This window comes from Martes martes, assembly GCF_963455335.1.
Source record: "Martes martes genome assembly, chromosome: 3".
In the NCBI taxonomy this organism is placed as follows: Eukaryota; Metazoa; Chordata; class Mammalia; order Carnivora; family Mustelidae; genus Martes; species Martes martes.
In genome coordinates this window covers 137,060,394-137,549,090 of record NC_137890.1, presented here as the reverse complement: position 1 = coordinate 137,549,090, position 488,697 = coordinate 137,060,394, and the positions used below count along the sequence as shown (strand labels likewise).

At 35.7% G+C, this 488,697-nt stretch overlaps 1 protein-coding gene across 2 annotated transcripts; it reads right to left on the bottom strand.

The window, feature by feature from the left end:
• Positions 1 to 8,896: 8,896 nt before the first annotated feature.
• On the bottom strand, positions 8,897 to 481,277 carry KCNH7 (potassium voltage-gated channel subfamily H member 7; the record flags this gene model as incomplete). 2 transcript variants are annotated; one of them, XM_080799570.1, is made up of 16 exons in its annotated part: positions 8,897 to 9,163; positions 10,929 to 11,121; positions 15,499 to 15,661; positions 21,185 to 21,448; positions 30,214 to 30,289; positions 32,079 to 32,290; positions 35,236 to 35,488; positions 52,779 to 52,978; positions 63,656 to 64,055; positions 78,370 to 78,795; positions 128,642 to 128,856; positions 136,844 to 136,864; positions 141,466 to 141,894; positions 162,831 to 162,986; positions 479,302 to 479,532; positions 481,202 to 481,277. In XM_080799570.1, 16 exons carry the CDS (start codon positions 481,275 to 481,277, stop codon positions 8,897 to 8,899), a joined length of 3,582 nt encoding a protein of 1,193 aa, XP_080655696.1. The 2 variants fall into 2 exon arrangements, with proteins under 2 accessions (XP_080655696.1, XP_080655695.1); XM_080799569.1 differs by having other exon boundaries at positions 21,185 to 21,436; positions 30,214 to 30,313; positions 32,085 to 32,290.
• Positions 481,278 to 488,697: the final 7,420 nt, after the last annotated feature.

Here is a 488,697-nt window from a genome sequence, read left to right as displayed (position 1 = left end):
CTTGTACTCTTAGGGCATTACTAAACTGGACAAACTAAATACATAGTATTTGTCAGAAATGTGCTTTTCTTTTGTCCTTTTATGTTTGATAGACTCCTAAATGATATGTTTTCTCTATTTGTAGCAGTTTTCTGGGAACTTAGTAGGAATACATTTGTGAAATCTAGTAATTATATTTAGTGAGTAAAAACCCAAGACTTCTTTCAGGTTAGCATTTTTTTTTTTTTTTGGTCTTGTAAGCACTTTGAAATAAATGTACAATGCTAAGCTCTCATCTAAGAGTATGTCTAGACTTTATAACAAAATTAGGTGATGCAAAGAAAAAACAAAAAACTGAGAACTTCTGTTATAGTGATGAATGCAGAGAGGATTTTAAACGAATACCGTTTAGGTAATTTGTAGTCTAGAATAAGATTATAACATCATATATGTCCATATATTAAGTTAAATTTTTTCCTGTAATTTAGAATACTGAGCACAAAACTACTTTCCAGCAAACCACTAGGATACTTATGAAAAATTTCTGTCTGACTCACTATCAACTGATTACTTGGATGCTGGGAAGTCTGTGCTTTTAATTGTTTCTTGCCGTGTCTTTTTCTGCTTGTTTTTAAGAACATGTTTTACTGGCATATGAAGAAAAGAGCCCTATAGTACTTGACATTCTTTTTAGCCAGGTAGCTTGGTACTATTCAGCATTGTTTATTACTTTGCGAGCATTCAGAACTCAAGTGTGCTTCTGTGTATGTGAATATATAGCAAGTAGACATTGGCAGCACTCCTACATTGCTATGATGTGCCATACAGTTAGGGGGTGAGGAGGGTCCTTGCCTGTGAGCTACTTGTATTTCCAAGTGTACTCTTTCCATAGCATCAGAGATGCTGACCATCTGGCAAGCTTATAGGAAATGAGAATAGGGCTCTCTCATTCTTCAATAGCTATACTCAGAGAAAAATATATTCTTCTGCTACATTGTATGTATGTGTGTTGGGGGGTGTCCCAATCTTTTCCATTAAGCATGAAAATAAAAATACATACAAGCAGTCATTGGTATTTTAGCTGGCTGTATTTAATCACATTTTATCTTTCTGTGATCACTGAAATTTCAAAGGGTAACCTGAACAGGTATGCGTGTTCCAGAAACATACTAATTAAAGATCCATATTCTTTTGAAAATGATAGGCCATTTAAAAAAATTAAGGATTGGCCGAACTTTTGGATGCATATGTAATTTCCCAAAGCTTCCTAAATACATCACCCCCAAATTTATTTTATGACAAGAGATTTTACATTTTTAAATAATTAGCTTATTCATACTTTGATTCTCATTTTCTAATCAGCCTCACTTAAAGATACCAGTACATTGCTTTCTGCTAATCTATATTTGGTTTGGTTTTTTCATTTATTAAATAGGGAAATGTTCTCTTGGCTTTTTTAAACCTTAAGAAATGGATGGTGGAGAATCTACGCCACTAAACGGACCAAATAGTCTTTAGCTTAGAAAATGCCACATTATGACCAAGAAATTTTTATTGAAAAGATTTCTCTGAAGATAGTTGGATTTTTTTCTCAAATGATAGATAAATGATTCTAGGGGGCAAATTAAACGTATGTGAAACTTAGGCAAATGAAAGTGTTATCCGGATATTTCCATCCTTGATGAAAAAAAACCATGCACACATTATACAAAATTCATGTCCCATGTAATCTGAAGCCTGCTTAGTTACCAGAAATCTTAAGTAATGAAACAATAAATGTTTCAGTAAATTATGTTCTTGCTAACCAATAATAAGAAGTGAAGTGTTTTTATGTTTCTTTAATTTTCGATTTAATGCTTTTCACTACTCAATCCACTTTACTGGCATCCCAGTGGAACTCAGTAAAACTGTAGTAGCACTGTTACAATGATGTGATTTCATTAAATACATCAGCACCACCATGCCTATATCTAGCACTATACCTAGTAAAATGGTGGAAATAGTTGACTTCTCTAATAAAAGTATTCTAACTAGCTAATGAGATTTACTTTCTTTTTCCCCAAAATAATTTCTTTTACAAATTCTTGAATTTTCATGTATAAATAGATCAGAAATTATATGCTTCGTTCTTAAATTATGTATATATACTATATTTTCAATACAACTTGTACACTTTTAGCTACCAAAAATTTGCAACCATTTTTACATGAAATTTACATTTTTCTTATTTACAGTTATTTGTAGAAGGTTATTGCAAAACTAATTGTGCAAGTAGATTACACTGTCAATACCACATACCAATCTTTGAAGAAAATATTTGCTAAAAAATAAATATTTCTGCACAGAGTATTTCAAAAGCATCATGATTTCATGCTACATTATGTGCATAAAGACTAGGAAAAAGTATGTGTTTTGGTAGATTGTTTCTTTATGTTTAAAGCATTCCAAGGTACTTACTACTTAACCACTGTGAGTGAGCTTCTTTGTATCAGATGACTGACATTTTCAAGTGATTACACACATTATTTTTTGAAATGTATTATTTAACCAGCTAACATTCTGATGAACATTTTCCTATCAAAATCATAGAATGCAGATTTCAGCTAAAAAGAGGTAATGTGTCTTTCATTAAAATCAGTAGGTGCCTAGAAGATGAGAACTAGGGATTCCTCAGTATTTTTATTTTTTTTATATTTGGGAAAAAGTGTAGCATATAATTTCAATGCTATAATTATAGAGGCATTTTGAAGATACTATGGCGGAGGTAATTATAAGATTACTGATCCTTGAACTTTACTCCTAAATAAGGATAGCGGAATGGTGTGGAATTTTCTTACATGTACTCAAAATAATATATACTTAATATTTGTATATAATGTATATAATGATAGTACAAAAAAGATATGGTTTAAATGCTAACAGGTGTGATGATTTTCAATTTAAAAACAATACACACAAGGGAAGTACCAAAAACATAGGTAAACATACAGTGCTTTAAAACCATAAATGTACCAAATTATTTTGTATCTTTTAAATTAACTAAATGGAGGTCACAAACGCATGACTACAGTTTAGGAATTCAACTTAGTTTTGACATTAGCTCTTCAAGACTAACCATGTTAAATTTGCCATTTCTTATAATAAAAATATTTTATTGAGAGCATTTCAATAATGCTTGCTACTCTCAATTCAAAGTTTGATTGTAACTGGTAGAACAATGACATTTGTTAAATGATCGTATAGTTCTGTGTTCTTAACATTGCATTCCTATAGATGTATTGTCCGTCTATTCATAGTAATAATCTATTAGGTTTAAATAACTTCTTGTTAATCCTCTCAACCTCCACTTAATAGTTTATATAAATAAGCTTTGTGATATTTCTTTTCATGCCATCAGTTATTAATAATTCATGTCTTCCTGTGAATTTTCTTTTCTGTATTGCATATTCTCAGAGCAAAAATGTATAATTATCCTAAACTCAGGCACTGGTCAAACACAACAACTAATATTTTATAAAGCATTTTAAAGCATCCTTTTAGTTTTTGAAATGTTCATTTCACTTCCTTGTAAGTGAAGTGGAAGCCAGAGAAGGTAGCTTTGAATGAGAACATTTAGGAAGTGAGGAGGGAGGGGGAAGCTATTGCATACCTAGAAGACAACTGCAATGCAAATGCATGACAGAACCTGGGGTGCTGCAGCACACTACGCTTCCTTAGCCTGCTGTTCGACTCTGACTAAATGGACCTGTGAGATCCGAGTGAGAATCACCGTAGACATTTTTGTTACAGAGGGGAAATGCTGTCAGTGTTGGGTAGGGAAAGAGCCATGGAAGGTTTTCAGAAGACCTAGGTCGTGCGATGGCATTTCCGCCGGAAGGACATCGTATTGCGATGCTGTTCAAGTCCCCAAGTTCAAGGCTTACAGTTACGTGGGGTTGTAGGGTTTACAAAGCACTTACGAGTATACTTCGAGGCTTCTCAAGACCCCTCAAGATATTTAAGACGGCCCCTCTACATTTTGGGCTCCTGGGGCTCACTGAGGGTTTGTCTTGAAAGTAAGTGGAGCAGGTAGGATTTTAATTCAGGCTTACCACCCCGAGTCTCTGCCATTTCTACCACTGAACACTGGACTTAGGCAGTCTGGTCTGTTTAACGTATCTGTGCATGACAGAGTGGGCCTAGATGTGCTGCAAAGAACCACAACAACTATAAATTATATTTTCTGAAAAAATAGAAAGTGTATTTTCTTCCAAAAACGTATTTTGAAAATGCATTTTCAAATATCCACATGGGAACTATATCGTGGCTCTAAAGAGGGGCTTCCCTGGTGAGCCAGGCTTTACAGACCACCTTCTACTTGTCCCGAATTCAACAGATCACCTAGCATAGCTGGTATTTAACACTGATTTAGGATAGATAGGTTTGTAACAACGACATTCATACTCTCGCTTTTATTATTATTATTTTTTAAGATTTTATTTATTTTCTTACTTGACAGAGAGAGAGACACAGCGAGAGAGGGGAAAACAAATAGGGGGGTGGGAGAGGGAGAAGCAGGCTTTCCACTGAGCTGCGAGCCTGATGCGGGGCTCAATCCCAGGACTCTGGGATCATGACCTGAGCCAAAGGCAGGAGCTTAACAACTGAGCCACCCAGGTGCCCCTCGCTTTTATTATTACAAATAGTATTACTTTAAAGCTATAAACCTAATAGTGCAAAATACTGTTAGAAAAGACAATAGCTACACTTGAGTTTTCTGAATCAAAAAATTAAGTCTTAGTAACGGCTATTTAGCTGGAGACATAGCACATTATGTAAAAGCTAAATTGAGGAAAATTGTTTTCCTGATTGTTTTTAATATGTTCCTAGATGAAAATCAAAGAGTCTAGAGTTTTAGGGCACCTACTATGTGCCAGGCACTTTACTATATGTTATCTCATTTCTTAAGCTTCTTTGAGGGAGGTACCATTACCTCATTTTCACAAATTCAGGAAAAGGATTCAGGGACATTAATTAAATTGGTCAGGGTCACACAGTTGTTAATGAAAGAACTCATCCCGAGACCCAGCTACATTGATGATTCTCAAAGTTCTTGTGCTTATTGGGATCATATATGGGAGGGCTTATTAAAAGATGACTGCCGGGTCCCGTCCCCAGAGTTTCTGAGTCAGTAGGTCTGGGTGGGACCCAACAATACACATTTCTAGCATGTTCCTCAGAGGTGTTAATGCTGCTAATTCTAGGACTACAGGTGAGGACGTAATTTTGTCTTCCAAGTGCCTCTAAACTCACATGACAGACACATTCGTTGTATTGACAAAAAAAAAAATTAGAAACCTAATAACATTTGAAGTTTTTTGTAATTTATAAAAATTTTGACTTGTGGGAAGAAATCTACTCAGATACATTGATCTGCTTTTGGTTTTAACCATGGATAAGCAATTTAAAGACTATTATAAATTAGTCAGTGTTGTGATTCATTTTTAATAACTAGATCTACCACATTCTTTTTTTTTAAGCCATGAAAAGCCTTCGAAGAAAAGATACTGTAAGAATGATTATTTTAAGCATCCTGGTGAGGTGATAAATTTTATCCTTTCATAATATATGCTGGGATTTTAAATAACATTTGGTTAAGGACATTGTTCTTTTAGGCATTTTGGAAACATTGCTAATGATAAACCTCCAGAAAGACCTGTAAGCAAGTCTCATACATACATACTCAACTTCATACCACATGCTGCTATGCCCTGAACTGGTTTTTGTATCTTCTGACTGGAAGAGTGGGAGAATTCATCTTGGATGACCAATCTATTATCGTGGGTCTAAGAAACTAGGCTATCCCAAATTTGCCCCTACCTTCTCATGTTTGTTGAATGAGTGATTATTCATGTAAAAATCCTGCAAGGCTGGGACGCCTGGATGGCTCAGTCAGTTAAGTGTCTGCCTTCAGCTCAGGTCATGATCTCAGAGTCCTGGGATTGAGTCCTGGATCGGGCTCCTTGCTCAGTGAGGAGCCTGCTTCTCCCTCTGCCTGCAGTTCTCCTTGTTTGTGCTCTCTTGCTTGCTCTGACAAATAAATAAAAATCTTTAAAAAAATTTTTTTTTAAATCCTGCAAGGACATTGCTTCAGTACTTTTCATTCATCCTTCCCTTAACTCATTAGAATATGAGACTCCCCTATAGGGTAAAATGATACTTCCAGCTCTCTGCCCAGCAGTTAATAACAGGAGGAAAACATCTCACTCAGATAAACTTCAGATTTTAGATGGCATTATACTTAGGCCTGGGAACTAGGAACCTTTATTTTTTGGTGGAAAGCAAAAGGAGTTACGTTAGTGCTTCTAATTCCCTACAAGGAGAGGCGGTGCCATACTACTATGACTGGCTATGGCAGTTAGCCCTGCCTCTCAGACAGTCCCCACATTGGAGGGCTCAGGCTATTTGCTACAGCCTGTGGGGAAAGTGACCGTGATTTAGCCATTAGACCTCTGGCTGGGACAAGGAGATAGATTTTGTAAATTAAGAGAATTGCTTTGGTTATCCATAAGTCATTTTAACAATGGAGCCTCTGACATCTCTGCCTAACTAACCACATCTTTACATTGTTCAGGCTCTTGTTAAAGTGATATTCTGTAAGAGGGGACCTTCTTAATCCTGTCCAATTCTCTGAGACTTAGATTGTAATATCGAGCGATTCTTTCATGTTAAGGATTTAAGAGGAAGATGGTTTGTGTTATGCTCGAATTTAAAAAGTGGGACGCTTGTACACTCTTCCCTATCTTCCCATTCCTTCACGCTCAGTTTTTATAAAGTATAGAGACTTTATGTGGAAGGCTGAATTTTACGCATGTCATATCAGTGTTGCAGCTGAAGCATTCATTAATTCAACAATCAGATCTCAATTCCTCACCTGCCACATCTTCTCTCCCTACAAATGAACAGTCTCTGGTGAATTCATTCTGAATTTCCCTGGAGCTTAGGCTGGCAATCCTTATGAAATTTGTTGCAGCTGCAAAAATGTGCCTAAATATGGACATAAAATCCCTAAATAGTCCTCTGAATCAAAGTTAGCCATTTTTTCCCCTGCTAGGCACCCATAAATGTTTGTTGAATGAGGGAAGGACAGCATTGGTTAGTCCCTAAATTTGTATCTGCCTTAACACCAAAGGGTTTGAGAAGCTAGTTGAACTTGTTCTGTATTTTATTGAATGGCATGGTCATTTTGCCATACATACTTGTTTTGTTGTTTTTCTAACATTTAGCAGGGATATGAATTTGTTCTTGCCTACAGATCGCCTCCCACACATGTGACCATTTAAAAATATATATTAGGGAGCAACTTAAGGTCACTTTAATCATATTTGGAATAGTGCAACAGCTTTGTAAATTTAAATGAATTGCTTGTATTTGAAACTAATAGTGTCAAAGGTAAAGGTAAGTCAATAGATTACGTTTCTATCCTGGAGAGATAGAAATTAATTCATTTAATAATGTGCACAGGTATATTATTTCTTTAAAAATACATGTGAGTGTAAAAATTATTAAAGAATGAAGAAACTTGCAAAAAATTTCAAAATTTTGTCCAGAAGGAAAGGGTATAATGGATCTGTCCATAGTAAGTTTAAAATTGTACTCAAATGAACTGAGAAATAAAACGACTAAAAATTGACTAATCAGAGTCTTGCAGTTTTTTTTCTGTATCCTGATTTTATGAGAGGCATGTATATCCTCCTCCCTCCAAAAAAATCTGACAGTTGAAGATATTAAAATATATTTCATTGCATGTTCAGATATTCTGGGGTCCAAATATATTCGGCCCCGTCCATAAATAACACATATTCATTTAATCTTTGATTAGCAAATGTGTTCGAGTAACCAAATGAAACTGAAATTTTACTGCTGGTGTGTTCATTGCCTTTACGGGCAAGTAAAAACACATTGTTTTTCCACAGGTGGGATAAGAAAACCATGGAACAACATATACTTAATGGAAGCTAGTTTTGCCATGCACACCCACTATGTTTCACATTTTTTTAAAAAGAACTCTGTGCGTCCACTCTTTTGATCCAGTTCAGCACAGCCCTAAAATATGAATCAGAGGAAAGCCGTGGATATCAGCTTGTATCAGTCATGCTTTAGCTGTTCTTGAAAAGACTCCCTCCCCCACCCTCAAAAAAAAAAAAAGAAAAGAAAAGAAAACGAAAAATGAGGAAAAAACTTGTTTCTAAATGTTCAAGGAAATGTGCCAGTGAGAAGTATTTTAGGTAGTTTGTAAATGAAGTCAGAGACAGAATTAAAAATAGAAAGGTCTTTTTGTCCTCACTGAAGCCGGCCTATATTCATGTATTTGGAGATGATTCCCTAGGCGCTCAGAGATTTAGAATTTTTTGGAATTTTTTTAAGTGCGGTGAAATGAATGTAATTAACTATAAACATCTCCATGCAGAAGGGTATCTGTTCTCAAAGTGACTAAGTTCCCTTCCTCCCCCTGGAACGTCCATGAGTTGAGGATCACCTGATTCGCATCCATGAACAATGTTATTCCTTGGTTTCTTACTTGCTTGGAAGGCATTTTCATAACAAAATACTGGGGTAGTAAAAGTAGTAAGTAGGAGTCTCCATGCAAGAGAAACTGGAGTTTCCTAACATGCACATGATTTAAAAAAATAATACGAAGAAGATGCCTTGAGATGCTGGCAGTTTCAACATTTGGAACAAAAGAGTTCATATGTATATTTACATCCTAATTGCTCAGTTTTACCTTACAAGCTTCAATTTAGGAAAATATACAGTACTTTTGCATATAATGTACCTTGTGAGCCCCTGAGTCAAGTAGAGAGGATTTAAATACAAAAAAAGGAAAACAGCCATTAAAAGCACTTACATTGTATGTGGAGTAAATAGTACAAAATGATTACTTCCCCGGAAGACCAGGATCAGAAACATGCCTATGAAGACCCAAGATTCCTACAGTGCTTAGGGATGAATCTGTCAAAGAAGGATGCCTAATTGGATGAAGGTAGGTTTTTCTTTGCCGCGGGTGAAGCTCTAAAGAGAGATCACTGTCTTGTTTTAAAAGGGAAGTCAAGTTGTCTTCTGAAGCTGTGTTCAGGTGCACCCCACTTGAGAGGGATTCTTTGGATTTAAGTTTAGATTTTTCAAGGTCTAGAAATTCAGGACACTAGAAGAAAGAGAAGAAAAACATGTTTTTTATAATTCATTTGGACAGATTTCTAAAATTATATTCACAAAATCTAAATACATTTAACTTCCTCATTAATCTATATTTGGCTAGTGATAGTGACCAAGCTTTCCCTCCCAAAGATGGGTCAAGGCATTGGAGGTTGGGCACCAGTTTGTCCTAAACAACCATTCTAAGAACTTTTACACTGAAGCCAGATCAGATTCTTCTTTCAAAAAAAAAAAAAAAAGTGTACACAACACACACACACACACACATTATTTAACATTGAGTTTTCCAGATGAGTTTTAATTCAATAAATCAATTTTAATTCAAATTTCGAGACAACTGAATCAGAAACATGAGTCATTTGGTGAGTAAACAGTGTAAGGAGGACAGAAAAAAAATGAAGAAATATCACTCATCCTTGTGATGAGGGAACAGAAGTCTGGCTGAGGACAAAGCAAAAGCTGATACCCTGAAACCTTCCCCCACCCCCACTCCTGGGGGTACGGCATTCTTTAGGAATCTCCCAATTATCTTAATACCTTGCTAGAGGGAAAAACCTTGACAATGATAAGGCCTCAGGGCATCCAGTATCTTATAAGTCCTCTTAAGCATATGAAAGTTCTATTGAAACCTCCCTTTTCCTTACCTCCCCCAATCCCATCCTACATAACCTGCCACCCCTCACATCCTGGGGCAGCACCTGTCTCTGCCAATGGGTCCTATCCCCGTGCTCTAATAAACCACTATTTTGCACCAAAGATGTCTCAAGAATTCTTTCTTGATCATGGGCTCTGGACTCCACCCCACTGAACCTCACCTATATTCTAAAACTTCATCATTTGGTCAGAAACTATTACCTAAATCGACTGAAAACAAAGTACATGGTGTTACAAGATCTAGGACATTCAAAACTACTTAGAGAAATTAAATTTCTACTTCATATTTCAGAAAGATTGCAGTGTTTTCCTTCTGACATTTCCCCGTTATTAATGTAGTTTCATTTCCCAGAACATATTGCACTAAATTTCTAAACTTCTAAAAAAGTTTTACAAGATTGTTTAGGAAATCCTTGCTCTTGGGTCCACCTTTCTTAGGTGCAATTTGGCTATTGGGCTTAAGTAATAAAGAATAATTTCCTAAGTGGAATTCCAAGGGAGTTAGACTTTTCATATTAACATAATTCAAAAGGCCTTAGAGGTCTTCAGAGACAAGATAAAGGACATCTTAATATTCCTCCTACCATGATGGAGATGAGAAAAGTTTAGAGATCTCTGGGCATGTGTGGGGCACAAATGAGATTACCAGTCTGTTGGCCCTGGAACCTGGGGTCTTTGGACAGCTGCTGTTTCTCCTCCCCCTCCTCCCAGACACCCTGCGCAAGAGTGCCTCTTGTCACCAGAGCAAATGACAGACCTTTCTCTGAAGCGCTTTTTGGACCCAGGGCTATTGGCTTTGAAAGCTCTACCACATATAAACTTAAGCAGATTGATTCTTGAAAAGAATTTTTTTCTTAGAAAAAAATTGCTAATGTTTTAAAAAAATTCCTCTAGGCCCACTGTTCTCAAACTTGAAATGAACATGATGATTAGTGGGGAGCTGGTTTAAATGCATATTACAGGGGCTATTCCCAGCAATTTTAATAGAGCAGAAACAGACAGGGATGAGAAACCTCATTTCCCATAGCACCCCGGATGATTCTGATTCAGACGGTCCCCAGAGAGAGAGAGATTCCCGGTTGTACACTATCTACACTCACTTGTGAGGAAGGACTGAAACTTCTGTCCGTCTTGATGGATGCTACAGGATGGCTGGTTCTCATCAGGCGGATGAGGGGCCTCTGATACTCTGCTCCAGCGGTTACCATGCTGTAGGCTGGGGGGACAACGGTGGTTTGTTTTTGCAGCAACTGTAAGATGGTCTGGATGTCGGCAGTCATTTGGGATTCAAGTCTGCGGGACAGACACAAATGGGGGAAGACAATCCTAAAACAGTCCAGGATCGCAAAGCATTTGAGAAAATTTCAGCACCACCAAGTAGAACTACGGCCCTGCTGCAAACAAGGACGACAGGAGAGGGAGCACGGAGATTCTCTCCTGGCTGATTGATGCTCACTTTCTGAGTCCCACTAATGGTTCTGATAAACACCGTTGCTTTCCTGCACCTATAATAAGATCTTCACAGAAAAGCAGCTCAGTCGAAATAGACGACATTTTTACTAATCTTTACTGATTCCAAATGTAAAACACATTGAGACTATTTTAAATCAGTAATCTGTTTTTTAATCAGGCTTTGCTGTTTCTTTTGAGCATTTTATTTATTCTTTAAAAATGGATTTGGTAGCACAGTTCTTTCAGGGCTGTAGAAGTCAAGGAATTTCTTAGGTGTTTCAAATTTACATTACCTTTATTTTACCTTGCATCTCTCCTATTCATAGGATTGCATGTTATTCCTTTGGTGCTGTTAGATTCTTTATCATTAAGTGCTGTTAGATGCTAAATGCCTTTTCCATTCCTTTCTCATTTATAATTCCAGGACTTTTGTATTTAAGAAACGGATGAAATGTACAAGTTCACTTGCTTCTCTGACCCATCTGGCTTGCAAAATGCCAGTCTGATGATTTCTCCCCGCCAGATCTCACAAAGAGCCAACTGGTCTGTTAATTTTATTCTCATTTTAAAGTAAAATTCAAAGGAAAATAGCAAAATACAATAGGACTAACTTCCCCCTCTTTTTTTTGCATGTGTTAACAGCGTTTTAAAAAAGGGAGTTTTGTGGGCATAAGAACAGAAAATTAGGACCATATGCCTCTTTAGAAAACTTTAACTCTTCACTTATTTGCACTATTTTGTTTCCAAATGAAAGCTGTAAGGAGAAGGTAAATCTTACCAAAAACGTTAAAATCACAGACCTTAGAATCTGCATTTTAACAAGATCCCCAGGTGATTCCAAAGAACATTAAAGTTTGAGAAGCTCTGTTTTAGAACAAAGTGTTAATGATTTCCCTAAAAATGTATATCTGTAGGCATAACATATAAATATATAAGAACCCTTCTTATGTAGACCTTTAACCCAACATATAGTTTAATTGGTCATTAAAGCAGAAAAGCAGGAGTGAAAATGACTCAAGATAGACCATTTATTATTTGTTTTTTTGCACTGTGTACTTAATATGAGTATTTGAATGAACAAAACGGGGTTGTGATTCACAGGTCTATATTTGAACAGAATGTGGACACTAAATAGGACAGACCCAACTCTAGGAAATGTCCCAGGATTCTCACTCTGCAAAGTCCAAGTTTGAATTGAATTGTCCTCTTCAAACTTGTTCTCTATACTTTTGCCTTCTGGAGTAAAGTGGAAGAAAGATGATGTTGGAGATCTCAGTGCTGTAAACATGTAATGTGTTGGATTTTAAATCCAAGAGAGGCTAAGTGGAGTTCAGACAGAAAATATTTGTGAAAAAATTGGAGATAAATAGAAGTAAGTCAAAGTGAGAAATATGTCAAGGGACATACAGATGCTGGGACGATGTCAAAAGAGATGTCAAGAGAGATTTAATTGTACTTTTGAAAGGAAACGTTTCATACAATAATAATAACTAATGTAATCAAATAACAATAATTATTATTATTACTAATGGGCAATTGCAAATTGTACAGTCTTAGATGTGTGGGTCCTTAGGAGTTTACACTTAACAGTCCCAGCACATATTGAAAACATATGTTTTCAGTAATCTTTCACTTATCCTGGCAGCAATGATTCGTACTGCTGGCAAGGCAACAAAGGGGTCCTAAAATCTGAATTTTAGTCCCGAAGAAAGGACTAAAGGAAGTACATGTAAAGTAGGAGGAACACCAATAACAGAAGTAAAGTTCATTGCCTGTCAGATTTTACCTAACTGCTACTATAACTGTTTACATCTTGAGCATATATAGTTTCAATATATCATATCTTAATCTTTAAACACCTTTGCAGGTGTGTGTATGAGTCAATGATAGAAACTGAGGCTGGAGAAGCTTCAATGACTTGACCCAGTTATCCTGTACATAGCGAAGTAGCAGAGTTATGACTCTAATTTAGGCTAACTGCAAGTGTTTTGCTAAAGAAATCACTGCTGTCCCTGTCATTCACCCATTTACTCACTCGCTTTAATAGCTCCCCAACAAGTTGAACACATACACCATGTCCTGGCAGTAAAGAAATGGGCAGTTATTTTCTCTAAGTCACAGAAACCAAAGAATTCAAGTTCAGAGATCATACATATCAATTTTTATGTGTATACAGTATACAGTTTTATGTATCTTGTGACTAAAGGACCAACGTGACTTGGCATAAATAATAGGGAGAATAAAAAAGCAAATGTATCAATTAAGCAACTAAATAGGTCTCCCTGACTATTAGTAAGTATTATAATGGGAAGTTCTTAAACTTGAACCAGGGATTACTGACTCTAAGAAAATGATAGGCTGTTTTAATGTTCTCAGATATGTTTTAATTTGACAAGACCTGCAGTTAAAATTTGGGAATGGGATATGAACCTTATCACCAGGAGATTTTAAAGTCTATTAAAATCCATGAAGAGATAAAAATACAAAATAAATCTTTAGTTCATGCAGTATTTTCCTACCTTTGTTTGACATTAACAAATTTATTTCGATTCACGAATTTGTCAATTTTCTAATTCTGTCTGTTTCAATTCCTGATTAACTTGTGATGGCAATGTATATGTGTGCATACACACATTTCATGTGCTTACTATATTGTTTGACACTGTTCATTTTTGGCAGAAACATTAAAAAAACAATTAAAACAATAAACAGCATGGATAAAGCACACAAGAAACATTAGGGAAATAGTAAGTAAACCAGTAGCTTATGGGGTATACACAAAATTCCTGGGATGTGTTCAGTATAGATCATGAGTAAGCAAGTAGCTTGCTAGATGTGGACAGAATTCCTCAGCTATATTTCATAGAGACAGCATGTGCATAACCTGTAAGACATGCCAAAGATAGAATAGAAATATGATGCAACAAACCAGAGTGTGGCTTATGCAGATAGAGACAGAAAGGATGAATTATTCTCATGTCATCTCTGGACAGAGAACTGACCCCCCCACACTAAATTTGGCCATCCAGAGGTGACACACAGCAGAGGCTCATTCTGGCTCTATCTGTGCTTTAACTACAAAAAACAAATACAACCTATGGCTGTTGAGTAGAGTAAATGGAAAGCCACAGCTGTGGCCAGGTGTACCTAGCCTTATATCTCTGTGAACGAGCAAGTGTGGGCCATTGGGATAGACAGATTTTTTTGTTTGTGGACCTTCTGTGTCAACCTCAACTCTGTCTGGTCCTAGTAACCACACCTCAGGGCAGGGTGATTCAGCACGTATGAACATTGCATCAACTGGAATTCAGCTGTAGTGGGCTCCTTTTATGCTATGCTTGCATTTATTAGAAATGTGTTGATTACCTCTTCTCGCTCTCCTCATCTCTTATTGTATGTTTTACATCGGTTTAGTAAATTGTGTGATTTGAACATTTTAGTTTCATCAGTGAAGTTTTCGGTCTGTGACCACTGCCTTGCTTGGTGGTGTACCCGGAGGCTACCTTTGAATCAAGGTCAGCTCCCATATGAAGTACTACTCACACAGCTATATCATACTCATTCATTTTTTTTTTTCCTGAATCTTAGCAAACAGTTTAATCTTAAGAAGTCCACACAGAGTTGGGTTAAGGAATTCCATCCCCCCTAAAACCAAAATTTATTCCATCCCCCCTAAAACCAAAATTTATTTCTCATCTCAATATAGATCAACAGTGGCGGAAAAGTGGAGAAGCCCCAGGCTTCGACTCTGTGGTATTTCTAATTCAATCACATTATTGAGAAGCTTTCTGAATAACTATATGTTTAAATAATTTTGTCTATACTTAAAAAAAAAATGCCATAACACATAACTAAGTTACCAGAAACAACCAAAAAGTGTAAAAGCAGAATGCAAAGAGGGTGTTAGTAAACAAGCTAAATATGAATTATTCTGAGGAAAAAGGAGTTTTCTTCAGCAGCTGGTGTGGGTGATATACTAATTTTATGACAAGTAAAGAAAAAATAGGATTTATGTTGCCAGAAGCATGAAGTTTCTAAATAAATGCTCCTTGCAACGCAGATTAATAATTCTGTCAACTTCTAGTCTTATTTTAAATAAGTAAGCATATGTGAAATATATGAGATTATGGTAGTAGGAAATTGCTAGATGCAAAGGGAAAACCATATCCAACCAAGGGCCTGGGCGATGTGCTACCTTTGCCTCACCATTGCTTATACCTGTTAAGTTGTTCTTGAAGCAGATCTAATCTTTGCTCCACTTCCCCATAAGTGAGGTCACTTTCGGTTTCCGAGATCCCCCAGGCAGCTCGCTGGAGGGCTGAGGGGCTTGACTCGTCAGCCTGAGTCTGCGCATGTTCCCAGCTTCTTGTGTCGGCGATATCTATGGGAAACACCAAGATGGACATCAACTTCTTCAGGTGCCCCTTTGCATCAGTACACACAGACATCCTCAAGATGAGCAGGAAAGGATCTCAGAGTATAACCGCAGAGCCAGAGAGCCAGAGTGATTCGAGGACCTGTCCAGGGGCCACCACCGATGGGCCGCTGAGCCCTACCCTCCTCACCCTGCCTGCCACCTCCTCTGCCCTTTTTCACATGAATAAAAACATAGAGACGGCCGTGAGCTTTGAATACGATTTTGTCGCAGATGAGAGAGCAGTGATTTTCGCTTCTGGATTTGGGAAGAAAGAGCATAGCTTGCTCTTGTAGACATACCTCGTTTTATTGCCTCGCTTTATTGAACCTCACAGACACCGGTTTCTATACGGCCAGTGCTCTCACCCCTGAGCTCGGGAGCCTTCTCCTGATACCGGTTTTTACAGAGCAAAGGTTTGTGGCAATCGCCTGAAGATCAAGTCTATGGGCACCATGTTTCCAATAGCCTTTGCTCACTGTCTCTGTGTCATACTTTGGTAATTCTTGCAATGTTGCGAACTTCTTCATTACAGATTTGTTGCAGTCATCTATGATGAGTGATTACAACTCCCTGAAAGCTCAGATAATGGTCAGCACGTTCTAGCAATACAGTATTTTTTTTTTTAAGATTTTATTTATTTATTTGAGAGAGAGACAGTGAGAGAGGGTATGAGACGTGAGAAGGTCAGAGGGAAAAAGCAGACTCTCCGTGGAGCTGGGAGCCCAATGTGGGAATAGATCCTGGGACTCTGGGAACATGACCTGAGCTGAAGGCAGTTGCTTAACCAACTGAACTACCCAGGCACCCAGCAATACAGCATTTTTAAATGAAGGTATTGCACATTGTTTTTAAAGACAGAATGCTATGGCACATTTAATAGACTACAGTGTGAACAAAGAACAAATTTTACTCTTTTTATTGTGATAGTAACTTTTTTTTTTTTTTTTTTTTTTTTTTTTTTTTTTTTGCAGTTGTCTGGAACAGACCTTGCAATACCTCTCAGGCATCCTTGTATGGCTTCCCCTTGGATTGAAGGTTTTGGGGGCTGTTCTCCCAGGATATACTTTGTGATATACTTTGTGATTCAGAGTGAGCCCAGGGAGAGAGCCATGGAAAAGTTCTGACTTTCAGGGGCTTTTCTTAAGCCAACCCAACTCAAAGTAGAGCCATCAAGGATGGCCAGGGGTATTAAAGGTCTTATAGTCCCAAGATGCTATTGCATGTTTTTATCTTTCCTTGTAGCTCCTCCTGCACTGTTCTTTCATATATTCATATTAATTTCCAATACAGTTTCTTGTGGTTCTTTTATTTCGAATATTTTTATGTCGCTATACTTGAAACATTCCGCTTATCTGTTCGAGTCCACTTTTCAAAGGCTCTGAGGGTCTGTTATGTGCCAGAGACACTGCTAAATGTGGAGGAATTACAGGCAAAGAAGACCCAGGCCCCACACTTGAAGAATCTGATCATTTCTCATACTGCTGATGAATCTCCTTTTAATTTATGGCTTCTTGTACAATCTGCATTTGCAAGTTATCAATATCGGAGGGCAAATATAGTCTTACTTTTCCTCTCATTTTTTCCATACACTTTGATGGCTTTTCTTCTGCTTTCTTACCCTCTACATTTTACATATCCACATAAGAGCTTAAAATGATTTAGGTTTGGAAAATAAAACCCTAGAAAAAATACTAGTGGAGTTGGGAGTTTATTTCAGACATAAAGAAGTGACATCTTCTCCTCACTGGGAGGGCTGGTAGGAGGGAAAGAGTATCTAAAACTGGTCTTCATTTTCCATGGAAATAGATTTGAATTACAGAAAGTGATTTTGGTTTGATAGAAAAACTTTTTTTACTTTTTTCTTTTTCTTTTTTTTGGACACTAGCTATGATTAAACACTGACAAAAGTTATGTAAAGTTAAGGAATTTATATCCTCAGCTATTTAAAAAAATGGGTAGAAAGTAACCGATTTGGGAAGATTAGGTATGATTCTAGAAATAGGGAGCAGGATTTGCAGGCTTCTTGCAGTCCCTTCCTTTCCTGCAGTTTCTCCCAAAGTACAGTCAACTCAAAAGCATCCCCTTTCTTCAAGAAACAGAGGAAGTCTCTGTATTCTTTCTTCTATCCTTATGTCTTTACCATTGAATCCACAGAAATTTCTCTAATGAGGTGCCTACAATTGCTGCCTCAACTGGGTGAAGCCCTACCAAAGGAATTAGCACCTCCAAAGACAGCATTAGAAAAACAGAAGGTCAAGCTTCCCTGTTCTGTAGAAATGGCCATTAGATCTCATAGGGGTTGTTAAGAATTCCAGAATGGTTCTTTGTGATTAAGGAAGGCTTCCTTAGCCTATGGGATCCTGGAGTTTTCTTCTGTCTTTTAAAGTGACAGAATATAATTCCTTTTGATTTTTACCAAATAAAACAAAATGAAAATGAACATAGAAAAATGATATTGCTGAAGTTTTGAGCAATGTATCAGCAGATTTTCACTGGAAAGTATGACTTACTATTCATAGACTTGTAACTCTATTCAAAATGAAGAACAACAATATAATGTCTTAGTACAGGAGGTTTGCAATGTTGGAGCAGCAATCCCAAACATTTAGAACACACATATAATGGTTTGGTGATGCCAGTGCTTGTCCCTGTCTAGCCACCTGCTAGCCGGTTACTATAGGAATCTTTAGAGAAGACAGTAAGAATTGGTGAGATGGAAGTTACGTATAATGCTCAGAAGTTTTGTGTCAAGAAAGCTTACAGAATTTCTGCCTATGCTTAACAGTTCTCTCGTTCACAAATCATATATAATAAATTGATTTTTAAATAACAATGGTGAATCACATGCATGAATTATGTAGGATTATATTCTTTGCCACTCTAGAAAAAAACTGATTATCTTCTCAGCAGAAATGAATAAAATGTAAACTATTAGACAGAAGCTTCCTTGATTATAATTTACTTTTTTATTAAGGTCTGGGTATACATGATTGGCTTGTTTTAACAGCAATATAGAAGAAAAAAGTTCAAAGGGGAAATCCAGGTTAGTGGTCTTAATCAAAATGAACATCCTTGTAGACAGTTTCTAAATATAGCTCAGAAAGAATCTGCACTTGGTTGCCTTGGAAAATGTTGCTATAGTTGCAAGACACATTTCTGGAAATGGATGAAGAGAAAGTAAACTTTTACTGTGCTCTGGGTACATATTTTTTCTAGAGTTAACTTTTGAACTCAATCTAAGTAGGATCAGAATCTACTTAATTTGCTTTTTTTCTTTTCAGTTTTGCCAAAAAGGTGCTCTTCTGTTAGGTTCAGCATGGCAAATGCAGGAATGTGAGTAAATGAAATTTCCTACTGATTAAACTAAAATTTGTGGGGATTTAGTAGTTTGCCCTGTAGCTGTTGGAGCTGTACCCCACACAGTATTCAATTTCTTGAACATCCCATAATACGTCACCTTAACAAATCATTAAGGGATAAAATTTACCGTGAATGAAGTTTTAGAATTCTCCATTAGTTGGTCAGATTAATTAACCAGGTTAACTATGTGTCACACTGGTCAACTCTGTATGACATCAATTATTTTATTCAATTGACATGAGTATTTAGCTATGCATTTTCATTCAAGGTAAGGATTTATTATTTGAATAGGGACTGAGTTGTACATTTTTGGAAATTAAAAATTTGTAGATATTAAAATTATTTGTTAGGATACTTTTTTTTTTTTTACCCTGCATGAAGAATAGCTAATTAAAAATAATTGGAAGAAGTGGCCAAGAAAAATACAAGATGAAGGGCATGCGAACTCACTGTCAGCAAGAGTCATTACAAAGTCAAATAAAGTCCCAAAAATACATCTTTAATGACTTGTCACTTGAGACTCCAAAACTCAAGAAGAAAACAACAAAAAGTACTTTTAAAAAAATCAGGTCCACATTCTGCTGACTTTGGGAGAAGCAGAGATGGTTTAGTGAGCTCTTCAGAACTTTTGACTTCCATAATACAACCTTTTCCTATTTTTAGTACTTCCCAGAATCCGATTTCATAAATAACTAAAATGGGACATTTGGTAATCACATCTAATATTCCATTCTTCCATTGTGATAAATGAGGCACTATTTTCATTCACTTCATCAAGATTTTAAATTGTCCAGAGAACATTTGCATATATTCTTAGCTTACTTCAACATGGGGTCATTGCAAAAGCTGATTTGATAGCATAGGGAAAGTAACTCTGGAAAAATGTGAAACCTAAACATCTTAGATTCAATAAACTACTGTTGTCAGATATAGTCACTTCAAATAATGGTGATAAGGTTAGGTAATATTTATTTACTCTGTGCCATAATTTTGGTATCTTGCCAGGCCAAGACTATTTTCCTTTTATTTCTGTTATATTCTTTTGATTTTTTTTTTGACTATACATTCTTTATCTCTACATTTTTATATATCCGTTTGTACATATGCATTTTATATATACATTCAGTGATTAAAAACTTACCAAATAAAATCTATGAGAAACTACTAAACTGAGGGATTTTATTTCAGAGAAAGTGATTTATGCATATTACCTTGTTCAATAATGACAATCAATTAGTTGGTTAGAAAATGTTATTCTGTTTGAAAGGTGAGCAAGCTGAGCTTAGTGGGGTCTGTCAAGTCACTTATTCAAAGATATAAAGGGAGCAAGTGAGCAAAGCAAATAAAGGGAGCTGGGGTTGGGACCCAAGCAATCTGACCCACACCTGTTCTTGAACCCACCTAAAAAGGTTAGAGTTAATGAGATCTGCAGCTCTAGCTCCCATTTTGCTGAGTTAATTGTTCCTCCATGTGATAGTTCTTACCTTTTCCTGTTTCGCATCGTTTAGACCAAATTTGCGTACATTAATCAAACATCATTCTCCATCTCATGCATCTTTTCTACAATAAAACCCATATATTTGTGTATTCCTTCTCGCGGAGATGTTAAACAAATGTGTTTAAATGAGTTGGGTAAAGAGCATGATTTATTTAGGGGCATTTCTCCCTATTTGCTCATAATTCCTAGAAAACTGAAATTCTTTTGGTGTTTATTGTACTGTTACCATATCGGCCAAGAAAATGACTGGGTTGGGGTTGAGGAGTAGGTACAGAGATTCTTATACGTATATAAGAATTAACTGGTTAGCTCTCTTGAAATACTCAGTAATCCCAACTCCCTGTCAGAATCGTTACAATAGACCTTCCCACGATGTTCTATGTGGCATTATGTTAAATCTCACTACCACAAAAACCTCTTACGCTATCAATGTTTGGGAATAATTAACACTCTTCCAGATTTACACAAATGCTTTATACATGACCTGAGATCTGAACTCTGCAAATATTTCATGAAGTTGTAAACAGATTAAATTAACATGTGTGAGTACAGTTCTTTGTTTATGAGAAGGCGCCATTTCACAATTAGCACCCAAGGGGGACAATCTGATTCCTGAGAACCTTGATTACCTTTGCAAGAGTGACTTCTTTTATCTATGTGAATTCTTCCTGAGGTGGGCACTGTTTCTTCAAAATTGAGTCCAGCTCCTTTCCCCACTCCTGCAGGAGAATCTGCTATTCCTGAGAAGAGAGGCTTTTGTTCGTCATCAATGGAGGAGATGAAAGATGAAGATCTGCTTTTTTTCTCTTCAAAGTGTTTCTTGGAAATCTGATAATGTCTTATGGTATCTACAGAGTCTTCAGGACCATTTGCACTCTTCCCTTTGCCAAAATCTATCAAAAAAATATTTTATAGGAGATAATCAAACGTGAGTTTCTATGCACGTTATATTTCCTAACTATATATAAACTACATTTTTAATAGTTATGTTCTTTAAATAACTATAACAAAGAATTTTCTTTAGGGGCATCTGGGTGGCTCAGTTGGTTAGGTGTCTGCCTTCAGCTTGGGTCATGATCCCAGAGTCTTGGGATCAAGTCTTGCATCCCTGCATTGGACTCCCTATTCAGTAGGGAAGCCTGTTTCTCCCTCTCCTTCTGCATGCTCCTCCCCCTGCTTGTGTTCTTTCCCTCTCTTTCTGTCAAATAAACAAGTAAAATCTTTCAAAAAAATAAAAATAAAAAATAATTTTATTTAAAACCACCAGGAGAGTTGTTTATTCTCTTTTCCCCATTGAGAATGTAGCTACTTAAGGAAAATCTTTTCTTGATTTAAAGACATTAGATTATCTTAATGAAATACACTGTGGTAGAATTAAGAGAATATCTGCAATATTAATAATGTTTACATCTCAGAATAAAAACCCTGTAATATATAACCTTATTTATACATGCTCAGTAGTCATTTGTATTCTTAAAATCTGGTCCACTGTCTCTGTAAGGAAATGAAAAAAGGAGGGAAAATGTGTCCTAATTCTAAAACATCACGATTATGCAGGCTCTTTGTTTTAGCCGCATGCCCTCTCATGTGGCAGCCAGTCATGTGTTGTGAAGGTCAAAACCAGAAGCTTCCTTGTAGTAAAGGCTGACGGAATGAATTTCAGTATATGTAATGTTCAGTATATGTAATGGCCTTGACATTCCTGGAAGTTTGGTAGTGTAGCATACTGCAAAGAATATAAAGCTTAAATACAGTAATTAAGGTGGGTTTACCTAACCACATTACAGCCAGTAGTGCATATTGGCTGTTTTATACTGAAATGTCAGGATAATTTTAGTCCTGAAGGTTGTTTTAGAACATATTTCAGCAGGAAAAACTCAAAAAGACAAATCCCAGAACTTATTTCCATTAGTGTCCTGGGGAGACAATATAATTCTCCATCTGGTAACTGCTAATAACTAACTAACACAACTCCAGAAGGTGTAGTATTTTTTAGAGAAATGGTTAAGATAGTGTCCCCATCTACTCTATGCCTGGTTGTGCTTAGTCTATTATTTATAGAAGGCCAAATGAGCTGATTTAAGCCACTCCAGAGAAACTTCCAATTATTTAAAAAATATGTATCATGATTTAAAATATGAGAAGCCAGAAAACAGCCCAAGGTAAAAATGAAGAGATTAAAAATCAACTTTATGGGCGCCTGGGTGGCTCAGTGGGTTAGGTGTCCAACTCTTGATTTTAGCTCAAGTCATGGTCTCAGGGCCATGATATTAAGCCCACATGGGGCTCTGAGTTCAGTGGAGTCTGCTTCAGATTCTCTCCCTCTCCCCTGCCCCTCCCCTGCTTGTGCCGATGCACCCGTGCATGCGCACACTCTCTCTCTCATATAAATAAATAAATCTTTTTAAAAAATCAAGCTTGTGTGAAATTATTATTAAGGTGTTATTTTATATCCTGTCAATTAAATGTAGCAAAAACTGATTGTTTAATTTATTTTCTTTCAAATTTCATACTTGCTCAGTGATTTTATCATTGCTGAGAAGATCACAGACCTTTCCAGTTTCCCTTCCTTCCTTCCTTCCTTTTTTGAGAGAGAGAGAGAGAGAGAGCGAGGGCACCTGATGCAGGGCTAGATCTCAAGATCCTGACAGATAATGACCTGAGGCAAAACCAAGAGTCAGCTGGCTGCTTAATTGACTGAGCCACCCAAGTACCCCTACCAGTTTCAAGAACTGTGGACACATTGGTTGCTCAGCGTCACTTACATTTCCCCACTCAACCACTAGTGTAATTGGCTGTAAATTTTCAGATCAGCATTTCCTTTTCTCTCCAATGTCCCTGACACAGTCCTCCTTAAACTTCTCAAGTTCATTATTATCATTTCATTCTCTGTTTTCTTTGGTTTTAACTTCTTCCCTCTTGAAAATTTGGTCCACATTCCCGATTTTATAAACATATCTCATTCCTCAAAGAAGAATCATTTCCAATTTTATGGTAGTAAATGTAAGGGGGAAGAAAAAAAAAGCTTCACTGTTCTAACTTGTCCTCATACCTGCTTAGTGACTTGCTGCTCCTGAGTACACCTTTGTGCAGATTGGGCACCAGTGGGATTTGAGTCAGTGCAGGCTTCTCATCTTCCCGAGAATGCCTTTCTTTTAACCACTGTATGGAGTCTTTTCTGGTATATTCAAATGTAAATTGAATTAACCATTACTTCTTATGCCTCCAATCTAAGTATGGAGAGTGCTAACATGGATCTTTGCAATGAATGTACATCACAAATTACACAACCATTTTGTCTTTTTGGCTTGAGAGGTCTTAGGAGTTCTCTGTAGATTTTTCAGTCCTCACACATAGTAAAATGTTCTGTCCTACCTGCCACCTGGGCCTTGCTCGGTCTTTGTTTACTAAGTATGACTTGATTTTGGATGCCAAGGGACAAACTCATCAGTTGAGAGATATTTTTCGGTTGAATTATAACTTGCTGATTTCAACTCAGGACAAATATTCACCAAATGTGGTGGATGAGGGATCATGATTTCATTCTATAGTAAAATGGAACAGATTACTTTATATACATAGTTTCTAAATTCTATAATAAAAATTCCAGGTAAAAGCAGAATCACAAGAGAAGAAGAAAGAGTCTCATATCCTTGAACTGTTCTAATTCATAAGGAGAGTTACTCTCCATTTATTTCTGTGTTCATTGCCCCTGGATGATGAGCCAGCTGCTTCCCGGAACCCAGGCCACACAGACAGTTTCTTTAATGCAGCCTCGCTGCAGCCCTGGTTTTCTATTCCTTACTAGAGAAATCAAAACTTCATATTCTATCACTGAAAATCAAAGTTGAAATGACAATCTATTTGTGGATTAAAAATCAAAACTGCTCAGGGTTAGGCTGGAGGTTGGCTGAGGGAATACATGAAATTAGGCTAAAATGCATTATAATTAGCCTCCAGGTACCTCTATATTTTGATGGCCTGTTCCATTTCTGCCTTCTTCTAGTTAAAGTGAATTATTTGATAGATATTAAATAGTATTAGGTACTGTTTATTCTTGATACTAATTTTTTTCTTAAGGCTATTCTTATCCTAAGTAGGAATAGTATTCTACAGGCAGTAAGGGAAGGGAGATTTTACTTTTTCCCTTTTGTTGGAAGTGAGATTGTATAATCACTCCTGTTAACCATCATTTTACAAAGAAAAATTTTCGTCTGTTTAATTAAACCTCAAATTTGCTTTCTGATTTAGATGATTAAGAATTTATTTATTTTTTTTTAATTCCTTGTTTCTGGAGGTTGACAGTTCACCTCCTCACAATTCTAAAGCATTTGTGATTTACCTTGTGGATGTCTCTCTGGGTTCAGACTGAATTCAAGAGCACAGGACAAGAGTGTCCTGATGGGTAGTTGACCCATACATCTTAAGAATGATAATATAACATTCTTCTATTTCAAACAATCTAGGAGCAAATGCTTCCTCACTCCATCCTTTATGGAGCCCTTATTTCAGATTCATTACCATTTTTATTTTTCAGACTCAGTAGATAGACCCAAATTTTGGTCAAAGAGAGGCACTTAATGTGTCCTGTCATGTCAGCATTTGATATTGGATTTCCTGCTGGTAACAGTTTTGAAAAAAACTGAGCATTTAGGACCAGAAGCATTTAAAAAAAAAAAGTTATTTCATTAAAAATTGAGTTCTAAAATAAATTTCTTCAATTGATTTCAAATACCTTAGTTCCTCTCTAGCTTCAAGGAATGTTAAAAGGGGACCAATGTCATTTTTCTGTACAAATTCAAGATAAAAACATTTAAACTATCTTAAAAAATTAAAGCAAATTACATTTATGTATCACTAAAGTGGATATTAAAAGTTAAGTATTATTTGTTATTGGAGAAGATGTTCCTAAGAGATGCCAAAGTATAATACCAAAATTTTTAAGGCTTAAATTAATAGAATTAAACCACTTTTATTACATAAAAGTAGGTTCAACAATGTATATATTTACTCCATACTTCAATAATTTTCATACTACTATATTACTTTGATACTGCATTTTCTGTCCATAGAAAGAGTTGTGCAGAATATTCCAAATATTTGGTCACAAAACCCCTATTGGTTAAAAGATACATATGTGTGTATGTGTGTTTATCTTATGTGTTATTATACATGCTATTATACTAATATATTATGTATAATATATAGTAGTATAAACTGTATGCAACATAAAATCTTAAGTATTATTCCTATCACCCAATGAGTGAATCATATTGGCATACTCTGAAGTAAGTACAATCCAACTTTGAAGACTACTTACAGACAACTTGTTTGGCATTTACTTCTGTTCTGCCCAACCATTTTATTTTATTTTATTTTTAAAGATTTATTTATTTGACAGACAGAGATCACAAGTAGACAGAGCAGCAGGCAGAGAGAGAGGGAGGAGCAGGCTCCCCGCTGAGCAGAGAGCCCGATGTGGGGCTTGATCCCAGGACCCTGGGATCATGACCTGAGCTGAAGGCAGAGGTTTTAACCCACTAAGCCACCCAGGTGCCCCTGCCCAACCATATTAATAAGTCCTTAACAAAGGCCACTAAATAGGTCACTGAAGCATCATTTTTGTTCTTCATTTTCTGAAACAATGACTTTACTTCCATCTCAGGAACTGTAGGACCTCTTTCTACAATGGCCTTAGTTAAAGTTGGGCAGTTCCAGGGCACCTCCAGTCCAGAATTTGAAGAAAGAAAGATTAAGATTGAAGATTAAACAAACAAACAACAAGAGGTACTCAAATTCACAGCTAAACTAACAACTTTCCATTGTTGAGAAGTAGGTTATTTCATCAGAAAAAATGAGAAGCTCATGAGGACAAAGCACCTTCATCAACAAATTAATTTTAAGAGATAAGTGATCCACAATGCTAACTTCTATTTTGTTCAAGTCAGCTTTCCAGAGATTCTATGTACCTTTTCTTTTTAAATGTATCTTTTTGAATGTAAGCTCCTTAACAATGTGTAGCTGGCATGATTGGAAGGGGTGGGAGGTGGTAAGGATTGAAGCCTGAGGAGTTCTGGTGCCTTGAGTAGGTAGTGAGTGGCAGTGTAGGACTCAGCCTTTGTCTGTTTCCAAAACCAGTCCATATGTTCTTCTCTCTGGTTCTTGATGCCTCTGCTAAGTGATTCACAGTCATCAGCACTCTTGGTTGTCTGCTTTCAAGGCAGTGTTTCACATGAACAGTAAACTAACTAAAATAATCAATGCACTGCATGAGCAGCTTTTAGTTTATGTACCCCATAGCATTTAGCATCAATAATTTTCTGAAAGTTCTCTGTTCTTTATACTTATGTATGTGTTTTTCTCCTATACATTGATTCTACATCAAGATATGTATAGAATGAGTGTTCTGCTTTTAGAACATTAAATTGGGGCAATGGGGACTAGATTGTTTCCAGCAAATTTATATACTTGCTGTAGCACCATGGAGTCCTGATGACTAGAACGGGTTCTCAAATTCTGGATGACTGGAGTTAATTGTGTCTTCACATTGCCAAAATCAGGCTTACTTATTGACACACCAGGAAACTTCAAAGAGCTACAGGCAGGCAAATCCCTTACGATGTATACTTTATATAAAATAAGTTTCATAGACTAAGTCTGTGATTAAAGAAAACTTTTCAGAATCAATAGAAATGTCTAGTTGCATGAGCACAACACATTGTGATATGGTCTCAGGGCCTTATCAGGAGATAAAAACATTAGATTATTTAGCTTGAGAATGAGAAAAATAAACAAGATTGAAAGGAGATTTAATAAATCTTCAAGTGTACCTGGAACATTATTGTATAGACAACATTTTCAAGTTGTTCTTCATATTCAGAGAGAAAAAAATAAGAGATTAACTTTAGGATAAGAGATTTTGATTGAGCCTACAGAAGAACAGCTTGAGAGTAATGGTTCTGATTTTAGAAAAAGTTACCAAGAGAATAATGAAAGACACTGCAGAAATAAATTATCACCTATTTGAGTGGTTTATTGTTCTGCAATCAGCCAGACGACTCAACAATTAGCCCAATTCAACAAATATGTACCAACCATTCTTTGTTAAAGGAATCTGCAGTTTGATAGAGAAAAAGGACAATAAATATTAACCACTGCGCAGGGCAAATCTGCATATTTGGGGAAATCTAGAGAAGAATTCATATTGAGGAGCATCTCTCTACTTGCTAGATAAGATGCTGCCCAATTCATGAATTTCTTATAAAGCCAATTGCATTTTAGAAAAAGAGTTTATGTTGAATATATCATTGGAGATTAGCCAAGAAAAGGTAATTCTGGTTGACAAAAAAGTGGTGTGGTGTGGTGCATGGGCCTGTGTTTGACAATAGGAGGTAAATTCTGATTAAAGGAATGATATAAGCAAAAAGGCAGAAATGATTTACTTGGAAGAGAAGGCAGTTTAGTTTACTGGAAGTGTAGAGGAAGCTGATGTGAAGTGTAGATGAGCTGCCCTAGGGAGAGAATTCAGAGAGAAAGGGGCCAAAGAGAGAACTTGGATGAAGTCAAAAGGAGAAAGAGAATCAAAAGGAAGATGCTTGAATCCTATTCATTGATTGATTCACTTTTTCAACAAATATTTGCTGAATACTTGTTATGAGACAAGCACTAAAGTTACAGGTGACTAAATATTTCCCATCTCCATGGAGTTTAGAGTCTAGGGACAAACAACATTGATTACAGAATGATGCAAATGGACACAGACGTACAACTGGAATTAATGCTGCAAAATAGGGGAGCTGTTGGGAGAAAAACAGGTTAAGGTAGTTGAGGGAAGGGGAAGTCCTTGGAGGGTAAGTCCTTTAAATATGTGCATGACATAAACATAAATGCATTTAGAAAAAAAAAATCACCAGTGGTCCAGTGTAAGGAATAGATGAGAGAGGGGCAGGCCAGATGTGAGAGGTCAGTTAAGATGTTCTTTCACTATTCCAGGTGATAGATTAGGGTAGCTTGGCCAAGAGTTGTGGCTAAGAAGATAGAGAGAAGTGAACCAAAAAGGACCTAGTTTGAAGATTAAATGAAGATATATTGGAGAAGCAATAACAGATTTGTTGCCAGAACTGATGGAGAGGTTGAAAAAAGGTCATCTCCTAGATAGACAGCTGTCTAGATATCTGGTTTGTGCAATTGATTGGGTGGTGGTTCCATTTAGAGACATGGCAACTCATGAAGAGACTGGTTTCCAGAGGGACTTCATGAGTTCAATTTAGGAAATTTTGAGTTTGAGCTGCCTTTAAGATTTCAAGTTAATGGTTTAACAGGCAGTTAGATATATGAAATTGAAGCTCAAATGGTCTGGGATTAATATGTAAATATTCACATCTCTTATGTGAGAATATAATTAAAGAATGTAAATGAGATCACCCAGGAAAACGTTTGAACGTTTGTACAGAATGAGGAAAGAGGAGGCCTACGGTCACACCTTGAGAAATTCTAATAACTAATAACTGGTTTAGAAGATAATGATCCTGTAATTCTCTTCAGGGAATTACTGAGCATTAGAAGGAAAATTGGAAGAATTCAGTATCACAGATGCCAAGAGAAGAGTATTCAAGAAAACAAGGGGGCTTGTTCTACTGAGAGCCAGATAAGGTTTAGACTAGAATGCTTGTTGGATCAGCCTGGGGTAAGAGTGGAGACTTCTTCAGGAAAACCTTCTCTTATCTCCCCAAGCACAATTAAATATACTTCATCTGGATTTCCATTGAGGTATGAGGTTATTCTGTTACACACCCGATATTTTTATTCAAAATTACAAAGGGTGTTCCATTTCCCTTCCTATGGAAGATAGGGGTTTTTTTTTTTTAGTTTTTTTTAAATTTTATTTTATTTTTTCTATTTATTTGACAGAGAGAGAGAGAGATCGATCACAAGTAGGCAGAGAGGCAGGCAGAGAGAGAGGGGGAAGCAGGCTCCCCGCTGAGCAGAGAGCCCAATGTGGGGCTCAATCTCAGGACCCTGAGATCATGACCTGAGCTGAAGGCAGCGGCTTAACCCACTGAGCCACCCAGGCGTCCCGATAGGGGCTGTTTTTACACAATTAGTTCCTCAGAAATTGAGTAGTTCTTTAAAAATGTGAAATGTTAAATATTCGTTGAATACATGAGTAAAACATAAAGAATCGTTAGAGGGGGAGAAAAACCCAGAAAGGACAAGAAGTGGCAACTCTGTCAGAGTGTAAGGATGAAGAGATTTATCAAATACCATCTTCATCCGCGTCATACATGTGAAAGGACGGAGCACTCAGGCTGCTACAAGGGTCCTGCCGCCAGAACATTCTGTTTAGGAGCCCAAGTGCAGTTATTCAACTGCGATTAATTGGTCTCCTTTTTAAATTTTTCTCTTTTTCTTTTTTTAACCAACTTACACTATATCTCTATCTGTGATGTCTCTGTAGATATCAGATGGCTTTGCTGAATGACAAAGTTAAGAGCTATCGATAAATAACCCTATCTTTAGGTCCTGGAAAAAGCAAAGGATTTGCTTTTCTAAAACCTGAATGAAACTCACCCTTGAAATCAGTAGTAAACAAGCATCTAGTAAGAAGAGCTAATAACCACATGTTGTACATTTAAACTTCAGAAATAAAATGAATTACCTTTGTCTCCCTCACTATCAAATGAGAATTTCCTTCTTCGTAGTTTACAGTTGTCTCCTTCAGAATCATTCACGGACTGTGATCGTAGTAAGAGATCAGCCTTTGTTAATGGACATGAAGATAAAATGGAAGATTATTCAATATGAACATAATGTATTGTCAGTAAGTTCTTTACTATTTCACATCATTTCCACCACTTGAGACTTAATTATTAGATTGCAGGCAAACAGCTACAATACTTTGCTTCCTGGTTGTCTCTAAATTATAAAATGGACTGAGAATAATTCTAGTAGTTTCACCATCTGGTGAGGAAAATCATAGTTGTAGAAGTTATTTATCAGAAGTGTTTGGGGATAATGTTGTCAACATTTAGAGACAATGTAATCTTTCATGTGGAATGTATTTTATGTAACTTGGTAAAGTTAAAATAAAAATAATAATTAAAAAATTGCAGAATCTGTATTACTGCAGAGAAAAAAGTAAAAGTTAATTACAACTAGCTTGATGTTTAAATACATGGTAATGATTGCAAGGTTAAATTTCACAACAATAAGTATAAGGTTAAATTCAATGAACACTGTGTTTTAGGCATTTTATTATTTTGTTATTGTATTCCCCATTTTTGTATTCCCTATTATTGCTTTCCCAGTTCTTCCTTCTTTCCTCTTTGGAAAATATTATCATTCTTGTAATAAAAATGGAAACTCCCAAATAAGTAAAACCAACGGAAGCTCCTGTTTGATTTGGTTGCTGCTTAAACTTTTTATGCGAAGAAGTTATCTGGTTGTTTTTTAAGGCAAAATCAGAATGAAGTTCGTCACATGGAACTGAGATCTTAATAAGGTACTGAATTCATTAAAAAAAAATATGCATTTGATAAGTTGAACCTCTTATCATCTAGGTATTTTTCAACTTCTCAGTATTTTGAAAAGAAGCAATTATCTGAGTTGATGCTTCAGGTTATTAAATAGTACCCTGGTGACTTTACAAGATTATCCTCTTTCAGTCTTTCACAGTAGCTGGGAATGATTGTAACTCTGGGAGAATAAAATCTACTACCTTTTACCTAACCATTGGCTTGAGGATTTTTTCTCCCAGAGAGCATATTAGTTAGCATTAAAAAAAACAAAAAACAAAAAACAAAAAAACTTGTAAGTGTCAAAAGCCCCAACATTTGGTTTCTGGCAAAAAGCTATTTAGAATCAGAGCTGGGGTAATGGGGTTTTGGGGAGAAATGGGGAGGAATAAAACTAGTGGTAAATTGTAGGCTGCAATTCTGTATTCTTAAAATAGTGATAAGTCATAAAGACACATTTTCATAGTAGAAGAGAGTGAGGGTTACAAGAGTTACACTAATTTTGATTTGGGTTGAAGCCTGATTAATTTATACTTCTGTGATTTGGATATTGTGTAACATGTGGACCTAAACTTGAATGAGTTTAATTTTTTCCATTATTATTGAAAAAACCTTGCTAACCAGTATGTGAGGTAAATAATAGCTGGGAGAATATTTTAACCCCCGTGTAAAACAAGCTCTTCTAATCGACTTTCAACAGCCTAGGATGACCCATTTCCTACAAAGAACTGGTATACACAGTATAAACCAAGTCTATTTCAAACCCAGTGTGTCAACCAAGATTTCCTGAAAGGTCAAATTTAATTGACCTCCTTAAAGTTATTCAGCATATTTGGAAGTAATTAGAGAGAATTCCTTCCCTCTAATCTATAAATTTCAACCTGAAGTTGGCTTTTCCAATTCAGAATTGGTAAAGTTTTGTTACACTTTGCTTGATCTTTCACAAGTATTTTGGTGATCCAAGAATAAAATAAAATGTCGTAAGTATAAAAATAAGTAAACTGTTAACATATACCTTTGCACTTTCATGTCTTAGGTTAAAAGTCAACTCTAGGTTTGTGAGAAAATGATCAGAAAACTCAGGGTACATATCCAAAACTTCTAACAAATCTTCTCTCTGGATCTTATGCAAGTCACAGTATGTGAGAGCTCTCACATCTGCGTTAGACTTTCCAGGTTTAGCATAAAGATGAACCATTTCTCCAAATATATCATTTTTTCCTAAAAAAAAAAAAAAAAGAGGTAAAAGGAGTCTGAACTTAATGTTTTCTTCCTAAAAGTACAAGGGGACCACTGACCAATCCTTGGACCAAGGACTTCAAATGGAAAATCCCATGGCCAACAGACACTTGGGTAGCAAAATTCCAGTATACTCTACTGACTGCCTCAGTCACATCTGTTTGCTGAGTGGAATTTTACCTCTTAACATACTGGTCCTGGTATAATTCCTATTATTTCTGGTTTTTATTCTTTGGTCAAGCTTCTAGAAATGCAGCAAACATGATTTTAGTCTGCTCTGCCCTGTATGGCTAGCAAAGGGTCTTGCCATATAGTAGGTGCGGTTTAATTTTGTCAATCGAGGAATTTGAAAAAGGTGGCAGTGGGTCAGATTCACAAACTTTCTATCTCAGGATGGTCTGGTGGTGGGGGATGCCAAGCACGGGGTAGAGTGGAATGTTTTCAACACTAAGAGAACTAGGAGTATAATTTGAACATACCTTGTTCCCTTTAGTAATCACTTTTAGATTTGCCCTTGATGAATTTGTGCAATTGTTTAATAAATCTAGTTTTATTTATAGTCTTGCCTTTTTACCAAATGGCCTTTATTCTCCAAGTGTGTCCTTCTTGTTTTCTTGCCAAACCGAGATTATTTCAGTATCCGGCTTCTGATGGGTCCGCCTCATCTCCTCAGCCTAGTCACATGCCACCTGCTTTTCCAGGATTTGTTCAATAATGAGGATGATGACAGCAACAACAAATGCTTATTGAGATTTAAGTAGGTGCCAGGCACTGCGTAAAATGCTTAGGTGAATTATCTCATTTAATCCCTAAAATAACCTCATAAAGAAATTACTACTTATTATCTAAATATTATGACTATGGAAAGAAGATTAAAGAGGTAAACTGATTAGGTCAAGGTCACCTACTTAGGTGGGTGAAGGGAAGGAGAGAGTGTCCATGATTAAATCCCTTACATTATGACTCTAGTCAAAATTTTTTCACATTTGGTATGTTTAATCTCCTCCCAATATTTTACCTGAATGTCATAGCCATTCAGATTTTTCTGTCTCTGAATGTCAAGACACTTAAAAATTATGGAATACATGCTTAATAATTACTGATAAATTATTGATCACATGACTTCAAAAGATCGTCAGTGGTAGTGTAAAATGGTCCTTTCTTATGTATATCATGAAGCTTCTTTTCAGATTTAGAAAAAAACTTTCTGGAAACGCTACGTGAGTTTTTGATGGACAAGGTTATATATACCTGACTATGGAAACTATCAAAGAGTTTTAAACAATAAAATTCCAATTGGTCAAAAATATCTGTAATGTTCTTATTTTAAATGTGAATTTAATGGGGAGAAATCAGAGCATATCTCTATGACAGAAATTGATATGGGAGAGAATACATTACCTTTTTTTATATAAATACCTCACTTCAAACATGGAATGAATAATCATAATTTGTGAGGATTTTAGGTGCATATTTACATGGAAATGGGGACAGAAAAAAAGATTCTTGAAATTCTTTAGTTTTAATCCTTCAGTGTAGATATTATCAAAGAAAAGCTCTCAATTAAATTCAGCATGAGCTTTGCATTTTAATTAGTTTACATGGCTGTAAATGAGCAAAAACTAAGCCAGTCAGTGTGTACTGCTTAACTACACTTTAAAATTACTTTTTTTTTTTTATAAGGCAGGAGGGCTTGTTACCTCCCTGTAGAAGCTGGGGCAGGCTGATTCTAAGATCAGGAATGCAATGAAGCATGCTTCTTTCCTGGCAACGTATAGAGCGAAATATTAAGGCCAAACCTGGTGAAAGTCCAAGTTTATTATGTAGTTGCCTCCTGATTTATGTTTTTATTCTTTGTCTGCTTATTGAATTGTAAACCAAACTGTGTGTTTTGTCAATTTGGGATTTAAAGAAAACTGTCACTATAACAAAATTATCAAGATATATAGGAATTACTCAAACTTTTTCATCCCGTGCTAGGTCATACTCTGGTTCTACACAGCAGCAAAGAAAACAGACAACATCCTTGTCCTTTTTTGGATGTTAACATCAAGAATGTAGTGAAAGGAAATTGCTGATCATTTTTTTCAAATTGTTGATCATGGTCATTATTTAAATGGACCTGGATTTAATCCACAGGAAAACAAAGAAGTGCCTATGTTCACAACTATTGGGGGTGGGTGTTCCCATGGGAGGAGTGAGGCTTAAACCTCCTGATGAGGGTGTGGGGGAGAAAAACTGATCTTTCTTTCTGCTCCTTTCCTCTTTCACACTGTTCTAATATTCCAAAGAAATCCTACAAGTTCACACTGACTAAATTTGGTTTTGAAGAGACAGATTGGACAGATGGACTTTCTTTTGCACCCAAACCGGTTTAATTTACTAGTGAATTTAATCTCCTCATCACCTTTATCTCTGACTGCTACGTTCATAGCTCTCTATATGACTTAGGTAAGGATTCATATAATTCCATTTGATGGGCTACAGCAGGTATAAAAGTGAAGAGCGAATAGATGAAATTTATTTATGAAATTTAGTTCATGACAAGGCATTGGCATATACTAGCAAGAACTTTACAATGTATAAATTTATTTAAGGTGTTAAGGGATCCACATGAATCCAAGGTTCTCCAACATGAGAAGAAAAATGTTGACTGTTTTCATATATTTGGCCTCAAACAGTTAAGTAGCTGCCAAGAACTAAAGAGAGTCATGGAAGTATTTACACATCAGAGAAAAAGTGAGATAGTCATGAAAACATGTTTTCTGCAAGGTCAGTTTGACTTGGATTGAATTTTAAATAAAATGACCTATCATTCTTAAATAGTACTGACAAATAAATGGATCCATCCTGTTTTCTATCATTTTAAGCTACGTATTGCCCCAACTAATACCTCAATTTGTCACTATCAGTTCTGAAACACTCACCCAGAATAGCTACCACAATGTCATCTTTGAGGATTTCAATGGAGCCTCTGGATAGGAAATAAAGTGCAGTGAGGACATCCCCACAGTGAACCAGGGTGTCTCCTGGAGGTGCATGGGTCGTCTTGAACTTCATTGCCAAAGCTCTAAGGCAACCTTTACTTGCCCCCCGAAAGGCTTTGCAGTTTTGCAGCAAAGTCTGGTTGAGATGTAGGCAAATGTCAGCTTGTAAACATTCTGGGAAACCCTTTAGGACCTGAAGAAAAAAAATAAAGAGTTTCATACTACCAGTGCACAGGGTACCTCCACCTGAGAAATAAAGTATATTTCTTGCTCACAGAACTGTGGGTGTAGTCATTGTCACACGAGTTCTTACAATGCTTCTACCTCGCCTACCTCAGTGAATACTTGGTTTGCTAAACATGTCAGAATTTTAACTCAAAGACTTGTTCTCTGAATTAACTGCAGGCATTCAGACTCAACACAAATGCTGTCTCATTACAATGTAATGCCTATGTTTCACACTGCTGCTTATTCCCTGCGTTACGTGAGGTAGCACCATACTGTGCACATATGGAATGCAAATGTGACAATTAGTAAGACATAACTAATGAAAGGTGGTACAGCTAGAAAGACAACCTTTTGAAGGAATCTCAAGTCAATTTGGATCGCTGTCTCTGGTATACTTCTTAATTAGAATTAGTAAAAATAGTGATCCTGAAATAGCTATGGTATTTGTAAATGTCATAGACCAGAGAGTGCTCTTAGCTAACAGGACTTGGAATATTTATGTTTCCTATGCACACTATTAATACTAAATATTTTGATAAGCACTGAAAATAGAGAAAGTGAAGGAGAAGAGCAAACATACTTTAAAAGTATAGGTATGTTTTCAGAAATGTAAATTGTGCCAAAAGTTTACAATGCAAACTTAAAGCTTCTAATAGCACTACTGTTTTGACAACTTATTCAGTGACTAATTTAAACCTTACAGAAAAGATTAAATAAAGTTTGTGACAAGTGTCACTCAATTTAAACTGAATAAAACTGGGCATTATTTTATAAAATTCTTGGTATACAATGGGCCAAAGACACTCAACTCTCGCTTCTCTGTGTGTGTCTTAGCTATTTGGGGTGTCATATCTAGATTTTAATTTTCATGTTGACTTTCCTCTGTCAGTAAAAATAAATCCATTTAAATGTGCTTTCGAGTAGAAGGGAGAGGCATTACATAGTGCTTAATAATGTAATTTCAGGATTTCCTTAATTTTGGGTCAACCTTGCTATTGCTACTCAATATAGCTAAAAGTCATCATGAATTAGTTGTCCAGATAATTGGAATGCATATGGTCCATAGAGGAACTTCAAATGAGCCCATATTTGCGTTAACTTACACTTATGTCTATTGGAAATGTTAAAGCAGCCCACAGGTATACTGCTTCTGTAGGACCCCTGTGTGAGGCAATCAGTCAGACAGGCAAGGTATCGTACAAACGGATCAAGGAGAGACCGAAACATGATAGCTACTACCTCCAATCTTGTTTCCTTCATTGTGGAGTCACCCACAGAGATGGGTCAAAGGTGTTTTAGAAGAAAACCCACAGAATGTGGGTTCTGGTTGTGAATTTGCCACAGGCTGACACTTGTGCAAGTCACTTCATCTATCTGTGTTTCTTTGCCAGAGAATAAGCGCTTTTTCGATTTTGAAATTTGTTGTAAGTTACCAGTAATTAGCGTGCCAATTTCTAGACACTGTATACCCAGCCCCACACAGCTGCAGGAACTCAGACATCTATCCTGAAGTGTCTATATTATCTGGCTCAGACCCAAAATAAATGAGCCGTCCTCTTCTCTGAATTCCCGGCACTCTTCTGAAACTTCTGTCCTTAACTCTATCTTTCAGACTTTGTCTATGAGACTGGACTCCTACCAGATTTCCTGCTTGGACTGAAGACCTCTCCAAAAGGATAAACTGCCTAGTCTTCGCCCTTTTCTGTGTTTGAGAGCTGGGGGGTTCTTTTCCCACTCTGTCAGATCCTAAACAACTCAGATCCTCTCACAGAGCCGACCCTCTGGTAGGTCGCTGACCCCTTCTATTGGTTTAGACCATCGACATGGGATTCTTTTACAAGTGATGCTAGACTGGAATTAAGCAAGGTTTGCACACTTTTTTTCTGAAATGGAGCCTCTTTGTCTGGGGGTGCTATAGTAGGAAAACCCCCAGTTTACTGGTCTTCCTGCATATGATCTACTTTTCCTCCCTGAAGCCCACTGTTGTGGTCTCAGCATAATTCTGAGATGTCCCCATACAGATAAAAATGTAAAGAGCATCACACCAAGTAACAAGTTAGATATATCTATTTTTTCCTTAAGATTTGGCTATAAAAATGTACAAAATGCATTTTATATTTCACATAAATGGGGAAATAGCACTTTCTTTATAGTAGTTGGAATGAGATTAGTGAGTTTGTAGTTGCTATTTCTAGCATTTTCCTGAAGTTCCCCTGTTATACTTTCTGAGTATAGCCTGCTTATAAAAGGAAAAATTGTGTATGTGTGTTTGTGGACACATGTGCACAAGGGTGTGTATGCATGCTTTGAATTGGAAGGTAAGATGAGATAGAGGTAAGGGTTACTCATTTCTCTGAGTATATTAAGATGGCCTATGGAATCAGATAGGCATGGCTGAAGTTCCAGTTCTGACACTTACTAGTTGTGACTTTGGTTAATTCAATTAAATTTTCTTGAGATTCAGTTTCTTCAATTGTAAAAATAAGTAATAATATCTACTTCACAGGGTTGCGCTCACAATTAAATGTGATAATGTATGTAAATTTTTCCATACATTGTAGCTGTCCCTAGCTTACTTCTGACTTTTTCTTTTCTTCTTCTTGTCATACATATTTACAGTTCCTGAAGAACTAATAAGTTCTCTTTAGCTAAAAATTGAGAGACACAACACCCATTATATTCTCCTTGATCTCTTTGGTGAATAGAAAATTCACCACTAAGTTTTGTGTTCCATTGCCTCAACAGAGTTTAAGGTAACTTTGGTTTCCTGTTCTTTGTGTTAAATATTTTGGCTTACTTGCACTTAGGTTTTCACTGTGAGTTGTCTTAAATTCTTTTTGAAAGTAGGCAGTTATGAAATCAATATAAACATGTTTTTGGAATGCCAATTCCAAGTTATTCTTAGGATAACTCACCAAACCGTAAAGGGTACTTGGGAAAGGTTTTCAACATTATTCTTTTCTCAAATGTTCTTAAGTGTCATCTCCTAGTATTTTTCCAATCAGATATGATACCCATTGAAAAGAATGGCTTCAACTTTGAAATATCACAGAGTTTCATGGAGAAGTCTTTGCTGGCCCAGAGAGAAGATGCACACACAATGGCATGAAGGACTTATCTGGATTAAAGAATTCTCCTGTGGTGTTAGCCCTTCACTAACTTTCTTAATTTTCTTAAGTTAGTTACATAGATCACTCAAGTAAAAGTCAGTAGAAGTTAATATTTAGTAAGTGAATCTCTTATTAGCCCAGAAGATTAAATGTCCTATTTAAGTTAGCTTTGGAATCTGGGGTATCCCTAAGTAAAGGGATTTTAAAAGCAGAGTTAAAAGAGAGGGATGATGGAGAAATAGAACAGAAAAACATTGGAAATAGTGAGGAGAATGGGATAGGTTTAAGTAGTATTCATCCAAAACACCCGTTTCTGTTGGTCTCAGCTGTGTTGCCTTCCTTCCTTCCTACTCATTATACATTTTTTTCATCAGGTTTTGTTCCTCTGCTCAACTACCTGACATGGAACTTCTCATTCAACAGTCAAATATTAGCATTCCACCAGGCCTACCAGATCTGGTTGTAAAGAGTAGGAATGTCAAGTACACAGGTACAAACGAAGACATAGCTGGTTTAGTGATTGTTATAATTATTTCCACTACACTCTATACAACCCTTTTGTCTGTCAAGTTCTAAAGCTCTGAGGGTACACAGCACCTTTCATAGTGTCTGGAACCATTATTTATTGGGTTGATTTGATTTCAAAGACCCAGGAGCATCACCCAGAATCAGGGTCATAGCCTGCAGCTTGGAAAAGTAGCTCTCATTCTTTTAGCAAATATGTAATAAGTATCTACCTTATACCAAGCACTATACTAGGCATGGAAGCATAACAATGAAAAAAACATGTTCTGAAAAAAATAAATAAATAAATAAAAATTAAAATTAAAATTAAAAAAACATGTTCTGAACATATACCTGACCCTTAAGCCTTTCTCTAAATGCCCAGATTAAAAATATGTATGTATGCATATTTAATCATATATATTTAATTGGATATAATAAGTACAAAAATATATATTTAATCAGAATTTTCCACAGTTTGCTTTGCATGGACATTTATAGTATACATTTGGACACTTATAATCCTAATGGTTGTGCAAATGAATCCTCAATATACAGTTAATTAAAGGTGAATGAGAAGCTCAATTTAACTTTTCTAATATTTGCAGTTACGGGGGATTTTTAAAACTTCCCGACATTCCAGAAAATTTTTTCAAGGCTGATAAAAATCCCATGTCTTTAATATGGTATAAGGTCACGTGACTATTTTATAAATATAAAGCTAACTTTCCTTTTCTTGACTTTATGTGAATAAAACTCTTTGGGAGCCTCAACTTTATAAGACAAATGAGACAGTCTTTTAAGTGAGTTTGAAATGTTTTCTGTGATTGCTAAAAGCAATCAGTCCCATAGCTTAGTACCAAAAGACCTGAAGTTTAAGGACATTCAGACAAGAATAACTTAACAACTACACAAGATAGCGTTGTTAAATCAAACTAAATAAAACTCCTTGAAGAAGTTATACAAAGAGAGAGAAAAATTGAAATAACTATCCCATAGCAAACACCTATCAAACATGATCAGATATTAATTCAGAAGTATTTAATTTTATACTAAACTTCCCTCAAATATGTATCTGCTGGCACACACGTAGTGGAATAAATACTACAATATTTTTAATATTCGCAATTTTGCAGTGTGTGAATTCAGATTTTCTCCATACTGAGCAATGAACACAAAATTTAGAAAAGAATGGAGGCTGAGGTTAATGCCTGCAATTTCTGATTTGATATGAGTGTGCTCATCAAATTGGTATTTGTCTCATTTACTTTTTAATATGTAGATCCTTAAATTAAACATATATACTTATGCCAATAAAACAATTATGGTAACCTATTTTATGTATTAGGGTTTCAATGAAAAAAATAAATTTGTCCCAGGTCTATGACAATTAGAGAAATGTGTCCTGAGATTCAGTCAGTGGAATCTGAGAAGAATATTAATGAATATTAATTAAGATTATTATTATTGTTTTTTATATGAAACTATTGTATCATCCTTCAAGGTAGAGGCCCACTTTCTTTTGGATATTGCTCTGGAAATAGTTCTTTTATAATCAAATTACAATACAACTTTATCTTTCAACAGTAACTATATATCCTGTGGGTAGGGCAGGTGATTTATAGCCTTAAAACCATGAATTTCTTCCCTGCCCCACAGTTTAAGATTTCCTTTTATTCTATGAGTCTTCGTGCTCCTGGCTCCACCCCATGTGATTAAAGAAAGGCAAAAGTTGCAAGAGAGAAATTTATTTCCTCATTCAACTTTTACCTGTATGCTGAGAGATAAGGATTTTCAAATAAAGTTAAATATTCACAATATACTGACAGTAAACTCCATTATTCTTTCCTCACATTTAAGCCACACGCCTTCAATGCTTGCTGTCTCTTAGCTTGGCTTGCAAAATGCTCTTTTATGGTGGGTACACTTTCTAGCTTCCGTTAGAAGAACATCAACAATGGAGTTTTTCGCCACGACTCTCTCCAGAGACCATCCATGGTTTTTGAAACACTCTATTTACTTTAGAAAGAATCAAAATATATTTTCTTATAGACACCCCCATCCAGATAATATTGAAAGCTGATTTATGTTGTAATGAGTGGTTTCTGATTTGTTTCACTTAGTGTAGCTGCAGAGGGAGATATTCCTAAAGGCAGGCTGAGAAGGGCACCATGAGGAAGGCAGTCTGAGTGTGTTAAATGATTCCCCTAAACAGCAAATTAATCATACGAACAAGTTTGGTAACTATGATAACTGACATTAGGAAATTTTCCAAGGAACATCTCTGGTTCATTAAATACACTTAGATCTTGACAAATTAGGATTAATCAAAACACAAATTAATACTCCCTATGAAACACTAAACCTCAAGTGTGATTATCACATAGATGATGCAAGTAATATATTAAATCTTAAGTCTCTGCCCTAGAGCACAGCCTTTATATTTTATAGCATTTTCTGATTCCGAGAGAATCATTGTTTGCCATGTGGGCATTCAGCATTTGGTAAATCTTTACCACTTACAAAATACCAAACCTTGCTCTTGGTTGTTTTTAAGAGCTAAGGTATTCCCTAATTTTGAGGTCATCCCAGATCATATTATTGCTATGGTTATGATTTATTGTTAAGGAATAGGAAGCACATGTTTTTCATGTTTCCTTGGGGATTACATGTTTAATACATCATGTTCAATCAGTGGTCATGATAGGTGGGTTCTTTTAGCAGTTTTAAGCATTTAAGTATACATAGCCCTAGTCTGAAGCTCAAACTGGTTTTCTATCTGCTTCCTTATTTTACCTTCACATGGCTAATGAGAAAGAAGAATTATTTTATTGTATAGGAAGGGTATCGTATCTGGCCAGAGTGAAATATTATGCAATCCCTCATGGGGCCTTTATACACCTTGAGAAAATTAACTTATTTTCTATGTGTAACTTTTGAACATTTATCACATGGTTACATCATTTAGAAGCAAATCATGAACAGAATAAAAACTTGCCACATACAGACATGGAAAACAACATCGTAAATCCTGAACTGATTTTGGTGTAAGTAAAGATTCCCTAAAAAATGAAAGAGTCTTTCCTCTTGCTTCTTCTTGTCTCTCTGGCAGCTCTCACGACCGGTTCACAGCATGATATGTGAGATGTTTCTTTGCTTTCAGAAGGACACTCAAACTTTAAAGTGACCCCAATTAAGTCAGGGCCAAGGATGAGTTGGAGTGTGGGTAATGATGAGTAGGCAGAGAGGATTTATTGCTTTATATACATGTCCTTGTTACCCAGACTCTGGAGTTCTGCTAATTCAGCAACAGCCTGACTTAAAAAGGATTTATAATATAAGGTCCCAAGATGAAGCCATGGAACCCACCAGGGTTTCTAAAGGTAATAGGAGGAATCTGAACACTGAGAAACAATTTCAGGACCTTCCCCTCAACCCAACTCCTTGAAAGAGGGACTGAGGGAAGGCATTAACAGAATATAACTATAGTGGGGTCTATTGGATGCTTTGCAAATACCTCTTTCCAAATGGACTGATTGTAAATGACCTGAGCTTGCTCACAAAGAAAGGAAAAGGGGGTGCAATCTTCCAGGTAATGAAAAGAATGATTTAAGTACCACTTTGTACTTGATATGCCATCTTGAATTTAAATCTAGTTTTATGTTTCAGAAACATCTCTCATATGATCATATTTTAGAATCAAATATTTTGATTGACTTGTCAACTTTATATAAGGAATAGAGAGTGGTGATAATCCCATTTTTATATGTGAAAGGTGACTCATAAAGGCAGTAGGGAATTTATTTGTAGAAGAACTAAGACTTCAAATTTATTTTTTAATTTTTTTTAAAGATTTTCTTTATCTATTTGACAGAGAGAGATCACAAGTAGGCAGAGAGGCAGGCAGAGCGAGAGAGGGGGAAGCAGGCTCCCCGCTAAGCAGAAAGCCCAATGAGGGGCTCAATCCCAAGACCCTGAGATCATGACCTGAGCCAAAGGCAGAGGCTTAACCCACTGATCCACAAAGGCGCCCCTAATACTTCAAACTGAGTCTAGGATTCTATCAACTATTGTGACTTGCCACAGCTTCCCATTAGATTGGATTTCTAAAGTAGTTCCCAATATGTTCCCCATTCCTTTGATTTATTGGTTTTTATCAATAACTAACAAAGAATAGAAATGTGGCATAAATGTCATTTTCACTTTGTACCAGTTAGGGTGTTTGTTCCTCAGAAAGGTTAGGGCCGGACAGCAATTCCAGTTGTTTTCTAGGGAAAGTGATGACTGTATCAACAATTGTATAATTTGTTACAAAATAGGAGAAGCTCCCAAAATAGTTGAAGTTCTTTTACTCCTAACAGATTCCTCTTCCATAAAATGTATTGATTCTTGCTGCCCCAGCACTCTGAATGTCCCTGCACATTTCTACTCCACCAACTGAATTTTAAACCAGCTGTGTACATTCTGAAACTTATTTATGCCGGCTGTATTGTTAGTGGAATTATATAATTTAATCATATTTTACATAAGAGGGTAAACTATGTGTAAAGAAAAGAAAACTGGTTTCCCTCCTCCCCAATAAAGCTAAATACTTTGGAAAATCTGAATAAAAGATGAGTCATTTTAAATACTACAAATACAAAAAATAAATAAATAAATAAATAAATACTACAAATACAGATTTCTTCTACATTAAGTGTAGGTGCTTAAACATTTATAAAAGTAGAAATGTTATGTAGTTCATTAACTCTGACTATAATCCAAAAAATTAGAAAAATATTAAAAAGTGACCAGAAAGTCAGAAATACATGGAAATTAAGAACAACACTTTATGATAACCTTCAGATCAAAGAGGAAATAATGTAGCAAGCAGTAAAAGGAGAACACGTCATATCAAAGCCCATGTTACCACAGACAAGCTTGAACTGAAAGGAGAATGTAGTCTTAATACCTTCATTTTTACAGAAGAAAGACTCAAACAAAAAAAGACCTTAATACAGAGACACCTGGGTGACTCAATTGGTTAAGAATCTGCCTTCAGTTCAGGTCATGATCCCAGGTTTCTGGGATCAAGTCTCACATTGGGCTCCCTGCTCAGTGGGAAGTCTGCTTTTACTCTCCCTCTGTCTGCCACTCTCCCTGCTTGTTCTTTCTCTCTCTGACAAATAAATAAATAAAATCTTAAAAAAAAAAAGACCCTAATACAATGTTAAAAATAATAAGACAAAAAATAATAAGACAATCCATAGAAATAAAAAGAAAGGGGAATTAATGAAGGCAGACTCTGGAAATAAAAAGAATAGTAGCAAGTATAAATTCATGTAAAGGCTAGTTCCTTAAACAAAATCCAATGGAATTTATAAATCTTTCAAAAGCCTGCTACAGGAAAGAAGAGAGAACAAAAATATACCAGTTTAGGAATGAGAAAGCAGATATACCTGTTGATACAGAAAATACTAAGTGAGTTAGAAGAGAATCCTACATTCAATTTTACAACTTTGAAAGCCTAGATGAAATGGATGAATTCTTCACTAAACAGACATACTAATATTGACCAAGGAAGAAACAGAATACATAATTACCTCAATAGAGTTAGAATGGTGATTAAAGACCTGCTATGAAAACCTCCAGGACCACATGGTTTTACAGATGATTTCTTCCTATAAGTGTATACTAATATCATTATAAAATACATGCAAAATTCTAAAAAATTTACTAACCAACAAAATGAACAAAGAATCAAAAACTTTATGACCAAGTAGGATTGATTTCAGAAATGCAAAGATATTTTAAAAGTATTAGTCTTAATGGTGAAGTTATTTTTATTGAACTCAGCTATTACTACTCAAAATTGTTCTGTAGAATCTAGTGAACTAAAAATCATGATACATAGTATTTGAAAAGAGAGAATGAAACTATTTCTTTTTGACACTGATATGACTGCATATCTAGACCATCTAAGAGTAAATCCTCAAAGAAATCCCCCCAAACTAAACCAAATTATATTAGACTAAGAAAGAGCTCTATCAAAACAAGACAGGGAATTTATTAAGGTGGTTGTAAGGAAGACAGTTTCACTCTTCATTATTTACAAGCAAGTAAAGATAGAAATGTGTAATGTATTTCATTTTTTCAATTGATTATGCTGTGTAAAACTTAAAAATAAATGTAACAACAAATATAAGAATTTCTAAGAAAAAAATATAACATTTTATTGAAGGAGATTTTACTTCTAAAGATCTATTCCAGTGGTTCTCAATCCTGGCTTTGAAAATCAGGACAAGATCTCTGAACTATGTAAAGAAAAGTTGACTAATTGGACCATATCTAAAAATAAAAAATAAAAAATAAACCTTTTAAATCCAAAAGATATTTTTAACAAAACCTACACATTGAAAAGAGATTGGAAACAAGTTACAATATAGATGACAAATAAAGCATTAGTATCTATAATTCATGAAGATTTCTTATAAAATAATAAGAAAAAGGTAACAAAAACTATGCAAAATGCTACTATATATAGGTAATTTATAGAGGAAACATCCTGATTAACCATATCTGCTTTCTTATAATGCTTTGACCTCACTGCTTGGTGTCTGCTATTCAGTATTAAGCACTGGTCATAGATAAAGCAGACAAAATTAGAGTTAGATTCTGGGCCAAACCTCCCATCTTAGAAAATACGACTAATGCCCCAGTTTCCGGGCATCCACACATAGTGATTCATAGTTAGAACAAGTGAAGGCTAGAAATGGAACTCCGTGATTCAAATACAACAATTATACCTATGTGGAGTGAAACTTTGGCTTATCTTCCCACTCTGGTAGGTGTTTCTAGTTACTGGTAACTTTCAGTTCTGTGTGTGTTATAGAGCATTCTGATCGGAGAAGATTATCACTGGAGTGGGAAAAAAAATGAACTAACATAGCTCTAGAGCATTAAAAGGTACCAGCTAGGGTACTGGAACCCACATAAGAAAGATTCTTATCATTCCTAAGTTGAGTGTAGATTTCTACTGGGGGTGACCCACCTGACCAACAGGAGCCCAAGATGCAAACAAAAAAGAGGGTGTTGTTGTTGTTGTTGTTTTTAAAGACTATCTGCTATGGAAGAGGCAATGATTATTATTTTTCTCTGTTCACACTCATCTCCATGGATAGCAATATGTCTAAACCAAGAAAAACAATGAAAATATATGTAAATTCCCTAAATAATGGGGCCCTATGGCTGTAAGAGCAATTGGCATGGATGAACTTACTTTTGCTTATTTTCAACCTTAAAAAAAAGATTTTAAAAACTCTGACATATTGGGTGGAATACTGACATATCCATTTTAATATAAATATCTAGGCCCCTGTAATGTCACAGGTAATTCTTGCATTAAAGAAAACACTGGAATTTTATTTTGGGAGAAATTGTGAATGACTTGACTTCATTAGGTTAGATAAATGCTGAATTACTCTAATATCTGAATTAAAAGGGACTTAAAATCATATTTACAAAGAGTATTTTAAAACTGAGATTTGAGGACTCTCTGTATTTTTATTATTGGTTAAACCTGTGTGGAATATTAAGCGATCTTAACAGATTTGAGTTTAAATTACTCCTCTGTTTCTACAACTCCAAAGAAAGTATGCCACATCCTCCAGCCTCAGGAATTGCTCTCTAGGGTCCTGTTTGAATAGTACCATTATTTTAAAGAGTTAAAATATCCACTATCCTACTACTGGAAGAGGAACATCATTAATGAATGGAGAAAGTGGAATATGTTCATTGCCTCAGTGTGGTGTTTCTGCAATGATGGTTTTTCACGTGTAAGGCCCAAGGCCATGCTGTCATTTCTCTAGGCTCAGGACCCACTAGAGATAAGATCCTACAGTTAAGAACTCCCTTTGCACAGAAACAGCATGGTGCCAGGTGTAAATAAGTCCTTCTTGGTAATGGTTGGAGACCAGGATGAAGTGACCAGAATCATCTGTGAAATATGATTTAGCGCATACCATTCATGACCCGAAAATACCAGACGCCTGTTTTAAGCTTGATATTCATGTCTAGGGGCTCCGGATGGTATTTATTGTTCTCTGGGTATTTGTGAGACTTCAGAATGAATAGCTTGGTGAAAAATTGAAAGGACATGTGCCTTGTCCTTTCTTAAGCACCTGTTGTTCAGGTTCTGGCTTTAGTAGGCAAGTATGTGTGCTAGTAGGAGATTTCTTGCTAGGCAAAATTTTACTACCTACATAATTTCTGTAGAGCCAGGCAGTTTCTGTTAACTAATCAACATATCTATAAAAACATCTTTTAAAGTACATTGTAGACAACTCTTTTAATTCAAGTTCTAAAGGTAAGAAGGTATTTCTTTACAGAAAACTAAAAGATGTCACCAGTCCTAAGGATCATTATCATTTAAATGCAGGTTTTTGACAGTCTCCATCACCTATTTTTAAATGTGTGAATTTATTTGCTAGGCTGTATGGAGAAGCAGCATGTCTTTCAAAGTTCAGTAATATTTTCAAAGCTTTTTGCACATTGATTCCTGATTTTGAACCTATGCTTTTTTGTTAAAATATTACTGGTCAAACCAAAAATAATCAATGCAAATATACGGGCTCACCCATGTAAAAATTGTGTTGTGCTGTTGATATCTTTCAATGCAAGTGATTTTATTTTCTGAAGAATTCTTAGAAGCAGAATCCTTGGCTACTAGAGGAACAGATATGAGGGCTCCATAGTTTTAATCATTTTGTTAAGCTTTATGACTAATGAATCAAATGTTTTTCATTGACAGTATTTATCAACTTGACTACATAAAGGATGATTAGAAAAAGTTAAGGGAGGATAAGAACAATATGGTGAAGACAAGCCATGTTATTTTGTATATTTTGCTTTACATTTTCATAAGGTTTAATGTCACCATGATTGTTTTTATATGAAGTTGCTGACTGAAAGAGCTCATTATTGCCTTTCACTGTGGTGTATCAAAACAGTCTGTGGGTGGAGGAGATTTGAATGTAAAGGTCTGGCATAGATGAAGTCATTTTGGGAAGTGAAGAGAGTGGGTACAACAAAGTTTTTGTTGGCATAGAATTAGATTATGAATGCAGATATAATCAATGTTAGTAGTTAGCAGTTAAGTAGATAGTAGCTAGTAGTAAGTAGGAGGAGGAGGAGGTGGCTAGTAGGAAGTAGTTAAGGTCAGTAGTTAGAGTTAGCAAAGGGTATTCTGACAGGTAGCAGTGGAGCTGGAAAAGAGCCTTGGAAGGAAAGGAATCAGATTCTCACTAAGATGCTTCTTAGAAATCATATCGGCTCCAAAGAGTAAGGATTTCTATTAAACAATATGCCATTATTTATTAATTTCATTTCCATTGTGATTGACTTTGCTGGGGGCATTATAAATGAATGCTTTGTCACTGAGAGTCCACTGTGGTTCTAAGCATTTTTAGCCTACTTGGTTGACTCTTGATTGAAATCTCTTAAGAATTCTCCCCCTCTTCAACTCTTCTCTTATACCTCCTCCCTTCTGAGGACTTAATGTACTCTCTGCTTAACCAAGGAGACTGGACCATGTAGTGCTAGTACCATTGAGTTTTCTTCTTTATTCCTCAAAGCCAGTGCTTTTGCCCTTTCTCTTTAACGAAAACTTATCTATCTACCTTGCTGAAACATTCATCTCTCTTCCTAGGTTCTTATTCCAACTCCTTTCTATGTTTGGTTTTCAAAATTTTCTCCACTGATGCCTCAGGATTAAAAAAAAAAAAGTCAGTTGTTCCTTTTCTTCTGGAAATAAATTAAACAAAGTTGTTTCTGGATTACTTGCCTCAGTTCTTCTTTGTGCTTCCCCACATATGATCCTTTATTCTTGTTCTGGTTTTTACATGAAATGATCCCCTTCTGTTCTCTGCCATCAACAATTCATCATCAAAGAAAACTAGAAGCCCACTCAGAAACCAAAAGAGTAGGCAGCAAATAGTTTAGAATCTTCATTCTCAAGTGGAAAAACTCCCATAATAATTGTTCTACATATTTAGCATATTCGAATTCTGGTGCTTTACACACATTTGACAATGACAAGTGTAATGAAATTGCAGAGAGGTTAAGTGACTTGTCCAAGATTAGTGGCAAATTGAAGTGCTGATGTTTAGGTCTTCTGAATTCCTATTCCTAATTTGTTTTATATTATTAGGCATTACTGGTGAGACATTTTTAAGGTAAGAAAAAAATTCTTCATTAAATGTTCATAAAGTTTTTTTCTTCCATGTCAATATATTTTTAAATTATGAAGTAGTCTCTGTTATAAATGATTTATTTCTCTCCACCCAAAATGATGTATAAAGCATGGTTACTGGGGCTTTTCTTCATTCAAGCCAGGCTCTTGTATGTCATATGAAGAAACTTGCCTCTATACTGACATGGAAGATGATTTTCAGTTCTTGCCCATGTTGTAACCAAAATCAATGCTGGATAATGTCAGAAAGTTTCAGACTGTGCCAGAGGACAGCTTTGATTGGGGGAAATTTCTTGAGATGCCCTCAGTCTTAATATGAGAAAGTATCTCCTCTTCCCCTAACTAGTCAAATTTGGTGGAGAAGAAGGGAACAGTTTTCCAGAATTGACCAATAGACATTTTTTAGATTATTTTCACTATTGCTAAGCCTGACATTAGACACAAAAGAACACTTTCCTTTCTCTAACTTCATTCTCCTGACCCTTTTCCTTTTGTACTCTGAACCAGTTCTTTCCATTGAAAGGAGCCCATAAATGTCCCCTGAATGCTTTTGGTTCTGGAACATTCTAGCAATAGCTATTTCAAAAAAAGCAAAAGATCCAGGGAATAAGAACAATGGCTGCACATTTTAGGTAGATTCACTTCTATGCTGTGAGATCTATCAAGGAATCAAATGTTTGGGATTATGAAGAATAATTTTGAGTCAATTAATACAGTGTGATCGGAAAACTTGTACCTCATCTCGACATGGTTGAACAGTAAAAAAAAATGACCTGAAATGTTTCATGAGAACTTATATTTAAGGTTATAATTAAATAAAATAATATGAAATGATGATGTAAAATACAACAGTTTGATGTACTTTTATGTATCACAATACATAAATTTAAATCACTTTAAATTATTACTAAATTACTATTTAGTTAAAAATAAATTAATAAGACACAGGGATTATAACAATGTGGTTTTGGAGGTAAGAAAATCCACTTTGATTTCTTCTTTTTTTTTAATCTCTCAACAGTCTAAGAGTACAGTTGCTTTTCTCTAGCTTTTCTTCTATACATTGTACTGAATAAACAAGCATCTTCCATTTGCTGAGTTTTCAGTTATCTTGCACTTTGATTTTTTACTCACTTTGTAGTCACAAGATGAGAAATGTAGACACTGTACAAACAAGAAGTTCGTGCAAAGTCAAGCTCTCAAAACCACATGCAAGACTCAGTGGCACATGGTTTAGAGCTCACACACTCCAGGATCATGTAATACAGGCATGCAGATGGGAGGAAAGAAAAGCACCTACATCATGAAAATAGAGGATGATGAAAGAGAATGACATTTTCTTTATGACAATTATCTAATGCAAACCGTATACCCATAAGCTTTACCAGATTGGAGGAAGGAGCAGTTAAGTGCCTTTTTGTGGGGAGGGGGAAACTGTATATAAATATTACTAGAGGTCAAGTTGTTGTTAAAGTTAAGGATTTCTATTCTGTACTTGGCCTCTTCCAGGTTATCTTCCCCAGTTCCTTGCTTTGTATTTCCTCTGCTACATCATGCAATAAAGATCAGAACTAACATTGGAAATCACTTAACAAGCTCTAAACCTGACAGATAACAAGGGTGTTCTCCACAATTTACACGAGAATTAAATTGGATATAAATACCTCCTGTTCTTACCGGTGGGTGTTGTGATTCCATGTATTAAGGTGTGAAGCAGACAAGAAAGAGATAAATCTTTCATAAGTACATTGTAAATAGGCAAGTGGTATATAAACCATATTCATAGGTAATAGAGTCAAACAATGAAAGGTAAATAGTTGTCAAAAAATAGACTTTATCACAAAAATGTTCACAAAACTAGTTATATGGAGAGGGGATGTACAATAAATAATTGTTGATTACTGTTATTGAAATAATCTGGCAGTATGGAACAACAAAATTGGGTGACACGTGTTTTGATTAAAAATTCTTGACACTGCTTCAGCCAACCCGCGTAAGAGAATCCCCAATAGTTTCTGAATGCTGGTATCTTTGTTCGACAATAATACAGATGGAAATAAATAAAGTGATCCGTTTGTCAGTGCTTTCTAATGAGATTAAAATGTTATCTTAGTGATATCAATTTATCAAATGAATTTTCACAAGTAACTTCGGGATAATTAGAAATAGCACATGGGATTCAGTTATGCTTTTATATGAAATATGCTAACTGATAAGCTTTTCAAATTAAAATTTTTATAATGGCGTGTCCTTATTTGTCAGTCAAATAAATCACACATAGCTTTGATAAACTTATCCTTATATGGCTTTCAAATTGGGCAATATTTGGAATGCCTTCTGTCCTTTTACTTCTAATTTTTAACCTTTACTTTTTATTAAAATATTGCTGGTCAAATAAAAAAATGTCAATCTAAACTGGATAGGCTTACTTATGTAAAAATTGTATTATGCTCTTCATGTCATTAGATGTGAGTGGTTTTATTTTCTGAAGAATTCTTAGAAACAGGGTCCTTGCCAGGTGGAGGAATTGATAGATGGTAGGGCATCATATTTTTAATCTTTCTTAATATACCTGTGATATGCCATAGAATTTGCATATGTCACATAATTTATCTTTAGGAATCAGTCTCTATGGCGAAACAGGTCAAAAGAATGTGGCAATTCACCTAATAATAAAAAGTGCTCTTTAGATCATGTTCATATTATTAGTTATGGTCATTTTTAAGAATTGATAGAGGTGGGAAGAATTATGAAAAGTGATTGTTGATGTTGAATTTGCTTAAAAGTTATGAAGAATTCCATATTTCCCCTTTGAAAGGAAAGATGCATTATACCAGGTACTGTAAAAGGGCACATGGTTAATTGTTGTAAAGATAGAAAATTTGTCCTTAACAGAAACATGAAATTTCCTATGATAAAATGTTTATGGCATGCTTAAGCTCCCCTAACCTCTCCCACAAATCCTCAGTGTCCTGTTTTGTTTTTGTTTTTGTTTTTTAAGGAATGTTAACTTTGGATTTCTGTTTGGGGGCATCATAGTGGTTGTTACTGTTTATTTGTCAAATCTTAATGCACATGGGTCCAACTATTTTTTAGGGTTCTGGCAGCTAGGACATGTGGTAAAAGCCCAAATCCTATCTTAGCAATATTCTCTCTAACTGGAAGTGGGAACTCTACTACACACAGTTATATCAGTTTGCATCATGTTATAATGCCTTTGCCACACAATATAACTAGATATAGCACCATGCAATGCCATGAATTGAGAATGAGAGACTATCTCCAGGGGAGAAAATAAACATCCGAGAGGAAAACAAAAGCAAGGGGTTCAAAGCTGGTGAGACTGGGTTTCCCACTTGGACTGTAGTTATAATGCCTGAGGTACTTCCATTTTGGAAAACAGAAATACATACCATGTTCATGTCAATGCCATTGGTGTATGTCCACGCGTGCTGGAAATATTCTTCAAGCCGTTGCCTCAGAGGGTTGGGGATTTGGTGAAAGCGAATGAACTCTTTCACTCGAAGCATCTGCATGTGGTACCTGGCAGTTCCCGAGTATAGTCTTTGGATAATTGCAGATACATTCCCAAAAATGCTTGCATACATTAGTGCTGGATTGGATAAAAAACAAAGTTATGGGGGAAGACTGCACTTTGGCTTCATTTTATCTTCTGAGAATCTCAAGTATGTAGATTTTTTTATTATCTCAATCCAGTTGTAAGGATTTACCACTGGCCCACAGGGGAAAAAAAAGTTAAGCCAATAGTGTCGTAAATTTTATAATTTTGATGACAAATCTGGAGAGGAAAAATGTCCAAACTCACCATGGATTCTAAATTAAAATATAAACTCAGATTGTTTACACTATCAGTCTATGATCTGGAGTATTGACTAGAGATAAAAATGCATTTAGAATAAACATTTTCTTTGTTATATCATAAGGATGTATGTCAAAGGATTACTACAGATATATTTTCTGGAACTGGAGTTAAAGGATTAATTTTTAAATTGTGACATCTCTGACTTTTGGCCTCAAACTTAACCTATCAATATTAAAAAGGCTATTATAAATCTTAAGATTATTTTGAATACTTTGGTTTTGCTAAAGAATGATGAATTGTTCTAAGGAACTCGTAATTTCCTTAGAGTATTTATTTGTATGCAATTTTTAATCTAAAATAATTCATTTTTACAGTATTTCTACATGTGAAATAGGTATCCCTGGCTTAGAATATGAGGATGGAATTTTATTTTTCTAGAAAAAAATGGGAAACACCTTTTTCTTTCGTCTGTGAGAAGAGAGAAACTGCTCTATCTTTGCCATACATTTCAGTACTTAGGTTGAGTACCCTTTTAAGTGGTTTCTGGGTTAAATCTTTGTGATTTAACAAGTTATTTGAGTATCTTCTCTTTCCTTTTATGTTTGTATTCAGTTTCTAGTAATTCTTAAAAAAAGTGGTGTATTCTATACAGTAAGTCAAATCATGATACATGGTCTGTATTTTGAACTTTGGGTGTGTGTTAAAACCTTAGAGAGAAGTAGTGTTATGTTTAAGACACTGGAACTGCTCTATTCCGAACAGGTGGTAAAAATGAACAGCTTAAAGTGTTTGATTCAACTGTATTCAACCAACAAATCCAACTCCCCCTCCCCCACACTTTACAAACCATTACTTCTTTAAACGACTTAATCATTTTTGAAGTAGATTTGGCCAGATTCAGGTTAAGCACTTTAAAACAACTTATCTTCTTGGTCATTGTTTTCTTTTCCATCTTATCTTTGTCTTTTGGTTAGTATGGTCCTTGTTTGCCATAGATATCCCAAATAAGAGAATGTCACAGAGAAAGGAATGGTCCTTTGTTTTTATCTATTTAAAGGGATGAGAGTTGGGGAGACCTCTAGCGAGCCTAAATTGGGATGTGTGAAAGACAGTAATTCTCAGTAAGATAGACAAGCTGTTTAGGTTGGATCTTCCACAGAAAAAAGACTCGAGCCTAATCTAAGTAAATGAATAGTTGAATAAGAACAGAGTTAGCAATACTTGCCTGAAACCGATTCTTGTGATTAAAGGAGATTCATGTGAAAAATGTATTTTACTCTTCCCAATTGTAGTGTTGGAAATATTTATGCATGCTATTATATCTCCAAAGTATCTATCATTTTTTTCAGGAAATAGTTTAGTTTGTACAGATTAAGTTCACTTGATTTAATCAGAGGGCACATAATCAATGCCAGTTATTTTACCTAACCCACATACTTTGTGGAGAATCAGGGAAAACCTTATTTTGTTTGCAATAAATACTATGGTTTCATTTCCATATTGTGGTTTTATCTCCATACTGCCATAAAAATGAACCAAGACATTAGTTTGGGTCACAGACAGGCATTTCCACTTGTTGACAACATGGCAAAATCTAGATTATAAGCATATAGTTGAATACATGAATAACATGTATTTCTCTTAGGTAGTTCTATGTCATGGTTTTTAAAATTGTAATGAAGGCATGGATTATTTTTTCTGGTTTTTTTTTTTTTTTTTTTTTTTTTTTTTTTTTTTTTTTAGGAACAACCAGAGCTAAAAGCTGTAAGCAAGAGAGAAGCACAGTAAAATAATATTCTTTATATATCATTTAGTTAATGCCCACCAATTGGCATAAAATATGAGTCAGAAGTAAGATGGCAGATGATATAAGGACATTTCTCTCCTCAACTCAATATTTTATTTAGCTTTCCTCAATAGGGAGTTCTAATTTCATCAAATGGTTTGTTCTAGGTTTAGCTATCATAGAAATAAAGAAGGTATATCCTAAAACTTCCTTCAACACACCACCCAAAATCTGATATGCTAAGCAAACTAGTAAATTCAGTTGATCATTAGGCATTAGTTGAAATGTGCTTACAAAACAAATACATTTCTTTTCTACCCATTACACAAACTTTTAAAAGTTTTAACTTAAAAACATAGATTTTATAAGCATGTAATTTATATATAATAAAATAAATCTGTCTTAATTGTACAGATTGATTAATTTTGACAAATGTATATATGCTGCTGCAAACACAATCAAGACATGGAACATTCTTGATACGGTACATTACCCCAAAAGATTCCATTGTGTTTGTTGGCTGCCTACACACTCACTTTAGAACCTAGACAACCACTGAGCTCCAATGTATGTCATTACAGGTTAGTTTGCATTTCCTAGGATTTCATATAAATGGAATCATGTGTGTATTCATTTGTGTCTGACTTCTTTTGTTTAACACGTCTTTGAAATTAATTCTGTTGTTGTATGTATCAGTAATTTGTTCTTTTTTTCACTCTTGTTTGCATTGCTTGGCCCTACCGGTTTATTTCTTCTGTTGACAGAAATCTCACTGTTTCTAGGTTTGGGCTATTATGAATAAAATTGCAATGAACATTTGTGTCAAGTCTTTGTGTGGACACATTTCCATTTCCCCTTAAACACCTAGGAGTGGAATTGTGTGGTATGTATAATTTTATAAGAAACTGTTAGACTGTTTCTCAAACATGTGTGAAATTATAATCCTTCCAGCAATGATGACAGTATCAATTGTTCCCAACTTAACAGCTGGTATTGCCAATCTTTCATTCTAACCTTGTAGTGGGCATGTAATATCTCTTTTGAGTTTTAATTTACATTTCCTAATGACATCTTTTCCTGTACTTATTGGTCATTCATACATTTTGAAATGTCTCTTTAAATCTTTTGCTCATTTTTTAAATTGAGTTGTCTTTTATTATAGAATTGTATGAAATTCTTGGTATGTTCTGCATACAAGTCTTTTTTTTTTAGATCTAAGTATTGAGAATATTTTCTTCTAGTCTAACACTTGCATGCTCTTTTTCCTAGCAGTGTCCTTTGAAAAGCTGAAGTTACTAATTTTGATGAAATATAATTTATCAATTTTTATTGTATGGTTCAGGAATTTTTGTTTGTTTGTTTCATTTTTGGTAATCTGTATCATTCAAATAACTTCTCTATCACATCTAAATTGTCATACTTATTATAAAGTAATTTGTAATGTTATTTTATTATTATTTCAATATCTTTATAATGGGTAGTGATATCTCTCATACAAGACATTGGTAATTTATGTTCTGTTTCATTAGTCTAACTGGAAGTTTATCAATTTTACTGGTGTTTTAAAGAGTCAGAATATACTCCCATTAATTTTCTCTAATGTTTGCATGATTTCAATTTTATTAACTTTTGCTCTTATCTCTATTTATTCTATTTTTATGTTCAGTTTGGGTTGTCTTAGAAGCTTAGACTTTGATTTTAGATCTTTCTTTTTAAATAAAAACACTTAAAGCTACACATTTCTTTCAGAGCATGGTTTTAGTTGTCTCTTACACATTTTGATACATTTTATTTTCATTTTCATTCAGTTAAATTATTTTCTAATTTTCCATGTGATTTTTTCTTTGAACCATAGGTTATTTGGAAGTCTGTTACTTACTTTCTTTCCAAATATCTGTACCACTCTTTTCTCTTCTCTCTTCTCTTCTCTTCTCTCCCCTTCGTTTCCTCCTCTCCTCTCCCCTTCCCTCCCCTTCACTCTTCCTTTCTTCTTCCTTTTCTTTCTCTCTCTCATTGATTTCTGGTTTCTCTTGTGATCAGAGATATACTCTGTATGATTCAATACATATAAATTCGTTGAGTTTTTGTTTTGTTTCTGGTTCAGAATATGGGTCACTCAGTTGGTTAAGTGTCTGCTTTTGGCTCAGGTCATGATCCCAGGATCTTGGGATCTAGCCCTGCATTGGGCTCCCTGCTCAGCGGGGAGCCTGCTTCTCCCTCTCTCCCTGCTTGTGATCTCTCTCTGTCAAAAAAACAAAACAAAACAAAACAAAACAAAACAAAAAAAAAAAAAGAAAGAAAGAAAGAAAAAAGAAAAGAAAAGAAAAGAAAAAGAAAAAGAATATGACCTGTCTTGAAAATTTGATTTGTAGTCCAGCATATGGTCTATCTTTGGTGAATATCCCACATACACTAAAAAAGAATGTGTATTCTGCTGGATTCTATAATGCCAATATGTCAAGTTAATTGACAGTATCATTCAAGTCTTTTGTATCTACTGATTTTCTCTCTGCTGATTCTATGAACCATAGAGGGAGTAGTGTTAATTGCTAACTATAACTGTAGATTTGTCTTGTGAATTTGTCTATTTCTCTTTTAGGTTTGGTCAGTTTTTGCTTAATGTAATTGCTCTGTAACTGGGTGTTTACACACTTAGGACTGTGGTGGCTACTTTGTCTCTGGTAATAGTCCTTGTCCTCAAGTCTGATTTGAAATCAGTACTGCTCTTTACATTTTCTCATAAATAGTGAATGTGGATACATCTCTTTCCATCTTTTTCTTTTATCTGTCTCTTTATATTTTAAGTGTTTTCTTTAGATAGAATAGAGATGAAACTTTTTTTTCAGAAGAGTCTGACAATTTCTGCAGTTTAGTGAGAGTTTAGCTCACTTACATTTAATGGAATTATTAATGTGTCTGTGTTTAAATCTACCATTTTGTTATTTGTTTTCTTTAGGTTCCCATTTCTCTTATTTCCTGTCGTTTGGTTTTATTAATTTTATTATTTAATTTCATCTTCCCTATTGATTTGTTAGCTGTGCTGAAGGAGTTACAGTATGCATTTTTAACTTATCACTCTGGACCTTAAATAATATAATAGCTCTTCATGGATAATGTAGGAATCTTACAACAATATACTTCCATTCCTTCTTCCCATTTTTATACTATTATTATTATTATTTTTAATAATTAAGTTTTAACCAAGAGGTTGGAAAGAACACTTTAAAGATTTTATTTATTTATTTGACAGACAAATCACAAGTAGGCAGAGAGGCAGGCAGAGAGAGAGGAGGGAGGAAGCAGGCTCCCTGCTGAGCAGAGAGCCTGATGCGGGCTCAATCCCAGGATTCTGGAATCATGACCCAAGCCGAAGGCAGAGGCTTTAACCCACTGAGCCACCCAGGCACCCCTTTTTTATACTATTATTGTCACATTTTTAATTCTATATGTTATAAAACCCAAAATTCATTCTCCTAATTTTAAAAATTATTTTTTGAAGACATTTAAAAATGGGAAAAAAATCTTTTAAATCCATCTACATATTAACCTTTTCTGGTGTTCTTCATTTGTTTTTCTGGATCCAAATTTTCATCTTAATAACATTTTTTTTTTTTACCTGAAAAACTTTATAATTTCTTATACTCTGCTTGTGATGAATTATGTCAGGTTTTATTCGTCTGTCACTTTTGAAGGATAGATTAATTGAACCAATATTTCTGTGTTGACAGATTTTGTTTTTATTTGGGCACTTTAAAGATTTTATTACATTGTCTTCTGGCTTGCATTGTTTCTAATAAAAAAATATGTTCTCAACCTGAAGTTTTTCCTCTGTACATGATGTGTCTTATTTTCTCCCCTCTGGTTACTTTTATTAAGACTTTTTCTCCTTATCATCAGTTTTCAGTAATTTGAGTATGATATGCTTTTGTGTGTGTGTGTGTGTGTGTGTGTGTGTGTGTTTTGCCTGTTTAGGATTCACTAAACTTCTTGAGTCTGTGGTTTCTAGATTTTATCAATTTTGGAAAAATTTCAGCCAGTTAAAAAATATTCTTATGGTTCCCTTCCCCATTTTCTGGGAGTCCACGTACACATTTGTTAAAGTGCTTGGTATTGTCTGCTAGTTTCATCATTTCTGTCAATTCTGGTTCTGGGCTTTAGTTTGTTTGTTTTAGTAAGATTTAATTGATGTACAACATTATATTAGTTTCAGAAGTACAACATAGTGATTTGATATTTGTATAGAGTCAGAAATGATCATCACAGTAAGTCTAGTTAATATTCATCACCACACATAGTCACAAAGTTCTTTTCTTGTGATGAGAACTTTTAACATTTACTCTTTAAGCAACTTTCAAATATACAATACAGTATTATTAACTACAGTCACTATACTAACCTATTTATTTATTTATTAACTGGAAATTTGTACCTTTGATTCCCTTCACGCATTTTACCTGCCCCTCACCCCCAGCCTCTGGTAACCACCCATTTGTTCTCTGGATCTATGAGCTTGGCTATTTTTGTTTGTGTTTTGTTTTTGTTTGTTTGTTTGTTTGTTTGTTTTTTAGATTCTACACATAAGTGAGAGTATAGGGTATTTGTGTTTTTCTGACTTGTTTCACTGAGCACATAATGTCCTCAAGTTCTATCTGTGTTGTCACAATGGCAAGATCTCATTCTTTTTTCTTTCTTTTTATGGCTAAATAACATGCCAATGTAAGTATACATTACATGCTCTTTATTGATTCTGAGCTAAATTTTTTTTCTCTTCATTATTGGTTAGATTTTCTTATTCTTAACACTTCAATTTTTTGATGAATTCTGGACACTTTAAATAGAATATTGTTCAATGCTGGGTATAAATGTTGGAGATTGTTCTTACACACAGTTAAAATACTTGTAGATCAGTTTGTTCCTTTTGAGGCTTATTTTTTAAGCTTTGTTAGGGATAGACTAGCCCTACTACTATGGCACTATTTTTCTGAAATTTCTAATGAATACTTTTGATATTCAATGAGGGCTTTTCACTCTGACAGGGACCTGAATATTTTTAATACGTGTGAGCTCAGGAAATTGTTCAATTTATGGTAATTCTGGTATTTATTACACAGGCCTCAAGTTTCCCTCATGCATTCATGACTTAGTATTAATCAGTAGACCCAAGGAGGTACCTCTGCTTATTAGTGGAGGTTTCTCTGCCATAGCTGCCTCTTTTCTTGTTGTCTGTCTTGCAAATTTTAGCACTCTAGCTACCATGACCTCTGATCTTGTTTTCTTAACTGGATGGGATCACTGTTATCTGCTTATGTTGCTTTTCCTTTCAGTTTGGTCCAGAAAGTGACTCTAGGCAGAAAGCTGAAGATATCATGGGGTCCATTTTATTTGTTTTCCTTCTTCAGAAATCAAAATTCCCTACTGTTTTCCAATGACTGAAAACAATTGCCTTCTGTATTCTGTTCAGTTTTCTGTTATTTTCAAAAATTTTGTGGGAATGTGGTAAATTTTCAGTTATTCCATTATAGCTAAAAGCAGAAATCCAGTAATTTTTTTTCACATGCTATAAAACAAGACATTCTCCCAAGATGTTTGTAAGAAGGTTAGAGATGGAATACATTTACCTTCATTTACTGGTTTATGTATTTTTAAAATTAAATGTGTATATTATATTTATAATATTTGAACAAAAATATAAACTATAGGGTGCCTGGGTGGCTCAGTTGTTAAGCATCTGCCTTTGGCTCAGGTCATGATCCCAGGCTCCTGGGATCGAACTCCACATCGGGCTCCCTGCTTGGCAGGAAGCCTGCTTCTTTCTCTCCCACTCCTCCTGCTTGTGTTCCCTCTCTCTCTGTATCTCTCTCTGTCAAATAAATAAAATATTTTTTAAAAAGCATATATTATAATACATAGATATAAATATATGAGCATAACTTATATTTACACTTATTTAATGGCTGCTTAAGTTTCTCTTTATTTTTTGTCTTGAATTGCATACATTTTTAAAATGAATTCTCTGGTCACTCTTCTCTGTACACATTCAGCAATATAGTTGGTAACTGTCTTTGCAAACAACAACTTTTAAAATATATCTACAGACATTTGAGTTGTTTGCATTTAGTTAGATGATCTCTTTTTATGTTTAATTTTTAGTTTCCTTGAATTATATTGTTGTAAGAGAGATGGTAGATGCTTTGTTTTTTACAACTTGGCTTCAAATTTTTCTTTTTGAATGAGGATTGGTTTTAAAGAAGTTTAGGGATGATAAGAGAGTACATCTTGATAACTAGTGTTAGTATATACACAACAGTTTACATCATATTTTTAAGATAATGTACATTATTTTAGGCTTCAATTTTTATTTTTTTAAGGATTTTATTTATTTGAGAGAGAGTGAGAGAGAGAGGGAAAGAGAGCATTAGCAGGGGGAGGGCCAGAGGGAGAGGCAGACTCTCTGCTGAGCAGAGAGCCTGATGTGGGGCTGGATCCCAGGACCCCAATATCATGATCTAAGCCGAAGGCAGATGCTTAACTAACTGAGTGACCCAGGTGCTCCTATTTTAGGCTTAAATCAGGGCCCTCGCGATCTAAGGAGTATGTGTTTAGTATAGAAATATAACTAAACAAAGACAACCAAATCATTTTCTAACACAGTTGGATCTGAATGGAAATATCAAGTGTAGATGCACCCATATACATGAAATGGCTAAGCACATTTTGGGGCATTCTTCTTATTAAGTTTTAAGTCTTAATTTGACCTTTTTTTTATTTGTAGCATAACAGGTGATGACACAACTCTCCAGGAATACCTATAAATTTTTTCCTGTGTGACACTGAGCTCTACATAATTCCCTTTTGATTAAGGTTTGTAGAACCAATCCATTACTCAATAAAGCATATTATGTGGAATGAGGTTCTATTTTACTCTACTCAATTAGTTAGAATGTTTTCTCTTTTTCTAAAAGATGAAAAATACCTGCAGAAAACAAGTATCCTTCTTTAAGCATTTATAGAAATAGCCTTGTATTATATTTAAGAGGGAAGGAAAGAAGGAAGAAAGGAAGGAAGAAAGAAGGAAGGAAGGAAGGAAAAAAGACTGCCAATTATCCTGATTTAGGTATTAGAGATTGGATATAGACCAAATAAAGAACTGAATTTCCCTAATTTAAAATAATTCACGTGATAAACAGTACTATGTATTTAACATAATCCTCAGAAGTGATGAGAATTTCTAAGTGGTTAGCAGGTTAGAAAATTCTTTCTTGCAATTTCTAAGTTTCAAGATGTAGGTTCTGTTTTATTTATTTAAAAAATATATTTATCTCTACACAGATGTTTGAATAATTAGGAACAAACTTTTAAAAATTTTCTTGGTTTTCTACCTATTTCACTAAAATTGATAATCACTATACGGTATTTGCTAGCAGTTATAATCACAGAGTGGCTGGGACTGTGTTTGCCCTGAGAGATTCAATCTCTGGAATGAATTTTTCTGTTTCCTAGTAGGTCCCTTTTCCATTTCCTTCTGGGTGCAAGGCTACTTCTGTGTTTGTAGCCCAGACTTAGCCTGAATCTGTAGAATATCTCAAGAGTTTTTAGAATATAATGCTATTTACCCATACAAATCTTATTAAAATAACAATACTGAGACATATATATGAAAAGCAAATTTTAAATACAATGAACAATAAATTGGATGAATTGATGTAAGTTTCATAAATAAAGCTTACCTAAGTACATTTCATTTGCCTATGTGTTAACATTTAAAATCAACTCTGGATCTATTTTCAGATTCGTACACCATCTAGGAATGATGCCCTTTTTTAAGCTTTAAAAATCCATTCTGGTTTTGTCAACTGCAGCTTGGTATCACAGCAGTTATCTTTAGTGACTCCACACTATGATTTTTAAAAATACTAAAATATCTTTAGTTGAACATATAATTTTTTGTTTCTTATTCTAAAAATATATCTCTTAATGATGCTCATGTCATCACCCCATTACAAGGTAAAGAGCAATCACTTAAACTTTGAAATAATATCATAGGGAAAGGAATTTTTAGCAAATAAGTGGTGAAAAATACATATATATATATATTTGTCTATAAATACAGATATATTTAAGAAATATATTATTTATGTTATATAGAAATATATGTTACACAGAAATATATGTTATATAGAAATGTTATATATGTTATATAGAAATATATTTTTCTATTTAGAAATATATATGTATATCTGTATATATATTTTTCTATCTAGTAATGTGTTATATATGTATATTTATCTCTATCTATCTAGTAATGTGTGTGTGTGTATATTTCTATCTATCTAGTAATATAAGCTAATCTTTCCTATTCTAATCTGGTCTCAGCTTAAAATAGAAAATAACCACTACCAGTGGTTTTACAGCAGCAAAAGTGAACTATAAGTATGAATTTCTGGAATCCCAAGATCTACATTACTCCAGTTTATGTTTGTGGTTTTCTGAGGTGCTGAAAGTCCTTTTGGCATCTCCCCTCCACAGACAGAATCAGGTTTGATAGAATATAATACCCATATATGTAATTCCATTATCTCTACAGTTTTCGATAGTTTTTTCTTTGCCTTACTCTGAATTGTCTAAGATATCAATTTTGTGATATTTTATCCTAATAGATAACAAAAGAGATATCTACTTACAGCCAATCAACATGACACAGATTGAAAAGATTTTCTCCGAATTGGTATTAGGAGACACATTCCCGAATCCTACACTGGTTAAACTGCTGAAGGTAAAATAAAGTGCTGTGACGTATTTGTCTTTAATGGACGGTCCAGAACTTGAGTCACTGTCATTGTAACGTTTCCCAATTTGTTGTCCTAAGGAATCCAACCATCCGATTTTGTCTGTCAGGTAGGGCCTTTCTACATTCCCAATTGCATACCAAATGCAAGCCAGCCAGTGAGCTATCAGGGCAAATATGCACATTAAGAGCATTAGAACAGCAGCGCCATATTCTGAATATCGATCAAGTTTCCGGGCCACTCGCACAAGACGAAGGAGTCGAGCTGTCTTCAAAAGACCAATTAATGTTGTTGTCTGTGGAAATAAATGTGTACGGTCAGAAATGGTTGGCAAACAATTCATTGTATGTTCCTGTGAAGCAAAGTAAGTAGAAACAGGTTAAAACAATATGGCAGCACTGAGGATGAATGCATATTTGAATTAAGTATTAAGGTGGTTTTTTAAAAATTTTACATCTGCTTTGGGAAATACTTTTAAAGTCTGTGGTACATTAATTCATTATCTTGACATGCAAGACCCATGGGACAGAGACTCCACCTGTCCAGTTTTATGTTCTAACCAAGTGCCTTGAAGATAACAAATACTCAGTAAATTATTCCTTCACCAATAAACATCACTGTGTGTTGCTGGTGTGGCTAATAAGGGCCACACACTGGGATTACAGTGTTGAGCAGGCAGACATGATCACTTTCATAACAGAAAGAGACATTTACTTACTAGACAAAATGCCTTCTCTAATAAGGAGAAACAAGGTCCACTGTCTTGCGGGGAGAGATAGTTACTTTTTAAAGAAACAAACAATAAGCTCATTTCAGGGTGAAAAGTGTGATAATGATAATAAAGCAGAGTGGTATGAGGGAGGGTGTCTGAGGGCATGGTCAGCATGGCGGTGACTTTAGAAAGAAAGGCCAAAGAAGATCTTGCTGAGGAGCTGATGTCAGAGTTGAGAGAAGCCCGCATAATGAGCCAGGCAAGCACATCATTGGGAGACTTATTGGATGATTGTATGCATGCCTTATGCACTATATTTAAATTCATTTTTACTTCCTAAATATGTTACATTGATGAATTGTTTCTTGATGTCCCAATGATATGATGTATTTTTCTTTGGGATGTGATATGTGTAACTAATTGTATGATTATTACTGACCAGGTATCTAATGATAGGACACTTCTATATAATAACAGGATACTTAACTGGTTGTTTGGATTTGAAATCTGATAAGTACAAATTACAAGTTCATTTCTTAGGTTTCCTAAATAATGTCAGCTATAAGTACTATATAATTCACAGGGCATATAATTATTCCATAGTTACATGGTGTTTACCAATCAATTATTGAGTCATTTTATGTGTTCATTGTTGGTGTTTATTTTGCAGAGTACAACCAACTGTATTAAGAACACTTATATTTTAATTAAAGAAATAGCACATGTCAGAGCTACTGCCCTCTATGTATTCATACTGACTTGGAAAAAAAAAAAAGCACTAAATGTTAAGAAAAAGAGTTTCATTAACATTCCATAATAAGTGTTGTAGTTTCTTTCTCTTTCTTCTTTCCTTCCTTCCTTTCTCCTTCCTTCCTTCCCCTTCCTTCCCCTTCCATCCTTCCTTCCTTCCTCCTTCTTTCTTTATTTCCTTCTTTCTTCCTCTCTCTCTCTCTCTTCTTTCTTTCTTTCCTTTTTCTTGTGCCAGAGTGGTCACTAGGAGAAGGGGAGATCCTTCAGTTTCCTCTGAATTATTTTCAGTTTGTATTGGAACCTTGTAGAGATGAGAAGAGATTATGTTGGGATGTGCTTATCAGATTTGGGCTCTGGTCTTTACTCATTATGGAATGTGTGGAAAAGCGGGTCTTCCTAGTTTTCAATGTTGAGTTATTAATTTTCAAGGTGGGATAAAGAAAACGGTATTTTTTTTCTTCACAGTTGTAAAGAGTTTATTGCTTCTTGATCAATAAATGGAGAGTTTAAGTTAGTATTAGGTTGTTCTCTGGAAGAAAAATCAACTTCCATCATTTGAATTATCAACATTTTAACTGAGCGGCTATTTTTTTTTTCGAATTTAGTTGGTTCTTTTTTGTTTGTTTCAAGTTTTTATTTAAATTGTAGTTAGTTAACAAATAGTGTAATAATGCTTTCAGGAGTAGAATTTAGTGATTTTTCATGTATAACACCCAGGGCTCATCACAGCAACTGCCATCCTTAATCCCTATCACCCATTGAGCCCAACCCTCCAGCCCCACCCACCTCCCCTCTAGCAACCCTTAGTTTGTTCTCTATAGTTAATAGTCTTTTATGGTTTGCCTCCCTCTCTCTCTCTTATTTTTTGTTTTGTTTTGTTTTGTTTTTGCTCCTTAAATTTCATGTATGAGTGAATTCATATGGTATTTGTCTTTCTTTGACTTATTTTGCTTAGCATAATACACTCTAACTCCACCCACGCTGTTGCAAATGGCAAGATTTCACTCTTATTGATGGCTGAGTAACAGTCCATTGTATACATGTACAACTTTTTTTTTTCCATTTATCAACTGATGGACATTTGGTCTCTTTCCATAATTTGGCTATTGTTGATAGTGCTGCTATAAACATCAGGGTACATGTTCCTTTTCAAATCAGTATGTTTGTATCATTTTAAGTACTACAATTGCTGGGTTGTAGGATAGTTCTATTTTTAACTTTTGAGGCACTTCTGTACTTTTTTCCAGAGTGGCTGCCCCAGTTTGCATTCCCACCAACAGTGTAATGGGCTCCCCTTTCTCCTGCAACCTTGCCCACATCTGTTGTTTTCTGTGTTGTTGATTTTTGCCATTTTGGCATGTGTGAGGTGATACCACATGCAGTTTTGATTTGTATTTCCCTGATGCCAAGTGATGTTGAGAATGTTTTCATATGCCTGTTTTAGCTGATTTGTTATATGTTAGAACTTTGGAACAAACAAATGGATGCATGAATTCTGCATCCATACCAGTCTGTCATCTTGGACAAGTTGTTTATTTAATTTCTAAACCTCAAATTTTTCATCTCTAAATGGGTATAATAATGCCTCCTCACAGGGTTGTAGACAATGCCCCATTAATACTAGCTTTCTATGTTATTTAAATATCCCATGTGCTTTAGTTTCCATCAGTAAGCAGGAACAATATATTGTGAAATAGATTGATAGAACTAACACATTTTCCAATGCATTACTTTGATAGCTAGAATTCCAGCTAGAGGCTTCTTAACACCAGCCTTTTGGCCTCCTCAGGAAATGGCAGTAATATTAAAGACAAGAGCATCATTTAGATGCACTGACTGCTTGGACATCAGTAACAGGAATCACCCTGGTTCAATGTGTCTCTTTCTACACTTCACAGTTTCAGTTTGTGTGTTTTTCTTCCTTGCTCTGTTACCTATTTACTTGTGTTGCGAAATCAGAAGTATTTGAAGATTATTGTTTAAAACTTTTTATCTTTGAAAGAAAATTTCTCTCTGAACCTCAAAAATAAATGAAATACAATGAAAATTCCCTAGGGTATTTGGTTAATGAAGTGAAATGCTTCAAAACAAATGAGATGTTTTAATAACATATTGTGATGATAAGTACTAAGGACTCTTCTAGCTGCCAAGAGAGTAAAACAAAAATGATGTTATTGAAAAAAAAAAAAAAAGAAAAAGAAAAAGGAAGCAATCTTCTGTGTAGGCCACCTCCCTCCTTTCTCCTTCTTTCAAAAAAACATCTGATTCTTCTAGGATTGTATCAAAATCTAGGATAGTATCAAAATAGTAAGTTCTTTAAGCAGATAAATGAATGTAATTTATATAATAACACATAAGTAACATCTTTTCTGGAAAAAAAAAGCTTAAGAAATATAGCACATGATGAAGTCTCAACCCAACTGACATTATTCCAACAAAATAATTGCAGTTGTAGAGCAAGAGGGAGGGAGAGAAAGAGAGCAAGAGTGGAGGGAAGAGGGAGAGAAGGAGAGGAAAGTAGAGGAGAGAAAAGGGGGAGAAATAACTAAACAGTTGTTTTACCTCTCAGTTGCTTCATAAGGATGAGTAAAAATTGATTTCAACAGTCAAAGCCATTCTCTTGTGATTTCATAACATGTACTCAAGAATAATCACATATGTTGTTTGACAATGTAACAAATAACTTGATCTTATTTTTATTGTTGTCAAGATGCTGCTAACACACCTGGGTATTCTTCCTTAGCTACTGCTGCGTACAGCATATCTTGTAAATGACACCTAAGATTGCAATAACTCTTTTCTTCTTCTTTAAATATCTCTTTAAAGATTTAAAGTGTTTTGCCCATATTACACAAAGAGAAAAACGATTGCACCAAAATTTCAGAGACAGTAGCCTAAAGAATGATCAATCTCCTCTTGTTTATTTGTTGGAACTATTAGTCCCCACTGTTTAGCTCAATGTACTCTTTGTATTATGTGCAAATGAAAAATGCGAACAACAACTACCTTATAGTTGTATTAACGTCAAAACTTGGCTAACTAGAATGTTTTCAGCATATATATTTCTCTCACAGTATATCTAATTTCTAATTTCAGACATATTATGTAAATCTATTTTTGTGTTTTTTTTTCTAATTTTTAAAAATAGAAATAAAATTATCTTTTAACCTACGCAATAATTTCAAAAGAGTAGAGGTAAAAAATTTTCTCTTAGATGTTATTTCTTAACTTTTTACTGGTATTAGAAAAAATACTGTTTATTATTACTTTTGGTAGACTAAAAAAGCATAAGAGCTCACAAGACTCTTGTGATTATGTGATTATGACCTGCAAGATATCATAATAATAAGTAAGATGGAGGAAGAGGTGAGTTAGTTTGCAGTAGCTTGAAGCAAGGTGTTTTGTTTTTTGGTTCTGCTCATGAACTGTAGCAAAGGAGACATAATGAATTCTAGTAAGCCGTGGCTCCGCCTCATTAGTACCTATGCCATTTCAGACCTGAACTCCTTTAACTGTGATTGAATGATATTGTAAACTCTTTCTGCCTGAATGCCACAGTAAAGAAAGTATACTTATTTAGGACTTTTATTTTTAATGTACTTTGTCATAACTTTTAAAATGTAAAATAACTCTTCCCCTGGCAATTCAAATTATTCAAGTTTCTGGGTGGTTGAAGTGTATCCTCCAATTTAAATTTTTTTTTAAAATATGCCCATATCATAGTTTATTAAAGCCTCATATACTTTCAGGGATCCTGGGTGGCTCCATTGGTTAAGTGTCTGCCTTTGGGTCAGGTTTTGATCCCGGAGTCCTGAGATCAAGCCCAGGTTAGGCTCCTTGCTCAGTAGGGAGTCTGCTTCTCCCTATTCCTCTGCCCCTCCCCAGGCATGTGCTCTCTCTCTCTCTCAAATAAAAAAATAAAAATTTTAAAAATAAAATGAAACCCTAGATACTTTCTTATACTGAGGTATATAGTTTCCTTTATTAAGTATAACTTTCTTAACTAAACTTTATTTTAAACATATATACTCTAAACAATTGCAATTTTATAAACACATTAGATACCAGACCCAGACTCAAGATGACCATGTGATTTTTTTTTTACTAGATATTTTACAATAGATGAGGTAATATCCTTTATTAGTGTAAGTGAAATTCTTTCTGAAGGCCTGAAATTAGAACAGGGGACTTCTTACTATTATCAAAAAATTCTCTTCTTAAGAATAAATCTGGTCATACTTAAACTGAGAAATCCTCATCAATAAGAGAAAATATTATGCTCAATAATTTTCAAAATAAATTTTAAGTAAGCATTTTCAAGAATCTTACATTTAAAATACTTTATTTCAGAGGTTTACTCTCTAAAACTTTTGCCTGTAGTAAGTGGGTAGAATTATTTATTTATAAATGGGGAAATATAAGTATGTGATCTTTAGTTTTGCCTACAGGATTGAAAGAATGAATCATCACTGAAAATTTCTACTTAATCCATCATTCTGTTCTGTTTGTCAAGAAATATTTGTGTATAAGTGGGGAAATGGGAACACTTAGTAATACATTTCATAACTCTACACTCATGTTTTGCTTCAGGTTTTATTTCAATTCCCTCTAAGCTCTGGTGCTCATATATACCATTCCATGAGTTGCTTACCCAATAAAACTTAACAATATTGAAACTAGTTTTGAGTTTTTTGTTCAGCTTGAGTCCCACTTTTTCCAATATTTCTTTTTTTTTAAATTTTTAAAAAAAATTTTTTTTAGTTATTTATTGGACAGACAGAGATCACAAGTAGGCAGAGAGACAGGCAGAGAGAGAGAGAGGAGGAAACAGGCTCCCTGCTGAGCAGAGAGCCCTATGCGGGGGCTCCATCCCAGGACCCTGGGATCATGACCTGAGCCGAAGGCAAAGGCTTTAACCCACTGAGTCACCCAGGCGCCCCACTTTTTCCAATATTTCTAAGGACACATTCACTGATACAATTAAAAAAAAACATATTTTGAGTATGTAAAAAACCTTAAGGAAATCACCTAATTTATTCTTTCTTTATTCATACCAAACCTCACAAATTCCTCCACAAACTGAGGCTTTCAAACTCAAGATTTTACAACCTCCTTGTGAAACTCACTCCAATATTTAACAACCTTTACTGTCAAGATGTTTTTATTTTTATTTTGTTTATAATTAACATTCTATTTTTCTGCAATTTGAACTCACTTTCCCTTTCTTTAGTTATAATAACATGGAAAACTGGTCATCAAATGATTTTAAATAGTAATAAGCAAATGTTATGATGAATAAAAAATTTTGGATGTTATATTTTAAAAAGAGAATTTGACTTGTTTTGAGAAATATTTAACCAAAAATTGAACCTTTTGTCATCTCTAGCGAATTGTAGACAACAGATCACATATACATGATGAATAAATGGTCAGCTAAATGAAAAAGATATTTATTTCATGGAATGTTCTTATATTTCCTTGGTTCAAAAATTATTGCATTGGGGACCTTGTGTCTCTCACTTGTCATTCCACAGATTTTTAAAGGCATGACCAACAGCCTCAAATACAAGCCAATGGAGACATCTGCCTTAACTTCCAAGAACTATCTAAATGGAGACACAGTCACTTTATGGGTAGGAATATATTATGTATACAGTTCTTCAAAATGTATTTTGGTTTTTAAATTTGAACATTAGTATGTCTAATGTTTTAGCAATTCACTTCTAACAAACTAATGGCAACTGCTGTAGAGATCAGGTTCAGAAAGAATTCTGACAAGGTGATCAGAATTTCTATACAGATGCTTGCTAAGTTTTCCCTTGTATCCATTCTATGATGCATCTAACAGACTAATGAAACAAACATATCAATGTCAACAGAAATTCCTCTTTTCTATTAAAACTTCCCCTCAAAGAGCACTGTATATACTTAGGTTTCGAAGACCTTGTTTGTATTCAGGATTCATGAAAAATAACAGTAAAGTGGGAATGGAGAGAGGTCCACAAAGGAAGTAGTTAATTAAAAAAAAAAAACAAAACACACTAATTTTCAGGAGAGGAAGACGTTAATGAAGTCTGTAGCTAAAGAGAACGCTCTAGATTCTAACAGCTGATATATTTGAAAGTCAGATAAGCAAAATATGGGAAAACTTGAGGGAGGTAATGAAAAGTTGATTTTTTGGAGACAGAGTCAATAGTGTTGTTCTCTTGCATCAGTGATATTGAGACAATTTGCTATGGGTGGCATGATATTTGATGGTGCAAAAATTAAGAAATAGAGAATCTTTTCCTTCCTTGGTCTGTCTGGATAGCATTAACAATAGGAAGATACTAATGACATCGGAAAGCCCAGTTATTGCCCAGTATTTCTTTCTTTTCTTTTTTTTAAAGATGTTACTTATTTATTTGAAAGAGACCGAGAGAGCATGAGAGTGTAGGGGTAGAGGGAGGGGGAGAAGCAGACTCCCTGTTGAGCAGGGAGCCCAATGTGGGGTTTGGTCCCAGGACCCTGAGATCATGACCTAAGTGGAAATCAAGAGTCGGATGCTTAACTGACTGAGCCACCCAGGCACCCCTGTCAGTATTCCTTTCTTCAACATATTTTCTTAATATTTTGGAAGATCCTCTAGTTATTAGTAGGAGATTTGCTTTTACTTAGGCTAAAACGTTAAATGAGTGTTTTGAAAAAGTGAGTAATTCTGTTCATATAAAATGTATGTGTAATTCTGCTTTAGTAAAAATGTATATGCCAAGCTATCCTCAGCATTGCTAGGATATATGTTTTAGAGCTACAATAATATAGATCCAAAATTCAAATAGGTTTCCTTCTTCAGGGCTGAGTGTAAATAAAACTGAAATATTACAGTAGCTTACCATTTAGAGAAATTGGCAAGGAAGACACTAATAGTTAATTAACTATTTTGACATTGACAAAATTGTTTTCGCTAAGGTCATCTGAGATGCTGTGATGCATAGAAAAAAACATTTTAATAATTCAGCTAGAATTAAGCGATGATGAAATCATGACTGTCCTTATATTTAGTTTAAAACCACTGCTTTACTTGATTATTTATGCCTTTGTTTTGTAGAAATGTTCACCGGTGAGCTCCTGGACTTCCTCTTTGATCCAGATAAGGCCACCAAATCTTGCATATCTAAATAGCAGAAATTCCTGCCACTTTTAAAAATGAAGGTTTCAAGGTTTTACTTTAGACCTACCAAATACGAATCTCCAAACTCTTTCATAAGATCCACATCAAAATCTGTGCATGGTCCTGAGGGAGAAGCACTGGTCTAAACCAATCTTTGCCATGATTTTATCTAACTTATAATTTAATGGAGCTCGCTTCTTTTTCTTATACTCACATATATATCTTTCTAGTTGTTCATGGAGTCCCTGACTTGCCTACATGCCATCTGTACTCGGATGACTGATGGGCACCTCAAACTTCACATGGACCAAACAGGAATTTCTCTCCCAAAATGCACCTTCTTCTCACCAGGTTTTTCCTACCTGGAAAGTTGCTTCAGGACCTCCATCCTCCAAAATATCTCAAACGAAAAGAAAGAAACGACAAAATCTTTGAACCATCATTAATTGTGCTTTGTTTCTTACTCCTCCAACAATATTTAATCTATCAACAAGCCTAACAGCTCCCCTCTACTATAGTCCAAACATATCTTTATCTCCTCACCTCTATTGCCACCATGTGGTCCAAGCTGTTGCTTGTTTTGTTCCTGCTGCATTATAGCAAAAGCTCGAAGCTTTGAAGAAGCCTTCCCCTGCTTCCACCCTGACTAAATTGTCTGCAGACCATCATCCAGGAGGTCTTTAAAACCGTCCATTACATTATGTTTTTCCCACTCGGAAGGCTCCACTGCAGCCAGAATAAACCCCAAATGCCGCAGATGTCACGTTTGCGTGTGATTTGGTTCCCTGTCTCTGCATCCTCTCCTGTCTTAGCACTCAACTCCAAATTCACTATGGTTCACCCCAGCCGCCACCGGCCTTTCTGCTCTAACACACCAAGCTTGTTCCCCAGTTGGGCCATTTTCAGTAGTGTTTTCTTTTGCTTGAAATGCTCTCCATGTGTTTTCAAGAGGCCAGTTTTTTTCTGGTCAAGTCTCAACTCAAATGGCACTTCTCCCCAAATCGTTCCTAATCGCCTCATCCAAATTAGCCACCTGTGGAAGTCATTCTGCATCATAAGGCTGTTTCTTGTCAGCTCATAAACTTCTTAAGGGGAGAAACTGAAACAAAAACAGGAACTCTCTCCTTCACCGTGTGTAGCCTTCCAGTCCTGCCTTTCCCACCTCCTTTTATTACCAAGATTCTAGTAAGAAGGGGCCCTGCATGCTTCCTGTTAATTTCTGAAGCCAACTCCGTTTGGCTGTGGCAAATATCTGACCTGACACTACTTCAGCGTAGTGAACTGACACACCTAGTGATTTATTTCCGGCCTTCATCCCACTTTATGTCTTTATAGTATTTGACACCACTTCCTGAAATTTTCCTTACTTCCCAGTACAGTGAGGTAAGTAGTCCTATAATGCCTAGAGCAGTCTCCAACAGCAGAAAAATGATCTGTGTCCTATATAATTTTTCATCGTCTCACAGTCATTCGTATTGGCAAAACGCAAACTTATTTGTTGAGCTTCAATGCTGGGTTTTACATCTAAACAGATGTTAATTTTTGCACATTTTAATATTCGTTAAAATATCCAAGAATTTAGCTACCTTGTAAACTGAGAGATAATTAACTTGTTTAGTTTGGACCTTCAATAGGAATTGTTTACTGTTCCAGAAAATTATATCTTCAGTGACAGCAAGTCCTGTGGTATTTTATACTGTGTATATATAGCATGCCTATGTCAGTCCATGTTTGTTGTTATCACAGTCATGAGATTTCTAGGTGTGCGTAAATGTTAATATATGTATATATATATACATATTTACCTGTACATGTGTATGCATATACATATATACCTATATAAACACATACATATATATTCAACCCTTATGTTAAAATGAAAATAAAAGGCTATATTATTTGTGACCTTTTTTTAAAAATTTATTTGTTAGGCACAGAGAGAGAGAGATCACAAGTAGGCAGAGAGGCAGGCAGAGGGAGAGGGGGAAGCAGGCTCCCCGCAGAGCAGAAAGCCCGATGCGGGGCTCGATCCCAAGACCCTGAGAGCATGATTTGAGCCAAAGGCAGAGGCTTGACCCACTAAGCCACCCAGGTGCCCCTCTATTTGTGACTTTTATTTAACAATAATAAAAGGGGTTTTATAAAATATTTGTAATATTGGGTCTGATAAGACTGGGAACCAACACCTCATAGCTCCGTGCTTCTAATGGGCTTCCCATCCAATTGGCACGACTTCCCCACCCCTTTTACCTGAAAAATATCCACCGGTTTTCAGGAAACCCCCCCTTCCATGTTCACATGTCCCCCTGTACATGGCACTATTAAAGCATTTATCAGATAGTATTCTCTGCTCATCGGTTGTTCTCATTGTAGACTGTAATCTCCCAGACAGTGGGGTCCTTGTCTTATTCTTTTTGTAAATGCAGGGTCTAGCGTGTTGGCAGTAGTTGGTTCTCAATAAATGCTTACAGAATGAATGAACCTACTCGAGTAAAGATTACCCTAGCACTTTCTGGAAATGGCAAAATGAGTTAAGTCAATTCTCATTAAAATTTGTAAAAAAAAAATTACATGAAACTCCAGTTGGTGTAGTAGATACAATCGAGCTAATCCTTTACAGTGGAGGTGGATGGCTCTGAGTCTTATCAGTCTGTCCTGATGTCAACTCTTGAGGGCCTCTGAACTCAGGCCAACTCTTTCAGTCACCTCTATGATACCCCAGTCTGAAAAACACTGTACTGGGTAATGTCTCATTAGAGTGACCGCTAGCTTAATGATTTTAGGATTTGCCATTTAGTTTTGGGTCAAAAATCCCAAAAAGTTTTCTTTTTTTCATATTCATGTGATGAAACTTCCCAAATTAGTTCCTTTGAATATAAGATCTCTTTTTTTCTAGAAGCGTTTTTCTTCTTTTTTTCCCAGAAACAAAAACGGAAGCTAAATATTTTTAATACTATTACTACAAGACATTATACACTTTTGGAAAAGTATCATTCTGAAATATCACTATGTACTGAAAAACCTAACTAAAAGCTTGATTATAGGGGTGCCTGTGTTGCTCAGTCAGTTAAGCATCTGGCTCTTGGTTTCAGCTCAGATCATGATCTTGGGGTCCTGGGATTGAGCCCCCGATTGGCCTCTGTGCTCTGCAGAGAGTCTTCTTGAGGGCTCTCTTTCTTCCTCTCCCTCTGCTTCTCCCCTCACTTGCTCTCTCTCTCAAATAACTAATTTTTTTAAGAAACAGCCTGATTATAGTTACATAATATAATTTGCATATAAAAGAAGTATCTTCATTATTACTCTTGAAAAATGTATAAAGTAGTCCAATTCATCATTGGTCTTGTTGTTACCTCTCATAGCCAACTCACCCCAATAGTTGACACCCTTATCCGCCTTCCAGACCCATCCCTTCCCTTGCTATCCTTGATGCCTACATACCTCCCTCTAAAATATGCCCTATGCTCCTTTGCTTTGCAACCTAATAACTGTCCTCAAAATATTTCCTTTCTGTCTCCCCTTTCTTCAGGATTCCTAATTACAACTAGCTAATCAAATAACTACTGTAAGATCATAGACACTCAATAAGTATTTGTTCAATACCTGAATTACTAAGGTATTTATGGATTACTGTGGTAACATGTAAGGTTAAGGGAAGACTTCATTAAGAAACAGACTTTAATCCAAAGGGATGGGAAAGAGAAGAGGAGTAACCTTTGGCAAGCACTTACTACATACCTGGTACTGAGTTAGTCTCTTCATATATGCTGCTTTATTTTTTAAAATCATAACATACCTTTCACCATTTTACAGAAAAACAAATGAAATCTTAATGAGCTAAGTATCTTGCCAAAATATAACAAGTAAGTGGCAAAGAGGAGAGTCAGACCCAGGTCTGTTTAAGTCCAAAGTCAGAACTCTTCCCATATCATATCACATCTTAAAAGAACGAAGAGTAGGTTTGGGACCATCGGAGAACCCATGAAAGCACATGGGAGTGGAAAAGTGGCATTGCTTTCTTTGAGGCAAACTTCACTTTTTCCTTGACGCTACATGGAAAAAATAGTCCAGACTTCATTTTTCCCAGAAACTATTTCCTCTTATACTAATGTGAATCACAATTAATTTTTGTTTCAGCTCTTGAAGTCCAGTCTGAAATAGTGATTATCTAAGTCACATATTTTAATTTTATTATTTTCAAGTGATGTGGTAACTGGAAGTAAACTAATCAAATGTTGAATCAAAAAATTCTATCTTAATGGTTTTAATCAGCATATTCAAATACTGGTTTGATTGTTATTGATGAAATCTCATCAGTAAATTAACTTCCCCTAACAATCCTATGTACCTATTTATTTTTTCACTCATTCTTTTATTTCACCAAGTTGAAATTTAATTTGGTGTACATATTTTAAAATTTGAAAGAATGAGATCTTACTCTATTGTTTATCAGTAAGAACTTATTTGATGTAAGTACATGGATCACCCATTGTAAGAAACTCATAAAAGTAAGTATCAAGAAGTGTTTCGCTTTCTTGCTTTTTAATTAACAACCAAAGTTAGGAGTATCTAACATGAAATGTTCAACTGGTTTAACAGCAACTAACATTTCTCATTATTTTTCTAAGAGTTTCGCGTGTATTAGCTCATTAGAGTCTCAAATTAAAAATAAATAAATAAAATAAATAAAACAATGTAAGCGGGGAAGTAATATTATTATTATTAATATTATGATCTTTACAGATGAGGAGAGTCAGGCTTGAGGCTTTGTGTAAGGTTTGTAGAATCCAGGAAGAACATATTGCCTTGCTCTTTTTTTTTTTTTTTTTTTTAAGATTTTACTTATTTATTTGAAAGAAGGAAAAAGAAAAAGAAAATGAGCCAGGGAGTGACAGAGGGAGAGGGAGAGGGAGAGGGAGATTCTCTAAAGCTCACTCCATGGAGCCTGACACAGGGCTCCACCTTAGGACTCTGAGATCACAACCAAAGCTGAAACCAAGAGTCTGATGGTTAAGCGACTGAGCCACCTAGGTGCCCCTTCACTGCCCTGTTCTTAACTGCCCAGAGTTCAACAGTCATGATCTATAGGAGATAATTTACTTCCAAACCAATTGTTCCTCTTGGCAGTGGAGGATTCTCTTATGGTCAGGAAGCAAACATCTGCAGGAGGCATTTTGATATTTGACCTCCTCTTGAACAAAAAGCAAAGATGGGGTTCTCAGGTAGAAAAGCACCCTGAATTTTTAAATTTCAACACACTGAGGTTATCTTTCTCAAGCTACCCCCTTAGAACTACTTTCGCATCTTCTGTAAATCATTCAGTTATAGAATCCAGGAAGATTATTTACAATAAGATTTTGTGGCAATTCAATGGAGGGGACTGTAGGAGAACTTAACTGCTTTTGGATCAAAGAACCCCTTAAGAATCTAAAGTTATGGACTTTAACCAGAAAATGCTCTGTACATATACTTGTCAGATTTCCTTGAAGTTTCCAACTTCATAAGATACTGGGAACACGAGAATTATTTTCCAATCTAGATATTAAAGAGAAAGAGTTTTGAACAAGATATTTTAGAAGATGCTTCTTCCACACAATTTGAACATGAAATAAGTTCCTGATGTCTCAAACCACAATTATGAGTCAAGAAAAAAGAGACATATTCAACTTGGACCATTTTATATCCATGAAGTTAACACGGAGAGATTTTATAGCCTGGAAATGTGTTACGTGTTATGAAACATTTTCCCAAAAATTTGCTTTCTTGGTTGAAAGATAGTCTTTAGTATCTCTTAAAAAAATAGAGAGAATTGTGAAGTGTTTGCCCTGGCAAGATTATGTCATTTCATTTTATAGCATTTCCAATGAGATGAATTTCATCTCTGAGATACGGGAAGTTTGTAAAGCAACCACTTGTGGGATTTTTTTTCTTTTCAGTTGAAATAGACTCACTTTTGTAATAGCAATCTTTCAGAAAATAAGATTGTGAAGTAACTCTTACCTCATCAGAACCAGATCCAAAAATCAGCAAATCAAAAGGAATTGCTGCGACCATGTCGATCAGGAACCAGCCTTTGAAGTAGTGTATTGCTATTTTGGCCGGATCACTTACCACTTCTTCATTCTGATTTACATACGTTGTTCTGAAGTTTATGAGAATATCTATGATGAACATAATATCCACAATCAAGTCCACCACATTCAAAGGGCTGCAAGAGTAGCCACATTCTCGTCTTTTCTGTTCTTCTCTGTCATTGAGCAGAAAGGCTGCAGAGTAGGGTGTGAATATAGCAGTGTATATGACCAAGAGGAGAATAAGCCAATCCCAGACAGCCTTGAAGGGGCTATAGTGCAATATTGTAAACTTGTTGATGCGTGGGCTCTGCAGTTTATATTCTGGTAGGACATCTGCTCCTAAAGAGAGAACCTGAGCAAAAAAAGAAAATAGCATGCTACATAAAAATGTCATTATTTGATCTCCTGACCTATGAAAAGGTAAGGTAATTATGCAGCAAAATCTATTAGGCAGGATGCAGGCACCTGTGAAGTATGCATGAAAATGGTATACATTTAAAGGACCCAACATAAACCTCCATTTTGCAGTATATTTGACCCCAGAAAACTCCAGTCGTTTTTCTTGATAAATATTATTTTCACTGAAAAGTAATGAATATTGTCATCGAAATAGCAAGGAGTGGTTACTGGTTCTTTTGGAACATACTACTACTCAGAAATAAAAATACATGGCTGTTTTTAGAAAGTCATAAAATCAGTCTGATACATGAGTAATTCAGTTTTAAAACCTCAGAAAGGATTGTCTGTAATGAATAGAAGCAGCCTACTTGGATCCATGTTCATATTTAATTTACATATGTTTAATTTATAATTAAACCTTGATAAATTAAACGCAACTCATTCAAATCTCTAATTACAATTTTCTCACCTGCAATCTGTTTTTAAAATTAGAAAAAAAAGGCACATAAGTCTAAAATAAACACAAAAGAGTCTTTTTCCTAAAAGGTTGAGAGGATATTTTCTATTCTGGGACAAATGTACTTTCACTCAAACTCCTTCATCACATTTAGAGAATCACAAAGAGACAATGGTGCAAGGAGATGTTCAGAATATCGATCTGGAAACGTTGTAAGATTATTAGCACCAGTGGACACTTAAGCCCTGGGATTTATTCTACATGATAAGACATTGGGTAGACTAAAATAGTTCATCTTATAAAATCTTAGTTTATCTGAAAAAAATGAGAATTAAACCTGAATCACAGCCCAGTAGAAAAGTTCATGAGTTGGTAACTTTAGAGTAAGTTTCAATAACAAAGAAAAAGGTTATTTCATGACCCCAAAAATGTAATTAGTCTTAATATAGAAGTGTACAAAAATTAAAAATTTTTGATGGCTCCACAAGTAGCACATAGAGTCATGTTTTAAGGAAGCAGTGGGTGACACTCTTGTATTATGAATATCTCACATATATGCAATGTCTCTATTTTGGAGTTAATTTCACTAAATAAATTTTCTTAGGCTAGATTCTCCTAAATACAGCTAATATATTATCAGCTTTTCAGCAAGAACTTCAGACAAGCCCTGTTGGTTCGCCAAAAAGTGTTATTTCTCTGTTCTTGGTAATTTTATCTCTGTGGGTTTTAACTTGATTATAACAATAGCATAGGCAAATTTCAATTTTAAATCTTATTTTCATTGTCATATCTCATACATTTTTCACATATAATGAGTTACCATTGTTATCTTAAAAAGAACTTGAGAAGTTTAATAACAACCACAAATGAGATACAACAGATTTTTAAATATAACAGAAGAGTTCAGTTAAAATAGACAAAGGTGTTTTAAGATAACAGCTAAACTGATTTAACTTAAATTCAAAAAATCTTAATAAAACAGAACCTAACCATTTTTTCTCAGTCCAGAGTAAATTTGAACAGGAAACAGGGCTTTATTTTAAGCTACCATGAGAAAGGACAGGAATTATTAGTAAAAAAGAAATCTGGAAAATAAAGTGATTTCATCGTTTCTGAAATATTGAAAATCTTTAGAATCCAAGATCTCAACCTCTATCTCTAACTCTAAAGAAGAATAATGTTTGGAAAATCTGTGAGTTGATCACTGCAGACTGTTGATAACTGCAGACTGTTAAAACTCCAGTCTTAGGCTCAGTACAGAAAACTAGCCCATAATATTTTGTAGGATCATCTCTTCATCTCTTAAGGCGTTACTATGTAATATCCCTTTGTAAAGAAAAAAGCAAAAACAAAAACAAACAAAATGAAACAAAACAAAGCAAAAAAACAGAGGAGATTCAGAGTGTACAAAGTAAAATCCGAAACCTTATTTTGCCTCTCAAAGTCGTCTAAAACCTGGACTCATGCTATCTTTCCAGTATTTTTCTCTCAGTAGATTCTTTTATGCACTCTGACAAAACTTGGCTAAAATTTTTAACCTATTGAGATATTTCCAAATCCCTAAATTCACAAATTTCTCTCAGAAAAAAATGAGTATGTAATTATCCAATGAGAACAGCAACAAAAAAGTCATTCTTTTTTTTTAAATTTTTATTTTTTTATAAACATACAATGTATTTTTATCCCCAAGGGTACAGGTCTGTAAATTGCCAGGTTTACACACTTCACAGCACTCACCATAGCACATACCCTCCCCAATGTCCATAACCCCACCCCCCTCTCCCGACCTCCCTCCCCCCAGCAAACCTCAGTTTGTTTTGTGATATTAAGAGTCACTTATGGTTTGTCTCCCTCCCAATCCCATCTTGTTTCATTTATTCTTTTCCTACCCCCCAACCCCCCCCCCCACATTGCATCTCCACTTCCTCATATCAGGGAGATCATATGATAGTTGTCTTTCTCCGATTGACTTATTTCGCTAAGCATAATACCCTCTAGTTCCATCCACGTCGTTGCAAATGGCAAGATTTCATTTCTTTGGATGGCTGCATAGTATTCCATTGTGTATATATACCACCTCTTGTTTATCCATTCATCTGTTGATGGACATCTAGGTTCTTTCCATAGTTTGGCTATTGTGGACATTGCTGCTATAAACATTCAGGTGCACGTGCCCCTTCGGATCACTACGTTTGTATCTTTAGGGTAAATATCAAGTAGTGCAATCTCTGTGTCATAGGGTAGCTCTATTTTCAACTTTTTGAGGAACCTCCATGCTGTTTTCCAGAGTGGCTGCACCAGCTTGCATTCCCACCAACAGTGTAGGAGGGTTCCCCTTTCTCCGCATCCTTGCCAGCATCTGTCATTTCCTGACTTGTTAATTTTAGCCATTCTGACTGGTGTGAGGTGGTATCTCATTGCGGTTTTGATTTGTATTTCTCTGATGCCGAGTGATGTGGAGCACTTTTTCATGTGTCTGTTGGCCATCTGGATGTCTTCTTTGCAGAAATGTCTGTTCATGTCTTTTGCCCATTTCTTGATTGGATTATTTGTTCTTTGGGTGTTGAGTTTGGTAAGCTCTTTATGGATTTTGGATACTAGCCCTTTATCTGATATGTCCTTTGCAAATATCTTCTTTCATTCTGTCAGTTGTCTTTCGGTTTTGTTAACTGTTTCCTTTGCTGTGCAAAAGCTTTTGATCTTGATGAAATCCCAATAGTTCATTTTTGCCCTTGCTTCCCTTGCCTTTGGTGATGTTCCCAGGAAGAAGTTGCTGCAGCTGAGGTCAAAGAGGTTGCTGCCTGTGTTCTCCTCAAGGATTTTGATGGATTCCTTTCTCACATTGAGGTCCTTCATCCATTTTGAGTCTATTTTTGTGTGTGGTATAAGGAAATGGTCCAATTTCATTTTTCTGCATGTGTCCAATTCTGCTGTCCAATTTTCCCAACACCATTTGTTGAATAGACTGTCTTTTTTCCATTGGACATTTTTTCCTGCTTTGTCGAAGATTAGTTGACCATAGAGTTGAGGGTCTATTTCTGGGCTCTCCGTTCTGTTGCATTGGTCTATATGTCTGTTTTTGTGCCAGTACCATACTGTCTTGATGATGACAGCTTTGTAATAGAGCTTAAAGTCCGGAATTGTGATGCCACCAACTTTGGCCAAAAAAGTCATTCTTAATGAGAGGGATATTTATTTGAGTTTGCTCCCTGGTTAAGTGACATGCTTCTGATACCAACCTCCCACATAGGGCAGTTTGAATGCTTGTTTAAGCAGAAGTCTAAGTTAGAATGCATTCAGCACCACGGAGCACCCCCTGAGAAGTGAAAACTGTGGATGGAGCCCTTTCCATCACACATATGCAAGCATTCCTTTAACAGAGGACTGCTGTGCTAAGAGCTTGAGACTGAAAAATTGGGAAGATACTGTCCCTGACATTGCAGTTTATGGCCTACTGGGAGAAAAAGATATGCAGGTGAATGCAAGCCCTGCTGAGGTCCACCCATTTCCGGGTTGGTGGTGGTGCTGATGAAGGGGGTGGTCTTCACAGAGACTTTTCAGGGAAAGATGTCCCTTGAAGTGAGACATTGCGAGGAGGGAAGAAAAGACTACAGCTGGGGGATGAGGAAATTGGAAAAGGAAAACTATTAAGGCAGAGGAAACAGAACAAACAAAGGTAGGGCGGCATGAAATAATGTCTTGTGTGTTGAGGAATAATAAGCTGCCTTATGCTGCTGAGGGACAAAAATGCATTTGCAGTAATCGATATGGTACCAAATTAGATGGTACAAGTTTGACTTCTGCATGGGTGTGCCTGTGTTTTATCATTCAATTCTTTCATGAATTTTACTAGCCAATGATTTCAAAACTTTTATTTATACAGCATACTTTAGCACCACGAGGTCTCATTTGACAACCTGAATAGACCAATAACCAGTAACAAGATTGAAGCAGTGATCAAAAACCTCCCAGGAAACAAGAGTCCAAGGTCTGAGGGATTCGCCGGGGAATTCTACCAAACATTCAATGGAGAAATAATGCCTATTCTCCTGAAGCTGTTTCAAAAAAAAAAAAAAAAAAAATAGAAACAGAATAAAAATTCCACACTCTTTCTATGAGGCTAGCATTACCTTGATCCCAAAACCAGGCAAAGACCCCATTAAAAAGGAGAATTTCAGACCAATATCCCTGATGAATACAGATGCCAAAATTCTCAACAAGATGCTAGCTAATAGAATCCAACAGTACAGTAAAAGAATTATCCACCACGACCAGGTGGGCTTTATCCTTGTGATGCAAGGGTGGTTCAACATTCATAAATCAATCAGTGTGATAGAACACATCAATAAGAGAAGAGACAAGAACCACATGATCCTCTCAATTGATGTAGAAGAAACATTTGACAAAATACAGCATCCTTTCCTGATTAAAACTCTTCAGAGTATAGGGATAGAGGGAACATTCCTCAACTTCATAAAATCCATCTATGGAAAAACTCACAGCAAATGTCATTCTCAGTGAGGAAAAGCTGAAAGATTTTCCATTGAGATCAGGAATACAACAAGGATGCCAACTCTCACCATTATTGTTCAACATAGTACTAGAAGTTCTTGCAACAGCCATCAGACCACAAAAAGAAATAAAAGGTATTCAAATTGGCAAAGAAGTCAAACTCTCTCTCTTCCCAAAATACTCCATCCCCAAATTACTAGAACTCATACAGAAATTCAGAAATGTGCCAGGATACAAAATCAGTGCACAGATATAAATTGCTTTCTTATATATTAACAATGTAACTGTAGAAAGAAATTAGAGCATTTACAATAGCCCAAAAATCACAAGATAACTTGGAATAAACCTAGCCAATGAGATAAAGGGTCTATACTCTAGGAACTACAAAAAACTCATGAAAGAAGTTGAAGAAGACACAAAAAGATGGAAAAATATTCCATGCTCATGGATCAGAAGAATAAACATTGTTAAAATGTCTATGCTGCCCAGAGAAATCTATAATTTCAGTCCCATCCCAATCAAAATACCAACAGCATTTTTCAAAGTGCTGGAACAAACGATCCTAAAATTTGTGTGAAACCAGAAAAGACCCTGAATTGCCAAGGGAATGTTGAAAAAGAAAAACAAACCTGGGGCATCACACTATATTACAAGCTATATTACAACACTGTGATCATCAAGACAACATGGTATTGGCATAAAAACAGACATATAGACCAGTGGAACAGAGTAGAGAATCCAGATATGAACTCTCCACTTTACGGTCAACTAATTTTCAACAAAGCAGGAAAAAATGTCCAATGGAGAAAGGATAGTCTCTTCAATAAATGGTGCTGGGAAAATTGGACAGCTATATACAGAAGAATGCAACTCGACCATTCTTTTACACCACACACAAAGATAAACTCAAAATGAATGAAAGACCTCAATGTGAGACATCAAAATACTAGAGGAGAACATAGGCAACATCGGCCACAGGAACTTCTTTCAAGATATGTAGCCAAAAGCAAAGGAAACAAAAGCGAAAATGAATTTTTGGGACTTCATCAAGATAAAAATTTTCTTCACAGCAAAGGAAACAGTCAACAAAACAAAGAGGCAACCCACAGAATGGGAGAAGATATTTGCAAATTATACTACAGAGAAAGGGCTGATATCCAAGATCTATAAAGAACTTCTCAAACTCAACACCCAAAAAACAAATAATCAATTCAAAAAATTGGCAAAAAACATAAACAGACCCTTCTCCAAAGATGATTTAAAAATGGCTAACAGACATGAAAACATTTTCATCATCATTAGCCATCAGGGAAATTCAAACCAAAACTATGTTGAAATACCACCTTACACCAGTTAAAATAGCAAAACTTGACAAGGCAAGAAACTACAAATGTTGGAGAAGTTGTGGAGAAAGGGGAACCCTTTTACACTGTTGGTGGAAATGCAAGTTGGTGCAGCCACTTTGGAAGACAGTGTAGAGGTTCCTCAAAAAATTAAAACAGAACTACCCTATGACCCTGCAATTGCACTACTGGGTATTTACCCCAAAGATACAGATGTAGTGAAAAGAAGGGCCACATGCATCCCAGTGTTCATAGCAGCAATGTCCACAATAGCCAAACTGTGGAAAGAGCTGAGATGCCCTTCAACAGATGAATGGATAAAGAAGATGTGGTTCATATATACAATGGAATATTACTCAGCCATCAGAAAGGATGAACACCCAACTTTTGCATCAACATGGATGGGACTAGAGGAGATTATGTTAAGTGAAATAAGTCAAGCAGAGAAAGTCGATTATCATATGGTTTCACTTATTTGTGGAACTTAAGGAATAGCATGGAGGACATTAGGAGAAGGAAAGGACAAATGAAGAGGGGGAAATCGGAGTGGGAGACAAAGCGTGAGAGACTATGGACTCCAGAAAACAAAGTGAGGGTTTAGAGGGGGTTGGGGGGGATGGGTGAGCCTGGTGATGGGTATTAAGGAGGGCACGGATTACAGGGAGCACTGGGTGTTATACACAAACAATGAATCATGGAACACTACATCAAAAACTAATGATGTACTGTATGGTGACTAACATAACATAATAAAAAAATCCTCAAATGTGGTCATAGGCAGTGAAATCAGGTAGCACTCTCTTATTAAGTGATTATCTTACTGAGTCAGAAGATTGTTTTGAGTTTTCACCAACATACACAGTTTTTAAGATTTTCTGGGAGACTTTATGGCCCTTTGAGAATATTCTTTTCTGTGAATATTGGTTTAAGAATTATTAAAGGTTACCAGACAGAGAAGGCAAGGTAACCAAATTAAGTTTTAGATAAATACATCTGGCAATGGAAAGCAAGAGAACCCAGAGGAGGTAGGATCAGAGGCTTAGAGATAAATTAGGACTTTAGTACTAAGAAAGATAGATAAATGAAGAGATCAGAAATGCCTGTATTAAGGGGAGGTGGCAAAGACTGAAAAGAGGGATATATTTGGGAATTAAATGCATTTCAAGATAAGAATGAGGAATAAGGAAACATTTATTTCTTTGTGGTTTCAATAATGAGTTTTATTAGAGCCATTCATGGTAATACAAATCTATGAAGGTTCACCCATTTATAGAATAAGGGAAGGAACCCTAGATTTTAAATGTAAGGAACTGGGTTTAAATTTCAGATACAATTTTTCTGGTAATTTAATTTCTCTGGATCTGGGTTTTTTGTTTTGTTTTGTTTTTTTTCATCTGTGACTCTAGATAATATATATATAAAGTTATATATATGATATATATAATATATTGTATAAATATATACATTTATATATTACATATTTATTATATTATATATTTATATTTATATAATACATTAATATAATGAATATAAGATATATTTATATTTATAAATATATTTATATATTTATATTTAATATATATTTATATTAAATATATTTATATTTAATATATATTTATATATTTATATAAAAATTTGTATATAATTATATTATATATTCATATATTATATATTAAATATTTAATATGTATCTATATATTATATATTATATGTTATATAATTTTAATATGATATATATGATATAACTATATATTATATATAATTATATATATTTATATTTAATTTATATATATTCAATATATAAAATACACAAAATATATTAAATATATATTTAATATATATAAATTAATATGCCATACATTATAATATTAATATATTTATTTATATATTATATATTTACATTATTATATTATTTTATATTTATATTTATATAATATGTTAATATAATAAATATAAATATATATTTATATTTATATATTATCTAGAGTCACAGATAATATATATAATATAACATCTAGACTCTAGATAAATATAATCTAAAGACATGTATCTATATCTATGTATAGAGAGACTTGTCATATATATATATAATTTTTAAAGAAACTGCATATATAGGGTTATATAGAGAGATATATAATATAAAGAGTGTGTATACATATGTGTGGATATAGATGAATGTATATCCAGAGAGACAGATACATACAGAGATACAGTTTCTATAAAAACTATATATAGTTTCTCTATATAGTCCCTTTTTGTGGCACTTTTCCATATGGTCTCTTCAGCAGGGTAGTAAGACGTCCATGTGGAGACTCAGTATTCACAAGGGAGAAGCAGAAACATCTAGTCCTCTTAAAGTCAAGGCCTGAGAATAGTACGGGATCATTTTTTCCATATTCTATTGACCAAAGCAGTCACAGGCTAGCCTAGATTCAAGAAAATGGAGATGTAAGTCTTTATCTTTTCATAGAAAAATAGCATATGTGTGGAAGGAAAGGAATAAATTGGGGCCATCTTGGAGACAAGCTATCACAGGAATTATTGACAATTGTTTTTAGGCTTGATGCTATTGTGGTTTATTTAAATAGTATTTACTTTCTTAGGGGTGCACAGTGAAATATTTATGGACAAAGTGCTATAGTTTTGGGGGTAACTATAAGGACGTGAATTCCAAGACCTCTGCTGGATGCCTGAAACTACAAATGATACTGAATCCAATATATATTATATTTTTTCCTATATATACACACCTATGATATACACACCTATGATTTGAACTGACAAATTAGGCACAGTTAAGAGATGAACAACAGTAACAATAAAATAGAACCACTATAATGACATGCTGTAATAAAAGTTATGTGAGGGGCACCTGGGTGGCTCAGTGTGTTAAGCCTCTGCCTTCAGCTCAGGTCATGATCCCAGGGTCCTGGGATCGAGTCCCACATTGGGCTCTCTGCTCAGCGGGGAGCCTGCTTCCTCCTCTCTCTCTGCCTGCCTCTCCACCTACTTGTGATCTCTGTCTGTCAAATAAATAAATAAAATCTTAAAAAAAAAAAAGTTATGTGAATGTTGAGTCTCTCTCTCTTAAAATATCTTATTGTAATGAACTGACCCTTCTTCTTATAATACGTGAGATAATACAATGTCTATGTAATGAGATGAAGTGAGGTGAATGACACAGGTATTGTGATGTAATGTTAGGTTATCACTGATCTTTTGATGATAGACAGATGATCATCTGCTTTCAAACCATGGTTGACCACGGCTAACTGAAACTGTGGAAAGCAAAGCTGCAGGTTAATGCGGGACTGTTGTAATCCAGGGTGAGAGAATGGAAGGCGGAGAGGAAGTCTAGTTATTTGCAGCAACATTAGTTGTACGCTGACTTTTACTACAATTGGGAGATGGGCATATGGCATTTTTTATTTTTATAACTGTTTATGTTTTTTCACAATAAAAACCAGTAATTTTAGAATTTCAGCCAGAAAGGCCCAAGATCAACTGAGGATGTAATTTCCCGATGGAAAAAAAGAACTGGATCTACACACATCACAAGGGCTCACTCCTATCAGAGCTCCTTGTTGGGTAAGCTTGGATTATTGTTTCTACAATAGAACATTTAATTTGCTCCCTGTACATCTCATTCATATTATGTTGGTCTTCATTCAGCCACTAGACTAAACAACAATGCCGACTTTGCTGGCCTTGACATGTTTGCCTTTAAAGTCCTGTCAAATTGGTGGCTCAGACAAATCACTTTACAAGAAGATAGTTGAATAAGCTAAGTCTGCAAATGCTTATTCCTCTGAGTATACTTGGCTGCATTGCTCATTAAGTTAGATTAAAATACAGACACTTCTCAGAGACTTATTAGGTTAGACCTCTTGTTGCAATACTTTTATTAACATTTCATATTCAAAGTTCAAGTTTTCATTCTGGATTGATATATGTATGCTTTTTTATTTTTTCTCCATAAAACTATGACGAAATGCAATGTTTATGTTGGTTAACATCATTTTCGTAAATATTTGCCTTATGTGCTCCTTTTATAATACATTTCTAGGAAATAATTGATCTCTCTTAAGGAATCAAAAGGTTTCATTTCTTTTTTGTTTAAAAAAACATGACAATAAGAATTATTCCATTAATTGTATTCTCCTTTTGTCTTCTTGCATAAAACTATGAGTTTAAAATTTCAGTACAATTATTTCTATTTCCCTTCACATGGTTTTAATTGTTCTATTTCCATTTCAATGGTCTAAATGCATGTATCTTTCATAATGTCACTTTATACTTCTTTGGAAATAGGATAAATGTATAAATTATAAGACATAAGTAAGTTAATATTAATCATGAAAGTGCTTTAGAGCCATTATGCTGGAAATGAAATATTAGACAGGCAAATATTTATTTTAAAAATGTGAATAGGATTCTAAGGTGCCAGTGATTAAAAAGAGAAAGGCTGCTACACAATCCATTACGTTTCCTTAGGAGAGCCAACTTCTCCCACACATTTGAGAAATAACATACTTTAGAAAGATAAAACATGATTAATTGAACTATTATAAGGGTTTTCTTTTAAGAGTCAAAGAAAAAAGAAGGGGGAAAAAAAAAAAACCCTCACTATATTAAAAAGGGGAACTCCATAGTCTCCAGAAAGACACTTCTATTTTCTCTTTCCTCAAACCACCAATTAAATGTACAGTTTAACATAGACTAAAATATGGTTTTCTTCACCAAATCCAGTTTTTTTTCTTGCTAACACACTGCTATTTGTTTAACCTATAACAGTTAAGTGTTATATAAAACCCAAATCTTTATACGAAACAGCACTATTTATTCAATGAAGATCTACTGCGAAAATTTTGTGTGAACACCAGGATTAATAACTACTTTTCTCTTTTGAAAAGTGCAATAGGGAACGATTAAGCTTTCCAAAAGATTATACAGTACTTTTGGCAGCTGTTAAACGCCATGCTGAGGTGTTGGTAGAGACTGCTCATCTGTTATTTATCCTTTACTTGGGACTTGCAGTTAACTAATAGGCTAGCTATATTTTTATCTATCAGGAAAAGCAGTCAGTAACAAAATGAATCAGACAGATCATACAGCATCAGAAAATATTTAAATCCCCCCGGCTTTTCAGCAGAAGATTTAAGAAGTCCAGCAAAATCTGAGTAATTTTCATTACTACAGGCAGCCTGATGGATAATTACCCAAATATTTAAATTAAAAGATGAAAAAGATTCACACAATAAATGAAATCTGTCACAGAGGAAGTTTTTTAAATAAATAAAATATTAAAATGAGGTAGTAGGATCACTGCAGCTGTCCATATTTAAATAATTGTCCAAGGTTTAGGTTAAAGTAGACATTGTATCATTTGTGCACATGTGCGCATGTATGTTTGTGTGTGTGTGTGTGTGTGTGTGTGTGTGTTGGACTGAGTCAGAAGATAGTACAATTTTGTAAAAATCGGAGTCATGTGGGTACAGATAAATGCTAGGTTTAGTGTTTTGTTTTGTACGTAGTATGCTAGTAATACAAAAAAATTTTATGTTAATAACACAAAAAATATCTGCTTCTCAAAATATGTGACTCAGAATATGAGATAAATAGGTTACATAATATCTTAAACATTTATAATATTCATAAATGACTGCAAACACATGTATATACCATATACTCTGAACTTCCCCGCCAGTGGCCAGCTGGGCATGGCCCTCCGTTTTGGCCCCTCACCCCTGTGCCAGGCTGATTTGGGAGCTTGAATTAACAGCTGCTTGCTGATACCAGATGCTCTCTGGTCTACGGTTGCTTCCTTGCCTCCGTTCTCTTTCTTTTCTCATGGAGATGGCACACATGCACTCTTCTCTCCGTTTCCTTTATCCTTATTTTTCAATGGATCTCAATGTAAGGCAAAGGAACAGGTAGCACACTAGTTTGTGAGAAAGCCTTTCACAAATGTTTTTCAAAAGTGTAGATAACTAAGAAACAGGCTTGGAGGTGGGAGATGGGAGTAAAGGGCTTAGATAGGCTACTTGGAGGTAGATGTGCCAGGCGTTAGTAGGAGAAGATGCCTGGCAGACAGGAAGTCTGGGATAGAGCCCCTGAGGAGGTTGCAGCTCAAAATTTCATTCTGTACAGGCAGGATGAAATTCTGGAAAGTGGATTCATGTGTCGAGAAAGTATACAAAAAGAGAGAATGGGGATAACAAAAATGTGGAATAGAGAAAAAAGGCATAGCCAGTATTCCTGGGCTTAGCAGGGGATATATACATAGTTAGTAGGACAAAGAGTAGTTGAGGGGGTGTGTCTGTAGCTTAAAACAGAAGAAAAAATAGATGATGGAGATGGCAATATGGAAAATGCACGAGAGAAAGGATTATGACAGATACAGCTGCTGTGCACCAAAATTTGCTGTTTTTCCTTACATGGAATAGAGTTGTTGCTGCTAGAATGTGTCTACTTGGCCCAAAACTACATTGTCCAATCCTGTTTGAATCTAGGTATGGCCATGTGTCTGATGAGTAGCACTTTTTGGCCTAAGCTTTCAAGAAGCAGGTGTGTCTTTTCCTGCTCTCTCTTTTTCCTTCCACTTGATAAGCACAGATGCTTCCAAAGCCTCAAGTCCTTAAATCCAGTGGGGGTGGTAGAGCCTCAAATATAGGAAACTTTGTCACCAAATTACCAAGAGAGGTAAAATCCCTCATTGCACAGGAATACCAGCTTCTACTACTGCTTGAGCATGAAATATAGTATTAGATAACCACAGTAATATGGGGGTTTATTAGTGCCAGCAGCTAGCATTTCCCTAATACTTGGATCTTTTCTTTGGAATATGCTGCGTAAGATAACACTGACTCTGGAGAGAGAATGACTGCCTACTTTATCAATGCTTTGTCTTTGAGGAAGAGGACAGTTAATACCAAATATCTTTTGTGTTAGTTACCAGGCTCAGTACTGAATTACAGCATTCAATTCTCTCAACAGCTCCTTTAGATAAGCATAATTATCTCTGTTTTTATAGGCTAGGAGACTGACTCAGAGACTGAATAACCTACCTGAGTTCTCAGAGCCAACTAAAGTTATTATCAACCATAATATTCCTTAACCTTACTGAATGTCTATTACTCACTGAAAATTATATGGGCATTATCCCATTTAAATGTCACAATTATAGGTATTTATTGTGGACTGAATTGTGTCTCCCCCCGCCCCAAGAAAGACACTCTCCAGTCCTAACCCCTAATACCTGTGAACGTGATCTTTTTTGGAAACCGGGTCTTCATAGATATAATCAAGTTAAGGTGAGGGCACACTGGACTGAGGCAGGCCCTAATCCAATGTGACTTGTATCTTTATAAGTGGAGGAAAGAGACACAGAAACAGATCAACAGGAAGAACATCATGTGACAATGGAGGTAGCGACTGGAGTGATGGCCAACCGCACAGAAGCTAAGAGAAAGGCATGGAACAGACTCTTCCCTAAGTCTTCTGGGACAGAACATTCTCCTGCTGACATCTTGATTTCACGTTGAGCCTGAATAATAGGAAGTGAATAAATAACTGTTGTTTTGAGCTATCTAGTTAGTGGCAATTTGTATGACAGCCCAGAAAATGAGACAGTGCTATTGTTTATTTCACTCTACAGATGTAAACTCTGAGGTTAGCTAACTTCCCTACACTGTCTGGTTCAATAGTGCCTGTCTTCTTATCTACGCCGCATATCAATATCCAATTTATTCTTTCATGAGAATAAAGCCCATGTTTTCTCACCCTAAATACTGCTTCCAGAAAAAGAAATTATTTTATAGGGGTCTGTGTGAATGCTTTCATAGTTATCAAATGCTCTTAATAAAATCCTGATCACCTATGGCAAAATAATAAAGAGACTTATGTAGAACCACTTCTTGTCGAGAGCCTAAAGGCCACTTATTTGGATGGACACACGTGTGTAGGACATAGGAAAAACAAACAGAAATGTTAAATGGCTATGATGGGCACTAAAAATAAAAACAAAGACAATTTCCATTAATTAGAAATCCATAATCTGTCAAATACTGCTGAACACACTAGACTCCAGATTGAAATAGCCCTGTTAATTAAATGGCCAGCTCTGCCATGGCCATTTAAAAAATATCTCCCTAGGTATCAGATTCTTTAGCAGCAAAATAGGACAGAAATACCTTCCTCATAGGCAACTGTGCGATAAGTACGAACACAAATGTATAAAGTTCCACAAATAATCCCTGTCTCACCATAAACAACAAATAAGTATTTTCATTATAATTTTAAGTGCATTTATCTTGAACACCTCAAAATTTAATTATATATAACATTCAGCGCCAATTATAGTTATTGACTGAATTCAGTTCTCTGAGGTTACCCTTGGAGAAGTCAGTTATGCAAAGATAGAAACAGCAAGAGACAGACAGACAGGCTCTTGATTATGTGTGTTTGCTGGTAAGATAACATGTCTTCTTTGTTTATGAACATCTCAGTTATGCTATACTGACCTGTGGGCCATGGTGATAAAGTGGTGATTTAGGGAATCAACTATTTTTTAAAAGCCCTTAAACACTTTGAAAGGCCCCAGTTAAGCAAGTGATAAGATATTCTCTCATAAAAGCACATGCCCTAGACATAGGGAGCATTTAGTTGGTTTGGTTGGAATACTTATCATAAAGAATTGAAGATCTACTGGGTGGTTGGAGAAATTACTTTTGGGCATCTTTGAAGAGTGCATGGAGTTCTCTATTTTACTGCAAGTAATGAAATATTTCTTTAATATGAATTCAATAAGTTTTTATGACATCCCTATCAGTTTTCAAATTTTAGTACACTTCCCAAGGATCTTATAGAAATGATATACATAACAAAACTAGTAAGATCACCTCTGAAATTCTGCAATTCTGTTTTTTTTTTTTTTTTAACTGAACAAGTTGTTCAGTTACACTAAATTGGTGTGATTTTACAGTGTATCATCTGCAGGTCAATGAATAAGATATTTTAAGGAAAGAAACTGGAAACTCTCTGCACAAAAATTCCAGGATGATGGGGAAATAAAATGTGTGTGCACATGTGCGAGTAAGCGCATTAGTGCCTAGCACTGTGTATCACCCTGAGAAGTACAGGTGGGCTTTTGTGAACTTCTTGAAATTATCTAAATAACATAAGTCGTGTGGTGCTGTTTATTTCTCAGGGAATACATGTTCATGTTTTTTATCAGATTTTCAAGCATCTATGCCTACAAGTAGTTAAAAAGCCCAACTTAAGGCATGAACTTTTATGGGTTTCTGAGTCTCTTAGGACCACACACACATTTATAATCATCACAGAGAGAGAGGGGGGAAAAATAATAAGAACAGGAAATGTTTAGAGAGAAAATGAAGCATAAAGTAATGGTAGTGGAACTACTAGGAAATGTGCTCAAAGTTGCAGTGAAGATAAGGATGGCATCTTCACTGAAGCACAAGTGAGCTCTTTCCCCGAGACTGACAGAGATTTTCTGGGTGTTTACAGGGTGAATGATCTGTTAATTCTCAGGCCTGTGCTTCACTTTTATTTTATTATTATTATTATTAAGATTTTATTTATTTATTTATCTGACAGAGCAAGCAAGCGAGAGAGAGAGAGCAAGCACAAGCAAGGGAAACAGCAGGCGGGGAAGAGGCAGGCTCCCCGCTGAGCAAGGACCTGATGTGGGGCTCCATCCCAGGACCCTGGGATCATGATCTGAGCCAAAGGCAGCTGCTTAACTGACTGAGCCACCCAGGTGCCCTGTGCTTTGCTTTTAAATAACTTGGCTTCAAAGGCAGTTTCTCATTCCTGCTAAATTTTCAAATGAGCAATGTCTTCCTGTCGAGAACTGAGTACATTCAGTTACTATGCAGCCTTAGCAAGTGTGACATTCCTACCAAATTTGTAGTTGAGAGCCTTACTTTGATGGGCCATGTCTGAAGGTTAAGTGGCACTATCCTGCTGCCTTGCTGAAGCCTGAAAGGGAAGGCAGCTGCAGCACTCCCTTGCTCTCTGGCTGGAGCATTCTCCAGCTCCCAGCCTAAAACAGGTCAGACAAAGCACTCACCTGCGGCATTCCTGAAGCCAACAGACCTACACGGTTAAGTTATCCACTGCCTTTCTGAAGCCTGCAAGCATGCCTTGCCCCCTACACTCTACAGCTGCCTTGTTAAAGCCAGCAGGTACATGTGATCCACACAAGGGATGCCCCTTGATCTCACCTGGCCCTGATGGCCAAAGGAATGGTATTCTTGAGCACCACAGGAAAGTGGCAACTGGAAAGACAGTTCTTAGCAGGCTACAATCCCAGGGCACTGCATAGACAGCAGACTGAAAAACAACCCCAGTCTTCCTATGAAAAAGGCCTATGTACTTAGCCTGGAGCTTCAGCCTGAGGGATAGGTTTCAAGTTTCCCACACGGCTAAAAGCTCCGGAGCGTTCCCAAAAAACACAAATAGGGAGACACCATTCATATATACCCCCTTGGCCTCACTATCACTTAACATGACCTCCCAGAAAGGAGATAATATACTTGTCCAGAGTCCCAACTTTTGCAACTATCACTGAGGGGACAACTCCAGATCTCTTGGTCTAGAGGCCAGCGGGGATTATGATTATAGACCCATTGGACTATATATTCACATACTTCCAAAGCTGCTGTCCGAGGGTCAGGCTTCTAATCAGCCTGAAATATAGGTGCTAAATGAGATTCTTCCCATGGAATCACAGGTGTTGGAACACCCTCAACAATAGGGACATATCAAGAACAAATTGAGCAGTTTAGACAATTGCAAAGGTTTGAGACACAAGAGCTAGGGAAAGTTTGAATGAAAAGTGTCATTACCTACATAAGACCAGTTCTTCAATACTGAGAAAGGTAGCTGTTTTGCTTAATACATAGAAAAAAACACAAGAGAGTACAGCAAAATGAGGAAACATAGACATATGTTCCAAACAAAAGAACAAAATGAAACCTCAGGAAAAGATCTTAATGATATGAAAATTGGTAATCTACTGATAAAGAATTCAAAGTAATGGTCATAAAGATGCTCAGCAAACTGAGGAGAAGAATGGGTGAGCACAGTGAGAACTTCAACAAAGAGACAGAAAATGTAAGAAAGTACAAACAGGAGTCACTAGATGAAGAATGCAGTAGCTGAACTAAAAAATACAGTAAAGGTCAACAGTAGAATGGATAAAGCAGATACACAGATAAGTGAGTTGGGAAAAAAGAAGAAAAGAAACTTACTCAGACAGAGCGGGAAAAAGAAAAAGAATTTTTTAAAATGAAGATAATAAGGGACCTACAGGACAACATCAAGCAAAATAACATTCACATTATAAGGGTCCAAGAAGAAGAGAGAGGTAAGACATAAAACTTACTTGAAGAAATAATGGCTGAGAAGTCCCCTAACCTAGGGAAGGAAATAGACATCTAGGTCAAGGAAGCACAGAGTTCTAAATAAGATGAACTCAAAGAGATCCACACCAAGATACATTACAATTAAAATGTCAAAAGTTAAAGAATCTTAAAAGTAATAAGAGAAAAAAGATTATTACCTACAAAGGAAACCTACAAGGTTATCAGCAGATTTCTTAGCAGAAACTTTGCAGGCTAGAAGAGAATGAAATGAAATATTTAAGGAAAAGAAAAGAAAGGAAAAGAAAAGAAAAGAAAAGAAAAAAGGAAAAAAAAAAAAAGGAAGGGAAGGGAAGGGAAAGAGAAGGCAAGGAAAAAAAAAACAACCTTCCAATCAAGAATACTTGGCAAGGAGATAATTTTCCAGACAAATAAAAGCTAAGGAAGTTCATCACTACTAAAAAATCTGGAATACCATGCTCCCTGATTTCAAACTCTACTACAAAATTGTGGTAATCAAGACCATGTATTGGCATAAAAACAGGCATATAGACAAGTGGTACAGAATAGCAATGAACCCATGTATATGGTCAATTAATCTACAACAAAAGAGGCAAGAACACAATGGAGAAAAAGACAGTCTCCTCAATAAATGGTCCTGGAAAAACTAGACTGTTACACATAAAAGAATGAAATTGGACCACTACCTTTTTTTTTTTTTTTTGGACCACTATCTTTTACCACATACAAAAATTAACTCAAAGTGGTTTAAGACTTGAATGTAAGACCTGAAACCATAAAACTCTTAGAAGAAAACATAGGTGATAAGCTCCTTGATGCTGGTCTTACTGATGGTTTTTTTGGATTTGACTCCCAAATCTAGGGAAACAAAAGTAAAAATGAACAAATGGGACTGTATCAAACTAAAAAGCTTCTGTACAGCAAAGGAAACTATCAACAGAATGAAAAAGCAATCTACCAAAAGGAAGAAGATACCGCAAATCATCTACACAATCAGAGGTTAATATCCAAAATATACAAAGAACTCACACAACTGATTAACAAAAAATAATGTGATTGAAAAATGCGCAGAGAATCTGAATAGACATCTTTTCAAGCAAGACATACAGATAGGCAACAGGCACATGTAAAGATGCTTAGCATCACTAGTCATCAGGGAATGCAAATCAAAATCACAATGAGATATCACCTTACACTTGTTAGAATGGCTAGTATCAAAAGGCAAGAAGTAGCATGTGTTGGTGAGTATGTGAAGAAAAGGGAACCCTCATGCACTATGGGTGGGAATAAAAATTGGTGCAGCCACTGTGGAAAACAATATGGAGTTTCCTTTAAAAATTAAAAATAGAACTATGATCTAGCAATTCCATTTCTGGGTATTTATTCAAAGAAAATGAAAATACTGATTCCAAAAGGAATATGTACCCCTATTGTCACTGTAGCATTATTTACATTAGGCAAGATACAGAAGCAACCTAAATGTCCTTTTAATGGATGAATGGATAAAGAAGATGTGGTGTACCTATTCAGTGGAATATTTTTCAGCTATAGAAAAAAACATAATATTTCCATTTGTGACAACATGGATGAAACTGAGCATTTACACTAAGTGAAATAAGTGAAACAGAAAGACAAAAAGCACAAGGTTTCACTTATGTGGAGAACCTAAAAGGCAACCAAGTAACAAAACAAAACAAAACCCAGACCGCATATACAGAGAACAGATTGGGGTTGCCTGAGGGAAAAGGGAGGGGGTGACAAAATGGGGGTAGGGTATCAAGAAGTTGAACTCGCAGTTATAAAGTAAGTCATGGGGATGTAATACATAACATGGAGAATATAGTCAATGTGATAATTTTACAATGTATACAAATGTCCAGTCACTTTGTTGTATATCCGAAATTAACAGAATATTGTATGTCAAGTACAATTCAATTGAAAAAAGAAAAACACCTTGTCCTCATGGACCTTAGTTTCAATAGTAAAAATGGGTAACTTGTAGTTTTCATAGAAACATTTAAAAAATAAGACCCCCCTTGGGGTGCCTGGGTGGCTCAGTCAGTTATGCGTCAGACACTTGGTTTTGGCTCAGGCCATGATCTCAGGGTCATGGGTTTGAGCCCCATGTCGGGCTCTGTGCTGGGCACAGAGTCTGCTTGAGACTCTCTCCCTCTCCCCCTCTCTCCCTCTTCCCCTGCTCATGCATGTGTGCATTCTCTCTCTCTCTTAAATGAATGAATGAGTGAATGAATGAATGAATGAATGAATAAAATCTTTAAAAAATAAGACCCCCAAGTAGGTCATGTAGGTCTCTTGTGTACAAACATTAAGTAATATTGAAGGAAATCTTACTTCTACTGTTTAAAGTACTTTTTGGTATACTAATCAGGCATATTTTACATAATTACAACTAGTAAATGCACAAATTTATTATGAACTTACAAAACGTTGGGTCTAAAAGTATAGAACAACATGATTTGCTTTCATATCTTCAAGAATAAAAAATCTTAGACAAATAGCACTTTCCTTCTTTTACCAAGAATAAAATCAATTTTTAAAAATATAACTGCTATCAATGCTAAGTTATAAGGTTAGAAACCAATGTTTTAAAGGTATTTTTTTCAGTAAAATTCTGACAAAAAGGTCTCACGTTTGGTAGTCAATCTAAACTTAGAATGGTTTGGTGTTAAGAGAGGAAATTTTTTCTTGAATTGCTGTTTAATAGAACATCCTTAAATTCAGATTAAAATTTTTTTAAAAGACAGAAATATGGCATTCTTGCATATTTAAAAGACTTGATGTGGAAGCATAAGTTTGTAGCAGTGATTCATTATCTTCCTATTTTTGTGCATCTTCTTGCAGGGATAAATTATTTCTTAGGAAATAATTTATCTTGATTCTAAGTGGTCCTGAATTCCATTTTGCCTGGTATTACACTTTATATCTCATTAGAGACTCTTTTACTTTTACAAGTAAAAGTAAAGATTTTTGACTTTTATCCATGTCTCCTGGGGGAGGCATGAATATGATAATGCCTGTCTGAAACAAAAAGTGTTATGCATGTGACACAGAACAAATGAAAATCAAGCCAGTTTATGCCTCCTGATGTTAAGTATCACCTGCTCTATCACCTCTAGCCGAACAAATGTGTAATAATATGATTATCTTCATGGTTCATTCTCCTTGATTTCCTTATTCCTGAAATTTTTACATCTCATTGGTAGATAAAATAAATGCCATTTTTTTCAAATACAGCTAAAAACTGTTAAATTTATTCTCTTGTTTGAGTCATACATGAATAGCAAAAGATGCATATTACATCCTTTGTGATCTTTTGTCAGATTTTACATGATACACAGAATCAATGTTCTTCAACATAACTCATTTCATAAATAATCCTTCTTAGTAATTTTGCCATATTGATAAATTTAAACCTCTAATATATAGGATAAGCAATGGACTCCCTTCAACACTGGAATCTAAATCAGTGGTTCCCCAACTCTTGGATTTTATAGTCTGATAAAATTAAAAAGAATTGGGGTATATAACAGAGTTGCCAAGTTTTTATTTAAACAATTACAAATGTTAGGAAAAGCAACTTTCTTTATCACCAACATTTCATAAAAGTGTGTCAAAATAAGGGCAAACTTAGATAAAAGGCAATTACCTTAAGTGAGTAAATTCAGCTTTATGGAAACTTTGTTACACAGTTTCATCTTTCTCATTTTGTTGTGGACAGTATAAAATTTGTATCAGCAAGCACTGCTCGGCAGGCCAGAGTTTAGAGAAATTATCATGCAAATGATCTCAATTAGAAAATACGTGGGTTGAATTAAGTCCTCTCTAAAATCCTTTCCAGTCCTAACATATTCTGTTTCTGATAGTTACTGCACTTTTTGTATTGCAAATTACTCTGCTAGTCAAGAGTGGCTACTGTGTTGGTGATATTAAACTCAAACTCTATCATGAAAGGGAAGATTTCCAATATATGAATGTAATTTTTAAGAATAAGCTGTATCCTATACACTTAATAGACAGGCAACTGCTGTGGTAGGGCAGCACTTCACAGGGGCAGGCCCCCGAATGCTAAGCTTTCTGTCCAAGTGTATTTTGTGTTAATCCAAATGTCCTAAAGTGAAAGCTGCCTCACATTACTCATTTTGGTCACAAACATATTATTCCGCACGGGGACCATTCAGTTAGTCCTGCCGAGTAATGGTGTGTACTGTATTCTTGTTGAGGGTACAGGCAGGAGCTGACTACAGTGAACTATCTATATTAATATTATACTTCGACCCCCAAATCCACTTAGTACCACATAGATGTGCATTGTGCCCTGCAGTCATGCATCTCTTTCTTTCTCTTCTTTTTTTCTATGCATTTTTAAGTAGCTATGGATCCAGAAGAGTCATCTATTTTCCTAGATGATAGAGTGGCCACCATTCAATTATTTTTCAAATCCGTCTTCAGTATTTGTTTTTATAGAGCGTTCCTTTGAACTAAACTCAACCTCTGAAGGTAATCAGACTTTACCCAGCGCTGCAAGCAATCAAACTTACCATCTCATTAGGGTGCTGTCTTGTCTCTCTTTGTTTAATTGAATGCATCTATTTCCTTGCCACCATAAGTTCAGTGGTTAGGTGTTAAGCTTATAACTGTGCTGCAAATTAGTGTATAAATATAGTGTGTGTGTGTGTGTGTGTGTGTGTGTGTGTGTGTTGATGTTGGTATGTTGGCTAGAGCATGAAAATACCAAGAAAGGGACACTGCAGGTTACATGTGGCAGGGAGCTTTTGCTGGCACTATTGCATCATGACAGAAAACTTAGAATACATCAAAACCACATTTCTGTGACTTATTATATATGCCATATATAGCTATTTGGAATGGTATTACTTCATGGTACCTAGTTTGGGTTCCTCATTCAGTTTGAGGACTGGTAATGTAAAGTAATTGTTGCTCAGCTCAAATACTCAAAATTACCTAATTTCCAGAAAATTTGGAACAATTTAACTGGGCATTAACATTATAAATAAGTTGTGAAAAGAAAAGAGGTGAGGCTAATATATTAAATATCTAATAGAGTAATAGTGAATGATTTTAAAGGGAGAAAGAATCACTTAAAAATGAAGAGATGTGTTGTTCTATCAACTTTTGTTCATGTCTGTTCTTGAGGAAGATAAGTGGATTACCGTAACCAGCATATCATTTCCAGATAATTCTGTATGACTCCAGGATGGATTTTAATTCCTTCCTATAACAGTGAAGGCTTTGTTCTGGAAATTCACAAGATATTAAAAGAAAAATAAGATAGCCTAAAGGATCCTGTGCTGACTGAGGACTGGAAAGCTATGTAAATTTCCTGTCTTTAGGGAAAACTAGTCGGCAGAAGATGTCATCGTGTCACAGAAAAGCTGGAAGTGATTCTTTTACTGAAGGATGTAAAATCAATATGTCAACTGAACTCTAAATGTAATCTACCATGTTTGATCAACTGGTGAACTTGTACATTTATGTGCCAAGAACCAACTGTCAGCTGTTCAGTATGCTGCTGCCCACGCCTCTTGGTCCTCTCCATCTTGGAACAGCCTCCCTGGTAGTGGTAGGCTCACCAGTGGCTCCATTTAAATGCATTTGGTTATGAATCTTGGCAACTATTTACCTTAAGTTGAAGGAGTCTGTTTACTGGGCACCTGATAGAGTCCAAGTTCCAATTAGAGAAGAAAAATTCAGCAGCAACGTCAAAGCACTAAAATAACTGGGACATCGAAATATAAATAAAAATACCGATACGATCTGACCTTATGCCTTTGTACTAAGGAATATAAAGTTATTATGCCAATACAACTAAAAGCTGTACATTACCTAGTTTGTGGCTAGCTATTCTAAATTATGCAAGATTATCAACAAAATGTCTTGGCAGAAGAATTTAATGTCCTATTTATATATCTTGGGGAGGCTATATATTCTTTATTATAATGTCTTTGAAAAGGTGGCATGTTATGGCTAAATACTCATATTTTATTTCATGTTAAAGAAGTAAACTCTTATGGACTCATGCAAGAAAACACATTTGAAAGCAAAATAATATTTTAATGTAATAGCTAAAATTTAAGGAAACATTGAGCAATGACTACTTTTGATCTTGTACCAAAAGTGCTGCCAGAGGTGGTCCCTGCACTTAAGTTGCTCTTTAACTGACCTGGAGAATTAACAGGCAAACTAATAATACTCATAATATCTGCCAAGAGCCAGGTAAGCAGAATCCATCAACTGTTGTGGGGCCATCTAGCAATGCTTGGCATAGGTGCTATTTGAGTAAATCCTAAAGGGGAACTGTGATTTTTTTGTTTGTTTGTTTTCAGTTGGAAATGAGATGCTTTACAGGAAGAGGCCATAACACTAGTAAAGCTTGGAGGCATGTTCATCAAGACAATTCAGCGGGACAAGGCTATGGTCTTCAAGCCTTTCTCTGTGAAAGGACTGCCTAGGAAGCTCGTCAAAAGGCTGATTTCCTCTCTTCTGCTTTCTGAGACTAGGTGAGGCTCAGGAGTCTGAATTTTAATGAGCATCTAGAGTGAATCCAAAGCAGTTCTTGTGTATGTATTTGTGTGTTTGCAGATGTGTGTATTTGTGTTTGGGGGGTTATGTTTGTGTGTGTGGGTGTGTATGTGTGTGTATGTGTTTGAGAGTGGGCAAAGGAAGAAGGGGACGTAGAGACAGTGAGGATGGAGAAGGCTGTGGGGAGCAGATAATGTGGAGCCTCAAATGCCTAGTTGAAGAGTCTGGCTTGTAAAGCCAAGCAGTTATTACAAAGTTGTAGACTTCAAAATCCCAAATAACAGGAAGGCAGTGAACGAGATATGGGCTTTCATCCAGTTGTGTGTTAAGAGCTGCAAGTGAAGGGAAACATGTTCTTTGATCTAAACAGAGAACAGCAGTTCATGCTGCAGTCTCTTCAAAGCCATAGTTGAAATATTCTTATGGATCTAGCATCCGTGGGTGAAGGGATGAATATGTGAGGGTGAGATGTAGTATTAAGAAATGGACAAGAAAGGGGCACCTGGGTGGCTCAGTCCATTAAGCATCTGCCTTCAGCTCAGCTCACGATCCCAGGGTCCTAGAATCCAGCCTTACTTTGGGCTCCCAGCTCAGCAGGGAGCCTGCTGCTCCCTCTCCTCCCCACTTGTGATCTCTCTCACTATCTCTGTCTCTGTCTCTCTCTCAAACAAATAAACAAAATCTTAAAAAAAAAAAAAAAGAAATGGAGAAGAAGGAAAGAAAGTGCATCAGAAATCTCTCATATCCCTCATTCATTAAATCATTCCACCACATGTATTGGGGATCTATTCTGTGCCAGTCACTGAGCGAGGCTCTGTAGATGTAGAAATACAAGATTCATTCTTTCTCTCTCTCTTTTTTTTTTTTTTAAAGATTTTATTTGTTTATTTGACAGACAGAGATCAGAAGTAGGCAGAGAGGCAGGCAGAGAGAGAGGGGGAAGCAGGCTCCCTGCTGAGCATAGAGCCCGGTGGGGGGCTTGATCCCAGGACCCTGGGATCATGACCTGAGCCAAAGGCAGAGGCTTTAACTCACTGAGCCACCCAGGCACCCTGATTCATTCTTTCTCTTGAGGAGTTCACATTTCCATAGGTCCACAGAGAAATACACATGACAATACAAGTGTGATAAATACCATAATGAGTTAGGGATGTGAACTGAGGGAAAACAAGATGCCACTTAACCCAGAAGTTGTGTGTGTGTGTATGTGTATGTGTGTGTTTGTGTGCGTGAGTATGTGTGTGAAGGTTTCCTGGAGAAAAGCCGAACTCCTAAATTGAGTATTTAAGCATAAGTGAAAGTTCTTCAGGTAAAGGAGAGCGGGAAAGGCTTTCCAAGCAAAGAAAACAGTCTTGTAAGAGGTCAAAATGGCCTCTTCACTGTACGTTGGCTTAGTTGCTTGCATGATATGTTGTGAAATGGCCTCAGATAAATGGGGAAGTTATAATAACAACTTACCCTTATTGAGGTCTTCCTGTGTGCTGGCCTCTGCCAATAGCTGCACAAGAATTTTCTTATTTAATCCTCACAATACTCCTATAAAGGGGATGCCTGGGTGGCTCAGTGGGTTGGGGCTCTGTCTTCAGCTTGGGTTGTGATCTCAGGGTCCTGGGACTGGCCCCGGGTCTGGCTCTCTGCTCGGCGGGGAGTCTGCTTCCGCCCCTCTCTCTCTGCCTGCCTCTCTGCCTACTTGTGGTCTCTGTCTGTCAAATAAATAAATAAATAAATCTTTAAAAAAAATCCTGTAAAGTAAGTATCATTATTGTCTCAGGTTTCAGTGAAGAAATTGAAGCCCAATGAGGTCAATAAACTTGGGAAGGCTATAAAACTGATAAATTGTGGAGCTTGGTATTACAGCCCATGACCTTAGAGACTGTCTGATATTGCCTTCATGTACCATATATAAAGGATCTTGTATGTCACACTAAGGAGGTTTGACATTCTCCTAAGGACAATGAGCAATTGTTAGATGAAATATTCATATTTGTAGCTTTTATTAAAGACAACTCCTCAAAACAAGGGTAGTTTGATCAGAAGGGATCAAGAGTAGGCTGTGACTCTAGTAAGAGTGGTTGCTATAATTCCAGAGAGAAATGCGGAGGTCTTGGATTAAGACAGTCTGTCAGTGTGGTATACAGGCTCTGTGATAGTCCCTGATGATTTCTGACTTCTGGTGTTCAGTATCCTTGTAATCCCTTCAAGGGGAGCTGGACTGACTGACTTGCTTCTAATGAATAGAAAATGGCAGGTGTAGTGGGATGTTGCTCTCAGTATTAGGTTATAAAAAAACTGTGGCTTCGGTCCCACATGTGCGCTCTAGGTCTCTCTTAGCCTGATGCTCTGGAAAAGCCAGCTACTATGGTGTGAGGCCTGTTGGGAGGCCTGCATGAGGGAACTCGAGAGGGGATCTTCTGAGGTCAGTTGTTAGCCTCGGGAGTGAGCTTGGAAGCAGATCCCTCCTTAGACTAGCCTTGAGATGACTGTTCTGTGCTAGCACCTTCTTGCAGCCTTGTGAAGACCCTGAGCAGAGCCACGTAGTTAAGCCTCTCCTTGAGTCCTGACCTACAAGAACTGAGATGATAAATGCTGCTTATCTTCAGTCATGAAGATTTTGTAATTTGTTTCTCAGTAGCAGATAACTAAAATATCAGGAGTCATCACACAGACTGCAAGCCCCTGAAGACACTTGGTATAAATGTGGCAGGTTGACACTGTTTAATGATGCCATTTGTGTACAGAGTACGATGTAGGAGGGTTTTTCTGCGAGGATATTACTACCTCTAATTGACAGTAAAGCCCCGAGGAATTAAAGTTGCTTTTAATAATCTGTTTTTGTCTACTTTTCCAACAAAATATATTTTTGGTATTTCTAGCATAATTCTGGAAGATCTGAGAGTGCACCCTCATGCTGGCTCATATGGCATGAGGCCAGATAATGGGGCTTGAATTTCCAGCATCCACTCAGATTGCCCCTCACTCTGGATATTAAACCAGTTCATTATTCTCTTTCTGGGTGTGTAGAAGAAACCACAGTGTTACAATATAGTTGTTGTGACACATAGAGTACACAGCCAAGAAAGTGACTGTTGCGATATACAGCAAATGAATTTTGATAAAGATGAGATTATTATGCACTCTTATGCTGAATTTCACGACTGTATAGGATATTTATAACCCTTAAATAACTGCCTTTCATTATGTATTCTTCCCCAAAATAGTTGACGAAAAAGAGGACAAATTTAAAATGGAGTCCTTGAAGGCCCCCCCACCCACCCATGATGTGTACTTTCTCAGCCTTCTGAGTCATGTGCTGTGTGCATACAGTTGGCTCAGATGAGCTGGCACCCTTGAAACTGCAGCAGCTGCACAAAACAATTACCAAGCTCTGACTGAGAAAATTTCCCATGGGGGACAAAGAGCCAGCTGGGCATTGCTGGTGCTTGTCTGGTGGACGTTTGTTAGTTTGTATGAACACTGAAATTCCCAGGGCAGCAATCAATGGGTGAGATAATTCAGCCGAGAATACATTAACCTAGAAAACTGCAACTGGAGAAGACCCTTTTGAGGGGAAACTCTGTGCTTTCAGCAAAGCAAACTGGCAAGGCTGGTCCTGACCGTTTAGAACCTGGAGGAAGCCCCTGAAGCTTGGCATCTCATTAAAGGCGTCTGGCACCCATTAATGAAATTCAATCTATCAAGCCTCAGTTTTCTCAATGTAACCTGCTGAAATAATGTCCTTAAACTTTTTGGTCAAAATTACACAGGGCAAACTTCTAGTGCTAATCCTCTATGACATATTCATTATACCAAAGGCTGTGCCAAAATATTAATATTTGCCTGGATTACTGTCAGATAATAATACCTCAGAGCACCTTAATACATTCAGTGATTCAGAAAAACTCATTATCTTGAAACTATCATTTACCTTGTTATGAAGACAGTAGGTGAAACGAGGTGATTTTTATGGTAGATTTTATATCTTTAATGTAGTATATATTTAAAATAAAGGTTGTAAATCTTAAACTCAGGAAGGGTGTTCTTACCAGTTCATTTCAAGTTACTTTCATTTTGCTAACTTATGTATAATTTACTCTGTATCTTTACAATTACAGATTCATTAGTACATTTATTAATATATTTAAAAACACATTTAAATACAACTAAATCTTGATATAACTGATCAGAGGTTAACCCCTATACTATCTGTAGTAAATGATAATGGCAGAGAACATTTTATATCATTTAGGAGAAAGAATGCCTTCCCAGAGAATATTTGCAAACATGAAGCTTCAAAAAATAAGATCCTATTGTTACTTCTAGTAGAAACATAACTTCTCAGATGTTAAAAGTGGTTATGCATGTAATTGGAGTTCCCTTTGCAATACAAGCTTTGGTCAGGAGCAGAAGATGCATCCCTGAACATCTTTCATGTTTCATTTACCTCAGGAGTTAGGAAATAGGACATCTGAGGCTTAGGCTAGGCACAGGAAACTTGTCATTCACAAGAGTGAAGAAGAAGAAGGAGAAGGAGGAGGAGGAGGACAAGTAGAGGAAGAAGAAGAAAAGAATGAAAGAGAAATGTGTAATTTTTGTCTGGGACATGGTAACAATTAAAGGCAGTAGCTTGAAAGTCTGAGGGCTTATGATCATTCCTGACACTCTGCAGCATTTCCTGCCATGATAAGTCTTCCGGGGTGAGAGCCCTCCTCACCTAGCTTGGATTTACTCAGCAGGAGACTAAGGCCCTGACAGGCATAACAGATTTGATTATAATTGTGATATATGTAATACATGATAAAAGGGAGGTGCTGTGAGAATGCAAAACTGAGTGATTTTAACTTAGTCTGGTGAGGGTGGGGAAGGCATTCTTAAAGAAATGGTATCTGAACAGAAGTTGGCTAGGTAGGGTGGTGGCACGTAGAGGTGATACCAGAGACAGGTAGGGCTCACACACACGAAGTCTTGAGGCTTCCAGTCACTTCCTGGACCTAGGAATCTAGGTCTTTCCTGTAAGGAGAAGGCACCATCTCCCATCAATCCCCCATCTTTTCCCAAAAGTAGCTCTTTACAGCTTTGGGAACTTTGGTGGTCTTCCCATGTGGATTATAGCTTTATAGATGATTCGAGAAGGAAGTGGGCCAACAGATTGTCCAGCGAGCAGCTGTGACCGGCTTAAGGTCACAGAGTATCATGTGTTACCTCAGTGGTGAACATCTTGTAGATTTAATCTACTTGTTTGCTGTAAAAATCTTAAGTTTAGTAAGAATTATTTGTAATTGGCACATTCATTCTCTGACTCTTCTAAAGTAACCCTTGATCAGTTTTTGCTGGTCTCTAGTCTCATAGGCTAAATATTTCCTTAATTCATTTTGCAAATTCTCCCCTCCACTGCCCCTGCCTCAACTTTAGAGAATGCTCAAAACTATTTTGAGTTAGGCCATCATCTGAATTAATTCAAATTCAAAATTGTATAGGCCTGAATGAATTAGGTTTTTTAGGACTTTATTACACATCGTAATTCTCCATCCTCCCAGTCCAATGTAAAGCCATGGAATCATGAGTCATTGCCGTTCTGGTGTTAATTTAATTTCAAACTTGCTTGCCTTTAGTCTAAGGTAGGCCCTGGGGCCGTTTAAGCTCCTGACCTACTTCAGAGTTTCTTTTATGCTCTGGAATGCAGCACATTTTACAGAGCAGGTTAGACTCTAGAACAGGTCATTAATCATTGCAGCTCCCTGGGCTTTCCTAGCGCTTTTGAGAAGGAAACAGAGCTGATACAAATAAAACATGTGGGAAATTTTTATTTTGAAAGCTTCAGATCTGTTCATAGAAACCACGAGGGAGGGGAGAGGTATTGCACTCTAAATTTAGGTAAGTAGGGATGACTCAATTACTGGAAAATGTTCATTTCCTCTAACAGGAAAGGGGGATATGAGGATCTAGAAGTCTTTTAAGTTATATAAATGGTCATTCAATATCTTGAAGTTACACCTAATACTTATTGATAAATTGACTGTAAATTATTTATCTTTTAAATTAATGGTAATTTTTTTTAAAAAACAACTATTTATGTATTTGAGAGAGAAAGAGAGAATGAGCTCACACACATCAGTGAGGGGAGGGGCAGAGGGAATCTTCACGCAAACTCCCCACTAAGCATGGAGCTCAATCCCAGGACCTATGAGATCATGACCTGAGCTGAAACCAAAGTTGGATGCCCAACTGACTGAGACCCCCAGGCCCCCACTAATGTTAATTTTTTAATAGCTAAGGATACCCTCACACATTGATCAAATGTTTCATTTTATGTTTAGGACTACCAGGGCTTGATATTTGGTAAAATAGAAGGCTTATAAACCTTATATATTTTTCTGGATTCCAAGCAAGCACATTTATTTATGAGAGCAAATGATCAGTACCCAAAGCACAACTAAAAATTCAACCGAATAAGAAATTAGCTTTTACAATTTAAGCATAAATTAAATAATAATACATACTTTACTCCTCATTTCAAATTTTATAGATTAGAATTGGCACTTATATGTATATTCACAGGATAAATAGGCACTTGAGGGACATTCATCTGAAAAACTCGGAAAGACCTAAAATAATTAGGCATGGAGAATAAAAAGTGTGAGGTCATAATAACTTTTCTGAGACCAGGAGTGTTTTCTCAGGCACTCCTTCTCGCTTCCACAGCTGGGTCTCACCTCAGCTCATCCTCACGTCGGTCCTCTCCAACCTTCCCAACACTGCTCATTGTTCACGGCCCATTCTAGTTTTCCATGAAGTTACTCCTGAGCCCACAGATATACGCTTTACCCAAATGTTAACTGTAGATAAAGTCTGGCTTATGCACATTACCTTTTAAGCATACATAGCTCTGGGGTACATTAATATATTCTCCTATTATGTCATATATTATAAATAGTCTTCCGACTAAGACTCATCAGAGGAAGTCACTATGTAAATTGCTTCTGCATAGCAGGTAGAGCATGTCTTACGTGTCATAGGTACACAATAAAGGATGTCTCCAAAGGATAGAGGCAGTGGAATTAAACCTGAGACAGAACACTGAAGAAGTGTGTGTGTGTGTGTGTGTATGTGTGTGTGTGGTAAAGATTGCTCTTATTTGCACGATGACTGAAGTGTGGCTAAAATCAGAATTTCAGAGCTGAACAAAAATATTTCCACCTACTTGGGAATGTATTTGGAGGGGCCTAGATAGGATTCCTACTAATGCCCCTTTTTAAGTTCTTTTCATTTCTGACTTTTCACTTTTTCTTAGAATGGGAGTAAGTACAGGCTGATCCTCAAGATAGAGGACAGAATTTATTTTAATTTCTACTTTATGACAATGTCATCTTAGATTTTATTTGAAGGCATTGCAAAGGTAACCTGATATTTTGTGAAGAATGATTTTGCCAAGGAGACCATAATTTCTCAAGGGTTTAATGAAGCTATTTCAAGATCTTATGAGAGGCAAGAAAATCTCTAGTTGAAGGCAGGTATTAGATTAAGCCATAAAAAATGAAGTTCTGATTAGTTTATATAAGAATTCTGTTTTTTTAAATCTAGGTTTATTGAAATGTTACTGTTTTAAATAGACACCTGTGGTATAAGTAAGCACTTTTCTTAGTTTTCCTGACCAATTATTACATTGTAAATGGTTCAGTCTACACTAAATGCAGGAAGCCCAGCATATTCATAAATTTATTCTGAATAACAATTAATGCTCCTTTTTCAGGAGAAAACTGTTTTACTGAGCCCTTAACTCCTTCTGAAAGGGGAATGATAATGGCAATGTGGTCGAGTGATACCTTAGGAAGGTGGTGTGACAGGGAATTTGGAAAGATACAGACAGAACCAGAAGGCTTGTTTCTTAAAAATATCTTTTCTTTTGCTTGTCATCCCTCATCTCCCTCCCTGACATTTCCATCAATAAAAGATTCATTTGAGTTAATGAGTTTCTCCTTCAAGACGAAAATACATCCTAGTGAGAACAAAACTCCCAGTTTTTCATGCAGCTTTTTATATGAAATATTCCATCAAATTAGCAAAATTAGCAAAAATTCAGAAAATATGGATTTTTTATTATAATGAGAAGAACTGGGGGAATTTACTTGTAAACAAAGTCTATTTATAATTTTGTATATTACTGCGAAACACTTGGATAGTCTGTGGGATAGTCATCCATGACACAGAGAGAGCATTTTGGACTGGAATACGGACCAGGAAGAATGGTCTACCTTACAGAACCAGAAGTTACTAGGTGCAAGGGGGTCAAGGAAGAGGAGGCAGGAAATAGGAGGGCAGTTCGGATATGGAAGCTGTCTCACCATGCATTTCTACAGCGGCCTCTGGGACTTTGCCTCCCCCATTAATTTGGTTTGAAAACCTCTGCATGAATGTTTGTGTGTACTGTTATCCTTACTATGCATGTCTCTAGCTGCCTCCCAGCCTCCACCTTCTCTCTTCATATTTTAGTGCAGGCACTGCCCCCTTTAACTCCTCCAGACTCCGTTAGATACTCCTTCTATGCTCACAGATCATCCCTTATGCCACAGTATAATTTCTATCACATTTTTAATGGGTTCTGTTAATCTTTTGATCTTTGTCCACATGACTAAATGGTGGGGATGTGTTACCATTATAACCAGATTTGCAACACAGTGTCCTGTCAGAGTAGGCACTGGGTATGTACCTGAAGAATTAGAGAACCATTTGCTCTTTTGCCTTGACCTGAAGAGTGCCTACAACAAGGAAGAGATTATCTCTATTCAGATCCTAATTACAGATTCAAGCCAGAAGGATCAAACAATGTCACCAAGAACATTGGCAGTATTAAGTGATGGGGCTTGGAATTTCAATCCACGTGATATTCTCATTCTCCATTTGGAAGCTAATGGTATTAGAGTTGCTACCTCTTACAGATCAGTGCAAGCTAATCCTTTCCGAATTGTTCTATTCAGCATGATGTCTCCTTATCATTTCCGGTCTCTTTTCTCATTGGTTAAAAGGAGAAAATATATATATTTTTTATTTTCTATTACATATATATATACACACACACACACACATACATACATATATAATAGATATATTATTATACCTATTATATATAATAGGCATATATATACCATGACTGTCAGGATGTACCTCTATCTATCATCTATCTATAAAGAGGGAGTAGAATTAATTTTCCTGTGTCTTGTTTGACATGCCTGGTACTTAGAAGGAACTTAAAAATGTTAAATGAATGGATACGTAAGGTCTTTATTCCTTATTACCAAAGTATTATCAGAAGTTAGAATCTTCTCTTGTATGTGTCAAGAATATACTATATAAAATGTCATTTTATTGAGCCTGAATACCAATTGATGAATAAGCCCTGTGGCTAGGTCTTTGGGGGCATATTTTAAAGATGATATAATCTTATTCCACAAGGCATAGTTAGGAGGTGAAAAAAAGTTATTATGAAGGCCCATGCACACCTATCTATCTATCATCTATCTATCTATCATCTACCAAGATATACAAAAGAACCTGAAAATAAATGGTTTAGTTTTATGAAAATAGACAAGTGCCTTAGAGTTTAAAGATAGGAGAGGTCAACACAGGCTGTAGTAGCTGACAAATTTACCTGGTGATGCTACAAAATTCAGAAATGGGTAGGACTTGATAAATAGAGAAGAGGATGACAATATTGCAAGTCTAGGGATCACTGCCAGCAAACCTCCAGGTCTCGTCATAAGTGGAAAAACTGGAGACATAAGGAGACTGCCCAGAACAGAGAGTATGTGCTGGTGAGGAGTAAGAATACAAGTGACAGGAAAGGGAACATATTCACAGTGTGATTGCTCTGGGGAGAAGAAATATTCAAATGTCTTCTGTAGTGTGTGTGTTTGTGTGTGTGTGTGTGTGTGTGTGTGTATTTTTCTAGACAGATGAGAGGAGTCAATTCCAAAGGATAGCAATATATAACTCACTGAAGTGAGTTCATGTGGGTGATAGAGCAGAAAAGGAATTAACTCATTAAAATTCCAAAGTTTTCTAAGACAGTGTTGGGAACAACTGTTTCAAACAATGCCAGTACTTTTAAATAGCTGCACTGAACTCATTGGTTGAACCAGAATCAAGGTGTGCAGTAGGTCACTCAGGTGAAGCATTAAGCCAAAGCCAAGAGAAGAGAATGAGGTTATTGATGTCTGCTGCTTTCTTCAGCTACAGAAGCTTAGGGAATTGAAAATGTTCCAGAAGCAAGTTCTCCTAACCTTTATAGATTAATCAGGAATCTCTCCTTCCTCTACTGGATAACTACACTAAACTGATGTTTCCCTGAAACTTCAAAATCTATTCCTAATGTTTTCTGGAACACAAAGTGAATGTCAAGTGTCAACTGAATATAATCATATCCCAGCTATTAGCAGGTTAATTTTCACATGTTGTAACTGAAAATTCTTATAACTGTTATGTAGCAGTAGTTGTGTTCTGGGTTTGTTCTCAAGGGTTGAGGATGGGGAAGCACTTCTATCCTATAAATAAGGATTAACTCTTCATAAGCTATGGAAATAAAAATAGAAAGAAGAACAAATAACAAGGTATATTTCTCATTTTTACATGCTCTCAAATTCCATTCTTGAATGTCATAAATTTAAAAATAGCCAGTTTGATATTCCATATGGGTAGGAAATAGAGAAGCATGTGTTAAAACATGGACTATATTTTTAAGTCTTATCTTAAGACCAATAATTTAAAAATCTTACATTTTAACCTCTTCAAATACTGTGGATAAGGAGCCATACTAGCTAAATCAAGTTTTAGGTTACAGCCCCCACATCCCCCACAGGCATATATTTCTATATATTGCTATGTAGCTTTTGATATAGGTTTCAATTTTACATAAAGTGAACAAGGGATTTTGCAATGTAGAATTACTGTTCTTGACCACATTTGGGAATCTTTTTTTTCAATGATAAAAATAATTTCTTAAGGAACATAAGTTCACTGTTTTCTTTGTTGCTTTTTTAATGTTCTTGTATATTATCTCTTCCTGACAGTATCAATTCTACATTTGAACCTGTTGGCACAAAAGTAGCATCAGATTTTTTTTTTTTTTCTGAGAATATTCTCAGAACAAATGAGTAATAGCAGTCCAAATTTTAGTGACTGTGTTAAAAAAAAAAAAAAAGTTGTTTGCTTTTCCACAAAGTTAATTTTCTGTCTTATTCTTGAGGCAGGTAGTAAAATACTCATCCTCAAAAAAGTAGCCTGTTTTCTTACTTGGTTTTAACTAGTTATGTAGAGTTATATTTAGTAGTGACTATTTATACTTCTTGAACAACTTATCTTGTAAAGAAGAGGGTTGGAATTAGGAATCGGACCAATTAGAAGGAGTTGGATCAGTTGATGGGATTCTTGGGCTCTGCCAGATTAGGTGGGAAGGAGCAAATACAGGAATTAAAATGGTCCAGCTCTCAAGAGGGCAAACCAAGTGGAAAAAATCCTGGACTCTAAGTCTAGAAATGAAGGTACTACTCTTGAGTATGCAGTTAACAATTTCTGGGACTCTGGGTAATTCACTTAACTCAAAATTCTCAATAAAATTTTATTCTTGACTAGAATCAATGAAAAAGTCAAAGTGATTTTGATAAAGGAAAGCACAAAATAAATAGCAGAACAAGAGCAAAGTTTAGTGTCTGACCCTTTCAAGTTCCTCAAAACATTTACACATGTATGACACCTTAAATGTCAATACATAAAGCTGCTTAGAATGAAGTTGATCTGACCAACCTGGCCATACTGTGGAGGTCCCGGAGCTCTGTTCCCTTGGGCCCATGCTGCTTATTGGCACCCAGCACTTTAAGGAGCACAAGTTTCACAACTATTGGAACAATTATATTTTGTAAAGGAGATTTCCTCCAAAATAGCACTAGAGTATTTCTCTATATTACGGTCTTCTTTTCTGTATTGTTGTAGCAATAACATGGTGAAGAAATCACAAAGACCACCACTGTCAGTGTATATCACCATCTAGCCATTCAATATATAATAATGTTTATTGGCAGTTTGATGTGCCACAGAAGATAGGTGCATGGAAACAGGAGCTAAGGAACCTATGTCTCTGATATTCTCCTTGAACTTAAAAAAAGGGGGAGGTTGTGAAGATTCAGGATAGAGCAAATCTGTCTTGTTGAAGGCAAGATTCCTTCAATTTTCCTGCGCAACAGTTGTTTGCCCCTCTGATTCTACCGGACTAATTTGTTTTTAAGTTGTTATTAAGCTGAAATAATTTGAAATAATATGAAATAATTCTAATATGTAAAAATATGGTAATGATTTCTCTTTTTAATATCCACAAAGTTAATGCCTTCTTTTTTTTAAAGATTTTATTAATTTATTTGACAGAGAGAGAGATCACAAGTAGGCAGAGAGGCAGGCAGAGAGAGAAACAGGCAGAGAGAGAGAAACAAGCTCCCCGCTCAGCAGAGAGCCCGATGCAGGGCTTGATCCCAGGACCTTGAGACCATGACCTGAGCTGAAGGCAGAAGCTTAACCTACTGAGCCACCCAGGTACCCCTGCCTTCGTTTTTACTCACTTTCAAGTAATCAGTTATATAGAATGGACAGTAATACTTGTTCTTTGGAAAATACCATTTTTTCCCAGTTAATTTTATACTGAAATTTCATGCTTGCAGTTGTCCATTTACTAGAATTAAAGTACTTCATCCATCAGGATTTATGCATTCACTTCTATGGAAGGAAATACAGGAAAGGGAGAGAAGGAATCTGCTTCACCTGAGACACAAAGTGGGCTGGTAGGATCTGATGATGGCAGAAAAATGATGCAAGGGCACGAGAAGTAATATAGCAGTTAGTTTTGGAAGTAATTCAGGCGCCTGCAGGTAGGAAAATTTAGGGGCCTGAAATCACTGTTCTCTAATACCAAGCCATGAATAATGGATATAGCTATGGGCACAATTCACAAATGACAGCTTATCACCTGAAACAGGATTGTCTAGCTCAACCGACAGCTGCCAGTCAACCAAGAAGTAGTATTAGAATATTTTTTCTCCATTACATTCTTTTTTTCTTTTGACTACCTTCACTCGATTTCACCTAGCATGGTTGCCGTGACCTGAAAATGAAGACTGTGTTCCTAGGAATAGTATGGAGATTTGTCAGCTTGATTCTTTCACCTCTTACCACAGGCCACCTCATCTCTGTCCCCACCATTAAAGTGATATCCTTAGTACCACCAATCTCTGGATACTGGGACAAGGGGCAGAAAAAGCAGGTTCTCCATTCTCAGCAACAGGGCCACTATTATACAGCAGGTCAGCCTTAACTATGGTAGTCTCAGAAGAAAGACTGAGATATTTTTTAGGTCTCTTCTTCATGATCCTGCATTTCACATGTTTCCATTTCTACCTAAGTGATTCTAAATAAGTCAGCTTCAAAACACAGGTGTATTTGCAGCAGATGTATTTAAAACAGAGAAAAGAATATAGTTGGTGTTTTCTCCAGCCCCTCTAAGCTGAGTTCTATATTTGGGACATGGTTGGAAAAGAAACCTAAGTTGACTTCATTAAAACAATGAAGAAAAATGTACTTATTATGTACTACCACTTTCCCACAACTATTGTCTCATGCCTTTCCCAATCTTGTTTCTTTTATTAAAAGTTCTAAGATTTCTAACACATCCATGTTTGAGTTGAACTACAGTGCCCACAGTTAGCCATGAAAAAGCTTTTTGTCTAGGCTGGTATTTCCTACAGAATTTCCCCTCAAATATGAATTCCCTAGAATATCAATAGGTATTATATACAAACAAACAATTAAAAATGGGTTCTGATAGGGTGCCTGGTGGGCTCAGCCAGTCAAGCATGCGACTCTTGATCTCAGGGTTCTAAGTTTGAATCCCATGTTGGGTGTAGATATCACCTAAAAATAAAACCAAAAACAAAACCATACGCAAAAAAACACAAAACAAAACAAAACAAAAAACCCAAAACCGCCCCCCCCAAAAAACCCCGTGTTCTGTCATCAAAAAATATGAAATATTTGGTCAAGTAAATATCCATCAAGCAAATACTCATCAAAAAATATTGGGTAAAGCAAAGTTGTACAGATTTCTTTAATTTAGGACTTCTGAAAACTTCTAATGTGCTAATTTGCCATGTTAATCTGGGGCTGGGGAGAGGTGAGAGTGTTATTTAAATAAGAAAACGTTTCTTCTGGAAAATACTTGTGAGACCAGTGTTCTCAAGACACTTTGGGTGACTCTAGCCTAGGCAAACAAATTCACACGGAGATTGTTTCTTAAGAGGGTTTGCACAGAAAGTGAAAATCTCGGTAGATTCTCCTGTAATCAATAGTTTCCCTATGAAAGGAAGTCTGTTTCTCCAATAAGAATTGCATAAATAAGAATTAACATGTTTTTGTCTTATTCTGAAATCTACAGAAGGAGATAAACTTATAATAACAATGAGGAACTATAAAGCCTTAATCTGTACTTGGGTTCTCTTCTCAGTTTCTTCAGTGGCATAATGAAAGGATTGAGCTACATCCATACTTCCCAAATTTGCCTGATCTTAAAAATGTTAGAATAGAGATTGCAAATGGAATGGAGATTGTTAAAAATTCAGAATCCTCAGACTCCACTGAAATTTACTGAATTTCCAGAGTGTGTATGTGTTGGGGGAGGAGAGAAAAGAGAGAGAGAAGTGTTCCGGATGACTCCATTGACCAGGAAGTTTTGGAAAAAAAAAATCTAGAGAAGACGTTATCTAAAGTTCCTTTGAATATTAAAATTCTATGAAGATTAACTGCTTTTTAATGAACTCTTTTAAAGCAATTGAGCTTTAGAGGGTTTATTATCTAACTACATAGTTTCCATTATAAATGTGACTTCCACAATACAGAGAATTAGAGTTAGAGAGGAAAATATATTACCCACAATTTCACCACCCAGAAAACCAATGAGACATTTTATTTTATTTTATTTTATTTTATTTTTGCTGTCTTATTTAGGATTTCCTTTTGAATAAGTTTCCATGGTTGAATTCATTTCCTGAGACTATGGACAGTTCATAGCTACTTAACATTACAAGACCTTGGCTGCCTGGGTATGTGAAAATGCCACGTCTGCTCTGGAATTTCCATAGCTGATAAAAATCCTTTGCCTGAGTCTCATCCTGTGAAACATGAAAAATTTACTCCTGCCTACTCTCATTAGGCAACCTATTTTGAACTGTTTGTCCCAGCCCCTAGGCCATGAGGCCAAATGAGCAAAGAAATTCTCCCTCTAAAATGTCCTTTCTGTCTCTGGGTCTGAGTTTAACCCAAGGCTCACACTAACTGAGGGGATAAAAACGAAACATCTTGGCAACAGATATCCACAATCTTCCTATGTCTCTGTTGCTATAGTAACCAGGCTATCACTCTGTATGCTGAGCCAAATTGTTTTTACCTGTCTCTTCTGACCACTGATATTTTACTTCTTTTCTTCAAGCATCTATTTCAACCTGATTTCTTTGGCTGACAAAACTTTTAAAGGAGGTGATATTTTCCTCCTTCGTTCATTTAAGAATATGTGACGAATGTACAAAGCTGAACAGGTTTTTTTTATTTTTTTAAAAGCAATTATGTATAAATGCTTGCCCTACAAGTTATGGCTTAATTGCTAATAGGGTTTCATAAGGATGCTGTTCTTTCATCATCTAGAGTACAGAAAGCATGACTTTTGAGCTAATTAAGGTGTTTTAAACTGAAATAAAACTGTATTTTAATTTAGAATATGTCAGCAAATATTGATCAGTTTTGATATGCATATAGTATTTAGTGAAAATAGACAAAAATTAATTTGTTACTTTTTAAAAATCACCTATTTCACTTTTCAAAATAATGAATTATCTTTATTTTAGATTTAACTGCAAACAACATGCTTGTAGTAGTCAATTGTTACTTAAATGTCTATAGTTACTTTTAATCTTTTCCTCATATAACTTAGGGTCTTAGAATATATCTATTTGCCCAGAGAAAACTAGATAACATAATCCAGGATCAAAGCTTTGTATTCAACAAAAGGCCCTTGAAGGCGAGGACCTTGATTTACACATTTTTTTCATCACTATTGTACATAAAACTTTGACTTACAGTTGGTAAGCACTCACAAATATTGAATCCATAATTATCCTGATGAATGTGCTTTATTCCTACTTGTAGCATCCACATATATTTTTCATTTCAATTTGCGTGTATAGGCATAGATCAAACCCAATATATGGGGAAAACACTAGATGGGGATTTCTGTTTTGCTGTGTCAGGTTTGATGGTATTCTAGAAATAATAATAAGACAATGAATGCAAAACTAACATCATATTAAATTGGAAGTGTTCAGAGGCAATTTTGAACTTCTGCATTACATTTCATATTTAATTTGGAATCTTATGATTATTACTATTTCTGGCAATTCAAGATGATCTGTACAGTTTTACTGAGGTTTGCATGATTTTACATTAGTTTAGGCAAGAAATGTTTTAGAAAAACATTTAAAACATACTGTAGAAGTACTGTGAATTTTGTTTTTGTAATTTCATGAGTGAAGCATCAGTGAGGCTTTATAAAAATAACTCTTGAATAGAGACTTTTAAATGAAATGTAATTTTTTAAAAAAGATTTTATTTATTTGACAGAGAGATCACAAGTAGGCAGAGAGGCAGGCAGAGAGAGAGGGTAAAGCAGGCTCCACACCAAGGAGAGAGCCTGATGTGGGGCTCGATCCCAGGACCCTGAGATCATGACCTGAGCCGAAGGCAGAGGCTTAAACCCACTGAGCCACCCAGGTGCCCCAATGAAATGTAATTTTTAATTCATGACTGTGATATTATGGTCTATAACAAGAAACATATATTTGGTCTTCATGTTCCTGACACAGAGCTCTTAAACACTTGGCTGCTCTAAGTGAAGAGAGTGACAAACATCTTTGTTATATTAATGAGGTAACTCTGGAAAGCCCGTAGGTCATCTCAAGTCACCTGTGAAGGGAGGCTAATCATCAGTGGAACCAACTATGTAATTAGATTGATGGAACTTTCAGTCCCAGCCCCTACCTCTGGTGGGGAGAGGGGTTGGAGGTTGAATCTATAGCCAATAGCCAATGAGTTAATAAATCATATCTATGTAACAAAGCCTTCAGAAAACCCCAAAAGGATGGGGCCAGGAGGGGTTCTGAAAACTCTCCACCTCTTTCTCCATGCCTTGCCCTGTGCATCTCTTCCATCTGGCTGTTTCTGGGTAATATCCTCCTAAAATAAACATAAATAAATGTTTCTCTGAGTTCTGTAATTGCTCTAACAAAGTAGTCAAGCCCAAGGAACAGGTTATGAGGACCTCCAATGTGTAGTCAGCCAGTCAGAAGCACAGGTGACAACCTGGACTTGTGGTTGGTATGCAAAGTGAGGGGGGAGTTTTGTGAAATCTGGTGACATCTCCCAGGTCGATAGTGTCATAACTGAATTGAATTGTAGGCTATCCAGCTGGTGTCAGAATCTGAACTGGAGTTAGAATTACAATGGCATCACTAATGAAACTATTCCTATATATAAAACCACTTTTAATTTGTACTTGCATCAGAAAGATATTTTTTAATACTGTCATTGAAGAAAGTTTAGGATTAAATTTATCCAACATGAGAGGAACCACAGAAAGTGTTAAGAAATTTTGTACTATTGAGCCTGAGATAACAAATTATTATTTTTGGCTTTATTGAGGCTAATTGACAAGCAAAAATTATACACATTTATAATTTTAAACATTAGCTAATAAAATCAATACTATTCCTCTATTATAAGTCAATCTCCATTTCTAAACAGGTCCTGAATTATAAGCATTGTTTTGGGTTTCTGTCAAAAGTAAATATAAGTTTAGAGTCATTGAAAAACATGAAGAGATAATGAGCATATTTGCAATGGACAAAAGTCAGCGGAAAATAAAAAGCCATAATCTTTGAGCTCTTCTTTATGTCAGTACTATCAGTGTAATTTTGCTTTTCCTGCAACTGAGTGGCATGCCACCAACAAAACCCAAAATCCTCTATCCTAATCTAAAATTAGCATAAGAAAAACAGGATATAAATTTACACAAAAGATACTGCTGAAATGAAGCTCCCTGTTAAGGACTGTTTTCTTCTGCTTTTTGACAAGCTTGAGGAGTTCTAGAGAAAATCTACTGTATCTTCTTCCCTATTTCTGTGGACTCACTTTTCTGGTAAATTGCTACTAAACTTTTAGATGAAGATTTTGACTAAACAGTCCAATGTTATAGGTATGTCCAAATGCCATCCTAACTTCTTAGTAGATCTAGCGGGCCTGTAGGGACCCAGTATAGACTCGTAGAGAGGGTGTATATTAGAGATAAAGAACTTTAAATTTGGGCTCATATGATCTCAGTTTGAAGGCTACTTCCACCATTTCCTTATGTGACCTGGGCAAGTTGTTTCCTCTCTCTGAGCTTGATTCCTCCTCTATGAGATGGAGATGTTAATAATAGTACCAACTCACAGGAAGGACTCTTATGTGGATTCAAATTGATAATCCATTAAACCACTTAGCATAGAGCTGGCACATAGTGAATGTTCAATCAATGTCAGCTATTATTAAGCCTATCATAAGTCTATTTTCACGCCAATAATACACTTAAATGAATCCTAAATAATAGGAATCTATTCTGGCTTTAGACTTCTTTGTGGATTTCAGGATTATATGGCCTTTTATTTTTATTCTTTTATGTTTTTTTATATGGCCTTTTAAACATTCAGAGTTTTCTTTCTTGTGACCTAAGTCTCCAATCACTCCTAAAACTTATTTTCTTAATAGTGGAACTATGGAAAAATTATACTTGTAGACTAGTAGTAATTCTTTTCTTCATCATCTTTTCACCAAATTAAAGTTTCCTGGTTCATTTAGGACCCATCATAGTCTGATTTTCTGATGATCACAATACAGATTTCTATTAAATTCATCAGATATTCCTCTTAAGTACTCATGCAATAAGCTGTAGAATTATTTGATCGTAATCCAACAAGTATTGAGTCTAAAGGAAATGTGAACTACTTTTAGTTTCACAATCTTGTAGCATTTTTTACATTAGTACTTATAAATGCTATTATTATATATTGTTATATAGTGTTTCTCCAACTAGTTTACTACCCCTTGAGTACTGGTACTAGTTTTTATACTTTTGTGTTTCTAGTGCTTATCCAGCACATAATGCATAATGCAAAGTAGGGTGTGTGTGTGTGTGTGTGTGTGTGTGTTTGTGAGAGAGAGGGAAGGAGAGACAGAGAGAGAGAGAAAGAGACTCATGTTTAGCCTGAACTCCTATCTTCATCTTTGCAATGGGCCACTTATTTTGTTTTTCTTCTTTAGAGCCTCTCCCCCCCCCCACCCCAACATTTTTCAGATGTGGTCATTGACCAAGGGGCTATGCTTCTTAGACCATAAGGATGAACACAGGGCCCATGTTGGCCAGTAGGAGTCTACTTTCTCAGGAAGATAATGGACACCAGAGGAGAGAATGCCCTTCTCATCGGATTACGAACTGTGAGCATTATTTGAGTTGAGACTGAGGTCCTTGGTTCCATAAGATGGGGAGTCAAGTTAATATAGAAGAAAGCATGGCTGAGACGGCAAGAATGTCATCACCTGTTCAAACAATGAACACATCAGCCATGGCCCACAGCAGATCTGTCCTTGCACTTTTTAGTTACGTGACCCAATAAGTGCCCCCTCCTCCTTTCATATTTTGCTTAAGTGGTTCCACTTGGGCTTCTGTTACATTCTGTTATGACACTGACTGACTGATACAGTTCTCATGTGACTGGTCAATAAATATTTGGAACTGACAGCACCTTCTTAAATCTTCCTGATACTCTTATGCATATGCAGGGAGAGTGATCTAATACCAATTTGTAAAAGCTGAACATGACAGCAAATAATACATTTTATCCTAAAAATTAGCATAACATTTGAACTAGAATTAGCCTCAGGAATAATGAAATCATACAAGAGTGCAAAAGTTCAGTTTACTTTTATTTAAAAGGGGGCAGATATAGCCAAGAATTTGATCCTCAACTGAGAACAACAAATGTATGGTAAAAGCAGATCTTTATTCTCCACCTACCCAACTTTTCTTCTAATTCTTTGTGTTCTCTCTCCACCACTCCACTGGAATTTGGTAAGAATTAGCCAATTAAGGCCCTGTCTTCTGAGGAAGGACCCTACTACACATCAGCCTCTACAAGGTAGATTATAGTTAAAAAAAAATCCAGGTTTTTGAGAGTTATTTTCTATTTTCTCCAATTAATAGAGAAGGTCAGATGGAACATGACATAAAGAGCTGGTGCATTCCCAAAGTTTGGCCTATAAGACCAGCCAATGAAAAAAGTCTCCAGACCTAAAACAAGAGTCAGACTCAGCATCTTGCCTATGAGGAAAATCTGGAAGGCAAGCATCTACTTTGGGGATTTTTTTTTTTTTTTAAAGATTTTATTTATTTATTTGACAGAGAGACAGATCACAAGTAGGCAGAGAGGCAGGCAGAGAGAGAAGAGGAAGCAGGCTCCCCGCAGAGCAGAGAGCCCGATATGGGGCTCAATCCCAGGACCCTGGGATCATGACCCGAGCCGAAGGCAGAGGCTTTAACCCACTGAGCCACCCAGGAGCCCCGTACTTTGGGGATTTTTGACCAGCAGACTTACTCTTGCTTAATTCTCTTCAATGTCTTCAGTGGTCCATTTCCCAATCTTTTAAGATTCTTTTTATATGTTGTGTAGGTACTAGTGATACAAACACCTCATGTTTCATTCCTTTTCTGGTACTCACAGTTCCCCAAATGTGCCCCATTCCAGATTCTAATTCCTAACCCTGAAACTTCTCAAGAGTTTATATTCCCCAACCACCATCCCAAACTCCCAATATAGGTAAGGTTTCCTCTTGCAGTACCCTCTGCACTCTGTTTTCCTATAGTAAAATCCTTCACACTGCATCCTAATGCCTATGGATTGTGCTTGTCTATCTCTCTCACTTCTCAAAGGCACAGTAATTGCCTTTTTACATGAATTCCCAGAAATTATCACCGTACATAATAGCTCTTTTTTTTAAAAAAGATTTTATTTATTTATTTGACAGAGAGAGATAACAAGTAGTCAGAAAGGCAGGCAGAGGGAGAGGGGGAAGCAGGCTCCCCACTGAGCAGGGAGCCTGATGTGGGACTCGATCCCAGGACCCTGAGATCATGACCTGAGCTGAAGGCAGAGGCTTAACCCACTGAGCCACCCAGGCACCCCCATAATAGCTCTTAATAAATGCTTATTGAGTGAATGAACAAATACATGAATGCATGAATGAATGAATGAATGAATGACTAACACCATGGCCCCTACTCTGAAGAAGCTCACTCTAGCTGGGGAAGAAATAACAATTTGGCTAATTAGCAATTAACCAATGTATAATAGAGATAAGATCCAAATATTGATAGAGCATAACATGAACAGAAATTAATTGTTCCTTTCATTTTATGCCTTTTTTCTTGATATCTGCTCTACTGTTGTGCTCAGAGGAGTATTTAAAATTCACTATTGAATGCTCTATGAACAAAACCCTGATTTCTTTTGAAGAAAGGGTTACCATACAGATCTAATAAAGGAATAAAACAAATAAGAACATTAGAAAAAGAAAATACTGCTGGCTGCCTATAGAAATACAGTTAGACTATCTCAATGAGGAGAATTTCCATACAAACCTAGCAAAGGGAATAGTAAAATCTTTGGGTTTTTAGCAGGCTTTTTTAGTGACTGGAGGTCAACTGGTGTTCTATGTTGTGACTATGGAAATTCCAGAGACAGTTATGATGAGGAAACTTCACAAACATTAAGTGAGGCTAATCCTGCTTTCAAGTATTTAAACAAACTTTCCAGAACCATGTCTGCAGAAGGAATTTCTCAATATTCAAACTCTACCTTGTTTGGATTTACATGTAGGCAGTTGGCAGATTTGTTACTAAGAGTTATGGATGGCACTAAAAAGAAGATGGAGCATTCCTACCACCTCTTCTTTCTAGTTTTTGGTCCCAGCCTTTTTTTAGTCCCTCATGATTTTTAGCCAGAACTGTAGCCACTTCCGTGTTCTGTTTTCATAATCTCCTTCCTATCATTGTATTTTTTCACATTGCTAAAAAAAAGTGATCTTTTACAAAATAGTATCCAATCCAAATTTTCCAACATCTTCAAGGTGCATTGTTTTTCAATTGGGGTCCTTTGGAGTCTGGGAGGAGCACTATACTATTTGGGTAAATTATGGAAAGCTGTAGGAAAGAGACTTTTTTTTTTTTTTTTCTTGAGGGCTTGGGATTATCTCAGTGGTAAGTAGTTTAAAACATTTTTTTAAAATGTTAAACAAAAGGGGCACCTGGGTGGCTCAGTCGTTAAGCGTCTGCCTTCCACTCCAGTCATGAGCCCAAAGTCCTGGGATCGAGCCCCCGCATCAGGCTCCCATGCTCAGTGGCTTCTCCCTCTTCCACTCCCCTTGCTTGTGTTTCCTCTCTAGCTGTCTCTCTCTCTATGTCAAATAAATAAATAAAATCTTTTAAAAATGTTAAACAAATACTGTGATACTATGAAGGCAAATATGATAGAGGACTTTTTTATTTTATTTGAGAGAGAGAAAGAGAGAAAGAGAATATGAGTGGGGATAGTAAACTCCCTGATGAGCTGGGAGCCCAACTCGGGGCTCGAACCCAGGACCTTGGGATCATGACCTGAGCTGAAGGTAGATGCTTAACTGACTAAGCCACCCAGGTGCCTTAAAAGAGGAATTTAAAAAGAAAGCATGAGACCTTAGAAGAATGCCAAGTGTTTGACGGTAGCTGTCCCATTTTACTTATACTCCCAAGGCACTTCTGTGAAAACGTAGTGAAGAACCATCTAGAGGGGAAAGTTGCACCTCTTGTAGGTCCCTGCCCAGCCTATCCTCTCCCTGGGCCAGGAAAATACCTGTTCTCAGAAGACATATGGACTTTTGTGCCTCCACAACTTTCTTTTTGTTTTCTCTGCCTGGGATTCTCACCCCTTCCCTTTGCACAAACTTCCCCTTCCTCCCTTTCTTCCTTCCTTCCTTCAGTAAACATTTCATGAACTCCACTCTGCCAGGTGTTCTACTAGGTTCTGGTGAGGTAGGGAGAAAATGCAGAGATGGTGAGGAGGGCAGAAGGAAGTCATACAAAAACATTACTAAACAGAATAATGACTAACATTGCATGCTATATACCTAGCACTGTGATGAACATTTCCACACATCACTCTATTTAATTTTTACATCAACACTTAGAAATAAGTTTTGTCACTAAAACTTGCCTTGATGTCACACAGTAAATGGCACTCATCTCCATGGCATACAATAAATGACTTAGCCAAAATTAAAACACAAGTGCTTGTGACTCCAACTTATGTTCTTAAAATCACTTACTACTCTATGTGACAGGTAACCTTCTAGATACAGATGAAATGCCCCATCACATCTTTCTTCTCTGAAAATTCTCCTTTTAAAGCATAATTACTTTCCCCCTAAGTGTGTTCCTGTATTCATTATGAGCATAATTTCATTATGGCTATTTGTAATGTTTCCTCTCTCACCAGCCCTAGAAAGTCCCCAAAGCAGGCATCATCTCTGGTCCACAAGTGTGTCACCCTCTCCTGTCACAGAGGGTGGGCTAAATGTGACAGGATAGGGTGGACCCTGCGGTAAACCAAGGGCAGGAAAGCTTTGCAGAGATCGTACTTGGCTGCCCAGACTTTAAGGTATGCCTTGTTTAGCTTAAAAAAGCATTTTCAATGAGTTTGCCAACTTTTGGAAAGTAAGAGCTTATCTTGAATCCTGGATTTCCAGCTTCTTTTTTTAGATTGGAAGATTTGGGAAGCTTCATCAATCTTACATGACCACAGTCATCTCGAGCTGAATCGTAACTGTCTGCTGTTGAGGGGCCCTGACTCTACACTTCCCTATATTCTCCACTACTGTTGTGCTGTCCTGGTGACTCTGCTCACTTAGGCTACTGGTAGGGTCCTGACCCCAGTATTTGCAATCAGTCTTCTGTGCAATCTCTGAAATCTCTTAATTTCGATGTTGCAGGGTTATTATAAATAATCATTATAAAAAATAATAATAGTATAATACAATTATTATAAATTATTTTTCATTTACAGTTTACTAAGTTAAGAAAAGTGAAATGCTAAGGGCAGAAAACCTCACTACTACATAAATATTAAAGCATGTACTAGAGATGCTCTCCAGTATGACATGGTAGAAAGCCGCATATACATATACATAAAACTGGAGGATGGACATTGGGGAGGGTATGTGAAATAATGAGCACTGGATATTATATAAGATGGATGAATTACAGACCTGTACCCTTGAAACATACATTTTATGTTAATTAATTGAATTTAAAGAAAAAAATAAAACAAATATACATAGTAGAGTATGGCATGTAAAAATCTCTCATCTCAAACAGAGGACTCAGGTCTATTTGTAACTGACTCACGGTCTTTACATAGTTATTTCAGCTCACATAATGGGTTATTTACAGATGACTCTAGTACTGCTGGTAGTGATTATAATTACAGAAAAAACTTTATCGATTCAAAATATTCAAGGCTTAGGACAGAGATTGGGGCCAAGTTTACCTTTATATCGTGACAGTTCTTGAAAAGATTTGCTGGGCAAATCTACCAAGCGAAGTGTTTGTAAAAGAACTGTTTACTTGACACAAATTTTAGAGTCATGAATTCCCAACAATGTAAGTGCGTTGTAAGCAAAAGCTAGATACTGCTTAGGTTGGTATTTTGATATAATAGGTACAAATTATTTTTATCTATTCTTTAAAGTAGGGCTCCTGCTAGACAGTACATTTTTAACCCTAGTTCAAATTGCAATATTTATTTGAAAACAATAAAATATTGTTCCTGTGAAATGTATTATTTACTCTGAGTTTTAATCATTTCAGCTCTTTCCCTCAAGTCAAACTGATGTACATCTGAGTCTGCTTACCAGAGTTAGTGCAAAAAAGGAGGTCATAGTTTAGAGTAAATCCCAGTTAGTCACCTAAAGTTTCAATAGTCACAGCCATTATATTAAGAAGCCATGCTTTAAAATCGCAGGCATGGCAGCAAAACAATAAATGTCCAAACATGATGAATAGCAGGTTAACCACCTCTGCAACAAAGAGAACAACACTACCAAGTTAGCCCATTTTTGCTTCATCTTGTAATAGAGAAAAATCACAGTCTATAGTTTTATTTATCTGTTGCATTAGAGGGTTACTCAACATTTCAAGATAAATCGAAGTGCAAATAAATATCTTACCTCTTTTGATAATCATTCATATGAAAAATCATGTGTTTTACAGTACAGAGAACCTTAGGAATAGTTAAAATTGAGAGTAAAATCATATCCTACCTGGGTGACTTTCTCTGTTACATTGTGTGTTCGATCTTTAACCTTGGGTGCAATAATGGTTTTATCTGAAGAAGGAGGGGATGCATTCTTTTTTTCGGTTTTGACATCTGAAAAATTCAGGGTGAGCTGTGGGATCTTGTTAATGGTGCTGTATTTGTTGAGATTTGAATCTGACGTGGATCCCAGGAGGCTTGACTTGATATGATTAAAAGGCCCTAAAAAAATTGGAAAATATTTGTAAAAGCAGTATCAGGAGAAATAGAAGAAAGAGATGGTCCTGAATGACCCGCTAATGATCCACAGCCAGTGTGACCCTGCTTTGGGAGGGACTAAATGCAGCCAGCTGATACCTGAACACAAGTTTAGGGTCACTGTCTGCCAAATGGAGCAACATGTGAGTATCCGAGAGTAAGATGGGGTCCAAGGTTTGTACCCAGAAAGCAGATGGCATCTTTAGCTGTTACTTAACATCTTTCATTAAGGGCTGGAATAAAAGAAAAAAAACTCCACTCCTTATTATTGGCCTATTATTGGCTAAATTGATTTCTCAAGAATGTCTTTTTATGATCCAGGGATTATTCAAGGAAGGACTTGCCTATGGTTAAAATCATATTGGCCATGAAATTTCTGAACAGGTTGTCTACCGAGCTCCAATATGCATTACTCCTCTCTCTGGGCTGTGACAAATGACAAGCCAGCTGAGTTTTTTGTATGCTTCTATTACCTGTATGAGACGATTTACAGAACTTCTAGAAGAGTTAAGCCCAGATGGAGGAATTTCAGCTAAGACCGAGAAGGGCAATGTCTTCCTGTTTATGTGTGTGTAGTCTATTGAAAACTCCAGACTCCTGTGTGAAGTTTTAAAAATCTTTCCTTTTTTTCCCCTTTTATTTAAATTTAAGACTTTTTGGGTGTGTGTGGGGGGCTCCTTTATAAAAACCATTCCAGAAGAATGCTTTGACAAATGTAACATGATTGAAGTGACATAGCTAGGTAATGGGCTGGGGTTAGCAGTATCTGGTTACTTTTTTTTTTTTTTTTAATCATGCTATATCCTGGATCCCCAGAACTTATTCATCTTATAGCTGGAACTTAGTACTGTTTGTCCAAACCTGGTCACTTCTCACATTTCATTTCTTCCATACGAAGACAATTGGTCAAGGTTCTAGGACTCCTGGCCCCCTTGTCCAGGATGAATACACTGACCAGCTACATCTGGAGATGAACTTACTGTGTGGTGCATGTGGAAAGTCAGGAAATGCTCCAAAGAGTTTCTTGTACAGTGAGTTTTGCAATTTTTATCATTATATAGCTCTTAAAAATTAGCATCAAGAAGAATTTTATAGAAATCCTGAGCCCATGAGTGTTACCCAGCTGTTATCCTGCTGCCTCAAGAGTGCTTCAAACATAGAAACTGCAGGACTAAACTTGCAAGTCAGCAAATTTTGCCTTATGCTATTTTTGTTGTTGTTGTTGTTCAGGATGAAACAAATATATTTTAGGAATTAAAAAGCACTTTATGCACCAAACAAGGTCTAAACACCTGAAAATTAGATTTACAGGTTGTGTATTCTGAACCACAATAATAAATCAACTCAGCTCAAATATAATGCTAATAAAAAATAACCATCATTTAGTTCATAGTTAACTTGGAGAAAATTCATTCCATATTCATTTATAAAAGTACATGTTAGGTTATTATAAAAGTTTAAAATGATTTTAAGAGAATTTCACCTAAATGGCAGATACTGTGTTCCTTGAGGTGCATTTCCATTCATTCTCTGAGTTTTATCCATGATCATGATCAAGTCCATCTAGGTGAAAAATGTCATTGAGCTCTTTGGGCATTTATTGTCCAATATGCTCTCATTTGCATACAGATTTGTATTCTCTTTTCTATTTATATGATGAAGAGAGAAATATGAGCCAAAAGTGGTACCATATTAATCTAGAGTCCAGACAGGTCTGACAGAAACACCATCCTCTAGGTCTCTGTACAAGCCTCCACCACACGCCAGTGATTTATTATTGTAACACATCCTAGATAGTGTTTCCTTTTATGTTATCATTTTATAGCTATATTCCAGGCCTCTATCTTAAAATTTATAATTTGTAAAACATTCTAGGACTTGAGATTCCAATGTTATATTTTCACCCATTAGGTATTTTTACAACACACAGGTATACTGAGAAGAGATTAGAGAAAGCTGAGCTCAGATACATGGTTGTGTTTAAAACCTTTATAACCATCTTTCAATTCTCTTTATCGTCCCCCTATGTGGTGCATTTCTGTAGCGATTGTCTACAGGGTTGTTTAAGAAATTGGGCAAAAACATGGATGATATATGACGTTAAGGCAGACAAATACTGTTAAATATACTTTGATTGTTCTTGTGGCCAGTTCCAATAAACGCCACTGCATTGGCTATACCAATGAGAAAGAGGTCTCAACTATGATGGTACTTCATCTTAGGGGCATTGGTGGGGACATTTTTGTTTCTCATAATGATGGGAGGTGATAGTTTTTCACCTGGAAAAACCATCCCATATGTCCCAGGGTGCACTCATGAAGGTGAAAGCCTGTTTATAATGATCTGAGCCTTGAACTTGTTTCACATATAAAGAGCACAATCTACATTTATCATGATTTTAATATACATTGAGCTTTCTAGAGCTATAGCTACCATGTAGGGGAAAGAGCTTTGCATTGTTTTGTTCAGAAGTTTACCAAAACTTGTTCATCATTTTGGAAAATTGCAACATTTGGAACTATGCTATTTGTGGCATTGGAATTATATGAAATTTCAGACTTCAGGATATAAGGTTATAGTTTGTGTTTGCATATTATGAATAAATATGTAAGCAAAGAAATTTGAGTCTTTTTTTTTTTGCCAGTGTTGGAACCAAATATTAAATTTGCAGAGAATTACAGGAATCACAGTGAAAATCATTAATAAAATTTCTTTCAAAAAGTATCTCATATTATTGTTCTCTATATATGTAAAATGATGCATGACACAATTAAAGGAAACTATGTATAAGAGCTAAACACTTGAAATTATTTGTCTTGGGACTGCCAGTTGGTTTCCAGTCTCACTTTAGTAACTCCCTAGAGATCTGCCACAACTTCACCTAAATGTCTTGATTGCCATTTCTTGCTTCAATCCATCTTCGAGTCCCATTGTTTAGGAAGGCATATGGTCTGCAAGGGCTTTTTTTGAAATACTGGAAGAAGAATAGATGGTGGGATTTCCTCCTTCAGTGCAATTCATTAGTATCACATGTTATCACACAGGGAATCATGTTGACATTCCCCCGAGCTGGTAAGGGCTGGCACATTTGTAAGAATATCATTACTTCCTCATTCTTTCTCCAGTTTATCTTGGTGTATTTTTCATAACTCAATTTGGTTATTTCCTATTTTTAAAATTCATATATAAATAATCCTGATCTGTTATTATTTATCCAATAATTGGATTATTTATCCAATAGTGGTTTTTATTTTGCTATCGACCCATATTCCTGCTCTGTTATCTAGTACTTATCTGGACAATTTAATGCTCTTAAAACCATTTTTTTAAAAAATGTCTGATCATCGCATTATATCTTCTAGTATAGTTATATTTGAACATCAACATACTGAGAAAAATAACATTTTATTATAAACTGCTTTTTTTGTATTCTTCCTTACATTACAGTTAAAGAATCAGATTGACTTTAAGAATTAGTTTAATTATCTCTAATTTAATTAGTTTAATTAAATTAAATCTCTAATTAAATTAGTTTAATTATCTCTAAATGTTGTTACAGTATAGTAAAACGGGTATAACAAATATTGTAGAAACAAGTGACAGGGCTGAGAAACCACTGGTCAATACATGTCATACTCAGATTTGCCCTCAGAACGTTATAACGTCATTTAGTCCATGTTTTAGTTCTCATATTTACTTGTGGATAAACCTTCTGAACTGTTACTCTATTCTATTTTTTTAAGCTCTTAATATTAGAGATTTAATGTAGACTCTTTTTAAAAAATTTGTACATTTAAAGAATTAGCAGAACCTAAAATGTTCCTTAAAATAATCCAAACATGCTACTTAGATAAGACATTTACATTCTATTTCATCCTGCATAACAAAGATAATTATGCTTTTTCCCACTGATTTTGAAGCAGATGTTTATATGCAGAAGTCTGAGTCTATAAGATGATCAGTATTAGCTTAGGTTCCTCTAAAGCCTATCTAAATTCTAAAAAAAATTTTTCCAATACTTTAGTTAAGATCAGTATCCACAATATTCTCATTTTACTAATTGTAAGCCTAGGCAGACAGAGTATGAGACCAAAGGGAAATAAGCATCAAGGTCTAGAAATCAGAATACAGGGTTTCCTACCTCCTAGATCTATATTCAGAGAGGCCTTGGTTGAGGATTTAAAGGTGAAGGGCAGCCTCCCTGAGAGTGATCATGAATTGATGGGATTAAGGACTCTAATGAAAGAAAGGAGAATAACCTGAAAAACAAAGTAAATGAATTTAAATGAAATAAATGGGCAGAAATAAAGGGAAATAATAGATTCAATAGAAAGGAATGTAAAACTCTAAAGTAATAGGACTTGATGTTCTTTAGAGAAATATTTGTGAAATGGATGACCAGGTTAAACGCTTCCAACAGCTGGATAAAGCTCTCCTACATTACAAGTGTCTGATTAAATATAAGGTAAGCCAGGTTCCAGCCACAAAGAAATATCCTGAATTTAGAGATCAAGTCAAAGGCTAAAGCAACACCTGGAAAGAATTTTAGATTAAAGATATTTAAAATTTTTATGATGAGGCTATTTGAATTTATCATGAGTTGCAAGAAACTGAAAGAGAATATATTTTCTTTTAGATGGTGCTGGAAATATAGCGAAGGACATCTGATAATTTTAAAAAAATCGTAATGCTATTTTCTTTTTTAAAAATCCCTGCTCTTGAGAATCAAATGGGACATGAGAGAAGGAAAGCAAAAAAATAAAGGTTGTCAAATTATCAGGTCTTTACACAGTTTATTTCTTAGGGCACTGAGTTTATTAGTGTAAAGTTTAATAAAATATGAATTGCTGAAGTGACCTAATATTAAAAAATGCAAATGAAGTGCCTAGTAATTGGATTTTGTAAAAGAACCATGGCAACCAGTTTAACACTTAGAAAGATAGATAAGTAATCACATTATTTGTAGTCAATATTCATATTGTCTGGGTTCAGTGCATGACACACGATTTTCAGAAGAAAACTATCACCACTGAAAATCAGTTTGCAAATTCATGTAAGAACACAAAAACTTGGTAACGGCCAGTGTAGCTTAAGAGAAACAACCTATATCAGATCAGTTGATTTCCTCTGTGAGTCTGATAGGTTTTGTGGCTTGAGGAGGTAAAGGCAGTGATAAATCTTACAAATAGTTTTGTTTTTGATTCATATGTCAGATTCATAGACAAGATGGAAACTGAACATACCATTGTCAGTGGTATGTAGTTACTTGAAATAATAAGGAGGTGGAAGCAATAGAGGGGTAAAATTATATTAATGATCTATTTACTAAGTAGGGTAAGTGGGGTTAATTTTTATGGATGACTTGAAAAGCAGAATAGTCAGAGAAACCACTAAATTTGAGGTGAAAATCAGTTCACCCATAGTTGAGATAGCATTAGGTTCACCTCTCATAATATTAAAGAAATTGTTTAAAAATTTTATGTACATACACACATATAAACATCATACACAATTTATTTGAATTAATTTTTTCAATCCTTGATAACAGGGCTACACTTAGATCTCTGGATTCTTATTTCAAAGAGTCAGAGTGCCAAGGAAATTTATTAAAGGGAAACAAAGCTAATCCCAAGAAAGAAGGTTAAATGGAAATGATCCCATTTTAGAAGAAAAGACGGAGTACCAATTTGCAGTTTTTACACAGTGATATTATATCAAGATTAAAAGTAACCGGCTGGTATCTCTGTCCACTCCGGATAGATAAAGGGGGCAAGAAAATTGCATTTCAGCAAGAAGGATTTAGGCCAGCTCTTTGTGTAACAGGCAATAAAAGAGATTCCCCAAGAATATTAAAGAATGGGGTCCTCGGGAGATAAAGATCTTCTACCACCTGTGTCAGGGATTCAGCCAACACCCTGCCCAAGGGGAATAAACCAGACAATCTTGAAGTCCTTCCAAATGCCTGCCAAAACTATTTATTTTATTTTGGTAAAGAAATTATGTTTGGGTGATTTAGATATTGAAAAAAAAAAAACCTGTAATTATGCATTTGTATACAAAGAAGTATAGAAATTTCTTTTATTTTTTAAACCTCTTATTTAAATATGGTTTAGAAACAACACCAAAAAAAATTTTAAAGCACACTTAATGTACTGTTCTGTATCTAATTAGTATATTAATTGTTCCATGAAAACCTTAAAGAGCCAGACATTTGAGGTTGTTTTTGATAGTTTCAAAACCAGAGTCTGAAAACTTAGGAGGGTACATTTACATTAATTTTAAAACTAAATCTGCACTTTTTTCCTCTAATTTGGGAGTTTAACTTCATAAATATTAACATGTGAAAACTTCCTACAATGGTTTAGAGTTTCCTAATCCCAAATTCTGACTTTGATGTTTCATTTTTATTCAAAGACTATTGCTGTTCAAAAAAATGGAGGGTTGAGGGAAAAGGGTTGGAGATTAAATGGATTCATTTATGAGAGAAAAATCAAATTAATGTAGTTTGAATGGCAACTGTATGAACTGCTTGTTTGGAAGTTAAGCAAGCTTGATTTTCATTTATTGAGAAAAATTAGATTCGTTTCTCACTACATTTAAAAGATCACTGGAAAATAATGTCTAATAATTAATTGCTAATTGTTAGATGCTAAAGGCAGTCATATTTCATATAGGCGAGTTGGCAAGAGGTGTCTGTATTCTGTTTCTTGACATTATATCCTGAATTATATCAATGCAAATCACCATCACAGCTGACACTAATTTGCTGCCTTTTAGAAATTAGAGTAGACAGGCCAAGGATAGAATAATCATGTAGATGAAGTACCATCGTGCTATTGGAGGTCACCTACATGACCCTTTTTGAAGTGCTTGCAAAATAAAATTGGGATGGAGAGAAGCTGTCATGATTTTCCTTCTTTTCAAATCACCCTGGACGGCTGACCAGAAAACAGCTTTAGTGTCTAGTGCTATTAATTCATAACCATCACCAGCTCTGACTTAATTAGGGAAGCAATTGAGAAGTCAATATACAAAACTTCATAGTGATCAGAGTAGCAGTGACATACAAAAGAGGCCAAAACAGTGAATTTTAAGTAGTGATGGTTACTGGTGGAGACGTGTCCATGCAACACACATGCACAAAATGAGTCATTGTCACCATATGCACACTCACAGCAGCATGCATGGCCTATGTTAAAAGACTAAGCCCAAAAGTTTTCAACTTGATGAGAATAATATGATTACTGTACTTTGTGATTCCTTATATCTACTCTGATTTAGTAGAAAAAACCAGAGGTGAATTTCAAGTTTTTAGTCAAATCCAGATTTATCCAGAGGTATTGCCCACTTAAACATTACCCTACAGGAGCTACAGGTCATGCCAGTGATTTCAGACTAATATAGGACACAATTAAAAATGACTGAAATGTAATATAGAGAAAGAGAAAATGACTCTCATGCATGTACAGTTTACTACTACAGTAAGCTTAAAACCATACCCCCTGCCATCCAGGAACGTGAAACTAGTTTTAAGGAAACAAAAGAGGAACAAGTGAAGTGATACTGTCATGTAGCACTTTGATTACTTTATTTAATCTTGCACTCAAAAAATTTTTTGGCTGAAATAGGCTTATGTGCCTCTTTCACAGTGGAATATATTTAGCTTGATACATGTTTCTTTCCAAATGGTTTAGATATTCAGGAGGTATTCATTGTCAACCTAGCCTTATACTTCTTGCAGGAAAAAGGAACTCCTAATCATTTTGGTGACACAGCTGAAAAAGTAACAATGCCTCCAACAAAATCAAGCCAGGATGTCTCCACCAGGCACCTGGACTAGCTAAGGGCCAGCATGATGTTGCATTGAACAGGGCATACAGCAGGCAAGTTAACATGCCAAGTAAAGGGGCACTTTGAGCATCAGATGATGAAATTCGAGTTTGTACATTACCTTTGACATTGCGACCATTGTCTGTTTTGAGCACATAAGGATAAAAAAAGAAAGAAAAATAAAAAAGACTAAAATTATGTTATATACACTGAATTACCTCTGTAAAAACAATCAGAGTAAACAGGATATAAGGACTGAAATGTATCTTTGAAATTAGCATTTTGTACTCTTCAACCTAGTAAAATGCACAAACCAGAAATGCTATCTGCTGTAAGCATGCATTTTCAAATATGTGAAACATTTATCTCACTTAATTTAACTGGATTCCAGGATACAGATTGTATAATTATGACAGTCTGGAGAAAGGCATCTCCAGCTGCCTGCAGTTGTGATAAAAACTTTAGAAGCCAATTTTAGTAGCAGTTCAACCATCATTTACAAAGAAAGACTGTGCAACATTTGGTATCTAAAGTAATCTTTTTTCCCATATGATTTAACCTAGTAAATTAATAAGGACAAATATTTCTAAGACAATAGCTTACCTTAATAAACCAACTTGTGTTATTATCAGAATTCTCTTCACTGCCCCTTCCCCACAAATGTTCTTCAATGTATATTTTGGAAATACCAAATGGTGCTCAAAGAGTCATTCTTAGGCAAAAGTAATTGTAAAAAATCAGGGAAAGATTTGACTTAAAAGTAACGTGGGATTTTTAAGTTTATGTTGTCACAGGGGACTCAGTGTAATAACTAAAATATTTAAGAAATTCATTTATATTAGCATGGGCTGTTTTCAAGTCTCAGAATGGAGTGTTTTCAGATTTATTTTGAGATTAGCAATCTGAATCCTTAATGCATATTTGCTACTAACAAAATATGCATTACTAGTTTTGAAACAAACAAGCTTAAAATAAATGAAGTCATGTCAAAATCATTCAAATATATCCAAGATTTGAAAAAATCTGTTCAACATTTGTTGACATCTATGCTACTGCTGTGTATATTTAGAATCTTGGGATATATCATAATTGTTTCAAAGCTTACAACTGAAGCAATTTCAATAATGTGGTATATTGATTGAATTGCTAGTGTAGACATTGCCTTTGACAGAGATACACAAAGTTGTAACCTCATGTGACAACTCTGCCGTCTGAGGGACCATAAAAAAGCAAACAGAGATTACAGAGAATTAATTATCTTCATCAGAAGCTTGTCCCCAAAATCATTAGTAAAGTAAAAACTGCTTACAATTAGTTAAAAATTATAACATTGCTTATCATCAAAGTTACACATAAAGATTTGTAAATTCCAAAAAAACCTGATTCAAGCTGCATCATATGGTTAATGATGCTTTGACATTCTAAGAGCATTCAGTCAGTGCACTGAGGCTAGTTGAGACCTTGTTATTTGTCCATGACAATGTAAGTGCCGCTATTAGAGAAAGCATTTGGAGTCCTGTAGCAATTTGACAGAGCAACTTTATGTCTGGTCATTCTAATAATAAAGCAATTGGGGTTTATATTTTCTATGTCTATTTTTTATTTCATTTTTCTAATAGTGCATTTTAAAAAAAATATTTACAAATGTATTCATTTGTGATGGATTAGAAAAAATTCTGGTCCTTCATCATAAATGGTTTGAGCAGTAGAGTTCTAAGGTACTTGATAATGTAGATTAAGTAAAAGGATAATGTAAACTATTACACACTACTACATTTGCAAATTATCTGAAGTTCTAAAAAGATAGTCAGTATAGAAGGAAATTTCTCTTCTTGAATGAGGAGGCAATAATCTGAATTCAAAATCTGCTGCAAGTAGAATTTAACCTATTAACCAGTCACATGAATTCATGAAACTAAAATAAGTTTAAACATTTTTTCAAATTCATGGGGCATTGTCTGTCAACTATACTCAATAAAAAAATAATAAGACATTTTAAATAAAGTTTTCCAGCTTCCTTTGTCAGTGGCTCAGTTTCTAAAATATACCAAATTAAGTACCCTTAGAAGGTGTAGTTTCTTCTCTGCTGATCAGTTATTTGTAGCTAAAATTGTTCTAAGCTGAACTACAAAATACCCTCTAACTATATCAATCGATAGCCAGATGACTGGAGCATCTGCCAGAAAGTGATTTGTGTGTGTGTGTGTGTGTGTGTGTGTGTGTGTGTGTGTGTGGAAAATGACACAGCTTGGGTGGAGAAAGAAAATCGAGGATGACTTCACTATTGAGGGTCCTGAATAGAGAAATCCAGAAGTATTAAATCAACTTTTCCCATAACTGTATCAGCAACTGTGTACTAAATACAGACCACATATATTTGAAGAAAATAAAGTGAAATCACGGAATCTGATCTAACCTATTCAGCACCACTATCAAATCACAGTCTAAGTTTGTACCATGCACTACTATGTATCATTTAAAAGGTAAGAATGTTAGTATACTATAACTCAGGAAATAAGGTCGATTTCTGAAGTCAGTACAATTCCTAAAGATGCTTACACTAACTGGACGAACCAAGTCGGGCATCTGAATCACTCTATTGGGTTTGTTGCTGTTCAGCCATGGGATTCATTGCTCAAAGATCAAATTTCAGAGGTCTTCAGTTAGGAGACAGTGAGCATGCCATTACTAAACAGTATGGGGGCCTGAGATGATTATTCAGTTTGGGAATTGTCCTTGATTTGATTTTCCTTTTGACCTTCCTCAGATCACAGATTAAAATGGATGTGCTAATTGCTTTTGTACAGATACAGTTTCGCAAACCTATCTACAGAAAACTTCGGTTTTTGTGGTATTGACTTATCTCTTTTTAAATTCTTCCTGCCAATTCATTTGCTTTCATCACTTCTGCCTTCTCAACTTCACCATGCCCTTTACATAAAGCTCCCCCACATGATTCAAGTAGGATGGGGTACAATCACTTCCTGTTGCGTGTGGTTTTGAAACATACTTCACAAGCATAGTCCTGTCAATTTCACACCAACATTTATTGAGTTCCTGCCATGAAAAAGGCAATCGTGATTCTAAGGCTACAGATCTAACTGTGCCCAAGCTCCCGCACTGGGGGAGTTCACAGAAACATAGAGTGCTTTGCATATCTAACAGAAATGACAGACTTCTAATGTGGAATAAAGGCAGAATGTAAGAAATGCTAAAATATGTGCAAACATTGCCTTGCACACTCAGGTGAGAAATCATTTAATCCTTTTGGTTTGGAAAGGAAAAATGGGTCCTTACGCCTGAGAGAGGCAGAATGAGGAAGGACAAAGTGGAGAAGAGTTATTCCTGGAAGAACAAACTAATGAAGCAAGAAAATGTGTGATGCATTTTTGGGAAAAAGCAATTATCTTTGTGTGGGTTTAGAGTGGAATATATAGTAGGGGAAGGAGTCCTGCAGGAGCAGGAAGTAAGGCTTGAGAAATAACTGTGGCCAGCTCGTGGTACCCTACACTGCCCAGTGATTAGATCTATGTTTTAAGAAGAAAACTCAAAACCATAGCCATGATGATGGGCATGCACGGGAATGGATATCACAGGAAGAACAGTGGGTCTCTCAAGAACCCGAGCTTATGCGATTCAGAAAAGTGGGACTGATACATCCATTCAACTGGTACTCTGAATCTCCAACCCTGGGGGAAAGTTCAGGGGGTCCACAGATCCCTTCTACCATAGGAAAGCATGGTGTGGTGGATTGCGGACTCTGGAGATGGGTGGTCCTGGGTGTGAAAGATGACTCTGGTGCTCTGCAACCTTGGACCAGTTATTTATGTAGCAGAAATAAACCTCAGTTTCCTCATCTATAAAATGGGACTTCATAATAATTCCAAACTCGGAGAGTTGTAAAGAATTAAAAGAGAATTAATGTGTGTCAAGCATTTACATTGCCTCTCACATAACAAATAGTCAGTAAATGTTGGTCATCATCATGTTAATGATGATAACAATTTTATAATAATATATAATAATATACATAATATATAATAATAATATAACTTTATAATAATAATGATAATAATTTTCTCCAGAGTCTTTTGAGCATTGCTGCTTTCACTACTGGCTAATGGAAGAGTGTGAACACCACGAGTCCAGGGAAAAATAAATGAATTCTGATTTGCTCTGACTTTGGTTTTCAAGTTTGGTCTTTCAGGACTCTTAGGGTTTGTTTTGGTTGTTTACCCCCTAAAACTCTCCCCTTCTTCCTTCCTATCTCCAACCCACCCCAATCACTTATAGCTTTCTAACGATGACTCAGTACACCCACATTTTATAAACCTCTTCCTTTGGAAAGATTTGGTTAATAGTCCTGTGAAGGCACACCACTCATTCTCCCCAAGGCTTGACTATTTGCTAAATGCAGCAAAATTAATTATTCTTGAGATGATAGTGTCATCACCTAAGCATATCTTATATAAAGCATTAATTAATACTCCATAAGGTAGGCAGATAATGGTTATCATACCATTTCAGAAACACAGAAGAATCCAGAAAAAAACAAATTACTCACTATGGTTCAAAGAGGAAATCAGTAACAACTCTGAGTGTAAGACTCCTAAAATTTAATTCCCATAATTTACTTGCATCTCTTCCCCCAAGGCATAAGGATTAATGTCAAAATTAAAAACAATATGGAAATTACCTTTCATTACCCATTAATATGCATTTCCATATTTTTAAAAAACATACCTTCACTGGCATGTCGGTCTCTAAATATGTTCTTGGGGTGGACACTGAATCCTTCTATATCGTGGACTGAAGAAGCCCTCCGTATACTACAAATGCTTTCCTTCGATCTGGAATGAGTCAGCTGGGTACTTGACTGCAGCATGTCAGGGTAGAGTCGGTCCCATTGCCTTTTGGGAGAGGAATGGTCCAGAGGTCCAGATATATTCACCAAGGGAGAACACTTGCCAGGCTGTATCAAGGCTTTTGTATCATCTGCTTCGGAGGGGCTGCAGCTCTCTTTTGTAGGAGACTTGAAGTGCTTCATAGCTACCGAATCATCGCTGTGTTTAGATGAATCGATTACGACCACATCAGGGTCTTCTTGTGGTAAGGACTGCTTTCTGTAAGTGAGAACTCTCAGACCAGGGAATTTGAACCCAAAAAGTTTCCCTACAAATGGAAACAGGAAAAAACATTATTACAAGACAAATACATACAGACACAAACACACATAGTATACACGTATAAGACATATCCCTTAAGACAAACAAACAAATGAACAAGTACCATTGACTCAAATTTAAGTACCATGTAAAAAAAAGTTATTAATCAAAACTTAATTGAGTCATTTACAGTTGGAATGAGGGATATTGTAGAAAACTTCTGAGACTAATATGAATTGTCACATCAGCCATAAGAAAATAGTAATATAATCTTATCATGTTTCTGATGGTTAAATGTACTCCAGTGACATGAAAGCATTACCTGATGACAGGAGGTTTCTTGTTTCAATAAATTAAAGACATGTTACACATTGTCACATATTACATAGTGTTAAAAACCCTATACATCCATTTCTAAGGAGATGTGAAGGGCGGAATACAGTTTAGAAAGGAAAAGAAGGGATGGAGCACCATATGTAAAAGGAGAGATTATAGTGCATATGTATGTTTGTGGGACTGGGGAGCTATGGTCCTTGAAGTAAGAGGGAAGAGAATGAGGTAGGCATACGAAGTTGGCATGACATATCTAAGGATATGGAGTCATGTGCAGATGGGAAAAGTGGGGTCGACAGTGTATGAAAACGTTCCTCATGCCATTTGAAATGTTTGAAAGGCTTTTGGTTTCAGATAGAGATGTAAAGATAAGAATTTCATTTTCCTGATATTTTTTGTTCCAAAATCTGAGAATATGGCATGAAATATTATATGTATCTCAGTAGATGATGCTTAGAAGGACAACTAAATCTAACATTAAAAGGTGGGTATTAAAATTAAAATGTTAACTAATAAATATATAAACTCACTGGCAATAAAAATGAAAATCAAAACAAGGGCATATCATTTTCCACTCTTCAATTTAGCAGTAAATTTAAAAAAACACATAACATGTAGTGATGGCAAAAAATGCTGGTGAGCATTCTGGCACTTTGCTGATGGGACTACGAATTGCTACAAATTCTTAAGAAACTCATTGTACAATATCTATTAAAATGAAAATATGCACTTTTCAATCTCATTTATAGGGTAGTACAAAGACACAAACAGTCTGAATATTCATTAGAACGAGAATGGTTGACTAAATCATGGCATTTTTATACTTAGGAATCTTCTTTCAAAAAGTGTATTTAAATAAAAATAACAAAAATATATACTTTTTCAAGATTTTATTTACATATTTGACAGACAGATCTCAAGCAGATGGAGAGGCAGGGAGAGAGAGAGAGAGAGAGAGAGAGAAGAGGAAGCAGGCTTCCCACGGAGCAGAGAGCCTGATGTGGGGCTCGATCCCAGGACCCTGGGACCATGACCTGAGCTGAAGGCAGAGGCTTTTATTCACTGAGCCACCCAGGCGCCCCTAAATATATTTATGTCTTGATTAGAATTAGAAGTTTATTCAAAAATAGTGTTAAGTGAAAAAGCAAGTTTCAGTTTAATATTTATGACAGCTCATTAAAAATAATAAAAGCATATATTTGTCCATGTAAGTTGTATAACAGTAGAGAAAGATGTGAAAGAATACATACCAAACTCATAATGTTAACTGACTAAGTGGGTTTGGAAGTGGGGGAAGACAATGTATTGCATTCTTCTTTACATGTCTTTATTATTTGTTACATCAAGCATACATTCCTTATATATTTTTTAAAAAAATTAGTAAGGTAAAACTTCTACCTCTAAAAGAAATGAAGAGATAAGAGAAAACATCCAAACACTATTATATGATTCAAAGCTTTTCCAAGTATCATCTATAAGAAAATGCAAAGTTTCGAGACCCTATTGCCAGTGCAGTTGTCTATGTCCACATGGCCCCATGGCTTGACAATTACACATTGCTCTTCTAGTCAGTTGGATTCTTGGTTGGAGTTCAGTCAGTTGGAGTCTTTGGGCTGCAATACTGTCTACCTTCTTATATTGTTAAATGTCATGGGTACCCTCATCTTTAATACATTTATTATAAACTTTTCCTCAGTGCATTGAGGATGGTTTTAAAACATGGAAGAACATTCACAAAACTCATGGACTTTTCTGCATTTTATTTAAATACACTCTTCCAATAAGTGGTCTTATCTGCACACACAGTTTTAATTCCATATTTAATCCAGTAACTCAGAAACCTGCATCTCTAGCCCAGACCTATTCTCTTAGTTCCAAACTTGCATATATATTGGCCTCATTGACAGCTTCACTTAAAAGTCTGAAAGACACCTCAAAATCCTGTAGCAAATCCAATCTCATGATCTATCTTTCTGATTCTAGCCCTTTTCCTGACAAACATTCTGTCCCCCAGTGGACCATAGGCTTTGTGAGGGCAGGGCCCCTGACTATTTTGCTTACCAAATCCCACCTCTGACTGAATGCCTGAGCATGATAAATGAATTGCTATAAGCAGATCCTAAACTGAAAATGTGCTTCAATTCTGGCTGTGGAAAATTAGGATATTTAATTGCTCTGACCAACTTAATTACATAATTTTAGCCTTCTGGAATGGCACTGACTCATGTTTACCAAAAATGATTGATTGAGTGGAACTCAGTAGCTCAGGGAAACAGTGAACTCTCTACCATGCCCTTCGTACCTGATGCAACTCTTATTGTTAATTTCACCTTTTTCAGAGGTTATTAATTGTTACCATTCTGGTTTTAGAACATATATAGAAATGTCTCAAACTCTTCATTTTATGTAAAATACCTATTACAGAAAATTTTTGAATTAAGCAGGCTAATCTATTATTATAAGCTTTCATTTGTGGGCTAGTAGTTAACAGTGTTCAATACAATTGTAATTGAATTTATCTTTCTGATGAAAGACATGACACAATGCGCAAACTCCAGATATGTTTAAATTCAAGTTCTAGATTAATAAATCGTAGATGAGAGTAACCAATCTGTGCAAATAAGATTAAACAACAGTGTACTACAGTAACTGTTTTGCAGGCATTCTTACATAATTCTACTAACAACTCTTACATGCTCAAGTAAATTGCCAAGTTAAAAATCAGTGAACTGCATCAAAGTCACTTGATTAGTTTTTAATGCACATGGAATTGACTTATAAAGCAGTTTACAAATCAATTCTGCAAGCTTATTACAATGCACTGAAGGTCAATGCCTACTTTTGTTCATTTTTCATCAGTTACATTACCCTCCTCCTTTAAAAACAATTCACTGCCTTTCTTAAATTAATGGCTGCATGAGGCATTTAGTTTGCTCCTGTAGTTTGGTCATATCCAAGGTGGTACAGATGGTCTTTTCTGCATCACTAGGTTCATATGACCATGTTATATTGCATTACAGATTTAGTTGTCTAAGTGCAGCTCATCCGGAAAGAATACACATTGAGAATTTTGTTCAATGCTAGCACTTTCAGGCAGGAAATATAAAGCATAGATGAGTATAATCCTGTCATGGTTCTTACCACTGGAAAATACCCTTATAAGTCAAGTCTCCACATTGTACTAGATTTGTTTTCTAACTTAAACAATCAAAATAGATACTATTTAGCCTTTTGTTTACTGTAACATTTGACAAATCTGAAATAAGAACAACAGAATAAGAGTTTTTACCCATTTTTACACTCTCCCAAATAATTGTAAGTACTGATAAACTGTTTACATCAACATGATCTTCATCTAAGATATATCTAGTTTCTAACACATATGGATGAACTACTGCTACAATATCTTTCTCAGAACATGTCACTTTTAAGAAGCTGCCTAATATAAGTTTGGAAGCTTCATCTTCGCATATCCTGTATCGTATTTAACTGAGATCTTCATACTTCTCACCCATGTAGCCACACAGATAATGCATCATTGTTCTCTTTAAAAAGCGTGGAATTATGGCTCCAATCTATATATATGGATACAAATATCCATATTGAGGATCTAATGAGAATCATAACTCTCTCCTAAATAAATATAGATAAATGCATACACACAATTTTGTTTTTTATATCAGAGAATGGATAACAAAATCCCTCTCCCCCAAGGAAAACCCTTCTACTAACCTTCCCAGGGGTTCCCTGGGATTAGCTGACTCTTAACATTCCTTCCAGTTCTGAGTTTCTTTACATATATATGCTAATCATAGTTTTCACAAAATTATAATGACCACAGCTGCATTTCTACCCGATCTCCTATGGTAATGGGACTTGAGAATATAGTTTTACTAAACTTTTCAGAATGGAAAAGACCTCACCAATCTGAACTGCTATTACTCTCTTTCTTTCTTATCTTCTCCTCTGGGAGCTGGTTCTTATCTACTTGAATTTGGAAGAAAACAATATTTCTAATTTAAGAATCCATTTAGGAATAATAGAAATTTTTTTTTCAGAAAAAACAAATATTGGGACACCCGGGTGGCTCAGTGAGTTAAAGCCTCTGCCTTCAGCTCAGGTCATGATCTCAGGGTCCTGGGATCGAGCCCCGCATCGGGCTTTCTGCTCAGCAGCGAGCCTGCATCCCCCTCTCTCTCTGCCTGCCTCTCTGCCTACTTGTGATCTCTCTGTCAAATAAATAAATAAAATCTTAAAAAAAAAGAAAAACAAATATTTCCAAAAAGTCCTCCATATATTTCTAGTCATTGAATTTCCTCATAATTACAAATTCTCAATCATTCCCTTAGTTCAACTTCTCTTCATTTCTGCAAACTCTTAGTACTCCGATTATCTAATAATTTTACTATGAAAACCCAGTTAAATATAGACCAAAAACAATTTATTCTTGCTTGGTTTTCCATTGAATTATGGACTAAAAAGTAGAGAGAAACTTTAGTTCAAGCAGTCATGCAAACTAAAGGATATAGTGGGGTATTGGGAGGGGACACACATGGGTGAAGGGAATGGATATATTATGAAGGCCCTGAACAGAGATATTTCATCTCACAAACGAGTAGAGGTGATGGGAGGCCAGATCCTGAGAAAGATCTGTGCAAAAAGTTTTCTGAGGAGTGTTCTCAGGAAATACTCCTGAGGAAAAGGAGGAAGACAGGATTGGGCAGAGGAAGTTAAACTCTTATGCAAATGTGATGAGAGCTTCTGCTGACTCTCCTGGGAGCTCTGGCCCTTCAGAGTGATGCCAAATTCAAGTCATGGTATCTGGCCTTTGTCTCCCTGCATCAGCTAGTCTCATGCTACCCCATGAGAAGGTCCATAACCTATGGAAGGCAGTTCCCTGTCTTTGACTACAATTCTCAATGAGGAGCAGAGCTGTGGACACTCAGTAGCCAATATTCCCAGCAGCAGGGTGAGGAAGGTGTCTGGCTGAGTAGCACAGTATCCACAGTGCAGAAAAGGAACAGAAAAGGAACAATAGCCAGATTTTGGTCTGGGAAAAAAAACCTGTGATCTAAATTAAGTCTACTATCAGTGATTATCACACAAAATAAGGATTTGTGAGTTATTGTCTATGTGCCTTTCTAAAATCATGGTATTCACACATCTGACACTTAAATTGCAAGCCTTAAAAATCACTGAGATTTTCTCCAGCCAAATAGCTCTGGATGTGCAGAGAAATAGGACTTTAATCTCTGAGTCAGAGAGAGCAACAGATCGAATTTGATGGGAGAAACAGGGAAGATAATTGACATATCTGCCTTGTCTTTTTAGGGAGAAATTTCCATAGAGGCACCCTGTAAGGAGAAGAATCTTTCCTACTCCTAAGTGTGTAATGAGTATATGATACTGCCCACAGGCTGCTGGAACAACCCATAATATTGTCAAAGAAGACAGCAGTTGGCAGTTAGACTGGGAAAAAGGATCACTCAGTGTGAACTCAGGGCTGACTTGATTAACCTGAACTGTGGGTGATGAACAGGCAGTATAGCCAGTGTGGTCCTAATGTTAGTGACCAGAAAAGACCACCAGGAAGTCCATCCATCTAGTAAGCCTGAAGGTAAATTTGGGACCCTTTAAAGGAGCAGTTGTGTGCTCACTTCGGCAGCACATATACTAAAGGAGCAGTTGTGGTCAGTAACGACTTGAAAGGCTAAGACTCCTGGGAGATTTCCGAGGATGAGAGATACCAAAGAAAAAGCAGCAACTTGCAATAAGGCGGTAAGTATAAAAACAAATTAGAATCTTGAAGCAATGTGAGTCCTGACCACTAGGGCATGGCACACATGGGTGGAAGTGGGGGAAGTTAGTGCCATAGTAGCAGTTAGACAGCAATTACTGTCTGGGAGCTGCAGCAGCAGCAGCAGAGAACTTCTGGAACAGGTTCATAAATGCTGATGATGTCTGACAGACACTGCTTCCACCCTGGCCAGGTCATTGTGAAAGCAAAGAAGCAGAAAAGACAGGTTTGGGATAAGGGAGATCAGGCAGAAAACAGGACAGGGTGATGGGCTGCTTTTAGCTACCCAAGGTTAAAATATCTCAGTGAAGAGGGATTGGAAATGAAAACAAACGCCATCAGAAGTATATTTACCTAATGAGGTGTTTATGTGATAACTACTTAATATATGACTGTTTCATTTATTGATACTATTATTGTGTTTCTCTTCAATAAATTTCTGCCTTTTCCAAATGCCAAGTTAAAGAAGCCATTCAAATTGTGTGAGCATAAGAACATCTTAACCTCCGGGTGCCTGGGTGGCTCAATCATTAAGTGTCTGCCTTCAGCTCAGGTCATGATCCCAGGGTCTTGGGATGGAGCCCCGCATCCTGCTGCCTACTCAGCGGGGCACCTGCTTCTCCCTCTCCCACTCCCCCTGCTTGTGTTCCTTCTCTCTCTCTGTCAAATAAATAAATAAAATCTTTTTAAAAAATTAAACAAAAAAAGAACATCTTAACCCAAATTGATCTGGGATGACCATATACTCATCACACTGACAGGGATTCCCTTGATGGAGCATTCCAAATACAAATGGTACAGATAGCAGTTGCCTGAATGCAGTATGAATAGGGACTATCCCTGATTTAGGTGTTTCTAGGTAACAAATGTTTCCAAATGATATGCACATGAGGACTTTCTGGCATGGATATGCTGATTTAGACAGTCATTAGGATTCATTGTTAATAGAGAGATAAAATATATTTTTTTTTTCAACTACCAGCAGTTTTCCTGATTTTAGAAATATGTACTTTGCCCAAATTCTAGGGGGGGGGAAACAGAAAATAAAGTTGATTGCAACTTGTGACTGAACTTTTCCCAGATTTCTTTTAGCAATCATGTCATAGTTTCCTTTCTAGATCAAATTCAATCTTTAAAAAGAGGAAACTTCCAAACCTATGATAATAGTAAATATTAGTTGCGTTGTAAAACCGCTAATTAAATTCATCTGAATAATAGATTTTTTCTGTAGTAATGCTCACTGAGGGGGAAACTCTATATTACTACTGCAGCTCTTCATCTTTGAATTAAAGAATAACTTTCAGCTCTAGTGGAGAATGGTGAAAATACTCTGAATGCCCTTTTATAATCCAGGATATAGGAAATTTCTTTGTTCCTTAGTGTGAGGTCTGAAAACTGAGATGCAAATTTAAGGGAGTAATGTAGCTATTCAGGCAAATATGTATTTTATGTGTCAATTATTCAGAATAGTTGGGTCCAAAGCATATGAATATATTTTTAGTGGTTTAAATTAGCTAGATAATTGCCTAAATTACCAGCTGTAGTTTGCGTGTATAGACTTAGCTTCAGTCAAAGCTTTTAGAGTAATTCAAACTTTTATTTTAATAAGCATAAAAGTAGAAATTCTCCTTTGATTTGGAGACTACAATTCTAATCATTTCAAAGATAATGGAATCTCCTTTGTCATACCTTAATGAGATTAAATTAGATTAAAATGTTCACTTTTGAAAAGAACTATAAGGATAAGAGACTATAAAAATTTAACTTTGTTATATTTTTACATTTAGTTTCATTTAAAATTTATCTTTATAGTTTTATGTAAACATTAATTAACTTATACCAACAGTTCTCATTGTGACTTGTAGAATAATCATTTATAAATTAATAAAGTTCACAGTTTTTCTGTAAATAAAAGAAACAGTGTGGGTCTGTTTTCTTATTGAGAAATATTTCAAGTTTAGTAGAACGAGACTATTTCATAGATTTTTGACAGTGATGGCAAGAGCAAATAAACTAGACTTAAATTCAAACAAAAACTACCTTAAACTAATATGAGGAGAGTGAAATGTTATTAGTTAAAGTTTACGTAGGGATATGAGCTTAAGATCAGCTTTTATAGGGGCGCCTGGGTGGCTCAGTGGGTTAAAGCCTCTGCCTTCGGCTCAGGTCATGATTCCAGGGTCCTGGGATCAAGCTCCACATAAGGCTCTCTGCTCAGCGGGGAGCCTGCTTCCCCCTCCCCCCCTCCGCCTGCCTGCTTGTGATCTCTCTCTCTCTCTCTCTCTCTCTCTGTGTCAAATGAATAAATAAAATCTTAAAAAAAAAAAAAAGATCAGCTTTTATAGTGACTCAAACTAACTCTTCAATTTCAAAATAAGATAAAAACATATAATGCATTCGTTTTCTGTTTGGATGTATATTGTTAATATTTGTTTCATTGAGGTTCCCCATAAACCCCATGAAAATCTTTTAACAAACAAGATGTGTGTGTGTGTGTGTGTGTGTGTGTGCATCAAAGGGTCAGACTGGTGATCCTAGACCTCTACCATAAAATAGAAGATATATAAAATTCAAATATACTTATAAATAATTTAATATGAAACTTAAATATATTTTACTTAAAATAATAAAGAGAAAGTCTTTTAAACTTGATTAGCAAAAACACATAATTTGGTTATCTTCCACATTGTGCAAATATTTCATAGCAACAGATACAAGAACAGAAAAAAAACCCCTGCATTTCCCCCATTCCATTAGTTCTTTTAGATGTGGTCCCCATTTAGTTGGTAGGAAAAGTACAATTTTCTCTTTCATTTGATATTGCTTCCATTCTTCAGACATTAGGGTTTTTAAAGAAACCATCAATGAGAAAAGACTTAATTATATATTTTATTTGGCATTTATATTCTTTATGTAGCAATTAATTGACTCAATTATGCAGTATTTATCAATTTGATAGACTTATCAATATAATACTCTCTTCTGTACTTGCTTCATCACAGGGGACATAAGACACCTATTTGTGCCTTGTTCTATATCTTCAAGAGAGAATAAGTTTGTGAGAAATTAGTTTTTCCCAGAGAAAGCTGCTCACTTTAGTTGTGTAAGGTTCCTGGCCCAGAAATTAGATATTTGTATTGAGAAAGGACTCACCACTTTATTTGATGCAAAACAAATCTCTAGAATTTTCTCAGTCCAATTTATCATAGTTCCTTTTTGTGATATATCTCTCTACTGTGCATTTAGCTTCTTTTTTATTATTTCTCAATTTAATATTTCACTTTCTTCTTGTCTGTATTTCTTGTGTTGACACTTCACATTTTTCTCTTTATTTTGTCTTCACTCCAGGAGAGGCAGTTACATTTACAGAAACCCACATCTTCTCAAACAATAGACTTTTCTCCATTACTCTCACTTAAATCCTGACTCTTGGGGGCTTGCACACACACCCACCCTTACACACTTACATATTTCTTATTTAGATAAGAAATAAGACACGCTGAAAATAAATAAAAAATTTAATTAAAAAAAAAGAAATAAGGCATTTTGGGTCAAGATGGCGGAGACGACATCGGGTAGCAGGAGATCAGCTAGATAGCTTATCTAACCATTGTGAACACCTACAAATCCAATGGGAAATTGAAGAGAAGAAGAACAACAATTCTAGAAACAGAAAATCGATCACTTTCTGAAAGGTAGGACCTGCGGAGAAGTGAATCCAAAGTGAGGGGAAGACAGACTGCGGGGGGAGGGGCCGGATCCCGGCAAGCGGCAGAGCAACAATGGAGCACAAAATTGGAACTTTTAAAAGTCTGCTCCACAGAGGGACATCGATCCAGAGGCTAAACTGGGGGGAAGCCCATGCGGGGTCAGCATAACCCCAGGTCCCATGGGGTCACAGAAGGACCGGGGGTGTCTGAGTGCCACAGAGCTCGCAGGTATTAGAGCGGGGAAGCTGGCTACAGCGACAAAGCCAAGGAGTGAGCTCTCAGCCCAGGGTTACCTTGAGCTGGTCGCAGGCTGGGTGGGCTTGGAGCACGGCCGGAGGCCACGGAGACGGAAGTGACCGGGCGCTTTTCTCCAAGTGCCAGCAATTAACTGTTTTCCTCCAGGTGCGACCGGAGGCCAGGGAGGCAGGGGCGGTTGGGCGCTTTTCTCTGAGGGTGCACTGAGGAGTGGGACCCCAAGCTCTCGGCTCCTCCGGGCGGGAGATTGGGAGGCCGCCATCTACATTCCTGTCCTCCAGAACTCTACGGAAAGTGCTCAGGGAACAAAAGCTCCCAAAAGCAAACCCGAGCGGATTACTTAGCCCGGCCCCTGGCAAGGGCTGTGCAATTTCGCCTGCGGCAAAGACACTTGAGGATCACTACAACAGGCCCCTCCCCTAGAAGATCAACAAGAAACACAGCCAAGACCATCTTCACTCACCAAGAACAGCGGAATTCCAGAGGAGGAGAAAGCAAATCTTATCTGGACAAAATGACAAGGCAGAAAAACTCACCACAAAAAAAAGAACAAGAGGCAGTACCGAAGGCTGGAGACCTAATCAATACGGACATTGGTAATACGACAGATATAGAGTTCAGAACGATGATTCTCAAGGTTCTAGCCGGGCTCAAAAAAGGCATAGAAAATATTAGAGAAATCCTCTCCGGAGAGATAAAAGCCCTTTCTGGAGAAATAAAAGAACTAAAATCTAATCAAGTTGAAATCAAAAAAGGTATTAATGAGGTGCAATAAAAAATGGAAGCTCTTACTGCCAGGATAAATGAGGCAGAAGAAAGGATTAGTGACATAGAAGACCAAATGACAGAGAATAAAGAAGCTGAGCAAAAGAGAGACAAACAAATACTGGACCACGAGGAGAGAATTCGAGAGATAAGTGACACCATAAGACGACACAACATTAGAATAATTGGGATTCCAGATGAAGAAGAAAGAGAGAGGGGAGCAGAAGGTATATTGGAGACAATTATTGGAGAGAATTTCCCTAATATGGCAAAGGAAACAAACATCAAAATCCAGGAGATGCTAAGAACGCCCCTCAAAGTCAATAAAAATAGGTCCACACCTCGTCACCTGATAGAAAATTTACAAGTCTTAGCGACAAAGAGAAAATCCTGAAAGCAGCCTGGGAAAAGAAGTCTGTAACATACAAGGGTAAAAATATTAGATTGGCAGCGGACCTATCCACAGAGACCTGGCAGGCCAGAAAGAACTGGCATGATATATTCAGAGCACTAAACGAGAAAAACATGCAGCCAAGAATACTATCCGGCTAGGCTATCATTGAAAATAGAAGGAGAGATAAAGAGCTTCCAGGACAAATAAAAGCTGAAAGAATTTGCAAACACCAAACCAGCTCTACAGGAAATATTGAAAGGGGTCCTCTAAGCAAAGAGAGAGCCTAAAAGTAGTAGACCAGAAAGAAATAGAGACAATATACAGTAATAGTCACCTTACAGGCAATTCAATGGCACTAAATTCATATCTCTCAATAATTACCCTGAATGTAAATGGGCTAAATGCCCCAATGAAAAGACATAGAGTATCAGAATGGATAAAAAAACAAAACCCATCCATATGCTGCCTACAAGAAACTCATTTTAGATCCGAAGACACCTCCAGATTTAAAGTGAGGGGGTGGAAAACAATGTACCATGCTAATGGACATCAGAAGAAAGCTGGGGTGGCAAGCCTTATATCAGATCAATTAGATTTTAAGCCAAAGACTATAATAAGAGATGAGGAAGGACACTAGATCATACTCAAAGGGTCTGTCCAACAAGAAGATCTAACAATCTTAAATATCTATGCCCCTCACATGGGAGCAGCCAACTATATAAACCAATTAATAACAAAATCAAAGAAATACATCAACAGTAATACAATAATAGCAGGGGACTTTAACACTCCCCTCACTGAAATGGACAGATCATCTAAGCAAAAGATCAACAAGGAAATAAAGGCCTTAAATGACACACTGGACCAGATGGACATCACAGATATATTCAGAACATTCCATCCCAAAGCAACAGAATATACATTCTTCTCTAGTGCCCATGGAACATTCTCCAGAATAGACCGTAACCTGGGTCATAAATCAGGTCTCAACTGGTATCAAAAGATTGGGATCATTCCCTGCATATTTATAGACCACAATGCTCTGAAGCTAGAACTCAATCACAAGAGGAAATTTAGAAAGAACGCAAATACATGGAGACTAAACAGCATCCTTCTAAAAAATGAATGGGTCAACCAGGAAATTAAAGAAGAATTGAAAAAATTCATGGAAACAAATGATAATGAAAACACAACGGTTCAAAACCTGTGGGACGCAGCAAAGGCAGTCCTCAGAGGAAAATATATAGCAGTACAAGCCTTTCTCAAGAAACAAGAAAAGTCTCAAATACACAACCTAACCCTACACTTAAAGGAGCTGGAGAAAGAACAACAAAGAAAGCCTAAACCCAGCAGAAGAAGAGAAATCATAAAGATCAGAGCAGAAATCAATGAAACAGAAACTAAAAAAACAATAGAACAAATCAACGAAACTAGGAGCTGGTTCTTTGAAAGAATTAATAAGATTGACAAACCCCTGGCCAGACTTATCAAAAAGAAAAGAGAAAGGACCCAAATAAATAAAATCATGAATGAAAGAGGAGAGATCACAACCAACACCAAAGAAATACAAACAATTATAAGAACATACTATGAGCAACTCTACACCAACAAATTCGACAATCTGGAAGAAATGGATACATTTCTAGAGACATATAAACTACCACAACTGAACCAGGAAAAAATAGAAAACCTGAACAGACCCATAACCAGTAAGGAGATTGAAACAGTCATCAAAAATCTCCAAACAAACAGAAGTCCAGGACCAGACGGCTTCCCAGGGGAATTCTACCAAACATTTAAAGAAGAATTAATTCCTATTCTCCTGAAACTGTTCCAAAAAATAGAAATGGAAGGAAAACTTCCAAACTCATTTTATGAGGCCAGCATCACCTTGATCCCAAAACCAGACAAGGATCCCACCAAAAAGGAGAATTACAGACCAATATCCTGGATGAACACAGATGCGAAAATTCTCACCAAAATACTGGCCAATAGGATCCAACAGTACATTAAAAGGATTATTCACCACGACCAAGTGGGATTTATTCCAGGGCTGCAAGGCTGGTTCAACATCCGCAAATCCATCAATGTGATACATTAATAAAAGAAAGAGTAAGAACCATACGATACTCTCAATAGATGCTAAAAAAGCATTTGACAAAGTGCAGCATCCCTTCCTGATTAAAACTCTTCAAAGTGTAGGGATAGAGGGCACATACCTCAATATTATCAAACCCATCTATGAAAACCCACTGCAAATATCATTCTCAATGGAGAAAAACTGAAAGCTTTTCCACTAAGGTCAGGAACACGGCAAGGATATCCGTTATCACCACTGCTATCCACATAGTACTAGAAGTCCTAGCCTCAGCAATCAGACAACAAAAAGAAATTAAAGGCATCCAAACTGGCAAAGAAGAAGTCAAACTATCACTCTTTGCAGATGATATGATACTATATGTGGAAAACCCAAAAGGCTCCACTCCAAAACTGCTAGAACTTGTACAGGAATTCAGTAAAGTATCAGGATATAAAGTCAATGCACAGAAATCAGTTGCATTTCTTTACACTAACAACAAGACAGAAGAGAGAGAAATTGAGGAGTCAGTCCCATTTACAATTGCACCCAAAACCGTAAGATACCTAGAAATAAATCTAACCAAAGAGGCAAAGAATCTATACTCAGAAAACTATAAAGTACTCATGAAAGAAATTGAGGAAGACACAAAGAAATGGAAAAATGTTCCACGCTCATGGATTGGAAGAACAAATATTGTGAAAATGTCTATTCTACCTAAAGCAATCTATGCAGTTAATGCAATCCCTATCAAAATCCTATCCATTTTTTTCAAAGAAGTAGAACAAATAATCCTAAAATTTATATGGAACCAGAAAAGACCTCGAATAGCGAAAGGAATATTGAAAAAGAAAGCCAAAGTCGGTGGCATCACAATTCCGGACTTCAAGCTCTATTACAAAGCTGTCATCATCAAGACAGTATGGTACTGGCACAAAAACAGACATATAGACCAATGGAACAGAATGGAGAGCCCAGAAATAGACCCTCAACTCTATGGTCAACTAATCTTCGACAAAGCAGGAAGGAATGTCCAATGGAAAAAGGACAGCCTCTTCAACAAATGTTGCTGGGAAAATTGGACAGCCACATGCAGAAAAATGAAATTGGACTATTTCCTTACACCACACACGAAAACAGACTCAAAATGGATGAAGGACCTCAATGTGAGAAAGGAATCCATCAAAATCCTTGAGGAGAACGCAGGCAGCAACCTCTTTGACCTCAACCACAGCAACTTCTTCCTAGGAACATCGCCAAAGGCAACAGAAGCAAGGGCAAAAATGAACTATTGGGATTTCATCCAGATCAAAAGATTTTGCACAGCAAAGGAAACAGTTAACAAAACCAAAAGACAACTGACAGAATGGGAGAAGATATTTGCAAATGACATATGAGATAAAGGGCTAGTATCCAAAATCTATAAAGAGCTTACCAAACTCAACACCCAAAGAACAAATAATCCAATCAAGAAATGGGCAGAGGACATGAACAGACATTTCTGCAAAGAAGACATCCAGATGGCCAACAGACACATGAAAAAATGCTCCACATTACTCGGCATCAGGGAAATACAAATCAAAACCACAATGAGATATCACCTCACACCAGTCAGAATGGCTAAAATTAACAAGTCAAGAAATGACAGATGCTGGCGAGGATGCGGAGAGAGGGGAACCCTCCTACACTGTTGGTGGGAATGCAGGCTGGTGCAGCCACTCTGGAAAACAGCGTGGAGGTTCCTCAAAAAACTGAAAATAGAGCTACCCTAGGACCCAGCAATTGCACTACTGGGTATATATCCTAAAGATACAAACGTGGTGCTCCGAAGGGGCACGTGCACCCGAATGTTTATAGCAGCAATGTCCACAACAGCCAAACTATGGAAAGAGCCTAGATGTCCATCAACAGATGAATGGATAAAGAAGATGGGGTATATATACACAATGGAATACTATGTAGCCATCAAAAGAAATGAAATCTTGCCATTTGCGACGACGTGGATGGAACTAGAGGGTATTATGCTTAGCATAATAAGTCAATTAGAGAAAGACAACTATGATATGATCTCCCTGATATGAGGAAGTGGAGATGCAACGTGGGGGGTTTGGGAAGTAGGAAAAGAATAAATGAAAGAAGATGGGATCGGGAGGGAGACAAACCATAAGAAACTCTTAATCTTACAAAACAAACTGAGGCTTGCTGGGGGGAGGGGGGACGGGAGAGGGTGGTGGGGATATGGACATTGGGGAGGGTATGTGCTATGATGAGTGCAGTGAAATGTGTAAACCTGGCGATTCACAGACCTGTACCCCTGGGGATAAAAATACATTATATGTTTATTAAAATAAATAAATTAATTTAAAAAAAGAAATAAGGCATTTTGAAGATTAAGATGTTTTTGCAAAAAAAAAAGTGTATTAGATTTGATTTACTCATTTCTTTTTTTGTTTGGTTTGATGGTCACCACTGGAACAACAATGTTTGAAATAGTTAATACCATTATTTTATACAGGGAGTAAAACAGTACTTTAAGGAAAAAAAATCATGATTTTTCCCACAATCAGAAATAATACAAAGCAGAATTTGGATAGTATCAGAAGCTACCAAGTGTAATTTGTCTCTCTAACTTTTCTGATCGATTTAACAATCAACACTTCAAAAATTGACATCAAGTCAAGGAAATTCCAGAGCATGAAATGACAGAAGGGTATAATCAAATCTAATATACTGGTTGTAAACAATGGTCCTTTGTAATGCTCTGGAAACGATTTTATCTGCATATTTATACTTTCCCCAATGACTCTGTATAGGAGTGACAGCTGCAGTGCAGGGAAACCACTCATAATCACAAAATAAAAAGCAATCCTACTGAATTTGCTATGGCTTACACATGAGATTCTATTTTAATCACAGTGTAAAATTGCATAGGTTATGTGTTACATCCTGGGAAGCTACTGTATAGATTATCTTCCATTCAAGGAATCAAAGTTTCAATTCCCCATTTGTATTTGTTTGAAATGAATACTTTGATTTTTTAAAAAATTGCCCCCCCTTTTTTTTGCTATGCTGCTGTTGCACAACTCCTTTTTTCAGTTCTATTTAATTTGCTGTACCATGCAAAATAACTGTTCTATGGGAAAATGAAGAATTTGTGAAGACAATGAAGAAATAAAATCAGGCATCCCCCAAAACAAAAGATCTTACTGATGTTCATGACCAAGATACAGGCTGACATTACCTAAAGTACACTCCCAGGAATCATTCAATAATGACTTAATTGGTTAGTGGGAAATATAAAGAAATAAAAATAGTCATCAACTTAAAGGAACAAGACTTTGGTATTACAATAATTCTTTTAAAGTACTTCAATTTTGTTTTTAAATATGTCACCGGGGAGACTGACATATTGGTGATTTTTGATAAAGAGTTTTCCCCCGAGTGTGATATTGTTCAGAGCAAGATATTTAGTATATTAGAATCATGTTGCATTAATATAGTTCTCCCAATATTGGTTTAACAGAATACTGTACTGTCATTTGGACATACCTAATGAAGTAACCGATTCTATGAAAAATTCTCAGCTGGTATGCATTTGATTTAGTATCCAACTTAGATTTAATGATGTACTTTGCAATCTGAATTTATATACAGGATGACAATTTCTTTTTTCCAAATATTAAGGTTTTGTGACAAGGTTTCCAGCTACCCACAGACAATAACAGATACCTAAATTCTAATTTCCTCATGGATCTTCCAAAAACCACAGAGATCAAAATATGAGACAAGTAAAAATATCCATAAACTATGCCTAAAGAGTAATTAGAGATAGAGACATTACACACTTTAATTTATGTATAGGTAGGGAAATAAATTCCTAAGACCAGCAGAATTGGTTCAGGAAAGCACACTACAAGAGTTATGCAGAAACTTAGTGAAGAAAGGGGGAGTACAAAGGTCTCCTTAGAGTGATGGAAAAAGTATCAAATATGGTTTACCCACAGAAGAAAAGAACACACTATGTAAGAAATATTGAGATCTGATGTGTGAACTGAATGGTCAGAGCACTGGTTCATAAAGAAACTATAAAAAGTGACTTGAAAAGTGCACAAGACCTCAGTTAGCAGCCTTGGAAAACATTACTTCTTTGGGGTGGGGGGTAAAGACTAGTGCTGAGGATTGAATACATTTCACTAGAAATTTAATACCAAAACAAAAGTCTCTGACAAACTAGAAATACTGCAACAATAACAACAATAACAAAAAGGGGAAGGAGAAGGAAATACAGAATAAGCTCATCAAGAACCTTGTTCGTAAATATTAGGAATCAAATAATATAATTTAAATTGACCAACTGAATGGCAGAAAACCATTCTTAGGAGTGCAAAGATAAGAATTAGAGCAGATACTATTAACTAAAATCACATGGTGGAAAGGGGAGGAAAAGAATTACAGGCTAATTTTATTCTTGCTCATACTAAATCAAAATACAGTGAGGAAAACGAGAGATTAAGGACATTATATAAAATTTTCTATAAAGACAGCTACTAGAAAAAAATACAAATATTTTCAAATACCAAAACAAAAACAAAACAGGATAAAACAAACCCAAAACCATACAGTTAAAGTTTGTTAAAAAACAAAGAAAACATAACATAATGACATGCTTTAAGAGAGTATATTCAACATAGAATATGTTAGTACTAAGAAAAAACATAGTAGTTATATCAGTAAGTATAATTACCTATTTTAATTATAAATTAAAAGAGAAGTACTATTTTTTCTTATAAGAAAAAAAGGAAAACCTAATTCCAGAATATATTAAAAAATACAACTAAAACAAAGAAAGACTAAAAAGTGGTTTAAATATATAACAAGGAAATAGAACTGGGAAAATCTTTTAAAAAAATCATAAAAGACTACTTTGCAGAATACTACTAAAATAAATTTTTAAAATCTAATAAAAGTCTGAGAAATAACACTTAGCAAAACTGGTACTAGTTGAGAGGGACAAGGGACAACTTGAATAGCCCAATCTCTGGAGAAAAAAGAAAGAAATTTGTCAAAAAGCTACTCCACAAATAAGTATCAGACTTGGATGATTTCACAGGGGAATCATTCTTAGCTTTTAAAGTTCAGATAATCCCCAAACTATTTGGTAGTTCCTTAGCATGGAAAATAGAAAAGAATTTCCAAATTATTTTCTGAAGAAATTATAACATTGATACCAATACCTGATGAAATTGCACATATAAACACACACACACACATTGCAGATCAGTCTCCCTAATGAATACTGACGTAAAAATCCTAAATTAATTTTAGATAAAGAGAACCCAACAGCATAATAGAAAATGAAATACATCATCACTATATGTGACTCCTTTCAGAGATGTTAGTAAGACCATTAGTAAAATATATCATAAAAATAAATAGAATAGCATACCCATTTCCACAGATGCTTAAAAGGCAATTTGCAAATTTTAACACGATTCTTTTTTTTTTTTTTAAGATTTTATTGATTTATTTGCAAGACAGAGAGATCACAAGTAGGCAGAGAGGCAGGCAGAGAGAGAGGGGGAAGCAGGCTCCCTGCTGAGTAGGGAGTGTGATGTGGGGCTCGATCCCAGGACCTTGGGATCATGACCTGAGCTGAAGGCAGAGGCTTAACCCACTGAGCCACCTAGGCACCCTTTAACACCATTCTTAATAAATATAAATTAATGGAAAGCCTTAAAAGTGTAAAACACATACAACTCAACCCAAATGCTATCATTTGAATTAATGAAAAACACTTGCCATTCACACAAAAACCAGGAACAAGGCATGCTATTTATCATCAATTTCTTTTTAATAATATGTTGGAGGTAATAGCTAGCACAAAAGAACAAGAGAAAACTATTAGATGTATAAGAATTGGAAAGGAAAATGTAAAATAATCTCTATTTGAGATAATAAGACACTTGAAAAATTCATGAGAGTCAATGTATAAACCACTGGAAACTAAGAAAACTCACTAAGATAGTGGGATATAAAATTAACATACTCAGAAAAAAATCACTAGCCTTAAAAATGATCTGAAGGTATAATGAAAGAGAAGATCCTATTTATAATCTCAACAATAACAAAAAGTTAAATGCCAAGTAGCAAACTAAAGAGTAAAAAAAACATTGTGAACACTCCTGAAAGACAAATACTAGATTTAAAAATGAAAATACATATAATATTCTTGTATAGAATGACTCAACATCATAAAGATGTTAATATTCCTCAAATTAATTTATAAACTTAATGCAAATCTAGTAAAAAAATTTTTTTTTCCTTATCGAACAAGTCGTTTCTAAAGTTCATGTAGGACGTTATAGCAAGAAATAACCTCAAACCCCTGAAAATTAGTGTCAAAGGGAGCATGTCATATCAGAGATTCATTGTATATTTAAAACAGTGTGATTCTGAATGATAAATAAGCTAACGAAACAGAATAGGAAGTCCAGAAATATACTCAAGCACATAAGGAAGTTTAATATGTGATAATGGTAGCATCTCAAGTTATTGATGAAAAGATAGACTTTCTAATAAATGATGTTAGAACAACTGGAGAGTTGTTGATAAAATGATAAATTAAAGATATACCTTGCTAAACTAAGATATGTGTGTGTGTGTGTGTGTGTGTGTGTGTGTGTGTGTATACCAATATAAACCAAGCTAAACTTAAAATGTAACAGACATTCTAAAGCTATACAAGTTCTAAGAAAATAATTTCTACAACCTTGGAATGGTAAAAGTTCTTCTAATAGTGACTCAAAAATTAGGAATCAACAAAGGAAATGCTTGATAAATTTAGCTGCACTGTAAACAAACAAGCAACAACAAAACCTTTGCATGACGAAAATTAGGAAAAAAACAAAGAAATATTTGCTGGGAAGAGATGTGCCACTGATTTTACCATTTGAAAACAAAAACAAAAACAAAAAAATGTATGTAAGAAACGGACAGTTGACAGAAAAAGAAATGTCCTAGTGCTTAAATATCTGAACCTCATTCATAATAAAAGAAATGTAAACTAGAACTAACTGAGGTACTACTTCTCACCTATCATAATGACAATTATCGAGAAGACTGACTCATTCTGTTAGCATGGCTTTGGCAGAAAGATCTATTACATTGTTGATGGTAGTGTAAAATGGTTCAAACTCTAGGGAGGGGAGTTTAGTAGTATTTTAAAAAATTGTATATGCATTTACCTTTTGATCCAGAAATCCCACTTATCGACTCTTCCCCTGAAAATAATTTTCCCAAGATATACATACAAATACTCAATTCATTCTGGCATTGTTTGTAACGCCCCAAATTTGGAAACAACCTTTAGGTCCATGTAGGGGACTGGATTAACGACAACCAAGTCAAATGGCTGTAAAAGCAACTGATCAATTCTGTAAGGCACCAAAGGGTAATGGCAGCTATGGCTTTTTTAAATTATAAAATTATTTTACTTATAATGGAAACGTATTTTGAAAACACACTCAAATGAAGAACATATTAAAATTATTAGTAGCAGTAATATCAGTAGCAGAATATCAACAGCATTATGTACATGTTGCCTTTTACTTACGGTTTACAGTTTTGACTGGTAATATTGGGTTTACCCTCTCTGGGGAGACAGCGTTTTCTTCATCTGTCACATATTCAAAATTAATGATGAACATCATAGCCACGCCCTCTTGGTTTTTCACTGGAATTATGTGAGTGTTACAAATGAAAGTGGACCCTAAGGAGATGAAAAATGAATGTTAGGTCAGAAACATGCTTTCATTTTGAAGTGTTAGTAATATTAAAATTATAATAAACCTTTAGAATTTTCTATCATAAATGACTATTAAAATTTAAGAAAAATAATTTGGCTTTTATTTCATATTTCATTGCATGTATATTTACATGAAAATGTACAAATTTTGCCATAAAGAACTTCAAGGCAAATTTGGGTACTTCCTTATGGAAAAACAGAACATTAAATCTCATTTGTCTCCACACCTACCACTGTAATAGTATAGGGGAAAAAGCATATTCTTTAACTTTGTAGAAAAATTCAGGCTTCTTATATATTTTTTGATTAATTCTGAATTTGTATAAAATATAGCTATATGAACAGAAAGATAACTCATTTGTGTCATCTTGATTTTAGTGCTAAATTATTTCTTTTTTTTCTTTAAATTTCCTGGATATAAAATAGTAAGTTATTGACTCTGTATATATTCCAACACTTCTTTTATTTTTATCTGCAAAATTCACAGTGCCCAAATTATAATGATTTTATTTGGTATGTAATCTGTTAGAAAATACAAACAATATTTTGTATATACTACTGTGTTAATTTAATTCCTTAACCAAAAAGATGATATTCTTTTTAAAGCACAATTGTGGGGTTAATAAGATATATTTTATTAGACTTTTCTAGAAATGAGAAGAACAAAAGGATGACTCAGTTTACAACTAACTACTGTCATCCATTCTCTAACAGAAAATCCAAGATCCAAGATTTAGAGAATTCCGTCAAGATGTTGATTTCTTTTAAATCAATTGACTTCTGACTGATTTCTAGAACTAAGTATTTCCTTAAGGCAGCTTACATCTTTACCCTCTGGATATTTCTTTTTTTTTAGTCATGGTGATGGAAACCTCAGGTTAGGGATTTGTTTGGGTTCAAAAGTATTTTATTCTTAAAATGCAAAACTTCAGGAAAAGTTCTCCAGTATTCAGACAATAGAGCATTTTTTGACTTTTTTTTGACTAGCTGGAACCATCGTGAATCTTGAGGAAAATGGTGGTTCAGTGCAGAGAGAGGAGCAGGTTGGGAGCAAGCTGGACCTGGGTACAGAGGGAGATGTGAGAAAGTGAGAGACCAGGAGTCTGAGGCCAGGGGCATTGTCAAATAACAGAAGAACGTAGTTGGAAGCCCAACATCCCTAAGACCAGTGGATACTAGTATTCCAAAATGGTGTCGTATGCATGCTATAACTATTAAAAACAAAGTGAGTGTGAGAAAATTCTTTCCTCTTTTCTCATCCCCAAAACATGGCTCCTACTGCCAGAGAGAACAAAGACTATTACTAATACTGCTACAGACTGAGACATCACAGGTGGAAGACCTTTTGAGGGTGGGCCTAGAGATCTACTTACTATTTATGAAATTGTTTGTATGAGTGAACATGTTCTAATTTCTAAGGAGCTGACTTACAAAAACGCTTTTAGAACATGGACTTTAGGTAAGTTGGGGATGTCTCTGTGCTAGTTATGATTCAGATTTTTAAATGTCAATAGCCTCCCGGATTTGAAATGTAGAAGACCTTATTTATAATTAATCTCATATTTTCTATAAATACGGCCATGGTTTTACAGATGTTGAAAAATATGTCTTAAGAATGACATGCTGCACCTTCACAGTCTTCAGCTATATCTTCGATTCATTTAATAAAATAGTTAGCTAGAAGACTTGTCATAGTTTCCATGGTAACAAACGGGATGACTTTAGTAAACAGAAAATAAGCAATTTAAGACTGTTCCATTAGAACTAAAAATAGAATTGCTTCAGGCCAGACATTACAATACAAACTGGCTAAACAGAGAGACAGAGAAGATGCTAAAAATAGCCATTGTGTATTCTGCTAATGAACCAAAATACATACTGATTTAACCACTTAAAATGACATTTCTTGGATCATTTAGAATATCATTGTGAATTCACAGATTTGTTACTTAGCAGTTTCAAATCTTCCAACAATTGAAGTGTATTGCTGATTGCACCACAAGATATAAAGCACAGATTTTTAAGAAATCAATAAATAAAAGATGTGGGAATAGAGATCTAATAGGTTGGTAATAGAGCACAGTAATTTCGCTTCTGGTAATAGGGGCAAAATCACGTTTTGCAATACTAATGCTTGTAAATTTACTGGCTAGTGCTAAAAATCATAAAACTATAGTGCTTTATAAAAAAGTTCAGTTACATGCATTGTCTCCATAGCATATTGAATATATGTAATTAATCTGGGATTTACTGTCCACTAGCATTGTTTCCTGTGTGTTTCTATTAAGCAATATATCTCCTCTAAAGTCAACTGAAAATTCACATTTACATTTTTTTCTCTTTTAGTTTTTGGATTTAATGTCTCCATCAATCTTGCAAAGCATCCTGGAAAGCAGATATTGAAAGGAGATACATGGAATTTAGAAGAGAAGGAGAATCAAATACATTTTATAAAGCAAAAACATTTTAGCTTGCATCATTTGCAAACTCCCAAGTTCTGTCAAGGTATTACTTTTATAAAATAAGATTATTTTAAGAAGGCATTACTGTGTCCTCCTAAATACTGTTCTTGAATGCAACATTGGGAGAAAGAGAAATGGAAATACGATCCAGCAAACACTAATCTAGCAATGAAGAAAAAAACAGACACACTCAATAATATGTAAATTAGAGAACAAAACCAATCTAGAAAGAAAAAGTTCAACCACCTTGTTAAAATGAATCAGTATTCAAATGGAATTAATAATGTTTGTTAAGAAGCTTATTTACAATAAGATTATCTAATAATTTTACAATTATACATGCAATTATACAAATATTAGTTAAACCCAGGTTCATTTCCATGTTTTGTCTCCTGAGTAAAAACGTTCTCAAAACCAGGAAAAGCTGCTTAGGAGAATAATGCTCATTATAATAAAATGTCTAGTATGTTAATTTTTAACTGTGGCCATACAGCAAGCAAACTCAGGTAATCTGAATAATTTTTGTTTTATTAATAAATTGGTGGTATATTCCTGGCTTTTTCATTTAAAAATTAAAAAAAAAAAACCAAGACTCCTCCCTTTGAGCTACTTTAAAGATGTTTTATTCTACTGTTTTTTTAAAAATATTTTATTTATTTATTTGACAGAGAGAGCACACACAGGGGGAGCTACAGGTAGAGGGAGAAGGAGAAGCAGGCTCCACGCAAAGCAAGGAGCCCAATGGGGGCTTGATCCCAAGACCCTGAGATCATGACCTGAGCCAAAGGCAGACACTTACTCAACTGAGACACCCAAGCATTCTGTTCTACTGTTTGTATTCACTGGGCATACATATGTCCCCTAAAATCAATAAATGTGTATTGAGCACCTAGTGTTGGGTCGCACACTGCTCTGGGTTCTCAGGTGGTGATGAGAAAAACAGAAATAAAAAAACAAAGCTTCTGTTCTTATGGAATTTATATCATCCTAATATATAAATGAATAGACACCTAATATATGAAGTAGAAATAAGTACAATGAAGGAAGAGAGAGCAGAATAAGATGATAGATCATAACAGTAGTAAGGGAATGTCTTTCTTTTGAAATGACATGTAAGCGAAGACATAAAAGAAGGAATGGAGTTCACTGTGTGGTCCATGGATAGAGTGCAGCTGGCAGAGAAAACCACAAGTACAAAAGTCTTATGTTAAAAGCAGGGTTGTAAGCTCAAGGAACAATGTGGAAGCCAGTGTAGTTAGTGCAGTATGTTGGTTGTTGGGTAGGATGCGGCTGAAAAATAGGTAAGGTTGTAGAAGGAGTAGGCAACCACACCATGTAGAAGGCTCATGCATGGATTTGGAACTTTCCTCTCAGTTACACAAGAAGGGTTTTGTGCAGAGGCTGACATGACTTGACTTAAAACTACCCCTCTGACTTCTGTGTGAAAAATAGCTTGGGATACCAGCACAGAAGCAGGGAAGTCAGTAGGAAAATATCACACTAATACTGACAAGCAGTAAGAGTGTCTGCACCAGGGTGGTGCTGAAGCTGGTGAGAAAGGGTCTGTTTGAGAAGGTTTTCAAGGTAGGGATTATGGGGCTTGCTGGTATAATACATGGCATGTGAGGGAATGAGAGGGGTCACAAACAAGTCCAATCTTGGAGGTTCAGAAACTGGAAGAATGGAGATGCTCATTTATTAAAATGGGGAGGACTGTGGAAAGAGGTGGTTCTGGGAGTTGGGTAAATTTATAGGTTTGGGTTATGTTAGGTCTGTGGTTGTTTATTAGATATCCAAATGCAGATGTCTAGAAGTCAGTTGGGTATAGGACACTGCAGTTTGGTTCAGGGATTGATCCAAGCCAGACCTATAAACTTGAAAGTAATTAGGAAATGGATTATATTTAAAGATAGTATAACGTCATCTAGGGAACAAATAGAGAAGTTGGATTTTTGAGCCAAACATTAAGGGACTAAAGCATCAAAGAAGGGAAGATGAAAAACCAGAGAACATTGTAGAGGAGACATGGAAGTGGGAAGCAAATCCAGAGTCTAGTGCACTGGGGGCTAAGAGAAGGAAGTACTGCAAGAGGAGGGCATGAATCAACTACAAAAAACTTGCTAATAGGCTCAGTGCGGGCTAAGAAAAGATCAAGTCAAGGGTAACTTCTTTTAGTAGATTAGGTAGATTAGGGGCTAGGAAACTGTCTGGAATACATGTAAGAATGAACAAGAATAGAAGTGTACAGTGGTGCCTGGCTGGCTCAGTTGGTAGAGCAGGTGACTCTTGATCTCAGGGTTGTGAGTTCAAGGTCTACGTTGACTATAGAGCTTACTTTAAAATAAATTTTTAAAGAAAAAAAAAAGAAGAGAAGTGTACACAATTACAGGAAAGTCTTTTGAGGTACTTTACTAAAAAGGTGATCAGAAACTGGGGCTGGTAACTAGAAAAGATTCTGAAGTGATCAGACATTGGATTCTTTTAGGTTGAGAGACACTACAGCATATTTATATACAAATGGAATTAATGTGTTTATTGATTACATTTCAAATTTTTGTTGCATAAAGTCCCACCATTTGGTAAGGTCAGTAAAAGTCTAACAGTAATTTACAAGACAGTAATTTTCTAATTTTTGTTTCCTTAGTCGAGTGCAACTTGACTTTAGTGTTAATTTTCCATGTTTTTGAACCTGTAGAAAATAGTTTATAATCTATTGCTTGAGAGGATCACTCTCTAATCAGAGTGTCTGAATCTGAATCCTGGCTCCATCCTTTAACTGCTGAGTAAACCTTGGATGATTTTAGAAATGCCACAGCAACTCAGTTTACTCTTCTGTACAAAGAAAGGGATTCTTACTTCATAGAATTGTTCTGGGGACCAAATGAATTAATACCTGTGTACTGTGATATTAGAATAGAATTCTCCCTTTCTCAATTTTCACTCACGTGATATGCTAATAACTATCAAGGAATTAAAGTGAGAACAACGTCTTTCCAATGCACACATGCAGATTATGAAGGAAATAGCTACAGAACCTTTATATCCAGGATGTAGAACAGATAGAGAGAGGAGAGTGGTGAGAGGATTGGGGAGGAGATCTCTTTGGAGAGGACTGGCCCATTGCTGCGAGCTTCCCTCCTTCCACCCTCAAGAGCTACCACTTTCCAAGGCCGGGCCTAATGAAGGGATTTTAAAGGCCCCCTCTAGGACCTTTGAAATATGTTTTCTGAAGATGAGAGACATGGAGAATTGGTATTTGAAAGCTATGTGGATGAATGGTGGGCCATAGTGGGACCTCAACCATGAGGGTATAGAGGGCCAAAAAGGAACAACCTCTCAATTTCTGTGGCAGAGAAAATGGGAATAATTATTGATACAGGCAGGTATAACCAAGTGTTGGCAGAAGGGCCTCATGGTCAAGTCTTCTGGACCAGGAGTGGGCACGGGGTCCTCCAGGAATAGGGATGAAGGAACTGCAGAGGAACAGAGAGATGACAAACTACCAGATGCTGGAGGCCAAGGAGGAAATAGGCAAGAAACTCCAGAGTGCAGGGATAGAACCAGCAGGGGAAGGAACCTGAAGGGAGGTAGAGTCCTGCAAGAGTTCTGAAGAGCCCATCTAGGAAAGACAGTGTCAGCTCTGCCCATTGGCCAGATCCAGAGAAGGCAAATACAACAGCCAAGTATGGACTGTCCTGCTCTATAATCTTTCTGCCTTCAATGTCCACAATAGCCAAACTATGGAAAGAACCTAGATGTCCATCAACAGATGAATGGATAAAGATTTGGTGTGTGTGTGTGTGTGTGTGTGTGTGTATACAAACACAATGGAATACTATGCAGCCATCAAAAGAAATGAAATCTTGCCATTTGCAACAATGTGGATGGAACTAGAGGATATTATGCTTAGAGAAATAAGTCAACCACAGAAAGACAATTATCATATGATCTCCCTGATATGAGAAAGTTGAGAGGCAATGTGGGGGGTTTGGGGGGTAGGGAAAGAATAAATGAAACAAGATGGGATTGGGAGGGAGACAACCATAAAAGACTCTTAATCTCACAAAACAAACTGAGGGTTGCGGGGGGGGGGGGGAGGAAGGGAGAGGGTGGTGGGGTTATGGACATTGGGGAAGGTATGTGCTATGAAGTGTGTAAACCTGGCTAGTCACAGACCTGTACTCCTGGAGCTAATAATACATTATATATTAATAAAAAAATAAAAAATAAAAAACAAACAAATGAAAATATATATAATCTTTCTGCCTTTTCATCTTCTACTGGAGGGAAACAAAGAGCAACCAGAGTGTGGGAAGAGGGTAATGGTAAGAGGTTGAAGCTGGCTTTCCATTGCATTCTGACCTGAAGCTGGTTGAGAGTTGACATTTTAAAGCCAAATCACCATCCGAAGACAGGGATCAATTACTCCAGTGAATAAAGTTAAATGGGATGATGAAAAACAAAAGCTGCATTTTGTTCACAATCCAAGTTTTACACTGATCAATAAAACTCATACACATGTAAAGCTCTTAGAATAGTACCTGGCATGGAGCAAAACTCAACAAGGTGAGCCATCATTTTTGCCTCTTCTTACTAGAGGATCTCCAGTTAACTTTCAAGGCTCTCTGTGTAAATTTCCTTCAACCTTTTGTCATTCTGGAAACCAAAAGCTACACTATTTGTATTTTGGGGCACGAAGTGGAGATTATTCTTCTCTGAGCTGACTGGTTTAGTGAATGCCTGAAAGTTTGTGATTTCCTATTTTCTGGTAAACTAGGGGACACTTTGGTGTTTAAAAAAATACCTTTAGAGACCTGCCTTAGAGGAAAAACAAAAGATCGCAGCCTCAGGATACACAGGCCTCATCAAAGAGGCAGCATTGTTCATCTTGAGTTGAAAAACCTTTTCAAAAAGCAGAGGGGATCATTGCACCTCCTAGAAAAAGAGAGCAACCCAGGCACAAACGACTTTAGGTGGAATCAAGGGGAGGCAAAAATAGGAAACAAGTGAAATTTGTACTTGGCTTTTCTGAATCTAGTGTTTCCTTTTATTTCTTTCAGCAGTTCTTACATCTTCCTCTGCTCTCTCCAGGTCTCCAAGGTGAAATATGAATCACTTGCTCTTATCAAGGAGGAGCATCATGAAATATATTAATTTCACATAAGATTGTTAAGGGCATTATGGATTACTAGTCTTAGGAAATTATTTTTTAAAGGGGAATAGTGAAAAACAACATTTAACTCAAGATGAACTCTATGTAAAAGAAATATTTTGGTTGTATAGATAAGACCATCCAGATATCTCTCAACTCATACCATATATGTAATTGCCTGCTGATATCGATATCACTGTAGAACAGAAGACCATAATGGAGTCCACAGAACTAGAAGAAATTTCTATGATTGGAGAGTTCATGGGCCATTGTTTAGCCATTTAATTATTTTTAACAGATGTTTTCCCACTCTTGATAAGAAGAGCAAACACATAGGGACTTCATTTGTACTCATAATCCACTTCGAGAATGCATCCCTAGGTTTGCAGAATAACTGAGCTGTGAAAATGTTCCATTTATAGCACATTTATAACCAGACTGTAAGCTCCCCAAAGACAAGATGTTATCAATCCATGCACACAAGCCTCAACATATAACAGGAACTCAGTGAATATTTGCTGGTTACATTTGTTTCTTCCTGATAGTGAGTTGTTTGTGAAAAGCTGCCCACAGGAGATGACCCTTGAGCTAGGCCAGAGCAGCATTTGTGACTGTGGTAGATAGTGGCCTATAGTCTTAAGAAGATGGATTTGAGTTATAGAGAGAGACCTAGGTTCTAAACTTGATGAGTTATTTCACTTCTCTTTGTCTTGTCTTGGCTTTTTCTCTGCACATTCAGAACACCTATACTTCTCTTTTAAAGTTGAAGCACTAAACGAGAGGATGCATTTAGAGTTCGGTGCCTAGCATAGAGTAGGTACTCACAAATGGTAGCTTAGGGGAATGTAATCTTTTAATACATTTTAGTAGGTGTAGAAATGTAATATACCTAAAGAGTTACTCTTGTAAGAGGCCAGGGAATGTGGGGCTTGAGGTTTCAGCCTGAGTAGGAGTAAACTTGGAGAAGAAGGAAGTTTCATGGAAAAGAAACATGCACAATTCAAACCAATTTCACTCTAACAACTAATTATTCAGAAACCTCTGTATGCCAGGCACTGTTCTAGGTGCTACAGGTTCAACAAAGAACAAAACTTAGCTAAATCCTATCATGTAGTTTATGATCTAGTGGAGTTGGGGGAGACAGAAATAAATAAGTAAAATACAGAATAGATTGAAGGGTGATAGTATCATTGAACACCAGAGAGAAAATAAAGAGAGGGGTAGTGAGTGCTGGGAATAGGGAACGTCTGTAACTCTTAGTAGAGTAGGAAAGGCCTCCCTGAGAAGGTTACGTCTGAATAAAGAACTGATGAAGTTGAGAAGTGAATCATGAGGGTATCTGGGGAAAGAGGTAACAACACATGTGAAAGCCCTGCTTACATCCTCTAAAACTCATGCACTGAAGCCCTAACCCCAGTGTGACTGTATTTGGAGACAGGACTTACAAGGAGGTAATTATGGTTAAATGAGGTCATAACGGTGTGGCCCTAATCCAAAAGGACTAGTGTCCACGTAAGAAGAAGAAGAGATACTAAGAGTGTGTGTACAGAGAGGAAAAGCCATGTGAGGAACCAGTGAGAAAAGACAGCCCTCTGTAAGTCAAGTAGAGAGTTTTCACCAGGGACTAACCCTGCCAGCACCTTGATCTTGGACTTTGAGCCTCAAGAACTGTGAGAAAATGTATTTCTATCCATTCAAGCCACCCAGTCTGTAGTACTTTTTTACGGTGGCCTGAGCTTAACCAGGATAGGTCCCGAGGCTGAAGAGCAGATGGTCAGTGTGGCTAAAACAGATTAAGCTGAGGGGAAAGTGCTGAGCAACAACAGAGCAGGAAGAAGGGAGAGCAGCAGAAGAACAAACCCCTTGTGGGCACTGTAATGCCTTCCACGGACAAAGGGAAGCCACTGAATGGATTTAAAAAAAGGGAAGTGATAGCCTCTGGCTGCTGTAAAGACATGGACACATGAAGCACTTAGTTTGCTAAGCAACTTGATCTGAACAGACTAACAGTATACCAGGACATATCACGTGGACTGGGAAGTGATGGAGGAGGTTTTGAGGGGTAGAAGGTCATGTTGTGAAAGTCTTCAAAGTTCCTGGAATTCAGTCTCTTGAGGTTGTGGATACAGTGAATTGTTTTAATCCTGAGAGTATCTTCAAAAGTAGTATTTTAGTACACACTTTGGACGTGGGCTGTTTTAGGTACTAGTGATGCCTTAGGGAAGAGAAATAAGTTCAAAAGATATAGATGCTATTTATTTGAAGAGACAGAAGGTACGCTTAGAAAAACTATTTATTGGGGCGCCTGGGTGGCTCAGTCATCAAGCAGCTGCCTTTGGCTCAGGTCATGATCCCAGGTCCTGGGATCGAGCCCTGCATCGAGCCCCACATAGGGCTCCCTGCTCAGTAGGGAGCCTATTCTCCCTCTCCCACTCCCCCTGCTTGTGTAACATCTCTCGCTGTGTCTCTCTCTGTCAAATGAATAAATAAAAATCTTAAAAAACAAAAACAAACAAACAAAAACTATCAACAAGAATAATGGAATAGCCTATGGTTTAGCGGGCCTTATGGTTTGGGTCAAATGGGACTGTTTACTGGGAGGCAAATATTCCAATACTTGCCTATTTCTCTTATTTCCCCAGTCACATGGTTACATCTAAAGGAAGCTAAGTGAAAGCAAATTGGAGGAAGTCATGTGAGCTAAGAAAGACATTTTATACAGAACCATTATTAACAAAAAGACTGAGCTAGCAAAAATTTGGCAGTGTACCTAACAATACATTAGGTATAAAAAAAGAAACAACGTAATAATTACCAACACATACAGTTTTAGCATCACAATCAGAGATACAATGAAATCATAACAATTATGAACATACTTAGATAGTTGATGAAGTTGACAGAGTAACATGGGACTAGCAGTACCTTTGCAGAATTTCCAGGAAGGATAATACAGATGCCTTTCATTTGAAAAATGAAGAACTAGCCCAATTTACACAATGCTCTTGTCATATTCACATTCTGGGTGGTAGTATTAGCACTGTCTGAGATGTCAACAGCATGAATAATTTATTTTTAATGGTTTCTCATTTTAGACAATCTTAAACATTCAGAAAATTCTGAGGCAATGCCAGTGAGTAGTAAATTTCTTGGATAGGGGGCACTGTGGAGCCCCTGGAACTGGACTAACCCAGCTCTACTGTTACTCATGGGATGGCCTTGGGCAGGTTACTTAATCTACCCAAAACTCAGCTTCCTCATCTGTAAAATGAGGATAAGAAGAGAAAGCGCCTCACCTCATAGTGTTGTTGGGAAGGTGAAATTAGAGAATACTTGTAAAATAGGTAGCATGGAATCTGGTGTATAAAAATTAAGCAATAAATGAAATTTATTATTATTAACGGGGGTGGGAAAAATAAATTTCTTAACTTGAAGTGGTGGTTGAACTTCCCTCAAAATTTCAATGATAAAACTGAGTGTTTCGACTCCTTATGGAGATTCAGTAATGAACCGATTACTGTGATCCCCTGTCTTCAGATGATAAAATGCATCAAATGGCCATTGGAATGGGGTAGGAGCTTAGTAATTTAATTATCTACTATCTTTAGTATCTACTACCTTTAATTATCTACTGTCTTAAAATATATCTCCTTAACTTTGAAGTGACAAGGACCTTGGGTTGATTTCCTATGTTTCCCTTGTCCCTGTAAACTATCTTATTGCCTCTAAAAAGAAAACTACAGACCAGGTAACTAACAAAAACTGAGCTCAGCCTATTTGGGCAGGCCCCACAGTCAGTGGAATTTGGTATATAGCAGGAATGTGTGAAACAATCTTTAATTCTGGGTTTGCTCTAGGAGTACCATAATTAGTATTTGAAAGCAAATGTTAGGAAGAAGGGTAATAATAACAGCTAACATTTATTGGATGCCAGCCACTGCTTTAATGGCTTTATATGCATTAATATCACTTGCATTTTTACAAATGATGATGGCACCATTATCATTCCTATTATGTAGATGAAAAATAAGCCATGCATATTTCTTTTTCCTTGATCTTGGGGCACTCCTTCCCCTCACCGTGACTGGGGAGGAATACTTGGATTCCAATTCCTTCATCAGACTAAGACCCTGAATTCCATGATTTTTAAATCAGGTGTGTTCTAAGAGATTTTTATCTTTCATAAGTAACGGCCTGAGCTAAAACTCTTTCTTCCTTTTTCCCCTAGTCTTGCACATTTCTGCAGGACTCCGGATTAGGCAGACTTCCTTTCTCCTGTCACAGGAGAGGCAGGAAGTTGCCATGCACTTGCTGGGACTGCCCCAGTCCGACATTTCATTTACTCCATTCAGTCCTATACTGCCTCGTGCCCTTTCCGCTGCTTTTCCTTTCATATCAGCCTAGGCTTTCTAGGAATAAGGGTGTTCTACTCTGCTTCCTCATCTTCCTATATTATCTTACTACTGCTGTTAACAACTACATAATTAAGTCATGGCTACTATTTTCTGAATGTTTTCTATGTGCCATGTGTTTTTCATGAGAAAACGTTATCTTAGAGAAGTTTCTGAAGTAGGTGGTAGAACCAGGTTGGAACTCTGAACTTTCCAGCTTTTACTCTTTCTCCTAAGTCAGTGTTTCCCATAGAGTGAGATGTTAATAGGGGTTATTGGAAAAGTGTTTTCTATAATCAATCCAGTTTGGGAAGTATCCTCTTAGAGGAGATGCTAGGTAGAAATTTTGAGAAGCGCTGCAAAAATAAGCATGTTTACTTTGTTCAATCCAGCACATCTCAAATTTATTTGACTCTGAAATACTATTTTAGAGAAATTTGCAATAATATGTAGCTCCTTGCAAAGCCATTGGAAAACACTGAATTGTGTCACACTCCCTATCTGTTTCAAAGACACCCTTCTGAGAGGGAGTAAAGTATATACCATAGCTGTTTATAGGAGAGGAAGAAACTGCAGAAAACACAAGGCTGAGGCAGGAGGGGAAAGAGAATTGCAAAGGCCAGTGTCACCTACTTAATATATTTTGCTTGGTATTGGTCCTGATCTGAGCGTTCAGAAGCCTAGCCAAAACAGCATTGTCATGTTTGATCACGTATCTTGTAGTGATGATTTCCCCATAACCTAGCTCTAAGTTGAAAGGTTATCACTAAATATGAGAAATATTTCATATCCTATATCCTACTATTTAACAGAGATTAGGTTTTATAATGTAAAAGCCCTAATTCAGTAATTCATTTGTATTCTGCACCAGAAATCACATGAGGTAACTCTGATATCTGCAAGGAAATATTTTCACTGTGTTTCCTTAGGAGTCATTCCTCCTCATTTTCAAAATATGGGGATATGAAACTTATAATTATTTGTTTACTTTCACTCCTTCCTATTGACACATTTTCTGTTAACATTTATGCTCAGGTGTTAGGTTGTTTTCATACTTATAAACTTGATTATTGAAAAAAAAAACAAGTTCAGCTATTTTTCTATTTTCTTTATGAACCACTAATAAATTATTTGGGGGATTGAAATTAGAAAAGTAAAACTCCTACATCTTGTCTGGCTAATAAATAAGATCGTGTCTTGAGATGTGCTATTATGATTATCCACTGCCCAGTCTTGGTTCTTGTTTAATTTTGGAACTGTTCAGATTGAATTAGTGTCTTGGTACTAACAAGTGTTAGAACAAGCTAAGGCTGACTTACAGCGCTGTATTCAATGTCCAAGCAAGCCAACTCTGTATTTGTAATAAGGAATTTTGGGACACATTTGTGACAATTTTTAATACTTTGTGGTTTTTACACTCAAGTAAATATTTGGTTATTTGGTTCTAAATTTTTTGTAACATGTACTCATGTTACCACGTTGCAAATGTATCTACAGAAAGCTCATCACACTAAACTACCATTTTTTCAGTAAAATTGCATTAATACTTAACAGACTGGACGGACTCAGAATATGAGCAAATTTGCACATCTCCAGAGTATTTACACACTACTGTCAAGGTCAAACATAATGAGAATCCCAAGCATCACTGTTTGGGTGTCATTGCTAACTAAGCCTGTATGTGTCACATGTGTGGTATACTCCATTCATGATATACTTGTGACTGTTGAAAAGAATTATACATTTTCTGCTCACACTAGGTTTGCAACTTTGGAGCAAGAACATAAGTTATAAATAATACAAGTTTATTTCATATCTTAGAATGAGTAAAAATATATTTTAAATCAATAAATTTTAAAAAGAATGTAAGTACCTACCATGTGCGAGGTACTAGATCAGAAATTGTAGGAGTTACAAACGTACATAAAAAAGGAAACTTTCATCCAAAAAAAAAAAAATCCACTCATGAGCATGTGTTATACCCAAGAAGAGGACAAGCCATTCATGGAAAAAGGCATCCTTTCAGCTGGACCTTAAATGACTGTGATGGGCAGAAATTGGGAGTGGAGGGGAAAGAGCTAGAAATGAAGAAACATGGCGAATCTGGGGCAAAGGGAGAGGTGTGCGGTCCCCTCTCGGGCAACCAGTTCAATTACCTCATGCCTCATATTTCTGATTTTAACAACAACAAGAAATAGGTGCCTGCTATTAAACAATTTCTACTGACCAGTTATCATGGTGAGTCCCACACTTGATCTTATTTAATCCTCATGAGAACCCTGATGGAGTACCTATAGTAAAGATTCCCATTTTATGGAAGACCTTGAGTCCTGGAAAGAAGCAACTTCCCCTAAGTCACACACCCAGTCCATTGGTGAGTCAGGGTAATGATCTCAATGCCACCATCTTCACACAGCACAGGGAGGCCTTTTTCCCCCTACTCATCTATAGGTCACACACAGCTCTGTGGTCTTCCAGGGTTGGACTTGAGCACACAGCTTCAGGATGCTAAGAGATACCCTCCACTTCATTCAACACAGGATGAAGGAACATTTTAAAACACCAAACAAATCACAGAAAGTGGTTCAGACCTCTTCTGAGACTGCTCTGTAGGGAGTACGAACCTTAACCGGGTTAAAAGTAGGCTCCGCAGGCTTGCCTGGGACAAAAGCCATAGAAGCAGAAAAGAAAATGAAATTGAAGTTATCTCTCCAGGTAACTTAGCCTTCTCGTCTCATAAAATTGTCTATCCTGTTGGAGCATTACAACTTTGGATTTTCATTTTTATTTTTTGAATGCCTAGACTATTTTTACAGAACGACAGATGGAGCAGAAAGGATGTCCTGGAAACTAGTGACAAATGGGTTTTTACTCCCATTGGCAGTGTTGGGGGAACACCCTCTCCTAGGCTTTGACACCAGGCTTGGGGGCAAGTGACTACTACAGATGTTCCCTGCTCCGTCAGGCGGCCCAAAGCGTGGGCCTACAGCAGACGCCTGATGGCACGGATTGCTTTGTAATGGCTCCCATTGCCCTCGATATATATTTCTGAATACAGCTGCACAGCAGGAGAGGGTTTTTATTTCAAATTCACAATGTCCTCATTCATTGCTGCTTTTGTGTTTTACCCATATCAGGATTCGTGACCTAGTATATACTTTTCGAGGTAGCAAAGTAGCCACTGCTATGGTCCATCTGTCCATTGAGTCCAAGAGAAAAATGTGGCCAGGGACAATCTGATTTGTGCACCCAGAAACATATGTTTATCTGAGGGGCAGGATGTACTTTCTGTATCCATGAGAGGTTGTGTAGAGTAGCAGATAAGCATAAAGCTTCTGCATCGGACTGTCTTTTGAACTTGGAATAAGGTACTTAACTGCTCTGAGACTCAGTTTTCTCATCCAAAAAATAGGGATGATGTTACCCACTTCATGGTGTTATTTTGAGGATTAAGTGAGCTAATATCTGCAAAAAGCTTAAAATATTGCCTTATACACAGAAAAAAATGTTAGCTATTATTACCATAAAAGAACTATCAAAGAATAATTTTGAATTCTATAACTAACAAGTCATTAACTGAAAGAGCTAAACTGTTTCTTCAAGCTAAGGAGAAGGAACAAAATGTGCTTATAATGTACTCATTTCCCTTGTGAGCATCTAACTGCCCATACACACCCCGTATTTCTGGTTCTGTTGGCCTCTAACTGTACATCTCCCTCCTCAGACCTTGCTTCTGGTTCTAAACTTCTCCTACATTTTATCTCTTAGGAAAATTTACAAGTCTATATTTTATCTAAGGGTCTTTCCTAAGCACTTGTTGACAGAAATAAATGGGGCTTAATTTTCAAATAAAAGAATAAATCTCAGCTCTCGCACCTGAGAATCTTTGGCAGATAAGCCCTATGCTCATTTGGTTTTATCCATAACTAGAAATATGTTGGACATAAAAGCTGGGTTAGTTCCATCAGCTGAAGTTTAAGCCTTTAGTTTCTCCAAACAGAAACCTCCATCTAAATACCGATGATTCCTTTTCGCCTGATGACGTTGTAGCTGACTAGTGACTGTCTATCAACACCTTACTTCACTTAATCTATGTGCACTTGAAGGGAGCTACCCTGGAGATAAAGTCCTATATTAGAGAAGATTCTCTAAAGAAGGAAATTTCAGTTACCTTGATGAACCAATGAGACAGACGTTTTGATGGCAATGGAAATTTACCACTCTTTAAACGGTAAATAACTAAAGAAAAAACTAAATTGAGCACACTGGTGAGATTTCAACAGACATTACAAAATCAATGGCAAGGCTGATTTGTCATGTATTATATTTGAGAAGAAAAAGATTAAAACTTTTAAGACAAAAAGACTTAATTTACTAGATTTATTTTTTCTGTCACAGTAAATGGCTAGGGATGAAGAGAGCAGGCATTATTATATATCATTGAAGCTAACAAGAACAAGGAAGGAGCCAACATTTGGTTATCTACTAACATCACTACAAAAAACATAACAGGAAGACTTTGTACCCAAATTTCAATTCACAAGAAGAAAATTAATTGATTTTGTTGCTATTTTTAAAAATGTTGCTCCTTCTAAGAACTGCACCTGAGAAGTAATCAGTATTTTAGTCTCTACTTGTGGATTTTATGGAAAACCTCCCAGAAAGATGATATCAAGTTGCATCTTAGTGGAGAACACACAAATATTTCTAAATTCATCTCAGAAGACAAGGTGTAGAATGCTTGGTAAATATAGACAGTGAATGGTAACTCATAACCAAGCTAACTAAGCCATGCCCTCTTTAGGAAGGTAGTGAGATGGGCTGTCAGTGTTGGTATTTCTGTTGAATTTATTGTTTGCCCTTTTAGGCTTATTCTTGATCCCTCTCCTCCTGTTCAGAATGGAGAGAAGATGCTAACAGGACTGCCTCGTCCTCTGGCTTCTAGTTGGTTTTTAGCCAATAGTGATTTCCAGCAAGAGACTGAAGGGAAAGAAGAGAGAGATGGAGTATTTTTCTCCAGATTCTCGCTCTACTGGGTTGCAGTTTGGGATGCACCCCTCACTAAATTCATAGTTCCTATGAGCCCTCAGCACATGGATCTGTCTCAGGATTCCAATAACTATCATTCCCTCTGCTTGACCCTTCTAGTGACCCTCCATGGTTACTAAGCCCGGGACATTGCACTGTTTCTTGTTGCTTCTCCTAAACCCTACCCTCATTTTTGTAAATGGCTCTTTCATGAACTCTCCTCAAATCATCCAATTTGAGTGTTCCAAAAATATTTGGATACTGATTCATACAGGATAAAAATATTACTAGACAAGGAATGTAAGTGAAAGCAGACATTCCATATTTAAACAATAAAGATGTAGCAAAATATGGGTGTGATGAGAATCAGTTGGAAATGTTAGACAAAAAGAATCTAAAAAATCAGGCCAGATAACAATAATAATAATAATAATAATAACTGCACTACATTTGTCCCCATATTGATTGGCAGAAATCTTAATCAGGAGATAATGAGTATCAGATATATGGAGAAAAATTACTTTCCAAGATTAATTCCTTTAAAACTTAAGCAGAGATGAAATATAATAGATCTAGTTCTGAGTGGTGGTCAGAGGATGGCAAAGCAAAAAGCAGTACTAGCCTAATCAAATTCAACATTTTAGTGAAAGTGAGAGGAGCTAAAAATAACCATCAGGAGAGTACTTAATGATGGAAAACAAACAAACAGAAAAACCTGACAGAAGATTTAAAATATTTTTTATAAAGTACTCATTAATATCCCAGGGGAAACTTTTAGATCACTTAAAAGCACCACAGTGTGTTTCCAAGAAAATAACTTGACCACAAGCCCTGCATGACCAAGTGGCAAAAATATACACTTAAATGAAGAAAACAAAAAGTTAAGACATTTTTTCCAAAATGAAGAAATTGTGAAAGAAAATTAAGGAACCTAGTAAAAGTCAAAAGTGAAATGTAAAAAAAAAAAAAAAAAAAAAAAAAAGCCCCAAAATAATTTGAGAAGTACTTTCAAAGAATTTTTAGGCACTTAATAAGTTAAATGAGTTATTTAAAGGTTAAAAAAAGAAAAGAAAAATCAAAGGAGATAAACTGGGGAACCAATGTGATCACTGAAGGCACATTCAGTGTAGAAACGGAAACTCAGTTAAAGATTGTTCTACAACACACAGAGGAGTTAAAGACCCATGTGTAAGTTCAGCTCATTAAATGTATTGCACAAAAATAATATAAATAAGTTACCTTCCATGACCAAAATTTAAAGTACTGAAGGTAGGGTACTGGTAGCTAAAGTATGTAACCTATTACTTTAATGTCCAATGTGTTGGTCAATGTGATTCCCATGCTAAGCATTTAAGAGGGATCAACAGATTAGAGCAGTGTTTCTATGCCAGGCAAGCTGTTGGCAATGGTTATAAATCGTAGGACACTAACACCCTATTGAGAATAATGCGTTGGTGGAAAGGTAACATTTTTCTATAAGGCAAAATCTGGTCTGTTTCATCTGTTTGGTATTTTTTAGCTTAAGTAAATATCAAGCAGGACCAAAATGAAAAGAGAAGAGAAATAAAACAATGGAATAGAAATTGTTAGCTGGTCACTCTGGACCTAGCACTGTGGGAGGGATTTTAACACATCCATTAAATACTAACAGTGTTTTGGGGTTAAGAATTATGTCTCCATTTTACAGAAGGTAATAGGGCTACATAAACACATCACTAACTGGCTAAGTTGGAATTGCCATGGAGAAGTAGAATCCAGACTCCTGCCCAGGTCTGTCTGGTTCTAAGTACCCTGTTTGTTTCAGTAAATTCATTAAGACTACTTAAGAATTCTTAACAGGTATTTATCAGAGATTTTAGGTTTTAAAAAATTGAATGGCAGTCTTATCTGGACAGTGTTTTGTGAAAAGAAAGAGCTGATTCAAAAATAAGAAAGAAGAAAGGATAGGAACAATCAGGCATTTCTATGCCTGGAATCACTAACAGTGTTTGCTAGGCAGAATTCTAAGATGCCTCTTGTGTGCATACCCTGAATAATTCTAGTGACACTGAATATGATCAATCTGACCCTTACAAGTAGTTTATGTCACATGGTACAGTTGACTTTAAGAAAGGGAGATTACCCATGTGATTCTCACGTAATCAATTCGAACCTTTAAAAGCAGAGCTTTCTCTCTGGCTGGTCACAAGAGGGAGAGCCTTCTCTGACTTCTGGCTTGGAAGAAAGCAAACACTCACGTTTGAACTCAGAGGGGAAGCCCCTAGCAGCTGAATGGGCGCCAAACTGACAGCTAGCAGGAAATGGATTCTGCCACCAACCCTTGTAGTTGAAGAGAGCTTCAACCCAAATGAGAACCACAGCCCTGAGACGATAGCTTGATTTCAGCCTTGTAAGATCCTGAGTAAGAACCCAGTCATACTGTGCCTGGACTTCTGACCCATAGAACCAAGTGCTAATCAATTGTTCAAAGCTGCTAAATTGTGGTATTTTATCATGCAGCTTTAGGAAGATAATGCACAACAAAAACTACTTCTGGAATTTGTCTTATTCGACATTTTTATAAAAGTTCAGGTGACTGAACAGTAAAATTACAGGAACACTTTGCATATATCAAAAGTTTGATCTGTGGGGAATACACAGAAGGGAGATTGAGTTATGTGGACTGTGTGAAATGGCAGGAGTTTCCGTTGGGGCTTCAGGCAAGGCATTTCAAGAACGATTAATCTCGACGATATTTTCAAGATAATGGATGTGACTCAACCATCAATTATGATTCATTAAAGAGCTACAGTGCACATTTTCATTGTTGCCTGTAGACATGGGCTCAATATGCTACTGTTGAGAAGATCAACAACATTTCTGAGTATCCTCTGAAAGGGTGGTGGAAACTAGAATCAAAAGGTCTGGAAAAAATATATGGTTAATCCTTGATAATGTGAAGAGTTACCCCTCTTAAACATCGGGAAATGCTTAAGTGATAGACCAGGTCCCCAGATGAGAAAGTAAAATGAGCAATAATCCGAACTTTCTTCAGAAGTACATTTTACAACTATACCCTTGATCTGGAGAATTAGAGATTGAGAAAGTATTCTCAAAATTAATTTAAAAAAAATAGAAGAACTTCAGAGAAGGTGGGTTGGTAACAATCTGAGAGGCCAGTTAGTAAGAGAGGTTGCTTCTTTCCCTTCGGTATATTTCTTCCACATCCCGGAAGCTAGATTGGTATAACATTCCTGACCACTTTCTATCCCTTTGGTCACCTTTGGGAAGGCAGAGAAATTTATCCAGTTGGTAAAATTTATGTGATATACTGGGCATGTTTGAATCAGCTGCTCTTTTTATCTCTTAAGAATAAGTCTGACCAAAGAGAGCACATTTTCTCCTCTGCATGTCTCTGAGTAGATAAAGCTGTTTTATTCTGCGGCTTAGTATGAAGAAGTCTAAAATTCCCCAAAATATAAGCCATAAACTCTACCCTAGCCTTTTTTTGAGTCATAAAGGTGAAATTTTGCTCCAGAAATCATATTTTTTTTCTGTTATTTTTCCACTTGTTTAATTTACTTTGTGCTAGGGAAAGAGTACTTTTATTAGGTGTCCTTAAAGACCCTTACAATAAGCACAAGGTAGCGCTTTCAAATATTACAAAGAGGAATTGTAAAACTTGAGGCATAAACATAGTTTTTTTCTTCATAATTGATAGTATATTTAAGAAATTTGTTACTTTAAGAAGTATAGAGGATGAAATTACAAAGGACTTCAAGGAATGTTTAATAAACCTAATTATTATAAATGAAAAAAAAATTAAAGCCATGAATACATCCCCACATTTCTAAGGTCATAAAATGGGGTTCTTATATCACTATGCACAGTATCCCTGGCACATTTTAATTCATTTGCTCATTGTTCATGCAATAGTCTAAACTCATGTAGCATTTTTAATATTTGCAGAAATTTCCAGTATTGGAAATATTTCTAATGTCAATATATAAAGCATAATATATATATTATATATAAATCACCCATAATATATATATTATATTATATATCATACATATGAGTTATATATATGATATATAAATCACCCATAATCCTCAACAAGAAAGATTTATAACCCTAGTTCTCTTGTGTATTTTTCTATATTCACTACTAACTTTATAACACCAAGTTTTTAGACTTTATAACATCAAGTTTTTAGTTACTAAACTCTTCATACAAAATGTGAATTTTGCTTTTAATGATTCTTCTGGGAGTTGTTAGTGCTTCTAGGAGCACTTTAACCAGTGGAAATGCATGACAAACAGTAATTAAACTTTTAAACACAAATCTCCCTAACAAGACAGAGACAAAAAATCTAAAATGAAGACCTTGATTAATTGCTAGGTTAGACATCTCATTGTCATAGTTCCCTGGACTCAGGAATGAAAAAGAATTATGGTGCTTTCATCTAGAAAATACAACTTAAAAACTGTCACTTTTCTCTTCACAGGAATTTAAGGAGTCAAAGGCAATGTATCGGACAATCCAAAGGACTCTATTACCCTTTTATCTGGATCTCTTCAGCATTTTTGAAAGGATTCTGCAATTTATTATACCATTTACACTGATGGTCTATTTCATGTGATTCTATCATATTATTTGTATATTGACTTCCCAATTTGAGTATAAGATGAAGATATACCATTTCTTTTATTTGTTTATTGAAACACAACTCCTTTGTACACAAATGTTTTGTTCAAGTTTAATGAGTAAATAAAGTTCCTAGAGTAGGTCCCACCAGAAACAACATGGCTGTGATTCAAAATGAGGTCAGACCTGTAGTATCTATGGTAGTTACCTTTGCCTACACAGCCCTGGGATAATTCTTTACAATGTTTAGGGAATACTGTGTTATCAGTGGCTTAGGGATCCTAGTTCAAGAAACAAGTCACTTTATCCTTGTCATAGCTATAGTGATAACATAAAATCATTATTACAAAAAACAATAAAAGGAAGGTATAATTTACTTTGTACCCTTCACAAGGTTTTAGAAGGATACAACTGGAATAAAAGCTTATGCAAGAAAATTCAGGGAAACAAGTGAGGTTGAGGATTGCAAAAACAGGTAGAAAATACAGTCATGTTGGTGCTCTAATCAGAACTTAATCAGTTATGAATGTTTGTAAAATGAGTGTTTCTAGCAGTCACACTCTTCTTATCAAACCTACTTTCCTATAAAGAAATGAGCTATGGAATTCTTTATAATGATGTACTTCATTGGTCATATAGTAGTTTCCTGTTGCTGCTATAGAAAATCACCACAAATTTAGTAGGTTAAGACAATGTAAATTTATTATTTTACAGTTTTGAATGTCAGAAATCCAAAATGGGTTGGCAAGCGGTGCCACCTTTGTTGGAAGGTGAAGTCTAGGAAACTTACTTTGGAGCTGTCTTGTCATAGAAAGCTTGATATTTTTACATGAATTTTGTTAATATGGTGGCAGACTGAAGGCTGGACTTAACAACTCAGGAAACAACAGATATTGGAGGGGATGCAGAGAATGGGGAGCCCTCATACACTGTTGGTAGGAACGCAACCTGGTGCAGCCACTCCGGAAAACATACGGAGGTTCCTCAAAAAGTCAAAAAAGAGAGTTACCTTATGACCCAGCAAATGCACTACTAGGTATTACCTAAAGGACACAAATCTAGTGATTCAAAAGGGCACATGCACCCCAATGTTTATAGCAATAATGCCCATAATAGCCAAACTATGGAAAGAGCCCAGATGTCCACTAACAGATGAATGGATAAAGAAGATGTGGTGTGTGTGTGTATGTGTGTGTGTAGAAATGCATATAATATATTATATATAATATACATATTATATATATATAATAGAAAGTCAATTATTATTATGATTTCACTCATATATGGAATTTAAGAAACAAAACAGAGGATCATAGGGGAAGGGAGGGAAAAATAAGACAAAATCAGAAGGGACAAGCCATAAGAGACTCTTAACTATAGGAAAAAAGACTGAGGGTTGCTGGAGGGGAGGTGGGTGGGAGGATGGGGTAATTGGATGATGGGCATTAAGGAGGGTATGTGATGTATGAGCACTGGGTGTTATATGCAACAGATGAATCAATAAATTCTACTCCTGAAACTAAAAATACAGTATATGTTAACTAAATTTCATTTAGATAAACTTAAAAAAAACTTTTGGAGTCAAATTTTTCTCTTTTTCTCACTGCTCAAGCCAAACCCTTGATTCTAACTAGTGTTAGAACTAGAACTAGTGTGGTTCTGCTAGTCTTAGAAAATTCTACTTAAAGGAATGGAAAAGAAGAGATAAGGCAGGCAGGTCAGTTCCACTGCGTGGAAATTACTTGGTGTTAACACTGACTGATTAAACAAATTCTTCTCTCTTTGACATTTTATTTTATCCATTAGTTCAATTCAATGTTAGTATGCTAATTATCTCAGCCTCACTCAATTTCTCAACATCTAAGATCTGATACCCTTTACCCTAATTCTGTCTTCAGATACTCATGTATATTTGGAACTTAGTCTTTGATTATAATTTCACATGACATAACAAAGTAAGAGTTTTCTTTGTGACGTACTAAACTTAATTTTAATGTCGGAACCCGGAACTTTGAACTAAACCTGATTATTTAGGAGACTAACCTTGATAATATTATGGGAATCTTAGGTTTCAGGTTTCTCTAGTTCCTGTAGTCTGCATAGACTTGTTCATCAGTATTTATTTTTACATGTAGATTAGCAGCCTCCTGGTATCTGTAAGTGTTTAGAATTAATAAAGCCCTTGCCTTGTCATCATAAAATGGTCTAATATAGTTAAGTAAAAATTTCCATATATTTAGGGTAATAATTTTTCCAGCTTCCTTGTTTATAAGATCCTATGTGTTAGATAGATGCTAATAAAGATGTTCATTACAGTGTTTTATATGCTGGCTCAAATTGTTAAAACAAAACAAATCATTCAAATAGAACCCTGGGGAATTTTCACATATGTTGTTGATAAACTGGAATACAATGTGGTTGTAAAAAGGAACTAGGCACATTTCTATGTGTTGGTATAAAACTATATTCAAACGATATAATAAAGAACTGAAAAATCAGCTTGAAAACAGCATTTATGATTTCACAAATTTTGCTAAAATGTATGCATATAATTATGCATGCTTAGAATAGAATCTGGAAGGAAATACACTTGTACATCGAACTGTTACTAATTAAAAATAACACTGAATGCTTATTATATGTCAGACTCTGTTCTTTAAATGTTTTGTATGTATCATTTTATATAATTCCACAAGAAGCCTATGAAATATTATTATCTTGATTTTATAGATGAAACCAAATCACAGAGAGATGAAATAACTTGGCAAAGACACTTGGTTATTTCACACTATCTTTGGGATGTGAATATTCAGACGACTGTTACCTCTACTTTGTTCATAGTCTATGCCGGAATTTTCAAGAGTGTATTGTATTACTTTCATATTATGTATTACTATCGTAATTATGAAAAAGCTATTTCTGATTTGGGGGGAAAAAGATCCCTATAAAGGAGGAAATCACTTAAAATGTAAGAAAACTGATACTTGAAAACCTATCTTACTGTGTTTTCAAAATCCATTACTTTTGAAGATAACTTAAAATTCAATTTCAAAATTCCCACACAAATAACTGAATAAGAATTCAATGATTATTTTTAGTGTTTACATGTAAATTCCAACTTTTCCTAAATATTAATTTTCACACTAAGCTGCAAAACATGTGAAATATTATCTTCATTTTAAAATTAGTCTAAGGGCACCTTCCTGTCTCAGTTGGTAGAGCATGTCACTTTTGATCTCAGGGTCATGAGTTCAAACCCCACTTTTGGCATAGAACTTACTTTAAAAAAATAAAGTAAAATACAATTAGTCTATAAAATTTTAAAAGTAACATAATATCAATATGGTGTAATTGCTAAAGGTTTTGCTTAAAAATTCCTTGGTTTTAGTCAAATTATTTTAATAGATTCATAGAAAGAAACAAAGAACAAGTTACACAGATCAGTTGGTGCTCTATCTAGTCATCTATTGCAAACCACCTGAGTAATTAGTGTTTTAAAACGACAATATAGTATTATTCTGCATGGCTCTCTAGGTTAAGTTCTGATCTGGGTGATTGTAGCTCAGTTTCTTTCATGTTGTTGGAGTTGGAGTTTGGTTGTGGCTGTAGTCACCTGAAGGCTGGCCTAGACTGAACTGGACAGGATATCCAAGACGGTGCACTTTATCTGGTTGGTAGTTGAAAGTGGCTGGTGGTTGGGAGTTTTAAGGACACTATACTAGAATGCTTACATATGCCTTCTCCAAGTGGCTTGGGTTTCTTAGAAAAAGATGCTTTAGTTTTTAGAGGAAACATCCTAAGAATGAGTGTTGTGAGCTTTACAAGAAGGAGAAAGTGAAAGTTTCTAGGTCAATTAATGGCTAACCCCAGTACCAGTAGAGCATCACATTCAAAATGTCACAGGGCCCTAGCAGAATAGACTCCCCGTCTTGATGGTACAGTGGTAAGAAGTGGGAGACAAAGGTGATATGGGTGCAGCTGTCTTTGGAAAGGCAACCTGCTGCAGCCGACTAAGAAGCAAACTTCACCTAGTTTTTGCAAAATATATTTGATGTAAAAAATTATTGTGTCATTGACAAGGAATGGTTGAATTCCTGGATGCATGAGCCTGGTTGCCACAGGTGTTATCTTTCTCATTGATAGTGATTATTTTAAATGATGCTGGATACGCCACTTTACATTTCTGACAGTCTATTCTTCTGTACCAGGTGCTTTTTGTATTTTTTTTATCACTGGTGATTGGGAAGTGGAGATGTGTACAGTGGGAGAGTGGGAATAAAGACTGGCAGTAAAGAATAAATCCACAGACAGAAACCATGAAACCATAAAATAAGTTCGAGGATAAATGCTGTTACTCTGCCAAGTTAATTTTTAAGAGAAGGAAGATCAATTTTTCTGTATGATTGTGATAATACATATCTCTGTTCTCTGTAATTTACACAGACTTTTCACACACGTATTTCCTGTTTTGAGTCTGCGTACAATTTTTTACAGATCAGGAAACTGAGGGCTAGGTAAGTTACATAATGTCCTTAAAGTCACGTAGCTAATAATGGAGATGGATGCACCAGTCTTCTCTCTCCAGGACCATACACTTTGGATCATCATACCTTTTAGGCCTTTCTTTCTGAAAAGCACATGAGGAAATAAGAATGAACGAAGATAGCCATGTAACTGTGGGCAAGCCACATGACCTTTTTAATCTGGGAAAGAAATAAAATGGGGACGATAGTAACAGTGGCTACCTTGTATAACTGTTGGGAAAATAAGGTGGGAAAGTGTAATAAAGTCAAAGAGAATGTTTGCTGGATGTCATCTCATACTCTTATTAAGGCAGTTATTAATATTACATTAAAAAGACAATATGATACAGCAGACCAATTTTGGAGTCAGATGGATCTAGTTTTTATTGGTAAAAATTGCTACAATTTTTAAGGCAACCCCCCCCCCCAAACAACACTTGGTGAAAATACCTTTCTGACATTAAAATAGCCTGGGAAACTTCTGTTGAATGTATCTATGTACTAGTCACATTTGGAAGACTACACTATGGAAAAAGCAAGTTCCCAAATCTTGGTAGTCTACTCCAAAAATGGCTTATTTTCTGCTCCTGTTAAACATAGACTTAGCTGTGGGTTGTCTGTGGCTCTGCTGCTAGATCCTTCTTCTTCCAGGATCCAAGCTAACAGGGCTGTCACTATTTGGGACACTTTGTTCTCATGGCAGAGGGAGAATGCAATGACTGAGCCATATAATGGCTCTTAAAACTTTTGTTCAAATGTGATATATGTCACTTACACTCACATCTCATTAGCTCAAGACATACTGTATGGTTAAGCTCAACACCGATATGGCAAGGATGTTAATTCTCTTATAGGAGGATGACTAAATAATTAGAAACAAGAAAATCATCTATTATAGTCCAAGATAGGAAACATGTGACTGAGTTCCTGGAGGCAAAAAAAAAAAAAACAAAAAAACTGAAATACTTAAAAATATTTGTTTCTTACTACCTAGCACACAACTTCATACCCTCTAGGTGCTCATTAAATATTAATTGGTGAATTTATGGGATAGACAAAGATTAACATGCAGCAGACCTTTGCACTGTAATCTTTTATCCCCCTTGCTCTAAAATGAAGAAGCAATGACTGATATTCAAATTTCTGTTGTTAACCTAGATGTGTATTCAAACATACTCAGAAAATGAATAAAGTGCTCTTTATATGATTGCAATCATAATGAAGGAAAGCAAGCTATTATAGGCAATTAGGTCAAGTTAAAGTGGTTAATTAATTCATTCAACAAATAAGCTATTAGAGGTTTCCATGTGCTAGGCAATGAACAAGTATTTAAAGATGAATAAGAATTAGATTCTTGCCCTTAGTGAGATATAGGAACACCTAATCAGGTCCATAGTTAAGCTTTATAGTGAAAAGTTTTGTGGGTTAATCTGTTCTTTTAATTTTTAAAAAGTTTTTATCTATTCAGGTGTGTGTGAGAGAGAGAGAAAATGAGAGAATGAGTGGCAGGGGGTGGGTAGAGAGGGAGAGGGAGAAGCAGACTACTGACCGAGCAGGGAACCCAACACAGGGCTCGATCCCAGGACTCAGAGATCATGATCGGAACCAAAGGCAGATGCTTAACCATCTGAATCACCCAGGTGGCCCCGCTGTTTTAATTTTAATGTTCCATACTAGAGTGGGGAGGTATGTCTGTGTGAGAGTACATAATTATTTTAGTAAAACTACTTTCTTTGAAAGTAAAGACAATAGTGATTTTTTTTTTCTAATGTCCTTAGAAATAGAAGATAGCATTGCACACAGAGCTATTCTGAAGAGGCCTCCTAAATCATGAGCAAAATGATCTTTGTATATTACAGGAAGCAACTATTTAAAAGTGTATTTGTATACAAGAGTTAGAGTTCAACCTTCAAGCTTTACATCATCTTGTGAAGATAATTTTAAATGCTAAATTACTTTGATAAGACATATGTATGTACAGAAAAAGCAACATGCAGTGCTTTAATTAGCACTTTCTTCTACAAAGAGACCATATTCAAGAACTTTCCATTTCCTTTCTTTCTCTTAACATAACAAAATATAAGTCAGCTATATACCCAAAAGATATCCAGAGACTAATGAGAATGTACCGTGAGTACTAGCAGAAATAATAGGAACGTTTCCAAAGTTAACTTAAGCATCAGGCAAATATTGAATATAAGCTAATAAATAAAATTAGAGTTTTCAAAATCTCTTCCTAATTAACAACCTGTTACATAAAACTGGTGGCGTTTTGGATATTCACAGTTTCTAATGAGTTATTTAAAATAACAAAAGACATATTAAGTCCCTGGTAAAACATTTAACAGCATTCTTAAAAATGGCTTGTTGCTTTAACTGTAGGAGCTGTTTCAGTGGTAAACTGACACACCAGATTTTTACTGATAGAAAATAACACACACACAATGCTTTTATAAAATTATCATAATTTGAGGTTATTTACTTACATTGATGTAGATGTCATCTTGGGAAGTTTATCAGAAGTGCCTTTAAAATAAATGTTTTTTCCCTTCGTATACTGCAGAATAATTTTTCAAATCAATATAAAGAAGACTCAAAATTAAGTTATTCATTCTGCTGCACACCCATGACCAAGTGAGGCCTGTGCTGGGGGCAGTAAACACAGGGAAGCCCTTAGTGTGCATGTCACCCTGGGGCCCTTCTCTCCACAGCAGCTCAGTGGGGACTGTTTTTTCTCCTGAGTGCTTGAACTGGGTTTTACCCTTTCCAATTGGTTCTTCTATCTCTCTACCAACAAGGCAGTGTGCTTAATCTGAGTTACCTGAATCTTCCTTGGGATTTTCAGAGGGACTTTAACTCTTTCTTTCTTCTACCTCTGTTCACCTTCTCCAGAACTGTAGTGAAACCCAATTTAGGTGACAATCAAGAATCCTACTCTCTCCCTCAAGCCGCATTTACCCATTGCTTCATAAAGCCCTGGGCATTACATATACAGTGGGCTATGCTACTAAATGTAGGTTTTGAGTCCAAAACCAAAAATCTTATAAAGAGCCATATCAACTATATTAATTAGAGAGTAAGCTCTAATCACAAATTGCAATGCACAAGGTATGATTAAAAATAAAATGTCTTACATGAAAAAATGCTCCACATCACTCAGCATCAGGGAAATACAAATCAAAACCACAATGAGATACCACCTCACACTAGTCAGAATGGCTAAAATTAACAAGTCAGGAAATGACAGATGCTGGTGAGGATGCGGAGAAAGGGGAACCCTCCTACACTGTTGGTGGGAATGCAGGCTAGTGCAACCACTCTGGAAAACAGCATGAAGTTTCCTCAAAAAGTTGAAAATAGAGCTACCCTAGGACCCAACAAACAGTTGCACTACTGGGTATTTACCCTAAAGATACAAACGCAGTGATATGAAGGGGCACGTGCACCCGAATGTTTATAGCAGCAATGTCCACAATAGCCAAACTATGGAAAGAACCTAGATGTCCATCAGCAGATGAATGGATAAAGAAGATGTGGTATATATATACAATGGAATACTATGCAGCCATCCAAGGAAATGAAATCTCGCCATTTGCAACAACATGGATGGAACTAGAGGGTATTATGTTTAGCAAAATAAGTGAATTGGAGAAAGACACTATCATATGATCTCCCTGATATGAGGAAGTGGAGATGCAACGTGGGGGGTCTGGAGGGGTAGGAAAAGAATAAATGAAACAAGTTGGGATCGGGAGGGAGACAAACCATAAAAGTCTTTTAATATCACAAAACAAACTGAGGGTTGCTGGGGGAAGGGCAGTCAGGAGAGGGTGATGGGGTTCTGGACATTGGGGAGGGTATGTGCTATGGTGAGTGCTGTGAAGTGTGTAAACCTGGAGATTCACAGACCTGTACCCCTGGGGCTAATAATACATTGTATATTTATTAAAAAAATTTAAAAAATAAATAAAAAATAAAATGTCTTTAAAAACATCCTACTCAAATTTGAATGAAATTTTATGTACCCCACTTTTACTTTGCCCTACTCAAATTGGTGTTTTTTTCAAAAATAAATTTTGCTTTGAAATTCTTATACCTTTAAAAGTCTATTAAAGGGACCATTTTACAGATGATATGAGGTCTGATAAATTATTTTAGAAAAATTTTAGTCTGCAAACAATCTAAAATAAGTAAAAGAAGTGAATAGTGTTATTGTGGAAAATTTACAAGTGAGGATAAAAACAATCACATAAACATGAATTTTGGGGGCATTCACACACAACTCTGAACTTTTTCTTTCTGCTTTGATTCACTAAAGGAAGATGGGTGGGCACGTGGGTGGTTCAGTCGGTTGAGGGTCTGCCTTTGGCTCAGATCAAGATCTCAGGATCCTGGGATAGATTCCTGCATTGGGCTCAGTGAGGAGTCTGCTTTCCCCTCTGCTCCTTTCCCCGTTCATTCTCTCTCTCTCCCTCTCTCTTTCTCCCTCCCTCTCTCAAAAATAAATAAAATCTTAAAAGAAATAAAGGAAGATGGAAGGGCCAACAGACACATAAAAAAAAAAGCTTAATATCACTCAAAATCAGGGAAATAAAAATTAAAACCAAGTGAGATACTACCTCAAACCAGTCAGAATGGCTAAAATTAACAAGTCAGGAAACGACAGATGTTGGCGAGGATGTGGAGAAAGGGGAACCCTCTTACACCACTGGTGGGAATGCAAGCTGGTGCAGCCACTCTGGAAAAACAGTATGGAGGTTCCTCAAAAAATCAAAAATAGAGCTACACTATGACCCAGCAGTTGCACTACTATGTATTTACCCAAAGGATGCAAACCTAGTGATTCAAAGGAGCACCTACATCCCAATGTTTATAGCAACAATGTTCACAACAGCCAAAATATGGAAAGATCCTGATGTCCATTGACAGATGAATGGATAAAGAAGATGTGGGATGTATATAAAATGGAACATTACTCAGCCATCAGAAAAATGAAATCTTAACATTTTCAATGATGTGGATGGAATTAGAGGGTGTTATGCTAAGCGAAATAAATCAGTCAAAGACAATTATCATATGATTTTACTCATATGTGGAATTTAAGAAACAAAACCTAGAGGATCATAGAGGAAGGGAGGGAAAAATAAAGTAAAATATAAAATAAGATGAAATCAGAGAAGGAAACAAACCATGAGACTCTTAACTCTAGGAAACCGAGAGTTACTGGAGGGGAGGTGGTGGGGGGATGGGGTAACTGGATGATGGGTGTTAAGGAGGGAATGTGATGGAATGAGCACTGGGTGTGATATGTAACTGATGAATCACTAAATTCTACCTCTGAAAATAAAAAAAAATTGAAAAAAGACAAACCAAAAAAAAAAGGCAAAAATAAGAAATAAAAATAAAGGAAGATGGAAGGGATCTGAATAAAGTATATGAAGTTCTGATACAAAATAGGGTGTTTTCTTAAACGTGTTGTCCGCATCTAAAAGAACAGATGGTTTACAGGTGGCAAACCTGTAAAAGTCTTTTCATATCAAATGATGTAGAAATCATAGAACCGCAGCATTTTAGAATTCATCAATTTTAGGCTCCTCAATTAACAGTTCAAGAACCTAAACTGGAGAATTTAAGGAATCAGACTCCTAAGTAATAGATAATTTCTAAAGAACTCAATTACAGGACCATATTTAAAGAGCTCTATATCAAATAATCCCAATGAATTATTTGGAGAACAACCAATGTGAGAGTTGGCTGTGATCAGCAGCAGTAGAATTAGTAATAAAGATGCTGACTTATGCCAGAAACTGCATAAAATGCTCTCAATATCTGCTAGTAATGCTAGTACCAGTATCACTATTTGCAGAGCTATTTATTTTAGAATGTTTAAAAGCAAGGATATAAAAAAAAAAAGCTAATGCTTCTCCTAGTTTACCATTTTCTATGACTTCACACTATGCAGTCAGACACACATAACCATTTTATAATATTATTTCCAAGTTACCCAATTGGTTCTTTTTAGTCATTGCCACTATTAGTCTTCGTTGCAACCACATTAAATTAAAGCTTTATGTATGATCATAGAATGCAACAAGAAAACACGTGGGACGCAAGCAACGATGATGATATCCATATTGATGAGGAAAGGTAGCCCCCATAAGTGTGTCTACACGGAACTGTGTAGCTGAGCTAGGGTCGTGTCTACGTGGACAACGGGCAGGTGGACTGTGTGGATGTGTGCCTGAAGTAAGTTTGTCACTAGTGATAGTTAATGGATGGAGTTCTGTCTGAATCATGGGAACACAATTTACAATGTAGAGTTATCTCACAGAAATGTATTAGTTAATAAAACAGAGCAGAAGCTGTTCTCATCTTCAGAAATGGACACCCACTGTAGGCATTAATTCTAGCTCTCTAAAATATTTGTTTTCTAGCATATCAGCTTGACCTATATGTTTGTCTGTGATGAAATCAATTCTTTTTGGGGGTAAACTCCAAAAGGTAGTGAGGATGCCAACTATAAGAATAATTCTTGTGTGGCAACTAGCCAGGAACATTGTGTTCTCAAAATGCAAAAAAGTAAATGCTAAATTGCATTGTTAAAAAATTTGTGAATCGGGAACCAACTTTCTCCTCTGTGTTTGGAAGTTTACATTTCTGAAGCATTTCTGTACTATTTCAAAGTTTCTTGTGCATGTAAGACTCTGGTCTTAGAGATACTTGTGCCAATAAGCTCTTTTTACCTCTCAGGAAGTAGCTAACTTATAACCATCGCATGAGAACAGGAGCAAAAGCAGCACTTCCTGGCTTCAAGAATTCAGGGAAAGGAGAGGCCAGAGGCTGAGGACAGCTGGGAGTACAGTTTAGCCAGGCTGAGAACAGCTGGGAGTCTGCATGTAGAGGCATGGCTAGCAACCAGAATTAAAAAGGGGATAGAGGAACAGAAAGGAACATGTGACGCCCCAGGTAGGAACTGTTTAACCTTTATGTATAAAAGAATACCTGCTACATTCAAGGTGAGAAGTGTTATGCCTTTGCCAACTAGTGAAACTGGTCAAGCATGAAAAAGAATTCAATTGTTTTTGGAACATACGGTTTTAATGTCTAGATTGTACTTCCAACACCAAAACTGAAGAAAAACCAGATCAAACTAATATGTTCCCTTGAGCTGTTTGTTCAAAACAAAAATAATTTTATTTCTACAAATACTTGTGATTTAAAAATATTGCAGAGTTACAGCAGATTAAAGGGGTTGTAATCAGACTCTTTAAAAGGTGACTCTCCAGACAATGGCTCATTCCATGATTCACCCTTCTTGAAATAACTAAGTATGAGGGCATTTTTTCTAGGATGTTAGTCTCTGCAAGGGTGTTAGTTGTTGAAATGGAATGATTCTTATACAGAACCAGGGTAGTCAGCTAGTTTCATACTTAAAATATAGATTTGATGGGGCGCACGGGCAGCTCAGTGGATTAAGCCTCTACCTTCGGCTCAGGTAGAGATCCCAGGGTCCTGGGATGGAGCCCCACATCAGGCTCCGCTCAGCAGGGAGCCTGCTTCCCTCTCTCTCTCTGCCTACTTGTGATCTCTCTATCTCTCTGTCAAGTAAATAAATAAAATCTTTAAAAAAAAACCCAGAGACTTCAAATAGCTTTTTTGTTTTATAATCTGGAAAAAATTCTTTCCATTGACTGTTGGATTTTACAGCATCAAAATTTTTGCTCCATGGTGGATTTCCCTCAGATCCATAAGTTTTATTTATATTCTAGAAACACCACAATTAGGCATCTAATTTGTATTGAAAATTCATGACATATAATTTGTATTCTTCCCTTTTCTTTTTCCTTTAAGTGCTTTATTTTCATCTATTTGTCGTATTTTTGCTGTGGCTGTTGCTTTTGCTATGAAGTAACAGTAAGAGTTATTTTTGCTGAAAAGAATCAACATCTCATTTTCTTTGAAGCAATTTTTTATTCTTAAGTAAAAATGAAAACTTTGCCTTTGTCATGCAGTATACAAAATTTAAAATCAAAACCTTAATTAAAATTTATTATTGATTTATAATGTGGAATATTGTATTAAAATATTGCTTGTATATAATTAAAAATCTGGGTAACTGAGACAGGCTTTAGTGGTAAAGACATGGGTTTGGCAGTGAAACACATAGGTCCCTCTCTGTGTACATATTCTGCCTTATGAACACTGTGCGTATCTCTTAGATGGAGACAGTGCCCCATGTAGTGTTCTGCATTGGCTGAATAGAGGCTTTGGGATGAGTTCAGGCCACTGCAAAGTAAGCAAAGGATAAGCAAATAGTTTTAGGTACCCAAGGAAAAAAGGTTGGTTCTTTAACTCAGATGTTGGAACACTGGAGGCGAACTTGTCTCTCTCTGGGCCCTGCTCACATAGGCTGGGCTTTGAGAAAGTTCAGAATGTTGCCAGGTTGTCAGAGAAGGGTAGCCTCTATCAAAGAGAAGCAGCTTTCTTAGGAATCCCAAATGTGATGGGATCTTGCAAACTGTCTTCTCAAGGTCTATGTTCCTTTCTTTGTCTTGTCCTCATTGCTATTCATGGCCCCTTGGCAAAGTCTGATTTAAATGTTCTAATATGAACTCAGCTCTTCTAAAACCCATCATCAAGTTGAGTAGTCACACTGATGCCATATAGCCAGGTATGACCATGGCAGTAGGAAATAATGCTTGCTCTTGTGGAGATCCTACTGCTATTGCTAACATTTGAGGATAAGAGTAGGTTTTGGTCTTTCTTCAAACTGTCACTTAGCTGACTAAGAAACACAAGGTCACTTTCCATAAGGTAACTATTTTTGACACTTTTAATTTAAGTGACGGCCATTAAATGAAAGATGGCATATTCCCTGAGTTTAAATGTGCAGTAATAAGCATTTCCCAGGCAGGGACAACTGCCAAGGGTTTGAGTTTGATCTTTGCCTCATATTATCTGAAGAAACTTGCTTTCTTCATCTGAGAACTCAGCTAATACTAGGTCCCTTGTGGGTGGTGTTCAGCATGGAATCATAAAATGACTAATATGAAAGTGCTGAATATATGAACTGTACTACTTAGTAAGCAACAATTGGTTAGCGTTCTAAGGTATGTGGGCATTTACATGTGAATTACTCCATTTTGTACCCTATTTCTTGATTAACACAATATGGAAATCTGTGTGTGCATGCACATAAACTCAAGTGCATGTGCACGTGTGCGCGCGCGCGCACACACACATACACACACACCCCCTACATCAGTGGTGGTTTTATTTGCATGGCTTAGAACACCATTATGCTTTTTTTTTTTTTTTTTTTTGCCGATAATATACCTAGGATGGAATCTAAGAATGCCCTTGTAACAATTCAATGACTTCTTGCATTATGTCCTTAAATTTCCAGATTTAACTATCTACTATTCTTTAAAAAAATGAAAGGAAAATTGAGTTCAAAGTTTGTAAAGTGCAGAATGAAAAAACTAATCCAGCATGTTGACTGTTGAACAAAAGCATATAATTAGAGTTTGCCGTAAGACCATTTTCAGTAGTAAGAAGTGACTTCATGGCATTGTCTCCTTATGGTTATAGACAGTGTCTGAATCTATTAATCTGTCAATTTACACACACACAAAAAGGGATTTTTTTAGCGTAAGAGAAAAAGAGGAAAAGTTCTCTTTTTTTCTTAACATTCTCCTGTGCCTGGCGTTTACAATGATTTATCGTGGGATTATTTAAGACATATATTTTTATAATAAAACTCACAGCTACTCTTTATCAGAGGCTTAAAATGTGTCTAAAACAAAGCTTTCATTGGGAATTCATTCTCTAATAGTAGTAAATTAGTGAAACTCAAAATTCTTCTTCCAAAACTTAAAACATACATGTGTTTTTCTTCTATATCCTTCCCACACATAATTAATTTAAAAACAATTATTATCACATTTGTATTGCTTCCTTGATCCTGTTTTTCTATCTACATTTCTACTTTTCCTTTCTTTCTTTCTTTTTTTTTTTTAAATCTCTCATTCTAGAATCTCTGCGTAACATGGTTAAGACCTGCATTTTTTTCTACCTAATTTACAGATATGAGCCAGAGAGTTTAAATGATATGACCAAGGTTGAGGAACAAGGCAGAAATTTCACAGGTACTGAGTTCCCCTTAAAAGCATTAGCACAGACCTTGGGAGTGTTATATTTGCAGAATTCTTCTCAATGAATTTTCTTAGCTCTGCTAACATAATGCAAGCATTGCACTCCTGAGAAAATTGAGGTCCAGAGAGGTGAAAGAGAATTCACTAACCCTTAAAATTGCTATACAATTGATCTGTTCTGCTTTTCTTTCTTAGCAAACCTTGGGAAGACCTCTCATGGTAAATTTAAAGAGACATCTATACAGGTTATTTCCCTTATTATTTTTATGAGTGACCTTGACCACTAATTCTTTGTAACATTAAGGATGAGAGGATTATTGGTTTAGGATTAAGGAAGTACAACACAAAATTTTTGCATCTGTAAAATTACAATATGATTCTACTTCTGAGGTTCATTAAAGGGTAGATCATCATTCTGCTCATTTTTAGCTCCCTTAGCTCGATATATCTTCTGCATCAAACACTTTGCCCCATATTTCATAAGCTTAGAAAATTCATAATAGCTTTCCATAGTTTCTCCAAACCCCACCTGGTTAAAGTAAGTTTAGCATTAAGTTAGACATGTGATTCAGAGCCATTTTTTATTTCTGAAGGCTAATTCAGCTCAGCGATGGATTAGTGATGGCCTATCCCCTTACCCTCCAAAGTAATTTGTTTTTATGTTCTCAGCCTGGAATCATGCCCTCACTATTAATATTTCATACCAATAAGTAAGGGCTTCAATATGCCCATCTGCTAGGCTGGCATAATTCCTGCTACCCATATCTAAATATTGCCCCTAGGGATGAGTAATGATTTTCAGCCTCCTTCAGTTGCCATGGTATTTTTTTCCCTACACAATGCTTAGACTAGAGTAGCATATTTCTTTCCTGATCATCGGTTGTTTAAGTAACATATGCAAATAGATTACTTTGTTTGAAAAAGACCAAAAACTCACTAGCCCTAGGAAATATCTCCATTTATGTAAGTTAGAAAACATAGGCTATTTAAAGAGATTTCATTATTTAGTATATCCCCCCACTAGGATATAATATGCTTTACATATAAATGTTAGGAAAATTAGTAGCGTACAATATAGCATGCTCTGCTAAGCATCAAAGTCTGACAATTTTTACTGAATGGCAAAGTAAGACGGGAAAGGAAAAAGTCAGTGTTATGTTGCCGTATGATATCTCAATGTTAAATAAACTTGTGGTGTACAGCGATGGTACAGTGGATACTTACTTCCACGACTTTAAACACACTAGGACATTACAAATCAGAAGTCATTGCTTGATCTCCCAAGATCCTATTACAAGGGGTTTGAAACTATATTTTTAAAATTTCATCATCTGAAGAGTTTTCCTGTTATATTTTAAGTTTGGGAATAGGAGAGGAGTTTGGAATGTCCTGACATCAGATTCAAATATTAGCTTCTTTATTCTGAGGTATGTGACCTTGGCCAAATTACTGACCTTTTGTACATTTGCTTCATCATTTATAAAGCATGAAATAATAAAGAGCTGTTGTGGGAATAAATAAAATAATGGTTATAAAAGTGCTGGGTATTAAATACTTAAATACTAACTTATCATGTATTGCTTTAAGACATTTACAAGTCACTTTCATTTTTTCTGGAAACCATGCCCTGCCATGTTAATGCTCGGATAGAGACCTGAAAGTCTGAAAGAATTCAACCCAAAGAGGTCACTGCCTTCTGGGGAATCTACTAGCACCAAACCTTTCCTCTGAAACAAGCACCTTTGTTTGTCATTCCGTGTTCTTCCTTTCCATCATATTTCATGGAGTTCACCAGCACCATAGCTGGGACTCCTACCTGGGTTTAATGTCTTTTCTAAATCTATTTTTGACAGACACTTCACCAAAGAAGACATACAAATGGCTAACAGACACATGAAAAAAATGTTCATCACCATTAACCATCAGGGAAATTCAAATAAAAAACCACACTGAGATACCACCTTACAGCAGTTAGAATGGCCTAAATTAGCAAGACAGTAAACAACAAGTGTTGGAGAGGATGTGGAGAAAGGGGAACCCTCTTACACTGTTGGTGGGAATGCGAGTTGGTGCAGCCACTTTGGAAAACAGTGTGGAGATCCATTAAGTAATTAAAAATAGAGCTTCCCTATGACCCTGCAATTGTTCTACTGGGTATTTACCCCAAAGATACTGATGTAGTGAAAAGAAGGGCCATCCGTACCCCAATGTTCATAGCAGCATTGGCCACAGTCGCCAAACTGAAAAAACCAAGATGCCCTTCAACAGACGAATGGATAAAGAAGATGTGGTCCATATATACAATGGAATATTACGCCTCCATCAGAAAGGATGAATACCCAACTTTTGTATCAACATGGACGGGACTGGAAGAGATTATGCTGAGTGAAATAAGTCAAGCAGAGAGAGTCAAGTATCATATGGTTTCACTTACTTGTGGAGCATAAGGAATAACATGGAGGACATTGGGAGATGGAGAGGAGAAGTGAGTTGGGGGAAATTGGAGGGGGAGACAAACCATGAGAGACTGGAGGGCAGTGGGGGGATGGATGAGCCTGGTGGTGGGATTAAGGAGGGCACATATTGCATGGGAGCACTGGGTGTGGTACATAAACAATGAATTCTGGAACACTGAAAAGAAATAAAATAAAATAAAATAAAATAAAATAAAATAAAATAAAAAGAATGGTTACATTGTTCTAGTCCAATTTTATTTAGGCAGATCATAATATTTGGGGACTTGCAGGTGCTCAATAAAAGCTTCATCATTATTTACAGTTCATTTATTCATAACAAGATTAGAATGAAGCTTCCTCACAAACTCAGTTCCATATGGCCTATACTACTGACACAAACTACCTGTCTAAATTGAACTGGTTGGCTTAAAAATATGATCATTAAGTACAAGGAAGGAAAAATAATTTACCATGTTATGTAAACAACATTAATTCATTATTCATTTAAGCAGACACTTATTAACTATCTAATAAAGACCAGATACTTTGCTTGAAGCTGCGAAGGCAAATAAGACAGAGTAATTGCCTTTATGGGGCTTTCATTCTGGTGAGCAAAGCTGAGGGTCAGGGAGAGATTAAATCTGTATACACCAAAGTGTAATATTTTTGTTTTAGCAACTCTAAGAGAATTATGTACTGAACACAAGGGTACCCAAAGGGAAAGTGAATCAATTTTACAAGGTAGATAAGTATCAGAAGTGCCATTATTTTTCAAATAGTCTTTGGGGAGCCTCGTCCCAAAAGATGAGCAAGATTTGATCAGGATTTGGATGAGGATACAAGGGTTCAGGCATTTGTAAGGTAGAGTTTATTGAAGACATGTCAATGGTGTAATTTTTTAAAAAGATTTTATTTATTTATTTGAGAGAGACAGAGATGGTGAGAGAGAGCACACTTGAGGAAGAGAGAGAGAAGCAGGCTCCTTGCTCAGCATGGATCCAAACATGGGGCTCTATTCCAGGCCCCTGGGATTATAACCTGAGTCAGAGGCAGACACTCAACTGACTGAGCCACAAGGTGCCCCTACTTATTTCTATTTCACTTAAAATTTTATCTTTTTTTTTTTTTTTACCACTACCTATTTTTCTGTTTGTTTATTTGCTCAATCCCAGTATACAGGTATAGTGGTATAAGAATTGTTAACCTATACTTCCACGGGAAATAACTTTTTAAACTATAGTACAGTGCTTTTGTATTATTCCTTTATTTATTATTCTTACAGTTTCCACTAATTTCTTTTTTTTTAAAGATTTTATTTATTTATTTATTTGACAGAGAGAGATCACAAGTAAGCAGAGAGGCAGGCAGAGAGAGAGAGAGAGGGAAGCAGGCTCCCTGCCAAGCAGAGAGCCCCATGCGGGACTCGATCCCAGGACCCCGGAGATCATGACCTGAGCCAAAAGCAGGTGCTTAACCCACTGAGCTACCCAGGCGCCCCAGTTTCCGCTAATTTCTTATGTTACTTAGGTAAATTTTACCCCCCATTCCCTTCATGAAGTTATGTCAGACATCTGTAACACAAATTCTTTTTATTTATTTTCATATTTTTGTTTTTTAATATCTGTGAGCCCCCTTTTTTTCAGATACCACACGTGAGAGAGATCAGACAGTATTTGATTTTCTTTGTGACTTATTTTACTTAGCATAATGTCCTTGAGGTCCATCCATGTTGTCATAAGTGGAAAGACTTCATTCTTCTTTATGGCTGAATAATATTCCATTGCATATATAGTCCACTATTTTTCCATTCATCCATCCATCAATGGACATTTAGCTTGTGTCCATGTTCCATATTATAAATAATGCTGCTGAACATGAGGTGCATATATCTTTTCATGTTAGTGTTTTAATTTTCTTGGAATAAATGCACAGAAGTAGAATTACTGAATTATAGGGTAGCTCTATTTTTAATTTTTTAGGAATTTCCCTGCTGTTTTCCACAGTGGCTGCACCAATTAACATTCTCACCAAGAGCGCAGGCAGAAGAGTTCACTTTTCTCCACAACTCGTTAACATTTGTTATTTCCTGTCTTTTTGATAATAGCCATTCTGACATGTGTAAGTGACAGCTTATTGTGGTTTTGATTTGCATATCTCTGATGATTATTGATGTGGAGCATCCTTTTATGTACCTGTTAATCATATGTATGTCTTCTTTGGAAAAATGTCTATTCAGATCTTCTGCTTATTTTAATTGGATTATTTGTTTCTTCATTGTTGGATTGTAGAAGTTTTATATTTTCTGGATATTAGCTCCTTATCAGATATATGATTTGAAATATTGTCTTCCATTCATAGATTGACTTTTCATTTTGTTGATGGTTTCTGTTGCTGTGCAGAAGATTTTTTAGAATGATGTAATCCCACTTATTTATTTTTACTTTTGTTATTTTTGCTTTTGGTATCAGATTTAAAAATCATCAAGATCTATGCCAAAGAATTCACTGCCTGTTTTCTTCTAGGAGTTTTATGGTTTCAGGTCTTACATTCAAGTCTTTACCTATTTTGAGTTTATTTTTGTATATGGTGTAATATAGTATATAATATAGTTTAATATAGAGTCTCATTATTTGGCATGTGGCTTTCCAGTTTTCCCAGAACCATTTAGTGAAGAAACTTTCTTTTCCCCATTGTATGTTCTTGGCTCCTCTGTTGTAAATCAGTTGACCTTATATGCAGGGTTCATTCCTGAGCTCCTTAGTCTGTTCCATTGATCTTTGTGTGTGTTCTTATTCCATTATCATTCTGTTTTAGTTAGTATAGCTTTGTGATATAGTTTGACATCAGAGACTATGATGCCTCCACTTTGTTCTTCTTTCTCAAGATGGCTTTGACTATTCAGGGTATTTTGTGGTTCCATACAGATTTTAGGATTATTTGGTGTATGTCTTTGAAAAAATGCTGTTGAAATTCTGATAGGGATTGCATTGAATCTGTAGATTGCATTGCACAGTAAGGACATTTTGACAACACTGGCTCTTTCAATCTGTGAGCACAGAGTATCTTTCTATTTGTGTCTTCAATTTCCTTCACAAATGTCTTCTAGTTTGCAATATACACATCCTTCACCTTCTTAGTTAGATTTATTCCTGGTATTTTATTCATTTTGATGCAATTATAAATGAGACTGTTTTCTTTATTTCTGTTTCTGATAGTTTATTATTAGTGTGTATGCAACATATCTTTGTGTTTTGTGATTTTGTACACTGCAACTTGAATGAACTTATTTATTTGTCTCAATAGTTTTTTGATGGAATTTTTAGGATTTTCTATATATATCTTGTCATCTGAAAATAATGATAGTTTTATTTCTTTATTTCCAATTTAGATGCCTTTATTTCTTTTTCTTGACTAATTGCTCTGGCTAGGACTTCCAACACTATGTTGAATAGAAGTGAGGGTAACATCCTTGTCTTGTTTCAGATCTTAGAGTAAAGACTTTCAGCTTTTTACCATTAAGTATGATGTTAGCTGTGGGTTTGTCATATATGGCCTTTATTATGTTGAAGTACATACCATCTATACCCACTTTGTTTAAAGTTTTTTTTTTTTTTTAATCATGGATTGGTGTTGGAATTTGTCAAATGCTTTTTCTCTGTCTATTGAGGTGATCATAAGAATTTTACTTTTCATTTTGTTAATGTGGTATATCACGTTGATTGATCTGTGCATGTTGAGCCATCCTCTCATTCCTAAAATCATAGTCTATGGTACTTTCAATGTATTGGTGAATTCTGTTTGCTAATATTTTGCTAAGGATTGTTGCACCTATTTTCATTAGGGACATTGGTCTAATATCCTTTTTCCTGTGGTATCATTGTGTGGTTTTTTTGTCACATAGTGCTAGCCTCATAAAATGAATTTGGAAGAATTCCCTCTTCAATTCTTTTGGAAGAGTTGGAGGATTGTTATTAGCTCTCCTTTGAATGTTTGGTAGAATTCACCAGTGAAACCATCTGGTCCTGGATTTTTTGTTTTGTTTTTGTTTTGGTGGCGGGGTTGGGGGTAGGGTTGATTACTGATTCAATCTCCTTACTAGTAATTGTTCTGTTCAGATTTTCTGTCTTCCTGATTCACTTTTGGAATATCTTATATTTCTAGGAATTTGTCCATTTCTTTTAGGTTGTCCAATTTGTTGGTATTTAATCATTCATAGTAGTGTCTTTGATTCTTTGTATTTCTGTGGTATCAGCTGTAACACTTATTTCTGATTTCACTTATTTGAGCCTTCTCTCTTTTTTTTCTTGGTGAGTCTAGCTGAAAGTTTGTTAATTTTGTTTATTTTTTCAAAGAACCAACTCTTAGTTTCATCGATCTTCTCTATTATCTTTTTAGTCTCTATTTCATTTACTTCTGCTTTAATCTTTGTTATTTCCTTCTTTCTACTAACTTTGGGTTTTAATTGTTCTTTTTCTAGTTCCATGAGGTGTAAAGTTATCCCTTTATATGTCTTCTTATTACTAATTAGCACCCTTTCTTTTCAGTTTTAGAAAGTCCCTTTAACATTTCTTGTAAGGCTGGTTTAATGGCAATGAACTCTTCATTTATTTGTTGCTTATTTATTGCTATTGCTGATCTCTTTTCTCTAGAATAAAAGCTTTATAGGGCATTTTTTACTATTTTAATTCACTAGCTACAATAGGGCCTGACCTATCAAAAATAATTTTCAAACTAAAAAAATTAAAGAAAGAATTATTTGGATAATACAAATACATGTATGATACAATGAGACATTATTCTAAAACTTTTAAGATGTTAAATATTTTGTATCATTTCCATTTCTAGTTAGGTAAATAACAGAAAAAATATTATGAAGCAAAGGTAACTGACATTTTAATAAGCATTTTTTCTTTGTTCAAAATTTATTACTGGGTTGCATGATAAGCAGATTCAATGTTTCATGTATTCTATGGCTCAAAGAATGAAGTTAGAGCTTAGATACAGTAGAAATAAGAAGAAAATCTAAAGATATATGAGAAATATGTAAAAGAAAGAATTCTAGTGAGAAAGTAGTGAGAGAAAATAATTTTTTAGGGTTTAATGAAAATTATTGTAAAGAGAATCAAATGCAAATGGAGCTCAAATAGCATAAAAGATGCTTATCTTTTTTTATAAATATCTTTTTTGGTTTCTTAAAATATCTTTATAGTTTTTCTCAGATATTATACATATGAAATAAATACAGGTATAATTTAAAAATAGGCCATCACTTAATGCTCTGAAAGTAACTCTCAAGAAAATACAAATATAGTCTAAAATTTTTCAGATTAGATCTCAATATACCCTGAAACTAATCCCTTCAAGAATTGCCGTGAAATGCAAGGGGGAAAATTACATAAATTAAGTATCTTAATGGTATCACATACAAAAAGGTCAAAGGGCTATTGTGATGGAAGATAGAGGAATTCTGACATCCAACCAACCAGGTGAGAGACTCTCATGGGTAAGAATAATAGCTCATTCCTCTTTACTGGGTCAATATGTAGTCCCCCAGTCCTTGAAAAAGGGGACCTAAACACTTCCTGAAGAAATACATACCAGAATGAATGAAAACTTCAGTTTCATGAAGGCACTGTTAATAATGTAGTTATATACAGGAAAAACTTTGCAGAAATTTCAGCTGAAATACCTTAGAAAGTCACAAAGCTATACAATTACGTTGCTTGGGAATTTTCCAAAATGTCATTTATTGATGATATGGTCTCAGAAATGTTGTAAAGTGTTTATGACTTTAATATATCTATAAATGAGATTACCAACTTCAGCCCACTAGATAGATAAAATATTTGTTACCTTTATTTATTTATTTTTTGTTTGTGTTGTATAAATCTAAATTAAGATGAGCAAAACTATTCTGGGTCCCACTTTGGAAGAACTATTCAACATGTGACCATGCTCAGTAGGATTACTTGACCGTTTTATATAAATATTGTCATCTATTTAACTGGCAGGCAACTTCTATGTTTCAACTTCTTAAGGAAAATGTAGAGAGATATTTGTATCCTAGTTTAATACATATGCAAGTACATTGCTCTATATACTCACTGGGAACAAATGCCTATGAAGATGGGCTGTTATATAAATTATGAATATTTTATAAAAAAAGAATAAGCATATTTGTGAATCATAAATTTTCATTTATTCAAATTAGCACAAACTTCTCTCTCTTAAGCAGGTAAACGCTTTTAAGAATTTGAACTTATTCTTAAATATTGGTATCTAATTTTCTTTAATCACATAATTCACTGACTACCCATTGAACAAGTGTCAAAAGACAGGTTTTTTTTTTTATGTCTGTGGCATGAATATTTATTTTTTTGAATATTACAAACTACATACACTGAAGATTAATAAAAGCGAATGTTTAATACAATAAAAATGTAGCTGCTTGAAGGCATGGGCTATAGTTCTGACTTTTCATTCGTCATTCTTCAAATTGACAGAAGAGCCTGTCAACTCATTACTTCAGAGCTTTCATTGTCTTTTTTTAACTGTAGCATAGTTTTCTTTTTTTAAAGTCTTAATTTCTTCTTTTTATAAAACAAAAATAGAGGAACAAAATCTCAGTCAAATACCTGTTAGAGAATTGGCTTAATAGAACTGTAATGTTCCTTTATTATGATCTCTTAATACAGTTGTATGAATGCACTTGAAAGGTAAGCTATCTACTTATTAGATGGTAATGACTTTCAGAAGCTACTGAGGGCAGAGTACGTTTTTGTTTGTTTGTTTTGTTTTTCACTTAAGCCTTTATGTACAGTGTATGAATCCCATGTGAACTGTCTCGAAGAAAAACCCCTGAAAACTAGTGGTGCTTATCCCTTGGAGTTTTGGAAAAAAACTATGGAAAGCTAGAGCCAAAATGAACCTGTAAACTCATCCTGCCAGCGTGTACATGATGAAAACCAATCTGGGTGGTGGTTTCAATACTGTAGCCAGGGCCCGCAGGTCCATGACCTGAAGCCTGCCCTCTGGACACTAAGTTCCATGCTCTTTCCTCTAGATGGTATTCCTAGGCTTGGTTTACAAAAGTAAAACATTAACTTTTGTCTCTTCTCATGATCAAATATTATTTTCAGGTAGAATGTTAAATGTTCAGGTAGATAAGAATGGTAAACAACATATGAGCCGTTCTCGGCATGCGATATCAAACAGCAGTGGAAGTATTGGGCATTTGAGGCTCTCACTTCCTTGATTTTTCAGTTATTGGCAAAATATAGTGCTCATACCAGGCACTGACTCTGCAGAGTCCAGCCCAGCCTCCTCCTCTCCAGCTAAGTCACTTGGCAGGCAGGCTTAGTCCAGGATCCAGAGCTCGGAATCTGACCGTGCGTGGGAGACTTTAGAGCATGTAAAGCCTTCTATTTGGGGACACAGGATCAAATCACACCTGCTGCTAGTTTGCTCCTGACCTTGAAGTTCCGTAGAATAACTGGCTTTCTGCCTTATTCCTCAACCCTGGCTCCATTCCATGCTTACTCTACTCTTGCTTCCTTGTCTGAATCCCAGCCTCTGTAATTTGCTTTGGTTTCTACTCTGTTCGATAGTCTCCCACGGGGAAATTCTACCTCTGTCTGTTGTCTGGATCTCTGCTATTTGTAAACAGATTTTCCTGGGACCAACTGCCCACCCACCTACCTGAATTCCTGACACCGTCTTGTGTTGCCTGTGGAGTGATCCTCTTAACCTCTGTTGGATCTCCTCATGCTCAGTAACATTCTGGACAGCCGGCTCATGCCTAGAGCCATGCTTCCTGCATGTTATAGTCATTTGGGACCAGACTTTCTCCCAGTACCAGCAGCTACAGCTGCCACTCAAGGGACTGACTTTCCCAGGGAATACAATTCCCGGTTCTGGCCACTAGTATCCGCCTTTCTTCTTCTGCATGTAATACCACTGCCTATATCCCAGTGGCCTTTCCAAGTGCTTTCTTTTGTCTTTTTTAAACAAGAGCATTTATTTGTGAAGTAATTGGGAATACGATATTTTACCTTGGAACTAAGGAGATTATGCTTATGTGAGTTGAACTATGAGAAATAATTTACAAAAATAAATAAATACACATAACACACATACAAACTTTAAACAAACTAAATCACTATTTTAGTTAAACAATTCCAAACCTAGCTCACGGAGTTATTTTACACTGGACCTTCTCAGTTAGCCATAGAACTGTAAAATTAATTTAAACCAAATATGTCTGCAGTGCTTGAAGCATTATGAACAATCTTTCAGAAGCTGACTCACTTGCAGGAAATGGGGTTTTGCCATGCGTAAACAACTTTGAGCACCACATAATTTGGGTTTGATTTTAAAATTGAACCCATCAGTTTTGAAGTGGTCTGCATTTGGAAAAAGTGCATTTTTCTAATAGCAACATCTTTTTTTTTTTTTTTTTTTTTTTTTTTGCATAAAAAGAGATCATGGCTGCACACCAAGTAACTGGTTTTTGTTTTTTTGGTTTTTTTGTTTGTTTTTTACTTAATTGATGTGAATAATTTAAATTCTATCATGGAATTTTCCCTGTGACTTTACTAACAGTTTGTTAAACTTTTTATTCTAACGCTATCTAAGGGTAAGGATTAGGAGTTCTTGAAGTGAAAGACAAGAAAAATGGCTGTTCCGATAACTTCTTTGCAACTTTACTTGAGTTATGTAATTGCTCTGGCTTTCATTTTCTCATTCTGTGAAATTGTGGGCTTGGGGATAGTGAGAAAGAGATGAAATGTCTTCCAGTTCTAACTTACCAAGATTTAGGGAGTCAGGTAACTACTTGGAATGGAATCTATTCTTTAATGGGATCTGTTTCTTAGAACAGCAAACAACCACTCTTCCATTTTACCTTTCCTGATATTTCTGCAATTTCTGTCTTCCTGTTCCACTTAAGGGAGGCCACATAAAATTATATTAATATCTTTAATTCCGTAAGTAGGGAAGAGAACAGGGGGAGTCATATATTAAGGAAACTGAAGAAGTTGCAAAGTTGGCTGCTCTGGCAACTTCTCTGGAAGCCTGCCTCAAATGGCAAAAAGAATGGTGGGTCTTGGGTCAAAAGCCATGAGCTTTGGGTTTTGGACCTACCTTCCCCATTCATACAAGTTTTCCTGAAATTTTGGTCAAGGCACTTAACTTCATTTCAGTTACTTCTGTAAAACTGAGAGAATATAATCTGTTGCTTTCCTCACAGTGTTTTATTACCTGAGATGAGAAAGAGTTTTAGGAGGAGTATTTTATAAATTGGAAAAGCCCATTATTAACATAAACCACTTCATTTTTTTTTTCATCACAGAGTGGAATTGTCTAATCCTTATTAAAGTAGCACAATTTTATCTAAAAGGGTTGTTTTCTATAATTTTCTGCAAGTTACCTATCAAATAAATGAAACAAAAACAAAAACAAAAACAAAGTCCTTCATGTATTTATATTACCAGTGTCAGGTTCTTTCCACGTAGGCATTGTTATTTCCATTCTGCAATTGAAGAGACAGAGCCTAACCATATTAAATCACCTGCCCAAGGTCATAGAGCTCCTAAGTGGCTGAACTATGATTCCAATCTGCCTAATCTATGATTTTTCCACTAGGATGCCATGCCCTTTTGTTCCAAGGAATATTGAGACAAGTCCTTATGCTGTAATACATACCCAAGGTAAATGCGCCTGCAGTGATTCGGGTCATTTTCCACAAAAAAGTGTTCTGATAGCATCTCTAAAGCATGCCACTCATTGGATAGTCTCTTCTCCAGTCCTTTTCACTGATTTACTTGGGGCTGACTCAGATTATCCACCAGCACTAAGTGGAATCAAGATTGAGAGCAGACCAGAACAAAAGGCAGAAACAGTTTTTTGGAAGGGTGGGCTAGATTTTCACAAAATTATCAAAAAGGGGAGCATGTTTTTTACTCTCCTGCCTGGGGCCTAGTCTACACCCCTTCTCCCTTTAGGTCTTTGTTTCTTTTGAAAACTGAACCTCATAAGGCACCTGTTTTTAATTAATTATATCTTAGAGAGAAGAAATTCAGTCGTTAAGCAACCCTGCCCTGGGAATATTCATTATCTACAATTTGGGCTGCAATAATTTGTCTCTGGGTAGAAGAATTTCACAAATCAAAGAAGCAAGAGAACCTTTCAAGTGATGTGTGTGTGTGCATATGCGTGTGCATGATTCTTGGAAAACAGATTGATTTTTGGAAAACAATAGCTGGCAGTGGCAAAGAGGGAGAGCGGAACATAACATGCATTGAAAAATAACTTTTTTAGTAAAGGAGTATCTGTTGAGCCAGCCATTTAACATAAGTTATTTCAAGGTATTTAAATATTTATATTTATTTTGTACTTCAAGCTTTCAAGTGTGTTTCCACGTATATATTGTAAGCCTTTGTCTTGCCCCTGTAAAGCAGGTATTATAATAATAATAATAATTATTATTATTCCCAATTCACAAAGGTTAAGGACATGTCTAATATATGACAAAGCAGTTAGTGACACAACCAAGTCTTCTGATCCCCAGGTTTGGGTTCCTGCCAGTGTCTCAAAGTCAATTCAGTAACCCCAGTATGACAGACAAGGTAGGGCACTGCACCTAGGACCTTAGGAAGCCAGGGCTGAAGCTTGGTTAATTGAAAATGAAAGAAGAAACTGAAATATTTTGCCTTCTTCACACATTTGTTGTGGGCCAACTCTGAACGTCACACCTGGAAAGATCATGCTGTTTCATTTATGGCATAGGAACTGAGGGTCGGAATACACCCATTTACAAATGGAAAAGAGAAGAGTGATTTCAGGATGTGAACGTGGGACCAACTTCCCTTGATAAGCATCCTTTGCTATCACTGGGGAAACAAACAGACTTTCTATGAGTATGATCTTACCAGATTATTATTTTCAGTTCTATTAATATCAAAATTAAGTTTTCATTCAGGTTTGTATCTGCCTGCTCATCTATTGAAACACCTACAGTTGGACTGGTTGGGTCATAGAACAATACTATGTATTAGTGCAATCTAGCCATAGCATGAAGAAAAACATATGTCAGATTTTTTCTGGGGCCATTTATAAGGCTTATGAGGGCTATGTGAATCCTTAAGAATCATATAAATTATTCAAGCAGAGAGCCAACCCACTTCTTATTTGTGCCGACTGAGAGGAAGGGCCAGGAGGGGAACTTCACTGCTTCCCTAGCATGAAGCTCACCACTTCAGTGAACTAGGCTCACACTCAACTGGCCCCTTGGCTCCTTTGCAGGCTTCCACCACTCTACTCCCCAATGGGAAATAAAGAACATCTAAGTGTGGAAGTGTGGGTTCATTCAACTTTACTTCCTGTAGAGGGAGATGCAGTATTTCTTGGCAGATGGAAGTGTGTGGAAAAAACTAGTGCAGTCACATTTCCAAGGCAGTAATGCCCTTCCTGTTCCTCTGCTGTGTCAACATGAAAGTTCTGTTTTCCTCTGTTTCAGTGAGCAGCTTGGAGATGCTTTCATCTCCCTAGTGTCTGACATTATCGGCTGCAGCCCAGAAACCTGTAGGGCTTCTTGTCCTTGGTGCGGTGAAACAGCTGGGGAGCTAGTTCAGGGATGTTGGTAGATAAAGTGCCCCTGTTCAGCTCACCCCGCACATAGCAGACACATACGAAACCTGTGTAAGCCTTCCCCAAGGTCCGTATATCTTATAATGGCCACAGAGGTTGTCGTTTAAGGAGGAACACTAGCAAAGTCAGGTACAGGGTGGATAGAGTATTTAATCATAGGGAGAAAACACTTTTTCTCCAGAAAGGTTAGCAAACAGAACTGTGAAAAAGAAAAGATTTACATACAGGCAATGATTTCTTATTTATGAAATATTGTGATGATGATTTTTAAATGATTCTTCATAGAAAAGTTAAAGATGCTCTCTGTGGAGGAAATATACATACATATATATTTCATGAAGAGATGCTATCTTTTCATGTAGTAGTTCCCTACGTTCATTCAAAGCAGGCTTGGCTATTATAGTTCGGGTCACATGTACTTCAGGCTCTTCTCTTGGAGGTATTCAGATAATACAACTCTGTCACCTTTCCTGGCTTGTGTTGTAGACATCATAGCTCAAATCCAGGAAGGTCCTTCTAAGTTATAACTGAATTTATATACATAACTTGTAAGTTATAACTGACAGTGCTAACTTGTTTACATTATTTATGTTTCACCGTTAAATGTCCATCACTTAGGAACAGTGTAAGTTGGTTTTCACACACACACACACTTTTTATCAGGTGCCTACAAGGAATGATTAAGACTCCGTTCCCATCCTTCAGGAACATATAACATTTCACATGAGTGATTTTTTGGAATAAAAATGGGTCTCAATAAACCTAAAACATGGAAGTAGCTATCACCTCAGAAAAACAAACTTAGTCTCACAGTAAGAGTCTAAGCAGGAAAGGCTTCAAAGAAGAAGGGTCTGGCACCAAGGTATGCGTCCTATTCCAGTCCTGCCATCATAAACCAATCAACTGCATTCAAGTCAATTTAATTCACTTAGGTTTTATTTATGCAACTCAATTCACATATTTTTAATTACAAGAACTTCATGTGTTGCTGTAGAAAGGAGGTCCCCTCTTGAATATCATGTATCCTGGAAGAGCAATGAAAGACTTGGATGAGAAAAAGAAGTCCTGCTAGGAGAAGTGATAACCAGGTCACCATCCGAGGTGACATGGAAGAAGCTTTTCTAAAACAATGGCCCCAGAGAGTGAGAAGAATGCTCGGTTTGGGGTAGAAAGCAGAGAGCACAGCTTCAAGCAGAATACCCCTGTGGGCACTGAGGAGCAGGTAGAGAAATCTCTAAGCTCCCTATATACAAATGATCTCAAGATGTTGAGAGGTCCACGTGATATTCCTTTTTTTTTTTTTTTTTAAATTTCTGGGTGATATTCTTACAGCGAAAGGAGAGGGTGAGACTAACAGATTTTTGAAACATGGTGGAATTAATTATTTTTATTGGCTGTGCACAATGAGAGCCATGGACTGTTTCCGATATAGCTTCACTAGAATCAAAGTCAGGGGAAAAACTAATTTAGAGTGACCATGATGGGTAATGGTAGCAGGCTTCAGACAACTGAAATTTGGTAAGTTCCTCAATATGTTCCTAATTAAAAAGCGGAAGAACTTCCACTTCGATTTCAAATAATAGGGTTCTCTATTTATGACAGATCGAAGTCAACAGACAAAATGAACCTAAACTTTAAAACCTATTTTGTTTTTGTTTTTAAAATTCCCTTCCAAGCATAGGATACTGGACAACTTACTGTGCTAATTGCTTTTTTTGTACCCATAAGTATGGAAGAGACTTTAATAAATCAAACAACAATGTTACTCTATATTCAGAAAGGCACGAAATATATGAATGACTGAACAATACAATGATCACTACCATAACAGCTTAGCAAAAATAGAATCATTGTTTTATTATATCCATTACCAAGGTATTCAGGGCACATTCTTTCAGAGGTGAGTGCTTATTCTTTGCCTTATAAGAAGAGTCATTGCAGGTCATATCCTTTGCTCGTCCTTTCTAACCATGGAAAATTACCTTTTGTTTTACTGTGACTCTTTTAGGGCTTTTTTTTTTTTAAAGTATATTTGAATACAGATTTTTTTTCCTCAAGATATAAACTTAATTTTACATGTTGGTATCTTGTTAGGTCAATAGACTGATTAAAAGTTAATATTTATTCTGAGTCATATTTGTAATCATTGGGGAAAATATAATACCAAATGCCAGAAGTAACGTCATGTATCTTAACTGCCTGAATTTGGTTTGATTTACAATTAAGAAAACTGCAGTGATCCAGAGAGATGCCTCAAACGTTTGTATTACAAAGGGATCGACCTGACCTGAGAAATGAAAAGCAGTGATGAGACGCTGGTTGTGTAAGAATCATCTGCTGAGTTGGACTCTCTCTTGCGCCCCTTCATGCTTCTCATTTGAAGATGATAAGCACAGCATCTGATGGGATGACTGGGGAGGTCTCCATGTACAAGCCAGCTTGCAAAGCAAAACGGGCTTGATAAACCGAAGGGCTGTTTAAACAGGGCTGGATAAGCTCAGCTGCACAATCATGACCTTTGCAGTTAGAGATTTATGAGAAAGGTGATTCTGAAAGGTCAAGATAATCTCTGCCTGGATAGGATGTAAGACTCTATTTGGCCTCGCAAGTAGTTAGATGCCCACGTGGCTTGGTTCGGGAGGAGGTCAGGCTGACATCTGCTGCCCTAAACAGCCTGGCATTCTTTTTTAAGATTGAAGAAGGTCTTCTGGAGTCCCTTATTAAAATAATGAACCTGAGAAGCGTTACCTCAAACTCTTCTATATAGTGTGGCATTTTAGCATTTAACTCTTTAGTAAGGATTAGCAGGGATAAAGCATAAAATAATCACCTTAAGACTGGCAGGAAGCCTCCTTAGAGAAACTTCCCTATTTCAATTTGGTTGAGGCTTTCTGCCCTCTTCCTGGTGGGACAAGGTCATGGACACACAACACCCTACAATCTCATTTTCAGTGACTCAGCTTTGAAGCCAGGCCTCCGAAGGGGGTTTTGCTGAGTCACACTCTCTGTCCCCAGGCCCCACAACTGCCTTGGCAGCCTTGAGACCATCGGTGTGCAGATACTACCATTTCCTTCTTGGATTTCGAGTATAGCATTCCAAATGATGATAAAAACTGTTATACTGGACCCAGAATGAAGGGTCCTGGCTTAGATACAACTCAGCCAAGTGATCATGTACAACCTGACACGTGAGACCTCTCTAAACCTCATTTTCTTCCTCAGATCAAAGAAAGTGAGTGACATTGTTCTATGATCATTGCCTTGGATGAGATTAGGTGACACCTGTGCTGAGAAAGTAAGACCAACAAACTCAATGAGAATTTGCTATAATTACTTGCTCATAAATCTTCCCACACCGAGAAGCATTTTAAATGTTACATTTTAGTTGCTTAAGAGTGAGATATTTATTATCTATTTTTGGCATGGACAATGGAGACAACTTCTGTGGTAAATGCTAAATCTCAAAATTGCATCCCTGATTGTAGTTTTGAAGTTTTAAAGCAACCTATTTAAATAAATCTGACTGACTAATAGCTATAAATTGCTTATAATTAGTTACTATATATTTAGAGAAATTTTCATTTCCCAGAATCTATAGATGCTTCAGGTAGGTGACCAGATGGTTAGTGGCAAAGATAGGCTGGGTATTTGCTTGATGAAAAAAGAATATAAATTTCTTATAGTAAAGAGGCTGGGATTTTCATCATGCTTTCTGTGAGGAAAGAAATTTAGATATCCTTTCATAACATGTTACAAGTAGTAAAAACTTTTTTCTGAACACAGCAAAATATCACAGTCATATTTTAGGACATAGCTACATTTTCCTCAGAATAATTTTGTTAGCATAAAGCTTAAAAAGGTTAAAAGTCACTCTAAACTATCATCTTGTTATACTTGATCTAGTTATTAAGTATAATGTTAAACCAAGTTCCTCAACTCTGACTAATATACTTGTTTTTAAATAAGCAAAGCAAAAAAAAATCTTGTGAACCTTCCAGTAGACCTAAAATCATTTTATTATAACAGTATGGAAAACATATAAAGTCATAAAATTCAAAATTAATTTCAAATGTCTACAGCTCTTAACACATTTACAGCTAAAATATATTTACCAATAAAACACACAGAACAACAAAAACAACATAATCGAAACAAATACCAGTAATGTAATATGATGGCTGGTCTTGTCTGGCTGGAACAAATACCAGCAATAAGAATAGGACACTAGGGACACCTTGGTGGCTCAGTGGGTTAAAGCCTCTGCCTTCAGCTCAGGTTATGATTCCAGGATTCTGGGATCGAGCCCCACATCAGGCTCTCTGCTCAGCAGGGAGCCTGCTTCCTCCTCTCTCTCCACCTGCCTCTCTGCCTACTTGTGATCTCTGTCTGTCAAATAAATAAATAAAATCTTTAAAAAAAAAGAATAGGACACTAATGAGTCAATAAAGCTGTCATTAAAAATTAAAAAAAAAATAGTATGCTTCCCATCTGATACAGATCCTTTGCAGTATCATACCTGTATGGATCTGCAACCTGTCCTTTGAAACCAATGGGGCAAGGTCCTTCTCAGAATTCAAAATTTTTCAGATTTTTGAAAAGGGCAAGTACCTAAACATCAAGCATACTAATAATATCTTTTCATCATAATATATAAATGCATACATATTCACAGTATAATATATAAAAACTATAAACAGCCTCATGTCCATACAGGTCAAGTTGGCTACCAAATGAGTCAAATGCATTACTCTTTTTTTTCAAAACTTACTACATTTAGAATTATGGGTATAAGTCAAACGGCCTCTACTACAGTATACTATGTGATAATTTATTTTGCATTCCATAAAACTTTTCACACAGCACAGTGTGAAATCTTTTAGTTTTCATAGAAATATTACATATGTATTAAGTCCATCTCCATTGTTTTTTTTTTATTAGCAATTTCAGTATGGTTAAAATAATTCCTGAACATTTGCTAATCCCCAAGAATATGCCCTTGAACTTTGTTTTATTTTTAAGATTTTATTTATGTATTTATTTGAGAGAGAGAGAGAGAATACAAGCAGAGGCAGGTGCAGAGGGAGATGGAGAAGCAGGCTTCCCACCTAACAGGGAGCTCAGCGCAGGGCTTGATCCCAGGACCCAGAGACCTGAGCTGAAGGCAGACAGGAGATGTTTAGCCAACTGAGTCACAAGAGCCTCGGACCCTAGGCTGAGAAATGAATGAAGATCTAATATATTTGAAATCTAGTTACCACCTAAAGTGGTTTAGCCAAAGGGAGCTTGTCACAAACCTATGCATCTTGTGTTCTAAATCCTGGAGCTACTGAAATTGGGAGTGGAGGTATTTAAGAAGTTACCACATGTCAGAACTTATCCTTTGGTCTTTAAATACATTGCCTCATGGGAAACCTATATAAGTGAGGAATCTAGATCTCAAGGTCACATAGTGTTATATCAAGCCTCTGCATTTTGCAGTATTCATGAACTGACTAGTAGATGTTACCACAACATAAAGCTTTTGCCCACCAATTATGTTTCTGATTTGCTCCACATAAAAAGAAAGAAGCAATAAGATGATCGCAAGGCTGAGGTTTTGCACAAATTCTATCCCATTTTAGTTTTTCGTTTAGCTCTGGGCAGCTCTCCTTCCCTAATTGATCACCTGTTGCTTGATCTGTTAAACAAGGGCTCTAGCTATCTCACTGAGCACTGTAGGATTTACTGAGAACATGGATATCTGTGAAAGTGCTTTGCAGAAAGAGATGTGTTATGACCTTCATCATTATATCTCAGTCTCACTCCTGCCCTATGGTTAGCGAATTTCTTTGCATAAAGTATCAGTTGAGTAACTGTCTTTGGTTAATAAGATGCATTAAAATGAAATACATACAATCTTTTAAAATACAATATATCTATAAACCCACTTTTTGCAAACGTGGGTTCATGTGTAGATTTTTTATTCTAATAATTCTTAGTTTTGGGAAGAAAATTAAAATTAACTTAATCTTTCGATAATGATTAATAAAACATTTCTAAAATATCCTCTAACATATAACTGAATAATAGTCTCTATCTAATATAAATGTACACAACTGGATAAATGATTAAGTAAAAAGATAGAACAGGATGAAAGATTAAATAATGAACAATTTTCTGTGCCATGTCTCTCTGACCCAAACTTAGAGCAAAACTGTCAGACACTGTTAGATTAGTATAAAGCAAGTTAGGATTTGTGTTTGTATTGACTTGTCGACAAGTCTTATTTATACTTCTTCAAAAGAATGGAGCTACATGTATTACGGCAAAAATGTAGCAAATGTGTGAATTCATAAAGCCCCAGAAGGCTATTTCAGAATCTTGGGATGGTTTAAAAAGTTGATCAGAAACTAAAATAGATTTTTACACAATAAAAAGTTTTATTTTCAAGTTAAATATTAAGTTTTCAGGATCTTCTTCCTATGTATTCACAGTTGGATTACTGTAATTTCATCTAAGTATTATTCCTCTTTTAATTTGATTATGTAGGAGATTGCAAAATATGGCCATAAATTCCTCCTGTCATTATCTGCATGCCCATTTGCAAGGTGACTTCCCTGCTCTGTCCATCAAGGGGTGGGGTATCTTTCCTCACCCCTCAAAGCTGGCCTGAGCTTGCAACTTGCCTTCAAAAGGCCATCTAGCTTCTGTTATTCCCTTTGGGTACTTTGAGAGCACCAGACCCTGAAGGTGGCAGGGGGCCCACAAGAAGAGAAAGGCCCAGTCATCCCAACTGAGGCCTCCAGCCTGTTAGGCCTCAAACTTGGAGCCATCCAAGATGTCCTGGCCTGTCAATTGATCTGATGACTGTGAGACCAGCCAAAAATTTGGCCTGCTGAGTTAAGCCCAAATTTCAGAGTGAATAAATGGTGTTTCATTTAATGATTAATAGCCTGATGTTCACCATAGTAGGTGTTCAATAATATTTTTTAGTGAACTAATAATTGAATGAACATGCTGTCATGGCTTTCTCTCTTCTCATCTCAGATAGGGTATGTACCAGTAGCATTGAAAGGAATCTAAAGAAAGGGCACAGGACTTCCTTGGTTTCACATTTGTTTTTCTCAGTTTGGATACGTAATGTCTCAAAAATGATGTCAACATTTTTGTTAAATGAAATGCATATGTACCTATGACCCAGTAATGCCACTCCTAAAAATTTACCCAAGATAAATGAAAATAGATGTCCAGAAAAAAAAAAACTTGTATAAGAATGTTCATAGCAGTTTTTGTGCAAGAATGTTCATAGTAACTTTATTTATAATAGCCAAAATAGCCAAAACCTGAGAACAAGATGAATGTCCATCAGCAGGTGAATGGATAAACATATGGTGCTATGTTCATACAAAGGAACACTACTCAGCAATCAAAAGGAACACACCTGTTATATGCAACATGATATCTTGAATTTCATCTAGATAGGATAATACAGTATATACTCTGGCTTCTTTCGTTCAACATGATGATTCTGAGATCTCTCCAGAGATTGCTATTGTAAGTGAATAAATGGTGTTTCCTTTAAGCTGCTTAATTTGAGATAGTTTGAAATGCCTAAATATCTGGTAAAGTAAATAACTGATGAAATCATAATGGCTTCTTCTCTGTTTTCATTTTCCCCCTAGAAGTAGAAGTGGGATTTTGAAATCAATATGAAAGTTGAAAGTTAATTTGAAATTAGAAATATATATATATATATATATATATATATATTAGTACAAGTAATTTTTACCACATCATTAAATAAAAACAAGAAGCATTTGTATCAACTTCATTTCTTGAGTCATCTCTACATCTCTACTATATGTACTTCAGCACACTTTCATCATCATCACAACCACATTTAGTTAAGATTGCATGTCTAATTTAAACATGGACTCATAAAGTATACATAAACTTTTTCCCCCATGGAAGGAAGAGTTCATGTTCTTCCATCTCAAATTACTGCTTAAATGTTACTTATGGGTGTGAATACTGTCATGGCACAACTGTAATTTTTGCCTGTAATTCATGTGTTTAATTTTCTGCTTAATTATTATGCTATTTACCTCATATTTATAAGTGATCTGCCTGTTCCATTAGGGAAATTTGTACGGGTTTTATCCAACATTTTGACTACATCAGTTTTTTAGTTGAGAGATATTTAAGGTCCAGATACAATTTTTCTGGGAAACTGTCACAGAGATGTAAAACCCAAACAAAACTTTTAGAATACTGGGAAATAAGGTTTCCTTTACTTATATATATTTAACTCCTCCAATCTTTATGACATGCACTCACAGCTTCCTGAAGTATCACAAGGTTCACATGAAAGAAGTAATACAGAATCCATGTAAAAAATTGCCAAGACTTTTTTTTTACTAAAATTTTTTTAAATTTAGATTCAGTTAGCTAAGAGATTGTTTTTAACGTCACCTTTATTGTGAAATCTTTGTCCTTGAACATTAGACTTCTTTTAAATATAAGATTTTTAAATATACATTTTTAATATACTGTTAAAAATAAATAGAAGCAGCAACAAAAAACACTTTTATTTTTAGTTATAGACACATGTATGTTATGTTATCCATATCCTCTCTGTGTTCGTATGAGTCTGTTTTGGTATAGTTTCCTTGTCCCAGCTTTGTCCAGAGAAAATATTAGCATGTATGCTGATAAATATGATGATATATAGCAAATAAAAAAGAATATCCTTTTTTGCACTTTTGTAGTGAATGATTGTATCTATGGAATATTCAAACAGTTGCTTCTTACCACAGTACAGGTTACCATTTATTTACCTTGCCTTAGTATCTATTAGAGGCAAATTCATTTAACTATGTCTTTAGGCTTTTTCACACCCTGAGAACACAAGATGAGCCAGTATATATAACAATACAAGATAGCACAACCGAGGTACATAGAACTTCTGCTGATATACTTCCTTTCCCAGGAAGCAGCTATACATCTGCAATTGCTGCCAAGATAAGAAAACCAGTCATACTATGGAATAGCAACAATGGTGCCATTGGCAAACTATCCCTTCTTCCTCCCACTGTTCCTGCACTGTAAGAGCTATTAAAAGACCGCCGAGTGTAGACAACTACACACTGGAGCATATGAACAGAAGAATCAGTAATAACAACTCAATTCTGAACCTTACCTCTGACTGTTGCCCAAATTATGATAAATGCCTTTCGAAAGAAAAATTAAGAAATAGCACAAATCTAAATTTAGTTATTTTTTCTTAAAAAAGTACTGTATTTTTATGGTTTATTTACCAAATAAGTAACCTGTTTAATACAGATCCTGGTAGTTTCATTATCATATTGAATCTGAAGAAGATCTAATGTTTATGAATTCATTACTATTAATTTATTGATTAACTATTTAATATATTATTATTACTAGGGTCTTTTCCATACACCCCCACCAAAATGGAAACTGGGTGTTTATCAGATTGGGATATGTATAATAAGTTTATAAGCCTCTTGTTAAAGTCAAAGTTGGCTCTCTTAATCCACTATTTGTTATGTCTAGATTCATTTCCCCTACAATCATGTTACATTGTCATTTAACCTGTTTATTCTCCTGCCTCTCACTCCATGTGGTCAATGGCACGTGTAATCCTAAACCTGGATTACTACAGTCAGAGAGTAAATCTTGTATACCAGGACACAGGTCTGACACCCTGTACAACCCCAGTCATAATCTCACGAGTAGATCATCTGCAGAGTTAATCTGGCTCACTAAAAGTGGTCTAAGTTCTTCATGTTTCAACCTGTACTAAATATTTCATCTCTGTTTACCTCACAAGGCTGATAAAGAAGTAAATGAAACAGGAATTCTGGGTGGAGAATGGTAATGTGGCCATGTCACCTGTAAACTTTCTGGATCAAAAGATTCCCAAAGGAATCTATCAAAATCCTTGAGGAGAACGCAGGCAGCAACCTCTTTGACTTCAACCACAGCAACTTCTTCCTAGGAACATCGCCAAAGGCAACAGAAGCAGGGGCAAAAATGAACTATTGGGATTTCATCAAGATCAAAAGCTTTTGCACAGCAAAGGAAACAGTTAACAAAACCAAAAGACAACTGACAGAATGGGAGAAGATATTTGCAAACGACATATCAGATAAAGGGCTAGTATCCAAAATCTATAAAGAGCTTAGCAAACTCAATACCCAAAGAACAAATAATCCAGTCAAGAAATGGGCAGAGGACATGAACAGACATTTCTGCAAAGAAGACATCCAAATGGCCAACAGACACATGAAAAAATGCTCCACATCATTCGGCATCAAGGAAATACAAATCAAAACCACAATGAGATACCACCTCACACCAGTCAGAATGGCTAAAATTAACAAGTCAAGAAATGACGGATGCTGGCGAGGATGCGGAGAGAAGGGAACCCTCCTACACTGCTGGTGGGAATGCAAGCTGGTGCAACCACTCTGGAAAACAGTGTGGAGGTTCCTCAAAAAACTGAAAATAGAGCTACCCTAGGACCCAGCAATTGCACTACTTGGTATATATCCTAAAGATACAAACGTGGTGCTCCGAAGGGGCACGTGCACCCGAATGTTTATAGCAGCAATGTTCACAATAGCCAAACTGTGGAAAGAGCCTAGATGTCCATCAACAGATGAATGGATAAAGAAGATGTGGTATATATACACAATGGAATACTATGCAGCCATCAAAAGACATGAAATCTTGCCATTTGCGATGATGTGGATGAAACTAGGGGGTATCATGCTTAGCGAAATAAGTCAATTGGAGAAAGACAACTATCGTATGATCTCTTTGATATGAGGAAGTGGAGATGCAATGCGGGGGGTTGAGGGGAGGTAGAAAAGAAAAAATGAAAAGATGGTATTGGGAGGGAGACAAACCATAAAAGACTCAATCTCAAAAAACAGACTGAGGGTTGCTGGGGGGAGGGGGGATGGGAGAGGGTGGTGGGGAAATGGACATTGGGGAGGGTATGTGCTATGATGAGTGCTGGGAAATGTGTAAACCTGGTGATTCACAGACCTGTACCCCTGGGGATAAAAATACATTATATGTTTATTAAAAAAAAAAAAAAAGATTCCCAAAGGAAGCCATAAACTGCATGAATCACGTAAGTGGTGGGAAGGGCCCAGAAATTTGCCCTCATTATTTATTAAACAAGACTCTACTTCTGAAGAAGGTTATCTCTTCAATGTTTATCACAGAGCAGAGAATAGCATATTCTTCTTGATAGTTTGGATACATTACCATGATCCCAGGATTAAGAGGGTGTGTGTGTGTGTGTGTGTGTGTGTGTGTGTGTGTAATTCAATAGCAGCATGAGCGAATTACATCATAACAAGTAGAACATGTAGGAAAGGTCCCAAATATTACATTTTAAAGAAACAGATCCAAAATAATTTTTTTAGCACTGATGCTCAGATTGCATTTTGCAGAGCACAAGATTTCATATGGATAAATGTCTCGAGCATAATCACAGGGCACATACACAAGGCAGAAGGGGTAGCTCATCTTCCTCTTCTAGCAGAGCAGCTCTCCTCTCATCTAGTTTACATAGTGGGGGTTGGAGCTCCACAAAGGAGTATACCTGAGGAACAATTCCACTGATGAAATAAGTTTTAAAACCATGAATTTACCATAAGAAACTAAATTCTCAGGTTTCATATTAGGGTGGCTTTTGAAAAGTAAGGATAATGTATAAAGTATCATTACTGCTATTACCTCTATTATTGAGCTGTGGCACTTCCACAAGCACACACACTCATCCATTAAATGTGCATTAGGCTGTTGTTAAAGTATTTGTACATTAAATCAAGAACTAATACACCAAGAATGAATGGTGGGAAATAAAATGCAAAGTAAAGAGGAAAAATACGCATGTGATGTGGAAAGCTAGATTAGCTTATCCAATGCAGAAAGCATCAGTTAAGTGGTAAAACCCCGGATGGGCACTAACGAGGTAGCTCTGAATGGAGCTGGGAGTAGAACAGGAAAAGGAGATCTTCAACTATGGAACATGGGGGCAACTGGAGAAAAATTGACTTTTAGACTTTCCATGTAGAAATATACTTGAAGATCGTTTTGTCCCACCTAAATCAAAGGGATTTCAAAAGTTCCCAACAACAGCATAGCTGGAAAAAAGACATCTTGTTTTAGGCATTCACCCTAGTCCATTGGAGTAGTGGAGCCCTGCACCTCCAAATGCTCTGGCAAGTGCTGAAGTTGAGCACAGCAGAGAGCCAGGGTAAATACTTTAAAAACTGCAACTGGATTGACAAACACAGAAAATGCCTTTGAGATTCATATTTGGGCTCTAACACAGGTAATAGACTAGAGTCGTGGGCATGTTGATGGATCAATGACTAACCTCACTCGGACCAGAAGGTGACAGAGGAGCAGATCATAGGACCTGCATGCAGAAAAATAGCAAAGGAAGACAAAGGGAAAGCTGTACTCTTTAGTCTTCCTGGTGCTCAAGGCAAACACTCCCTAGCATCCAAAGAGTCAGCACAAAATTATCTGTTTAATCCATCAATGGCCCATTTTCTAGGTTATATTTAAAAACATGTATACTAAATCCATCCATTGATCTCCATTTTCATAACTGTTACTCTTTAGCTTGGATAACTGTAATAGTCCCACTTCTACTCTTCCTCTCCCTAAAACCCACCTTCCTCACACATTTGCCATAGTGATTTTTAAAATATGTAAACCACAGCACATTGTTAAAGCCCTCCAATGGTTTCTCAATAAACCAATAATCAATTCAAACTCTCGGGCCCAGCCTATAAGAGCCACCATCTGGTCTTTGCTTACCATCTGGCCTCATCTCTGCCACCCCCGATCCTATTCATTATTTCAGTATCAATAAATTTTTTGTTGCTAGAACATGCCCAATCCCAACACCCAATCCCAAACCGCGAGCATGTGCTGGTCCACCTCTTTTGACTACATTTCCCCCAGCTCGTCAACCAATGGCTGGCTCCATTTCCACCTACAGGGCTCAGACTATCATCTTCTCAGGAAGATCTTTCTTGCACAACCCATCTACCTCCCCCAGCAAGGTTATTTTGTTTATACATCACCCAATTTATTAGCTATATCACATTATCTGAAATTATACATTTCCTTTATTTGTTTTGTTATTTTCCAGTTTGTATTCTTACACCAGGATATGATTGCAACAGGACAAGGATCTTCAACCGTGTGTGTCTCTATAAACCTTCTAATTTTATCTGGGATGTTACAGGCATATAATAAGAGCTCAGTAATTATTTATTAAAACAAATGAATAATCTCTGATCACTTCTAACTTTCTATTTCAGAATTCGACCTTTACAGAAGAGATTTTTTCCCCCTCGAACTAAACAGCTACATATATTTTGTGGAAGACATAAAAAGCAAAGAGAAACCATGCATGGCATTAAAAAAAAAAAAATTGCCAGTCTTCGTAGTGCTGCCACTAACTAACCTTCATGCTGCTCTGATACGTGGCTGAACAACTGTCCATGAGTCATCAAATGACTTACGTCTCATAGTTTTGGCGTGTTTCTGTGTACTTGTCACATAAAATCGTTAAGTTTTTTTTACCCTTAATTGTGGCTCCACCATTTTTTTCGTATTACAGAAGTAGCGAAGAATTTTAATTTTAATTTTTGAAATGTAAACACTCATTGTTAATAGTTTCTTTTCCATTTAACTAAGAATCAACATACATGTTATTCCAGTTAACATCCTTTCTTTTCCTCTCACAGATTACACTCCTACCTAGTTCCAGGATTCTAAGGCAGCTGGGTACATACAACCAGCCAACTTTCTGAGAAACTCGTTAAAAGACTTGTAAATGTTGGGTAATGGTGAAAATCCTATGCAAAATCAATGGATTTCAGTACACTTTTTCTTTTTTTCTTTACTAGATTAACAGGGAGAAAAACTGAAAGAGGGAGATTAAGGAAAAGAGAGAGGCTGAGAAAGAGAGAGGGGGGAGAGGGATTCAGAGAGAGAGACTGAGAAAAATAGAGACTGAGAGGGAGAGCAGTCCAATCCTTCCTTTTCCATTTAACAAAAACACTGACAAAGAAACAGTTAAGAATAGTGTGCAAGGTTGGTAGGGTGATTCAAGTTTCCCACAGCTGAAAGGTTACTTAATTCAGAGTTGTGCTGAGTTGTGCTGAGTTTCCTGATCTATTCCTAGTATCCTGATAGACAAAGGTTTCACCCACCATCTGCAATCAGCACTAGAGTTATATTAAGGCAAGGAGGCTGAGGCATTTCTAAGTACATCAGCAAGGAAAAAGGAGGAAGCCGTCAGAGGCAGGGAGGACATTGTTAAGTATCAGAGGGTCCAGCCTAGTAAATTATAGTCCCCAGGCATGTGGGGGTTGGGGTGGGGTGGAGGGCAACAGAAAAACTGTGAGCATACTAGTCTTATTAAATCCTCTCCATGGCTCTTCTTCCCACAAAACCTGAAGTGCTTTGGGAAAATGGACTCATGGTTGAGGGCTATGGGCAGGCTTAGAAATTTAATAGCAGGAAAATTGTTAGGACTTAGGTGATCTGGCTCAATAGGGCCAGATCTGCAGAAAGCGGCAAAAACTGACTACAGGTAATGCCTATAATCTCTCCCTGCAGTGACCCTCAGAGTCTACTTACTCAAGAATTTAACACTACTCTATTTGTATATCAGTGTTATTATAATGGTGTTAATAAACTATATACATCTATATCTATCTCTTTATCTATCTATCTGGCTTTTCTTTTATGACTCCTATTTATTGACTGTACTGGCAAAGGTTTGCCTTATCAATTTATTTATCTTCTGTAGAGCTGGCCAAGTTTACAAATAGCATCTTTCTTCTTGATATCAAAATATTGACATATCTTTGACATGTCATCAACTAATTCTACAGTAGAAGCTATGATAGCATTTTGCAAATGAAATGAGTGTCTGCATCCTACTTCTACTTTCTAGGTTTAAATAGAAACATTCCATTTTTATCCAAATCCTTTAATTTGCTAAAAATCAACCATTTACGTTACATTTAAAGGAACTAAAGGCATGCTGTAGAGATATAGTGGGTTCAGTTCCAGACCACTGCAATAAAGAGAAAATCACAATAAAGTGAGTCAAATGAGCTTTTTGGTTTTCCAGTGTATATAAAAGTTATGTTTACACGATACTATAGAATACAATGTGCATACCTTAATTTAAAAATACTGTATTGCTAAAATACTAACCATCATCTGACTTTCAGTGAATCAAACTTTTTGCTGGTGGACTTTCATGCCTTGATGTTGATGGCTGCAGACTGATCAGGGTGGTGGTTGCTGAGGTTTGGGGTGTCTGTGGCAATTTCTTAAAATAAGAAAACAAGGAGTTTGCTGCATTGATTAACTCTTCCTTCAACAACTGATTTCTCTGATAGCCTGTGATGTTATTTGATAGCATTTTACCCATAATAGAACTTCTTTCAAAATTGGAGTTAATCATCTCAAAACCTGCTGCTGTTTTATCAATTAAGTTAATGTCATATTCTAAATCATTTATGGTCATTTCAACAACCTTGTCACTAGGAGTAGAAATCACTTTCTCTGCTCAGTGTTAAGAAATAACTCCTCATCTATTAAAATTTAATCATGACATTGAAGCACTTCAGTCACGTCTCCAAGCTCCAGTTCCAATTTGAGTTCTCTTGCTGTTTCCACCACATCTGCAGTTACTTCCTCCACTGAAGTCTTAAACCCTCCAAGTCATACATAAGGGTTGGAATTAACTTCTTCCAAACTCCTGTTAATGTTGATATGTTGGCCTCTTCCCCTGAATCACGACTATTCTTAATGGCATCTAGAATGATGAATCCTTTCCAGAAGGTTTCAGTTTACTTTGCCCAGATTCAGCAGAGGAATCACTATCTGAGGCAGCTATAGCCTTACAAAATGTATTTTTTTTAAAGATTTTATTTATTTGTCAGAAAGACCAAAAGTACAAGCAGGGAGAGCGCAGTCAGAGGGAGAAGCAAACTCCCAGCTGAGCAAGGAGCACAATGTGGGACTCGATTCCAGGACTCTGGGATCATGACCTGAACCAAAGGTTCTGGCTTCCCCAACTGAGCCACCCAGGCATCCCACAAAATGTACTTCTTTTTTTTTTTATATTTTATTTATGTATTTGACAGACAGAGATCACAAGTAGGCAGAGAGGCAGGCAGAGAGAGAGGGGGAAGCAGGCTCCCTGATGAGCACACAGCCCGACGCAGGGCTCGATCCCAGGACCCTGAGACCATGACCTAAGCTGAAGGCAGAGGCTTAACCCACAGAGCCACCCAGGCACCCTGTACTTCTTAAATGACAAGACTTGAAAGTTGAAATAACTGCTTGATCCTTGGGCTGCAGAATGAATATTTTGTTGCAGGCATGAAAACAACCTTAATGTCATTGTATATCATCAGAGCTCTTGGGTGACCAAATGCATTGTCAATAACCAATAGTATTTTGAAAGGAATCTTTTTTTTCCTGAGCAGTAGGTCTCAACAATGAGCTTAAAATAGTCAGTAAATCATGCTGTAAACAGATATGCTGTAATCAGGCTTTGTTGTTCCATCTATAGGGCATGGGGAGAAGAGATTTAGTGTATCCTTAAGGGTGCTAAGATTTTCTGAATGGTACATGAGCATTGGCTTCAACTGAATGTCACCAGCTGCATTAGCCCCTAACAATAGAGTCAGCCTGTCCCCTGAAGCTTTAAAGCCAGGTCTTGACTTCTCCTCTCTAGCTATGAAAGTCCTAGATGGCATCTTCTTCCCATAGAAGGCTGATCTGTCTGCACTGAAAATCTGTTGTTTAGTGTAGCTGTCTTCTTTAACGATCTCAGCTAGATCTCCTGGATCACTTGCTGCAGCTTCTCTATCGCACCTGATGCTTCCCCTTGCATTTTGATGTTACAGAGATGGTTTCTTCACTTAAACCTCAAGAACCAGGCTCTGCAAGCTTTGAACTTCTTTCTGCAGCTTATTCTCATCTCTCAGCCTTCACATAAGTGATTTGGGACCTTGCTTTGCATTAGGTTTTGGCCTACGAGAATGTTGTAGTTGGTTTGATCTTCTATTCACACCACTAAAGTTTCTCCATATCAACAATAACACTCTTTCACTTTTCATCATTTGTGTGTTCATTGGAAGTAGCGTTTTTAATTTCTTTTAAAATTTTTTCTTTTCCATTCACATCTTGACTGTTGGGCGCAAGAGTTCTAGCTGGCAGCCTATCATGGTTTTCAACATGCCTTCCTCACTAAATTAAAAATTTCTAGCTTTTGATTTAAAGTGAGGGACATGTGACTCTTTCATTTGGACACTTAGAAGTCATGTTGTATCTCAAGGAACATAGAAGACTGAGGAGAGGGAATTGTTGGTCAGTAGAGCAGTCAGAAGACACACATTTATCGATTAAGTTTGGCATCTTATATGGGCACGGCTCGTGGTGCCACCAAACAGTTACAATAGTAACATCAAAGATCACTGATCATAGATCACCATAAAAAATATAATAATAATGAAAATGTTTAAAATATTGCAAGAATTATCAGAATGTGACACAGAGACAGGAAAGGGGAAATGCTTTTTGGAAAAAAAGTGACACTGATAGACTTGCTCAATGCCAGGGTTCAATGTGTAAGAAACCATGTTATCTGTAAAGCACAATAAAAGGAGGTGTGCCTGTATATTACTAATGGCCTTTTAAAGGGCCGGATAGAAAATATTTTAGGCTTTGTGGGTCACATAAGTTCTCTGTCACTGCATATTTTTTAAATAATCCTTTAAAAATGTAAAACCCATTCTTAGTTCCAGGGCCATGTAAAAAATAGGCTGTGGACAGGACTTGGCCCATGGACCTTAATTTGCTGATCTTTGGCACAAGTAATGGAAACTATATTTAAGAATTTCCTTTGCTTCAACAAATAGCTTCATTTTTTTTTCTTTTTAGTGTAATGGGGATAATAATGTAAGCAGACAGAATTGACAGGTATTCTGTATTGTGGGAAAGATGGCTCACTTCGAGAGTAGCGATATAAAATATTTCTAAATGCCCACTGTAGTGTATTCAATCTCAGTCTAGTCCAATTTCAAAAAATGTGATCCAATATAACATTGGTAGCAAATTTTTTTGTTTGTTTGTTTCCAGAAAAGGCACCCTATTTAATTCTGAAATGCCATCTTCACTATTATTCTTTGGTTGTTTGGTGAAGGTTGGGCAGGGATGAGAATTGCCACTTCTCATCTGTGATAATATGATTTTCCATCTCTTTTTCCTGCTTTCAGGCCAAATCGTCAGTCTTGATAACTAATAACAACAACAATAGGGCTGTGTGTCTATTTGACATTTCTGTTTGCAGAGTTTTTACTTCTAAATGAGAATGAAGATGATTTCTCTACAATTTTGTTTCTAATAATACTTGTCAAAGATTCAATCTCATAACCAAGGACAGATAGTTGAATCAAATTATCTTCAAAACAGACCAATTTATGTATTTTTTGAGTCAATATATCCATGAACAAGCACTTAAATACTGCACACTTTCATTCAAATATTGCATATGATCATTTTAGTGTTATCTTTCCTGTCTTGCACTTGCACTTGATTGGCTAATCTTACATATAAAAAATGAATTGAGGACTATGGCCTTGGTAGCATCATTTTGAACATGGAGTCTTGTCTTCCATGACCTTTTGGGACCTGGTCTTCTTTCATCTAATGACAGTTTTCTCTGATTGCATAGGATACATCTAGCTCATCATATTCCAAATTAGGCTTGTAATTTAGCAAAGTCCTTGAGAATTTGGGGTGGGGGGAGCATATCCTTCTCGCTATCTTTTAGAACACTTCTAGTTTATCTAATAGACATGCTAATTTATAACCAGTGAATATTCCTTTTGGAACCAGAGGCTTCATGAAATTCCTTCAGCCATGTTTAGTCTTTGTCAACCTCTCTCTGTCTCCATGTCTCTGTCTCTCTCTCGTTTATGTCACTCCTCATCAACCAAAGCAAAGTTTCTTATTGGGGGTGGATATTGAAATGAGGGAAAGAGAAAGAGAAGGTAGCCATACCAAATGAACATTTGGAAAATCCACCTATTTCCTGCTATCAGAAATAGGAACATGTTTGGATAGCCATTGAATCAGATATGTAAATTTCAAAATCTAAGTTAGAACTCTGTGCACTATTTCCCAGAGAACATTCCTACCCTTAAGTCTCAGAATTTCTACCCAATCTTTAGCCTTTTTATTTACCCGGTACCAGTGCTCATTCTTCTACTCTTTCTCTCTTCTTACTCCCAGGGCTTGCACACAACTGACATTACAGATACCAACATTTCTTTCATGGTAAAGAAGGAGCTACTGGAATCGATACTGTGCACACAAGTTAAACTGTGCAGAATCCAGCTGTGTGCTGAAGATACTTCGGAAAGTTCCTTTAGAACACCTGTGAGGTTCACATGGAAGTTGCCATACAGTTTTCTTTGTTTATAAGTTAAAGATATAACAACAGAGGTTGAATGTTGCAAAAAAAGTGACATTTTGCACTATAAATCACCGTATTGACTACATATTTTAAGTGCACTTAAACCAATTTAAAAGTTCCTTTAGTGAGTGATTTGGTTAATTAAAAAAAATGTCACTGCACACTGACAAGTACTGTGTGACTATCCCTTCAAGTGTTTATAATTATTAAAGGTGTTGTTACATCAATTTTGCCAAATAAAATGATTTATGGGACTAGGTCAAACTCTAGCCTTAGAGTTTCATAGAAGACAAAGGATCTCACACCATTTTTTTTCCTACATTACACAATAGAGATATTATGTGGTATCAGCATTCCTAAGAAATGTCCCATCTCTTTGCGATGTTTTATATGAAATTAATATTAAAGATTTTATAAAAAGGTTTTGAGGGAATTTTATAACTTCTCAATAGCTGAAACAACGACTTTGTAATCACTTATCATGAAAGGTTATATGACTCAAATGGTTACCATAAATTAGCATTTCTTCAAGGAAAGCAATCAATACTTGACATAAATATTCTCCTTTGCAAGATCACAGAATCCTAATTTTTTTTTGCATTGTTGGACTAGGCAAAGCTGTTAACAGCCTACATCAACACTACCTCTATGAAATAATGTTCCCAAATCAAATAAAATCAAATCAAAGTTTATAACATTCAAGATCTTTTGTCTTTATTTATGACCTAGTTTCCTATGATGTTATTTAACATATTTTCTCTTCATTTCTCTTTAAACATTGACCAGCCTTGTACTCTTAACTTTTCCTAAGTCCTTTTATTAACATTTCCTAACTTTTTCTACTTCTCTTGTAATTATTTCCATCCTAGGTTTCTGATTCTTTCCCAAGGTTTCCAAGAGTTTCTTCATTGATATACCTCATAAATTAATTCTAAAGTGATACTTAATGATTAACTGACATTTTCATTATTTCATTAACAAAATTATATACTACACTTAATCAAATAGTAGATGATACATTATATGACGCATATATTAATCTGCTTTTTAAAATTATACAATCTGGAATTAGGCTACATTTCTAATTTGGCAAAACAATGCTGAGCAAAGTACAGCTCACTAAGCAACTACTAGTATTTGCTCAACTCACCCACTTCAAACTTGAATTTGTGTAGTCTGTGGTCTCTTTACTAAGTACGTTGCTACACAGTTGATTCTAGGAAACTCACTTTCATTTGCTTGTAATCATTTTTCTAACTGTCAAGGTCATTTTTAATTCTTATCCTGTCTTCCAAGGTGCTAACCCATCCTGATGATATGATGTACTTGGCAATTTTAATGACTACTCTCCAGCTTGTAATCAATCACACACAGAGATGTTAAATGCACCCAGGACTGCTCTCTGCAGAATATCATCTGTTCTGGGCTTTGGGGCAGTGGTTCTACATTGCGCTATTTTTAAATTCTGGTGGTTGCCTCATTCTCCACACCGAGCCTCAGAGAAAGAGATATAGAAACCTCACTGAGGGGGTGCCTGAGTGGCTCAGTGGGTTAAAGCCTGCCTTTGGCTCAGGTCATGATCCCAGGGTCCTGGGATTCAGCCCTGCATGGGGCTCTTTGCTCGGCGGGGAGCCTGCTTCCTCCACTCCCTCTGCCTACTTGTGATTTCTGTCTGTCAAATAAATAAAATCTTAAAAAAAAAAAAAAAAAGAAATCTCACTGAGTTAAATAAGACCAAGCAGATACAGGAAAGTGGCATCTTCCTCCAGGGCACCTTACAACTTAAGGCACCCTGCTTTGACATTATTTCATGAACAAATCAGATAATTCAAGGATGGAAGTTTTTTTGCCTCTGCTAGCTATACTGGTTTTTGTTTGTTTGTTTGTTATTGCAAGATAAGGAGCATGCTGCCCAGTATTTAGGAAAATTTTACTTGGTTCATATGAAAAAAAAAACTGGTTTCAGTGACAACTCCCTAAATGCTCCAATACTTCTATACAGAGTAGAAATGGTAAGCAAGTGAGTCTTTCCAATGGTCATCTCAGTACTGAATGTTTTATGTTTACGTTTTGGTTTAGGAACTTCGAATATAAGGCAAAACAGATTAAAGTCTTACTTCTCATATGGATCAATTTATTTTCAATAGGAAAAGTCTCCATTTCGAGATTGTAGGCTGAATCTCTAATTTAGCTGTGAATGAATTCTGGGTCTCTGTTTCCTTACCTATGAAATGGAAATGTGGACTAGATCAGGTATGGCAGGTGATTTTTACCTGGAATACCAACTGCCTGAAACTGGCTGTCTTAAGTGTTCTCCTGGAAATTGTGAGGTGGATTCTTTGTTTCATGGGAAAGAACATTCCATGGAGTAGTGATATCTCTTGTGGGGAGAGAAAAAGAGAAAAGAGGCATCATGTATGCTATTTATTATCCCTGAGCTAGATGATTTTAAGTCCCCTTTGAGTCTAGGATCCCATGAGAACACAGCCAACCACAAAGAAACTAGAGGGTAAATCTTTGTTCACATCAATACTCGTGGGAGAATAATACCTCGTTGGAGTTCTGCTCTCCCAGGTAGTTGAAGAGTACTTGTGTTCAACATAATCCAGTAAAAGTGTGTAGCCAGTGGTTCGCAGATGATAGGGCAAGTTATATCAGTTGACCAGGGGATCCCTTCCTTCAAGATGAGTCTATGAGTCCACCAGTCCAGAGTCTGGGAATTCTGCTCTAATGTGTTTCACCAACAATTATTTGAGCATCTTGCATTTATTTTGGATTCTCAATTTAAAAAAACAACAACTTGTGTGTGTGTGTGTGTGTGTGTGTGTGTGTGTGTGTGTGTTTGTGTGTGTGTTTTAACATTTCTCAGCTAAACTTTTATATCAGGGCACAAATGACTTTTAATGATCATGCCATTATTCAATTGGTACTTAAATGTCACTTCCCTAACAAACTACACAATTAACGTCATCAACTTTCTTTTTGGACCATCAATGGCAAAGTTTGTTCTAACTTGTCTTCCTGGAAGGTTAGTAAGTTATACAATTATCTGTGCAACGAAGGATGTACTCAGTAATAACGGTTTCCTTTAAGAATTTTGGAAGACTTTATCTTCTCAAGTTATATTAAATATTGTAAATACTTGGGGATGTTGGTTGTTCCCTTTCATGTGTTAAACACGCTCTGTGCTTTGTTTTTCCTAAGAGCCTTTCCATGGAATGCACCTCTTTCACAAAGAATGAATAGTTCATAGCACTTTTTTAAAATTCATGTTCTCTTGACAAACAGATTAATGTCAAATTTAAAAAGAAAAGTGAGAATAGTTTTGTTGTGAGTTTAAAAGGCAACATTATATTCCAAAGTATTATAACCCAGACATGAAAAATTAAATGCTCCTGAGTCCAACTGGAAAAAGAACTAGACGCATCCACAAAGATGTGAGGGTTGTTGCAGTGGGGTGGACTGGGTGGCAGTGGGTGGAAGGCCCAGGTGGGAGAATCTATTACAATAATTTGCAATAAAATGCAATTTCATTTTATTTTACTCCCTACTTCTAAGAGGGGTGAGGAACACGGCCTAGTAAGTTTAATTAGAGGAAATGAGTAGGAAGCCTAGAAAGACATTTGCAGAGGACGTCTCCTGAGTGAGATCCAAAGCCTGGCAGGCCAGCACACAGAAAGGGGAGAGCTCCAGGGCACCACTTTGCCCAAGGAAACCCAAGACAAAGTACTTAGCTAGTGGCGAAACCCAAACATGTCGGAAGCTGCACCAAAGTTAACACACTTGAGGAAGAGGATAAATATCAAATTCTCTACAAAACCCTACATGACCTGGCCCCTGGCTACCTTTTGAACCTTATTTTCTGCTCTCCTTCTCTTCATTCACTGAAATCAAGCCTTCTCCCTTTGCCTCAACATGCAAACACGTTGTTACCATCCCAGGACCTTCGCACTTCTATATTCCCTTTGTCTTGATATTTACTTGGGCCATCCTTTCACTTTATTCAGGTTTCTGCTCAAATTCCATTTTCAGAAAGACCTTCCCTGACCCCTTTTCCAAAATACTCCTATATTAGTTGTCCTATCACTCTGAATTGCTTTTTTGTATAACTCTTATCATCATTTGGTGTTCTATTACATTACTGTTTTATATAAATGAATGAGCAAAGAGGCCAGAAAAGGAGAAATAAGCAATGAGGGGGAAAGTTGAGAGTGTCAAAAGCCCAAAGACAGGAAGTGAAGGGGTTAAGTCAATATTTTAGAAGAAAGCAATGAGGTGGGAGGAGAAGCTGGGTTTCCCTTTTCGTTACAGTCCTTTGGACGAGGATAGGGTTCAACTTGGAACCACAGCAGGAACCTCTGGGGTTGGACTGGTGTATCATACACACAGAAGTTATTCTGCAAGCCAGGCAGGCAGAGTTTAAGAGTTTGAGATTGAATTTTGCTGTCAATTCTATGCTTTTTGAGTTGTAGAGTCTTATTTTTCATTTCTGCTGAGTTCCAGGTCTCCAGAATACAAATAAAGGGGACTACTGACATTGCCAGTATGAAACATATGCCAAATGATCATTTGACTTTACTATGTTTGGGGGATGTATGGATTGCAAGAAGATAAATTATAACCCAGTAAAATGGAAGATGGTAGCTTTTACTGTTCATTTTTTAAAAAAATCTGTACTCTGTGGGGGCATTGGTGATGCTTCCAAATTCTCATTTTGCTTTTAGATTTGTTCCATATATGGAAGATTGGGTTTTGTTTCTATATAAATGTTATGCTTTTATTATTTATATGGCCAATTATTTCCTTCTGCTGTGTATTTTCAACGATTTGATAAAAGACACAGAAGTCGTTTTGAAAACATCATTCTCACTGTCCTCAAGAAAGATAATAGAATCACAGAGTTGTGACATCTGAAGATATTTTTCCATATACTTCCGTTCAAGAAACAAGTAAATTAGTAACAAGAAACAAGTAAATTAAATTTCCAGCCTTCGGAAAATGTCCTATATATTCCAAATCACTTTTTCCCCTATTCTCTATGTGGTATATGTTTGAACCCTTTCCTCAGTCCATTGTTCTAGAATGGAAAGATACAGTTCCAAAATTCATAGGCTAATTTGTTATCCCTTAATAATCTATTTTAATACTGTGTTTAAAAAATATAAAATATTTTGCAGTATTGCTTGCATCTATCATTGATAATAATAAAATATTAACAGTGTTAAAATATATACCTTAAAAATAAAAAATCTTGGTTCATAAAGTAGGGTAATTTAAGTTGTTAAGGAAGCTTGACCTATTGTCTCTTTTTTCACTGACATGAAAAAATGTAAGTGGCAAACACATAAGGTCATATTTACTTACTTAGAGAAAGTTCTATTTTATACTAGAGAATCTATACCACATTTGATTGCTTTAAGAAGAAAACACATTTTCCCCATTGTGGCAGTCAGCCTCATTATCTCTTTTAAGAATTAAAAAAATTTCTGTTGGTTATGCATGGTCATAACTTACGAACAAAAAAGAGAGTAAAGAATAAATATAAGCATTCTAGAAAATCTACTCTTTGGTTCAATACTGGATTGTTCATTGGTCCTAAAATTAAAAATAATAATAATTTTCCATTGAGATAATGGAAATTGATTTGCAGACTACTGCCATTCTACTTAGCTGATGCCATTCAACTCCATGAAGTCAATGACTCTTTAGGTGTTAAGGATTCTCAAATTTGTTTCTTTCTCTCAAGTTCCACCTTCATATCAGACTGTTTATTCCACACATATTTCATAAAGAATATATCCAAAGCTGAACTGTTTATTCTCACCTACAAATCTCTTCCTCTTTCTGTATCTCTTATCTTTGAGAAAGGTGCCACTAGCTACCCAGGGAAAAAATCCAGAAATAAGAGAGTTATTCCGGAAGTATTCCTATTCCTCACCTTGGCCTCTTCTCAAATCTTTTTGACCTTTTCATTTTACTTTCTCTAAATCTTTCATACCTACCTCCTCTCCCCCTTTTTTTTCAAGCTAAGGTGTTAGTTGGGATTTTCTTCTCTTTGAATAAAGGGAAAAAAGTCACCCTGACCTGCGAAGCAAACAAAAACTATGTTTAAAAAAAAAAAAAGAAGTCCCTAGCCCTAATTCTTTATATTAAAAGCAGGAGTGTACATAAGAATTCAGTACCACTGAAGAGGTAAAAGTATTGTTTTTATTTATCTGTACATAGGGGAAAATAACCAAAAATGCTTATTATTTCATTAATTAATCTTAAAATACCATCACCTTATTATCCATATTTTTAGATGCTACCATAGAGGCTCCTGATCAATTCTCTTTTTCTCACCAGAAAATAGAAAAGATCCTAATATTACATAAGAATTGCAAAGAGGAAATGTGTATCAAAGCTTCTTTTTTGGGAGAGATTGGAAGTGTGCAAACATGCCAATCTCTCCTCACCCTGTGTGGCTGAAATGAATGGAGCTCAACATAGCTTTTCTACGCAACTAAATTATTACCAGGGTTCTTGGGCTGAGCATAAAAAGAAAGTAAAGCAGCATTAATTACCGTCACAGACTACGCGATAGAGTCGAATTCACCTTTATAGAGTCAGATTAATTTTGCTTTTCCATTTAGGCTGCTCCGGAGCTATTACAATATGTATCATTTCTGAAAATACTTGTTAAAACCTATGAGGGTTCTTGTTTGAGCAACTCTCAAACATAGTGGTCCAGTGCCAAGCAATAAACAGACATCTAGGGAGTTTATAACTAGAAATCTCTGGAAAAGGAATATAGATGCATTTTTGTTTTTCAAATCTCTACGAAAAAATAAAACTTCCAATCTTTTGAAAGATTTTCCTTGTGATTTCTCGATCCCTAGAAGGTGAAAGATGTGAGCCCTAAAATTTAATTTGAATTCTGCAAGTGTCATTTCTCTGATAGAAAAGACATTATAGTTGTGTAAAGTTTCAGTTTTCAGCTTTGATCCTTTCCCCTTGAAAGCTTGCACCATCTCTGTTACTTAGCTTGATTATTTGGTTTTCTTGGTATTAAAATAGACCCCTGACAGGTACAAGCAGAAAAATTCCATAACTTACACAAGCCAAAAAATTTGGGGTTCCACTTCAGCTTAGACACAACTCGGATTCAGGATAATTATTTAAAGTTTACACCAATTCTCCAAACCATTTTGTACTTCTCCATTAATACATACTACATACCTTCTTGGTGAATTCCATGCATACTCTTTTTTCCACTTTATTTTAGTTGTATTAGAAAAATTAATATTCTGTTTAGGACAGATTTTATAAGCAGTGGCTGACTACCTATTGGAAGATTCCTTTGTACGTAAACAAATCTCCCTCACTACCTTTATATTTTATTGTTGAAAATTTATTTCTGTGGCCCATAATTTTTTTTTCACATCCTTTTCAGCTGCTCTGAGGTAATCAGTTTGAGCATGTGGCATGAGATATGTGGCCTGGGAGAAAGGAAACTGCAACAATGTACAAGTCTTCAATGAGAAACCTGATTTAGGAATTCAAAAGTTAATTTTTTTAAGTCAAGCTTAAAAAAAACTGAATGGAGTTAAAAATTATTGTGTTAATTAAAATTCTCATTGAACCAACTGACAGTAAATTAAAAGTTGATTAATTTTTAAGTATTCATTTAATTACAAGGTGACATTTACTGTTATCATTTTTTAAATTATTTTTTTTCTACTCCGTGTCTTAAAACCTAAATTCTATTCAGTTAATAGGAAAGAAATGGAAATATAATAGAGGATATGAACAGTTAATAGAAGCAGTATAAATGGCTTATAAATGTGAAAAATGTTCCACCTCACTACTAATCAAATTAATGTAAATTTGAACAGATGACCATTTTCTGTCAATTATGATAACCAAGATAAATACACAGTGCTGTTGAGGATTTCAGGCTTACATACCAGAGTATTAAAAAAAAAAAAAAAAAGGACTCCTGAGGAAAACTGTGGCAAGTTGATTTTTACCGTTCATACATTTTGATTCAGTAATACTTTTAGAAATCTATTTTATTAAAATAATCAGAATCATAAATAAAGGATGTAAACAAAGACACCCATTAAATATTATTTTTAACAGGAAAAAGATGAAAACAGTCTAAATGTATGGCGATCAGAGAAGACTCAATAATAGTACATTCATAGTTTGCAATATTATAATACTACCAAAATTGGTGCTTTCCAAGAGTACATATTGACTTGGAATAATATTCAAAAAGGCCAAAACAAGAAAAGATGATACAATATGTATATCTAAGATCCCAATTTTTAAAGCATATACACAGATTTTAAAGAAGACTATAAATAAATATATCAAACCATGAATAGTGATTGTAATAGGTGGTAAGATTACAAATTATGTTTCCTTTATGTCTTTATTTGCCTATGAACATACATTCATTTTCCAATTAGGATACTAAATGTTTTTTGAAAATGAGAAGAAATGTGGCTTGTATATTAACAGAAAGCAAGTTGACTGCATAGCTGCTAAGTTTTTAGAGAATGAAAGCATGTTTGGAATAAAGAAAAATGTCTTAAATTGTTACCTCATTTTAATTTGTATCAAATGGCATTAATGCATAATAATGTAAGCTTTGTGAAAGTATTCTCTTTAACAATATTTCAACATCGTTCATTATGTATTTATGTAAGTTGAGTGAAAATTCTAAACACATCATAGTTTATACAAATTGTTTCCTGAACATGTATTAGCTAATATTTTACATTTTGCATAACTTTGAATGAAAATATAAAATTTTTATGTACTACATTAAAAAAAACACAAAACACCTTAAATCTCTTCCAAACCTAACAAATTCAGTCAGCCGGAGATACGAATATAATTACAATGTTCTGAAAATATGACTTTGCTGACTTAGAAAGTTTCTTAATTTACGAAATCTGATCTACTCCTTTAGCGGTTTTTAAACCCAGTAAACATTTCATTCCTGTATTTTTTAGGCAGGTTTATTCTATTATGTTCCATTCCAAATAGAGCTAGTATCTGGGGTGGTACTTGGGCTGAGATGCTCACCAAGGAGCTGCATTTTGAAGACGGAATTTGACTTCCACGTGTTGACCATATCTACACACACAAACGCAAGTAGCTCAGCCAGTGGGCCACTGCTGGGCCTGAGCTATAGGGATTGTGTGCTGACAGAAAACATGCAGCTGGCCTAAGCAGGTATTTGGAGACAAAGAGATTTGTTTTCAATAGTATTCAAGTTCATGCTCGGCACTGGATGATGCCAAACTCTAAGCTCAACCGTGGCACCTCTACTATAGAGTGTTCTGGGCACAACCTGGCCACAGTTCTGCACCTAGAAGGCACTGCCCTCTAACTCTCTCTGTTAGTGAAATTTCCCACCTCTCTCCTAAATGAGGGACTCCGTGGGGCAATCAAGATCGTTCTCTGTATTCAGAAATGGGAAGAAAGCATATTCAGAGGGGGCAAAGGTTGCCCAGTGAATTCCTACTCATACCCTAAAAATTTAGTCAAACGGGCCCACCTACAGACCACTGAAAATTTAATGCATTCTTCTGATTCTGCCTTTGATCACACTGTTAATTCCACCGGGAATTACTCGTCATCACACCCTCTCCACAGGAGTTGGTATAGCTAATTTTAAGTAATTACTGTTAGTCAACCTCTGAAGTTAAAGCCTTCTGTTCACCTCATGCAACTGGCAATTCACTTGTGTTTTTCTAGGAGCATCTTCTGAACTGTGCATTATTGTATGATTCTAAATTGATGTTTAAATGTTCTATAGAGAGACTAAATTACTATGACACAGCTTCCTGAAAAGCAGGTACCCTTACTCTAACTTTCGAATTTTTACAAATGCTACTGCCTTTGATCAGATGATTTTCTCCTCTCTGATTCCTTTTAATCATGGTTTCAAAACACACACACACACACACACACACACACTCTTCAAATCTCAGCAAAGACATTATTTTTCCCAATAAGGTATTTCTATCTTTCCACCTAGGAGGTGGTTGGGTGCTCTTCCTACATGAACCCCAAGCATCCTCTATTTTCACTATCATGACCCCTTATAACTGTTTCCTTCATCATCTATAGGTAAAGCCCCATAAGACTGTGAGTTTCTTGTCATTTATGAATAAGTGAATGAATGATTAAATAAACTCTTTAAATATTATTTAACTTTCCTTATATGTAGATCTTCTATACTTAATAATGAGGCTATACGGTTGCTGAGGATAGAAATGGTTTTTGTTTTTTTTTGTTTGTTTGTTTTGTTTTTTTTTTTTGAGTCTGCCACCACTCTACATCTCACAGTTAATAGATTTTTCAATACTTGCAGGATTTTTTTAAGGAGTAGATTGGATTTTTCCTTTGCATTGTTGTCCTTATGTGAAGTCTTGGATAGGCCCTTAGAGATCACTTAGTCCAAACTTTTCATTGATATTTCCTTTGGATTTTACTGAAGGTATTTTAGGTATTTTGGCCCAGAGGCAAGATGAGTTAGTTAAGGGAGAAAGTGCTAAGTGCGCATAAATGAAGTTAGGGCAAACTTTTGCTGCTTTTTCCTCCTTTTGAAGGCATTTTTGGCAGAAAGTAGAAGAGAGGGAGGGGAAGATAGAGGAGTGGAGTAGCAGATCCCAAAAAAGATCCAGACACTAAATGTGACTTTGGAAGAGTCAAGGAATCAAATGAGTGGAGGGTCAGTGTTCTAAGACTTGGACACTGGCCTGGGCTTCAGATAAAGTGGTCAGGAAGTTGTGGTCTGGAAAAGTCTAATTCAGGCTGAAAGCAGGTGATCCTTAGGAGAAAAGCGAGCTTAGATACGATTACACTCACTGCGTGTCTCTTTCTCTCAACAGCACTTTTATATAACAAAGATATGCTAAACTGAACAACAGAATGAACTTGGAAGGGGAAATAAGAACATAAAACTCAAGATCTGGAAATCAGGTCAAGAGACATGGCATATCCTCTCAATGACATATGGGAGCATTGTTCTTAACTTTTCGAAAAGTATATTACAACAATATAACTTGAGAAGTGAGGGAGCCTAGGCAAGCAGGGGAGGCATTTATGTTTTTTATTTTAGGTATCACAGTTCCTTTAGGGAATAGCTAATGAGTTATTTTTCCCACCTAGGTCTGGCTACCCACATCATTTTCAAGAAACACTATCTCTATGGAGTGCTGTTTTCCCAAAGCCTAGGACACAAGGAGATTGAAGCAGAACATAAAAGTAGTTAGAGAATTGTTTTTATATGTGTATTTCTGGAGACAACAAAGAGTCCCTATTTTTATTAACTTACGTGTGATTCACAATTTATTAAAATATCTTCCACTTTTCTGGTCTCCCTTTTCTGCCAATATTGTGCAAATAATGTATAGGGCTGGTGATTCAGCTTTTTTCATTGTCATTCATCTTGTCTCTTATAAGTTATTGAAATAATAACTGGGTTAATATCCTGAAAATTGGTGATGTGTTTTCTCTTTTGCCTTTCTGAGTACTAGACCTTCACTTTGCTTACCTGAAGGCAGGAAGTGAGCAATGTGATAAGAATTAGGATTCATAAGTACTGAATGACATACAAAATAAAAAGATGGTTCTGTGAGACAACATCTTTGAAGGCTGGGTTCAGTGAAAAGACATTCTCAGTCAACAATTTTACATAAGAAAGTAAACTTGACAGCCCTGAGGTTTAAGTTTTCCAAACATCTTTAGTTATGCGTGGCATGGGTACAAATTTGAGAGGCAAGAGGCTCACCATGGGGCTTACTGTGGTGGCACTGAAGTGGATAGCCAGTAGAGGGACAAATGGAGGTTGTGATAATGATGCAGAGGCCCCCAACCAGAGGCAAAAGTCATGAGATCTTGAGTTGCACCGGCCTTGCTCATTATCTAAGAGTTCCAGCAGGGCAAGCTGCAATCAAGTGAACAAGAGATCTTGTCCTGTGACATGAGTAGCCAGATAGCATCACACTTCTAGACTTTGACTTTTGCTCTCAGATACAAGGTTGTATACGATACACTACTCTCCAATACTTTGATGCTATTCTAGGGAGGAACTGAGAAAGAGATAATGAACTAAGAAATATGAGATATTAAGAGATGTTGTTTTCCTAGACAGTGAACATTATTTAAAGGCATTTAATTAAAGCAGCAGATCTGAAAAAGAATTGAATGGATTACATTAAGTTAATGTTCTAAGACTAAGATGTACTTAAAGTTAGGGGGAAAGCATGAGTAATGGGAAGAAAAAAAGAGTTCTATTTCCTAAGTACCTTTGAACAGAGTGTGAGTTAAGCCTACAATTTTATATCACAATAATGTACTGGATATATACAAGAAAGAGTAGTACCCATATCCTCTCCTGAGACACTTAAAATTGACTAGAAATTTAGATATCACTATTGTTTCACTATGTCTGACTCCTATTCCTTATTTTGATGTTACTTGGAAGTGAGATTGTCAAGGAATGTTTCACAAAGGAGGCTGAAATTGAGTTTAATCTTAATTTATGCATAGGACTAAAGAAAATGGAGAAAATTATTGCAGGAAGAGTGGATGTTTGGAATAGAGCAGTGGAGTCAGGAGCTCATATAGTAGCTAAGAGAAAACGTAGAATTTCACTTGCATTTTCAGCATTATAACATACAGGATAATTTGAAAAACCCTATGAGTACAAAATACCTAGAAATGTTGGGATAAAATATAGCAAACCTTTATTTGAGACTCAGAAGTGAACTTCTAAGAGAGGAAAAGTCAAAAGTGGAAATTAGGCTAAAATCAAAAGTAGAAGCTGATGTAGATGTCATGGCTGCCTCAGAAGGGTTTCCCAACCCTGGTGACGAGGAGAACTGAGTATTAGTGGTTGTGTAAGTATACTGCAGAAAGCAGCACACAAAGCCAGGACCCATCTGAAAGGTGGACATGAGAAAAACAAGTAAACTCATCTATTTTGACCTGAGCTTGAGTGAGAAAAAAGTCTCCTCTTTGTCTACATTCACAGGGATTTAAAAGTCAAATCTGCACTCTGCAGGTACTCTCAGAGACGCCAAATAGAAAGTTACCATAAGTAATTGGTACAGATGATATTATGTCAGGACATCAGTCAAAAGGAAATAAAACTTCTCAGGACTCCTAGGGAATAAAATCTTACCAAACATGAACTTGAGATGTTTATTACAATTAAAAAAACACATGGGGGAGGATCAGATCTAATTAAAATTAGATCTACAAGAATACCAAACAGTTTACTTACTGAATATAAAATGTAAATCCATATGTTTAAAAATGCTTAGAGAAAAATAGGTTGAAATGTGAAAGAACAATATACCTTTGAAAGATAGTTCATAATTTTAAAAAGCACTTATATATAAATAAAAAAGTAATCAAAATTTAAAATCCAAGAGAAAGCTTAAATAATTGGCTCTTCCAGTCACCAGTTAAAGGGATACTTAATAAGTAAGTAATATGTATTAAAAGAATTTTGAAAAATTAGCACAGAGACACAAGAAAAAATTATGACAGGGTCTTAAAGGACAGAATGAGAAGTTTATGCATATATCCAATCGCACTTCTGATAAAAAGATTCTAAATAATGGAAGAAATGTAGGAGAAGAAAAATCATAGACGTTTTCCAGAACATCTAGATCCTCATATCAAAGGAGGCTGATAAATCTTAAGCAAATAATAATAATAATAATAATAATAAAGAATCCATAGCTAGATACACCATGTCATATGAAACTGCAGAACACTAAATACAATAAAAATATTTAAAAAGCAGTCTGAGATAAAAGCAGATTTTCTCCAAAGGGCTATAATTAGAGTGACTGTAAACATCTCAATAGCATCATTAGAAGTTGGAAGACTGTAGAACAATTCTTCCATGTACTAAGAGAAAATACTGTCACATAGGGTTTTATTCAAGGGAAGAATATGTATTTTAGTCAAAACAGCACTAAAAAATTGCCATCAACAGACCTTCAGTGAATGAAAAATCTTCTAAAGCATTAAAACTTCTTAGTTACTAAGAGTAAAATTATTCCAGAAAGCAGATAAGAAGTTCAAAATGTACTGAAGCAAAAAACTGGTAAAAATTTAGATGACTCAAACAATCACTGTTGGTATAAAACAATAATAACTATTAATTCAAATGACAAAAAATCAGAGGGAAGAATATACTAGATATAAATAATATGTGGGAGGGAAAGAATGATTGTAGGTAAGTATACATGTTTAGTTTCTGATGGGTCATCACTAAAAGAGTAGAAAGAAAGCATTTAAATTCTGTAGTGGAGGGGAAATGAAATAGAAATGGAATAATCTCTCTACCAAAAGAAATTTTTGAAAGGTAAGCATAGGAAGAGAATTCATACTTATGTCTGAGTCTAGATTAACACAACCATTAGGAAGATTAATTGGCAATATATTAAAGATTGAGTCGTGCATACCCCATGACAAAATAATTCTATCCCAAGGTATAGAGACTAGTGCAATACTTCGTTTTTTAAAGAAGATTTGTTTATTTCAGTGAAAGAAAAAGAGAGAGAGAAGGAGAGAGAGAGAGAGCAGGGGGGAGGAAGAGTGAGAGAATCTCAAGCAGACTGTGCTGAGCCGGAGCCTGAAGAGGGACTTGATCTCCTTACCCTGAGAACAGACCTGAGCTGAAACCAAGAGTCAGATGCTTAACCAACTGTGCCACCCAGGTGCCCCTGAAGCAATACGTTTTAAACTATCTATGGTTAAAACAACTTTTAAAATGTGTAATCCGTTGCAGAACAATAATGTTGCAACATGCAAAATTGTATGAGCGAATGTTGTTGTAATGTCACATTGCTGTAAAGGATTTCAGCTGCTGCTTCTTGGTGGTTGTCCTTAACTCGTCATAGACAATCAGTAATTCATTGGTTGACACTGATCCACACCACCCTTCAAGTGCACCGCTATATTGAAAGTCTTAAACACATGCATAAGTAGAAATACATCAGAGTAATCCCAGTAACACTGCTTGTAATAAATAACAAAACCAAACCAAGCCAAACCAACTAGCTAAATGTTCCCCAAAGAACAGCTACAGAAATTGTGGAATATTCATACATGTAACAATACTTAACAATGTGAATGAATGAGCTGGAAGTATATGAATCAAAACGAATAAATATTTTAGAAAAATGTAATATTTGCAGAACACCTCACATGTGGTAGTATTTTATAATACAAAATGATGCTGTTTTTGTAAGGAATTCACGTATTGGTAGTGAATTATAAAAACATGCACGGGAGTGATAAGCACCAAATTCAGGGTAGTTCCTTGTACTGGGTGGTAGAAAGGGAAGAAAATGCTATTGCAGAGGGTTCTTGAACTTTGTATTGTTCACACTTCTTCAGCTGAATAACAGTCTCAAGTGTGTTCATTATACTCATTATATCTTTTTTCTTATTATATCTTTTTGCACATTTGATAATATAAAGAGGAAAAAAAGATAAAATGAACAAAATGTCCTTAAATTGAGAGTTAAAAATTATATCCATCTGGTTTATTGTCAGCAACCCTTTAGATCTGCCATTCTCGAACACAGAGTTTTGTTTTTCATAGTTTACAGAACTTCAAGTTACATGCTGTTAATATTTCAAGCCAGCGGAAGTATATCATCTGTGGCTTCTGGTCACTTACGCTCCTTGCGGAGCCCTACTCCTACACAACGCCAGTATTTTCTAGGCATCGGTGTACCTGGAGTCCACCAGAGATTTTACAAGAAGGTTCTAACAAGCTCTGGAAACCACTGTGCCTGCCACATTCGAATCCAAACTGAACTGCTATGCACTTTTCAGTTTCTTTTTCTTTTTCTTTTTCACTTTTCAGTTTCTTATTCAGCATTTCAAACATTGTCTACAAACATGTTGTAAATAAACAGGCGATTGCCTTACTCAGCTGACTGTTTACATAAAAGAAAAAGTATTAAAAATATATTGCTCAAGGGACTCAGTTAACAACTTCGAAGAAGCAAGAATTTGACTAGTGGTCACAGTGGCTTGGGCATTCTTTCTTAGCTTCTCCTGAGGCTTAAAAAATTTATTAGCGTTCTCAAATGTTAGATAGCAAGGCAAAGTCATAAACCTACTTTAAGAATCATATTACCTCTCTGCACACACAGAAAGTATTATCTATCAATTGTTACTTTTAATTATAATTGCTTATCATTTATGCAGCACTCTCTCAATGCAGAGTAATTTAGAGCCATTTTATTTATTGTTAAGGTAATGAAACAATGAGCTTATTAAACTATCCCGGTGCTTTATTGTATTTTTTTTCTTTTTAAAAGATTGTGATCAGCAAATTGTTTTAGCTCTGGGACAATGTTTATGAATGCAATTATAGTTGTGAATGCACATGCAAAAATGTACAAATGACCCATACTAAATATACTGGCAAAAAAAAAAAAAGTACAACTTATTTCCTGAATTGCTTATTAGTTAGTTTTCAAGTAATTAACAAAATGATTTCCTATTCACACTAAGAAGTCACTAAATTTGAGAAAGGAAAGTTGCTGAGTTTCTAATACTATGGTTTCTAAACTAGCTTTACATCCAAGTGTTGCTGGAATGGAATCAGGCAAAGTTCTTTAAAAATGCCAAAGATTCTGATTTTGTTAGGCATGGCCCATCACCCCAAATTTGTCCACATTAGTCTCATCTCTACTTCCGAAGTTCAGTTTATGACTCATGGGGTAAAGGAGTGAAATTTAATTCCACTCAATTCAATTCTAACTCATATAATGTTAAATAAACCTTGTGTTTATATGTTAGCATATATGGAAGCTGAAAATGGGGCAGGTAACAGCTTTTCCTTATCAGGACTCTTGGAGACATTTGGGGGAGACAAGACTTGGGAATGCTAAATCTTTTAAGTGAAAAAAATAGTCACAAAATGATATGTCATACATGGTGAAGAACAAAAGTGACCTGGGCTTTAGGAAAGTTGTATTACTGGGATGCCTCTGCGCTTAGTGGGGAGTCTGCTTCTCTCTCTCTCTCTCTCTCTTGCTCTATCTCTGCCCATCCCCCTTGCACTCACTCTCAAATAAATAAATAAATCTTTAAAAATTAAAAAAAAAAAATTAAAAGACCAGGGAGAACAGCATGGAGTCTGCTTGGGATTTTCTCTCTCTCTTTCCCTCCACTCCTCCCCTTGCTCTTAACACAATAAATAAATAAATAAATAAATAAATCTTTTTTAAAAAAACCAAACTTGTATTATTGTCCTCATGTGTCACCAACCAGTTGTATAACTTCGGTGAAGTACTCCTTTTAACTTCCTGGGTCTCAGTTTTCTCATCTGTAAAATGAGCAAATCTGATAGTATGATGTTTAAATTCCCTTCCAGTCTTCCTACTATACCATCAATTTTACTGGTCTCCTTGTCCTTATATAGGATTTGTCAATGGCATCAGCCTCATCTTCTCTACACCAAAACAAAAACAGAAACAAAAACAAAAACGGTGGGTGGCAGGATGAAAAGGGATCTACACAAAATGCAAATTCTGGAAAGGCCTTCAGGGAGAACATGTGTCCTGGGGTTTCTCTTGACATGAGGAAAATGTATAGTGATAGAAAATATTTGTACAATTGTATTACAAGAAAAAACAACTTCAAATTTAAAAAAATTTAAAAAATTTTAAAAAATGAGCATTATTCTTCTCCCAAAATGGACAGACTCCCTGAAACTTTTCTGCTTAAACGTATAGCAGTTCGTTCTAATGAGGAAAACTCAGTGATCATGTGTGCGTGAGGTGTGGCTTCAGTTTACATATACATAGTTGTGTTCTTTCAGGTTGTAAATGTGCTTCGCGGCTCTGCTCGGAAGTCATGGTCCTGGAGGTGACGTTTAAGGTGGGGAAGAAGGGGGTTTGTGAGCCAATGAGTCAATTAACTGTGAATGGGGACGCGGGGGGGGGGGGGGAGGAAGGAAGTATAGCAGAGACTGATGTCTTGTGTTTAAGAACTTAGAGAAATCAAAGCATCCACACTTCAATGGCCGTTCGACTGCATCTGAGGATAGAGGAAGGAAGCGCAGGACTGAGAAACATGCAAAACAAGAATCACACACATGAAGCTGAGCTGGAGTCAGGATTCTCAAGAGGGTTACTGCTGGTCTCAAATCAGACGTGCGGAAATTGTTTGGAGAACGCTTAAGTGGCAAGCAAAATTAGCCTAACATTTCTGATGGATTAAATGGGTTGTTCATGGTGGAGGGGTCTTAGGGGAAGACTCAGTAAGGAGACCATGTGACCCAATCTCAGCGTTCTTAAAAAAAAAAAAAAAAAAAAAATCTCAGAGTTGTAAATTGGAGTCCCACATTGGGTGCAGAGCTTACTTCAAAATAAAATCTTAAAAAGTTTGTTTTTTCATGTACAAAGACATCAAAATTTTATGAAGTTTGATGTGAATTCGTTCTAAATAAAACCAACAAAATGATTATAAAAATCCAAGTCATATATAAGGAGAAAAATCTTCTGCATTTATTAAAATGATATCCATTTAGAATATTTTCTCTAATTCTTTTCTCTTTAGAGTTCTTATATAAATCTGAATTCTGATAATTGCAAGCATAAAATTTAGGGAGTTCTAAAAAATATTTATTTATTTTTACTATTGACAGAAAAAAAATGATAATATTTCTAGTTAAACAAAGCTTTAGTAAAGAAAATGGACATTATTAATTTATTCTATCAAGCAGGATAATGAAGGGAAAAATTGATTATATTTTTCTAAGTAAATGCTACATAATAATAGCGAAGCAATTATAAAGTCACATACTCATAAATTATTCCAGCTACAAGAGATTTATCTACTTCTTTCCCCAATTATGTAGTCTCAGGCTGCTGCATTTTGTAAATGAGAGTTGTTCAGTTGCTTTGGAAAAGTATGACTAGCAAAGAGAAAACCAAAGTATTCTCCTAGTCTCTGATAGGGGCCAGGGCACCCTACCCTAAAATATGGGACCTTGGCATATTAATATCTCAAGCCCCAAATTTTGAGAAACAGCACATGCAGAAAGAACTTTCTGAACTTTCCCTCAAGTGAGGGGTCCCCTCTCTCTACTTGGGAGAAAAGAGCATCCTTATCTCTGAAAACAAAAGGGACACAGAAAGAAATCTGAACAAACAGGCCTTGTGAAGTTCCCCCCAGTTTATTATACTTAACTTACACCCTTTGTGCTATCACACTTTTACCCTCTTCATTAAACTTAGCATAAAATCATTCAGATTTAACTATTTCTTCTGGTCTTCATTTCCTTATGGAGGCTCTCATGTCATGTAAATCTTATATTAAATAAATTTGTATGCTTTTCTCCTGTTACTCTTTGTCAGTCTAATTTCAGAACCCAAGAGGGTCAAGGAAAACTTTATCCTCCCCTATATCCCTAATACTGAATTTTATAACACAGATCCTATAACATCATTAAATGAGCTAATTATTATAAAACCTGTATCTTACAGATCATTTTAGAGGACAGGCGTGTGCACGTCCTCACACACACACAAATAACACATGTGCAAAGCTTACATAGAATTTTAGTCTAAATGCATATAAAGATATCATTAGATTAAAAAAAAAAACAACTCAAGAACAGATTTGGAAATAATACTACCTCTACCCAATTTTACTTTGGGAAGATGAAGTAATCTAACTCTTCAAATTGTAGTCTTTTACAAACTGCCACATTTAGTTTAGAAATTCTTTTGTGATTTCTTCTTCATGACTTACGATCTGTAAGAATCTACGAGTTTATGGTTTCAGATGCTAATGGGTTGATGTATCAATTGAATCTTCTCTTTAACTGAAGGCTTAATAAAAGTCTCAGAATCTCCTCTACAGGCACCACAGGAGGTGTGGGAAGCTGTTCAAGACAGCAAACTGATTTTGTCCCATTATCGTATAGGTTAATTAGATAGGGAAGCAAAAGAGTAGAGTAGGCTGCTTAGGACACATTAGACCAGGCACTTTGCTATCATTCTTTAGCATGTTCACTAACACAAGATTTGATTCATTCTTTCAGTAAACATTCGTTAAAATTCTGGCTTGAGTAAATCTCTTCTCTAGGCACTGGTAGGTATACAGAGATGAAAAGGAAAAAAGTTTCTGTCCTTAAGGATATTATAATCTTATCCAGTTTTGCTGAGCATACACCTCATCTGTCTACCTATTCATTTATTTATTCATTTAATTATTCTTCACCAACTATTGCGTGTTCAGAGCTGCTGTGGTAGTCTACTCAGTTACTAACAGTGGAAAGTACAAAGTTATTATTGAAAAAAAGTATCTTCCTTAATACATCTGATAAACTCTATTAAAGTATGTCCCAAACAGATAACAAAGCCTGAAAAGGTATTGCTAAGAGAATAAGGACAAAATGGAAAAACATCAGAATTTTGTTACCTATGGGCAGTCAGGACAAAAGACCAAAGGTAATACTGAAAAGTTCTTTGAAGAAAATTAATCATATATCAATTAATTATAATTCTCCCTAAGAGAGAACAAAAAACAGAATTAGACCTCTGCTGTGGGGGGGGGGGGTACTCAATTCTTCCCAAACAAACAAAAAATAAATCCCTACCTAGTCTCTCTCTAAAAAACCCTCCAAAATCAATGCCAGACGACAGCTGACCTATTAATGTTTTGCTCTGTGATGGCGCAATCTGAAAACAAAATAGAAGACAATTATGCCCTTCCCCCAAAGGGATCCTTTTTTATAGATTAGCCAATATACATCCCTATCATTGATGAAATAATTCTCTTTTTCTCTTAGGTATTTGCTGACAACTAAAGACTTTGTTGACAATTGCAAATTAATCTCCAGATTCTGGAAGATGCTTCACAGTAATTAAACTCACGGTGTCCCAGAAATCTATTGCAGAGCATAGAGCTTGGCAGTCTAATTTGTTATTATCTATTACTCAACTTTTATTTATCTTTATGCCCTATTTTTAGGAGGACATAAGGAATTTTCATAAAGATATTTCAATTAAGTACACTACCTATTAACCTTTAAGCTTTGGGGATTTTACCACAACTTGTTCTATGGAGTGCGGGGTACAGAGTACTGGGAGACCCAAGGTCAGTCCCCAGATCTACTGCTTTATAGTTTGTTGATCTTGCATTGACCATTATCTATGTCCCTCTCTGTTCTCTGATAGATATACAGATAGAGAGGGAGAGAGGTATGGATATTGGACTCCATGCTAGACACTATCAGTGAAGATGTATGTTCCAAGATCTTTAAGATCCCTTCATAAATTAAACGTCCACTTGTTCCAGAAAATTTAAGATCCATGCAAAATCACCTAAATGCTGATGCTTTCAAATGTGCATTTCCTGTTTCTATGACTATTATGAGATGACAACTTTCTTGGCTTGCCTTTTTGACCCCTGCATATAGTATTTTCAGATAGTCGTCTCCAATTTTCTCTTAGAAATATTTTTCTTCTAATTTTTCTTCCCTGTTATTGACAATGCCATTTCCCAAGTTCCCTAGATTCACAACTGATGTCTACTTTTGAGATCATTTATCCATCATACTTTATTTTAAATCATTTAAAAATTCTATCAATTACCCCTCTTTTAGGTCTTATGGATCCCCCTCATTCTTTGTGTCCTACTCACTAAATAATAGTCACTTCAGGTTTATATAAATGGTAAAGCCTCTCACAGTTTTTCCTGCTTCCCTTCACTCCAGATGCCAGGAAATCATAATATAATCTTCTTGTCACAGACCCTCTGTCACATAATTCCTTTGCTCTGTAATATACAAGAAATCCCTAGTACTAAGCATAGTATAATGTATTATTCAAACTGGATGTCACACTGGAACAAAAGGCATAAACTGGAATGCTCCTTTGAAACATATGGTTACTCTAAACAGAAATGACCCAAACCTCCTTCCATGACTTCCAAAGGCTTCCACCAATTAATTTATCCTGCCCTGTCTTCCATTTCACACGTGTGTGTGTGTGTGTGTGTGTGTGTGTGTGTATTGTTCTGGTTAAGCACTTTTTTTTTTTTTTTTAACTCACCCCCATAGGATATTGCTAATTTTGAAACTTGTAGCTTCTGCAAAGGCAAGTCTATAATTTTATTTTGTGATTTCTTGTTTTTCTTCTGCTTCAAATCCTGGGTAAAAATCATCATCAAAGTCAGAGAATATACAAGAATGATCCATAGAATGTGGGAAACTAAACATGTGCCCCTGCTGGCAATAATCTTATAGTTCACGAAGAGCCAGAGCACACAGTCACTCCTCTCCACTGAAAATGCTCCTTTGGCTCTGCCAACCGTAGGAACTTAGGAATGTCTCTCATTTCGTGTTCCAAAGTGGGGAAGAAGGCCGAAACCTTTTGTGGTTACTGTCCTCCTATATATGCTTTTCTAAGATTGTGAAAATGATTTGTGCTTAATTTGTCTTGATAATTGATTACATACTTTTAACTGTAAACCACAGAATTAATATCTACAAAATATGTTTAAATCACAGACTTCAAATCAGTAAGTACATATTCAGGACCTAGTCAGTGCCAGTGGGTATCTACAAAGAAAAAAAAAGAAGATTCAATTTTATTTAAATTTAAATTTTGAATTTTATAAGCTGGTTAAATTTCTCTAGAGGCAGAAATCTTAGTAAAATTCTCCTTTTACGTAAGAGGTTGTCGAGTATACAAAGTAGCCATTACCTTTTGTTTTGGCAAAACGGAAGTCGGTTATTTAGTTACATTTGTTGAAGAATCAGTTTGCACTATCTTCTGCATCATCACCAGTTACACGCACAGCACAAATACTTCTTTTATGAGAAGAGTCACCAAAATACCAAAAGATAAAATTGCTATTAAAGGGTATTTTCCTCTTGCCACTTCTCATGTAGGGCTTTTTAAAGAATATTCAGTCTAATTTCTGTCTTGATATATAGTTTGCTATTCTATTTCTGCAAAATGAGAACATTCTGTTCTATTCATTCTCCCACTTACTTTTAGAAACTGCAGAAAGGCTTAAATTAAACTCCTAAAGAAATTAACTGCCATTCTCATGCATAGTTATCAAATATACAACACTCCTGTGTTGGGCGCTCACAAGAGTTGTGCCATGCTGATGAGAGCGATCAGCTCTGTATTCACATAAAACAATCAAAAGTGGGTCAGTAGCATCCCTTCATGTGATGAGACTCAGGTTCATGATCACAACGGAGTGCACAGAACAGAATTTGATTTGTTTGGCTCTAACATAGCTATGCTGGTGATTCTTTTGCTGTCAATCAATTGTTAAGTACCATCAAACAGGTCCTTCAAAATTGCAGGATGTCAAATGAGGTTAAATTAATTTACTCCTAATACAGGATACTTATTATTAAATACCTATGTGCCAAAAGAGCCTTTGGTGTTTCCTTTGGTTTCAATTTACTGAAATTCTTTATTGGGCATGGGGTGAAAGACAGGATTGATCTCTGTTTTCTTCTGGGTCTAAGATGTTGTCTTTTAATGTGTAGGCTTCTGGGATGGGATGGTAAGTTCTTCAATTTATGTTTGTGTATCTGCCACTAAAAGCCCAGTTGCAATGAATGATAAAACCTAGTCATAGATCTCTTAAGAACAAAAAGTTCTGTTTACAGATGCCTAGAGAATCAAAAGTTATCAGGCATGTAATTAGCAAACAAATAGAGAGAGCTGATACAGAATTTGTGCACTGACTCTTGGCTTTGTCTCTCATATATTTTATTTCATGGATATTTTTTGTTCCATGTATTTCAATTCTGCAAAAGGAAGGGACATTAGGAAGCACTGCAAATTTTTACCCTATGATTCTAACCATTAGTGAAATACTAGTCCAAAGATGGAAAAGAGCAAGCAAACTTCTTCAGAGAAATTCCTGCATTATTTATGGCTGAGATAGGTGGAATGTATAATATGGTTAGACAGTTTTTATGCTCAAAAACTTTCTTTACATTGTAAATCGTAAGACTGTGAAAATTTCATGGATGATCTCACTTTGTATTCTGTATTTGATGAGGTGATTGTACTCAAAAAAATCATCATTTTTTCCATAACAATATGGAATTTTTCCATAACAGTTTTTTTCCATAACAGTATTTCTTTACACTAAAAAAGTTGAACATGTCTTCTTATGTCTAGTTTTTTAAGCAAATATTTGTTGATCTTTTACTGCTTACTACATTTAGTTTTCTAAAATGCTGTATTTTTAAATCATTTTCTTAGAGATACTGCATATTATAACCTCTTATTGCCATTTTTGTTAGCCCATTTTTTAAATATTAGTAATTTCAAATAGTTTAAAATAAAGATGAAAATTTATACTCAAGTAAGATTTACATTATATATTTTCCTGTTAAAGGGTCTGCTATGTTGACAAAAATGAACTAATTTGACTCCAGAGCTATTTTTTTTCTTAATATGTGGCCTATTAATACTGCAGGCAAACACTGACAAACACTGATCTAATTAAAATTCTCCTTACTCTGTTTTAGCACAGAGGTTAAGAACATGGATTCCAGAGCAAGACAGCTTGGTTTCAAAACCCAGATTTATGAGTCAGTCAAAGCACTTGGAGCAACTGAGCGAATTATATAATCTCTGGGCCTCGGTTCCCTGTAAAATAGAGATAATACTACCTATGAGGTTGTGATAAATATTAAATGAGCTAACATTTACAAAATAATTTGAATAGTGAATGCACCCACTTTATGTTCTGAATGTGTTGGTTAATATCATTAATTTTTGACCCAGTAATTTGTGGAGTCTTTGAGAGGGAGAATAACAACTAGATTAGGAGTAATGACTGTAGGATCACAGAAATAAGGATTTGAATCCTTAACCCTTATAAATGTGTTTTCCCATTTGAAAAATGCCTATAAATGCATAGTGTAAAACCCGGCCTATCATTTGCTACAGTGCAATGCCCTCTTATGTACACACTCTTACCTCTCTTAATATCCAGGAGCGTGTTCAAAATCTGATATTCCAAAATTAATTACAGAAGTCCTTATTTATTTAATATGGTTAATATTTACTTAACCATATTATCTGTGATTTTATGGATTGCTATCACACACATCTTCCCAGAATGAGGAATTGTAATCATTTTCAGTAACTCCTATACAACAACCTTGCCACTTCCATGACCAGTTTCTGAAGTTTCTTTCCTAACCTCTGTAACTCCACTCTGAGTTGTGTAATGATTCATTACGTTGTATCAAAGTGAATTCAGAGAGTTTTTAAGCAGCATGGTGGTTAAATATGTAAGTCTTAAATGTAACCCGCTGGGTTCAAACCCTGACTCTGTTACTTACTAGTCCTATGACCTTATGCAATTTACTTCACTCCTTGTGGTATCCACTTACTCCTTTATAAAAGAAGGGGAAAAAAAGAGTCCCTGCCTCACCAAGTTGTTGTGAAGATTAAATGAGTAAATGCAGGCAAAGCACTTTGAACATTACCTGGCACCAGGTAAGTCTTCAACAAAGGTTGCCCACTATTATTTTCTCACCTTCTGTAAGTAGGAGGCCACAGGGGGTGAGACAAGTAGTGGTAATTCAGACTTTCAGAGGTACAACTGCTTTAGGCAGAAACAAAGCAGAGGCAGCAAGAGCCCCTTTTAAAGAAAAAGGTGCTCTCTAGTTATTACATGATAAAAACAATAGAATTGGGTAACCAGAAAAAAAAATAATATGGATATTCACCCCCCCCAACATACACAGGGTTTTTTGTTTCGTTTTCTAGTATACAGGTATGCATTAAGATAATAATTAGAAAGAGCTGCAAGACCTGAGATTACATTAGAATGAGGAAATTACAGTGGAAAGAGGAAAAGCTCTAACAAAAGGGAAGAACAGATCAGGAAAGGCAGGGGGAAGCACTGAAATAAAAAGACATAAACTGATTGTGTGTGAAGTGAAAGAAGGAGAGTCTGCTCACTTGGGGGAAAGAAGTCTCTCTAAAGTTTTGCTATGGGAATATTAGTACACACCTGAAATTTAAAAAAAAAATGCTTGTCAATCAAGTGGAATTCATTTGAATGTGATCTTGCCATAGAGCTAGGACCTTCGGACAGTCTAATTACACCCTGGTTAAACTTTTGATGTAGTTGTAGAGTGGAGTCCTGTGGGTATGGGGGAATTTTATTTATATTAATATGTAGTTATGTAACTCAATTTCCAGTAAGAAATAATACTATTTATATAGTATGCACTTCACTTCCACTCTCACATACAGAATGTTAATTGTAGGAAAAGCAATTGAACAAAAATGTTGCAAACACAAGCCACTTGTTAATAAGAGAAAAAATATTTAGAGACACAGGGTACCTACAGAAAACTTTGACACATTTGAATGAAGGCCCTATATGAACACTTAGTTTTATAGCCTGTGCAATACATGGCCAATGTCTCATAAAATAATTATAATATTAATCATAAAATACGTTAAAAATAAAAGATGCTGTTTTTTGGTAGAAAAGAGGAGTAGTTAATATACAGAGAGAAAACTGGAATTCTGAACATCAGGCAGACAAATAGGTTTGCTGTGACTAAAGAGCCAAAATTTCTTTTACCCACAGAAATAAATGATTGGCATGTATGATATATGGTAATCTAAATGCAGTTTGATGAGTAATGGATGCTGTGATATAACAAATTCAGTCATAATATCTGTGCTGAAATTAATTTACTGATTTTTCTGAATTGTAGGTTGGCAGCACCATCATTAGGAATAGGTGTTATCTATCACCGCATAGACAAGTTCATTCGATACCCATTATGGGTCATTATTAAAATTCATGTAATTACAGAATTTCTAAAAAATGAGAAATACTAACTTAGCCTGTAAAGCAATACCAGTTGTAGACATAAAGACAAATAATTAAAAACTCAATTATCAATATGGAAAATAAGCAGGTAGAACTTCAGTTTTTATGCTGGATAATTTTTCCAAACCTCAAGAGTGAGCTGCCTTTATAACTTTATGTGGTACCGATCAAAGAAAATAATTTTAAAAATATATTGCCATTGAGTATCTATATTGTGGCAACTTGAAAGATCATGCTCATAGAATGCACTCAAATAAAAATATTTGTTGAATTAGGGAGTGAATTCCCTTGTAGCCCTGAAAGAGGCTTCTCAATCATATGTACTGTTTGACATCTATGGGGAAATTAAAGTCTATCCTCTCATCCTTTGCCAGAGACATTCAGCCTGAGGAACTTGATTTTTCTGGCATCTAAGAATACTGAGAGTGCACTGCAATCTAGAATGTGCTCAGGGCTTCAGATTCAAGTAACTGCAGTTATTAGAGGCAGTTCATGATTGGTGGCTGATTTATCCATCTGTCTATATGGTAATCGGTGTCATAGGTGGGGTTAGAGGTGAATAAAATAGCATGACTGACCCAGGTGAACATTACTTATCAATGTTATAGTGAAATAATGAAAAGTATAAACTTCAGCCACAGTGAAACTAAATTAACATGTGTACAGTATTAAATAAACTATATTCCTAAACATGCATTCCAACAAAAAAGAAATAACTAAATGTGTTAATTTGTTTATGAGTAATAAATACTTGGATAATACACAGTGTACAGAATAATTTAAATTCAAGGCTAAATATTTTTAATGAAGCAAAAACTGAAAGATCTGAGACTACCAGTGATTTTCGTATCTTATGGTTTATGAAATTATAATGACTTTGACTTGGAATTACTAAGAAACGGGGTTGGCCCAGACTTTAGAGGAATCTGGCCATGACATCTGTCACTGTATTGATTGCTGGGATAAATCTGGTTAATTGATGGCTGACATAAACAATATTTAATTTTTTTCTAGTGAGAAAAATTCTTTTTTTTTTTAAGATTTCATTTATTTATTTGACAAAGAGAGGGAGAGAGCACAATCAAGTGGAGTGGCAGGCAGAGGGAGAGGGAGAAGCAGGCTCCCCGCCAAGCAAGAAGCCCGATGTGGGGCTCGATCCCAGCACCCTGGGATCATGGCCGGAGCCGAAGGCAGATGCTTAACCAACTGAGCCACCCAGGCATCCCAAGAGAAAAATTCTTGAGAGTAGAAAATATGTGGTTTTCTCCCTCTTTAGTCTTACTTTAGCATAATAGTGACTCGTACGTGGTAGATATTCAGAAATCCTTAATCAAAAGAATGACTTACTGACTATAAAATATAGGGCAGTCACACATTATATGTATACCATCTTTGCAGTTTCTATTGAAAGCATTGAATTGCATACAAATAAAGAATGATGAATTAGAGTTTTTATAAATTCAAGACACAAATGTGTATACACATATTCCTCTATACTTCCAAAGTTCAGATGATACTGAGATAGAGAAAAAAGAGAGAGAAACTCTGTAATCTCTTCATGAGAATATTGGCAGTAAGGGGAAAATACATTTATTTTCTTTTAATTGATGTTTGCCTTGAAACTTAAATGTTTTCCAAGAAATGTGGTATTAGAGAAAGAAAAGAAATTTTCTTTGCTTTTTGGGGTTTTTGTTTTTTGTTTTTTGTTTTGAGAGAGAAAGAGAATGGAGGAAGGAGATAGCAGAGACAGAGGGGGAGAATCTTAAGCAGGCTCTATGCCCAAAGTATGAGCCGGATGCAGGGCTTGATCTTACAACCCTGAGATCATGACCTTAGCTGAAATCAAGAGTCAGACACTTCACCAACTGAGCTACCCAGGCACCCCACTTTTCTCTGTTTTTGAAACATGCCCTACCAGGAATGACATGGAACAGAAAAAATAGGTTATTGATGCTATACAAGAGTGGATTGTTCATCTTTTCCTATTCTAGGCAGAGATGTAATATTAGCCAGAAACAGAGAAAGGGTCTTCAAGCCAAACAGTTTTGTGGTTCTCTAGTCTATGGTGCCTTATTCATCTTTTCCACATGCCCTCCTTTTTCTGTGTGAGATAGGGAACACTCATCCCTCTTTGCTTACAAGGAATCTTTATTACCAGAGAGACTTGCTCACAACAGTTTGTATGTATTTCTGAACATGGGACCAGTATATATTTTGGACCTCAAATTCAATGAATGGCAGAACACATAAGGCAATCATCTCTCCTGGGGTGTGGCATAAGGTCAGTAGCCAAATGGTATTATAGCATGAGAAGTTGAAACAGTAAAAATCAATAAATGCAACTCCCTCCCTGCCCTCACACACGTGAGTTTTCTCTAAAGCCAGGGACTGAATGGTGGTGTGGTGATGTGGTGGGAATATAAATCTCCCCCATGGGCCTACAGAGGATAGCTGGACCAGGACAAACTTGCCCATCTCACCAATGGACTGCTGAATTTGGAAAATACCCTCAAGCAAAGGTTCTGTGGACTGTTCCTAGTGGCTATTCTTTCACAAGATCACTGACAAAAGAGACTATGATTGTGATGCTTCACTAGAACAAAGAGAGTTACATAACAGAGCCAGTGGCAGAGACCACACTGGTTAAGGACACCAGCAGAGAAGTAACCAACTTGTAATTTCTGTGTACTCATTTGTCAGTGGATTACATTTCCACCCCACTGCCCTTGTTGGCAGATGAAGTATTAAGTGTAGGGCCTGGTGCAGTTTAGAATCTGGCATGAGCCAGAAGGAAAGTAATACAAGCCTAGAGCCAGTGAGGGGGTGCTGGAGCCACCATGGCTCTTGCAAGCTCTCAAGACCTGATTTTGCACAGATTTTCCCAACACAGCATTCAGTGATATCGTGTTGGTAGCTTGAAAGTGGCCATGATGAGAATATTTGCAGAAATCAGAAAGCTACAGAAATTAGAAAATGTTATATATAAGAGGTTCTATTTTTCACAGAGCTATTTATTAAATATTTACCAGCACACTACTGTTTAGAGTGAATTCTTAAAAGACAGGACATTGAGTTATAAATAATGATGGAGATAAAAATACTAGAATCTGAATTTACCCAAGAAAGACTAAATTATAACCTGGAATAATTTTGGATTGGACTATTTTTACTGAGTGAGATAACATAAGTTGTCATTTTGGATTACAGAGACAGAAAACACCCAGTTGATGACAATATCCATGCTTGGTCATGGGGTGAAATACCAAAATGGAGTGGATCTGAAAGTCAATGGAATTGAGGCAATTAAGGAATTACAAGGGTTAGAGCCTGGAAAGGTCACTCCAAAAAATGGTAAGAATTCAGATATGTGTAAAACTGAGTTGAGTTTTCCAGACAGAGAATTTGAAGTCCCTATGGGGAACCATCTGTAAATGGATAGTAGCCGTAGGATGTGTGGATCTAGAATTTGAGGGAACATAAAGTTTCAAGATACAATTCTGGGAATTAGATTCATTGCTATGATAATGACAATATCTAGAAAAGATTACCCAGGAAAAGATACATAGCTAAGAGAAGAGATGCTAAGGACATCTGTAGGAACATCTATAACTAAGAGATGGAGGGAGGATGAGAAATCAAGAAAGAACATTAAAAAAAGACATGGAAAAACAAAGAAGCCAAAAAATAATTTAAAAAATACAATGTCGGGGCGCCTGGGTGGCTCAGTGGCTTAAGGCCTCTGCCTTCAGCTCAGGTCATGATCCCAGGGTACTGGGATCAAGTCCCGTATCAGGCTCTCTGCTCAGCAGGGAGCCTGCTTCCCCCTCTCTCTCTGCTTGCCTCTCTGCCTACCTCTCTGCCTACTTGTGATCTGTCTCTCTGTCAAATAAATAAATAAAATCTTTTAAAAAAATAAATAAAAAAATAAAAATAATAATAAAAAATACAATGTCATAGCCAAAGGTGAAGACATTGGCTATAGCAATTAGAAGTTGTTGTTTTTCTTGGAATATACAGTTGTTTCAGGCAGTGGAATTAGAAGATTAGACAATAAAAACACTGAATGCAGATCACCTTTTTAAAAAATGTAATGGGTTTTGTCAAAATAAGTGAAATGATTAAACATAGATTGGCAATACTGGTGTAGTAACAGATTCTAGGCAGTTTTAAAGGTTGGGTTACCCACGGTTAGTGGGACCCATGGGAAAATGATCTTTAAAAACTGAAGTCATCCATCAGGGGAGGAGCTGGATCAAAGTTTTGATTTTCTCCAAGGGAAAAGGCTCAGTTAGGTGAGAAACCTACCAGCAATTCTGCCAGCCTAAATTCCCAAATTGAGTTCCTGCTAACTGGGAGACTCCTGGCATGGAGTCTCCACAGTGATTTTGGACATCCCTTCCTGCCTGCCATAGGGCCTAGTTTTCCCCATCCAGATTACACCTGGAGGGAAAGACCACCACCAGCTGATGCTGACGGCAGTTGGACCACGCCGACTGAGGTTTCACAGCTGGGCCTCAAGAACAACATATTAGCAAACTGAATAGGTCTGTCCTGGTATTTCACTTAACTCCAACAAGTGCATTTAGGCAACTGAATTTTGTGCGGGGCCACTTAACTGTGTTCTGACATGGTTTACTTTACTTTCATCTGGTGGGGACCTATAGACTGGGAAGCTTGCCCCACCACCACCTCACTGCGGGGGCCACTATGTTACTAGCTCCATGGTTTTCATTTTTTTTTCTCTGCAAGCTGAAGGAACTTGCATTTTTTTTTTCTGTGTCTGTGTATTTTTCCATCAAACCACACCTCCCTGTGATAATTGTATGTGATGAAAGTTAAAAAATGATGCACTCCTTTTAGAAGCTGGTCTAACAAAAGCCCAAAAAAAACTAAGGAAAAAAAAAATAAACAGCCTCTCATAACAATCTGGAGAAAAAATTTGATCTGAACTGCTCCTTATAGCTAGATAGATTCAATATCTAACTCCTAAAAGTGAAGCTGAAATAAATTTATAAATATTATTTCTTAATTTTAACTTGTAAGATTGTTAAAAACTGTTCAATTCTCTACAGTAAAATGTGTAAAGAAAAGAAAAAACAGCTTATATCTATCTATCTATCTGTCATCTTTTTTAGGACTGGGATAACTGCATCAAACTTTTTTTTAATTTATTTATGTTTAGATATTTTATTTATTTTATATTTTAGAGAGAGAGAGGGAGCAGGAGTGGGTGGAGAGTCAGAGGGATTGGGCAAAGGAAAGAATCCCAAGGAGACTCCACACTAAGCACAGAGCCTGACATGGGGCTCAATCCTATGACCTTGGGGTCATGACCTGAGCCAAAACCACAAATTGGACACTCACCTGACTGAGACACTCAGGCAACCCCAAAATAGCTTGTTTTTAAAATCACAGAATAGGGGTGCCTGGGTGGCTCAGTGGATTAAAGCCTCTGCCTTCGGCTCAGGTCATGATCCCAGGGTCCTGGGATTGAGCCCTGCATCGGGCTCTCTGCTCAGCAGGGAGCCTGCTTCCTCCCTTCTCTCTCTCTGCCTGCCTCCCTGCCTACTTGTGATCTGTCTGTCAAATAAATAAATAAAATCTTTTAAAAAATAAATAAATAAATAAATAAAATCACAGAATAACGTGAGTTCATTTCAGTGTCGTATGATTGGTAAACATATTTATAACACCCAAAAAATACCTGAAACATTAGAAAAAAAGAAGGAAGCAAAGGAAAAAAAACTCTAGATCACAATGAATCATAAACAGAATAAAGTTAATAGTCCACTATCGGGAAAAAAAAATTGACATCACAGAAAATGAAAAACTAAAAGAGGATTTAAAAAGATTGTAAATGTGTTATAGTTCATTTTATGAAGTATAAAATGAAAGCGTTGCAAGGAATTGTGTTTCAAAATGTTATTAATTAATTAAAATAATTAAACCAACAGGGCGCTCCTTTAAATGTTCTTTTTTTTAATAAAAATATTTTTTATTAACATATAATGTATTATTTGTTTCAGGGGTACATGTCTGTGATTCATCAGTCTTACACAATTCATAGTGCTTAGCACAGCACATACCTTCCCCAATGTCCATCATTTTTGTAAAAACATTGAGCATAATTTTTCTATTTTCTACCACCTCCTCTGCCCATTTTTCAGGCCTTTATCTCCCAGACAAAAATTTTAATGTCCCTTTCTCTGATTGAATGGTCCCAGCATGGGGAGTGGTTTTGAAAGGAGATGGGTCTCCCTAACCCCAATGAAAATTATCTATTGGAAACAAAAAAACAAGGGTGCCTCAGTTAAGCATCTGACTCTTGGTTTCGGCTAAGGTTGTGATCTCAGGGTCCTGAGATCAATCCCCACTTCAGGCCCCATGCTCAGCTCACTGTGGAGTCTGCTTAAAGACTCTCACTCCCTCTGCCCCTCCACACCTCAAACAAATAAATAAATAAATCTTTTTTAAAAGAAAGAAAATCATACTTACTGGTTAAGTATTACAAACCTCCCATTATTAAACATTTGGGACAAAACTATTCAATATCAGACATAGAAAATTTCATTCATTGGGGCACCTGGGTGGCTCAGTTAAACATCTGCCTTCAGCTCAGGTTATGATCCAAGGACCCTGGGATCGAGCCCCACAGGGGTTCCCTGCTCAGCAGGGAGTCTGCTTCTTCCTTTCTGTCTGCCCCTCTCTCCTTGTTTGTGCTCTCTCGCTCTCTCCCTCTCAAAATAAATAAATAAAATCTTTAAAAAAAGTAAGAATATTTCACTCATTCATTCAAAAAGAAAAGGTAAGTAAATGAAGGTATAAATATTGGAGAGGAAGGGAAAAAGCTTTTAATATTTACAGATGATAAAATTATCTAAGAGGAAAACGCATATGACTTAAGTCAAATAAGTGGTAGTAATACAATTATTCAGCAAGATAATAAGTTCACCAAGCTCAATAGCTTTTCTATAGAGCAAGAATATCCAATTAGAAAATTTAATTGGAAAAGAATATCATTTGAAATAGCAACAACAAAAAAATAAAATGCTTGAGAATAAACTAAAAAAGGAATGTATGATGACAATGTGAAAAAAAACTACAAGTTTATTGAATGTGTGGTGCTAAAAAAAGTTTAATTAGAGAAGTATATCAAGTCCCAGGCTTTAAGAACTCAGTTCTATAGGATGTCAATTTTCCTCATATTACTCTACAACTTTTAACAACTACGATAAAAATCTCAACATAGAGAACTTGATGAGTTATTCTAAAATTCATAAAAAAGAGTCCAGAAAAGTAACTTTAATAAAGAATGTTACCCTAAAAGAAATAAAAAAAAAAGAAATAAATCTACAGTAACTAAAACAGGGAGGTTGTCTGAAGAGTAAATAGGTAAATAGAAAAGAACAAAATTCAGAAACAGACCTATGAATAAAAATTAACATAGCTTTAATAAATGACTTGTAAAACTTCTTAGAAAACTGAAAAAGAGGGGAAGACTTTCTAAATAAAATGAAAAACCCAGAGCCAAGAAGGAAAAATATAATACCTCTAAATAAGTAAAAATGAAAATTTTCTGTTTCAAAAGACAAAAATAAAAAAATCAAAGCAAGAAACTATCTTGAAAAAAATATTTGTAAGACTCATAGCAGAAAAAGAGTATATTAAAATTCATGATCTGTAAAACTATATAACAAGGATGTCATCCTTTATTATTTTTAGCTTACCATTTATTGAGCATTTTACTCTGTTCTAGTCAATGCACTAATGTCTTACACATTTTTGAATTTGTCATGTTAACACTATGATATTTATTTTTTCAAATTTTCATTTTAAAGATAAGAAAACATAAATTTGGGTTAAATCATCAGCCTGAGGTTGCATAGTTATATGTGCCCCAGGCAACATTTAAACCAGTCTTTTAATTGAAAAATCCCTAATTCTATGAATTTATCTTTGGTTGTGCTGATAAAACTTTACAGTTTTTCATTTATAATTTAATTTTTTCATATGTTTATGATGGTAAAAGCTTAAAGACTCTATAAATGTACAACTACTCATTAATATTCATGCAATTACTATGTTTGATCTGTAGCACGCCCTCCCTGCAACAGATAAGTAATATTTTCTTCTTGTTTCTTGGTGTTATTTCATATAGCCCTTTAATCCATGTGGCATATATTTTTGGTATACAGTATGAGGCTAAATGCTAAACTGATTGTTTCCAGTGCAAGTGACCCTTTTCCTATGTTAAACTCTTGTTTTTACTACGGGCATTTTTAATTCATACATTTTATTCTACTTTTTTAAATGTGTCTATTCTTGTGCCTATATTACATTGGTTTACTTATTGCAGCTCTATAATTTGTTTTAATATTTGATGGGGCAAGCTCATTATTCTTATTTTTCAAAGATTTCCAGAAACTTTTGTGCAAACCTTTGATTTTAAAAAGGATTATGCTTTTCTACAATGTTTATTCTTCCCAACCAAGAACAAGGTACGCCTTTGCACTACTTCATGTTTTCTTTATATTTAATTTATATACATTTATATAAATTTGATAATTGTCTTCCTATAGACCCTTCACACTTATTGTTAAACATTTTCCTAGATTACTTATTTACCTGTGTTTGTGTGATGAAGGAGTTGTGTGTGAGATAAATATTGCTACATTTAATGGGATGTTTTCTGTTTTATCATATCTTGTATTTATTGCTCTTGCTGGTTGCTGTGTAACTATCTTATTTTCTATTAACAGCAGCAGCGAAGACTGTATTTTTATATCATTCAAGTTCAGTAATCATTTTAACCACTAAATACCAGGTTCTGTTCTAAGAGTATGAAGACATGAGTAAGACAGAAATCGCTTCTTCAAAAATGTGCAGGGCCTAGTAGAAGGGCCTTTATATGAAGGGACTAAGATTAATGACATATTGATAAGGGACAGAAAAATTTTTGGTACCTACATGGAATAAATGGAAACTTTTCGGAAATCACTCTGAAAAGCTGGTGACTATACTACTCCTTCAATATCCTCACAGTAGTGAACACATTATTTTGCCCTTAACAACAACTACAGCAGATGTTAACAACTACAGACAGCTACCATTTACTATCTCTTATGTATCAGTCATTGCCATAGAGACTAAGCATTTTATCTTTAATCCTCCTAACAACCTATCAGATGGGTTTTACAATTCCCGTGTCACTGATGAGGAAACAACAGGTCTGCATGCTTAGAATTCTATAGACACAGAGTCAATAATTATGAGATGGATACGTGATATTTGGTCACTGCAAGTCAACAAGGAAGACTGTTCACACTTAACTAACCTGAAATATGAGACTATTTTGAGACTATTGGGTGAGGAGACAGATGGTAGCCAAACAGTATTAAAATAGTAAATTATAAAACCAACATCTTCTATTCCCTTTACTCTTTTGCAAAACGTAGCACCACACTGCCCAACATGTGGGTAACTTTACATTTAAATTATTTAAAATTAAGTAAAATTAATAATGCAGTTCTTCATTCCGTTAGCCATATTTCAAGTGCTTCATAGCCACCAGTGGCTAACAGCTACCAAACTATGCACTGCCAAATATTTCCACCACAGAAATCTCTGTTAAGCAGTGTCGATTAAGCACATCCAACCTAGAAATCATATTCTAGCTGCTCTATAATTTCATTTCCTCAGTGAATATTTAACATGCCACTAGGTACCATGACATCAGCTAGGCATTGGTTTACAAAAACTGGTAAGACATGGTCTATTAAGTTTCTCAAAGTCCAGTGGGAGACAAAAGTAATAAAATTGCCATTCTTGGGAATAATAATTAAAAATAATAGTGATAAAAATAATGGTCCCAAAAGAGACTACTTTTTGTGATCTCTTTCCCTCCACAGATGTATAATGGTTACCAACATCAGGTTGATCTGGCGTGCTCTGAATTATCTACTGCCTTAAGATTCTACAAGTTCAGTTAACCTTCAAGTTTTATAAATCTTGGTGCTGATTTTGTACTCACCTACCCAGGCCCAGCACTGTTGTCTTGGCCTACATCTGAATCACAATTTCTACTAATTCTTCTTAGATAATAACTTTGTAGAGAGTGATCTATTCACATCTTCTTTGTCTTTGTTACCTAGTGAAAAATAGACAATCTTGACCTAAAATTCTCCCCTGTTTATCTTCTATGAAATAACCATTGATAAAATTATCAGCAAAACAGTCTGATTCTTTACTATTAGGTATTTGAAGTTTTATCACTTGTGAGAAGCTGTTGGAGAACATTTATTTTTTCACCATGTAAGAGAAAGCTTTACTTCCCTATCAATTTTCATCCACATGACAGAAGGGATTTGGGGGAACATCTTGCTGCCATAAAAAACATATCGAATATGCACCCTATGTGGTTCTCTCTTTACCCACAATTAGAGTAATTTTCTTTCTCACTCTAAAAAACACAACAAAAACTCACTTCACTTTTGCTGGAAGAGCCACGTCCATTTCATTAGAGCTTCCTTTTTGCACCTGCTTTGACTTTGGGTAATTTAGAATTCATGCTTAAAATGTCTCCTTTCCAAAGTGATGTTTAAGTTGTATTTATTTAGCACATTTTCCTATTTGGCAGCAAAAACGTTTTATCGGGTGGCATTATTTCATGGAGATAGCCTAAAATTAGCACTATCAAATGAGGGGTAAATCAGAATCTTAGCCAAAGATGGAGACACAGAGGAAAAGATTAAATGTATCTAAAACATTGATCTTCTTTTGGGAAAAGATTTGTCACTGAATGTTGTCCAGTTTTTACCTGAATCATTATGTCTGTAGAACATTCATTACAGATGCTGCCAAGTACTGTCAACCAAAGAGCCAATGTCATGTTGATTGCTATTTACTGCTAGTTGTTGGACCCTCATTGTATTTCCTAGTCCATGCAAAATCAGCCTTGGCTGGCTTCTCACATTCACTTTTTCTCACTGTCTAGATAAATTTTTCTATTTTGTTTCCAGGTCTGGATGATTTAGGGCTCCAGTACTTTAATGCCAAAGAAACGAATTAACATGAAAATTCTGTGACATGACATAGCCATCACATTATCACATACTGCATATGTCATAACACACAGTGAATTTTTTAATACACTGACTACAGTCAGTTGCTTTTTAGATATTTTTTCTTTATGTAAATGGAAGCAATGTATCCCATTGACATGAATAAAACCAAAAAATCCCACCAGATTAGCCTACAAATTCCTTGAGGACAAGAAAGCAAGCTGCTCATTCTATTTTTCTCCACAAGGCCTAAGTCTTGTACTGTGCTTGGCAAAGGCAGCCAGATACGTGCCGCTGAGTAAGAGCTTGTCTTTGTCATTTGCAATTTAACTCTCAACCTCTACCTTTCCCCCAAGTTATTCCTCTACCTAATCTAGTGCCACCCAGCTTACTAGGTAAGTATCTGCTCTGTGGACTATCCTTTGGTCAACCTGCATTAGTGGAAGAAACATATCAGGTAGTTCTAAGTGACCAAAATTTTGAATTCTATTCTTTAATCCATTTGGCTCATTATAAAGCTGACGTGTTAATCTCCACTTGATCCTGGAGAAGAAGAATGGTTGTAATTTGTTGGCTCCTGTTGACCCAAATATTTAATACTGTTAGTTTGCATGTTAGCTGATGAAAAGTTCTAGTCTGTCTTCTCTCTTAGTGTTCATATTTGCATTATGTTTTGATAGTTCCATGTGAGAAACACAATGTTTTAATTCAAAGTGGGTACTATGACGGAGGGAACTTAGACTTAGTAGTGAGCCTGCAGGAGAACATTTTTGTAGCAAAATGCATCTTCAAATCTTATCATTCAAAGGAAACCATACTCCAGGTACAGGTAGGATACTTGAGGATAACGTTCTTGGCTACTTTATTTTTGTCACAGAAGTGGTATTTCCGTCTAGAGGTAGACTCTGAACATTTCTAGGCCCACCTTCAAAGACCAGGAGTTAAGCTGTAAAAGTGCTGCTGATCAATGGAAAAACATTTCAGGGGGCCAAAACAGTCACTAGAGGTATATAAATTTAGATTCTGTTTCAGATTATTACTCTTAAGAAAGGATTTGTGCTCAATCATCATTTGAATTTTTTCTACTAATTTTGAGTCAATTTTTCAAATGCTGATTTGAATGTCAAGTAAGGTCATCTTATATACATTGCTATTTGGGGTAATTCTAACAATGTAGTAATGACTGGAGCATATAGCAAAATAGATTTTTGCATTTTGAAAGCAGAAGAGGAATTTTTCAGCACTCTTACTGAATCTTATTGGTAGACAAGATGTCATATTGTTAACTCTGGGGAGTTGCTGAAATAGGCATAAATAAAAGCATGAATTTTAAAAGTAACCAGAATTTAAGACCAAAAAAGCAAAGCCCAGGAAGAGTTACTGAACATGTCTGGTAACTATAGGCAATGTGTTCTAGAAAAGTGGAGTTATTCCCAAGGAATATGTAGTCTTTGCATGTAAACATTCACTCTCTGGCTAATATCTAGGAGTATAAATTAATATATTATTGAAAGAGTGCCAGACAAAGTGTTATTCTGAATTTGAGGGAGCCAGTCAAAGAAAGAATCCTGAAAAAGTGAGCTTAGGCCAGGGTTAAAGAGGGGATAGTAGAGGGAGATGGGAGGGATGGGGTGGCTAGGTGATGGACATTATGAAGGGTATGTGCTGTAGTGAACATTGTGAATTGTGTAAGACAGTTGAATCACACACAGACCTGTACCCCTGAAACAAATAATACATATTATGTTAATTTAAAAAAAATAAATGGAGGGGAAGAAAAGAGGGAATAGGAATATACTGGTAACCTATAAGCTATTTTTAGCATATTCCCACATATACATTTATTATCCATCTAAATCAAATTTTTCCAACCTTGGCACTATAACATTTTGGGTCAGATAATTATGTGTTATGGGGGGCTGTCCTATGAATTATAGAAAGTTCAGCAGAACAGAACCTACTACTCCAGTTGGAGCAACCAAAAATGTCCCCAGACATTGCCAAATGTCCCTTGGGGTAGGGATAAGATCATTGCCCTTAACTCCAAAGGACCACTGATCTAACCACATTATTATAGGAGAATCTTTCATTTGATACTCATGGTCTAATAATAACAGTGATAACAGCTAAAATTCAAATTTTAGCTGTTATGGTAATGTGCTAAGTATTTCACCAATATCCTTTCAGTCATTTCTCACAAGTTTGTGAGATAGGCAGATACATTTAGTATCAAGATTTAAAAATATTGAATTTAAGTTTATGGGACAAATGAATACATTGTACCATTTTGCGGATAAAGAAACTGAAGCTTACAGGAGTTATGAAACTTGTCCAGGGTAACACTACTAGGAAGGGATAGAGCATGGAATCACACCTCGTTCTCACTACCTCAAAGTCCATGCATGCAAGAGCTACATTACAAGATTTTCCAACACAACTTTTACTTTAACTGTAATAAAAACAAACAAACAAAAAACTGACATAAAAGTTAACCATATGCTGAGATTAAAATATCAGAAAGTCTGAAAGCCTGAATGTTTTCCCCCTAAGATCAGGAAGAAAGCAAAAATGTCCATTGACAGAACCGTTATTTAATATAGTGATAAAAATTCTAGTCAGTGCAGTAACGCAAAACAAGGAAGTAAAAGGCATCCAGACTGGAAAGAATAAAAAAATGTCCTTATTTGTAGATGACATGACTGTCTACATAAAAAATCCCCCAAAATTTGCCAAAAAACCTCCAGAACTAATAAATGTGTTCAAAAATGTCATAGGATACAAGGTAAACATATAAAAATCAATTTTATTTTTATATACTAGCAATGAGCCAAATTTAAAATGATGCCATTTCTAATCAACAAATATATATGTATTTTATTTAGTTTCTCATTAATTAATATTTTAATATAAATAAATAAATAATTAAAGGGAAAGAAGGAGGCAAGATGGCAGAAGAGTAGGGGACTTCGTTTCATCTTGTCCCTTGAATTTGGCTAGGTATCTATCAAATCATTCTGAATGCCTACAAGTTCAAACTGAGATGTAAGAAAAGAATTGCTGGAATTCTAAAAATGGAAAAGTGACCAATTTTGCAAGGTAAGAGGTATGGAGATGTGAATCTGAGGGGATATATTGGAAGATAAACGGTGGGGGAAGGAAGCCTCCATAAGCTGGCACCAGAAAGCGATATAGTCCCAGAGTGCAAAATCAGAACTTTTAGAAGTCTGCTCCAGTGAGAGATGTCACTGCCCAAAAGGTGCTCAGGTGGCAAACTGGGGCAGAATCCTAGGTGGGACAATGTGGTCTCAGGATCCCTAGGGTCACAGAAAGAACGGGGAGTGCCTGAGCTGGCAGAGTTCCCAAGCACTGGAGTGGGGAACCGGCTATAGTTAGCAAGACTGGCAATGGGCTCTCAGTTCCATTTGCCCTAAAGCATGAACCACGGCAGGATCCCACCACTGGTCTTGCAGAGCAGGGGCCCTGCAAGAAACAGAAACTCGGGGACCTTCCTCCCTCCCCAAGGAGGATTGGCTTGGGTGTGCACCACAGACGTCTGCAGAGTTTGTGCACACAAAAGTTAAGACTGCTTTTCCCTGAGGGTTTACTAAAGACGGGGGGCTGCTATCTTTTAGCTCTGGAGCTGCAGATGGGGCCCCGCCATTTTTATTTTCATCTTCTAAAACAGCATGGAAAGTCTTCAGGGAACAAAAGCCACATAGAGCAACTTGAAGCAGCTTACACTGAGACCGGCCCCTTGGCAAGAATCAGTGTAACTCTGCCTAGGCAAAGACACCTGAGAATCATTGCAGCAGGACACTCCCCCAGAAGACCAGCTGGATCATCAGGGGAATACCAAGTTTACAGAGCACACAGTTCTGTAAAACTCCAGCACTAACTAGGGGGAAATAGTATATAGAATGAAAGGTTTTTCCCTCAAGATTCTTTTATGTTTCAGTTTAAAATTTTCATTTTCTTTTTTCCTTTACAAATAGTTTCTTATTTTATCAACCCTTTATTTTTAAACATTTTTTTAACTTTCATTTTTACATTTACATTTTATAGATATATTCTACACTTTTTGTTTCCTTTCACTTTATTCAATTTCATTTTTGCATATATTTTGCTTTCTTTACAATTTTGCAATTTAGTGTCTTCTAACAAACAGACAAAAATACACCCAGGATGAAGTGGATCACCCTGTTTTGTTCACCTGGGAGGTTATATTCCCTCCTTTTCCCCTCTTCTTCTTCTTCTTCTTCTTTTTTGTTTTTTGTTTTTTTGTTTTGTTTATGACCTCTTTGGTATTTCACCTGGGTCATGGTTGATATGGTTGATATTTTTTATTTTGTCCTCTTGTTCATCCACTCTTCTCCAGGCAAAATGACTAGAAGGAGGAATTCACAACAAAAGAAACCAGAGGTAACACTCTCTGCCACAGGTCTAATATGGATATAAGTAAAATGTCAGAGCTGGAATTCAGGATAATTATTATAAAGTTACTGGCAGGGCTTGAAAAAAGCATAAAAGACATAGAGAATCCCTTAATGCAGAAATAAAATCTAATCAGGCTGAAATTAAAAATGTTTTAACTGATATGGAGTCTAAGATTAATGTTCTAACAGCTAGGGTAAATGAGGCAGAAGAGAGAGTTGGTGACATAGAAGACAAAATGATGGAAAGGAAGGCTGAGGAAAATGGAGAAAAACAACTAATGGACCTTGAGGGGAGACTTCAAGAAATCAGCAATATCATTAAATGAAACAATATTAAAATTATTGAGGTACCAGAGGAAGAAGAAAGAGAGAGAGGGGGAGAGACAGAAGGTATATTTTGGCAAATCATAGCTGAAATCTGGAGAAGAAAAAGGCATTCAAGTGTAAGAGGTAGCGAGAACCCCCCTTAAAATCCATAAAAATAGATCAACACCTGGATAAATAATAGTGAAGCTTGCAAATTCAGAGATAAAGAGAAAATCCTGGAAGCAGGTACAGACAAGAACTCCTTAACCTACAGGGTAAGAACATTAGACTGGCAGCGACCTGGCAGGCCAGAAAGGATTCACATGATAGATTCAGGGTACTAAATGAGAAAAACATGCAGCCAAGAATGCTTTATCCAGTAACACTGTCATTCAGAATGGAAGGAGAGAAAAAGAGATTCCAGGACAAACAGAAACTAAAACTAAACCAGCCCTGAAAGAAATAGTAAAGAGGATCCTGTGAGTGAAGAGAGCGGAAAAGTAACATAGACCAGAAAGAAACAGAGACAATCTATAGAAACAAGGACTTGACAGGCAATACAATGGCACTAAATTCATATCTTTCAAGTTACTCTGAATGTAAATGGGCTAAATGTTCCAAACAAAAAACAGAGAGGATCAGACTGGATTAAAAAAAAAAAACAAGACCCATCCATATTCTGTCTATAAGAGACCAATTTTAGACTTAAAGACACCTCCAGAATGAAAGTGGAGGGGTGGAGAAGGATTTATCATGCTAATGGACATCATAAGAAAGCTGGGATAACAATCCTCATAGCAGACAAATCGGATTTTATTTTTTTTTTTAAGATTTTATTTATTTATTTGACACAGAGAGAGAGATCACAAGTAGGCAGAGAGGCAGGCAGAGAGAGGGAGGGAAGCAGGCTCCCTGCTGAGCAGAGAGCCCGATGTGGGACTCCATCCCAGGACCCTGAGATCATGACCTGAGCTGAAGGCAGAGGCTTTAACCCACTGAGCCACCCAGGTGCCCCGACAAATCGGATTTTAAACCAAAGACTGTAGTAAGAGATGAAGAGGGACATTATATAATACTTAAAGGGTCTATCCAAAAAGAAGATTTAAAAATTATAAATATTGATGCTTCTAAATTGGGAGCAGCTAATTATATAAGCCAATTAATAACAAAATTAAAGAAACACATTGATAATAATACAATAATAGCAGGGGACTTCAACACCCCACTCACAGCAATGGACAGATCACCTAAGCAGATCAAGAAGGAAACAAGGGCTTTGAATGACATACTAGACCACATGGACTTCACAGATATATACAGAGAATCCCATTCTAAAGTAACAAGATACACATTCTTCTCAAGTGCACATGGAACATTCTCCAGAATAGATAACATACTGGGTCACAAATCAGGTCTCAATTGGTACCGAAACACTGGGATTATTCCCTGCATATTTTCAGAGCATAGTGCTTTGAAACTTGAACTCAATCACAGGAGGAAATTTGGAAGGAACTCAAATACTTGGACATTAAAGAGCATCCTACTAAAGAATGAATAGGTCAACCAGGAAATTAAAGAAGAATTTTAAAAACTCATGGAAACAAATGAAAATGAAAACATAACCTTTTAAAACCTTTGGTATACAGCAAAGGTGGTCCTAAGAGGGAAGTACATAGCAATACAAGCCTTTCTCAAAAAATTAGAAAAGTCTCAAACACACAAGCTAACCTTACATCTAAAGGAGCTGGAGAAAGAACAGTAAATAAAACCTAACCCAACCAGGAGAAGAGGAATAATAAAGATTAGAGCAGAAATCAATGAAATATAAACCAAAATAACAGTAGGAAAAATAAATGAAACTAGAAGCTGGTTCTTTGAAAGAATTAATAAGATTGATAAACCCCCAGCCAGACTTATTTAAAAAAAAGAGAAAGTACCCAAATTAATAAAATCATGAGTGAAAGAGGAGAGATCATAACCAACACCAAAGAAATGCAAACAATTTTTTTAAAGATTTTATTTATTTATTTGACAGACAGAGAGAGTAGGCAGAGACAAGTAGACAGACAAGTAGGCAGAGAGGCAGGCAGAGAGAGGAGGAAGCAGGCTCCCCGAAGAGCAGAGAGCCCAATGTGGGGCTCAATCCCAGGACCCCGGGATCATGACCTGAGCTGAAAGCAGAGGCTTTAACCCACTGAGCCACCCAGGCGCCCGAAATGCAAACAATTTTAAGAATATATTATAAGCAACTATATGCCAACAAATTAGGCAATGTGGAAGAAATGGATGCATTCCTGGAAATTTATAAACTACCAAAACTGAAACAGGAAGAAATAGAAAACCTGAACAGACTGATAACCAGCAAGGAAATTGAAGCAGCAATCAAAAATCTCCCAACAAACAAGAGTCCAGGGCTGAATGGCTTCCAAGGGGAATTCCACCAAACATTTAAAGAAGAAATAATACCCACTCCTCTGAAGCTCTTTCAAAATTAGAAATATAATAAAACTTCCAAACTCGTTCTGTGAGGCCAGCATTACTTTGATCCCAAAACTAAACTAAGACCCCATCAAGAAGGAGACTTACAGACCAATATCCCCAATGAACATGGGTGCAAAAACTCTCACCAAAATACTAGCAATAGGATCCAACAGTACATTAAAAGGATTATTCACCATGACCTGGCAGGGTTTATTCCTGGGCTGCAAGGATGGCTCAACATTTGCAAATCAATCAATGTGATACATCATATTAATAAAAGAAAGAATAAGAACTGTATGATCCTCCCAGAAAAAGCATTTGACAAAATACAGTATCCTTTCTTGATTAAAACTCTCTGCAGTGTAGGGATAGAGGAAATATATCTCAATATCATAAAAGCCATTTACGAAAAGCCCACAGCAAATATCATTCTCAATGGGGAAAAACTGAGAGTCTTTCCCTAAGGTCAAGAACACCACAGGGATGACCACTCTTACTGCTACTGTTCAACATAGCAGTAACTTAGAAATCCTAGGCTCAGCAATCAGACAACAAAAAGAAATAAAATGCATTCAAATTGGCAAAGAAGAAGTCAAACTCTCATTTTTTGCAGATGACATGATACTTTATGTAAAAACCCAAAAGATTCAACCCCCAAATCACTAGAACTCATACAGAAATTCAGGAACATGGCAGGATATAAAGTCAGTGCAAAAAAATCAGTTGCATTTCTATATACTAACAATGAGACAGAAGAAAGAGAAATTAAGATCTTGATTGCATTTACAATTGCACCAAAAACCATAAGATACCTAGGAATAAACCTAACCAAAGAGGTAAAGGATCTGTACTCTAAAAACTACAGAACACTTATGAGAGAAATTGAAGAAGACACAAAGATTTGGAAAAACATTCCATGCTCATGGATTGGAATAATAAATACTTCTAAAATGTCTATGTTACCCAGAGCAATCGATACTTTTAATGCAATCCCTATCAAAATACCATTGACATTTCTCACAGAGCTGGAATAATAATCCTAAAATTTGTATGCAACCAGAAAAAACCCCAAATAGGGGAATGTTGAAAAACAAAACAAAACAAAACAACAACAACAAAAAAACAAAGCTGGGGCATCACAATTCCAGACTTCAAGCTCTATTACAAAGCTGTAATCATCAAGATAGTATGGCACTGGTACAAAAACAGACACAGATCAAAGGAACAGAATAGATAACCCAGAAATGGGACTCTCAACTCTAAGGTCAACTAATCTTTGACAAAGCAGGAAAGAATATCCAATGAAAAAGAACAATCTCTTCAATAAATGGTGCTGGGAGAACTGGACAGCCGCATGTAGAAGAACGAAATTGGACCATTTTCTTACACCATACACAAATATAAACTCAAGTGGATGAAAGAGACGGGATGTGAGACAGGAATCCATCAAAATCCTAGAGAACACAGGCACCAACTTCTGTGACCTCAGCTGCAGCAACCTTTTGCTAGACATTTCTCCAAAGGCAAGGGGGAAAAAAAGCAAAAATGAACACTGGGATTTCACCAAGATAAAAAGCTTTTGCACAGCAAAGGAAAAGTCAAAAAAACTAAAAGGCAACTTACAGAATGGGAGAAGATATTTGCAAATGGCATATCAGATAAAAGGCTAGTATCCAGATCTATAAAGAACTTAGTAAGCTCTTCATCCAAAAACAAATGATCCAGTCAAGAAATGGGCAGAAGACATGAAGAGACATTTCTCCACATTAGACTTACTAATGGCCAACAAACACATGAAAAATGCTCCACCTCACTTGTCATCAGGGAAATACAAATCAAAACTAGAATGAGATACTACCTTATACCAGTTAGAACAGCTAAAATTAACCAGACAGGAAAAAAACAAAAGTTGGCGAGAATGCGGAAAAAAAGGGAACCCTCTTACACTGTTGGTGGGAATGCAAGCTCGTACAACTACTCTGGAAAACAGTATGGAAGTTCCTCAAGAACTTAAAAATAGAGCTACCCTACAACCCAGCAATGGCACTACTAGGTATTTGTCCCAAAGATACAAATGTATGGGCCTGAAGGGGCACCTGCACCCCAATGTTTCTAGGAGAAATGTCCACAATAGCCAAAATATGGAAAGAGCCCAGATATCTATCAACAGATGAATGGATAAAGAAGATGTGGTATATGTGTGTGTGTACACACATGCACACACAATGGAATATTACTCAGCCATCAGAAAGAATTAATACTTACTTTTTACACCAACGTGGATAGACTGGAAGGTATTATGCTGAACAAAATAAGCCAGTCAGAGAAAGACAATTATCATATAGTTTTACTCATATGTGGAATGTAAGAAACAGCACAGAAAATCATTGGGAAAGGGAGGGAAAAGTGAATGGGAAGTCATCAGAGAGGGAGAAAAACCATGAGAGACTTTGAATTATAGGAAGAAAACTGAGGGTTGCTGGAAGGGAGGGGAGTGGAGGGATGGGATAATTAGGTGATGGGCATTAAGGAAGGTATGTTATGTGATGAGCACTGGGTGTTTTATGCAATCGATGAATTACTGAACACTTCATCTGGAACTAATGATGTACTATATGTTGGCTAATTGAATCTAAATAAAATAAATACATAATTAAATAAAATAAATACTTAAAGGTAAACCTAACAAATATGTATAGAACTTGTATAGGGAGGCCACAAAACGCTGATGAAAGAAAATGAAGAAGATTTATAACTATAACTATAATATATATTTATATTTGTATTAATTTATATAACATTATAAATAAATGGAGAGCTATATGTTCATGGATTGAAAGAGCCAACAGTAAAGATTTCAATTCTCTCCAAATTGGTATGCAGTTTTAACACAATTCCTATCAAAATCTCAGCAAGATTTTTAAAAGAAGATAGAGATAAAATTATAAAAACTTTATATGGACAGGAAAAGGAACTAGAACAGTTAGAACAATTCTGAAAAAAATGAAGTGGAAAATCTAAGTCTATATGATTTCAATATAATTATGAAGATGTGTAATATTAGTAGAGCATAGATGTACAAATCAATGAAACAGAACAGGGAATCCAGAAACAGACACACACAAAAATGCCCTAGTGATACTTTACAAAGGTGCAGAAGCAACTCAGTTGAGGAAAGATAACATTTTCAACAGTAATAACAACAAGAAAAAGGAATCTCAACCTAAGTCTCAAATCTTATATAAAAATTAATTAAAATGCATCACAGGCTTAAATGTAAAGTGTAAGTCAACAAAATTTTTAGAAAAAAACATAGGAGAAAATCTCTAAGATCTAGACTAGGGGAAGAGTTCTTAGACTTGACACCAAAATCATAGTCCAGAAAATTAAAAAAAAAAAAAGATAATTCGGGCTGCATCAGAATCAACAACACTGATAAAAATGACAAGCCACAGAATGGGAGAAAGTATCTGCAAACCACATATCCAAAAAAGGACTAGTACCTACTATGTATAATGAACTCTCAAAACTCAACAGTAATAGAACGAACAACTCAATTAGAAAACGGTGCTCGCTTCGGCAGCACATATACTAAAACTCAATTAGAAAACGGACAAAAGGCATGAAGAGTTGTTCTACTGAAGAGTATATATAGAAGCAAATAATCACATGGAAAGATGTTCACTTTCTTGACATTAGGAAAATACAAGTTAAAGCCATAATGAAATACTACTGTGCATCTATCAAATAGCTAAAATAAAAATACTGACAAAATCAAATGCTAGTGAGAATTTAGAGAAACTGGATCACTCATATATTGCTGGAAAGGCCACTCTGCAAAGACAATTTGAGAGTTTCTTAAAAAAATAAACGTGTAACTACCACATGATAAAGCAATTGCATTCCTGGGAATTTATCCCAAAGACGTGAAAACTTGTGTTTATACAAAACTTGTGTTTATATAAAACTTGTATATGAATGTTTATAGCAGTTTTATTCGTAGCAGCCAAATCCCTGAAATAACACAGATGCCATTCAACAGATGAATGGTTAAACAAAACTGTGGTACATCTATACCATGGAATACTACTCAGCAATAAAATGAACTAATAATACATGCAAAAACCTGGATGAAAAACCAGGGAACTATGCTGATGAGAAAAAGCTAATACCAACATGTTATATACTGTATTATTCTATTTATATAACATTCTGGAAATTAAAAAAAAAAACTGTAGAAATGGAGAGCAGATTCATGGTTGCAAGGAGTCAGTAAGGGTGTTGGTAGACGGGAAAGTAAGAGTGATCACTAAGGGATGCTAGTTGTGATAAAACTGTTCTGTATCTTGAGTATATAGATGATAATATCCTGGTTGCTATCTTTTTAAAAAAAATTATTTATTTATTTGATAGACAGAGATCACAAGTAGGCAAAGAGGCACACAGAGAGAGAGAGTTAGAGCAAAGAGCCTGATGCAGGGCTCAATCCCAGGACTCTGGGATCATGACCTGAGCTAAAAGCATAGGCTTTAACTCACTGAGCCACCCAGGTGCCCCCTGGTTGCTATCTTGTAGCATGTTTTTCAAGATGTTACCAGAAACTAGGTAAAGGGTACATGGAATCTCTCTACTATTTCTCATAACTGTATTTCTTACAATTATCTCAAATTTAAAAAAAAAGATTAAAAACTATGGCATAGAGAAAATGGTAAAGAGTCTGAGACATTTGGATAAGTTTAATAATTGACAAGCCTTAACCATACTTTTTAACCATTTCACTTTCAATGAAACCCAGGCAGTCATTTTCTTTTATTTGCTCATTAAGAAAAAGGACAATAATGTGGCCATGTGGAGTATATCTTTCAAGAGGAACTAAAGACTCCCAAACTCAATAAATTCTACTAGGTAGGTATAGAGTATGGGAAATTTTGCCTTGATTAAACTCTGTCTTAAGTCCTGCCCAATCTTACCAGGACAAATCTGTTCAGGTTTTCTGAAGGCTCCGCAGTGATGGCTCCTGTCTAGACTCTGAAAGCACTCACTGGTACACATAACTCAGCGAGTATAGTAATCATAGCAGCAAATACATATCAACTAGCCCCTATACGTAAAACAATTTGCTAGAACACAGTGCCTTTTGTATTATTATCTTGTCTTTTAATTTTTATGTTAATTTCTATCTGTACATGCTTTTCTAACAAAATTAAACAAATGGATAGCAAGGCCCTTAAGGTGAATTCTTGTCTCTGAATCTTGTCTGTGTATCCATTATGACTTTAATACAATGTTTTGTGTGCAGTAGGAATACAGCATATATTTTTTTGAAATAGGTGATTAACTATAGGGTTCTCAGTTTAGCTATTTACAGTGCCTTCTCGGGGAAAGGCACAGAATACATTGTGAGGTATTCTTGAAGGGGTGTGTTGTTGTCAGTATTTGAATGATTCAGGAAAGATCATATCTGCTGCCAAAATGCTTTTCACTTGGATCACACTTTGCTGCCTCCTGGGGACCAGAGAATAGCAGGCAGCAGAAACACCTGCATGCGTCTGCTGGAAGCCACAGAGAAGCCTGGGGTAACACTTGCTCCACTTAAAATCCACATCAGCATGCAGTTGTTTTCTTGCTGTTCTGGAATGGAGAGTAGAGAACCAGGACGCTGAAAACCAGGAGGTTACTTAGCACTAGGTAGCCAGAAAAGAACCAAGTAATAATGTTCCGGAGATTTCAGAATGTGTTTACTGTTATGCTGAACCAGTTTAATGACGAAAAGCCTAGCGGTCAAATTATGGGCATTTGGGGAAGTATAAGACGAAAGAGTGCTTATGGTTGGAGAATTTTAAAAATACTTTACGGAGTGAAATGGAGAGAAAATAGAAATATTTATGCAATTAAAACTTGAAACCGTACACAGCTCAAGCTATTACTGAGAGGAATCCTTGAGTTAATGGGATTTCTTCCTTTGATATATTTTAATGACTCTAAGAACTGCCCTCCCAGTGTTTTTATGGTGATTTTTGCCAAATAATGCTAAACCAGCTTACTTTCTAACCTTATTGTATCAATTAGGGCAGCCAGCTGTCTCACAGCATCCCTAATTGATGATCATTCAAACTATTGATTTGGTTTTAGACACCACTCTGAGCAATTTATCAGAATCTATTTGCAAAAGGTCTCCCAGAATAGGCCGCTTCACTCTAATTACACTATAAATAGAGGTATAAATTTCAGAGAATCCATATGTAAAATTTAATAGCTGAAATGAAATTGCATTTACATTATGGAAAACAAAGAAATGTGTTTAATTTTTCAAAGAAAAATGCTTAATGAAGCAGACTGATATACTATCCAGTGAGAAATGTCTGCACCTATAAAAATAACGGTTCTGACTCAGAGGATTAGTGGGATTTTATAACAGAAAGTTCAAACTGGTTCCTCAGTGGACCAATTGTGTGGTTCCTGTTGATGAGCTTGGAGTCACCACCACACTACTCTTTTTCTACTTGCTACCTTGTCTTCCATCTTCAACTTCCTCTCCTCCATCATCTGTTCAGGGTTTAAGTAAGATTTTTTGGATAAATACAGGAAAAATAGGCTTGAGAAAAGGCTTGGCATCTATGCTATTTACAATTAAATTAAGCATCCCCAGTCTTCAGCTCTGAAAGGAAATTTTAGCAAGCAAAAAGTCATTTGTATGAGAAAAAAATGTTGATGGTACGTCCTTTTAGCATGTCAAGGTTTTGGGTTTTTTTTTTTTTAAGATTTTATTTATTTATTTGACAGAAAGAGAGATCACAAGTAGGCAGAGAGGCAGGCAGAGAGAGAGAGGAAACAGGCTCCCCACGGAGCAGAGAGCCTGATGCGGGGCTCGATCCCAGGACCCTGGGATCATGACCTGAGCCGAAGGCAGAGGCTTTAACCCACTGAGCCACCCAGGCGCCCCGTTACTAGCAACTCTTGATTCCAAAACAATATCCTATAGCTTTATACATTGGATCTGATTGTTTTTATCTGCCAGAAAGTTCCCTTGGTTTCTATGATACTATATTGACAACTTTTTTCTCAACAAACAGTGAGTTAAGCCATCCTGTCCAAAATAACAAAGGGCAGTTCAATGATTTGAAATCTGACAAGTATCAGGGTTTATCTGATATTGAACAAATGTAAGAACAAATACAAGATTTTAGCCATTAATATCTCTATAATGAAAACTAATAATCATTCATTTTAATAATTACATTTAAGCAGAGTCATGACCCAAAATAAGTTATTTTTTGGCTACTTTTGTGTCATATACCTAGGAGGAAGGAATCACTTTGCTTTTGCTTTTCTAAAGAAACTAACACAAGTTGCTTTCCTCAGGTGTCCTATTTCTTTTTTAATTATTTTAATTTTTCTTCTTTGAAAAACTTGGAACATCCTCATGACAAATAGACTACACTCAAATATTGCTTTATTAAAGGTCAAATACTGCTAAATGTATAGAATATCTATTTGCCTGAGGTTTCTTGACCTTAAAAAATAACAATCTTATAAATATAGTTAAGTCTTTCTGTCTCTCTCTCTATATATATACATATATACACGTACAAATTTAATTTCTAAAAATCACTACTACTTTCATTCATACTTCACTCGTGGCACTTCACAATTAGTAAAAGTTTTCTACTCTGTTTTAGCAAAACAATCTATGTTTAAGAACACTTGTGTTTTGTTTTGTTTTTAAAGACTCCCTATGGTATTATTGTTATTGCTCCTATTTGATTGAGTTCATACTTACTGAAGCATTTTTATAATCTGTAATTTTTTATTACTTTTTAAAATTTCACCATGTAACTGGAAAACAACTCTCTGTGGCTGAGCTCATTTGCAATTTTAATGAGCATGTACTGTATATTACCAGCTCCATGACTATTAAAAAAGGATATTGCTCTTTTTAGGTATGGAAAATATTAGGAAAAAATGTATCTAGATTTTCTGAGGCTATAGCCATGCAAATTTCTCACCTACTGTCCTGGTGCTTTGCAAAAGAGGCTAAGTCAATTTGTAAGTTTTCACTATGCCTTGGGCATTGGAAGAATGTGCATCAGTATTCTGTTACTTCAAGCCTTCTGTTCTCTCTCCCAGAGGAGATCATTCAGAGTTTCTGGTAACATCCAGAGAAAGTATATTTCCCTGGAAAAGCTACACTGACGCTTCATGAGACTATTTAAACTCTGTTTACGACACATCTCTCAACTCACATAATTCATCTCCTTTTCCTAGGTTGATAAGCCAATGACAGTTATTTGTCCATCTAATCCTAGAAAGACATAAATGAGTAGTTTCTAAACACCATGATTACTCCAGGAGTTTAAGAAAAAGATATGCATTCATGTGATCAAAGTAGACAAAGACTAGTTTTTTCAATGCAATGTATACAGCAAAACATGCAGCAATTAATACAGAAGGGCTTCAGTCGCGGCTCCCAGAGTCAAAAGGCTTCTGGTCCCAAGTAAAAAAGATGGAGAACCTCAGTCTATGTGTCTACCTGAGAGCACATGGGGCCATGTGAATTAGTTAAGTAGCTCCTGGCCCACCCTGCCTACATAAAATCTTCAGTTTCACCTGCTGGCCCACAAAACTACTACCTGGCCCTTTATAAGAAAGGGCCATCTGTGCTTTAAGTCCAGATTAAATGCCAGCTTCCTCATGAAAACTATCTAAATTCTTCCACGTGGGGGAAAATATCTTCTTTTAAGTCTCTTCAATAGATTATTAAGCAGCTAATTAACATTGCTTTGCTTTTCTCTCCACATAGAATGCTCAGAAATGTTTCTCCAGGTTCTAGCTGAATATACTTCCACATGTCATTCTTGTCAATGAACAACTAAACATACAGGAACCATTTGAATATCATAACTATGAATTCATAAATATTATTGGGAGGTGACAGGAGGGAGTAAGTGTTTATAATAAACTCTCTATTCATATCTGACATTTATTTACATAGTATTGCTGAAACTAGTCCTAGAATTCAGTACATGTTATTAATATGTTTTACATAGTTTTATTCTTTAATTTTTAAAAAGATTTTATTTATTTGACAGAGAGAGAGAGAGAGAGAACACAAGCAGGGGGAGTGGGAGAGGGAGAAGCAGGCTCCCCACTGAGCAGGGACCACCCCCCCCCCCAATGTGGGACTCGGTCCCACACTGGGATCATGACCTGAGCCAAAGGCAGCTGCTTGACCCACTGAGCTACCCAGGAGTTCCTGTTTTACATATTTTTAATGTAATAGTGTAATATTGTAAGAAATATTAGTATTCATGACTGTTTATTGAACGATTCTGGGTGTCTTTGAGAATACATAAATCTTCAGTTTTAAAGTTCTAAAGGTGTAAAAACAGTTGCACTATTTAAAAGAACTTTGAGAAATGACATAAGGAATGTTAACGATATATAACGATAACAATATTAAAGGAATCCAAGTCGACAATGACCCTAAAATCCCAGGATAGGGTGGGAAAGATGAACAAGAGCACTAAAAAATAAATGCATTAGTTGAATATGAGAACAAGGAAATTCCTTAATATTGATCAAATAGAGATATTGGATGTTAATAATCAACAAATCGCAATCATCATGGAAGGCCTTAATATGGAAAATAATGTTACAACTAAGAGATGCCGAACACATCAAAAAAATATACGAAATCCTGTAGTTACAAAAAAGTTTTATTTGGCCTGCTGCCTCAGGCATCTACTCTCCTATATATAGGTGCTTACAGGAGAGTCACTCAAAGCAAAAGCCCAGAGAATCTAAATAAGGGAGCAACTGGGAAACAGCATTTGTATTTGTGGCATCAATATCCATTCAACTGCCTGGAAATGGCCCATAAGGGTTTCAAATACAAGTTAGAAAAAAGAGAATGTGTTAATATTTTATTAATAACTATTAAGATTTACTACAGCAGCTTTTATTAGTAGAGGGTGAGTAAGCACTGGAGTTATTTGCTAGATTTTTCCTTGGCTATGATTTTGAGGTTTTCATGGGCAGACAGTATGCATTATTTATTTATTTCTATATTTTGTCTGTATCATTTTTTCATAAAGTAGATACTCAGTAAGTTTTTTAAAATAAATGGAAGTATGAAAAATGAACTGATGAATTTTGAATGAACCTCTTACCACCCTTATACTCAAATTAAAATATGGGTGACCTACAGATAACATGAAGGTAGCAAGCTTAAAAGGTCACATGGTACTTCTTTCTAAAGCTTTAATTTTGTTAAAAAATTTTTGGTTAAAAAAACATAGAAATAGGGGGGTCTGGGTGGCTCAGTGGGTTAAGCCTCTGCCTTCAGCTCATGATCTCAGGGTCCTAGGATTGAGCCCTACATCGTGCTCTCTGCTCAGCAGGGAGCCTGCTTCTCCCTCCTTCTCTCTCTGCCTGCCTCTCTGCCTACTTGTGATCTCTATCAAATAAATAAATAAAATCTTTAAAAAAATAGAAATAAATCAATTATGCATTATGTAGTAAAGTATGAAACTTGCATTAATTTTTAAGTTGAAAAACAAAACTTCTAAGATATATATAGCTTGCAAAAAGGACTTTTTTGTTGTTGTTGTTATTAGTTGCAGAGACACATTTCATTATTATCTGCCATTAGGAACATTTCAGTGGAAAAGTTTGGGATGTTTTAAGTTATGAGGGAGAAGAAAAATAGATCAAACTATATGTTGGTTTTCTGAATTTCAAAATATGAAGTCCAAACAGACTAAATGTGATAATGTAGTTTAGAACTGTGGTGTGTCAGCTTTGCCATAGCAGTACCTAGAGAGACAGAGATTGGTCCTGGGGTAAGAAGTTCAGAGCCCTTGAATGTTAAGACCCAGCACTTAGTGGTTATATTAACATCTATCTCTGAGCCTTGTCAGCCTTGAGGCCAACTTTATTTTAATTAAGTAAGTAACCAAGTAATGGATGAATTATCAAAGTCATTAAACGCTTGGGCATCAGACATACCTAGTTCATGTCCTGTCTTCGTCACTAACTAGAATTACGGCTTTCGGCATATTATTTTCAGTAAACTTTATTTATTTCTTCGTTGGTAAAATGGGCTTAATTGTATATATAAATCAAAACAATGGAAGAAATAGAAGAGATAATACAGGTAGAAGACAGCGCTGTATCTGGTTAAAGTAAGCATTCCATTAATTTTATTTATTAGCATTAAAAAAAAGTCCCTGATAAGGAGAGAGCAGTCATTCCCAAATAATCTGCTAATAAATACTGGTATCTTCTTTAGAAATGTATGGTTTCCTTACAGCAGCAGTGTTTTCACATAAAGTTAATGAATGCTTAACAGCCTTTGCGATGCCTCCAGCTAATGTCTGACCTACTTATTAGAAAGGAAGCACCAATAATCTGGCCCTTATAAAGGCTCTGTTTTCCTGGACTGAGAAAATTGCATAATTGCTACTTTATATATTGCTATAGAATGATTTCAATTATATGAAAGTACTACAATCCTTAAAGTAGTTAATTGGTTATTTTTCCTAAATTTATCCTTTCTAAATCATTGTTTCAAATCCCTAGAAAAATATAATAAATGAATTTTATAAATGTACTTATAATGTGGATACTATCATTAGTAACCACACTTTCGAGTATCTAAGTTTTAGCTTTTTTAAAGTTACAAATAAGACACTACTAAAATAGAGTAATATGATTTTATATTAATTATATAATATAATGTAACTGTGATAATATAAATCTTAGTGGCCATGTAGTCTCTCAACTTTATAGTGTCAAAGGAGATAATAATCAGATTTTCATAGTCTTCTATTCTTGATATCACATTTTAGAAATGAATTGATAGAATAAAATCCTCAGAGGAAGAGGCAACAGAAGATGGAAAGTTCACATGAGGAATGAGTGAAAAATACCGAGACTGGGTAAAAGAGATTTCCCAAAAGCCGCAAGAGTTGAAAGACTCTTGCAATCAGAGTTGAAAGACAGTTGTGGAAGAGGGAAAGATTACTGTGATTTCAGAAGACAGAATAGGGACTAATAAATAAGTATTACAAGTACCATTGTTCATAAATGGGAAAGACAATTTGGGAATAGTTTGGGGCTTCCTGTCCTTGGCAGAATTCCAGTAGAAACCAGATATTGACTTCATTGGAATCATGGGCTGCTAAGTACGCTACTCATTTTTTAGTCTCTGATTTAGTGGTTTTAGAACATTAGGCAACTGAAGTCCATTTATTTCTGGGCTTGAGTATCTTCAGATTTGAAAAATAAAAAGTATTGGAGTGGGATCTTATATTGGAGGACTCTTTCCAAATATTATGATGCTAAGGATGATTTTTTTCTGAATTTTATTTAATAAAACTGTAAATATAACCACTTTCAAGGTGGTGGTCTTGAATTTTGATGGATCCACAGAAGCCATATCTGTTTCAATGAAATAATATTACCATTAATGGTGTCCAGTCTCTGAAACTGAAAAACAAATACTTATTTAAATTAAAATGTGTTGAGCAAGAAAATGTTTCTGTCATGACCATTTTCTCTTCACTAGTGCCTATGTGGTTTTATTTGAGCTTAATGAAGAGAGTGCTTGAAAATTTTTCCAACACAGATACTTTATATTGTTAATAGAAGTTGTAGTCAGGCTTGAAATTTTTTCCAACACAGATACTTTATATTGTTAATAGAAGTTGTAGTCAGGCTGTCAGGTAACTGCACATCAGTATTAGGTAATAATAAAAAGTTAAGAATACAGAGTTCATGTTTCAGAAGGATGGAAATTTCATCAAGACTCTATTTCCATTATCAATTATTAAATAAATTCACCTGAGTGTTTTCTTCTTCTAACCTATTCAAGACAAAACCTTCTCAGGGAAGAATGTCTTTGTTATGCATGAATGGATTTTGAAATAAAGCACTGAAGTCGTATTTTTGTATGCTGAAGATTTCTTAGAGATTATACCTGAATAATTATGTCACAAAGCTTTTTGTTTCCAGAAAAGCTCAAGTCTACACACATAGTAAATTTTTAGAAAACAAAAGTATGCCAGAAAAACTTGAAAATGATTTTTACTTTTAAGTTTGTAATAACAACTATCCAGCACAATTTTGCATTCAAGGGATTTTTAAAATATCCACTTATTATTTTGAGGTCATTTAAATATTAATTCTCTCCTGAGAAGTCACATTGCTGTGCATAGTAGTACAGGCTGCATTTTCTTGTTTTGGGCACTGGTACACTAGGAGATTCCTTAGGAGAACTCAATGAGACAAGGGCAGAACCTGAAATTCTTGGGTCTTAATTTTCCAGTTCTGCATTGAACTGGAAGTCTTTGATGAGTTGTCCTTGAATACTTGCACACACACACACACACACACACACACACACACACACACACAACGTGGCATTTTCAGATGTTGCTTGCAACTCAGGATATCTACTTCAAATTAAAATGGATTCTGCTCTCTTTTAGTTGGGTCAGTAACAGAACATAATTAAACATGGCTGCATTTGCATTCATCTATACAATTATACAGCAATAATAATATATTCTATGTTAATGACACAAGACTATCTGATTGCATTTTTACTCATAAAGTAATTAATATGTTCTTAACATACTCCTAAGCCAAATAAATATAATGCAGTAAGGAGTAAAAGAAAAAAAATATTTCCTCTCTCTTTTATGTTCTTATAGCACTTTAATAAGCTAAAGAATCTGACCTTCAGCATAATTAGATATTTTGCTCATTGCTCATATGGCTCTTTGGTTTGATTATGGGGTCTCAGAGTAGGGTACATTATCTTACATTTCTTTGAGTCTCTAAGCCTAGCACAATTTCTGGTCCATTATGGTAATTTGTGAGTTTTTAATGAGTTTCATATGACTAAAGCTTCTGCATATTTCTTTACATCCATAAAGTATATAGTACACTTAGCTCATATATCAATGGAAATGTTTCATAACTGTTTCTATGATAGTATTTTTTAAGAAATCCTTTTTTTGTGTATAAGGATATGTATGAATTGAGGACTTTATGACTTGTGCATTTCATTTATAATTCTTTAGTGGGTCTTTTTCACAATTCACAACCCAGGTGTTCAGTTATGCTCTTGAAGGCTATGCTTCAAGACTTTTTTTTTAAGATTTTATTTATTTATTTGACACACCCAGAGAAATCACATGTAGGCAGAGAGGCAGGCAGAGGGAGAGGGGGAAGCAGGCTCCCTGCTGAGCAGAGAGCCTAATGAAAGGCTCTATCCCGGAATCCTGAGGTCATGACCTGAGCCGAAGGCAGAGGCTTAACCCACTGAGCCATCCAGGCACCCCAAAATATGATATTTTAACATATTTTAAATATTCCTTCTTGGAGTTTAATTTTGTAAATACTCGAGGAAGTCTGAAATTATGTCTTTTTTGTTCCTGACAAATGTCTCTGGAGAAACAAAAATAAACACTAAACTCACTGACTCAAGTTTCTAGATGACCTTAGTGTCAATCTTTTTATAAAATTCTACATAAAGTCTATACCAACTAGACCATAAAATAAATCTATATAGAATATAACATAGTCTATATGTGCATATTTGAAATACTCAGTATATGAGGAGTGAGCATTTAGAGGTGAGTCTCTTGAATCCAATTCTTTTGCTGCTCTTCCTGCTTGGTTTTCCCCTTGCCTCCTTATCCACCATTTTTCTGAGAAAAGAAATCAAGACTAAAAGCATAGAGGGCATTTCAGATGGGTGAAAAGGTATTGCTCTACTTTAGGGATTAGTAATCAGGAAGGAAAGATGAGCATAAGGGCTAGAAATAATCTCTTTTCCTTTTCATTCTCTGAAACTATAGCCAGGCCTGTTAGTAGGACACTGCATCTTCGTTGCCATGTTTGGTGACCAATAAATGAACATATTGCATCAATCGTGGAACATATGGATATTCTTTACGAAGCATCAAAAGAGAAGGTAGAAAATATACAAGAAAAATCTAGTGATTTGTTCAGCTAGATCCAGCTTAAAAGAAACACTGAATGTTAGAGATGACTTATCATCAAGCTCAAGGGTTACAAATTCAAGTGACCACAGATAAGAAAAATGAGAAATAAGCTGGGGAGACTGGCAATTTGTGTCCTTTCTAAAAATGCCAGACTGCTCTAGCAGATTGCTACTACACAAAGGAATGGTTGTGTACAACTTTCAATTCTTTAAAATATACTTTATTTTTCTGGAGCAGTTTTAGGTTTATAATGAAACTGAGCAAAACGTAAAGAGTTCTCATATTCTCCCTGCCCCCACATAGACACAGCTTCTCCCTTTACTAACACCTAATACCAGACTAGCACATTTGTTACAATCTACAACTTACATTGACTGATTAATCCCTTATTATCATCCAAAGTCCATAGTTTCTATTAGGGTTCACTCTTAGTATTGCACACTTTCTGGGTTGTGACAAATGTATGACTTATAGCTACCATTATAGTATACAAAAAAGTTTTATTGCTTTAAAAACCTTCTGCGCTTTGACTATTCATCCCTCCCTCCCTCTGAACCTCTGGCAGGCATGATCTTCCTACATTCTCCATAGCACCGTCTTTTCCACAATGACACATAGTTGTAATCATGCAGTACATAAACTTCTTAGTCTACCTTTACTCACTTAGTAATATGCACTTAGGATTCTTTCATGCCTTTTCAGGGTTTGACAGCTCATCTCTTTTTTAGCGCTGAATAATATCCCACTGCATAGATATACTGCAGTTTATCCATTCACCTACTGAAGGACATCTTGACTGCTTACAAGTCTTGGCAAATATGAATAAAGGTGCTATAAACATCCACGTGCTGGTTTCTGTGTAGACATAAATTTTGAGTTCATTTGGATAAACACTAAGGACTGTGTATCATATGGTAATAGTATGTTCAGTTTTGTAAGAAAGTTCCAAACTGCCTTCTCAAATGGCTATGTCATTTTGAATTCCTTCCAGTAGTAAATAAAAGTTCTTATTGCTCCATATCCTCACCAGCATTTATTTTTATCAGTATTTTGGATTTTCACCATTTTAATAGGTGTGTATATATATTTCTTTGTTGTTTAAATTTGCAATTATATAATGTCATATGATGTGGAGACTCTTTCATTTGTTCATTTGTCATTTCTATATTTTCTTAGGTGAGGTATCCATTTGTCCACTTTTTTATTGTTTTTTTATGGTTGAGTTTTAAGTCTTCTTATGCATTTTGGATAATAGCCCTTTATTGTATTTCTTCTGCAAGTATTTTCTCTCAGTCTGTAGTTTCTCTAGTCGTTTTCTTGACAATGTCTTTCACAGAGCAGATTTTAGTTTTAGTGAAGTCCAACTAAGCAATTATTTCCTTCATGGATCATGCCTTTGCTTTTGTATTTTAAAAGCAATAAACAAACCGAAGGTCATCTGAATTTTCTCCTATGTTATCTTGTAGGAATTCTACAATTTTTTTTTCGTCTGTGATCTATTTTGGTATATTTTTCTGAAGAAGGTAAGATCTGTGACTAGATTTGTGTGTTTGGGGGGGGGGGTTTGGTGTGTTGATGTACAGTTGTTCTAGCACCATTTGTTGAAAAGTCTTTTCTCCATTGAATTGCCTCTGCTCCTCTGTCAAAGATCAACTGATTCTATTTGTATAGGTCTAATTTTTGGCTGTCTTATTCTGTTCCACTGATCTATTTGTCTATTCTTTCACCAGCACCACATTTTCTCATCTACTGTAAGCAAGTCCTGAAGTTGGGTAGTGTCAGTCCTCAGACTTTATTCTTCTTTGATATTATCTTGGCTATTGGTCTTTTGCCTCTCCTTATAAACTTTAGGATCATTTTGTTAATATCCACAAAATAACTTTGTGGATTTTATTGGGATTGTGCTGAATCTATAGATCCAGTTGGAAAATCTGCCTATCTATAACATTGAAATAGCTCTGTTTTGTTTGTTCTTTTATGTCTTTCATGAGAGTTTTATAGTTTTTCTCACATTTTGTTACCTAAAGAGTTCATTGTTGGGGATGCCAACATAAATGGCATTGGAAAGTTCAAATCCCTGTTATTTATAGCTGGTATATAGAAAAATGACTTACTTTGGTATGTCAATATCGTATCATATAACCTTGCTATAATAGCTTATTAGTTACAGGAGGTTTTTTTCTCAACTCTTGTACTTTCTACATAGACAATAATGTACCTGCAAACAAAGACAGTTTTTATTTCTTCCTTCCCTATCTGTATACCTTTCGTTTCCCATTCTTCTCTCACTTCAGTAGTTACAACTTCCCATTTGATATCGAAAAGAAGTATTGGAAGGGGACATACTTGCCTGTTCTGATCTTGGCAAGAAAGCTTTGAGTTCCTCACCACTGAGTATGTTATCTGTAGGCTTTTTTGTAAATATATTTTATCAAATTGAGGAAGTTATCTTCTTTTTTTTTTTTTAAAGATTTTATTTATTTATTTGACAGAGAGAGAGAGATCACAAGTAGTCAGAGAGGCAGGCAGAGAGAGGGTGGGAAGCAGGCTCCCTGCCGAGGAGAGAGCCCGATGCGGGGCTCGATCCCAGGACCCTGAGATCATGACCTGAGCTGAAGGCAGAGGCTTAACCCACTGAGCCACCCAGGCGCCCCGAGGAAGTTATCTTCTTATTCCTACTTAAATAAGAACATTCTATAATGAATAGGTATTGGATTTTGTTAAAGCCTTTCTCTATAACTACTGATAGGTGACATGCTTTTTCTTCTTTAACCTGTTAATGTGACTGATTTCCATTAATCAGTTTTCAGTTTTTGAACTAGCCTTGAATATTTGGAATAAATCCCAATTTGTTGCTGTGTAATTCTTTTTATATATCATCCAATGCAATATGCTAGTATTTTGTTGAGGATTTTCTATGCTCATGAAAGATATTGGCCTCAGTTTTCTTGTGATGTCTTTGTCTGGTTTAGTATTAGGGTAATGCTGGTCTCACAGAATGAGTTAGAGGTAGTCCCTCTGCTTTCATCTTTTGGAAGAGAGTATAAAGAATTGATATAATTTCTTCATTAAATTTCTTCATCTGCACATAGTGCTTTCTGTTTTAGAAGGTTATTAATTATTGGTTCAGTTCTTTCAACAGATATGGACTTATCATCCATTTCTTCTTATGTGAATGTTTGTAGATTGTTTCTTTCAAGAAAAGGTCCATTTCATCTAGATTATCACATTTTGGGGCATACAGTTGCTCATAATGTTCCTTCATTATCCTTCTAATGTCCATAGGATCTGTAGTGATGTCTCCTCTTCATTTCCGTTATTAGTAATTTGTGTCTTCTCTCCCTTTTTTCTCCCTTGGTTAACTTGACTAAAGGCTTATTAGTTTTGTTGATCTTTTTGAAGAACCAGCTTTTGGTTTTGTTGATTTTCTCTACTGATTTCCTTTTTTTCAATTCCACTGATGCCTGATCTTTTGTTATTTTCTTCTTTTTTCTTTGGATTTGGTTTATCTTCTTTTTCTAGTTTCCTAAGATGGAAACTTAGATTATTGATTTTAGATCTTTCTTCTTTTTTAATGTATGTATTCAATGGTATAATTTCCCTCTCAACAGTGTCTTTCTGAATCCTACAAATTTTGAGAAGGTATTTTCATTTAATTCAAACTATTTTTTATTTCTCTTCAGAGTTCATCCTTGACCCATGATATTTATTTAATCTCCAAGTATCTTGAGATTTTTCAGCTTTCTTTCTCCTATTGATCTCTACCTTAATTCCATGGTTGTCTAAGACACTGTATGGTTCCTATTCTTTTAAAACATTTAAGATGTATTTTATGATCTAGAATGTGGTCTACCTTTGTGAATGTTTTATACAAGCTTAAGAACATGTATTCTTCTATTTTTGGATATAACATTCTTTAGATATCAAATATATTCAATTGATAGATAGTGCTGTTGAGCTCAACTACATTCTTTCTAATTTTCTGCCTGCTACATCTATCCAAAAACTCCCAATTTTCACTTAAAAATTATTTTTTTATACAATGGCAAGCCAAAAAATGCTGTGACATTGCAGTGTGGATTTAAATTTAATACAATCTTTCAAACTGTTTATGTAGAAATTAAGACCAAGAGAAGGTAAAAATCTGTATGTTCTACAGTTATTTAACAGTGAGACAAGGACTTAGTTCTTTCAACACCAGTAATCTTGTTTCCACTATGAATGGTTTCCTGATGATTCTTGACAAAAAGTTCTGTATGATAATCTAGTACTTTTCTTTGGCAAAAAGATCTATCTTAGAAAATTAAAAAAAATAATTTGACTTAATAATATTTTGAAGAAACTATGACAATCTAAAATTATTCTCAATATGCTCCAAAGAAAGAAATTTTCCACAGGTAAGACTGAATGTGACAATACTATGATCCTGATGCCCCAAATAAACAGTGTTACAGTCCAATCTCTACCTCTTGCCTACACCAGGTCACAGAAAGAAGTGCTTCATCAGTGGAAACCCTGTGAATCTTTACCTGTTAGCAAAAGCAAAATAAATTATAATCCCTTACGCTTGCAGAAGATTACCAAAATGCCAAAAAGTTGCTGTTTGAGACAAGAATTTGGAAATGTAGGGAATTCAGAGTCGAAGGAAATATAGTAAAGAAAAAAAAGTTTGTAAAAGATGAACTAGATGTTAAACTGAAACTGGAATACAGTATCTTTAACAAAATTCTTTGTATATTTTGGGGGAAAAGTATATACTTGCAGAAATCTTGCTTGTTTTTGTTTCATTGATATTTCTGGGTTTTTTTCCATATTTAGTTTTACCCTAAGTTGTGTTTTGATGACAACTTTTGATAATTTACTAGAGACAATAAATTCAAGTAGAATTTTCCTTATTTACTTTCCTCTCAGAGTAACACATAATTTTGATTATCACTAAATTCTCCTTTTTAATAGGGAACTGATTAGATTGCTCTTGCAGAAAGCCATCATTTAACTTTTTTGCATACTCTGAAAATGTTCAAGAGAATCAAATAATCAACTGTCAGAGAGAATAGAAACTGAAATGCAAATCTAAACATTTAACCTGTGTAGGAAAGCGCTCACTGAATAGGCTTCATCAAACCAGTTATTAAGAATATCAGTTATTGAAAATAAGTTAACACCAAACAATATGATAATATAACAGTGATGAGATGGCTTAAAAGTCACAAAATTGGGTGGAAATATCATGTGAAATATATAACACAGTAAACTGAACTATGTAAATGGTTTTTAATGTCAAGGAAGAATAAAACAGAAGCAATTTGGAAAATAAGGGCTTCCCAGGGATCTGTTAAAAATTGTTGCCCTTACTGTGGGCCCCATTACAAAGATTCCATGTTTTCTACCTGGCTTTATTAATTCTATCTGACCTTATCCACTCCTTTCTGCCAACGTTACTTTCTTTCCAAGATCATATCAATGTTCTGGTCTCCTTTCTTTGCAAATTCTTCATATTAGTTTCCCTGTCTAAAGTCCTATTCAGCTGCTGTTCTTATTCAACTTTTTCTCTTTCCATGGCATTCCTTTTCCTTTTTCTGCCAACTTTTCTTCAATCATTTTTTCTTTTTAACTGTTTTAAACTTAAAACACCCTTTAAAATTTGAACAAATACAGGGGTGCCTGGGTGGCTCAGTGGGTTAAAGCCTCTGCCTTTGTCTTGGATCATGATCCCAAGGTCTTGGGTCATGATCCCAAGGTCTTGGGATCGAGCCCCACATCAGGATCTCTGCTCAGCAGGGAGACTGCTTCCTCCTCCTCCTCCTCCTCCTCTCTCTCTCTCTCTACCTGCCTCTCTGCCTACTTGTGATCTCTATCTCTCAAATAAATAAATAAAATCTTAAAAAAATTTTTGACTTAATGTTTAAAAAAAAAGAATAGAACAAAAACAGTAGACTCTTTCCCCAGAGGAATATATATTACATATAACCTGTTTTACTTGCAATTCTGGGGTATTTTTGAACATTATAAGGCCCAACTATGGATAAACTCCAGGTGAAGAACACCTGTGCTCCTTCCAACTCTCAAGCAGTAGCAACAGTTACCATTTATGCAGTAACTGCCATGCACCAAATACTGTGCTGGATGTTTTCTGTTCTTTATCTCTACACTTCATGAACCCCATTTCACAGAAGATGAAGTTGAATAAGAAAGATAAATTATTTTTAAATGATTTTTCCAAAATTATAGTTAGTTTGTAGTGGAACTGGGTTGTGAATCCAAGTCTAATTCTAATTACATACTTTTTCCACTGCACCTCACTGCTTTGTGACATTTGGTGAGAAGAATCAGACACAGAGAAGAAAATCAATTCAAATTCCACAAACTTACAGGCAATAAAGTAGAGTTTGTATAGAGTATTGTTTATTCCATATCCATATAACTTTTCCATATAACTATAGAATAGCCATATACAAAGCATAGCAGCTTTTTATATAAATTTGGTAGTGATAGGACAATACTTTTTTTTGGCTAGTATGCAGTAGAATATATGCACTCATTGTTAAATATTGAAAAGAATACCTTTTTCCTTTTTCTGCCAACTTTTCTTCCATCATTTTTTTTTAACTGTTTTAAACAGTCAGAAAAATATTCAGAATTAATTCTAGATTATCTGGCTTCCCAGCCCCTCTCAAAGGACACTGAGCAATTAGGAGTTAAAGTTTTTCATAGCATGACCTCCTGCAAAGACTGTTTAAGATCTGCAGAAGTTAAATATTTTGAACATCTTGGTTATGGACAGAACATAAAATAAGTTGTCCAATTTCACCTCCAGATCTTTCACCACTCTTTTTCTTTCAGGTTACACTCAATTCATATTTTTCATCACCTCTAATTACCTTTGGAAGTATATTCTGTTCCTAGAAATGCAACACAAAAAATGGGAAAAGGCCTGTGGATTTTGCTTGCAATTTTGATACCTATTTTAATCTCCTAAATTCTTCCTTTCCTTAAATTCTATAAGAACATAATTGATCTGAAGAAGTCTTAGAAAAATATTTTCAAAATTACCTCAAATTATAATTGTGTTCTCATCTTATCACAATTGAATTTAAAAATCAAACAAACAAAATCCTACTTTTTGTATAGGTTTATTGAATAAATCCAAAATTACAATAAAGTTTTTGGCTTATGTACGAATAGTTCACCTACAATTGAGAATTTTAAAATTCACTTAAACTTTAAATAAAGACATGAAATTTTAAATACAAATTACTAATGTATTTATTATTCATATCTTTTGATGAAAAACTATGTATAGCTCTAAATAAAGAGAAATTTTGGGAGAAACAGAATTAGTTATTTTTAGAAATAGGGATCATTTTCTAATGTCTGTCTAAAAAATGATAATGATGAAAGAAAAATATTCCAATACTCATTGAAATTGTTGTAAGGTAACCAAACAAACAAACAAAAAAAAATAAAACCAACCAACCAACAAACATAGAGCTATTTCTAACCTGGTATTTTATCTAAAAGCGACTCATTTTTGAGTTGTTACTAAAAACCTTTGATCTGTTTCCCTCTCTACTTCCTCTTATCCAATGATTCAAGAATCAAGTGTTTCCTGATAGTTTCTTTCATTCTAAGAGAATTAAAGTGTAACATGCAGGCAGCACTTCTTTACATACTTTTCTCTCTGTTATTAACTGGCCTGTTTACTCTCCTTTGACCTCATGGAATTTGCTGCCCCATAACTTTATGAACATGACAGGGTATATGAAAGTCAGTATTTCTCAAAGTATGGTACATGTTTAATACCAATGTTTTATAAAAGGTGAGGGAAAGAACATTTTTCATTTTGCAGTTTTATCTTTATTTCATTATACATTTAAACAAACAAACAAAAGACATAAGATAAGAACTATTACCTCAAGCATTTTCTTCCACAGAAATTATTTCTTACAATGAGCCTAGGATGACCAGTCACTCCAAGATCCTCCATTACCTTATGCTACAAGGCATTAGACTAAGCCAAATAGGGAAGCAAGCTATGCATTGGTTTTCAATCACTGTTGTGTGCTGCAACTTCAGTGCTTATATCATGCCCCATATTTCCATCCATCTCCAACAGCATCACAAGACCAACCTTCTCAGATTCTCTCACATCTTACTGATAATCAGCTTCCAAATCTTCTGAAGGCTCTGAACAGTCCCTAATAATTCTTGCCCTTCACCTTTTCCTACCACTACCTTCTTTAACCATTCCACAGTGTCTTTTAGAATTCTCATTGTATCCAAAAGGCAATTTCTTCCTTCTTCAAGCTCTTCTATGTTTTCCTTTGCATCCTTCCCTTAGTGAAACCTCACTCCTTCCTGAGGATATTGTTTACCTGTGATGTTCAAACAGACTCTAGTTCTTCCCTCAACTCCTTCTTTCCACACTTCATGTGCCTTAAGACCTGGAGTTACAGTGATGACTTCTTTGCTCTCTACAGCTGCTTTTTGTCTCAACTTCTTCCCTATTAGAAAACCTCAACTCCTTTAAAGCACATATTTAACTTTACCATGCATTACATCCTGTCTTTATTGTCATCTACCAACTTCCAAGTCATTTTATATCACTTACTGTTGATGTTAACAACTAGTTCTTGACTTCTTCTCCAATGTTCTCAGAGATTTCTAGTGTCATTAAGATCCACCTTAAACTGGGCCTCTTGGTTCCTCTAGTTCTTGACAACGATGATCTTTTCTCTGCTTTGGTCTTTAGTCACTGCCATGACCTCTGACTTTCAGTTCTATCATGTCTCACTTACGCATTTACCTCCAGTATCTCAGCTACAGTATTCTTTTGTTAGAACCATACCCTAGATCTTGCTATCACTCCAATGTCTGCATCTCCTTCAATAAATGGGTTTTGGCATCCCTCTCACCAAAACCTCTCTTCTCTCCTTTCCAGCCATTCTTATCTAGTCCATCCAATCCAACAGTTCTCTGAGCATAGTAATCTTCCATTTTGTGACCATGCTTTAGGCAAATGCTTCTCTATCTAGACTAATTTCCATGGTTCAATACTATAACAATTCCTTTTTAAACATCATAACTATCCAAGCTCATTCTTCCACTGTCAAAAATGCCTAATAAAATCTTAAATCCAGTTAATTCAATTACCTGCTTGCAAAAGACCTACAGGTGTACCACTACAGCTGAAAGTTGCTAAAGAAATTTTCAACTGAATTTATAAGACTCACTTTAATTTTATGTACACTTAGCTTAAAAGTATACACCTTAACTGGTTTTCTTTCTCATTTCCCTTCACTGGCATCTTCTTTAACAGATCAATAATTGCTTAATTATCCCTGCTCTTTGTCCTTAGTTTTCCTCCCTCCTGTATACTCAATCTCTTTGTAAGAAATCTCATTCAATTCAATGGCTTAAAACACTACAAAACTTTGATGACTCTCAGATTTTATCTCCATCTTAGACTTCTCCCTACTTACAAAATATAAAATTTCCTTCTTAATGTATCCAATTGGATATCTAATAGACATTTGAAACTTAAAACACTAATAAAGTAACCACTATGTTTCAAAGAAAATGCCTGCCTATAAAGTTTTATTTCAGTAAATACCATCCTGAGAGTTAGCCTTTATTTTTTCTTTCTCATACACTCAATCTATTACAGTTCCACATGTATCTCAAGCCAATCCTTCTAATCACCACCTCTTCTCCAACCCTAAACCTTTTCTATAACTCATGTGGATAACAGAATCATTCTTAACAGTTTACATTGTTCTTGCACTATCCAGTCCATTTGTTGTACAATAGTCAGAAGGATCTTTCAAAAGTGTAAATCAGATCAGTCATACCCATGTATAAAGACTTCCAATGGCTCCATATTCCATTTATTAAAATATCCTAACCCCTCACCATGGCCTACATATTTTATCATTTGTCATATACCCTTATCTTTAAACTTGTATCTCTCTACTCATCTTCTTAACTTTTGTACTTACACTGGCCATCTTTTTTTTCCTTAAACACTCAGGCTAATTTGCATCTCCAGAACTTTCCAACTGTTTTCTTCTAATTGGAATGTCATTCACCTTTGAATGAGTATCTAGTTCTCATCATTCAGGCTTCAACTATATTTTATTTCCTCTAAGCAACTGATCCAATCTCTAGATAAATCAGGCCCCTATTATATCATTCTACATAATTTTACCTACTGGACTCATTGGTGTCCAAAATTATTCTTTGTATGTCTCTGTTTTGTGCTTATTATATTTTTCTTCCCATTAGAATGTAATAATTTATTTGAAGGGATGGATTCTGTCCTACTTAAATTATGCTTTTAATGCTTACAGTAATGATTAGAACAACACAGATGTTCAATAAATGTTTATTGGATGAATCAAGTATGTACCATTCTTAGACTCGAGTTTATTTCTACAAACACAGTTTATTTATAAATGAGTATTTTAAAATAAATAAAAATTAACTTCCATTTTAAGAATACATTAAAAAGCTCTCTGATTAATGTTTATTCTTAAAAAACAACTAAAAATCTTCATTGTTATTGAAAAATGTGTTTAATTTTATTGCTGTGCTGTCAAGAAAGTAAGAAAAACACCAAAAGGCTAACGTAAGGGAAAGTAAGAATCCAAAAGGTAACTGTTATCAAAACTCGATAGTTGGGGCACCTGGGTGGCTCAGTGGGTTAAAGCCTCTGCCTTTGTTCGGCTCAGGTCATGATCTCAGGGTCCTGGGATTGAGCCCTGCATCGGGCTCTCTGCTCAGCGGGGAGCCTGCTTCCTCTTCTCTCTCTGCCTGCCTCTCTGCCTACTTGTGATCTCTCTCTCTGTCAAATTAATAGATAAAATCTTTAAAAAAAAAAAAAAAAAAACTCAACAGCTACCTTGAAGGAATCTATCAATTCTGGTTGATGGTGATGGCTTCTGGTTGATGATGGTGGCTTAAGTTTAAACATTTTCTAAATGTGTGAAAAATGAGATTAAGTCTAGGGTTTACCAAACTTTAAAAATCTGACAGGGTGGAATGCAAAAACTCAAAGGACTGTACTCCCTGTGAGACCTACTCAACAGAAGTAGAGGCAGGTTTTCACAACAGTAAAGAATTCTGCCTTAAACTTACCACAGTTGATGAGAGGAGGGGAGAATTTCATTGAGAATTCAAAACCTCAAGCCTAATATAGGATTTGAGTCCAAATTAAGTTATGAGTCATCTTCAAAACCCTAACTATAGCATTAAAGTGATCCAAGGTTTGTAGTTTTCTCCAGTGCTTGACAGAAGCAGGAGCTAGTTCTCTTTGGAAAAGAATAAAAATATTCCACCAGGCCCTTATAATGTTCTCATAGATAAAGTTGACAATGAGCATGCAATGGAATCATAAGACACACACAAATATAAGGAATCATGAATAGAAGCAGTAGGGGGAAAATGAGAAGATTTACATTTTCAAATATATTAAGTATTGGAATTATCAGACAAAAACTATAAAACAACAAAGTTGCTATACATAAAGAAGGAAAGAAAGAATCAAAAATACATAGGAAGATCCAGAAACCTTAAAAATTGCTAATACATTTTAAAAAGTTTTATAGGAGGGGCGCCTGGGTGGCTCAGTGGGTTAAAGCCTCTGCCTTCGGCTCAGGTCATGGTCCCAGGGTCCTGGGATTGAGCCCCTCATCGGGCTCTCTGTTCAGCAGGGAGCCTGCTTCCCTCTCTCTCTCTGCCTGCCTCTCTGCCTACTTGTGATCTCTGTCTGTCAAATAAATAAAATATTTTAAAAAAATAAAAAATAAATAAAAAGTTTTATAGGAATTAAAATTGTAATATTTAAATAGTAGGTTAGGTAGCTAAGTAGAAATGTATTTTTAAAAGTTAGAATATAGGAGCACCTGGGTGGTCCAGTTAGTTAAGCATCTGCCTTTGGCTCAGGTCATGGTTCCAGGGTCTTGGGATTGAGTCCCAGGTCAGGCTCCCAGCTCAGCAGGGAGCCTGCTTCTCCATCTTCTCCTTGTTCATGCTCTCTCTCTCTCATTTGCTCTCTCAAATAAATAAATGAATAAATAAAATCTTTTTTAAAAAATAAAATAAAATAAAAGTTAGAATATAGGTAGGAAAAATGGAACTAAAAATAATGGAACTAAAAATAATGGAACTAAATGAATAAATAAAATCTTTTTTTAAAAATAAAATAAAATAAAAATTAGAATATAGGTAGAAAAAATGGAACTAAAAATAATGGAACTAAAAATAACGGAACTAAAAATAATGGAACTAAAAATAACTAAAAATGGAACTAAAAATAACCCAGAGAGTCAGAAAGATGTAAAGTCTGAAAAAGAGATTAAGAATTACAAAGGATAGAGTGGAAAGTTATAAAGTTATAAAGTTATAACTTTACAAGTTATATTAACTTATATATAAGTTTATATATATACTTTATAAGTTATATAACTTATATATAAACTTATATATATAATATATATAATATATATAATATATATAATATATACACTTTATATATATAAAAACTTTATAAGTTATATAACTTATATATAAACTTATATATATATAAACTTATATATAAGTTATATAACTTATAAAGTTTATATATATAAACTTATATATATATAAACTTATATATAAGTTATATAACTTATAAAGTATATATATATAAACTTATATATATATATAAACTTATATATAAGTTATATAACTTATAAAGTATATATATATAAACTAAAAATAACGGAACTAAAAATAATGGAACTAAAAATAACTAAAAATGGAACTAAAAATAACCCAGAGAGTCAGAAAGATGTAAAGTCTGAAAAAGAGATCAAGAATTATAAAGGATAGAGTGGAAAGTTATAAAGTTATAAAGTTATAACTTTACAAGTTATATTAACTTGTGTATAAGTTTATATATATATACTATATAAGTTATATAACTTATAAAGTTATATAACTTATAAAGTTATATAACTTATAAAGTATATATATATAAAGTATATATATATAAACTTATATATAAGTTATATAACTTATAAAGTTATAAAGTTATGTTCAGCTGGATATCCAGTAGAGAGAGAGAAAAAAATGAGTAGAAAATAATTAAAGACATAATAGGAGATGTTCTAAAAACAGCAAAAGATGTGACTATTTGGATGAAAAAAATCTAAATTAATCTAATATAAGATGGATAAAAAGAAATCTACACCTGGGCATATAGACAAAACACAGGACACAAAGCCAAAGCAGCCAAAACGTATCATCTTTAAAAACATGACCACAGTTTCAAAAGCAGTGATACAAGCCAAAAGTGAATGGAATATGTCTTCCAATTTCTGACAAAAAAACCAAAAACCAAAAAACAAAACCAAAAACCAAAAACCAAACAAACAAAAAAACCCACCCAATCTAGAATTGTATACCCAACAAATATACAATTAGCTCTTTCAAGAGTAGGAGCAAAATTATAAATCTTTAAGATTCAAGATTTCAACCAAATCTTGATTTTAATGTCAAAGATACTTCCGAAGCACTAGTTCTCAAGCTGGAGTAATTTTTGACTCCCTCCTTGCACCTTCTCCTCCTCAGGGATATTTGGTATCATAACTGAAGAGTGTTATGAGTATCTAGTAGGTATAAGTCAAGGATGCTGCTAAACACCCATACTATACAGAACATACTATACACACAATTACTTGATCCTAAAAATTAATAGTATTAATTAATTAATAGTATTGAGGTTGAGAAACCTTACACTAAAGTGATGTCTAATTATGTATTGAAGAAAGGCGGAAAAAGGACCCCAGAAAGAATGCCTACAATGCAAGAAAAAATACAATAGGAAAGGTAAGCAGTCATAAACATTGACTATATAAACACACAATAATTCACAGGGTAAAATAATAAAACTAAATTACTGGAAATATAATAGGAAAGGTAAGCAGTCATAAACGTTGACTATATAAACACACAATAATTCATAGGGTAAAATAATAAAACTAAATTACTGGAAAAGGATAGCACATAAATTAGGGTTTAATTAGCTTTTTAGTGTCCTAATAACTGTAAAATTTCACAAATTCTATCAGAGATAGAAATACATGTTTTCTAAGCTACAATAATGTTGATACCAAAATGAGTAGCAGAAACATTACAGACCAATTTCACTCAGGGACAGACATGTGATGATTCTATATAAATACAGCAAATCACACTGAACAAGCTATGAAAAAAGATGAAACAATGTTATCAATTAGGTTTATCCTAAAAATGCAAAGTTAGTTTAACATTAAAAAATCAATATATCCCATCACATTAATAGATTGTATTAGATCGTATTGTCTATTCAAAATTATTTATTCCTTCTCTACACTTTCATACTTCTTCATCTCAAGGTCTAGGATTTGGCCATCTGATTATGGCTGATAGAATGTGAAGAGATGTCCAAGAAGAAGATCTAAGTGCACTTCCATTATTTGGCTTTCTCCTCCCTTGCAGTTTTGCTAACTGCCATGAAAACAGTGTATTCCAGAGAGAACTTGCTCATTCAGTATGGTCTTGGGAAAGTGATGAAATTTGGGACTCTTCTGATACACATTTGACTCACAATAGTCACGTAACATAAAAAAGAAGTGAACGTTTTTGTTGTATGCCACACATTGTTTCTTTTGACTAAAGAAGCAAAGCCCTGTGTTAATTTCCAATAAGCAAAGTAATTTAAGAAAATATAAGATCTACTTATCTTTTTAAAAAATTTTAAATTAGAAATTGAAAAAAATTCCTTTATCTGCAAATAAATTTGTATATGATACTTAACATATTTTTTAAAGTTGAAATATCACATACTTTCAGATTGAGCACAAGAAAACAAGGCTTACTATTACCATTTCTAGTAAACAGTTATGAAGGGTTACCTCAAAGTAAGGCAAGGAAAGTGAATTGAACATAAAAAGATTGGAAAGGAAGAAATTTCAGATGATATATTTATATAAAAAGAAAATCCAAGAATGTGCTGATAAGGTTTTAGAATTAATAAAAGAGTTTAAAAGCTTTGTTAGATACAAATTAATATAAAAATCAACTGCAGGGCTGCCTGGGTGGCTTAGTGGGTTAAGCCTCTGCCTTCAGCTCAGGTCATGATCTCAGGGTCCTGGGATCAAGCCCCACATGGGGCTCTGCTCAGCGGGGAGCCTGTTCCCCCTCTCTCTCTCTGCCTGCCTCTCTGCCTACTTGTGATCTCTCTCTCTCTCAAATAAATAAATAAAATCTTTTAAAAAAATCAACTGCATTTATATTTAATAAGAAGAAAGAGTGCTAGAAAATATGGCAAAACTAATAGGAACAAAAATATCAAGTATTTAGCTATAAATATAGTAAGATTTGTGTGAGATATTTATAGAGACAATTTTTAAACTTTAATGAAAGATATTTAAGAACTGAATAAATGGAGTAATATGCCATATTTGGGGATAGAAAGAATCAATATCCTTGGAATGCTTATTCTCCTTAAATTTAACCACAGAATCCATGTAAGTGCAATAAACATATTAACATATATTTTTTGTGGAATTTAAAATACTGATTCTAATTTATAGAAATGCAAAGGTTTAAGAATGGCCTAGGCACTGGTAAAGAATACCAAATTTGGAGATATCAGTATTCATTGTAGAGTTATACTTATGAAAAGATGTGATATCAGAAGGGGGACAGACAAATAGAGTAATTCCACAAAACAGAAATTGCAGAAACATTTTCATACATCAGGGGAATTCCTATAAAACAGAACAAGCATGGCAAACAAAAAAGCAGCTTTTACTAGAAAAATATGTATATCTACTCCAAACTATAATCAAAAATCAATTCTAGGTGGATTAAAGATGACATATGAAAAGCAAACAGTAAAACTTTAAAAGATAATTTATGCAAAAAAACTTGGGAATTTGCAATAAGAAAAGACTTATTTACCAAGACCCCAAGGCATTAATCATAAAGAAAATACTGATCAATCTGTTTACATTATAATATAGAACTTCTATTCATAAAAAATGCATAGAAATTAAAAAGGCAAACTACATATTGCAAAAAGATATTTATAACAAATATTTACCAAAAAGTTAGATGGCGAAACATGTACTGAACTCCTACAAATCAGTAAGACTACAATAAATATTCTAATCAAAAAATAGGCAAAATGAGCAGATATTTTACAGGACAGGATACTTGATATGTTAAGAAATATTATGTATAAAATATATTAAGATATTAAGAGCTGATTAACACAACTAGTAATAAATAAGATCAAACCAAATCTACAAGTTTATATTTTATTTTCATTTTAAAATTGACAAAAGTTAAGCAATCTTATAGTGCCAAATATTATCTATTTAGATAGTATGTGGACCTATAGAAAGTCCTTAGAGTCCTGAAGGGAGTATAAATTGATATAACTCAGAAAAATAATTTTGAATTTTCTATTAGAATTAAAATATACAAGACAGTTTCCAACAGCAAAAAATGTACAAAATAAATGTATGTTAAATTAATGTTGGATGAATAAATCAGTATATTCATACAAAGTATATCATTTAATGGTGAAAATGAATGAACTGTGATATATCCATCAACACAAGATAAATATCATATCATAATTTTGAATGAAAAAGCAGGTAAAAAGTAACATGAAGTATATTTCTACTAATAAGAAATTCAGAAAATATTCAAAACGTAACCATGTATAGTTTACTGGTTTCTTTTAAACTTTAGAGAAAATAAAAAGAATAATAAACATAATAATATTGTAAGGAGGGGAGGATATATTTATGTGGATTTCAAGAGTTTTAGTTTTTAAGCTCAATAGTGGATACTTGGTTATTATTATTATTGATAATACATACTTTTACAATTATTTTATACTTGTTAATCATTTAATTGAGTAATAAAACAAAAAGCTAAGCAAAATTTTATATGACAGACATTATGAAGGTAGTATGCAAAGTTTTAGAATCAATGGTATATATCAATCAATTTTTTGAAATTATCATACTTGTTCAATACCAGGATTCCATTAATATATTAAGTATATCTCCAACAGCTCTCCACAGTGGGAAATACGAAGGGGTGCATAAAGAGGCATAGATAAGAAATCAGTACTTCATCTTCTTGTATTTAATTCGAGTGTCCTTTTCTAATCATCCCCTTTCCAAATTTTAAATTAACTTGAGGGCTTAAAAGGAGACATCATGATGTCAGTTTGAGTATCTTATAGGGATGATGCTGCTAAAATCTATCTTCCATTCAGGCAGGAAGATTTTTCACTGGGGCTCTTTTCCACTTATAGGAAACCATGTTAATATTTAGGGAAAGTTCTTAAGGTTTTGAAGACAACAATGGAGCCTATTAAGTAATCCAGTAAGAGATCTCATTGCAGACACTTCCAAATCTCTCTTAAACTTAAATAGAAAGCAATCTTACAGTAAAAATGGGCATATTTCATGGTCTTATCCATTTATGAAATGATTATCAGTTTCTGAGCATTTAAGATAAAACTTGGGAAGCTAACCAAGAGAAATGCCAAATGTTTCAGTCCCTTTGTTCTCACTGACATAACTGCATAATACAGTGTCTAACAAAAAAAGAGATAATGCAGGAAGAACAAAATTGAACTTTCACTAGCAAGCAAAGCACTTCCATTTTTACTCCCATGTATAGGAAATATTTAACTGCCAAAGCTGACATCCCCTAGCACTTCTTAAGTAACTTTATAGGAAATCCAGAAGTAAATGGTACAAACAGAAGCACTTTTGGAAGTTACAGTAGTTACTATTGTCATGGTTTTAAAATTTGAAGTAAAAACGAAGTCTTCCAAAGTAAGTTCACAGAAAACTTTCCTTATTCTGTATTAGCACATATGGCTTCATTTTGTGATAGAATACTCACTTTCTTATTTCATGTATCCGATGTTCCCCTGAGAAAAATCACTTATGCTTAGAAAATTTGTAAAGATATCACTTATGAAAAAACAAAAACAAACAAAAAAAATCCTCTGGCATCATTGTTTGAAGATAGGAAAAAAATACATATGAATGTAGACATTTTTCTAAAATATTACTTTAAAATTATTATTTTAATATCTATTAATTTATTTAATTCTGCCAAACAATTTGGTTAACTGTAATAATATTAGTAAAAATGACTCAAACCATTGAAATCCATGGTTCTTTTAAATTTTGACAGATTATATAGCAGAAAGTGTAGAGACCTGGGAATATGTACTCTGAAAAATGTCTAATTGTTTGGTCATTAATTAATTAATATTCATTTTGGCAATGTCATCATGTTTTTTTTTTTTAACATTATTTGGAAAGGAATAACATGGAAGAGTAGGTTATAAGTACACCACCTAGTGAATTTTCACAAACTGAACATACCCATTTTACCAACACCCAGATCAGGAAACAATGTTACCAGTACTACAGAAGCATATCCATTCAAGATACCTTCCCCCTAGACACCATTTTGCCTGGCCTCCTTCCCTCAATATTACATGAGAGGCATCCATATTGTTGCAGGGAGTTGTAATTTGTTCAGTCTTACTGCCACGTAATATTCCACATTATACCACAATATGTTTATCCATTCTATTCTTGAGGAGCATATGTACAGTTTTCAATTCAGAATCACTATGAATAATACTGGTGTGGGCATTTTAAAAAAGATTTTATTTATTTATTTGAGAGAGAGGGAGAGAGAAGTCACGAGCAGGGGGGAGGGCTGAAGTAGAGGGAGAAATAGGCTTCCTCGCTGAGCAGGGAGCCCAACGTGGCTCTCCATTCCAGGACCCCGGGATCATGACCTGAGCCACAGGCAGACACTTAACCAACTGAGCCACCCAGGCATGCCTTGTGTGGATGTTCTTGTACATTTCTTTTGACATACATATTCTGCATTTCAGTGAAATTACTGAGTCATAAGGTACACATGTGGTTAGCTTAGTAGTAGCTGCCACTTTTCCAAGCTGCTTTTACCAAGTTATAGTCACTCTGCTCAGTTGCAAGAGTGCTACTTGTTCCATATTCTAACCAATACTTGGTATTTTCTGTCTTAATTTTAGCCGTTCTGGTGGGTGAGTAGTACTATCACTTTATGGTTTTAATTTTCTTGCTCTGGTGAGTATCTCTTCATTTATTGACCATTTGGATATCCTCTTTTTTAAAGTGTTTGCTTAAGTTTTCTTGTTCACTTATTTGAGTAATCATCAAGCTATTTTGAGGATAAAACAAAATACTACAAATGAAAGATCTTTATACATTTGTAAGTACTGAACAAATGTAAAGCATTTTTATTATTAATTTTATTATTAATGTTGGCTGGAAGACTGATGTTTTTCTAGGTCAGATAAGGGCTGTGGGTTTTCCTAATGTGTTGTTTTTCTAACAACATTATTTTTATGAAGATAAGAGTCTGTGTGTGTGTGTGAGTGTGTATATGTATGTATTATTATTTTTTCCTCAGAAGAGGATATGACATTTTGTACTAAGTAATTGAGCTAAATAACTAATAGTTTCTGTCAATTATAATTACATTATTTGAGTTTGAAGTATTGAGAACATTGTTAAGGAATGATGATAACCCTGAACAAGATGGAACTCAATATCCAACCAATGCTAGAAAAAACTATAATTGATGGAAGATTTTCATCAACAATGAAAAGCTATTTCCAAAGCAAATCTCTTCATGGTAACTCTGGGGGTAAGTAGGAAAGTCTAAAGTCTACAAAAAACCTGGTAATGCTCTGGGAAGACTGGCAGCCCGAGGATTATGGCTTCATTGACATCATTACAAAACATATCAAACTCAGATGAGTATATTCTGGGGGCTTTGTCTGTGTGAATTTTACTTTAGAGTCTCAGAGAGTAAGAAACTTCTTTTAAACCTTAGCGTTTTTTGTTTTTTTTTGGGGGGGGGGTTGTGATCTTTTTAAATTTTTTTTTTAGTGTTCCAAAATTCATTCTTTATGCACCACACCCAGCGCTCCATGTAATATGTGCCCTCCTTAATACCCACCACGAGGCTCACCCATCCCTCCACTCCACGCCCCTCTAAAACCCTCAGTTTGTTAACAGACTTTGGTCAAGTATGTTTCGATCGAATGACTTAATTTCCTATTGAGCACAGCCAAGAAATTCTTTCAAAGTTCTTGGAATTGAGTCTATTTTCCTAGCAGGTGGTGGGTATATTAAGGATCGGGGTAATAGTAAGCCTGCGTAGAATATTTATCCAAATGTATAGTGAAAAAAGTCTGGAGTTTTGAGATTGAATGAAGAATACGATGATTACACAGTCACTAACAGTGGACCAGAGTTTGAAGTGAATAAAACAGGCACTGGATGCCTTTGTAGGATATTTGAGTGCAAGAGTTATATATTTCAACATAGACTTTACGACTGTAAATACATGATGAGTCAACATTTGAAATAACAGGTCACAGGTGTGAAACTGGTAACAACAGCAGCATATAGATTATCCTAAAGTGCAACTTTTCAGAAACAAAGTGGTTCTTTTGTGCTGAAAAGAAGCTGTTGAGAAGTAAAAGGAAGGGAAGAGCCACACACAATAGGATTGGCAAACAGTGGTCCAGAACAGTAGTTTCTCAGAGTGGAAAGAATGGTTATCATGTAGCTATATCTTTATTCATCTCAGAGAAATGTTCAACAAGGAATACTGCAATATTTTCAGGTTTGCATATGTAAGCTAATGTGTTTGTGTGTAGAGTGCATTTGTAGATGATTGAGATAGATTGTTTTAATTTAAATTATTTGCACATTATACTTTGGGTAAGGGAAACTACTAAGGTTTAAAAAACTCCCAGAGTTGAGACCATTACTCTGTATTAATTCTTCCCTGATGTGCTAATTACTGAAACATTCTGAGCAGTTGTTTAAAATATAGGAGCAATTTAGAGAGTTAAATACAGAATAACAACATCAAACTATGCGTTTTCTTGCTTTTATGTTATGAGTCTTACATTCAACTTTTTTTTTAATATCATTATCTTTATTTTTTATCCATTCAGTAGCCCAGGAGTCATATGAAAAATACTTCACAGTGTTTTTAATTATCTTTCTTTCAGGGTGAAAACCAAGGCAGGGTTTAGTTTTGTGTTAATTAATGTATTATGCCTTATTTATGTCTGCACCCCATATTTCTCAATTTTAATAACCTTCTGAAATATTACTAAATTTGACTTAATTTGCTTTTGAAAACTATTTCAAAAACTTATCTGAGAACATTTAAAGTGTCCTTCAAGTTTACATATTTTAAGATATAGAAATTAAAGTTTTATTTACAGAAGTAGAAAACATGCCATATTTAAACCATAGCAGAAACGGAATCAATAAAGAACATAGCATCTTTCTAGGTAAAGAATGGCAATATGTAATTAATTGAGTACATTAATGGCTTATTGTATTTGACATTACAGTCTCGGTATTTTGTGCTGATTCACTTTCAAGGATCAAAACTGAAAAGGAAGGGATGTTTATTACAATCTAGAACTGTACTGCAGTTATCCCCAGAGGTGAGTGGACAGCAGAATGGTGTTCACACAGTGGGCCACCCTCTCTCTAATGTATTATGTAACAGCATTCATGTAACAGCAGTATGGAAGTTTTGAGGGGGAAGAGAAGGAAGGGAAGACATAGTAAAAAGAGCAGCCTACAATCTGAGAAATATTAGACAACAGAAATAGAGGACGCAGTTGCTGGACAGGCTACTCATTGGTGGAGTGAGTAGGACTGAAGAAATGAAAGAAGCTGGATTTCCAGAGTGTATATAGGCCATATAGGAGAAAGTCAAGTCTTCCTAATTTTTCCATGGCACCAGTTAGACAGCTATGAAATTTGTAACCATATACATAATCAGCCCCCATGCATCTACCCATCCAATTCACTATATACCTACTGAGCTGCAGTAACAGGATGATGAAAATGATACATCTGTGTTCTACCTTCAGAGAGCCTGCAAAATAGTGGAAGTTTATTTGTATATCATTATGTCAATAAGTATACAAATAATTATATAATTATAGTCATGATCCTTCCATGAAAGTAAATTTCTAAAAGCCATGACAACATTTAACAGATCTCAAATTTGGGGGTGCCTGGGTGTCTCAGCAGGTTAAAGCCTCTGCCTTCAGCTTAGGTCATGATCCCAGGGTCCTGGAATTGAGCCCCACATCGGGCTCTCTGCTCAGCAGGGAGCCTGTTTCCCCCTCTCTCTCTCTGCCTGCCTCTCTGCCTAATTGTGATCTCTGCCTGTCAAATAAATAAATAAAATCTTTGAAAAAATTATAAAAAAAACCCCTCAAATCTGGTATTAGAGTCCACACAAAAAGTGTGGAATAGTGGTTAAAAGCCTGAGTTCTAAAGTCCGAGAGTCCTAGGTTTGTTCCCCTACCAGCTATGTGGTTCTAGGTTTTCAAACTTAACTAAGGCTTAACTAAGGCTTTGTGTACTTACTTTACTACAATATTATCTCCGTACAGTCTCTGTAAAAGGCAAAGAAATAGCACTGTGAAAAGGGGGAGTTGGGAGATAAAATCAGAAAAAAAGCCCATAGGACTTTTATATTAATAATATAACTTTTTCCAGGTTGCATAGTGGGTTATGACTGATGGTTATCATGCTGATATTTATCAGATATATTCTTTGGTATTTATCAAATTTTTATACATAATTTTTAAAAATAATTTCTAGTAAAGTTTAAGAAAGTAAGCTATTCAAAGACTTTCATAGTTACCTCTGTGGTATAGTATTATAGGGAACTTTCACTTTCTCTAGTATACATTTCTGGACAGTTTTAATTTCTGAAGATGAACATATGATATCTCTTTTTAAAAAGATACAGAGATGAGGGGTGCCCAGGTTGCTCAGTCAATTAAGCATCCAACTCTTGATTTTGGCTCAGGTCATGATCTCAGGGTTGTGAGGTCAAGCCCTGTGTCAGGCTCCACATTCATGTGTCAGAATCCACGACCAGTGAGAGAGTCTCTCTCTTCCTCTCCCTCTGCCCCATCCCCCATTCTGTCTGTCCCTCTTTAAAAATGAGAGAGAGAGAGAGAGTGGGAGAGAGAAAGACACACACACTAAAGGAAGATAAATAAGAAGATAGTGAAAGTAGAAGACTCAGTCTGGAGTATTCCAGTGAAGGGATTAAGCAAGAGGGCTTGGACCATTCAGGGAACTTGAAAGACCAGGATATAGCTGAAGCTTAGGAACATGAGACTGGCCGATGGGAGGGCTGCAAAGTAAAGAGAGGGGCAGATCATGAGGACCTTGTTGACCAAGTTAAGTTCAGATGAGATAGTGTTTCAAGAAGAGAACAGATGGTTGTAAAGAAGTGCTAAATTTATTAGAATGAACTGGCTGATAAGTGCTATCCAGAGAAGAGGTTCAGGTCCATAAAAATTGTTCATAAATCCAATTGTTTTCTAAGTTTTTCGAATGGAAGAACTCAAAGTCACTGTTTTGTTGTTGTTTTAAAGCACCATTGCTTTTTGAGTAAATTATTAAGTCTTCATGTATTTAATATTAGCAAATTCTAGGGATAATTTTGCCTAGAGGAGAAAAAAATTCACATTTTAAATCAATATAGAAGTTAAAAAAAGGGAACTCTGAATGCCATTTTATGGGGTGACCTTGATACCACCACATCAGCTCCCAAGTGCCCATCATTTCATCTCTGAAGTCATGCATGAGAGCCACTGCTGTTAGGTCAAAGGACAGAGCTTAAAATTGATTCAGAGAGATGGGGTTATCACAACCCAACTGAAGATACGAATAAGGACAGAGGTGGAGATTGGATGAGTTAATAATTTTCATTAAAAAAGAGGAGCAGAATGTCTTTCTCAAGATACCCTATTGACATCTACTTTGTATTTCTCAGTGACTTTCTAAGATCATTCATCTGAAGCTTTGCTCATGTATAACATATTCTAAATCATAGACCATGGTTGACGAAAGAAATAGTAACACTTGTAACTCATCTTTGTTTCTAGTAGATGCAGCACATCTAACATCATCCAATAACTATAATATGATATTGAATGATAATGGGCAGTACCTGTCTTTAGTTAATCATTTGTTTTATTGATATTGTGAATCACTCTGTTGAAGGCAAACTTTAGAGATCATTATTCTATGCGGTTATGCACTAGCCAATCGCCATTTATAAGGAAAACACAATTTAAGTTTTTCATTCTTTATACTCTGTTTTCCAAAAACAGGTACCACAGGCATATTTGTATATGGGTGAGTGAGAGTTTCCAAAATTTCTGTTTGAAAATGTTATCTAAAATTAACTTTGAATTTTGGGGCATCTGGGTGGCTCAGTGGGTTAAAGCCTCTGCCTTCGGCTCGGGTCTCGATCTCAGGGTCCTGGGATCAAGCCCCGCATCAGGCTCTCTGCTCAGCAGGAAGCCTGCTTCCTCCTCTCTCTCTGCCTGCTTCTCTGCCTACTTGTGATATCTCTCTCTCTGTTTCAAATAAATAAACAAAAAAAATGTAAAATTAACTTTGAATTTCAATGATATCTAAAACATTCGAACAGATCTATGCTTGATCATGTGGATTACCTACTTTATAACTGGTATTGCTGGGGGATGTGCTTGCTTCCTTTTATGTTGGAGTTTTCATGAAGTTAGTACCACATGGTACTTTTGAAAATCTTTAAATTAAACAATTTTTTAAATGGTATTGTTAATTAAGGAATTAAGGGCAGGAACATTGGTGCCCAACTATTTGGGTTTGAATCCTAGAACCATAATTTACATGCTATAGGACCTTAGGCAGATTATTTATTCTCTGTGTGGCCCAGTTTCCTCATTTATAAAAATATAATAAAAGAATAATAAATAATATGAAGAAATAAAAACAAATAAAAATAATAATAAAATTTTGTAGTCTTATTTGAAGATTAAATAAGTTCATTTCAAGTAAGCTCTGAGAAGAGTGTGCAGCACATAGTAAGCACATTAAACAAATGTTAGCTATCATCAACAGGGAAAATGTGGACTTAACACATCAACAATAAATTTGTGTCAAAACAAAAAGCCCAATAGTGCCACAAAGTGCTGTAAAAACAAAGGTTTCACAGTACAGATAGCCCCTACTATTTGAATGTTTGTTGTGAAAGACCTACATTAGTAACCTCTTTTCCCTAACCGAAAGAAATCTGAAAAGGATATTCACTTTTGTTAAAAAAAGGCAAAAGGCAATAATAGCGTTCAGCATTTGTTTTGCAGTGAACCGTTACAGAGCAGCCCACACCTGAAGCAGTGAGACTAGTCCTTCCAACCTCCTTCCCTGAGAAGTACATTCAGCAGCATCTCAGCATCAAGCCACCATAGCTTTGAATTGTCTGTGAATATCTGTGCACGAGCTCCTTATTTTCTGCATCCATTGGCAAGATATGTTCTAAGGTATCAGAAAAGCCTAAGAGAGGTTATTTTTGGGTCTTGGAACAGTCAAAAATTTTCCATATAAATTAATCGTAATTGCTTCTTCACTTAAGGTCATTGCGGTTTATGAAAGGTTTCATAGGAATGCTCTACTTTCCAATACAGGGGGATACCTGTACTTCAAAAATAAAGGATAGAAAATGAGCAGTCATGGGGACTGCAGCAGTACAAACATGCCACCCACACAGACTAGTGCTGGGTGGTCTTTAAGAAAAAGGATGGGCGTAGAGCCTGGGATAGGGCACAAGGAACATGTCTGTGTTGATAGTGATATTCTCTTCTGATCTAGGTGATGATTATGTATGTTCATTGTGTGATAATTCAGAAAGCTGTATAATTATGATTTGTGCACTTTTCTCTCTGTGTATTTTAAAAAGTAATTTAAGTGAAAATAAAGAAGGTGCAGACTTCTTCCTCAGGTGTTTCCCCAAAGCACATGCCTTAGCAGTCAGCACCACCTTAATGCTTTTCATGTTGTGAAAGTGGTTAATTTTTGGACAACAACAAAAAAATCACGCCATTAGTGTTGCTGACTGAAATGTTACTAGTTTTGTAGTTTTGTTTGGAGTCAATGTAAATTTTGCTTTTATAATTTTATAATTAAAAGCCAGAGTTTGCAGCTACTTTTAAATGTATACACATTAAATAACAAAGATAGCTCAACTCAGAATTGTGGTTTTTCCATTTAAAAAGACTCCTTATTTATTTAATTTGCTTTGATGCATTTGTGATAAAAAGGATTTATAAGGGGTGCCTGGGTGCGCTCACTTGGTTAAGTGTCGCCTTCAACTCAGGTCTTGATCTCAGGGTGCTGGCATTGAGCGCCGGGGGGAGTCTGCTGCTTCTTCTTCCTCTGCCCCTCCCCACTATTTGTGCTCTCTCTCTTCTTAAATAAATAAATAAAATCTTTAAAATAAAAAAAAAAAACAGGTGGGAGAGATAAAGACAGGTCAGAAAATCTTAACTTTTTAGCATTTGTCATTTGTTACCTATTACTGAAAATTAATTTTTCTTCTGTTTTCAAAATTAATTTTCTTCTTATAAAGATTGGTTGAAATGAGTTTATTGCCATAATTTATTTAAAAAGGCGAAGCCATAAAACTATTTTGACCCAGTGAAGTGATGGGTCAGATCATAGCATACAGTGCTAATAGCAACGCACAGGGATCCCATGCAGGCAGAATGGAATAGCTAGAACTTCCTTTCTTACAATAGAGTATGTACCCATTCACCCATTCATGGAGGAAATATTTATATCAGTGCCAAAAGGGTCCAGGTACTATTTTAAGCAATGGAGAATTAGAAATGGAAATACACACGTGTATACGTGGCAATGGAAATCCATTTCTTAGAGGCCATTTTTAGAAGCATAAATCCTTACTGTTGCTGCTACCCATTTCTTGCCAGTTTTAAGAACTGATTTATTAATAACTCTAGTAGTCCTGAGAGGGAGAGAAAAGATATCAGAATTTGCGAGATTTTGTTACAAAATACTTAGGACTAATCTATCACAGTCATGGTTTACTCACGTCTATATTTCAGGGCTTGTGATGAAGTGACATTTATTTGTTTTTCAAATGACAGATACTATACCAAAAAACACTGGAAGAATGTTCAACAAAATGTTTTCCATGGTTATTTGTGTGGTGGGGTTATATATGATTTTATTTCTTCTTTGTGCTTTCTATAAATTATAATTTTAAATAGACATTAATAGCTTTTCCAATCAGAGGGAAACATTGAATTATAATTTATAGACTTTGAAACTAAATTTAAAAATATACTAATAGACCTGCTTATATCTGCAATGACCAATACCACAAAGTTTAGATAGAACCACAGAGAACCGTCACTTCCTGAACGTTCACTCAAGCAAAATCTAGACAGTAAATGATTTGCCAGTCAATACATTTCAGCTTAAACAAGACTTTCTTACATAGTGTCTTGCACTGAATTTGGCTTGCTTAATATATGAAAATATAGATTTTTTTTCTTGCTTTCCTCTTCTCAAGGGCATGGATCAAAAATAGGTATAGAGGAAAGATGATATTGAAATACAAAGTGCTGAAGTACATGGTTAAACTTTAAGCATTGTGGTAAGAGGAAATGTAGTACAGAAATGGTTTTCCTGCAGAGTGAACCAGAACTCTTTATTGCAGGGCAAGACAAGGTGATGATGTCTATTTACTTACTGGGGGATGCACTGAATTTTAGTATGCAGAGATTTATACCATCTCTGTAAAGCAAACTGGAACATCAAGTTTCTTAAAAGTATGTATACTATTTGATATTCAAAGCATACGATTTTCTACAGATATTGAAAAATTAATTTAATATTTTTCAATCCCCAGGTCAAAAATTCCTCATTTAGAAAAACTTCTCACTTAGAAATTACAGCATTTTAGAGCTGAAAATAGCTTTTGGATTCATCAACTATAATTTCCTCATTTTTGAAGTGAAGGCATTCGCGATAGAGAAATTAGGTGGCTCAAAGTAACCTAAATGGTAAAAAAGCAAAGTTCAATCTGTGCCTGTTCTTCTCTTCCTAGCTTAATATCTTTCTGCTAATCTTGTCGAAAATGATTTTTAAACCTTCAACCTCTTCTAATGTACCATTTTGACAACTTACTCTTCACAAGCATTTTTCCCTTTAGATTTTATTTTTTATTTAAACACCTAAATTCACTCTTAATCTGACCTCCTGTGGCTCACTGAAAGCATCTCAAGGTTTTAAATAACACTATTTCTGTCAGAATTCACAAATGTGAAACACAGTGAAGACATATTCAATAAGAGACATGAAGTCACATTAGGAAAGAGATGGCTAATTCTCTAGTATAAAAGGATATTTCCTGCATGTCTAAATTCATTAGACATATTATTTCTCTAATTCAATCATCATACTCTCTGGTATCAACAAGTAAGTTTCTATAGTACTTGCTGAATTTCTGGAAATTATTAGGCATTAAAATCAATATTAAAAATTGGGGGACTGTACCTACAGGGATGCTAGCACTTCATTTAGGAGATAAAATGCACAATTAGAAAATTGGCATAGGATAACACATAACAGAAGGCCAACTGAGTATATTCTGACGAGAGAACATATATAGTAAGATGGCTGGTTACAGGTGGCCAGAGGAAACACTGGAATTATTGGGAATGGCTCTGTGATGCATCTGAAACTGACCTGGTACTGGAAGACTGGTAGTCAAGATTGAAACATTATATTCGCAAGACAACAGAAGCAAATGTTGGGGGGTGTGGTGGGAGGGGCTGTTTTAGGTGTATTAGGATAAGTAAGGTGAAGCCAGGTGGAAAGTAAGAGCCATGTGAGGCTAACAAAGTCATCCAGGGATTGTGTCATGTGCCTGGCCCACAGAATAGAAAGAAAAGGACAAACGAAAAATCAGGTAAGGAAATTAGGACATGAAAACGTATCGATTTACTCAAACCTTAATATGACTCATTGTAACTCATCCTCTCAGGGAAGGTAAAGCAATGCAGAACAAAACAATAAAGCAGATATCTCATCCTAAAATGAGAAGTCAGCTTCCTGAATTTTAGCCATTTCTTTTCCTAATCAGGTGACTGATAATCTGACTCAGTGGAACACGAACACCTCAGTTTAACAGTCATTCTCTGACATTACTGCCCAGACCATTAGGTAGTTTTAATGGAAGAAGCCAACCAGGTCAAGGAGACTGAGGCACAAAGTGAGAAAATGCATTCATCAGAATATTGAACAAAGCTTAGTGTATGGTGAGGCAATGGCTTTACCTTCCGATTGGCATAAAAATGATCTTACAGGATTTTGTGGTCACTCTATATACTCCTTCTATAGCAGAAGAGGTAAGCACTGAAACATTTAAAAGCAATTTTGAAACCCAAACTTAAAAACACGTTTGCTTCTTTCTTCAGTCAAGGATTAAAAACAAATTATCCAAGGCGGTTACTTTCTCTGTCAACCAGAGGAGGGATTATACCAGTTAGTTTCTAATTCTGAGTTTTTGCAAATATCATCTCCCAAACAAAAACAGCAATTTTTATTAGCAATAGTTAGCGAGCACAAACTATTTCGTTGCCAGAAATAATATTACCAACCTTGGCTAGTCATGCTGTGAATGTTCATCATGGTTTTGTCTTAAAAGGTACCTAGGGAGACAATGTGGTTCTCATTTTGCAAATCTCACTCTACAGGAGATGAAAATCAGTCCAGGCCTTAGGATAGGTCTGGAAGAAGTTCATCTACAAATCAGAACAAAGTTGCATGCTATAAAAGAATAATCTCTACGTTCCTCCTTTGAAATATTTCCTGACAGCCCTTTTGTAATTCCATATTTTCTTCCATATCTTCCCTTTTTAAAATGTGCCTATGCCTTGTAGGTCCAAAACAGTTTCACAGACAAACCTGCAAGGCCAGTACAAATTCTTGAAGGTCCCTACCCTGCCTGGTATGCAGGCAGCCTCACATGAAGTTTCAACAACTGTCTCATTAGAGATGAACAATTTTCTATTCATTGGAATCCTCCAGATCCCCTGGGAAGCCCATGTTCAGTATGGGAAAGTTGTTTGTGTCTGTTTATTTGTTTGTTTTCCAAGGAAGAAAGTATTCCTATCAGAGTAGTTGTGACTATTAACTGTCCCCAGGATTCCTTGTCTAGATCTATCAGGGTCATTGTGAACAGGAAGAAACCAGAAAAGTAGTGCCCAACTACCTTTCCCCAACTGTGAAAATGTCCATTAGGAACAATATGGCTGGTAACAATCTCAGCCTCAAAATTGACCCTGATTAACTTTGGACAATTTTCCAGACAGTACTATCTTCATTCTCCATATCTTCATTTTCAAAACCTTGATGTTTTGCACTGCTATGTAGTTATGGAGGAAATCATATGCCTAATATCAATGGTCTGCGGGAGCTGGCTAGTACTGCCTCACAGTTCATAATGACTCCCAAGAAGTGACTGCTACATTTTCAGGACTTTTATGACACAGCAGTTAAACACTGTTATTATTAAAAATTAAATTATATAGATTAACAAATTATATTAAAAACAAAGGTAACACATATATAAAATTCTCAGTTTCTGATTATTTCATAACATTTTACTATTATCAGAGCTTTTGAAGTGATTTATGCTGTTGTATCTACCTGTATGGTAGAAATACTTTACAAGGTGTATTAATGCACATTTCTTCACAACTGCACATTTAGTTATATCACGCTGGTAGCTTGAGATCAGCCACGTTGAAGTGCTTACCACAAAAATTGGCAAAGAGTACAAATCAGAGCTCCCTTCCCCTGTTAAACATTTACTAGCACACCCATAGTAAGGACCTACCATTTTGAAGCCTGAACCATGGGGCAGAATAAAGATATGTTAATTTAAAAATTTAAGGTTTTTTGTGCATGATAATCACCAAACTGATTTTCTATTAGAAGAGTACATTCAGAAGATGGGTTTCTAAGGAAAATGGCCCAAAAAACTTTCTGGTAAATAAAAACTACTTGTGTGCATAATCCAAGTTACTTTTATCAAGCATTTCATCAAGAAATTTTTAATTAAAGCATATTTCACTGTATAGAGGAACAATTTTTTTAAAAATTACTAGCAATTGGGACGCCTGGGTGGCTCAGTTGCTTAAGCGGCTGCCTTCGGCTCAGGTCATGATCCCAGTGTCCTGGGATCGAGTCCCACATCGGGCTCCTTGCTCCGCGGGGAGCCTGCTTCTCCCTCTGCCTCTGCCTACCACTCTGTCTGCCTGTGCTCGCTCGCTCTCTTTCTCTAACAAATAAATAAATAAATAAAAATTAAAAATTACTAGCGATAATTTATCATGTGTAGTTTTGACAATGAAATAAAAACTCATTAAGCAATTAGGAGACGTATAGTTCCTACCAAGCTACTACTTTGTATTAGAAATACAGGGCTAACTCTAGTTAGGACACTTCATTTAAAGTGATGGAATTATGGCATATCAAGTAGTCCAGTGCAACTCATCCTTTTGCTGTTACGAATTTAACACAGTGTAGGTATTTGTCCCATTTTTCTTTTTTGGTGTCTGCTATCTACACTGCCATCTGATGGCATGCTGTGATCACTGTCATTCACAGGTGGGTGTAGGTGTCTTACATCCTAGAGTTTTACAAGCTACTATAAGGCAAAGAGCTCAGATGGAGTCAGAAAGATCTGGAATGAATCCCTTCTCCACCAGTTATTAGCTGTACAACTTTTGAACCTCCACTTTCTTATCTATAAAATGGGTAAATCGCCTGCCATCTTTCTAAATGTGCTGTAAACATGAGTAATGCACTATGCAATAATGCTCTCCAACTTCCCAAGTCAGTGTCTGGCACATACTTCATTTTACATGAACAGAATTTATTATTATAGTCTTGTGATACTAAATAAGATACTAATAATTATGGTATTAAATTATTCTGGTTATTTGGCTTCTCTTATTTATTAACACAGAAATCTCAACTTTTTTTTTTTCTGAAAAGATAAACATGTTGCCTAGTATAAGTAAATTTAAGAACTATGATATGCAAGGTACAGTTAAATCTGCTTGTATTGTTTCCTATTAAGATACAGTGTTTTTTAGGGGCACCTTGGTGGCTCAGTGGGTTAAAACCTCTGCCTTCAGCTCAGGTCATGATCCCAGGGTCCTGGGATCGAGCCCCACATCAGGCTCTCTGCTCAGCGGGGAGCCTACTTCCTCCTCCCTCTCTGTGCCTGCCTCTCTGCCTACTTGTGATTTCTGTCTGTCAAATAAATAAATAAAATCTTAAAAAAAAAGATATAGTATTTTTTAGAGCTTTATGACTCAAGTAAAGGAAACTGGTGTTTACCCATAGGATTGTGGCATGCACTATTTAATCTAAAATTAACTGGTTTCTAGAGGCTCTGTTTTACAGAGGAAATGTATAAATATGTCAACATACCTTTCAGATATGAATATGAATATCTGAAGAGGATGAGGAAGATAAGGAATATAAGGAGGATAACCTTATTTATAATGAGTGGCTCTATGAATAACCTGCCTTCTAGGACTTTTTTTTTCACACAATCCAACAAGAAGGAAGAAGAAGGAAACAATGTCTGTCTTTAAATAGGAGAAGTCTGTCAATATTATCTTCTCAAATAACTGGCATTTAACCACACTTTCCTTTAAGGAGAGGAAACGTGTAGGCAAGCTCATGTTCTATTCCTGCCAAGGAAGCCTATTGCCTATTCCATCTCCAGCACTACCTATTTGCTGGAATTTCCTCGTTGGTTTTCTGGACTCGTCACTTAGGTACACAGCAGGTCACTTTCAATTATTGTTTCTCTTGCTTCTGATTGTTAATGGAGATATAGAGCAATCTGGCAGCTTCCCTGCCACAAACTTCACTCAGTAGCATTATTTCCAACCATGAATGATAAAGATGGGTTACTAAATCAAACAACAAAACAACAAATTTAAAATCTCTTTAAAAATCTAATTTGAGACTAAATTAAAATATCTCTTAACCATCATAAAAAGTATGTTATATGTTGATATGCCCAAATTCATAGAGAGGATGATGTGGAGGTTTTCTCTGGATTAATTTTAAATTATTTTATTTTTCTAGGACCGTGGTTAGTAATTTACTTCCTGGACCATTACTCTTTATTTTTAAGTTGCATATGCTGTTTTTTCATTATTTATTTATTTTTCTAAGCTGTGGAGACCTTACTTTGAGTGAATGCTAAACTCTAAAATCGACTTGAAGCAGATCAAGAGGCACTGGTAGCAGGTAGGGTAAGAGTCCTGGCCCCATCTCTGTGAGGTCTGAATGCATGATTCTCACTAACTCAACTTATTTTCCCATAAAACTTTCTATAGTAACAAACTCTTGAAAATGATGAATTATGCAGAAAATAATAAGCATTTTATGTGTAACTCTTTATAGGTAGAGTCAGTTCACTCTAGCAAGTTCAGGAGTAATATGATTGGTAGGTCACAGCTACCTGCAGAGACAACAGACTACAAGGTTGTATTTTCCACATATGTGCGGGATCCATTTTAAAATGCTTTTGCAGTAAGGTTAAAAACTGGTCCCTGGTCGCAGTTTCTTCACCTATCCTTTAGTTAAACAGCAAATGGAGACTTCTTATATAATTTGATAACTGCCTCCAAAAATTTCTTTTATTTTAACAGATAATCTCATATTTTTTCAAGTCAAATATTGCTATTCCGTGATCTTTTTAATTAATCAATTAAAATGTAATATCAATCATTTGAAAATATATGAAACAATTCTGGTCTTTGAGGAAGATGTCAAATACCAATGTCCTTGAGACTGTCAACATTGCATAATATTCTCTTATAGCTTCAAAGAAAAACCTCACTGTTTTGCTCCTATGATTTCTATTACTACTGATCTATGGGAAATATGACATGACTAGTTGTATTTAGTTCTGCAAATATGATAGTTCACATTTACTTATCATTAAAACCATGCCATTGGCATTATCTAAGGGAAATTAATGCTGATGTGAACAGCCTTAGATTTCATAATCAAAGTTACACTATAGCTACATTGAATTGTGGGTCTTAGAATCTATCTCAAACTCCTTTAAACAAAATCCACTAATGTATACATACTCATTCACATGCACCCCCACCCCACACACATACATACAGTTTTATATGTGAAATGTTGGTTAATGGATTTGAAGACTTTAATAAAAACATAGTATACCAAATTTTGAAAAGACTGTGTGACAGCAAGGAACAGATTGTTTAATGCTTCATTTTTCTACTGACAAATCCGGTAAGTACAAGGGAGTCTCTAGATAATTAGATTTTTCTCTCTGTTGATATTTTAGAGTATATGCCATATAAGACCGTTAAGGACAAAAGCAGTATTGAGATCAGGTGGTAATAGTTGAGAAAAGTTCTTATCTGTACTTTATTTCCAATCATCGGGAAAGAAGACAGGTGTTGCTGTTCAAGAATTAGGGGCCATATGGGAGGATTCAGCAGCCACTTCAAAAATAAACGTAAACCAGTTTAAATCCTCAGTCTTATTGGTCCCTGTGGTTTCCACAGGAGATCATACTACCTCTTAGTTCTAAGTGAGACTTACATGGGGGGAAAAAAAAGTAAACACTGTAGCCACAGCACTGCAAGTAATCTAGCAAAAGTGTGAAAGAGAAAGATGGATAATGATTAAGAAATGTTATGCTATAGAGTTCCAAAGAAAACTTTTATTTATTTATCTTTCTAAGACTTATTTATTGGGACATCTGGGTGGCTCAGTCAGCTAAGTGTCTGCTTTTGACTCAGGTCATGATCCTGGGGTCCTGGGATGGAGCCCCATATCAGTCTCCTTGCTTAGCGGGCAGTCTGCTTCTCTCTCTGCCCCCACCCTGTGTGTTCTCTCTCTTTCAAATAAATAAATAAAATCTTATTAAAAATAAAATTTATGTATTCATTTTAGAAAGGGAGAGAGGGAGAGGCGGGGGGAGGGGTAGAGGGAGAGGGAGAGAGAGAATCTCAAGCAGACTCCCAGCTGAGTGCAGAGCCTGACACAGGGCTCAACCTCACAACCCGGAGATCAGACCTGAGCTGAAACCAAGAGTTGGAAGCTTAACTGACTGTGTCACCAAAGCAGCCCCCCACAAGAAAACTTTTATATAATCAGAGGGAAAAAAACGAAATAAGTAAATGAAAGAGAATTTGCAAGATCATTTATTTTACTTAATTTGTGAATGATCAGATCTAGATTATATCTACATAGGTATGAATGCCAAAGAGTTCACATATGCTAATATGCTAAACAAGTGAGAAAAAGATGTTTTGGAGGAAGGGACTCTAATTTACATGGACCATTTCATCATTTACTTGCTAAAACTGCTCATTGAAAATCACATTACAGAGCCCTTTAGTTTAATTCTTCATTTTAAAGGTGCCCTTCAGTAAGCTGACCACCAAAAAAATCCACATTCAGCACACATGCACATGTAACACCTAAAAGGAGCTTAAAGATCAAAAAAAAAAAAAAAGAAAAAAGAAAAAAAGAAAAGAAAGGAAGTGCTAAATTTTGAATAAGGTAAGGTTAAATTGGTAATTTTCAACTATAGCATGCGATTTGTGTTTCCTTCCAATCAGTTCTAATCACACATCAGAAGAATGTCGTATCAGGGGAAGTATTAAAAATAAGTAAGGTGAGACTGAAGAATTATTCCTTGTTTAAACAGCATCAGGTCAGTGAAAGGTCATTTTCAGTGTGCAACGTGCTATGCCATGAACACATACAGCCTACTGCAAATCAGAACACTAAGGACAGAATCACCACTGAGGGCAGGGAGTAGAAGGCTGCATGGTGCTTGGGAGTACTGGCAATGCATCTCTCAGGAGAAAAGCTGGCTGAGGGGCAGGAGACTGTTGAGCATGTGGGTAAGAAAATAAGACACAGTGACCTTATAAAGGAAGATGACATTTCTGATGTAATGAGTAAAAAGAAAAAAAAAAGACAACTTCCAAATCTCTGAACTATATGTGGCAATAGGCTGAACACAGATATTAAACGTTTTTCATGTCAATAAATACGGAAAAAGAAAGGCAGGCTGCTATGTCAGAGGATATTACAGATAATAAGGAGTCAATTAAGATATTATGGGTAGAAGAAACACTATTCCATTAGTGCTAATTCTGAATGGTGCAGTGATTTCATAATTTAATTAAAAAAAAAAAGCCCTCGAGGATTAATAAGATAATATTTTCGAGGTCCCTTAGAGAAAGGTGTTATACAAGTATAAAGTCTAGCCATTAACAACTATCTACATATTTTAATGATATATACTCTCACTCTGAAAACATATTTGAGGAACTATAATTAATCACTTCCATTTTAATTCTCTTATCTTCCAATAATTTACATGGGGCATTATAGAAAACTCATTAGCACGTCACAACTTGGGAAATAGTGAACTAGAGGCTGGGCTTTTTATTAAAATGATACAGAAAAGGTATCTGATGTCACTGAGAAAGATATCCATGATGAGTTATTGATACATCAGATTTCTTTCTCTATCCTGACAGTTCAGTCTTCCGTAGGGTCATCTCCCTCTGGCAGAGAGGCAGGGGGCACTCACAGATCTTTGGAGTTCTGACCACTCAGAGAACTATATGGGGGGTGTGTGTTTGTGTTTGTGTGTGTGTGTGTGTGTGTATACTTGATACAAAAATAAGGAGTCAGAGCTTTTCTGATTCTTATGCTCCTCACTTGGGAATCTGATGTTATAGTCTGGGAATGAGTATGCTTAATCTGAGGCTATGTTATGGGTTCTTGCTCTTTCCTAGAATTTCCTTCATAGGAATGGAGGACAGGCTGCGATAAAATAACTAAGAGGAGGTGGGGAAGTAGAAGCACTCCTTAAAGCCAAGAGATTGCTGGAACACAACTCCTAGAGAGCTCAGAGTAAGAAAAAGAAAAAAAAAATATATATATATATATATAAAACAGTGGAGATTTTTACTAATTCTAGGTATCCTTACTTTAGTTTTTTGCATACTAATGATATTTGAAGGAATAAAGTTTCATGTTTTTCCTAATAAAAAAACTTATGATACCATTACCTGTGTTATTTATGTAAATCTGTTAATTTTCTTTGGCTCTTAACTGCAGTACTTTCATGTGTCTATTGAATAATAGCCAGTTATTGGATTTAGGAGGTTGGTTATGCTAGCATCAATTTGTTTGAATCCCAACCAAAAGAGATAGATTCACAAAATAGCAGAACCAAGAACCCCTGGACAATATTTTATAATAAAATTAGCTGAACCCCCAAGGGCAAGCTTCTGAGATTAAACCACTGGCAGACAGTAGCTATGGGTTACTAGAATCTTTATGGAATTAACAGAGGGAAGTAATGGGACACAAGTTGATCCAGAGAACCTAGAAGTATTCAGTAAGTTTTAACTGGAAAGCACAGCGGGCCACCTTGAAAACTGCGGTTAAAACTGAAAGTGATTTCGCTTAGTCCAAGAGTCAGTGAGTGTAAGATATGTAAGCTGAGTATGTCTTCAGAGCACAAGAGGCTACAACAGTCTAGGCTCTGGATCTCTCAAAACTGACAACCCAGAGTCCCACTCTAGGGAGGAAACTACTGGAGAAGAATCAAAACTAGACTAACCATTGACAAAAGGAAATTAGACAGAAGGAAGGTCCACATAAAAGCAGGCGAGGAGAAGAGCTCCAGGAGATACTGGAAAACAAGCTATGAAATTTTTTGGCTCACTCACAAGAAAACAACGCAAAAGGGGCTCTGTGTATTTAGAAAATATATCTTGACCCCATCTCTTCCTAAAAGTTCAGAAAGACAAATTTCATATAAAGGAATAAGCTCTTCTTGAGGAATCTACCAGAGAATGATCTTCAAACAAGTCAAATGACTAAAGGAGGCAAAATGATGAGGACTGAGTTAATTGAGTGTATGGTTACTTGTAGAACTAAGACTAAATGAGAGTTAAAAGGGGAGCAAAGGCTACTATTTAGGTAGTACAAATATGATACTAGTGAAAAAAGGACAGGAGAAATAATATGTTAAAACATTTTATAAATGTTTATGATTTTAAAACTAAAATGATATATATATTTAGAATTATAAATGTAATACTGTTATTTGGAGTCTATTACATGTATAACATGGTGAAAACTAAATAAGTAATTGTAGCCTATTTTCATTCTATTATCCCTGAGTTTTTACTATTAGAGTTTTTGATGTGGATTATACAGAAGAGGTTAAATAATAAATAATAATAAATCCTAGATTCCTGATATGAATAGGAGGTGTCCATAGAAATTCATAAGGCATTTTATTTTTATTTTTATTTTTATTTTTATTTTTTTTTTTTTTTAAAGACTTTATTTATTTATTTGACAGGCAGAGATCACAAGTAGGCAGAAAGGCAGGCAGAGAGAGAGAGAAGCAGGCTCCTCGCTGAGCGGAGAGCCCGATGCGGGGCTCGATCCCAGGACCCTGGGACCATGACCTGAGCCGAAGGCAGAGGCTTAACCCACTGAGCCACCCAGGCGCCCCAAGGCATTTTATTTTTAGAAATATTTTTTTCTAGTGCTGTCTATTGGAAAGTTCTGGAAAACAGTCAACAATGCATCAGCAATGACCGTACCTTGACCAAGATGTTGCTTTAAAATACCCTTCCCCACAAAAAGAAACTAGGACTTCTTCAAGAAAAGGCTGAGTCTATGTCTATGGCAGAAACAGTACAAATGAGCCTTAGAAATTCTGTCGCATCAGATATTGAAGAAGCAAGCCGCAACTACAAGGATCATGTCAGAAAGATTTGGGAACCAAAGCAAAAGTACTTCATTTCCCCAAAATGGAAATATTTGAGCCTCAAAAAGAGTAAGCATTGTAGCTAACTGAAATGCTTCAAATATGTTCAAATTCATAAGCTTATAACTACATTTGAAAAAATCTAATTGGCTTTTGGAAGATGATAGGAAACCAATGTATTTTATGTTGAAAACTGGTAAATAAATGGACAGAATCAAGCTGTAGTCTTGGTTCTTTCCATTTAACTAGTCTTTTCTACATGAACTGTACCACTGGCTAATTAAAGAGAACATGGGGGGAGCGTCTCTTTAAAAAACTATTTCAATTAATAAATGAAAAAGGAATGCCAGAAGAAGCTTGTAATTGCCAATGAATTAGTGGATCTAGGCATTGAGCATCAATGGCTGTTCGCATCCCCAAAATAGAAGCAACCAGGCTTTACATGCCTCTTGAGAAAAGAATACACTAGCACTCAAATCTTGCCAAAGGGATGGAACAGAGTCTAATTCAGTATCTGAATCTATCTGCTAACTTGCAGAAAATACGGAGGACAGAAAGTCATGTTACAAGATGCCATGGGTATGCAATCAGCAAAGTGCATACTGCAGGAATGCTACAGGTTGAATGCCCTGGGAATGAGTGTAAATAAATTATAAGAAAATACTAGGGCTGGAGGAAAAACCTATAGACTGAAACACACTTGGAATTGAAAAAGGATGGGCAAAGCTAAAAACAACAACAACAACAACAACAAAAACTATGTGTTCTAGGGAATTAAGGTCAGGGTGATGGTTACTTAGTGGACAAGGAAGGGAGGGCTTTGGTATTGGTACAGGATATGGAAAGGACTTCTGGGGTAGGAGATATAGTTATATTTCTTGTCCTAGGTGGGAGAGAAAATATCTGTATTATAATAACTCATAATGCTCTACATTTGTGTGGTTTTCTGCATCTGTGCTTTATTTTATAATAAAATGTTAAAAAATAAAAATAATAATAATGAGTTGTCAATCTATTGCCAGAAAGACTTAATGAATGAACAACTAGCTTTGGTTGACCTCAGCTGTCTCATTTTATATTCCTGTCATTTATACTTTTAATCTCTTATCTTTGAATTTCTATCCAAGAAAAATAACTTCATACTACTTGTGTCTCAATCCCTGAGCATGAAAAATAAGAATATTAATTTTCTCAAGGTAGACTGTTAACAGCTTGGTGTAGGATTTCTAGGTTTCCTAAAGTTAATATCACCTTGTTACTTTCATACTGTTCATGGCACTTAAAAATGTGATACAAAGCTCACAAACTTGGGACAGGCGAACTGAAAATCACAGCCTCTTGCTCAGTTTTTCTCTGATTTCGTCTCCTCAACTCTTGAGCCTGTTAATCTTCTGGTTTTACTTAAGACCCGTAAGATATTTAACTCCAACAAGATGACATTTTACACATGTGAATGGAATACTACAGATATCAATGACAGAAGATTTTATCCTGTTAAATTAATGCTTCTAGCACTTAAGATTATTGATAGAAAGCCATAACAACTTGTAAGCAGTAAATCTCCCTTATAATTATTTGTTCTGCCTTTTCTCTAGGTAAGGAAGTATAAGTTTTCATAAAATGATTATAATCTACCTTTTTTTTTCTTTACTATCATTGCTTGATTTAATCTTTACAAGGCTTATTAATGTGCCATATTTTCTCCAAAAAAGCTTTGTACTTCACTTGACTCCCATTTCTTTTTATAATAGGTCAAAATCAGAGTCCCTTAAGAATCAATTGCATTAGATAAAATCTTAAAAAAAGGGGAGGGGCAGCCGGGTGGCTCAGTTGGTTAAGCAGCTGCCTTCAGCTCAGGTCATGATTACAGGGCCCTGGGATCCAGCCCCGCACCGGCCTCCCTGCTCAGTAGAGAGCCTGCTTCTCTCTCTTCCTCTGCCTGCCACGCTGCTTATTTGTGCTCTCTATCCCTCTGTCAAATAAATAAATAAAATCTTTTTAAAAAATTAAAAAAAAAGAATCAATTGCTATTCCTCTCTCTATCCCTCTGTCAAATAAATAAATAAAATCTTTTAAAAAATTTTTTAAAAAGAATCAATTGCATTTGATCAAAACTCAAAGAACTGGATTTTAGAATGAGCACTAGCTTCAAGTCAGACAGACCTGTATCTCATTTCCAGGTTCTGTATTTACTTAGGGGGAAATTACTTTATCTCCACAAGCTTTAATTTCTTCATCTATAAAATGAAGACCATGAGACCAGTGTCACAGGGTTGTTGTACAGATTAAAGGAGATTAAGTCATCTAAAATATTTGATGCATTTCAGATACCCTTTAAATGACAGTTACTCTCCCTCACCTGTTAAGTATTATATTCTCAAGTTTATGTTTCATGCTAGAGTGGATTTATTTCTGAAATAGTTACTGGGCAAGAAAATATTTTATTTGGCCAGGCATATTTGCAGTTTTTGGTTTTGTTTTTGTTTTTTGAGTACAGTTGACACAAAATGTTACATTAGTTTCAGGTATACAACATAGTGATTCAACATCTCTATAAGTAATAGTATCTTCACAAGTGTAGCTACCATCTGTCATCATATAACACTATTACAATATCATTGACTATATTCTCCACACTGTGCCTTTCACTCTTGTAACTTATTCATTCCATATCTGGAAGACTGTAACTCCACTCCCCTTCACCCATTTTGCCCATCCCCTCACCACCTTTAAACTTCTTATCCTTATTTTCCCCATATTTATTTTGGTCAAAAAACCATGGTGGGACTGTATCAAATATGCATTCAGTAATCTACAGCCTATATTCCTAAGTGATGGATTCTTGTCCTTATTTTAGATCAGTATCTTTTCAGACATTTATATGTTTAAATCTGCTCCTTTCATGATCTGCTTGAGATTTGATAGCCTCTTTTTAATTTGCTTTTAACTTAGTAAGTGCTGACAAATGGATAGCCAATAATCACCTCTTACAAAATGGTCTTTCATAATGCTGAAAACAGTGAGAGGCTTCACTTCGAACAGCACAGAAAGAGCCATTTAAGTTCAGTATCTCTAAGAGTGTGGACCGTCACCCTACCCCCTGCCCACCACTGCCCCTCACTGCCCATTTTTCAGAACTATGTGAGTCACAGGGAAAGAAAAGGCAAATAACATGATCTAGGAGACAAAGGAAAGATAGTTTTTTGTTTGTTTGTTTTTGTTTGTTTGTTTGTTTGTTTTTCCCCAGTAAAAGTAGCTGTGATACTTTTTAGCTATGGCCATGTTTTCAGCTTGGTATTGCCTCTGTAGTATGATTCCAGGATGTTAGAAAGAACCCTAAGTTCAATAACTCATCACATATTTCCTTTTCTTTTCCAAAAAAAATTTTTGAGAGTTCCTGATGAATATGCAAATCTACACAAAGTTGAAACTGACTCCCCCGGGCCGGAGTAAGTGTTATGATGTTGGAAGTGGGATATAGTGAGTTTGGGGGACAGAGGCACGATGGGGCATACCATCTCCAAGGCGCTAACCAGAGGAAAGAGGAAGACATTTCAAATGCCGACACTTTCATCCATTTACAATTCTGCTGTGTACCATGAGGTGCCATTCTGAATCCCTGTTCACCCCACAAGTTGATAACCTTGTGAAGACGTCAGAAAGATCTCTGTTGGCCAGCTTCTCTGCTTTCCTTTCAGTGGGAAAGCTTCTACTCTGTAACAATCATGATTTGAAATACTTATTTTTGGTGCACATGAGAAAGGAAAGAGGGCTGAATTAAATATGTCAAAACTGCTATCCTTGCTCTAGTAGACAAGTACTCCAGAATTCTACATGCAAAAATGTAAATGTTCGCAAGGAGTCTCTTCTTTTAAAAAAATCCATTACTTTATGACTGTCAGCATATTTGAAAAATAAAGATCCTTTCCAATTTCTTTGAAGCTAACAGAATCTGTTTCTTAGTGATTGTGTCAGAGGTTTAAAAGCTGTTGCTCTCAGTTTTTTCCTTAACATTTAAGAATCTGTTCCTTTTTTGAGTCTGTCAAAGGCTTTTAACAAATTGGAAGATTGTTGCTCATTCAGTTAGATTTTTTTTTTTTTCCTGGATGAACACGATACAACAAATCTGTTTTGGTGTCTTTAAAATCCGAGTTTTGGCTTATTAAAATAGTTAAATATTGGTTGCTCTCTTTAAGGCTTTGGGGTTGTTCTTTCAAAATAGAATTTTTCTTGTATTTGCCCTATGTGCCAGAGCACTGATTTCATAACCAACTGGACGAATAGTTTCACATAATCGGATGCTCAGTTAATAAGGAATGACAAGCATATTGCACTCCTGGCACCTTCAGAACTATTATAATACAGTCGACGAATTGTTACTAAGGACACTGTCAAAATATAATGGTTCTAAAGGAGGCTTTGGGAACGAGAAAAAGAAAGCTATTTTGGATATTGTCAAATATAAATAATTAGGACATTCTCATTCCTGTGGTTTGGATTTTATTTATAGTTTATCTAGTGTAAATATAGAAATTTTTTTCTGTAGGATATGCAGAATAAAAATTTTGCTAGTTGTATATCATTGACAAGTTACCTGAAGAATTATTATATTTAGCAAATACCTATATAAATACAAATGTAGTAGACTATTATATATATATTTAGTGTAATCAATTGTATATATTATATAATGTATATATTAGTGTAATCAATTATATATTTTTATATATATATAATATAATTGTCTACTTGGGAATGCTCGAAAAGTGCTTACAGACCATTTCAAAAATTACCTTGGTTGAAATCCATTTACATAGCATTTTCATCTTTTAAAAATTATTTTACCCATTACTATTTTTAGCACCAAGTGCCTAGAAAAAATGATACTGACAGGAAGATTCAGATAGTCTAGATTCTGCTAGAAACAGCTATTGCTAGCACATACAAAATGTTGTCTTCAAAATATAATCTCATAACCACCCAAAACACCTCTAAAAGCCAGTAACTACACAACTGAAATTAGACTTAAGGGTTAGAGTTTAACCTCCTAACCATTTAAGATCAAATTAAAGATTCTATCCTGCTACTCATCAGCATTTTATAGTTCAACCAATTTCAATTTCTAAAGGACATTACAAAGTGATAAAATATTGTTTTCCACATGTTAAGTACTTTTAAAGAAGGAACAGAGAAATATCATCCTGCATGAATCATAAACAAGTTCAATACATCATTACCATTGTCACTGTCATTAAAGCACAATATTCTCTTTGGAAATCAGAAAAAGCTAGATCTCTATTCTGTATCTCCCTTCTTCCTGCCAGAGTATTGAAAATCTGAGGCTATTATACTATATTATTCATAGATTAGCCATAGTAGTAAAATAATTGTATGATATCAATTCGTTTTGTCAAATAAAGGACACACCATCAGGTAGAGACATCTGGTTCCTACCTTGAATATAATGTGTTATCACTTCAGTGCAATCAATTGAAATACTGTGCCTCAAATGATACTACTCATCATTTGCTTGGATTGCTTAAAAATATTCTAAAAATAATTGCAACAATTATCCCATAATAATCTGTCAAATAGTGCACTGTAGATGTGATAAGAAAGAATTCAAGACATGTGTTCCAATATTTGAAGGGAAAAAAGTCAAATTCCCAGTTAAATTATTATTCATGAATCTAAAGCACCGTGATCTCTAATTCTTCTTTCTGTCTTAACACTCCGGCCCCTAAAACAAACTCATCTCTGTGTTTGGAGTACGCTCTCCCAACTGTTACTATACAGGTTAGGGTTTTTTGTTTTTGTTTTTTCTCCTTTTTTCTTTTGATCTTCTTTAGTCATGTTAATTGTAAATCTTTGCTATTTTCTTTCTTCCTCATTAGTCCAAATGTTTCTTGAGGGATAACATTTAACTCATCTTTGGAAATTCAGGGTTCCCAAAATACACTAGTTTTTTGTAGGAACTTAAATCCTTGTGTAAAGAGTGTTATGTAGCACTAATTCAGGAAAGCAGCAAACACCTGAGCCATTGTCAGAGAGGGGTATGAAGGATGAAAAAGAAGTGCTGAATATGATAGATATTCAAAAGAAAGAGCAGTTTTCACAGCAAATTATGTACAGTAATAGAAGGTAAATAATAATAATAGCTAATCATAGCTAGTAGTAACTGTTACTGTACACCATGCATTGTGTAATATCTCATTTGACCCCCACCACCACCCACAAAGTGCCTACCATTATTATCCTTACTTTATATATGAGATACCTAAATCACAGAGAATGTAAGCAAACTTCAAGGATTTAAGCATGTATACTTGAGAAACACAACTGGCAGAAATATGAAATATCAGAGGAGGAAATAGTTTGGATCACTATCTTATCTATTTCATTATTTCATAGTAAGTTTTCACATTAAAACAACCAATTTCAAAGGACACATCTATATTTAAACACAAATGATGTTAAACCTTATATATAATCTTTACATGATAGCAATCTCTTATTAAAAAGTAGGTATTTAAAACAGATATAAGAAATAAAGAAGCATAACATTTAAATTTAACAGCTTCACAATTTGGCCTAAGACTGACTTCTACTAGACAGGAATTACCTACTACCATCATCATCATGGTACTTGGAGGATAACAGAAGTCATTTGAAATGGTGACTCAATTATCTTGTGGCTAGACCTTCTAGCACTTCTGAGGCACTATATATATTCTTAAGGAAACGGCAGAAATGGCAGAAATGGTGCTTTAATCAAGTAATCAACCTGCCAAATGTTCAAAATTATACATGAGTTTCTTGGAAGAGGTCAGAGAAAAGAATAATAGAAAGCTTTTTTATTAACATAGAAACATGCAAGAGTGTAAAATATCAATTTGTGTAACACTGTGACTTCTGTTATTCAAATGTATTTAAAGGGTTACAGTGAAAACTATCATATTAGCAAATAACAATATTATGACCTTTCTGAAAAAATATTAGGATAATATTTGGATATCCTGTTATGCCTCCTTAACCACTGAAATTATGTTTGGCCTTGACTAAATCATATAGTATTTTCTGTAGTTTAATTCCCCTAGAGAAATGTACCTATTTTTAGGGTAGGCAAGTGATTATAGATTTGAGAATTAAAAGGTAAAAAATAATAGCAAAGCATTATTCTTACTTTAATAGGTTCAAATAAAAAAAAGTCAATTAGAAAAGCAATCAAGTTAATGAAATCTCAGGGAAAGATATTATATGGACATAATTTTTCTCCCATGAGTTTAAACTGAATTGAAATATAACACTTGGTTGTACAGAAATTATAGCCTGTTCTTTATGAGTTGTATGCCTTGATTCAGAGTGATAGTCAAGGTCAACATTTCAGGTGCTGTGTCTTTTGGAAGAATTATTACTTTTAAATACTGGATTTTTTTTTTTAAGACAAATCCCCAGCCTCATCTAGTTAGTTTCTCATCCCAGCTCCATAAGACAGAACAAGAACCCAGGCAATGAGAGAAATAATTTTTTCAGTCCCCCTTCTCAGGTTCTCTGATGTTTTTAGCCTGGGTGTTAGCCAGCTGTCTCTAAAATCATGACCCCCATTTGGGCTCTCTAGGTGACTGAAGACAAAATGGTTTTCTGGCTAGGCAGAGTATACAAAGATACCAAAAATCTACACAGATTTTTTATAGTTGTTGTTCTCTGTCCTCTTAATCAAGGGGCTGGAGTTAACCAAATTGATCCGAAGTAGCGTTGGAGATAAGGAAAAAGAAATTCAGGGGAAAAAAGTTTATAGCAAGAAAAGTTCTCATATTTTTGAAAACCTGGGCTTTGACAAAATTAAAATGGATAAGGCCTAAAATAAATGAGCTAAATTTCTTAGCACCTTTAAATAGTTTGTCACAATGGATTTTTAAAAAATCATTTGTAAATCCTAATTCATTTCTATTATCATACATTGTACTTACAAATTGAAGACATATGGAAATAATTAAATAATACTAAAATCGAAAGAAAAACTGGTATAAATATTTCATAACATTTAGGTAATTTATCCCAAAGCAATCTAGTAACTAAAAATTGATGTACTGTGGAATTTACATGTAGATCACATGGCTTATTCAGTAAGAGTTGTACTAGAACCATGGACATATTCTCTGTACTTGCTTCTTTTTTTCTTTTTTAAAGATTTTATTTATTTATTTGTCAGAGAGAGAGAGAGCGAGCACAGGCAGAGGCAGAGGGAGAAGCAGGCTCCCCGCCAAGCAAGGAGCCCGATGTGGGACTCGATCCCAGGACACTGGGATCATGACCTGAGCCGAAGGCAGCTGCTTAACCAACTGAGCCACCCAGGCGTCCCTGGGTACTAACTAAAGTTAGTATCTGTTTAAATGAAAGCAGGTGGGAGATGGCCCATTTAAAAATACTTTAAAAGTAGCAAATTTGAGTAACTAAAGGGTTTAATGGCAATTTTATTATCACTAGCATCCTGTCAAACGGATACGATTTTTAAATCTTGAGCTATCCTCCTCACTTGTGGGAAGGCTGTAAAATTACATAACATTTGCCTTTTCAGATCACTGAAACAATGAAGTGACTTCAAGTTGCCTCATGCCTCAAGGGGAAATTACGTCTGGACAAAACTCTTTTGTTCCTGTCTGGTGTAAATTTGTTATAGTACAAATAGTGAAGAGGTACTAAAGTGGTGTTCAGGGATTTGTCCAATTAATGATACCCATTGCTATCCTCGGACTAATAAAATGGACTGTGTTGTATCATGAATGACTAGCAAGACCCAAGTCAGGTAATTTTAGATTTTAAATTAGCCTTCGCCCATCTAAAACCTTGCTAAGAGCACCCAGCAAAAAACTGGTATTTAGTATTGAAGTCAGCAAACCTTTCTCATCAATGAATTTTGGGTACTGATTTGGAAAAAATGCATTAAAAATGCATTTTTCCTAAAATGCATTAAAAATTAAGTTAACACACTCTAAACCAACTGTCAGCCAGTGCTTCCAGCTGGAGCATTTATGATGCAATAAAATTAGAATGTTGGAAAGGAAGCACACTCTATACAAATGCACAGGATTTGAAAGTCAGACTTTACATTTCAAAGTTTTTGATATTTCAGTTGAGCTTCTGCTCTGTATGCCCACAAAAGTACACTTTCAAGTCACAGAAGAATGTTATGCTAAATGTAAAATCTTTTGTGTTCCATTTCCCAAAGACAGGAGGACTTAGGGAGCTTTGCTGGAGACCATGGTGCTCTGATGCACTTAGAATGACTTAGTGAACATAGTAAACCTTGGGAATTATTTAAAATTCACCTTTAATTTACAGAAACATTGAGAAATAGAAAACTTTTTCAAAAATGATATACTGGGGGAAAATCCTACACCCTCCTTAAAAATGGCTTTAGTAATTTTGTAGATGGTCATGATGCTAGCATGAATGGTGATGATATTGTTGATGAAGACAGGAGCATAGGGGCGCCTGGGTGGCTCAGTGGGTTAAAGTCTCTGCCTTCGGCTCAGGTCATGGTCCCAGGGTCCTGGGATTGAACCCTGCATCGAGCTCTCTGTTCAGCGGGGAGCCTGCATCCCCACTCTCTCTGCCTGCCTCTCTGCCTGCTTGTCATCTCTGTCTGTCAAATAAATAAATAAAATCTTAAAAAAAAAAAGAAGACAAGAGCAGTTCTTATATACTCAGTGAATGTCTCCATGTACTTCACATGCATTACTCAATCCTCCTAAAGACTCTAGCATAGGCACCCTTGTTACCATGGGTGCCTACAGAAAAGGACACTGAAGTTCAGAAGTATTAGATAAACTGACAGCGTCACAGTAGGCATATGGCTGAGCCCAATTAGGAGCTCAGGTATACCTTACTACAGTTTTTATCCTTTTTTTTTCTTAGTTTCTATCCTCAATCATCTTACCATTTTATAAACTGAGGATGTTCAAACTCCTCCAAATAATATTCTATCTGGTATATCTTTAAAATATTTTTATTTCTACAGCCTTCAAAGTTCTTAATAAACTATTTGCCTCTAATTGCTTTCACCCACAGAGAAGTCATGTCAGTCACCATCGAAGTGCAGCTGCCTGTAGGAGGGAAGAGGCTGGGAATAATGCTCGTCCACATAGGAAATAAAAACTGCTTAAATATCCTCTCATACTTAAGAAGGTAATAACCACAGTTAGAGGTTGTTCTGGTCATTTAAACCAGCATTTTATTTTTTACAATGTGTGTTACTGAGACCTTTAATGAGCACAGTTGGAGTGGGGAAGCTTTCTATTTCTGAAAGCCAAGGAACATCTCCAGTTTCATGGCGTTCCCTCACAGTCCATGAGAATGTGCATTCACTTAAGCCCAAGGACACAGCTTATTAACACATCTCTTGACAGTCCATATTTTTTCCCCTAAGAGGTTTTGCATTTACAGAACGTTTTCTCCTTGCATTTGGAAGTCAAAGCAAGAGAATCCAAATCTATGTGACTATAAAACATCTAATTGATTTTATTTTTGTTTAAGAATTTTCATCTTGGCTGTGAATTTGGGGTTACATTTGGTACTCCTTTAGATTTAAAAGAACAAGCACAGAATGTATAAATTCAAAAAAGGCAAGAAGAACTAAGATTATTAACCTTAAAGGGAGAAGGCTTTGACATGAGTTAGTAACAGCCAAATTTAGATATCATTCTGCTTAAAACAGAAAGACGAGTCTTTATCAATAAACTATGTAGCTTACAACCAACTGTCATCTACAAACATAATTTAAACAACTTAAAATATGTATAAAGAAATGCTTCATTTTTAAAGTCATCATTTACTTCATTTAATTCCATTAAAGAAACACTGATAAGGCACATCCTACCCTACTCTCCCCCTCACTCTCTCTGCTCTGGCCAGAACAACCTCCTTGTGGTTTCTTGAATCACCAGATACTCTTCAGTCATGGGATCTTTGCACCTGCTTTCTTCCCTGCTAAGATCTATCCGTAGGTATTGCTCTCTCATTTTCATCTAAACTTTCCTCAACTGTTTCTCAGTGACACCTTTCCTCATTGTCCTATTTAGAGTGACAACCTCCCTACCCACTCGCCATTGTCCTTGCCTACTTTATTTTTCTTCTTAGCTATTATTTTCATAGTATAATATTTTCTAACTTACATATTATCTGTCTCCTTACCATCTATGAGTCACAGTAATTTGTTTAATATTAATTTATTAGAGCTTGGACTAGTTCTTAGCACATAGTAGGCACTCAACAGTGATTTGTTAAATAAATGAAGCACTGAGTAGTTTAGGGTGAGGGTCCTTAAGACAAAATAATTTAAAAATTTAAGATACTAACTAGAGTAGTATCAGGTTCCAAGAAAGACTTGATTTACTAAGAAAACTAAGGTAGGTTTTAAATACATTTGAAGGCCAAGGAATATGAGGCAGGGACCACAGGAAAAAAAAAAAAGAATTAAGAAAAAAAAAATGAAGATCAAAGTCTTGAAAGAATTGCAGGACACAGGCTTTGAGACATAAGTAGAGTAATTAGCTTACTCCAGGGGAACAACTCATCCTTTAAGACAAGATCAAAGGAAAGGAGAGAGCTGGGTGAGAATAAAAAGGAACTCGTAAATGTGAGAGGAATGAAACTGAGGAAAGTTACTTTTTCCAGGGCTATTGGCTGAGAAAGAAGCATGCAGGGCAGAAACTGGGGGCTTCTGGGATGGTAAAAGTTAGAACAGCTGTTTAGTAGAATGCAAGGAGAATTACTGGAGATGAGCAGAATGTCCTTTATGAGTCGTGAGGATCTGATTGCAAGTGTGCAATACGCACCTCTGGAGCAGCCAATCAGCTGCCTGATGTGTATGTGTATACGATGAGTGTATGTTTGGGATCACCTAATATTTAACACATAGTGCAGGAAGGCATAGTTGGACACCCAATATGGGATGGCCCCTATGTCGTTTGTACAATTTAAGTAATCGTGCAGATGAAAGAATCAAGGCCAGATTCAGGGATAGTGACGAGTGGGGCGGTAACATGCTAAAACTCATCATTAAAGTTGTGTGTAGCCCCAATAATCCGTAAGGTTCCAAATATGCCTTAATTTCATCATCTATAAAATAAAGATGATATTAGTAGCTGTCTCATATATTTATCATGATGATTAAATAAAATTCATTTTGATCCTAGGGACAAAAAATTATTTGAAGAGGGATTAAAAACTGATAGAAATTTAAGATGAAGTATCTGAAATAACATCTGGTTTAGATAAGCACAGTATGTCTTGGCTTTAAGCAATAATAATGTGATGGTTGTTGAGGATCTTTTCTCCTAAAAGGCACTGGTTCCTTGTTGGTGGTGACTGAGCGAAATCCTGATAACCAAACTTCCTTATCCAGTGGTTATTAGTATGTTCTCCAGCTCATAAAATTACCGATAGATAAGAGGGTAACCATCTGTAACAGTTGTTGACTAAAGCACAAATGCTTCACTGCTTGTGTAGAAGGTGAAGTGGTCGTCAGAACACTAGTATGACTGATGAAAAGAGAACATGGGTGTGTGTGTGTGTCTGTGTGTGTGTGCGCGCTTCTGTGTCTCTGAAATGGAGACAAGTATTTCCCTCAACTGGGATTATGTCCCAATAAACCCCTTATAAGTTGAAAATACTGTAAATGCATCTAATACACCTAACCTACCAAACAGCATAGCGTGGCCTCGCCTACCTTAAATGTGCTCAGAACATTTCTATTAGCCTACAGTTGGGCAAAATCATCTAACGCAAAGCCTATTTTATAGAAAAGTGTTGAATAGCTAGTGTAATTTATTGAATACTGTACTGAAAGTGAGAATAGCTGTATGGGTACGGAGTGGTTGTAAGTATATCAGTTGTCTACCCCTGTGATCACATGACTGACTGGAATCCCCAGTTCGCTGTGCCACTGCCCACCATCACGAGAGTATGGCACACATATCACTAGCCAGGGAAAAGATCACAATTCAAAATTCGAAGCATGGCTTCTACTGAATGTATATTGCTTTTGCTCTATTGTAAAGTCAAACTGTTATAAGTTGGGAACTGTCTGTATGCTACCGTCTGTAGCAGCTTTGTATATTATAATAATATCTTCCCTAGTCTTCTTGTGTTTTTCTTACTTCTTCTAAGATTGATTCTTTATTTTGATCTCCACTCAGGCTTGTATTTTTAGCATCTAAACGAGTATATTTTTATTACTGTGTGTATATACATGTGTGCACATTTAAGTGCATAACATATACCTAATAAATATTTATTACATGAATAAATGGTTTCCCAAATTAGCTGCCTAAAAGCTATGGCATCATTCCATGGTCTGAATTTTCTGAGGCTATTTCTTTTTCTTTTTTTTCAAGATATATTTATTTATTTATTTGACAGAGAGAGAAATCACAAGTAAGGAGCGAGGCAGGCAGAGAAAGATGGAGAAGCAGGCTCCCTGCTGAGCAGAGAACCTGATGTTGGCCTTGATCCCAGGACCCTGAAACCATGACCTGAGCCAAAGGCAGAGGCTCAACCCACTGAGCCAACCAGGCGCCCTCTGTGGCTATTTCTTTTCTTTCTTTTTTTTTTTTTTTAAATATTTTATTTGTTTATTTGACAGAGAGAGAGATCACAAGCACGCAGAGAGGCAGGCAGAGAGAGAGGGGGAAGCAGGCTCCCTGCCGAGCAGAGAGCCCGATGCGGGACTCGATTCCAGCATCCCGAGATCATGACCTGAGCCAAAGGCAGAGGCCCAACCCTCTGTGGCTATTTCTTATCTACACAGAATACACTTTGAGCTCCTAACCCTGGAATTCAAGGCCCGCTGCATTCTGCCCCTAACTTCTCTTGTAGACATTACTCCAGCCAATGGACCTGTTTATACTTTTCCTCACATCTCAAGGCACACCTTATCTCTGAGCCTTTGTTTTTCTCTTTGTGTTTAGAATACATTTTTGCCTGGTTTACTTACATACTGCTAATGCTCTATTCAAGCCCTTCCTTTCTTCTCGATTTGCCCCAACCTTACATTAACTTCCCTCTGAGTGTTCGTTGAACTTAACATCTGTATCCTCTCTGACTGACCAATACATACCAGATGCCCCCAAGTGCACATTACTACTAAAATTATGATGGCATATAGTTTTATCATTCAACAGTAGATGTTGAAGGGATACGGGTCATTTGAGAATGAATTTTGGAGAGAATTCACCCTTTTGCACATGCATGATCATCAAGCAAACAAGATAATGAGGTAAAAAAAGAATGAATAGGTATACACTTGAGAGCCTGTTGCTCAGACTCTATGGCATTAAAATGACTATGGGGACCACTATAGTAATTTGAAACAAAACAATGTTAACCCGTAAAATACAACACACGTAGATGATAAAATTAGACTAGTTTATTTCTAGATTTTTTTTTTTTTTACCAAAATTCTGGTAAGTTCAGAACTTTCTATTTTTCTTCCTTCTGATTTATTGATGACCCATGCCTACTGTCAATCCTTTGGTACTGACACTATGGAGAAGCTTGTGGTAGAATTCACAAACTATCATCATAAACCAGTATTTCCATACACAGAACTCAGAAAGTACAAGCATGTTAGCACAGTTACCCATTAATATTTGGGAAAAGACATTCTTTGATTTGGATTTTTTTTTTGTTTTTTTTTTTTTTAGAATGAAGATCACATACTTAGAAGCCTTCAAGGCAGGTAACAAGCGTTGAGTACGGAGTGGGAAGTGCAGGTACAGAACACATCCACTGTGGAAGGCTGTGGCTTGGTGTCAGGGATTCCAGCAAACACTGGTCAGAGCTGCCCTTTAATAGAGTTCTCATTACCTAGCTTCAGCCAACTTTGCCATTTGAGAATGTAGGCCTAGTAGAGTAACATCTTCCAAGTTATTGGGAGAAGTTGGGACTTTGACTTTTTAATCTGACATTTAAAGATTTTAAAACTTGACACAAATTCATCTAAAATATTATGGATCAAACCAAACACATCTCTGGCCCTGATAGGGCCTGCACATCCCCATTTTGCAATTTTTGCTTTTGATTCCTCTGATGATCTTCTTCAATGTCACTTCAATTCAATAACCACATAAAAAACTAACCTATCAGATGTTAAAAATAACCATCATACTGTTAATAATATATTTCCACATGGCTGAGAAAAACCCTTATCTAAAAATAATAGGAAAAGCTTAAAAATCAAGAGGCAAGGAAGAGGAGTTTTTAAGGGAAAATGTAGATTGCATGATATTCTTGCCCCTATTTCATTCAGTGTATGCCTTCTGGGCTGAATATTTTCCTAAAGCAATAATCCAGATGTCAGCTCTGGGTCTTCTGTATCAGCAGAGATTTTGAAAGGTATTCTATTTTTAGAACTCTTGCACTAGGGCTGCTATTGCTACCATTAATCTATTAGTCTCTGCCTTTGCTAGGAAGGTACTATGAAAATAGTCTCGGAACAGCAATACCTTGATAGAGCATAAGTGGGAGAAACAGGGAAACAGGTTATACATGGCAAAGGCTTCTGCAACGTGCGTTGCTCAGCAAAAGTTACAAAATATTGCCCCACTTCCACCTACATCCTGCATTTTCAGTAACAGATTTCAAAGGGAATTCAGTTCACGTTACTGTCGTTAAAAGAATGACTTTGGAGCTATTGTGTGCCCATGCAACCTCGAAGGGACTTTTCCTAATGACCAAAAGTCATGTTTCTCTTCAGCAGTTAACATAACTCAAAAATTGGAAAGGGTAAAATATGCTTTTAGCTTAGAAGTCACATGGCCAGAGTTAAGTTCTGAACACTTCGCACAGTAAATGATTTTTTGTTCCCGTAAAGAAGGAGCACACAGTGGAAACCTCAGCTCTTGCAGCAAAGCAGGCTTGCAATAGCTATCACCTTCAAAAGGAGAGGGGAAAGAAAGCCAAGAGACCAAAACAAATACACAAACCCCAGCTAAAGGCAATAAATGTGAAAGGCTCAAGAGCCCCAGATGACAAAAGGAGAGCAGTTCCCTCACCCCACTCTACCCCCCCACCTCGTTTCCCATCTGCCTTTGTCCCTTTTTCATTGTTGTGCATTTAGGATGTTGCACTTTTTCTTCAAAGTTTCACAACAGGATCTGAGCACTTTGATCAAAGGGTATTTTGCCCTCCTGTACAAGACTTATCCCTTAGCACTTTAACTTGCTGAATTTTCTACTCTATTAGGACTTTTCCCATCGTATTTTTAGCCTTTGGCTTGTGTAGCATCTTGAGAATTAAAAAAACAAAGTAAACAATTTGAATGCTAGCTGAACAAAAGCAGATTTGGAGAATCACAGAAAAATGCTTCTGTGCCATACACTTTTTGCCCCTCAGTCCTGAGGGTACAAGTTGGTGTTCTTCATGAGACTGCCTCCTACTTCACTTCATTAGCAGTCTCCCCATGCCACCTCCCTCCCACTCAGTACAGCCATTCTCTGGCACTGGCAAAGGGCTCCGTGAACGTCCTTCTCTGCAGGGCCTTCCACTAAGGCTCCTCTTGCTTTTGATGAGCTAGGAACAGTCTTTTTGCTGCAGACGGGAACAGTGGTTGTGACAAAATGACTCAACTGCACTCAGAATGGTTTAAAATAATTAAAGTTTGAAATAGACAACTGTCAGAGTGATTTTAAAATAAAAGAGAAGGATTAAATGAACAAATCATTCTCAAAAGGTTTTTTTGTTGTTGTTGTTGTTGTTGTTTTTTAAAGATTTTATTTATTTGACAGACGGAGATCACAAGTAGACAGAGAGGCAGGCAGAGAGAGAGAGAGAGGGAAGCAGGCTCCCTGCCGAGCAGAGAGCCCGATGCGGGACTCGATCCCAGGACCCTGAGATCATGACCTGAGCCGAAGGCAGCGGCTTAACCCACTGAGCCACCCAGGCGCCCTCAAAAGGTTTTTTGAAATAGATTAATTTATACTTTCTAAGACATCTGTATTGGTATTTTATTTTGCACAGATGCTTTAATATTGCTCTTCTACTAATTTGTTTGCTATCAGTTTTCAACACGTATGATTTAAAGGACCATTTAAAAAGTATTAGAAGCTGACTTAGGTTTTTACATTTCAAGCTTCACTTATCAGAACAATTCACTGAACTGTCCTAGGCAGAAGGAAGATCTTTCTTCCTTTATTTGAAGTTAAGGGGAAAATACACACTTATATTTAATGGTGAAATGCCAGTTAAATGCTGTTGTTGCAAGATATAGCTACCTGGTTATAATCTCTTTTTTCAGCATTTGGAAGGAAAGATGTGTATAGAGTTCAACTGACTGACTGAGGACATTGGTATGGAAATTCCTTATGACTGGAGAAAGTAGTCATAGATAAGACATTCACTGTCAAGAGAGGAAATAAGATGGAAAGTTCTTATTTTACCAGTTGAGAGAGAATGACTGAGAAGGCCAATTTGGAGACAAAGAAGTGCTAAGACAACTGCTGCCTGAGCCAGCAAATCTCTGAAGGCAGAGGACATGCCTTGTGGCTGGTAGCTCTGGGCAAAATTGATGGCATTTTGATTCCCAAATGCACCGAATACTTAGAACCTTATGTTAGCATTGAAAGTGAGCTCATTCCAAAGTAGACATGGAGGTGAGTTAAAAAGGAGCTTTATAATCCAGCATGAGGGTAAAAGCAGAATTATAGGAAATTATTCTACTAGTTTAAATTATACTAGTTTAGTGACTATTCATTAAATTATTCATTAAATTATACTAGTTTAGTGACTATTCATAAAATCAAATACATAGGTTAGTGAACATAGTTAAAAATGGAAAGAATATATACAAGCATGATGTTACTTCTGAGTTGGCATTATCGAACAACATTATATATTTAATTTCTTAAATAAGGATGAAGTAGAAAATGTAAATGTGAGCTAAACATCTAATGAACCATGACTACACCATGATATAGCACTATTCTAATATGTAGAGTCAGAATGTCTGAATTCTGTATCAGGCTATTTCTTTTACTAAGTATCCACTTTATGTCTGAGGGGTCTGCCTTGTTGGAGCCTAAAATGTCAGGTCAGAGCCAGGAGGCTCCAGCTGGGTTGGGGGTGGGAGGGGTTCTAGTTCTTGCTGCTTCTGACAGATGGGAGTATTGGCAGGGTGCTTCCAGAAGAGGACTTCTCCTTGAGATGAACTTTGCAGGGAACAACTGGTCACTGACACATCAGTTAATTGCCCAAGCCTGAACTGCAAGGACACTGCAGAGGGATAGCCAGCTAGTGTGAAGTTGAAAGACTAAATGAAGCAATAGAGCGGTGGGGGAAGAAAAAAAATAAAGGTAGGCATTAAGCTGACAAAGAAGATACATTAGTACTGCCAGTCAAAATCATATAATATCACTCCTGACCCTTCCAAATTTTCACTGAAGGATCTTGGAGGAGTGATCCATATCACCATGCTAGACTTCTTGAGAAATGTCTGTTTAAAAAATTAAAATCCATATAAGTATCCTACAATAGGGCATCAGAAAACTTTTTTTCCTATAAATAGCCACATAGTCAAAATTATATGTGCTGGGGTCCACATGTTTTCTGTTTCAGCTGTTGAACTCTGCCATTGTAGTGCAAACACAGCAACCGATGATATATAAAATAAATGAGCCTGGCTGTATTCCAATAAAATTTTCTTTAGAGACACTGAAATTTGAATGTTATATAATTTTACATTATATAAAATATTATTCTTAAAATTTTATTTTTTTCAACCACTTAAAAATATAAACACATTCTTAGTCTTTGGGTTATATAAAAAAGAGGCCACAGGACAAACGTGGTCCACAAGCCAAAGTTTGTTGACTCCTGTTTTAAAGTTTTGTCAGTCAGGACTGCTTTATTATAAATGTCATGATAATAATGACAATGTCTATAACAATAGGATGTGCAAAATGTATTATAATTTACTGAGGGCTTTCAAGAACTTCATTTCATCTTCAAAAATGTCCTATGAAATAAGCTGGTGTGGTAGATTGATCACATATGGTCCCATATGGGTTACATGAGAATTCTTCAGTTCTCCCTGTATCCATGGCCATTGCCATGACTTTGAAGCTCCTCACAGCAAGAAACTGAAGTACATTCAACTGAACCTTATTCGGAGTTCAGCCATGTGATTTACTTTGGCCAATGGTATGTTAGCAATTGTGACACACGCAGAAAATTGAAAAATGCTTGAATGTCTATCCTTGGTGCTTATCCCTTAGAGTTACTATAAGAATATGCTGGAGGCAGCCTGTTGAAAAATAAAAAGCATAAAGCTGATAAAAAATTTAAAAAAACCTAAATCAATAGATATCCCATGTTCATGGATAGAAAGACTCAGTACTGTCAAAATGCCAGTTCTTACAAATTTGACCTATGGATTAAACGTAATCCCAATCAAAACACCAGCAAATAATTTTGTGGACTTGACAAGTGGATTATAAATTTTACATGGAGAAGCAAAAGACCCAGATAGCCCATAATATTAAAGGAAAAGAACAAAGCTGAAGGACTGACACTACTTGACTTCAAGACCTACTATAAAGTTACAGAAATTCCAACCAGTATGTATTGGTGGAAAAAAAAAAAAAAGATGAATAGATCAATAGAACAGAATAGAGAGCCCAGAAATATGGTCAACTAATCTTTGATAAAAGAGTAAAGGTAATGCAATGGAGCAAAAACAGTGTTTCAACAAATGATGCTGGGACAACTGGACATCCACATGCAAAAAAGTAAATCTAGACACTGACCTTACACCCTTCACAAATATTAACTCAAAACTGATCACAGACCTAAATGTAAAATGCAAAACTATAACACTCCTAGAAGATAACATAGGAGAAAATCTGTGAAATAGTTGATAAACTAGACTTTATTTAAAAAAAAATTCTGCTCTATAAAAGGCAATGTTAAGAGAATTAAAAGAGAAGCCACAGACTGGGATAAAATATTTGCAGAAAACACATGTGATACAGGACTGTTACCCAAAATATACAAAGACCTCACAAAATTAATTAACAAGTTAACTAATTAATTAGTTAGTTAATTAATTGTATGTGATCTCTACATCCAATGAGGGACTTGAACTCACAACCCCAAGATCAAGAATTAGAGCTCTTAAAAGTCAAGAACAAGAAAAAATAAGAAAAATGGGCCAGAGACCTTAATAGACACCTCATCAAAGAAGTGGCAAATAAGTACATGAAAAGATGCTCTATGTTATATGTTATTAAGAAAATGCAGAATAAAACAATGAGATACCACTACTACATACCTACTAGGATGGCCACAGTCTGGAATACTGATAACACCAAATACTGGTGAGGATGTGAAGCAACAGGAACTCTCATTCACAGTTGGTGGGAATGCACAATGGTACAGCTGTTTGGAAGACAGTTTAGTGATTTCATATATATACATAAATATATGTGTGTGTGTGTGTGTGTGTGTGTGTGTATCTAAAGATTTATTTATTTATTTTAGAGAGAGCCAGAGAGAGCGAGCCGGGGGAGGGGCTGAGAAGGAGAATCTTCTGACAGACTCCTTGCTGAGCTCAGAGCCTAATGCAGGACTCAATCCCATGACCCTGAGATCACGACCTGAGCTGAGACCAAGAGTCAGATGTTTAATTGACTGAGCCACCCAGGTAACTAAACATACTTTTACATATGACCCTGCAATTGTGCTTCCTGGTATTTGCCCAAAGGAACTGAAAACTTATCTCCACAAAAAACCCCGATACAGATGTTTACAGCAGCTTTATTCTTAATTGCCAAAACTTGGAAGCAATCAAGTTCTCTCTCAGTAGGTGAATGAATAAATAAATGTTATTACATCTAGACAATGGAATACTATTCAGCACTAAAAAGAAATAATCTCTCAAGCCATGAAAAGACATGGAGGAAAGTTAAATACATTTTGTTAAGTGAAAGAAGCCAATCCAAGAGGCTTACTGTATGAATCCAAATATACAAAATTCTGGAAAAGGCAAAACTATGGAGATAATAAAGAGATTGGTGATTACCAGGGGTGAGAGTGAGGGCAGAGATGAATTGGCAGTGCACAGAGAATTTTCAGGGCAGTGGCAATATTCTCTATGATATTACAATAATGGACATGTGTCATTATGCATTTGTCCAAACTCATAAAATGCATAACACCAAGAATGAATTCTTAGGTTAATTATAGTCTATGAATGATTATGATGTGTCTGCGTATGTCCAACCATCATTGGTAAAAAATGTACTATTCTGGTGAATGGTGTTGATAAGGGGAGGCTGTGCATGTGTGGGGCATAAAGGGAGATATATGGGAAATCTCTGTGCTTTCCTTTTAATATTGCTGTGAACATAAAACTGCTCTAACAATATAAAGTTCTAAAACATGTAAAGTTCTAAAACACACACATACTCTCTGTCTCTCTCTCTCTCTCACCACCCCCACGGAAACACACACACACACACACACACATACAGCAGAGTTAATATTCCCATAGCTCCACCTCGGGCCATCCACATCAGTCAATAGCCAGGCAACAATAGCTGTGTGAGGACACCCAGTTAAGGTCAGCAGAATCACCTTGCTAACTCATAACTCATCTCAGATGCATGAGTAAGCTCAGCCAAGATCAGCTGACCCTTGCTTATTTGTGAACTAACTAAATGTTTATGGTTGTATGCAACTTAAATTTTGTGGCTGTTTATTACATGGCAATACATAACTGATATAATCGGATGGTAGTTTTTCTATTTTACAAAGAACAAGATTTAGCTAGGTTTTAAGTAGGATTTGTGAAAAAAATCTAAAATTCTGAAATTAAGAATAATCTTTGAGAATTTTTTCAGAGCCTAAATGAATTTTCCAGAGGCATGTAGTTAGTAATTGGCACAGCTAGAATCAGAACTTAGGTTCTTTTATTGAAATATAAATTCAAAAAAATACAAAAACCAGTATGATGCAAGAGAAAAGCATGCTGACTATTTAAAAGAATATACAATGAGACAATTTAAGAGATCTAAAATTATTTCACAAATAAAGATCTATGCTTGCATTTAGTGGATTTGTAAAATTTTTTTTCAAGAAACTGTTGAGTCTTATTTACCTACAAACTCTAGAATAAGAGATAAAAATCTAATCCACTATTCCGCTAAGGAGTAAATTGAATTGTGTTCAGAGACTCAGAAATTAGTCTTAAAAACTGTGAAATCAGATCTTATACAAGCCTTTTAGCTTTTCAAATAACTTATGTTCAGACTGCAGAAATTTCAATTTTATAATCAGTTCCATTATACCTTCTGTGTCCAGAGTATGTATTATAAAATGTTACCTCAAAAACTGTTTTAGGTAAACACTTTTTGCAAATTGCTTTGTGTAAAGAATCAAAGTCTACGATAGTATTGAACAAGATCTGCAGATCTACCTTTTTAAACTGAAAATTGTCTCTCTCACCAAAGGATTGATAACAGCTTTTAAAGTGGTCTAGGGTATAAACGGTTATCTGAAACTACTTGGATTACTTTTATATATCAAGTGGTAATGTGGACTGATTTTGTTTGTTGTTTGTTTTTAAATATTTATTTATTTATTTATTTAGAGCCAGCAGTGGGGAGGGGCAGAGAGAGAGGGAGAGAGAATCCTGAGCAGGCTCCACTCTCAACACAGAGCCCAACATCGGGCTTGATCCCAGAACCCTGAGATTATGACCTGAGCTGAAACCAAGAGTCAGACCCTTAACTGACTGAGTCACCCAGGCGCCCCTGTGGACTGATTTTGAATGTGAAACTCGAAACAGTGTTCTAACTGCCTGTAAAATCACAGGTATTTTAGGTGTTTTAGAAAGTAACAAGGGCATAGTTTATTACGGGATTACAAGGAAACTACATAAAACTTATCTTTCTTTCGGGACAGTAACTAATTTATCACAAAGAATAAATGTTATCATTACCAACTAGAAATTAAAATTTTATGAAAACCTGTCATTTGTCAGACAGATATATATGTAACCTTTGACAATCCTTTTTCAGATGAGAAACCTGAGGCCTAAAAAAAGTTCAATGACTTTTAAAGAGTTGTCTCTTCCTGCAAGTAAATGGCGGAGCCATAGTTTCAATTATACTGATCTCTTCCCAAACACGTGCCCCTTCTTCAATATGAGGTTACAGCATACAATGGCCTGAATATGAAAACATCAAAGAGACTCTGAAGAGGTTTAATAGCCAATGATTTCTTCACTTATTGAGAACCCTCATAATAAGAGATATTTTACTGTAACACATAGTTATAGTACCACATTAAACGGTTAGAGTTTTATTATAAGACTATAAAAATGTAAAACATCCAACAATCTAGGAAACCCAGAGAAGAAAGAACACATAGAAATTATCTTTCATTTTACAGACAAGAAAACTGGAGTAGAGACGATGTCATCTGTTAAAAAGTCACAGAACACAAATTTTAAAAATTTGAAACCCAATCCAGTGCCCTTTCTATTTTTGAGGGAAAATGCACTGTTTAATAAAATAGAAACTAATCACTTGGTTGGACTTTACATAGGCAGTTAATTTTTGGCTGAGATTTTACTTTGTGTGCTGACCAGCAGTAGTGACTACCAAAACTTATTTCAGTAAGGCTGTGTCCAATCAGTTTAAGGAGAAGATTCGTTTTTGACACTAGATGAGATAACATTGTGAAAAAAAAGGCTGAGCATGTGAAATTTCAGGTTTTTTTAGACTTATTTTATCTAGGTCAATATTCTACTTTGAAACTTTTAGGATAAGAAAGACAAATGGAGAAGAAAGTTAAATTTTAATAAATTGCTTTTAATTTGTTTTAAACATTTTTAAGATTTGTTAAAGGAATACGTACACTGAAGAAAAAGAGACAGAGAGAGAGAGAGAGAGAGAGAGAGAGATGCCCCTAGATGGAAAGATTTATACTGCAAAAGTGTTAGATAACTTCAAATTTATTTACAAATTTAATAAAGTTCTGATCAAAATTAATTGTAAGAATAAATTTTTAAAATTCCTACTCAGGCATTTATTTTTACTTTTAATTAAACTTTTTGAGATGATTATAGTTTCAAATGTAGTTGTAAAAAATAATACCGAGAGATCCTGTGTGCATAATTAACTAATTTCCCTCAAACGTGATCACTTGCCAAGCTATAGTATACTATCACAACCAGGATATTGAAAGTGATAAAGTCAAGACACAGAACGTTTTCATCACTGTATCATATTGTTCTTTTTAGTCACATCTACTTGCTCTCACCCACACCCCATCCTTAATCCCTGGAAAACATTAATCTGTTCTCTATTTCTATAATTTTATCATTCAAAGGATGTTATATAAATGGAATTATGTGGTGTGTAACCTTTTAGGAGTGACTTTTTTCACTCAACACAATTCCCTGAAGCTTCACCTAAGCTGTTAAATGTATCAATAGGTGCTTCATTCTTTTTTATTTCTGAGTAGTATTCCATGCTCTAGATGAACCTCATTCTCCATGACCATTCAACTGCTGACAAACAACGGAGCTTTTCCCAGATTTTAGCTATTATGAATAAAGATATAAAATTCCTGTACAGGTTTTTGTGTGAGCATGAGTTTTCTTTTCTCTGGGATAAATGCCCAGGAAAGCAGCTACTAGGTCATATGGTGGTTTCATGTTTAGTTTTTTAAAGAAACTAGTAAACTGTTTTCAGAGTGGTTGCCCCATTTTACATTCACACCAACAACGTACGAGTGATCCAGTTTCTCTACATCCTTGCCAACCTTACATAGGTGTTACTTTTTTTTTTAATTAGCCTTTCTGGTATCGGTATAGTAACAACTCATTGTGGTTTTCATTTGCATTTCCCTAATAGCTAATGATGCTGAAGTGAAGGAAAGAAGGTGAAGAATAAAGAATTCCCTTTAAATCTGAGTTTTGGTAAAAGAACACACACACACACACACACACACACTCAAACAGGCAGAGTAACACCACATATTCTCAGATGAGAAGAATTATAATGTAAAAACATCAGCTCTTCCAAATACATCTGTAAATTTAACACAATTGCAATAAAACTCCCCCAAATTTTTGAGCTTGATAATACAAACCTTATCTGAATGTGTAATAAACTAGGAGTAGACAATCAAATTATGTTAAAAAGCAGTGATGCATAATAAATTTGCTAAAAGATGGTTGAAGTTTATATTATTATATATTTGATGTAATAATTTTACTGTAACATTATTAAAATAATGTCATATTGGAAAAGACAGCTCAAGGAATGAATCAAAGTCCAAAAACAGACCCAAGTAATTTTTATACCGTTAGTGCTTGAGAGAGATTGTATTCCAAATTAGTAATGCGATACGTTTTGCTTTTAGAAGAAAAAATAAAGTTAGGTCTCCATTGTGTCACACAACAAAATAGTGATAAAATAGAAAATCCAATGTAAAAACCAATTATAAAATATGAGTCAATCTCTGCGGCTGTACTGAGTCACTGGAACTGGTTCAAGATACTAATATATAATCACATGGAAAATACTCTGAATGCAGCCACGGTGTACACAATTTTCCTGTATTTCTGTGTTTTAATTTTTTTTTCCCTTAACAGTCATGTAATACTTTTGTGATTATGAAAAAAGCCATAAAAATGTTATTTCAGTTTTGTTTTTGTAAAGATCTTGAACAGAGTGGGTGCCGCTTCGAAGGAGCTAACCCTAAAAGTAAATAAATGGCAGCTGTTAGAAGGAGGTGTTGAAAGAAAGAACTGCATGGAAACCCCCTAATTTTTCACTGGAGCTAGAAAGTTAAGTATTTTTTTAAGGTTTTCCCTTAAATATCTGTCCATATTAAAATGTGAACAGATACTTAACTCTTTCTTTTTTTGAAAGAGACTTCATGTCTCCATGCTTTACCTCTAGCTGATTCTTGACTGCTGAGAGCACACTGTCAAGTGCTGCCCATTTGTCATCTTGTTTAATCTCCACCACTGTGAGATGGTGCCACTGTTATTCCCATTTGGCTGTTGGGCATCCAAACAGGGAGACGTTAAGAAAATAGATAATAATGGATGAAGCTAATAGACAGGCCCTGGACATTAATTGCTTTCCTATATGCCATTTAGAGGAAGTGTCAACCTTTCTTACCACCGGCCCCTGCCTACACCTCTTCTGCTCAGTGGTACCTTGTTCCTCAAAGTTCTCAGGATGTCTGCACTGTGCCATCTGGTAGGAAAACATTCCAACCAAATGCACTCAGATGTGATCATCTGTGAACCTCTCAAAGAGGCCTTTTTTGACCACACTGATTAAAATGGTGTCCTCCAAAGCCCTTCACCCAGCTTAATTTTTCCTCATAGTTCTTCTTACCACCTGATCTTGTATTATTCATTCAGGTGTTTATTGTCAGTTTCCTCCACTAGAAGGTAAGTGCCTGTTTAATTCAAAACATATATCCCAACACTTGAATAGATGATCGAGATACTAGCTACTTATGGAAAATAAATTCAGTAGTATAAAAACTATCCCTAAAGAGTGAATTCCTTTGACAAGTTCTAGAAAAAAAAACTGTAGGAACTCTGGACACCAATATTTGATTTTAAAACCCCGGGCCACAAGGAAATCAACTGTGTGCCCAAGAAGCAATGTGACTTGTTAAATGAAACATACTAGAATGTAAAGTTTTAAGTAGTGCTTTCACCTCTAAATCAACCCCTTGCAGGCAGTGTACTGACTCCAATGACTCTAGGGTTGTTCAAATATGTTTCTTTCAACAACTCTTTGTCAGTGCTCAGAGCCTGTGAAGACTGAATTGTAATATATTCAAAAATGGATATTTTTATCTATTAAGAGTGGACTTGGTCTTGGAAATAGTCAGAAGTCATTTAAAGCCCACTGTGGGGAACATGGTATGAATAAACCAGACCTCATGAATTTTTCACCAAAAAAGTGTTATGACTGAACATAATGAGATTCTCCTTTTCACTAATTGCTCATAAAGTGGCTCTGGAAGAACATTCATAATTGGATTGCGAAACTCATTTTGAATGTCACTGTATAACAGGAACCTTGATATTGACACCCCCAAACCACTACTTTGGATGGAACGACACTCATTTTGATGTTTATATTAGGATATGTTTGATTTGTGTTTAAAAAATGCCCACCCATTTTATAGTTAATATATACAGAGTTTAGAATAAAACATATTCTCTCCAGTCTCCATGTGAACTTTAATTCAAATGTCTCTGAACCTGCATATGGATACCTTTTTAGTTGCTCTCTATAAAATCATACAAACTAGCTAGCTGGATAAACTTCATTTTGCCCAGTGGATATATTTCTGACATGCTGTATAACAACCCAATTTTAAGAGTCAGAGAGGTATAAAATTTTAAATGCAGAAAAGAAATTTGTTCTGGAACAGACAAGTCTATGGGGATAGTAGACAGATCAGTACACATGGTCCCTGATTTATAATGGCTCACCTTAAACTTTTTTGACTTTATGATGGTGTGAAAGCAATATGCATTTGGTAGAAACCATATTTCAAATTTTGAATTTGAATCTTTTCCAAGGCTAGAGATATGTGGTATGATACTCTCATAATGCTGGATGGAAGCAAGCACAGCTCCTAGTCAGCCACAGGATCACAAGGTAAACAACAAATAATACATTTAACGACTATTCTGTACCTGTCCAAACATTCTGGTTTTCATTTTCAGTACAGTAGTCAACAAATTACAAGAAATATTCAAGAATTTATTATAAAATGGGTTTTGTGTTAAATGATTTTGCCCAACAGTAGGCTAATATAAGTGTTCTGGACATGTTCAGAGGTAAGCTATGAAGTTCATTTGGTAGATTAGGTGTATTAAGCACATTTTTGACGTACAATATTTTCAACATAATGATGGTTTTTTCAGGATGTAAACTCATTTTCAGGACAGTAAAACTACTCTTTACCATACTATAATATTAGATACATGGCATTATGTGTTTGTCCAAACTCAGAGAATGCACAAGAGTGAGCCCTAATGTAAACTATGAACTTGGAGTATTATGATGTGTCAATGTAGGTTCTATAATTGTAACATATGTGCCATTCTGGTGGGGTATGTTGGTTATTTTACTTTATTCCTTTTCCTACTGTTCAAAATGTATGCTCATGTTTTCTCTTATATAGGATTTCTAGGGAATGTCACACACTTGGTAAGGTTCAGTCTAATTTCTTGCAAATTTTGCATATTACATATCCTGTCTTCCAATTCAGTGATAATGTCACTCTCCCTGAATGAAGGGATGCCAGGAGACATGAGATGTTATTCCATATTGAGTAATAGGTTAGCCATAGATCTCAGACAAGATACACTAACTGTTCTGGGCCTCAGTTTCTATTGTGTGGATGTGAATTTCGGACTAATCACTACAATCCTTTCCAGTCCTAGCTATTCTTTTATTCAGTGGTTTAGTGGGAGCTTGCTATTTCCAAGGACCTTATTGTAAAATATCTTGTAAAGCTAATTTTTATCCTTACTTAATCCTTTTTAGGAAATGTAATAAGTGCACGAAACATGGTAAAGTAACATAGTTAATTTTTAGTACTGACATGTTAAATATGTAAGCTGCAGAGTTTTTTTTCCTTTGTTTGCTCTTAATGAATGATATATTGTAAATCCAAACTTGTGTTCTAAAAGGTTTAAATGTCAAACTGCTAAGTAACAAAGTGTACTTTGAGGATTGTACTTGAGAGGATTTGTTCTAAGCGAACTGACTGGCATTCTTTTCTAATATCCACAGAATACCTCTATTTTGTTAGGAATAAAGGTGTTCTCATGTTTTAGCAAGAAGCATTTTATTATATTAAAAAAGAACACCCCGACTATGCAAATAACAGATCTAAACAGATGGAGTGAAAACCCTAATTTTTGCAACCTCCTTTTTAAATAGGAGTATGTGGGCTAGATACTAAATACAAAACCATGACTTCAACCTACTCACTATCCCAAATTGCTTGCTATTTTCAATCAACATCTTCAGGTTCAAGAAAAAACAAACAAACAAAAAACTCCCAAGACAGATAAAGTTTACCTGAATTTGCCATTTGGACTGTTCCATACCCCTCCCTTGAGTTCATCTTTGAATGGTTCTCTGCAGGTTTATTTATAACATGGTTTTTATCCATGGATGTGTTTAAAATACTAGGAGCTGCTAGCTCTGACCAAAAAAAACCAAAAAAAAACCCACAAAAAACAAAAAAACAAAGAACAAAACAAAACAAAAACCCATGCAAATCCTGCAGGTCAAATTTCCACTGACTTGCAAGTATAAAGATAATGGTCTCAAATGTATGGCTTTAACTGATATCCTGAGAATGTTCTATCAGGAAGCCCAGGAATCAAGTATTTTCCTTGTATATTTGTGGAGATAGATTTGCATCTCCACAAATCTGTTTGCTGAAATGCTAGCCTTCATAAAGCCCTAGGGAAGATTTGTGGGGCAGAATTTTTTTTCAATCAAGTACAGAAGATAAACTAAATCACAAATTCTCTACAGGCCTTTCTTCTTTCCGTCTACTTAAAAACCAGTGATGTTTGATTAGAAAAGAAAAAAAAGAAGAGTGAACCATGGTGCGGAGAAATCAAGTCTTAACAGAGTTATCTGAGACCAAATCTATTTGGCAGTGGTGTCCTATAGGCAGTTCACAACTAGCTTTCCTGTGTCCACCCTCCAAAAAAAAAAAAGTGTGCATCATTATACGTAAATGAGTTGCCTATAGTTTTACTAATATAAAGGTTATATAGCACACAATTTTAAGATAATAACAAAATAAGCAATATTCCATTGTAAATTCCATATAGCCAAATATGATTGCAGTTGATGAATGAGTATAATTCCAACTTGAATGCCGGTTAACATTTTCATAGAAGTTAATGAGTAAGAGGAAAGTGAAGCAACTATGACATGTGTAGGAACTTCACCTGTTTGTCCTGCTGTAACTCCATCTAACTGGTAAAAGTTTATGAATGCTGGAAGAACATTCCCTCGATTTCTTTTTATGCGATAATCACAACATAATCATAATACAATGGCTACATAATTTTACCTATAATCTGCATCATTAGCATTTTCTCTATCACTTTTTAAAATTTAAACAACCGACAAAACAATGTATCAAGTGCAGATCTGTAGTGTTTGCTGAATTCCGAGGTGTAACTACTGACACTATGACCTGCTCCAAGATACCAGTATGATGCCAAGAAAATGTAAAAGGGGGAAGAGATGCACAGCAGTGTGGCAGCATATACAATAATTCCACCATTCAGACAATAGATGTAAATAAGTTCTAGGGCATAGATAATGATAAGATGAAATAAAATAATTAGGGAATGATGAGTTTTGAGGATTTGTTAGCTTTGCTTTTAATACATTTTTAAATTGTAAGTTTGTGTGTGTTAGTTTTTAATAATGGCTAGAATTTTAAAATGGTTTTACTTTAATAAATTTAATAAATTTTTAAAATGACTTTTAATAACGGGCTGACAAAATTCCTGAAAATTTAAAAAATTTAAAATTTAAAATTTAAAAATCAGTTCTTGTAAGTTGGTTAAGCTGGTACCAGCACAGCACATGTGGACAAAGACATCTGAAATCGAAATGACAAGACACCATGTTCTCCTACTTACCCTATTATTAATAGTTAATTATTAATAAGTTCAAGACATTAAAAGATACAGACACCAAGATTTTTCCCTAGTCCCAACGCAATATTTCCTCTCTCTTAGGTCACTTGCTTTCATTAGCTGATCTGTACTACTTGATCTCACAACCCAGTAGGGAAGTGAGAAAAACAATGAAATCACACACAGCTATGACTGAACTAGCCTTTTGGTTGCTGTAGCAGTTCTTTTTTAATAACTAAATTTCATAATATGTAATTAATAAGCTTTAATTATTTTGTACTTCAAATGCTATGAGAAGTAAAAATTTTCACACTGAATCTGACGGTGCCAGAAGGTCTATAGTACCATTTATAAAAAATTTCAAAATTCAAGTATTATAGAGGACTAAAGATTTTTAAGTATTTGATTATATTTATTTGAAAAACAAAATCATACCAATGTTTAATGTTTCAATGAAAGGAAATTGATGGCTGAATACTTTTATATCCTATCAAGTAATTCTACATAATTTAAATCTAGGGGCGCCTGGGTGGCTCAGCATTAAGCTTCTGCCTTCAGTCAGGTCATGATCCCAGGGTCCTGGGCAGGAGCCTCACATCGGGCTCCCTGCTCAGCAGGAAGCCTGCTTCTTCCTCTTCCACTTACCCTGCATGTGCTCCCTCTCTTGCTGTCAGAGAGATAATTAATTAATTAATTAAATCTTAAAAAAATAAATAAAATCTAAGAAAAAGTAAAGCTGATTGCATACAGAAAAAATTAATAATCTGACACTTTCTTTTATTTTTGCCATGTATCTATCTCTACTGATGACATTTCTTCTTTATGATGACTCTGGAGTCCAGTGTTCAATCTCTCACTGGTACATATCACTGCTGTAACAGCTGATCCCCAGAGGAACATTAGCACATAGGCCAAAGTAAGCACAAAAATTCTATTTACTAAATGAAGAAGAATTACTGAAAAGGAGAAACTAAGGCTTTAAAACAATCATAGTAAATATGCTCAAATAGTTTAAAGAAGATAAAACAATGAAACAAGAACAAAAAGTCATTTAAAAGAAGTCAAGAATAATTTTAGGAATAAACATAAATGTAACAGTTGAAAAGCATACTAAAGTAGACCAGGAATAAATGAATAAATGAAAAGAAAGAAAGAAAGAAAGAGAGAGGACCAGAAAGGTACAGGACAGATAAAGCCAAAGAAGAAATTAGTGAGCTGAAAGAAAGATCAACTTGGGATGTCATAACAGAAGATACATAAGGAAATAAAGTCAAAAGAAAAGCGAAGAGAAAAAAAGGATAGGATGGGAAATGTTGTATCCAGATAATACAAATCCCAAAGGAAATTAAATAATAATAATATTAAATTTCCAAGAACTAAAAACAAATGAATGATTCTTTTTCTTTTTTTTTTTTTAAAGATTTTATTTATTTATTTGACAGAGATCACAAGTAGGCAGAGGCAGGCAGAGAGAGAGAGGAGGAAGCAGGCTCCCTGCTGAGCAGAGAACCTGATGCGGGGCTCGATTCCAGGACCCTGAGATCATGACCTGAGCCGAAGGCAGAGGCTTAACCCACTGAGCCACCCAGGCGCCCCAACAAATGAATGTTTCTGATTGAAAACATTCTTAGAATATCCATTTAACTGCAGTCATTATGCTTTCATACCTGAGGGTCAAAAAATAAAATGTAAAATTCCAAAAATATTTAGAACAAAAGAACAGACTAATAAAAAGCCAGAAATCAGACTAATCATGTATTTTTTTAACAGCAACGTTATAATATACATGAAAAAAAACGAATAATATTTTTTAAAGATTTTATTTATTTATTTGTCAGAGAGAGAGTATACACAAGCAGGCAGAGAGGCAGGCAGAGGCAGCGAGAGAAGGAGGCTCCCCACTGAGCAAGGAGCCCGATGTGGGACTCGATCCCAGGACCCTGGGATCATGACCTGAGCCGAAGGCAGTTGCTTAACCAACTGAGCCACCCAGGCGTCCCCCGAATAATATTTTTAAGGCTTCAAAGTGGAAAAAAATTAAACCTGGTTTAATATTCAAACTACCATTTATTTATTTTTAAAGATTTTATTTATTTATTTGGCAGAGACAGACACGGTGAGAGAGGGAACACAAGTAGGGGGAGTAGGAGAGGGAGAAGCAGCCTTGCTGCTGAACAGAGAGCCCAGACGCAGGGCTTGATCCCAGAGTGCTGGGATCATGACCTGAGCCAAAGGCAGATGTTTAATGATTGAGCCACCCAGGTGCCCCCTGAATTACAGTTTAAATAACAGGGCATAACACAGATATTCTCATATTAAAGTATTTTAGAAAGTTTATCCCATGAAGATTAATTCTAAAACTCTCCTGGATTAAGAATCTAATGAGAATAAAAGTAAAGAGATTAAAAATAGAGAAAGCAAATAAAGTTTACTATTTTCTAAAATAGAAAGCAGCAAAGAAGTGACATACCAAAAGTACATTAATAAAACCCCAAAACTTTAATTCTAGGCAATATAAACATTGCCTCATTTTGGGATGGGGAGAGGAGGTTATGGATAGTGATAATGTTTTAAAAAATCTACAGGACTAAATACCTGTATGGATCTAAAGGATATCCACCATATAAACAAAACCAGAATGATTTACTTTCATATGAGTTAAAGAAAACTTGACTAACCAGCTGGAAACAGAAAAGAGAGATAGGTAACCCAAAGTAAAGTAAAGTAAATGAAATATCTGAAAAAGAAATGGCAGAAATAAGAGTAATTAAGATAAATATGAATGGATTTAACTCACCAACTAAAAGATATTTTCAGACTGGATAAGAAATACTTAAAAATATATCTGGTAGGGGTGCCTGGGTGCCTCAGTGGGTTAAAGCTTCTGCCTTTGGCTCAGGCTCAGGTTATTATCCTAGGGTCCTGGGATCGAGGACCCTAGGATCGAGGACCCCCCCCCCCCCGCCATCTAGCTCTCTGCTCAGCAGGGAGCCTGCTTCCCCTTCCTCTCTCTGCCTACTTGTGATCTCTGTCAAAGAAATAAATAAAATCTTAAAAAAAAAAAATCCGGTAAAAGAGACACACTTAAAATATTGGGATACAGAAAGGTTAAAATAATAGAAAAAAATAAACCAGGCAAAATGAATCAAAATAGATTTGAAATAGTTATTTGACTATCTGAGAAATTTAAATTTAAAGTAGAACCTAAAGCAAAATGACACAATAAAGGACAAAAAGAAATGAACAAAAAGGGAACAATAGAGCAGAATACATAATTGTTACAAATGTGTGTAAAATTAAAATATATAATGCAATAAATAAGAATACTGCAAGAAAAATAAAGCACGAATCATATTTAAAAACCTAACAAATTCTTTAATAACAAAGACAAATAAATAAAAATATAAGTAATCTGAAAATATAATTAATAAGTTTAAATTACTAGATAAATATAGAATACTACATTAAAAACAGAGGTGGGAAGAGAGAGTACACAGTACTTAAGTAAAGTTCTAAGTATACTGATCAGGAAAAATATGGAAATTAAAAGTTTCCATTTAAAATTGGAATTAAAATTAGTTAAGTATTCAAATCAAAGAATTATTTAAAAAGTGACTAAGCAACACCAAAGAAACAAGAAGAAAGACCATTATAAAGAAAAGGGCAAAAATCATTGAAATTTTTAAAAAAGCAGTAAACAAATCACTATTCTTAAATATGTTAATAAAACAAAACTCTGACAAATTTAGCAAAGAGAAAAGGAGTAGATGCACATTGCAACATTCATAAGGAATTACCAAAAAAGCACTACAAACCTAGAAGTTTTTTAAAAGGTATGATGAATATACAGACTTTAACAAATTTTTAAACCTGTAAGAAATTATTCTATATCTAAAAATATTTAAAATGCACAAAGTGGGGCCCCTGGGTGGCTCAGTGGGTTAAGCCTCTGCCTTCGGCTCAGGTCATGATCTCAGGGTCCTGGGATCGAGCCCCACATTGGGCTCTCTGCTCAGCGGGAAGCCTGCTTCCTCCTCTCTCTCTTTCTCTCTGCCTGCCTCTCTGCCTACTTGTGATCTCTCTGTCAAATATCTGGGGATGCCTGCGTGGCTCAGTGGGTTAAAGCCTCTGCCCTCAGCTCGGGTCATGATCCCAGGGTCCTGGGATCGAGCCCTGCATCGGGCTCTCCGCTCAGCAGGGAGTCTGCTTGCTCCTCTCTCTCTCTGCCTGCCTCTCTGCCTGCTTGTGTTCTGTCAAATAAATAAAATCTTAATAATTAATAAATAAATAAATAAAATATGTTTAAAAAAACAAAATAAAATGCACAAAGTGGTACAACAAGAAATAGAAAACCTGAAAAACAGATAAATCATTATTGAAAACTGAAGTGGTAGACTTCCTTTCTTACAATCTAGGATCACATAGGAAAGTTAATAACATTCAGTGCTAATCCTTATTTTTACTAGCTCTAAAACACAGGGACAGAATGAAAGCTATCACTAATTTCATGATGTTATGTAATCTCAACTGCAAACCTGGGTAACAATAAAATGGAAGAATAACGTAAGTCATTCCATTCATTAGTGTATATGTTCTAGAACTAAAAGTAAACCTCCTTAGTTTGGTTAAAAACACCACCAACAGCAAATACCCTGTTTAATGTACGGGAAGTTATAAGAAAGAAAAAGAAAACGAGGTGCCAAGATCATAAATTAGAATTTATAAGTAGTATGATCATGCAGAAAGAACCACATTTTTAAAAATTCCAGTTTGTAAGAAAGGTTAGCAAAGTTGCTAAATTAAGTTAAATTGAACAAAAATAATGTATCTTTTCCCAGAAGTATGTGCTAAAAAGATGGCATTCAAAACTGGTTAAAAAAATTTTTAGAACATATGTAGGAACTAGTTTAACAAAGAACACTCAAGACCTATTTAGAGAGAATGTTAAAACTCTATTAAAGGACATAAAAGAAATTCTGAAAGATGGAGATGGAGAAACATTCCATGCTTTTGACTGGGGCATACCTAATAAAATAATTATATAAATCCTAGCCAATCGAAACTATACATTCAACAGAACCCCAAATCCCAATCTAAAATTCCAAATGGATTTTTTAAAGAATGTGATAAACATAGTTTAAAATTTATAGAAAAGAACAGAAGTCCATGAATAGCTATGTTAACTCTCAAAAAGAATTCAAAAGGGGCCTTGCTTTACTAGATTATAAAAGATGTTCTAAAACCATAAAATAAAAACTGTGTGATAATGACACGCAACTAAAGAAAGAGACCAGTGAATACAACAGAGATTATACAGACGGACGCATGTACAAAGGAGAACTTAATTTGTAATGTTTCCACAAATCAATAAGGAAAAATCAGATGCTTTATAGATGGTCTTATTAAAACCAGCTCACTATATGGATAAAACAGACAAAATTCCTGCTTACTACCTATGCAGAAGGGGCTCCATGTAGATTTCAAAACCCAAATGTAAAACCTAAAAGTATTCTTATGGAAAGAAAATATAGGCAAGTTATCCAGGGGTGGAGAAGGACTTCTTATAAGAAGTACAGAGCTCATAAAAGCTCTTTAATATCTTAGTTCTGGGGCTAGAATCATGAAGGCTATAACAGCTAAGGACCAATTCACATAGTTTCAAACAGGTTCTTATCAAGTTTTACTGGAAAGATGTATCTGATAAAGATTTGGTTGAAAAAGAATGAAATATTTTCTAATAACTCCAGCTTATTGTGAACTTGAAAAATGAGATAAAGGAAATCAACAACTTTGGAGTAAGAGGTAACAATGAAGCACAGTAAATTCTGCCTAATATCTCTCTAACAGAAAAACAGTTGGTTTCCAGACTTGGTAACATGCATAAATCTACTGTGTGTGTTGTATATTGATTGAATATTTAATAATATTAAGAACTATATTAATTTTAAAAACATAATAGCATTGTGGTTTTATCATACTTTTAGTTTCTTAGGAACTGCAAAACAATTTTAAGTTACTATTTACATATTTTTTGGTTACATGTATTTTTTAAATCGACCTTTTTGTGTTCAATTGTCTTGTTCTGTTCTTCTATTTCAATTCCTTGTTCTACATCTAACACATATATTATTTTGTTCAGTGTTTTTCTGCATTTACTGAGATGATCATATGGTTTTACTTTTTAGTAATAAAATCAAGGCTATAAAATAAGTAGATTTATATGTGTACTTAGTTCCTAAGAAACTAAAAGTATGATAAAACGTCTTATTAAGGGGCACCTGGGTGGCTCAGTGGGTTAACAGTGGGTTAAGCCTCTGCCTTCGGCTCAGGTCATGATCTCAGAGTCTTGGGATTGAGCCCCATGTCTGGCTCTCTGCTCAGCAGGGAGCTTGCTCTGCCTACCTGCCTCTCTGCCTACTTGTGATGTCTCTCTCTGTCAGATAAATAAAATAAAATCTTTTAAAAAATCTTATTAAACACATCCATATTAGGAAATTGGAAGACTTTGAATGAAGAGATAAAAAACATTGAAAAGAAATTAGGAATCATGGATCCAAATGATTCTAACATTTCTAGAAAGAAAGAATGGAGAATGAGTCAATATTGACAATGACCATGGTAGAGAGTTTCCCACATTTTGTGAAAAATACAAGTCCCTAGTTTATAAGTACAGTAAGCTTGAAGTAATATTAATAAAAATACATACTTAGAAACTTTGTTATGAAATTTTATTAATCTTAAATGAGAATTAAAGAACATGATCCACACAAAATAGAAAGTGGGAAAGTGGATAAAGAGAAACAAGGAGAAAGAAAACTCAAAATAAGATAGTTGAAATTAATCCAAATATGTCAGAAATTATAATACATGTATATGAAAAAACTTACTTATTTTAAAAAAGCCACAACAAAGCTTATTGTATATTCACAAAACCATATAATTGACCTATATGTTATTTACAAAAGACAGAAAAACTTAAGAATATACAAAAATGAAAAGTAAATGAATGGAAAAGTATATATCAGACCCATATTAATAAAAAATAACTTGTAGTTATAGCAATAGTAACATCAGACAAAATTTGTTTTAAGGCAAAAGAGAATAAGGTAAAAGAGGGTCAATATATAGTGCCAAGAAGAAAACTGACAAAATTGTAAGTCAAAACTTCAATGCAACCAAATTAGAGCTTCAAAATATATAAAGCAAATACTGCAAAAAAAAAAAAAGAAAGAAATTGACAAATAGCCACAGTTTTTAAAAAGTTCTTAATGTTTCAAGAAATTATTTATTTGCCAAAAACTACTATAACAACTTATTTCTGGGGGGAAAAAAACTGACCACAAAAATAACCTCAGGGCTAGAAAACAGGTATTATACAAGTTGCATTCATTAACCACATGTAATCAAATTAAAAATAATAATGAAAAATGAACAGGAAAAAAATACATTTGGAAATTTTACAAAATGAAACTCCTTCTCAATAACTCATAAGGGTAACAGAAGTCATACAAAAAATAAGAAAATTAGAAATAAATTCAACTATACTTAAATCTTTAAAAAAATCAATTACTATAGGGGCATCCTGGCTGGCTTAGTCAATAGAGAATGTGACTCTTGTTCTTGGGGTTGTGCTTATGAGCCCCACACTGTGCGTAGTGATTACTTAAAAGATATTTGAAGAAAAATTAAGTATTACATATTAAATTTATGAAATTAAATTTGGAATTAAATGTTCTAAGAGAAAAATTTATAGCTATAAGTTCTTGCATTAGAAAATCATAAACTATAAATTAACTATGCTTACAACAAAAACTAGGACAAGAATTAGAGAAAACCTAAGGAAATTTCTAAAAATGAATTAAGTAATTAAAGTGGAGAGAAGAGAAAAAAGGAACTAGAATATCAAGGAACAATAAAAACCATTCCTGATTCTTTGAAAAAAGTAATAAAATTGAACCCTGGTCATCTGACCAAGAAAACTAGAAAATGCAAAACTAAACAATATTAGAAATAAAAGGCTCAAAACTAAAGACATAGGGATTTAATAAATCATAAGAGAATACTTTAATAAATTTCTACATTTACATTTAATATGACTAATATGAGAATAAATTAAAAACCTGAATTAGTAGTGACTTAAGTTAAGACATCTGAATCAGTAGGTTAAAAACTATCCATCTGTCCCCAAATATCCACCCCTTCAAATTTACCAACAATGTGATATCTTTTTATAGGCAATTTCCACCATCTTATATAAAGTGTGACAAAAGCTAAAAATCAAGAGAGAAGCTCAGTAATTCATTTAATCAGTTCAGTATAAAACTCATGCCAGAACCTGACAAAGACAGTATAAGAAAGGAAAATATGTTCCAATATCACTTACGAGCACAGATACAAAAACTCTAAACAAAACTAAAGGTGTTGAACAATAGGTAATCAAAGAAAGGAAGGAAGGAAGGGAAAGAGGGAGGGAGGGAGGGAAGAAAAGACAAAACAAAAACTGGATCTCACCTTATACTACACACATAATTGACAACAGTGCATTACTGACTTAGTGAGAAATTTAAAATTTATAATAACAAATAAGAAAAAAAATCTTTATTACCTCAGAGCAAACAGGATATCTAAGATAAGATGCAAAATATAAAATAAATACTGGTTTAAAAAAATTGGCAGCATTACAATTAGAAATCTCTCAGAAAAAGAAAAAAAAAAGTCCACCATAAACAATGTGAGAAAAAAAAAAAAAAAAGCCAAAGCCTGAGAAGACTATTGATATAATGTATATTAATTCTTAAAGGCTTTATGTACTACATTTATATAAAGAGCTCTTAGAAATCAATAATACAGATAATCTTCCCTCAATTTGGGCAAAGATATGAATAAACAATTCACAAAACAGAAAACCTAAATGATAAACAGAAAAAGATGTTCAAACTCACTAATGAGATACAATTGTGCATCCATCACATTGAACAAAATAAAGTCTGATAATATCAAATATTGCTGAGACTGTGAAGCAATGTGTTATTTCATATACTGTTGAAAGAAAGGTAAATCTGTTGCATCCATTTGAAGAAGTAACTAGCAACATTCAGTAAAGTTGAAGTTGTGTATATTTTTAATACAATTCTATGTCTGTCTAATTTATATACATTTTAAAATTCTTGCACATATGCACAAAAAGTTGTTCCTGTAACTTGTTTTGAAATAATAATCTAAAAGAAAGAAAACACAGAGGAAAAGGAAAGAAGAAAGGAAAGGAAAGGGAAGAAAGAGAAAACAAAAACCTAAATCCTCATAAACATAATATTGACCAAAAGATCCTTGTATATGTATTCTATTGAATCTTATACAGTGATTAAAATAAATGAGCTTGTGCTACATGTATCGGTATGAATAAATAAACATAATATTGAACAAAAAGTGCACAGTGCAGAAGATGGAAACATTTTTACCATATTTTATAAAACATTCAAAGCAACGCCTTACTATTTTTATGACTATCTGCTATGAATAAAAATACATGAATATTTATGGACACCTGGGTGGCCCAGTGGGTTAAGCCTCTGCCTTCGGCTCAGGTCGTGATCTGAGGGTCCTGGGATCGAGCCCCGCATCAGGCTCTCTGTTCACCAGGGAGTCTGCTTCCCCCTCTCTCTCTGCCTGCCTCTCTGCCTACTTGTGATCTGTCTCTGTCAAACAAGTAAATAAAAATCTTTTAAAAAAATACATGAATATTTATAGAAATGATCTATACCAAATTCAGGATAGTAGATTACCTCTGGAAAAATTCTAGAGAGAAAGAAAATAAAATTTGAGAGTTTTCCTACATTTTTTTAACTGAAATAATTCCGGCAAAAGTTAAATTTGTAAAGCTGGGTGATGGACATAGGGGTGTCAGGTATATCATTTTTATTTTATTTATATTTGAAATATTTCTTAATTACAAAAATGGGAATATAAAAATAAGCCTGTTGGCTTAGAAACCTGAACTGCTGACAGCAGGCAGATAAAGTTGGCAGAATTAGGGTGGTTGAATTTCCTGCTAAATGACAGAGTGAGCTGCAGACACTCGTAAATGCTGAGGGGGTGACCAGACATTCCTACTTTCCTCTGCAACTGTAGAAACATCACTGCCACCATGGTGATGTTGCAGACCAGATGCCTCAGGACTGGGCAGATTCTTTGGCCATTGAGAGGAAATGTGTGTGAGGAGGATGAAGATTTTATTTTCCTGTTTCTGTAGCAAGCTCTTCTCCTGAGTTAATACTGGAAGTTAAAGTGACATTTGATTGGTTATCTGACAGTCTCTGATCCAAATTGTAACAGGGAATGCCATCAATGATTCAGGGTATTTAAAACTGATAAGTTCTATTTAGAAAAAAGGAAACCAGAAGTAAGTCAAGCAGACATCTGGTATGTATATATACATACCAGATGTCTGATTTACTTTTGGTTTCCTTTTTTCTATATGGAAGTTTATAGATAGATAAATAGATAATTTTATTCTTTTATATCTTTCTTCAAACAATATATTCCCGTAGAGTTTATATGTTCATGTGGATAAACAGTACTTCATATTTATTCAGTCATTGGTTAAAGAATTGATGCTTAAAATCATGATTAGGGGGGCACCTGGGTGGCTCAGTGGGTTAAGCCTCTGCCCTCGGCTCAGGTCATGATCCCAGGATCCTGGGATTGAGCTCCTGAGTCCAGCTCTCTGCTCAGCGGGGAGCCTGCTTCCCGCCTCTCTCTCTGCCTGTCTCTCTGCCTACTTGTGATCTCTGTCTGTCAAATAAATAAATTTAAAAAACAAACAAATAAATAAATAAAAATAAGAAAAAAATCTTTAAAACCTTGATTAGGGATCCTGTAGGTAGAACTAAACTTAATGCAAAGTATAATGGAGAGAAACAGAATGGAGATCCACCAGTGTCATTTCTAATTATAAGGTGTGCTCACCTCAGCAAGTGACTTTGTTTCTTTGAACCATCTTACCTCATTTGTAACAGTAAAGTTACAATTTAATATCCACCTCAAAGGATTACTGTGAGGCTTGAAAAAGATGAGCTAGGAGGAAAAAAAAACCCTCTGTATAGGCATTCAGTACTCTTTATGTCTAAGAAAGGAAGAAAAAGAAGGAAGGAAGCAAGCAAGCAAGCAAGGAAGAAAGGAAGGAAGGAAAAGAACAGGAGAGAGAGAAAGGGAGGAAGGAAGGAGGGAAGAGGAGAGGGAGGAAAGGAAGGAAGATAGGGAGGAAGTGGCAGGAAGGAAGGAAAGAAGGAAGGGGCAAAAGTCATCTGGATCTGGAATTCTGGAATTGCAGTCAAAATCCTTCTCTCTAGTAATTCATTCAGGTCAAGTGGCTCAATGTAATTACAGTAAAGCAAAATAAACTTGTATTCTTGGTCTCAAGTCTTATGTTATTTAACTAGAATATTAAATGGGGGGGTTCAATTATTTTGATAGAAAATCTCTATCATCTTGAATATTAATTAATTTAACAGGATACTGAATATCTATTTTGGTATCATCCACTCTGTTAGGTGAGAAAGATACAGAGCGAGATAAAATGCTGTATCTTCCCTTTAGCTATAGGATCATATACTTCAAATGTGGCTATTGTGGTCCTAATTCTAGACCACAGCAAGGGTTAGGATGTTAAACAAATAGATGGAGGGTAAGGGCATGACTTTACCTCCATATTCTGAAAAGAAGGCAGTCTTTTTAGATATGAAAGGAAAAGTTCAATTATCTCATTTTTAATTTAGTGTGAGTAACTTCCTCATATTACTGTGAGTGACTTCCTATGAGCCTCTGTTTAACCTTAATTGTTCTGTAGCCTGAGTTTTACATCCAGTTAATATACCTTTCTGCTATGATATTTATGGTGTATTAAATATAAAACTGCATCCATAATGATGCCAGCCATCTTTTTAATTTTAAAATTTTAAAGACTTCCATTGCACTGTAGCTTTACGTACTATTTACAAATGCAAATTTAGAAAGGACTTAAAAGACCATTTGGTCTTATTCACTTTTATTATAGAATATATAATTCTATCAGTGTAAATGTTTCATGTGATAGAACAAATCCTTCACTTTCCACCTAAATATTAGACATATTAGTCACACAAAAAATGAAGTCCCTAGAAGCTGGCCACTCCCCAACAATGGAAAAAGAAAATGATCTACTTATTTACTATGTAGCAATCTGACAACTTGCTTGGTTACTCCCTCTTAGAAACTGCCAACTAAGAAAAGTGGAGGGATCTCTAGCCACACCACGATATTATTCAGAAACTAGTCAGTGAGCCAGATTTTGTTCAAACCATGTGCCATTAAGCCTGACACCGTGTTATGAAAATACTCGAATTAACTGATTTTAGGAAATGTAAATATTTTACATAAAATTCCAGACTCCCAGCTTTTCTTGAAAATCTGGCATGTATAGCAATAGTGGATGTCCATTCCTTCCAGCCCTGGTACAATCTGATACCTGGTAGTAGAGCTCTAGGGCACCGGGATATGTCCAGGAGCTGGACCTGGCTCAGAGCCAGCTATGAACTATGAATGGACAGAGTCACCAATCCTCATCTTCTTTTGAAAATATAGATCTAGTAACTCTGGGTCCACAATCCTCCATGACAGCAAATAAACTGGAACTGAGTAGTTAGCTGCCAGGAGTACTAGCGATTCTCTGTTGTTTATATCTTATCTTCTTTATATTCTTTTACGTTTACTCACTTTGTTAGATTGTATTATTGTTCAAAATACTTGTTATTTTTCCCGATTAGTGGAATATTCTTTCCTTAACCCATTAACATTAGACTTGGCCACATAGCTTACTTTGGCCTGTGAATTGGGACATAATGCCAGTTCCAAGCAGAAGTTCTAAGAGACCTCATGTGGCTCTGCCTTCTGCAATTGTCTTTCAGCCAAGAGATCAGGATTTCCCCCAGATGAGGGCTGCTCCTCTAGTCTAATTCCAGAATGAAGATGATAAGGAGCAGAGCTAAAGCAGGCTCATGATCTACACATAGCATGAGCAAAAATAAGAATTTTTTTTTTGTGAGGCTCTGAGATTTCAGTATCATTTTCTATCACAGCAGATCTTAGCCTAAACTAACCCATACATCTTCCTAGCTCTGCCAGCCATTTTATTCTGTTGAACATCAACAGCAATCTCCTGCCTGCCTAAAAAGAAGAGGCATTTGATTCACTCATCTAAATCTAAGTATTTTGAGAAAACGGAATGAATGTATATAGCATGATAAAAGTATCTGGTTTTGCATAAAATGGCATAAACATTTCCTTCTTAGTTTTACAGTTTAGAATGAAATGGATATAAATATTAACTGAAGTCCCACCAAGAGCTAGGTATTTTCCATACTTCACCCATTTTAAATGACCAACATTACTTAAATATATTGTTACTGTTTTTCCCAGTTCTTAAACAAGTAAATTGCAGGCTCAGAAATTTAGATTCAGTGTTTGTATTTGATTACATATGTTTTTTAGTCCTAAACTTATATCTTTTTTTCTAAGTCTACTCTATTCTTCACCGTGTAGTTTCTGCGAAGTCTTATTCAAAAAGTTCTACTCAGAAATATGGCAGTATTCAAATTTATCTGACTTTTGAGTAGAGACAATGATTCCTTCATAGATCTGTGACATCCTATAATAAAGTTTTATCGTGTTAACCCCCCCAAACCCCCTGACAGAATGTGGATATATGCCATAAATAGGAAAATATGGTGCTTTTTTTCCATAATGCTCTGTATCATCAATAAAGAAAGGACTGTTTTATTTTTAGATTACGACCTTTATATGTTTTTATGACAAAATGTTTTTTCCTCTGAGAAATAATGACCGTAGACGCTGATTTTGTATAATGTTTTTATCTGAAAGCATTAAGGCAACATGGTATAAGTCTTTAGTTTTTGTTCTTAATGCAGTTGTCCTACCTATGTATGGTGGATATATTCTGAAACATGAAAAGAAAATGTGTTTTCCCCTCTGTGATCCCTTATCACATGAAAGCCCTCCTCCCTGTGTAAAAAAGACAGCAGACACTTCTTGCCTCAGGAAAAGCTGCTCAAACAGAAATGGAATGTTTTGAGTTCCTAAATGGACTTTCAAAAATCATGGTATAGTTAGTTTAAGAACAATTTTCAAGATCATGACTTGATTTTGAGCTCAGTAGAACCCAAGGCATAAACCTTGTGTCATAAGTCATAAGCCATAGTAATAGAAAAACCTATGATTGATTGGACTCAATTATTTATACTAATCCTTCTTAAATCAACAAATAAAAACAGGGACAGGAGAGAGTGGTATTGAAGGAGAGGCGTCCAAGTGGAGGCAATAGATTTAAATGCTGATATAAGTCTTTGAGAAGGAGCTTTAAACCCTATTCCTTTATGTTTATTGCCCTGTCACTAAGCCTTGTATTTGGGGATCTAAAAGCCAAGAAATTATGTGGGGGATCTTAAAGTTAACAGAACCTGCACCTCTATTTCTGGGAGATGTCAAGACTTACAGTCAATCTCACATGATATGGAGCAGCAAGAAAAGACTGAGTCATGTCTAGGCAAGCAAGACCTGATAGAGCACCCCACCAATCATTTCACTACCTACAGAACCTTCTTTGAGAAGGGCACAGAGTTAGTTAGAGAAAGCCAGTAGATCTGAAGGGCCACATCATCAGGATAAGGGGGATGCTGAGTGACTTGTGTTGGCCAATAACTTGACCACAGAAAGAATGGATCTTTTGAGTAGATGTCTCCTGGGTTTGGTTCTGATAAAAACAAAAATCATACAAACACTATCTGTTAATGGATGTCAGCATGGGCTGGGGTTAAGGACTTAGGACCATCCCTACATAATCCACTGACATAACTCCAGGAGAAGCAAAGAAATCCCACACTGAGTAAAAATCCTGATTGAACCAAGAATACCATAAATACAATGCGTTGCTGAGTGGAATGGAAGCCCATCATCAAAATTAATTTCAGTCATAGAAAAATCAAGTTAATTCTGCATATATCATCTTAAGAAATCTAAACAGTTTGCCCATTTTGCATAAACTCCTCAAATATGGGAATTTATGATTTTTGATGCCTGTGTCTTTGTGGTCCCTACCAGATATGATTTACATCAAAATAGAATAGAAGAATTTAAAAGAATAGTGTTCTGTAGAATAAATGAGACAAGGTTACTTGTCCTTATAAATCAATGGTAAAGCTAGAGGTTAAAAAGGGAGCTGTCTTTCGTAAGTTACTCAGAAGGTAAGTGATCCATTTGTGGCTAAGGGATATTTAAACAGCTTTCCCATCACAGATGATGTGCTGTTCTCCAGAAAACATAATTTGCTGTCATTTCTAAGGTAACCAAAAACACACATAATAAGAAATGGGTGTGTTGGCCAGTGGTCATTAATCAATAGGTCATTCATTTGCTATTAATGAAATAGGAAGCATCAAGAAGTATCCTCAGAATTTAAAGAATGACACCAAGAGGACAGGATCTTCCTTTAAAAAAAAGAAAAAAGCACAGGATAAAGCCATTGCTAGAAGACTCTATAGGAGTTCTATTACCACCCCATGTCTTAATTATCTTTATTGTATTTCCTCATAGTGATTGGCAACTAAACACTTTTTTTAAAAAGTCTCATGCTTTCATGATTTCATCAACTAAAGCAGCTTTGCTAGGGAGGTAAAGCTTTTTCACAATCCAATTGCCTCACAGATCCAGACATCTAAAAAACCCAAAAAACAAAAAAGCAGTACTATGGTTCTGGAAAGATGGTGTGGATAATTCTGTAGCTTAGCAGAAAGTCTCCCAGAAAACACGTTGTGGCTTCAGAAAGCGATCTTCCCCCCAACAGTAACACAACCGTGTATATAACTTCCCAGTGAAGGATGAAGCACATTTCTATATTCCTACAGATTTGGGGAGTGGCCAGAGAGATGAAACTGAAGTCTTTTGAAAGAAAACTGCCTTCACATTTTCTAGCAAGCAAAATGTAGTCATTTGGAGAACGTGGTTTTTATTTGGGACCACCCAAAACTGCACCACTACTATCCCTGCATTATCTGTGAACATGTAGTATTTGGTGAGGTGAGCCAAGGGCAAATACTTCAGACTAGACCCCATGTCTTCTGTCAGTCCATCAAAGGCATCTGGGCAGGAAAGGGTAATCTATCCTAAGTTTTGTTAGGTTAGAGATTGTCTGCTTAGTCTGTAGAACTTGGGTTCTCTGTCTAAGTGATGTGAGGTCCCAGACCAGTAGTTGAGGGCTTGTGAACCCCAAGAAGAACAGCTGCTTATAGATTTGAAAAGGACCCTGTTTACGCTCATGGATCAGAACAGTGGGAGTGCAGGTGAGATCACCAAGCAGGAAGAAGGAAATGAGACACAGCCCCAAGGACATGGTGAAAATGTGAGTATTCCAAGGTTCTGAGAAATATTTAAGGAAGGCGTCAAGGTTCTGCCATCTTTCAGGTGAGAGATAAAATATAAACATTTGGACAACATATATTAAATTATGTAAGACCCCTCCTGGGAAGAATATGGACGAAGACTAAAAAAAGTTACATTCGAAAATAATCACATGCTATGTTGAAAGAAAATAATATGGGCACCTGGTGGCTCAGTGGGTTAAGCCTCTGCCTTCGGCTCGGGTCATGATCCCAGGGTCCTGGGATCAAGCCCCGCATGGGGCTCTCTGCTCAGCAGGGAGCCTGCTTCCCTCTCTCTCTCTCTCCGCCTGCCTCTCTGCATACTTGTGATCTCTCTCTCTGTCAAATAAATAAATAAAATAAAAAAGAAAAAGAAAATAATATTAATGACTGATAGAAACCATAACATCAAAGATAATAATGATACTCAAAACTAATCACAAATACACTCTGGAACTGTACTAACTGAATCTAAAATATTTTTGCTCCCTTTACTACTACATTCTCCTGCTGTAAGCTGAAGAAGGTCGAACACCGGGTGATATTGCTTGGCTTTTGAAAATAGTTATAAAAAAAGAACAGCATTATTTTGTTCTTGCTACAATGAGACAGAATATTTCTACGATAAGTTCCTTTTAAAAATTCTAACCTTGAATGTTAGTAGCCAGGTCATTGGTCAGTTCAGAGCGTATGGGGTTTGTGCATATGTGTGCGTGTGTCTATACACATATACGCATACATTTGCTGTTAATCCTCATTTGCAAACACCGTATTCCTTCTGTGTATAACCCCTAGTTGAGAGAGGTTGAGTTATGACCAAGTGGTCTGCGCAATAAGTATTTTTCAGCACAGAGAAGCACAGCTCTTGTATCAGTGCCCTGGGCCACCTGGGTGGCTCAGTCAGTTACGCGTCTGCCTTTCAGCTCAGGTCATGGTCTCAGGGTCCTGGGATGGAGTTCTGCATTGGGTCCCTGCTCAGCTGGGGAGCCTGTTTCTCCCTCTCCTTCATGCTCCTGGTCTCTCTCATACTCACTCTCTCACTCTCTGTATCAAATAAATAAATAAAATCTTAAAATAAAATAAAATAAAATAAAATAAAATAAAATAAAATAAAATAAAATGATCAGTGCCCTAATTTGACATTTTTCAAAGGATGTGTTCGCCTTGCTGGTTTCATTTAGACAGGGTTCTGTAGAACTTGCTGACGAAGGCTTTCTGAGTAAGGAGGTCTCTGAACTTTGTAGCTTCCTGCTGAATGCTGCCTACTCTGACCCAGTTCTTCCCCGTGAACAAGAATCCTAAAGGAAACAACTGGAACTGAGTCGATACCAATAGAGCACATTGCACAAATATTCAAAAACAAAGCTCAGAGCCCTTTGTGCCCTGTTTTCTGATATTTGTCTGCCTGTTAAGATATTTGTTTGGGACTAAGCCAGAAAATGAGAGTAACATCCTCATGCAGGCTCCTAGGAAGATAAAATAAATAATAAATATAAAGTAGTATTATCTGACGCATCTTAATTGTCATTCCCCTCTTGCTGAGTCCTAGACAACCAAGTTGTCTAACTGCTTTCATCCTGATGATGTTCAACTCCATCACAAGGTAAGTTTGGTAGAAGAACACCACTCTCATTGGGTCTGTATCAGGCCCAGCCTAATTCCTAGTCCATAATTCCTCCCCATGAGATGTCACTTTGAGAAATAGAGCTCTGACTCTGCTTCTGGATGCTGACCTACACCTGCCAGGACTGCAACTTTCCCTGAGCTCCTCATGCCTGCTAGCATTCAGGACCTTTGGGAATACAGATGCCTGACTTCTTTGGGAGTCTTAGACACCTGTGGCCCCTGTAGCTCCAGCTCTTATAAACACTCTTCTACTCTGATGCTTGGTTTTCAATTCTTCTTCTCAAAGCCCCTGTACACCTCCCTTGCTCTTGGCTCTCTTTCCTTTTCAACTACACTCACCCTAGCTTCCTGTCTAAAAAGCTATGAACTATGCTTCAAATTCCTGCTAAATGGCTAAGGTACACTTCCCAGCTGATTCATCTCCATGCCAACTGTCTACCACCATTTCTGAGTGTTGTCACCATAGATCCTAGATGCCTCATCACCATGTTCTGAAACAATTCCACTTCGTCCTAAACTTTTGGATTGCCAGCCATATGCACCTGGATGTTCTCTGTTTGCTTTACTACCTGGGACACCATGTCTTTTTCTAGCTGACAATTTAAATTTCTCCTCACTGCTTATGTCACTATACCAGTAGAAACCATACTGGACTATTTCAAAAGACTGAAACATTGTGCCCTAGCCCCTGGATGAGGCTCCATCAACAGGTGAACACTCCTAACATTTTTCTATGTCTCCCACTGGAGACTGGGAATGGCACTGAGGACATTTCAGACCTGGCCATGGTCCTGTGTGAGGCCTGGTCATTGGGAGCACCTCCCCAATATTTTCCCATATAGCTTGGTTTGGCTTCAAGGAGTGGTCAGAATGCTGATGCAGGCCTATTCCTTCCTGCCCCATTCTACTACAAGTAATATACAATCAGTAGCCACAGCTAAAGATGTGATCACTAAGACATGATGAGAAGAGACACAGCTATGAGGAATGGTGTGTTCATGGGTGAGGAAGGTTGGGACTGAGTTGCGTCCCCGAAGTATGTATTCATTAAAACACCACACAGGGGAACGATTAACTTGACAGCACAAACTAATTCAGACAAGGGGAGCCAAGCAGTCGATGGCCAGTATCCCAAGGGGCCACTATGTCAGGAGTGGCTTAACAAGTTTTAGCATGTCAGTATCTGGGGTGAATGGTGGGTGATTCCATTCAGTGGATGGTACATAAAAGCAGGGATAATTCAATGACAAATAGTAATTTCACATCATCATCTCTTAGAGGGATGTATCCCTTTATATCAGGACCCAGCCAGGAGCTGAACAGCAGATGTATGTGAGTTGAAGGAGAGAAAAAGGAGAAAGTTGGAGCCAAATACTCAGAAGAGACAAAGACTAGAAAATGGGTTTGGAGCAATGTCCTACTCTCAGGTAAACCTGAGACTTTAGGCAGCCAGCAAGGCAGACAAGAGGGTTTAGGAAGCATTGTGATGGAAAGGTCAAAAGATCCCAGGGTTCCTCCCAACCATATCAGGCACTTGAAGAAGTTGGTAGCACAGCTACACTTCAACCAACACCAGATGGTAAGACTGGAGATGTTCACCTTCCTCCCAGATGAAAGGGAAGTGAATCTGAGTCTGCAGGCGAAATTCAAGAGTATATCCAATTAAAGAGAAAAGTACAGGACACAGGAAATATTAGTCACTCCCTTGCTCAATGGCTTGCTCAATGATGCTTAACTAGGAATCATATTTGAATCTTTAAACTGGCATCGCCAGCTTGTCAAGGGTATGGCAGATCCCAGGGTTCCAGCCTTTTTCATTTCCGGCCAAATCTTTAGTAGTGACCTTCCTATTCTACATCATGACATCCAGTATAGTCCCTCAAAATTTCTGCTGTTTCTGCCTCCATCACTTTACTTTAGACTCTCACCTACAATTTCTTTTTCTCTTTCTGTTAGCTCCCAAGTTATCAGAAATGCAATAGTTGTTATGGTCAGTGTGTACCTGTGAAACACTTTTTTGGGCTTTTTGGAATTGTCAGTTTGCTATACACAGTAGGTTGTAACAATCTCAAGGGCATGATATTTTCTGTTATTATTTCTTTGGAATTCCCCCTGAATCTTAATTCAAAATTTTGCACATGATATAGACTTCAGAAATATTTGATGATTGACACATCAGTTATGCATATCCACACAAAAGTTAACTTCATCTTCTCGAGATAAAATTCAGTCAGTGTTTCAGGGGAGAGGTAGCTGGCATTACACAATGACATACTGTTGTGCTAGCCCTATACATATCAGCATATGTCATTTTTATGTTAAATTTTTTAAAATGTAAAAACCACACACATTTTTGTAATAAAGTTGTTACATATTTTTATGTTGCTAAAATTTAAACAGCATTGCTATATATATCTTATATTATATGTTGTAATTATTATAAAATATTATATAACATATGCTCTGTATGTCAGATATTAGATGTTACATATTATGTATTTTATTCAACTATCACCAGTGTTTAACCAACATGCTCATAAGTAATTATAATTCCATGTTACTCAATGGAACTGATTTCAGCTCTTAAATTTCAGCTTTTAATTGTAACTTTCATAATCTCTGTTGTGCTCCTCCTAAGAAATGGATAACTAGCAGTTCATAATATAAAAATAACGGTGTTTACTTTTCAGCTTATAAAACATATTTTTCAAGGAATTTTCACACAATCACTCCCTCTAAAATACACTCCCATTTTCATGAAGGAATGTGAAATATGTATAAGGTAGTAAAACTTAGTTTAAAGTGAAAAAGTCTTGTTTTCTTGAAGTTAAGATTATTTCCTTTGAAGCAACAGTGTTGCTTGTAAATAGATTTGTGGATACAGAGAACGGTCGGATTTATCTTCATGCTTTGTTTTGAAAATATACTTATTTTCTCACTTGTGATATGATAATCAATGTTCAAAACAATTGCAAGGATAAGTCCAAATATCTTTAAGACCAGAAGGTAACTTCAAATCCAAATTATGACAGGAGTTCTAAACCTAAAATGCCACATCTCCTGGTATTTGTGTGGCAGAGACACAGTTTCAAAGAATAAAAGAACACAGAACTAAGAGTGGCATAAATAATGAAGATCAAGGTGACCTGAAGATGGTCCAGGGTCATATGTATGAGAAGAGTGACAGAAGGAATTGGTTTAATTTATGTGTTAACTTTGACCTTGTATTTGTTAATGCAATGGTTGTGAAATGGGCTTCCTCTCACTTCATTTCTATAATTTTCATACATCACTTGTTTTTCCTCTTGTTCTTTATTGACTATAAAACATTAAAATATTTTTTCTAATATAATCTATTGATTATATCAATACACTTTGTGTATTTAATCCATTTTTACTATCTGGCTACTATTTTACACACTATGCTTTTCATAGTACATTCCTCATTAAGAATGGAATCTTTTGTTTTTTTCCTTTTTTCTTATTCCTCTTGAGAAATAAAGATTTTAAAACGTTTCTTCAGAGAGAATAGAATAACACTGCAGATATATTATTTCCAATTCCACTAAGTCAGTGATTTTAACAATACAATTTTCCTGTTAAGCTCCATTCCTTTCATCACACTGCACTCTGGGATTAACTTGCTACCATAGAAGAGGATAACAGAGATTGAGAGACCTCCCTATAGTGGGTGGAAGACCTGAAATTTAGCAGACACATTTTTTTTTGTCTGTGACCTATGCTATTGGTTCTTGTAATAAGAATAGGAATATGCCCCCAATTACTTCAGATAGTGAAATTTCATTGTCAGATTACAATATATAGGAGTAAGGAATGTCTCAGAAGTAGTATATTCAGGTTTTAGGTGAACTGGAATGTTATTCTTCTTGGTAATCTGCCACAGGTTCTTATGGCCCAGTAGAAACTCTACTCATCTGTTGTATTTGGCATCCAACTTCTCCTTTCGTGATTCTCTCACTAGCTGCTACTTCTTCCTATTTCATTGATTATTCTTGTCAACATGACTTATGTCTCTGTCAATTACTACACTGCTATAGATGATACAGTCTACCTTCTGCACCTCTCTCCAAAACTGTTTATAGGTGGTAACTTTTGGCAAGTGGAACTGGATGGCGAGGGGCCAAGGATGAGAGGCTTTTTGTATCTGGTTTTCTCATTTTGGATTTTATGTCTTGTGTATTTATTTTAAAAATTAATAAATCAATAATTTAAAAGAAGCTCTGCAGAGAGCAATTTCAAACTCATGACATTATGAGAAGGAAAAAGGAGGGAAGAAAGAAGAAAAAAAGATGAGTATATTAAAGACTTAAAAAGGAAAACCAGAAATTATTTTCAAAATCAAAATAATATCACATAATATAAAATGTTGGTAGAACAAGAGAAAGGACAGAACACTGACTTACTAACATAGATAAAACTTGATTAAGAACTGGAATCAGAATTCTGGCTCAGTGACGGGAATACCAGACTCATCACATTTCTGGTATTAAAAATTAAAAATACTCAAAATGTTTTAGTGCACTGCTTCTCTATACCAATGGACATTGCTAGGGGCCAAAACTTCAGTAGTCTGGAGCAAACTGACAACAATGACAACAAAAATAAAAATAAGAGAGACTGAGGTTCTTAGAATCTACATTATGCCACTCTAGAATGCCAGTGCCTGTCCTTCATACAAACCGTAAGAGCAAGAATTAAGACATGTTACCACAAAGTACATCTAAAGGGAAGTAACATAGTTTATAACATTTCTTCATATATCATACTAGTGTGTAAGAAGGATGATCCTTTACTGCAAATTATATAATAAACATCACATTCATCTAAGTTCTGGTGAAATTGATTTATTTCAATATATTTTACAGGCACAAGAAGTCTTTTTCTATTTCAAATTCCACATAATTCTTGGGTTCACCATATCCCCCAAATGTTGATGATCTAGAAGTCACTAGGAAGGTAGGGGGATTAATAAAGAAATAGAAAAGAAATCATCCTTACAAATATATCCATTTGTCAGGTTATTAAAAAAACTTACAAAGACAGCTAACTATTCACATCCCAAATCATAGAGGATTTAAAAAGCCATAAAGGTCTACCTTAATAAATGCACTATAAGTAATCCCCAAATTCAAATTGCCAAGGAAAATGTGACATCATTTTAACTGTATGAAACAACAGTTTATTTTTGATAGTTCCTCTAAGATATATAACTGCTGCCTATACAACCTTTTACAATTAAGCACCAGCCTTTTTCTCCCTCAAGTGATTCCAGTATTTTTCTTTGTATTCACTGTAATTAAGTTCTCCCCAGGCAAACAAGCTTCCCTACCAGGCAGGTATTCCCAATTCCTCCTGGCTCTAATCACAGCATTCTCACTAGCTTTGTCCTGACAATTTCAATTCTACACATAGAGTTGCACCCTAATTTACAGAACTTTTAATTACCACAATAACCTGCGATTATTCTGGAAACAGGACTGGTGTGGCAGGCCTGCTGATATTCAGACCCCACTGAACCTTGAATGGTTCCACAAGTAACCAAACACTGCAAAACAGTCAAAGCTACTGCTCATTGATTTTTATGTATCTACTTTTTGACATTCAAGTAGCCAAAACACGCAAAGATGCTTTGTTCCTGGGATACATGAAAACACTGGAATTTGAAAGTATCCTTGTATGATTACTTGACTTTATATGAACTTAATTAGTAGAGTTTCTAAGGCTTTTATAGACACAGATGGTTCATAAAGGTCTTGTCAACAGTCAACAATCATAAAACAAGCAAGCTGACACAGTGATTTGTCAGTTCAATCCCAATTCTGTTTTAAGCTTCATTTACTTTAAGGAGACTCACTTACCTCTACTCAACCACTGTATTCAACCTACCTTTTATAGCTGCTACTTGACAAAATGTAAGTGTCAATGCCTAAAAGCTTTTTTTTTTCCTTTTTAACTAAAGAGCCCAATATTTAGAGTGAATTTTTTTTACCAAGAATATTACATGGGATATTTAGAAGTGGTGTGGGTTAATTCCCCTAATTGAAACTTTCCTTTGGTTTGAAAATAAGAGTATTATCAGGCAATTTCAATAAAAACTTTCTTTAAGGGGTGCCTGGGTGGCTCAGTCCTTAAGCGTCTGCCTTCTGCTCAGGTCATGATCCAGAAGTCCTCGCAGTCCTGGCAGTCCTGGCAGTCCTGGGAGTCTTGGGATCCAGCCCCACATTGGGCTCCCTGCTCGGCGGGAGGCCTGCTTCTCCCTCTCCAACTCCCCCTGCCTGTGTTCCCTCTCTTGCTGTATATCTCTCTGTCAAATAGATAAATTAAAATCTTTAAAAAAAATGATCTTTAAATAAAAAATAGTAAATATGATTTCTATTGCCTTTACGGAATATTCCTTGAAAAAGCAATATTCCCCACAGAAGGTATTTTCCAAAGGGATTAACTAGATATTAAATAGCATAGAATGATATATAATAGTATACTATTTTGTATTTCTGAAGTGTTTGTTTAATATAATTCATGAAGACCCAAAGTAAAACAAAACAAAACAACAAAAAAAGAAATTTAAAATAGGTAGTAAGTATGCTTTTTATTCTAAGTATGCATTAGATAAAACATTTTTACAATGTCTTTTCCTTGGTGTTCTTCTTTTCAAAAGAAAAAAGCTTTCTGTTTTTATGTGTTCATTTGTTTGTTTTTTAACATATATAAAAGGCAATAAAGAGCACTTAAATGTATTGTAGCTTTTTCTTACAAGCCAAAGTCTCCTGTCTCCCAGCTCAGTTAACACATTAATGCTTGAAAATGACATAACTATATAAAGACTGTTGGTTTTACATATGTAAAATTTGCAAAATGAAATTCATATACTTGCTGTTTTCAAAGGTAAGGGGTTGCTGTTTTAATTCCTGTACCTACATATTTTTAAAAACAGATACATAATACTCATTTCTCTTCAGCCTCCCATTCCTAATACTTTGATTTTCAGATTTTCAAGTCAAAACTATAGTATAAATATAGTAATTAATATTGCTGGAAAATGAGTTTAATAATTTCAAACTCACTGGCTTTGTATTTTAGCTGAATCATTCTTAATAATGCTACAATAAAATACATGGTCTTCAAATAGTAGTTTGTCATCTTAGCCTGTAAAAAGATGACTGATTTGGACAATAATGCTCTAGGTGTTAATATATAAAAAGGAATTTGAGTTAGAGGTCAGAAAGTATTTTTATCTTGAAAATATTTATAGTGAATTCGGCTTCAGTTCCTGGGTTCTTATCCCTTGAGGATTGCTCTGAGATCCAGGTTTAAATGAACCAGAAAACTTAAACTCAAAACTGATCTCACACTGCCAAACTTTACATGGTTTCTGCCTGAAATAATAAATCAAACTTGAAATTCAGCCCAGATTTGTTCAGAACTCCAATTTCATGAAATCATCAAGGTCTTGAAACTTTAATAAAACTTTCTATAAATCTAAAGCAAGTATGTAAATCAGAAATAAGGTAAGATGCCAATAAATCCACACACTAAAAAAGTGCATCAATCTATTAGTGCATTACCTTTGCTTATCATGATTTCTGCAGATGACAAAAAGGAACAGCATAGATAATTAGTGTAGGAAATTTAAAAGACAACATTTTTAACAATAAAAACTTGAAGTTACACATAAAACTTATCAAAACAGTGATGTCGGAATAAAGGAACTAGGAAAAAAAGCAAAGACTCTCTTATCTTTATTGAATTACCATGAATTTCCAAATGATCTTGCCATCAGCCATTAACAATTAACAATTTAGGTTTTTCTCCCCATATAAAAATAATAACAGAGCCAAAGTAGCAAAGGAGGGGGAAAAAGTATGAAAAATTTTATGCATTTTGTTGGATAAAGATCTAAAATACTGCCTATACAAATATTCTTTTTTTTTTTTAAAGATTTTATTTATTTATTTGACACAGAGAGAGAGAGAGATCACAAGTAGGCAGAGAGGCAGGCAGAGAGAGTGAGAGAGGGAAGCAGGCTCCCTGCCAAGCAGAGAGCCCTATGCGGGACTCAATCCCAGGACCCTGAGATCATGACCCGAGCCGAAGGCAGCGGCTTAAACCACTGAGCCACCCAGGCGCTCCTGCCTATACAAATATTCTTAATGCATGTATTTTCAGTTTTAAACAACTTCAGAGTATATCTGTGTGAGCAGTCCATTAGGTGGAGGAGAAGCTGGACTGCATGATAAAAAAGTTTTTAAAAAAAGGTAGGAAAAAGCCATCTGGTGTGAACAGCAATTCAATGTGTAAGAAAACTGTGTATCTTAACAAAACAAAAACAAAACAAAAAAAAAAACAACATTATTTAAATGGGAGTCAGATTCTGAGGATTTAACACTGATGAAATTTAAAAATAATAAAAGAAACCATCAAGAACTTTGATCTGTTGCACTGAAAAGGATAGGAGCCAATATTTTTGTTCCAGAGAATTATTTCCAAGAGTGTTCAAAAGCAAGTACATATTCTCTATTTTTTTGTAGATGAGACTAAAGTGCTTAGATTTTTATTGCTTTTTGTTGATGTATTTTCAAAGTGGTGTTTGTACATTCTCGGTGACTATGGGTTGACCAACTAGGAGTTCGTGAAATGACAGCAAATGGGTGGGCAGAACTGAACTCAATATCCCACCCAACAGCCTAGTTCAAGACGATGGAGTAACTTGCTAATGGAGATTGCCTTACTAGTCGAACTGAATTTAAAGACTTAGCAGAAAATGGAACACACTGGGATGACGAAAATCTATGAGTGCTAACCAGGTAGTTTGATGTTCTGTAACCCTTAGGGTAGAATTGGGTTCTTGATATTCAAATGCCCTCCTTATTCAAATAATTGCTTTTTTTGAAAAGGTTGATGTATAAATCATGACCTATTGACTCTTAAGAACTACTTATAGCAATTCCTACAGTGGCCCAGAAAAAAGATGTACTAACGTATATCATGTATTTACCTTCCCTATGAAGAAACATTCATTCTGACCTTTCATTCTTACCTTTTTGACAGCTATTCTGTAGTTCAGAGATTTTTGGTTCGTTGAAGTGATTGCCTGGGAGTCAAAGCAAATAATGAACCTTGAAATAGTAATCTTTGTATATTAGTAAAAAAACCATTTTACTCTGAAAAGTCTTCAAAAGACACTAAACTGGTCTGTGTAGACTTGCACAAAGGAAATGCAAATGCCTCTGTGGCCTCATTATTTCATTGCCCTCGGGGAAATCATATGGGACGCCATGCTTAGAATACATTATAGAATTCTCTATACCATAAAGTTTTGTTATGTCTCTGTGAAATCCGTCTTAAGTGTTATCACTGGAGTTTTAAAATTTCATGTTACCCATTGATATCTGATTGGGTTTTTAAAGCTTCACTTTTTTTTTTTTTTAAGCTAGAACAATAGTTCTTTTGCTGAAATGAGATATACTAGATTTTTATTCCTTTCCCAAGAGTCATTAAACTTAGTTTTCAGACTAAGAAGGCTCTTCATGCATGAGGGTTATCTAAATGTAATAGTCTTGGTGATTTTGTTGATCTGGCTAGCTAGACATGCACTCTCCTCCTTCCTCATAATTCTCTGTTTTTCTCTCCAAATTTGATCTTGCCAGAGTAATATTAGTATACAGGTGGCCATATTCTTTTTGCAATAACTTTCAAAAGACTCCTAAAAATTGTGCAGGTGTGACCATGAACAAAGGAGATATGACACCAACAAAGCAATACCAAGCAAAGCCAACAGGCATTTGTTTAACCTACTTATCTACCTTCCTTCCTTTTTCTTTCTTTCTCCCTCTTTCTTCCTCTTTCTCCTTCCCTTCCTTTCTCCCTCCCTCCGGCCCACCTCTCTCTCTTTCTTTCTCCCCTCCCCCTTTTTTAAATTGGGTATCTACCCAATGTGGATATTGATCATCTTTTTTGAAATATGCTGCACTGAGTACTAAGGAGCATGGAAACAGGACACAATGAAGGAAACTGATATTATCCATTCATTCAATAATTATTTCCAGAAAAAAAATAATTATTTCCAGAACACATATTATATACCAGATACTCTTCTAGGTCTGTAGGATATATTAGTGAACAAAATGAATAAAAATCTCTCTCTTTATGGGACTTAACTGCTAGTAATAAAGGCAAACTGTAAGCAACACCATAAAAATAGTATATAAGTCAATTTCATATGTGCTGTGAAATGTGACGAGTAATATGTAAAACAGTTAGCAGACTAGGGGTTTCAGAACTGTGGGTAGGGATGACCATGTGAGGAGAGAGGAGAATAGCAAACAGCAATTTTACACAGTAAGCCTTTTTAGGAAGCTGACATTTGAACAAAGATTTGAAGGGACTAGACAGTCCTCAAGTTAATCTCCAAGATCCTTGAACTATATAGTTGTGCAGCAAATACATAGACTTGTTAAAAACCAAAACCCAACCAATTAAATGTGAAGATCCAAATGGCTTTGATAAGCTATTCATGAACCAGTAAGCATTCCATCTAGCTCCCATCCCGAGTACTGGGGAGCTCCCAGGAGTTGTATAAAATGGAGGTTTTTATAGGAAGGAAGGTGAGTGAAGGAAGTTATTAGCGAAGAAAAGAACTGTTGCTGACAAGGTCACCTTCCCTTAGGGGTAAGGGCAGACAGAGTGTCTTCTCATAAAGATTACCTTGACTTCCTTTTGGGAAGAGGGGAATGGAGAGGGCCCATGTGACAAACTACTAATCAGAAAATTTCCAATTGATTGGTTTAAAATTCCACTCCTGGAGAAGCCGAAACTGTAACTAAGTCTTGGTTTGTTATCCTAGGGGCAAGTGACTCCAGCCTGGCTTGTAATTTTCTTTTTTAACTGACCAAACATGACAGAAAATGCCAAAAAGCAATGTATCTCAAATAACAAATTGGTAGAATATAGTGGGTCTCTCTGAGCACTGGAGGAATGCATAGGACAGAAGTATTAGAATTTAAGAAGATAATGATTGAATGAGGGAAAGACAACATTCTCTCTGAGAGTTGGTAAAGTTTAAAGGTAGAACAAAATAAATGCTATGATAGGAATGAGTACTTTTTAATGAGTAAACTTAATTTCATTCTACTGATGACCTGGAAAGACCTTCAAAGTGGGTTTTCTCTGTTTTCAAACATGCAACTTACACTGGGGATTTATGTGAGCCTAGGAAGGTTAATCAGATTAATTAAAAGAAATGACAAATCTGAAATGAACCTGTTAACACAGAGGAGATAAGGATGAAAACTTTAAAATCATTAGTGACATCAATTCAGCCTTTGCAAATCCAGCCAGTCAACAGAACACACTGGGGCCATTGGCTTCAAGGCAGTGTCACAGAAAAAAGGCGGCAATAGGATGGGTTACAAAGAAAGAGAACCATAAGCCTTGCTGTATTCTGGGTGGAAATACAAAGATAGTGCAGAAAATGTCTTGGAACTTGGTCTTTAATATCACAAAAGAAAGAAAAAAATCATATGAGCCAACAAAAGTTGAGGCCAATGGCAGGCCATCCCAAGATGGGCCACTTTGGAACGAACATTATTTTGAGTTAAAAACAATCAAAACCCAGTAGATTCAGGAAAAGCTCCCTACCTCCCCCTCAACTGCCTACTTATATCAAGAAGAAAGTTATTAACAGAGATTCTTTTTAACTAAGAAACTTATCCATGATAAAACAATCTTTGTTTTCCAAAAATCCTGATAATGGTCTTTCTCCCCTTCATATGCTCAGACTCTCACCCCTCTTCCCAGTTCAAGTAAGTAAGCCATTGCCTCATAGTCTTTGGAATTTCCATGTTTGTGTGAATTTCTCTATCTGTACTATTAAATTTGATTTTTCTCCTATTAATCTGTCTCATGTCAATTTGATTCTTAGTCCAGCTGAGAGAACTGAAGGGCAGAGAAAATTCTTCCCAACATAAACAAAAAATACTGGATAAGCTTAAGCTTATGCAGTCAAATAAGTATAAGACTGAGCGATTCTAGATAGGCTTAAAAAAGAATAAAATGTTATTTACATTCGATAAACTTCATGTTAAATGAGTAAAATGGTTATAGAATTAAAAAATTAATATAACCCATAAAGTGTATACAAGGGAATTAATAAAATTAATAAAATATTTTCCAAGTTAAGTTTATATTTAACAAATGAACTTATATTCTATATACATACTAGAGATAATTTAGAGGTACAAGAAGTACATTAAGACATTTATAAAGTTAAAAGGCAGGTTGATAGATATGTTTAACACTGTAGGGCAGCTTGATTTACATAAGTTTCATCAGGATTTAAATTTTATTTGACTTAGCTTTCAGGCCTGTATAAAAGAATGTGTCACTTTGAAATTATTTTTGCTCAGATTCTCACATACAGAAACAAAAAGGAATAAAAGTGATGCCTCCCAATATTTTAATAGAAAGCATGCCTAATCTGAAAACGTCTCACTGGAAATCTCTACCTCTTTCTTTGATACTATAATAAATACATATTTTTAATCTTAAAAAAAAATTAACTGGCTTGTTTCTCCTTCCTTCTGCCCTCCCTCCCTTCCTCTTTTCTACCATCTCCCTCCCTTTCCTCCTTCCCTTTCTTTTCCTTCTCTTCCTTTCATTTCCTTTCCTTTCTTTCTCTTTCTACTTGCCAAGACTTAGTTACCTTACATACAACTTCAAGGCCAACTTAAAACAAACAAACAAACAGAAAAACAAGATAACAGTATTAACAATAATTTTCATGAACACATGATTCATCTCCCACAACTCTTTCACTACATGTATAATATGGTCACAGAACAAGAATCCATTACCATGATACTCTGGTCCTCTTGATTTCTGGATGTCTTGGATTTCTTCACCTATGTAACATTGTATTTAATCTTTGTCTTAAGAGGAAGGCATTCATACTTCTCGAAGAGTGAGTTAAAATAGAAATAGAAATTCATGATACCCTTTATAATAGCTAAACTGCTTCCCACCAAAGTACTGTATCATCATTTAATGTTCTATAAGAAGAATGACATATAAAAGATAAGCAAAATAAATTAGAGAAGTAATTTACTTTTTCCTGTTTATATGGTTAAAAAGAGAACCATAGACCCAAAATGGAGCCATTCAGGCCAAGTCACCAAATGAGGGCTTAAAACCTGACCTGGTCACAGTTTCAGCCTCCTCCCAAAATGCAATCTTATTAACCAATCAGGTATCTTCTAGTCAACACCCATGAAGTAATCTGTCTGATGGGACCTGTCCATCTCTCAAGGAAGATGAGGTAATACATCAAGTAAGACCCCCTGCCCTTACCCCTAAGGGAAGGTGACTTGCCTGGCACTATTCTTTCTTTTCTTTTGCTAAAAACTTCCTTGCCCAACCCTCCTTTCCTTAAAAACCTTGTTTTTGTACTTTTAGGAGCTCCCCTCTACCTGCTAGATGGGATGCTTCTTGATTCATGAATCACTTAACAAAGCTGTTTAGATCTGCAAATGTATTCAGTATTTTTAAGAGATTAAATCTCTTAGCTTTTCTTCTGCTGTCTCTTTCGTGCTGTAATTTATATTTTCTACATGTCAGTAAGACTTACTGCTCTATTTAACTGATAGTTATATTTACCTAAGATGGAGGCTGATTGTACAAATAATCCATAATATAAAATATTAACTCAAAATTATTAAAAGTACTTATATAACCAAATGGATTTTTTGGCATAAACAACATTTTTGTTTTATTTTATGCTAAAGTTAAACCCCAAACCATTAAAGACTAACCAACCAATGTCTAACTAACCAGGATCATAAAGAACACAAGAGAAGGACTTTCAAAAAGAAAATACAACTTTGTTTTTTCAGGTATTTTTTTGCTTTCCAATATATACCTGGCATTTTTTAAAAAACAAGTCAGTTAATGTTCTCTCTATTTTTGTCTAATGATTTTCTCTTATAGATTTTCAAATAAGTCACTTTCCAGCTGAAAACAGGCTTAAAATAACCAAAGCAGAAGTCATGTAAATAATTCATCTGTGCTCAGTCAGGATCATACTTTGAAATTATCCTAGGCCAGGAATTTATACCTGTGATTCAGGGAGTCCACTAAATTGGAGGGGAAAAACTCTACCACCATGGCAGAAATTAAAAGAAGTTGAAGATTTCTTTGATTTTTGTTACGGATAGTAAGTAAAGAGAGTTTCATATCAACTACATTGCTGTAACTATCTCAAAATATCATTTATACATATCACTTTTATTCTTATTTAATGTTATTGAAGAAAGATTTATATGACATAAAATTTCATATTTTTAAAACTGCTTAAATTTCTATAGTTTCTGATAGATGATAGAGAGAGAGAGAAAGAGATTTTGGATTTGGAACATTATTCTAAGTTGGGTTTCACTGACTTCACCAGAATGCCAAAGGGACACATGGCACAATGGAAGATCAAGAAATTTTGATTAATAGTAGTCTTAATTTTAATTTGATTTCTAAAAAAAATTCTTTAAACTCAGTCAAGAATATATTTAACCATTAAAGAGCCACCCAGAATTTTACAAATGCTTATAATTTTGCCCTGATCTTGGTCTCCCTTTGCCTTCTTTGCTCATAATGAAGATAGGTAACATTTAGGGAGCGGGTGGGTTCTAACATTTATTCTTTTTGTTATTTTACATATTCCCAATTTATTAACATTATTTTTGGTCTGTTTGCTTAATTTGACAAGCTTAGATGTGGAAAATGTGCACATACAATTTCAATTTCCTTTAACAGTTTTCTGCCATAGTTATTTCCTGTATTTGATACATGGTAGTTTCACTGATGCTTGTGAAAAGATTAAAAATTATGGCTCAAACCAGACCATTAAGATACTCCTTGCCTAGACTCTGACTCATGAGCAGAGGAGCAATGAAACTGAAAACATGGATGTTCTACGCTATCAAACAGTGGTGTTAAATTTAGTGAATTCAACCCGTGGTTGAGTTGGCAAAACCCTAAAATTATTTCAGCAAATTTCTTATCATTTACGTTAGTTGGAGTCAGTTCTGTTACAACAAAAAACTAATTCTATAATCTCTCAGTTGGCATCCTAGAGGAATTGCTGCAGATGGGACGATTCCATTTTATAATTTTTAAATTAGTTTGGAAGAAGCTGCTTACCCTTCTTTGCTAATAAGATTTTCTAGATGAATGGCTTTGGGTTTAAGAATTATTTCTTGGGGCGCCTGGGTGGCTCAGCCGTTGAGCATCTGCCTTCAGCTCAGGTCATGATCCCAGGGCACCTGGATGGAGCCCTGCATCTGGCTCCCTGCTCAGCGGGAGGCCTGCTTCTCCCTCTCACACTCCCCCTACTTGTGTTCCCTCTCTCACTGTCTCTCTCTCTGTCAAATAATAAATTTTAAAAAACCTTAAAAAAAAAAGAATTATTTCTCCTCCTTATTAGTTTCTCTGTTTACTTTTTCTTCCCCTCTAAAAGCTTAACAAACTCATACAGTTCATACATAGTCAAGTCGTAAAAGTTCTATTTGCAGATTGAAAGGTAGCGGAATTTGCCACCCCAAAATTGCCTTTTGACATAAGACTTATCTTTAGCTGGTTATTTTTGAGAAACTATAGACATAGGAAAACCTTTGAAAATAACAGAAGTTTCCCTTTTGTAAAAGAAATGTACTTTATTTATTTATTTATTTATTTATTTATTTAAGATTTTATTCATCCAGTTGAGGGACAGAGAGAGAGAAAGGAGGAGGAGGCGGGGAGAGGCAGAGGCAGAGGCAGAGGGAAAAGCAGGCTCCCTGCTGTGCAAGGAGCCTCACGTGGGATTCAATCTCAGGACCCTGGGATCCAGAGGAGAGTGGAAGGCAAATGCTCAACAGAATGAGCCACCCAGGCAGTCCAAGAAATTTACATTTAAAATGGAAATCTCGGGGCACCTGGGTGGCTCAGTGGGTTAAAGCCTCTGTCTTCAGCTCAGGTCATGATCTCAGGGTCCTGGGATAGAGCCCCACATCAGGCTCTCTGCTCTGCAGGGAGCCTGCTTCCTCCTCTCTCTCTGCCTGGCTTTCTGCCTAGTTGTGATTTCTCTCTGTCAAATAAATAAAATATTTTTTAAAAATAAATAAATAAGTAAATAAATAAAATAAAATAAAATGGAAATCTCTATTTATAAGCGTTTCCCCTATTGTGTACCAAGAACAGGAAGATAACTAAATCTCTAGAAACATCAGTGGAGAAGACAGGAACTTAAGTGTGCATAACAACTAGCCCTGGTTTTCTCTGTTTTGCCTGGAAACTACCGTAACTTGTTCACTCAATCCCAATGTCTTTTTCTCTTTAGCTATGGTGTTTAGATATGGTTATTTAGATATGTATTTAGATATGGTATTTAAGGTGATTGTTTGGACCATTAGGGGGAGTTACTCAGTTTCCCTGGATATCTGTCTCATGTATGAGTAGGTACACATGTAATTAAATTTGTTTGTTTTTCTTTTGTTAAACTGTCTTTTATTATAGAAGAGTCTCAGCCAAGAATATAGAAGGCTAGAGGGAGAATCATTTTTCTCCCTTACAAAATAATAGCTTAAATGTCCTATGAGTTAATCATTTATATTTTTCCCATTAATTTCAACTAAGATTGAACAATATGCTAAACAATATTACTTGCTTTTAATCTTGAGTATAATATATAGAGATCATGCATATAAATGCGTTTTCCAGGGCACCTGGGTTGCTCAGTTGGTTAACTGTCTGCCTTTGTATCCAGTCATCATCTCAGTGTCCTGGGATGGAGTAGGGAGCCTGCTTCTCCCTCTCCCTCTGTCACTCTCCCCTCTTGTGCTCTCTTGCTCTCTCTCTCTCTCAAATAAATAAATAAAATCTTTAAAAATAAATAAATGTGGGGGCGCCTGGGTGGCTCAGTGGGTTAAAGCCTCTGCCTTCGGCTCAGGTCATGATCCCAGGGTTCTGGGATCGAGCCCCGCATTGGGCTCTCTGCTCAGCGCGGAGCCTGCTTCCTCCCTTCTCTCTCTGCCTGCCTCTTTGCCTACTTATGATCTGTCTGTCAAATAAATAAATAAAATCTTAAAAAAAATAAAAATAAAAATTAATAAATGTGTTTCCAACAGAATAAGACATTAATACAAGGGAATGCTATTGATTATTTATTTATTTATTAAATGATAATGTTTATTATTTATATTGTAATATCCTTGGAAACAGCCTTTCATTTCCAGGAGTGCATAGCCCAAACCAACACAATGGCTATCATTTTATAAAGGATACATTTAAGAATGTAGAAATTGAAAACCAGGAGAGGAGAAAGGGATAGATCAAGTGATGATTCTCAAACTGTACCCAAGTAGTAGAAATGAGAAAAACAAAGAGGAAAAGACATTTGCAGAGTGAATCAACAAGTTTGGCAACTGACTGTCTAAGAAGGGGATGGGAGGAAATGGGAAGTGTAAATAAAAAAAAATAAAATAAAATTTCTAGCAAAAATAAAATTAATGGATAGACAGAAAAAGGTCTGGAAGAAAATGGTTACAATAATTAGTGCAGATTTCAACATGAAGAGAGACTGAAATATTAGTAACCTTTCCATGTGGAGATATCCAAGCAACAGGTGAGAGATCAGGGTTGGGTCTATAAATTTATAAATTATATAACATGTAATTATTGTAATAATAAGACCAGAAGAGTAAGTCCAGGCACAGAATTTTGGGGAATTTATATTTACTTTTAAGAGATTAGGAGATTTAAGAGAAGGATAGAGGCAGCTGGAACAAGGAGACTTGGAATAGTCAAATCAAGAGATTTAATTCTATCACATCCAAAGACTATAATACAAAGGAAAAAAAAAAAGAAGCCACAAACAAGCCACTGGGTTCAGTACTTAGCAAACTTTGGGAAATTTGGGAAAGCAGCTTTGGTAGAGAGTTAAGAACAGGAATCAATTTGTAAGAAATTCATTTTGGCCCCAACTAAACATAAGACATGTCCAGCTATTAAGGTCTACACTGGGCTGGAAACCTGCTACTTTATTCCACATCTAATGACTGCCACAATAGGGGTCTGAACAGAAATAAGAAGTTTCTTACACTACAGTAGTCTTCCTGTTTATGGTCAACCTTCTTTATCATATTTTTTTCTCTAGAAAAACAGCAACATAATTTAAACTTTTTCCAAAAAATACATTTTCTTTTGGGGCACCTGGTGGCTCAGTGGGTTAAGCCTCTGCCTTCAGCTCAGGTCATGATCTCAGGGTCCTGGGACTGAGCCCCGCATCAGGCTCTCTGCTCAGCAGGGAGCCTGCTTCCTCCTCTCTCTCTCTCTCTCTGCCTGGCTCTCTGTCTACTTGTGATCTCTGTCTGTCAAAGAAATAAAATCTCTTAAAAAATACATTTTATTTTGAACAGAAGATATAGTCTATTCCATTAAGTACATACCTATCATATAATTTGACAATATTTGACAAATTTTGTCAATATGATTTATTTAGTGTAACTTAATGCAGTTTTTCTCGAAAGTGTTTAGATGGAATGCTCACATGATACTGTGTGAATGTAAATTTAAATGTAAAGATGGTCATGGTGAACAGTTCCTAGCAAACACATATGGAAGAACTACCATGTATCTACCTTAAGATGTAATGAGAGAAATTTCACTTATGGACACATCCAAACAAACATTGTTGTTTCATTATTGACTTATGAAAACCTTTACCTTATTGCTTATATTATGACATGAAATACTAATCATGAACTGTAATCAACTTGGGTTTGGGGGATGAAAATCTTCAGGTTATTCTTGGTAAATCTAAAAGATAATCTTAAAGAAATTTAGAAGTAATGTATACTACAACCAGAGTAGTAATCCTATTTACATCTGCTTTATTGTCACTGAATTAGATAAACTGAGAACCTACTATTAACAAAATACTAAGATAAGAAAAGCAAGTGACATTTGTAAATCCAATGTTTCACATTTTATTTTAAGGGATATATTCTAATTATGACGACTAAATAAAGAACTCTATTTTGAGTTTTCATAAGATAATCATCATAAGTGAGTTGTTATAAAATAAACATAAAAGGAAATACTAGTGGGGTAGCTCAGTTGGTGAAGTGTCCAGCTGACATCTGATTTTGGCTCAAAATCAGGATCTCAGGGTGGTGAGATTGAGCCCTACCTTGGGCTCCACATTGGGCATAGAGACTGCTTACAATTCTCTCCCTCTGCCCCTCCCTACCCCCCATTTTCTCATATACTCTCTCGCTCTCTCAGAAAATAAATAAATAAAGAGAAATATTAGCTTTTTTATTCAGTAGACCTCACGATATAAAATTTTATACATCTTTGTCTCAAAACATATCAAAACTTCAATAGGATAAACCGAAGAGGAGGTTAGTCTTGTTTAGAAAAACAACTAAAAATAAATAAAGAAAGAAAATAAAAAATAAATTAAATTAATTAATGAAAAAAAAAAAAAGAAAAACAACTAAAAGAGGTACTTACCAAGATTTCAACTTTACCAAGTCATAGGTTGAATGTAAACTATGTGACAGCAATGTCCTTAACCATTTGTTTACTGCTATACTCAGAATCTAGGACAAGTCCTGGAATATATTAGAGTCTTATTAAATGCCTATCATTGAGGTGACACTCCTCTGGCTTCAGTTTCCTTTTACATCCAAGGAAAATTTCATCTCTGTTGCGTTCATTTGGAACTATTAACTAAACTAAATCAAAACATTTAGAGGACTTTATTTTAAAGAGCGATTTAAGGGGCGCCTAAGTGGCTTAGTGGGTTAAGCCTCTGCTTTCAGCTCAGGTCATGATCTCGGGGTCCTTCGGCTTGGGTCATGATCTCAGGGTCCTGGAATCAAGCCCCGCATCGGGCTCTCTGCTCAGCAGGGAGCCTGCTTCCCCCTCTCTGTCTGCCTGCTTCTCTACTTGTGATCTCTCTCTCTGTCAAATAAATAAATAAAAAATCTTTTTAAAAAAAGCAATTTAATTTAATTCCTATAGTGACTGTGTTTAAAGTGATATTTGCTCTTAGATAATGCAAATTAAAAAATAAATATCAACTACTCCTCTAGCTAAATCATCACAAAATTTAAAGTAATAGGGCCTGAATCTACCATCTTCTTTAAACGTCGAAGTTAGTCATCGAAACATAGGCAGTGGTAAAATTAGGTCCTGTTTACATTTTACTGTGATATTTTCTTTCCACCATTTGGGAGAGTATGAGGGGGAAAAATCTATTCGTTTAAGAATATTTTTTTATGTTTAATTTTAGTTGTGGCTTTTTATTTTTAGATTATTATTTTTTATTTGAATCTGGAAAGCTGTTAGAAAATATGGAATGAATTACTGAGGTAATCATCTGCTGTTTTACCATTTCCTTCTGGTGCCAGCTAAAATTAAAATGGGAATATCAGTGCTTAGAGATTTAAATGTTAGGGATGATTGAAAGAAAGGGTTCCAGACAAATCTCTCCACAAGTATTGAAGAGGCAGCTGATTTTAATGACTAGCCTTCAGGTTCCCCAATTAGCCTATTTAACGCATTTTTCCCTCTAAGAGTGCAGTCTTGATTGGGCTACTGATGAAATGATACAGTTTTATTACTAGAATTGAAATCTGTCAAGAAATAAAAAACAAAATAAAATCTCCCTGAAATAGCTATATACTGAGTTAGCCCATCATCCCCAAGAATGTATATTCCAAGAAGCTTTTGATCACAAAAGTATCCCAGTTACCAAAATTTCTAAATAAAGGAACTGCAATGCAGAGATGATTATTTTTTGAGAGCTCACAAACATGTTACAAAGGATGATGGGAAAGTATTCACCCCCTACCATGCTCTGGGAGCGTATGATGTCAGACCCTGGATTTCCCACAAGATAGTAAGAACAGGACGCCTGGGTGGCTCAGGTTATGATCTCATGGTCCTGGGATGGAGCTCCACATAGGGCTCCCTGCTCAGTGGGAAGCCTGCTTCTCCCTCTTCCACTACCCCCTGCTTGTGTTCCCTCTCTTGCTGTCTCTCTCTCGCTGTCCAATAAATAAATAAATAAAATCTTAAAAAAAAAAAAAGGTAGTAAGGACAGCACACATCTCTACTATAAGTAAAAAGCCACTAAAGACCTTGTTCCTTGGGGGCAATTGTCAAAGTTACACAGTTTCTCCAAAATTTAGTACCTATCAGACACACTGTCATTGAGTGCTGGGTTTTCATGCACTCAACCATCCAATTCACACGAGTTTGTACCATGCACTTCTGAGATGACTTTAATCTCAATGAGCTCACTATCCCTGGGCAGAACCAGAGCTAACGTCAGTACAATGAGTAAGACTAGAGATTATATATGCAGATCCAGTCTGTTAACACCAGGGGAAAAAGGGACAATAATCTATCCTTTCTCTGTTGTTTCCATGAGACCAATTGTACCTGGAACATAATAAGAGCTGAGTAAATATTTGTTGAATAAACAAATGGATATATAATGAGTTTGTTCTAGGAGATACAAGATATGGGAAACTGAAGATCAGGGAAAGTCAGAAAAATCAGGCATATTATTGTCAGGTTTAAATTCTAGCAATAAAGCTATATCATTTCATCAGTAATCTTCAAGACTATAATTTTGTCCCTGGAGAGAACAATCTTCTGAGCTCCTGGACAGGCATTAAAGATTGGTTAGAATGCCATGTAAGCAGCAAGGTTATATTGGTATTGGAGATATATTATGTTTAATCAAACAGAAAAAAAATTATACAAAATCAGGCCAAAAATGTTGAGAAAACTCTAGCTTTGGGTAGTAACTAGGTTACTGTAGTTGTACTAATGCTACACACATCAAAATATATGCAAGCAGCTCTGATAAAGTATTAAATTTAGAAGGAATTGTCCCCTATAAGAAAGGCTCTATTATTGAATCCTCTTATAGATTCATCCTCTATACTTAAAATGTGAGTCAATTTATAGAGGTTTCAATAAAATTGAAAGCAAACAAGTGATAAAAACTCTATTGCTCTTTAACCAAACTTTGAACTCTCATGATTTGCTATGCACAGGAGGAAATTTAAGGGTATCATTATGAACTCATTTTGAGACCAAGGATATATAAAGGGAAAACAGTGAATTATTTAAGGCAGAAAAGTATGACACAAAGCATATATAAATATATCGTCATAGATTGAGCCAATAAAAATTCCTTGTTGAATGCCCTGAGAAGTTTTTGCCTCTTTAAGAAAGAAACATACTTTCCCATCTTTTCCCAGATAGGTACATAAGGATTGGGTCTCTGCTTCTTTTACCTCCAGGAGCAGCAATCCTTTGTTTTAGAAAATGTAGATCTCTGAAGGGATTATTAAACTACATTTACCCACATAATAAAAGGATAGAGACTTTGGGACTCCTGGATACAAAGGGAAGTTGCCTAACCAGAAAAGTGAATTGGATTGCTTTTTCTGCTAATGGTGGTGATCTAAAACCTAGCCTCACACACAGGTCCTAGAAAGTGGCACAGCCCCTGACAAGGAGTAGTTGCATGAATGTTGTTGGTATCTGTGGAGAACTGCCCAGCCTAGCATTGAGGAACTGAATGTGGTAATAGAAATACCACTTTTTAAGCAGATGTCCAAGATAAGTCTAGGTACATTTTCAGTGGTGACTATAACGGATTAATCAATCAAATCTTCTAAATAAGCCTTAGACCCTCCACAAAGCAGGAAGAATAAGGGTGCATTAAAATAACTGCTTTTGGACTTATCACTGATGTGGGTTGGAAAAAAATTGCAACCAGGTTTGACTGGATTGAAGATCAAATATAAGGAAGAAAGAAGGAAAGAAGAAAAGAGGAAGGAAGGGAGGGAGGAAAGGAGGGAGAGAGGAAGAAGAGAAGAGGGAACAAGGGAAGAAAAGAAAAAAGAAAGAAGCAGAGAAAGGAAGACTTTTAGAATTCTTAAAACCAGAGACTCAAACAATTTAAACCTGTTACAAATGTATCAGTACTTTCAAGATGATAATGGCTATGTTTTCGTTAATCATTTTCAAGACTGCCACTAATATTGTCAAAGTAGGATTCAGAATCCCACCTATTAAAACATACAAAAGATACAAAGCCCTGAAGAATCCGTATATGGTAACTTTGTGTGTAACGCATTTACTAAAAATGGGTGAAAATAAAGTACGGCCATACCTCAAAGATACTATATGTTTGATTCCAGACCACCGCAAGAAAGCAAATACTGCAATAAAGCAAGTCACATATTTTGGTTTCCCACTGCCTATGAGAGTTATATTTACACTATCCTGTAGTCTATTAAGTATGCAATAATAGCATTATGTCTAAAAAAGCAAAGCACATACCTTAATTTAAAACTACTTTATTGCTAAAAAATGCCAACCACCATCTTGACTTTCAGTATGTCCTAATCTTTTTATTGGAGGAGGGTCGATGTTAATGCCTGCTGACTGATCAGCATGGTAGTTGCTGAAGGTTGGGTGATCCTGGCAATTTCTTAAAGTAAAACAACAGTGAAGTCTGCCACAGCGATTCTTTCACAAACGATTAATGGTAGCATGTGATGGTGTTTGACAGCATTTTGCCATAGTAGAAATTTCAAATTGGAGTTAATTTTCTCAAACACTTTATCAACTGCTTTATCAACTAAGTTTTGTAATATTTTAAGTTCTTTATTGCAGTTTCAACAGTCTTCACAGCATCTTCACTAGAGTAGACTCCATTTCAAGAAACCACTTCTTTGCTCATCGATAAGGAACAACTCTTCATTCCAATTGGATCACAACACTGAAGCAATTCAGTTCCATCTTCAGGCTCCACTACTAATCTGTGTTCTCTTGCCATTCCTACCATATCTGCAGTCACTTCCTCCACTATAGCCTTGAACCCCTCAAATTCATCCATGAGGGCTGGAATCAACTTCTTCCAAACTCCTCCTAATGTTGATATGTTGGCATCTTGCAATGAATCATGAATATTCTTAATGGCATCTAGAATGGTGAATCCTTTTCAAGATGTTTTCAATTTACTTTGCCCCAATCCATCAGAGGAATCACTATTTATGGCAGCTATAGCCTTACAATACGTATTTCTTAGATAGTAATACTTGAAAGTAAAAATTATCCCTTCATCCTTGGACTGGAGAATGAATACCGTGTAGTAGGCATGAAAACAGAATCTCATACGTCTCTAGCAGAGCTCCTGAGTGACCAGGTGACAAGAGAATCAGTCTGTCCTTTCAATATTTGAAGCCAGGCAGTGACTTCTCTCTAGTAGGAAAGTCCTAGATGGGATCTTCTTCCCAGAGAAGGCTGATTTGTCTACATTGAAAATCTGCTGGTGAGTTACCTTCTTAATTTCCTTAACTAGATCTCCCGGAGAACCTGCTTCAGCTTCTGCATCAGCACTTGCTGCTTCCCCTTGCTCTCCGACGTTATGGAGACGGCTTCTTTCCTTAAACCTCATGAAACAGCTTCTGATGGCTTTGAACTTCTTTCTGTAGCTTTTCACCTCTCTCAGCCTTCAGAGAATTAAAGCAAGTTAGAATCTTGCTCTAAATTAGGCTTTGGCCTGAGAGAATGCGATGGCTAGTTTGGTCGATCCAGACCTCTACAGTTTTCTCCTTATAAGCAATAAGAATATTTTGCTTCCACATCACTTGTTTGCTGGAGCAGCACTTTTGATTTCCTTTAAGACCCTTCCCTTTGCATTTACAAGTTTGTTAACTGTTTAAATAGGCTCAAGAGGCCTGGCTTTCAACATGCTTTCCTCACTAAGCTTCATCATTTCTAGTTTTTGATTTAAAGTGAAAAATGGGTGACTTTTTCTTTCACTTGAACACTTACAGACCATTGTAGGGTTATTAATCGGCCTAATTGTGGTACCGTTTTGTCTCAGGGAATAGGGAGGCCCAAGGAAAGACAGAAAAAGGGGAAATGGCCAATCAGTGGAAGAGTCAGAACATACACAACATTTATCATTTAAGTTTGCCATCTTATACGAATATGTTTCATGGTCTTTCAAGGCAATTTTAATAGTAACAACAATGATCACTGATCACAGATCACCATAACAAATACAATAATAATTCAAAAGTTTGAAATACTGTGAGAATTACCAAAAGGTGGAGACACACAAAATGAGCAAATGTTATTGGATAAATGGTATTGACAGACTTGATCTGTGTGGGGTGGCCACAAACTTTCAATTTGTAAAAATGCAACATTTGGAAAGTGTAATAAAACTAAGTACAATAAAATGAGGTATGCCTGTAGCTTATGTGGAAAGTGTCTTAATATTTTCATAATGTTAAGTAATTGTGTGGCATGTAGCAGGTAATTTCTTAATACTATAAATTAATATAACTTATGATGATTGAACATTTATTTTCCACAATTCATTGACATAGTTTAAAAATATGATGCATTTCAGTGAGAATCTAAAGCAGGGCTTCAAACTTTTTCAGTTTAGGAACAATTTTACGCAATTTCAAACACACCTCAAGTGTGCACATAATGCTTTGTTCTGACATATACTGATTAAAGAGATAATGAGTGCCCCAAACCCTTATTCAGTAACTTACATTTGTATCAATCTCAACAACTTCTTCTTACATTAGAAAGAATTATATGTGTGTAAGGTAATTTTTTTAAAGATTTTATTTATTTATTTGACAGAGATCACAAGTAGGCAGAGAGGCAGGCAGAGAGAGGGAGAGGGAAGCAGGATCCCCGCCAAGCAGGCAGCTCGATGCGGGGCTCGATCCCAGGACCCTGAGATCATGACCTGAGCCCAAGGCAGAGGCTTTAACCAATGGACCACCCAGGTGCCCCAGGCATATTTTTTTAATGGAATCTTCAGATATTGTTTATTTCTTCTGGATGTGTAATAATAATTGTACATTCTCTTAAGGTTTGTGATCTACAGGTTAGAAAGTTATCTTTAAAAGTTAGTTACTTTTAAAAGTGAAAAATATTACAAATTTGACTTGAGGCTAAGTGTTATTAATTTAAGATCTCTTCATTAGTGCTCTAAATGCTATCTTCTGAGACAAATACTAGTATCCTTAATGTGATCAAAAGTAGCAAATTACTTAATCTTTAAAACTAAATTATATCAGAAATGCTAAGTGTGTCTAAGCTCAGCTTTAATATTTTATTTCACTGTACTTATTTCATTGTAGCATCTGCTGGACAAGGATTTCCCTTTTAGATATATGCTCTATTGAATGCATAAATAGTCTTTTTGAACAGCACACTTAAAATGTCTCTAGATGCTAATGCTAATAAAACTTCCTTCTAAAGATAAGCACAGAGTATTATTTTTCAATTACGAATGAAACATTGTTTACATATAGAATAGTGACTAATAACAATTTAGATGTCATTCTAGGTGCTTGGCAGTGATTTCTAAGTTTATGTACAGGAATCAGATTGATACATTACAGCAAAACTAAGCTTGTTTTTCTTATTCTATAAAACTGGCAAAACAATTATCTTTTGGCCACACAGTATTTGTCTAATCTATGCCTATATTTCATTTACTTTTGTACCTCTATCTACATTAATATCTATATCAGGGATACAATTAGAGACCCACTCAATCAAGCTTAAGGGAAGGGAGATTCAGTGTAGGCTTAAGATAGATACTGTAGATATCTATATGTGGTAAGCATTTATTACTTTATCCGCTCAGCATCCCTTCTGTCTTTTTCTCTGTGATTGTCCCTCCCTTACTGACTTTAGTCTTGTAGTTCCAAAGTCCCTGTATTCTTACAGTCTGAACACATAACCATATTTAGGATAATTAGGAACAGTGTCAAGCTGTTTTTTAACCAGAGCCTACAGAACAGAGACCGTTTCTCTTAGGCAAAATTTCTATGAGAAGTGAGCCCCCAAAGCCAAAATATCTGTTGCAACAACAACAGTTGGTATTTGTTCAGTTCAGACACTGTAAGTACCAAGCACTTTCAATGTTTTTCAACCCTATCTTAAGTCACCACATTACACAGGTGAGGAAACGATAATTTAGAGGTGTTGTCCAAGTCTTAGTGCAAATGGTATGGTGTGTGAAGTCAGGCAGTCTGATCTTCATCTGGTGAGTTTTAACAGTACATTCCCCTCCTGCCAGTGGAAGACAACTGTGTGAGAACGTGATATACATCATACAAGGATTAGACAAGACTATCTGGTGGTATTTGAGTCTGTGGCTCCAGCTGCTTCTAAGTTATGGCAATGTCAGTGGCCCAGCCTCTGCCTTTTCGGTTTGTTTAAATAGCCCTTTAATTCTGACAGAAACTCTCATTCTTCCGGTAAGTCTCCCCGACCAACCAGTAAGTTTCCCCACCCCCCACCCTCTGATGCCACTTAACCTAGTGTGAATTGGTTGCTGACACTTCAAGGAAAGGAAACAGAGTAAAGGTGAGTCCCTCAGAGATGGATAGAGGATTTGGGAAACCAAGATTCAGTGTTGCTCCTTCTCTCCTCCAAGGGCAGTAAGGTTTCTTACGTCTGCAACCCTCTGTATTCTTTACTCTGTCTATCTCATGCACTGGTTTCTCTCATCTGTACATTTTACTTTCAATGGTCAAGACTTTGATTTTCTCCTGTTTTTTTTTTTTTTTAATTTTTTCCCCCTACATACTATGCAATTCCTTTTAAATGGATCATGAAATAACATATACACAAATGAGGCCTTGTTATAACACTGGGACAGTAAGTAACTTAAGCTAATGAAACTCTTGTTGGGGGGGAGAAAGACTAGGATGGGGTAAGAGTAGGAGGTGTGGGGAGAAAGTTTATGCCTTCTCGAGGAATGAGGAGAAAAGGGGTGGTTTTAGATTCACTTCGGTTTAGTCAGCAGAGGAATCAACAAGGCCATCCCACGGTAGAGATTGGGAGGCCTCCTCTGAAACTGAGCAGCATTGTGCACATCCCTCACTTAGAAAACATTCTAATGTGTCAAGTGTGTTTTGACACCTTGTTAAAGTCTGGGTTCCTTTAAGGGAGTCTGAAGAAAGCTTGCCGGAGCCCTGAGAATTCGATTTTAGTCATACTGTCTCTGTGCCTAAAACTTACTGTTTATACAGGGGCGCCTGGGTGGCTCAGTGGGTTAAAGCCTCTGCCTTCGGCTCGGGTCATGATCCCAGGGTCCTGGGATCGAGCCCCGCATCGGGCTCTCTGCTCAGCAGGGAGCCTGCTTCCCTTCCTCTCTCTCTCTCTCTCTGCCTGCCTCTCTGCCTACTTGTGATCTCTATCTGATAAATAAAATCTTTAAAAAAAAAAGAAAACAACTTACTGTTTATACAGTAAGTACATTAACTCCAGCCTGTCTACTTTATAAAATCTGTGAGACCTGAAATTATATAATTAATATGAATATGTGTAGAAAACCATAAAGATATAATTAAACATGGGACATACGATTCTTAAGCTGTGTTTTGTTCAGACTAAGCAGTCAATATATTCTGTATATTTAAGAAACTATTATTTCAGTATTTCTTTTAGTGTGACTGAAAGAAGAACATTCAGTCACTAAGATAACAGATCCATTATGACATCTTTAAAGCATTTTATTATATGATGGATAGAATAGAGATGATAAGATCCATCACTGCTACTATAATTCTTCTGTCCAATTTTTTATGCACCCTTGTAAAGTGTAGTTCAGGAATCATGTCCCAAGATCCCCTCCAATTGATGCATTTCTTTTGACTTCTATAACTTTGTCCAAATTATACAAATTGGCTCTCATAAAGGAATGTGCACTTTTAAGGTGTGAGCACCATTCTTGAGTACTCAATAAACACTAAAAATATTATTTCTGAGTCATTTCCAATCACTGAACCAGTCAGCACCTTTAAGAAAAAGTCTTGTGTCTACCTTCCCTTTTCCACCAATTACCATGGTGCCATTTTGTGTCCCATTTACGGTAAGCAAAGTAGATACCATTTGTTCAACGCAAATAGCATCTGTTCAGCATCCTTTCAACATTATTGCTTTTATTATCTAAACCTGCAAATTATTCACTGCAAGTTATACAAAATGTTTCTTTCCAGTTTCTGTCACCATGCTGATGCTTAGAACGATCAGAAAAAGTTCCAAAACTGGTGGAGAATAAGGCGGTCAGAGCTTGATGCCTCAGCAGATGGTAAATATTTGACTGAATCGGACAGGGAGAAGAAAGGAGGAACTAGGGATTGGTTAAAAGGGATGAATGACCAGGGGTCATCATAGTGCTAGCAATTTTGTCTGAGTTCCGTTGATCATCTGGTGGAAAATTAACTCGAAGGAAAGCAAATGCAGCAGGAGCATTTTACACTGCTTGTACATATGGGTTCCTTCATCCACAACATATTTTTTCAGAACCTACTGGGTGAAAACTACAGTAGCCTCTGTGGATAAAATTCAGAGTTTTTGTTTTTAACTGAGCATATGTGTAAACAATGCAGCAAGTACTATAATGGATCAAGGAGAGCCTAATAAAGATGCTTTAGGGCTTAGGTGTGCATGGAAAGAGGGAGGCAATTCTCTACCTGAAGGAAAGATTTTATACCAATAAACAGTGTTTGTAAACCTCTTTCTTTTAGTATTTTTCTTTCCAAATTCTTGCCTTTTCCATTGCTTATATTTTCCACATCAGAAGTGGGTACATATTTTTCAATAATATATTACTATGACTATAAATTTCCCAAAGATTTCATGTAAATCTCAAGTCATAGAGGTGTAAGTCAGGAACTGGAACATCTACAGTCAGCATGCTATCTTGGAAAGTTACATATTATAAAAGAAAAATATCAACATCTACAATAGCCAGTGATGCTTTGGTTTTATGGTTGGTATGACTATAAAAATTCAACGCACAAGGTAGCAATATTTTATATAAGTATTGAGAAGACAATTCTTTACAAGGGAATATTTTTCTCCATGTAGCCTGCTTTATGACATCTTATAACTAGACAGTATATTGTATTTTCTTCTCCAATTATCTAAATATTAGTAAAGTTGATAAAATCTAGTATAAACCAGCAAGATAATTCTAAGGTATCATTAGAAACTGATAAAACTTGAAAATGATATATAAATGCTTTAAAAATGGATAAAGCAGACTGGTCCACTTAAATTACACCCAGGTATAAATAATCATCCCTTTACAAACCGCCACAAGAACAATGGCTAGAACAGAATTGACAGGGGATAAACAATGTGGGCTTGGATATTGGATACCTAAAAAATCTTCATAAATTATCTTTCACAAAACTAAACGCATGTACCCAATGCAAGCATAAAAATCTCTAAGCAGATGCAGTTTCAACTTTAATTTTCTCAAATTCATGATATTTTAGTATGTTATGAAGCATCACGTATAAGTTTACTCCAGCCAAAATAAATTTATGTTAAATAGGCAAAGAGAACCCAGCCAATATATTTTAGTTAGCTAACATAATTTTTTAAAGCTGTTATATTTTTAAATTGTTAGACATATATAACCATATAAACATCAAATAGAGCCATAAAAAGAAATTCAAAAAATATTAAAATGTCATGATGCTAACATGAATATTTACATGGACTTTATTTTGGTTGATGTGACTAGGAAAAGGATATGAAAGGAGGAAAAATAATACAGGGGAGCAGAAAACAGAAGACCAGTCTGCTACTAATGCCAACATTCAACAATAAACTTAATCTTTAGAGGGCAAGATGGAGGAGGAGAAAGCAACTTGAACAAGACTGAATTCAAGGTACAGAAAGAGGAATATTAACAGGAACTAATTTGGGAGTATAGACAATTAGTAAATTGAAGGTAGACTACCACAAGAGCTATAAAAGTAAATGAAAGACACTGTTGATAGATTAATCAAAACAAAACTTTGCAGGACATTAAAACTGAGATAAAATGACTGGAATTTTAATTATTTGGGACAGGATTTCTGAAGCCGGGGCCAATTTTTATAAACCACGCCTATTATTTTCTACCATGTGGAGAAACACAAAAACAATTTTGAGCTACCAGTGCCACCCACCTACTTCTGAAATCAAAAATTTATTTTTCTTCTATGTCAATAGCAACTGTGGAATCAGATTCCATTCAGGTTCCATTCACCCTGCCAGGTTTGGCTCATGGGTATGGGTGTGCGGTGAGGAGGAAAACCGAAGAGATGAAAGAGACATTATTACTTTATCAAGTAGAGAATGAGAGAGGCCAGTAGTATTTTTTAAAGGAGACTGAAAAGCAACCCAGTACTTCATAAGCGTCCCTTTCTGCACCTTCTGCACCCTTTTCATAAGCTTCATGGCCAGGAGGAGCAAGTCTTCCAGCTCCTGCAAAGTGTAGGTGCAAGCTGCAGCCTCCCCTCCGCTTGTCCCTCATCCCTGCCCACATGTAGTCAAATCACCAATCACCATTTCTGCCCTAGGGCAGTTTGTACTGGTGGACAACAGGAAAACAGGCAGGGGTGAACAGGAGGGATTGGCTAATGTTAAAGAGAAAGCTTTTCCAGCGGTCTATGGTTGCTATAGTAACAGCTTCTTTTGTTTGTACATATTCAGAACAGCTGCTTCCTTTGGGTTTCTGGTGGCCGGGGTATTATATTATAAAGGTAACTGAGAGGGGAAGAAGCACCACTCTGACCATGAAATAGTATCCATAGTGAGATTATTCTTGTTTAACTGGATTTAACTTCATGCTAGTGTCAAATGGGGCTTTTGAACGTTGGCAACCAGCTCTTTTAAAAGATGAATTCCACAAGGAAAGACCTAGGTGTGCTAGGATCTGCAAAATGTCTTATGCTAATTTGAACAAGACATCTACTTTCTGTGCCCTTAAGATTCAGAGCCCTCCATTCCCATTTTACCTGATGTACATGCAAACTGTATTGCAAATTCTCTGGGAGGTATTTCTCTACCGGAGAAAAATACCCCTTCCAAATACCCACAAATCTCTGTTCCCCTTTCTAAGGCCTAATTAATTCCTTTAATTAGAACTTTTTCTGAGTGTAACCATTTACAGAGTTGAAATGCTGCTTAAACACAAATTTAATGAATATTCATAAACTAACAATATTCACTGAATTAAGTCCTGTTGTCCACATACTGCTATTACAACCAGCTTATTTTAAGGCCTTCTACAGATCTTGGTAAGTAATATGTAAGTGATATGGACAAATGTAGTTTTATTTTAAGGAACGGATGCCTTACCAACATATGTATATATGTATATGTGTATATGTATGTGTGTGTGTGTGTGTATGTATATGCACATATATACATACATATATGTATATATCCATATTTGTGTATCTATATATCTATGAATCTGTAAGTACATAGCATAAAGGAGAAACCCAATGGGTTAAAAAATATTGAAGCAAAACATTAAAAATGGCATTCGCTAGCTGAGTAGTCAAATTTTGTAAATATACAAACTTAAGATGCAAATAAGCAAAACAGAAGGAACAGATGTCCTTATAAACAAATTAATATTGTACATAGGAGTACTACTGTGTTCCTAACCCTTTGGGATTTTGGAAAAGTGCAATATGAAAGCAAAGTGATGCTCCTGTTTTTTTAATTAAAATTTATTCATCATTTGCCTAAGAAGGGGTTTTTAAACTTTGAATTTTTAATAAAATCCATGAAATTTTTTGTTGGTTTCCTTTGCCAATTGCAGGTATTCAGAGGTGCTATATCTTAAGTCTCAGTTCATGCAATTTGATTACATATTTGCCTGAGAATTCTCATCACAACCCACTCATTTTCTCTCTATACAGGGTAAAATCTAAATGAACAGACTTTGATTCAAAATGGGAAGAAATCTAGAGAACCCTAAAGATGTTTAGATTATGTAATTAAATACAGAATTCCTGAGTAGTGCTACTGGATCTCGTATGTATCTTTATTTTATTTATTTAATGATGATATTTTAGAATCCAAAGACTCTACTATTTTCAGTTCATTAAAAATGACTAAAGGTGAGGTTTCAGTCCAAAGACAAGCTCCAGGATTTCAGTTTCTCTGCTTTCTCGCTGCTTCATTTGGGGCAATGTGTCTAAACGTTTTAAGTAGTAGTCTCATGAACTACAAAACAATGATACTAACACCTGTGGGACATGCTTCTGAGAGAATCAATTTAGACCAGACATATAAATTCATTGACTTTGAAACCATAAATATCATATGACACTGCTATTATAATAAGTATTATTACAAGAAAATAACCTGTTTTTAGTATTTTTCATCTCATGAATTATTTTATTGTCACTTTTAACCTCTTAAGTCTTGTGTATTATCAATATGGTGATGACATTCAAATCCCTTGATTTAGTCGAACTCTAGACCCCAATTTTCCCAAGGTGAGGTAAAATGCCATTTCTTTTTTTTTTTTAAGATTTTTATTATTTATTCACTTGATAGACAGAGATCATGAGTAGGCAGAGAGGCAGGCAGAGAGAGAGAGGAGGAAGCAGGCTCTCCGCAGAGCAGAGAGCCCGATGTGGGGCTCGATCCCAGGACCCTGAGATCACGACCTGAGCCGAAGGCAGAGGCTTAACCCACTGAGCCACCCAGGTGCCCTTAAAATGCCATTTCTTGATGAAGTTTTCCTCAATTCCTTTCCTTATATTAAGGGAGAACTATATGGTCCTTTAGCTTTAAGTCATTTTTTGTGTGTATATTTCCGATTGCCTTGAGAAATTTCTAGATATGTTCAGTCTAGCAACTATTATAAAAGGTTTAATACAGAAGGTATTTTAAATGATTACAATTTCTACAAATTTAAACAGTTTACATATGACTATATATAATTTCTGGTCTATCCATAACGTCTCTAGAAGTGAAACTTAGATTTCTTTTTAACCTCTCATCTGATTTCATACCTTTGTATCTTCAGAATGTTTCTATTTGAGTATTTCATGAATAGCTTTAAAATTACGTATTTTACGAAGAAAATCATTGCTGGAATATACCCAATGAGTAGTCTTGGCTCTTAAAAGCAAATATGCAAGGAAAACAGCCCCTTTTCTTCCTGAGGACCACTGATGCTTGAGGCTAAGTTATCTGAAGACCCTGTAAGTGGACAGTTGAAGAGGACAAGCCTATAGGCAGAAGTAGGAAAGTATAAAGAGAAAGAACCTGAGTCCACAATGACATAGTTGAGCTGCTGAATTGTCAACTCTGAGTCTATTCTACCTTCAAACTTTGTGTAACATAAGATAATGAATCCCTTGTTGTATAAGTCCCTTACAATCAAGTTTTCTGTTACTCTTAGCCAAAGACATCATAAAGAATAGCAAAGGAATTCAGAAAAATGAGTTTGATAATAGACCATGAGACCCCAAGGAAAGACAGGGGAGATAAAGAGAATAGGGTCACAGTGACTTTCAACTTCTTATGAGCTAGGCTATACTTTCAATTGGTCACTAATTGCCTTTTAATTTTTAAAACTTATCCCTATTTTATTTGAGTTAGTAAATGGATTTCAGGTCCCAGAGTAAAAACAATCCCTAAAAAAACCCATATATTATCATATTCAAACATCATGATAAATAACTCTATAAGTAAGATATTAATATTTCCTCCATTTGCAAAGTCATTTGCACAGTCAATAACCAGAGGAGAGTCTGAACTTGAACCCAGACTGTTCTTTCTCACCATACTACGTCCTTCCCAATGCCTTTATTTTATTGCCTCATCATGGTCTTTTATTTACAACTTCTCCAGTAACATCAATATATTGCCTCTTTGGCTTCATAAAAATGAAATCTTTTTTTTTAACCTTTATCCTTTTTCGGTCCCAATTTAGTCAATATAGTATAGTTTCTCCTCTTCAAGTATTTATTACATCTAACTTCCTTTTTCTCCACTTTCCATTGGCCTTGAATGTTGTTAAAGTCAAGTGAGTACCAGAGCAGCCAGCTCAGATACAGCTGGAGACACAACAACCTATTTCAGCCTTAAGATCCTCAAAGCTCTATTTCAATTGCATAGAATCAATAGTGGAGGCCAATTAGGGCTATCATTAAACTAAATATGACCTTAACATTTACATCTCCAGCATTTTGCCTCCCATTTCTTTCTCCTAATTCAACAAATCCATTGCATTAAATATTCATTGTGTGTGTGTCAACGTGAAATATACTGTCCTTGCCTTTGAGCAGCTTATACGGTGGAGGAGAGAGACACATATACAGCTCAGAGAAGAAAAGCAGAGCACCAGTCTCCACTCTTTCCATTCACAGGACAAATGGATCACTATACATGGCTAGACTAATCACCTCTCTGAAGCTTTGCATCTATCTTTTTCCTGGTAACCAGATGTCATCAAGTTTTACCTCAAATGGATCAGTTCACCTCAATCATTAAAGTGGCCTTTTACATACATTTATATACAACTGTATTTGACAAATTTTCCTACCGTATCAGAATTCTTCCTAAAGCAAAGAAAAATATCTATCTTTTCTTAAATTAAATGGAAACTTGTTAACAGTCAAAAATAGAGCCTGTCTATCCTCCAGTATCAAAGGAAAACAGTCTCTGAAGGGAGATAAATAACATGTCTTGCTAATAATAAAAATAAAGACACATGTCAAATCAGTATTTCCCATATCTTAAACTGGGAATTTCTGAATCTATAATCCTCACAAAATTTGACAAAAATTCATTAATGTATTCAATATACATTTATTACATAGGTATTTTAGATATAAAAACAAGTAAGAAATGAGTACTAGATAGAAATAACATGCAGGACAAATAATTCCTCTCATACCAAGGGAAAATTTCTAAATAAATTCTAGGTGGACACTAGCTACTGTTTTCTCTGGGCCCTATTATCTAGTAACTGACAAGTGCAAGTTTAATCTGACAGCTCTCAATGTTCAAGAAATTATATATAATAAAGAAAATTACAGATTATATAGTTCAGTCAATATGAAGCCAAAAGCCCTTTGAATATTGCAGTCACAAAAAAGTATCATTCTAAATCCAATATGTCTTTATAAGGAGCAGCAACACTTTTAGAAGCTGTGTCCTACCAACATGAACTAAAGGCGTTGGCAAATGACAGGGAAAAAAGGGGGAGTGTGAATTGTGTTAACTTATGACTCAGAAATAAAACGAAACAGAAAGCACACTGAGAAACAAACATAAATAAAAACCTCCTAACACAAAATCAAAATCCAAAAGGGAAGAAATGAATCTTTTTATACCTACAAATTAATCCTTCATTTTGTAGCTGGAATTAAACTTTATCAGAACCAGTGTCATCACAACACAATATGTCAAATACATCAATTCTGATTATCAGTATTTTGTAATTGTTTAAAACTCTGATTATCCATTCTGTTTTTAACAATGTTAAAAGTATTTGATTAGTAGTGAAATAATTTCTTCAAAAACATAGTAGGAAAGAACAGATTTTTTTTTCCTACTTAGGAAGAAGAAAGCTGAGGTTTACCCTAAACAGCTACTTACTCAAACAATTTCGTCTTGGGAAAGGGCTTATCTGAACGGTGGTATATGCCGCTGTTTTAAACACTTATCCTACATGTAAGGTGGGCAACCTCAGGTTTCTTTTAACTTACAGCCATAAGATTTAGGGCCTCAAGTAACACGAGCAAGCCTGTTCCCAAGATGGATTGGCAAGTGGATGCTCTAGGCTTGTCTGTAATGAGAAGTCAGGTATTAAGGAGATTCCTTTAAACACAAACCTAACAGAAGAATATTACTTTCATATCAACGTGCTTATTGGAGAAAACTTGGGAGTACCCAAATATATTTTTAAAAATTATGTATAATTCTACCAGGCTGAGATGAATGCTACAAATATTTTGGTGTCCAGCTCTCCTTGTTTGTGAATGTGTAAACATCTGCGCTTACATATAGCTTTAGGATCACTTTTGTAAACATTACTTCAATGCCATTTAACAATCATACCGATTTTTTGTAAAAATCATTTTAATAGTAGCATATTTTATACATATGATCTCTAGCTTAACGTTTTCTCATTTTTGAACATTTAAATAATCACCAGGTTTGATTTGTATAACAGGGATGAATGAATAGCATTGTACACAAATTTATGTCACCCTTGAAATAATTTTCTTAGCATATAATTTTTGAAAGAGAAATTAATGAATTTTTTAAAGATTTTATTCATTTCTTTGAGAGAGAGAGAGAAAGAGCATGCACAAGTGGGGAGAGGTGCAGAGGCAGAGGGAGAAGCAGGCTCCCTGCTGAGCTGGGGGTGGGGTGGGGGGGATTTGGCTAAGACGCAGAGATGGGGCTTGATCCCAGGAGGCTGGATCCCATGACCCTGGGATAATGACCTGAGACCTAGGATCATGACAGGAGCCAAAGGCAGATGCTTAACCAACTGATATTTTAAAGACTTCAAAGACATATTACCATATTCTTTGCTTGAAGTTCACTGTTCTCCTACTTATGTGTCCTCTACATCAGTGAGTATTACCATTTTTTTAAATGTACTAGTTTAGTTAAAAAAAGAACATCTGCTTTAGTTTTTCTGAGAAAAGTAAGTCTAATGTCAATTTGAACTATCTTGTACTTTCTATTGTCTTTGTATTTTACATAATGTTTTGAGTTTTTGAGATTAAACTGTCATTAGGACTTGCTCTTTGTCGCACAAAAGGCTTTCCTCTTATTGTCTACTATGCTTTCCTTTCTATTCACATATTATCCTTTGAGAAAGCACTGAAAATTTGTGGTTCTGGGCTATAGAACAGAAATTGAGTAAAAATGGTTTTTACAACAAGAGGAGCAGTCACACTTAGTCATAAAGTGGATATAAATAAGATGGCTATTAGAAGGAAGAAGATTGATAAGGAAAAAAAAAAAGAATAAAGAAATGTAGAACCAGGGAGAGGAAAGGAAAAAATAAAACATTTTTAGGAACAAAATGTTAAACTTTTTTAGCCATCCATTTGCATTATATACCAGTCAACTCTGACCTTCTTCGTATCTATTAATTTACTGTTATACAACTCCATTCTCTTATTATTTTTTTAAATACTACTGAAAAGTGCTAAAATATCAATAGTGGTATAAGTTAAAATACACCTGTTTTGTATTGTAGGAAATAAAGTGCAGAGTTGGAGCTGGTTTTGAAAGGAGTTCAAGAGGGCTAAAGCCAAAGTGCCTAGGCATAGGCTTGGTTTTGCCCTTTACTAGCTGTGTACCCTTGAACAAGTTCTTTAACCTTTCCAGGCCTAATTTTCCCATAGAATTGTTGGGAAGATTACAGACTGAACACATGGAATGTACATCAAACAATGCTTAGCTAATGCTACAGACTTGACACATACTGGCTGTCAATTATTAGTAAAGCTGAGAATCTTAGCAAAATAAGCAATGAACTCAGTGTCATCACTTATTTATTCGTCAGACATTTATTGAGCACCAACTACTTTCCAGATCCTGTGAGACGGGCTAGGAAAATAACTGCTACTTTCCTAATGAACCTGCTCATATGGCCTCTGGAGGGGAGTCTTACGACAGGCATCACAAGACCGCAACCCAAGGGCTCACCCTCTTCTCTATGGAGGCCAATCCACTGATTAACACAAATGATCTGAGCCAAACCAGCTCCTCTCTGGGAAGTGTAATTAAAATAGTGAAAGACTGAGCCAATTATCTTTGAGTGATGAGTTGAAAGGATATATTGATTTAAAGACTGCATTTGGGACCAACTACAAGTGAAAAATGCTGGTAGGAGGTGTGGGCAGTGAGGGAGAGAATCAAAAGGGAGAGGCAGAGGAGAGAGAGGAAGAGAGAAAAGAAAGCCAGGGTGCAGAGGGTGGATTAGAAGGGAGAAGAGAAAGATGAGAGGACAGGAGGCCAAGTGACCTCTGAAGGAGAGAGTAACTCAGTCCCGGATTTAATAATTCCTCATTTCAGGGCACCTGGATGGCTCCGTGGATCAAACCACTGCCTTCAGCTCAGGTCATGATCTCAGGGTCCTGGGATCAAGCCCCACATTGGGCTCTCTGCTCAGCAGGGAGCCTCCTTCCCCTCCCCTCTGTCTGTCTGCCTCTCTGCCTACTTGTGATCTCTGTCAAATAAATAAATAAAATCTTAAAAAAAAAATTCCTCATTTCCTGCCCATGGGATATGACTGTACTTCACTTTGTGATCTTGGATAGCAATGAGATTGGCTCTCATATCCTTAAAATATCTGCTACTGTCCCACTCCCATTTCTACTTGAGATATCGAGGTGTGGTTCTGTTTTTCATTCCTCAAAGAGCTTTAACTAAAGCAATGCACAGGGGCATCAGTGTGGTTCATTTGGTTGAGCATCTGCCTTTGGCTCAGGTCATGATTTTGGAGTCCTGGGATCAAGCCCCCATGTCACTGGGCTCCCTGCTCAATGGGAAGCCAGCTTCTCTTCTCCCTCTGCCCATACTCCCCACCTTGCGCTCTCATTCTCTCTCAAATAAATAAATAAAATCTTAAAAAAAATCAGTGCACAGTAGAGAAACATGAAGTAACTTCCTGACTTGAGAAAAGTATGGACACAGGATGAACTATTCTATAATAAGTTTTCTCTATGAACCCACCCCCCTCCAATAATTATTATTTTCTTTCTCTCTCTCCCTGTTCTCAAGGCTCTGTTGTTGGAGTTGGAGTTGGGATTTATAGCCTACTGAACACTCACAGTCCCAGACCCTATACATACAAGCCTAGTGAGTTATCATATAAGGGAGTTCTGGAATCTTTAACTGTTTTTCTACTATTATTATTCTACTGTTTACTAAACAAGTATCACCAACAGAGTATTCTCTTCCAGGGGCATGAAAAGTGGAAGAGTAAATGTCGAAGTTGAAACTAATCTATGTTGAATATGTTTTACATAAATTAAGCATCATGCTAAGTACCATATATATACTAACTATATTATCTCATTTTACTCTCCAGCAATCTTGTGAGGTTTGTATCATTGTTTTGCAAAGAAGTAAACTGCCACTTAAGAAACTGAAGCAATTTTTCAATGTCCTTAAGGCCAGCAAAAGAGCCAAGATTTTAACCAGAGCTAAGACACATGGCTCTGAATAAATTCACAACAGGATGTCATAGAGAAAACGGTAGCAGGTACTTTATTTTGGTCCCTCATGAGAAACAAGGTAAACTAGTGACATAAACTCAATTAACATTAATTGTATTATCCTGCTGAATGTAATACTGAGTTGAAGCAGATTTTTTTAAACTTGATTTTTTTAAGACTGGTTATTGTTATTTCTTAAAATTTTTTAAAGAGCTAGATTTGACCTATATAATGACTCTTTTTGGTGTGTGTTAGGTAAATGAATCATTAACTATAAACCCAGTGTGTACATTAAAAAAGATTAGAAACAAAGAGCTTGGCAGTAAGTTTAAACTACTGCAAATTGCTTAAAAGGATAAACCAAAATGCATGAAGGGCAGCCATGTACATGTATAGCAAGACCAAATGCTCAGTAAGCCACCATAGTACCCATCAAGGTGAAATCATGCTGAAGTTAAATCATGTTTGCATGAGAGATAAAAGATTAGCAATCAAATAAATACCAATGTCAGTGGTGTGGGAAAAATCAGAATGCAGAACAACTGAAAATACATGAACAATAAGAGGATACGTGTCAAAAGAGACACAATAAAAGAAGATTAACAAAAAATAAGATTTTTTTAGGAAATTTAATATCAAAATGGATGGGGATAAACACTGTATTGCTTTGCTTGAGAATAATCTCAGACATTCAATGTTCTTCTACTCACATGTGTTTAATTGTAAGAGTTTTAAGAACAAACTAATGCTATGGGTAAACATTTACTTCCTACACTAAATGTTTCCATGCAGAGAACTTTTGCTAGCTTGACACTCTTGGCTTCTCACCCCTCTCTTAAGAAGCAATGCTTAAGGTGCAATTTAACAGAAAGTATTATAAGGTCTACTTACTTGCCAGCGAAGCCAAACTCACCAAACCTAGTTTTCACTGGTAATAAAATTGACCTAGCTATTTGAACCCTGCATCTGAGTCTCAATTAGTTTCTTTATCAGGTAGAAAGGAGAAAGATTCTTTTTTACTTCCTAAAAGATGAATAGCTAAGACAGATTATATGGTAGTGTATGTGTATGTTGTGGGTATAATAGCTTAAAGATATTAACCTGTACATCATGACCACTCATGTATGTATAAAGTCTACTCATTGACAATTACTATAAAAATATTGTTTTTGTTCTACTTAATTTTGGTTTTGGTATTTGAATCATGGGTAGTATATAAAAAGCATATAATGATCAGTAAGGATTAGAAGGGCAAAGACAGGAAAAAAAATCAACTGGAAGAATTCCTGGGTGACTAGGTAGGTGGCCACGTCAATCTCATTATGCCCTAGGATTGCTGTAGAAAGGCAAATGGTGAGGTTAAAACATTTATTAAAAATAAAAATAAATGCGAAGTCAAAGTACTAAGTTTTCAGAGGAGAATAATCTGATCGTATCCTCTAATTCCATTAAAATCATACCAATTTCAACAAATAATTCTGTAATGCTAATGAATCATTTAAATTAATTCTTCAATGCCAAGGAAATTGATGTTATGCTAGAAAGTTTCCTACTTGGGCATGTACATGACAAATTGTCTATTAAGAAAGTATTAAAAAAGATGACTGAATAATAATAAGAAATAGGCCAAAGTCAAGCAAAGGGTTCACTTTTGACACAAGTGAAAATGAAATCTACTTTAAAGTCATGCAAAACTTGTTATGAAGGCCTAATTTCCATAGTATTTTAAAATATAATAACTTTATAGACAATAATAACAATAACTTATTATTGTTAAAATTATCTAATATGTCCCAAACACAGTGTTAAGCACAAGACATCTCATTTTGACCTCACCAAAAACCATCATTTTTCTTATTTTGCATATAAGGAAACAGGCTGAGAATGTCACTTGTGTACTGTTGGGAGCTGGGACTCAATCCCAGGTTCCTTAGATCTCAGGTCTGTTCTTTGCACTATACCACATTTAAGACATACCACACATGTCTTTTTTTTTTTTTTAAGATTTATTTATTTATTTGAGAGAGAGAGATAAAGCAGTGGGGAGGGGAACTTGGGGAGAGAGTCTTAAGCAGACTCTGCACTGAGCATGGAAGTGCCACATAGGGCTTGAGACAGGGCTCAATTTCACCACCTTGAGATCATGACCTGAGCCAAAACCTACAGTCAAACGCTCAACTGTGCTACCCAGGAGTTCCAATGCATTGCACACTTCTAAGATAAATTTCTTCCTCTTCCCCTCTAATCTTTGCCTTTCAACTTTCCCATTTCTGCACTCATTCACCTGGTTCTGATGTTGGATCACCCCTGATGTTGTCTCACAACTCCATTCCATCAACCACCCAAGTCCACATCTATCCTCTCCCACTTGCCTCACCTGGGGAGGCTCCTATCACTTCTTTCCTGCAACAGCAAAAGAATTGATTACACATCCACCCAGTATGAACAGCCATGTTAAAATCTTGTTTCTACATATACCATTATTATGTTCCACAGAATCCATTTCATTTGCTAACAACTTTCAACAATTTTTTCCCTATAAGGATAGGCAAACTTTTTCCTGTAAAGGGCCAGCTAGGGAATATTTGGGGCTGTATGAATCACATGGTCTCTTGCGACTGTTCAACTCAGTCAACATAGTTCAAAGGCAACCAGAGATAATATGTAAATGTGAGCCACACATTCAGGTAAGTGAGTGTGGTCCTATTGCAATAAAATTATACTTAGGAAAACAGTGGGCCAAATTTGGTCCACAGACTATATAGTTTATCAACCCCTGGTATAGGATAAAATAAAAATAAGAACTTTCACTTGTTCTTCAGGGCCTTTATAAATTATTAAACAATATAAAATAAATATTGTTAATGAAACACACAATTCAGCAAGTCAAAGAGCTCATTGCACCCCTACTCCATAACTTTTCTTTCAGGGTCAAATGTCACGAAAGAATTATGTACACAAAATATTCACTTTCTCCCTGTTCTATCCACCCCCCAACCACATTCTGCAATCTCCCTTCTTTCACACCCATAATGTTGGCAACACTGAATTTTGTGGTTAGAACTGAGTTCATATACCAGTTTATTAGTTGTCTGACCTTGGGTAATATATTTAACCTCTTTGATTCTAGGTCTTTTCATCTGTAAAATGATTATAGTAGTATTACTGTTATAGCAAAGACTCAAATGAACAGCCACATAAAATGTAAAATAACATAGCTACATTGCAGATGATAATGAATGTCACCCTTCCTTTTTGTAACCTTGCTAAAGTCACCATTAACAAACCTAACCGATGGTTTATGGGCTTTTCTTAAACTTGATTTTTCTGATTCAGTGTTGATCACTCTTCCTTTGAAGGCTCTCCTCCCTCATCTTGGACAGCAATACCAAACTCCTTCACCAGCTATCACTCTGAGGACTCTTTTTCAATCTTTCTGGACAGCTCTCTCTTCTCTGCTTTAACTATCAATAGATCCTTTTGCCCAAAGCAGGCTTTCTCTTGATTTTCTTAGGCCTGGATTCTTCCTGCCATATGGACCTTAGCCAGCGTTCCAGAGACGCTTCTGTGATCACTGATCCACATTAGCCCTACTGTTACTCTCTCACACATCAACCTCTTTTAAGCTGCATAACCCTTGTCACTGACTGATACTGCCTTCTGGGTTTTGTTTGTTTATTATCTCCCTCCACTACAATGTAAACTTCAAGCACCCATTCATCACTATTTCTCAAGCACTTAGAATAGCACCTGGCACACAGCAGGTGCTCAATAAGCGTTTACATAACTGAATTGTATTGACATCGTATTCCCCTGGGGTCTGCCCTTAGCTCACATCTCCTCTAACTGTACAAGACCTCCCTGAGCTAAATGATCTACTTCCAGAACTCTTGAGTACAAAAATTATTCCAAACATGAACCTTTTCCTTCCTCTCTCATCCACCCCACCTCCAAGCTCCACTTCCTTGGCTCCCTTAATTTCTCTCTTGACTTTAACTGCTGGCATAGTTATTTTTCTAAGTTATAAATCTGAACTCCGAACATCTTGGATTAAAATCCTTCAGTGGTTCCCCATTGCTTGCAGAACAGAATTTAGATTCCTAAACTTATCAAATAAGATCTGTCTCTTGCCTCACTTTCCAGTGTTATCTGTTACCACTTCTCCAAATAAAAATATTAACAGTTTGATAAACTTTGAGTTCTTACTGTGAATACAAAGATGGGAAAAAATAGAGACCCTTCCTTCCCACAAGCTTTGTAGGAAAAAATATCTAATCTCAATTAATTAAAGGGGAAGAGAAGAGAGTCTCTCTTTATTGGTAGCCTATTTGTTTACTAGAACTGATCTCAATACTCCATGTGTATTTTTTTCATTTAATCTTTATTGCAAGGAGATGATTATTATGTTATTTATCTGATGAAGAAACTGATATGTAAGTTCTTCAAGGTCAAAGATTATTATCTGTTTTATTCACTTCTGTTTGTCCAGCACCTTAAACTGTAGTGGGTACATGCGAGATCCTCCCTAAATATTTTTTTTAACAAATGGAGAATTAGAGAAACTAATTAATTGTCAGTATTACATGAGCAACAAGCAACATGTCGGGATAACAGTAAGGTTTATTTCAGATCCTTTACTTTCTCATAATCATACACCATGAGGGTTGGGACTGTATGTTTTCATCATCTTGTTGTCAGTACATAGAACCTGGCACAGCGCAAGTAACTAGAAAATATTCTTGAATAAATAGACTCACAAGATTCTTCCCTACATAGAATAGATATCAAAAATTATTTTACAACATGATCTAAAATACTTCAAAATTATTAAATTGTGTAAATGGATCAGTAGAGAATAAATAGATACAATAAATGGATGCATTTATGTCATGTAAAACTGATTTATTTTAGATATTCACATTTTAAATTAATATATATACTATTAGACATCAATGCCCAACATGATTTACTGAGATAGGCATGAACTTTATGTCTATTATGGAAGATTTATCCACGGAGTTATGTGCATTTACTGCTCTACCAGTTTTGATTCCATTATCCTGATGCCTTATCAGAGAGAAGCTCACTATTTTTTCTGTTTCTGGAGGATTCAGCTTCCTCAGTAATTCAACTCAAATTTTAGTGCAACTCAGAAATTACTGATGACTTCATGACTTATGTCAACTCTGTTTTAACTTATAATTCACTGTGTTTTAATTTGCTGACAAATCCAAAAGTCATTTCATTTCTACCTTACCTCTACCAATCACTAACCCATCCCAACCCATACTAACCTAGCATCCAAACTGTTTTGGGTTCATGATGCCACCTGCTGGCAGAAATCTGTCTGAACCAACCATGTTCCTCCAAGGCCTCCTCATTCTTAAAGAAATTCTGCATAATCCAGTGTTACTGTTTCCCTCTTTTCTTCTTTCTATATCTTACTTCCACCATAAATAATTTCTTTCTCATACATCCTCTTGAACCCTCTCCCCCTCACAATTGCCTCCATTTCCTCACAGTATGTCCGTTTTCTCCTTCCCTCTGTTGCAGTTGAGTATTTAAACAAAATCCTTCTGGCTGATGATTGATTAGTATATTAAGGGCATTGATGGTATAAATATATCTAAGGAGATGGAGAATATGAACTATGTGCTTATAAATTCAATCTGATAAGAAACAGCAAAAAAAGTCTCTCCATTTCCTGTTCCCAGAAAATTCTCTTCCCTAGAGGTATTAGTGGAACATGACAGACATATATATAGAAAAATTATTTTCCTGAACAAAAATCATAGCTTATTATTCAGACCTTCCTAGGCCTTGTTCCATTTCCATAGTAAGTATTTTAGTGATGGTTTCACAGAAGTACACAAAGAGATGCCGCGCTCCTTTTGAGTGCTGCATAGTATTCCACGGTGTGGCTGTGCCTCATGCATGTGACAAGTTCTCCAATGAAGGATTTTTAAGTTTAGTAGTGTTTTTTTCCTAATCTTTTACTACTACAAAAATTGATGCATTGTGCCAGTGCTAGGATAGTTCAATGAACACTTAAGAGTCACTGAGTCCTAAGGGGAGCAGCAGAAAATACTGAAATTTTGAGAAGAGATGAAGATAAAAAACTGGTACCTTAGCAGTCTTGTGGCATAGTCCATAAATTTTGTGACAGTGTCCAGATACAACTTTCAGACTCTTCGAAACCATTCTTGTCTATACACGCATGAAGAGATGTGGCCTCCATTTCTAACCTTAAATCTCTATAAAATGTTTTGGAGTTCCAAACAATTGAATTAGAATTTTGGGGAGAGAATGTATTTGTAAGGTTAAGATTTCCTTCAGAAGACATTATTTCAACGAATTATTACACTGAAAATCTTAACAATTCACAATTTGAAAAATGTACTGCCTTACATTAATATGATTTGTTTTCAGAAGTAGCTGCTAGAAGAGATACCAGTCATGTATAAGGACTGTAATAAACTGGTATGATGATGTTATATATTCTACTACCTTCATTGTTTAATCAATTTAAGGGATAATTCAATAGAGATTGTATCATACTTTTAAACATGCAAACACATAAATTTACACTCTTAAGCTATATAGTGTAGACTCAAGAGTTTTATAGCTGAAAAGGAGGTTAAAGATGATCCCATTTTATACTTGAGGAAACAGACAAGAGAGATGCAGTATTATATACAAAGCATACGTCCACTTTTTTAAATAGTAATATTAAAAACAACATGAATTTAATGTGTGCTGTCTTTGGCATTGTGCTAAATGTTTTATGTGTATTCAATCATTTAGCCCCATGAAGATAGAATCCATATTATTTATTACTATTTAAACAAGTGGAGGCTTAGGGAAATAAAAAAAATTTCACAAAGAGAGGTTACAGTAAATGGTAAGGCAACAGACTGAGTTTGGGTTGCTTATTAATCCTAATCTGCATATTTATTAAGTCCCTATGTTTATTAACTACATCCACATGTTTTTGAACACTCAAGATTATTTATGCATACTCTCCTGACCTACAAGAATGAAAACAATTAAACACGGCAGCAGAGAATGAGGAAGATAAAAATTAGACTGAAAGTGGGCAAAAAGGGACGCCTGGGTGGCTCGGTTGGTTGGGCCACTGCCTTCTGCTCTGGTCATGATCCCAGGGTCCTAGGATCAAGTCCCGAGTCGGGCTCCTTGCTTGGCGGGGAGCCTGCTTCTCTCGCTGCCTCTGCCTGCCTCTCTGCCTGCTTGTGTGTACTCTCTCTCTGACAAATAAATAAAAAAATAAAAAAAATTTTTTTAAAAAGTGGGCAAAAAAATGAAAAGCGGAAGAGAGGAGGACAGTGGGGTAATAGGTAAAGATGTTTTAGGATTTAGCTATATATAACCTTCTGTCAAAAGCACTTTTTGAGCATGAGGTCCTTAAAGATTAGTGGCTACATAGTCAAACCTAAGAAATCAACAGGTAAAACTAGACAGCTGTTTTGTTTTGTTTTAAGATTGTATTTATTTATTTGAAAGAAAGACAGTGAGAGAGGGAACACAAGCAGGGTGAGTGGTAGAAACAGGCTTCCCACTGAGCGGGGAGCTCTATGCAGGGCTCAATCCCAGGCCCCTGGGATCAGGGCCAGAGTGGAAGGCAGATGCTTAACACTGAGCCACCCAGGTGCCCCAACCGCTGGTTTTGAACTGTTCTTCGCCTAAGTCTCAAAGCTCAAACTTTTAAAATTTCAGGGGGATCAGGTGGAAAAGTGACTAATTCAGGGCTTTGAAAGGACAGCAAATTTCTTATCATGACTGAGAAAATTTTCATTTATGAGTAGCTATTTCAAAACCCTGCAAAGGGAAAATTAAATAGCCCAATAAATGCAACAAACATTCCTTTATGTTGAAAGTATCATCTCAGTGAGATGAAAGTCAAAATGAAAACTAGCTGGAATTTAGATTTTTCTAGCATTATTAATTTTGAAATTTGGCATCTAAATTTACTCTTTGTATTCATAACACAAAATCCCTGCATGATCCGTATAAATAGACCAAACAATTTTGTGACTCTCATTATTTCACTAAACAGATTCAACAAATAGTTGTGGGATTACTACTGGCTTATATATTCATCATGTGCCCCGCATAGTAGTGAATGAAACTGACACTTTCTGCCTTCATGAAGCTTACATTCTAATGTGGGAGAAAAGAGAGCACACAGATATATACATATAGTTAGATAACAATAAATAAGAAAAATGTGAAGAAATTAATTAGGAAAGATAAACAGGGAGTCAGGGGTACAGTTTTCAATAAAATAGTCATGAAAAGCTTTTCTGAGGAGTTGACATTTGAAGAGACTAGAAAGAGGTGACGGGATGAATCACATGGATCAATTTGGAAAAAAGCATTTTGAGAACAGCAAAGTGCAGGCATTAAGGCAGGAATACGTCAAATATATATATACACATAAATAAACTATATTTGCATATGTTTTATATACACACACACACGCACACACACACACATATATATATACACATATATATAAAGATTTCATCCATTCATTTGACAGAGCATACAATCTGGGGGGTAGTGGGAAAGAGAGAAGCAGGCTCCCCACTGAGCAGGATCCCAGGATCCTGGGATCACGACCAGAGCCAAAGGCAGAGAGGCCCAACCAACTGAGCCGCCCATACACCCTAAGCATGTCAGATATTTTCAAGGAAACCTGAGGGAGCCAGCCAAGGTAGCTGGAGCTAAAGAGGGGGAAGAGGGAAGGCTGGAGGTAAGATCAGAAAGGACATGAGGAGTTCACCTTCAAAACCTTTTAGGTCAGTAGTACTTTGGCTTTCCTATAGAGGAAAAAACAAAGCCCCTGGAGAGATTTAATGGAGAAAGCATCCAAGTAGTAAGAACAGCAATGATTTCAAGTGTTTCTGTTAAATTTTTCTGAGAAGAGAATAAAGTCAAATAGCTTCAGGAGACTAAACAGCCTTCACCATGGCCAGCAATGGAATGGGCATCCATAGCATGCACTATGGAACATGTGATGGTTTAAACAGTGTATCTGGTTAGGCTGGAAACTATGCTTCCAAACTCCCCTTCCCTGTATGATTGCCAAATGTGGTTGATCAGAAGGGGAGCTTGTGTGAAATTTGGAAGGTGAAAGTAGAATAGTCCACTAGGCATTACTGTGAGGGTCACCACCACCAGATGCTGTGATAGACAGGTACAGAGGTACCTGGCATGTTGTAGTCCATCCCAACTCTTCTCCACTCTACGTCTGGTATCTTCCTAGCTGTTGACCCTGTTACCCAGCAATGGCCAGGGCCACGCCACAACTAGACACTTCACTGTGGAAATACAGAGGTGGCCACTTATCAGAGGCAACACTTGCCTAAAGACTCACAGGCAAGCTTCCCCTTGACAGTCTAACCTGGCAGTAGGAAGTGTGTGTTTTCTCAGATTGATTGCTTCTCTAATGATATCACTATCATTTCTGAACTTCACTTCCATGGCTCCTCCCACAACTATATAAGGTTTAATGTCTTTGAGAAATTCCTTATCCCTTAACACTCATCAGTGACCACTCATTAGTGGAGTTTCCTGATCCAATCCATTTACAAAAAACTGTCCATTTGCTTCAACATTTGATAAACTTAGCAATTATTGGCAAGATTTGGAAAACTGAAAAATAAATGTTAAGTCCTTGGCTTGGGCCAACAATGTTTTGAGGTATTTTCAGGAAGGCTTTATTGTAGCAGACAGAATACTGATTTTATAGCCTGATCCAAGGTTTAAGAATACCATCTAATCCCAACTTCTGCTTCTGAATACAATCCATTTGGAAATGAGAGCAGATGTTGACAGAGATGTATTTGTCAGTCTGATGCCTCAGCAAACACTCTTAAGGAAAGACAGCGTGAAACTAGATTGAATAAATATCGTCTCTTAAATTTATTTTACCAATCCTTTTAGCTGTATCCCCCAAAGGTGACATTTCTAAGATGATGAATACATTTAGTGTTGCCACTAAAACTCAGCAGAGTCTATACGTTAATAGCACAGCTTCGAACATAAGATACCCACATTAAAGAGAATTTTTCTGCATGTTTTAGTTTGAAATGTAAATGAATGTTTGACTTATTCATCATTAATTCCAGACTTCAGATTTTCTCCTTTCCAAATGTATTAAGTGCATTCTAGTTGCTGCTCAAAGTGCTAATAACAACTACGTTTGAGTAAAACATATGTTGATATCCTTTCAAAAGAAACCGAGTTTGAGGAATTCATTTGATTTTTATTCAAGCAAAACTCCCATTAAATCTGAATTTACATTGTTTCTATCATTTGGATTTGGTGAAATGCAGACAGCCTGTAGAGAGCAGTGGAAGTCTTCAGTAAATTAAGATTAAAAAAAAAAAAAAAAGACGTAGATGTTACTCAATACTATTGACACAAAGTCAACAAGAATTGATTGAGCTAATATATATTAGAGACTCTCTATTACAGATTCTCTAATATATATTATAGATCTTCTATTCATTTTATTCATTGCCAATGAATATGTCAGACATTCATTTACATTTCAAACTGAAATATGCAGAAAAATTGTAGATTCTCTATTACATTGTTTTATTTAATCCTCCTGACTATTCTGTGATCTGGTTTTACAGAATATGGAACTTCTGAGAGGTAAAGAGTTTGCCCATATTCTTAGCACCAATAAAGGACAAAGCCACCGTGCAGACCCTGGCATATTAACAACAGATTAGCATTCCTTCCTTCAATCTCTGTAATGTTAGGCATGGAAATAATAATACTGACCCCAATATTTTATTTATTTCTCATTATACCCTTACCAGGGGTATGTTAATTCTCCTATTGTCCATTACATAGCCACTGACTCGAGCACTGAAGAATTAACTTTTAGCTGAGTGGGTTTGTGCTTTATTTTATTTAAATATCTCCATCAAGTATTAGAAAGAGCTTAAAGCCTGAGGACACCAGAGCCACCTTTTGGAAACTTGGAAACATCAGGCAAATGACTCTCTGAGCTTCATTGTTCTTATCCACAAAAACAGCAGGCAGATCACCTTAACCCCAAGATAGCAGTGATGGGTCAAATGCAGTCAGGTGTTCAATAAAGGTTAGATTTCCTTCCTTTCCTAAAGATTCCATGGGCAGCATTAGTTGGGATACATTATTATTCTGTATAACTTCATCACATACATAAGGGAAGAAGGAATCTTTGACAAAATTGTCCTATATTACCAACAGTGATATTTCAGAAGCTTTTAATTTAGAATAGAGTTAAGTCTGGACCAATGGAATATAATGTTTTTTAACTGCTTGTTAATCTCTACAGCATTATGACCAGCCCACAAGAGGAGGAAAGGGGGATAAGGAAAGGTGCTGAGGTTGTTTGGGATAGAGTAGAGTCTCCTAGACCTCTTCCAACTTGTGTTTTCAATCCACCAGTAACAGCTGACATAGACCCAACACGAATGGACTCTGCTATTCAAAGAGTCTGCACTAGAGGCACCTGGGTGGCTCAGTAGGTAAAGCCTCTGCCTTCAGCTCAGGTCATGATCTTGGGGACCTGGGATCGAGCCCCGCATCAGGCTCTCAGCAGAGAGCCTACTTCCCTCTCTCTCTGCCTGCCTCTTTGCCTATTTCTGATCTCTCTCTCTCTGTCAAATAAATAAAAAAAAATCTAAAAAAAAAAAAAAGAGTCTGCACTATTTCTTAATTTTTTTTAAACTCATATAAAATATTGTCATCTATACATATATTTCACTTTTGAAAGGAAATATTAGCTTGTCATGAAACAGCATAAACTGAGAACCACCAGTGTTTTTAAGTGCTATGAATCACTTTTAGCCTGAGACAAATACACCAGTTAGCAACATTTGTTCCTAAGATCGGTGGTCTTAAATACAACACTTTAATAAAACCCATACTTTTCTGTTAACTTCTTACCCTATCATTGTAGCTCTTGTTTCGTATGATAATCTTTAGTATATCACCACCACTTATTTTATATCAAATTTTTTTCAACATTTCACTGTTTTATTGATTTACGATCATAATTCGCTGTTGGTTAGTTATCCAGACTTCCTTCACTGGAGTTTTTGCAGTCAGTTTAATCTGACTTTCTGGACATTTAAGTGAGTGAGTTAAAAAGGAAGCCTTTCTGCATTTTGGGTTTTCTATTTCTCTGGCTTCCAATACTACTTCCCATTCAGGGTGCATGTGGAGTTTTTGCTTGTTTATTTTGTGGGGGGAGCAGGAGTGGGTGGGATTTTTGTTTTAGTTGTTGCTTTTGTTTATCAGCTGTTGAGTTGTTTGGTTCTTTTGGACAACTTTCTCAGGAAAGAGTCTGAGACCACGACTGCTTAGAATTTAGAATCTTTTGAATATGGATACTGATTTTTTACCGTACCACTTTAATTAGGCTATTAATTCTCCAATAATTTAATGATTTTAATGGTTCTGAAAACTTCTACTAAAACTGGCAATATGAGCCAATATTCACAGAGTACTACATACTGGGTACTATTCTATGAGCTTGACATCTATCAATTCCTCCTTACAACAAACCCAGCAGATAGGCATTATTACCTCCATTTAATAGACGAAAGAACAGGCCTAAAGCTGAGTCACTAATGCAAGGGCACACAAGGATGCAAAATCCAAAGTGGTCCTAGAGCCAGTATTCGGCCCTTGGAAGTGAGGCTTCAGAACTCTCGTACTTCTACTAGAAGCAAAACAAGTTTAAAAACCAATGTAGTTTTATAGATTGAATAAAAGTTGGCATAATGTTTTTAAAAGTGCCTTAAAGGGGCACCTGGGTGGCTCAGTGGGTAAAGCCTCTGCCTTCAGCTCAGGTCATGATCTCAGGGTTCTGGGATCAAGCCTCGCATGGGACTCTCTACTCAGCGGGGAGCCTGCTTCCCCCCCACAACCCCCCCACCCCGCCCCCTCACCGCTCTCTGCCTGCCTCTCTGCCTACTTGAGATCTCTCTCTCTCTCTGTCTAATAAATAAATTTTAAAAAAATAATAAAAAATTAAAAAACAATGTTTACCCTGAATGGAAATTTTATGGTAAAATAAGGAAATAAAGATAGATGGATGGATAGCTAGCTGGCTAGCAAAGGAAGGAAGGAAGGAAGGGAGGGAGGGAGGAAGGAGGGAAAGAAAAGACCAAGAGGGAGGAGGAAGGAATTTGATTATTTATGTGTCAGGGACTAACTCAGAAGTATCATATACCTAATGTCTGATGTATGCGTATGCAAAATCACTCCCTGTTCTTTGCCTATAACCAACAAGTAATTGCAGATAGAATCACCTCTCCCCTCCTCGAACACAATCCACTCATTGCTGGTCTAGAAAGACTATGAGAAAAACCAGAGAAAACGTTACAGCTGTAGCTTCTGTATACCCACTGTAGCACTCATACATTAATTGCCAGAGTAATTCCCACAAGTATGCAATAACTACTGTCCTTATAATGTTTTTTCTCTCACACATATGCTCTTCTGTACATTTATACTCTTAATTCTACTTCTATTGCCCATATGAGAAAAGAGCCTCAGAGAAACTTTTTACTTGAATAAATTGCCTAAAGTCACCGTACTAATGAGACTTACCAAACCAATTTTTATTGTATCATTTATGTATTCCTACTATTAATACATGATAATGCCTTTCAAAAAGCCTAACTTTGAACTGTAGCATGATTTAAGTCTTAGAAGAATTTGACATAGACAAATGACCTTATTAATATGTATAGAAATGCATTAATTTTATTTCTTGATATCCTGTGGTTTTAATAGTTTTAAAAGTTCTGATTCATGACCTTGAGTAAAATACATATCAGAAGTAGTGAAATTATACTTCCCATCTTTTTCTTTTTAAGTTATTCATTGCACTTTTAGCTATTTTGCCCAGTCAGTAATTAAGAACATGCTTTAGTTTTTAAATCATTAAAATGAATAAGTAACCACAAAATCTATATTCTTTGGCAATGAACTCATTTTGTAGATAAAAAAGGACTATTAATTAGCTTCAGATTAAGGTTTGCCTTGTATGGTATCAATAATTTAATACTATATGATCAGTAATTAGATAACACAATTACTTTCTATTAAGATCTTTTTTGTCATTACAAAATTTAGTGGATAAATTGGAATGAAATTGTTTAAAACTTTACACTTTCAGGAGAGTTTGGTAATGAAGAAAGAGAAGACAGAGAAGAGTAGAGAAAGAGGAAGCAGCAACAATTACAAAGAATTCAGAACACAGGTGTGTTTTAAATTTCTTGTTTTGATTCCAAGAACACCTTTTCTCCCCCCAAAGGATATCCCACTCAGATGGTTAAAATAGGATGAAGTCAGTCCAGAGGGCAATGCCCCACCACTGACTCCTAATGGTTCTTGAGTCCTAACTTCAGGATCCACGCTTTGTATTCACTGACTATTAGCTCTGAAAATCTACAATTCTAAATCCAGCAAAGGAGAAGAGTATCAGAGAAGCTGTGCATCCAGACTGTGACATGGAAGGTTCCTCTGGTCATACTGAGATGCATTGTGAAACCTCTGTAGAATAGAGACCATTTCTCGTTATTTAATCTTGAGAAATAGGAGTTTATGTCTATGGGATTCATACACAATTTAAGATAATAGTTGTGAACACCTTGCTCTGACTGGTTCCATTTCTACAGTGATAGAGGAGAGCATCCGAGGTCCTGCCCTACCTATGAACAAATCTAAGAGCGCAGAATCATGCACATACTCTGTGCACAGAATCACAGATGGACGCCAGCTATTTTACTTCTGTGAAGTGCAAGAGAGAAGAGTAAAAAAAAAAAAAAAAGAAAGAAACAAAAAAATGCTGCCTCAAAAAATAAAAAATAAATCCTATGACAAGCATAATCAGGCCCAAGGAACAAACAAATGGGATATTTGAAATTCCAGTAAGTTAGCTTTTTAAAAAGTTGTTTTTACAGACCATGAATTACAATCAAAGAAGAACACAGGTACTGGAATCAGAGAGGCTGGGTTCTGAATCTCGTATCTACCGCTGATCCATGTCACGACATTGGGTTAGTCATTTAATTTTTCTAAATCTTAGTGATCCTGTTTGTAAAATGGACATCACAATCTGAAAGTGTTCCTGAGGGACTGAATGTGGTACCTAAGGTGCCAAGCCATAGCACAACACATAATAGGCACCACTCCCAACACTGTTTAACAAGGAGACCTTCCCATTGATGCTGAATGAATGAGAGTCCATTGGGATTGCAGTATTTTGCCCAGTGACATACTTAACCATCTGCCTCAGGTGAGCTTAGTGGGCTCAGGCACCTCCTTAATCACAGTAAATTTAGAGGTTTTCTCCCTATGTAATCCAGTTATATGACTGACCTGTGGTCATATATTACCCACCTTGTCTTAGATCATGGGACATACATGATGGTAAAAATAAATAAATAAATAAATAAAATACATGATAGTATTTCCCATCTCTTCTCCTTTTTAAAAAAGATTTTATTGATTTATTTGACACACACAGAGAAAGAGAAGCAGCAGTCAGAAAGGGAAAAGCAGACTCCCCTCTGAGCAGGGAGCCCGATGCAGAGCTCGATCGCAGGACCCTGGGATCATGTCCTGTGCCAAAGGTAGCTGCTTAACCTGCTGACCTACTCAGGCTCCCCTCCCATCTCCTCTTGTCAGAAAAGTATTTCTGAGGACAGGTACCACCTGTGGCTCCTTAGCAGTAGTAGAAGTAGTAGTAGCAGTAGCAGTTAAGTATAATGTAGTCTATATTATGCTTAGCATGGCACATATGTGAACATTTAACAAGCCATAGTTCCTATGTACGAGCAACTGCAGGGTATCTATAAGAAAACTGTAGGTTCAAAAAAATAAGCTGTGTTCATGTTTGTTTGATAGTCATCACTCAGGACTTTAAAGAAACCTGTTTTTGTTTAATCATGTTTTATTTTTAAATTTTTAATCCCTTTATATATAAAGTAGCAGCAGGAGATAGGAGATCAGAAAATATCTCCTCTTCTGACCTGGCTTAATCTCGTTTCAGTCAGAGAAGGTAGCCTTCCATGTGTAAAACTCTGAGACAGGTGCCACAAGGACACATGGGTATTTAGGATGCACACTCACCTGGTTGGACTAAAATCTAGTTGAAGGATGGCAAGGCAATATGACAAGTACATTAATTATAAGGCATAATATGGCAAAGTCTCATCTCCTGGAACCAAAGAAGGTTGATATATTCTCATCTCCCACAGCCTATGGCCACCAATAACTGTAGTCTTTTGCAATGAACTTCGATTTGTTCTTAAAAATTCCCAACAATGTTTCATCAGAGTCAATTATCTGTTTAGCGTCCTTACATTATGATGTTGTGATTCTCTCTGGAAAACACATAAGTCACCTAAGAGAACTGATCCATTCGTTAGTAGTTATTAGGATATCAACATCTTCTATTTGAACCGAGAAGTCTAACATAACTCAGCAGAAAACAAGAGCTGTCATAGGAATGAAGAACTAACATATCTTCAGGGGCCAAGTGATTATTATAAATGAGTGTAATGGGCTGTAAGTGAAAACAAGACTGGTTGGACTGAGGCTATAGCAGAACAGACACACAGGGGCATTCAAATGAAACACTGTCGAGAACAAAATGAAAGGAAATTGAAGGAATCTTTGGACTATTTCTAGCCTGTGGGTAACTGTTGCAAACCCCTGATCTGTAACATAAATGTTAATGGTATGGGAATGAGGTTGTCAATGTCGATCTTTAAATGTGATAGCACAGTGGGCAGCATGGACCCACAGGCAGCTATACGTTCCAGAAGCAAGAGCACCATTTTGCTTAAGGCAAGGCCTGTTTGTACTAAGGCTGCTAACTGGACATGCAGCTGGAACTGGAAGTTCAGCTAAGGTCAGAGAGCAATATTACGGAAATTAATCAGGTATATAACATTACAGATCTGGAAATTTGAATTGTTGCATTAGCTGTCTATAGTGGCCCATTTCTGAATTAAAGGGGAGACTAATTCTGATTTTTTTCCTACTTGATAAAGTACAATAATGACAAGAATAATATTGTTTATAATATGAATTCAGGGGCGCCTGGGTGGCTCAGTGGGTTAAAGCCTCTGCCTTTGGCTCAGGTCATGATCCCAGGGTCCTGGGATCGAGCCCCGCATCGGGCTCTCCGTTCCGTGGAGAGCTTGCTTTCTCCTCTTTCTCTGCCTGCCTCTCTGCCTACTTGTGATCTCTGTCTGTCAAATAAATAAATAAAATCTTAAAAAAAAATAATATGAATTTAAACACTCTTTAAAGAAATACAAATTTATCTGTTTTCAGTAAATGAAAAAACAAAGGTTAAGAAGATTTGTCCCCTTGTGCCCTATATATACTATATATAGATATAATTTACAGCACTTTTTTATTTTCCATAATAGAAACTTTCTTTCTAGAAAAAAAGTAATTTATTTACCTATTTATTTATTTCAATTTTTTTTCTTTTGTAAACGTTTATTGAACTCCTTTACAACACCAAACAATTGTGCTTTTAAATCAGAAATTTACAACATTTAGATAAAAGCTTGTTTGTACAGTACCATTTTTCTGGCTCATCAGTGGAACACACGGATTGAGAAATGACTTAATGTCCAGTGTTAAATTACCTATCATTCCAAGTTCATTGCTCTGGAGGCCTTATGAATTCCTTACATCTCTTTTGATTCCCTAGACACTGGGGGTAAAGGGTGTCTTTGATTTTTGCTCAAGTCATTAAACATAATACCCCCCTTCCTAGGTCTCACTGGAGCTGGGATACAAATGATAATTATTTTAGAAACAAAGTAATTTAACAAGAAAATAAAAGCAGTTGGTCCAAAGGCTTTTTTAAATTTGTATTATTTTTTTTCCTGTGAATTTACTTTCCCAGAGAATTTTTCTTTTTTTTCTTTTCTTTTTTCTTTTTTTTCTGTCCTAGAGAATTTCTGAAGAATGTTGTGGAGCTAACACTCTCGGAAAGAATTTCAAACAAGATAAAATTTGCCAAAGTTTTTATTTGCATTATAATTGCTGTGAATATAGTCAGGTTCTTAAAGTGACACACACAAATTTTAGAATATTATACATAGCTATTTCAAAGTCTTCATTGCACATTCTATAATGTGTGATATAATCTTAAACAACCTTCTAGGATTCATTTTCTGTGAATGCTTTGTTTCCTTAGTTTAAGAATATAATGGCAGGTCTAATCTGAATACACAATAGCTGAAATTTTGGTTCAAACAAAAATAATCAACAATATACATTGAACCCCTTATGTCTCTCTTTGGTTTTGTCACTTCCTTAAAAAGTAGGCAGTCTGAATAAATCTTTTATTCAAATGTTTTCTTAAAAAATGCTGTCTTAAACCAAATCATTTTTAAGATTAAAAAATAGAAAAGTGTCCTATAGAACATGTTAATGGAAGAGTTAGAAGAATCTTTACACTATCTTTTTTTTCCTTATCAAGTGCTTAATAGGTACCAGGCACTACACTGTAAATAAAAAGTGTAGGACCCATAAGGGGACCCTGCAATTCAATAATGAAGATGGAAAATATAAACAATATATAAACAATAAACAAAATATAAACAGTAAACAACAATTATATATATGGGAAACCAAATACCTGTTTTATCAATGTGTGTGTGTGTATATACATACACACACACATACATACATATTAACATACATATATTTCATTATAAGAACATTTAATGTGAGATCTATTCCCAAAAGAATTAAGTATACAAAACAGTATTGTTACTTATAAGCATGGCATTGTACGGCCAACCTCTAGAACTTATTTATCTTACATAAGTGAAACTGTATACCTGTTGATTAGCAACTCCCTATTTCCCTCGCTTCCTTTAACAAGGCCAGCCCCTGGCAACCACAATTCTACTCTCTGTTTCTGAGTTTGACTAATGTAGATTATCTCATAGAAGCGGGATCATGCAGTATTTGTCCTATGACTGGTTTATTTCACTTGGTATAATTTCCTCAAAGTCAGTTCATACTGTCACATGTTGTAGAATTTCCTTCTTTTTAAATGCTGAATAATATTCCATTGTATGTATATACCACATTTTCTTTACCCATTCATCAGCTGATGAACATTTAGGTTTTTTCACATCTTCGCCACTGAATAATGCTGTAGCGAACACGGGAATGCAAATATCTCTTTGAGATCAAGATTTTAATTTTTTGGATAAATATCTAGAAATGGAATTGCTGAATCACATGTAGTTTTGTCTTTAGTTTTTTGAGGAACCTCCATTCTATTTTCAACAGTGGCTGTGTCAATCTATATTCCCACCAACGGTGCACAATGGTTCCAATTTTTCACATTCTCACCAACAACTGTTATCTTTTGGGTTTTTGATAATGGCCAATATTATTCTTGGTTTGTTTTTCTTATTTTAAAAAATCTGATTCCCAATTAATAACAGAGGGTTTCTGTACCTCAAACTCTTGAAAGATAAAAGAATTTTCAACTTTCTCATCATCAGAACAACTGAAAGAAAGGGGAATAACAGAAGATTTTTTGAAAGACATTCTTGCTAGAAATTCTCAGTTTTGTCTTTGAAATAGAACAATGAATAGACTTTTAATACTTATTGATGATTTTCAATGATACATCCCATAAAAAATGAGCTCTCCCACCAGGTTTTCTGTTGGGTTGTATTTGAGCAGAGTTAGTTATATATCTATCACCAAAGACCCTCTGAGTGAAGAATCATTGAAGAAATGTCTTTTATTTTTTTCAGTACCAGGGAGAGCTTTGCTTCCCCAGAGAAACAGATGTTTTCTCCTTTTTAACTGGCCCTTTCTACATTTTCCTTAAGCTGTCAAGAAATTCAGTGCCAAATTCAATGCTCAAATATAGCAATTATGGGGTCTGAATGATGTATATATTGTTTTTTCTCCATAAATATTCCTTTTAACTTTTGGAAAAAAGTAAAATTCTGTTTTAATCTCAGGAAAAAAATATTTTATTATTGAGTTGCATATATCTTTGCTAGGGCAGTTACCTATTTCTTGTGAAATGACATGAAGCATGGGCCATAATCAATGAACTAATATTTTTTAAAGATTAGGTAAACATTGATATCATCAATCATCATAACCAAGATCTTAAATTTTTAGAAGACTTGTTTTGTGTGTCATTATAAATATTTATAAGTAGTCTTCCCTATTTTATCAGATAGTTCTATTCAAAAAATTATCTTGTATTTATAAAACCAAAAATTTTTTAATTCAGATATGAGTATATAAATGCTCAAGTCCCCCTTTTTTTCATCCTTAGAATGCTTGAACACTTTGAGGCTCAAAGGATACCAAACACCAAATTTGAGCCAATTTGTGTATCATAGCAAAGCACAGGTGCAAAGGAAACAAACTGCTATCACACAGAACATTTTCATTTTTGGTAAAAACAACGTGCGTGCCTGGTTTTCATTTCAAAGCCTTAGGAAATCCAGGGACCATCAATTATACATCTGTCCTTTCTGTATTTCTGTACCTACCAGGGCTTATCTAAGTGTAAGAGATTGGTTTTGTATTATAAATATAAAATACTTCATTTCATACACACACACACACACACAGATATCTATGTAGCTCTGTCTACACAGACACTGTGAATAGCTTCAGAATGGGGAGAATCAACTCAAACTCTCCAAATGCAAGAAATAGAAATATGCATATTTTATCTTTTACCAGAGGAACAGAGCTCTTATCAACACATCATCACAACAAACTAGCAAGAGCCTAGGGGCATACACTGAACCTTCTAAAAAGAAGAAAAAAGGATGGCTGGTAAAAAAACTTCCCCAGTTTAGAAAGCTGAGCTGCCCAGGTGCAGCACTGTAGAAAAAGAAAGTAAGAAAAAGAAAGCTTGCCAAGGGCTTTTGCTAGATCATTTTAAGGCAAGTTATGATCAACATTAGTATTTCAATTTGTATTGTATATGCTAGTATTACCTATGTTAATTAGTTCATATCTTCACCCATCATGTCCAACTTAAAAACTTTGATTAAAGCAGTTGAATTCCAGGATGTTTCAAGCCCTAATTCCAAATACCCCACCAGGTGCCCTTTGAAGCATTTAGTCCAACTGTCACAGTAAAGAATATTATTTATTATCCACCCATAATGGAATAGAGTATTATTGGGTCAAATTACTATGTTTTAAGAAGGCGTTATCATGCAGATGAATAAGAATAGCATTTGTTAACACTACCAAGACCAACAAAAAGCTGCAATGGCTCCTATTATTCCTGTGTTTTAGAATATAAAATATAATAATCATCAATGTTGACAAGAATGTTACACGTCAAAGTGCCAGGCCTTTGATACCTTCATGACATGTAAAGCTCTTTGAAGAACTCCTAACTTTAGAGTAGTACAAGAGTAGTACAAGTTATCCTGTGTTCTTGTATGCTTGTTTTGTTTATTTAAAAATTATGCCTTGTGTGTCAGGGGGTTTGTGTTTGGAAAGGGATTTTTTAAGGTGACAGTTACTTAACATATTTTCCTTGCTGGCTTGTCTCTCTTGGTAGGAAAAGGAAAATGTACTCAAATAGTACATGCATATATTGACTTTTTATTTCACATTCTGATGTAAAATTCATGTTTTATTTCTTTTTAAATCTATATTTAGGTTTATGCAAGGATACAGATAAGGGTTGTTCATCTTTAAAAGAAGGAAAATTTCATTTTGATGTATTTGGAACTAACGTGAAAATGGGTAAATATGTTACAAAACAAATGCCCAATATTTTGTAGACTTAAATAAAACCATCCCCAAATTAAATGAATAATGGAGGAGGAATTTATAATTAGGAACTTAAAATACAAAAAAGTTTCCTTTCTTAATTTAAATATTTGAAACTAATATAAATATTGAGGACACTAAAGTTAATAGCAGAGATGATAATTCTGAACAAAGTAATTTTCTTTTTCTTTTTTATTTACAGAAGCAAACTCTGGGATAAAAAAAAAAAGAGTAAGATTCTGAAGTAATTTCTTAAAGCACCCTTTTTTTCCTTACCAAGAATGTCATATTCAAAATAATTTAGCACCATAAAAGTTACATAATCATTCTGACATTCTTAAAAGGCAACACAATCATTTTTCATCAAAATGGATGAAGCACAGAGATGCCTTAAAACTCACATATTATCCCATTCAGCAATTTTGTGCACATTATGAAAAGTAAAAGCACTGTGATAGCTTAGACATCCTTGCATGACAATAAACCGGGAATTGTTTGAGAATACTAAGCACTGAACACCATTAAGACAATTCATAATAATAATCAAATACCAAACCAGGAAAACCCATACCTAGAGGTCTTTCTGAAACTTAACAATTTAATAACAAGTAGTTGGAAAAAGGAGCCATGACTGTGCTTTAATGAGTTCCTTACAGACTTAGGACTTAATCACGGCCTTATATTTAGCTATCCATTAATACCTGCTGACTTAACACTGTTTTCTCAGCCTATTAGTTAGTGAATTGTACTCATCAGCACAATTATATTCCAGTACAAGAATATTATATTTCAGAGGTTTGCAAACTATAGCGTGAATCAGAATCATCCAAGGGATTAAATTAGAGATTTCTGGACTTCATTCCTGGACTTCTGATTTTAAAACCAAAGCAACTTAATTTTATTTTCACTCTCTCACCCTCAATTACACTCTTTCTATGAGTATGAGAATGGGAATACCTAAATGCCCAGCCATTGAATTTTCTTATCTTATTGCCTCAAGGAATTATGCAGATTTATAAAATCATTCTAAACTAACTCTAAGTTTAGGTAACTCAAGTTTTAGGAAAAACAAATGAATGAAGATAATAAAATGTTATTTATAACCTATAATTTTTTGAGTTCTTACTATATGCTGTTTTGTAATACCAGAAAATAGTATATGCCGCAAATTATTACTATGGTTTATAGATTTCCTTATCTCAGTAATTCATGGATAGCAAGCAGGCAATTACCAGTAGTTATCATGACTCTTAATAAAAAAAAAATGATCCCACTGTTTAGTCTTCAAATTTTAGTCAGTGTCACAATTCACAATGTGTTTTAGGGCATTCTCTTAAAGTCATCAATGGAAGAAATATTAGTAGTCTGAGACAATATAAACTGTCCTAATAAGGAAATGATACTTTGTATTCCATTAGACATTTACACCACTGGCAATACTAGATGTTTGAATGGAATGTATGGTTTCAGTAAAACTATAGTTGCGGGAATAAGGAATATTATTTTTTAATGAGGTTAGAGCTATTGAAATGATAATTAGTAGCTAGGTTAACTCTTAAACTAAAAGTACTACCTAAACTTGCTGGTACTGACCATAATATAGATCACCTATTTTAATGATTTTCTTTTTTTTTATTTTAATGATTTTCTATATGATATTTTTAAACACATAGATTATACAATGATCAAATTATAGGAAGTCAAATTTCTGAAAACAAAGCTTATGGTTTATTTGCATTTGTAAAACCCAAAGTTTAACATTCCTCTGCAAGTTGAAAATAAAGAAAACATAAAGCAGAAAACTGACTTCTAAATAATTTATATAACATGGACCTTGAAACCATTTACTATTTATATTCTTTGCTTTTATGCACTCATTTTTCCCTTTCTCTCTCTCTCCTTTCTTTCCTTCTTTCCTCTCTTCCTTCTTTCTCTGTTTCTCCCGTCTTTCCTTTCTTCCTTCCTCCCTTCCTTCCTTCCAATATAAAGCAATTTTAGGTTCACAGCAAAATCAAGTGGTAGGTACAGCGATATATCCCTTGCCTCCACACATGCATAGTTCCCCTCCTCATTATCAACTTCTCCCACCAAAGTGGTACATTTGCTGTAATTGATAAACCAACATTTATACATCATTATCACTCAGAGTACATAGTTTATATTAGGTTTCACTCTTAGTGCTGCAGATTTTATGGATTCAGACAAATGTATAATGATGTATACCCACTCTTACATACACAGTATTTGTACTGCCCCCAAAATCCTCTGTGGTCTGCTTATTCATCCTTCCTTCCCTCTTAACCACAAGCAACCACTGATCTTTTTATTGTCTCCATGTGTAGTTTTGCCTTTTCCAGAATGTCATATAATTGGAATCATACAGTATGTAACCTCCTTAGACTGGTTTCTTTCATTTAGTAATACACATTTATGATACCTTCATGTGTTTTCATGGCTTGATAGCGCATTTCTTTATAACACTGAATAATATTCCATTGTATGGATGAATACAATTTATACACAAGTGGATCATGTGTAAGTCCTTAATTCTGTAAGAAACTACCAAACTGTCTTCAAAAGTAGTTGTACCATTTTGTTTTCCTATCAGCAATGAATGAAAGTTCTTCTTCCACGTCCTTGCCAGCATTTAGTGTTGTCAGTGTTCCAGAATTTAGCCATTCTAATAGTCATATAGTGGTATTTCTTTCTTGTTTTAATTAGGATTTCCCTTATTTACCATGTGTATATCTTCTTTGGCAAAGTATCTGTTAAGTGCCTTTGGCCATTTTTTAATTGTTTATGTCCTTATTGTTGAGTTTTAAGTTCTTTGTATGTGTTGGAAAACCACCTATCATCAGATATGTCTTTTTGCAAATATCTTCTCCCAGTCTGTGGCCTGTATTTTCATTCTCTTGACTGTTTCTTTTGCAGAGCAGAAATTTAATGAAGTTTAGCTTATGAATATATCTTTACTGGATTGTGAATTTGATGTTACATATGAAAAGTCAATGCCAACTCTAAAGGCATCTAGATTTTCTTCTATAATATCTCCAAGGAGTTTTACAGTTTTTCATTTCATATTTATGCCGAGACTCAAATTGAGATAGTTTTTGTGAAAGGTGTAAGTTCTGTGTTTATTTTTTTTTTTGTTTTTTTTTGTTTTTTTGCATGTTTATGTCCATTTGTTCCAACACCATTTGTGGAAAAGACTAGTTTTTTCCTCCATTGAATTGTCTTTGCTCCTTTGCCAAAGATCCATATTTATATCTATATCTATATATAGTTTATTTCTGAGATCTATTTCCATTGATCTATGTGTCTATTCATTTGCCAACACTATACTACCTTGATTATTGTAACTTTCCGGCAAGTCATGAAGAAGGGTAGTGTCAGTTCTCCAATTTTGTTCTCCTTCAATATGGTGTTAGCTATTTTGTTTTATTTTTTTCTTCCTTTTTTTTTCTTTTTTCTTTTTTCTTTTTTCTTTTTCTTTTCTTTTCTTTCTTTTCTTTTTTTTTTTTTTTTTGACTCTTCATATAGATTTTAGCTCAATTTGTTGATATCCACAAAATAACTTGCTGGAACTTTGGGATTACTTTAAGTATATAGATCAACATTGGGTGAACTCACATGTTGACAGTATCTATGAGTCTTTTTATCCATGAACATGGAATATCTCTTCATTTATTTGTTCTTCTTTGATATCCACTCTTTTTTACTTTTCCAACAAATATTCAGTGAAGGTCTGATTTATGCCAAACACTGTATAAGGCTTTGGATCTGTGGTGATAGTCTTTACACCATTAAGCCTTTAGTATGGAAGGAATTCAGAAGGAGTTGATTAAATGAGATAATCTCTGAGAAGTAGAATCCAAATTCTATTTTTCATAAGGTAATTTTGGAATTAGTTTCTCATCTCTAAGGACAAGCAGCTGTACATAAAAAAATAACAGGGAGAAATGCTCCAAGTTTGTGAAGTAAAAGCAACTAGTGGTTGAATTTTGCCTGAAATAAGACATCATGCTAGTCTAACTTGGGTAGTCCAGTGTTTGCTCTGCAAGTCTCAGTACTTGGAGGGTGAGGGATGTTTTGATTAGCCAGAATTTCCTGATAGATTTTTCTAATGCACTAACAGTTAAATTTTACAGATAAATCTGAGTCAAGATTTAGACAGAATCATTTTTGAGATCCATCAACTGAGAATTTGTTTCACTTAAAGATGATTATTATCATTCACTAAGTAGTGATATAAAACTAAATCACAGTTAACCCCTATGTTATAAAAGAGAAAAATTTCAAAGAAAAAAAAAAAACATTTATCTGGCAACTGTTCCCACTCTTTTCTTGAGGCAATCTGAATAAGAAGTTAAAAAAATTTGTATCAGCTTAAGTCATAGGTCCATGATATTCTTTAGCTTCTTGTTTCTTGTGATATGAATTTATTAAGAGCTAGATCTTTAAGAAGACGTTATCCCTTTAACTTGCAACACTGAGAGATACTGAGATGACATTTTAGAAATTTTTGTTTTCCCTTTTCCCAGGATAAGGTCAAAGCTTTATTGAAATGCAACTCAACATTGAAAGTAAAGCATTACTCAGTAGTTATGGTAACTATCAAGAAGATAGTTCAAGCTCATTTTCCTAAGAAACAAATGTTGCATTTGTATATCAGAAGCATATTTTGCTGGAGATATTTTGGGGAACATAATAAGATTAGTGGATCTCATAAGAATTAAAGCTTTATAAAAGTATCCTTTTTTTTTTTTTTTTTTAGGATACCCAAGATGATCCAGGTCTAAGTCTTTCATTTCATGTTAACACTTTCAGATATTTTTAGGGTAGTAAATATATATATAAAAAGATAAATTTCAAATTTTCTATATTAATTGAGAGGAGCAGAGAGGTAAGCTGGAACTAGAATAACATTAATTTATTTGATTCTTTAAAAGTTTTTATAATCTTTTGATTGGTAGATTCACAGATTTCAAAATTCTCTTGTAAACCAAGCATTCTCACCTATTCTTAATATAATATACATTAGTAACTTAACAACATCTATAATATGTATGTATATAGTCTATATACTATATCTATATACTACGATATTCATATTATAGTATAAACTGAACCCAACAGAGAGTATACCTTTTTTTTTTGCACATTAAGGTTTTTATTAATATATAATTACTTATCATATTGCCTATAAGATCTTAAAAAGTTGGCATTATTTCCTCATATTCAACAATCTATACTAATTTTTGAAGATCTTATTCATGTCCTTATTTTGTTTTGTTTATTTTTTCTTTATTATTTTTTAAATTAACATATAATGTACTATTTGTCCCAAGGGTACAGTTGTGTGAATCATCAGTCTTCCACAATTCACAGCACCCACCATACCACATACCACCCCCAATGTCCATAACCCAGCCACCCTATCCCTCCACCCCCTATGGGCCCCCAGCAACCCTCAGTTTGTTTCCTGATATTAAGAGTCTCTTATGGTTTGTCTCCCTCCTGATCCCGTCTTGTTTCATTTTTTCCCTCCCTACCCTCACGACCCCCCCGCCCTGCCTCTCAAATTCCTCATATCAGAGAGATCATATGATAGTTGCCTTTCTCTGATAATACCCTCTAGTTCCATCCACTCATTGCAAATGGCAAGATTTCAGGTTTTTTGATGGGTACATAGTATTCCATGGTGTGTGTGTGTGTGTGTTTGTATCTCACATCTTCTTTAACCATTCATCTGTTGATAGACATCTAGATTCTTTCCATAGTTTGGCTATTGTGGACATTGCTGTTAAAAACATTCAGGTGCACGTGCCCCTTCATATCACTACATTTGTATCTTTAGGGTAAACACCCAGTAGTGCAATTGCTGGGTCACAGGGTAGCTCTATTTCCAACTTTTTGAAATACTGTTTTCAAGGGTGGCTGCACCAGCTTGCATTCCCACCAACAGTGTAGGGGGGTTCCCCTTTTTCTGCATCCTCACCAACATCTGTCATTTCCCGACTTGTGAATTTTAGCCATTCTGACTGGTGTGAAGTGGTATCTCACTGTGGTTGTGATTTGTATTTCCCTGATGCCGAGTGACGTTGAGAATTTTTTCATGTGTCTGCTGGCCATTTGGAAGTCTTCTTTGCAGAAATGTCTGTTCATGTCTTCTGCCCATTTCTTGATTGGATTATTTGTTCTTTGGGTGTTGAGTTTGATCAGTTCTTTATAGATTTTGGATACTAGTCCTCTATCTGATTATGTCATTTGCAAATATCTTCTCCCATTCTATCAGTTGTCTTTTGGCTTTTTTGACTATTTCCTTTGCTGTGCAAAAGCTTTTGATCTTGATGAAGTCCTAATAGTTCAATATTGCTCTTGCTTTCCTTGCCTTTGCAAGGAAACATCCTTTGATGTTTCTAGGAAGAAGTTGCTGTGGCCGAGGTCGAAGAGGTTGCTGCCTGTGTTCTCCTCAAGGATTTTGATGGATTCCTGTCTCACATTGAGGTCTTTCATCCATTTTGAGTCTATTTTTGTGTGTAGTGTAAGGAGATGGTCCAGTTTCATTCTTCTATATATGGCTGTCCAATTTTCACAATACCATTTGTTGAAGAGACTTTTTTCCACTGGACATTCTTTCCTGCTTTGCTGAAGACTAGTTGATCATAGAGTTGAGGGTCCATTTCTGGGTTCCATTGATCTATGTGTCTGTTTTTGTGCCAGTACCATACTGTCTTGATGATGACAGTTTTGTAATAGAGCATGAAGTCTGGAATTGTCATGCCACCGACTTTGGTTTTCTTTTCCAACATTCCTCTGGCTATTAGCGGTCTTTTCTAGTTCCATATAAATTTTAGGATTATTTGTTCCATTTCTTTGAAAAAAACATTGATGGTATTTTGATAGGGATTGCATTAAATGTGTAGATTGCTTTAGGTAGCATTGACATTTTCACAATATTTGTTCTTCCAATCCATGAGCATAGAACCGTTTTCCATTTCATTGTGTCTTTCCTTAATTTCTTTCATGAGTACTTTATAGTTTTCTGAGTACAGAGTCTTTGCCTCTTTCATTAGGTTTATTTCTAGGTATCTTATGGTTTGGGATGCAATTGTAAATGAGATTGACTCCTGAATTTCTCTTTCTTCTGTCTTGCTGTTTGCTGTATAGAAATGCAACTGATTTCTGTGCACTGATTTTATATCCTGACACTTTACTGAATTCCTGTATGAATTCTAGCAGTTTTGGAGTGGAGTCTTTTGGGTTTTCCACATAAAGTATCATATCATCTGCAAAGAGTGATAGTTTGACTTCTTCTTTGCTGATTCGGATGCCTTTTATTTCTTTTTGCTGTCTGATTGCTGAGGCTACGACTTCTAGTACTATGTTGAATAGCAGTGGTGATAGTGGACAGCCCTGCCGTGTTCCTGAATTTAAGGGAGAAGCTCTCAGTTTTTGCCCATTGAGAATGATATTCACTGTGGGTTTTTCATAGATGGCTTTTATGATATTGAGGTACATACAGAGGTTATACTTTTAACAGATTGCTGATATAAAATAAGTTTATTATCCTAGGAACACATCTCTGAAATGGGAGAAATGTGGGTAAGGAAATCAAGATATGAAGCGGGTATCAACAGAGAGTCTGTCGGGAATCTGCCATAATATCAGAGGTTACATATTTACCACACATAATAAAAAACAAATGAATTAGGAAAGAGAAATGTTTTATACTGAATTTAACTTGAGGTGGAGGTAAACTAACATTGATAAGAAAGTCATACCTATGTTCATGTTTCCTTATTATATCCATATTAAGCCTTTATGTCTGCTATTAGTCTCTGTTACCTAATGCTCTCTAACTGATGCTAGATAATTTATGCCAGTAAGTTCCACTGTTGGGAAATTGATGAGTAAAAAACCTATTTTTTAAAAATTTAAAACACTTAACAGACATGATTTTATGTGTGTCACTTTTCTTTTAATCTGCATATATCATAGCACAGAAAGTTGAAAATGTATTTAAATTTAGTTCTAAAATCTGATGCAATATGTGCCTCTAAAACTTAGTGTCCTAGTTTATCTTAAAATACAAAACCTTCCTTTCACAAATTAAAAAAAAATAGCATCTCATAATTTGTCAAATAACTAGTTATGCTAAAGGCCAAACCAACACCCACCCTTCCAAAGTGAAGAATTAGCTCAAAATATTTTTTTTTCATTTCAGAAGCTTTTCAAATTTTTAAATAAAACATTTAAAATCAATTTAATTTGGTATAATGAGCCTTCAGAGTTGGTAGAAACAAATCTTATGATGAAAGACTCTTCTACAAAGAAAAATATAATATAGAAGCTGGTTTTATCTCTTTGTTCTCTAGAACATTAGAGAGTATATATTGATTACTACAAGAGGTGACAAGAATTTGAAGTCATGCATAATTTCCATTTATTATTTTTTAGACTTTGTCTCAAAAAGTATAAAATTTAGAGAAACGTGTCTAGTAGGTAATCAGCATAGTCAGAAAAGTGTAATAAGGAAAATTGGAGAAAAGATTGTATTTGAAAATATTTTAAACAAATAGAAAAAAAACAAGCAAGAAAAGTGAAAAAATGGTCATGCGTCAGGGCCCTGTGTTTAACAACAAACATTCATAAACATTCAGTGTAGGGGGAGGGAGATGGTATATACTAGGAGTTTTTGCAAATATTCTCATTTCATCCTTTTGGCAATTTTCTAAGGCAGGTTCTAGTGCTCCTGTCTTACAATCGACAAGGAGATATTAAGGTTTTTGCCCAAGATCACATAGCTTATAAACAGTGGAGCTAAGATCTATACCTAGCCTTCAGAAACCAAGTTCTTTTCACATCATCATATAAATCCAGCAGTTTGCAAAATAAATTAATTGCAATCTTATTGTTCTATAAATTAAAAAAGAACTTTTAGTAGCTTTGTTTTGACCACTTAAAATAAGTGGTATAGGGGATATAGTGTTATTCTTAATGAGTTTGCAAGCTAGATAGGAAAGATATAATTTATTACTATAAAACCACTACAAAATCAGCAGAGGATTATGGGTCATCTGGTCCTTAGAAAACCATGCGAGACTCTTGATTCTGGGAAACAAACTGAGGGTTGCAGAAAGGAAGGTGGCTGGGGAGATGGGGCAACTTAATGATGGGCATTAAGGAGGGCACATGATGTGATGAGCACTGGGTTTTACAGGCAACTAAAGAATCACCGAACAGTCTATCAAATACTAATGATATTTATAATATAATAATAATGATAACTAATTGTTGGCTAATTAAATTCAAATTTAAAAAAGTAATAGAAGTTTGGATTTTAAGAGGAAAAAAAGAAAAAGAAATGTCATCCTTCAGAGGAACTGGGGATTTTTGGAAGCTCTAGCTGATTTACTAATTAGAAGACACTTGAACTGGAAAAACATGAGTGAAAACTCAAAAACTTGAGTGCTTGTGCTTATAGGGCAGGGATAGACTTTTCTGGACAGAGTAGAGGGGCTAGAGTGTGAAGAAGTGAAAGATCAGAGAATTTGAACCATTTCAAACCACACGATCATGATGGGAGTCAAGAAAAGGGCTCATAAACTTCATATTTTAAATGAAAATAAGTTATATGTAGTATGTGTGAATATTGTTTCAGCAAACTTCTTTCAAATATGTGAGCGTATAGCATAGTGTCTGTGTGTGTGTGTGTGTATGTGTGTGTATGCCCACACACCTGTGCACATGCCAGGTTAAAATGTAAAATAAATATATATATATATATATATACATATATATATATATGTATTTGGTCATGCTTAAAAAAAGTTTGAAGAACATCCTTCAAAAAGTTTTAATGGAATTAGTTTATGAGAGACCTTGAAGGTTAACTTATCAACAGAGACTTTATGGGAACCAGAAAGAAATGGGAGGTCCTCCAATACATTTTTTAAAAACATGACAGGAGTTGAGACCAAAATGACAGTGAAATACAGGATAATTGGAGTGAAGTTGAAATAAGCATTAGGCATTAGGAAATGGTACTTGACTACTGTAAAGTAATAGTTCCATAGGTAAGGATGATGAAGTCAAAGTACAGATGAAAGATCAACAATGATAATGATAATAAGTAATTAAGATCCAAAGAGAGTAGAAGATGAGAATCAAACAATCAGAAAGGAAGAACACTGCAATATCAAGAAAGATGAGAAAGGAGAGTGGCCTGGAGTATATTCTGAAGAAGGGCAGGCTTACCCTGCAGTGAAAATATCCTTAATGACATTTGAGAGTGCAGTTTCACTAGAATGCCTGGTATTCAAAGATTTTTTGGACCTCAAAGATGGAGAGAGTGATGAGGAAATGCAGAGACAAGGTAGGCAGAAAAAAATATCTAAGAATTCTTATGTGGAAAGGGGGACAAAAAAACAGAGAATAACCAATGAGAAAATAATAGAGATACGCTCTACCTCCCTCTGAAACTTAGGCAATATCTCAGCACTTTCATAGTCAGAGAGGACAAGGACTGTGGAGACAGGGAATTGGAAATGTTGAAAATGAAGCTGGAAAATACGGCAACCTGTGTAGTTAACATTAGATTGCTTTTCTCCCACAATCCAAGGAGGGACAGGGATAACTGACAGATGTCAAAGAAAGGTAAAACAATCATGGATGAAAATTAAAGCCAATTTGCCCTTCTCTGCTCTGCCAAGAGTCTTCCTCATCAGGTGCATCCCTCTACTTCTGTATACACAATAGTATCTCTGAACAGTGGGGAAGAAAACTTTATTAGATGGGCTGTAAAATATCAGGTTGCCATCACGGTGACTGGTGAGGCTCATTAAAACTTGGTGAAACCTTGAAATCTTTAGATCAGTACTTTACGCCCATCATTCACTCTCTCAGTAGTTGCTGGGAAAAGCCATAAAGGAACTAAGAGAATTATTTCCTATCCACCATGAACCACTGCTCACACAACTTTATGAATTTAACAATTAATTCATCCAAATTTCTCTTAAGTCTGTCATTAGAAAAATATTATTTTCATATCTGTATTCTCTTTTACATTTATACACCAAATTTGACAGAAGTATTTAATAAACCATGCCCTCGCATTATTTAGAGCTTCAGAAGAAATCAGAGTTGCAGTGAATTATCAGTAATACTGTCTATCTCTTTCAAGACTGCTCCAATAACTTCTAAACTCCATATACTAAGAAATGTCTAAACAGACATTTATGTGATTCATATAAATTCCTAACCTTTTTCTCATTGAATATCTGATATGGAGACAAACTCACATGTGCTGCAATAACTCAGCTATAGTAAAAGAAATTGTGAATCATCCCATCAATACATTCCTGATAGAAAAATTCAAAATGCAAAAACCTTTATTTCAGGTGTGGGTGGTATTATCTTTTAACATTTTCCCCCAGTAAGTAACTCCTCTCACCCACCTAGTAAATTTTCTATGGGAGTAGACAAGAAATTTACTACACCAAGCTTTGCTAATGGAGGCTTGCATTCAAGAATGAAAATCATTTAAGCACTAGTTGTCTCCACTTCAAGAAATTTTGATTAATATTCCATTGTATATATGGACCACATCTTCTTTATCCATTCATCTGTTGAAAGGCATCTTGGCTCCTTACACAGTTTGGCTATTGTGGACATTGCTGCTATGAACAATGGGGTGCATGTGACCCTTCTTTTCACTACATCTGTATCTTTGGAGAAATACTGTTTTCCAAAGCCATCAGAAAGGATGAATACCCGCCATTTGTATCAACATGGATGGAACTGGAGGAGATTATGCTAAGTGAAATAAGTCAAGCAGAGAAAGACTATTATCTTATAGTTTCACTTATATGTGTAACATAAGGAATAGCATGAAGGACACTAGGAGAAGGATGGGAAAAATGAAGGGGGGAATCAGAAGAGAAGACAAATGATGAGAGACTATGGACTCTGGGAAATAAACTGAGGGTTTCAGAGGAGGGGCGGTGGGGTATGGGTTAGCCTGGTGATGGGTATTAAGGAGGGCATGTACTACATGGAGCACTGGGTGTTAATACACAAACAATGAATCATGGAACACTACATCAAAAACTAATGAGGCTGAGGGTTTCTGGGGGTGGGAAGTAGGGATAGGGTGGTTGGGTTATGGACATTGGGGAGGGTATGGGCTATGGTGAGTGTGTGAAATGTATAAGCCTGATGATTCACAGACCTATACCCTGGGACAAATAATACATTATACGTTCATAAAAATAATTTTTAAAAAAACTAATGAGGCATTGTATGGTGACTAATATATATATATATATATATATAGAGAGAGAGAGAGAGAGAGAGAGAGAGAGAGATTTTGAGAACCCTGGTATAATACCAGAATTAAAATGACTTTAGGAAATAATGTTGAACCTAGTTAACAAATAGTAGTTTCCCCTCATTCTAGACTTAAACCAATTAGGCACCCTAGTTTTTACTGTTCATACTGAGAAAAAAAAATCCATATGCATAATAAATAGTATAAAATAATGAGGCATAATGTGATATTTGTAAATGAAATATATGTATATAATGACTTGGTAATTACACCCAGTATAGCCATTCCTGTTAATAAAATTCCAAAATATTTTTGGATACTTTGGTAAACAGCCACTAATCATGGCTTTTTTGATTCTGCCCACCCTACCTTGGTGCATCAGATCCCGGAGACTACCACCTGATCCAGCTACTACAGGATTATTCCTGGCACATGAAGGCCTCAGGAATGTGCCCCAGCATATGCTTGGCTGGCTCCCTACTTTTCTGGGAAGTAGTCTTTTCTGGCTGGTGGTCTGTTTGGTCTAAGTCCATGTCTTAAAGACAGATTAATATCTCATCTCTCTCCTCATATAAGTTAAAAAAAAAAAAAAAACAAGCCAGATCATAGTTATGATTCCCAACCTTAGAATCCTTTATCTTTTTAAATACTACACATGCATTTTAGTGGCAGTTTATACTGGGTTTTAATTAGTTTCTAATCAAAATGAGTAATACAATTTGTATTGTAAGCTACTTCAATAATGATCCCCTCCTATGTTTAGATTTCTCAAACACCTTGTATTACAGTTAATGAGAAAAACTAGATTATTGAAATATTATAATAATTTCCTCCCCTAATTATCATTTAGGAATTAAAGGAAAAAATGGTTTGGAAAAAAGCAAGCCACAGACACCTAAATCTTTGAATAAAATAGATAACTTGATTCTCAATACTATTATTTTTTTGTGGCAGAAAAACTCAACAGAACATATGCACAATTAAAAAGTTAAAGTAACAAAGACATTATCTACCAAATGAAGGTAGCAGCAAATGGAATTGTGCATTTTAAAACTCTCACCAAACACTTACCCTCTCAAGAGATAGAGTTTTTAAATAATGAATGTTTCATTATTTTCCACAATTGGGCAAATTAAGAGTGCAATCAGCAGGGCAGATCATGCAGGAAGAAATTATCATTAACTGGGGTTTCTTTAATTGTCCCACCACCGGTGTCCTCTTAGGCACAACTGGGAGCCAAAGGGCACAGGATGATCATAGTTTGGGCTATGGTGGTGCTTTGACTAGAGAGTAATCTCTAAGAATTGTATTCAATTTCTGAAACTGTGCTAAGAAAAACACACAAACTCAGAAGTCTAGCTGTAAATAGAATGTACTGTCCTCTTCCCCACAGTGAACATGAACTGTTTTCATGGCACGGCTAAGCCTGAATGATGTTAACATTTCGTACAGACACAAATACAAACATTCTCCAAAACTACCTGCAAGTGCTCATAAAGCCAAATAAACCAGACTCACCAACTCCAAACAGATTTACATACTGTTTCATTTCTAATGTCCCTGTAGATGGTCTGTGAGATGCTGAGCTCCTTTCTTAGAATACTGCAGTATCATTTTATGGCAAATAGTGATGCCTTACTATTTTAATGTAGAGTACAAGTAGCACCATCCCTTCTCAAGGGGCTTAAATCAATTTATAGACTCATACACTTCATGTATTATATTGGAAAAAGAAAGTGTCATGAAAGGTTGTTTAAAAAGCACCAGAAGAGCAAATGAAATGCTCAATAAGGAAACACACAGCTATATGATTGTTCAAACTCAGTGAGAAATGCTCACTTGAAATTCAGGCAAAATGTTCCTTGTCTTCAATAGAAACAACAACAACAAAAAAACAACTATATCTTTATTGATATTTGTAAGAATATTGCTTAGTTGAGAGCATGAGGAAGAAGCAGTGCTTTCATTCTATAATGGGAAATCAACCCTATTTTAGAAACTGGAAGCTATGAACCCTGGTCTTGATGCCAAGTGAGCCCAGGGAAAGTTGCTTGGCCTAGGCTTCTACTTTTGTAAAGGGTTGTTGAAAGAAAGGAGGAGGAGGAGGTGGGAGGGAGGGAGGGAGGGAGGAAAAGAGGCAGGCAGGAAGGAACCTGGTTAGTTAGCATTTGGAGGGACTGCTACTCTGGGCCAGGAACCTTTCACCCACTTCCTAGAAAATATAATACAGAATCCCAGTTCCTTACTATCTTAAAATTTTGTGATTCTGCAGCATTTCATGTTTAGATAATATTGCTTTAAGTTGACTCAAGGGTGGCAATGCCATTATCATCATGATCCTGTTTTCCATGAGGTTTAATGTAGTTACTGCACCAAAGAGATGAGGTGTAGAAGGCAAAATAGGCCCTAATCATTAGCTTCTACTTTTGAAAAAGTAAATCTGTTGTTTGGAACAAAGACCTGTTATCTATAGAGGTTAAGTTCTTTCATCTGTGTAACTGTCAATATATGGCCTCACACAATAAGGTATAATGAATTCCATTGCTGGGCCTTTGTTACAGAGACAATTAGAGTGTCCTGTTATCCATTATTCATCACTCTTGCCTTAGCTCCAAATAGAACAGCAAACAGAACTAAGGAATAAATATTCTTCACACTCAAGAATTCATTCTTCTAGGATCATGGTGTCTAGTCTCAGATAACCCTCTTGAACTTGTGCTTATCGAAATTTCATGGGCATGTTTTCTTTTGAGGACAGGAAGCAGCAGTCTCTCTCTCTCTCTCTCTCTTTCTTAGGTATATATTCTTCTTTGTATTATTCCCTCATTCCCTTGAAGGAGTTCTCCTACCCTACTCACTTTCCACTACAGGTCTGTGTACTTGTTTTCTTTGTACTTCACAGTTTTGTTTCCTTACATATTTTCCCCCACTCTCCATTTCTGTTTCTGTTTTTCTTTCTTTCTTTTTTTTTTTCCTTTTCCAATAATATGCTCTTTGTTTTTTAAACTCTGAAAATTATATTCCCCCCCCCCCACAGGAAGCAATCTCCCTAAATATTTCAGAGTCAAAGACCAAAAGATCCCAATCTAATGTTTATTAGAATTAAAGGAGAGGAAATATCTCATCCTCTAACTTATTCTAAACAGTTTATAATTAGAGGAACAGAATTATCAAAATGAAGCCTCTGTTTAAAGTTGTGAAATTTTAAAGATTCCAAACCAATAAAAGTAATCAGAAGGATAATATTAAAAAATGAGAACATGAAAACTTTCCCAATAAAGTTACTCAATAATCTTTAGTGGTTTATCACATGACAAAATAAGTAGGATGTAGTTCAATTCTCATTATCATTAATGTGAGCAAATACTCCGTCATTAGAAAAATCTTGTAAAGTAATGCAATTGTATATGCCCTAGGTTTGAGGTGTGGATTTGAACTGATCTTAATCCATTAAACATAAAGAGGAATAAAAAAAGTAAGGAACACAAAAATTGGGTCAGAATGCCCTGATGGATTATGCATCCTTGAAAGCAAAGGGGACACCAAGGGATGGTCACTTTAGGAAAACTGGTTGTCCTTTGTGTCAGTCTTAAATGAGTCAATAAAATATTAAATTTGCATCGCAAACACGTCTGTTTCAACTCTAGCAGCCACAAATAAACTTTTTTTTTAAAGGATATTCATCAATTTAATCAACACCATCTCTTGGGGACAGGTATATTCATCTCAATATAACATTTAAACATGCTCTCTTTCAAAGAAAGCTGGGTCATTTTAGATTTCAGGATTTGGGTGAAGAAAAGACGTGTTTGGCCACATGAGCAACATATATATATTTTTTGGATTACCCAACTGATTTCCTCATAACTTTTATTCTCTAGATTTAAAAAAATTCTAGTTAGAAATCTGTCCTACCAAAGAAACCTTTCCTACCATTCCATTTTCCTCTTTCCTCTCATTTATTTTATTTTAGGAGAATCTTTGGATCTACGTCTAACAACAACAACAAAAATGACTCTCATTAAAATTGTTTTTTCTTCCTTACCCATAATAGAATCTTGAAAACTACAAGCAGAAATCAATAGAGACTCTAGTACCCTACCCTGAAGGGTTCACAAATTAATGAAGATCCATTTGCCACTTAAAAATAAAAATAATGCCCTTAAACAGAAGTGAGATACCATTTACTAATATAGGAAAGAATTAAATGCAATTGGCTTATAGTTTAAAGGGGATGAAATACTGGACTTAAAATTATGAATTACCACTCTTACCAGGGGTGAAAGTTGATGGAAAATAGGCCAACAAAACAATAGATTTAGTGCCTTTGAGGCATTGCTAAAATCTGAGAGGCCACTGGGGGAAATAAACAAAACTAGTTGCTAATCAAATGTGTAACTCTTATTTCCTAATCATGAAAATAAGTCCTGGTTGGTATTTCAGGATATTACTAATGTCTTTCAACTTGAAAAAAAAGGGCAGAAAATGAATTATTCGTTGTGATTTTTACTGCTATGATGAAAATCCAATCAGTACAATATTACATATAATGCTAATTCACCTATACATGAAAGTAAATGCCCAGAATTTAAAGTATGTATTTCCTTTGATGCATTTATTTAAGTCATATTAAAGCCTGTAACAATTGTATGGTTACAGAAAAAAACTATCTGACTCTGAATGTAAATAGTGACTTTATTACAGTGAAATTCAAATCTAAGTATACAGTGTGTTAAGTTTGGATCAATATAGACAATCATATAATCCACACACCAATCAAGATCTAGAATGTGTCCATCATTTGCAAATTTCCTTCCATGCAATTCCCACCCCCCCCCACAAAAGGCAACTACAGTTTTGATTTTTATCACCATAGGTTAGCTTGTCTTTCCTAATATTGATCTATATATAAATAAAATTATTCACTATTAATTATTGTTAATTTTTTTTTGCTCAACATATTTTTGAGAATCATTTATAATGTTGCTCTTTCATATTAATAGTTTGTTATTGTTTATTGTTGATTGGTATACCATTGACAGCTATACCACAATTTATTTAACTGTTTGCTTGTTGATGAACACTTGTGTTGTTTGCAGATTGGAGCTATTATAAATGAAGCTAAAGCAAACATTTTAGACAAACCATTTTGTGGACATATATTCTCATTTGTCTTGGATAAAGACCTACCTAGAAGAGGAAATGCTGGATCTGAAGGTAGGTGCATATTTAATTTTATAATAAAACACTGAACAGTTTTCCAAAGTATTTATACCATTTTATAATCCCATTGGCAATGTATGAAAATATCAGTTGCTCCACATTCTCACCAATATTTGATGCTGTCAGTCTTCTCATTTTATATAGTCTGGTGAGCATTAAATAGCACCTTACTTTGGTTTTAAATCTTATTTCCCTTTACATGTGCTTTTAATACTATTGTATATTTTTCTCTTGTGAAGTATCTATATGAATCTTTTGCCCATGATTTTTATTTGTGTAGTCTTTTCATTACTGATTTGTAGACATATGCACATATTTATTATATGGTATATGGTATATATACACATGTATTTAAAATATAATTCCTTAGTCAAATAAATATATTGGAGACATTTTCTTCTCAGTCTATGTGAATTTTCAAGTTATTTTTTGGGGGGGATAAGTCAATAGTGTATTTTTTTCTTTCTTTTTAACATCTTAATTTTATTTTTTCAGTGTTCTAAATTCATTCATGTTCTTAGTGAAAGTTTTTGAAGTACGTAAGTTTTTAATTTTGATGATGTCCAGTTCATCATTTCTCATTCTTAGGGATAATGACTTTTAGATACTTTCTTGGAAAGTATCTGCCCACTCAAAGTTACAAATTTTTTCTTGTTGCTTATTTCTAATATTTTGTAAATTTAGTCTTTATGTTTAGGTCTACAAGCTCTAACAAATTAGTTTTTGTGCATAGTATAGTGTAAAGGTCAAGAACTACTTTTTCCATCCATTTTTCTAGTTAATCTAGCTCATTTATTGAAAAGACTGGCATTTCTCCCCACTGAATTACTTTGGTGTTTATAAAAAATCAATTAACTATACATGTGAGGATCTATTTATGGACTATCTGCTCCATCGATCTACTTAATTGTACTATATGCCAATACTCTACCATCATGATTACTGTAGCATTATAGTAATTCTTAAAATCAGGTGGTTAGAGTTCTCCAACTTTGTTCTTCTTTTCTGTAATTGTTTTGGCTATTACACATCCTTGGCATTTTCATATACATTTTTGAGTCAGTTTGTCACTTTATATAAAAAAAATCTGCCATAATTTTGGTTAAAATTGCAGACTGATTTGGGAAGACTACACATCTTTACAGTATTGAGACTTCGAATTCACGAACATGTAGTATCTCTGTATTTACTTATTTGCTCCTTAACTTCTCTTAATAATATTTGTGATTATTTTAATGTAGATGTTCTGAATGTTTTTGCTAAATTTATGATATTCATGCTGATTTTAAGAGTATTTTAAAATTTTATTTTCTAATTTTTTGTCAAACCATGTAAAAAATGGCAAGACAAGTGATAAAAGTTAAAATCAATAATGGAACAAACTAATATTAAGTGCTTCTGGTAATGCTCCGAGAAGGATACAGTATCATTTATATTTTATACATAGCACAAATCCATAAGTTAAGAATTAAGTTATGACGATTTGTCAACCAAATTCAAACTGAACATTCTACAAAACAATGAGCCCATATCCTTAAAGAATGTCAATGTCAGGAAAGACAAGAAAGGCTGAGGAAGTCACTCAGTCATCCATTTAAAGGAGACTAAAGAGACAAGACAACAAACTGCAATGTACCATACTGGTTGAAACCATGAACTGTTAAGAACTAATTAGCTAAAGAGCAATACAGGGACAACTGTCAAAATTTGAAGGGCATATTAGATAACAATATTGTATCAATGCAAAATTTTCTGAATTTGATAATTAAGCTGTGATTACATGAATGCATTTTCTCATCACTCATGGATAAAACTTTGAAGTATTTAAGGACGAAGGGTCATGATCTGTACATATAATTTTCAAGTGTCTCAGCAAAATAAGTAAATAGACATAAAAGAACAGTGTTTATATGTCACACAGAAAATGTAGAGAGAGATAAAGCCAATGTGGCAACTTGTAAACAATAGCTGAATCTATATTATGGTAATATGAAAGTTCGTTATAATGTTTTTGCAACTTCTCTGTAGGTCTGAGTATTTCCCAAAATAAAAATTTTAATTCAAGTGATCATATGATCACTTTGGAGTCAGACATATGGATTTTTCCTGTAATTTTAAAAGAATAATGTTAATCTGAAAAAGAATAATGTTGATCTGGGTGCCATTTGAAAGACAATAATACATTTTGCTTTCTAGCTGCCAAAGCTTTCTGCCATGTCCACCTCATTATGCTTTGTTTGGAATAGGGAGTTGAGAAAGAATGCAGGGTAAGGGACAAAGAGAAATCACTCCTAAACCAAGAATATATGCTGCTCTCTTCTGTGATTTGTTAAGGCTAAATTGAAAATAATGCTGATTTGACAGCCTGTGTGTGTTTGTTCCATCCTAGTTCATTAAGAGGGGTGACACTTGCCAAAAAATATGATCACCCACAAAAGTGCAACTTCTATTTCCACATATAAATCAATGTATTTATTCAGGTGTTTCTTTATTCCATGAGCTTTTATTTAGCAAATATAAAGTGCATGAGACTCCACAGATGGACAGGAAAAGTAGTGTGGAGGGTGTAATTCCCTAAACTTCCATTTATTTTGCTCACAGTCTTCTGGTAATGTTTCATCAAGGGTAATGACCTCAACAATCAACAGTATTTTAAAAAAGACAGCTAACTGAATCTGGAAGGAAAGAAGGAGTTTTATAATTACTGTTATTCATAGTTGTTTTTGTTGTTGTTATTGTTTTTCCTTTATGGATTGTAACACTGCAAAAGCTAAATTTGTTTACAAACACCATTTTCCCCTTCAAAAATTACTTCCTTTATGTTTGTATTGGATCTAGAAAAATACAAACAATATGAGAATACCAGTTGTATCATTTTTGCTTAACTTTCCTCTGAAAAACAATGGCTTACTGCTTAGTTTTGAATTTTTTATAATTATATCTTTCTCTTTAAATTTGGAAATATCAACTTCCACTTAAAATCATGAGAACTAATAAGTTTAGTGTGTACTGAAAATCTGAATGAATTTATTGTTTCTTTAAATTGCTTTTATTAGAATGTTAATAACTTTCCGTTTTAATGCTATCTGTCCCAACTTATCCGGGGTTGTTCCTCCTACTTAATACATATCCTTTACGCAACAAATTGTATACATGAAGGAAGGCTAATTTTATCACAGGATTACAAACAGACTAACACATATGACTAAGGTCTGACAGAAAAGCTGGGAAAAAGCTGGTTGGTCACACACCCTGTACACACCATGTTTTAACAGATTCCAAGATAAAGATCCTTTACAGGACCTCTTGAGAGTCAGAGGTACCTTATAAAGGACTCTAGGCATTCAACAATGAACTCAGTCTCTTTACTTTTAGTCCATTCTGCTCTTATGACTCACCGTGGTTCACAAAGTGGCTGAAGTTAAGTCCTTTACTAAGAACCTTCAACATGGTATTTATAGAAAGATTCATTTGTAGTCTTATTTCAAAGAGGTCAGCAGGTGCAATATATTCTTTGGAGGAATTCTGACTCATTTCTCCAGATCGCAAGATACTGTCTTTGTCTACACCGTAAGCATTTTAGGCATCGCAAGAATGAGTCGCTACACTTTTAAACTCACTACTTTCAGACACCTACAAAATGTTCATGAAAAGTCTGCACTACAGAATGGCATTCAGTTTGAAAATCTGACACACCGTGCCAGATATAGGTTGTATTTACAATGTTCAGACATCCAATTTGGACAGTTCTGGATTTTTCATGCTCTCTTGGTGTAATTATTAATAACTTCTCCTTTTATTTCAAAAAGAATCCTGCTTTGGATAATAAGTTATATGGTCACCTCAGCTACACATGGACATCTATATCCATATATTTTATTCAAATTAATAGGTTTCAATTAATTCCATATCTTTGAGCTGAATAAGATATTTCTTACTTCCCACTAAGCTTATGGGGAGGAGGGGTGGACTGACCTTACACCTCATTGTGACCTGAACTTACTTTTTCAAAACACACAGGTTTCTGGAATACCATTACTGGAACTGGTTATAATGAAGCTGAAAGACATCTGTGCACAGAGTCCAAGTTGCCCAGACTGCTGACATTATCAGGGCAACCACACCTAAAACAAGTTTCAGCATTTCAAAATAGGTCTAAGGATAACTTATGCAGAATTTGAGGCCATAATCTCTAAGGTAAAATTTCTGGAATTTCACATTTTAAATTTTTAAGAAATACTGCTGATGTCTTTTTTTACCTACTGACATCAAAATTTGGTTCACATTTTTTATTCAGTCACACATGCAGCTCTAGGTTTCTTTTTGAGCACAACGCTCACTGAGCATATCAACTTAATATGTATTTTTAACCCAATTTTTTTAACATATTCCTTTCCTGTTCGTATTATTTTATTTGTTAACAATCACATTATACTCACTGGGTACCAGGAGGAGTTATAAGTGTTTTTACAAATATGGACACATTTAGTCTTTGCAAAACCTATAAGATAGGTTCTAGTACTACCAGAGTCTCCATTCATTGATGATGAATCTGAGAACATGGTAGTTAGGTAACTTGCAGAAGATCACACAATGTGTATGTTCACATTTAGACCCAGGCAATCTGACTCCTCCGTTATCTTAGCCACTATGTTATGTTCCCTCTTTACCATCCTTTCCAAATAAACAAGAGATGACTTCCAGTTTATTGAAAGAAGTAAATGGCAGATCAAATGGTTAAAAGAGGGTGCCTGGGTGGCTCAGTTGGTTGGGCGACTGCCTTCGGCTCAGGTCATGATCCCAGAGTCCTGGGATCGAGTCCCACATCGGGCTCCCTGCTTCATGGGGAGTCTGCTTCTCCCTCTGACCTTCTCCCCTCTCATCCTCTCTCTCCTTGTCTCTCTCTCGAATAAATAAATAAAGTCTTAAAGAAGAAAAACAAAAAAAAACAAAAATACAAATGGTTAAGAGAGTTTGTCTCATGTTTTAATGAATTGATTTATTTAAAGATTATTTTTGAGTAGCTACTTTTTGCAAGGTACTGAATTAGGAAGTGGGGAAAGAGATGAATTTATTTTCAAAACACCAGAAGTAGGTGTTTGTTTAATTGCATTTAAGAAAAGAAGATCAGAAGCCTCCAAATTTAAAAGATTTACATGCCTCAAATCAAAAAACAATTCATACTTTTCTGTCAAGATAGGACTTGACTCTACAGATGTGAACACTGTGGGTGTCAGGGCCAACACATGGATAGGAGGCCTGCCCAGGGCGGCCTGGAGTTCTGAGGACACAGGCTCTGAAAGAAGACAACCTGCACTGACATTGCAGCTATGTTATAATACTATTTGTGTAGCGTTGGCGAGTTTATTGACGTTATCTTTTCAATCTGCAAAATGAGAATCCCTACTTAATAGGAAGTTGTGAGGATTAGAGAAAAATGAGATTTTAGAAGAGTACCATCACATTGTAAATGCTCAATAAATGATAGTTAATATTATTTAAAATGTTCCAACCACACTGCATTATCCAGCATTGTCACAGATGGATAGTTTCACAAGCCCAGTCTTAACTCTGTAGCAAGATACCAGTGTGCATGAGGGTAAATAGACTAAAATCAGCAAAAAGAACAACAATCCAGCATCTGATTTTTCACTTACGTTGTGCTTAAGCTAGCTGTGAAGATGGGCAAAGGGTGACTATTTCGATTCTGGAACAATGGGATTAGTAGGAAGGGGGCCTGGTTAAAATATTATAATGTCATTACTGAAAGCACTTTTTTTTCTTGGAATCTTCAACATATGTTTGTTTCTTGGAATCTTTAACATAAGTTAGCACATATAACTTCTTCTGGAATGAAAATGTAATGTCTGGAATTTCTTTTGCTTGTCTTCTCTAGGTGAATCAACATGAAGCTAATGTAGTTAAAAGGTATAGCTTCATCTTCCCTCTTTATATTTTGATTTTGAAATTCTATAACCTCAGATATTCTAACTAAAATATCAAAGCCTTCTCTTCTGGAAAAAGTGTTTTAAAATGTTATTAACAATTTTTCAAATGCCATATGAGAAGTATTTATGAAAATATTCTTGCCTATTTTTTAACACTCCAGATTAAGTTTCATTAGCTGAGCTGTAGCTCAACCAAATATTTGTCTTTATTTTCTTTTATTGAAGACAAATTAAGAATGATATTATGAAACTGACTTGGTAAAGATTTAGAGAACATAATCAGTATCCATTATACTTTAAAAAGCAGATTAATAACAAAAGGTATTAATAGAACTCTTTTACATGAAGTATTCTCCAGAGGGAAACTGATCATTGAAGTTATTGGCAGCCTCAAAGGAGCAAATAATTAAAACAAAATGTTGTGCAACTCGCACTGTACTCACATTGTTGTGAATATATTAAAAATAATGAATGTTGGTGGGTATGAAATTTCAGTAGGCCACCCTCTGCTCACTCTGGAAACATGAACTGCAAAGAAATGAGTCTTGCAATTGTAGAGAGAGAACTGAGAAGAAGCCAGCTAAAGGGAGAGTCGAGGCTGTGCATCATTAGTGGCATTTCTGTGTAGTCCTTCATTCAGGGAGCAAATTCAGAGAAGAGCAATCTGGGAATCTATAAATCCTACTGAGCTTTGGTTAAGTGACATTCATTATAAAGAACACCTAGAGGGAAGACCTGAGAATTGAGTCACAGCTAGAAAGATCAGATTACCTGAGCTCTGCATGTCTTGGTTAAGCAAGGCAGCCTAGGAAGAGAATGATCTTTGTCTGCAGTCATTTCGGTAGTGTTATATTGGATAAAGTTACAGGTTTATCAACTACTATGTTCAGTTTCTGTCATTTGTTCATTTCTTACATATTATTGTGTATTTTAAGCATTTATTGTCATTTATGGTTTCTAAGTACATTTTGTTTCTGTTACATGGTATCTTAGCTGAATGTTTATTATTATGAGTTCACCACCTTTCATGCCTCTCACTTTGAATCTAAGCAAAACTAAATATTTAAATATGTGTAGCTATATGTATATATACTCAGATGCAAACTACCAGATAAAAACTCTTTTCATTAATCAAGATCTTCATTGTTATTTACACAGATAATACAAAGTACGAAATATTGAAAATAACTTCAAATCCAACTTACTCCAAATAGAAAGGACAAAATGTCCACAGAATGCTGCTCAGTAGTCAATAATTAGAACTAGTTTCTGAATCTGAGGCTTGGGAAGCAGTCAGCAAGTTACGGAAATGAAAATGTGAATGTGAAGAGCTGTTCTTGGAAAAGTAATCCTGGTGTGGGATGAGGGGTCTAATCTGTCCAACCAGCTACTCAGAGAGAATTCCATCACTCTCTAGGTTTGGCAATACTGAACACTATTTTCCTTAAAATCAGAAAATAAATTGCATCAAATATTTTCTACATGTGTTTTTCAATAAAGATTGCAGGTTAAATTCAGTGATAAAAAAATGATGTGCTTTTTTGGGTCAACAAGAATTTAAAAGATTGCCCATCTTTACTACGCACAGTAAATGTGCAATTAGATGCATCATCTTTGAAGTAGAATTCAATAAGAGGTACCAAAAGTACTGTTTTACACAGCACTTATACCTCTAGGAGTATACACTAAGGAAAGCAATAGCACAAGTGTGCAAGAGAGCCTCTTTGTATGTGTTTACAACTGTGAAAAGTTGATAATAAAGTATTGTTGGTAATACTTTACTTCCTTTAATGTAATACTTTGTGAATATTCAAATAATTTACGGACTGTCCATGTGTTAAGTGTTACACAATGATTAATTTCTGAGTGAGGAAAACAGGCTACAGTTTGGTACAGACACTGGTCTATATGCTGTCCTGGTCTTAGCAAAGAAAACAGAAAGTGTGTGTGTGTGTGTGTGTGTGTGTGTGTGTGTGTGTAGGTGTAAAAGTATAGGTCCTTTTTCCTGTTTCTTCTCAATATTTTCTAATTTTTTGACAGCAAAGTTAAATCACGGTGAGAGAGAGCAGAGATACGAAGTCCTGGTTGAGGTGGTGAAATCCCGTTTCAGGGACGTGACTGATGAAGTGTCTGCTGATACCAAACAGGCCTTACCATCTCAACTTATGACTCTGAGTTTGGGGAAAAGAATGAAATGTGTTGGGAAACCAATGCAAGTATGGAGCTGTTTTCAGTGCTTAGAGAAAGACTGGAGAAAAATACATCAGAGTAATGGCAAGGATTTGTAAGTATTTTACTCTGCATATTTGACTAAGGACATCTGCGGGTGGGGGGTGGGGCTGGGATTGCTTCAAATGGTCATATACTATTATAGAACATATAGATGTATTCTTTATTTTATTGACCTGAAGATGCCCCCATCAGAATCAGCTGACTAGGTAGGCACTAAAGATCTATCTGGACCGGTCTGGCCCTCTACCTCTCTCCTTCTAGGCTAACTAAAGAGGGGTGACTAGTTGTCATGTCTTTTTAGGAACAGCTGCAGGTTAAGTTTTACAATAAGTTGCTTCATAATATATAAACCACATGGCAGCAAATTATTAAGTTAGTTATAAACAATGTAGGTTTTACAATTTTTACAATTCTTGCCTCTAGCAAGATGACTGGCACAGTATATTGAACAATTAGACTTCTTTAAATATGCCACCTGATCTTTTCATTGGTAAATGGGTGTATCCCTGGATTCTTTAAAATTTATTTATTTATTGCTCTCTCTCTCTCTCTATTTCCTCTCTCTCTTCTTTTTAAAAAAATCAGTGCTTAACAAAAAAGCCCTTCAAAGAGTTCAACACTGAGTGCAAGAGACAGACATAGAAACAAATTATTACAAGATAATTCATAAGTGTTTCTAACAGAGATAAGAAAAAGATGTTAGAAAATGTGGACAAGGTTGCCTGGGGCCTTTGGAGAGGACCAGGCACGGAAGAGTATGGTGGCCTTTGGGCAGAGCTCAGAAGCACAAAATAATAGGGTGTATAGCAGAAATTGAGACTGACATTTGGACACATGATGAAGAAAATTAAAGGTGTTTTAAATAAACCACAGGCTCTCTACACCAGTAAATTTAGGATTTCCCTTTTACATACTAGTGGTGAATTTTGCCAAATCGTGTAATTTTGCCAGGAAACAGAACTTCGTTGTAGGAAGAAAAGGATAAGAACACAACAGAGCTTTTGCCATTGAATCACACTAACATAAGAATTTTCTTCCAAACTTCTTAGATAAGAACTAGATAAATAGCGGTTGAGAATCCCTTAACTAAAAATACCCCCCAAATCTAAGTTGACCATATAATTTACAGTCCCAAGTGAGGACACTTTTAAGAGGAAAAAAAAAGTGCCATTAATAATTATGCAAAGCTTACAGGCATATACTATCTGTCCTCATTCCTCTGCAATTGAGCATCCTACCTGACCGAGATCCCTTTTGAGTGATACAGTCCTGTTTAAAGTATAAAACAACTAGGATAAATCTTCATTCAATTTTTGGTGTGAATTAAATCAATCAGATTCACACCTCGGGTAATAAGAAACCATAATTAAGAACTACCATTAGGACATATAATATGGCGTAGGTTGAGGCTTAAGAAGTGTACCATTCAGAGGCTAAGTTTACAACCACAGACAAATTTAGATTTTAAATTGATCTCTATTCTAGCTTGTGATCCTCAGTACTTGACTTAACTTCTCTGAATGTCAGTTTAACCTGTAAAATGGGATAATATTTATTCCCAAAGCTGTCATGAAAATCAGATAAAGCAATATATATAAAGAGCCAGGCACAAGATTGGAACTCAATTAACATGAGTCCTTTGGGAGAAGAGAAATAAGGTGGAGGGCTATTGTCTATGAACTACAACCATGGGACTCAAAACCTGGAGAGCACATCTGTGTGTATAAAGGATCTAAATAAATGTGTAGTTCAAGATTAGCTGATTAACACTACTAAAGAAAATGGATGGTGCATATAATCGGAAGAAATTTTAACTAACTTAGCTCAGAGACGTGCATGGGAACCTGATGAAAAATAGTTTATATAACATATGATGTTGTATAGCTCTAACATTGATTTTATTGAATTGGTGTGATCTTAGTATATTCAAAAACCTAAGGATTATGATGTCAATATATGATCTTTTCTAACAAAAATGGATTATTTTTTTAATATAAGTACCCTATTTAATTTGTCCTAGATTTTATTCTTTACTTGATCTTTGAGATATTGGTTATGAAACCACCACTAACTTTATAGTTTCATTTTTGTCGTCACACCAGTCATCTTGGGTCGTTAGCACAGGTTTCACTGATTAGAATTAACTATGGTGTTCTTCACATAAAGGTCAAAAGTCAGCATGAGACGCAACAGCCATTCTGAGGTGTCTTGAACCCATGCTGTTACTACATGTTTCTCAAAACCAGTATTTCGAACAACACAGAAGAATCAATGTCCTATCAAAACAAATAAACTGACAAATAGGAGCACTCCCAGTGATCCTCAGGAAAGAAGAAAAAAACAGAATAGAACAGGAAGAAAAAACCCCAATAAAATCAGCAATGGTGAGAGTCTACTTTCTATCACAATGTCACCTGACTGGTCACCCAGAGGAAAAAGCAAGTAAGCCAGAGTAGCGTGGCTGGGGCAGCCTCGGCAGACCCCGCCCGGCACAGTCTAGTTCAGATGAGTTCAGAAACACAGCTGACGACCAAGGGCGAAATGCACTCACTGTCCTCTCACATTCCTCTCCAGTCCTCACACATCAAGCACTAGCCAGGGATGTCTTACTCATTTTCAAAATAAAAAGTAGTGTGAGAGATTCCACAAAACAGTGGGAACCATGAAAAAAGGTTTGTACACACACAGACCTACTTAAACAGAGAAAAGGGCACAGGGAGCATTCTCAGTCACCATTTGGACTGCCCATGGAAAGACTACTTTGGGTTTTGGTTTTTGTCTTTAAGATTTAATCTATTTGAGGGGTACCTGGGTGGCTCAGTGGGTTAAAGCCTCTGCCTTAGGCTCAGGTCATGATCCCAGGGTCCTGGGATCGAGCCCCACATCGGGCTCTCTGCTCAGCAGGGAGCCTGCTTCCTCCTCTCTCTCTGCCTGCCTCTCTGCCTACTTGTGATCTCTGTCTGTCAAATAAATAAATAAAATCTTTAAAAAAAAAAAGCTTATAAAGAAAAAAAGATTTAATCTATTTGAGAGGGAGAGCGCTCGAGAGAGAGAGTGAAAGAGAGAGAGCATGAGCAGAGAGGGGTTGCAGAAAGAGAAGCAGACTCCCCACCCAGCAGGAAGTCTGACACATGGCTTGATCCCAGGACCTGAGATCATGACCTGAGCGGAAGGCAGACACTTAACCGACTGAGCCACCCAGGCGCCCCTACTTTGGTTTTCTTAATTAGACATTCATATAAATTAAAGGACTAAGAGAAAGATATGGAATGTTCAGTCACAGAAAAAGGAGCCTAGTATTTGGATTTCTCTTAACCCACCTATGACAAGTGGCAATTTTACCTTAACTGTTCAGTAATGGAACAAATTTCCTCACTATGGTGATTAATGTCTTACTGCTGATGTTTCTCAGTAGTTTAGCACTAGCAGATAGTGCAGTAAAGAGAGAGAAGACATTAATTTGATGATCATAATTCATAGTAATTCTTAATTATTATTAATAAACTAACTTTATTATTTTAGATTTAACAGTGTCATTATTGAGTGGCCCTGAGAGCAGGCTTCACCGTCAATTAAGAATTTTCAAGAAACACTGAGAAATAAAATGTTATACTAGATATAAAATGCCAACTCTGGGTAACTTATGTAGTCAGTAGAGAGTTTCAAACACAGCAATAAACTCAAGTCAGAAATGAACAGGAGAGAACTTTAGGTTTAGCTATTACAAAGAGCTTGTTGGAGATACTAGTGCGAGTCATTTTGATGTGGTGGTGAGCGAGTGATACTCGGGTAACTGGTTAATTATTTTTGGTTAATAGCTTCTCTTTAATGCTTTATTAAGTATTTTCTAGCTATTTGCATAGTTATAGGAAATGAAGATGACTTATTCCTTGGCTTATAAGCAAAGAAATAGAGTCATTGATAAAATTCAGATGGAAACTGTTCTTAAGAACATTTTAGAAAGTAAGAAAAATCAAAATATTACATATTCCCTATAGCTCACTTTTGTGAAGATCTGCAGATCTCAATCTGTTTGTTTCTCCAGAGCTATGGTGGCATTTCTCATCTTCTCTTCATTCTGTGTCTGAATGCTACTTAAGCACATACTTCATATCAGGTACTCTTCTGTATATTCTGGACATAGAAAGTAATAAGACTCAATATTTTCTTTGAATGAACTTTAAAAAACAGATAAAATTAACTACAATAATATGTAATGATATATAGCATATTTCATGTGCTACACCAGAGGTTAGAATGAAGTGTTGTGAAGACACAAAGGAATGTTAATATTCTGGAGTAGGCAGTGGGGGCATCAGGGAAGACTTCACAGAGAAGTCTTTTGATCTGTCTTTGGAAGGATGATAATAGTTTATTTAGGGTGAGAAGCTGAGGGAAAAGCAATCCATTCAATGAGGCTTTCCACTGTTTATTACAGATGAAAGAAAATTTCCGAAGGGTGAGCAAAGCCTCAGTGACATAAGAGAGCAGGGCTTGTTTGAGAAACTCAGAGCAGTCAAATATTATTGAAACATAAGACACATAAGACAAATGGAGTTGGCAAGATATTCAACTAATTGGTATTTATTGAGTACATATTATGGGCAAGAGACCAAACTAGAAAAAAAGCTATGTATTTTATTGTATATACCACATCCAATCACTCTAACAAAGTGGATGTTATTCTCCAAGGATGTATCAAGAAAGTAATTGAGGTGAAAAGAAGGTAAACTTGGTCAGACCTATGAATTCAGCTGGTTCCTCTAAACATACCCTACTTAAAAACCCAAGTAAATTCAACTCTGAAGTGGATGAAGTATCCTTTTAAAGAGTCTAAAACTTTATTCTGAGAGCCTTAATGAGTTAAGATAGGGTTTTTAAGTCAAGGTGTATCATAAGGGCGTTGAGCAGCAAATACGGCGAACTTGCTAAGGGCTCAGATGTCACCAATCATAAGCTGTGTGATTTGGTGAATTAATCTCTCAGGGTCTCAGTGCTTTTCCCCATAAAATGGGGATGGTGAGAGTTTATGTTTTATGAGACTGTTGTACTCATTTAATATATGAAATTCATTTACAATGATGCTTGGCTCCAATAAGTCATCAGTGTATGTGATTCTTGTTTCAAAAATAGCTCTCTGGACTGAGGACTCTGAGAAACAAACTGAGGGTTTTAGAAGGGAAGGGGTTTGGCGGGGATGGGTCAGCCTGGTGTGGTTATTAAGAAGAGCATGTATTGGATGGAACTTGCATGGAGTGCTGGGTGTTATATGCAAACAATGAATCTTGGAACATTACCTCAAAAACTAATGATGTATTGTATCGTGACTAATGTAACAATTTAAAAAAAAATAGCTCTCTGATGGCATTGTAGAGAATGGATTGGGAAGGGAGGAAAACTTCAGTCCTCAATATTCTCAAAGAAGAATGAAAAGGGTTTCAACTAGGGCACTTGGCAGGGATGGAAAAGTAAAGATCACATTGAGAGATACTTCAGATGTAAATAATGAAAGGAATTGGTAAGCAGTGGGTTTAGGGAGAAGAGGGAGGAAAAAACAAAACAGTAAACAATCTGACCCTGAGGTTTCTAGTTTATACGGCCAGATGAATGTTGATGTCTTAACATTTCATACTTCAACTGCTCCTTTCCTGTGAATTAATTATCCTAAGACTCTCCTAGCTGCTGACTGCCAGTAACTGATTTAGTGACTATTTATAGTGAAAAAATAAAAATAAAAACAATGCTGAAAGCCATTAGAAGCCAGAAAGGTAGTTCCTCCTACTAAGGCTACCCTATCCCTATTGCCCTAAACTGACACTGTTCTCAAGTCCCTTGGGTGTGAAAATAACTGAGCAGTTATCTCTTAAGCCTGCATACATTGTGGATTCTTTTTAGAACCAGAGCTGCAAGAGGTATGGTGCTGGTGGGTGGTAAAAAGGGGATTGATGAGCATAGCACAACTTCAATTTTGGGACATTTTGTTTTCATTTGGGACAATAGTAAAAGTTTTCAAATTGCAAGGAAGAATGTTTCTGGAGAATTTTTAGTTTCTCAATAAACACACTGATCAAATTTAAGCTCTATATAATATCCAGAGTCCATGAGATGTTACAAAGTTTAGGTATATGAAAGACAGTATTTTAAGATTACCATTACAGTACTCTGTTGAATGAAACAAGAAAATGTATAAACAAAAAGTTAAAATGAACACCAAAATAAATTCTAGGCAAGATACTCCCTAAAAATTTTTCTTAATGTTTGAATTACATATACATAGAATATAATTCCATTCTTCTCTAAAAACTACCATCTGTATCTCTACTATACAATTAAGAAATTATGAAGGTGGAATATTTCACATGTCGTATAACTTATAGAACTATTAGAAGATTTATTTTTGAGCTATTAAAGTTTTAAGTAAACCACATTGCTTTAATAAGTTAGTATTATGTATAAATGACAAAAGGAGACAGGAAATACACAAAAACAAGTTTATTTTACAGTACGGAGATAGAGGAAGAGTGGTAATTAACCCCAAATTCTGTTCTCCATTTATATAAAGGCTTCTTCATTTTGTAGTCTACACTTTTTCCTTTAAAAACAATTTCATGACAACATCTTGGGGTTTTGAAGATAAAAGTGAACATTAGTCACTCCATAATAAAAATTTCTGAAAGCAGAAATGAGTTTGTATCCTATTCTGCATCTCCTCCAATAGCATGTTCCTCTAATGCCTAAAAAATTACTTTAAAGAGAGGTGGCGGCACTCGGTATACATACCTTCACCTTTACTTCCAACAATGCAACACTTTCTAAAAGGTCTTTCCAAAAAACTCTCAGAGATGGTAGATTTAATGTTATCAAACCAAAACCTCTTTTGAATTTAGCTGGCTCAAACACTGCCTCTGGAGTTTTGTCCCAACATGACTGCTGCCCTGTCTGGATCTGGTCCCTGTCTGGATCAAGAAAGGACTTCCCTCGGCCTCTTCTCATCCTTTAGTTCTTTGAAAGCAAGGCAAAGATAGGGACATCTCTGATTTGTTAGCAATTTTGCCATTGTACCATGCCTGAGAGCATAACGGCAAAAATATAGGAATGCTCCAACCTCTAAAAATAAAGCATTTTATATGTCCTGTTTTCCTACTGAGTTAAGACCTTTATTTCTTTTGGAGAAACTTACTTTGATTTTCCAAATGTTTAGAGTTGCTTGACAATTTAAGATAAAAATCATGTGTCTACATATGCCTGAAGTGGAAAAGTATTTCAACTGCTAGCTCCATTCCATGACACACTCCAAACCTGACAAGCAATAAACTGAAAGATGACTGACTTCTCTGTTTCCTTAGTATTAGCATCACCTCCAAACTATGATCTAGTTTAATAACTGAAGTGTTTGTTATTCCTCAATCCAATCTAATGCTAAAAAATTTGTTTTTATTTTCTAAGTAAGCTCTATGCCCAATATGGGACTTGAACATACAACCCCAAGATGAAGAGCCACATGCTCTACTGACTGAGCCAGCAAAGCACCCCTAAAAAGTTGTGCTTAAAGTGAATGTATTATACTATTAAAATACATGCCCATCCTTGTATAAGCCTCAGTGTAATTATAGTTTTGTATAATTAGAGCTTTATGTCAAAAGATTTACAGCTTTATCACCTCAAGCAATACTTCACAGCTGCCAAGAATGATTTATGCAATAATGACTTAAACTGTAAAATAGAATCCTCAAAGGAAGGGCTGTCAAATATTCCTACTGCAAATAACTAGGTTTTTTTTAAAAAAAAAAATGATATTCTGGTAAACAGCAAGTTCAATTGTACCTGATAAAATCACATCAAGTAGGATGGTAGGAAGTGTTGTTTCCTAAGAATGATCATGCAGTTCACCATGCACTGCATCTAAGTGAACTCATTATGTAGATCATGGATTTAAACTGCTTATAAAGCCTCCGGCCGATCTGAAAGACAAGCTTTAAGAAATAATACCATGCGCAAGTTTTTGCTACACCAGAATGAGTGAATGGAAAAGTGGAAACAATATCTCAACTATTAGTTAATTTGCTCATTGTGCTTATTACATTCCTATCTGTATTCCTATAAAGTGCTAAATAGAGAATAAGTAAAGGAAGCATTTATCTGTACATACTTAAGAAACCAAGAAACCTCTCAAAAGTAAAGGACCTCAATAATAAAGAATTAAGGAAACTTTGAGAAACAAACCAATAAAAAACGTTGGTGATTTTATCCCTTCCTGCTTTTATAAATATAGAGTGGTTGGCAGGTCTCTAAGAGGCAAGACTTTCAAAGCATTTGAACTTCACAAGCTCTGACTGAATTTGCAGTTGCCATGTGAATAAAACCAATATACTTTGAAGATTCTATTCAAGGTATGTGAACTAGGCTCAAAAACACAGGTTGATTACATTCAGAGCAAACAAGTCCTACTGTGTCTTTGTAATCTGAAAAGGTCATAAAATTAATCTTTCTCTTTGGAAAAAGAAAAAAAAAAGTTTGGCCCATCATCTCATGCATCCCATATTAAAAGTGAAATAAGCAGCACTTGTCATTAGCTCTAAAGATTACCAAGTCCTTGTAGACTGAGTCAAATCTGAAAATGAAGCCAACAGAATCAAAATCATCACCGAAGGTTGATATTTATATATGTAAGCAAACTTTCAAGTAAATCTTCATCTAAAACAAGAAGGTTTTAATTTATATAACCAAGTGCATCCCTTGGGTAGAAAGATTTGCATTAGTCAATGTACAAGCATCTTTACTATAGAAACTTTTACATTCATGTTTTTGATTCCAGATTCACCTGCCTTTCTTAGAGGTTTTGAGATAACTTTACACACTCCCATTGCACAAGTTACAGAAGGTTTTAAAACAGCACCATTCCACTTGAAGTATAATAAACAACAACTTCTATTTCAGAATATTGTCTGAAAAATATAGTGAGTATCTAAGTGATCCTAACAGTCCAAATTCATTTTATACCTAAATTACATAAGTTGAAAAAATTCTGAAATGTCCTAAAAAACATAAGGATCAAATGCTGACCAACATGCCCTGTATAACCACAATGCAAACTATGTCAGCATCATGATAAATATTCAGGTGGGGAAAAAATGTCAGACATTCAAATTATTCCAAAAGCCCAAATTGTTGGCATCAGATACACACACAAAAAAGATGAGTTGCATTTGGGTAGTGAGAACCTTAGTCCAAGAAATGCTTTCAAGACAACAGAGCAATTAGGCTATTTCTAGGAAGCCAACACCACTGATTGAAAAGTGGTGGTGGTGGGGGCGGGGGATGAGAAGAACTTTAAAAACAATCTCTATGTTGGCTGATAATCATATAATTGTTTTCATTCCAGATTAACTCAAAGTTATGCAAACCTGTTTTTCTAATCATAGTTTGTCACATATACTCATTCAAGTTAATGTTAAGGAAAATTTAGTAATTAAGAATGACAATTTTCTATCATAAAATATTTAATTGTAAGAAATAAGAGGAAGAGTTAAACCTTTTCCGTGCTAGAATTTCTGCTGTGTATTTTATCAAATAACAAATCAGTATCTCATATAAGCTATAACACATCACTCGTTTTCTCATTTGCAAGACTTAAGGGTTTCCTAAAACATCTGACTACAGATCCCTCTGCCTCACTGATTTCTATCAATGGCAAAAAAAAAAAAAAAAAAAGATAATGCAACATCAATAAAACTAACTACAACATGCATTTTTAGCTGATTTATCTTTAAGCACCAAATTGTCAAATATCAGTAAATGTGCACATTTGAGAATGTGTATTCTTTTAAATGGGTATATGTGAATATTCATACATGTGAGTTCATATACTATATATGGTATATTTAATGAATGCATGTGTATTAAATGAGTATTTTTTTGAGAAATGTTACAGGTCAAACATATTGTGTTCCCACAACAAGCCTGAAAGAAAGAGGAGTAACCTTGAAGTTGAGGTATGACCTTAAGTTCGAGGTACCAATTTTGTTGCAGCTAAAAAATGAGTACAAATAACTCCACAGTATCATAATTCCTTTTGTCCATTTCTTATTTTAGGACAATTCTTGAATACATGAACAGCTTTTATTATTACATAGCTTTACTAGACCAATTTTTGAAGTTCTTATATACCACCCTTAATGTTGTATAAAAAGGAGCAAAAGAAACAAGAGGTGCTGCCTGTCAAATAAATCTGAAAGCCAAGAAACATTTATGACTGCAATAATTTTAGTCCCAGATACACAGTTTTCAACAAGATTTTGCTCTGTGAAATATTTTCAAGCTCAAGCAAATAAAACTCTGTATTTCTCTCCTACCAAATACATTACAAGGCAATCAGTAAATTATTGGCCTTTATGTTATTCCCTAGAAAGGGGAGAAAGTAAGACTGATTTGTGGCACTTTGTTCTCACTGATAGCAAGTTACTACTTTTGAAGAGTACAGAGTACCCTTATTCAAAGAAGAAACTGTTCCTATTAGTTCACTAATGACAGTATCCATATTTTTTGAATCCTAAAATTTATGAAATATATAAGCAAAAAATACAACTGAATATTTGGAGCTTCTCTGCAAATGAACTTTCAGTAATCAGTTGTCAAAATTTCATTTCAATGGAATCAAATAAAAAGAATTCTAAATAGATGAACTTTACCATTTTTGTGATAGTAGGTGACCTCCACTTTCCTCTCCTCTGACCCCAGCAATGCCTGGGCAATTTGGGCAATATCATGTCTCTTGGTCTCAGGCCCATGGAGAAAGTCGCAGGTGCACGGCTTTTGCATGACATCTGGCCTGGAGAAACCAGTCATCTCGCAGAACCCATCATTGCAGTAGATGATGGCACAATTTTGCACTCTGGCATTTGCAATGATAAATTTTTTATCTGTAATAAGAAGACAGTAAGGCATCTTTTAGAGAGCTTCCACAAGATTTTCATAAACACAGGAGGAAATTGTTGCATAATAGGAGATCTGAAATGCAGGTGCTTCCCAAATTGCTAACTGCCCAGGGTTTTAAAAGGAAAAAAGCAAAAACCCTAAATGTGAAATTAAGGGTCCTAAGTAGTTTTAACAAGAAGTATTAAGGAACTACTCTTCAAATTTTGAGAATGTAATTTCCCAAATAGTCTACTTCTTAAGCCTTGTGACTCCCAAAGGTACTAAGGCACACTCAAACAAGCAGCTGTCCCATTGATATTTCCAGAATGCCATTTAATTGTAAGATAAATATTTTCAAAGGCAAACAATGAAACATCCTGTAGTGGACAGATTTCTTACCTCAACCTTGGCCCTTAAAAGTACAACTTTCTCAAAGTAGCTATTATTTTTGGAATTGACTTTTCTCTATCCCTCTAAGGCGTACTACACATTCGTCGTGTTAAAAAACAAAACATGAAACTGTTAGAAATCAAACTATCTCATGTTAATTAATAGTTCAATAATTTGAAGATTCACCTTTCATAATATATATTTTCCAGAAGATAAAAATATTTACACATGCACAGGTAAATATTATATCAACACCTTTTCACTTTTACTTTGTGAGAACCTTGAATTCCTGTGTGGTAGTAGGTATTTTAATACAAAGGACTTATTAAATTTTGGCCACAAATTATATTTATTATTTCCAAATAGAATATGAACAGGATACATTAGTTTATTTTATACACAAGGTACTATATCCTCATGTCACTAAATACAGCGCCAAAACAACTGCAAAATGCACAACATAACTGTGTGTTAATGTAGATTTAAGGAACTGTTAAATATAAATTAACAAGGATTTAAAATTAATATATTTATATAACAATAATTCATTCCTTATAGTTAGTCCACATCAGAATGTTAAATTTCTCTATATTCAGTTGTGGGGATTTACTTACTACATTTCAATTTTCAAATTTCTTGATGGAAATTTAGGGAAATGATAAAGAGGCAGAAATATTGCTTTGAATAATGAACCGTTTGCATTGGGAACCAGTACGGATCAGATATTGCTTTTTCCAGATTATCCTTCTTGGGATATATTTGCATTGATTCAATGCAAAGTTTAGCTTCTATAAACTAACAGCAAGCAAGCATCCCTGTCATAACACAGCTTTGCGATTTAACCAAGGTAAAATATAGTTTGCATAGCCGCTTACATCGCTGCTACCATTTACATTCTCTTGTTCCAGTGGTATGCTCTGCCCTACTCCTGACTTTCAAAAAGTGTACAATTAAACAACCTCAAAATATAATCCCCTGTTATACTAGTACGTTCCCTTTAAGATAGTAGAAGAGTAGGACATTAAGTAGCAAAGCAGATAATGGAGCAGTGGGAGAGGAGGATCAGATTGCCTCCTATAATGGAGACCATAATCTAAAATGTAAATCAGAATTAATATCTGGGGGAGAACACTCCTGCTGCCATTCGAACCTCCTGTCTCGGTTTCACAGCCTGTTAACTTGAAGGAGCCGGGAGTTGCCGGCTCCTCAGCCTGTACGCTGCGAATGCCAAGTGCACTGTCAAAGCAGAAAGCGAGGGAGAGAGAAGAGAACAAATGAACTTACTTTGCCCTTCAAATTTCCGTATGATGGTCCCCAAAAATGTGTTTTGTGGTGCCACATGCCCCCTGCGAACAGGCATGTTGACCCCGGTCTTCCGAGGAGCGCTCCCCCCGAGCTCTGGAGTTCTCCCGGGATCTCTCCTCGGCTAGAGCCCAGGCCAGCGCGCGAGCCGCTCTTTGTGGCAGAGCATCCTCTTTTGAAACCAGAAATCTCTTCCCATTAGCACCACTTCTAGACACCCGCTTTCCCCAGCGGAGTCCAATCCATCCCCTTCACCTTCCGGAGGGGGCCTCGCACCGGACTGCCGCGGGTGAGAGGGTTTGGGGGTGGGGAGAGGGAAGGAGGCGGGGTGAGGGGGGTGGAGGGGGAGGGAGGGAGGGAGCTGTGGGGGTGGGGTGGGATGGAAGGGGGGCGGGGAGTCACAAGGGCAATCGATCTGTTTCTCTTCTCCCAAACAGCGCCAATTTCCCAGTGCAAATGGGCTTAACCTGGCGGTTGCCCAGAGCTGTGAGGATGGCTGGGGGGGGGGGGGGGGGGGATGGAAGACTCGTGCGGCTTTTGCAGGAAGGCGAGAAAGAAAAGGAGGCTGGGGGGGGGTGCTGGGGGGAGTTGACGTTTCTATCCCCGCCCTCTCCCCTCCACACACACACACACACACACACTCACTCACCCGCGCGCGCGCGCGCGCACACACACACACACACACGCACGCACACACACACGCACACACACACATACACCCTTTATCCCGAGAGCTTGGGCGCCGCCACAGCTCGGATTACTCAAGCGTGCTTTAGCGGAAGCCAGCCAAGAAATCTCCAAAACTCAGTAACAAACAGCTACTCTGGGAAGGTGATCTCCACGGCCACCAGCCACAGGGATCCATCCCTGAGCTCCTCACGCCGCAGTAGCTAAAACACCCTTAGCTGCAAAGAAAAGACAGGTGGGAAAACAGTCCTTCAGTGAGGACTATTTCTAAGCTCTGGTGGCGTTCGGGAGTTTGAAAATTGAGGATGAGCCACTTAAGGGTGCAGGTTTAGCCCGAGGGTGCAGCTCGGATTCCCGGACTCCTCGGAGGTGGGCGCCGAAGCCCTAGCTGAAGTGGCGCTCCTGTCCCTGCCCGGAGCTGAGCCCAGTCTCCCAAAGACTAAAGGCTGTTGGCGCCGCCGCTGGGCATGCCCGGTCTCATTGCTTGAAGCCCTGAGGAGTTGCAGCGTTGGGGGCTGATTGGGTCTCTAGGTGCTGGAGGCTGCGAGAAAGAGGGGAAGGCCAAAGTGTGCGAGCAACTAGTACGAAACAAGGCAAGTGCTTGAAATGGGCGAGGCTGGTTGCAAGGGGGAAGGAACAAAAGGTGGGTGGGGCTAAACCTTGGAGTGACCTCCAGTGCCACTTTCCTCCTAAACACACTAGGAACACCATTCTATTTACTCTCTTCCACTATTTCTAACAAATTATCTCGTTTAGGATGGGAAAAGGTTCAAGGAGCAGAGTGGAGTCCTCTTCGTTCTTGTTTCTCAGAGCCTGCCAAGGCAGGAATCCCATGTATACATACACTTCTGTCCAAATAGTCATCCTGGAGCTTAGGAAATCAAATGTGACAAGTCATACCAGAAGAGGGTGTTTTCTAAGTTGTTTTTTCTAGCTTTTCTTGCTTTGTCTCCTTTAACCTAATAGTCTCTTTCCACATCCCTTTCTCTAAATGGAATTTGCTACTGCTACAACCTATGGAGCTACTAGAACAGGGACAAACCTCTTGTTTCCAGCTGTTGATAAAAGTCCTAAGTCCTCTATAAAAACCTGATAGTGTTGGGGGTTCTTGCAACACATTAGCCTGTTTTGCCTGTGCCTTGAATTAGTCGGGTTCATATTTTCTCAGTTACAACCTCAAATCTGAAGTTAAAAAAAAAAAAATAAGGATGGAACTGAAAAGGGCAGAGAGAGAGGTTTAGATTATGAAGGTGAATCATGTGGATTGCAATAAATAACGAGGAAATAAACATAAATATTTTAACTTCAGAAAGTTGCAGAAAGCACAGCCAAGAAAAAATCACCACTGAACAAACTAAAAAACAAAACAAAACAAAACAAAACAAAAAAACACCAAAACCAAACAAAACAACAGCAACAAAAAAATAACTCCCAACATGAGAAAATCTTACCCTTTCATGTCAGAATAATAAAAATGAATTCGAAACGTGAGACATTGCCTGGGAATGTTGTATTTTCAGGTTAATTAGCTTAACTTAAAAAAAGAAGCAATCTATGACAACCCCGTAGGCTCTTATGGTAGCTTGGGCTTTCTTGAATCTGCACAGTTCCCTCTCTCGGAACATAAAAAGGCACACTCCTCCAATGTACAGCTTTATTTTCCTCCCTTGCAGTGTAAGTAGATCACTGGATCATTCTGTTTCCTAGCTGCAGCTGGGCTTGTGAAACCGTGGAGTTCCTCTCCCAGGTGTTAAATGTGTGGAGCTATCCATGGTGCTGACTCTGACTGCGGTTAGAAACTCTGCCAACGTCCAGCCACAGACAACACAACAGCAAACTCAGGCAAGTGGCCCTTATTTATTCACATACACTACTTGTTTTTACTGGATACCCACAGAAACTGTGCTATTTGCACCCCATATCTAAAAGATCTTCTTTTTCTACTAAGCTTGTTAGCTTAATCCAAGCTCAAATGCATTCTTTCCAAAACTCATCAAGAACTCCAGAGGAAACAGGGTGCCTGGGTGGCTCAGTGAGTTGAGTGTCCAACTCTTTTTTTTTTTTTTTTTAAGATTTTACTTATTTATTTGACAGAGAGAGAGCGAGAGAGGGAACACAAGCAGAGGGAGTGGGAGAGGGAGAAGCAGGTTTCCTGGCTCGATCCCAGGACCCTGGGATCATGACCTGAACTGAAGGCAGATGCTTAATGACTGAGCCACCCAGGTGTCCCAAGTGTCCAACTCTTGATCTCAGCTCATGTGATCTCACAATTGTCAGTTTAAGCTCTGTATTGGAGCTACTTAAAAAAAAAAAAAAAGGAAGAACTCCAGAGAAAACTGAACAAACTTCATATTCTGCAGATTTTCATTAAGGTCTCAAGTACACTATAAAGGCATAATCAAATAACAGTAGGTTATGGCAAGGTCATATGGAAAATTATTTCTTTTTCAAATCACAAGTAAATTCAGTGAGTGAATATTGCTTTAAAGGGAAACAGGCATTTCCAAATGCAGTTTGAAACAGATTTATCTGCCATATGACAAGACGTATTGACATGCAAAAGGTAACAGTGCAAACTGTTTCTAGTATGAGTTTGATACTTTCACAGTTTATTGAATCTCAAAACTCCTGAATTCCTCCTTAAAGGTGGAAAAGTGGCTGCTTCAAGAGAAAAAGGGGCTTTTCACTCTCTGATACATTATTTCTTTCTCTACAACCTTCAGCGTGCTCTCTGTTTGTTTGTTCTGACTAATTAAACACATAACAGTTAAGTTCCATTGTCTGTGTTCATTTTAGCAATCTCTGTGGGCTTCACATTTTCCCCCGACCTCATTTAGTTCTAAGATTAGTTCTATTAAGGATTCAGTGTAAGATCATAGGACATTCTATAACCTATGTATTGTAATTGATTGATCTGCACAGAAGATTAAAGGCATCCTGTTTCTAAATTACCCCAGTAATCGTGTTCATGCATTATACATTGGTACAGTGGAGACAAGTACATCAATCTATATTCAGCCAATAATAGAATCAAACCAGAGGATGGTAATCATTGCTGCTTGCTGGCTGGAAAATTACCCCTCCCCTCATCACCACCATCTATAAAAGCACACTTTAGATATTGTGTTGAGACCAGATTTCATAAGTGTTTAGTATTTGGGGATTTTTTTGGACATCCAAATATTGAACAGAGCATGTGAATTCAACATTAAAATCCTATCAAGTATACAGTTTAACCCTCAACACTTCTACTTATGGGCAAAGATACAGAATAGATTATGATATATTCTTAAAGCTAGTTAATTGTCCCTGTTATTTTAAGATTAAGTAGTTTAGTATTTATAGTATGTTAGTAACTTTTTAACAATGTTTACCATATAGTAAGTAGCTCCATAAATTTCATACACACAAAATTCTGTATATAGGTCCACAGAATTAATGAAGCCCTGCTTAAGAACTATGCATTTGCAATATTTAAGTATCATACATTACTGCTTGAGTCTTTAAGGAAGTAGTAGCACCTATTATGGGCTATTTAAGAGGCATTCTTATATTGACAAAGGATAAAAATTTCTGAAATCAAATAAACAATGTAATTTGTTTCATATTTTTTGAATAATGTAGAATACAAATCAATGAAATTAATTGAAGTCTTAATTTGGCAAAATTAGTTTAATAATCTCATGGGCATAATGCCGCATTATAGAGGTTATTTTAATGTGGCCTTCCATGAGGGTCCTGGGTATTCTAGTAACTGGGTCACATTTAACCTAAGAAACTTCCGGCTTTACAGTTACAAGTTAGGCAAATTCTGGCTTATATTATGATACATAGTTTTAAAATATCATAAGAGGCAGAAATTTTGAGGTCATCCATTAAAACAATATTTCTGTGCAGCATGGGGTAGTGTAAAGGGCAGAAAAAAACTGGGTTGTAACTTGAAATTGCCATTATAGTAGAAACCAATGAAAATAGTTAAGCTCTCTCATTCATACCTCCTTTCTAAAATCAGTATAACAGGGGCACCTGGGGCTCAGCGGGTTAAAGCCTGACTTCAGCTCAGGTCATGATCCCAGGGTCCTGGGATCAAGCCCTGGGCTCGCTGCTCAGTGGGAAGACTGCTTCCCCCCGCCTTTCTGCCTACTTTTGATCTCTGTCTGTCAAATAAATAAATAAAATCTTTAAAAAACAAAATAAAATCGGTATAACAATCCCTTTCATTTTCTTCTGTACAGAATAAGTAGGAAAATGGGTATAAAGTGCTTAGTGCAAACTCCAGCAAGTAGTGAGCATTTAAATAACAGCTGTCCTATAATCTAAGCACTATATTTTTAAAATTAGTAAATTAATAATAGTAATATTAACATACAGGACTTAACTACTTTGGATTAAAGTAGTGCTAGTGGTGTGTTCTGGGGCATGAAAATTAAAGTAGAGTATGGAGTAGGTAAATCATACTTGTATTCATTAGTCTGAGTGATCTGGACTAATTCCAGTGACTATTTCTAATATATTAACATAAGCATGCATAGTTAGAAAACTGAACATTCTTTCATAAAATTTAGATCCTTTCCTGATAACATAATTTATATGTTAGTTTTAATCCAAATGGTTATTACTTTACCTGAGATACTTTTGTAATAACATACTTCACGTTATAGTTTTTATGCAAATGGTTAATATCTGCCTCACCTCATTAATTATGTGTAAATCTTACTGTAAAACTAAGGTTTTCTTTATGAGGAATAAGGTGTTTTTTTTCTTGTTGTTGTTGTTTTTGTTTTGTTTTGTTTTGTTTTCTTAGAGAGAGAGAGGAGGGGGAAGGAGCAGAGGGAGAGAGAGTCTCAAACAGGCTCTACACCCAGTGCAGAGCCCCACATGGGTTCAATCTCAGAGTGAGATGCTTAACTGATGGAGCCACCTAGGAGCCCCAAGAATAAGGTGTCAATAAACACTTCATTAAAACAAGCCACTATTCTTGCAGAAGATAATCTGTTCATATGTGGATTGTTAATATATTTGTCAGTAATTGATATATTAAAATAATGACCTAATAGCTCTTAGAGTTTATGAAATCTAAGTTTGTTAAAAACTTATATAGACATTTGGGGTGCCTGGGTGGCTCAGTTGGTTAAGCAACTGCCTTTGGCTCAGGCCATGATCTCAGTGTCCTGGGACTGAGCCCCACATCAGCTGGGATCAAGCCCCACATCACTTCCTGCTCAGTGGGGAGTCCGCTTCTCCCTCTGCCTCTGGCCCTCTCTCTGCTCATGCTCTCTCTCAGTATCACTCTCTCTCAAATAAATAAATAAAACATTTTTAAAAATTTAAAATAGACATTCTAGATGAATATTTGATTAAGTGTACTTGTAAGGTTGTTTTTTTTTAAAGATTTTATTTATTTATTTGGCAGACAAAGATCACAAGTAGGCAGAGAAGCAGGCAGAGAGAGAGGAAGAAGCAGGCTCCCCGCTGAGCAGAGAGTCCGATGTGGGGCTTGATCCCAGGACCCTGGGATCATGACCTGAGCCAAAGGCAGAGAGGCTTTAACCCACTGAGCCACCCAGGTGCCCCTGTAAGGTTGTTTTAGAAGATGATTTCTTTTCTCAATTTATAAGTAATTTACTATATGGGACCAAAAATGAGTCCGTTTTTACAAATTACAGTTTTTTTAAAGACTAAGGTAGTGTATGAAATTTATTTTATATTCATAAACCTTAAAATTGTTTCTTAGTTAACAAATGCCCTTTTTTCATTATCCAGATTATTTGTTGTATTCATTAAATCTAACGTGACTGGTTTTTACACATTGTAGAAATACAGTTTTTCCTAGAATTACACTAAATTGCATTGCTTCTTTCCTGATAGAAATACTCTTTAGTTATTTTTAAAAGTTTCCTTCTATCTTTAGACAGATTTATTGCACTATAAAAGTTGTATAAATTTTAAGCAAATGTGTATACCAGGAACCAGCTTTATCCTAAACAAATAATCTGAAACTATCATTTGGGATTCCAGATCTGTTCATAGTGGATGGACTAATGGGGTCAGAATTTAACTTCTTACTTTTGACACCATATAATTGGACAAAATATTGAAAGCAACAGTGTTTAGACATTCAACAATAAGAAACACAGGAGACCATTTCCTGAAAGAAGGGCAAAACCAAGCTGAACCCTATGGTTGCCCCAGCTTACCAGCTAAATAGAATTTCCAGACCAGAGTACATTGAGTGGGAAACCAAACAGAGCTCAATGTGCTGAACTGTGGAGACAAAGTTTGAAGTTCAGGGAAATCAAAGCAGCTTGAATTTACAAAGCAGAATCATGGAGAGAAGGAAGTTGTGCAGAAAGAGAGGTCCGCCCAGCTATTTTCATAGATGTCAACTCAAATCTCATCTAATGTGCACAAGTGTGTGAGGGAACTACCCAAGAGTAGAGGAAAAAACTAAGGAAAGCATTTGACATAACAATTACCAAAGTTTACAAAGGACTAGAAATAGTTGTTTATGCCACTTAAAGCAAAAAACCTACTAATGATTGGAACACTGGTGAGACTCTCAGAAAGTTAATGCATTAAGAGGTGAAATGAAACCTTAAGCAGAGACTGATCTAACAAGCTCAGAAGCAAGTCTCAAAATGATTAGAGTGTTAAGTTAATGATGTCTCAAAACAAAGACCAGTATATCTAAAGGAATGCAATAAAATCTGGCATATAAGACAAAATTAATAATGTGCAGCACCTAACCAAACACTATCAGGTATGCAAAAAATAAATAAATAAAGGAGAAA